The sequence below is a fragment of the Vicugna pacos genome, chromosome 4, assembly GCF_048564905.1.
Source record: "Vicugna pacos chromosome 4, VicPac4, whole genome shotgun sequence".
Lineage (NCBI taxonomy): Eukaryota > Metazoa > Chordata > Mammalia > Artiodactyla > Camelidae > Vicugna > Vicugna pacos.
Genome location: NC_132990.1, coordinates 72223448 through 72791438, shown reverse-complemented (window position 1 = coordinate 72791438; position 567991 = coordinate 72223448). Strand labels below are relative to the sequence as shown.

The 567991-nt window shown below is 48.1% G+C and overlaps 9 protein-coding genes, 4 long non-coding RNA genes and 2 other non-coding genes across 46 annotated transcripts in view; 9 read left to right on the top strand and 6 right to left on the bottom strand.

Moving 5' to 3' along the window:
• The first annotated feature begins 13562 nt into the window (after nucleotides 1-13562).
• Nucleotides 13563-16116, top strand: LOC116280367 (uncharacterized). Its single transcript, XR_012071753.1, has 3 exons — nucleotides 13563-13752; nucleotides 14595-14627; nucleotides 15491-16116. It is a non-coding gene; the product is annotated as an uncharacterized lncRNA (long non-coding RNA).
• A 9775-nt stretch (nucleotides 16117-25891) lies between these two features.
• Nucleotides 25892-81888, top strand: NIBAN2 (niban apoptosis regulator 2). 2 transcript variants are annotated; one of them, XM_072960144.1, is made up of 14 exons: nucleotides 25892-25937; nucleotides 62217-62347; nucleotides 67421-67549; nucleotides 69323-69428; nucleotides 70620-70787; nucleotides 75242-75357; nucleotides 75914-76018; nucleotides 76113-76275; nucleotides 77317-77504; nucleotides 78190-78345; nucleotides 78798-78914; nucleotides 79028-79135; nucleotides 79269-79380; nucleotides 79859-81888. In XM_072960144.1, the coding sequence occupies exons 1-14, from the start codon at nucleotides 25907-25909 to the stop codon at nucleotides 80449-80451; spliced, it is 2223 nt and encodes a 740-aa protein (XP_072816245.1). In that variant the 5' UTR covers nucleotides 25892-25906; the 3' UTR covers nucleotides 80452-81888. The 2 variants fall into 2 exon arrangements, with proteins under 2 accessions (XP_072816245.1, XP_072816244.1); XM_072960143.1 differs by lacking the exon at nucleotides 25892-25937 and adding an exon at nucleotides 31811-32088.
• Nucleotides 81889-83536: 1648 nt separating this feature from the next.
• LRSAM1 (leucine rich repeat and sterile alpha motif containing 1) lies at nucleotides 83537-119476 on the bottom strand. Of its 7 annotated transcripts, none has more exons than XM_072960145.1 (26): nucleotides 119381-119476; nucleotides 118819-119082; nucleotides 117116-117219; nucleotides 116755-116811; nucleotides 116215-116259; nucleotides 115100-115177; nucleotides 113859-113927; nucleotides 112059-112143; nucleotides 110959-111080; nucleotides 108486-108576; nucleotides 106004-106134; nucleotides 102890-102919; nucleotides 102391-102513; nucleotides 101922-102061; nucleotides 100989-101033; nucleotides 99131-99201; nucleotides 96995-97094; nucleotides 95520-95607; nucleotides 94449-94523; nucleotides 92746-92826; nucleotides 91124-91219; nucleotides 89115-89213; nucleotides 88206-88337; nucleotides 87019-87100; nucleotides 85366-85514; nucleotides 83537-84322 (listed from the first exon to the last, which is right to left on the bottom strand). In XM_072960145.1, the coding sequence occupies exons 3-26, from the start codon at nucleotides 117185-117187 to the stop codon at nucleotides 84197-84199; spliced, it is 2187 nt and encodes a 728-aa protein (XP_072816246.1). In that variant the 5' UTR covers nucleotides 117188-117219; nucleotides 118819-119082; nucleotides 119381-119476; the 3' UTR covers nucleotides 83537-84196. The 7 variants fall into 7 exon arrangements, with proteins under 7 accessions (XP_072816246.1, XP_015095816.2, XP_072816247.1 ...); XM_015240330.3 differs by having other exon boundaries at nucleotides 118854-119082; XM_072960146.1 differs by having other exon boundaries at nucleotides 118854-119060; nucleotides 119381-119448.
• On the top strand, nucleotides 92256-95513 carry LOC140696171 (uncharacterized). The gene is made up of 3 exons (XR_012072278.1): nucleotides 92256-92499; nucleotides 93381-93430; nucleotides 95134-95513. It is a non-coding gene; the product is annotated as an uncharacterized lncRNA (long non-coding RNA).
• A 20-nt stretch (nucleotides 119477-119496) lies between the features above and the next one.
• Nucleotides 119497-134562, top strand: RPL12 (ribosomal protein L12). Of its 2 annotated transcripts, none has more exons than XM_072960152.1 (7): nucleotides 119497-119656; nucleotides 120214-120287; nucleotides 121424-121522; nucleotides 121854-121935; nucleotides 122522-122608; nucleotides 122974-123126; nucleotides 134540-134562. In XM_072960152.1, the coding sequence occupies exons 1-7, from the start codon at nucleotides 119620-119622 to the stop codon at nucleotides 134545-134547; spliced, it is 540 nt and encodes a 179-aa protein (XP_072816253.1). In that variant the 5' UTR covers nucleotides 119497-119619; the 3' UTR covers nucleotides 134548-134562. The 2 variants fall into 2 exon arrangements, with proteins under 2 accessions (XP_072816253.1, XP_006205554.1); XM_006205492.4 differs by lacking the exon at nucleotides 134540-134562 and adding an exon at nucleotides 123251-123299 and having other exon boundaries at nucleotides 122974-123086.
• On the top strand, nucleotides 122309-122438 carry LOC116280414 (small nucleolar RNA SNORA65). The gene has a single exon (XR_004189801.1). It is a non-coding gene; the product is annotated as a small nucleolar RNA SNORA65 (small nucleolar RNA).
• On the bottom strand, nucleotides 124876-135730 carry ZNF79 (zinc finger protein 79). 4 transcript variants are annotated; one of them, XM_031677571.2, is made up of 5 exons: nucleotides 135310-135730; nucleotides 131547-131632; nucleotides 129405-129531; nucleotides 128784-128879; nucleotides 124876-126139 (listed from the first exon to the last, which is right to left on the bottom strand). In XM_031677571.2, the coding sequence occupies exons 1-5, from the start codon at nucleotides 135389-135391 to the stop codon at nucleotides 124974-124976; spliced, it is 1557 nt and encodes a 518-aa protein (XP_031533431.1). In that variant the 5' UTR covers nucleotides 135392-135730; the 3' UTR covers nucleotides 124876-124973. The 4 variants fall into 4 exon arrangements, with proteins under 4 accessions (XP_031533431.1, XP_031533432.1, XP_072816250.1 ...); XM_031677572.2 differs by having other exon boundaries at nucleotides 135376-135730; XM_072960149.1 differs by lacking the exon at nucleotides 129405-129531 and having other exon boundaries at nucleotides 135376-135730.
• Nucleotides 135731-142009: 6279 nt separating this feature from the next.
• SLC2A8 (solute carrier family 2 member 8) lies at nucleotides 142010-150404 on the bottom strand. Of its 3 annotated transcripts, XM_031677567.2 has the most exons (10): nucleotides 150253-150404; nucleotides 149997-150159; nucleotides 149531-149737; nucleotides 148088-148187; nucleotides 146476-146675; nucleotides 145727-145870; nucleotides 145521-145629; nucleotides 144611-144784; nucleotides 144098-144243; nucleotides 142010-142620 (listed from the first exon to the last, which is right to left on the bottom strand). In XM_031677567.2, the coding sequence occupies exons 1-10, from the start codon at nucleotides 150306-150308 to the stop codon at nucleotides 142483-142485; spliced, it is 1437 nt and encodes a 478-aa protein (XP_031533427.2). In that variant the 5' UTR covers nucleotides 150309-150404; the 3' UTR covers nucleotides 142010-142482. The 3 variants fall into 3 exon arrangements, with proteins under 3 accessions (XP_031533427.2, XP_031533428.2, XP_072816243.1); XM_031677568.2 differs by lacking the exon at nucleotides 144098-144243 and having other exon boundaries at nucleotides 150253-150384; XM_072960142.1 differs by lacking the exon at nucleotides 149997-150159 and having other exon boundaries at nucleotides 150253-150344.
• Nucleotides 150405-153515: 3111 nt separating this feature from the next.
• On the bottom strand, nucleotides 153516-292341 carry GARNL3 (GTPase activating Rap/RanGAP domain like 3). 5 transcript variants are annotated; one of them, XM_072960138.1, is made up of 30 exons: nucleotides 292200-292341; nucleotides 279391-279561; nucleotides 259750-259819; nucleotides 233012-233086; nucleotides 219854-219953; nucleotides 218122-218240; nucleotides 213943-214007; nucleotides 211519-211582; nucleotides 209632-209658; nucleotides 205373-205448; nucleotides 204595-204693; nucleotides 202391-202494; nucleotides 196666-196774; nucleotides 194825-194870; nucleotides 193892-193998; nucleotides 190322-190437; nucleotides 188380-188484; nucleotides 187267-187341; nucleotides 183964-184075; nucleotides 179141-179239; nucleotides 178665-178781; nucleotides 177987-178162; nucleotides 175549-175707; nucleotides 167218-167284; nucleotides 161633-161740; nucleotides 160074-160192; nucleotides 157968-158106; nucleotides 156971-157186; nucleotides 155575-155701; nucleotides 153516-153984 (listed from the first exon to the last, which is right to left on the bottom strand). In XM_072960138.1, exons 1-30 carry the CDS (start codon nucleotides 292295-292297, stop codon nucleotides 153807-153809), a joined length of 3243 nt encoding a protein of 1080 aa, XP_072816239.1. In that variant the 5' UTR covers nucleotides 292298-292341; the 3' UTR covers nucleotides 153516-153806. The 5 variants fall into 5 exon arrangements, with proteins under 5 accessions (XP_072816239.1, XP_072816241.1, XP_072816240.1 ...); XM_072960140.1 differs by having other exon boundaries at nucleotides 279391-279556; nucleotides 292200-292268; XM_072960139.1 differs by lacking the exon at nucleotides 292200-292341 and adding an exon at nucleotides 291997-292066.
• On the top strand, nucleotides 200854-211931 carry LOC140696170 (uncharacterized). Its single transcript, XR_012072277.1, has 4 exons — nucleotides 200854-200930; nucleotides 206640-206699; nucleotides 210098-210202; nucleotides 210984-211931. It is a non-coding gene; the product is annotated as an uncharacterized lncRNA (long non-coding RNA).
• LOC116280406 (U6 spliceosomal RNA) lies at nucleotides 239231-239334 on the top strand. The gene has a single exon (XR_004189794.1). It is a non-coding gene; the product is annotated as a U6 spliceosomal RNA (small nuclear RNA).
• A 1993-nt stretch (nucleotides 292342-294334) lies between the features above and the next one.
• RALGPS1 (Ral GEF with PH domain and SH3 binding motif 1) lies at nucleotides 294335-556605 on the bottom strand. 9 transcript variants are annotated; one of them, XM_031677558.2, is made up of 20 exons: nucleotides 556364-556597; nucleotides 518671-518792; nucleotides 515396-515503; nucleotides 504426-504476; nucleotides 467960-468043; nucleotides 453988-454077; nucleotides 451199-451291; nucleotides 437268-437394; nucleotides 344391-344528; nucleotides 341875-341968; nucleotides 337195-337262; nucleotides 322482-322608; nucleotides 321103-321260; nucleotides 318774-318825; nucleotides 308391-308474; nucleotides 306936-307041; nucleotides 304988-305080; nucleotides 304723-304828; nucleotides 302866-302957; nucleotides 294335-298815 (listed from the first exon to the last, which is right to left on the bottom strand). In XM_031677558.2, exons 2-20 carry the CDS (start codon nucleotides 518725-518727, stop codon nucleotides 298786-298788), a joined length of 1758 nt encoding a protein of 585 aa, XP_031533418.1. In that variant the 5' UTR covers nucleotides 518728-518792; nucleotides 556364-556597; the 3' UTR covers nucleotides 294335-298785. The 9 variants fall into 9 exon arrangements, with proteins under 9 accessions (XP_031533418.1, XP_072816258.1, XP_031533419.1 ...); XM_072960157.1 differs by having other exon boundaries at nucleotides 294335-296140; XM_031677559.2 differs by having other exon boundaries at nucleotides 308391-308471.
• Nucleotides 386046-420000, top strand: ANGPTL2 (angiopoietin like 2). 2 transcript variants are annotated; one of them, XM_006205499.4, is made up of 5 exons: nucleotides 386046-386544; nucleotides 399517-400382; nucleotides 413773-413966; nucleotides 415698-415968; nucleotides 418243-420000. In XM_006205499.4, exons 2-5 carry the CDS (start codon nucleotides 399566-399568, stop codon nucleotides 418440-418442), a joined length of 1482 nt encoding a protein of 493 aa, XP_006205561.1. In that variant the 5' UTR covers nucleotides 386046-386544; nucleotides 399517-399565; the 3' UTR covers nucleotides 418443-420000. The 2 variants fall into 2 exon arrangements, with proteins under 2 accessions (XP_006205561.1, XP_072816261.1); XM_072960160.1 differs by lacking the exon at nucleotides 386046-386544 and adding an exon at nucleotides 397251-397349.
• On the top strand, nucleotides 473774-482330 carry LOC140695911 (uncharacterized). 6 transcript variants are annotated; one of them, XR_012071752.1, is made up of 7 exons: nucleotides 473774-474007; nucleotides 474183-474364; nucleotides 478436-478668; nucleotides 478814-478900; nucleotides 481425-481513; nucleotides 481633-481755; nucleotides 482026-482330. It is a non-coding gene; the product is annotated as an uncharacterized lncRNA (long non-coding RNA). The 6 variants fall into 6 exon arrangements; XR_012071751.1 differs by lacking the exon at nucleotides 481425-481513 and having other exon boundaries at nucleotides 478534-478668; nucleotides 481587-481755; XR_012071748.1 differs by lacking the exon at nucleotides 481425-481513.
• An 11140-nt stretch (nucleotides 556606-567745) lies between the features above and the next one.
• ZBTB34 (zinc finger and BTB domain containing 34) overlaps nucleotides 567746-567991 on the bottom strand; it is a 22751-nt gene continuing 22505 nt past the window's right edge. Inside the window, exon 2 of the mRNA XM_072960137.1 lies at nucleotides 567746-567991. This exon is cut by the window's right edge and continues 6287 nt beyond it. The gene's annotated coding sequence lies outside the window, so the exon portion shown is untranslated.

Sequence of the window (567991 nt, the reverse complement as noted above, 5' to 3'; positions counted from 1 at the left end):
AGCCTTCCATTTTCCCCTGCCCACAGAAGGAACTCAGAGGCTAAATCTCTTAGTAGTACCCAGTCCCAGACGCAACATTACGTGAGGTTAATTGACACCATCTCTATCTCTCCGGATACCCATATCCATAAATCTACCATTCACAGAGTTCTTGTGTCAAGCTCCATGCTTTACATGCATCATCATATTAAATCCTCACAATAATTGGGCATTGTTTTTAATCTCCATTTTCAGGTGAAAAGAATAGGCTCAGGAATTGAGCATGAGACTTGCTCTCAGGTTGTGTATCATTCATCAGCATATGTTTATTGTTCTCCCACTACTGTATGTCAGCTGCTGTTCTAGGTATTGGAGCTCCGGCCACTTAAAGGCAGACACCGATCCTAGTCTTTGGGCAACCAAGTCCGGAAATATCTAGGTCCCAAATCTAACAGGAATATGCTGTGGGACGACTCTGGTCTCAGTATCTTCTTCCTGGAACACACATTTACCAAAGTGGTCCTAGGTCAGTTTTTTTTCTGGATTTTGTTGACGAGGGAGACTGCTTTTAAAATATGAAACAGGGCTTCCCTCTGGCTTCAAAGAAAAATGAGTTGAGCCAATTAAAAGTTAAAATGGATGGGAGAGCTAATAGTCATAAAATCAATAAATACTCATTACATTTTTGGAACAGCTCTGTGAGCTAGGTCCTTTTCTTAACATTACTAAGAAATATAATATTTTACAGATGAGGAAATTGAGATTCAGAATCTAAATTCTGAACCATTATTTTATACGAGCAACAACTAAAGACGTTGAGGCCTAAAGAAGGAATTTCCCAAGGTCACACAGTGAACACTGGCAGAGCCAGGACAAGAGGCTACATGTCCTACCTAGTTCAGCCACCAGCCCCAGGGCACAAAGACTTGACCATTTTCTCACCCTCATCTCAGTCTACCCCAACAGAACCTTCATATGGCTTCACAGAGAGGGAAAGTGTTTATCTGCCATCTCTTCATGTCTGGGCTCCTCCTTTACCCAAGGAAGGTACCGATAGCCTTGGGTTGCATTTGGAAAAGAAAGAGATAGTTTGTAAATGTGAGGAAACCTAGGACACATTTGTAATGTCACATGCTCCCTCCTTGACCCTCTGGCACATGTCAAAGGAGACAGTATTTTAGCTGAGGAGATGGACAGGAATCAAGCAGTCACACACAGCATTGAGTTGTTGTTCTAATAAGTGCTGAAGCAGAAGGATAGAGGGCTGCGAGAGCAAATGACAGAGCACCTGACACAGTGGACCAGGTGGGGTGCAGTCAGGGCAGGCTTCCTAGGATGAGTAAAAGGTAGCAAGAGGGGACTGGGAGAGTGTCCTAGGCGGATATACAGAAGGAGCAAAGACCAAGTGCCAGAAAGGAGTTTGACTTTTCCAGGACAGAGAGGGGCCAGTGTGACAAGAAGGGAGAGATTCTGAGGGACGGGGTGGGAAGGAAAGCCCCTAAGGCAGTCCTTGCTGCAGAGCTCTAGGACTTTTAAGTGGCCTAGAATCTGCCTGGAGACCTAAGGCCACAGAAAATAAAACATAGCAGCTCCTTCTTTCTGCAGAAGGAAGGACAAAAAAAGAAATTCTTCCTTGCAGATGCATATCTGAGATGTTTACTAGGGATGGCAAAAATCAGAACAGATGTTATTTTGAGTAGGATGGTTGAAAAAGCGAGTAGGATGACAGACTGTGAACTCACTCAGGAACCCCTGACTCCAGAATGTCAGATTGGAATCTATCTGGATGTGAAATGCAAGATCTGCTTCAAGACCTCTTGAAATCTGTGAGCCTTGATTTCTCTACCTGTGAAACAGGGACAATAAAATTTCCAGGCTTCTCTAAAAGAGTGCCTCTGAGGAGCAAGGAAGATGACCTACACGATAGGATAAAATCTTCCCTCAGTCACCGCACAGTATTATCTCTGCTCTGTATTCTTTATTTGCACATACGATTGATAACACGCCAGGAACCATGCAAACGGCTCATGAATTTTCATCGAATTCTCACTACAACCCCACTAGCTCTGTGCTATTATTATTCCGTCTTCCTGGGGCGCAGGGAGGTCAAGTAACTTGCATAAGGTCGCAAGGCTCTAAGTGCCGACCAGGGACTTTAGCTTCGACTTTCTGATGCCCAAGGGAAGATGTCCAGCGCCCAGACGCTGGCCCAGTGCCCAGACCTAAGGACAGATTTGGCTGTGTGGACTACCTGCTGGGGAGTATCAGCAAAGGGAAGCAGAACCTCCTGGAAGTTGGGACTCAGGCAGGTCCACAACCCCGCATCCCAGCCCAGCCTGAGGTTTGGGCGAGGTAGCAGCCGCAGGATGCGCTGGGTTGCTCCGCGGCCCCGCCTGCCCCGCGGGCAGGTGCGCCTGCAGCTGCGCATGCGTGGCCTGCAGCTTCTGCAGAGCCCGGGTGCCAGCCAGCCGTTGGGGGCGGGAGGAGTCCTGTGATTTACGCAAGGGTCACGTGACAGCGGGGAGCCTGCCTGCGGCTTGGGTACTGCACCAGGAGTCAGGCAGGTGGGCAGACAGATGCAGAGTGGAGAGGGGAGATGCTTGGGGGGAGGGTCGGGTCAGGGACTAGAGACAGGCAGCAGCATGGAGGGGCCGAGAACGGGGAGAGGGCCGGACGACCCAGCATAAGCAATGGGGTGGACCAGAGAAGGACTAAAGCAACCCAGTGCAGTTGCCTCCACGAGACTTCCTGATACCGCGGACTGACCGGCTTGGGTCCCCGCCACACCGAGACCTGTGGGAGAGCCCTGGGTCCAGAGTCTGGTCCTCTCCTCCGACAGTCTCAGGCTTGCACCTACCTCCCTTCTGCTTTTAAGCTGCATTATCAGCAGCAGCTGCATTTTTCTGTGTTCACCCGCACCCGCTCCTCCTGGCCTCTGGGCCTTTAGATTTTGTTACATTCTTTTAGAAGTAGTTTCTAAAGAATTCAACAAGATAATATTTGTAAGATTCTTTACCTAGTGCTGGGACTCTATTAAGGACCCAATAAATGTTAGCTATTAATAGCATTAATTACAACTTGAGTCAGAGTAAATCAGTTCTGAATACGGTTTTGGAGAGTTCAGTCGCTATCCTGCCTTTTTTGCTGCTGAAATTCACTGGCAGAGAATGAAGTAATTGTCTCCAACACAGCCACCCACCGTCCGCACACCTACAAAGAACAGCTGGTCCTGGAGTGCTTGAGTTTGGTACATCCTTGCCCAGAAGAGTGAGTTAACAGTTTTTTTGTGTTTGAGGTTAGAATAGTTATCCAAAAGGCTTTGTTTTCTAAAGCCCAGGCGGGGGTCTCAAATTCAAAGGACTGGAGGGGTAAGGCAGACGTGAGTGATACCACAGACGTGGTCCATGGCAAAGCATATACCTGGCCCCAGGAGAGCAGTCCTTACTCAGCTCCAACCGCTGGTTTCCATGCAGTGACCAAGGATCTTGATTGCAGAAATTTCGACATCTCCCAATAAGTTTGTGTTGTAATGAATTTTTTAAAAAAATTTAATAATATGACACTGGCTAAACAAAACACATCTGAAGGCCACATCAATCCCCCAGGCTCCCTGCATGCAAACTCTGGGGAGCTAATACCTCTTTCCTAAGGGGGAGGTTAGAGTCCCCTAAGCAGCAAATGCTGAGAGGCACTGACTTCTCCGCCACGCACACAGAGTCTCCTAGTGGTCAGGACTTTGGACAGGGGTAGTGGTGCTGTGAATGCCTGGGTACCAAGCACCAGGACTCCCCACCCCCACCCCCTGCCCTGCAACTTTGAGAGCCATGAATAAGTCCCTCTGCTCAGCCTGGCTCCAGGCAGCAGATTAGGGCCAATCACTTTTGAATGGACTGGTGAGCATTGTGGTGGAAGCCTCTGAGGACAGCTGTGTGGACTGCTCAGTTTTGCCTGGTCTGTGAAACAAGGAGAGAGCCACATACAAATGCCTCACAGATGAAGTCTCAGTGAGGGCTTAAAGCAAGTTTAATTCAATTTGGAAACATAAAGAAATATGACATTTTTTACACCTGGGTATCAGAGAATAATTCATGCCTTTTACACAATTTTATTAGATTGCCATGATATTCCAGAAGAAGAAGTTTTCATTCCAACAGGAGAAGTAATTTGGTTTAGATGTGGTTTGTTTTTGGCCAATGGGGCCAAAAAAACTTCATGGAAGAGGTGACATTTGAGTTGAGCCTGGAGGCTGTGGAGAGGGAAGATCAAATCCAACCAAAGGAAAGAGCCTAGGCCCATGGTTCCCAAACTGTGTGCGAGGCACCCTGGAGTGCCACAGGAAACAGGAGCACAGTGGAATGTTTTAAAGTTCGGAGAGGAACACAGTGGTGCTTATCATCTGCTGGACACTGTGAAAACTACTAGCTGGAAATAGTTCACAGTTTCAATATTAAACTCTACTAAGTTCCTTTCTGTGATGGTATATCTTTGTGAAGCTGAGTTTTCAGCAATTGATGTGGTAAGAAGCAAATAACTCATGAAAATCTATGTGGAACAAGAGATGAGAGTGTCGATGTTTGATGCGATTGATTCCAAGGTCTGAGAAGGTTCACATATCTTATTAGTAAGGAATGATGGTTATTTAAAAATTATATTAAAATTTTTTTCTTTCAAATTATGAGTACTGGATTTTTTCAAATGGTGACTAAGCCGTTGGGATATAACAGAAGTTGTTTGGTCCTGACCACTTCGTAAACAGAGCTATTACGTTTTTCTTTTGGTCTGGGATGCTATGAAAAAATTACTGAGCCTCAAAGGCTGCCATGTTTGGGAACCTCTGGCATAGGCAAAGTATGGAGGCATTTATTAATTCAGTAGTATTTACTGAGCACCTGCTATGTGCCAGGCACTATCCTAGGCATTGCAGATACAGCAATAAACATAAGAGAAGTTCCCCGTGGATTTGAAGCTGACATTCTAGAGGGGGAAATGCATTCTAAATAATATATAGCCTGTTAAAAAATGATAAATGCTATGATAAAAGAGTAGGGTGATCAGGATTAAGCTTAGGGGATGTGGAAGGAGATGGCATTTTAAAGGGAAAATGCAGGCTAGGCTTCATTGAGAAACTGTTGGGTATGAATTCAAAGTCAGGAGTCATATTTGGGCATCCCCATCAGCACATACAATGTGGATGATGCCAGGAAGAGTGACTCAGATGACCCAGGGGGTTAGTGACTGGTCCTGTGAAGGACACTGGGAAATAGTCCAGTTTAAGTCTGAGCAAAGGGAGTGGAGACCAGAAGGAGGCAGAAGGGAAATGGCCAGAGAGGTACAGGGTGAGCCAGGAGTGCAGAAAGATGGAGTAGTTAACAGCATCTCATGCCCCAGGGCTCTGATAAAAAATGAAAACATCGGTGTGTGCACCTGTTAGAGGTCACAGGTGACCAGGGCAAAAGTCAGAGAGAAGACAGGTAAGGACTGAGATGAAGGAGGCTGTCTGCCAAACTTCTCAAAAAAGTGTGGATTTTCTTTTCTGCAAGAAAGACAAAAAAAGGAAATGGCTGTATAAACCATAAGGGATCAGAATCAAGGGAATTTTTTAAATAGGGAGGCATCTCTCATTTTAAAATGAAACCTTTAAAAAACATAGAAAAGTAATAAAGCAAATTCTCCTGTCCTCCCTCCCCAAGAATAAAGAACAGTTAATGTTTTGCTTCAGAATTTTATTTTAGAAAAATAGATCTGATTATATCAGGTGGATGTTTTTCCTCCTGAAACCCCACTAAAATAGTAGCAGGGGAATTATAAAAAGTTTAAATCTACCAGGACACAAAGAACAGAAAGAGAGGCAATGGGAGATGAGAGAGTGACAAAACTTTGGAAGATGAGCGGCATGTAGTTGAGGGTTAATGACTGAGTAGAGAAGAGAAACTGGACATATGAACCTCCAGGAGACCAGCCACTCAACCACAGAACCTTGGAAAAATTCAAGAATCATTGATACTAGGTACTCTCAAAGGTGGGAGTGAAAGTTGGGGCTGAAAACAAAAGATTGGGTAAAGAAAAGGTGGAGTCAAACCACCAGATCCCCTCCCTCACCCTGCACAGTTAGGGACTAACTCTCCCCTAGTAATGACGAAGGTGATGGTGAAGATGAGGGTGATGACAGATAGCATATATGGGGCGTACTATGTGCCAAGCACTATCCGAGTTCTTCACATATATCCATTCATTTAACCCTATTAGTCACCTATGAGGTATTTACTGTTATCATCTCCATTTTACAGATGATGAAACTGAGCCATTTGTCCAAGATCACACAGCCAATAAGTGATAGGGCCAGGATTCAAATCCTGGCATGTGAGAGGTAAGGATGAACAGTAGTCTTGTGTTTGGACTTCATTTGTCTCCCCATGAGAAGCCAGGAGCGAGGCTGAAGCAGTTGTTTAGATCAGAGATAGTGGAGTCCTAGCCTAGAGGCAGGGATGGGAGGTGGTGAACATAACTAAGATGAGTAAAAATAACCCCTCCCACTTCCTGGGCACCCTGATGTGCCCAATACTTCGTGCATGGTATCTCATTTAATTCCCTCCAAAACCCTATGAAGTAGGTATGATCGTTTATATATATCTTACAGATGAGGAAAACGGAGACATGACGCATCCTGGGGCACATAGTCAACTTCTGGGCAAACTAGGATTTGACCTTGGTATGTCTGAACCCAAAACCTAAATTCTTAACCACAGAGCTCTGTTGCATCTCTAGATTCTAGAGCCTTTTAGAGCCAGGCACAAAATTATACACTGTGAGTCCAAGCACGTGAAGTTTCAGAAACAGTCTAATCTATGACGGTAGAAATCACGAAAACTATCTCTTGGGTGTGGAGAGCAAGGAGCATTGACTGGGAAGAGAGACGTGGGAGCCCCTGCAGCTCTGCAAGTGTTCTGTGTCTTGATCCAGGTGGTAGTAACATGAGTGTGTATTTATGTAAAAATTCACAGAGCTGCTCACTGAATTATGCACTTTATTGGGTGTATGTTACACTTTATTTTTTTTTAAAAAAAGGGCTTCCTTAGAAGATGTGCATTTTGAAATGAAGCTGGAAACCATTCTGGATGATTATTATAATCATATATAAAATGCTTATCATATATCGGGCATGCTACTTATTGAGTGCTTATGATATGTCAGATGCTGCTAGGTGCTTTACATATTATTTTATTTTATTTAATCTTTACAGTGGTCCTGAGGAGATAAATATCCTGCCCATTTTACAGATGAGAAAACTGAGGTTTGAAGAATGCAGTGACTTGTCTGGGTCACCAGGAAGTGGCTTAGTCAGTCCAGGTTTGTCTTGTCAATGCAAATTCAATTAACAATCAAGAAAGAAAAGAGAATTTTCTTTGAGCCAAACTGAGGATTATAACCCAGGAGACAGACTCTCAGGAGCTCTGAGAACTGTTCCACCTGTTAGAAATCAAAGGCACAGTCATATACATTTTCAAGACAAAGGATCGTACATCAAAATGACATACTGACATATTACATAAAGTTCACCACATAGTCCAGGTAAGCACAAACAAAGCAAGCAGTAAGTCACCATGACCCCCTTACAGAGTTGGGAAAGAATGCTGATCTTTTAAGAGGTTACATTGCTGGTGTCAGAAGGAAGGGAAAAAAAATACATCTTTATTGTTGAGTAGGCACTCCCATTTTTAAGGAATTCTGGTTAATGTACCACGCAAATGCACATTGCACACTGAAGTAGAAAGGAGGAGGAGAGGAAGTATTTCATGTTTAAAATTTCTTGTCCTGCCTTAAAATGTAAGTTTTATTTCATCAGTCTGACCCCCAAGTCCATGCTCGTGGCACCACCTGCTCCCACCTCCCTGGCTCCATGGAGCTGGTGGGACTTGGCTTACAGAGGATGAGGGAGGAGAGACCAGAGATGGTTCTGAGCAAAGTTGGAGGGCACATGGCCCCTTGCAAGGCTCTGTAACTAATTTTGTTTCTGTAATTTTGTTTTATTATTCTTAAAGAACGCCTCCCACCCTGATTTGTCAAAACTTCAGTCTCCTGGCTCAGAGAGTGGCTGGGAAGATGGCTGCCCCATCATTAGATTGCAGAGTATCACTTAGTAATACCTTAACCCCCATTCCAGCTCATAACAAGTTGCCTAGGGCCCTCATCAGACATACCCTCACCCCAGCACCAGTGTCTTGTAAAGCAGACCCTGAAAAGCTCTCAGTAGCCTGAGAAAAGCAGGGATGTCTGCCCCTCCCATTGCAAATTAAACACAGGATGTCTTTCTGGACCCCCAGCTTCTTACTTCTTCTCCATGCTCCTCCTCTCTCCCTCCTTCTCCCCCCCCCTTTTTTTTTTGTCTACTATCTTCCCACCTGGCTTTTCCCCACTCACCCCTCTCCTTAACAACAGCTGACTTCCCCCCTTACCCCATAAAGAGTCAGGGCCAAGAGCCTTCCCCACACTGGTACCGACCAAGCAGGACTCTGCTTTGGGGGAACCAGGATTCCAGCGCTCGGCATGTGGTCCTGCCTCACTGGGTCCCCAGACAGTCACTTCTTCCTCTGGACATCAGTTTCCCCACTTTCCATTTATGCATAACCTGGGTCCTGGGCTGGTGTCTTAAATCACACCGGGTATCTCTTACTCTCTTTGAGTCAGGAAGCAGGTAGACAAGGCGGTCCACCTTGGGGACCAGGCTCCCTCTTCACCACCTGCCCACCCTAGAGGTATCTTAAGTGCCCTTCACTGGGCAGGCTGGTGAGGCAGGCTTTGGTCTTGGATCTGATTGTCTAGAGGCTCCGGATTCACTGCCCAGACCTTCAGAGCATCCCCATGTGGGATCCCTAGTGGGGTCCTCTTCACGCCCAAGTCTTTCCTGCCCTCCCTTCCAGGCTCTGACCCTCCCCCAGCTGTTGCTAAGCCCCTCCTTAAATGCATCACAGCCATGCCCTGGTTGAGCAGATGTTTAATACACAAAACAAAAATAGTGGTTATTTTGTTGAAAGGATCCCCAGAAATCTGAAGCCATCTGTTTGGGACATCCCACCCTGGGGCCTAAAAATGCCTGCTGCCTTCCTTGGCAAAAGCACAGCAGCCCAAGAGCTGTTCAAGTATATTTATAAGCAGTTCTCTGCCCTGTTTCACTGAAAGGCCGCGAACACCCCCTACGCCCCCAAGCCTCCTGCTGCTGGGGCCTCACGGAGGAGGAGAGGAGGCAGAACTTTGCATCCTGGGTTGCAGCTTGCTTTTTTCCCCTTGGCATTTTCTTTGATGCTAAAAATCTATTTTTCATTAAAAAAAATCAAAGAAATGTCTTTTACTTACTCTGAAGATGAATCTACTGCCACTGCACTCTTTCTCTGAGATCAGTTTCTCACCATCCCACCACCCCTATTGCTGACCCAACTTTTGAACTTCATCTGGCTAAAAGGGTGCCTGTCTCCTTCCTTGAGAAGCAAGATCAAATCCTCTGCCATTTCTCTGCCCATCATGGCTCCTAATTCCTGCATTTTCCCCTCTGACTGCTGCAGGGAAATCCTGGAATGATGTAACTGGACTCTAGTGGGGTTGGGTTTTGTGTATTTTTTAAAAATTGTTATTTATTTATATATAGATTTTTTTTAGTGGAGGTACTGGGATTGAACCCAGGACCTCGTGCATGCTTAGCATGTACTCTGCCACTTGAGCTATATACCCTCCCCACTGTGTATTTTTTCCTTCACTTCTTATTACCCAGGATTACAGTACACTTTTATTGTCAAAAGTTGTCTCCATAAGGAAGTGAATTCTTCATACTAAAACTGTCTGGGACACAGTTAAAGCTATGCTAAGATGAAAATTGACAGCCTTAAATGCTTTTATGGTTAATAAAAGACCCAAAATAATTGAATCAAATATTCTACCTAAGAAATTTTTTAAAATAGCAATAAAGTAAAAGACAGAAGAGGGGAGGAGGGAGGGTAAAGTTCAGTGGTAGCGTGCATGTTTAGCATGCATGAGGCCCTGGGCTCAACCCCCAGTACCAACAATAAATAAATAAATAAATTTTTAAAAAGAAGAAAAAGGGGAGAAAAAGATGAAAGCTGACAGAAATAAAATAGGAAAAATTACTGAAAAGACAAATGAAATTTGTTTGGAAATGCAAATAAAATGAGAAAAATCTTAATAAAGGCAAGTCAAAGCAAAGACAGAGAGCAAAGTATGCAACATTAGGAATGAGAAAGGCAGTATAAACAGATAAGGATATTATTAAAGTAATCATTTAAAATATTATGGTAATAAACTAAAATAACAAAAGGAAATATGCTTTTTCAGCAAAATACAAACTATGAAAATCAACCTAAGAAGTAGAAAAATTTAACAGACTAAGAACCATGGAAGAGATTAGAAAGATAACCAAGGAGATTGCATTCTGATGGAGAAATTTTTCACATATTGCGGTGTGGGGACATCATTTTGGCTATTACATGGTTCAGCCTGCACTTTGTGTGAACTCAAACAGCTTGATTCAAGATCTATCAAACACATACAGCACATCTACTTCAATCTTTAAGGTAAAGAATGTCTGTTTCAAAGATAAAGATAAATAACTCTCTTCCCACGACATTCATGCTAACACTCCCTCAAAGATAAGGTTCCCTTCCCAGACACCAGGGTCCTGCTGTTTCACTGTGTTACATACTAAATTTGTCTCTTTTGAAACCTTGAAGGAATGTAGTCCTGTCAATGTGATGTATGTTCTTTGTTCTGGTAAGGTAGGAGACTGTGCAGAAAATCACCCTTCAACAGAGCAGTCATTCCTCAGAGTTACTGAGAGGATCCTTCTGGGCTAGCATCCTCCATTTGGCTTGAATCGGACTCTTTTTTCTTTATTATAAATTGATTCTTTCTGTCAACACTGCTAGACGTATGCTGCAGGATATCAGAGAAACCCACCTGTGATCACCTAGAGTCTTACTTTGGACCAGCGCTTGGTACCAAGCACAAGTCCCTTGAGCCCCCGGCTTCACAGCACCTTTCAGATATTTGGGTGAGTTTTTCCTGGTATCTGGACCTCATTCCAAATGGTCTTGAGTTTTATCTGAGCTTTGAAAATGTTAAGACCTGGAGCCTTAAGAGGGTACTGGTACATTTCCTGGTGGAAGGGACCTTGGGGAAATTTCCAAGGCGGGGAACTGAGGGGAAGTTCCTGGACAGGGAAAGCCTAGAAGGAACTTTGGAGTGAACTATTGGCCTTTCTTTTTTTTTTTTTTTTAATTTTTTTTATTATTACTTTTTTAAAATTGAAGTATAATCAGTTTACAATATTGTATCAATTTCTGGTGTACAGCATAATGTTTCAATCATATATATGCATACATATATTTGTTTTCATATTCTTTTTCATTATAGATTACTACAAGATATTAAATATAGTTCCCTGTGCTATACAGTAGAAACTTGTTGTTTATCTATTTTATATATAGTAGTTAGTATCTGCAAAGCTTGAACTCCCAATTTATTCCTTCCCATCCCCTTTACTTGCTGGTGACCATAAGTTTGTTCTCTATGTCTGTGAGCCTGTTTCTGTTTTGTAGATAAGTTCATTTGTGTCCTTTTTTTTTAGATTCCACATATAAATGATATCATATGGTATTTTTCTTTCTCTTTCTGGCTTACTTCACTTAGAATGACAATCTCCAGGTCCATCCATGTTGCTGCAAATGGCATTATTTTATTATTTTTTGTGGCTGAGTAGTATTCCATTATATGTATGTTTGTGTGTGTATGTGTGTGTGTGTGTGTGTGTGTGTGTGTATTTATCACATCTTTATCCAGTCATCTGTCGATGGACATTTAGATTGTTTCCGTGTCTTGGCTATTTTAAGTAGTGCTGCTGTGAATACTGGGGTGCATGTGTCTTTTTGAATTAGAGTTTTCTCCAGATACATGCACAGGACTGGGACTGCTGGATCATATAGTAAGTCTATTTTTAGTTTTTTAAGGAACCTTCATACTATCCTACATAGTGGCTGCACCAATTTACATTCCTACCAACAGTGTAGGAGGGTTCCCTTTTCTCCACACCCTTTCCAGCATTTATTACTTGTAGACTTTTTAATGATAGCCATTCTGACTGATGTGAGGTGATACCTCCTTTTGATTTGCAGTTCTCTAATAATTAGTGATGTTGAGCATATTTTCATGTGCCTGTTGGCCATCTGGATGTCTTCTTTGGAGAGATATCTATTTATGTCTTCTGCCCAGTTTTTGACTGGGTTGCTTGTTTTTTTTATATTAAGCCGTATGAACTGTTCGTATATTTTGGAAGTTAATTCCTTGTTGGTTGCATTATTTGAAAATATTTTCTCCCATTCTGTAGGTTGTTTTTTTGTTTTGTTGATGGTATCCTTAGCTGTGCAAGGGATTTTAAGTTTAATTAGGTTCCATTTGTTTATTTTTGCTTTTATTTCCATTACTCTAGGAACTGGTTCAAAAAAATATTGCTGTGATTTATATCAGAGTGTTCTGCCTGTATTTTCCTCTAAAAGTTTTATATTATCCAGTCTTATGTTTAGGTCTTTAATCCATTTTAGTTTATTTTTGTATATAGTGTTAGAGAAGAATACGATTTCGTTCTTTTACAGGTAGCTGTCCAGTTTTCCCAGCACCGCTTATTGAAGACACAATCTTTTCTCCATCGCATATTCTTGCCTCCTTTGTTGTAGATTAACTGACCATAAATCCATGGGTTTATTTCTGGACTTTAAGTCCTGTTCCATTGATCTATGTATCTGTTTTTGTATTGGCTGGGCTTATTTAATTTGGCTTAAATTGGAAAGATTGTGTATATATGGTCTGAACAAACACATAGCAAAGTACGAGACTGAGCCTATTCAGCTCTGAGGAAAAGGGACATTTGCTCTTTCTGTCCACAAGGTGTCCTCAGGCAACTGAGAACCTAGTGGAAATGTCTGAGGATTAATCCTGTCGATGAGTAGTAGACCCACAGGGAACCCCATCAAACACTTTAAGTTATTTATAGCTCATCCAGGGGCACACATATGAACTTGTCATTCAGTGCTCAGCACCCCCGCTGTGGATTTAGACTGCTGGTGGGAGAAACCGAGACACGAAACAGCAGGACCAACTCAAGGGTGACACCTTGAGGAGCTAAGCTCAGAAGCGGCACACTTCGGACCCACTACACTGGCCCTAGAAATTGTTCAGAGTTTATAAAAAGACAAAACTAAAAGAAAATAGAAAATCATGCTTCTAAAGCCAAGCAGCTCCCAGGCAGGCAGCCACCCACTGGAACTCCGCTGGCTTTATGTACGATACCGTATGATGCAATAAGGCACGGAGCTGATACCACAAGTGCTTGGTAAAATGGGAAGATCTAACAAAAGATAACTTAACTCTTAAGAGGCCAAAATGAGGAACTTTTCAACTTACCAAAATTAGTTTATTGCATGCACAATGGGGAAAAAAAGCTGGCTATAAAATTACACAGACCGGATGGGAAGCATATTTCAGGTGGTACTCAGAAGCTTCAAAGTGTGGTAATGATACAATGGCATCCTTACTAATGGAAAATTATCAGAAGCTGTTGCTAAATTGGAGAAAAGCTCAGAAGCTAACCTCCCCTCTTCTGCTCCTTCTTCCCCTCCTTCAGTGCCTTCTGTCCTCTCCTTTCTGAACGCCCATACACTGATTTATCTGCCCTTCCTCCTCTTGCGTCTCTGAAGGAGAAACCTACCAGAAGAGGTGAGCCTGTATTTATGTGTACTGCCTGGTTTAGAACTGAACTTAAAAAAGGTAACTAAGGATTTCCCAGACTCCTTCCAAGATCCTTTAGAGTTTGTTAGGACATATGAGCCAGAATACTCAGATACTATGTATCTTTCGTGAATTTTATGTAAAATGCCAATATGTCATTTTGATGTGTGATCCTTTATCTCAAAAATATATGTAACTGTCCTCTCAGCTTCTGGTGATCAGAACAGTTCTCTGAGCTCTGTGAGAGACTGTCTCCTGGGTTATATCCATCAGGTTGGCTCAAATTAAATTCTCTATATCTTTCTTAAATTGACCACTGATTAATTTTTTATCAACAAGATGGATCCTACTTAAAGGAAGAGCAGGGACATTACCGAGCTGGATATGTAGTAATGTTCACAGTGGACATAATTGAAAGCTCTTATTTACCAGAAACAAAGTCAGCACAACAAGCCAAATTAATTACCTTAACCCGAGATTGTCGACTAGCTAGAGACTAAATGGCAAATATTTATATTCACAGTGGTTATGCCTTTGGAGTGGCACACAAATTTGGAATGCCATGGAAACAATAAGGGGTTTTAACCTTTTCAGGACAGCCTATTAAAAAATGGGAAAGAAAAGATTACAGAGTTATTAAATACTATACGAAACAGTTGGCAATTATTAAAACACCTGAGCATTCAGTGTCTGGCACTATGGAAGCCCAAGGAAATCAGATTGCTAATGATGCAGCCTAACAGGCAGCTTTAAAAACTCATTCAGCCTCGAGAATGTCCACTGCCCTCTGTTAACACTGCTAATCTAGTAAATGATTTCCTTCTTTACAGGCTCAAGAAATCACTGCGAAAGAAGAGAAACAGGTGTGGCAACAAAAAGGGGGATGTTTGACCACTTCACACAAACATGGTTTGGACTTGATAAAAAAAACAAAAACCTATAGTGCCTGTTGAAACATGGTTGCTATTACTCCAGCATGTACATTATTTAACCTACTAGGAAACTGAGAGAATGGTTTTATGGAGAAAACAGTATTTTTGGAAACTTTCTCCTACAGTGGCTCATAAAGTATATACTCACTGTACTATACGCTCTAAGTATAATCCTGGAAAACCACTTCATGGGTCACAAGGCCACTTGCCCCTTCCTAAAGGATTCTTTGAAATACATCAGTTGGACTTTGTCCAAAGTCCACTATCTCAAGGATATAAATACATCTTAGTAATGATCTGCATGTTTTCACACTGGATTGAAGCTTTTCCCTACAGGAGAGCAACAGCTTTAACAGTAGATAAATTGTTATTTGAAAGGGTAATTCCTGTTTGGGGAACTCTTTCCGAGTTATATAGTAACCAGGGAACTCACTTTACCAGACAAATAATTAAATCTATTTGTAACATTTGGCCAATAAGGCAGCATTTTCACTGTGCTCATCATCTTTGGTAGAAAGAACTAACAACACTACCAAAACTGAATTGGCAAAACTTTCAGAAGCATTTAATCTCTCATAGACAAAAGTTCTTCTGCCCTTGCTTCTCAACCTTAGAACTTCACCTTTTGGTAAACATCATCTGTCTCCTTTTGAATTAATAGCAGGATGGCTTATGTGACTGAGTGAGGGAATATATAAACCAATCTTACTCAAAAGAGATCTATTGCATTACTGTTGGGGTCTTATTAAGGCACTTAAAGGAAATGAAAAGTTGATAGCTAATTTCTTTCACAGTGAGCTGTCAGGAGACAAAGACCTTACAGATCATGGATTACAACCTGGAGATTTTATTTATTGGAAAAGACATCAAATGGATTCTTTGCAGCCATGTTGGAAAGGAAAATGGTATTATTAACTAATCCACGCACTGCCAAACTAAAAAGGCATAGAATCATGGGTTCACATCTCTCATTTTAAAAAAGCACCCTCCACCTAAGTGGACTTTAACCATTGTTTCTGACACCCAGTTTCAACTGACTAAGGCAAGCACCACCAAGCCAGGACAAGAAGAAATGACAGCAGTAACTGACAGCTAACCCAAGACTCTGGACCAGGCTTTTAACCCCCAACCTTGTCAACACTTTTGGACTGCTTTTAAAAAATTTTTTGAATGTCTGTTTCACAGAAAATGATAAATAATGCTAACACTGTCTCAAAGGTAAGGTTCCCTTCCCAGACACCAGGGTCCTGCTGTCTCACTGTGCACATATTAGATCTCTTTTGAAAACTTGAAAGAATGTAGTCCTGTTGATATGATGTACGCTTTTTGTTCTGGTAAGGTAGGAGACTGCTGAAAACCGAGCTTTGACAGAGAAGTCCTCAGAGATACTGAGGGGCTCCTCCCGGGGTATAGGACTCCATTTGGCTCAAATAAAACTCTTCTCTATTCTTCAGCATGGATTGATTATTGATTATTTCCATTGACAATTCCAGAAGACTCCAGTTCAGTAGAGGACAAACTAATATTAGTGCCTCTTAAGATGATGCAGTGGGAAATATGCAACAGCTATGTGGTATTCTAGCCCCAAATGTTCAACCTAAATCCAGTCATGAAGAAACAGACCAATCAAGATGGTGGGACATTCTGCAAGACAACTGACCTGGACTCTTAAAAAAAAAATCGAAGTCATAAAAGGGAAAAAATAAAAGGCAAAACTGTTCTAGATTAAAAGATTAAGGAGATATGACAACCAAAGGCACTGGAGGATCTTTGATTAGATCCTGGAGTTTTTAAAGTCAGCTATAAGGACATTATTGGGACAGTTAGAGAAATCTGAATCTAGACAGTGTTTAGGTATTATTATATGTAGTTCCTGCTGGGTGGGAGAAAGGAATTTTCTTGGTTGGGTTAATGGAATTTTGCTTACGTAGGGGCATGTCCTAAATCTTAGGAGATACATTTTTTAAAATGCAGTTAGGAATGAAGTCTTGACGTTTGCATTTCATCTTTGAAATTGTTGAGCAAAAACTTTTAGATTGTGTGTGTTTGTGTGTTTGATCCACAACAGCCAGGCCACTGTGAATGGTATAGAATAAGATGTTGGTAATAGGGACTAGATCTCATGCATTGTGAGTGCTGCTGGAACAGACTGTGCACGGCCTGTATACCCACCAGTAGTTGGAAAGGAGAGATGGGCGTGAAGTGGGGGCACACAAGGACAAATTGGAGCTCACATGTGTCTCCTACCCCCTCTATCCTCAATGATGCAAGTGACCAGCAACAGAACTGGTGTCCTTTGCCACAGAGATGCACGCATAGCTGGCCCAGGACTCAGAGAAGCCAAAGAAGGAGACCTAGCAGGAGCCAGGGAGGCTACAGGCCCAGGTACTGTCCCCAAACCAACAAGGTAAGTTAGCAGCTCAGTGACAACCACATGCCAGCTGCAGCAGAGCCTGACGCCTTCCACCAAAGTGCAAAGCATTAAAAAAAAAAAAAAAAGAAAAGTCATGCTCCCTTCCAATCTTGAGCAGATTTATTTTGTGGCCAACCCAACTTGGAATCACACAGGGGAGAGAATTCTAGGATATTTGGGTCCAGCTGAGCTAAGTTGACACACTACAAAGTGGAGCATGAGTGAGAAAGAGAGAGAGAGAAAGAAAACAAATGTAACAAAATATTAAAAATTGGTGAATCTAGGTGAAGAGGGCTCAATTTTTTTTGTAGATTTGAAATTTTAAATAAAAAGTTGGAGGTGGGGAAAAGGCACCAGGCCCAGATGGTTTCACAGCTGAGTTTTATCTAGGCTTTAAAGATCAGATTATTCCTATATAATCCCTATATAGTTACACAAACTATTCTAGACCATAGGAAAATACAGAAAATTCCAGAAAATAAATATATGTATGTATATGCATGACTGGGACATTGTGCTGTACACTAGAAATTGACACATTGTAATTGAATGTACTTCAATTGAGAAGTAATAATAAAAAAAAAGAAAGTGAAGAAAAGTCTACACTCAAATGATTCAGAAGAAAGCATATACAGATATACATATACATACATGAATGTTTTATATATATAAAACCCCATACTGTATAAAATCCCATACTGTGTGTATATATCTATATATTCTTATGTATGTTTGTACGTGTGTATCCAGATAGAATCCTATGATATAAAATATAGTTTAATCTGAGTAAAGGGTACATGAGTTTGCTCTTTGTACTATTTCTATTCTTGCAACCTTTCTGTAAGTTTGAAATTATTTCCAAATAAAAAGTTTTAAAAATTGCTCTATCCTCATACATTGCTCATAGACTGTAAATTGGTACAACCACTTGGGAAAACTCCTTGGCAGTATCTGCTGAGGCCAAATCTCTGCCTCCGCTGTGACCCTGCACCTCCACCTCCGGGCATGTGCCTACGCGAAATGAATGTTTCTGTCGACCAAAGTTGCATGGCAGTTTATTCTTATTAGCCCCAACTGGAAACAACCCAAATGTTCCCCAGAAGTAGACTGGATAAATGAACACAGCTCATCAACACAATGAAGCACTACTTAATAATAGAAAGAAAATGTATAAATACACGTAACACCTTGGAGGGCGTGCTGAGTGTGCTAGGTAAGGCACAAGAGTGCATGTTACATGATAACTCCATTTCTTTGCGGTTTAACCACAGGCCACATGGACCTATGGTGACAGAGATTAGAATACTGCTTACTTGTGGAGAGAGGGGGAACTAGGTGGGTTTCTGGGGCTGGAAATGTTCTGTATCTTCTTTTTTAATTAAAAAATTTTTAATTGAAGTACAGTTACAATGTTGTGTCAATTTCTGGTGTACAGCATAATGTTTCAGTCATATATATGCATAATATAGTCATTTTCATATTCTTTTTCATTATAGATTACTGCAAGATATTTAATACAGTTCCCTATGCTGTACAGTATAAACTTGTTGTATATCTATTTTATATGTAGTAGTTAGTATCTGCAAATCTCGAACTCCCAATTTATCCCTTCCCACCCCCTTTCTCCCTGGTAACCATAAGTTTGTTTCCTATGTCTGTGAGTCTGTTTCTGTTTTGTAAATAAGTTCATTTGTGTCTCTTTTTTTTTAGATTACACGTATAAGTGACATCATACAGTAGTTTTCTTTTTCTTTCTGGCTTACTTCACTTAGAATAATGATCTCCAAGTCCATCCATGTTGCTGCAGATGGTATTATTTTATTTTTTATGGCTGAGTAGTATTCTATTGTACAAATATACCACAACTTCTTTATCCACTCATCTATCAATGGACATTTAGGTTGTTTCCAGGTCTTGGCTGTTGTAAAGAGTGCTGCTATGAACATTGGGATGCATGTATCTTTTCCAATTAGAGTTCCCTTCGGATATATGCCCAGGAATGAGATTGCTGGATCATATGGTAAGTCTGTCTATTCTTACCAGGAAATGTTCTGAATCTCCATCTGGGTGGGTGTTACATAAATGATTATGTAATATAAAAATGTATCAAGCTATGCACTTGAGATTGTGTAGTTTACTGTATATAACTTCTACTTAAATAAATAATAAAAGATCACCCTGGCTTCTGTGTAAAGACTACCACAGTGGTCCAGACAGCAGAGAAAACAGTTGGGAAGCTGTAGCAAAGATGAGAGGTGAGGGGGAGGAAGGATCAGCCTGGGGGAACCGCAGGGTGAGAAGTGGCAAAGGTGGAGTGAAATGAGGGAAGAGGGGGACTTGAGGGTTAGCCCTGGTGGCAGAGCTAGGTGGTGGCACCAGGGACCAAGATGGGAAGTCTGGGGGAGGAGCGGACTGCTGGACCCCTGCCCCGTCCACTGCATTTCCTGGGGTCCTGCAGAAGTTGGATTTCCCTTCACAGCTGCCTTCTGGTCACCACCAGGGGACAGCAGGTTCTTTCGGTCAAGGCAGCCTGAATGGGGAGCAGGACTGTCTGCCCCTGGGGGCAGCTGTGGAGCAGGGAGCCTCTTGCTCCTTGCAAAAGAATCACGTAGGATGGGAGGGAAGGAGATTAAAGCTGAACATGGTGACACCAGCCCTGCACTCCTTATGCCCCAGATGGAGCCAGGCTCCTTAAGATGGTCATGAGGTCTTGCTGCTGACACCGCCCCACCACCTCACCTGCTTCCACTCAACTCCAGCCCCACCTCAGGGAAGAAGTGGGTTCCCTGAGGTGCACCCCCTCCCACACGTGCTGTTTCTGCACCCTCTCTCCTCTGGGCATCCTACACTTCCCTTGGGATCACTGCCTCCAGGACCCTTTCCTGACCACAAATCTGGGTCTGGCTTGCTGCTGCTACTTCTCCCATCATACACCTGTCTCCCTAAATTACAGTAGTCAGGTTACCTGTCTGACTCTTCAGCTCATCTGTAGCTCTGAAAGGAATGGCAGGGCCTGGAATGGGCTCCAAGAATGTAATGTTGAATGAATCTAAGGTGGTAAGAAGATAGCATCTCAGTTAATCCATCTGGTGTTTTGAATGTGGGTTCAAGTATGGGCACCACTTATGAGATGTGGGACCTTGGCAACCGTCGTAACCTCTCTGGGCCCTAGTCTCCTCATCCAGTTACCACAGTTATTGATCATATTCAATGATAGGATGCATGTCAGTCCTTTAGCTTAAAATCTGCACACAGAAGGTGAGGGAAGGGTATAGCTCAGTGGTAGAGCACATGCTTAGCAGGCGCAAGGTCCTAGGTTCAGTCCCCAGCACCTCTGTCAAAATAAAAATAAATAATAAATAAATTAAAACCCTATTACCTCCCCCTGCAAAAAAATCTGTACATGTATATGCTTAATAAAAACAGGAGGATTTTTTCGTGTGTGGTTAAAAAATGAAAGTATGCAAAAGTATGCAATTATATTTGTTCGTATAGACTGTGTAATAAATTGTTAGCTAATGCCAGGGGGTGAAATTGGGAGAATAAGGTAAAATTTTTCATTTTGTACTTTCTATACTTCCGTAGTTGAATGTCTTACATTAAGCATGTTTTACTTTTATAATAACACAAGGTTTAAATGAGAAATAAAGTCCAATAAACATATGAAAGAATACTCAACATCATTACTTATTAGTCATAAAGGAAATGCAAAACAAAGCCACCATGACATAATCCTGCTCACCACCAGAAAGGCTAAATTAAAAGGCTTGACAATACCAGATGTTGGCAAGAATGTGGAGCAACTGGAACTCTCATACATTGCTGGTGGGGCTATAAATGGTACAACCATTTTGAAAAAAATGTTTGACAGTTTCTAGTAATAGGCATCCTTACCCTATGAACCAGAAGTTCCACTCCTAGCTATGACCCAGTCACCAGGAGAAAAATATACATCCACAAAAAGACTTGTACAACAATGTTCATAACATCTTTATTTATAACAGCCGAAACCTGGAAGCAACCCAAAGGCCCATCAACAAGTGGATGGATAAACACTCTGCAGTGTGTTCATCCATTGGAATAGCACATGACAATAAAAGGAATAAACTATAACAGAAGTAACAGCATGAGTTAATCTCGGAAACATCACGTTGAACAAAAGAAGCCGGACACAAAAGAAAATGTGTTACATTGCTGTTTAATTCCATTTATATGAAGTTCCACGACAATCAAAACTGATTTATGGTGATAAAAGTCAAAATAGTGGTTACCTTTGCGGGGAATGTTGACTGGTACAAAAGAACATTCTGGGGTACAGGAAATATTTCATATCTTGATCTGGGTGGTGGTTATACCCATGTATACATAGAAAAAAATTCATCAAGCTATGCACAGATGTTCACAGCAGCTTTATTTGTAAAAGCTCAAAACTGGAAATAACTCAAATGGCTATCAGTAGGTGAATGGATAAAGAAACTGGTATATCCATTCAGTGTGATACAAGCCAGCAACAAAGAGGAATGAACTATTAATACCTATAACACCAGAGATGAATCTCAGAATAATGAGTTTAAAAAAAAAGTCAGACAAAAAAGGTGATACTGTATCATCCCATTTATATAAAATTTTAGAAGATGCAAACTAATTCATAGTGATGGAAATCAGAGCAATGGTTGCCAGGATGAATTACAAAGGGCCAGGAAGAAATTTTGGGGGTGATGGTTCTATGGTTCTTATACTTATTGTGGTGATGTTTCTACGGATGTATGCATAAACCCCAAATTGTATACTTTGAATATGTGCAGCTTACTGTACTTCAATAAAGCTGCAGAAACATAAAAAAAAAACACCTCATTGAGAATTATGCCTCTGATGTGTATAAGTTGGGCTTTAAGAAATAACAGAAGAAGAAAATTAAGAAACTGTACTTCTGACCCTGTTTCCCAGATTGGCACTTCCAGCCTCATCCAGGTCCCACAGGATCCTTCTTTCTCTCCTGGCGAACCCCCTAGAGAACTTCCACAAATTGATGCTCTGAAGCTCAGTTGGTGCACCTGGGGTGCCTGGCTTCTTAAGAGCAAATTTGTTCCATCCCTCATAGCCCGGCTCAAATACTACCTCCTCCACCAGGACGCCTTCCTGCCTTGTGCCATGCCCTCCCAGCTCAGGGCTCCCAGGGCCCTCGGCTCAAAGCTCTATCATGGCACCTGCTACCATCCACATCATATCATCAGAATTAGAATCCAGGGTAGACCCCCTGTCTTCCACACCAGATGCTGACAATCATCACAAGAGCAGCTACCATTTGATGGGCGTGCCAGGCCCCGGGCCAAGTGCTGTATGTACATGGCTGATTTCCTCACCTCCCTACAACAACTAGGATGATAGCGATTATTGGCTCCATTTTACAAAAACTGAGGCCCAGGGTGATAAGAGCAGTTGGAGCCAGTCCTCAGGGCCATAGGTCAGCCAGACTCAACGCCTGCTCATCTCAAGGGCAGCCATGGGCTTTCCGGTGGGCAGAGAAGAAGGATTTGACATCTTTGGAGTTTTTCAAAGTTACGGGAAGACACCTTACAAAGAGAAAGGAGGATTACTTTATTTTTATTTATTTACTTATATACCTTCAGGAAGACTTTTTTCCAGACGGTCGCAACGGTCATGACAGATGCAGAAAGGGGGAGAGAGTGGACTCAACTCTGGGTTACTTTAGGGTAAAAGTTTACCTTAAAGTTTTCCAGAGCAGGAAATCCTCAGAGAAAGGAGGCAGTGCGGGTAGAGAGCAGGCACAGGAAGGCCTTTCCTCAGGGCTTTTTATTCTTATTAAACTGCCAACATTTGCAGACGTGGGCATTTGGCAGAGTGGTGGAGAGGGGAAGATTCCTGATGAATGGGCATGGACACCTTGGTTTCCTGGCTTTGCCAGTGGCTAGTTGGGGAGCAGTGAGAATTTCTGTGTATCAGTTTCCCCATCTGTCAAATGGACCCAGTTTTGTCCTACCAGCGGGAAGTAGGACTTTGGAGTGAAGGAGACCCAGGTTGGAAAGCTGGCTCCCCGACTTCCCACCCTTGTGACTGCCCTCCCTCTCTGAGTCTGAGTTTCCTCCTCTGCAAAATGGAGTTAAAAATAGTGCAGCCCACGTGGGACCAGCAAGATGATAACATGTCCAGAGATATCCTTGTACCTGGCATGCAGGAGATGCTCGGTGTCATGGCCATGTTGTTACCATCCTTAATACTAGATGGCAATGCAAATGTCAGCTGCACTCCCTGGCCAGGGAAGGTTCAAGCCCAGTTAGTCAGTCAATGTGTCTTAAAATCACCTGGAACACTGGGAGGTACTTCTAGATTCAGCAAGATACTTTCCCAATGGAACTGGGCAGTAGGCGGTTTTCAGCCCTGGATTTGGGGGCAGGAGAGGATTTTGCTCCTGTGCAGGACTGGCCATCTTGGTAGAATGCTTGGCATCCCTGACCTTTAGGCAGTGAATGCCTGTAGACCTCCTCCCCCACCTCTACGGACACCGGACTTAGTGGTCATTACAAACACTTCCGTACAGAATGTAAATTGGTGCAGCCACTAACAAAAACAGTACGGAGTTGAGCTAAAAAACTAAAAATAGAGCTACCATATGATCCAGCAATCCCACTCCTGGGCATATATCCAGAAAAGAATGAAAACTCTAATTTGAAAAGATTCATGCACCCCAATGTTCATAGCAGCATTGTTTACAATAGCCAAGACATGGAAACAACCCAGATGCCCATCAACAGATGACTGGTTTAAGAGGTGGCACATATATATATATATATGACCCATTCATATATATATGAATATTACTGAGCCATAAAAAATGAAATATTGCCATTTGCAGCAACATGGGTGGTCCTAGAGAATATCATGCTAAGTGAAGTAAGTCAGACAAAGAAAAATAAATATCACATGATATCACTTATAAGTGGAATCTAAAAAAATAATACAAATGAATCTATGTACAAAGCAGAAACAGACTCACAGACATAGAAAACAAACTTAAGTTCACCAAAAGGGAAAGGGAATGGCAGAGGGATAAATTAGGGATATGGGTTTAACAGATCCAAACTACTGTACATAAAATAGATAAGCAACAAGGATTTACTATACAGCACAAGGAACTATATTCAATATCTCGTAATAACCTATAATGGAAAATAATCTGAATATATATATATGGCTGAGTCACTTTGCTGAACACTTGAAACTAACATAATATTGTAAATCAACTGTACTTCAATTAAAAAAAAGCCCACATACATATTTCCAAATGCCCCCTGGGAGGAGTTACTGCCGCTGCAGCTCCTCCTGGCTCAGGGCTCCCTGCACGAGTGCATAGGGCAAAAACCCTTTATGAGGTGTCCGGTGGGTGAGGTGAAGGGGGCTGAATCCAGCCCATGCTGCCCCTGCCAAACTGGCTAGGGCCCTGGCAGGAGGCTGCCCTGACTGTTGTCACTGGGTTTTGCAAATTCTCAAAAGGTGCAGAATATTCTAGGTGGCCCAGTCCTGAAAGCTCCCTGGCCCTGTGTTCCTGACCAATCCTTACTCGTACAGTGGAAGGGCCCACCCCAAAGCCCAGCTCTGGGCTCTCCTGCACTAAATCTCTCTCCCTCTGGCCCACCCACCTTCCTCCTGGGTCTGCTCTGTTCCTCTCCATGCAATGGCTTCTGTCCTCCAGGATGTGGCCACCAGGAGGACATCTCAGTCACCTCTGTCACACCTAGCTTCTCTGAACCAGGATTATTCTCATTCTATCTGGAAGGCCCAGCAGATAAAAATCAGCAAGACTTAAGGGAGAGAGGAAGGAGGGCCAGGCTGGGGAGGAGGTGGCCCCACCCTGAGAAGCCCTGCCCAGCCTCACCGCAGGCTTAGTCACTCGGAGGGCGAGGGAGGCACGGCCAGCGCTGCCATCCTGGCCAGGCTGTGAGTCACCAGCTGGTGAGAGGCAGCTTTGGCCCAACAGGAAATCAAGATCGACATGAAAGAGGCTGAGCCGAGGTTGGTGGGGACTAAAACTCCTCCTGGCTGGTCCTGGAGGAACTGGGGGTGACTGGCCACGCTGGCTCAGCAGCAAACAACTCTCTGGGACTTGCCAGGAAGTCAGGAACTGGGCCAGGCTCAGGGTCCCTGCTTTTGGGGGCTCTCACTGTGGAGGGTGAGGTGAGATGGGAGGTAAGACATGCACATAAGTCACCACGACACCAGGGGTTCTTGACTAGGGACATGTGACAAGCATGTGGCAAGTGCCAGGAGGCTGGATGGCTGCCACCATCATTTCATCAGGGCAATTTATCACCATGTGTCAAAAGCCTCAAAAGGAGGTTTGTACCAGCCATTTAACTTCTAGAAATTGATCTTCAGAAAACAATTAAGAAAATAAGTGTCCATAGGTAAATAGTGTAGTGGGTCACACAATGGAATATTATCCAGCCATTAAAAATTAGTAGAATTAAGAATCCATTAGCAAGGAAAGATGCTTATATTATATTGCTAAGTGGAAAACAGAAATGAGTGAGTAAATAGTGGGGGCAGGAGAGAATCCCATTTGATGTCTGAGAATGAGATGAACGCTTGGGTTCAGGTCTGGAAGGAGGTGGTGTGGAGCACAATGTATGACAGATCCCACACTGGCAGAGCTGTGTGGGCTTGTCTTCACCTTGGATAGGTCATGTCACCTCACTGAGACTGAGTGTCCTTTCCTTTAAGATGACTGTCACATTCAGCCATAAAAAGGAGTGAGATAATGTCATTTGCAGCTACATGGATGGACCTAGAGATGATCATACAAAGTGAAGGTAAGTCAGAGAAGACAAATATCATATGATATCACTTTTATGTGGAATCTAAAAAAAATGACACAAAGAAACTAATTTGCCAAACGGAAAGAGACTCATAGACATAGAAAACAAACTTACGGTTGTGGGGGAGGGGAGGGAGGGATAAACTGGGAGTTGGGGTTTGGTTGATACAAACTACTATATACAGAATAGATAAACAACAAGGGCCTGCTGTATAGCACAGGAAACTAAATTCAGTGGCTTGTAGTAATTTGTAATGAAAAAGAATATGGAAAAGAGTATGTATATATATGTATAACTGAATCACTGTGCTGTATGCCAGAAGCTAATACAACATTGTAAATAAAAAAATTAAAATTAAAAACAAACAAAAACCCCCCAAACCCCAAAAACAAAAAACAAAGAGACATGAGAGATCTTGGTGGGTAATAGATGTGCTCACTATTTTGACTGTGATGATTTTACTGGTGTTCACATATATCAAAATATCAGATTTTGCACTTTAAATATGCAGCTTTTATTGTGTGTTGATTATCCCTTTAGAAAGTTGTTTTTAAGAAAAAAAAAAAGATGAGTGCCCCCCCAAAGGGCTTCTTTTACAGAACTGTAGTCAAGATTTCAATGAGGCAGAGGGTATTAAGACCAGACCAGGAAACCGCATACGCCTGCGGCGATTGGGAGCTTCCATGGTCTTCTTCACCTTCTTGTTATTGCTTCTCCCTCCCGGCCCATTTTCTGGCACTGCAATACCCCCTTGTCTGACTTTCGTGCTGTTGGGTCCAGCTGGGAGTCATTTCCTGGGGAGGTGGTGAGCACCCTGTTTCTGGAAGTATGCAAGCAGAGGCTCTGTAGAACGGACTTTGCTGTTATGGGGAGGGAAGTGGGGGTGGCCACTACAGGCATGAGCAGCTCTACAAGTAAGCCTGCTGAGTCCCAGGGACCAGGCGGGTGCCCACTGTCACAATCCCCTCCTGTGCCCACGACTCACCCAAGCCCCCATTATGTCTGACACTAGGAATATTGTATTGAATGAGGACATCCTCGTCTTCGGAGAGGAAAGCTATTCAAACATGTAATCACACATGAGATTGTGCTAATTGTGGAGAAGGAGGAGCATAGGGTGCCGGGAGAGGTGGGGACACTGAACGATCTTTTTAGCTGAGGTCTGAAGAATGGAGGGTGTGGAGTGGGGTGAAACAGGGAAAGGGAATCAGCGTGTGCGGAAGCCTCCGCGTAGGCTAGAGTACTGCTAGTTTGAGGTTGTGAAGGGTCAGTATGGCGAGAGAAGGACGAGGGGAGGAGGGACAGAAGAGACCTTGGTAGGAGCTCTGAATGCCATGGTTAGGGTCTGACTGCACCTCCAGAACAGTGGGAGCCACAGCAGGTTTGAAGCAGGGGAGTAGCATGGTCCCATTTGGGCTTTAGAATAATCCAGCTGGCTGCCCAGTGAGGAACAAACATGAGGCTGGAGGCAAGGAAGCCAGCAAAGCGCTGGGCATTCAAGCAGGTTGGGTGTCACGGGGCCTGGACTCGGGTGTGGCAGTGGGGCTGGCCACCGGAGGAGTGTAGCGGCCAGAGGCCAGGTGACAGATGGAACCGACTGCGAGCTGCGTCTACTTCCAGCACATAATAGTTAATAAAGAGGGGAGGTCCGGGCGGGGTGCCAGGGTCCCTTCTGAACAGCCAGCCATGCCAACTGGATAAACAGTGGTGGACACATGATATTCCTTAAAAACAAGATTCTGATTCATTAACATTCCCTGTTGTTTACCAGAGGTGTTTGTTTTTTTTTCCTCCTGGGCTATTTCAGGTCTGACAGGTTTGTGGGGAGGGCAGAGATGGGGCTCAGAGCCAAATGGGAGGGAGAGGGACCAACGGGGCAAGGAAGGGACCTCCCCCTTCTTACAAGGCCAGGAAGGAACCTGGCCTGGGCCCAACTGTATGTTCTGGGGCAAAGCCCTTCCCCTCTCCAGGCCTCTGCCCAAGCTCTGGCTCCAACCTTCTGGACCTTCCCTTTCAAAGTAAAGTATTCTTCTTCTTCACCTTTGGGTCCTTGTTTCTAAATGTGTTTTAGGGTGGGGTGGGGTGAGGTGGGGCAGCCCTCAGGGAGGCCGCTTGGCAGAAGCCACTTCCAGAAGGACCGATGACTCAGGGGCTGTAGGTGGCATCCTCTGCCTGGAGGGGGCTGGCCTAGCAGGTAGGCAGGAGGGAACCTTCCTTCTCTGCTCCGGATCTGGACCATTCCTGTCCTTTGTCCACATGCCTGTGATCTTCCACCAGGCTCTGGGGCCTGGGCCAAGGACAGGGTGTGGGAGAGGCCAGTGGACAGAGATGGCACCCAGAGCCCTAGAAAAAGAGCAGAATCCACCACCCCTTGCCCCTGCCTCACCGAGTTGAAAAATCCTTTCTATAGAAAGAGCTCTTGAAAGTTAATAAGAAAAAAGATATTTCAATGGAAAAGCAGAGGATATGAATAATAATAATCACCCCAAAATAGACAATAAATGTATGAAAAGATGCTTTAATTTACTCAAAACTAAAAACTGAGCCCCCAAACAACCTCAGGTATAATGGCAGGGGTTCCCAATCTTTTAGAGTTGAGAAATTCTCCTGACATCTAACTTCCCGGGACTCTTTCCTCTTTCTCATATGGTGCTGATGACTGCATTCATTTTTCTTTCCTTTAAAAAATAAATCATTCTTCCCCCACCCAAAGATCATAACTGGCTGGATTTATTACTTTAAAGTAGTGAAGAGTTGAGAACTTTGAAAGAATTTTTAGTCTTCCCAGAATAAAGTAAAAAACCTCACGTTCTGGATGCTCAGGGTCCTACCCATGACACCTGTCTGGTCCCACCCATCCATGGCAGGGGCCTCTCTCTCCTCTTCCCTGCAGGAGTCTCAGAATAGCCACCTGGCCCCGGGACCAATGAGGACTCACCTCCTTTGCCTTTGTTCACAGTGACTTCTTTACCTGGCATGTCCTGTCCATGCCCACCCATCCAGTGTTTAAATAAGGATTGCTAAGAGGATGCAATGGAATATCATCTTTTAAAAACCCTTATGGTGGGAGGTGGTATAGCTCAGTGCTAGAGGGCATGCTTAGCATGCACAGGGTCCTGGGTTCAATCCCCAGTACCTTCACTTAAAAAAAAAAGAACAAAAATCCTTACAATTGCTGATTCTTCCAACAAAGTAGTTGTGAGGCAGGGAACATTTGGCATGATACCTGGATGCAGTACACGCTCCATAAACCGTAGCTATTCCTGGAGCTTCATGGTGCAGCCTACTTCTTACCAATCAGGTCTCAAAGTGCCACCTCCTCAGAGAAGCCCTCCCGGATCAACTTCTTAGGTGGCACCCCCACACCTGTCACTCTATCCTTTCATCCTGTTTTATTATCTTCATGCTCAATACTCTCTGAGGCCATATTATGAGTTGATTTTCTCCCTCCAGTGTGAGAATATAACCTCTGTGAGGGCAGGGATCTTGACTACTTTGTATACGGATGTATTCCCAGTACCTACAATAGCGCCTGATACATAGCAGGTGCCCCATATATTTGTTTTTTATTTTAAAATCAATCTTATTGAAGTAGAATTTACATACAGTCAAATGTATCCCTTTTAAGTTGTATAGCTGGATGAGTTTAGACAAATATGTCTCCTATGGAACCTTCAAGGGAAATACCATTTTCACCCACCCCAAAACTTCCTCCTTGATTTTTTTGCAGTCAACTCCTCTCCACCTCTGCACTGAAATAACACATTTTTTCTTGCATGAATTGAATGAATCTTGAATTAGAAGGGACTGGCTCCAAGGTCTGGGGGAGCTATTCACATGTGTGTTCTGCACCACCCGATAGTTTACAATGCCTTTCCATTTGCATGATCTCATTTGCCTCACATATGAGGCCATGGGTCCTCAGACAGGCTAGGTTGTGACATGTGAGAGTGGGTTTCCAAAGCCAAGAGGGAGGGTCCCTGGGCTAGGGGTTTGGCACGCTGGGAAGTTTATGGGTTCCCAAGGCTCACAGTGCTGTGTGCACCATGGAGGATGGCAAAAGGCTGGCTTGTGGCCCCACCTCTACCCCAACTGGCCCAGGCCTCCAGCCTGGCTGGGGAGATGCCCTGGGGTTTCCAGATGCCAGTTACCTCCAGCTATCCACCTTACAGGGCAGAATAGGCCTTTCTGGTCCTTATAGCTTGGGCCATGGGAAAAATGAAATGTTGCTCAAAGAGAACCACACGTTGGATGTCAGTAGACTCTGGCTGGGTTCTGCCTTGGCTTTGCTGTGTGACCTCGGCAAGTTACTTTCCGTCTTTGGGCCTCAGTTTTTGTCTTTGTAGAAGGAAACTAATAACCCCTGCCAACTTGACTTCAACTCCACCTGATGATACTCTGCTGCATGCATATATCCTGCTCTTCAGAGACTGTGCCCCTGCCTGTGCCCTGCTCCCTGGAATGCTGTTCCTTAGTATCTGCTGTCAAAATCCTGGTTTTTCCAACCTGTACTTCTGGTACTACTTCTTATGATTTTCCTCAAAACAGAATGTTCTGTTCCTTCCTCAGGCTTCTCTATGCTGTTGAGGGCAGGGACTGTGATGAATAATCGATGGTGGGTTCTATTTATTGAGATGACCCATCCTGGGCCAGGCACTGCACTAGTCACTTTGTTATTTAATCCTCACAACAAAGCATTTTTCTCAGTTGACGGAGGAGGAAACTGAGGTTCAGAAAAATGCCACTTGTCCTGGGTCACAGAGGGGGGAGGACAGCTTGCATCCTCTCTTTTCATCCTCAGCATCCATCACTGAATGCGTGAAGAGTGCCTGCATCACATTAGTCAACTTCAAACTTACCTTCTGTGGTGTTGACAGGACTGAAGCACCCGTGTTCAGTGATGTTAATTTTTATTATCATCATTTGCTGCCTATGTCACAGTTACAGTAAGAGCTGTCTAATTACAGGGTGAGGCACACAGAGAAGTGGTAAGTACTCAGTCACGGAGGTAAGCAGGCAGAAACTGGAAGACCCCTGGGATGCAGTACGGGAGGTCGGAGCATCAGCAGCCACACAAGGCCTCGACTAACCCCGTCCATGATTTGGGGATCCTAGTGGTTATCCTGTCTCTCCTACCAGCTTAGGGGATAGCCAGGGTAGGAATGAAACACATTCCTCTGGTAGCTATGACCCAATCATGCCCAGCCCTGCTGGCCTGGTACCCAAAGTCCATGCTGGTCCGTGGGTTTTGAATCTCAGTCTTTTACGAACTGCAAAGTTCTAGTATTTTTCCATTCCCGATTAGCCCTGTTCCACAAATACCCATATATCAAATCTGAAGAATGTCTGCCTAGTACTGGGACCGGGGGTGCCTTTGGGCACCAGCCCTCCCCGCCACCTCCTCTTTCCCTGCACTATTGTGCAAGACAGACGGCACACCTTGGGCAGGTTGGATCAAGGCCAGGGAACTTCCTGAGAGCTGGCGGTGGCGGGCGGGGCTGGGGGCAAGGGAGCACGGTGCGGGGAGCAGGGGCGGGAGGAGCGCGCCTAAGGCGTCGTCTACAGGTCCCCTACGTCCTCCTTGGAGTGATTCTCTTCCCGCGCGGAGAGGGGAGGGGGTGACACCGAGGCTGGAGCACCCCAGGCACTCTCGTTCTTTCAGATGCCCCCATAGGCCTCATCTCTTTCTCCCTTTCGGTCAGGGTCCGGTGCGCCTCTCTGTGTCTCTACTCGGAATCCCTTCCTCCGACCTCCTCTTTGTCTCTGTCTTGCGGGCGGTCCCGGCATCCCCGGCCCCCTGCCCCGCCCGCCTGCCCACCACGGAGGAGGGGGCGGGGCTCTGCTCCGGGGGCGGGGCCGGGCGGGGCGGGGCGCAGTGGGGCTGCTGTGCAGCGAGCTGGGGCGCTAGGCGGAGGCGGCCGCGGGACGGACGCGGCCGGAGCCGGAGCTCGAGCAGAGAAGAAGCCGCAGCCAGGGGCGGCGGGAGCGGCGGGAACAGGGCGGGCCGGCTCCATGGCGCCAGCGGCGTCAGTCTGAGCAGCGCGGGCAGCGGCAGGCAGCGGCCGGATCCCGCCGCGGCTCTTCCTCACCATGGGGGACGTGCTGTCTACGCACCTGGACGACGCCCGGCGCCAGCACATCGCAGGTGAGTCCCGGGCTGCGCTGCGCGCGCCGGGGGTCCGAAAGGGAGCCCTGGCCACGCCCCCATCTCCCTACTGCCTGCCTGGGTCTCGGGAGAGTCAGGCCCGGAGCAGGGCCGGAGTGGCGGAGGACCGAGACTGTCGTCCAAGCTTGTTTCTTCTACGTCTGGGCGCCCCTTCCCGGCCCCTTCTGAGCCCTCCGTTCCCCCTCTCGGGGGCGAGAGCCCTCAACCCCTTGGAGCCTCCTTGGAGCCGGGTCTTTTCGAATTCTCCAACATACTACCCCAATTGAGCTATGGAAAGGGTCGCAGTCTCCCCATTACCTTGGTTATCCTCGCCCGGAAGCAGTCCAGGCCCATTAGGCCAGCGTGTCCTGTCTTCCCCAACTGTCCCGGTCCCCCTCACACGCTGGCCTCAGCCTCAGTACACGTGGCCTACGCTTCTGGGGGACTGGCCCATCAAGGCCTGAGACTGAGCCTAGGGAGTGGGCCTAGGATAGATGGGGTGCATAGGAGGGGTGAGTCAGAACACTCTTGTCCTTTGGCTTCAGCACAGCAGGGTGCTTCTGCTGGCAGCTTGTTTAGGAGGCTGGTCAAGGCCAGAGCCCAGCCTCCTCAGTCTCCTCCTTCAGCCAACCCTTGTCCTAGCTGGTCACTGCACAGTGGCCCTTCTCAGAAGGGCAGCTGCCTCCCTCCCCACTCCCCAGGGAGGGACTGCAGCAGGGTTCTGGGTTGCTCCTCCTGCAGTCTGGAGAATGGAGAGGGTGAGACTCTCAGGCTGCCTGGGAAGCTCAGTTCTGGGTGAGGCTGCCTGGGTGGAATCCCAGCATCTGTTTCCCAGCCATGAGATCCTGGACAAGTCTCTTATGTCCTAGCCCCTCAGTTTTCTCCTCTTCGAAATGGGGTGAATGATTTCTTCCTTATGTCCGGCATAGAGGAAGCCCCAATGCACAGAGTGCTGGTCCATGTAGGATGCGAGGGCAGCCTGTGGAAAGAGGAGGCTGTTCCTCTTGGCTGAATTTGCTTCTCCCTGTCTGGTGGACCCAGAGCACTGTGTCTGCCTACACTTATGATGTGTCCTGCAGTCCTGTAGAATTTCAGCAGCTGTGTTCTGCCCACTCATACCCCTTGAGAACAGGAACCAGGGGTCCCTTAATGCCATGTTTCTACCCTGGCTGGGCACAAAGGAGGTGCTGAGGAAGGTCCTGATACTGTGGTCCTGGGCCCAGGGCCTGACATCCCCTTTTGTGTAGGGCCTGAGGCTGGGCCCAGGGGTGAGGGTGATGTAGAATGAGTCAGACCCTTTCCAGCCTCAGACCAGCAGGGGGTTAAGTCCTGGAACACTTGCTTGTAGGACAGGCCTAGACTCTGGGAGGAGGAAGGCTGGGGCGGAGTCTTCCTGTCCCCTCCCTGTCGGTGGCAGCCTTCTGGGGCACTGTAACAGTCCATCCATTCAGGACCTCCTGTTGGGGCCCCCTCACCCCGCTTGGGTGGGGTGTGCTGGGTCTGCTTCGGTGGGGTTTTTCCTGCCCTACACCCAGCTCTGGCTCTCCCCACTTCCTACCTCCTGGGCTGAGAACTGCCATTTTACAGGGGAGGAGACAGGCCACAAAAGGTGAAGTGTCCTCTCCTGGACAGGCTTGGGTTTGTGTTGTGGATACCAGGCTGGGTGGAGGAGGCTTGTGCCCACTCAGAGCCTACTGGCCTCTTTCTTCTCACCACTTAAGTGCTATTGATAATAACTCTCTTCAAATGCCTCAAATTCCTGGTCCAGGCTCACCTGAGGGGGCTCCTGAAATACAGGGAGTACAAGGTGGGAGTGGACGAGGTAAACAAGCCTCCAGCCCCTTCCCAGGGAAGTGAGCTGCCCCGGAAATCTGCTGGAGGGGAACGAGGGCATACCTTGGCCACCTCCAGTGATCCGTGCACCCTCCTCACAGCACCCCGAGGAGCCGCGGCACTTGCAGGCAGGACAATTAAAATTCCAGAGCCCTCTCTACCCAGGGCCGCCCCTGTGGAAAAGTCAGCCTTTGGAATATCCCCTCCCACCGTGCTCTGAGCTCCAAGGCTGGTTAGGGTTCCGTGGCTTGGCCAGTGGCTCCCAGAGCTTTGCGCCCGCCCCTGAGCAGGTGAGCAGGTGAGCGCCAGCCTGCAAGTCCTGGCAGGGGTCAGGCGCGCTCTTGCCCATGCTGCTGTTTTGCTGTCACGGCACCTTTCATCTTGGGATTTCAAAGCCCCTGGCAAGCAGGGGCTTGTTCTCACACCAGCGGCCCCATGGGGCTGGTGGCAGATTGATTCTCTCCTTTCACGGGGGACCTTGCGTGGAGGAAGAGCTACGGCCTGGGAGCGTCACCTTGGGCAGCCACTTACTTACTCTCTCCGGGTCTCAGCTTCCCTCGCTGTGGCCACAGAGGTGTCCACCCTGACAGCCAAAGTCCTTTCCGACTCTGAGGGCCCCACATTTTCCCCACAAATCTCAGACTTGAGCCAGGTCAGGGTCCCAACATTGACTTCACAGTGGTGTGTTAGCTGGTGTGATCTTGGTCCAGCATCGGAATCTCAATTTTCTTATCTGTAAAATGGGAATAATGAGATAATTGGGGTAAGAAACTTGGCCCAGTGCTTGGGGCATGGTAAGTGCTTAGCAAACAATTGCCATTGTTACTGAGATTGTCTCTGCTCTCTTGTTATTGAGAGCGGCCAGGTGTTTGGACTTTGAAGGGACCAGTTGTAGCTGTGGTTCAGGTCCTGGTTCTTCAATGTTTGTCCAGCCCCTGGGGTCAGGGTTGATGCTGGTTTCCTGGATGCAAGAATCCACCTGGGTTTTTAGAAACCTTGATTACCTTCTGCATTGGCTTATGTGTGAGATGGATGTGGGCCACCTGGAGTGGGTCCAGAGGGCAGCATTGGGGGACCCATATGATTAGAAGGAACTAGGCCATGGAGAGGTGGGAGGTTAAGCCAACTCACGTGTCCTACCTGGCGCAGAGGCCAGGACAAGGATATGAGTAGAAGTGCTTGATGGCCTGTGCCAGCGCTACCTGAGGCCTCCTTTGCATATGGTCTGAGCCACATAAACCGAGATTCAGCAGGTTAAGGAGTGAGCTCACTGTTGCTCAAGATGTGCAAGTAGAGGCTGGGTGCTGTGCCCTTAGCAGGCCCTGCCTGGTGGGGTGGGGATGCAGCTTCTGCTTCAAGGATAGCCTTGAAGGACTCAATCATTGCTCTGGAAATTCTGTTGACCAGGATGAAACTGTAGGGGGCCAAGGAACCCCCCCAACACAAACCCACATGTACATACACATAGTACCCCAAAGTTTAGTACCTGAGAGGGCTGTGGGGAAGCTTGCCAGCATCTGTGCTCCTCCCTTCTGCTGGCCTCACCTTGCCCTTGCTAATTCTTTTTTTAAATAGCAGCTTTATTGAAACTTAATTCACCGGCCAGCCAATTCACCCACTTAAAGTGTACCATTCAATGGTTTTTTTGTATATTCACAGAGTTGTGCAACCATCCCCACAATCAATTTTAGAACATTACATCACTCATAAAAGAAATTTTACGTGTTAGCAGTCACCCCTGCTTCCACCTGGTCTTTCCCAACTCTAGGCAACCATGCTCATGTTGTCTAATTGCAAAAGTAATGCACACATAGACAATTTGGGAGTGTAACATGAAAAAAAAGGAGTTATTCCATTGTCCCCCCTTTCAATCCCACTCCCCAGAAGAAATCCCTCAAGATCAGCATGTCACTGTTTCCAAACATATATCTCTGTGTTCCAATGCATTTAGCTCTGTTTATAAAAAGAGGTGCAATGATACATTTCTGTGGTTTGACTTTTTTCACTCAGTGTATTGTGAACATCCTTCCATGTCAGAACTAATGAGTCTGCCTCCTTCTTTTGGTGGGTTTCTTTCTGTGCGTGGCGTGGTTTATTTACCTAGACCCCTGTTAACCAATATTGGGTTGTTTCCTGTGTTTTGCTAGTAATCACGGTGCTGTCCAAACCTCCTTGCACGTATCCTGTACCAGGTTCCGGTATCAAAGGGGCCTCAAAGTGGAACTCCTGGGTCACATTCTGATGTATTGACACAGAGCTTCTGAAAAGGCTGTAAACATTTGACACTCCCTCCTGACAGTACATGGGACCTCAGTACTGAATATCACCACCCTTTTGACAATTAGATATGAGGAAAAGGGTGTCGAACAAAGTAATTAATGTCTTTTACCAAGTTGATTTTAAAAACCTGCCTTTCCTCATTTGGGCAATGCTTATAGGTCACAGGACTGAAGGGGGAGAGGTGTCCGAATTTGGTCACCACCTCCCCCCCCCACCAGGTGCATGGCTTCTTGGATGCTGCCCTGGGCTTTGCAGGGGGAGACCCGGCTGGCCCCAGACTCGAAGCAGTGCTCCACCCCGCCTGGGCTGCTGCCCTTAGCTGAGGTCTGGGTCAGCCCCTGGGGGCGAAGCGTCTGGGGATTCTGCCCCGCTCCTGTGTCGTCTTACATAACGCGCTTTTGTTGGCACTGACCCTGCCCTCCCCCCTCCATCCAGCCTCCACTCTGTTCCTTTCCCATTGCAGGGGCCTGAGGCCCGGCCTCCTCGCCTGCTCAGAGCTGCCTCCCACCTCGCCCCTCATCTTTCCCACACACACAGCCAGAGACCTTTCTAATCCCAGACTGGGCCCTGGGCCTCCCTCCCTGCTGCCTGAGGAATGAAGTTTAGAGACATCACTCACCACCATCCTGCAATAACTATTCTTTAGTGGTATTTCCCTTCTGTGTTTTTGTGACACATTGTTGAGACCATGACTCAATTTGTGACTTGCTTCTTGCACTAAACGATTTATAAGAAACATCTCTCCCAAGGTCACTAGAACTTTCCTGGAAGTCTTTCCACAGGCTGCATCTTGTTCCACCCGAGGCCATCCATGCAGACTTTTCTTAGTTTTCCCCGCAATGCGGGACATCGCCATACTCCACTGTGACCAGACAGGTGGTTTTCAGGGGCAAGTTGAGTCACTGTGTTTGTTTCCTTTCCCGCTCTGGTCAGCTTCCCTGCTGAAGACAGACTCATCCTCTTGCCCTGCTTCCCCCCAGCCTGCTTCCACCAACCTGGGCATTTCAAGGGAGGCCCATTCCTGGGAGCCCCACCCCTCACACCTCTGAGCATCTTTCCATGGGGTGTGGGCTCGAAGGGGCTGCTTGTGTTGCAGCTGGGGACACAGACTGATGCCCATGGCCCCTGGGTGTTATGTAACCAGGTACCTCTTGCTGCCTCCCCAACCTGCAGCCTGCAGGGAGTCCGCTGATTTGTCTCCTGCCTGAGGATGGAATTTGATGGAGTAGGGACGGGCCCCACTAAACCTGTAAGATTAGCGGTTGTTTAATTGAGCATTTACTCTGTGCTAGGCCTTCCTTTGTCTCACTGAGTGCATGCCCTCTTCCTCCCTCCCCAGCATTTTACAGGCCAGGGTGGCGGGGCGCGGGGCACCGGGGCAGAGAAAGTCAGTGGCAGGCCCAGACTGGAGAAGCCGTGTTCCGCAGTGACCAGACAGTTCCTCATGCCCAGAAAAGGCCCCAAAGAGGGGCAGCCAGTTGGGAGAGGGGGCTGGGGAGGAGAGGAGCCGAGTGGGAACAGAGGCATGTGTCAGAGGCTCCCGTGGGTTGCACAAATCTATCCCTCCCGTCATTACTCAGCCAGACTCGTCTGACTTTGGCCAGTCCTGCCCTCCTGCCGTCGCCCCCTCCTCCTCCAAAGGCAGAGCTCATGACTCACTTCTGCCTGGGTCTCCTCGCAGCATCCTCCTGCGGTTGCAGAAATTCCTGAGCTGCTTTTCCTTCTCCCGGCCCCACCCCCACCCCACCCACTTCCCCGCCCGGGGTGGGGGTTGGGGGGGAAGAAGGGTTTTCTCTAGACGGTGTTGGGCAGAGTTTGAAGGAAAGATGTTGGCAGATGCTTAGGATTAAAACCCTCCAGGGTGGAGCGGAGCCATGCCCCTCTCTGGGTAGAATCTTAGGGCCTGAGTCACGGAACGCTGCCATCTTCTGATCTCACAGATTTTTAAAACTGGAAGAACAGGAAGTGCCCATCTCTCCAGGGCACCTGGTTCCACCCACTGGGAACCATCTCGGTTTGGAGACATGCTACCTCTAGCCCGTAGAGGTGAGGGGACCTGCCTGGTGACACAGTGGATGGTAAGTTAGAAAGAAGCAGGGAGTCCAGAGGTCAGGGCAAGGCTCTGCAGTCAGACTGCTTGGGTTTGAGACCCAGCTTTGCCACTCAGTGTTTTGGGGCAAACTGGCCACCTTCTCTGAGCCTCAGTGTCTTCCTTCTATAAAAAGATGACAGACAACAAGGTCCTACTGTATAGCACAAGGAACTGTATTCAATACTTTGTAATAGCCTATAATGAAAAATAATATGACAAGGATATATATATATAACCAAATTGCTATGCTGTGTATCAGAAATTAACATGATCTTGTAAACCAATTATACTTAAATTAAAACAATGGAATTACATCCTGAGAAATCCATCATAAATTGAAAATACCATAAATAAAAATGTGCTTAATATAAATATAACCTACTGAACAGCATAGCTTAGCCTAGCCTGGGTCTTAAACGTGTCCAAAACGCTTAATGTTAACCTACAGTTGGGAAAAACCATCTAACACAAAGCCTATTTTATAACAAATGTTGGCTATCTCGTGTAATTGATTGTAACTGTCCTGGAAGTAACATACAGAATGGTTGCATGGATAAGGAAAAAAGAAAACCCAAGATGACAGCTCTGGTTTCTCAGGGTGTAGACCCAAAAGTGACAGCTCCTGCACCGTGCAGCAGAGGGCTGGTGAGTGGTGAGAACACGACACATGGCAGGTATTATAATTGACACTTCATTGAAGGAGATGGGCCAGGTCTGCCCTGCAGCCTCAGGCACCCCAGCCCCCTGCTATGTGCTCTGGGAAGTTGGCATGTGCCAGGTTGAGGGGCACCAGCCTGTGGCTCTGGACACCTGCGGCATTCAGCAGGCACCTGGAGGGTGGTGACACGGGCTGGAGTTTGCCTATTCTGTGTCTGGTATTGGGCAGGGCACGGAGAATAAATGGGCAGAAGACAGATGGGAACACACTCACCTTGCCTGGCCATGTTTCCAGCATTATTTGCTTGATCTGGATCTTGAGCCTGGTCCTGTGGCTATTTGCTATGTGACTCTAGACCAATGGCTATGCCTCTTTGTGCATTTTCTCCCTATCTGTGACTCCAAGGCCAGTATCTACTCATAGGAATTTTATGTCACTGAAAACCCTTCCCTAGAGGCCTTGAGGTGCCTTCTAAAGGCAAGGCTGGATGGGCTTGGATGTTAGAGGTTGAGGGAGAGGGTCCCTGTCTGCATGCCTGTGAAACCCTGCAGGGGTGTGGTAAGCTCAGGCCCCAGACACACTTGGTCATCCTTTTATTCATTCAGTCAGTAGTTATTGGGCACCTACTGTGTGCCAGGCACCAGGGACACACTGATGTACAAACTCTCACACAGCCCCTGCTCATGTGGTGCTGCCTGGCTGGCCATCCGTCTGCAGGTGAGGGGTGTTCTCAGCGGGGCAGACCTTCTGCAGGAAGTGAGAGAGGGGGCCTGGTCTAGTGGGTGAGGGAGGGATGCATTGCAGAGGAGGGAGCCACAGGGGCTGCCTTAGAGAGGGGACTATGTCCTGAGTAGCCCGGGGAGGCCTAGGAGAGGGGGTGACAGGAGAGCCCAGTGGTGAGAGGGGCCTGAACCAGTGGGGATGGGGTACAGTCAGGGAACGTGTGTGTGTATGTATAGAGGTGATGGAGCAACCGTGCCTTGGTGATGGGGTCATGTGAGGCGGGGAAGATCTGGTACCTGTTCTTGGTCCTGTGGGATTGATGGACCCCATAAGTTGTTTTATCGAGGTAACCAGTGGTCCTGCAGCTCCTGCTTCCATTCTTCTGATTATGAGAGACTTGCTCCTTTCCTTGGCAACTGTGACTGTGAGAACCTGTCCTTCCAAGGGCAGGGTGGGAAGAGGGATGGGCCTGGATTCTGAGGACCTGGTTTTGAGATCTTGTCTCAGCTGCCCTGGCATTTGGCAGGTGCCTTCCCTTTTCTAGGCCTCAGTTTCCTCATCTGTAAAGTGGGCTTAACGGTAGCTCAGACATACTTGGGCAGGGGTGTGGGAAGGGCTGTTTGCATTTAAGAGAGCATGGCCTGTGTTATCACTAGTCATTACTGTTGTGTATAGCCCATGATAGGACGTTGGCCAAGAGAGGCCCTCCTCAGGGAGATCAACAGTGTAGAGCGTGGGCTAGGGGACCGGGTGTAAGGTCCATGTTCAGGGCCCACGTGCAGGGCCAGGGGCTCTGGTGGGTAACTGGGCACCCAGGAGGGGCAGAGGAAGAATAAATTGTGGTTTAAAAGTGTGAACCCCACTTTCCCACCTACATATCTGTGGCCAAGCTAACTGCAGCTACCCCCAGCAGAGCTGTTTGTGTTCAACCAAATTTGTTAAGCCAGAATCTTCTAGAAGAGGAGTCCCTTGGGCAGGAAACTACTCACCTTCTTGTGCTCCACCCGCTTCTAATTCTCCCCACCTTCCGGGAGCCGATTACAGGACAGCCTAGGGGGCGAGAGACTCAGGGCTGGTGCCAGGTGACCTTTGGCAGGTCCTTCCTCTCTGGTCTTGCTTTGCCCATCTGTGCAATGGGGCAGTAGCACAATCTGCAGCACCCTCCTAGCTCTGATCTCTTGGGAGCCTGTGGCCCTTGGGCTGTGTTGAAGGCGCAGAGAAGATGCCCAGCAGATTCTTATGCGTGATTCCATCTTGCTGTGGAAGAAGAGCCCCCTCTCTGAAAGCTGTCTTGTGGTGGACCTGGTGGGGACGAAGCAGTGGCATGAGTCCTGATCTCATGGGACTCATGCCATCCCAGAAGCTTTCATCAAGCTGGATGCAATGTGGTTTGTGTGACAAAGACAGAGGATCTTTGTTTTCCAAAGTGCATGTTGGTTTGGTTTTAAACTTGGTCAGCCCAACTCAAGAGGCAGTGTGTCTGGCCTTGACTGGGAGGCAATTGACTCCTGCCTCCGGGGGCTCCGCGGCCTTGGGCAAGTTATTCTCCCTCTGGGAGCCCCAGCTAGTGGTAAAACAGGAAGGTGAACTCGGGTGTGTGACGATTCTGGGAGGGAGTTGCCCCTGGCCCGTGGGGGCTGTGGGGTAATTGGCAGTTCCATTTTAGCCAAGTCCTGGGGGAAGCAGTGCCATTGGCCCTGACTAGCCAGGAATTTCAGGAGTGATCGGACATTCAGAAGGAAGTGGGCTGACAATTGCATTTCTGTTTCAGTTTTTGTACTTGCTTTTTTGGTTTGTTTTTTGAAAGTGTTCCCTAGAATGGGTGGAAAGGGGAGAAGGGAGAACAGGGCTGAAGCTTTTGGGTGCTCTGGCCCGTTGGGCTGCGGAGCCATGGTTAGCATGGAAGGCTTGCTCGCGGTCTGGTCTGCTTGGGCTAGACCCCCCACCTCCCCCACCCTGAATTTGGAGCTTGCAGATGGGCTGTGGCTGCTTTCCTTTTTCTGGTCCAGACCCTTCCTACTTCTAGCCAGGAAGGACCCTTTGTAGATATCTAACCAGTCCCCGCCTCGGATTCGTTACTGAGTAAACTGAGGTCCAGAAAGAGAAGGGGACATTCCCAGGGTCTCAGGGGCCGCAGACCTGGGACAGGAACCTGGGCCCCAGACCCAGGCATGAAGCCTTTTCCATTCCTGGACGCCCTAGACAGTAAAGACTGGTCAGGGTGGAGCGATTGGCCCGGGTGGGGCTGTGAAGGTTATAATTTTGAAAACTGAGTAAACAAACAAGCCCTCCGTGAGAGAAGCAGCCTGGTGCCGGCCTCACAGATAGACCTGTGTCTGGGGAGACAGCCCCGGCCTGTCCACGCGCAGACAGCGAGGTGTTGTCAGGCTGAATTCCCCCCACCCCCACTCACGTATTTAGGGCTACCAGGAAAAGGGGAAGGAGGGGAGAGGCCCGATCGCCCAGGGTGACCACTGCTCCTCCAGGCTCTGCTCAGCACAATCACAGCTCACTGTATGGCTTTGGTCGAGGGGCTTCCCCTCTCTGGGCCTCAGTTCCCCCGTCCCTACAATGGGGGTGATCTTGTCTCTCAAGGAGGGTGGCGGGGGTGGGGGGTGGCGATTTGAGCTGAGGGGTCGGACACAGCGAGCCCTTCCTCTCGTCCCGACCCGAGTCTTTGTGGCCAGAGGCGGGGTCCGCTCTCGGAGCAGAAGGGTTACTTTCTCAGTGACCCCGGAGCCTGCGCCTGGGGACAAGCGTCCATTCTGAGTCAGGCTGCTCCGCTCAGCTTTCCTGTTTTCCCCATGAGATGATGGCAGAATCTGAGGGGCTGGGGGTTGGGCTGCCATCTGGCCTGGACCACCCCAGGGTGGGGCCCAGCAGACTTCCTGTGTGATTAGGGGCAGAGCCCCTTCGCTCCCCTCCCCTCTTCCTGAGTCCCCTGTGTGGCCTCTGAGAGTCCAGCTCCCGGCTCCATGCATAGGAGCTTGGTCTACCCTCCACACTGGGCCTCAGTTTCCCCTGTGGTTCAACGAAGGGGTTGGATAAGAGCCTCTGGAGGGCACTCTGGGTCAAGTTCTAGACCCTGAAAGGCCCTGCAGGACCCACAGACTAACCCTGCAGCCAGGAACTCTCTTCCCTGGGCCCGCTCATGTCAGGCTGGGTCGGGGCCTCCTTCTGGCGCCTCACATGGTTGTGGCTCTGGGTTCTCATCTGTTCTCATCTGTGATACGAGCACCACGAGAACTCGGTCACCGTGGGCTGGTGCCAGGCCTCTTGGGACAGAGCTTGCTCTACCAGCTACTAACCAGGTGCCCCTGGGACAGTTACTGCGGCTCTTAATGCCTTGGTTTTGCCAGCTGTAAAATGGGAATGATAACACGAATTCCCTTTTATATTAGGTATGATTATAATGTAGATGTTAAATTGCATTATGTGCATTTATCAACTACATTTATGCATACTTAACACAGTGCTGAGCACAGTAAATGCTCAATAATCAATAGCTGCAATTAACATGTGTTAGTTTATATTGTTTTGATTCCTTCCTTAGCAGTGAATGAATGAGTAAATGTCATCACAAGGTTTCCATCTCATAGCACAGGGGCCCAGAGCTGTTTGGATGAAGGGTCTGGTGGGTGCAGGGAGTGCCTTGCAGGGTATAGAGGGGTGGGGCAGACATGGGCAGGGTCAGGGCCCTGGCTGTTCTGACTTCCCCTCTGCCCGTCTGGAATGACTGTTTGAGCCCCTCCTCTGCCGCGGCGGAGGCCACAGGCACGGAGCGTGTGTAGCTGCACACACAGCTTCCTTCCTCCCAGCGTATATTCCTCTCAGTCTGACTCACTGGCTTTGAGTCTTTTGTTCTTGTCCTTGAGCCCTAAGGGTATGGCTGGGAGAGGCAGGGCCCAGGGACTGGCTCTTGGATGGGCTGACCCTTCCCCCTAGTTCCAACCCCTCTGTGCTCTGGGTGCTGGGCTTCCAGGACTGAGCCCTAGTGTGACAGGCTGGGGACGGGCCACCTGGGTCCTGGCACCCCCGCTGACTCACTGTGTGTCAGACACAGGAGTGCACGTTCACCAGGGGCCTACTATGTGCTTGGCACCCAAACTAAGCTCCCCCAGGCCCTGCCCATGTAGAGCTCAAGGCCCAGCCGGAGAGCTGCATTGAGCAAATGGTTACCAGCCAGTCATTAATTAAGTAATTATCAGAGGGCACATGGTGATGAAGTGACCCGCTCCTGGAGAGCTTGCCTGTGTGGGCCCTGCGCCAGGCCCGGGAGAAGCCTGTCCACGGGATCTCTCAGAACTGCCCGTTGTGTGCCCTCCTGTCACGTGAGGAAACCGGCCCCTGGTGGCCAAGGGACTCGCCCAGCCTCCTCCCAGCAGCCGAAGACCCTTCCCCTCCTCGTGCCTCAGTTTGTCATCAGGAAAATGGGCCCGTCCGGGAGGGGAGCTGTGACAGAGGCCAGGTCCTGCCGCTGGCCACACCCAGGGCCTGGGCTGTCATCTGGGTTTTAGGATGATGAACACCAGCTTCAGGGAAGCCACAGCTGCAGTGCTCACCTGAGTTTGTAGCCCCCGAAATCCTTTTTGCGTCCCAGGGCAAAAATACCGGGGGCAGAGGCCACTGTGACTGAAGTGTCAGGTCCTTCTAAAGTCTAGGTGGGAAAGGGATGCCCGGGGAGGGTGGTGCTCGCCATCCCCTAGCAGCAGTAGGAGCAACGGCAGAAAGGTGGCTGAAACCCCTGGCGAAACCCACCTGGCCAGTCCACACGAACGGGGAGCAAAACAACAGCAATCAGTAGGTAATGTTCAGGGGTATAATACGTGGCCCTTGAAAGTGACAACGTGCTGTATGTTTGTAGGAAAAAGTACGAAGGGACATTCATCAACATGTTAATAAAGGTTTTTTAGAGGTGTTAGGATAATGCATTATTTAAAATTTTCCTTCAGTCTCTCTCGGTTTCTTTTGCATGGTCAATATATTAAGTGAAAAACAATAGCCCTGTTGACTATATTTTGGGGGAAAATTTGATTCTTTTGTCTGACTCCAGAATCGAAGCCACCCCAGACTAATGAGGGCTCCCAGGGGGTCTCAAAGCACAGGGCAGGCTTGGAGAAAGAAAGATTCTGGAAGTGGGGGTGCTTAAGCCGGGTCTCGAAGGACAGGATGGATTTTAGCCACCAGAGTTGGGGTACAGGTAGGTGGCGGGAGTGGCCTAGCATAGACCCTGCCTGTCCGTGGAGGGGAGCTCTGGGGACTGTGGCTACAGAGGGGGTGGCAGGAGCCCCGCCAGGCACAGCCTTGAGTGCCAAGCAAGAGAATCAGGGCATAGGAGCCCTTTCTCACCAACATTTATTGGCTGGACTTTAGAAATAGATTTTATCTCTGCTACTCTGGGGAAAAGTAGCAGCAAACATTTATGGGGCACTTACTCTGTGCCTGACTCAGAGACATCTGTGGCTATAGATGAATGAGACTGGGGCTTCAAGCCAGAGGCGGTGGGTCGATTCCACAACATGGAGTCTCTCTGTGCCAGGTAGTGCAGGTAGGAACAGTGGGGTGGTGAGGAGTGGGTGGGTTCTTGGCCAGCTGGGTGAGTTTTTGACCCACCAGTCCTGCAGCCCTCAGGTGTCCCGCTTACTGCTCCAGCCAGAACATGGCCCCAGGTCCCCTGGGTGATGTGCAGGCATGCTGGGTGCTTAGTGCTGGGTGCAGGCTGCTGAAGGTGTGTGGGGCAGACAGCTGGGCTCAAGGACCACTTTCTGCAATGCTTGGGGCTTCTCCTTGGCCTGTCTTTATTGTGACCTCAGCTCTCTGTACCTCTGTTTTCCCATCTATAAAGTGGGGATGGCGTAACTGCCTCCGAGAGTGTTGTGAATTTTATGATGGAAGCCATGCCTGGTGCCTGGCACGCAGTGAACACTGGAGTTGACAGTTTCTGCCCTTGGAGTCCAGCGCCCCCACAAAGGTCAGAGTTTCCCTCCAAGAGGAGCCCTGGCAGGCTGGACTCGAGTGACAGGATGGTGTTAGGTCAGGTCTCGGCAGTGAGCCCTGATCTCCCCCTCAGGCCTGCCATAGCTCCCACCTGCCAGCATCCAGCAAAGGTCAGGTCTTCAGCCCCTGGAAGCTGGACCTTTCAACTTTGAGCTTCCTCAGAGCCCCCGCTTTTATTGTGGTTGTAATTAGAAACTATCTAATATCAAAGACAAATTAGAAAACAAAGAGCAGTAACAGGAAGAAAATGAAAGTCACTGATAATCCCACCACCCAGAAACAGTGGCTTTTAAGCATCTTCCTGATGCATAATCAACAGTGGGCTGTGGGCACCTGTATCCAGGTCATCCCCCTGCAGCATGTCGAGCTGCAGAATATTCCATTATGGCCCCAATAGTCTGCCTTTTAACTTGCTCAGCCAAACCTCTATCGCTGGGCACTTGGGTTGTGTCTATTTTTCACTGTTGCAAACAGTGCTCTGTTGATCAGCCTTAACCATTTCCATGGGATTAATCCATCGATTCCACCACTGTTTGAGAGCCTGCTCGGTGCCAGTTCATGTGCGGAGCTGGAGGTGCCAGATGGGGAGGTGGCCGGTCCTCGGCCCCGCAAGGACCCCTTTCTGGGAGGACAGACCCGGCATGGAACCCCAGCTGAGGTGGGGGTAAGGGTGTCTCTGGGAGCCCAGGGTACAGCAGTGAACCAGGCTTGGAGGGTCAGGGAAGGCTCACTGGAGAAGGGATGTCTAGGTGAGACCCAAGGAGTGAAGGAAGAGGAGAGTGTCATAGGCAGAGGGGCAGCTGTGCAGAGGCCCGGAGCCGGGAAGTACAGGTCTTTGGGGGAAGCAGAATCTCCCAGAATTTCTGTTCAAGACTCCAGAAATTGGTGATCTTGCTGTGATTCTTGCTGACCGTGTGCACCACACTTTGGGAATTGTTTTTCAAAGTGCTGGTCCATCTGCCCCTCTGTGGGGCTGGCATCTTCTTCTAATGGGGGATACAGAGCAGGGTGACCTGCCTGCCCCAGGGTAGAGTCCAGCACCCCTCCCCCTCCACTCTATCCCTCCCCCCAGCTCAAGTGCAGGGCCTGCTCAGCTCCAGTTTCCCAGGCGGTTTGCAGGTGCTGGATCATTTCACAGAATCTGCCGGGAGAGGAAACTGAGGATCCAAGCTTAGGTGACAGCTCAGTTTGCCTGACAGGGTGGTGACCTTTTCTGCTGATGATGTGTGACCTTGGGCTGGCCTGGCCGTGCCATCCGTGTAGGAAACGCCCTACTGGAATTGGAGACCCCCTGGCAGACAAAGCCCCTGGGGCTGGGAAGGGCCTGGGAAGGGTCTGTCCCCAGGCCTGCGCTGGCCTTTCTGGAAAACCCCAACCTCTTCCTGTGCCTTAAGATGCCTGGGAGACTGGATCGAGGCTCCCAGCCAGGGACAAATACTTGTGTGCTCGGTTCTGTGCTTGGTGCCGGGGGTATGTCATGAAAGAGACAGACAGGGTCCCTGCACTTATGGGGGAAACGGACACTAAACAGTTAATTGTTAAAATAAAGTTGTGCTGATGACTAACGGGGTTCTGACCTGAATTAGTGGGTGGTCGCTGTCAGGGACAGAAAGGCATCAGGGCCTTGAGGGTTCAGCGAGATGGAGTCCAGCCCCTTCACTGGACAAACGAGGAGACGGAGAGCCAGGGGGGATGAGAGACTTGCCTACGGTCACCCAGTGGCAGTCAGGTGCCCAGACTCAGGGCTCAGGGCTTAACCCTTCATCACCGCCTGGAATCCATGCTTGGAATCTGTCATTACTGCTAGGGGAGACAGTGAGCCCGTCCCTCCCGACCCTTAAGGGACCCCCGGAGAAGCAGATACAGAACTTGGGCTTGTTGGCTGAGAGCGGTTTCCCATGAAGCACAGATGGGGGTCATGAAGGCACCTGGACCATGGCCTCACCTGGGCGTGTGAGGCAGGTGTGGCCTCCCCAGGGATTTGTTCTCGTACCTCCCCTCTGGTCCCTCTGCAGCCCGAGGAGACCTGCAGCTGGTGACCCTAGGGTGGGGCAGGGCCTGTGTGCTCTACTGGCTCAGGGGGGGCCAGGCCACGGGAGTCTTGTGATTTGAATAAACTTTCCATCTTCTATCTGCCCGAAGCCTCTCCATGTCAAGGGTCCCTGGCATTCCAGCCAGGGATTGGGTTTCCTTCTGGCCTAGCCGCAAGCACAGGAGTGAATTTTCATATTGGCTCATCTTCCTCCCTGCCTCCCTCCCCAGGCTTGTCTCCCTTGGCCTCTCCCTCCCTGGCTCTGAGCCCTCCCTCTGCCCCCACCCCACTTACCTCCGGACCCAGGGAGTGAGCACTGCAGGCACGCACGGGGGAGGCCTGGGTCCCGAGGCAGCTTGGGAAGGAGCCTGACTTGCACTTGGTGAAAAGTGTGGTGTCAGAGGGCCCAGGGCTAATGAAATGTGTGGGATTAGTATGTCTGTGTTAGTCCTTTTTCTGTTAGGCTTTGGCCACAGTAACTGGCACTTATTAGTGATTGGTTTATATTAGAACAGCTGCGGGCATTTATCAGTTCTTACCAACAGGCAGGGCGCCAAATACTTCTCACACATTGTCTTTAGTCCTCACGACAACTCTGAGGTGCTTGCTATTTTTACCCCCATTTTATGGGTAAAGAAACTGAGGCTTGGGAAGATCATGGTCAGTAGCAGAGCTGGGACTGTCTGGTCCCAAAGTTTGTGTTTTTACTGCCAACTTTCCACCTGAGATAGAATCTTCTCCACAGCTTCCTTGTCAATCAGCCATCCAGCCTCTGCTTACACACCTGCCAGTCACAGCGAGCTCCCCACCCCCTAGGGTCACCTGTCTCATGCTGGGCATCTGAGATAGAAAACTCCTTCTGGAGTCCTATTTGTCGTGGGTGATTTGAGTGGGTCACTTAAGAACAGGCTCCGTTTTGGCCAGGGCATGTCTCTGACTGCTGATTTCCCCAGCATCTCTTTTCCCTGGAAATTTTCCAACTCTTTTGGGACATGAGCTAAGTCCTCCCTCCTTTCTCTTAGCAGTCCTTACCTGTACTCAGCCCTTTACAGTGCCATTTGTCGCATACTGAGCAAACTTGACTTTGAAACTGTAGACGTATTTTTATTAGTATTGATCTGGACATCTTAGTCAATGCAATAAGACAAGAGAAAAGAGAGAGAGAGTGAGAAATACAAGATACCAGGAAAGCAAGACACTGTGGTCCTGCCCTGCTAGAGTTCAAAGCACTTTTCCATCTAGCCTCGTCCACCCCGTGAGGCTACCTGTGGGAAGTGGAGACTCAGAGACAAGGCCCTCCCCCACCTGCAGTGTCTCGGAGCAGAAGAGCTGTGGTCCGCCGAAGTTTGGTGGCTTGCGGTTCGTTGGGTGTCTTCTTTCAGAATCTTCATTCATGTTTCTCTGTCCACTTCCCCTTTCTGATTAGTTAAGCTCTGAGGGACAAGGGCCCGGAAAGACTGGACCCCAAATGTGTCGCCTTCTCATCCCCTGCGAGGCCCACTGAGGGACCAGGTGGCTGCTGTTTTGGTTCCACTTTTCTGGTCCCCATTTCATGGCATGAGACACATCACAGAAAACTGCCAGTAGCACAGGTGGATGCACTGTGGGACCCCTGAGCTTGTGAAAGACCCCACTCCCCTGCCCACCTGTCAACACTCGGGCAGGTGGAACTCCTTTCAGGTATTCAGTCCTCACCAGGGATGATGTCAGGTCTGTGGATTTACTCATCTCCCTGAATCCTCATGACAACCTGCCCAGGTGGGTACTGTTGTTACTCCCATTTTACACAAAAGGAAACTGAAGTTGAGAGAGAATTAAGCCACCTACCCAAAGTCCTGTAGTCAGTCACCTGCAGTCAGGGTTAGTATTTGAACTGAGTTGGACCGAATTTCCAGCACCTTGACGCTACACTGTTCTGTGAAAGTGCCCTTCTTGATGCAGGAAGGTACTCCTAAATATTTGTGGAGCGTATTAATGCTTGCTTTCTTGCGTGTCTGAATCTGTGCATTTCCTGTGTCTTCGGCTTGGCACGCTCTCCTGGCCCAGCCCTCCTCCTTCACCTCGCCACACTTCTTCCTGTCTCGGGTGCCACCTCTTCCTAGAAGTCTTCCCTGACCTGCAGGCTGGGCTAGCCGCCCCTCCTCTGGGCTCTTCAGCTGCTCCCAGCCAGGGACTCACTGTGCCCCACGTAGGTTTTGTTGACATTCTGTCTCCCTTGTTAGACAACAGGGCCTGGGTTTGTCTAACTCACTCCTGAGTCCCCCAGTGCCCCGTGGTTGCTGAATGAATGAATGAGGGCAACACAACTTAGCTTCTCCTTCATAAGTAAGGCTGTTGTCATCAGGACCAGCACAGAGTGGCTGACCTATGAGGGTGATCATGTAAACATTAACCTCCATCCCCTCACACTTCGTCCCCCGTTCCTACTGACTTCTCAGCAACATCCCTCGCCTCTGTGCTCTTTTTTCCCTCCTTGCCATGCCCACTGGAGCCTGAGAAGCTAAGTATCCCCAGTGCGCAGAGGAGCATGCCGAGGCTCAGAGGCGAGGCCACAGACCGCGGAGCTGGAATTTGCTCCACGTCTGTCTGGCTCCCAAGCCAGGGCTCTTTCTGGGGCAAGAGACGGGGAAGTGGAGCGGGGTGGGCGGTGCGAGGAGGTTGGTCCCCCGGGGGCATCTGGCAGGTCTGGGTGTCCTCCAACCTTTGAATCTCCCTTCGATCCTTTCTACATGGCTGTGCTGCCCAGGGGTGTGGCCTTGGCTGTGGCAGGGCCTGGTGCAGGACACCATCCTCAGTAGCCCACCCCGAGGCATGCGCCACAGAGCAGAAGTGGGGCCCCCGGCCGGTCCAGGGTAGGTGTGGGTGGGCTGGCCCTGCCCTGGGTGGGAGGTGCTGCCGGGGGCCTTGGCACCCCTTCCCAGCCGCCCCAGCTGGGGTCTGTGTTCCCAGGGAGCAGGACTCCTGGGTCTGGACTCCCAGAACAAGCCGCCAGCTGTTGGCTGTGGGTACCAGGCTGCCGCCAGGCGGGGGGTGTGCCAGAGAGGATGAGAGGGCTTTTGTTTCCCTGTTTGTGTCAAGATGGGAATTGGATTCCTCCCACTAAGGCTGCCTCCTCGAGGTGTAAGGGAAAGGGCCGTCCCTGTGTGGGCGGGTCTGCTGTCTGCCTTTTTTGGGGAGGCATTTCCTGGGCCTCCACTTCAGCCACCTCCCTTCTTCCCTCCTCAGGCCCTCCTGCCTCAAAGCGCACATTTCCACCAGACCTGGGTCGCTGAACCATGGTTAAATATTTGCTAAGTGAGGAGAGCTTTAAAGGCAGCCTTGTGAGGGATCCTGACTGGCTCCTCCTGGCCCCAGCACTGCCTTTGTGATGGGAGACTCAGGCGGCCTCTGCCCTGCTCAGCCTCCTTCCCAGGCCTCCAGGGAGGCCATTTTGGCATCTGAAACTGGGTGACCGTCCACCAGGGGTTGTTCATTCAGCACTTGTTTATCGTGCACGCACATAGGCCAGACGTGAGCTGAGCTGGGTGCTGGTGAGATGGCGGGAACCAGGTCTCTGTCTTTGGGGGTGGTACGGTCATGGTGATGGCAAAAAGTGCCAAGGAGAAGTGGGGGGTTGTGGTGCTGGAGGCTTCTGGGGACTGGGCTTGAGGAGCAGTGTCCTGAGGAGGTGACATCCAAGCCTGTAGGGGAGACGGCTAGGCAGAGAGGCTGGGCTCTGGGAGAGCGTTCTGGGCCAGAGACCCCAAGACCAGAGCCAGCTTTCCTCTCTGGGTGCTGAAGCCCCACTGACTTCTCTCTCCCCACGCTGCTGTCATGAGGAGCTGGCCACTGACAAGGTTGGCTGCCTCTTCCCCATTCCCCCTGCCTCAGTTTCCCCATCTGTCCCATGGAGAGCTTGAGCTTGATGTCAGAGGGCCCTTCCCAGGTCAATGGCCTGTTGTCAGTGTACATGACTGTCCCATTAATGAGGGAACACACCAGAGCAGAGGTGCTACAGGTCCTGAAGGTTAAGATCACAGCCATGTACCTTTATACAGCTCATGTGGCCCTTTGTGAACAACAAAAGCTAACATCTCCTGAGATCCCTTTGACTCTAAACAACAGAAGCTAACATCTCCTGAGGACCCTGAGTGAAGTAGGGTGAATATCACACTATACCCATTTTACAGACAAAGAAACTAAGGCCCAAGGAGGCCATTCTGAGCTCCGGGTTTACTTCTTGCTTGGAGCTTGGCCCTGAAACACCTGCCTCTGTGAGAGACCCACTCTTCTCTACCAAAGCTGGTGCCACGCTGGGTGCCTGGGATGCAGAAGTGACCGAGGTTCTGCCCTGATCCTGGAGCTGCCCAGCAAGTGGGGAATGTCCCCGGAGAGAGTCAGCGAGTGTCCTGAACTCCTTTTCTGTGACCTGCAGTTCTAGGTGTGGGGGTAGAGCAGTGAATAGAGGCTGGCTTGGCTTCACATCCTGGTTGTGCTCTTACCTGTGTGATGTTGGACAAGTTAGTTCACCTCTCTGGGCCTCAGTTGCCTCATCTGTAAAATGTTTTTAGAATAAATCTGGGTGAGGGTTAAATGGAATAATGTTGATGATAATTGTTAACATATATGGTATCTGCCTCTGCCTGGCACTGGGCTCAGTGTTACATGCATGAGCTCATGCCCCACTTATTATTATAATTAAATGCAAACGGACAACTGCAAAACATTGTGATGGAGATGTTTGAGCAGGGCCCTGAAGTCTGGCTAAGAGTTTGAACTGTGGAAAAGAAGAGGAAGGGAGCTCCAGGTAGAGGGCACAGCACAGGTGAAGGCGTGGAGGTGGGAAGTGCTGAGACACGTGGGAACTGTCCAGGGTAGGGCCATCGGGAGGTAGGTAGGATTGAGATCCTGGACCGATTTGGTGTCACGTGTTTGCGGGTGGCAGTGTGCCAGGCCCTGTGGTGGGTGCTGAGAATTCAGTGATGGATGAGCCCAGCGAGAACTGTTACGAAGAGCGTTGCATGATAGTCTCCTGTATGTTTCCACATCCTTGAGAACCTGGGTTCAAGTCCCAGCCTGGATTCAGGCTCCTCCACGTGACAGCTGGCTGGCCTTGGACGAGCCTTTGGGCCCCACAACCTGTTTCCTCAGTGGGGTGGTATCTGTACCCACCTGCCGGGGCCCAGTGTTAAAGTGAAGCCAATCCCCCTGCAGAGGGCTGGGTGTCACCAGCCAGCATTGTGCCTCACCAGCTGTGCGACGCCAGGTAGGCTCCTTAACTGCCCTGTGCTTCCGTTTCCTGCTCTGTCCGCGGGCGGTGAGAGGACCCTGCCTCCCTTCCTGGGCCGTTTTGATCTCCCACGTGAAGCATGGAGCTGGCACATGGCCAAGTGGCAGTCATTCCTGGACTATGGTGTGTTGTGGGCTCTGTGTTCCAAGGAGAGGCTTCTTCTCCTTGTTAGTAACTGGCCCCAGGGAAGGGGTGACCCAGCAGAGGGTCCCTTCGGGGCCCCTGAAGCTGACGGAGGGGAAGCCTCGAGGGTGGCAGCCACCTGCCTGGGGAAGACGGATGCGTCTCGCACATTCTCTTGGCCCCTGTGTCTGGCATGAGCCTCGCTTTCTGGGGTGAAGAATCTTTGGGGCATGTATGGGGAGCTGTATTGCTCAATGAGGGTGGTGGCTCCCCACTGGGGGTGGCCCTGGCTTCGGATCGCTGCCTCTGGCCTCTCACTCTGGGCTCCCTTTCTGTTTCTTCTTTGTGCCAGGCCCTGTCCCCAATGTGGTGGGTGCTGCCTGAGGGAGTCAGACGGGGAATAGCCCTTTACCTACTGTGAGGGTAGGTGCGGGTATCACCCAGCCTGGGGACGTCCTGGTGGGGAGGGACAGTGCAGTGGAAGGCTGTGGAGTGAGGTGAGCACAGCAGAGGAGGGCACGTGTCTCTGACCCAGAGAGCAGCCTGTGGAGGGCCCCATGGCAAGGAAGAGCACTAAGGGAGGGGCCTGTGGGTGCTTGATCTTTGTTCTGAAGGCAGTGGGAGCCATGGAAGGTTGTTGAGCAGGGGGTGTTCAGATTGAGAGTTGTACCAGAAAGATCGTGTGTGTGGGAAGGAGTGGAGGGGGTTAGAAATTTGGAGGCTGCAGCAGGCATAGGATGGGAGGGGCCTGGGGGGTCAGTGACTAGAGATACAGTCTGGGCTGAGCTGTACTGGCTTCTTGACCAGACCCTCATCAGCTAAGAAGCCCATCTCACCCCAATGGCCTCCAGATGGGGAGCATGGCGCAGCTAGGGTGGGAATCCTCTCAGGTCCAGAAGTAGGATGACCCTGGATCTGTGCCCTGCCATCTCTGGGTGCTGTCCGTCTTCTGGACAAGGACTGGCCTGCAGGGGTGGGGCACTCAGCTGTCCTACCCCTTCCTGGCTTTGGCCCTGCAGGGCTCCAACTGCTTGTTCAGGCTCTTCTCATGGGCCGGCTGCCAGTCCCCCTCCCCTGCTGGCCAATGGAGCCTGTCATTACCCTCCTCCTCCTGGCTTCCTCCTTGATTACAGGTCCTGAGCAGGAGCATTGTCAGCCTTCCTGACAGTGGCCACCTGCAGGACCAGTGCTGTGAGGAGCTCCTGTCCATGGGGGCTGGCAGTCTGGAAGGCGGAGATGAGATGCATTTGCCCAAACCTTGGTTCCCTGTTAACACTCAGACTATTCTGGGTCCATATAATTTACAAGCTGTGTGACCCAGAGGAGTCACTTAACCTCTCTGGATTTCAGTTTTCTCCTATGTAAAGTGAGGACAACACATAAAATAACTCATGTAAACGTGGAGCACCATACTGGGTGTGGAGGAGCTGCTGAGCAAGTGGCCTTTACTGTTACATGTTAGTAGTGACAGTAGGGGTGGCCCAGCAGAAGTGCCTGGGCTAGGCACTGGGAGCCGGCATGCCAACCCAGCTCTGTCCGGACATGCTGTGTGACCCTAGGAGAGTGTCTGCACTGCTCTGGACCTCAAGCTTTCCCTGCTTTCCCAGGCAGATAGTGGAGATGGTGGTACTCGGACAACAGGGAAACGGAGTCCCGGCCCCTGCTCTGCCTCTGCGGTTCCTTCGGCTCTGGGATGGGTGGGGTTGGTATCTCTGGCTGCCCCCTCTCCTCCCCCCACTCCCCTGCTCTGGCCTGCTCCCCCTGCCACCCACCCCAGCCCCATGCTCTGGGAACCAGGCAGGCAGGTTGTGGGCTGCCCCGCCCTGCAAGGTGCTGCTCTCCTGGTTTCTGTCGGCAAATCTCTCAGCCCTGAAACTGGGCTGGCTTTGTGGGTGAGGTGTGTCCCTGGAGCCCACTGGAGGGACCGGATGAGCCAGGGATAGGGCTGGCGTAGTGCCCTCAGCTCGAGCCACTACAGGGCTGGGACCAGCGTGAGCCCCCATGTTTGGCACAAGGTGACGTGATCTTGGCTGGACATCATCGTCTTCGTCCTGGTGCCCCGTCAGCGTTGAGGGGTCCCGGACCCGGGCTCAGACCCTGCCTCTGCTGTTCCCCAGGGATTTGGCAGGTGCTGGCAGTTCTCTGAGGCTCAGTCTCTTCATCTGAAGCATTCCTCAAATTCAGGCACCACCTGCCTCAGGGCCGAGTTGAGGATTGGCGGGGGCTGATCAGGTAAAAGGTTTAGCACAGGTGTGGTGTGTGCTGGGCTTGGGAGGGCTGTGAGGAGGCAAGGAATCTCCTCAGCCCAGCACCAGAGGCTCTCCGTTCTCCGAGGTCCCCTGCACTCCCTCCTCCCATCCTCAGTGCAGCAAGCCCCTTCTCCCTAAGCCTCATTTCCCTCTCTGTACCATGGCCGCCAGAGTCTCCAGGGAACTCCAGGCCACCTTGGGCCCTCCCCAGTTCTTACCCAGCCCCCACTGTCTGAGCGCAGGAAGTAACGTGATCCTTAACGATCCTTAACATTGTCAGTTCGGAAAATCAGAGATTAACGTTCTTCCGGCCGCCTTGCTGGCTGTTGGTACTGATCCTGGGGTTGGGCCAGGCCAGGGGTTGCTCAGCCTCTGTTTCAAGGGCCTCTCCCTGGGTTAGAGGAACTTTGGACAAGAGACGCTTTATAGGAGCCGCCGTAGTGACGTGCCTCCTCCTTGCCAGGGTGAAGTGTTTTATACTCGTTAGCTGACCTTATTATAAAACCCAGTCAGGCAGATAGGGGGAAACAGAGGCTCAGAGAGGGGAAGTACCTTGGCCAAGGCTGCACAGCTAGTTGGCAGCAGAGCTGGGACTTGAACCCAGAGCCTGTAGGCCTGGTGAAGATAGTACCCTGTTTGCAGGTGGGGGTGGTGCTGAGTCTCCCTGCCCCCCACCCCCACTCCTTTGTCCAGCCTGAGGGGCCTGTGGTCAGTTCCTACTCAGAGCTGACTCACCAGCAGCTCAGAAATGGTGCTGAGGCCAGCATCCCAGTCATCTCCTGGGGTGAGCAAAGCACTGATTAGATCGTCATTGAGATTTTAGATCAGCTGAGCCAACTGGGACACACCCGCCCATTTTGCCAGTAGGAAGATTGAGGTCCAGAAAAGACAAGTAAAGACCTAGTATGTGTTAAGATTCCCTGCCAGCTCTGACCAGATAGGGGCTGGAGACCCTGGACTTCAGTCTTGGCTCTGACGGTTGCCAATTGTGTGACCTTGGGAAAGTCACTTTGCATCTCTGAACCTCAGTTTCTTTATCTGTAAAATGGGGATTGTAAAGCCTGCTTTACCTGCCTCTAAGAAGCAGGCAAAGACCCAATAAGAACGTGTATGGCAGGGCTTTGGAAACTGTGTTGTGTCTGAAGAGGTTTCATGGGAGAGGGGCTTGTGCAGGCTTTGGTGTGAGACAAGGTTTGAGACCCATCTCTTTCCCCTTCTAGGCTGAGTGTCTTTGAGAAAGTCACCAGGTCTCCCTGAGGTTCAGTTTCCTTATCTGTAAAGTGGGGATAGTATTGTCTGTTAGCATTACCTGAGCTGTTGAACTAGCATAAGTCCTCAGTGGAAAGGCACCCCCGTCAACTCCGGGAGTTAGTTCTGGCGGCAGAGTCAGGAGGACTGGCTGGTAAGGAGGCACCTCTGGGTCACCCTCAATGGTCCCAAAGGGTACAGGCTTTGGAGACAGAGTTCTAGTCATCTGGGGGGCAGAGGCATCCTAAGAACCAGAGATCCAGATGTAAGAGCCCTTTTACAGCCAGCTCGCTGAAAGGCTTGACTCCAAAACAGTGCACACACGTGGTAGGGAGAATTTCACCCTGGCCCTCACATCCTGTGCAGCGGCCTCATCAAATCTAAGTGGAGCCCACCACCTTCATACAGTGGATGTGGCATGGAGATGGAGGCCCCAGGTGGGCGGTGGCTCCCTGAGGTCGCAGAGCACAGTGGGGGCTGGGCACGGATTCCCAGAATTCCCTATCGGCCCTCTTGCTCACAAGGGAATCAGGACCCCGCAGGTGGGCCCTTCCTGGGACAGCCCCACACAGTTGCTCAGGAGATTTCATTGACTGACGAGTGAGGTGACCTTCCGTGAGTCATTAATCTTTCGGAACCTTGCTTTAGACACCTGTGAATGGAGAGTTTACTTACCTATATTGGCCTCGGGGCCATTTGAAGACTCTTGGTGTGTGTTTCAGGCCTTGCATCTGAGTGGGGTGAATTCACCTCCCAATTCTGCAGGATGTGCTGGCAGAGGGGACAGCAGTTGGCTCTGGGCTCTTGTGGAGGCTGGAGACTGTGCCAACGGAGCCCCACTAAGGTCAGGTGGGAGCCTGGGTTCCTGCGTGTTCCTTGCACACGGCCCGGCGTTCCCATCCCCTCACCTTTGCCTGGAAAGTTCCTTCCTCCAGGAGGGCTCTCCCTTTGTTGGAGACCTACTCATACTTATCCTTATTATTTTTGTGATCCTTTTCCTGGTCCTTTTAAAAAAAAAGTCTTTATTGGATCTTTTTCAAACTATAAAAGTTATACCTGCTAATTAATAAAAATTTCAGTCTCTTACTATTGTTGTTATGAGCTGAGCATGGTTGTGAGTAATAGTAACATTTGTGGAGGTCCTGAACCGAGCACTTCACATGCACAGTACTGTGAATGGATTCTGTTATGCCCATTTTACAGGTGAGGAACTTGAGGCTGTGAGTGAGCTAGGCAGCTTGCAGGGCTGAGGTCTTCAGAACTGGGATTCTGACCCCACCTTGTGCTCCTCACCAGGAGGCTGGGGGCGTGGGGCTGGAGAGCAGTCTCTGTCAGGCCCGCCTGTACCTTCATATCTGCCGGCACCTGGGGCTGAGTCAGGGCAAGGAAGGCGGGGGTGATGTATGAGAAGACGTGGGAGGTGGGTGAGGCCGGCACATGCCCTCAGACTGCTCCGCCCCAGCCTTTCTGTAGCTCCCAGCAGCAACTGGATCACTGCAACTTGCCCAGGACACCTGGGGTCGGCTCGGCCTACTTCCTCTCTGCCCTCGGCAGGGAGGGATGCCCTGGGGGGCCCTGTGGATGGTGGTCAGAGCTGGGGTCAGCAGGAGGTCCACAGGCTGTGGCCAGAATCCCAACTGCCTTGCTCTGGCTGTGTGACCTCAGGTGAGCCCCTCACCCTCTCTGGCTCACAGTCCTCTTTGGGGTGGTCAGGTCCCAAATCCCTGGCATGTGGTGTCCCCAGAAGCCATGGGAGGAAGCAGTAAGAACTGGTATGGGCAGGGGTGGAGGAGGGGGCTGCATTTGAGGCCTTGGGGACCACCCACAGACACCCAGGCAGGGATGCCGTAGTGGGTTTTGAGTCATAAAACCTCTCTGGCGGCCCCAGGGAGACAGCCACTGGAAGGTGGCAGGGAGGGAGAGCGTGGGGTGCTGAGCAGGCCTTACAGGGAGGGAGTGGCCTGGGCCGTGGCCCTGGGCTTAGCAGGCAGGAGGAGCATGGAGGTCCTGCCCTCCCTGGTGGCCTTCTCCAGGGTGGCAGTGCCCGCCTGTGTCCTCCTCCAGTAGTGTCTGGCCATAGAGGCTGCTGGGGACCCTGTTCAGGGCTCCTCCCCTGGGAGCCCTTTGTCACTGGAGGGGACTGGACCGTCCTCCCCAACCTGCCTCTCTCAGGTCTTTCCAGCCCTGACACATAAGCCTCTAACAATGCCCTGAGTCCTCATCCTCTGCCTCCATGACACTTCCTCTGTACCTAGCACGTGGCAGTTCCTCCCAAGCTGTCTTAGGACATCTCTCAAGAATGCTCACAGGGCTGCCAAGAAGCCATCCTGTGGCCCTGTTTCCCCACGGTCTTCCTTTCCAGGGCTCCCTCTGCTGCCAGACTTAGGCTGAGTTCCCTAATTTTGCCCAGGACCCTTCTCTCAGTCCTTCACTTCTCGCCTTGCAGTGTCTGCAGTCCTGGCACAGAGTGGACACTCAGTAACTGCTTGGCGAGTGGACAGCCCCTCTTGTGCAGCACCTGCCTAGGTCAGGCCCACCCTCCCAGGGTCCTTAGACAGATACCAGCCTCCGTCCCTATCCCGATCCATTCAGCTCCTCAGTCGGAGAGCAGATTTGGGTAGTGAGAGATTCCATACTCTCTGTCTGATCTGTTTGGTTCTGGGATCTCAGGTGAGAGTTTATCAGAAAACAGATCCAGGTCCATACAGATCTGGAGTTTGGGTAGCAAGGCATGCCTGTAGTTGCAGTTGGGTGGAATCAGGGCTGGGGCTGCTGCAGTCTGGGGGTGCAGGGCCCATGGGGGCTGTCTCTTTTCCTGCTCCTTTGAGTGAGGCACCCCACGTTTCTGCCTGTACCCTCTCCTCTCCCCACCCTCTGCCGGGTGACGACTCCTCTCTCCTCGTGCCTTCTACCCCTGACCCTGGTCCCACAGCCTCACGTGGTTAACTTGTCTGCATCCCAGTGTGAGGGGTCTAGAATGAATTTCCCTCTTGCCCCTTACTCTGCCCCTCTCAGCCCTGTTGCTTCAGGCCTGTCAGCCTCACTTCTGCCTTCTGGCTCCATCTGGTCACCTCATTCTGGTTTTCACTTCCTTGGCCTCTTCTGGCTTACAGTCCTGGGGGCCTTGGTACCCCTCTGTGGGATGCTGCCTGGGCCTTCTCCTCACTGGGCCTCCCCTTCCTGCCTCCTCCCCAGTCCAGCCCTGGGCTTTCTGTGCCCAGACACTCCCTGCCTGGACAGGATATCTGGGCTTGGCTGACCCGGCAGCTAAGAGCATGCCGTAGGTCAGTAAACCTAGGTTCGAGTCCTGACACAGGATGCAGCTTCCTCCTGGGCCTGGCTCCTCAAGGATCAGGGCAGATTCCAGCCCTTCTGGGAATAATGCTCCGTCTGAGGCTGCGTGCACCAGGGCGCAGTCAGGCCTCCTAGAGCCGTGGCCGCAGGACCCTTGAAATCCGAGGGCCAGGCCCCCCCATCCTGCATGCTGGGAGAGTGCCCTGGGATGTCCGGTCATTTGAGGCATTATTGGGACAAAATCCTGGGCTGAGGTTGAGAACCTGGCTCTTCAGTCCTGGGTCTACAAGCCTCCTGAGCCCTCCAATGGGGAAATGATAGCACTGACTCCTTAAGGTTTTCATGAAGATTCGTGGGGATCGTGCACGTAAACCTGGCCCACCCACTGACTTGGGCTCACAGTAAACGGTGGCGACGATGATGATGATTACATGTTCCATCAATGTGACTGTTGTCTACGGTCCTGTTTTCTCTATTTGGCTCCAGTTCATTACCCCCTCTCCCCCCTCATCCTGCCTCATCATTTTTCAAAACAATTTTTGTGGTCTTTGAGAGAGCTCTGGTTGTTTATAGTTTTTAAAAAATAGGCATTCAAAGCAAATTCCTCATTTGTTCTCCCCTTCCTCCCCCCAAAACAGAATCTGAACAGACACGACCTCATTCCAGGAAAGGGGAGCACGGGCCTGTGGAGAGGGACCACAGGCCAAGCTGCCTCTGGAAGGAGAGTAGGGAGGGGGCCTGCCCGAGACCCTGGGTGTGGGATGTGGCACATGCTCTTAGATGTCCTCCCCAGCCACCACCTCCTGGCTCAGACTCAGGACTGCATTCCAGCTATAACACCTACTAGCTGTGTGACCTTGTGCCAGTGACTTAACCTCTCTGAGTCTCAGTTTCCTCCTCTGTAAGATGGGGATAGCAGCAGCCCTACCTCTTAGAGCTATGGAGAGGATTAAAGGAAATGCTGTCCTAGCCGGGTGCCCTTGGTATTCAGAGACCAGGCGTGGGAGGGACAGTGTCTCTGAGAAAGGACCAGGTCTTCAGAACCTAGAACCCAAGACTGTCCGAGGTGGCAGGACCTGTTTATTTTTGAGTCCAGTCCTCTTGGTGTGCGGGCGGACACTGAGGGGAGTGCGCAGTGGGCCAATGTGAATCCCACGTCTAGATTCTCCTGCAGCTACTCCGGACCGGGAAGTCTCGCCCAAGGAGAAGGCCCCCTGGTCATGGGCCACAACCCTCTCTGAACCTCAGTTTCTTCATCTGTAAAAAGGGATGCAAACAACAGTGTCTGACATGTGCTGGGCCTGCTCTGGCGCATTAGGGTGCCCCTTCTCTGTTCAGAAACTGCTTTAGTAAAAGAAAGAAGCAACAGCCAGTGAAAGCAAAGTGGTTGTTAACTTGGTAGATGAGTTAATTTTAGAATGTTTATTTTTCACTGTGAAAGGAGTCATGCTTGTAGAATAATTCAAATGCGGTACAAATGAATGAAGCAGAAAATGAAATGCACTCTGTACTCATTCCCACACCCAGATGCGCTGCCCTTAACAGTCTGGAGGGCTGCCTTCTGGGCCTCTTCCTTGAAGTCTCCAAGTGTCAATAACTCACTTGCACATACAGGAATGATTTTCAATGAGATGATACTGAACGTGTGATTCCTTAGTTCTCTTTACATGACAGAGTGCAGACACCTTCCCTTTCTTGGTTCTACGTGTGCATGGGTCCCCTCCACCTGACTGTCCCGGGTGAACTGTTAGGTGTTGAATCTTTCCCCCTGTGTACAACTGGCTTGTTTCTGGTGGTTTCTGGTGCATAGTTGCTTGCTGTTCTCATGTGAGTTATGTGGGCTGGGTTCCTAGAGGAGAGACCGTGGCACCAGAGAGCTCGACACACCCTTAGAACCGTGCACATGGCCTCAGTCTCCCTTGAAAAGCCGTCCTGGTTTCCCACTCCCAAGCCCTGGTTTAAGGTGCCTGTTCTCCACGTCCTGGCCGGTCGGACCCTGGGGGAAAATGGAATCTTGGCTCCTTTTTCATTTGTTGGCTGGCTGGCGAGGTCGATCATCTTTTCACTGGTCTGTTGGTTTCTTGTGTCTTCTCTTTGGTGGTTTCTCTGTCAAGGTCATTGCCCCGTTTCCTGCTCAGAGGCTCACCCAGATGTGTGCAGGTGAAATGCACAATTCCGGCCAGAAGCGCAGCACAGAAGCAAGCTTGGAGCTTGTGCGGACAGTTTTACAAGCTGGAATTTCGGACATTGTGGGTGCCCCTCGCCGGGGCAAGGTCGCTGCTGGGAAGTTACCATGCCAACCTCATGGTCCATTTGTCCTTCCCTTTCAGAGAAAACCGGGAAGATACTGACGGAATTCCTCCGTTTCTACGAGGACCAGTATGGCGTGGCCCTCTTCAACAGCATGCGCCATGAGATCGAGGGCACCGGGCCGCCGCAGGCCCAGCTGCTGTGGCGCAAGGTGAGCAGCGGGCACGGGGCTGGTGCAGGGCGGGCTCTAGCACCGGCTCAGCACGCGGCCTTGGGCGGGGCCTTCTTTCTCAGGCCTCGGTCTCCCATCGTTGTGGGATGGTCTCCAAGGGTCCACCCAGCTTCTGCATAGGCAGATGACCTGGTGATGTCCAGGCCCCTTTATCACAGTGGGTGACCCCTCCCTCCCCCAGCCCCTCCATCAGCAGAGCTGGAGCTCTGAGTCACCACGACAGGCCAGGGTGCAAGCCCGACTCCTGTTACAGTCCATGTGCCCACGAGCTAATTACCTCACCTTGTGGGGCCTCAGTTTACTCACCTGTGAAATGGGATGAGCACATCTTTCACACCAGGTGGCTGTGAGGATAAAAGATTTGTCAGCTGGGTGCCCGGGGCAGGCAGGTGCCTGGAGAGCGCCGGCTGACACTGTCATCATCACTGGCCTTGTCATTAGCCCCTTATCAGTGGTAGGATTATGTTTGCACAGTAAATATTTGTCAAGCGGGGACTGGAAGCTGCCTGGCTCTGGCCTGGGGGGTCAGCATGGGCCAGAGGAGGCAGGCAGAGCCTCCTGGGGAGGGAGGGGATCCTGTGCTCAGCCCTGGTGGGCTGTGGGTGGGAGAGTCAGGAGCACAGGTGGGCTCTGGTGCCCGGGTCTGAGCAGTTGGGGTGAGAGGGCAGCCCTTGCCCCTCTGGGGGTGGTGTGGGGCCCCGTTTCAGCCCAGGAAGTCCTGTTGGAGGGCACTGCATGTCCCAGGGCTGGGTCATTCCCTTGCAGTGACCTTCACCCTGTGACCCCTGGATGGCTGGGCAGGTGGTGGGAGGTGGGTGATGAGGAGGAAAGGTACCAGCCCCTCTCCTCTGCAGGTGGCCTGGCCTGGGTGGCCAAGTGGCAGCCCAGAGGTTACTTACTCCTGGCTGGGGGCTCCTGGACAGAGCACCCAACAGCTTCTCTCTGGGTATCAGACTGGCTGGCTGAGCTGGTCCCTCTGGAAGTGAGTTCTGATCCAGGTCAGCCAGGCAATCCCAGTGGCTGACTCTCAGGTCATCCGTGGCTGACTACCATGGTTGGTGATCTGTGAAGTTGCCCTGACATACCTTGCCACACCTCCCCACAGTCCTTTTGTCTTCCTCTGGGCTGCCCGGTCATCCTGTGCTCCGGCTTCAAGGTGCTGGGGTGGTGCCTTAGCTGAGGAATGGAGGCTAGAACCCCATGGTCTGGAGGGGAGGAGCTCAGGGGGCCCTGGATTCAAATCCTCTGGTAACCTTCAATGCTGTCTCCTCATCTGCCAAATGGATACCTCCTGCCCAGGGCTGATGGTTCAGTGAGAGTAAATGGCATGCAGGAAGGGGGAGCAGGTGGGATTACTAAGGGGGTGTGAGTCCTGACTTGCCAGGTAACCTCAGACATGTGGCTTCACCTTGCTGAGCCTCAGTTTCTTCGTCTGCGAGCCAGCATTCAGAGAGAAGCCATCGTGGGCCAGAGGAATCAGAGCAGCGTTGTGGGGGTGGGGGTAGGGCCTGTGAAGGTTGGGTGGGATTTGGCTTATTGGGAAGGCCTCTCGGGAAGGGGGACAGTGTGGGCAGGGGTGAGGGTGTAGGGGGTTTGCGGGGGGGGGGGGCGACAGGAAGGGGCAGAGTGGAAAGAGGAGCCCGCAAAGGCCCTGCCCTGGAAGTCCTTTCGTTCCTCCCCCAAAATCACGTGATTGAAAATGTGCCTGTTTATCATGAGACTGAAGGGCCTCACAGAGGCTGGCGTCCCTTGACCTGGCTTTGAGGATTTGTTACCCTCCAGTGTCTTCGCAGCAGGAGGAACAGCTGGAGGCATCAGGTCGGGGGCTGGAGGAGCTGCTGCTGAGACTCAGGGATTTCCCAGGGAGAGCAACAGGCAGGCCCCTAGTCTGCGTCAGGTCAGGTGCTGAGGCCACGTTGTCCTTGCTGCCCCCAGACACTCGGGAGACAGACAGTAAACAGCCTTTTGCACAATGAAGTGGGTGCTACAAAGGAGACAACAGAGTGAACTCTGACAGTGGGGCCTGACTTGACTGGGTAGCCCAAGGGGGCTTCCTGGGAAAAGGGCCATTTCAGCTGAAAACCTGATGGGAGAAGGAATATGAAACCAAGGCAATGACATGTGCAAAGGCCCAGAGCTAAGCCTTTAAACGACTTTCCCAGGATACTGGAGGCAGGACTTGAGCCAGTTTCCAGATTCCTAGCCAAGGGCTCTTTCCTCTTCGACCCCCAATGGAGGGGAGGTCAGGGCCTCTCAGAGCATCACATGTCCCTTTGATTTGGGGCCCAGAAGAGACTGTACAATCTCCTGGTGTCATAGAAACCTCTTGACCTCAGACCTCGTGACAATAGAGGGCAGATGTGGCCTGGCCTGGGTGTCTGGCAGGTGCATACCTGTGTGATACGAAAGATGGCCCTGGACCCAGCCTAGGTGAGCTGCTTCGTGTGGGCAGAGCTGGAATTGTTCCCCTATTTGGAAAGCAATGTCACAGGCAGCCTGGGTCCCAATAACCCAAGACAGAAGTGGGGTCGCCTGACAGCAATAAGCATCTCTTCTACATGAGAAATGCCTTTAACACTCACAGGGGGAGTATTCATGGTAGGAAAAGAGAAGTAACATGTAAGCAAGACGTGTGAAATGAAATCACTCCCCGTCCCTGAAAAGCAAGGATTTCTGGTCCCATTTTGCCACTCAGGAAACTGGCCACCATGAGGTTAAGTCATGATAATAATATAATAATAGAAATAATAATACTATTTGTCATCATCATCACATCAATCGTTTCTATTAGAAATATTAATGGTACAATTAATATAGTAATAGTAATAATAAAAACAGAAGTGATAATAAAACCAGCACTTCTTTTGTGTGGACACTGTTTGTCCAGCTGGCACGACACTGCTCTAAGGGACTGTGATTTTGTCCATGTGACAGATGTGGACGCTAAGGCTTGGCAAGGTGGAGTCGCTGGTCTGGGCTCCCACGCCATGGGCGGTGGAGCTGGGACTGGAAGTCAGGCTGTCCGAGCCCCGCGGTCTGTGCTCTCCCCATTCACCATCCACCGAAGATGCCCGTCATGGCATCAGAGAGCTTCACAGAGTCCAAAATATTTGGCCTAGGCTGCTTGGGTTCTCTTTCGTTTCCTGCAGGCCTTCCAATGGAAACATGACTCTGCCATTTGAAAATCTTAAAAATAAAACCCAAACCCACAACCAGCCACCCAGTACGGGCTGTCCTAGGATCTGGAGGTGGACTTGGGCGGCGGGTGCTGAGCCCCTCTCACCTGGGAAGCCTGCCTGGGTGCTGAGCTCATGCCATCAGCAAAGCCCCCCAGCACCCAAGTCCTGGGCTCCTGCTCTAAGCAGAGGGGCGGACACAGCCCAGAGCCCTGGGGGGAGCAGAGGTCTGACCCGGGTGTCAGGACAGCTCTGTCTGCTCACTCTTTCCAGAAGAGATGGGGATTCAAGAGCTGGGCTGAGAGTCGGGCCCCAGTCTAAATATAGACCGCTGAGCCCAGCTTTGTGACTTGGGCAAAGCCCACTGTGTGTGTGTGTGTGTGTGTGGTGGGGGATGGCTGGGGCCGTGGGGTGGGGGGTTGTGTATGGTAGGGGGAGCCATTTTCTTTTCCTGTAAATATTTTTATCCCTGGGTAGGAAGCAGTCTGCGGGGTTCTATTGTTTAAGGACAATAGGCCCTCATTTTCCAAGAATGTTTTGGCATTTCCCCTTGAAGAGTGGCAGGGAGGTTGCTGGGGAGAGGAGGCTGCCTGTGAAGATTGGGGCTGGGGAGGGGGGGTGCATCTCTGGAGGGGCCACTCACACCTGACTCCAGTGGCCTGGGCGGAGCCAGAAGCAGAGCCACGAAGTTAGGAAGGGTCAGGCGCCATTAAAATCATACTTTCTCCCTTGATTACATGTGGTCTATCTTTCTTTTTGCAAAAGGCACCGTATTTGTTGTAGAACAGATAGAAGTTGCAGAGGAACAGGGCACTCAACTCTCCGAGCTCCTCCCATCCAGGAGTAAGCCTGCTCCCCTGTGGCCTCCGTATCTCCTTTCCTGAAGCTTCCCGGTGTTGGTCTGCTCAGGAAGCACTCTCTTAGGGACGGCCACCCCCTCCCCCTCCCCAAATAAGTCATCCAGAGGAGCTGGGAGACTGACACGACAGTGACCCCAGTAGTGGTCAAGGTGACTCCCGCATACTGTGCTGCCTGCCAGGTGCCCACTGCCTGCGGCATCTTTGCACCTGTCATCTGATGGAATCCTCGAGAGAGCTCGGTGAGGTCAGTGCTGTCACTGTCCCCATTTTACAGTTGAGGAAACTGAGGCTCAAAGAGGTGCCATGACAGGACTTAAGTCACACTGAGTCAGCAGTAGAGTCAAAGCCAGGGCTTTGCAGGAAGGTCTGGGTGTTTCTGCTGCCCGTGTTGGCCACTAGTCTGCCAGGATCCTGGCCAGACAGCAACACTCCAGACTAGGGTCCTCTCCTCCCCCACCCAGATTCATGAAGACCATCTTGTCAGCTGGTGGAGCTGGGGAGGCTCTGTGGAGCCACCTTGATCAAGTTTTTGTTGCCCTGAGTGAGAAACAAGCCCAGCGCTGAAGAAAGACTTGCCCAGGTGCTGGGGCCTTCCCAGTCCTGGCCGGTGGGCATGTCCCCTCTGGCTGGCGTGACCACCTCACCCACATGCTGCAGTGGGTGTGGATGGAGAAACAGCCTGCCTTGGACTCCAGAGACCTGTCCCAAGGTGTCGTGGCTGCCTAGAGCCACACGGAGTGGGATCCTGTCTGGGTCCTGTATCATGTTGCCTGGCCTGGGTTCAGGTCCTGTCATCACCAGTGCTCTGCCTGGGCCCTGGGGGAGCCCCTTCACTGTCCTGAGCCTTACTTTCTTCATCTTCCAAATGAGTGAGACAGCCCTGCCTCAGTGGCCTTCTGAGAACTTGGCCAGGTCAGGATGGAGGGTGTGCGCAGCAGGGGGTGAGCCTACAGGCGTCACCTTGGAGGACCCCATTCCCATGCTGGGCCTCATTCTCCACCCCTTCCCTCCCATAGGTGCCCCTGGATGAGCGCATCATCTTCTCGGGGAACCTCTTCCAGTACCAGGAGGACAACAAGAAGTGGAGGAACCGCTTCAGCCTCGTGCCCCACAACTACGGGCTGGTGCTCTATGAGAACAAAGTGGTGAGGCCCCCGCCCCGTCCCAGCTGTGGGTGCCCGCTGAGCCCCCATCTCCTCCCAGGCCTGGTCAGGCTGCTTCTTCCCTGTCTCTGCAGCTCCCCCGCCAGCTGTCCTCTATGCTGCTTAATACTGCTTGCCCCACCTCGCACCCTGCCGACTCCTAAGCCTGAGACTCCATTCCTCCACCCTCAGCCTGCCCCCGGCATCCCCCTCGGCTGTCACCAGGGCCACAACAGAACCTCAGCACCCTCTCCCACCCCTTCCCACCTCCCCACCCTTGCTCTGCTGGGTGCCCTGTCTGAGCGGCATTTCATCCATCCAGGCACCTAGCTCTCTGGGGGTCACTCTGCCTCTCCCCCCATAACCAGCTCATCACTGGCTCCTCCCCACCCCCAAGTCCGTCCAGATCTCTCCATTTCCAGGGCCCTCCTCTCCCTCAGCCGCCTTCCTGCCCGGGCTTCCTGCTGCTCCCCAGCCCACTCCCATCCTTGCTCTTCAACAGCCACAGCAAACCGGCCATCCCCTGCCCCAGATGACCCCCAGGTGGTGGTCCTTTCTTTTTCCTTCCTGATGAAGCCCCCTCCCCAACCCCCGCCCCCGAACTCCCTGCCCTGCAGCGGGTGGAGAAGTGTCCTTACTTGTTCCTTGTCTTTGCTTTGGGCCCTTGGGGAAACCCTATCTGGTTGAGCCACAGCCCAACTTCTACCAAACATTTCTCTAGAGCAGCCAAAGAACAGACTTAAGTGCCATCTGTTTTGAGGCAAATCAGTGTTAAGGGTAACAGAGTCCAGAGCAACCTGATGCCCCAGGCCAGCGGTTCTCAAAATGATAGCCTGATCAGAATCACCTGGAGGGCTTCTTAAAAAACAGGTTCCTGAGCCCACCCCGAGTTTGACTTGGGTCTGGAGTGGAGCCAGAAAATGCATTTCTAACGAGATCGCAGCGCTGTTGCTGCTGCGGATCAGGGACCACACTTTGAAAGTTATTGCTTCAGAGGTTCCAGCCACTCTCAAGAAGTGTGTTGAGTAGTGACACCTAGTGGCAGGGTGAGGCACTGCAGCCCTGCTCTATGAGCTAGGACATCGGTACTATTTTTTCTCCCTACGGGTGTAAGAAAGCAGTGCCCAGACCTAATTCTCTTCCCAGGGGGACTTGTGTGGGGCTCAGAACCTAGGAAGCTGGTGGAAAGTTCAGGGTAATAGTCAGAGACCCTGGATTCTAGAGGCTGACAGGCCAGGCTAATCATGGTACCCACCTCTGGATTGTGAGAATTCTGTGAAATGAAGCACGCGGGGCCTGTGGGTAGTGAACACTCAGCTAGTGGTAGCTGCCGATGGGAGAGGCAGTGGATTGGCAGTGGTGATAACACAGCGATCATCTTAGCCGTGCTTACTGCCTGGCTGTGCGAGGCACGGTGCTACACGTTTCCTGTGGATTATCTCACTTGGTCCTCATGCAGTCCTGTCAGGTAGGAATGGCTATTCCCCTGCTTTTATATATGAGAAAACTAAAGCACAGGAGGTGAAGGAACCTTATCCTCAACATCACACAGATAGTGCTCAGTGGAGCCAGGATCTGAGCCCAGAGCCTGGGTCCAGGTCACTGCACCATGTTGCCTCTAGTCTCTGTGATGGTCAGACTCCTCTTCCTCTTCCCTCCCTCTCATCTTCCTCCTTCCCCTCCCCCTCCCCACCTTGGGCAGGCAACACTGAGATGGGGTTTGGGCTTGGCCAGACCTGTAATCCCCAGGGACCATTTCTCTTGCCCCCTCCACAGGCTTATGAGCGGCAGGTCCCACCCCGAGCTGTCATCAACAGTGCAGGCTACAAAATCCTCACTTCCGTGGACCAGTACCTGGAGCTCGTTAGCAATTCCTTACCAGGTAAAGGACCAGGGGTTTTGGCCAGGGGAGAGGGTGACCCTGAACCTAGAACTCTGGAATGCACGTTCGCAGAAAGGCCAGCTGGGCTTCGAGCTGGCGGCAGGTGCCCAACATAACCTGAGCCCCCCAAGGGGAGGCCTGGGAGGGGCCTGCCTGAGGCTACACGGCGAATTGGGGCTGCAGCAGTGTGGGCCCCACCTGAGCCCCCGCTCCCTGAGCCTAACGATCACAGCTGTGCAGGGGAATTCACTCCCTATCCTTCCCTTCTCTGAGTCCCTGAGAGGCTCCTGGGAGAAGATGATCCAGGTGCTTTGTAAACTGCAAAAAGTCAATACTGCATTTGCAAGGAGCTGTGCTAGGCACCCTGTTTCTACCCCACCTGCTTAGGGACTCCCAGGAGCCTTGCAGGAACAGATCCTGTCTCTCAGATGATCCCAGGGAGACCAAAGTGTAGGGGAGATGCCAGCCTGGGGGCAGCTTGTACCCCTGTGTGGGACTTGGTGGTTGCGGGCTCGACAGGAGTCTGGCTTTCCTGGATTCCAACCCCTGCACTGAGAGTGCTGACCTTGGGGTGTTGTGTAGACCCGCCTCCCAAGGTGCTGTGCACGCTGAGCCCAGCACAGAGACCCAGAGACAGGGCACAAAGAACTGCCATTGTCCTGTTATTAACAACAGTGGCGAGGTCACAGCCCAGGACCACCTATCTCACTGAATCTCAAATATCCATGCAGACAAAATAGAGAAAAATCCCCTTTTATTTATTTTCTATTCCCCACCCCTATGCCTCCCTCCCGCCTTGGATATTTAAGCCACACTTTGGCCTCCACAGCTGAAATTTGAAGGGAAACCCAGGGAGGTAATGCTCAGCCTTTGACCCTGGGGCTCTGACCCTGTATTATTTGTGCCTCACACATGGAGTTTATAACCTTACCCCAGGGAGGTGGATGCATTACCAGCTCTAAGAAATGGGTCTGAACAGGTACTGGAGGCGTCTGAGGTTCCTTTAACCAGGCTGTGGAGCCAGAAGGAGGGAAGCCACCTCCCCACTGACTTGCTGGTCACCCCAGGACAGGCCAGCCCTCTCTGGGCCTAAACCTGCCTCTCAGAGCGGAGCGAGGGATCAGCTGCTGGTTGGCCTCTGGCCGAGGGAAGTCACAGAGGGCAGCTGCTCAGCGGGCACTGTTTCCACAGGGACCACATCAAAATCGGGCACCACCCCCATCCTCAAGTGCCCCACGCAGTTCCCGCTCATCCTCTGGCATCCTTCTGCGCGTCACTACTACTTCTGCATGATGACGGAAGCCGAGCAGGACAAGTGGCAAGCTGTCCTGCAGGACTGCGTCCGGCACTGCAACAACGGTGAGCCGCCTTGAGGGAGGGAGCGGGCTGCCTGGGTTATGTGCTGGATGGTGACACCTAGTGGCCGAGTATGGTGTGGCAACCCTGCTCTATGAGCTGTTCTAATTTTCCCTCTGGGGTTGTTAGAAACCATTGTGATACTGCCCTGAACCTTCTTGCTTGATGCAAACAGTTCTGTGAGGCTCAGGAAAAATTTGGGAAATTGTTCTCAGAGGGGTGTGGTTGTTGAGCCCTTGGGTCACAGAATAAAAATCCTAATTCTGCCACTTTCCAGCAACATGACCTTAGGAGTCCAGCTTACCTCTTGGAGCCTCTGTAAAATAGGGTTAATAGTCTCCCCTGTGTCTGAGAGGGTTTGTGAGGCTGCACAGTGAGAATCCACTCCATGCTTGGTAAAGGGTTTTTTTATGGTATCATTCCTTTACCACCAACCTGTACAGTAGTCTGGGAAGTTCCCTTCCTCCCTCAGGGCCTCATTGTTCTCTGTAAAGTTATGGGTCTCTTCCAGCCACTCATTCTTTCAACAAACATTTTAATATCTCCTCTGAGCCAGGCCTAGGTCTGGACACCGAGGATGCAGCCAGGGAGCAAGACATGGTCCCTGCCCCTCCCTCATGCTGCTGGCAGTCTGGTGGGGGAGACAGATGTTAAACAGATGAAGACATGATGGGGAGGGTGATGAGTCATGGCTGTGCTGGGTGCTGGGTGAGATCCACCCAGGGAGCCTGGAGGGTGTGTATGTATTGCGGGGGGGTGTTGATCAGGGCGGCTCCCTGGAGGAGGTGATGGTTTAGCTGAGACCTGAAGGATGAATAGTTCTAGAGTGGAGGGAGGTGTGTCCTAGACAGTTTGCAGCAAGGGTGAAGGGAGGGCCAGAGGTGGGAGCAGTTTAGGGGAGGAAGTGCACAAGGCCCTGAAGTGGGGAGGAGATGGCCGGAAATGGGCTGGAGGGGGCACTGAGGTCAGGTTAGGAGGGCCTTGTAGGGCCCTAAGGAGTTTAATCAAAAAGCCTGTGATTGTCTCAGTGAGGGGTGGGGGCGGGGTGTAGCACTGAGGGTCTTTCTATCCTTGGGGAAGGAATGATCCTGTCCTGGACCCTGAATTTCCTTCCTGGTGACCTGGCCTGAGGACAGCAGAGGAAGGTGACGGCCCCTGCCTCCCCGCCTGGCACACCTCGGGCACAGCTCCACGTGGTGGTGGATGGACAGTGTGGGCATGCACGCCTGGAGGCCTGGCTGCCCTGACTCGCTCACCCCACCTGTCCTCTCCACTCCCCAGAGCTGCCTGTGGCAGATTCCAGGAGGGAGGAACCAGGTCTTTAGTCAGGCCAACCCCTGCCACCCACAAAGGGCCTCCTGTTCCCAGGTCCCCTGGGGCTGAGGGGCCAGGACTGGGTGGAGGCAATCTGGGCTGTGGTTGCCTGGCCCAGGGCACCCTCCCTCCTCCTCCTCCTGCTCCTCCTCCTCTACCCCACTTCTTTCCTCCTTCCTCCCCTCCCCCATCCCTGGCCCAGCTCCACTCTCTCCAGGTTTCCAAGCCTAGTGGGTGACCCCAGGCCAGGTGAGGTGGGGACAGAACAGGTGGGGGAAAGCCATCATTCGGCTCCCCATGTGCACAATGGTGATCGTGATGAACTCAAGCCCTGTGGGATTATTGGGAGGAATAAATGAGCTGGTTCGGGTAGAGCTCTTGGCCCTGTGCCTGGCACAGAGGGAGCGCCCAGCTGGGAGGCCGAGGGGTGTGGGTGTGGGTGTGGGTGCTGTGGGCAGGACAGGAGGCCAGGAGCACTGCTAGGGTGGGGGGAGCAGGTGTCCCGCGGCAGGAAGGTGTTCAGAGCTGACAGGGAGGTTTCAGAGGAGCCTTTCCTCCACCCTGAGGACTGTGGGAGGACTGTGGGAAAGTTCTCTGCTTCCTCGGAGGCTGGGCCTGGAATTTGTGGGGCCTGGAATTACTCACTCCGGGGGCTGCCAGGAAGTAGGGGGGAGGTGGGGGAAGGAGGCCAAGCTGGGTGGATGCCAGTTCATCCAGTGCCCCCCCCCCCACATCCTGCATTCCTGGAGCAGCTGGGGGTGGCAAGAGGCAGCTGGGACACCGAGCTGAGCCCTCAGGGTGGGCCTGGGGTGCAGAGGTCAGGGCCTCTTCCTGTCTGACCAAGGCCCCCTCTGCCTGCTGCCCAGGATTGAGGAATGCGGTTTCCTTTCTCAGCCGGACCCTGAGGACCCCACAGGCAGGAAGTCTCTAGGTCTGGCTAGAGTCAGCTCCTGAGTTCCAGCCCTGGGGCTGCCATTCCCTCGCCTTGTGTCCTTGAGCCAATAACTTTGCCTCTCTGAGCCCATGTCCTCATCAGACAAGTGGGACTGAGAACGGCTGTCCCTCACAGAGCCGTTCTGAGGGTTGGATGAGGGAGCACGTGTGAGGTCTCAGCCCAGGGCCGGTGTCTCCATCTGCTGGGGCTGCCGTAACAAAGGGCCACACACTGGGGGCTTAAATGACAGAAATGAATTTTTCTGGAATCCTGGAGGCTTCCAGTCCAAGATAAAGGTGTCAGCAGGTCTGTTTTCTTCTGCAGTCTCTCTCCTTGACTAGCAGACAGCTGCCTTCTCTCTGTGTCTTCACACACACCTCCCTCTGTGGGTGCTTTCTCTTTGTCCAAACATCTTCTTCTCACAAGGACACCAGTCACACTGGATTAGGGCCCAGCCTAATCACCTCGTTTTAACTTAATTACCTCTTAAGTCCCTGTCTCCAGATACAGTCACATACTGAGGTATGGGGTGGGGGGTGGTGATTAGGACTTCAACATGGGAACCTGGAGGGATAGACTCAGCCCCTGGCAGCCAGGCTCAGGGGAAGAGCTCAGGAGGGGTGACTTTTGTAAGACTCAGCCACTCAGTGTGCAGAGTAAAGACCTCCTAAGGGTCTGACCAGGCAGAGCCTGGAACCCTGGTGGCCGCCTTCCTGCTGCCTGGAAGGCAGCCCCTGCACAGCACGCCGGGGCTTGCTGTCTGCAGAATGTCAATGCCCTAACGTGGAGAGGTTGCGTGTAATGCACAGCCCAGATTTTCCAGGCAAAACCTGGTCTCCGGGAGACGGTGCCCGTCCTGAGAGCCTGAAGGGTTCCTCCCCTGGCCATCTATGTGGCACCCACCCCAGGGGCTCTGCCCAGCACCCCAGCTCTGCCCCTGTCACTCCCTCCTCATCACAGGTCCCCCTCACGCCCCTCCCTTTCCCAGTCCAGGGAGCTGCCACTACAAGGATGGGGGCTGGGCCTCAGTTTCCCCACCACTGAGCTCCCTTCCAGTCCCAGCAGGCTGGGATTCCTGTGGGGGAATCGGCCGGATGTGGAGGGGAGGGGTCCTCCCTATGCCAGAGAGGGGCTTTTTCTCTGTGGGGGTGACTCAGGCCGTCATCACCACGGCGGGAGCCTGGGTTTCGGAGCACAGGCTGCTGCTTCCCCTTTGCTTGGCTCTGGGGACACGGCGGTCAGAGGCGCGTGGCCAGGGCAGCTGCCCGCTGTTGGGCTGCCGGGTGTTTAACCACGTCCTTCCCGAAGCCGGGTTCTGCCTCTTCCTGGGCCGGCCTCCCCCTCGCCAGCACCGGGGAGGTGGGCAAACTCATCTGGACCACCACCGCCACCACTGATAGCAGAAGCAGGGAAATGGTATTTTCAAGTCGGAGGTGGACGCATGGCGGCGAGCAGGGCAGACCCAGGGCGGCCGTCGCTGTGGTTACTAACAAAGTGCTGGGCCCAGCCTCCCCAGTCCATGGCCTGTCCCCACACTGTGGTCCTGGAGCCCCGCAGTGGGTGTGCGCAGCCTGGCTGGTCAGTATTCCCACTGCTCAGAAGGGAGAACTGAGACCTTCTAGGGTTCAGTGATCTGGACAAGGCTCGGCCAAGTGGGGCCCATCACCTGTTGCACTAAACCCAGTTTTATCTGCTCGCTCATTCACTCACGGTCTGTGGCTGCTTTCCTGCTATAGCAAATGCAGACTGAGTAGTTGGGACAGAGATTGCCTGGCCGCAAACTGAGAACGTTTACTGACTGGTCCTCTGCAGGGAAAGTTTGCAGCCTCTGATGGAGGGAGGGTCTCTGGGTGCCTCTGGTGGCCCCTCCCGGGAGGTGGTATGGCTTCTGGTCGTGGCTCTGCCACTTGCTGCCCTTGAACCCTCAGTAGTGGCCTGACCTTGGAGCCGGTCTGTTTCTCCATCTGTAAAGCGGTGCCCACGTCTTGGGGCGGTTGGGAGGATTTAAGGATTTAAGGCGATAAGTAGGGTATGAAGGTCCGTCTTGCTGCTGTTGGTAGGGGGTTATTATTGCTGTTACTTGTTCTTGCAGCTCCTCCTCCCACCATTACTACAAGAGCGGTAGGGGGAGTCAGGGCAGTCAGTCAGTTGGTCATGGTGGAGGCCACCGTTCCATCCTGCTGACCTCCTCCCTCCCTCTCCTGGACAGGGATCCCTGAGGACTCCAAGGTGGAGGGCCCTGCATTCACGGATGCCATCCGCATGTACCGCCAGTCAAAGGAGCTGTATGGCACCTGGGAGATGCTGTGTGGGAACGAGGTGCAGGTGAGGCCAGGGAGGCCAGTGGGAGGCTATATGGAAGTCACCCCAGTTCCCCAGAAGTTAGGGCCAAGCACACAGATGGGGCTCTGGGGCACTCACTGCAGGTTTGGACCGAGATTCAGCTCAGATTTGGATGGGTGGAGGCTGAGGTGGGTCACAAAGGTGGAGCTACTTGTTTTGTTCAGTCATTAACTGAGCATCTACCCTGGACTAGGTGGTGGGATGCCACTGTGTGTAAGAGGGAGGCAGCCCTGGCCCGCAGGGAGCTCTCTGTCTAGCAGGAGGAACAGACATTTAACAAGTAAACGCATACAGTTCCATATGTAGGCAAGTGGTGTGGAGTGTGGTATTCCAGACTGGGAGGCAGCATGTGCAAAGGTCCTGAGGTGGGGCCCCTTTAGGACACTCAAGCAGATAAGCTGGGACCTGTGGGAATGATACTCAGGAAAGAGGGCAGCGGAGATGTGGCACAAAGGGCCAAGCCCAGAGAAACGGGGAGAGGAGCACATCGGCTGCACAGGCTCCAATCCTTGCCCCCACCTCTGCCTCCTGGTCCTAGATCCTGAGCAACCTGGTGATGGAGGAGCTGGGCCCAGAGCTGAAGGCGGAGCTGGCCCCACGGCTGAAGGGGAAACCGCAGGAGCGACAGCGGCAGTGGATCCAGGTGGGCAAGCCTGGGCTCGGGAGCAGGGCTGCAGGGCCTGCAGCTGCCAGGCACCCTTAGCCTGGCGCTCACACTGCCACCGCACTGCCCGCAGATCTCAGACGCCGTGTACCGCATGGTGTACGAGCAGGCCAAGGCGCGCTTTGACGCGGTGCTGTCCAAGCTGCAGCTGGCCCGGCCGGCCATGGAGGCGGTCATCCGCACCGACATGGACCAGATCATCACCTCCAAGGAGCACCTGGCCAGCAAGATCCGAGGTAGGCAGGACACGTGGCTGCGCTTGTCCTCACCGGGTGACGCGCCGGGACCGCGGGCTCTCCTGCCTCTTTCAGGGATCTGTGCACGTTTCACAGCAATGATCTGATTTGTTATTTTTTAAGAACTGAAATAAAATCTGAGCCATTGTTCTTCCAACCCCTGTGGGTTGTTTGGTGGCTGTTATTTCTGTAAACCCAGATCTTCACGATCAAAATGATGTCAGGGAGGTTCAAGCCTTCTGCTCGTCTGTGTCCTTCAGATTTACCACGTGTCATTTTAGTGGCATCAGCTCGACTGTGTGGTGACTCCCTTTTGGCAGGCCTGACTTCTCTGGCTTAGCTGACGCTCCTTTCTGTTCCGAGCCAGATGGGATCCCCTCGTGCGTGTGTCTCCCTCACATGCTGGCCACAGCTGTAGTTGTCAGTTGTCCGAGGGTTATCCTCTGCTGGCTGTCCTCCCTGTGAGCTGGGTAGGACACCGTGAGTTGATATTTATTGTGTGGAAAAAACAACATCAGCGGGGCAGAGGGGAGGGAGGGACATCAAAACACCCCCTGGGTAGAAGCGCCTTGGTCAGGATGTCTCAGAGACAGTTCCTGCCCTCAGAGAAGCAGCCTTCTACACAGTTACCGAGCCAGGCCACACCATGCCAGAGCACGATCCAGCTCAGGGCTTGTACAACCCAGAGGCTCCTTGAACCCACTCTTGTGTTTTTCCTTTTTTTTTTAAATAAAGAAGCAAGACTCCCAAACGTGAGTTTTTCTCTTCCTCTAGTGAAGAAGGAAAACTGTCAACCTTCAGCCCTTTAGCAGTTTTTTAGCTTCCTGCCACCACCGTTTCAGGAATATCGGGGTCGGATCTCAGAATACCCTGTTATTTGTGCTGCATTAACAACTGTTCCTCTGGAATCTTTCTGTCTGCCAAAGTCACCAGGGGTTTTCTTTAAAGAATAACAGACAGCCTGCGTCTAGCCGCAGAGGTCTGGGATGGCTGGGGTTGCTCCCAGGGGTGCTGTCTGCTAACCAGCTCCCTTGGGTGCAGCCTCCATCCTCCCCAAGGCGGAGGTGTGTGTCCGGAACCACGTGCAGCCCTACATCCCGTCCATCCTGGAGGCCCTGATGGTGCCCACCAGCCAGGGCTTCACCGAGGTGCGGGACGTCTTCTTCAAGGAGGTCACCGACATGAACCTGAACGTCATCAACGAGGGCGGCATCGACAAGCTGGGCGAGGTGACCGGGCGCCGGCCCCGGGGTGGGCGCGCCTCCTGGGTTTCAGTCCTATTGGTCCCTGTCAGGCCCTCCTGGTGATCGGGGCGGGCCTCTCCCCTCCAGGAGTAGCCTATGGATAGAGGATCTGTGGGATACCAAGGGGCGAGCAGGTACAGAGATGCCGTTTCATGCACCCTACAAATGGAGTCAGCCCCCTAACTTCTCAGTCACCTTCCCCAGACCCCATATTGGGGTAGTCGGCTGCCTGAAGCCGCACGTGCAGATAGAATTGGTCCTGTAACCTTAGCCTCCTCTTCTACACCTCAAACTGAGGAGTCTGCTGAAAATAATCATCACAGAATTTGAGAATAAGAAACAACCTGAGAGATGATGAAAAACCAGCTCCTGAGTTGGAGGCTGAGGAAATTGAAACTCAGAGTGGGTGAGCGACTTCCCCAAGGTCACCCAGCACCCAGGCTGGCCTCTCTCCACGTGCTGTGCAGCTGGACCCCCTCCCGCCTGCCTTCAGACCGTCATCCTTCCTGTCCCAGGTCCTCCAGCATTTGCCCTTGTGGGTACCACCCCAGATGGCCTTCCCTGGGGCCACGCCTGGACTCTGAGGGCCCGGGGGATGCGGGGGCCATGGGGGCCACCTGGCCATTCCAGCAGCCCCAGCTAACGTCCTGCACATCCCTGCCTCCTGCAGTACATGGAGAAGCTGTCCCAGCTGGCGTACCACCCCCTCAAGATGCAGAGCTGCTATGAGAAGATGGAGCCGCTGCGGCTTGATGGTCTGCAGCAACGTTTCGATGTGTCCAGCACGTCTGTGTTCAAGCAGCGAGCCCAGATCCACATGCGTGAGGTGGGCCCAGGGTGCTGCCACAGCTTACCCCGCACCCCGCTCACCCTGCACCCAACACCGCCTTCCACAGACCCCATCTCCTGGGGAAGAGGCCCTGACCCCTTGGCCTCCTCCCCGGCCCCGCCCTCCTCCCAGGCCTCGCTGCAGCCAGCTCAGCCCCTGCGTGCTCTCTCCTGCACTGGTCTCTTGGCTGTGCTCTCTGGTCTGCTTGGACACCTGTCCCTCCGTTCACCTGGCTAATTCAGATTCATCTTTTGGGTCGCAGAGACCCCTTCCTCTGGGAAGCCCTCCTTACTCCCTAAGCCCCTTCCTGCAGGGCCCGGGACCTCTGCTTCCCATTTCCCTGAGGCAGGGACCAGCCCCAGTGCCCAGCACTGAGCCAGCGCACTAGACACTCAGTAAAGGAGTGAGTGATGAGTGAGGCCCTCATGTCCCCGTCCTGTGCCCCGCAGCAAATGGACAATGCCGTATACACCTTTGAGACCCTCCTGCACCAGGAGCTGGGGAAGGGGCCCACCAAGGAGGAGCTGTGCAAGTCCATCCAGCGCATCCTGGAGCGGGTGCTGAAGGTGAGCCTGGCCGACCCCCTGACAGATGAGGACGTGAAGGCTTGGGCCAGAACAGGGGCCGGTGGAGCCCACTGACCTGGAGCCCCCGTGCCCTGGCTCTTCTTTCCTGGCAGAAATACGACTATGACAGCAGCTCGGTGCGGAAGCGCTTCTTCCGGGAGGCGCTGCTGCAGATCACCATCCCGTTCCTGCTCAAGAAGCTGGCGCCCACCTGCAAGTCGGTGAGCACACCCCCTGCCCCTACTCACCCCAGCCTGCCCCAGCCCTGGGCCTGACCCACGGCCTGGCTCGTGGGGGTGGAGCCCACAGACCCTCCCTCTGCCCCGTGGCCGTGACTGCCCTTCTCTCTTGCAGGAGCTTTCCCGCTTCCAGGAGCTGATCTTCGAGGACTTTGCCAGGTTCATCCTGGTGGAGAACACGTATGAGGAGGTGGTGCTGCAGACGGTCATGAAGGACATCCTGCAGGGTACGTGCTGGTCCCGCCACCCAGAGGGCGAGCTGCAGAGCTGGGCGGGGGTTTCCTCCGCCGGCCGCTGCTGTTGGGGTGCTTGTTGTCGGGAGGGTGATGGAGGTGGCCGCCCAGAGGAAGTGGGGTCAGCTAAGCTACAGAGAAGACATGAGACTTACGCTGCGGGCTGGGGTGGACCCGCTGTTAGCGGTGTGGCCCCAGGAGGGAAGCACTGCCTCCTTGTGCCTTTGTTTCTTTGTCGGTCTTTGGCATCACAGGGATATCAGATGAGTGACAGGTTAGGGTCACAGCTCCTGCTTCTCAGCATCAAGTCCTGAAATAAGTCTTGTACCAATCACAGCGCCCACCCAGGTTGTGGGAGGCCTCTGGGGGATGACGCGGGGTCACACTGGGGCCCAGTGTAGGGTGTGGTGGCGGCCGTCAGCCCCCTGATAAGTGTCCTGACACTGCACCACCCTGACCCTTTGTCCCGTAGCTGTGAAGGAGGCTGCCGTGCAGCGGAAGCACAACCTATACCGAGACAGCGTGGTCATGCACAACAGTGACCCCAACCTGCACCTGCTGGCCGAGGGTGCACCCATCGACTGGGGTGAAGAGTACGGTGGTGGAGGTGACAGCGGTGGAGACAGCAGCAGCCCGGGTGTCCCGGAAGCAGCCACCCTTTCAGAAAAGCGCCGGCGTGCCAAGCAGGTGGTGTCTGTGGTCCAGGACGAGGAGGCAGGGCTGCCCTTTGAGGCTGTCCCTGAGCCACTGTCACCTGCGTCCCCAGACAGTGTCACAGAGCTCCGGGGCCTGCTAGCCCGAGATTTGCGGGCTGAGAGCCCCCCACTGGCCAATGGGGCCCCTGTGCAGGAGAGCCCCCAGTCCATGGCAGCTCCTGAGGCCGCCCCGCCACCCGCCTCCACGCCCGCCTCACCCCTTCAGCAGCTCCCACCTGGAAAGGCTGTGGACCTTGAGCCTCCTAAGCCCAGTGACCAGGAGACCGGGGAGCAGGTGTCCAGCCCTGGCGGCCGCCCCCCAATCCACACCACCACCGAGGACAGCACAGGGGTGCAGACCGAGTTCTAGGCCAGTCTCCCCCGAGCTTCTGTTGGACATGGAATATGGGCCACTCCCTCCGAGGCACTAGCAGGCCCTTGGCTCCCAGCCGGGGAGCACCAGACCCGTGCCTTTGGGTGGAGGTAGGGCAGGGCTGGTGTGGCACCTGTGGGGCTGGGCAGGAACGAGCCCACCTGAGTCACTTTATTGGGTCCAGTCACACTCGGTTGCTCTATTTTCTCTTCTGTGGGACGATCTTGGCTCTCCTCCTAGTGCTGTGCTGGGGGCTGGGCACAGCTGAGGGGCTGGGGAGCATCGGTGGGCCTGGTTCCCTGAGCCCTCCCCACCGCCCTTCCTCCCTGGCCTGTTTCCCTTGTGGGTCCCACCATCCTTAGGAAGAGGGAGGTGAAAGCATCTGCTGTGACTCAGAGCCCATGAATTCTCTCCCCTTGGAACTAGGAAGACAGAATTGGGACCCATCTCTGGATGGGTTTTGGAGTGGACACTGGCCTCGCTCTCCCGCCCCGGGTGAGGGGAGGTGCAAGGAGGGGGTCTTCAGGCCAGGGGATGCTGGGGGAGTAGAGCCATGGGCCTGGGGAGGGAACAAGAAGGGCCTGGAATGTGCTGGTCTGGGGAGAGGACGTGTCTGAGGGGAGGAGGGAACTACCTCGGTGGAGGTGCTGCCGGGAGGGTGGAGGGTGGGTGAGGTGGCAGACAGAGGGTTGCTGGCCTTTGCCTCACCCTCCCCCGCTTGCTGGGGTCCAGTCTCCAGGTGACCCTCTGTCCCCACACGCTGGGCTGAGGGGAGGGTGGCAGGACTTGGTGGATGTGGATGGTCTCCTGCAGGCTGCTTCCAAGGTACGCACTGTCCTCGGGGGAGCTGGTGGGGCTCGGGAGGGGCAGAGGGAGGGGCCGTGGCACCCCCGGGTACCACTGAGCATTTGGGGTCAGGCTTGGACTGGGCCTCTGCTGCCTCTGAGTCCCAAGGTGCCACACCCTGGAGACCCCTGGACTTTTCAGGTGTCCTTGTGAGTTACCTGGGGCTCAGCCATCCTCCTTCCTCAGCTTCTTGTTCCTGAAGGTGAGGGTCAAACCAATGCCATCTCCAGGGGCTGGGACCTCCTGGCCTCCCCCGACCCCCTCCCCTGCTGCTTTGAGGGGCGGTCAGGCAGGGCAGAAACCAACCTCCTCCCCCCAGCCCTGCATCCTCCATCCCCTTGATCCGCTTCCTGGGGCTGGGGCCTTGGACCCACAGGACATGCAGTGCTGGCTGGTGCTCAGGGACCCTCCCAGGCCCCCCAGCCCTTATCTCAACGCCTCACTAATCTCTTCCACAACACACCCCGTCTTAAGATGCTCTCCTCTAGTGCCTTCTTTTGGGGTTTTCCAATTCTTCCCAGATATTGTATTGGAAATATTATGCAAACTGTTTTCAGCTTCTACTAATCAATAAATGCTTTATTTAAAGCCAGTGGCCCACGTGTGGTGCCGGCAGGGGGAGACCTGGACTGGAGATGGTCTAGGAGCACCTGTGCACCTTGACTTTTGGGGCTAGTTGCCTCGAGGTCTGTGATCAGAGTTCTATGATCTCATTTTACAGAAGTGAAAACTGAGGCTCAGAGAGAAGGGACGCAGGAGCGCATAGGTTACTGGCCTGAGGGCAGCTCAGGCGGCTTCAGGTCGGTGCAGCATGGTCCTCGGGCAACAGTGTGGCAGGAGGGACGTCAGCAGCTTTATGGCTCTGTGGCCCTGGGGCACCCACAGCGGGGTGGGCCTGGAGCTCAGGCTGGCTCTAAACAGTGATGCCAGTGTTTCCAAGACTCCTAGTCACACAGCTAGCATTTCTGAGCACTTACCTGTGGGCCGTGCATGTTATGTGCAGGACTAGGAGCCTCACGGCAGCTCCAGGTGGTGGGTACCCGCATCACCGCATTTCACTGATGTGTAAACTGAGGGCCAGGAAGGTGGGGAGCCTGGGCTGAGGTTCTGGGTGCAGGGACACCCCCTACACACACATCCACCAGCTGATGGGGATGGGCTGCTCTATCCATGGGTGAAAAACATGCCGTGCTCGGTGGGATGGCAGCCAGACACCCTGGGGACAGCCGGTGGTCAGCAGCTGAAGGCTTATCAACAGGGGCAGTGGGGCTGGAGACCAGCTGCAGTCCTGCCGCCACCCTGGCAAGTCACTGAACTCAGCCTCAGGCTCCTCATCTATAAAGGGAGGGACCTAGAAGGATTCAAGGAGGCCCACCCAACACTGTGCTCTGCACAGCGGCCCTGCCCACCTCAGGCCTGCCTCCCATTTTAGCCAAGAGGAGTCTAGGACGTTGTGGGGGAGAGGAAGCAACAGAGGCCCCCCAGGGTACCTGGAAAGCAGGGCTCACACCACTAGGGGACTTCACTCCGTCCTGTTCCAGTTCACAGGACTGACAGTCCCAACGAGGCAGGGGAATCAGGGCTTTTTCTGCCACCTGGGTCCTGTCACCTGCCGGCTCTCGCGCTGCACCTGGCGTGAGCACTCAGTGCCCCCTGGTGGCCGCCGGCCTATGTCAGGGCCCCATCATGCCCCTTACCAAACAGATGGGGAAACAGCCTGGGAGGCTGGCCAGAGTCAGAGTTAGCTGGAGGCAGGGCCCAGGTGCCCTGAGTAGGCCTGCCTCCGGCCCAAAGAAAAAGCTGCCCTCGGCTCAAACCTATCTGCCAAAAAATGAATAAAGGCGCAGCTCTACAGCAAGTACAAGGAGCATGGCTCCTTCTGGAACTGTGCGATGGGCAACCTGCACAGCTGCGCGGGTTCGGGAGCCCAGGTGCTTCTGGGTTCTAAAGCCAGCACCACCACGTCCCAAGTGCAGGGCCCAGGCCTTCAAGCCCCCTGGTCTGGGATAGTGACCAGCACATGGCGCAGGTCACGCAGCACAACCTGCTCCCTGGACCCTCCGAGCCCTTCTTCTCTTCCAGCCCCGGTCTCTCCACCTGCAAGGAGGGAGGTTTGGATAACTTCACGTTCTGTTCCGGAATCCTTCCCTTCTGACTGAGGTGAGGTCCTCTCCCTCCACCCTCGGCCCTCCCCCTCCCCGGGCTCCATCAGGACCCAGTGACAACTCGGGAGGCGCAGGCTGGAGGTGGGTTTATTGACATTCCCACTTAGGGTCTGCAAAGCTCAGTGCCTGCCTGTGAGCTGCGTGGGGTGAGGAGTGCAGATCTGCAGAGCAGGGGGGCCCAGAGCGCTGGGGAGCAGGAGAAGGGGAGCCGAGGAGGGGACGACGTCGCTTGTGGCCCAAGGCCTGCACCAAACACTCTGGCCAATCTGAGGACAGGCCAGGGTGGTCTCCCTTCCCCTTGGCCAGGGCCCTCCTGCACTCCTGCCACCCCGGCGAGTGGGATGGCACTGTCCGTGCTGCCCTGATGAGGACACCGAGGCTCCCGGAGGGGCTGTTACTGCCACAGGGAGTGGCAGAGCCTCACAGGCTGGGGCATAGCCGCCTCCCTATACCTCAGGCCCAGTCCTTGTGCAACGAGGGGTCCCCTCTCCCCCACAGTATTCAGACCCGCTGTGTCACTGGTCAGGAGCATTCCTATCCCCATCTGGCTTGGGCGTGCTTGGAGATCAAGGGTCGGGCACCCTCCCAGGCTGTGGGGACAAGGCCCAGGACAGGGGGTGGGGGGGCATACTAGTCTGTCGAGAACTGGGGTGAGCTGGAGCCCTGGGCCTGCAGGTGCAGGGGTGGGGCTGGGGGCGCCGGGCCCGGGTGGGCGGGTGGCCGGCCGGCGCTCAGCCGCTGTGGTAGATGCGGAGACGCTGGGCGATGTCCTGGCGGCACAGCGGGCAGGTACGCAGCGGCTGGCAGCACTGCTGGCAGCAGCAGACGTGGCCGCAGTTGAGGAAGATCATCTGGGCCTTGGGAGAGAGAGTGGGGGCGTCCAGGCCCTGCCCCTGCCCGGTGCCCCAGGGGTGGGGCAACCAAGGCCCCCAGCCCCCTTGCTGTTCTTCACCTTTAAAATCTGATTGCACGGTCATCACACTCCATTCAAACCTCACAGACATGCAGGCGCCTGCCCTGCCCGGACACCCTCCTGCCCGTCTCTGTGTACAGCCGTGCAGGAGGGGCCACGGCCATGTCACTAGCCCTGCTGTTGGATGTGCAGATGGTCCCTGATTTCTGGTTTTTTATGCACTTTGCCTGGCCCCTTGGTCTCAAAATGACTCCAGCATTATAGATCAAAGCCATGGAAGCGTGCCTGTGCTTTGCTTTAATGTTTCCTCCTTTTAGAAAGTTGTCCCAAGGAAATAACCAAGGATGTGCTCCAAGCTCTGTTCAAAGCTGTTCAGAACAGCACTGTTTGTAATAACAAGAAATTGGAAGCCACCTATGGGACCCAAAGCAGGGGTTTGGTTAAATTTATAACCACCGAGTGCCTCTGTATCATGGCATGCCCTGGGCCTGGTAAAGACCACAGGGTAATCGAACTGCTGATGTGGCCGCCTTTTCCAAATAGGATCGCATGGTGGAGGGAGGGCTGGATTTTTACTTTACCTACTACATTGTTTAATTTTTAAAACAGGCATTAAGTTTGTTACAGTTTTAAAAATACGGTTTTTTAAAAAGTATCTTCAGAGAAAAATTGTATTGTTGATATTTAATGACTTGGGAAATTTCCCTTCGTGTTTAAGTGGAAGAAAAAAAAACCCTCTTTTGGAAAAAAGGCCCAGAAAATGTTAGCATCGCTCATGTTTGGGTCATGGGATCACGGGTCATTCTAATTTCCTGTATTTTTTGCTTTCTTGTATTTTCCAAAATTTCTAATGAATGCAATATACTTCTACTGCTAGAAGAGAGTTTAGAAAGAATACACGTGCCTGAGACGCTCAGGACGGCTGCAGGCATGGGGGCTGGGGGGGTGGGGTTGAGATCACGGGTTGGGCCCATTGCCCAGACTTACCTCCCGTTCCAGGCACACAACACATTCCGAGGTCTGCACCTCCAGCTCTGCAGGGGGAGCTGATGGTCTCACTAACTCAGGAAGCTCCTCAGGGGCAGAGGGGGGCTCAGGGGCCCCAAGGACTTCACCCTTGGGTGGTTTCAGCAGCTCTGTGGGGACAGGGAGACAGGCTGAGCCAGGGTCAAGCCCCACCGACCCCACTCCCTAGTGGCTCCCCTGGCCCTGCCTGCCCTAAATGGACGGTGAGCTGGAAGGCGGGGTGGCGATCTACTCTCAGATCCCTCACACCCTCTTATTTCCCTCTGCTGAGCCTTGTTCCCCATCTATAAAATGGAAGTGCTGTGGCACTGGCAGGGACGGCTACAGCAGGGGTTAACTGGGGCCTCTGATCCCTAACACGCCCTGAATCCTTCATGGCCACCCTGCAAGCAGGGCTCAGAGAGGGGAAGCCACTTGTCCAAGGCCACAGGGCCATCTGGTGGTGGAGCCACCATGCAGAAGCCCTGAGTTAGGGGCTCTGAGGTGGGCTGGACCTCGCTTGCAGATTCTCCACCCAGTGGCCCAGGCTCAGGTGACCCAGAGGAGCTGGGAGAGAAATGAGACACTCAAGGCTGCTCCCCCTGCCCCCCTGGCAGAGCCTCCAGCATGTCCACTGTCTGCCTGGAGCCAGCATCCCCTGCCTGGGTCCCAAACGCCATGAAGTGGGACATCAGAATCGGTCTCTCTCATCGTCAGGCAATGGGAAACAGCAACATCCCTGAGTCTCTCTTCATCCCAATCCCCATTCATTCACACTTCATGTTTTTCATTTATTCTAGTTTGAATTATAAGTAGCATTTTTTATAATTGGAAAAAACCTGGATTTTTTTTAAAGCCTGTCACGATTACCCTAGACCCTCTAAGGGTATCATGGTGCCCCCACCAACTATAAGGGGTGCTTTTCTATATTTAATATAACACATATTGAGTTCTGGAAACAAAAAGAAAACTGTCAGGAAGACACCTTCTGGAGCCAAGGAGCTGTCCTACCACAGCCTCCTGGCAGGGCGGCCACAATCAGGAAGAGCCCTAAGGGTCAGGGCAAGGGTTAACCTCTCTCTGCCTCAGTTTCCTCATCCCTCAAATGAGGGTAACAACAGTGCCCACTGCATGGAGTTGAAGCAAAGGTGACCAAACACGGTGCTCGTTAAATGCCTGGCACCCAGATGTGCCTGGCCCACGTCAGCCACAGCACCTCCCCAATCCAGGGCCTCCGGACGGGGGCGGAGTGCCTCCCTGACCTGCTGTTACCCCTTCACAACCATTACAGGCATCCTTCTACGTCTAAACCACAGGCCTGCCCGGGGCCCAGTGCTGGGCACAGGGTGGGCACTGGGCCCGGCCGGTTTCTCCTTCTACACCAGGCATCCTGGTCTGCAGGGTGGGCTTAGGGAAGCCAGGAAGGCCCCTCCACTGCTGAAAGGGAAAGCTCTCTTTTTCCATTTTTGTGACCTGTTTTTCCCATTTATAACTTCTGTTCTTTCAGGAGGGAAACTTAAGCACTGGTAAGGGTTAGAAGGCCCTCAGGACTCGTCCTGGATTGTAAACAGGTGGCCACCCCCACCACAGTCCACACGTAAGGGCTCTGCTTAGGAGAGGCCCTGGCATCGGTACCTGGCTGGGTCCTGGCCGCATCCAGCAGCTCCTGGACTCTGCGCAGGATCTGGTGCTGCAGGCCAGCCTCCGAGATGCCCACCTGGGACAGACCGAAGAAGAGCAGGTCACAGCCAGGCTGGAGCCTGCCGTGCAGCAGAGCCAACAGGACTGCCTCACCCCTGGCTTCTGGCACCGCTGACTGGAAACGGAGAGGCTGACCGGGGCCCAACAATCAGTGCGGCAGAGGGAGACACCGGGCCCAGAAGGAAACAACTCTGGTAACAGCTCCGGTTTAGCAAGTGCGTTGCTCATGCAGGGGCTGTGCTGACAGCTTCACCCGCGTGACCTCCCGTCACCCCCCATGACGACCGGGAGGTCAGGGCCCTGTCACAGTTCACATGGTCAGGTGGCTCACACCGAGGCTGAGCTGCTGAGAAGTGACTGTGCCAGACCCACATGGCCCCTCAGCCTCCAGAGCGCGCTCCTGAGCTTGGGCGACACGGCCCGTGAAGCCCTTCAGAGCCCGTTTCTGCGTCTGTCAGGGGCCAGGCGGTCCAGCACGGTGGTCAGCAGCGTGGACCTGGGCATCAGACCAGCTGCCCAGGCTGGAGTCCTGGCTCTGCTGTGTGACCTCAGGCAAACTGCGACCTTGCTGTGTCTAAGTTTCCTCATCTGAAAGATGATGACAATGAGCACCTTCCGGCCCAGGTTGTTGGGAGGAGTCAGTGAGCTCGTGTGTGCAACGTGCTTAGAGCAGTGCCTGGTGCTGGCAAGTCCTACAAAGCTGTCACCAGAATCCTTTGCCTCTCCTGAAGAGTAAGTAATTTCATGCAGTGTAGCCAGAATGTACCAGGCTCAGGCAGTGCTGCCGTCATGATAACTGCAAATCCATGGGGTGGGGAGGGGGCTGGACCAGATGACCTCCAAGGACTTGTCTGGCCCTACGATGTGAAGATCCAATCTGAAGCAGGTCAGGTGGAGTGGCGAGAGGGTAGTTGGGGTCAGTAGGACCCACAGCCCTGGGCTTTTCTTAGCCAAGTGATTAGGGCAGATGTTCTGGGCCTTCTGGAAGCAAGATGGCCCCAGGACATTTGATGATGGTTGGCCTCACCAAGAACTGCATGACAGCAAGTTGCCCCTTGGCTGGGTCAGGCCAGGGCCCTGCCCACCTCCCTAACCTCTCCCGAGGGGCTGCCGCTGCCCACCTTGGCCAGGTCCCCGGGGCCCATCTGGCTCAGCATGTCCAGTGAGATGCGGTGATGAGCGAAGACAGGCAGGTAGTGCTCAGCCGACAGCTCCACCAGGAGGGCCACCAGCTGGCGCTCCAGGCCTTCTTCCTGCAAGACAGACACAGGAAAAGCACCACAGACAAGAGAAAACCAAGAACAATTGTTTACAACCGCAAACAAAGGGTTTAAGTATATGTAACATAATATGTAAACTGCTTGGAACCTTTCCTACAAAGATGGGTATGTAAGTGCACAGAGACAGATGCACAAGGACATTCACTACCACTCCGTGAACTTGACAATGGCAAGCAACTTGAGTGGTCCTTAGGAGGGGACTGTGAAAGAAAATGGAAATGAGTATGTGTGCATCTATGCATGTCTGGGACATCATGCTGAACACCAGGAATGACACATTGTAACTGATTATACTTCAATTAAAAAAAAAGAGGGGACTGTTTAAACAAATGACGGTTCATCCAGATCCTAGACACTCTGCGTCTGTCTGGAAACAGCAAGGAGATCCACATGCACAGGCCTGGAGAGTAGCCCGTCACTAGCATTAAGAGGAAAAAGGAAGTTGCCAAAATAGCATGTGTAGAAAGACTCCATTTTTATTAAAAAAAAAAAAAAAAGCTTCGTGTGTCAGGGCAGTGGAGGGGGGACCACATGTGTGGTCCTGGTCTCTGCTCCCCCGATGTGCCCAGAGCTGTCTTCCCCCCAGCAGAATGAACGCTCCCCCTTCATCTCTGCCCTGCCAGAGCCTAGCACAGGACCTGGTAGACTAGTCACCAGAAATATGAATGGAATTAAACTGGAAGGATCAGGAAGCAGGGCATGGCTGTGGCGCAAGGCTCCCCTGGCAGGGTGGGCGCCACCAGTCCTCACCTGCAGCTTCAGGGATAAAGGTTTCTGGTTCAAGAGCCGTTGATACTGAATCAGCCAGTAATTCTCCTGCTTGGTTTCGCTTTTGGCTTCTAACTCTGTCTGCCAAGAAGGGAGCAGACACTGTTAGTTACAAATCAGTAAATAAAAGCGGTAATGACAGTGACCACTGTGAACTCTGCTCCTCTGAGCACGTGGGCGGCGCTTGGTGTTCTGCGGAGACCTTTCCTACCCTCCGCTGTCTCACCGGGAAAGGCAGGGAGCCTCACTACCCACTCCACTGCTGAGAACGACCTCAGACACAGCACACCCAGTCGGGGGACCAACAGGGGCTGCTGACACCTGGCGCCCCGCCCTGTGCACCGTGACTCTGAGGGGGACACCTTCCCATCTGCTTGCGGGAACAGCAAAGCATGAGGCAGCCGTCTTCTCCTAGGAGGCTCAGGCTTGTCCTTTGGGTGCCGGGCGGGGAAAGAAATAGGATTCTAAGGACACTTTGGCTTCTGGGGTGGGCTTCACCGATCTGACAAAGCTGGAGAATTATAAACATCCTCCTCAAACCACCCTGTCCTTCAAGAAATACTCCCTGGGTGCTGCTCTGGGCCTGGCCCCATCCTGGGTGCTGGGAGCTGGGGACAGAGCAATGAACAAATGACACTAACAGCAGCAGCGGCCAGTGATTCCAGGGCACCTGGTGCCAGACCGGGCCGAGCACTGGGAGATGCCGGCTTACTTAGTTCTCACAGTTCTGTGAAGGGCTTTCTACTGCACAGTGAAGAAACTGTGTGATTAGAACAGAGTGATCAGCAGCTGGCCCAAGTGCAAAGAGCTGCCCTGCGTCAGGGCCAGGATTCAGACCCAGGCCGGCCGCGCTTGGAGCCTGTGCTCTGAACCAACAAGCCACCACTCAGGACTGCAGCTGTGCTCTGGGACCAGGCGTGATGTGGGCAGATTTTAACACAGGCATCTCCCCACCCCCTTGGTAGTCCCTCTTGGACCCTGCTGAGCTGGCTCCTCTTTTCTGGCCTGGCCCTCCCTGGGCTATGGACACATCTCTCTCCTGGAGCCTATTGACCCTGGCAGTCACGTCCCGCTGAGGCAGTGCTTCCTTCCTCCACAGTGAGTCCCGTGGCCCCTTGAGGGCGAGGGCACAGCGCCACAGTGTGGCCGCCCCTGCACAGCACTCAGGGTGTGGGTCACATGTTAACACAATTTACAGGCGACAGCAGGGAGGCATCAAGGGGAACAGGCAGCTTCCAACTGGCACAAACACACCATCTGGGCTCGTGGGGGCACGGGAAGAAACGGGTCTCACTCCTCTCCATACCCGGCACAGGGCCGGCCTACGGCGGAGCTCAGAGGACATCCGGGGCAGTAACATGGGAAGACAGTGGGCCTTCACCACTCAGGTGCACTTGGGCTCTGGAGGAAGTGACCCTGACCTGCCACCCCAAAAGGGGCTCTGGCTCCCTGATAAAGTGCCGGGTCAAACCCATTTGGGTCCTGAGGACAGTCTGGCAACTTCTGCCAAAGGCTTATTAAATGGTCTGCCCTGGACACAGCAAGTCCTCTCCTGGGCATCTGTCTGCGTAAATACTCATGGCTGTGCTCAAATCCTCAGCTGCAGAGACAGAGCCTTGCTTACAAAAGTAAGAAACGAGTAGCTCGTCAACCGGCCAAAGGAGGGCCCATCTGGACACAGCCACCGAAGGAGCACAGAGGACATGAGAGACAGGAAAGGGCAGGTGCCAGCGGGACTGGGGGAAGGGTGTGCAGCTCTGAGTTACAGGCACATACACACAGAGCGGTAAACATGCGTCGCAATGTCTGGAAAACATACATCAAAATATTGGCAATAAACAACCTCTCGGAAGTGAGATTCTTGTCCTTTGTACTTTCCATTTTTTCTCTGATGAACAATTACTAGAATAATGAAAGCGTTTCAAAGAACGGCAAGAGCATTTAGGGAAAGCAAACCCCTGTGTGAAGCCTGACGTGGAAGCCAAACGCACCAGGATCTCCCGGAGCTCTTCCTCTCGCTGTGTCTTCTCTTTGAGAAGCTGCTGGAGCAGGGAGCTGAGGGCCCAGCGCTGCTCGGAGATCATCTCCTGCAACACAAGACCACACCTGGTGCTGGGAGCACATGGCGCCCAGGGCCAGAAGTCCCCGCCGTGTGGTGGATGGATCCCCCCTCACTGGGTTCTCAGCTGGCAGCCCAGGGCCCACACTCCATTCAAGGCTCTGCCACTGATCTCAGGCTGAGAGTTGGGGGACAGAGTGGAGGGGCCCCTTGGCCCAGGCTTCCCCTCCCTACCCTCTCCCAAGTCTGTCCTTCCTTTCCCCACAGGGTAAGGCCAGGCCTGCGATCTAGTGGATGATGACAGTGCAGCGGTGAGAAACATCAAACAAAGGAAATGACAAGCCGCAGGGATCTGACCTCGTTTTCCCTGACTACAGAGCACGTGGGCAGAAGCAAAAGGTGGGAAGTCGGTGCGTGACCCACACATTTGGGAAGGCTCTACACAGATGGAGGGATGCACAAACTGGAGAGAGCCCTGGTTTGTATCCATGTTCCACTCTTCCTCTTGGAAACCTCGTGAAGACCTTGAAAATGAGAGCCCCACAAACTCTACCAGGCAGGAGACATGGGCACGCGCCAAGCACAGTGGCTCCCTCTTCTCTGAGAGCTACCCCAACCCCCCATCGCTGGGGACTTTCCACCTGCTGGCTCACTCCCCTCTGATGGTCCTGACACAGGCCAAGCCTGGAAGACTATTTCCAGTTTATGTGGTGGGGACACGGAGGCCTGGGGAGGGGAAGTGACCTGTCTAGGGTCACACAGTGGCAGACCTGTGACCAGGACTCCAGACCCCAGCATTCCCTTTCCTGCATTGAGAAGCTCTTAAGACAATAAAGATGCCTTCACTGAGGACAGACACAGGGACAATGACAGACAGAAGGCTCTGCTAAAAGCCTGGTACAGGCCACAAGCCCTCACACACCTCTGATCCAGCCCCTTTGTGCACAACTGGGGAGATGAGGTACAGAGACGGGAAAGGACTGCCCCTTCTCCCCTACCCACCCAGGCCACACAGAAAGACTGTGTGGGGACAACCCGGGTCCCAGATTTGCAGCCCAGAGCACTATCTGCCAGTCCCTGCTGCCCCCATGGCTCTGTGAGCAGGATACCAGGCCGGAGCTCACAGAGAAGCTGCCTGCAGGGAGTGACAATCAAAGCTGGGCCCTCTCCCTCCAGACATCCTTGAGACACCAGAGGATGTCAGCCCATGAGAACCAGCACCCCAGAAGCATGGCTTAAAGAGACAGGGAGCTCAGCAGCGACCCAGCTCCAAAACAAAGAAAACGCGGCGATGGAGATGCAGCCTAGGTGAGCCTTGGCAATGAAACCGTCCTTCCTCTGACCCTCCTGCCTAGCAACAGGCTGACCCAACCCCTAACCTTGGCCTGCACTGGGCTCAGCCCCCAGGCTGAGCCTTCTAGGGCCAGGGCATCCTCCAGCATCACTGCCTCGACTACGGAGAGCAGCCAAGAGGCAGTGGGGAAACCGGTGGGGGGTTTTCACCAGTTGGGGGCTGGGGTCAGGGGACAGAGCAGGCCAGGGAGCCCTACATACCTGTAGTGCCTCTGTGTCCAGGGATTTCCTCTTTAACTCCAGCTGTGTCAGCTGCAATAACCCAGTTTCTATTAACTTAATCTAAACAGAAGATGAGACAGGGTTTTTTTTATTAACCACAGTTCAATTCTGTGCTGCTGTTCCTGGATGGCCAAGTGGGTCTAAGAATCCTGTCTGGAGGTGGGGGTGGTTCTGGAATGAAGGAGACCTGTGCGCCTTGAGAACTTCCTCAGTAGGGGTTTAGAAAGAACTCGCTATTGCATAGCCCCGAGTGTTCTGGGAGTGTGGACTCAGTCCTGGCCAGGACTGCTGCTCAAGAGCCGAGCACGGGGCCAGGCCCAGAGTGGGTGTCGTCAAGGTGCTCAGAATGAAGACAGTGAGGACCGTGAGTCAAGGACAGACACGGAATTCTCACTGAGCCTCTTACAGGTCTAATTCTCTTGCTTCCTCTAAACAGCTGTCACAGAGGAGAGCAGAGGGTAAGGGAAGGGACTGGGCAGTAACAATAATAGTATAGCTGATATTTATTGAACATTCCCTGTGCTAGGACTGTGCTTTATATGCATCATTTCATCAATTCTCCTCTGGCTATTAGGTGGTTATTATTATTATTATTACTACTACTACTTTTACAGATAAGGAAACTGAGGCTCAGAGAGGTTAAGTACCCAAGGACACACAGCAGGTAAGTGAGTGTGCCCTTTTCCTGGGATGTCCCTGCTTACAGTCTGAAGGGGAAGAGCTGGCCTGGTGGGTCAAAACCACCCACTGAGACTGTCTCGGAGGTTACCACATACCCTCAGGGTGTGACTGGGGGCTTTTAGTCCTGGGGGATGGGTCAGACCCCACGGCCAGTGACTTCTCTACCCTGTGCCTATGGTCCTATGACCCTTGTCCCTACGTTCCTATGACCCCACCAACCCCTGGTCAGAGGAATGAGATTCATGTCCGGCAATGTGAGATTGAAATTAAAGGGGGAAATAAAAAGGTAAGTTGGTTTTGGTCAAAAAAGAAAAGAACAAAAAGAAAGAAAAAAAACCATGCAAAATATGAAATTCAAAGTGTGCTGAATACGATGTGATGTGAGTTCCGTGGCCCGAAAGCTCACTCCGTCTCCTGCCCACCACCCCTACCACCCCTCAGGGACCCAGACACAGCCCCACTGGGCAGGGGCGGCCGAGAGGCCCCAGTGGTGGGGCTCGCCCAAGGCCAGCCCGCAGGTCACCAGTGGAGCCTGGATGAGCGCACATCTTCCTGGAGACCCCACGCCCAGGTCACCCCTCAGCTGACACCAGGACCCGCCTGCCCACCTGTCCCAGCTCCTCAGTCTGAGCTGACGGGGACGCTGGGGTTTGGGCCAGCCACTCCTTCGCAGCAAGAGCGTCCTGCCTGGGGCCAATCAACGCAGAGGCGGCCAAGCAGTCAAGGCCAAGAGTTAGCACTGCCCTTTCCCTCACTCGATCCTGGGTATCGTGAGCACAGGTCACAGTGGCCAGGCTTGCACAGTGCTGCCCCAGGCACCTCCTGCTGGCCCCCAAGTAGGTTCCATCAGGGAGTTGGGGGTTTCCGGAGGAGACCTCTTGTTGAGCTGGCTTGGAAGGAGCTGGGATTCAAACCTCAACTGCCACCTGTGTAGCCACCTCCATGTGCCTCTGAAAGCCCACAGGACAGGTCTAGATGGGGACCACACCCCCTGCACTCACCTGGTTCCTGATCTGCCGATGCATCAGGTCCTTCTTCACCTGGAGAGCCTCAAACGCGGCCTTCTGCATGGCGCTCTGTAACAGAGATCACGGCCGCTGAGGGGCCCCAGCGGGGAAACAACATCTGCGCCAAAGACACCTTCACGTGGGACTTTCTGTTTCTTAGAGAGACGACAACTCTTCAGCTCACTTGTTTAAATTTTTCAAATAATCTTTATTAATGGCTTACTACATGCTGGACACCATGCTCCGGGCTCTCCCAGCCTTGCACACAAAACAAGTGAGGACATGGCTGCTCTCACTGCCTGTTTCACAGATGAGGAAGGTGGGGTTCGGAGAAGTGAACCTGCTGACCCTAGCATGCGTCTGTCCAGCCCCGAGCCTCACCTTAAGCACAAGGCCAGCCACCCTCTCTAAGGAACAGAGCACTTTCCTCAGACAATCTCGCAAATACTAAGTTAAATCATTTTGGAAGAAGAGAGAGATTGGAGCTGGGGAGAAGGGGGATGGTGACGATGGACTGAGGAGTGACAGGATGACATCACGGAGGAAGACAGGAGGGAGGTGACGTGAGGGTCGAGGAACGAGACTCCAACAGGGATGGTGGGGAAAGCTGAGACCAAACAGTATGGACACAAGAGGGAGGGAATCATGGGGGTCCTTCTTCATCTCATCTACTCTGCAGCACCACGGAGGATCTACTAGGCGTCAGCTAAGACAGAAGGAGAGCAGACGGAGGGGCAGCGGGACTGGAAGCAAGAAGACCTGTGGGCTCGCTCTGCGGTGTGGTCACCGCCATGTCCTGCCCACTAAGTCCTCACAGTGGAGCCCCACGCAGCATGGGGAGCAGGTGCCCCGGGAAGGGTGCCTCCCCAGACTTCAGTAACCAGAAGTTACCACTCAGAGAGGCCTTCCCCTGCCCCTCACCCTGATGGTTTGTACGTTTCTAACTCTCTAAGCTTCTTGGTTCTCACATACTACCCAGGACAGGGCTTCCACGTGGAGGCCTGGTGCTCTGCCCCAGGCTCCCTGAGCCCCTTCTGTGCCCCCGCCCTCACACCCTGGGCTCACCTCCTGCAGGATCTGGCTGATGGCTTTGTTCTGATCCATCTGTTGCCATGACAAAATCTGCTGGAACCGCTCATCCATCTCAGCCATGCTGCCAGAAAGACAGCAAATTCATTCACTCTCTGAACATTTCCTGAGCACCTACTACGTGCCAGGCACCTTGGAGGAGATGAAGATAAACCATTTACTCATTTAACAATACTTATGGAGCACCTGCTGGGGCCATGTCCTGGGCTGGGCATGGACAAAGTTTTGTCTGATCCCATGGCCCTGGAAGGAGGGTGATGGAGCCTCTGTGTCTCCAGAGCTAGAGGAGACAATCTCCCAGGCCCTGTCATCCACCCCTCGACCGGAATCCTCTTTACGACGTCCCTGAAGCGCCTGCATGGCCTCTGCCCACCCACCTCCACTGACGGGGAGCTCACGAGCTCCTGGGTGAGCCACTCAGGCTGCGAGAATGCTGTCCTTCCCGGCACTGATGTCTGCCCCACCCTAGCATCTCTCGTCCTGGACATGCTCTCATCCCCCAGAACAAGGCTAGTGACTCTGGCACAAAAATCCAAACTCTGCAACCTTACATATGGCCACACTTTGGTACAAGCTTGGTTTTCAGTTTGTTTCATAATAATAGCTGTTATATGTTGGACCCTTATGTGGCAGATATTAATGATCACTAATGCTCTTTAAATCTTCCAACAACTCTTGGAGTAAGTACTGTGATTTACCCCCACTTTTTGGACAAGAAAATGGACACTCAGGGAGGAAAAATAACTTGCCCAAGACTTCACAGTTAGTAACAGAAGTGGGACGTGGATCCACGTCTGTCTGCCCCTACTGCTCCTAAAAAAAGGTCATGCTACCAGAAAGGAGGGACATAGGGAGGCTGGCATGCCCCAGGTGCCCAGTGGGGTGGAGGTGGCAGCTGCACCAAAGCCACTCAGATGGGAAGAGAAACACAAGGGCAGTCAGGGCTCCTGGCCCGATCCCGACTGGGGCTCCTGAGCATCTAACGAGCTCTTCTCAACTGGCTTTGCTGGGCACCGAAGCTCCTTAGAGACAAAGCCACAGTGCTGTGGTGCCAGGGTCGAACCATAGCCCTGCCATCAGCTAGCTGTGTTTCCTTGGGTGTGCTGTTCTGCCTCCCTGAGCCCGAGCTGCAACTGTAAAGTGGGGCTAATGACAATGTAGTCCCTCCCAGATCCAATAAGCTACTGCTTGTCACCCAGCTGAGTGCCTGGCACGCAGGCGGTGCCCAAGAAGAGCTAGTGATTCCTGTCACTGCATCACGGCCCAACACAGAATCACGGGGTCCAGCTAGAAAAGTCACAAAGATCAGTCGCCACTTGCCCCTGACAACGTGGCCGGGAGTGGGGTGCCCCAAGGCAGGGGATCCCAGGGCCTAGGCATCACCCCACAGTCCTTGACCCTGAGCCAGCTTCCTCAACTCCCCCGCTCGGGAAGCCTCATCCTTACCTTACCTGGAACAGGCCTGCTGGACCAAGTTCTGCCTCTGAGACTCGTAAGCCATCTGGATGAGCCGGTTCTTACAACTCTCGGTCAGCATCTGCTGCATGGCAGCTGAGGAAACAAGGGGGCAGGGCTGAGAAAGGGCAGCCACTCCTGGGGTGGCCTCGTGGGTCATCCACCTGAGAGTCACCCTTGAAAAAAAATCTTTTTTTTTTAAACTCTAGAAGTAACTTCAGCTTGAAAGACTAACTGTAAAACACTGAATAGCACCCACACAGTCTTCCATAATCTTGTCACCCAGAAATATTACATTTTGATGTATATTCTTCTGGTCAATTTTAATGCATATTTATGGATTTAAAAAAATTTAAAAAAAAAGAATTCAAAGCAGGGACGTGAACAGATGTTTGTATACCTACACTCATAGCAATGTTATTCACAACAGCCAAAAAAGGTGGACACAACCAAAGAGCCTATTGACAGACGGATAAACAAAATGTGGTCTATCCATACACTGGACTATTAATCAGTCTTAAAAAGGAAGGAAATTCTAACATAAGCTACAAGATGGATGAACCCTGAGTGAAAGAAGCCAGTCACAAAAGGACAACACTGTATGATTCCACTTATGTGAGGCACATAGAGACAGGAAGTAGAATGGTGGTCCTGCAGGGTCCAGAGATGGGGAAATGGGGAGATTCTGCTTAGTGGGTAGAGCTTCATTTTGGGATGATGAAAAAGTTCTAGAGATGGATGGTTGTACAACAATGTAAACGTACTTAATGCCACAGAACTGTACATTAAAAGTGGTTAAAATGGTAAATTTTATGCTCAGTATATTTAACCATATGAGAAAATTAAAATGTTACCACGCTAAAGTTACCACTTTCTCACCTTTTATAAATACATTCCTATGTCGTCATGGTGATGTGATTTTAACGTCTACAGAGTCCTACAGAGCATGGGTTGCCAAAGCTTAAGATAATCCTCTCTTTCAGGGCATTCAGGGTCTTTTTGCATATTAAATGATACTTCTATAAATATCTTGCTCAAACATCTCTGTGCACATCTGACCATTTGATTACCCCCTAGAATAATTCTCAGAAGTGCGCAGTGTTAAGGTCATGGGTACAGGTCATGTATACAAGTTACCCTTTCTGCCCTCCAGAAAGATTCATATTGCCTTTGGCAGCACCCAGGACGGCTCGGTACCATATGCCCTCAACAATTCTGGGTTATTACCTTTTTTTGCCTTTTTGTTATTTGCATTGAAATTTTTTAGTTATAAAAATAATACACGCTCATTCTTAAAAAGCTAAGCAACAGGGAAGTTTGAAAAGGTGGAGACAAAAGTCTCCTAACACAGAGCCTATCCCCAGCCAGCAATTTTGATAAACATCCTTCTGGGGATGCAAACGCAGTATTTCTCTTTATAAACAGTGGATAATGGTGACCTTAAAACAGGGACATTCAAGATAGGACACCTCATCGGGAGGTAGTGGGAGATGGTGTATGGAAAGTGCTTGGCCCAGTGTCTGGTACACAGTAAACCTCGACTAAGGGTGCACAAAATACCTCTTTCTCCTGCTCAGGCGCTGAAGAATGGGGTGACCCAGAAAGAATCGCTCCTTATTTTAAATAATGAGGAACTGCCTCCTTGCCTTCCTTGGCACGTGGCTCGATGTTCTCAGGATCAGTTGGGGAGAACTCCTCTCGTTGTGTGGACAGTGTGGAGCCCCAGGACCACTTGGGGAGTGACAGGAAGAGGGACTCCCAGGAGTATGGGAGGGGCCACCACAGCTCACGATGACAGTAACTCTAAGAGCCATGCTTTGTGCCAGGATGATCTCATCTGGCCCTCATAATGACCCTATGAGGCAGATAATTATCTGTCTCCCCATTTTATAGATATGAAAACTGAGGCTCAGAAAAGTGAGGGACCAGTAATGCCCCCTGTATCTGAGCTGGGATTCTGAATCCAAGTCCAGGCTGACCCTAGGGCCCACGTTCCATGACTAGACTTTACTGCCCCTCCTGAGGGATTAAGTAGCATACTCAGTACCAATAGAGGGATGGCTGTCACCTCCTGCCTCAGTCAGCCACGCTCTGTTTCCATGACCCCCGCCCCTCCCCAACCCAAGACTCACAGGCAATCTCCCGGCGACGCAGGTTCTCTGTCTCCTCCTGGGTTATGGACATCAACTGCTCCATTCTTATTCTAGCAAAAAAATCGATCCATTTATTCAGCGTATGTGACATTTCCAACAGGGAATCCCATCAGATGAGCACCACCTCCTTCAGGAAGTCCTCCATATGCGTGCTTTCTGAAAGCCCGTGGCAGGACGGACCTCCATGGGGGCTCTGTTAACTTTCAGCCTTGTGGGTGGGAGCTTCTTGCATAAAAAGATGAACATTCCCTTAGGAAAATGGGCAAAGGACACAAACAGCCCCCTGATGTTACTGCTTGAATGCAAGTGACCACTGAACATACAGAAAGATCCCTAGCACCACCGATAACGAAAGAAGTGAAATCTTGTCACCCGTCAGGCGAGTTGACATTAAGAAAACTGATAAGCACTGGAGATGGCAGTGAACGTGGACAAGTGGGCATTCTGTACACTGTTGAGAGGGGTGTAAATTGGCAAAATGTTTTTTGGGAGGCAGTCTGGCAATACCTATCGAAATGTACTTTGAGTCTTTCCTTCCAAAATATTCACATAAGGCATAAGGGCACATCTAATACTGCTTGTAATACTGCTTGTAATTATGAAACACCGGAAACCACTTACATGTTCACAGAGGACTAATTACTTAAACTATGATATAATTATACAGTGGAATTTGCTACAGCTATTACAATTAATGAGGTTTTTGGCATGGAAATACATCCATGATATAACAAGTGAAAATAAGAAAGTAACTGCATGTATGTACGTGCATGTTGCTTGTGTGTATATTTATTCCCCACACTAAACTGGCACAGTGGCTGGGAGGGGACAGCCTTTAATGTTTCTTGCAGAAGAAGCACATATGGTCCGGGCATTCTGCGTTCCGCCCAGGACCACAGGCTGCACAAAGGAAGGCCATATCTGGTGTATCCATGGACCCCAGGCCCAGCCCAGAGAGGGCACTTGGTCAGTGTGCTGAATAAATGATGCCACCTGCCACAGCTCAGCTCGGCCTTGACCACCCCCAGCTGCCACAGCCCCCCCAGCTAAAGCGGAAGAGGTGATGGGGCTTCCCTGCAAACCCACGGGAGCCCCCGAAGGAGGCCTTCCCGGGCAGCCAGGGGTCAGGAAGGCTGGGCCCATGGTGAGGGAAGAGTCTCCCAGGCACAGCAGCCAGGTCCACACTGCTATTTTGGGATCCCCAAGGATCAGGAGGGATGCACGCTAATACCCCAGGGAGCTGGGGCGGGGGGTAGGGCACTTCCCCCACATCTTACCATCTTTTCTAAAGTGCCTCTCAATGCAGACAACTTGGAGAGTGCAGAAAACACAAAGATCACCATCTCCAATTCCTGCCTCTCGAAGCGTTCAGTGTAAACGCCTGGGGTGGGTCCTTGCGCTTTCTCAGTACAGATACAGGCAGGGTGTCTTTAAGAAATGATACACTGTAGACTCCACTTTACGACTTAGCAATAGAGTGGGCGCGTTTCCATTAAATAAGGAATATTCTTAAGATATTTAATGGCTACAGATTATTCCTCTGTATATAACTTCTAAATGTAGATTTTTTTCTAATTTTTTATACTAGAAATATGGTTGGACATTATACATAATTATTCACATCTCTGGGTATTTCTCAAGAGTGTCTATGTATTTTAACAAACTTGAAGGCAGCAATTCTTTTTAATTCAATACTCCCTAAGGAGGTGAACCTCCTTACAGTTTTATAAAACTTTTCCAGCATAATCCTTGAGAATCACAAGTCCTTCTCTCCCCAGAGCCGCAAGCCCCCAGGAAGGACCGCAGTGCTGAGAAATGGCTGGAGCAAAACACTTACCTTTCATTTTCCAGTGACTTCAGAATCTCAGAACTTTTCTTCTGCCTGTGGAGGAAACCATGATAGGCCTGCAGTCACTAGTGGGTCCGTTTCCAACAGAACCACTCAGGGGGCTTAGGAACTGATCACTTAGGGGTTCTGTGTCTCAGGCCAATTCCTTAACCACTTCAAACCCCAGCTCCTTGTCTGTGAAATGGGAATAATAATTTTTTAAAAACTTCATTGAGTGTTAGTAAAGAGTGAATGAGAAAACAGACATCAAGTGCTTGGCACATAACGCCCAAGAGACAGCAGCTTTCCTGGGCGCCTTGGTGGTGAGAACCGCGCACGGCTGGCCGGCCAGCCCCCCGGGCTCTGTGTAACTGCGGGACGAGGGAGGAGACAGACTTGGAGGACGGTGGAAAGACTGGCAACAAAGGGGTGTGGCAGAAGCCTGTTTCTGGAATCTTTCCCCAAGGGACCCCAAACTAAACTTTCTCAGGCTTCTGGAGATCTCTATCTGACCCACTTTCTCCCACGCTCCATCCAGACCTGCTCCCAGCGGCTCCTGCCTTGGACAGGATCTGTTCAGGCAAATCTCACTACAGGGTGAATGGCTGACCTCAGTGTGATAGGTGACTTGGAACCCAAAATATTGGAGCAGTATGCTATCTTGACTTGTTAAACTTACTCATTTTACAGATGGGAAACTTGGGAGGCAAAGGTCCAACTAGTAGCCGCCCCAAGACAAACAAACCTGGCCATACCCAGATCAGTAGACCCTGTTTAAGTTGGTATGAACTGCAGCACCAAGAATGGATTCTGACGACGGAAGCCTCGGGCAGGGTCAGAGACTGTGAGGGAGAAAGAAGGGACCCCCATCTTGGGCTCCTCAAAGGGCACCACATGGGGGCAGGTCTCTGGGTTTGGGGGCTGGGTGGACGGGAGCCTGACCTCTGATTCTCCTGCAGGAGTTTCTGGATCCGGTTGGAGATGTTCTGCTCCGTCTGCTTCAGCTGCTCCTGCAACCGCTGGCGCTCTGCGTCCAGGTAGCGCTGGCGCTCGCTCAGGCCCTGCTCCAGCCGGGACTGCTCCTGTGGCAGGGAGGGCAGAGGTCCGAGTTGGCTGGGACTTCCTTAGATGCCATAGGGCAGGGAGGGACCCCGGCCTGGGACAAGGAGACTGGGTTTCCTCTCTGTCCTGCCAGCCCTTTCTGTGTGACCCTGGACCAGGCCGTCCCCTCGCTAGGCTTCAGGACATTTACAGCTTGCAAGGTGCCTGGACTAGGTGACCTGTAGCATCCCCACCCCCAATGTCTTGGAGGGTGGGAGAGCCTTCCCACATCAGAGGGACCTCAGCCCGAGTCAGGAGGCTCCCAGCAGAGGGAGCAGACAGGCCTGACCCCACTGAGCTGCTCACGAACCTCCTTGACCGTCTGAAGGATCTCGTCCTTCTGACTGTTGCTCTGCTGCAGGAGCTGGGCATGCTCTCGCTGCCCGAGCTCTAGGCGCCTTTCAAACTCGAGTTTCTCCAGCATCTTCTGTTCCTGCAAGAATGTAGATCCCCATGACTGCTAGGACATGAGAGCAGGGTGAACCCCACCCCTCAACTCTGAATAGTGCAGGCTGAAGGTCTGAACATTGAGCAACACCCCTGCTGGGCCCAACTGTAATAAAATGGCAGAGACCAGTGGGTTAGAGCCTGGGGTTGGGCTCAACCTCTCTGAGCCTCAGCCTTCTCATCTGTCACATGGAGATACCCTACCACCCACCGAGGCTGTGTGAGGATGTGGTGAGATGATGGAAGGGGAAGGCATTACTTTACCCTCTGATTCAGAGGTGGGAAGAACTTGTTTCCTCAAATCTTTTATAATTAGTGGAGATGATTAACGAGAAGAAAAGTGACAAAAGGCATTTTCTTACCTTTCTCTTCTCATAGTCTGAGAACCTATTCTGGGGGAGAAAAAAAGATAGTGATCAAGAAAGGTGGGTAGCAGGGAGGAGGGTATAGCTCAAGTGGTAGAGCACATGCTTAGCATGCGTGAGGTCTTGGGTCCAGTCCCTAGTACCTCCTCTAAAAATAAACCTAAATACCTCCTCCTACTGCCAAAATAAAATAAATATAATGCTAAATAAATTGAATACTTTTTTAAACTTAAAAAAAAGAAAAAAGAAAAAAAAGAGGTGGGCAGCAGTGGCTCTCACTGGCACACGGCCTAGAATCTCCAGGGCACCTGACACCACTCAGATGCACAGGTCCATCCTGGAGCACCGCATCAGGGAGCAGGGATGGGTGGGAAGAGGGGGATGGTTCTGATGGACACCAGGGTTGAGAACCACTGAGAAGGTATGGTGCTCTGAAAGGAAGACTGAGAAATGGGTATCTGATTCCCTTGTATGTCTGCACAATGCACCTGCAGCACCCAGCTCTAGTCACCAAAACACAATGTACAGAGCTGTGTGCACAAGTTCCTGCAGAACTGTTCAGGAGTGAAAACACTGAAAATAACTCATCTGCCCATCAACATGTGATTACTTCAGTAAGTCCCGGTGCATCCATACAATGAATTATTACACAGCTATCAAACTTGGGGGCGAATGTGGGTGCAACTACAGAGAAGGCTGTCAGCTACCTCTCACTGTGTGTGCAGCACGAGTCCACGCTTTTAAAAACAACACGAACAAAACTCAATTCTGAGCTTTACGGTCGTAGAGACAAAAGTCAGGAAGCAGATTCATTAATCAGTTCATGATGATTACCTCCCGGGGGTGGGACTGCAGGGTGTGGGGGGTGACATTCACTTTACATTATTTCTATATGGGTTAGATTTATAACAGGGAGCATGAATTACTTTTGGAGTTGAAGACATCGACACACACAGGCACCCTTCTATTTAGTTGTCTGGCTCTGAGACCAGGATCAGGCTGTCTGAGCTGTAAAAGCAGCATCCTATAAGGAAGTAAGGTTTTTTTCCTATGCTGAGGTAGGAGTAACAATTTTTAAGTTAATCTTTAGTTATACAGATAATATCTGAATATATCCTCCTTGTAAAAAACTAAGCATGGCACATATAAGACTAAAGTACCCACTGACCACTCTCAGGCTTAATCCTGGTTCCCTCCTGACCCACCCCACCCGTGCCCCCATGTAAATATAATCATTAGACCCAAGTTCATGTATCTACTTACATATAATTTATGCCTCTGGAGAAATATATATATTCATGTGTGTGTGCAGTATATAAACTTTTTTTAATGAAGGTATAATTTACATATTGTAAAATTCATCTTTTTAATGTACAGTTTTATGCACACAGTCATGCAACCACCACTACCATCAAGATACAGAACAGCCCCATAATCCCCTAAATTCCCTTGTGCCCCTTGGTCATCAAACCCTCCTCCCACCTCTAGTCACTGGCAATTACTAATCTGTTTCCTTATATATTTGAACCTTCTCTCTAAACATAAAAATGGAAATATCTTATATTCATTGCCTTCTGCAAGCTGTCCTTCTCACGTATCCATCTGTCTTGTGACCCAAGTCTGAACAGACCTACCTCATGGTATGGATATGACAAGTTGGTTCAGCCTCTTCCCACGTTTAGGGGGCTGTCAGTGTTTCATGACTACAAATAAGGCTGCAATGGACATTCTTGTAAATGTCTCTTTGTGTAAGTGTTTCTCTGGGGTTTGTGCTGAGAAGTGGAATTTCTGGATCATGGGCTGTGCCCATTTAAATTTCTGACATACGTTGTCAAGTTATCTTCCACAGTCGGGATACTGATTTCCATTCCCAAGAGCAATTTATGGGGCCACTGTTTACCCCACACTCGGGCCAATAGGTACTGTCAAAGTGAAATCTGTGCCAATCTAAGGAGGAAAATACCATTTCATTGTTTTACCTGTTCCTAATTGCTAGTGAAGTGAATGTTAATTGATCATTTATACTGTTTTATTCTGTAAAAGATCTATTGATATATCTTTGGTCTGTTTTTTCCTCTTAGGATGGTTTTCGGCTTCATATTGATTTGAAAGAGTTCTTTTGTATGTTCAGTCTGCTAATCCTTCACCAGAAACGTATGTGGCAAATACTTTGAGAGTATAACTTGACACAATTTTCCTGGATAGTAATCTTTTTCTTCTCAAATTCTCATTGAGCTGTCCGAGGAAATATAAAACTACAAAAGCATTCAGAGCAGCCCTGGAATGCAGGGAAGGGTGGTATCAGGGAACCAGAGATTAATTAAAAAATAATTGGAAGATACAAAGCCAAACTTGCTGCAGCTGTGGGGCCTCCAGAGCAGGAGCAGACGGGCGGGGAGGGCCGGCTGGAGGCAGCTTCTGTCCGGCTCCACTATCAGGAGCACCCTGGCTACTGTGGCAAGAGCTTCTTCCTCTGTCCCTGACCTAAGCCAGGTCACCCCCAGGTGCTGACATGTGTGCCTCTCTGACTTCTTTCCTAGACAGAGAGCAGGACAGGCGTCCTGCAGAGTAACTGGCACCGAGGCAAGAAGGACCTGAGAGTTAGCAAGGAACAGTACAGACATGATCCCCACTCCCTGAAGCTCCATCCAGCAAGCAAACCCTTTCCCACGTGATGCTTCATGTCATTTCGAGCTGTGATAAGGGCTCCCAAGGAAATGCACAGGGCGCTCTGAGAACAGACACAGGAGACCTGACCTGGGCTGCTCTATCGGGGAGGTTTCTCAGAGGGCCTGACATTTAAACTGGGAACTGAAGGATGAGACTGAGTTATCAGGAGACGGTGCATGGGGAGAATTCCAGACAGAGGGAACCGCGTACTCAAAGGCTCCGAGGGGTTGGGGGACAGACAGGAACACAGTGCAGTTGATGTTTGGTGAGCTGGTGGGGTGAGGCCACTGAGTAGGCCTTGTGAAAGCATCTAAGCATACGAAGGGAGGTTTGAAGGGAGGTGAGTTCTAGTTTGATGGAGGAATCCAGTTCTGGCGCTCTGAACGCCCCCTCTATGCCCACAGTCCCCAACTCCATGTGCCAGTAGGCAAGTGCGCTTACCTGCCACTCTACCTCCTCCCTGGAGAATCTGTCCGTGGGCCCATCGGGGCTGTCCCGGGAGTTCTCCGCCCCATCTTGCTCCAGGACTGGCAGCAGGTACTGAGAAGGGGGGTAGTATTCCAGCCCTGAGGCTGCAAGAAATGGACACAAGCTGACCAGGAGGGAGGAGACAGTCTCGGTACTCAGAGCAGTCAGCTTCTGCCGCCTTCACCCCTTCCTGCCGCCCCAGCATCTGGTCCCACCCCCGCCTCTGTCCACTGCTCCCCTCCGCTGGAGGCTGGGCCCTCCCGTGTGGCTCACAGTCCTAATGCCTGGGCCTGAAATAGGGCAAGCGCTCAAAAAGCATCAGCTGAGTGAATAAAAGCCCCACCCCCACCTGCCCTTTTACCATCCAAGTGATAATGAGGTGATGGTAAAAGCCTGAGATTAGTTGAGAGGCGTGGGTCCAACAGCCAGCTTCGCCCATAATTCCCCGTGTGTGGGACCCTGGGCAGGATGCTTGCCTTCTCTGGCCTGTGTCGTTCCCTCCTGTATCACTTGAAAGGATTCATACCCTTTTCCCATTATGCCTTATTCTTGCTGATTTGTGGGTACTCTTGACACACGGTAGTTCATAACCTTGGGTCTATAATACATGTTGCAACTATATTCTTCCAGGTGGTAACTCGTGTTTTTCACTTTGATGATGTGTATTTTTGAGGTAATAAAGAAGTTTAGATTTTTATGAGGGGGGAGGGTATAGCTCAGTGGTAGAGCACATACTTAGTGTGCATGAGGTCCTGGGTTCAATCCCAGTACCTCCATTAAGTAAATAAACCTAATTACCTCCCCCTCAAACAGAGAAGTTTAGATTTTAATGTAGTTATCTCCCCACTCAAAGGACCTAAATAGGCAATATGCAAGAAATACTAAAAATGGGCAGTAGACATGAAAAAAATTCAAATAATCAAGGAAATTACATTAAAATAATAATAGGCTCTCTATTTTAGGGGTGTGGGGAGGTAATTAGGCCTATTTTTTTTTTAATGGAGGTACTGGGGATTGAACCCAGGACCTTGTGCCTGCTAGGCACGGGCTCTACCACTGGGCTCTACCCTCCCCCCAATAATGGGCTCTCCTGTTTACACTTTAGATGAGAACACTTTTAAGGGCCATACCAAGTGTTAGCCAGGTTGTGGGGAAGAGTCCTGTCAGACACTTCTCACGGAACGTAAGCTGATGGAACCTCTCCAGAGACAACGTGGCTTGCCTGTCCCTTCCCCCTACCAGCCCCACCATGCCTGGCCTGCAGGGGTACTCCCACTGCGCCAAAGAGGTGTGGCTGAGAACGTTCCTTCCAGGGGAAACTGGAAATAACCTGCGTTTGCAACAGGGGATGGCTGCGTCAGCGATGGGGCTCTGCCACATGGAACACTCCGCAGGAGTTTACAACAAGGTGGACCCACACGTCCTGGGATGGGAAAAGCCCAAGACCTATTCTTGAGTGATAGAAGCAGGGCGGAGGATCACATAATATAACATCTTTTGCAGTTTTTTTCTTTTATGTTTTTAAAAGAGCTACCCAAAGATTTTACACACATACGTATATCTCCTACACAGTTTAAATGAACTGAAGAATTATTTCTTAAGCTATGTAGTAGGTATACATTCATTGCTTTACTCCTTGTCTTTTGTATACCTAGTATTGCATAATTTAAAAATCTTTTTAAATAAAGGGCTTGGTCTAGCTCGACCATGAGCCAGTGTACACATTATAATCACCTGTTGCTCAAAGACTAATTTGGTAGATGTGTAGCCTGATTAGCCGTTGTGTGATGCATGTGTGGCTTCTTTTTCTTTTTTAACTGGAGTATAACACACACAGAAAAGAGCACAGAATTTTCATGGACAGCTTGATGAATGTTTCAAGGTGAAAACGCCCTTATGAGAAGGAATCCGGGTTGGTTCAATGACCTCTTAACTGGTCCACCGTCCTTGCTTCTTCCAACCCCTCCTCGTTACTGCAGCTGGAGTGGCCTTTGCAGAAAGCAAATCTGACCAAACCCCTCTCCTGCGTGACACCAGGCCAGACGCCCCCTCCAGCCTCGTCCAGTGCCTCTCGGCTCTGCCTGTGCACCAGCCCCTTGGCGTCTCCTCCACCATCCCTCCAGGCCCTTCAACAAGGACCTCCTTTTGCCAGGAACATCCTTCTTTCTTTTCTAATCTTCCTTCAGGTTTCAGCTGAGCCACTTTCTCAGACAAATCTTCCCTGAGGCCCCAGCCTAAATAGATGCCCCATTCTATGCTTTCGTAACCACAATCAGTAACCACACTTCTTTGGGTGAAAACCTGCTTTGCCTGTTTCTCCTTTCAGATATGGAGAGCTCTGAGCAGGGACTGTGGCCTCCTTGGTCTCGCTGTCCCCGTCCTGGCAGGCACAGGGCAGTCGCAGGGGCCACGTTCGGTGCTCACTGAGTGAAAGCGGCGGGCTGCCTGGCTTTACCTTTGCAGAGGAACTGCTGGATGGCCTTGGTGCCGCCGCTGCATACTTCTGGCGGAGGATAAACCATTGATGCCGCATCGAGGCTCAGAGTCTGCAGACACAAGGGGTCCTCTCTTTACATGTTGTTCATTTCACTGCTCAGCACAATCAAAATCCTCCTGGTTTAGTTATTAACCCGTGTGTTCACTGTCGCCTCTGCCTAGCAGGGGAAGCTGCCCTGTCCTGCCCCTGCTGTGTTCCCAGCACTTAGAACAGGGACTAGCATGCAGCAAGCAGTTGATCCATGCTTTTGGATAAATACATGAATGAGCAGAAGAAAAGGAAGCTGAAGGACAACATAGAATAAGATTCCATTTTTGTTAAAAAAAAATATATATATTCTCACATACTCTCATATTAGTATATTTATAGAAAAAATGAGAAATATATATCAGACTCAAAGTAGTTTCCTCTAAAGGGTAGATTCTGGGGATACTTTCTACGTGAAATGTTAATTACTGGAATTAAAAAAAAACAATATACAGTATGTCTCTTTTTATTAAGAAAGATTCATCCAAGCACACCTGCATATGCTTACAGGTTTATGGCCTAGGAAGCAGGGACCTAGGTTCATGCAAATGCCGCTCAGCTGTCCACACCTGTGGTATTGGTGTTTCAGAAACCAAGCCCTCAGTGGGTGGGGGTATATAGCTCAGTGGCAGAGCACACGCTTAGCATGCCCCAGTCCTGGGTTCAACTGCCAGCACCTCCATTAAAACAAAACAAAACAAAACAGCAAGGCCTCTTCCTGGCATCATCTCACTTCCCTCGGGCCCTCTAACCACACTGAGTGCTGGCAGGAATGACCTCAGGCTCCTTTTGGGAACTGACAGTTTCTCTGCTTGGAGCAGACAGACTGGCCTCGGGGCAGGGGAGTCCTGGAGCAGGGACAAGGCCTGGGAAGCCGCCTCAGATGTATTTCTGCAGCCCCGGCCAGCAGGCCCTTGCACCCGACGGGTGACGAGTGAACACGTATTGGCGTGGGAGCCTGCTCTGGAGCAGAGGAACTGACCGCCTAGGGGTGGGGAGCCCCAAAGCAGAAAACCCCATTCTGGGGTGGAGTGGGAATCCAAAGGAAATTAAGCCCACAGGGGTTACTACTAGTCACCGACGGTAAAGCGCGGTGGTTGAAGAGCACAAATGTTGACGCTGTACCACCCGGTTCTATGGACAACTCAGGTTAAAATTTTAATTGATTAAAATCAAAGAGAATTTAAAGCTTAGTTCCTCAGTTGCCCCAGCCACGTTTCAAGTGCTCAGTAACCCCAGGTGGCCAGCGGTTACTACACGGGATGGCATAGGTTACAGGGCATGTCCGCTGTGAACCCTGAACAGGTCACCTGTCTTCCCCAGGCCGCAGCCCCTGGACCTAAACAGGCACAACACCAGGGACCTGGGAGGCTGACTGATGGGTAACGTGAGATGTGCAGGAGACCCTGGCCTCAACCAAGCACGGCTGCTGCTATTGTCTCCTCCTGAAAAAAGGTTTGTCCAAGCTGCCACCAAGAAACTCAAAAGATTTTTTTTAAAGAACTGATACAAAGGAATCACTCTCAGAACTTTTACTAGCTGTCTCAGAATAGCTTTAGAATGAGGAACACGGCACTGAGCTGTGCTGCCCAATATGGTAGCCACCAAGCAGGTGTGCTGATTTAAATATGTTAATTAAAATTCAATAGAATTAAATGTGTAGCTCGTTGGCCATCCTAGCCACATTTCAAGTGCTTGATAGCCACATGTGGTTAGTGGCTACCATATTGGGCAGCATACTCCCTGACCATTTCTATTACTCGGAATGTTCCATTGGACGTTAAGGAGCTTAATTATGTGTGGGCCTGTCTCTCTGGCCTGCCCAGGGAGAGGAGTCGACCATCCTGTCCTTTCTCATGCTGGCCGCGATGGCAGGAGGGACCAGCCATTGGGGTCAGCCACCTTGCTTTGCTGTCTCCACCCTCACCTACCCACTCCCAACATAGACGCCGAGGCCCAGCAGTCTGGCTGGAGCCGTAACTCACTGACGACACATCATCAGAGGACTCCGGGATGCTTGGCCAGACTGGGCGTCATTGCGAATGGATGAGCCCCCTTTCCAGAGGCCAAGCTGCACAGAGCTGAGCACAGGCCCTGGATCCAGTCTGCCTGATTTTGAAGCCCATCTCTGCTATCACTACCTGTGTGGCCTTTGGGCGAGGTCCTTAAACTGTCCATGCCTCAGTTTCTTCATCTGCAAAGAGTGCAACAGTATTTGCCTCAAAGGATTTTTGTGCAGATTCAGGGAACTCATGCAGCTGAAGCACCTAGACTTAGTAAGCACCAGATAAATGTGAGCCATCTTGGCATCATGACGGTAAGAGCCCACCTTCCCTGAGCGAGTTGCCTTATATCAGTGTCTGTTAGGGGCTGAACTGTGTGGCGAGAGTGGCTCCCCACTTACCTCCAGGGTTCGAACATGTGCCAGCATCTGTGGCAACCTCTGAATCTCGTTTTCACTGATGTCCAGAGTACGCAGGCTCCGAAGCTCCCCCGAGGTGTCTGGAAGCTCCTTCAGCTTGTTGTCTGGAGAGATCCCAAAGACACAGCTCAGCACCCCAAAGCCCCTTCACCAGCCTCCTGTCTGACAGCTGCCAGGACTCAGGGGGAGGTGGGGGCCTCATTCGGAGCCTGGGGCACGTGCCAGCTCCTGGAACCCGAGGCTCGTGAGGAAGAACACGACAGTGGAGTTTCAGAGACCTGGGTTCAAGTTCTCATTCCACCACCTACTAGCTGAGTGACTTTGGAAAACTGACTCGACCTCCCTGGGCCACAGTATTCTCATCTGTAAAATGGGGATGATAATACTATTTGGCCTCATAGGAATGTTGATTCAATGAGATCATGCATACGAGGTGCCTATCACATAGTAAGGGATCAGGGGAAGGGGTGCTATTATTTTTATCATTATCTGTACTTTACATATGGGTAAACTGGGGCATTCTCTGCACAAAGTGCTTAAGGACAACACAAAGAAATGAAAGAGCTGGGGGGCACGGGGAGGTGCAAACCAGAATCTTGGCTCTGTCAGTATCACACTGGGGGCTTCCTAGCCTCACTTTCCTCATCTGTAAACTGGGGATAACACCTCCGCCCTCTCCCTACCTCACGGACTTGTCATGAGGCTTCCCACATCCCTGAATGTGGAAGAAAGTGCTGCTCAGCATCGTTACTGCGGCTCTTGAATCCCTCTGGCTCCCCAGTCAGTTCAGTGCTCTTACCAGTGCCCATTGTTACAAACTCAAATAGCTGTCTTGGGGGCCTTGTTGTCAACACCATCTGCCCTCCTCCCTACAAGGCCCTGGCTCCGCGCCCTCCAGATGCCCTGTCTCTGGTAACCATGGAGACAGACTGACCAAACAGGAAGTCAGACAGTTCACAATGACACCTGGGGGCTGGCTGCCCTCATGCACAATGGTTCCCAGAGGAAGCACCCTGTGGGTGCTGACTAGGTCAGCCCAGAGCTGGCTGAGGGTCACACGGACAGGGCTTCCTGGCCCCTACCTTTCACACTGAGGGTCTGGAGCTGGATCAGGTTCCCAATGGAACGTGGGAGATACGTCAGTTGATTCCTCTCCATGTTCAAGACCTAAGAAAGAGGGAAAAGTAACATGAGAACCCCCACACAGACACAGTGTTTCCTCCTGCTTCAGGCCAGGCATTATCTGGGCACCACACACATTTGTGTCTCCTGACAGCCCTGTGAGGAAGATAGAGGCTGTTATCATCCCATTTGAGAGATGGGAAAACTGAGGCTCAGAGTGATGAAGTCATGTGTCCAAGAGGGCAAAGCCAGATTCTGAACCTGGTTCTTGCTGAGGCTGTTATCAGTCATAATGACCACAAAATAGTCAATTACAGCCCCACAATCAGGGCAGGAGGAAGAATGGGACTGACAGATACAGGGATCTGGGTGACGCAGCACAACAAGGCCTAGTTACCCCAGTGTTAGCAGAAGAAAACCAAGCTGCATAAAGGCAATGGACCTGCACAAGGTCTCAAGGCTGGAAGCCGGTGGTGCCAGGATCCAAGCCTGGGCTTACTGGATTCTGAAGGCCATGCTCCCTCCAGGATGCAGTGAGGGAGAACAGGAAGATACACTAAATTGCCACTAAAAATAGATACAATGGAAAGCTGAGCACATAAAAAACAATGTGGCAGATGAATATTTGATGAACCAAAGGATGCTAACGAGTTACTGTCAGGTATCCGAAAGTTACAAAACAGTGAACGCAGCAATTCTACAAAAATATGTACAGAAAGTCCCCAAAGAGCCTATACTAAGGTCTTCACTGAGGCTCACTCTCCATGGTGGCAGTTATGACTGTTCTGCCACGTGTCCCCTATGTGACTCTGGGCAAGTTACAGTCATCCTTCTGGATCTGTTTTCTCTTCTGTAAATGTGAGAACATCATCCACATCATAGGGTAGTTCATTCAAATCATTTCTAGTCTCCTCCACGTGTGAGACAGTGTGCTAGGCGTGGGTGCTGCCCTCACGGAGATTACAGTTCAGGAGGGGAAGACGGCCAAGCACAACTAGTGATTACAGACTGCAATCTGTGCTCTCAGGGATTGAGACAGAGGCAAATAAGGTAGATCCAGCTGGACAGGGAGGACAGGAAGAATTCTTGGCGACATTTGGGCTGAGATGGAGTTTGAGCCAATCCAGCAGAAGGAAGAGCGGCGTGGAAAGGCCCTGCTGGGGGTGGAGCACAGAGGCCAGAGGGTTTTAGGAGCTGAGTGCAGGCAGCCAAGGGGAGAGAGTAGGAGAGGAGGCTGGAAAGACAGGTGGGCCTGTTGTACAGGGTCTGATGGGGCACAGTGAAGACGAGGGATGTTAACCTGAGTGTGAAGGGAGGCATGTCTTCCTCTGTGAAACGGGGATGATGCATACACCCACCTCACAGTGTGGCTGTGGGGAATCAACCGATAACTCAAGCGAAATGCCTAGGTAGGTGCTGGCGCCCTGGGAGCGCTCAACAACGCAAAGGCTGCCACTGACAAGGAACAGAAGTGAACTGGCGAGTCAGGATGCTGAGTTCATGTTTTGAAAAAGTAGACTCACTGGGTCTTCTTCTCTAAAATTGTGGCAACTCATGATGAAATCCCAATAGCACATGCCAAACATACCGTAGAGAGATGCCCACAGCCCAGACTGCAGTGCTGACGCCATCACTGGGTATCTCAATACCAAAGGGGGATGAGCAGCCACCAAGTGCAGCCCTGGCCACAGCATTCCAGGTCTGTGTAGCTTTCTTATGTAGGGGGTCAGAGGGGGGCTTTCTGTTTCCTGCAGCCATACCTGGAGGGCTGTCAGCTGCCCTATATCGTCAGGAAGGGCTACCAGCTGATTATCATGAAGATCTAGAACCTGTGGGAGGAAAACAAGTTTAACACCTAAAAGTCACCAACTGAGAAAGCCCCTGGGATTTGAGGCTCCAAAGACAAGGGCGTGGTGGGGGTGGGGCGCCCTCAGGCCTCTGGTGTTGAAACAAAGAGCACCCAGACCTTCCTCCCCAACTAAGTGACCACTCCACTCATTTCCTTTCTAAAAATATACTATTTTACCCTTTTACATCAAATATTTGTTTTTACTCTTGAGTGAAAACAGTATGTTACAAAACAGAATGCACAGATATTCAAATGTTAAAAAGAAAAACTTATAGTATAAACATAGCATAGAAAAAACTACCAAATATATAATATGTAATATATCAATATAAAATACTGATAATGGTTCTTAAGAATGTGAAACTATGTTTTTCCTTATGCTTAACAGTATTTGCTAATGTTTTTTACAATAAAAATGAACAAAAAAGGTATAGGATATATATCTGCATGCATATGCAGATATAACATGCATATATAAAAAATATAAATATACACAAATATAAAGTTTTTTAAATGTTACCTTTTTTCCTGATTATAAAAATAACGCCTGGTGGACCAGAACAGCAAAGAGAAGTAAAAACTACCCCTAAGACCTACGTACCAGTTGTTAACTATAAAAAACACTTTGATACACGTGCTGGCAGTCATTTCTCCTAGTGTGGACAGGACACCCACTGTCACAGCTCATGTTCACGTAGAATAGTCCTGGGGTCACGCTCACCTATACTGTGAATGTGTCCCAGGCCCTGTCCTGGGGGAGCTGACGGTCACGGGGGAGTTGCCCCAGGTCACCAAGCTTTCACACTGATCATAGACTGCCTGGCGTCTCTTCTGTTCCTTCTTGTTTTTGGGCCCCTCAAACTCCCTGCTCTCTGCTAGCTCACTTGCTACGAGCTTATGGTTTGCCTTGCCGCCTAGTGGGTAAGCTCTCTGAGGGCAGGGCCTGTGGCTGCTTCTCTCTGCAATCCCACTCTGCACAAAGCACAGATAAGATGCCCAACAAACCATGCTGATCAAACCCCAGATTCACTCTGACATTAGGTACGTCTGGAATAAATGTTGACAGAGGAGATGTGAAAGAAGTGGAGATGTCTGGCTGCCACCTGAAACACCATGCAGAGTCCCTGATGCCTGGGAGAAGGGCCCCCATACCTTGATGGTTGCCAGACTCAGGAGGCTGCAGGATTTAGGAAGCAGGGAAGTGAGGTGATTCGTGTGGACAATCAACACCTGTGTGGAAAAGATTTTCAGTGTGTTAGGCTGAAGAAGAGCAGCAGGCAGGCAAGGCTGGAGGCAGGGCAGACAGCTCAGCACAGGGTGCTCAGTGGCCCCGCCCCGCCCCGTTCTCCCCTCTTGTAATCACAGCGAGGGATGCAGTTCAGAATCACAGGACCTCCAAATGTGGACTCAGGTGACCTTAAAATCTGGAATTTCAGGGTGAAAGGGACCTTAGAGGTCTAATTCTACCTTCCATCCCAAGAAGGAATCTCCTGCAGCTGTCCTGATCTTAACCTCCCTCAGCTGCAGCATCCTCACATAGAAAATAGAGAACAATACATTTCTGCCTCCAAGGGCTGCCACTGATGGTTAACAAGATAACTGATAAAAAGCACTTAGCCCAGGGCTGGCACGTGGTCCAGTGCTCAATCCAAGTTGTCTATTTCTATTTTTGTTAGGCATCGACTCCTGTGTGGATACTTCTGGTGTCAAAGAGCTCACTACTCTGTTGGTAGGGAACATTTTTCCTTCCTTCATTTAGATGTTTCATTTAGAATACTCTCATCTATCTGCATTTAAGGTTGCAATGCTTTCTGAAAAATCACTTATTTGGATCTCCCCTGGGTGGCCAGAATAAAATGAGTGTAGTTTTTATTATTAACAATGAGGTTACTCAGTGTCTACTATGTGGCAGGCCTTACACTCAGCACATTTTTATCTCTGTCTCTACCTACATACCTGTCACTCATTTAATTCTCACAACTCCTCTGCAAGCAAAGATCTACGAATGTCTTCATTTCATAGATGAAGAAACTGAGACGTAAGAGTCTAAGGAAGTTGCCCAAGTCAGGAGGGACAAAGCCAGGATGGGACCCAGAGCTGTTCGATGCCAAAGCCTGCTCTCCTGTGAACACGCCTGCTGCAGGCTGAGAGGGTGCGATTCAGGGGGAAGGGGGATGTCCATGTCAGGAAGGCAACTCCTAGAATTCCCACCTGATTTCAAACACGCACACACACAGTAAATCTCTGAAAATTAAGATTCGTCTCACCTTCTTCTGAAGAACTTTGCATGTTGCAAAAGCCCCAAATGGAATCTAAGATAAGATAAAGAAGAGTCAGTGCCTCCCTTCCTGGCAGTTTTAAACTTGTTTTCTGAGTGGCACACACGCGAGGGAGAGACGGGGCGGGAGGTGAATGGGCGCTAAGCCCGCGGGAGGCTGGGAGGGACACTGCTTCAGGTGATCAGCCCTCCCTTCCAATCAGCTGTCGGCTGACTGCACTGCCTGGCCCTAGCCCACCCATCCCATCCCCTCATGGACACTATGAGGGGCAAGAGAAAGATCTCTGGTGCTTTGCAGAGGCTGGAGAATCCCAGGCTCTCCCAGTGCCTTAGGAATCTGTGGGTACACTTTCGAGACTCTTTGACTCTTGAAGACTATGTTGAGGCCATAAGAGCATCTCAATTCTTTGGAAAAGAACCAAAATCTAAGGAAATAGCTCTTGATCAGCCTTTTAAAAGCCCCACGACACACCTGTCTTAACCAGAAGGGCAGATAAAGATTCAGAGCCGGAACACCACCCCAGTTTACCTCTGAGAGCTCACATTTAGAGATATCAAGAATGTCATCTGCCCCAGCTTCTTTTGCCTAAGGATAAAAAGAATTTTTAAAAAGTGTTCAAGCAAAACATTCTTGCAGAGTGGGCAAACCAGGCAAAGAAACATAGGATTAAGGAGCTTTAATCACAGACACCATCCGGTTCAGCTAGTCCATTCTGCAAGTGGACCAATGATCTCTGCTTTAACGGGGCTTGAGGTCCAGCAGGGAAGAGAAATAAGCAAGTAATGACAAATGTGATCAGTCTATGGAGGGGAAGTGTAGTGTGGAGTCCTGTTTCCTGGGGCAGAGGTGGAGATGGGGATGGACTCAAAGGAAACACATTTTCCCTCACCAGACACATCTGGTACTCCAGGCGTTTCCGAGCCTCCTCACTGGGTTTCCGCTTCCGGAAGAAGAGGGGCATCCTTCCTTTTTCCTAGAGCAATCTTCACAGCACTAGGGCACAGGGGAGAAGTTAGGGCCTGGGGAATCTGTCACAGGCCCCCGACACCCAGGACAGGTAGCACAGTAACACAGAGCATGTAGCCGATCTGCTGGGCTGTAAGTTCCTTGGAGGCAGGGACTGTGTCCATCTCAACTGTCACACTGTGCCCTGAGCCTGGTACAGCATGTGCTCAAAACTCTCTGTTCTTTGTTGATGACACAATAAGCAGCAGGATGTGGAAAGAGCACACGGCAAGCCAGGTGACCTGGGTTCAAGCACACATTTGGCCCTGATGCACTGTGAAACCCTGGTATATCCCTTCCCATTCTCTTTTCCACATTAGACAAGGGGATTGATCTGGAGAAGTGTCCTCAGGTCCTTTCCAAGGATGCTCTTTGAGGACTCTCACAGACAATCACTTCTAGCTTCGGAAACACTATTAGAGTGGCATCAGCATACCAAACACTGCCTGGCTTTAGCCAGCCCTGACCTCGACCTTGAGGAACGCAACCACATCATAACCAAAGAGATTTCTCAGCTAAATAAAAATTCGAAAGCAATCCTCAGGCACCTTACCACTCTCACAGTTATTATTCCATTTGATTTTCACACAGCCCTGTTTATAGTTACGGAAACTGATGCTTGTCAAGCTCAGGGATCTGGTCGTACAGCCTGGATCGTAGCAAAACCAGTCTGGACCTCAGCTCTTTCAAGTCCTGATCCTGTGGAATCTGCCCAACTCCTTGGTGCTTAAAAAACTTAGCACACACTAAGTACACTGTCCTGAACTCAGAAGATAGGTGCTCACTGCCTCTCCAGTACTGGAAAATATCAGCACTTGATACAGGACATTAATAGGCCAGGAAGCAATCATACAGGGAAGCATGGTTAACTGCATCGGCTTTGGGATGAAATATAATTTTTTTCTTTCTTTTTCTTTTTTTTTGTTCAACTGGTTTTGAATCTCAGGTCTGCCACCCACCAACCGTGTCTCCTTGGTTCACCTCTCTGAGCCTCAGTTTCCTCATCTGTAAAGTGTGAGTAATACTGTTACCAATACCTGCTTCTATTTGGATCCAGTGATCTCATGTATGTAAAGCCTGTAGCACAGTACTTGGCACATAATAAGTGTCCAATAAATGTTAGCCACACAGCACCATACATCTAACTAATGTTTATTCAGGGCTTACTACAATTTAAGGAGATAGGGAGAAAGGGGCTGGGACCATATGCAGTTCAAGAAGACAGACACCCAGTCCTCAGGGGGAGGGGTAGAGATCACAGGTCTCCAGGGCGTGGGCTGTCTGGAGAGCTGGCCAAGCCTGCAGAGTTGGCTCAGGTCCCTTTTATCACCCTACCTGTCTGCAAGGGTGAGGAATAATTTAAAAACCGCCCTCCCTCATCTCTTCCAGATGACCAGCTCTTATCCTTCTGCTCCACAATGAATAACCCTCCCTCACCTCTTTCCCAATTGCTCTCCCCACATCCTCCCCAATGGCCATCCCTCCTCCTACCCTCTTGGAAGATTAGCTCTTCCTGATCGGTTCCCGGATGTCCACCCTTCATCCATCCCCTCCCCTGACGTCCAGCCCAGATGGGAAGAGCCACACCTATTCTTCCCTGGCTGGAGTGGTCAGTGCCCAACCTTGCTTTGCGGACAGTCAGGACCCTGACGTTCGTTCCCCTGGGTGGACCCGAAGGCAGGCAGATTACTCGTAGGGCTTGGTCATGGACGCGGGGTGGCAGATCCCCCGGCACAGGCCTCGCGGAGCCGGAGTGTGGTCTCCAAATGCAGGAACTCAGGACCGAAACTCAGAATCTCAGAAAGTCATGCAGACCAGGATGACGAAGTCTGAGATCGAGGACTGCAGAATCTTAGAATTGAGTTGGACCGCGTTTAGACTCGAGTAAAATTGTTTTGATAGTGAAAATGCGCACATCATGAGGGAGTCTGGGGATCGCTGTGGCCGTGGGGTCTTGGAATGCGGGTGCGGACCCTCAGGAGAGGGGCGGGGCTCCGGGACTGGGTGACAGGGACTATGGGGTGACCCTCACCACAAGGGAGAATGGTGACCAGCGGGGCCTGGGATCTCAGGAGAAGCCCTCTGTTGTCTGTCTTTCCAGGAAGAACTGCCCCAAACCCCACCTTCCGAGCCCCTAGTCACAGCTCACCGCGATGCCGGGTTCTCCAACCGTCAGCCTCAGGTGCCTGCCCACAAGCAATATGGCAACAAGGGCGTCTGTGGGGCTGGGCGGAGACGGCAGTTCTCGCGAGAGCCGCGCTTTCAGGCCTATATCCGGCGTAACTGCCCTTTCTTCCGGTCTTTCGGCTTTTGGCTCGGAGGAGGGCGAGGTGCAACTTTCTTCGGTCGTCCCGAATCCGGGTTCATCCGACACCAGCCGCCTCCACCATGCCGCCTAAGTTCGACCCCAACGAGATCAAAGTCGGTGCGTGCTTTAGATGTGGCCGGGGCTACGGGATGGAGCATCCCTCCTCGCATTCCGCCTGGCTTTCGGCCCCCGCCGCATTTTCCTTTCCTACGTCGGGCTTTAGAGCCGCTGCCTCTTAGAGGCACGTCCTTCTGGTGCTGCGTTCAGGGCGCTGTGCGGCCCTGGCCGAGTCTCTTGCTCTTTCTGGGCCTCAGCTTCCCCACGTGTAAATGGGGAGGGAGGACCGGACGACCTGTGGCGCCTTTGCAGCCCGCACGCCTTAGGGTAAGGTTTTTTTTCCCCGGGCGCTTCCTTTAGGCTGGGTTAACTCGCGGTCGGGCTGCCTCCACGCCGGCCCGGTGTGGGCCTGGGCAGCCGTGGCCAAACCAAAGGCCGCTGTCCCACGTGGTGCTTGGAGCCGTCCACACTTTGTAGGGGGGCTGCCTCGTTCCCCGCTGAGGCTCTTGGAGCGTTCTGAAAAGAGGCAAAAGGTGGTGTGGCCAGGCCCGGAAAGGTGCGGAGTAAGGACTGTGACTTAGGGTTCTTACGGAGCTGCTGATTTTCCTTTCTCCTAGTATACCTGAGGTGCACCGGTGGAGAAGTCGGTGCCACATCTGCCTTGGCTCCAAAGATCGGTCCTCTGGGTCTGGTAAGTTCCTCCTGGAGGGGCGTCTCTAGCATGAGGAGAGCAGACTTAGACTCGGCTTGTACACACACGATCGTCTGAGGTGCTGTTGACATCGGGAGATCGCCCTCCCCATTCAGACCTCGGAGCCACTGAATGACACGAGCTGCTGTAGAAAGGCTATTTATGAAAATGGAACCTACTACCTTGAACCTGTAACTTTTAAACATTTGCTAACTGCTTCTCTTAGCCTGCCAGTCTACCAGAGGGGCGAGATAGGGGAGGTTTTTGAAGTCAAGAATAGCTTAGTGACACTGCGCAGCCTGCTTAGCATATTTCCTAGGGAAATGGGCATATGGCTGTTGGGAGGATTAAATAAGGTGTGACGTGAGGATCTTGGTAACGTTAGGGTAGCCTGTATTAACTTTGAACATATTTGGTAATATGACCGGCTTTATCTTATGATCAGCCTTATTTACCAGCCTCCCCCTCCATTTTATACTTTTAACTGAACTTCTTTTTCTTTAAAGAAATATTTTTTTAATGGAAGTGCTGGGAATTGAACCTAGGACCTCATGCATGCTAAGCATGATCTCTACCACTGAGTTATACCCACCCCTGAACTTTAAGTATCATGCCATTATTCCTTGGGCAGTAGTTTCCTGTCCCAAACACTCTCCCACAAGTTTTGCTTAACCAGAGTCTTAACTCTTGCTTGGCCCTTAGCTCAGCTGGCACTCACTGGACATCTCTCCTGTTTGGGGGATTGTAAGGCAGCAAATGTCCAGCCCCATCCCCACAGATTAATTTGGATTAGTCAGACACAGGAACCTGGTGTCTTTAAAGGTCCCCAGGTGATTTGAATGTAAAAGGGTTGAAAATCCCTACATTACCACATAGGCCCTTAGGAGAGGGGATGGGTAGGTAAGGCACTTGGGGTCCATTGTGGTCTTGAGTCTGCAGTTTACAGCCCTGGACAAACTTCACCCCAGCCTCATTTTTCCAATTTATATTACAGTGAATAGCCATGCCTTGGTTGGATAGGCACAATTAGGTGTGTTTTAGAAGCCTTCTTGGTGCTGCCAAGTGAGGACTGGGCAGATTTTCAGATTGGTTTGATTTAGGGCACAGTGTTGACTATGTACCTTTTATCTTGACAGTCTCCAAAAAAAGTTGGTGATGACATTGCCAAGGCGACTGGTGATTGGAAGGGTCTGAGGATTACAGTGAAACTGACCATTCAGAACAGACAGGCCCAGGTACTTGGTTTGAGGGAGGGCAGAGGTAGCAACCCTCTGGGATTCCTGGGTAGAAAGTTTTTGCTGACAAGGCCATCTGCCACTTGTGGTGATCTAAGAGTAATTTCATTTGTGGGGAAGGTTTTGAGATTATGAGCCAAGTATTAACTTTTCACTTTTGAGACACTGGGCAAATCACTTATGTCTCCTGACGAAGGATGTTTCGGGTTGTGAAAATTAACTTAATGTACAGTAAATCCAGTGTCTGGTCCATGGTCTCTGAGAGCCAAGGTGCATTGATCTCATTGGACAGTGGGGTATGGCTCATTCACATTGAGACTCTCTTCTGCAGATTGAGGTGGTACCTTCTGCTTCTGCCCTGATCATCAAAGCCCTCAAGGAACCCCCAAGAGACAGAAAGAAGCAGAAAAACAGTGAGTGGCTTTTTCCCTGATAATTTGTGAGTGGCATTGTGTACCCTGTGTTTGATACACAACTGCATGTGCTCCCTTGAATGAAACCTAGGGATGGTACAGGTATTTGATTTCAAGTTGTTACGGAGCCAGACACTGCCAGAGAACTGCCATGTGGCTCTCCCCAAGCCGTGGTGTGGGACAGATCGCACTTGGTGCTTGCAGGAGGGAAATGTGGGTAGGCAGGGTGAAGAAACAGAAAGCTGAGCAGTAATCAGGAAAGTCGGCTTCTTAGCTGGTTGACAGACTCGATGGACACCTCAGTCACTTCACCTTGTAACAGATAGTCTGTTCTGTATAAGGTTAGCAAAGACTTGATTTTTGTCCCTAGCCACCCGCCACTGCACCTGACCAGTTCTCTGTTGGCTGGTGCAATCCAGTGGTGAGCTGATACTAAACCCCAGCTTAGGAAACAGGGTTGTTCTTCATGTGGATGACTCTGTGCCGAAAGCATGGGAACAGCCCAGAAATGGATGAGGGAGGACATTGTGGTCTGCTCTGGCCTCAGCTGGTGACAAAGCTTTTGCTGTTTTTTTCTTTTCCGCAGTTAAGCACAGTGGAAACATCACTTTTGATGAGATTGTCAACATTGCCCGACAGATGAGGCACCGGTCTCTAGCTAGAGAGCTCTCTGGTAAGAGCAGGACAGTATGGAGCCACCATAATTGTCATACGAGATGAATTCGCTAAGTAGTAGCATTTTCCCACTTATAGGGGACTTTACTCTGTAAGGCCTGAAATTGGTGTTTTCTGGGTTTGAAAGAATAGTTTTAGGATTGTGAAGATCGTTTTGGGTTGGGTGTGTAATTTGGGTGGATCAAGGGACCCATGGACATTTTGCATTTAGAGCCTTTAAATGGAGCTCTGAATTTTGGATGAGGGGATTGGAGATATTATGCCATGAAATAGTTAATCCTCTCCTTGTATTTCCCTACAGGTATCTGAGGATTAGGAGGAACTGGCAGCCCCTCTGACACTGCCTTTTTTTTTTCATTACAGGAACCATTAAGGAGATCCTGGGGACTGCCCAGTCTGTGGGCTGCAATGTTGATGGCCGCCACCCTCACGACATCATAGAGGACATCAACAGTGGTGCGGTGGAATGCCCAGCGGTATGTGACTTCTGCACTGATTTCATTTGCTTAATAAAAGGTGAAAGCTTGTGGGCGTTTAATGTATCAGATATATTAGAGGTTGAAAGTTCTAGAAATGCTCAGTGGGGTTGGGATAGTTTTTTTGTCTGTTACTGAGAGGGTTATTTTTTTCTTTCCCACAGAGTTAACTACAAAGGAAGATGACTTAATAAAGGGTTATTTGACAACTAATGGACTTTTTGATGTGACCTTTTCCTTGGGGGAGCTTAGCCTTTGTTGTCAAATGGTCACTGAGGCCAAGGTGACAACCTGTGGAGGGAGCAGCAGTCTGAGTAACAAGCTTCTTGTGGACAACAGATTATACTCTTTATGGAACTAGCTCAGAAAAGACCTAGGAGGGAAGTTTGCTTTTTGTACACACTCATGGAGCTCATTAGAAAAAATTCTTGGTCAGAAAGAAAACTTGTAGTTCAGCATAGACACAAGGGGAAGGAGCTTTTCACCCCCAAATTTAATTATTTGGTGGGTTGAGGGCTCAGGGCCCATGATTCAGGGCTTTGCTATCCAGTCCAGTGCATAGCTTAGATGCAGAACCACTGATGAACCTGACCAGGCCTTAAGAGTCTGACTGATCCTGAGTTAATGTGAAAGTGAGGTTCAAGTTTACTTCTGCAGTCTTACCAGCAGCGTCTGGCCCTACCCGGAACTGGTTTTAGACCGGTAACTGTTTTCTGATGCATTCACCTTTCCCAAGCTTCTTGTCTTTCCCTTAGTGGGAGAGTTTCCTTTGACTTTCTAGAGCTCATCACTCACTTTAACCTTATTTGATGTGCAATGAGTGAACCTCAAAAACACCTGGGCACTGAAGTACCACCCACCCTAAAGGCTGAGAATGACTTCCCCAAGAGTGTCATTTCCCTGGCATTAAGTCACTTTTTTGCTCCCATTTTGTCAAGTCTTTTGAGGTGGTTTTCAGTTGATACTGGTGCAAGCAGCACTGGTAAACTGCCTTTAGTGGAAAGGATTACCTGAGATCTCCGCAGTGAGGAAGGTTCCAGGACATGGGGCAAGTCAACTAAGAAATCAAAGGTAGAGACCTTGGGTGATGACCGTTAAGTGTCCAACAGTGTCCTTTACAGTAGACCAGTCATGGGAAGTCTGAAATTAAGCTTACCTAACCAAAAAGCTGTGGAAGAACACAGGAGTTTGTAAGTGCTGAGATAAGATCTACACCAGTTGGGTGCAGGAGAGAAAGGAAGCAAGCCAACAGGATAAAGAGCTTGATACAAAAGAAGAGGGGAAAGTGAAAATGACCCACCTGTCTGAGCCAGGGAGAGCACGGCTGCCGCCAGGCTCCCCCAATCTCATCAGCCCTGTTAGGGACTCCATTTAAAGGTACGTACCTTACTAGAAAAGACCACTTGAACAGATTGTGTGAACTGTGTCTAGATTTGGCATCAGGGTTTGAGTATTCCTCCCCCATCCCCATTCTAGTGTGTAATTGGCCCTTGAATCCCCTTCCTCACTTGAATTCCCCCCAGATACCTTAGTGGCCCTGCAGTGGAGAATACATGTTCTTGATTCTCCTTTTGTAACAGCTTTCATGCAAGCAGATTACTAGGACCAGACCGCTGCCAAAATACCTGGCCTTTAAGTAGGAGCCAAGTCCTTCACTCATTCCTTATAAACCAAGATTTTTGGATTGCTTGCTACATAAAACACTACAAGGGTATAATTGGAGTTGGGCTGTCTATGCTTGCTTAAGATGGTGAGAAATTAGCACCTGAGACCTTCCACATGCAACATGTAAAATGGTGACTATTTTATTAAAGGTGCTTTTACTTGTGGCTCTGGGCTACAGACTTAAAGTCAGATGTCCCCAGTCCACTCTGGTTGTATTCCCAGTTACTCTCCAGCATGGAGTCTCTGATGTCTGATGAAGGCTGAACTACACCTGAAGGCCTTCCCACACACTCTGCATTCATAGGGCTTCACACCAGTGTGAATTCTCTGATGCTGACTAAGGGATGAGCTCTGGTTAAATGCTTTTCCACACTCATTGCACTCGTAGGGCTTTTCGCCTGTGTGAATTATATGATGTCGAATGAGGGCTGAGCTCTCACTGAAGAACTTCCCACACTCATTACATTTATAAGGCTTCTCCCCAGTGTGGGTCTTTTGGTGGATTATAAGGTTTGTACTTTGGCTGAAGGCCCTTCCGCACTCGCTGCACTTGTAGGGCTTCTCCCCGGTGTGAGTCCTCTGGTGGTTTGTGAGGTTCGCGCTCTGGCTAAAGGCCTTCCCACATGCGTTACACCTGTAGGGCTTCTCCCCGGTGTGGATTCTCTGGTGCTGAATAAAGGCTGCGCAGTAGCTGAAGGCCCTTCCGCACTCGCTGCACTTGTAGGGCTTCTCCCCGGTGTGAGTCCTCTGGTGGTTTGTGAGGTTTGCGCTGTGTCGGAAGGCCTTCCCACAGTCACTGCATTCATAAGGCTTCTCTCCGGTGTGAATTCTCTGATGCTGAACCAGGGCTGAACAGTCACTGAAGGCTTTCTCACACTCACTACATTTGTAGGGCTTTTCTCCGGTATGAGTTCGCTGGTGTTTTGTGAGGTTTGCGTTCTGGCTGAAGGCCCTTCCACACTCACCACACTTATAAGGTTTCTCTCCAGTGTGAATCCTCTGGTGCTGAATAAGAGAGGAGCTCTGGCTGAAGGCCTTCCCGCATTCACTGCACTCATACGGCTTCTCCCCAGTGTGGCTCTTCTGATGCTGAGAAAGGGAAGAACAGTAACTGAAGGCTTTGCCGCATTCATTACACGTGTACGGCTTCGCTCTGCGAGGTGTAATTATATCCAAATCCTCCCTGAGGCTCTCTGTGTGTGTTTCATGTTTACAGGGTCTCACTTCTGTAGGAACTTTCTGCTGCGGAGAAAGTACTGGTCTCAGATTGCAGCTTTTCCCCAGTTCACGGTTCCTGTGACCTGACTCCCCAGGGGGCAGCTCTACACTTGTGTCTTGGAATGATTCTTTGGAAATGTGTTGCTCAGGTGGTGACTCAGGCTTCCAGTCTGAAAAAAATTTAGAAGAGCAATTTTTTTTATTTGTTTGGTGGAAGAAGATAGAACTGAAATACATAAGGCTGACAGAGTCTGGCTGAGGTCTTATGCAGACAAGTTCAACGCTTCACTCCCTTCTCCCCAAACGCTTCTGTTCTAAACCAGAAATAATGACCAGATGGCTTTTCAGAGACATAAACACACTTCGCTCCCTTTCCTAAACTGCAACCTTGAACCTCTGCCTCAGACGCACTCCTCTCCTGTGCTTTTGCCAAGTACTGGGTGCCTCAAGCTGTCTTCTTAAGTCACAATTCTCGGTGTGGTTTTGGGTAACTTGCTTACCAGGTTTGATATCCCAAACCAAATATACCCAAAACAGAACTGCTGACTTTCCCTTTCAAGCCAGTGTCTTTGTCAGTCTTCCCATCTATCCATCTGCTCAGGCCAGGGACATCCTTAATGCCTCTGTCCCTCACCTCCAGGTCACTAGCGAGTCCTATTGGCTTTAACACCCAAGTCAGTCCTGAATCCTTACCAGCCACCATCATCTCACTGGAATGTCCTAACTGGTCTCCCTGTTTCTAGTCTTTAAAGTCCCGTCTCCACGTTATCTTTTCAAACACAAATCAAACATTGTCCCTTCCTTGCTCAAAACCTTCAATGGCTACCTATCTTTCCATCTGAATAAAATCTGAACCCTTAAATGATCTGTGCCCTGCTTACTAACCCTTGATTACTGAGTCCTAGGGGCTTATGGATCCTAACACAAGCCAAGCTCATTCCCAACTCAAAGCCTCAACACATGCTGTGGCCCAGAATGTTCCTCCTCCAGATCCTTTCATACCTGTCTCATTCTCTTCCTTCAGGTCTCAGCTCCACCCGGACTCCCACCCCCCTAGCACTCATCACTATCTAGCAGTGTATCAGGTGTTCCGTTTATTCATTTTCTTTCTTTTCCTCACTAGGATGTAAGCAGGGGCTACATCATGTTCTCTGATGCACCTCCAGTAGCTAAAACAATGCCAGGACTGTACCAAGCAGTCAGGGCAAAGCACTTCAAAGACTGGGGCCTGTCACCGTGGGAGGAGTGGGATGGAATGAGAGAGGGCCCTGAAACCAGCCCATGGAGGCACAGCGATGCCCAGGATGCTCTGTGGGCCTCAGAGCAGAGATGTAACACCACAGAAGTATTTAAGTTACTCTAATGGCCAAATTTAAAACTCCAACTACTTCACTATCACAGAATTAATACAGCTCTACATCACTGACAACTTTTTTTCATACATAATAACTTATAAAATGAGACAGGTTTTGTTATCCACATTTTTTTAGATATAGAAACAGGTAACACATAACTTAGTGGTTTACTCTGAATCCATGTAGTTATTAATGCACAGCAGGCTAGGACCTGGCTATGTCTCTCATGGGTCCATATCCAAAGTTGCTTCCACACTAACACTCTATTCCTCAGAGCACAGATCCTTGGTGGTAACACGTTCCCAACTTCTGTTTCTAATAACACGGTGATTTGAATCTTCTTCAGTAACCTTTTTAGGATCTTGAACCGCTCTGTGATGAAACCTTTCCCCAGAAAAATGCAGTATTGCCATAAACCACTGCATTCAGTTTCTGAAGTTCCAGGGCCATGGGTTCAGGTTAAAAGGCGCTGTGTAGCAAATACGGTGCGTGGGGACGCGGGGGGCCTTGGGAGAAGGAAGCAGCAGGAAGGGTGCGGCTCCCCGTAAGGGGAAGTACTTCAGCAAGTCCGCGTGGTGCCTGGGCATAACGCGGGCTGAGGTAACAGGTGGCAGGCTGCTTAGAAAGAGGACAGGATGGGAAGGAGAAGAGGGTTCAGATGACCTGTGCGGAAAGTAAGCCAGGGGCTTTGTTTTCATTGTCCTACAGCAACAATAATTATAGTCACTAAAAATATGGAGCATTAGGCTGCATTTTTAGAAAAATTTAAAACTTCATCACCTTAAAGTTGTTAAGTTCACTTGTACCCGATGCTTTAAGTTTCAAAATATTGTAAGTGGCTGAAACCACAGGCCCTGCCAGAAGTCACACATGTGCAAGGGCTGAAATATGAAGGTGGGGGCGAAATGAGCAACCTAAGGTGAGTAGCAAGAGGCACACACTGGTTTCCCTTGCTTTTGTCTTTCCCGGGTTTCTTAGTATCATCCCTTCAGAAAGCTGTGGCATGGCCGTGAAGAGGAGGGGTGGGGGTGCAAAATCCAGTAAGGAGTCAGAGAGGGGAGTAGCAGCAGGTGTCACAGCTGGAGGTACGGGTACGGGGGGGGGCACCTGACACCCCCAGTGAGGTAACCTGAAGCAGGGAATGTGCTAGGCCAGCAAAGAGGACCCCCATTCTCCCAGAAGCCAGCAATACCACCTGCGCTCCACCACCCAGCCTGGCGAGACTGAGGAAACGGTGTGGAAGAGAGGGCACTGGAGTCTGACCTTGCTTCAAACCCCTATGTCACTTTCTAGCTGTGAGGCTCTGAACCAGTGAGTTAGCCTCTCAGCTTTATATTCCTCAACTATAAAATGGGGATAATAATATTTACCTCACGAGTTGTTAAAATAATCAAATGCACTAACACATTTCAGAAGGGCTCTTGCTCCCGAGACACCGGCTCAGTGTGTGCGCACTTACCTGGACAGGTACTCCTTAGGCCTTCTCTCTCCAGCATCCATGAGCCTTCCCTTTGTTCCAACTGGGAGTTCATTACAGGCTGGGAGACTGGAAGTCCTATAAGGGGAAAAATGTGCTTTAGAGATTTGTACTAAGTACAAATAGCCACCCAGAACTCGGGAGTGGAAATAGGTCATTCATTTCATTCATTCAACAAATACTGAGCAATGACTTGGTGCCGGACACTAGGGGATGCAGCAGTAAGACAGATATGATACCAAGGTCTTGGTAGAACATTTCTGAAAAGAGCTGAAGAAACAGCCTCAAGGAAGGGTCAAGCCAGGGAGTTAAGCAAGCCCATAAAGCAAGCTATTTAGGAACTTGGTGAACATGGAGGAACTGGCCTAAAGGTTATCCAACCTTGCCTTGGAAGTAAGAAAATGGGGGAGGGCACAGCTTTGGGGGGAACAAAATGAAATTGCCTGTTTCCCAACCCAGAGTGCAGAGACCTATCAATGGCGGACGAGGAAGAATAAATACTATCCCTCTGGTGCATCAGAGCAATTTGGGATCACTTAACACTGGGAAATGCCACAGATTTTCAGACTTGAGCAAATTTTGAATTTTAAATGGTTTCCTTACCCAGGAGGACCAGGTTTCTGGACTCTTCTGGTATCCCCTCCATGAACCTGTCCCTCAGAGCAGGGACCGAGAGCCTCCACCCTTCCTGGGTAAATGCTACAGCCACACTGCTGAAAGGCGTGCGGTCCTGGAACAACAAGCACATTCCTTCTTGCCCAGTGGCCCGAGAAGGGAGGTGGAAGTGACGGGGTGGGGAGGCTGGGGCTCTGGGTGTGTTGCCAAGCAGGCCTACAAAGGGTCTTTGAAAGGACTCAGGATAGTTTCAGAAAAGCCTTTATTAATCACTTCCTTTGTGCCTAACACTAGACTGGACTATCGACACACAAAAATAAATAAAACACAGTCTCTCTTGTGTGTTTATAATTCTAGTAGACTTCAAATACAAACAGAAGGAAATATGCATATATATGAGCAGTACTTGGGCAGAAACTAACAGTGCTTGGGAATTAAAAGAGCCAATATAGAAAAAGCAAAATTAGAATGTGTGAGTTTATGCAACAAGGAATCAGCTCCAAATTAGAAAAGAAATGTGAATGATTAAATGTTTTCAGAACATTTGATAAATATTCGTATGAACTCAGACATCACACAGTACAGCAGGAGAGCCAGGCACGTACGTAACCACCTGTAATAATGTGTCAAAGAGATGGACAGACTGGTAACCAGGATAACAGAAGAGGAATCCTAGAGGGAGGGCAGGGGCAGGACAATCAGGGAAGACCACAGAGAGAAGGCAATCACCAAGCTGGCCTTGAAGGAAAAGGTTCCTCAGATGGAGACAGAGAAGGATATCCAAGGCAGGGGAGGCATCATGAGCAAAGGCATGGAGGCGAGAAAGTATTTGTCTGTTTTCAGCTTAGGAAATGGCACCTCCACGCACCTAGTTGTCCCTGTCAGACACCTGGGTGTTATCTTCCCCTTGCCTGCAGCTCCCCACAAATCAACTGCCTATTCATTCTCCCTCCTCACTATCACTAGAATTCACCCACTTCTCTCCATGCCCCTGGCCACTGCCTTGTTTTAAACCAGCATCATTTCCCAGATTATAACTAGTCTCCTGATTCTAATTTTACCTGTCCTTCCAATCCATCCTTCACATTGAGAAATGCATTAAATGGGACAAAGAGCATCATTTTTAAAAACCGTGAAATGGGTAAAACATTTGGGTAATTTTTAATAATTAAGAGAGTAAAATCCACTGTGAACATGCAAGTGTCATGAACCAAATAACAAATATATAGTTGATAAAAAAAAACTGTAGGAAGTACAAGGAGAAATTTAAAACATTATAGTTATGAGAGATGTTAAACAACTCAGCTGTTGACAAAGTTAATACAAAACAAAGAGTATGAGAGAAATGAGTAATTTAATACGGTTGAGCTAACAGAGCTGACAAACCCTACACCCTGCGATCACACAATACCTGGATATTGTGTGTTGAGAAAAGACACAAACTTTATCTCCACGGAGCACACACCAGCTGATTGTGCAGACAAGAAACCAAAGTCACAATTTTGGCATATCTAAAAAAATAAAGACCCTCAGCCAAAACCTTTCAATATATATAAACAAAAAGGAAGAAAATGAATTAGGGATTCAACTCAATAAAAAAATAATAAATTTAAAAATAAACCTAAGGAAAACAGAAGCAAAAAAACTAAGAAAAAATTTTAATAAAGAGTAGAACTGATGAGGAAATTCAAGTGCAGACTTCCTAAAAGTGAAAATAGACCAAGACCTAGTCTAGTCAAGGGGAAAAAAAAAAAGAAAAAAAAAGATAGTTCTTACCCTCATAGGACTGTGCAATGGAATTTATTAGATATAATTCTGTAGAATACTTCTAATGAAATGGGGAAAATACTACTCAAATTCTACTAAGTGGAAATAAAAAGGATGTTACAAAGCAAAACACACCCATTTTAGGAAAACATTAAAAAAAATGACTGAAAGGACACAAAATGTTAAGTGTTATTTCTTTGTGGGATTAAGGGTGATTTTGGGGGGGGTGTATTGTCCATATTTTTCAGGTTTTCTACAATGAACATGAATTCCTTATGTAATTAAAAACCCAAAACACTCTTAATATTAAAAAAAGAAGAAAAAAAAAAAGAGCCTGCCTCTCAGAGTAAATTTCTAACTTACTTGGGGCCCAGCTGCAAGACCAGCTGCCATTCCTTCCTCTTCTGTGCCTTCCTCTTGGGGAAGGGCAGGATCTGGAGATGGTGGCTCTGGAAAAAGAGAAAGAAACCAATGAGGCATAAAACTACAGCTCACCAAGCTAGAAAGTGTTACTTTCTCACTCTGAAGAGACCACTCAAACAACATCACAAGCTGCAGGGCTCACTAAGGCTGAATCTGCAGACCTGTAGTGGGATAAAAGTTTCCCATTCTTCTTTCTACCTTGGAAGTTCCACCAATTCACTCAGACATAGGGAGGCATTAAAGTGTAACAGACTCTCAAGTATTCCGGATCCACCACTTACCAGCAGTGTGCAAATCATGTGACCTCACTTTTCTGATCTGTAAAATGGGGATAATAATCCCTTGTAAGGTTGCTGTGAAGATTTAAATACAGACAAAGCAGCTGACAAAATGCCTAGCGTGTAAGTATATAGCTTACAACTATTACCAATTACTTAGTTCTTTGGAGAAAATGGCTCTGCAAATTTAAGACATTTGCTTAATCAAAACAAGAGGTAATGACCAAGTGGGATTCATCCCAGAAACACAAGGTTGGTCCAGCACATGAAAATCAATTGATATAAAATGTGATACTAATATAAAAGAAAAAACCCCACATGATTATCTCGACAAACACCAAGAAGGCCATTTTACAAACCTGACACCTTTCATGATAAAACATACCCAATAAACTAGGAACAGAAGGGAACTTCCTCAACACAATAAGAGGCATTTATGAAAAACCCAGAGCTACAGACTGATGCTTTCCCCCCAAGATCAGGAACAAGACAAGGATGTGTGCTCTTGCCATTTCTATTCAGTATGATACTGGATGTTCTAGCCAGAGCAATTAGGAAAAAACAAACAAACAGAAGGCATCCAGATTGGAAAGGAAGAATTTAAACTACCTCTATTCACGAATGGCATGGTTTTGCATATAGAAAATCCTAAGGAATCCACAGAAAAACTATCATAGCTAAACAAGTTTGCAGGACACGACATGAATATATAACAAAAAGACAACTCAATTAAAAATGGGCAAAGGATTGAAAGTTCTCCAGTTGTATTTCTATACACTAATAATGAACAATCCAAAGATGAAATTAAGAAAACAATTCCATTTACAAGAGCATTAAAAGAATAAAATGCCTAGGAATAAATTGAACAAAGGAAGTGCAAGACATCACACTGAAAACTACCAAACATTGTTAAAGGAAATTACAGAAGATCTAAATAAATAGAAAGACATCCCACGTTCATGGATTGGAAGACATTAATCTTGTTTTCCAATACTCACCAAATTAGCTTACAGAGTCAATGCAACCCCTATCAAATTCCCAGCTGGCTGTTTTTTTTTTAACAAAAATTTATAAGCTCATCCTAAAATTCATGTAGAAATGGAAGGGATACAGAATAGCCAAACAGTCTGGAAAAAGGAGAACAAAAGCAGGAGGCCTCATATTCATGATGTCAAAACTTTCTACAAAGCAATAGTAATTAAAAAAATATGGTACAGGTATAAAGATCAATGGAGAAGAACTGAGAGTCCAGAAATAAACCCACAGATTAATGGACAATTGATTTTCAACAAGAATGCCAAGAAATTAAATTTCAAAAAAAAAACACAGCTGGGACAACTGCATATCTGCATGCAAAAGAATGAAATTGAACTCCTACCTTGCATCATATAAAAAGAAAACCTCAAAATGGATCAAAGACTTAAACAAAAAAGCTAAAACTCGTAGAAGAATATATAAATAGAAATCTTTATGACCTCTGATTAGGCAACGGGTTTCCTAGACATGACATCAAAAGCACAAGCAAAATGAAAAACTAAATTGGATTTCATCAAAATTAAAAACTTTGTGCTTCAAAGGACACTATCAAGAAAGTGAAAAGATCTGCAAATCATATATATTCTAGGGTCTAGTATCCAGAATATATAAAGAATTCTATTAAAAACTCAACAAAGAAAGACAAATAACCCAACTTAAAAATGGGCAGTGGATTTGAATAGATAGTTCTCTAAGCAAGATACAAACAGCCAATAAGTATAAGGAAAGATGCTCAACATCATTAGTCATTGGAGAAATGCATAGCAAACCATTATGAGATACCACTTCACACCCACTAAATGGCTAAAATAAAAAAGATGGGAAAAAAAAGTGCTGATGAAGGTGCAGAGAAACTGAAACCCACACATACTGGGAACGTAAAATGGTTCAGCCACCGTGGAAAAAAGTTTGGCAGTTCCTCAGAAAGTTAAACAGAGTTACCAAAGTTACCAGTTATTTAGTAATTCCTCTCCTAGGTATATACCAGAGAGAAATGAAAACATGTCTACACAAAAACTTGTGCATGCATATTCACAGCATTATTTGTAATAGCCCAAATGTCCATCAACTGATGAATAGAGAAAACATGGTATAACCCATATAATGGAATATCATTCAGCCACAAAAAGGAATGAAGTACATTCCTCCTGTTACAACATGGATGAACCTTGAAACATTACACTAAGTGAAAGAAGCCAGACACATATACTGTATGATTCTATTTTTGTGAAATGTCCAGAATAGGCAAATTCATAGGGACAGAAAATAGATTAATGGTTGCCAGGGACTAGGGGGAAGAGGGAATGGGGAGTAATACCAGTTTCTTTTTGGGGTGATGAAAATATCCTGGAACTAAATAGTGGTGATGGTTGCATACTCTGTGAATATACTAAAAGCCACTGGATATTATACTTTAAAAGTGAATATTGTAGCATAGCATGTGAATTATATCTCAATTTAAGAAAAAAGTAGAGGTAGTGTAGTCCTCAAAAATAATTCAAAAAAAGTAAACAGGTCTGGTCCTAGTACAGATTTAAGTTACTGAGTTGTACCTAACCACTATACTTACATCCCTCTTTGGTAATATGGGGAGGATAACCATTCTGTTTGTGTTCCCAGGTCTCTGAGGGAAGACAGCACGAAATGCTGGATGTGAACTTGCACCTGAAGACTGACAGGCCAATTCAGGGACCCCTTGATCTAGGGGAGGATGGCACTGCCTCAGTGGTTAAGATTACACACACACATTTGTTCTGTTCTGTAAAGCATTCAAGGTGCTTTCAAAAACGTCATTTTATTTGATGCTTTCAGTTCTTAGAAGTGAACGAGGTAGTTAACGTTATTTTACCTTCTCCTCCACGAACAAACACAGGTTAAGAGAACTGACTGGTATCTCACAGCTTAAACAGGAATCCTAGCCTCCCGATTCTAAATCCCCAGGACCCTCCACGATTTCACAGTCCAACTGGGTTGAACCCGCCCTCACTATCAGGTGAAGCCAACAGGCTCCCATTCCGAGCATCCCTGGCTGCTTCCAGAAAGGCTGGAAGATCAGAAGCAATAGAGAAGGCCCTTGGTACGTCCCATTTTCATTGCCAGGGCCCATTTCTCTCTACTTTCTAATGCCATGGGTGCATCAACAGATCGGAGTAAGGGATAGGATACTCAGAGATGATCCAGGCCTGAGAGCCTCCAACCTTTCTGACCCCGGGATTCTTTATTCAAAATAGGATCGTCCCAAGGAGGTGTGTATAGCTCATTGGTAGAGCGCATGCTTAGCATGAATGAGGTCCTGGGTTCAATCCCCAGTACCTCCATTAAAAAAAAAAAAAAAAAAAAAAAAGACCGTGCTTTAGCACTTGTGGAAAGGATAACTGCAGAGTTCTCACCCGGGTCACACAGCAGTATCAGCGGGCAAGCTGGAAGCCATAAACCGCTCCACCAGTCCTTCTCACCTCCTTCCTCCAGCATTTGTGTCCCACCTAGCGCCACCGCCTCCCAGCTGTTCTCTGCCCGTCAGCGTCACTTCACTGAAGGTCCAGCCCCGCTCTGGGCTCTTCTCTCAGGCCTCTCCCCTCAACGGCCGGGTCTGAATCTGCGGTGCTGAGCCGGGTCGGGCCTGTCCAGCCCGGTCTTTTACTGTCTGCTCAGCCACAGCCAGGTCACGGCTCAGGAGCCTGCGGTGCAACAGACAACTCGGTCTCCAGAACACCTAGAGAAAAAGCCGCTTCCGGCTACGCGAAAAAGCTACCGGATACCGCCACCTGCACGAGCTTACAAACTGCGGTCGCAGGCCCAGCTCCCAGGCCAAAGAGGACGCGCCTAAATAACGCAACTTCCGGTCATGCGCACATGCCTCCCTGCGCCATCGGACTCCATTTCCCAGAAATCTCTGGGTTCTTGTCCTGGTCAAAGCTATGTCTAGGTGCCAGGTTGTGACCCGCGCCCCTCCGTGGACTGTATTTCCCAGAGAGCTTCCCCCTGTTCTTGCTCCAAGAATTTATCATCACGCTTTGTTGCACATGCTTTTCATGTCCACCGAATCCGATGACTAGGGCCTCGGACAGGAAGAGACTTGGCCGCGAAAGATCGTGTGAGGATCCTGGGAGCGGTGGTTTTAGCGCAGGCGCACCTACTTTCTCAACTCTGACGGGCCAAGGACACCGGTTCACTGAGGTTCTTTCTCTCGGCCTTCTGCTCAGGGCCCAGCCCCAGTTACCTTCATGGTCCTCTTGAGCCCTCCTGAACGTTTGGGAGGAGTAAAGGAAATGAGGGCCTCAGTGTGAACAGGGCAGCTACAGGTGGGCTTGGAACGCTCAAAGTATAAAAATCTATCAGCAGGAAAGAAAAGTAGTTTCAGGAGCAAAAGCACACTTTAGTGATGTTAGATCAGAACTGTTGCGAGAGATTTTGGAAAATTCATCCCTTGGAGGCTTCCGTACTGCACCAGGGACTATTTCAAGGGGTTTCCTAAGAGCATTGATGAAATTTCCCAAGCCTGTTGAAAATTATTTCACTCCTTGGAAGTCAAGCAGGGTGGAGGTATAGCTCAGTGGTAGAGTGCGTGTTTAGCACGCACAAGGTCCTGGATTCAATCCCCAGTACCTCCATTAAAAACAAACAAACAAACCTAGTCCCCCCTTACTAACAAAAACAACAAAAACAGGGGTTGGGGTGGGTATAGCTCAGTGGTAGAGTGCATGTCCAGCATGTGCAAGGTCCTGGGTTCGATCCCCAGTACCTCCATTAATTTTTTTTTTTTTTGTAAAGAAGAAAAAAAGAAAATCAAACAATTTTCTGATGCCCAATTCAGTTTCAGAGGCATTGTGATGTTAAGGATATATGAATGCATTACCTGGGAAGGAGAAATGAGTTTGGGGTGTCCTAAGCCTCTTTTAATTTTGTACTAACTCTGTCCCTTTCAGTCACAGCTGGTAGTGTTTGTTTTTTTTTTTTTTTGCCAGTATAATTCTAATATAACTCTAAATTTGTGGGCCTTCTGTAAATCTTATTGGGATTGACTCCATTAGGCAAGGCACAGCCACAGACATCTTTGAGATAAGCTGTTCTCTACTTTGGGCTTCTGCAATTTTAGGCTTAGAACCTTGAAGGTCAGAAGTCTGAGATGGGTCTCATTGGGCTAGAATCAAGGTGTCTGCAAGACTATTTTCCTTCTGGAGGCTCTAGGGGGAGAATCGGTTTCCTTTTTTTTTTTTTTTTTTCCAGCTTCCAGAAGATGCCTACACTCCTTGGCTAGTGGCCTCCAGCTGGTGTCTTCTGCTCACAGCACAGGCCCAGCAGGTGCTAAATCCATAATGGCCACTAGGCGGATAGCAGGGGGCTTTCAGCCTTAGTCTTGGTGAACCCACCCATGGCCACTGGGAGGTAGCAGAGTGCTTCATACTTTGGCTTATGCAATTCCACTGATGGCCACTGGGTGGCGTTAGGGCATTTCTTGCCTCAGGTTCTCAGAAGCCAGGATTCTCCTGGAAGCTGTTCTCGGGGTGGGAGTGGGAGTTGGGCGGATGTTGGTTGGTAGCGCACATTTGTATCCTGAGCTGGGTAAAGCACAATTTCTGCTGCACCTGTCTTCTGGGGATGTTTCACGCTGCCCCACTTCACATGGTCCTGTGCCTGATGCTGCTGGGCAGGGCTCCTGGGGTAGATACAGGACTGTCGGCTGGGGCTGGTTCTTGGTCCCTGAAGCATCTTGTGTTCTGATGGGAGGGACTCAAGGGAATGTAAGGGGACCTCTGAAGACCCTGTGTGCCTACAGTCCTTGGCACCTGTAAGTAGGTGCTGCTAGCAATCAGAGGTGGTGGTATGGGTAGGAGTTGCTGAGGGAGTTGGGTAGGAAATAGAGTATAAGAGAAAAACCTGTAAAGATTTCAAATATCCCCTATGAAGCACCCCTCGGGCCTCACACCAGCCTTGCATGCAGCTCCCTATCTCCACCACAACCTGCCACCCTCACCTGCACAGCCTTACCACAACCAACAGCTAAACTGATTGAGCACTTATTCAGTGCCCTCCTCAGTTCTAAGTGCTTTACATAATCACCTCCTTTCATCCTCATAATAACCCCATGAGAAAGAGCGTCATTTTGCCCATTTTACAGATGAATAAATTGAGGCTTAGGGAGGTTAAGTGACTTCTCCAGGTCACACAGTCAGTGAGGAATACAATGAAAATTTGAACCAAGCCCAGAGTTCTGACCTACCACACTGCACTGGCTCCCAGCCTCTGGATTAGAGAGGAGAGAGGTCAAAGTAGGGTTGAAGCCACAGTGACGTTTCTTGCCCACATGTTTAACCATCTCCCTTGGAGGCTGGGGGCTTGGCCCTCCTCCACCTTCCCTTGGTCCTTTGCCAGCCCCCGTTTGCAGAGGCTGGGGATGGACAAGCAGGAGCTGGGAGCAGCCTTGCTTTAAGTGCCAGTCTTCCACCAGGTGGCTGAGAGTGGGTGGCCTGGGCAGAGACTGTGTTTCAGGGAGGGTCAGCCACTTGCCCAGGCCCTCTGTGTTTGTCATATTGAGTCCGATGTGCATGTGAGCAGCACAGGGGCCAAGGCTGTCCCAGTCATTCGACACCTAATTTGTGCCTGAACCTGCCTGAAGGTCCTGCTCCCTGGTCTTTGGTGCTGACTCACTGGGGACAGACTGAGATGGTGGGGAAGAGGCAGGCGCCTCCAAGACACAGCGAGTGCACGACCTTCTGGGGTGAAGTCTCACAGGGCGCACAGGCAGCTTTAACAAAGCACACCCCCTTCAACCAGCAATTACACCGCTAAGGTTTTACCCTAAGGAACCTGGTCGCCTGTCTCTGCACAGCTCTCTCTAGTTCTCCCTCCCTAACTCTGCATCTCCATCACCTCTGTATCAGTTTTCTAGGGCTAACAGAACAAATACCGGGGACCGAATGGCTGAAACAGCAGAAATTTACTTCACTGTTCCAGAAGCTGGAAGACCAAGATGAGGTGCTGGCCATGTTGGCTTGGTTTCTTCTGAGGCCCCTCCTTGCCTTGTAAATGGCCATCTTCTCCCTGTGTCTTCACATGGTCCTTCCTCTGTGAGTCTGTCCTAAACTTTTTTTTTTAAGAACACCAGTCAGATTAGGCCTCACCCTTATGAGCTCATTTTAGCTTAATTATCTCTTTAAAGGCCTTCTTTCCAAGCATAGTCACATTCTAAGGCACTGAGTGTTGGGAATTTAACATGAGTTTGGGAGGACCCAGTCCAGCCTGGAACAGCCTCCATGTTTATCTCCATTTCCATCGTCACCATCACCTCCACCTCTATTTTCTGTCTTGTCTCCTGCACCATCATTGTTCCGTTATCAACGCCATCTCTCATCTCTCCTCTAGTTCATCTCTGTTATCTCTTCTCTCATTTTTCTCTAAATCTAATCTACATAACAGTAGAATCAATATGCAAAAAAATTGGAAACAATCTACATGTGGAACAATGTGGGTTGATTTAAGTTCTGATATATTTATATGCCAAAATAATCCTAAATTCAACCAATATTTGAGCGCCTACTCTTTGCCCCACACCGTGACTTGAATGGCAAACAAATACTTCAGATTCATTAAGAGTGAAGAAATCTTCCATTTCAAGCTGGTGGACTGAAGTTACACACTTACCTCCTTTTCTCTTCCTCCAATTCCCACTGAAATGAAGGTGAAGGTGTAAAAAAAGGGGACAGAACCGAGAGAAGGAAGGTAAGGAGGGTAAACAGCGCTTTTGCAATTAACCCCTTAGTTCTTCACTCCTGAACGTGGACAGCCAGATCTCACTAGATATCCAAGACAGACCAGCGACGTAAGAGAGAAGGACCAGATAAACAACTAGACCCAGCTGATTCCAGAGGGAATCAGATTAGACAACTTTCACAAAATTAAAATATATAAGGAGTTCTGTTTATAATAGTGAATACTAAGTCTTTTTGAGGATGTGGAGCAACTGGAACTCTCCTCCACTCCTGGTGGGAATGCACAATGGTACAAGCAGTTTGGAAAACAATTTGGCAACTTCTTAAAACAGTTCAACATCAACTTACCATATGGCCTGTTATTCCCTCCACATAAAGACTTGCATGCACATGTCTATGGCAACTTTATTCATAACAGCCAAAAATTGGAACTAGTTCAAATGTCCAATGGACTACTACTCAGCAGCACAAAGAAATGAACCATGATGTATGCAGCAACCTGGACGAGCCTAAAAACACTAAGCTGAAGAAGCCGGACACAAAAGACTACAAACTATATGATTCCATTTTTTATGAAAGTTGAGAAAAGCTAAAACCATAGGGACAGAACACATCTGTGGTTGCCAGGGCCACAGCCGTACAAGGAGATTGCCTGCAAAGGGACGCGAGGGAACATTTTGAGGTGATGAAAATTTTCCTGTGTCTCAGCGGGGGAGAGTACAGCTCAGTGGTACAGCACATGCTTAGCAGACACAAGGTCCTGGGTTCAATCCCCAGTACCTCCTCTAAAAACAAATAGATAAATTGACCTAACTACCTCCCCCTCAAATTTAAAAAAATTTTAAAAAAATGCCCTATGTCTCTATTGTAGTGGTGGGTACATGGCTGTGTACATTTGACCTAAGTCATCAAACTTCATACCTACAGCTGTTGAATTTTATGGTATGTAAGTAATGCTTAATATATTTCATTTTTAAGGTGAAAATATGTATCCTCAGAGAAACCCAAAAGGCAATCCACCAAAAAGAAAAGTACAGGATGCTACAGAAAAGGAACAGGGAATAAGAGAATTTAAATGATTATCCAAACAGCAATCAAAAGAAAGCTGGGGTGGTTATACTGATATCAGACAAAGTAGACCTCATGACAAGGAATCTTACCAGGGATAAAGATGGTCATTCAAAATGATAAAGAACAAAGCAATCAGGAGACTGTAACTACCCTGAATGCGCAGGCACCTACTGGAGCCCCAAGGTGCATAAAGCAAAACCTGACAGAACTGCAAAGAGCAAAAGACGCACATTTACAGGTGGAGACTTTAACACCTCTCTCTCAGTTACTGATACAACAGGCGGACAGAAAGTCAGTAAGGATGTCAAAGACCTAAACCAAGCTACTGAACGACTTGATCTAATTGACATTTGCAGAACACTCCACCCAACAATGGCAGAATGCAGTTCACAACTCAGTGAGTGGACTTCAACGCAGGCACTAAGGTTGATGTGTGGTTATCAACATGAAGACGTGCCTGTATGTGGACGTGACCTCACTTCCAGAAGGTCCCAAGGCACCTGGATTTTGCTGCAGTTGAAAGCTGTCCTGTGTCTTACTTAGCACGTTTCACTGAAATCAGAGCAGCTACTGCAGGATCTTCCAGAAACTGAACCCAGGATCCTGCTCTCCCCACTGCTCTGCCCTGGACCACACTGCACTTCCACTCCTCTTCCCTCTGGTCTCATTACAAAGCTTTCTATAAGATGCCAAGGTGGGCACATGCCGGAACTGTGCAACCCGAGACATGAGTAAAACAGGTTGAGGAATGGGAGGTACGGTGCCTCACTTCCGTGCAGTGATGCTGGAAAGTGTGGATGTTGGGAGAGAGAGAGCTTTCCAGACAAATTCTCAACAGAGGTTCTGTCTGGAAAGGTGTAGGTGTGACTATTTTATTATTTATCTAAACAAAAGAGGTTAATATTTGTAAAGTGGTTATTAGGACAGTGCCTAGCAGATGGGTAACTGCTATAAAAATAGTATTAAATAAATCTGTGTTTTCCAATTTTTCTACAGTAAACTCATATTGTTATATAACAGATAGTAAAAGTGATTTGTAAAAGACTTCTTGCTCCATTAAAGTTGGTATAAAGAGAGGCTTCTTTTTTTGCAGCGGAACTCAAACAAGATTTGATGACTAATGATTCAGGAGACTGAGCTCAAGGAAGGAGCCAGAAATAACCTCTGAGTGCCAAAGGCAAGCCTGGCTGACCATGAGAAAGCAGACCCACGGATGTTCTTGGCAAGGCCCAGTTCACGGGAGGCCTAGTTTTACAGAAGGGACACGAAAATGCCCTTCTTGACTGCAGCCCACACAGAGGTCACGGCCTGATTTTGAGTCAAATCTTTATTAGGCAAAATTCCTTCCTGACAATGCAGCCACATGAGGATAAACCATGGGCCATCACCCAGCCTCCAAAAGCATCTTCTCCAGAAAACGAGCAACCAAGAGCCCCGCTTCTCCGCTGTCACTTTCGTGTCATGACAGAGACAGTGTGTGGAGGAATGGCTGCCGGACAGCAACGCACCTGCTCCCGAGCTGCAGGGCAGCAGAGGAACTGGACCGCGGGGCTGGGACCCTCAACCCTGTGCTTCCCTGGGCTGGGGAGAACTGGGCAGGAAGGAGGGACCCCAGAGGACAAGCCTCCAAGGTGCTGCAGTCCTGGATCCTGGCTCCCTGGGGACAGGCAGGGGTTCCAGGCTCCAGCTGAGGCTCAGTTTGGAGTCACGGGCAGGTCCCAGCTCCTCCGAGGCCCAGAGCCAGTCCAGCTAGGAGGGGTAGCCACTCACGGGAAGAGGCTGTCATCGGCCTTCAAAATGAGCTGTGATTTGCTCCAAAGTCTTTCCTTTGGTTTCAGGGACACAGGCCAGAGTGAAAAGGACACTGAAGATGCAGAAGGCAGAGGCCAGCCAGAAGGCACCGTAGGGCCTGAGCACCTCCTGCAGAGAGAGGAGAGAGGCTGCGTGTGGACGTGGCAGGTCAGGAGCCAAGGCCCTAGCCGGGCCAGCCCTGCACAGCCTCAGGGGAGTGGAAGAGGATATGGTGCAGCCATCCAGATGCCTTGGCTGAGCTCTGTCCAAGGCACGTTGTGTGGCTGACGATACTGAGGCTCACTGTGTTGAAGTGACTGCCGCCAGGTCAGAGACCCACTATCAGGGGTCTGACTCCAGGGCCACAGACCTCCCCTCTGCACTCAGCTTTGGCCCTGCCTCTGTGGTCCCCACCCCCTGAGGAGTCTCTCTTCTTGGTGCTGGACGAAATGGGCGAGCTATCAATAGGTGGAGATGGGGCCGTGGGAGCACACAGGGGCACTCAGGGCCCTTGGCAGTGGAGGGAAGAGTGAGTGATTCCCTTTGGTCAGAGCCTGTCCACCCTCCCAGCCCAGCTCCAGTGACCTCCCCGGTGCCAGAACCAAAGGCTGCTCCTTTCTCAGCTCCTCTTCCTCTGGGACCTGGTGACCCCACTCTCCTGCCCTGAAGCCCTTCTCCTGGCCTCTCTGTACACCTCTGGGTCACTCTTAGGTCCTTTGCCACCTTCCCCCTCCTTTACTGTCAGTCTCCTCCAAGCTTACCGCAAGTCATTTCCACCCCCAGGCCTCTGCCCTGGTCTCCCTGCTGTGTCCCCTGGGGCAGCCCTGCCTGAGCAGGCCCAGGCCCTGCAGAGTCCGGGCCAGCCCCAAGCATCCATGCCTCCCATGACCTGCCTCTCTTTGCCCCAGCCCAGCCTCCAGGTGGTTCATTCTCCTACCATTGTCCCCTGTCATAAAGGGGACCCTGTCCGTCTCACTCATTGCTCCTCTGGCACCCTGATCAGGCTGGATGTGACCTGGGGGGATGAATGACTAACAAACGGCCTGACTCTCTGTGCCAGAACTGACCCTCTGATTGGATGGGAAGCCCTGAGCCAGGGACCGTGTCTGTGTCAGTCCATTCATGAGAAGGTAGCAAAATGTGGAAATGAACCGATACTCCCGTCAACCCTGAGGGGAAGGTACTGTCACCCTTCTCCATCTTCAGCCAAGGAAGCTGGCATAGAGGAAGGAGAGCAGCACACCCCAGGTCACAGTGGGGAGGTGGCCAAGGTGGGGTTGGAGTCCAGGCCTGTTGACACCAAAGCCAGAGTTATTCTCACACAGCCCTGCTTCTCCCGTGTCTCCAAAGTCCAATGGTGGAGCTCAGCCCGGCTGTCCTTCCACCCAGACAACCTGGAGGCTCCTAAGTGGTCACAGCCTGGGTTCCTTGCCACCCTTGCCTGTCTGCTTACCCTCACCCCTGAGCAAGATGGCGGTGTCGCAGGATGGTGGGGCCTCAGCCTGCACGTGAGGCCACTGACCCTGAGTCTTTTGTAACAAGAGTAATTCTTAAAAGCACTTCTCTGTTGACTGTGTGACGGGAGGCCATCAGGGCCAGCACTCACCATGAGGCTGCTGAACTCTTTTGTCACCAGGAAGGCCATGAGCCAGTTGGTGAGGACGCAGACACCGGTGGCCACGCCCTTGACGTGCAGAGGGAAGATCTCAGACATGAGGAGCCAGGGAATGGGCCCCCAGCCCACAGCGAAGCCTACGGGAGCAAGACAGACGTCAGGGCCCACGAGGCTGGACCCCTCGGCTCGCCGTAGGCACGCTGGGCTGCAGCCGTGCGGGGCAGCCTGGCTGTGGGCTGAGGGGGCCTGGGTTCCAGCCTGGGCCCACCAGCTCAGCGCCTCACTGTACAGAATGGGATAAGGATGGGGCCTGCTTGGAGGGGGGGTGGTTGGAGCTAAGTGAAAGGAGCAGAAAAGGGCTTAGCTTGGTGCCTGGTACACGGTCAGAGCTACAAATGCAGAGGTGAGGCTGGCTAGGCCCGGACTCACTGGGAGCCGCAGGGACCTGGTGGTGACAGGGCGTCCCCATGAGCCCCTGCTCAGCCTGCCCATGGGCCCCCTCACCAGCGATGAAGAGGCACATGCTGCCCACCGCCAGCCAGGCCAGCCCCACGCTGGCATCAGTGGGCTCCATGGAGACGGGCGTCAAGAGGTCCACGTGTGAGGAGTTGCTGGGGCCATCCTGGGTCAGCTTGAAGTAGGCGCCAAAGGCACTGGTGCTGAACACCATGACCACACCTGCAGGCGGAGGGCAGTGGGCAGGGCGGGGCAAGCGGGCCACAGTGCGCACACGAGCACTCGGGCTGGGGTCTCTCAGTGCAGCATGGCCTGGACACCTCTGAGAAGGGCAGCCAGCAGGGCTCTGACTGGGCAGCACCCACCCCAGCGCTGACAGCCCCGGCTTAGACCTCAAACCTCAGCCAACTCCAAGGAGGCCCCGGCAGCAGACCCTCCCTGGCCTGAGGGAGCAGGGGCAGTCACAGCAGCAGCAGCACGATTTTCAGACCCACTTCCCCAGTAGCACCCAGGGCTGCTGGGCCCAGCGGCATGGAGGGCCTCGCTTGGGTCATCTCCCAGTCCTCCCAAGGGCCCAAACTGCCCCCACTTCACAGGGGGGAAACTGGCTCAGAGAGGTAAAGTCACTTGCCCAAAGATGACAAGCTTCTGAGCCACTTCACCCCTGGGCCCCGATTCCTCGTCGTCAGCTGGGGCCCTGAGGGCACCTTCTCCTAGGTACAGTGCAGAGGTTCAGGCACAATGCAGGGATGCCATTAGCACAGGCCTGGTCTGCAGCGAGCGCCCAGGGAGAGCTCTAGTTAAGTCCTGGCCTCCTCCTCAGGGACGCTCAGCGGTTGTCCTCTTCCCGCAACGCGGTGACCTCAGCAAAGACCCTCCAGCCTCTGGCGGGGAGCTTGGCCTGGGCCACCCCACTTGCTGAGGCTGAGAGGGCTGAGTCTCCACCCCTGGGCCTCACCTGACAAGGCCAGGAGCAGCCTCCGCCCCGCCCTGTCCATGACGAGGGCTGCTATGGCCGTGAATAGCACCTGGATGACGCCCACGACAACCGAGGCCAGGCTGCTGTCCTGCGGAAGGGCCGAGGCGGGTCAGGCAAAGACCCTGGGATTGGATCCCTCCCATGCAGCATCCAGATGAGGCAGGCTGGGGCAGAGGCCTCTTTACCTTGAACTTGGCCTCCTCAAAGATGCTCTCTGCATAGAACATGACAGCGTTGATGCCTGACAGCTGCTGGAAGGCCATCAGTGAAACACCGATGATGAAGGGCTTGTAGATGCCAGGACGCCGCAGCTGCACCAGGCGGAAGCCCTGCCCAGACAGAGACCGGGCATCAGTGCTCTCTCCCCCTGTCCCCAGGCTTTGAGCCCATCATCCTAAGGCCTGGTGAAGGGAGGGAGCCTGTTTCTTGTCCTGACCCCACCTGGGCCTTGGGTTCAAAGACAGGTCCCCATCTGTAAGGTGACAAGATCCTCACCTCCCCACCACCACCACCAGGCATGGGCTGTGACTCCCATTTTACAGATGAAGAGACTAAGGCTTAAAGAAGGGAAGGTCACACACTAGGTAAGTGGCAGAGACTCAATCTTCTCCCCTTCCCTACAACTTCCTGTTTAAAAATTCCGAGTCCTCAAGTCTGCACCGGCACTTCCCTCTGACCTGGCCTGGCCTTTCTCTTCCTGGGACAGTAAGGTTAAGGCTCAGGCTTTCCCAGGGTTGTCCAGCCAAGGAGTGGGGCTTGAGTGGGCCTCTGCTTGCCTGCACACAGGACCGCACCCCCAACTCACCCCCGTGTGTGTGCGCAGTTGAGCACACAAGCGTGCAGCCTTGGGGACAGGCTGGGTTGACCTCGCCTGGCTGCAAAGGGGCGATATTTCATTGTCCCGTCCCGCCAGCTCTGGCTCCTGGCCCCTCACCTGGTGCTCAGCCCTGACAGGGGGCTCTTCCCAGCCCTGCTCGGAGCCCCACAGGAACTGCATGGCGGCCATGGCTTCCTGGCGCTTGTGCTGAGTCAGCAAGAAGCGAGGGGTCTCGGGCATGCAGCACATGAGCAGCAGCATGAAGGAGGGGGGCACACAGCCCAGCACGGCCAGCCAGCGCCACTCGAGGACCCAGCCTGGTTTGGAGCGGGGGGGTGTCAGACATCAGAGCTGGGTGAACCAGCCTGAACCTTCTCCAGGAGTGTGTTCCCCTCAGCCAACCCCAGGGTCTCAACTAGAGGGTGGGGACCTCACTACCTTTGCACGACCACCCTCCTGTTCGTTATTGATACTGTTATTACTGTTGTTAAGTGTTGTAGAAACGACGGGAGGTGATCAGTGAATATTTATGTGGCTATTAAAGGATGAGGCTCTCGCCGTGCACCCACGTCGTACATGGCACCACTTGTCTAAAAGGTAGGGTGGGAGAATAAATATGTGAGTCCTCCCACATGCACAGACTCTCTGGAAGGCCACCAAGAAGCAGGCAAGGCTGGCTCCTCCAGAGAGGAAGAGGACAGAGTGGGGAAGACTTTTCACTGGACACCAATCAAAACTCATGGAACTGGATCAATGAAAGTGCAGATTATGATGACCTGGGGCTAATTCTATGGATGTATCCACACTCATGTGTCTGTCCATGGCAGGGGCTTTGGCACACTACTGGCACCAAGGCAGCGAGAGTGCTGGCAGAACTCTGAATTGGAGTCAGGAAGGTAAATAGGTGAAAATGAAAGACCACAGACCTGCGTGTTGTCCACTCTGAAGAACCAGAGGGCACACGCCCCAAGCTCTGCCATGGCCCATCAGGCCCTGAACCCCCATCCCCACCACAGTCCTCAGTCCATCCTTGACAATTCTCTTAAGAACTGCTGCCAGGCACTTTTCACAGTATCACTTAACTTAATCCCTCAGCAGCTTTGGACTAGGTAGGGTTATCTCCACTTAAAGACAGGGACATTGAGGCTACCAGGGATGGTGTGACTAAGCCAAGGTCACACAACTAGGAAGTAGCAGAGTCCCCTGACCTTGGACTGTCAGATCTGAAGCCTGCCCTCTTTCTGTCCCAGTTCTGGTGAAAAATGTCTGCCTCTGGAAGATTCCTCATGTTGGTCCCAGCTCTGACCCTTGGGTCCCTGGAACCTGCCTCCTTCAGGCTGCAAATCCAGTACTGATACTTCTGAGGGAGACATGCTTGGGCCCTCCAACCTCCTGGGCTAAAGATTTTGGGGTGCCCCACCAACCCCCAGAATCCTGTTTGGCATTGCAGTGAGGTACTGGCCTAACCAGCCAGTGCTCCCCACACTCCTGGACTGGGCTTCTGCTGTGGGAAGGCGAGGACGTCACATCCTCCAGCTCCCCCTAGAACCTGGTCACAAGACCCACACAACCCAGGGCCTCAGGGAGGTGGTCTAGGAACCTGGCATCTTGGGCAGTGGCTGTGTGACCTCGGGTACGTCTCTTGACTTCTCTAAACTTCAGTTTCATATCTGTAAAACGGCCACACAGCCATTACCAGGCATCAAAAGAGGTAACATGGAAACTATACCTGCCAGGTAGGCTAGGAGGATGCCTATGACCACCATCAGCTGCACACAGGAGCCGAGCAGTCCCCGCACTTCGGGGTAGGCAATTTCGGAGATATAGACCTGTTGACAATTAAGATGAGATGCAAAGCCTCAGCCATTCACAGCTGAGGAGAGCCTCGACTGGGGCAGCTGCAGGCCCCGTGGGCCCCTAATCGCAGGACCCTGGTTAGCAGAGCCCTCCCCACACCTCCCTGGCCCCTACCAAGTGATCCGCAGCAGGTGTTTAAAGGGTACGTACATGGCTGCTGTGTGTGTGGTGGGGAGAGGGCACAGAGCTTTCCAAACTCATTTACTTGTGTGCATACCCTTGACAGAATGTAGATTCTGACGCTGTGGGTCTGGGGTCCAAGATTCTGTCTTTCTAACTAGCTCCAGGTGACACCCAGGCTGCTGGCCCAAGGACCATTCTGTGAGTGGTATCCTTGGAGTGAAAGCAGGAACTCTGCACCTCAATTGCTACCAGTGGCTCCTCTGGGCTCAGGAAGCCAGAAAGCCCTTGCCCACGCTTCTAAGTTATTCCATACCTTATGCCCATGACTAAGACAGCTGTGTTTTTGCCTAGTAAAAAAATAAAGTAAAATAAAATCTAATCTAGCTGCTGCCTGTTGCCCAGCAAATGCAGGTGAAAGGAGGGGTAGGTGCAAAAGGATGGACTCTGAGCTACTGCTTTCAATCTGGACCAGGTTAGGGTGTGTGCAGTTCGCTGATCACCCAGTAACCCCAGCTGCCAGGGTCCAAGACCCTCCACAGGCCGTGCCAGGGCCAGGGCTGTATGTGCAGAGTCTCACTGAATCCTCACAACCACAGCACGAGGTAATGCCATTATTCCCATTTTACAAGGGAGAAAACTGAGGCGCAGAGGGTTGCTCTGCCCTGGTAAGTGGCTGAGACAGGATTTCACCCAGATGTGCACAGCTCCAAAGTCAGCCTGGCCAGTGCTGGGTCAGGAGATGGTGGGAGAGCAGGGGAAGCAGCTGGAGGACTGGTTTGTGAGCAGTGAAGGGGAGCGGCAGGTCCCAGCAGCCTTTGCCCCTGAGGACAAACCAGAACAGGATTTTCCTGCTAAACTGTAGTCAGTGGTCTGAATGACAAGAGGGATGTAAGCCACACTGTGAGACTTCTGTTGACCATTCACAGATGCCATATTACTTGTGGAGCAGAGAGGCCCTGTTAAGTGGCACAGTCCTGGGTTCGAGTAATAGCTTCACAATCTGACTAGCTGTGCCTCCACAAAGGACTTCAGGTTTCTTAAGCTCACTTCGTCTGTAAACGGACTATAACAATGGCTCTTTCCAAGCCCATTTCGAGTGCAAGGAAGATGAAGCAGGGAAGGGGCAGGTGCTACGCACCCAGGAGGCCGCAGCCAGGGAGAACCAGGCCTCGAGGCTGGGGGACACACTCACCGGAGCCACTAGCGAGGCAATGCCACAGGCCAGGCCCGTGAGGAGGCGGCCTCCGAGCAGCATCCACACGTTCTGAGCCGCGGTGATGACGGCAAAGCCGGTCACGAAGGGTACGGTGCAGAGCAGGAGGCTCAGCTTGCGCCCGGCGAGGTCTACGAGCCAGCCACCCAGTACGCCCCCCGCCGCGGCGCCCAGGGTCACGATGGCCTGGGGGCAGGGCGATCGCGGGCTGAGGAGGGGGCGCCAGGGCGCCGCGGCCCAACCTCGCCCTCCACCCCACCCTCAGAGGTCTTGGGCCGGGGGAGGGGAAGAGGATGGGCGACCCCTGGCAGGGCAGCCGGGACGCACTCGGCGGAGGGTCTCAGTGCCCTCCTGAAGCAAGGCACGGGGAGGGTCCCAGGGCCCATCTTAGGGGTGGGCGGAGGAAGGTCCCGGGGAGGGCTGGAGGGTGAGCCCGAGGCCTCACCCCGAACCAGGAGGCGGCGGCGGCATCGAGGCGCGGGGCTGGGGGCGCGGCGCGCCGCAGGCTCGGAATGGCCGGGGAGCTGTAGCCGAGGGCGAAGCCGAAGCTGAGCGGGCCCAGGGCAGCGGCGAAGGCGGCGAGGAAGACGCGGCGGCTGCGGGGAGCGCTGCGAGAACAGGGCAGTCGGTGAGCGGCGGGGCCCGGGCGCAGTGGAGGGGAGAGGCCGCGTCCCCAGGCCCGGTTCCCACTGCTCGCTCACCTGCCGCCCGGGGGCCGCAGGAGCGGCTGGGTCTCCTCCTGGTCCTCAGGCGTCATATCCGCAGCCAACGCTTGCTGGGTCAGCTCTGCTGCCTAAACTGCCGCGAGTCCCGCGAGCGCGGCCGGCACCAACCCCTCAGGCCAGAGCCAGCCAATGGACGGTGAGGGGCGGCTCTGGGGCGGGATCGGCGGTGTGGGAGCAGCCAATGGGAAAGCAAGGCGGGGTTAACGTCTGTGCTAGGAGCCGCCCTTCAAGTCAAGGTGGACCAATGGAAGCAAAAAGCCGGTAGGGGACGCGCAGTGGAACCGCCCCTAAAACAGAGCTATCCGATGTATAGGCGGAGCGGAGTTTGTATCTGGGCGTGGAGCACAGGACCACCCAATAGGAGTGTGGTGCGAGCCCAGAGGCGGGGTCATATAAACTGCCTCAAACTTGTCTGCCAGTGAGGTTGGAGGGCGGAGATTGCACTTGCGCCTGGGGCCGCCTCTCCATCCAGCGTCGACCAGTGAAGGCGCAGCACGTGGGCCGAGCCCAGGAATTCCCGCTCCCACTCTGGGCAGCTGCAGCTGTCATCCTCGGTCGGGTCTGTGGTTCCTTCCCGGTATTAACTGCTGCCCTGGGGTCTAGGCAGCTCTACCCACTGAGAACCGCAGGGAGGAAGGTCTCCAAACAACGGTCCTGGGCCGTTCTCCTCTCGGATGCCGATGCCGAACCTGGCCCGGCCCTGCTTCTCACGTCTCGGAACCCCCAGATTGCTGACAGCCTCGGAGCCGACGACGACAAGGACCTCCGGGTGCTGGGGACCTGTGTTGGGCGAGGTCCCCCACGCCGCATATGTGTGACTGATCTGGGCTTAAATGGTGATCCCCACGCTCCCTGTTAAATTCCACTCACTTCACAGGTAATCCTGACTCTGGAATATTCTTAACACCTCCCAACTTTGACTTCCCTATAGATGTTAATAGCCAACCTCTCTACGTGTGTGCACCCAAGTCATTGCAGGAGATGAGGATGATGAACTCAGGGCTCTGCAGCCTCTCGCCATTGGTATGCTCTCTGGGTGCAGGCAGCAGCGGTGGAGTGCTGTGTAATTCTGGCAAGAACCAGGGCTAGGAAAGTAAAAGAAGCTTGGCTTCTAAGCCCTCTTTGGGCCTCTGTTTCCTCATCTGTAAGTGGGGATGACAGTATCTGTCTTGCAGGAGGGTTTTGGGTAGGGGCAATGTAAAAAGACCAAACACATGCAAAAGTGCTCAAATGCTATCAGGTATGATTACAATGGTCGTTTGACCTAGTGCAGTCACCTGATTGTACTATCTTTTAAGACTTAGGCAACCACCCCTCCGTGATTCCTCAGCATCTTGTGCTCCAGTCATAAATTCTTATCACTGCTTGTGATCACCTGTTTACTTCTCTCCCTCCCCCAATGGACATGATCTCCTCCTCCAGACAGTGGACACTTGGTGTTTGCTGAGGGGATGGACACCTCAGACGCCAAGGGCAAACTGCTGCATTAGACAGTTGACTTTGCAGTTCAGCCTGTGGGGTATGCAGAGGCTTGTGTAGACAGGATGATCCCATGAGCCCAGGTAACGCCAGCCAGCCCTCTGAGCCAGGGACCCCTACAAACCTGCTCCTGCTCTCCAGCTGGTCATCTCCCTCCCCTGAGTTTGTAATATTCACTTCTTGGCCTTTGTAAGCAGATATTGCTGCCAGAGCAGCCTCCCGCCCTGCCTTTAAATGCTAAACACCCTCAATCTGTTTAGTAGGATCAAAAATCCTTTCTATGTTCACTCCTCAGATCTGTGACCCTTGGCAAATTGTGAGGTGGCTGTGATGCTGCCAATCTCTTTGGAAGAATGGTCTAAATAGCCCTTGGTTTTTCTGTTCCAGACTGAAAGTCAAGAAACTTCAGAGAAAAAAAAAAAAGATGACAGGAAACACACACATACAAGCTCATGAAGCTTACAAATTATTTTACCATGAAAAACACCAGCCAGATCCAACTGATACAAGGCACTCAGCCTGGGTCTGTAAGGTAGACAGGGGACAGAGACCAGCTCTGAGGTCAGAGAACTCACAGGTTCAAATCACTGCCCCTTTCTGAGCCTCAGTTTCCTCATTTGAAAAGAATAATAAAACCAAATTCACAAACTTTTGGTGAGGTCCAGATACAGCATGTTGTTGATCTTGTGTTTTCCCCTACATCTGAAAAGGACGTAACAAAACACAGAATAATGCGAACGCTGAACGTGAGGTCAGCTGCAAAAACTTGAAGACTCCTTTGGTTATAGACACCCCGCCTGGCCATACCTAAAAAGCACTGTCAATACTATCACCTCTTGCCTTCTGCTGAAGGGGACCAGGCAGCCTTCAGCTTGGATTCATCCTGTTGGATTGTTTGTGCAATAGGCAAAAAGAAGAGCTCTCTCCATAGTGTACAAGGCCAAGGAGGTAGGGTCCAAACTTCTGTAAAATCTGTCAGATCAGGGTGATGTCAAGCACAGGTCTCTGCGCTTAGGGATCGGACCTGCAGAAGAACTCCTCAGAGCCACTTTCACGGGGTAAATGATCTCAAGTTTCTTTTGATGGGTAATATAGGCAAGACGAGATATAATAAAACAGAATCTGTCAGACTAAAGCCAAAGGTAAATTATCGTCTTTGCACAGATTAAAAATTTCACAATGTCAGTGAAACTAGGTTTTCCTCCTTTCCTCTCCGCTGGCCGGGGGCAGACATCTCACTGTTTCATTTGCACTTGGCCACACCCTCATTTTCTTCTCACTCTGAGCAGGGAGCAATGGAAGGCAGATACATGATCAGGGAAAGTATAATCATCTGGTTCATGTGAAAGAGCAAAGGGGACCCGAACAAGAGGAGGGAATTTGAGAATGATTTTGATGACAAAGAGTAACTTTTTTGGTTATATGATTTCACAGTAACAATAAAACAAACAAACAAATAAAACAGGCTCCTATACCTTATTATTTTTCATGAGACATACGAAGAAAACAGCAGGAGCTTCTAAGACCTAAAAATGCAGCTGTTCTCAAGTCTGTAGGCAGGAACACAGCTGGTCCCAATCACAGTGAACTGAAACAGTAACAGGGGCCAACGGTGCAGAAAGAAAACTTATTTATCATAAATTTTCAAAGCAATGGCTTTTCTTTATAAAAGAAAACACATCATGTGACAAATCAAAACTGTAATGAAAAAATAATTTCTCCATCTAAGTATATAAAATATAAGAGAAGGGTGCAGTAAATAAGAATGAACATTTTTGATTTATTCAAAGTTTCAATCTAAAACCTCAATGAAATCTACCACCTTTATTACAAGGGGACTGATGGTTTCTGAACAGAAAGAAACAAAGGTCAAGAAAGATGGCACTGGGCATTGGAGGGTGACCCAAACTGGTCAAGTGTGCAGAAGGTTTGGTTCAAGAGATCACGGACAGGCTAAAAGCCACATTTTGTTGAGAAATGATGTCAGAACTGGCTAAAGAGTATAAACCTCCATAAGAAAGTGAAAGATGGCAAACTCATTGGGACTCTGTTTACTTCAAGTCAATGATGTCTTCATCCAAGTAAGCTGGGAGCTGGAAGGGGCTGCTGCCCCACATGGGGCTGCCTTCTCGCTCTGCCCCAGGGTCCTGCTCGGAGCTTGCTGACTGGTAAAGCCCCTCAGGATTGGCTTCAGAAGTGGAAGGACTTTCCAAGGAGCTTGACGTAATCCTAGAGGAGAAAAGTCACTGTGAACGGATCCTGGGGTGCACCTCGGAGCTGGCTGCTTTGTTTCCAGCTCCTCTAAACTCAGGAGCCTGTCTCTTCACCCCGCCATTACAGGGGAGAGGTGGGGAGGTGTAGGAGTCACCTCCACCCCAACACAACTTAGGTTCTGCCGGCAGGAAGCCCTACCTCATTGGATGTTGTGGGTTTTAAAGGCCGGTTGGTGACACATAGGTCTTTGTGAGGTAAAGCTGGAAAATGTCACTCAGCCTAAAACCTTCCCATGGCTCCCCATGGCCTGAGGACGAGGCTGAAACTCCTGACCACAAGCCTATGGGCCCCAGGACTGGCCCCGCTGACCCCTCCAGCCTCCTCCCAGCCCACCCCGCCCTCTCTGTTTCCTCCTGCACTCAGGCGCTGGCTCTCTTGATAGCTGCAAAACCAATTTGACCAAATTCAGGGAATTCATTCATTCAGCAAGTACTCACGTAGCCTGCAAAAGCCCCCAGCCCAAACTCTGGCCGCTGCTCGTGACCTCTCATCCTTCTCTGTGCTGAAGCTGACCCACTCTCCCTCCCTCCCTCTCTCTCCCCAGGGCCTGCTATTCCTGCTGTGGAGGGTCTGTCCCCTGGCCCCTTCTCATTCAAAGCTCAGCTCAGTGCTGTTTCCTCAAAGAGGCTTCCTTGATACCCCCCTCATCAAGTAGACCTTGTATCTGCTCCACCCCCATCACTTACCTTCTTTTGAATTTCCTTGCAGCACCCGTCACTAATGGAAGTGATAGAATTTGTTTATCTGTTTACAGATTTATTGTCTGTTTCTCCACACTGGAATGTAAACTCCATGAAGGCAGGGGCCTGGTCACACAATAGGGGCTCAAAAGGGTATCTGATTAAGGCATGAGTGAGAGCTGCCTCTTCCTCAGCCAGGCTAATGCTTACTTGATTTGTGAGACTTGCCTCGGCCTTTCCTGATGTTTGAGATCCCCCTGCCCCAGGTGATGGCACCCTCATTCCTCTGCATCACCTGCCACCCTGGACTGCTGTACTTCCTGCGATGTCCTTGTTGGCCTTGCCTCCCGGCCTGTGAGCCCCATGAAGTTCAGCGCCGCATCCCTAGCTCAGTGCCAGGTGCTCCAAGAATGTGCACTGGGTGAATTAATGGAGCCTGGATATGTGCCTCCTTACTCTCCACACAGGAGCACGGAAGCTGTTGCTTCAGGGGAACAGAGAACCTTAGGGGATAAATCAGTGGGATTCAACAAATATTCATGGACACAAGGTAATGCTTTTCTTATATCCACCAGAAGTACTGGAGAGTGCCTATTTCCTGCCACTCTTACTGAGCATTTTTGTCTTAAAAAGACCCTGTCAGTCTGGTGAACAAAAACAAAGTATCTTACTGCGTACTTGTTGGATTGCCAGTGAGGTTGCCCGTTTGTCTGGGCCCCGCCCTCAGGCTGTGCTCTCTGAGGACCCTCAGGAGCTGGATGCTGACCCATGATATTGTCATCCAGCAGAAAGGGCCTGGTGGCCATCCTGTGACTTCAGGGGCCACCACCCTGAGTGGGGCTGCTGGGGCTGCTTCTCCCTTTACCTGTCGCTGCTAGTTGATCTCACTGTCTCTGGCTTGGGGCCTCCTTGGTTTTCTTCCAACCGCTTCCGGGCTTTTGATTTGGGCTTTGGGGCTCCTTCTGACCTGGGCCCACCTTCATCGGAGAGGCCTGGATTGCAGGGGAGAATCATAGGTCAGAGGGTCATTATCACAGGACTGCCACAGGGATGGAAAATGCCCTTTTTCTCTTGGTGGAGTACTGGGGCATTGTTGGGATCAAGGCAGGAAGAATGACGATAAAGTCTATATTCTTAAAAATTTAATTGGTTTTCTTGTCTTGTTGGTAGTTCTTTTTTTCTGATTAGAATGAATATATGTATTGCAAAAAAAAAAAAAAAGACTCAAGAGAGTCTAATGAAGGGGAGAAAATCTAGAGTCCTACCACTGGAAACTGTAATCCTCCAACTCAGAGGTTCGATTTCTGAAAAGCACAGTGGTTTGCAAAACAGTAGTTGGCAGATCAAGCTTTCATAGGGAATAGCAGGTTAAAAATGGCAGTACTTGTTTTAAAAGCACAGTGGAAGGCACCAACTTCTAACACAAACTAACTTTGCCAGTGTCAAGGCCTGCCCAGTCTGGTGGCCCGAATCCCCTTCTCCAGTTGGTCAGGAAACATTACTGCAGAGCAGGCATGTGACAAGGCCGACTGTCCTTGCCGTTTTATGCCATGTAGATCCTGATGCAAGATTTCAAACCAGTTCTTACTGGTTTGACATAATACTTCCATTTTTTCTCCTTTTGTTTTCACAGTTCCAAACAAAAATCTTAAAACAGTCCAGCCTTTTCGCAATTATCCTGGTGCTTTATGCCACTCTGTTCTGGTCTCCTAGCTGTAAATTGACAGATAAGGGCACAGCAAAGACCTTTCACCTCTACCGCCCTGTAGACTTGCCCCACTGTCCAGGGCCTTTGGGAGGCGTAACTGAACTGTACTACAAATACGCAAAAAAACCAAATGCAAAAGACTCCACCCCATGTGAATTTAGACTTTGGGATGTACAAATATAAAATGTTATCTGAGAATTGCAATGGTATAAACCCTCCTAGACACTTTTCTAGGAAATCATACATATATAGATACTTATATTAACAAAAAAATCATATCAGACTAGACATACTGGCTTACAAACTGCCCTTTCCCCCCTTAACATGGTTTGGGCACTTTCCACGCCAGTAAATATAGCTTGACACACCACTATCGGTGGGTAGACTGCGTAGTATTTCTTGGTGTAGGTGTGCTATGATTTGTTTATAAATCCCTTATGAAAGGGCAAGTTTCTTTTTGAGCCCATTGTTTTTGAGGATAATTAGCATCTGAAGGAAGAAACAAGCAGGTATCCTTACAAACAGTGAAAACACAAGAATCGAGAGCCATTACCCAGCAGCTCCCTGCGGGTCCTGCTTGCGATTTCTTTGATCTCCATGCGGGACAGGGACAAGGAGTGAGTGACAGGAATGGCAGCAATGCCAATGCCGATGGAAGTGGGCGGGGTGATGACCTTGGAGACCAAGGGGGATTTCAGGGGTCGCTCGATGCTTCTGCCCACAAGGTTTCTAAGTGGAATCTTGTACAGATTTTTGGACGGAATTTCACCTGAAATAAGATTTTGAAAAGAACATCAGAACTTCAAGAAAAGTTCATGTTATTTACACGACGGTAATTTCTGGTTTCTCAACGTAATTAGCATAAAGGAAGTCTTGATGTCGCAGGCTGACCTCCCAGGTCTCGTTGGGGCAAAAAAGTGATGGTGCCCACGGCTCGATTTTCTAAGGGGACCCGGTTTTCTCAGGGCATTGTGTAAATGGGATAAAATGCGCCCACTCCTGGCTGCTTGTGCACAGGAGGAAGAAGTCGACAAGAAAAGCACAGCTGTCCTGCTTGGGGGCTCCGCGCTCTCCTAAGAATGAGCCACGAAGATGACTCATGTGGTGAGAAGTCAGGAGAAGCGCAAGGCAGTAACCACAGCAAAGGCCTGACAGAGTGAAAGCTGCATGTGCTGAGTAATGTGTGGGTTTTATGACTGTATCCTTCTAGTTGTAAAAATCCACTAGATCACTAACATCCCTGAAGGAAAAATAACTTGCCGTGATAAGTCAGAATCTCTCCAGCCCCTGACTCCCTTCTCCCCACTGAAACAGTTGTTTTCAAAATGGGATTGTTTTGTTGGGGAATGGATTTCACAAGGTTTCTTTTTATTAAAATTTTTTTTTTATCATAAGGTTTCTTAAGGATGCAACCAGACTGCAAATTTTTTTATGGCTTCAAATAGTGACTTCCTTAGGCAGTTATCACCTGTCAATATTTGACAATTAACTAGAGAAATCAGAATGGATCAAAATTATCTACCAATAAGACAGTAAAAATTGGACTTCACCTTCCCCCGGGGAAGAAGGAAACACTGGAGTATCTCGGCCCGGGGGTGTCTGAGGAGAATTGTGGGCACTGGCTCCCTTAGAGCTGCCTCCAGACGAGACCTCATTCACAGATGCGGTTGCTGTGAAGTATATATCCGACTAGAAAGAAAGAGGAAAAGCATTACTGAGCTGCCTGGGTTACAAGCCTGGTGCCCACGGGCTTCAGTCATCATTGCAAAGCCTCCAACTGTCCCTCCCGCTCAGCTGCGACATCCTCGGGGCCTGCGGTGCAGCAACCGGCTTGGGGAGGCGGCTTCTAGCACAGGCGTGGACCTCTCCCGACTATTCTGTACCTCCCCTTCTTATCTATTTGTTGCTACACAAAACGAAAGAGTCAGTTTCCCACACACCTGCAAAACACAAACACAACACACTTCGCAGGGATCTCAGGCACCTGGGGGCTAGAGCTGGAAAGGGTTTGGGATTCGGTCCAGTCCATTTCACTGGGGGGAAATGGGTCCTTCACTCACTCATATGTGCAAATACTTAAGCACACCCAGGACGTGCTGGCTTTGGGGCAGCGGCAGCGCGTGCTGGAGCGGCTGGTGCTGAAGCAGGAGCACCGAGCTACAGGTGTTTTGCAAGCCGGCTGCAAAACACAGCCGTTATTAAACTCAAATTATATTAAAAACAAAGGTACTAAATATCAAAATTCAACCATTCCTAGTTACTTTACTACATTCACTGTTATCTCTGCTCTTGTGATTTCCATGAACAGTGTCTGAATGGTGGGGATACTGTGTAAGAGGGGCTCCTGAGTGTTGCTCCCCAACTCTGTGTTCCGTGGTGTCACCAGGAAGCCTGAGCTCAGTCACAGTGGGACTATTTACACCACGAAAAATCGGCAAATGCTGCAAATCAGAGCTTGATTTGTTGTTTTGTTGACTGTCTAGACTTAAAGTGATGGAGAGAATGTTAATCATGAAGATGAAGATTAAAAGTGTGTTGCATCTAGTGCTGAGATTGAAAGAAGTTTTGGTTTAATGACTATGATTTGTACAAGGGTGAAAAATAGTTTAACAGATCACATTTCAGATTTAATGACAACAAACCTGGAAAAAGAATGAATGGCTTGAGCTGTCACTCCAACTGTAAAATCAAGGCTGAACTGCAACCCTAGGCTGGCTAGAGATAAAGCAGTTCAGCAAAAATTAAAAGCATTTTGTGAGAGCCAACTGGCTAAATGGGCTATAAGATAAAAGCATTGTATATTTTATTATTACTTGTAAATTGTAAGCTATTTACATTTTTATATCAGTATAATTTATAAACAATGTACATACGTATATATGTGTACACACACACCCACCTTCCAGAGGGCTGCTGGTTGAATTGAACGCTTACCAGCACCCCACTGACGCTGTGTTAGTGGATAAGACGGCTCAACCCCCGCTGTCACAGAACGGTCAGCGCAGTGGGGAAAGTCCACAGTCGCCCACTACCAAATGTGACGCACGTCAGGATGGAGAAAGTGCCCCAGCGCGGCAGGGGCACCGGCCAGACTGGCAGGGGACTGGGAGACTGTGTGGGGCTGACCGAGGGGAGGGGACAGAATAAGCCCTGCTGGACTTTTCACCAGCAATAGAAGACACCTTGGAAGTCAGCTTCGTTCCTCCATCCCTCGGTTTTGCTCACACTCTGTTACTAGACGTGAATTAGCCAGTCATATTCATGGACACAAATTCAAACTGAGGACCGAAAGCGGCCAAGGAAGAAAGCGATATTGCAAACTCTTGCTTTTTTAGATGGACTATCCTTCAGGGTGGCAGTGACCTGGACTCTGACAGGGGATCTCTCTTTTCAGCTGAGTGCTCCCCAACTGCCACCAGCACCAAGGACCCTCCTGACACCAAGGAGGGGTGTTTTGAAGCCCAAGGGTTCTGCACAGGAAAATCCAAACAACAAGTCTGTTTTCCGCTTTCTCATCTCACGCTGGTGTGTCGATACCCACGTGGTGGTGTCACCGTCAGCCTCCCCTGATGAGGGTGTTGGGCCTCCCCAAAACCTCTGGGTGCTGGGGGTGCCCAAAGCCCCTCAGACAGAAATAAAATCCCAGCTCTACTCACCCTGGAGGCCACGAGCTGCAGCTGAGGCACAACGGCTGTGTGGACCAGGTTCCCATTCACCACCAGGCGGATCTCCATGGAGTCAGGGGTGAAGGCCAGGAGGTACGGGAACGCACAGACTGCAAGGCAATGAAGGGTCAACTCCCAGCCCGGGCTTGTGGCCTTGGAGGTGCCCTGACCCTCTCACACACCCCTCGCCTCTCCTGCAGTTCCCATCCCTCCCTTCCTCTGGCTGCCTCTTCCTTCCTGCATGGGGGCACGCCCCCCATTTCTAAGAGAGCCTCCCTTGGTCACCAGACTTCCGCTCAGGAGGGGTGCACTGTATTGACTTCTCCCTGCACTCTTCTCTTGCTGGGATCCCCCACCCCATCTTCTGGGGCTGCTCGGCCCAGGCCCTGGAGACCTTCCCTGCATCGTCCAGGCTGCAGCTTGACATGCCCTCTCCTTTTGCTTTTTGCCTGGAAGCCTGGCCTTTACTCATTCCTCCATCCCTGGGGCCGAGTCACCCTCTCCTATGAGCCTCCTGTGTCTGGGCAAGGGCTGCATCCTTTTCCTCACTGTCCCTCATAGTGTCCCTTGGGTTCAATGGGTTTGCTGAATTATTTATTAAAAGCCGGCCCCTCTTGAGATCTTTTTATGACACACTGACTTCCAGGTACCACAGCTGACCCGGTTGCCCTGTGATCCCCCCTTGTCTTTCTTGCTGGTCACTCCACACTCTCTCTCCTTCATGCTGGCCCGTTCCCTCTGCATTCTCTCCTTGGCGGACTCATCACTCTCTTGGCTTCAACCCAGGGCTCTTCCTAGCACACCCACACCTCTAGCCTTGATCTCTCAAGCAGGCCTCCAACATTGCTCAGACCTGAGAGCCGTTTCCAACACTTCCCTCCTTTTTTTTTTTTTAAACTATATCTAATCTGCATCAAAGCTAGACTGGTCCTCCCAGTATCTGGATCCTTTCCTCTGCTCTCTCTCAAAACTATGTTTACCTATCAACACATGCTTTTACTTTGAGGAAACAGTACTAACATTCTTGGCTCTGATCTGACTTGTGGGGAAGATGCCCAGCTGTGGATCTCGTACCACAGAAAGGAAGCACTACGACTCACGTCCTGACGTTTTCAGTGGCAGGTGAAGCACCTGGGTTTCTGTGATTCTAGACTTTCAAGCTTCAAAATATATAAGAAGGATGCTGAATGCATTGTGCTTCTTTCCCAAGTCAGTCAGTGTTTCAAGGCTGGAGATCTTGCTCTCAAATTTTAGAAAAAGGAAAGCAAGGCCTAGAAATGAAAGGGTACTGAAAGATACCCAAGTACTGAAAATTGGTATTTAATTACTCTCAAATGCTTCCATGCTCAGGCACTGAGAACTGGGAGAAGCAGCAGAGGACAAAAGTCCCCAAAGGGGAACAAAATGAAAAACAAGAAGACTCTGAATACTCACTGCACTCACATCATTCATGGCAAGTTAGCAGTAAGCCTGCGAGTCTGCTCACATAGGATTGACAGTTCAGATGCATCTATTCGGGGGAAGAGCATGATGACAAAGGGTGTCCTTACCGATCGCATAGGGAGCCTGGTTCCAACAGAACTGGAAATCTGACGCAGAGGGTTGAACCAAAAAAGAGCCACCATTAAACGGGCAAACCTTTTTATAGATGCAACTGTCTGCAAGGAAACAACAGCAACTCATTTTTGTTAGAGACGACACTCAGGTCACCGTCATTAGATAAATGAGAAACAGGTAACAAGAATAGCATCCTATGTGCTCGTTCTTTACAAAAGCCAGTGTGAATATTGCCACAATGCCAGATTCTCAGGGTCAGGAGGCAGCCTGAGCCAGATTAATATTACTGTAACGAATCATCATAGCTGCCATTTTTGGAGAATTTACTGTGTGCCAGGCACTGAGCTTTAAAACAGTCTCCCGTTTAATCTGTACAGCCTGATGAAGTGGATGCTCTTATTACGCTCATTTTACAGATGAGAAAATTGAGGCAAAGAGGTGCAAAGTTTCACAAGTCCCCCATGGGGAGAATGGAGTGGGCTTGACTACAGGGAAGAAGGGGCTCCTGTTTGCAGCCCTAGGATGGAGGAAGCCCTCCTACAAGGAGGGTCACACTCTGAGCCTCACTCAGCAGGTCCTGTGTGCTGGGAGCGGTACACTCCCCCAGCCCAGTATTTTATTATGAAACTTGAAGCCATATGCCTGTATCTCCTCGGTGAACCGGAGCCAGCACTAGATTAAGGCCACGTTCATTCGGTTACCCTGTTCCTGGCCTGCTCTGAGCTCCAAACACAAGTCCTGGTAGTTCAGACCCACTTAGTGTGAGAAAGTGATGCAGAGACAAAGGCTCCTTTTATTCCAGAAGCCCATCATATTTTAGCCAATTTTATTTTTAAATTATTTTTTAAAAACAGTTTTACTGAGATATAGTTTATATACCATAAAATTCATCCATTTTAAGCATTCAATTCAATGACTTGTGGTATGTTTATAGAGTCGTACAGCATCATCACAATCTGATTTTGTAACATTTTCATCATCCTAATAACCAATGTCACACCCATGAAGCAGCTTCCCCATTCCTAGTGTTGGAATTGAAAGGTGCAGCCCCTGTGTGAGAGGGGAGAGGTTGTGGGGCCAGAGCTGCTGCCAAGGCCTGCGATGAGGGGCCAGGCTGGGGGTGGCCGCAGCGACAGGAGGCCACCTCTAAAGCTCCTGCCCCATCAGGGCTTAGGGACTCCTTTGCTGTGACCTCTGTGCCTGGTTAAGCAGTCACTTTATACTGTCTTATCATTGTTGATCTAACAGAGAGGGTTACTGGGAAAGAAAACTAACCAGGGTCGGTATTGTTCCGTTTTTGCTACACTGGATTCACTAGGGGAGGAAAAGCATTCTCACTTGCAGCTGAAGACCTTGCTCCCTGAGAAAACAAACGCTCAGGAGGGACACCTGGATCTCCCAGCCTGCACCCCCGGTCCCCATGCACCGCCTCCTGGATGCTCTGAGGGGCAGCTCACCCTCTTCCCACTCTGGCCCACGGCTTTGGCCCCTCAGGGACTTGCTGTGACAGGTCTCTCTGTACTGCACCGCCTGTTTCCCCTTCCCCATCGGAGCTTTTCCTACTGCCTTACACATTTTGTTTTAGAAAACAAAATCCTGGGACCTCTCTTCCCCTCCAGCTGTTACACCCTTCCTCACTCTTTTTCCCTTAAAGCAAAATTCTCTGAAAGACTTGTCTGGACTCCCGTCTCTACTTCCTCTTTCCCACTCTCTCCTGACTCGTGCAGTCAGGCTTCTGCCCCCACTGCTTCGCCAAACACAGCTGCCCTTGTCAAGCTTTCCTAAGGACCTTGTGAACCCAAGCACATCCTCAGACCCATCTCTCTCTATCTGAGGCAAATGGCACAGCGGGTCACTCGCCTCTTCAGCACTGCCTGCTTTCCTCTCTCCGGCCGCTCCCGTCTCCTTTGCTGGTTCCTCCTGGCTCTCTCCCCACTTCCGGGCTGGCAACCCCCTTAGATAACATCACTCATATGCTCACCACCCGCAGTGAGTATCTCTAGCTCCCGCCTCAAACCAAGTGATCATCACTGTCTCCACTGGGATATCTTGGAGGTGTGGACATGTCATAACTGAATTCTTGAAATTTCCCCCCAAACTTGCTCTTCTTAAAGGTTCCCTCGTCTCAGGAAATGATATTTTCCAGTCTTCCAGCTGCTTCTGCCCTTTCCTCGTCCCCTCCTAGACCAGTCATCTTGGTTCTCACATGTAAAGTACCTCTAGGATCTGGACCTCCACTACTGTCATTCTGGTCCAAGCCACATCATCTTCATCAGCTGAGCACAGTCTCCCAGCCCTTCCCCACTTCAGTTCAGTCTGCACACAGCGGCCAGGTGGTCCTCCCACACCTAAGTCAGATCCTGTCACCTTTGATCACCAGAGTGCAATGCAGAGGCCTTTTGCCCACAGGCCTGCCTGAGTCTGGTCCTCTCTGCTGCTGTCATTTTCATCCACTCTCACCCTCACTCACTCTGCTGTGATCAGGGGTCATCTTGGGGTCACCTGGAACACCCTGGAATGTTCCCTCCTCAAGGTCTTTACACCTGCTCTTGCCCCTGCCTGGAATACCCGCCCTGGTATCTTCTGGTCCCGCTCTGGGACACCCTCTGGGTCTTCTCTCTGCTCTCCTCTTCCAGCAAGGTCCTCCTTTCCCACTTGCTGTAAAGGGTGACAGGCAGTCCCCGCTGCTGCCTGATCCAGCCCCTTGTCCCTGCTTCCCTGCACTATTTCTCCTCAGCACTCACCACCATTTCACATACTACCTTTCTTATTTGTCTTGTTAATTGGCTACCTGCTCTCTTTCAAATGTGAACTCCCCCATGGCTGGATTTGTATGTATTTTATTCACTGCTGAAAACTTTAGGTGTGGGAGATGCCTGGTAAATACCTGCTGAATGAATGAATGACTCAGGGAGGACACAGCAGCCTTGTGTTTCTAAAGGCTCAGGTCCCTCACACACATCCCCTCTGCACTGCCCGGTCCCACCCCAGCCCCCACCAGGGGAGAGCAAACTGCTGGAGGGTTTGAGGGGGTTGGGCTGGAGGAGACCAGGGACCCTGAGCACGGAGCATCCTGGATGGGTCAGGTGGCTGTATCGTGTCTGGGGAGGCCAGACCCAGCCTCAGCCTGCCTCAGAGTGGAGCTGCCACCTGAGCCTGGAGGAGGCGACCAGCCTGCAGCTCAGAGGCCCCTTCCCCACTTTCCAGGGGAGCAGAGGGCTCTCCCTCCCAGTAAGTAACGCTGGTGGTCTCTGCACCTGCGGGGAGGGACCTCCAAATTGGACTGAACTGATTCAGAAAAGTAATTGAAGTGTTTTTCTCAAACCCCAGAGCTGTGAAGGCCGTTCACACTCCATGAGCTGGCGCCCATGCCTGGCTCGCCCAGAAATGTGAGCTCACTACATCCCTGTTCACTCTTGTGTCTCCAGAGCCTGGAGCCCAGCACAGGGCTGGCACAGAAAAGGCCGTTCTTGTGGTTTAAAAGGGCCACCTGAACGGGGCTGACGCGGGGGCAGGATTCTAAGAAAGTCACTGCACAGAAAGTGGCTCAAAGTCCCTGACCCTCCCTCCTTTGACCTTTCCCATCCAGCTGGTGGAGAATAGTGTACAGATAATATTTCTAATTTTAAAACAAATTTCTCTGAAGAAAAGTCCCTTTCTGCATGTAGAAAGCTCTTTAACTTATCTGAGATAAAAATTTCTCTACAGAAAATTCTGGGCTATTTTTAAATGTTGTTTTGCTTTTTAATAGAAAGGAGCAGACTTATAAAAATCAGTTTCAAATTTTCAGGGAATGAAATCATTTTACAGCATCTGGTCAGAAAGGCCTTTACCATACAGGCGTCTGTGACCAAGACAAGAACATGGACCAAAACAAGCAAGCGAGTGTGCACTGTGTGTGGGAAGAGTCACAGAAGTGACCTGGGTAGCTGGGGAAAACCAACTGGTTCTCCTGGGGTTGTTCCCAGGTATCTGCCAACCTGCTGGGAGGAGGCAGGAGATGGAAACTGAAAGCCACATTTCTGACACAAAGAAACAGATGAAGTGGCATGGTTTGGGGAGACTGAGGTGGGTCTGGGGACCTCCAGGATCGCCAAGGCCAGACCCACGCTGATGCCAACCCTGAGATGAAGCCAGAATCTCCAACCAGGAAATGATCAGAGTCAGGGGAGAAGGGGCTTCCCAAGGGGCTCCAGGAGACAAAGGCCGCTGGAACCGCACCTGGCCTGGCGCTGGACCGCTCCCGCCTGCCTGCCCGCCTGCAGGAGCACTACCTGCTACTGTCCATCAGCTTCAGATTCGTGTAGGGAGCTCGTCGTTCACATTGTTTCCACGCTCCCTTTTCATTTTGGGATTCACCATCACATTCTAAAAACCTGCTCTCTTTCTGTCCTTAACTTCTTTCCTACCTAAAATTGCCCTCATTCTTTCAAACAGTTGGAAGGAAAAAAAATCTACATCAATTTTTAAAGCCGTAAGTTTTTCTCATTGGTTTTTCAATAAAGTAAAAAGACCAAACTTTAAAGAGATTAACATCATATAGAAGTGACTTCACACATGTGCTTCCTGCTCTGCTTGTCCCTGTGAACCTGGGACAGGGGGTGACAGCAGCAGCAGTGGCCTGGCCATCTGAGTACTGGCCGCAGGATCCATGCTGGGGCACGGCCATGTGGCCTGTTCCTGTCCCCTTATGTGTGGCCCTTCTCATCAAATGGGCTATTAAAGATGTATTGTATCAAGGAGGGTTTAGATAGATCTGTGGATAAAATATCCTAAAAGGGTGATTTATAGTTGAAGTTCTTTCCTTGTGACTACCTCCTCCTAACGTATTCCTCGTAAGTCTCGAATTTTAAAAGAGGATATTTATCAAACAATTTTCTCTCCTGAAAATTACCATACTCACTAATCAAAGATTAACTAAGTAAAACATCTGCCCCCTGTGATGTAACCAGCATCACCAACCTAAACCAATACAATTCTAGGCTGAAAAAATTTTTTTTATTATTTTATTTGGGCAGCCTCACCCAGGAAAACATATTACTACCTGTTAGCCTTAAAAAAGATCCTTTCTATTGTAGTTTCATATTAGCTTCTGAAATGCTGAAAATCCTTAAAGACCCTCTTTGGTATCTCTGGTCTGCCCGAAACCCACCCTGCCATCTGACCCAAACCTGCTGTTTGCAGCTGCACAACCTTAAGAAAGGCAGCTCACTACTCCAAGCCTCAGCTGCCTTATCTCCAGACTCCAGACAGTATAACAGAAGCTGAGAAGTAAGTGGAACAACCACCGGGGCACGTGGACCACAGCACGTGGCACACAATGAGGGCTCCCTAGATGGAAGCCACCATGATCACCCCCACATCCTGAGACACCTCCAGGCAGCAGCTTTTGTACCACCTGGAGGGCTGGCGTATTGGGAGAGCCAGGTAGGAATGCAAGTTTGAGATGCTCACTGGAGTGCAGTTAAAGACATAGGAACGATACATCAGGTGAATCTAGAGTTAAGTCCCTGTTAATTGTATGCAAAAAAAAAGGTCTATTTTAGCAAATAAAGATAAAAACACATCCTTTACTTACAGTTGTAACACAGGAGCAGACCGGCCTCTCCGTCTTCGTACACATCAATAGCTGCAACGAAATTAACCTGCAATGATAACGGGCAATGGTAGTGGGCAGGCTGGACACTGACGCTATGAAGAAACTTTCTCAAGTCATGGCTCTCTGTAAACTCAGTAAAGCGCTGGGGTCCTCCCCACCTCCCCTTATCTCTTCATACCCTTTGAGAAGCTCTGTAGATTGATGTCTCCACTCTTTCTATTGAAATGCCTCCTATTCATACCACGTGCTCCAGCTCACAGAGCTTTTTCATTTCACTCTCACATCAACCCTGGAAAGTAGAAGGTATTGCTCCCATTTTACAGATGAGGAAAGTGAGGCTCACAGAGGTGAAGATGCTCTAGTCCCTCAGCTAGTAGGTGCCACTGCCAGGATCTGAACCGTGTCTCTGGTTCTTTCCTACCTTAATCCTCTGGCACTTCAGCCATGCTTCCTCCTGCCTCAAACGTGCATTCTGACTCTTAAGATCACCACGACCCGCTTCTTTTCTCTCCCCTCTGCTGCAAGGGAGGAGGCACGACTCAATGCAGAGGGTGTCAGAAGCCCCAGTTCTGGGGCCTGGGCAAGCTCTTCTTCCTGGGCCTCCGTTTCTGCTGGCCTCCAGCCACGGTTCATCCCTCTGTCCAGTTCTCCGCAGCCTCTGATGCAGGACGTCCCCTCCCTCCTGCACTCTCTCCCACTTCTGATCATTCTTCCATTTCTTGGCTCTTCTCTCATTTAGAAAAATACCCACCTTCATAGCTTCAGATTTTACTCTGCTCAAAATCTCTAAATCTACAACCTCAGGCACACAGTCTCCTCAGAGCTTGGTCCGTATTCCTAAGTCTTTTGTTCTCTCAAATGTGAGAGATTCCACAACCAAGAACACAGGAGGCAGTGTCGGGGAGCAGACGGGAGCACGTCTCTGGCCAGACAGACTCGAGTTGCAGTCCTGCCTGTACCACTCCCTGCCTGTGCTCTGTGGCAAATGGCGCAACCTCTGGCCCCAGGTCTTCATCCGTGAGCAGGTATAACGATGACCCTTGCTCTGCCAGATGTCATGAGAGGGCCCTGATTCAAGGCAAACACTTCTGCAAAGGGCCTGCCCCACAGTCAGCACTCAGTGGAGGTTATTGTCTTTATGTCGCATGAGTCTAGTTCCCCTTGAAACTTCCTCTTTTTGTTTTCAGAGCTACCCTCAAATTCTCAGGGTGGCCCTTCTCATCCAAGTCCAGTAGCCTCCTCTTCTGTGTCTCTCAGAGGTCCTTTGTGTGCCCCTGCTGCGCCCCGGCTAGGACCCCTCTCCCAGGCAGTGGCGCATGCCCTTGTCTCCCCTGGCTCATCTCTCCAGCCCCTTCCAGGCTCTGTGCTGCCAAGCACCGCACTGGGCGCCCTGCAGGCCCTCTGCCCAGCTGGCCCTCCTCACTGCTGTCACCCAAACACAGCCTTCTCCTCTAAAGGTCCCACGGCTGTGCTGAACCCCCTGCTGGCCACCCTCAGCCAGGGCCTCTGCCTTGTCTCTGGCAAGTTCCTCGCCCACCTGTTATTAGCCGGTGTTGTACTCGGTGCCCTTAAGCAAGCAGAAATGAAAGCGCAGGGTCTCACCCCTCCAGAAAAAGTCAGAAAAGCTTACAAGCACATAAGACAAGGTATAATGGGGCAAATACCATCAACGAGAGTTGGGGGGAGGGGGCCTGTGCAGGTGGGAGACACCGAGGCCCAGAGGTCAAGAGTGCTGATTCTGGGATCAGAAAGACTTGTGGGTCAAATCCCAGTAATTCCTTGCCCACTACAGATCGCAGCCCTCTGTTTTAATCCTCTGCAGGGCATACTGCCATCTGACGTTCACTTGCTTGTTTACTGGTGCCCTCCTCCCCGCTGGAACCTCAGCTGCATGAAGCAGAGGCCTTGCTGTCCTGCTCAGTGTCACCACCTCGGCACAGAGATCAGGGCCTGGTGCGTGGCAGGAGCGGAGTCTGTACTTGGTGAACGCACGTCTGAGTAAATGAAATCCCAGCTCTGCCACTTCAGAGGCACGTACACCTAGGCCGTGGGTTAACCTCTTGGGACCTGTGTCTTCATCTGTAACACGGGAGATAAGAAGAAGCTCCACCCCGATGGGCTAAGGATTCCATGAGGTCATTTATGTAAGCACCTCACGTGGGGCCTGATACTTTGTACCTGATCCATGAATGTCAGTGGGGCCTCATTTAGCTACAGAACTGGCACCGATGGGGTACATCACATGAGGGACTAGCCCTTGAGCCCCTCTGGGCCCCTGAGGGGAACTTTCCTGTCCCTGGCACTTTGACTTAGGGTCACTTCCTCCTCAGGTGTCCCAATACTTGTCAGTTAGATAACATTTATCTCAGCCAGAGGCCTCGAGCCCTGGTGGGTGTAACTGTCTCTGCTCTGCCAGACTGTGAACTTCCTGAGGGGAGGGGCCAAGCGCTGCCCGCCAGCCCTGCATTCCGGAACTGCTGTCCAGTCACTCTCTTTGATGCGGCTGGGGATGCTGCAGGGTGCTGGCTTTAAGGGCATGGCCTGTCGGAGCCAGGCAGCCTAGGTTCAAGTCCTGCCTCTGCTACTTACTAGCTATGTGGTTTGGGGTAAGTAAGTGATTCCTCCTTTCTGAGCTTCAGTTTCCTTTTCTGCAGAAACAGGGAAGTGAACAGCACTTTCCCCACAGGTTGCTGGGAAGAGTTTTTGAGATAATGTGTATGAAGTGCTCTGGCCCAGGGCCTGGTACCCAGGAGAGCTCATTCAGTGGTGGCCGTGTTTATAATTATAGGAGGGGTAACAGCAGTGAAAAAGATGAACTGCACAGCCTGTCAGTTTAGAGACTAGGCCTGTGTCTGTGTTTGGGGGCAGGGGAGCAATGAGGCAGTGACAGGAGGAGAGGAACTTCAGGTGGCCTTCCAGACCACAGTCCGTGCATGGTGGAAGCAGACACCAGGGAAGTTGTTGGCATCAGTGTGTCTGTCAGGGGGCTAGCCCAGGACAGTGCGAACAGGTGGACAAGCACAGCCGTGTTTAGAGTTTCAGGCCGCAAGGCAGCCATGGTGCAGCTCCAGCCACAGGCCGAAATTTGGGGACAGAGACCACAGCTTAGACGTAATCACTTCCTCCTCAGCCCCTCCATTGCATTTTATCAGACCTTCACTAGCACTTGGCAGGTGAGATCCAGTTCGTGCTTTGATATAAATGTCTTCTCCCAGGTGAGGGGCCTGGTAGGAGTCATTCTCTGCAGCACTGTTTCTTGACCAAGTGAGGACATGATAATCGGCTAGAGAGGTTTTAAAAGATATGTCTTCTGATCAAAGAATTCAGCAAGGTAGCAGGTTACAAGATTAACGTTCAAAAATTAGTTGCATTTCTTTACACTAATGATGAATCAACAGAAAAAGAAAGAAACAATCCCCTTTAAAATTGCACCCAAAGTAATAAAATACCTAGGAATAAATCTAACCAAGGAGGTGAAAGACTTATACATGAAAAATTATAAAACACTGATTAAGGAAATTAAAGAAGACTTTAAAAAATGGAAAGATACCCCATGCTCCTGGATTGGAAGAATAAATACTGTTAAAATGGTTATACTGCCCTAGGCAATCTACAGATTAAATGCAATCCCTATCAAATTACCCAGGACATATTTCACAGAACTAGAACAAATCATAATAAAATGTATATGGAACCACAAAAGACCTAGAATTGCCAAAACATTACTGAAGAAAAAGAAAGAGGCTGGAGGAATAACTCTTCCAGACTTCAGATAATACTATAGAGCAACAGTAATCAAAACAGCATGGTATTGGCACAAAAACAGACATATAGACTGATGGAACAGAATAGAGAGCCCAGAAATGAACCCACAAACTTTTGGTCAACTAACCTTCAACAAAGGGGGCAAGAATATACAATGGAATAAAGAAAATCTCTTCAGCAAATGGTGTTGGGAAAAACTGGACAGCAGCACATAAATCAATGAAGCTAGAACACTCCCTTACACCATACACAAAAATAAACTCAAAATGGATCAAAGATTTAAACATAAGACAAGATAAAATAAACCTCCTAGAAGAAAATATAGGCAAAACATTATCTGACATACATCTCAAAAATGTTCTCCTAGGGCAGTCTACCCAAGCAATAGAAACAAAAGCAAAAATAAACAAATGGAACCTGATGAAACTTACAAGCATTTGCACAGCAAAGGAAATCATAAACAAAACAAAACGACAACCTATAGAAAGGGAGAAAATTTTTGCACAAGATAAAACTGACAAAGGCTTGATCTCCAGAATATATAAGCAGCTCACATGACTTAATAAGAAAAAAACAAACAACCCAATCCAAAAATGGGCAGAAGACCTAAACAAGCAATTTTCCAAGGAAGAAATACAAATGATCAATAGGCACATGAAAAAATGCTCAATATTACTAATTATCAGATAAATGCAAATCAAAACTATGGTGAGGTATCACCTCACACCAGTCAGAATGGCCATCATTTAAAAGTCCACAAATGAAAATGCAGGAGAGGCTGTGGAGAAAAGGGAACCCTGCTACACTGCTGGTAGGAATGCAGTTTGGTGCAGCCAGTGTGAAAGCAGTATAGAGATTCCTCAAAAGACTAGGAATAGACTTACCATATGACCCAGTAATCCCGCTCCTAGGCATATATTCAGAAAGAACCCTACTTCAAAAAGGCACCTGCACCCCAGTGTTCATAGCAGCACTATTTACAATAGCCAAGACATGGAAACAGCCTAAATGTCCATCAAAAGATGACTGGATAAAGAAGAAGTAGTATATCTATACAATGGAATACTATTCAGCCATAAAAACTGACAACGCCATTTGCAGCAACATGGATGTTCCTGGAGAATGTCATTCTAAGTGAAGTAAGCCAGAAAGAGAAAGAAAAATACCATATGAGATCGCTCATATGTGGAATCTTAAAAAAACAAAACAAAACAAAATGACATAAATACAAAACAGAAACAGACTCATAGACATAGAATACAAACTTGTGGTTGCCAAGGGGGTGGGGGTGAGAAGGGACAGACTGGGATTTCAAAATGTAGAATAGATAAACAAGATTATACTGTATAGCACAGGGAAATATATATAAGATCTTGTGGTAGCTCACAGCAAAAAAGAAATGTGACAATGAATATATGTATGTTCATGTGTAACTGAAAAACTGTGCTCTACACTGGAATTTGACACAACATTGTAAAATGACTATAACTCCATAAAAAAAGTAAATCAATCAATCAATCAATCAGTGTAACAGAAAGAGATCTGGAAATAAATACTTACAAGTGAAATTACTAAAAAAAAAAAAAAAAAAAAAGATATGTCTTCTGGGTTCTCGCTCCTAGAGACCCTGATATAGCAGGTCTAGAGTAGGACATAGGCGTTGGCTTTTTATTTTTCACTTGATTAAAAATAAATAGTTCATCTTATTGGCATTTAAAAATGGTGGAAGTAACATACGGTGATTGTGAAAATTTGGAACACAAACACAGACTTGTAACAAGTGAAAGAGGTCGCCCCTGTGGGGTCAGTGTCCAGCCTCCCCACATGATTTCAGAGTGAGCCCCCAATTGAGACCTCCTGGGTTCTGGGCAGACAGGACAGGCCCGGGACCCAAATAAACCAGAGGCCCAGATCCCGTTACCAGGTCTGCACTTCCCTCCAGAGGAGGCCTCTGTTTTGGGAAGAGGCCAGTGCTGGCTGTTGGAGCAGGGCAGTAGGTCACAGTAGGCCTGTTGGTAAAATGAACTTGATGGTGAATTTCAGGATGCTGTTCTGGTGCTTCTTAAACAGTTCTTCTCTCAAGCTGGGACTCTCTGAGACCCTGATGGGGGCTGAAACCTGAAATGGGAATTGAGGGGTCTTGGCTGAGAAGAGAGGAGGACAGTGGGCAGGAAACTAGGCCAGACCAATAACCCCTAGGGCACTGTGCACAGAGTGGGCAGGCGGCAAGGTAACTTGACCGGCACTAAATCCCCAAGGACCGAGGAGGGTCAACCTCTCTCTCCTGCCTCCACTGCACTCAGGGCCTGTGCTGCAGGAACGTCTTGCTAGGAAGAAATCCTGTTCCTGCAGACCGCTGCTGACCAGCTATTAGAAATCATGTTCATTACCTTCCTTATTTCTCTAGGGCTTATCTTCCTAACCAGACAGTAAATTCCTTGCAAAGATGAGCCACCGTCTCAGCACCTCTGCCCACTCAGCAAAACCTCAGCAGCTGCTGATTTACTGGAGGGAATATGCACACTGACCCACTCAGATCCAGGCAAGGGCTTAATAACAACAACAATGACAAAAATTTTTTTTAACATTTTCTCTTAGAGAAAAGCTTTGTATCTTTGTTTTAAAAAGCATATTGAAGAAAAGACAGAAATTTTTAGGATTGTTCTTCACAGCTTTCAGAAAAATAAAACACAGAAACCATCAAAGAAAACTGTTTTTAACCCATTTTTTTCCTGGGACTTCATGAATCTTGAGAGAAAAAATCCACAAACACTCTAATGAAATATCAGGGTGTTAAATATAAGTTAATAATCACCAGAAAAAGCAAGTTAAATCTTAGGAAACTAGTTGCCAGGATTCACTGAGCGAAGACCTGCTGGGCCATGATTTTCCTGCCTCTTTTGGATGGTCATACAGAGAGTTTTGAAAAGTGAGACAGGGCAAGAACTTTTAAAGGCCAGATTCTTCCTCAGAAGTCGGCAGCTGGAAGAGATGGTAGGTTCCCAGCTGTTGGGGTGGAGGGGAGCCCTCTTAGCTTTAAGTTAGAAAGAATTTCAGGATGGATTTCTTTTATGAGGTCTATAGTAGCATCAGGGTAAGACTTAAAACAGATTGACTCCCAAGTAACATTCACCCAGGAATTCTGATTTAACTGATCTGGGGTGGGGTCAGAGCAATGATGTTTTTAAAGCTTTCTTGGCACTTACAGCCAGGATCAAGAAGCAATGTGTACCAGTGGTTCCCAAGCTTGCCTGCATCACCTGGGGATCATTTAAAAATTCCAAAGCCCATGCGGCACCCAAGACCAATGAAATCTCTGGGGGTGGGGCATGGGCACTGGTAACATTTGAAGCACCCCAGATGACTTCTATTGCAGACAAGTTTGGGCACCAAACTTGTATATATGTCTGTGTACACACACACACACACACACACACACACACACACGAAAGGACAGACTGAGCTGTGATTGATAACAGTTGAAGAAGGCCTCCTAATTATATTTAGATGTTTCTTTTTCTGATTTTTCTGTTTCTTAAAATCTTGTTCTCATTAGGTGTTAAGTCTTCTTAATACAGAAATTAGCAATTTTAGTGAAAATTTATGTAGGGTTTGTCCAAATATAAGTTGCATTTTTTTTTTCTCGTAAAGCATAATTAAATTCCTCAGTCTCTATGGTCCAGCTGAGCAGAACTGGGGGAAGCCTGTAGGTTGGGAACTACATTCCTTGTCAGGAAGGACATTCACTTTGGGGACAACATCCTCATTCTGCCGTATCTTTGGTATGGAAGCGGGAGTGCTGGCACCACGCTATGCAGATTTCAAGTGGCTCAGGTGTTAATCAGGCCTTGCCCTGCTTCACAGCGACAAGTCGGCTGAAGACCTCTGTGATCTGCCCTGGCAGCGTGGAGCGGCTCAGTGACAGGCATTCCAGGGCGCTCGCGCTCAGAACCCACGTGGTCCTCCGCAGTGCTTCGGTGCTGTTACATGTAGGCCCTAGATTCTGTCCAAGTCCGAGACATGGCTGCCCTTGGTGCAGCTCAGGCCAAGTGGTGTAGACCCTCAGCTGCTCTTTCTGTCCCTCCTAATAGTGTTTCATATTGCCTTCCTTTCCTGGTGGGCCTCTAAGGGGATGGAGACGGGGGCTGTATCCTCCCCTGCCATCCAGGCCCTGAGCTGTGAGTCTGCAGGGCCACTGAGAGCAACCTTACTCCCCAAAGGCCCTTCCAGCATGAATTACCAAACAAATGTTCTCATTTACTCAGTTATTTACATTTAGCTTTTGACTCTTCATTTTTGTTGGGAAGGATGGAATGGCAGGGAGAGGCCTGGAAAAGCTGAACAGGGCAACGGGTAGTTATATTATATTAGACTGAATCTTTGGGCAGCTTCAGGTGGTGCAGCCTAAATAGTATATATCACATGATACTGATGTGATAAATAGTACACAGTTTTAAAGAAATCCCCATTACGGCATCACAAAGTTTATAAGACCCAACTCCTTGTCTTCTTGGTCCGCACTGGCCCCCATATCTGTCAACTCACCCTGTTGGCCTCCACATGGTGCAGCCTGAAGGCCTCCCCCGTGCTCTCGTTCACCACATCGAACTGGTGCCGGTAAGCCACGCAGATGAGATTGTCACTCTCTTCCGTTGGCCCATCTACCAAGGTCATCACTGCCGGAGAGTCGGACAGACAGATCTCCTGTGTGGTCGATGACGGAGGGGACAGGGGTGAGGACAGAGCAGCTGTCTTCATATCAACCCCACCACTGGGCACCCCCATCCAGAAGAGGATGCCCCCAGGCTCCTGCAGAGCCCTGGGCCTGTAGGGAAGGCAGGGCAGGAAAAGAGGGGCAGGGATGGCATCAGACTTCGCCCTCCCACAGAGTGTCCTCAAGGCTCAGACCTCTGTCCACTACAAAGGGGAGAGGCCAGGAAATAATTTTACAAAGCTGATTCAACAGTGTGGTCCGTGTTAGCTATCAGTCAGTCTGGTCTTATCCTGTGATTCAGTAATAATAATAATAATAATGCCAATAATAATAATTGCAAACCTTTTTGAACACTTAAACATAGTGCCAGGCACTGTTCTCACTGAATCCTCAAAACAACCTAATGAAGTAGGTAAGGCTATTATTCTATTTCACAGGTGAGGAAACTGAGGCTCAAAAGTCACATGACTTGCCTACAGTCACACAGTTTTATATGTGGCAGAGCCAAGATTTGAATTCAGGGAGTCTGATTTCAGAGCTTATACTCCATATAAAGGTATATGCTCTATAGAAATACTCATTAAGGTTGCTAATTACTGGATGAGAAGACTAACACCTATTTAGAGCAAGACTGTAACTTGTTTTAACTGTTATGCTGTTCTGTTCTGAATTGAATATTTGCAGAAACTGACTGCATAATTCAGGCAGCTTAAACTATAGGCAAAAATAACGTCTCAGCTTGCCTATGGGCATACTCTGCCTTAGTAGCCAACAGTTGACACATTGCACACCTCGATGTACCATAGTTTTTAAAAAGTTAGAATGATAAGATCAGGAAGGGCCCTGACCCTCCAGGAGGCTTCTTTCACAGGCTCCACCCTCAATCAAGCAGCAAATCCTACTGGCTAAGGCAAGGGGGCAGCTTTGCCCTTGGCGCCCTCCCACCTGTCCAGCTACCAAAGCTGCCAGTATCTCTTGCTAGGATCCCGCCTCAGCCTCTTAGCAGACTCCTTATTCCACTCTGGGTCCCCTACGCTCTCCTCTGTCCAGTAGCCAGAATGGCCCTTTAAAAACCTGCCATTTCTCTGCTTCAAACCTTTCAGTGGCTTCCCCTTAGCTAGGCATCAAAGCCAATGTCTTTGCAATGGCCTTCAGGGCTCAAGAGACCCTGGTCCCCATATACTGACCCCTCCTGTTCCCTCAGCTGCAACTGCCCACTCTTGGCTGTGCCTTGAGTGGGGCCACTGGGTCCCGACTGGCTGCTCCTTCTGCCCAGGAGACCCTTCCCCACAGAGAACCTCATCATTCCCATGGTTCATCTGGATCTCTGCTCAAAGGTAACACTTTCAGAGAGGGCTTCTGAGACCCCCTTTCTAAAGAGATCCCCCACTGCCCCGATCCATGACCCTCTATCCCCATTCCCTGCTTTACTGTTGTCCTCAGGACACAGAGATTCATTGGCCTATTTCTGTTGTCCTGCAACTAGAAAGCAAACTCTATAAGAAGAGACATTTTTTTTTGATTCATTGCTATATCCCCAATACCTAGAAAAGCATCTTTTTTCCCTCCTAGTTTTATCGGGATATAATTGGCATATAGCACTGTGTAAGTTTAAGGTGTACAATAATGATTTGACTTACACACATCATGAAACAATTACCATGATAAGTTTCATGAACATCCATCATCTTATACAGATACAAAATAAGAGAAAAGAAAAAAAATTTTCCTCGTGATGAGAACTCTTAGGATTCACTCTGTTAACTTTCATAGATAACGTGCAGCAGTCTTAACTATGTTTATCACCCTGGTACTTATTACACCCCTGGTACTTATTTATCTTACAACGAGAAGTTTTTAACCTCTTGACCACCTTCCTTCATTTCCCCGTCCCCTTATCCCCTGCCTCTGGTAACCACAAATTTGGCCTCTTTTTCCACAAGTTTGTTTGTTTTTAAAGTATAATTGACTTTTAAACTACATTAGTTTCTGGTACATGGCACAGTGATTCTATATTTCTGCTCATCCAAAAATGACCACCACTCAAGCAGCATCTTTAGGTGCTCACTGGCGTGAAGCAGCTGGATGAAGTCGGAAAAGCCCTGTTCACCTTTGCCCTCTGGGAGAACCAGGGCAGCAGGCAAGGGCTCCCCCAGGGGGTTACTGAGCTGTGGGGCAACCCCAGTGGACGACAGAGTCTGGGTGGAAGGAGGGAGCCTGCCTCGTGACACCTTGGCCAGGAGCGAAGCAATCCAAAGACCAAACGTACCCGGATGTACTGGAATTCTTCAACAGGTGACTCTGACAGGGGAGATAACAGTGAGATGCTGGTCACCCCGCACGGCTTGTTGTGTTTCCTTGTGATCAGAAGTAGTTTATTCCGAATTGCAACAACAACCCTCAGCTCTCTGCTGTGGTGAGTGTTAATGGCATACAAGTGGCAACCTGGGAAGAGAAATAAATGATGCCAGGCCTTGACAATTTGATGATCCCTAAGAAGCCTGGAAATTAAGCATAACCCAGTGAAATGACCACCAGGCAAAGTGGGGACTGGAAATAAGTTATAAGAAAATTAAGGAAGTCATATTCCCTCTATTGTGGAGTTTGTGACTTAGCTTCACACCCATACATGAAACAAATGAAAGCAAAGGGTGATCAGAGTTCCAGGAACCAAAGTCTAAAAGTTTCTTTTCACAGGGTTGTTCCCAGACCTTGACTCTCCTCCCAAACTTGTCACACAGGGCCTAGAACTTCCAGTCCTTAACATGTTTTTCTCTTGCTCAAGTTTTTCTTAGAGAAACAGTTATGCCATCTTTGTGATGTTTCCAAGTAAAAACCACATCAATAAAATCAAATTCCTACTCATTTTTACTTTCAGTGAAATCCGGACAGTGTAAGACAAAGATGAACTGAACAGAGGCCATGGAAGTGTGAAGACTTGAGTCACCTTTCGTCTTCTCGAGCTTGTTTTCCCTGCAGTCACACTTGCCCTTCACAGCCTGCCTGCCCTCGATGCCCTTCTGCACAGCACTGAGCCTGAAGACAAAGAGGCGGGCATCTTTCCCTGGTGGGACAGAGCAGACAGAGGAGATGGATGGAAAAGTAAGACAACCTGGAAGAACTGTAAGGGCAGATTGTGCTGGAAAACTACTGCTCAGGGAGTCAGGATTTGAAGTGTTCTTCAATCCAGAACTTGGGAAAGACCCCACACTGTCTTTACCTAATGCTGCAGTCGAGGATGCCCACCCCTTCCCTCTCTCACTGTCCTTTCCTCAGAGCACACATGGGCCACCAAGGACCCCGAGCCCTGGGCACCAAGAGAAGAAACCACCGAGGCAGTCAGAGTCCCAGGACCCTGTGTGTCAGCCGCAGGCTACACGCTTTCCTTCCTCCCAGAGAACACCGCCTGGGGAGGAGCACCACCTTTGTCTGCTCTGAGAATCAGAAGGTCCAGTGCCTCGAGCACATGCATCTGCTTCACGGGCAGGGTTTTATCAAACACAGGCACTGCTGGAAGGTCATCTAGAAAAAAAAAAAATCTGGTTACCCAATGCTGCAACCCAGCCCATACTTTCTAGAACCTACAACATGTGCCTGTGGGCAGTTTTGGACCCCAGCTCTCCCCAGGAGAGGAGGCAGGTCAGCTTCTAGAGCTCTCATAAGGGCTACACAGACAGTTCAAGCACGAGTCTCCCCTTGGCTCAGGGAGAAGGCCTGATAGTTCTTTCCCGAAGGCATTCACAGCGCCGTACAGGGAGCGTAACAGCAGGCCCCTAAACTGTATCTTCCTCAGTGTTCATCAAAGTCAAAGCAGCACCTCTCAATCCCAATTTTTACTGGGGCTGTTCCAAAGGACTGAACACCAAGCTTAAAAAGTGCCAATAAGCTTGGCCATTTCTACTATTTTCTGATTCTTGTGTCATGTTTGAAATCCCATCACATCTTAGGTTATTTTGCATATTTCTCAAGAAAGCAAAATTAGAATTCCCTTTTGTATTTAAAATAAATACAAACAACCTTTTCCAACACGCCCTATGTCTGTGTCAATAGTAGTTTACCTATAATTTTTCAGTATTTCTCCATCTAGGAATATGGAATCTCCTTTTCAGACAAAAATAAAATAAGAGAGCAATATCAAGTACATTTCCCAAACCACAGGAAAAGACTAATTTTAGTGGAAATGTTTGAGAAGATGCAAGTAAGGTAAATGGATGATTAAAGACATTGCAATTACACATAGGATTTGGTTTTCAGCTTACTTAATGGGATCTTTTTGTTTTTTTTCAAACTTACTGGGATCTTAAATTGCTAACAATTACTTTGCTCCTGGGAGTCTCCAGGACTAAGAAGGCTAAAAGAATTAAGGCAGTTCTATAAGCAAAGGGTCTGTTTTGAGCTTGACACAGAATCAGGGCAAAGCAAAGATGAGCTGGGATGGTGTTAACATTTTAGGCAGAAGTGTCCTAGCTTATTCTTCACCTGCATTGAAGATACGTAGGTCTTCAAGTGCTCTGCTGTGGGTTTGGGTGTTTCCTTATTTATCATTCAGGGACAAGACGCCCTGAGGATCTTGGCTCTTCCAGAAATCTGTCTGTCTGGGAGTTCATCCTTCCTTGGATGGTGCCCAGAAGGGAGAAGAGCTTTTGCCATCAGGATTGGTAACCTCCTCACAGGGGAGGGGTCTCCCGCTCTTGCAGGCCCCGGGGGGGCTCTGGATTTGTCAGAGCACAGAGCCTGCTGGGCTCTTATTAGACTGAGCACTAGTCTCTGGTTGCCCTTAATGATTGGGGCCAATGTAGAGTCAATGAGAGTGCATCAAACCACTCTCCCTCCTCCTCTGCCCCGGTCCTCCCCAAAAGGAAATGATTCTCAGGCTCTTTGTGCTTCTGCTGGAGCAGACTCAAGTTTTCAAACCATGAGATGATCATTCCAGTACCTGTCTTCCTATTTGATTAAATAACTATGCTTATTTCATGTTGAATGGCAGTTAACACACACTGAGGGCTTCCCACATGCCAGGCCTTGATGCTAAGTGTTTTACACGTCATTTAATGTCAGTGTCCCAATGACTCGGTGAAGTAGAAGCTTCTAATACTTTCTTTTAACACATGAGGAACCTGAGGCTCAGAGGTGCTAATAACTTGTCCAAGGACAAAGCCTGTGCACTTAACTAGTGTTGTAGCCTAAAAATGTAGCACTTTGTCCCCATGGATTGATGTTGTGACCCTGGAAACAACCGTACTGTAAGGAATTAATAAGTGACAGAAGCACTTCATTTTACAGTTAAAACAGAGGGATACTGTGTGGCTGCCCTATTATGTACAGAGTGAATTAGCATTTATTCTTCATCAAATCTTTCTCAGGTGGCTAAACAGGTTTACATACAGCACAGTACAGAAGAGGAGGCAAGGATACGAGAAAGTGATGTGGATTGAACGACTGTTTCATAACAGTAGTTTCCTTCTTGTAATCTCTTTAAGAAGAAGCAATCTTTTAGAGCTGGCTTTTCTATTACTACAAAGCCAAAACAAATGGTGACAGCATATTTAATCAGTATTTAGTCTCCCTTCAGAGTAGGTTTTGTTACACTCAGAATACAAAAGAATCTTAATTTTTAACAGTGACCTTGAAAGAGCAGACTCTCAGCGGGGGTAAGTCTAATGAAATTCAGCAGAGGCTAATGGGACAGAGTGGAACTTGGCCAGAAACAAAATGGAGAGATCCACTCAGGGAAATAATTCGTAACATGATTAAGTGTAGACAAGAAAAAGGTAAACAAAGAAATAACAAGAGAATTATGGCTTAAAAGCACAAGGAATACAAAGAAAGCCTTAAGGGTTATTCTCCTTTTAGCAAAAGCAAACAGGGAAACATTACTGCATAACCAGGACACGAAAGCAGTAAGCTGAATAATACATCTAAGCTGTTGGTGTTTGCGCAAGGCCACCGCCTGTGTAAGGCCACTTCCCTCAAGTCTGAGAGAAAAGAATTTCCTGGCAATCACAATAATCTTTGCATCTGACACTTCTATTACATTTTGGATCCATAAATATGAACATTTCAGAAAGGACCTGGTAATCTTGGTTTGGATTTTACATTCACAAAAATAGAAGCAACTCATATAGAATCTTTTTCTGTTTTTAGGCAAGCCTTACAAATAGTCACTATGAAACATACTTTCTCTTTCCTAAAAGAGACAAACAGGTAGCATTTAACATTCTTTTAATCACAAAAATTTTCATAATTATTTGCCTAGGGTTATATTTTTGGAAGTCTGGGTCAAGGTAAAGACAATAACACTGGTAGAGTTTAATTTAATTTATTTTACTTTTATTTTTATTATTTTGGGGGAGAGGTAATTAGTTTTATTTATTTAATGGAGGTACTGGGGATTGAACCCAGGACCTTATACACACTAAGCACTCGCTCTACCACTGAGCTATAACCTCCCTCTGGTAGAGTTTAATTTAATAAAATGTAGTTGGCTTAGTGGAGAGAGCACTGGACTAGGAATCACCTCTGGATTCTGGTTTCAGATGCACCACTAACCAGCTGTGTGATCTTGGGCAAGTCACGTAATTTCTTTAGGCCTCTGTTCTTCATTCGTAAAACTAAGAGACTACACTAAACCTCTAAGGTCTGATTTTGTTGTTGTTTTTTAGTAAGTTCTTTTATTTGGTTGCACTTTTGGCAAAATCTACAGATTTTGCTATCTTTTGGCAAGTTCATTGGGATATAGTAAAGCTAATCACTGCTGTTTAATAAGTCATTGTTGTGTGCCAGGCACTGTGTAAGCACTTACCATAGATAACAATGTCATCACTGCAATCCCTTCCCTTGCAGTTAGAATCATCATCATCCCCATTTTGTTTAGTTCATCATTTTCCATTATTATATTTTCAGCCACTTAAAAAATTACCCCCACTTTCGAGACACCTGAAGCTCAGAGGTTAAGTTTTCTTTGAGATCACAAAGGCTTTCTAATTGTTTTATAGTTTCTAAAATTAAATATTTAATTTAAATTCTGAATTTATGAATTTTTAAGTTATCTGCTTTTTAGTAAATTAGTTATATATACCCTTACATATGTATATATATAAATTTAAAAAATTATGTTATGGACACACAATTAAAACATATAGCAACAACAGATAAGATCAGAAATAAGTCCATTATAAAGCCTTGTTTGCCCACCTCTTGTCTTCCTACAGGGGACACCTAGCACAGGGCCTGGCACACAGCAGGTACTTATAAATATGCTGAGTCAGGGACTGAGTAGGGAGCGAAAGTCGAGGCAAAGGGTGGGAAGATGCTGCAGTTTTAGGCCACTATGTCACTCTCACTGGGGGGAGGGGGGTGGAGGAGAGTTTGGGGATTCTCATAAAACATCACCATGGTAACCTGAGACCGGGCAGCCTTCTCCTGCGCATGGAGGATGCACCCTTGGAAGATGCTGTCTCTGTGCCTATGGCTCCCTCTGAAGTCCCAGGACATGACTTGCTACCAGTGTTTAAGCATCTTTATCATGCATTAGGAGTCTGGAAAAATGCAAGGGGCACCCCTGCTGGGAGAGACCACACAGTCCTTGAGTCTAAATAAAATTTCTGTCTGAAGCTGAACTCCCTCTGCAGCATCCTTGCCAAGGTCATGTCTAATTGGTGACTGACCTGTGGGGACAGGGAGCTGCTGGCCTCCCCGGGCAGGATAATCCACCTGGATGTAACAAGTTTGATTTTATATTGAGTTGAAATCTGTCTTCCTGTCAAAATCTTTTGGTTTCCCTATCCATCAAACATAGGTTATCTAAGATTCTTATTGTTTGTTTTGGACACCAAGTACTTTTCAAATTAGGAAATTTAAAAAAAAGGCACTTCAAAAGAAAGCATGTCCCTGAGACAGTGTCTAAATAACAATGTCTTTTTGATTTAAAGTAAAATTTTGGAATTATGGTAAGTATTGGCCAGAAAGGAGATTTCCCTGGTAGGTCATTTGATATCCACAGTCTAATCAGAGATTCAGGGAAGGGATGAAACTGTCATGCACGCCTCCCCCCTGGCTTGTTTGTTTAGAATAAGTTCCGTCTGCCTGTCTTGAAAACAAGGGGTTAATTTTGTAAGGAAATGAAACTCTGCTAACCTCACTGCTGATCACACTTTACCTACAGGGATTTGACCGATGGTCACCCATCTCAGAAGTACTACAAGTTACATAAAGAGAGACATTTGAAGGAGCAGCTACTCACTAACCATCCACTAGCAAGACGCCAGCGTCAGTGGAAACCAGCAAGGCCTGGCCCCAGGGATCTGCACACACGGCTTCGTGAGGGAAATTACTGCAGAAACACTGGGGCTCCCAAGGCTGTGAGGCAACACAAGCATCGGAAGGTAAGTGCACCAGAAAGAACACACCAGCCCGTCAACTGGATGCGCACAGCACGCTGCCTGAAACAGCAACACAGACACCCTCCAAACCCTGGGAGCTGGACCGGCTCTGACTCTGCTACCTTTCTTAAGAAGAAAAGTCTCCTTTCAAAGTGTGTCCCACAGGGAAAGGGCGAAGCCACATGTTTCTGGCACCACGACCTGTGTCTGTATCATAATGGTGTTCCTTAGGATCAACTGAAACATTGATAACGTTTTCTAAGCAAATGTATTAATGCCAGGAAGTTGGACCAATTGGTGCCTATTGGTTTTTTTTTTTTTTTTTTGGAGCTTTTACATTAGTTCATCATAAGATGAAGTCCCACATAACCATAAAAAACGTCAGCTTCCTGTCTGTGTTGCTGATTCGGCAAAATTATTAAATCATACACAATGCAAGAAGTTGATATTGTCTTAACATGAAAATGCTTACTGACCCATTAAAGGCTACAAAATCTTAAAGAAAAAAAATAATGTCTGTTTGCAGGACTATGGCAGTGGCTGCCCATGAAATCTACTCCTGTTGCCCCACGTGACACATTCATATCACATGAACTTTTATCCTTAGTTTCATTCCATTTCCAGCATAGGGAGTGAGCCCTCCCTCACCACCGTCCCAGAGCTGCAGCCAAGGCCCAGAGTCTGCTGGCACTGTTAGTGACTTCCTAGCCACAGTGAACTGTGGACATCTTCAACAGATCCATTAACTTCCTTCCAAAGCATGTGGCTTGGCCTCAAAGGACAAGGAAGTTTTCTGGAGATTCTCAGGGACAAGTTGAAATCCTTCATCTTCACTTTTCCCTGGGGCTGTACGAGAGCCTGTGTGCACGTGTAGGTGTGTTTGTATGTGCCAGGTGAACACATGCTTGCACACCCAACGTAGAAGTGATGGCTCCGAGGTCACCCTCAAGGGTGTCACTTGGGATGAGGGTAAACACTATGTGAATTATTGCTTTCTTTAGAAAAGTATGCTTTCTCTTTACAAAACCCACAAGCCTTAAACTGAGTATCATAATTGCTAAAATGAGGCTTGGGTTGTTGTGAAAAGATTCACACAAAGTATGTGAAGATATTTTATAAACTGAAAGAGGGCTGCACACGTGCAGGCCATTACTTGGAATGGCATTTCCCTAAGAAAATTTCTGGAAATTATGAGTTTATGACTTAAAGCAGGAGGACATGGAAAAGCAAAGCCAGTAGAAATGCCAAATGGGGGGCAGACACAGACACCAGAGCATTAGGTGACATCAAGATAGAAAACCAACTCTGGATAACAAAATGCTCTCTGACTGCAGGACACAAAATTAGAACACTTATGCAGAATAGGGCTTCTCAACCCAGAAGACCTAGGGTTCCCAGAGGACCTATGGAGGGCTTAAGGAGGTATGTGAAACCCTGAAATTGTTCAGAGTGATGAGGATTATGTGCCATTTGTCATTTTAATGGGCTGGTGTGAGTTGGGGTGGGGGCCCATTGCTTTCATGGGTTCCCGAAGGGGCCAGGGACTCCATGAGTCTGAGGACAAGCTGTATGAGGTGTCAGCAATATGAACTCAGCCCTGGCCCAACAGAGGCTCTGGTCTGAAGACCAATGGTGTTTGCCATCACACTAGACTCCCTTCTGTCACATGTGGGGCTTGGTGCAGATTCTGCAGGGTGAGAAGGTGGTTTTCAGGCCTTCTTGCCAAACACAGTACTCTTGGCTGGTTCCCTACTAAGAACCTTAACACAGTTCATGAAGTGATGGATGCCTAGGAGATTGACAAAGCCCATCTTTGGACATTAAACACTCTTGGCAACAGCATGTGGGACTCTGGCCTCTGCAGAGTCAACTTTACAACAGTCCATGAGGGCCTTTATAACAATGTTTCTCCAAGGATGGTCTGTGGTCCAGTGGTAGATTATGAACTGACCCAAAAACTGGAAGCTCTTTCTTTGTTGTTCACTGGTGAACAAGTTACAGTTCCACAGGCTTTCATTTTTATTTATGCCTAAGAACTTCTTATTAAGAAGGTTACTAAATCTTACTGGAACTTGGCATTTATAAAGAGCTTGACAACACTGCATATTCTACTGTTCACATGAACAGGTGGATAATGGGAATTTCTGCAACTTTTGGAAAAAATGCTTTGCCATCAGTCTTGCCTTAAACTGGTTGTAGTTCTTTTTTTTTTTTTTTTAGCATCAGCTGTATTTTGGGCTCATCATTTTCCTGAAACCAGATTTTAAAGTGTGTAGGTTCTGCAATTCAGATACAGCTCATCTATACCTTTATTGCTAAAGTAAACATATTCGTAATTCTTTTGCTTTTATAATGGATATTTCTCCAGTTGATGCACTGTCTGTGGATTTGTTCTGTTTAAACACCTTTTACATATTCTGAACACAGACACAGTTAAGTGCATAGGGTATTGCTTTATAATACAAAATCATGCACATAGTAAGTGCTTTTATTTTTTTCTGTTATTCTTGATTAGCACCTAGTTATTTTTCCATGGTAAGTGGAAATGAGCAGTAGATACCCAGGCCACAGAACTCTGTGTTTGGCTGCATGAACTGTAAATTAAGCAGTGGCTGCTCAACTGTGGTCCTCTGACCAATGGCATCAGCCTCAACTTGTTAGAAGTGCAAATTCTCAGGGCCCTCTCAGACCTACTGAATCAGAAACTCTGGGGGTGATTCTAGTACACACTAAAGCTTGAGAAATACTGCCCTAGTGCCTTGCTGTTTAGAATATGCCCATGGTCAGCAACACAGGCACCACATGGAAGCTTGTTAGAAATGCAGAATCTTGACCCTGCTGCTGAACTGTTGCTGAGAACATGCACTTGGTCAGGCTATCCGGGTAGTCTGGACACACAAAGGGCCTGAGGAGCACTGCTGGACCCAGTCTGCCCATCCAGGCCTGGTCCAGCAGCTCTGTTCCTTTAAGCATGCAGGGCACATGTGCACTATGGGAACAGGGGGTACTCACTAATGCTACCCAGCTTAATCTGGGGCTTCCCCTGAGGTCTCTGCCATAGACAAACTTTTCTTCCTCCTGCTGCACAAATCTCTTTCTAAGAATCTCAATAACTTCACTGAGGACAAAGGACATTCACAGTTGAACCTGACAGCATCATCAACTCACCTCTTTTTTACAGATCCCTGAAGCTGCCAAACTTGACGGAGCATCGCCTCTCACAATGGATTTCAGTTTTAGTGCCTTACAGAACAGAGAGCTCTTTTAAGGTTTGTTAACAGGCAGTAAAAGAACAGCAGGATCAACAATTATGATTTGAAAAAAGTTTTTTTAAATGAAACAGGAGTAATTTCAGATTAAAGTTTCAGGTTCCCATGCTGCCCTGTCACTGAAGATATGGAATGGAGTCAGTGGGACCTGGTGAAGCCCTCATGACCCTAAATGCATTCTGTCATTTCAGCTAATCAGTATACAGTGCTTTTCAAACCATTAGTATTGAAAAAAATCCTCAGGTCCCTCCTCCAACTTGACAAGTCAGAATCTCTGAAAGTAGAGTCAAGGTGTCTTTATAAATACAGACCAATGTTGGAGAGCCTGGAAACAGTGCACCTGTTTGGGGGCAAGTTTATCTTTGCCACTAAGCTTTCCTGATTGCCTTGGCTTCTGCTTTCAGGTCAGAACCTTATCTGCAGCTGGCAGCTCTCCTCCTCCCTCTTGTGACATGGGACCAAGGCAGAAAGCTGTGTCACTCCCGGAACTCAGAAATACAAATGTCACATAGGAGCAGGGCAAAAGGGAGTGATTTCCTCCAAAATCTGGGGTAAGGTGACTACTGGGAGCCACCTCACCAGGACAATGACTTCCCAGCAGTAGGGGAAACTCGGGTCTCCGATGGGGACACCGCCTTCCGCACTTACTCCTGCCGGGGAGGAGCTCAAGGTGCTTTCCCTAAACCGGCTCCTTACACTTCTGACAATTCCCAGGAGGCTGGCAAGCGGCACGTGCTCCCTTGACAAGAGGGAGCCCAGCCTGGGCCCTGCAGCCTCTCACTCCCAGCCCATGTCACTCCCTCCTCCACAGAGGCCTTCCTCTCACTCACAGCTGCACAGAACCACACCTACATGGTTATCAAAACCTCACTCGTGGTTCCACAATAATCCTGAGAGCAGTTACAGGGCTCTTCCAGGACTATGCAAACATATTCTTTGCAGGTGAACCACCTGGTTTGGATGGGACTCATGACTACATGTCTTGCAAAAAAGGTTTCAGAATAAAACCCACCTGCCCTATTCTAACAAACTCTGCCTGGCGGGCCTCCTCTTTCTTGCGCGCTGACTTGGGTGATTCTGGTAAGACGTCACTGAAAGAGCGCCTATTAAGCATGTTCTGAAACACAAAGACAAGTTATAAATTCCAAAATGGTTGTCAAGTCTCAGGCTTTGGCTTCTCTTAATGCACAAATCTATTTGTCCAAATGGGCCTACTTCCACCTTCTCTGTTCATTTGCTCAACAAGCATCTATGGAGCCCCCCTAAAGTGCCGGGTCTGTGCAAGATGCGAGGGATAAAGGAGGCAACGAGGAGAGCTGGCTCCATGCCACAGCTCAGAGCTCAGGCTCTGACAACCAGCAGAGCAGCAGCTCCACTCCTTACTAACTGCCCGACACTGTGATTGGGCCACCACGCCACACAGCTCTGAGGAAGCCCTTCGCAGGGAGGGCCACCCTTGGAACACGACCTCTCGAATCCTATGTAAATGGTATCCCCTGGAGTTGTGCAACTCTGTGGCCCTCTGGGTAACTTTGGGCAAGTGAGCTAATTTCTGAGTCTCAGTGTCTTTGTGTGGCTAACACCTGTCTCCGAGGGGTGTTACGAGGACCACAAGAGGAAATGCACATAAAGTGCTTGGGCACATACTCGGTGAATGTTCCTTTTCTTCCAGACTAGAGTCAGAGAACTGGGTGCGCTCATGCAACCAGCAAGTATTGGCTGAGCACCTGCTACTCGGCTGGATTTGGGGGACGTGATGCAGAGTCTACGGTGGAGACAGATTTAGTAACTGGTTACAAGACTGGCACATGGGATAGTTCTATGAGGATGAGGTATGGAGAGCGTCTAGGGGGCATTTAACAGAAGCACTTGGCTCCAGCATGGTTGGGGAAGCCTTGCAGTGTTTCAGCTGGGACCAGAAGGACATCACCAACTCATCTTGGCACCCTCTCTGCACCCTTCCCTGACTTCAGGGAAAAAAAGGGAACGAAGAGATTACCAATAAGCTTGCTCTTTAAGGCCCTGGGGTTAGTTTGGCCCCGTCCCTGTGAGTAGTCAGGGTGTACTGACCAGTCAGAAGTCAAGGGTACCTATAAATGGCGGGGGTCACTGAAAGGGAAAGGACTACACGAGCACCAGCTTGTTTTGATGTTCTCCGTCTCCCCTGGGCAGGCGCCTGAGACTGGATGCTGCGTTTGTGTACCTGAGTCGGTAGCAATTCCTTTTGCTGGAGTTTGTGAACGCACTGATTGCAGGGGAGTCTCCCCGTTTGTTCTGTGCTTCCTTGTTAAATGCGGGAAATGCTTCTACACGATGATGATTTTACTCTGCATGAATACTTGTTAGTCACCCTGACACGTGGTGACCTCACACTGAGTCTGGGGGCCTCCAAAGAGCACAGGTGCCCCTCGAGGTGCTGAGTTTCTCAACAGAGGTACTGGTTCTCACTGATGTGGATACACCTTCAGTCTAGGAAGCATCTGGCACCAAGTGGATTGTCAGTAAATGTAAATGCTTATGTCAGGGCCTGAAAATGGGAGTAGCCAGGAAATCTCGAAAAAACATAGAAAGCACTCAGTCTCTCCCCCCATTCCCACTTTGCCTGTCCATCAGCTCATGGCATGGGTAATGTTGAGCAGGACCACCAAGGACAGCCACCCCAAAAGCACTCTCCAGTGCCCCAGGGATTGCTGACTGACACTCATGCCCCTCAGCCTACACCTCGACTTCTACAGGCCTTGGCTTTATGCCAATCACGCTTCTGTATATGAACATTCAATGCTCCTTCTTCCCTTGGTGATAACGAGAGAACATTGCCCCTGGTGGCCATAGTCCAGTCTTGACAGCAAGGTTCAGGTGACTCCCGTGCTTTGCTAACCAGGACTCATCGCTGGGACTTGTGTTCTCAGCTCACATCCCATCAGAAGGAAAGAAGACCATGGACCCAGGGTTACCTTATGCAAATCTGGCATCAAATCCTGGTACAAGGATCGAATCAACATATCCAGAGTACGTCGACGTTTCTGGGCGAATGTTGGTGTTTCCAAAGTGGCTTTTTCACCATTAATTACTAAAATAAATCAAGTTATAAAGGGAGTTACAAATGTTAACGGGCTACTGAAGATGACTTTTTAAAGGAAACTCCTCACAGTAAATGCCACCCACTTTCCTAATACTGCTGTTACCCTTCGTTCACGGAAGAATGCTTAAAAACTCACTGAATCTCTCCGTACAAACCCACAGTCCATAGGTATGTCTATCTTACCTTTCCTGTTGGAGGGCAAGATTCCTGAGTAGAGGATATATCTAATCACCTGAAGACCTAGCACACACCCAACCTGCCCTCATCCACCATTCTACTCATTCCATTCATCCCACTCACCCATCCATCTGTCTATCCATCCATCCATCCACCCACTGATCCATCCATCCAACACATGGGCCAAACCACCAGGATACCATTCAATGGGATTAAATATATATTTGCTGTATTTTGTTGGAAAAAAATAACAATTGCCTAAGCAGAGTACTGGGATTCTTTCTTAATGAAAGTTTCTTCTGGAAGAAATAGCACGTAGTTTAGCAGACTACAAACACTAAGAGTTAAAGTGAAAAGTCCAGTAACACATTAGAGAACAGAATAAAGTGTTCAGTAGAGTTAGGAGTTTGAAGACAAGACAATTACGGGTTTGAATCCCAGCTGTGCTGCTATCTGTGCATTCTTAAGCAAATGATTTAAATTCTTGGGGACTCAATTTTCTACCTTGTGAAATGGCTGTAACCATATTTCCTTACAGGGTTGTTGTAAGAATTTGATACAATAGATATTAAAGAGCACAGAGCTAGGCTATCAAACTGAATAAATTTTAACCATTATTTTTCTCATACAGTGGGCCAGAGGCAGGACAGTGTTCACAGACTGAAAAATAAACTTCCTGGGGACAGGCATTTCCTCGACAGAATCTGTGTGCTGGGGGCTTGTTTGCGGCAAAACATTCTTAAGGAAGTTAAACTATACACGTCTATTGTTTCTCCAGTTCTGTGATTGGGAAGTTTTTGTTTGAGGGTATTTTCTCTTAAATACCCCAGAAAAATCCATTTTAAATGACTTGTTTCAGCTGAATAGGGGAAAAGGTAGAACATTTTTGTTGAAATGCCATTTCCTGTTATCTTGGAGTTTTCTACCCGGCCTGCTTCGTCCCTCCTGCTAAATCCACTTGGGAATTCAATGAGACTTCTGCTCCCTTGGCTTCTTCGACCTTTACTCTCAGGCCCTCAATCCCTCCCAATCCTTCCTGGCTCCAGGTTCCATTTCTTCAATCCCCTCTCCACTCACAACTTTTCGCCCCGCGAGCTTCTGCTGTATCCACCTTGCAAATCTTCAACTGGAGGTCACTGAACTCTTCCTTTCAGTTCACCTCACGCCTCTGGCGGTGCTGAAGAGAGTCACTCTGCTGACTGGCTGCATTTACGTCAACGGATTCCACTAATAAGCTGCATCCTTAATGTGGCTGAGCAATTTCTAACCCTTGGTTAAAGGACTACATGCCTGAGGTGGTTCCTTCCCTGCCACAGGCGCTCCACAAAGAGCACTTACTTTGGAGCCCCTGCTGTCAAGACCCGTTCAGCTTCTAGCTGCTAAACTACTCTCTGTTGCCAACCTTTGGATCCAGGTTGATTCTTGCTCTCTACCTGATCCTCTGGACTTAAAGCACATGGACCCCACAGCTGTAAGACTTGGGTGATTTCACACAGACTTTCAGATTTCTGGCCTATTTCCCAAACTCAGAATATCCGCCCCGCTGGGCTCACGCTCCTGATGGGCCTGAGCGGGCTGGGCAGAGTGGATGCTCCAGTTTACCTACTGCAGCTCCCCGCTCTCTGTCCACTTCGCTCCCTTGTACCCTCCACCCATCTCTCTGGGAATTTGAGTTTGTGACCCCTGTTCTAGCACTGAAATAAGGGGTAGAGATATAGGAAAGGAAGAGACAAAATCATCATCTTCTGCAAGTGATTTGAGAGTTTGCTGCTTTTCTTTTTCCTTTTTCTTTTTGGTGGGGGGAGATACTTAGGTTTATTTATTTATTCTCAGAGGAGGTACCGGGGATTGAACTCAGGACCTTGTGCGCGCTAAGCATGCGCTCTACCACTTGAGCTGTACCCTCCCACCCCAAGAGTTTGTGGCTTCTAATGTCAAGATCAGACATGACCCAGGGACCCTGGTGCAGGTCAAACGTGTGTGAGAACAGACCATGGAGGAAGCCCCCGGGAAGGCATCCTTCACTACTCTGTTCTCCAGAAAGTTCTGGAAGTGTGTGGAGATGCTGCAAGGGATTAGAGGGATTCTGCAGAGGGAAGACAGGTTATCAAGGGGCTTGGCTGGGACTGGGAGGCTTTGGTGACTAGAGTGAAGTGACACTCATCTTTCCAGTGTCAGCTGCTTGGGGAACTGCTGTGTACCTGCTGAGGGAGGGGTCGTATTCAGGGCTGTGAAGGGGAGCTGGGGAGCTAAGAAGACTATGGAGGGAGGACATGGTTGGTCCCTTGCCCTAGCCTGAGGGATTGGCTTCGGCCATGAGATAGGATTAAGACTGGAAGCTGAAGGAGCAATTGTTCATGAAGGACTCTGTGAGGCTCAGTCAGTGCTCCTTTGGGGACAAGTGACCAAGATGGGCTCAGAGCAGAGTGCTTCCAAATGCTCCAAAATTGCACAGAAACAGTGACAGCATTAGGCAAAGACTGTGTGTGTGTGTGTGTGTGTGTGGTGGGGGGTGAGGGGAGGCAGCCAGCAAAGCAGCTGCAGTGCCCAATGTGCCCAGAAGAAGGAGAGAAACAGCATCATCACAGAGGGGACAGACAGTGACATTGCCAGTGCTCCAGGGGCTGGCAAGCTGGACTCCCCACTCTAATAAGCACGGGGTAGTCTGGGGAGGGACGCAGCTGCTCTTGTGGTTCAGCAGATGGGGGCGTAGAGTCAGGTATTTGAGTGTTATCAGTGGAGCTAAAATCACCAGCTAATGAAGCCTGGGGTAGTCAGGTTCTGCATGCATCATATTCATTCTCTTGTCTGTGTCTCTCTCTGTCTCTCTGTCTCTGTCTCTCTCTCTCTCACACACATGCACACACACTTCCCCTAACAACTCTGCCTATCCCTAAGTACATCTTCATAACCACCCTCCGCTTCCCAATCTGACAAAGACACAGATACATATATAAGCGGAGATTCACAAATGGCCATGTCAGAACCCTGGGCAGAAAGGTAAATCTGAGGCTCCCCGGTACTGTGAGCAGGTGAGTGCAGACAGACATCAAGGCAGGTGTGCAGGACGGTAGGTAGAGATGAGGACTCAGGAGACCTTCACAACACTAACACAAAATGAAATGTTTCTCTCAAAGAATTAACAGAACATGGAATGCAATCAATACTTAACAATGATCTCTTCTTTACAGCATCCTAGGAGAACTGGAAGAAATGTATTCTGATGTAGAACAAGTTGCAAAAACATTTCAAAATTGAAACTTACATTTCACTAGCAAAAAGTCCCTGAATTCCTGGTGGTCTGTAAACACCGGTGGGGATGGCAGGGGTGGGCCAAAGAGCGGTACGCTTTCTTCTGAAAATATTTTCAGCCTGCATAGAGAACATTTCAGAATTACTTGGTTTTTCTTCAAAGATCACCAGTATTTGGACATTAAGTTTGTCCAGGTGCCTATGTGATGTGTTAGGAATACTCCTTCCACAGGAGGGATGCCTTGGCCACTATGCAGCAATCTTACGTGTTTCAGGGCAAAGGCCAAGTCTCCCTGAATCCTCTATGGTCCAACCCACCAGGCTGCGGGCAAGGTCAAGCACTCCAGGAAAATTAGCAAAGGCTGCCACTTGCACCCACTGCACACCAGGCAGCATACCTGGTATTTTAAGACATAGCATTGGCTGATTCTCACCAACCTGCCAAAGTAGAATCATTGTCTTCACTTTACAGACACAGCCTGAGGCTCCAAGAAGATAAACACTTTTTTTTCAAAGCCTCAAAGTTAATAAGTGACAGAGCTGGGATTCCAACCCAAATTTATTTGGTTCAAAGTTCATGCTCATTTCACAATGTCATGACACCTTTTAACAGATTAATTTTTGAGAACAGAAGGAAAAACAAGAGCAAAAATGTAGCCTAAGAAGAAGGGCACTCTTGTCAAGATCAAATCTATCAAGTTTGTGCCCACTGTAGGGTACAATAAAATTCCAAGCTAATGCTGACTCCTGGGTCTACTGCACAGAGCAATACAGTATGAAATGAGCTTTTCCTGAAGAGATGGTGGCCTTGAAGAAAATTCTATAAAGTGAGAATGCTCACATCAAATCAATCAAGAAATATGTATATCAAGTCTCATAAAATAAATGCCAAAATAATAAGTGAACAAGAGAATTAGAACAAGCAACTGAGATAGTCATTACTGACCTGTAATTGTCATTTTGTTGATCATACCTCACTAAGGCAAAAATATCTGTGATGATGGTTAAGGAAATTAATCAAAAACCCCGACACTCACAGTCAACAGCTAGTGCTTTGAAAACCCCGTGTGCAGAATCATCCTAGACCTGTCCCTTTGGGGTCAGGGCACCTGTCACTTTTAGGTTGAGATGGAAACTTGACTTCTGTAAAAGAGACAGCCCAGGAAGACATAGGTTCAACCTCTGCGTGCTCATCCTTTTGGGAAAGGGATACATCTTCAAATTGGTCAGAAAAGCAATAATAAATAAAGCTATTTAAAAAACTAAGCAGCCAACAAAGCAGAAAGAGCAATTCCTTTGCCTGGAAGTATAAACCATATCCCAAAATGAAATTAGTCATATATTTCATTTCACACATTTTGAAAAGAAAAGCAACTTAAACGTTTCCACTGTACACCTTCCTTCCGGCTTTGGTAGACAAAACAAACCCAAATAAACCAGTGTAGCTGGTGGCAGCCTCTCAGTAGAATCTACTATGCTTGCATCGGGCACACAGAGTCTAAAATAGTACCATCTGTATCCAGCTTTTCTTTCTTTTTCCTGTTCCCCCTCCCAACTGCAGCTTTCATTAGCTAGGGCTAAAAACCCATCATCCATCCCTCTAAGTGTTTCCACTCCTAGATTCCATGGAAAGAATCTGCATCAACTATCTGCTTGTCCCTTTCCAAAAACAAATGTGCCAAGCCCCACATCTCAAACTTATAATGAAAGGAAATTCTAAGAATAATGACTACCGCTCAGTCACTCTGAGTCACCTCCCTCCCCCTCCTGCACGGTACCTGGAGAAGTTTTCTTTCTGTTCTCCAAGAACTGCTATAGGAAGGGGGAAATATGAGTCCTAAATCCCAGTAAACAGAGCAAGACATCACTTATCATTCATGTGCAGGTGCACCCCCGTTTTCCTCCCTGCCCTCATGGCAATGTTTAGCTTTTAAAACATATGCTATAATGTTAGGTGACAATGAACAAGTGAAAGTGTGCAGAGCAATCTACATCCAGATGCAATGTCACAACGGTCTTATCTCCTAATGTTTTTACTGGAGTCTCCAGGAAACATGAATAGCTAGACCAGAATTTATTCTGAAAATGCCTATTAATGGCCCTTTACTAATTATATACAAACTGTAGAGGCACTACAGGTGGGTCTCACTGTCACAGCCAGGGACCCAGGCAACGGGGCCACAGCTGGGTATGTGCTGGGCTGGCCATGCTCAGGTCCCAGGCCTGTCTGACTGAGCTGGGCTTGAGAGAGAACTTCAGCAGGACTTTCCAGCAATCTGAGCTAACAAGGGATTAGAGGAAGCAGAGGGAAAGCACATAAAAATAGGAGAAATTCTATTATTTCTCAAATTTCAAGAGATGGTAATGCAGCAGCTATTCCCAGGGCTTAGAATCAACAAAGAAATATTATTTTGCTTTTTTATCTTAACTTGCAAGTTTTTAAATGTAAAGCAAACTTCTCAGAGGATTCACAACCTATAATTCTTCTAATTCATTTATTACTGATGGATGGCAGTAAGTTTCCCTCATTTCATAGGCCACCTGAAGAGAGGGAAGATAGTTCAGAAGTCGAGAATTCTCTGAGAGTGAATCCATCCATTACTGTAAAGGATGGAGAGAGAAGAGGGGAAAGTACGATGCTGAGGAAAAAGTCCAACACAGTGGGTCTAAGGATCTAGCAATGCAAAACAGTTACAATGTGCCAGTCAACAATAATGTTGGGTTTGAGGGTCATTTCCAGTCCAGTGAGGCTGGCTAAACTGGAGTACTGATACAGGCCCAGGATACGTGTGAAATGGGAGCGGATCATGGAAGGCTTAAAGGCAGGAGAAGGTTCCTCTCCTTCCTGGAACACGATGGTGACGATATCATTTCCAATGTGGCGCTTCCTTTCCACCTGGATGTAAACATAAACAACATCGCTGAGAAGGTCGCTCAAACACGGCACATTCACAGAGTTGAGACACCAACACGGCAGGACAAACCACAAGGCCCACAGAGCCCCGAGTTTCGGCCATCTTTGACTTCTTGCCTCCTCTATTTCTCCAGCCCAGTCTCCTGGCTCTCCCAGCCACCTCCCCTGCTCCTCTCCCATTTCCAGCCTGCATTTCCTTTTGTCTACCCTTTCTCAGAAGCCTCCTCATGGCCTCCTCGCCTCCGTCCTCTCACACTTTACTGCTCAGGCCATGTTCACCTTCACACTTACTTCATCTCCTTAGCCTGGCACTGCCTCGGAATTCTCTGGGGACTGGACTCAAACATGCATATTTTTATAAATGCCTTAGCTAGTTCTGAAGCATACATTTGGTGAGAACCATGGCCCTACCTAATCTGACCCCAGTTGACCTTTCCAAAATGATCTCCTAGACCTGTAGTTAGTGAGTCTTTCCTGTAAAAGCCCACACAGTAAATGTTTTTGACTTTGCAGATCACACTTCCTCTTCACAACTACACAGCTCTGCTGCTGAGGAGCAAAAGCAGCTATAGACAATACATAAATCAGTGGTCATGGCTGTGTTCTAATAACTTTATTTAATGAATCAAGCATGCTGAATTTGCCCTGTAGGCCACAGTTTGCCAACCCCCGTCCAAGATGTCTGCTTAATTGGCCAAACAGAATGATTTACTGTTCTCCACGGATCGCTCGTGTGTCCCTGTTCTACACCGTAAGCTCCAGGAGAACAGGATCCCTGTCTCATTCATATTAGACATTATTCTCATTTTGCAAATAAGGAAACTAAGGTTTAGAGACATTCTAATAATTTCAATTCAATTCAAAAAGGATTTTTGGCAATTATTTCTTGGATATGACACTAAATGCATAGCCAATGAAAGAAAAAATACATAAATTGGACTACATCAAAACTGAAAACTTCTGTGCACTAAAGGACATTATCAACAAAGTGAAAAGGCAGCCCACAGAATGGGATAAATATTTGCAAGTCATATATCCAATAATATACAAATAACTCCCACAACTCAACAACAACAACAAAAAAACTCGATTAAAAAATGGGCACATGAGTTGAATACACAATTCTTCAAAGAAGATATACAAATGTATAATAAAAACATAAAAAGATACTCAATATCACTCATTATTAGGGAAATGCAAATCAAAAGCACAATGAGATACCAGTTCACATCCATTAGGATAGCTATTAAAAATTTCAAAATAACAAGCGTTGTTACAAATATGAGGAAGCCAGAATTCATACATTGCTGATGGGAATGTAAAATAGTGCCACTGCTGTGGAAAATGTTATGGTGGTTCCTCAAAAAATTAAACACAGAACCACCATATGATCCAGCTACTCCACTTCTGGGTGAAGACTGAAGAAATGAAAGCAGGAGCTCAAACAATATTTGGACACCAATGTTCTTAGCAGCAGTATTCGTAATAGCCAAAAAGTGGAAATAACTGAAAAATCCACCAGTGATGAATGGATAAAGACAGTGTGGTGTAAACATGCAATGGAATAGTATTCAGCTTTAAAAAGGAAGGAAGTTCTGACACATGGTAGAACATGGATAAACCTTGAGGACATTACACTAAGTGAAATAAGCCAGTCACAGCAGACAGATGTTGTGTGATTCCACGTATATGAGGTTACTGGAATGGTCAGATTTATAGAGACATAAAATAGAATGGTAGCTGCCAGGGTCTGGGAAGAAATGTGGATTTATTGATTAATGGGTAGAGAGTTTCAGTTGGGGAAGATGACAAAGTCCTAGAGATGGACAGTGGTGATGGTTGCACAACAGTGTGAATGGACTCAATGCCACTGAACTGTACACTTAAAAGTGGTTAAAATTGTAAATTTTATGTTATGTATGTTTTACCACCATAAAAGTAAGTAATTATTGATCCATTAACTGATGAATGGATAAACAAAATGTGGTATATAGCTATAAAGTGGAAAATTATTCAGCAATAAAATGCAATGTAATACTGACGCATGCTACAACATGGATGAACTTTGGAAACATGTTAAATGCAAGAAGTGAGTTACAAAAGACCATATATTGCATGATTTCATTTATATGAAGTGTCCAGAACAGGCAAACCCATAGAGAGAAAGCATATTAGTAGTTACCAGGGGCTGGGCAGGCATGGAGTGGGGAGTAATGGCTAAGTGGGGAGGGGTTTCTCTTCAGGGTAATAAAAATGTTCTAAAATTGATTGTGGTGATAGTTGAATAACCTTGTGAATATACTTAAGTGGGTGAATTGCATGGCATATGAAATATATCTCAATAAAGCTTTAATTAAAAAAATTAAAAATTAAAAAATTCCTACTATATACCAGGAACAAAGCCGACAAAAATCCTTGCCCTCATGGGGCATACATTTCAGCAGGAGCAGAAAAAGAATTACACAAAAAATTACAGAGTAAACATAATAAACAGTGTCTAAATAATTCGTGTAACATTAGGTGGCAAGCCGTGCTATGGAGGGAAGAGAGCTGAGTAGGGAACGAGGGTGCTGGCGGCAGGCGTGTTGCTGCTCTAAATTCAGCCACAGGGTCAGTTTCGCAGCTGACATTTGGGTAGATCTGAAGCCGTGAGTGAGTGAGCCAAAGGGTGGCCAGTAGAGAAGAGTTCTAGGTAGAAGGAAGGGCAACGAAAGATTGTGATGTGGGACGGAATCTGGTGACTGAGGAACCCGAAAGGCAGCCAGTGTGACTGGAATGGAGGAAATAAGCCGAGCAGTGGGTGCTGAGACCAGAGAAGGAACAGAGGTCACTCAGGGCCTTGCAGGCCACTTTAAGGATCTGGCTTTGACTCTGAGGGAAGCGGGAGCCACTGGAAGGCTTGGGAAGAGAAGCAACATGCTCTGCTTTGCATTTTAAAGAGTCACTCTGGCCAATTGAGAAACAGTCTGTCAGGGAACCAGGGTGAAAGCAGGGAGGCAAAGAGGCATCTACCGCAGTAATCTCACAAGAGATGGTGGGGGCTCAGACTGGAGTGCCACCAGGTGACGTGTGGGAAGATCACAGGTGTAATCTGAAGAGAGCCAACAGGATTTCCTGACAAATTGAATATGGGATAAGATAGAGAGGAGTCGAGAATGACTCCAAGATCATTTTGCCCCAGAAACTGGAAGAACAGAATAGCCATCAACAGAGATAAGAAAGACTGCGGGAGGGACAGGTTTGGAGGAGAGTCGGAGTTCAGTTTTGGACATACTAGGTCTGAGACGTCTGGGCCAGTGGAGGTGTTGAGAAGGCTGCATATTTGGGTCTGGAGTTCCTGAGAGGGCTGGCTGGGATGTTAGTTTGGGTGCTAGCTATTCAGAGCCATGAAACTGGATTAGATCATTAAGGGATGAATGAGTGTAGAAAGAGAAGAGGACCAAGAACTGAGCCCTGGAACAACGCACAAAACCTGCTCAAGATCACAGAGCTAGTTGGTGGCAGAGCCAGGATTTGGCCCAGATCTGGCTGATCGCAGAGCCTGTGCTCTCATCTGGTACTTGCTGCCGTCGGGGTCCAGGGTGCTGGGAGACTGGATGTTAGCGGTGTTGGACATCGCGGGATGTTGGGGAGAAGAAGCCCAGAGAGGCAAATATCAACACCCCTTCCCTCGCCCCCGGTGTGGTTCGGTATGGTGATGGAGGAGAGAGATGGAAGGAGTTGCTGTAATACCGGAACCCACAAAATCTTTGTGAAAGTTTGCTCCTTCATATCAGATTTGGAATGTGGCTCTGACTGCTCCACTGGTGTATCAGATGTTAGGAGTCAAAAAGTCAAGAAGCTTTTAAGAGCCAGGCTGGCATCTGACTTATTGGCTATTACCTTAGGCCCCCAAGAGACCATGACAGGGACAGAGAGAGGCTCACAGGTAGTGGTCCTTCTCTGCTGTCCCACGATCAGGCACTGGTAAGGTTCGCTATCATTCTGCATTTCTCTGTCTCTCTCCCCACCTGCTAATAAAGACAATGTCACAGCTGTGATTTTCCTCCTCTCTACCACTGCCGGGCAAGCAGAGGACCTGAGCACTACCAAGATGTTGAGAACACCAGATCCAGCTGGGGACATTTCAGTGCTGCTGGTAAGCACGTTACCTTGTAACATGATAACAGCCCATCCAAAAGGTTAAAGACTTGAGGTAGGCAAAGGTGAAACTGTCACATGCATTCCTCCTGTCTCCATGGCTAATGCCTTTATCTGTCACAGAACATGGGCAATTTTGGTGACTGGACAGGGCTGCAAAGGTTGGAGGTCGGGGAGGAGGATTGTAAAATATTTCAACGAAGTTTTTCGCTATTATTGTTGAGATACAATTCATGATGATTGGGAAGGCCAGCTTGGTCTCTTTTCTCCACGTGATCCCAAGATCCTAAGAGCTTCAGGTCCTAAGAGGTGGAGGCTGGTAGTGATAATACAGGTAACTTAAATCACGCAAAGGAAGATGCCTTGCAGAAAGGCACTCTGAGCCACTAAAGCAGGCTTCCTGGGTCGAGGCACTTCCCGCTTCTACCTGTCCTTCCCCAGTTAGCATAATATCAAATAGGCTTAAAACCTCCAGTAGGTCTCCACTGCCTGCAAGACCATCCACCAACTCCTTATTCCAGGCCCCAAACCATCAAACAGAACTGGCTTTTCCTGACCCCCTAACCCCGGCCATGTCCCCAAAGTACCTTTATATCTTATGTCCATAACACATTTTAGCCCAATGATCTGCTTTGTGTCTCTCCCCCTCACTGAAGTCTTACTGAAATAAGAATCATAAGTGTTCAGAAAAAAGCCTTTTTAGCCCATCATATGCACCCTCTAGGTTCAAGTTTCTTACAAATCTTTGTTGAACAACTGTCCATCCATGTTTGTGACATTTACTTATACAGATGCCTTCAATGTGTAAAAAAATGGACAAGATTCTAATAAAAAGTTAACCAGAATCCCCAAATCCTTCAAAACCCAGCAACATATATCTTTGCCATATCTCAATTTTAACAGATTGAAAAATTTTCTCCTGGAAATGGCTAATCTCTGGGGTGTGTAAAGAGTGTTCTCAGCTAGTTTTTTCCCAACAAGGCACAGGCCGCGCAGACACTCGTGTTAACCTGCATTAACCTGAAAAAGCCTTGCCAACCATTACTCAGGAAACACTTGTTTTATGTCTTAGAGAGTCTCATTCAGACAAGACACAAGGCACACAGAGAGAAGTCACAGAGAAAAGGCTACACGTATGCAAAACAGCCCATCAAGAGTCTAGAAAACCACACACACACAGGCGCGCACACACACGTTCACACAGATACGCATCCGCATGATTACCCCTAATCCATTATTCTCTTAAGGGGACAGCACTGATGAGGGTAGTTCTTCCTAAGGCTTCTTGAAAGTTCAAACATACAGACTGCAAACAACATCCCAAAATTGGTGCCTGAAGTTTGGTTCGTATATTAACAGATTGAGTCTGTAATTCTATGAAATCATAGCAATGTTTTCTCCACATTGAGGCCACTGTTGGATGGTTTGTGTGTTCTCAGAGCCGGTGTTCACACGTACCTGCTGTTTGTTCTCTTTGGAATATGGCAACATGGTAGAAATATGAAACATGATCTCATGCCCTTGGTATACGGTATAAACGGAATGAATCCCTGTGGTGTCATCTGTAAAATACAATACACATTTAGTGGGCACAGACGATTCTGAGGCCATAAGGAAACAGTCTTTATCGTCAGACTAGGGGAATGCAGCACAGTTAGTGCATCCCAAAGATCACTCTGATTATCCCCTGGAGTCGAAGCAACAGTACGGATCCCTCTCCCACGGCAAGACTCCTGCCCACACGGGGGACCTCTTCGTCCCCCTCTAAGCTTGCTTGCTGTCTGATTTATGTCTTGTCTTGGAGCAGAGGAGGTCGTGAGAAGTCTAGGCCAAAAAGGAGAGTATGTTACAATTCCTCGTCTTCTAGTTACTTCTGGGGTCCAGGGCAAAATTAACATAAGATGACATACAAATAATTACCATCTACACAAAACAACCATCCCTGGCAGAATTGTATAGTGATTAAAAGCATGAGCTTTGGAGTTAGACTTGGATTCAAGTTCTCATTAGTTATGTTCCTTTTGACAAGTGACCTCACCTTTCTCTGAGATTCAGTTTCTTAATTTGAAAATGGGGATAAAAAATAGTATCTAACTCCTAAGGATGTTTACAAGATCACACTGGCAGAGTGTGTGGCCAGAACAAGGGCTCAATGGATGGTAGTTATGGCCCTGACAGAGAGGCTGAGAGTGGGCGGCGGGGATGATGGATGTGCAGGCCCTCCAGGGTTCACCATGTGCACACGTAGCTTGTTGGAGTGAAGCTGGGGTCTGCCAGTTAAGTCACTCACAGTGAAGTTCTCACAAATTGTCTAATCTTTTGGTATTCAGAATTGGTGAAATGACCCCAGAGTGAGCTGGTGGAGAGATGAGGCCGCTGGAGGATAGGGGTACCCGATCTGAAGCCTATCAAATTTAGGCCAAATGAGCCTCACATCACCTGCCTGGCTTACTGCAAGGACTGGCTGTGAAGATCATGTAACATGACGGATGTAAAAGCGCAGGGAAAACTAGAAATGCTGTACGATGATGAGATAGCATGTGATTCCAAATCTAAGCTTGTGATCTTATCTACCTTCACCCCCTTGGGCCCCGTCCCCCAACTGCTTCCCCTGAGATGCTCCCAGTTCACCACTGGAGCTGCCATCCATCCAGCTGCCCAAGCCTCAAACCCAGGTGTCCTCTGGGATTGCCTTTTCCTCTCTATCTCCCATATTCAATCAGTCACGGGGAGAGCCTGCCAACTGCACCTTTAAAATGGCTCTTGAACCAGTCTGCTCCTCTCACTTCCAACCTCCCACCGCCTCTTCAGCCAAGGCTGTCATCATCTCTTGTTTGGACTTTGCAACAACCTCTTAACTGCTCCTTCCTCTAACTATCCTTTGGACCGTTCTCTGCTCTGCAGCCACTATGTTCCCGCAAAGATGTAATCTGATCCCATCACGCCCCTACTTAAAATCCTTCAATGGCATCCAATTCGATTCAGAATAAGATCCAAAATTCTTTGTGTGATCTCAGACTCCCTGTGAGATCACCCCTCCCCACTCTCCAGTCCCTCTGCTCTCTCCAGCCATAAAGGTATTCTCTTAGTTTCTAGAACATATCCTGCTCTTTCCTGCCTCAGGGACTTCACAAATGTTCTCTGCTTGGAATTCTCATCTCCCCTCAAATTACTCCTACTCACCTCTCCCTTGCGGAAGCCTTCTCTAATCCCCCAGATTAGGCAAAATGCCTCCACAGCACTCTACTTTTTCTTCTTAGTTCCTCCAAGTACTAAATTATTTGATAACTATCTGTTTAATGTCTGTGTTGTCCACTGGACTATAAGCTCCTAGAAAGGCAGGGACCATGTTCTGTATCCACTGCTATATTCTGGAGTCGAGCACAGTCCTGGCAGACAGAGGTGCTCAAGAGTAAGGAGTCATGGGCAGACCACAACTCCTGCCACATCTGGGGCTGTGATGGCTGGTTTAGTCTCGTAAAGCTCAGTGGAGCCACCAAATGCATCCAGTGACCCTGTGTCAGGCTAGGTGTGAAGTCTGAATTCCCTCCTCCTCTCTAGCCCAGCCCTTCACCCATCTTGGGTACAAATTCAAATTCAGATTAGGCTGACTAACAAAAATTATACAAATTACAACAGAACAGATTAAGTGGCAAGCTTACTTTTGGTGTCCAGACCACCACGGTAGCCTGTCCAGCCCTTGAGAGTGATGGTGTCACCCAGGAGATTCAAAAATTTTTGAAAAGCATCACTTCCGATTTCTGAAAGAAGAGGTCAAGCATGAAGAAAGTACAGTGTCAACAAGTCCTTGTTCTCTAACTATGCACTGAAATCACTTGAAAATTAACCAGGGCTTGCAGATGTGTGCAGCAGGCAGACAGAATAAGAAATCAGGTTTCCCTCTTCTTGGAGTCCATGCCGGAGGTCCACAGTTCCCAGAATCTGAGCAAAGGAAAACTACAGAATCAGAGTAACCAACCTGACCACTTCCAGACTGAGATCATATGTGTCTAGTGTTGCAAAATGAAAAAATTGTTACTACTTCCATTTATAATAAACAGGTCTTTACTATGAAAAGTGCTAAATAACAGGAAAATAGCACCGTTTTATAATTCTCTCAAGCATAAAAATCAAAGAGAAAATATCTTCCTCTGTTCCCGAGACTATGTTGAACCAAATCCCATGTAATTTTCAGTTAGACTGTATCCTCAGTGCCAGTGCCTGGTTACAAATTTGGTCACCAACAATCATTTGTCAAATGAACGAAACTGGGCAACAGCTTCCCTACAAAATTTACCCTGAAAATGTACCCTACAACTTCATAAAACTACTGGCTGTTTCTTTGAAATAGAGACTCCAACTCAGCAGGTAAGTTTGGATTGTCAAAACGGCAACAAGGCAGGACGGGGTTTCTGTCAGAAGAAAGGAGGAGATACTCACCATTGCTGAACATGTCATCATCAGTGAGCTGCCCATCTTTGGCAAAAAGAACCCCAAACTTGAAATTCACAGAGCCCTTACAATAAGACAACAAAAGGTGTTGAATTTAATTTTATCATCAAAGCACACATAGCTATGAGATATGCTGTTTGTTATTTAGGAAAACTACAGTGACCTGAATGGCTACTTGGGGGATTACTTCCTCTCCATCACAATTTTGACCAATATTAATGATAATCATCCCTTTATTTTTACAGATTTTTATAGCTTACAAAGGAAACGCTGTGCTTTTATGTGAGTTCACTTGAAATTTCATTACTAATGGTGTCTGCAGGATACCAGGTCCATCCTGCGGCAAAATGGTGCTCAAAATAAATAGCCCACAGGAACTCACAGGACTGGCACTGCCTTCTAATCAACCTATAGCAGTCTTCCAGAGCCCAGTTAGCAAAGGAAAGCTCAGTGTGGCTCAAAACTTAACACAACAATCTCAGGCTGATATCTTGTGGACTCTTTCACAAATGGAAATGGAGACATAGGCAATGTATTCTAAAAGCTCCATGTGTGTTACAGCTTGGGAAGCCATGTTCTCTCCTGGGGGGCCCTCTCTACACAGTGGACAAATAAACCCTGGGTTTCAGGACACTAACAAGACTTTATCAAACAGCTAACCTTTCAGGAACATCACTAGTATTGTTTATTAACTTTTTCCCTACCTATCTTTGCAGCTGATAGTTTATCACTATATTTGGGTGGAATTGGGATAACTGCTCCTAGCCAAGAAGGGGCAGGATCAAATAAGAGTCTTGGCCACACAGCTCTCAGGGAAGCTCTGAAAGGTGGCAACCATTGCTCATGTCTCTTCAGATACGTTGTAACGAGTGTTTTTGTTGTTCTAGCAAATATCCCCTTAGTAAGGAAACAAAATTGAGAAATAAAGAGATCAGCTACTTATTTTTCAAAATTTGGTAGATCTAAAGAAAACTATGAGAGGAATACACCAAATAGTGAACAAGGGTTCCTCAAGGGAGGGTGTAAGTGGCAAAATGGGGGAGCTTTCATGTTTTCTACTTATACATTACTGTATTGTTTGTCACAATGGGCACATGCAGGCACTCTGTGGGTGCTCAGTAAATATCTGTGAATTAATGAGTAGAGTGATTTTGAGACATAAAAACTATATATAGCATAATCCTAATCTTACATCAAATGTAACAAACATAAATATCAAAATGTGATACTATACCAGTATTTGTTTTCTCTTTAGGAAAACCACAGTGACCTGAATGGCTACTTGGGGGATTACTTCCTCTCCTCCAGATTATAGGTGATATTTTCCTTTTACCTTTTGTGCATTTCTGTACTTTTTCAAATGTTTGCCAGAAATGTGTATTAGTTTTATTTTTTGCCTTTACAAATTATACATGGAGTTCATGAATTCTTCAGCAACATGCGTGATTCATACATGGATAATATATAGATGAAAATGTAAGGGGGGAGGATATAGCTCAAGTGGTAGAGCACATGCTTAGCATGCACAGAGTCCTAGGTTCAATCCCCAGTACTCCAAAAATAAGTAAACAAACCTAATAACTTCCCCTCCCCCAAATAAATAAATAAATAAAAATAAAAAAAGAAAATGCAGATGTCTCCTTTTGCCTGCTCTCTGCCCAAAGCAACTCCTGTCAACAATCTGGGGTACAACCTTTCAGCCACCTTCCTTGCATTTGCATCACCTAGTTCAGGAATCAGCTGAGATGCCCTGGCCTCAGAGAAACCTTCCCTGTTTGGTCAATGTGTAAAACCTACTCCTTAACCCATGTCTCTTACCTTGTTTACTTTCTCCACAGCTCTTGGGGCTGTCGATAGTACTGTATTTATGTTTGTTTGTTTACCTGCTTAGTTTGCCTTTATCCAGATTGTAAGCTCCATGAAGAAGGGACCTCATCTTGTTCATCAGTGTATCCCCCAGTGCCTCAAATAGTACATGGTACACCCACAGCGAAAGCTCAGGAACATTTGTTGAGTCAATCAATGAAGTGGCTGAATGAATTATTCACAATGAGTGAATGAATGAATATACATAGAAATCTTTGTTCATAAAAACAACTGGGATTATGCTGTTAAGTGTTGCCCTGTGAACTACTTTTTGTTTTCAGTAAATACTATGTCATGGAAATCTTTCCATGCCAGTAAATAAAGGTCTATCTTATTCTTTTTAATGGCATCATGGTATTTCATAATTCATTCAATCAATACATAATTCACTTATTCAACTAACAAATTTACTGTGTTCTCTATCTGCACTGTTTGAGGCTCTGAGGATACAGCAGTGAACAAAACTAAGCCCCTGGTTTCATGGTACTTACATTTTAATGCAGGCAACAGACAAAAACTAAATAAACGAAAATATATATGTTAAGAAGATAAACAAGGATGCTTCCATATCTTGGCAATTATAAAGAATGTTGCTGTTAACAGCGGGATATATATATATCTTTTCGAATTAATCCTTATTTTGTGGTTGGCTTTATTCCTTTGATAACTATTTAAGTTTAAAAATAAAAGGCTAAAGCTCTAAATGTTCTTAGAAACAATGAACAGCACATATATGTAAATTAAAAAATATGTGCAGTATATTGTGTATATGTATTTACATGCAATATATTGTATATGTGCAGTCAAATTTTAACAATTCTACCTAATAAAACTGAAAAATTAAAAAAAGATAAATTGTAGAATAGATAAACAAGATTACACTGTATAGCACAGGGAAATATACACAAAATGTTATGATAAATCACAGAGAAAAAAATGTGACAATGAGTGTGTATATGTCCATGAATGACTGAAAAATTGTGCTGAACACTGGAATTTGACACAACACTGTAAAATGATTATGAATCAATAAAAAATGTAACCCCCCCCCCAAAAAAAAGATAAACAAAGCAGTGTAGAAGGGCAGTGGGTGTGCTGTTTTAGATAGGGTGACTAGGGCAAGCCTCTCTGAGCAGAGATGCTAATCAAGTAAGGGTGTGACCCACGAGTCATCTGGGGAAGAGCCTCCCTGCGGCGGAAACAGCAGGCTTCCCGAGGAGGTGAAAGAATAAGCAAGTCAACATGGTCAGTGTGGAGCAGAGGTTGGAGACGCGGCACCGGCCACGTCGTGCAGGCCCTCGCAGGCCATGGTAAGGACTCTGGACTCCACTTTGAGTGGGATGGGAAGCCACTAAGTTCTGAGCATGGGGATTACCTGACCTGACATTTAAAATTTTTTAAATTTAATTTTATTGTTATTTTTTATCTTGGGGGAGGTAATTAGGTTTATTTATTTATTTATTTTTAATGGAGGTACTGGGGATTGAACCCAGTACCTTGTGCATGCTAGGCATGTACTCTACCACTGAGCTATACCCTCCCCCTGATATGTTCTAAAAGGACCATTTATTTGGGTATGACATGAAAACTATAACAGAGGGTAAGCGAGGAAGCAGAAAGAAGAGCTGGAGATTCTGCATTGCCCAGGCAAAAGACGATGGGGCCGGTGTCGATGAATTCGAGTGGTTGTGGTGGAAGCACTGAGAAATGTTTGAATTAAGGGTATATTTTATTTTATTTTATTATATTTTATTTTATTTTATTTTATTTTATTTTTAGGGGTATGTTTTAAAGTAGTGTCCACAGAACGTGCTGTTGGATGAGATATGGGGTGTGACAGAAAGAGAGGTGTTAAAGATGTTTCCAAGTTTGGCCTGAGCAACTGACGGATGTTACTGCCATTTACCGAGATGCATAGTGTACACACACTCTCATTTATTTACTCAAGTGTCTATTGATAATATTTTGGACATTTCTCTATGTCAGTTATGTACTTGGAAAACCCAACGTATTTTTTTAAAGTGAGACAACAGGGAATGGAAACATGCAAATCACACAGCATTCTGTTAAGTCAAGTGTGCTACTAAAGTACCCTATCTTGAAAAATTCATTACCTACCCATTAAGGCTTGAATATTTCCAAGCAGAATATTTAAGCTGCTTGATTGTTTTTATATCTTTATAGCTAGCTGCATAGAAAATTCTGAAATATACCCAAGAAAATATGTCAGTGTAGTCTTTCAGTGATAAGAGACTCTGGCTGTGCAAATCCATGGAGAGGTCTGAGTGGGAGAAAATATTGGGTTCCTGGTACAGGAGAAGCTCATTTATAAATATGGAGGCAGAACACAGTAGAACCAAGCAACTCATGAGATTACTTACCTCTTGTTCTTCAAGAACCAGCAAGTCCTGTCAAATGAAGTTCGAAAAGTTATGTCTGTGCTTAATAGTGATCATTTTATGTTGACTTTCTGTGAAAGCCAAGCTTCAGTCTACTGACACTTATACCACTTTTTTCCCTCCAAGTGCTTAAAAAATTCAAATTTAGCTCTACAGGTTTTTTAATAAAATATCTGGTCATTTAGGAAAGGCATATTATACCACAACTATTCGGGAAGAAAGAAGATGCATCAAAGTGGGAAGAAACACACAGTCAGGTTTCTCTACCCATTTAAAGCTAGCTTATCACATGCTGCTTCTAGAAAGATTTTACCTGAGAAAAACATTACTACAGTACAGCAGCAAGCAACAGACAAATAACATTTTAAAATAGCATTAGCCACCTTCCCCTTGGTGGAAAGATGCCTTTTTTATAATGCAATTGGCTTATTTTCTGTTTACTTTTCAGATCCAGTGATTTCTAAGAACTTGTTTCCCTACACCTGAAGTCTGTCGCTCAAGGCTTCCTAGGGAAATCTACAGACACCTGATGACAGCTGTAGAACCACTGCTTGTAAGTTGCGTGCGCACGTATGCATCCTCACGTGCACAGAGGATGGAGGGAAAGCTCATGAATAGCTCCTTGTTAAGAAAAAGAAAGTTGAAATACAAAAGTAGGGATAGTGAAAGTGCCTTTTGCTTGGTAAAAAGCCAGCATCAAGTTATGCTATAAATAGGCAGAAGGTTGCTGTATCTGGTTTTCTTGTCCTCTTTAATTTTGTTGGGGAGAGAAAGCAGATAACGATGACTGAGCAATGGTGAACTCTCTGCGCAGAGGGAATCTTCTCAGCAGCAAGATGCAGAAGGAAGCATCAGAGAGGATCCAAGGGTTTTAGGGCCCAGGGTCTGACTGTGGGGTCACATCCAGGTTCCAAGAAGGAAAGGATTAAGTATGATAACCTGGACAAATGAAGTAATCAAGGCAGACTGGTCCTGGCATATGTGTAATTCTACTTTGTTTGTAAGTTTGCTCCAGGGAATTACTTCTAAGCATATTATGGCTTAAAGTTGATTAAAGTTTAACCTAACACATCCACTTTTGCCTCGTTCCTTCCGGGGTTGAGTCAGGGTACAAATACTATTTAAAAAATTAAATTAAAATAAAAGATACGGGAATTCACAATTCTATATATTTGGGGTAAGCTAAGTTGAGAGCCAGTAACTTTATTGTAAAAGCTAACTGTGCTGAGAAGGTATGCAAGCAAAGATTGCTCAATCTTCCACCTATCCTTCTCACACTGTTTGAGTCATTTCCCTAAAAACCAGATTTAAGCACGATGCTCCTCTGCTTACAGATTCTACTGGTTCCCTGCTGCCTCCCGGATAGAATCCAACCTGCCTCTCCAGTCTCTTCCCGTGTCACCCTGCCCTGGCATACCAACTCCTTGATGTTCAGCTGTGATGCATAACTGTCACACCATTAGTGATGTCTGTGTTTATCAGTTTCAAGGGGAGAGTTTCAAAGTGAAATTGATTGCAACTGCAAGACAAAAATTTGGCTGACATTTTTCTGATAAGATCATTACCTGGATTATGACTCTAAACTTTTTTTCTCCCGAGGTAGACTGCTTTCCCCTAAAAGTAAGTCCTAAGAAGACAGGACGGCTTTATGGACACTTTCTATCCCCTGAATTTCTGAAAACTACAAATTCCTAGCCTCTGTCTTTGATCACATCAGAATCTCAGGTGGGAGGTTCTGCATGATGAAGTATTCAAAGCTCCACTGGTGATTCTGGTTGGTATCCTAGGCTAAGAATCGTTGATGATCGGTCAGTTCTAATCTAACATTGTATCAAATTTATACAATTATAAAGCATAAGCTTCTGTTACCTTTTGTATCTCAGGATGAAAAATTTCCCTGGGGCCTTTCTCAAATTTGTCCAGATTCATGGCACTGAAATAGAACAGAGAGAGCCACAGTGTGGTGGAAACTTAAATAATGTGAACCCAGTCTCAGTTCTTCAGAAAAGCTAAGTAAGTTCTTCTAGAAGATCATCACTGGATTCCTTGGAGGGCCACAGGAGGTACAAAGCACCAAGGGAGTGATCAATGAATGAATATATGAGGGTACCAATCACATTGGCTGTCCCCTGAGCACTCTCACAGAGTAAGAGATGGGGGGAGGAATTAAGAGCATGTTTCAGGCAATCTTGACTAATCTTCATGATTCTTACTTTTATTTACTAAAAAAGTGAGTCATTGTCATTTACATAGCAATAAATAATAAATTGAAATGTAATTAAGATGACCTGACATGTCTTTCTTCATTTGGCAATTCCTCTGCCACTTAGGGCAAAAAGCCGCCCCTAACAGGATTATTCTTTTATGTTTTGCGTTGGATAAGCAAAGTACAAAGCAGCGTGAATTTCTTTGAGCCAAGGTTCCTCTAGAGGTAAAATAAGGAAATTGAACTTGATCTCTAAGGCCCCTTTCAGCAAGGGGTTCTCATATTTGTAAATGCAAGGCAAAAATAATAGCTAATATTTATAGACCATTTATACCAAGCATCCTGCTAAATGCTTTACATGGATTATCTCATTTAGTCTCTATGAGGTAAGTACTATTGTACCCCCATTTTAAGGATGAGGAAATTGAGGCTCAGAAGTTAAAGAACTATCCAGGACCACAAAGCTCTGAAGTAGTGGAGCCAAGATTTGAACTCCGGCTTATCTAACTCCATAGTATTGAAATTTTAATTTCCTTTTAAGTTTTCAAGTTTATGATTGTAACAAATGATAATAAAATCTTTTCTTTTATTGGCAGCAACCAGAGAAGCTTTAATCTGTATCTTTAAAAATACTTCCCTGCTGCAGCTTGCTCTGGCTATGAGTGGTGGGCTGAGAAGTGAAGGCCAACTCACATAACTACATGAAATTACAACTCAATGAAATCCCTAGTCTTTAAATATACAGAAGAAAGGAGCTGGAGTAACTTCTTTTTAGAAGAAGAAGTGAAAAAGGATTTACAGAAATTTAAGCCAATATAATTCAAAGTGTTACTCTCAAAGCAAGTTAAGATTTAGAAGCAGAAATATACTTCTGTGCTTAACAAAAATGTTAACCTTTTCAGTGATGCTCTGTTAGCTCGGGCTTCAGACTGCTCAGGAGAAAAGTCAGGAGGCCCCGAGCAGAGAGGAGAAAGCCTGCAATTTGGAGACCAAGTCAAGCTTGAAAATGAAATTTAAAATTTTGTACTTCTTAATATCAGTGCCCTTTCATTAGCCAATTACAATCCTTAACTGACAGTCAAGTTTGTCACTCCAAGAGACATTTTGGCAAGTATAAAGTCGTAGGTGGGAATATCAAAAACACCATCTCCTACCACCTCTTGGCTGCAGAAGAACAGAGACTAAATCGCCAGGGCACCGGGATAAGCTTTCAGATTCACACAGTATGGCCCTAGTGATGAGCAGCCCAAGCCCAGGAGTCACACGGACCTAGGTTTAAACCCCGGCTCGGGGGTTTACCAGCTGTGAGATCTTTGTCAAATCCCTTCACCTCTGAGGCTCTGCTTCCTTCTATGGGCAGTGGAGATAATAATAGATACATTTTACAGAGCTGGTTTAAAGATTCCCTAAGAGAATGCTTGTAAAGCACTTAGCACAGCGCCTGACACACAGAAGCTACCATTACTATGACGTAGTATCTGAGCTGGTGACAAAGCAACAGGCTGATCTGAGTGGCAGCATCCCTGACGGGAGGCTCCTGGAGCGTGGGGGAGACGGGAGGGAGTGGAAAGGCGGGGGCCTGAGACGCAGCTGAGCGCTGTTTAACGTTCCATCCATTTAACCTTCTGTTTGGTGAAGAATAACCACATTCTTCTCTGAGAAGCATTTGCTGACGTCTGAGTTTCTATTTCAAACCAGGAAAATGAAAGGAAAAATATTTCTTCATTTTCTTTACAGAACCAAGGCATATGTATGCATGCAGGGAAAAAGAAGCAGGCACAGAATGCAGGACGGCGATGCTGAGAGCAAAGCTCTGAATCAGCTGGAGCTGGACTTGGGCCTCAGTTCTATGACTCACAAGCTGTGTGATCTTGGCTCCACTTCCTCATCTATAAAATGGGGATAATAACAGTGCCTGCCTTATGGGGTTGCTGTGAAGATTAAATGAGAGAATGCGTGTCAAATGCTTAGCAAAATGTCTAGTACATAGCCAAGGCCCAGGGAAATAGGAAGGTGACATCAGAATGACCACAGGAAAACACCATTTATGGGTGCCTGGTGTTGGGTTTCTATTCATTAGTACTCACCTTAAGATGGACTTCACAGAGAGAGTTTTTGTGGGGCTGTAGGGAAGGCATATTTTCTGGGTACCCTGCAAAGTCAAAACAGCAAATCACAGAAGTTTGGCAATTCCCATCTCAGAGAGTCTTGCCTGGTCATTTAAAAGAAATCCATGTCCAGCCTTTGCCATTTTTCTTCAAGGGGCATGTATATGAAATAAATGCATTCGATGCTGGCCAAAATTTTGCTCAGGCTTGAGAGCATCTTCCACTATTCCCCTACCCAGCATTTGTGGCTTTAGGCATTACTCTTCAAAGTTTGCACTGCCAGGGCCCCAGTGTCTTAGGTGCTGTGGTGAGCAGACATGCCATCTGAACCCGGTGAGAAGGGGGTTTGGCTCTGGAGAAGCCTGCGCTCCAGGCTGGTGACAATACATCCTTCCAGCTAAGTGTCAGAAGTTGTGCTAGATACAGCCCTTCTTAAGGGTTCTCTACTAGCCAAGGAAATTAGGTTGAGCTTTTTTTTTTTTTTTTGTAGTTTGCATTATGGAGATTTTAAACATTTTCCAAGTGTAGAGAAGTAATATGATAGGAATATGCATTTTCAAATTCCACATAACCTATGCACTGGAACCTGAGTTATTTCTGCGGCCTTGCATTTTCACCGGCCCCAGTGTAGCTCACACTTGCGGTTACCTGTGAGGGACGCCAACCCATCTAGAACAGGGTCTTGAGCCTGACCTTCTTGCTCAACTTCCACCTTGTCTAGAAGGCAGGTTCCCTTTCATCCTGCAGGTCTCTTTAAATGTCACCTCCTCAGAAAGATCCCCTGGACTACCTTACTCAGGCAGGTCTCTCATGTTGTTCTGTCTTCAGTTCCTTCAGAGTTATTATCACAACTTATAATGTAACAGACAACATCTTTGGAAATTAAAATAAGCAAAATTTCCCCTTGCATTTGCACCACTCCTCCTCCCTGAGTACCTGGCAGCTATCCCAGGTAAGGAGGTGAAGTGACTTGTTACTTCCTGAAGTGTGACACTGACCCCTATCTTGGTGGAAGGAAGGAAGGAGGAATATGGGAAAACAAAGGGGTTAGATGCTGGGGCCCTTGATTCCTCCATCCAAGGTCAGGCCTTGATGGGCGGGAGTGGGGAGGCTGCAAACACATCAAGGTAAGACCTGGAGGCAGCTGGACGAGGGCTCACTCCCCAGGCTTGGCCTTCCGTAGGAATACCGAAGTCCAGGTAGAACCTGTTTGAACACGGTGAGGGGCGGTAACTCGGTAGTTTCAAGCATGGATAGTCAGCAAGATTAGAGACCTGATGCAGTGCTCCTGCCTCCTCAGTCGGACCCGTGCCTTGCAGCGGCTATGCCAGCGAAGGAGTGTGGAGCTTCGGAGAGGCTGGGCAACTGGCAGAGACCTGGGATCAGGTCAAAGAGTGCTTTCCAATGACCCCCCCAAAGCTGGAGGAGACCAGTTACATCTCAATGGTTGCTCCTCCACAACAGAAACCAGAAAGAAGCCAGAGGGGCCCCATGTGGTCCAAGGTCCTCTTCTCCTGCCACCATGAAGTCTCATAAACCTCTCTTCATGCACCCAAATGTAAACTTCAAGAGCAACAGGGTTAGGGGACAGAAATCGGAAAGGCTGATTATTTGTCCAAAAGAGACAGAGTCATCCAAAGAGAATATTTAAGCCAGAAGAGACTGGAATACTATAATTAGTAAACATAAAATAAATAAGTAAAAAAAAAAAAACTGGAGGGAGGCAGAAAATAGCCTTCCTGGTGCAGAAGACAAGAGGCTTTGGACGAGGACACTGTCACTTCTCGTTAGGTAAATAAGAAGAGACTCTCATGCACATGCTTGAGAAAAACTGGCACAGCTTCTCCAGCATCATCTTCTAAAACTGATGTATAAACTCTGCTTCAAGAACAGCCAAGCTCATGGCAAGACTGACCCCAACTGCAGTGGCCTGGGGAGAGGGGTAAGTGCCAAAACGTTTCTGCAGGAAATAATTCACAATTAAGATCTAACTCTATTTTATATCAGATTTTAACCTTAAGCCTTCTTAAGGAAAGAAAAATTTCTGAAACTTTCTCTTCACTCTCTCTTTTTTCTTTGCTTCTCAGAGAATTTTTTTAGAGACAATATCGACACTGGAAAGAACAAAGGGTTTGGAGTTAAGCAAACTGGGGTCAAATATTCTCAAATCATTTTGTGTGAATTTGAGAAAACAGAAGTTGATAAACAGAGGCAGCAGACTTCAATTCAGACCGGTTAAGCTGGACTTCATTAATTATTTGTCATTTCATTAATTCATTCAACAGATATTTTTTGAGCTCCTTTTATGTGCCAGGCACTGGGCTTCCTGGTGGGGATACTGACAACAAAGCCGTTCTGTCCCCTGCCTTTCATGAAGCTCACAGTAGAGGGAGAGTGACAGCGTGAGTTGAAGAATTACACACAGAATTAATTCTGTACAGTGGTGACAGCTCACATCCAGTCCTAGGTTCTGCCTGGTCTGCCACCTACTGGCATGTGGCCTTGGCCATGTCATTTAAGCTCCCTAAACTGTTATAACACCTATGAGATTATATTGTTATTACTGTTACTATTTTTAATCATCACAAAAACTGCCTAACCACAGTTTACTCCATAGTGGTTCCTGGAAATTCTTTCTGGGCTTTTTTTCTTTTAAGTTTTAAAAATTTTATTGAAGTACAGTCAGTTACAATGTGTCAATTCCTGGTGTATAGCACAATGTCCCAGTCATGCATATACCTACATATATTCATTTTTATATTATTTTTCATGAAAGGTTATTATAAGATATTGAACATAGTTCCCTGTGGTATACAGAAGAAACCTAAAAAAAATCTTATATATAATCTTTCTGGGCATTTTGAAGTTGCTATTTTATTGCTATATATGTATGCATGCATGCAAATATGTGTATGTGAATAAAGAATTATTGTTTTTTAAAATTTATGTATTATTCCTTTTCTAAAAAGATCTACATAGCAATTTTGATACACTATGTAGCTGAGATAAAAAAATCAGCATGCAATTATTCAAATATTGGATTTCAACAAATGTACCCACCAAGTGGAACCACCACACAACAGGACTAACATTTTCTAAGCCTGGTTTGTTTTATTGCTTTTTAATTATACACTGTATTCACCAATTCAAGAATAAAATATTTTATCCTTTAAGCATCTAAACAGTTTAAGATTTGATGATTTGGGACACTGGGTAAAATTTCAAACAAGATCTCATTTAATGTTGTCTCATTAGTGCTTATCACCCTGTGAGCCACAGCCCAGAACTTTCCCCATTTTACAATGAAGAAAATGGAGGCTCAGAGGTCATAAGCAATTTTCTCAACTTCACGCAAAATAAATTTGTTACAGATGTGACTTGACCCTAGTTTGCTTAACTCTAAACCCTTTGCTCTTTTTAGTGTCCATATTGTTTCTAAAAACATTCTGAAGAGGAAAGAAAAAAACCCAAGAGAGGAAGATAATGAGAAAAGGTAAAAGATGAAAGACAGAGGTCAAATAAAAGAATTACTAGAAAAAATTTAGAAAACAGGAAAAGAAGCAACAATAATGAACATAACAAAAGAAAACTTTCCTGAGCTAAAGAAAGACCTGCGTCCCCAAGCTGAAAGGGCTTTCTTTCAGCCCACTGCCCCCAGCTAAGTGTTCAGAGCCCACTGTGGGCAGGAAGTACTTGTTAAATTTGGAGTTGCTTCTCTACCTCGTGCAACTGATGAAAGGAGCTAAGCCTCCAAAAAATTCGAGAAGCACAGCTGATTCAGCAGTTGACTGACTGGCTCATGGAAACAGGAGCACCCCATAGGGCTGTGTTCATGTAACAGTATTATATTCTTTCACTAAATTTTGTTTTCTTTTAGCTGGAGGTAAGCCAGCTTATCACTTTCATATTAGTAGCAGTGAAGGTTAATACAGTTGTGTATTCCCAGAGGGCAAAGACCAAGGGGAATGGACATGTCTGTTTAGTGGCTTATAAAGGAAAAGTTGCTGTTAAACTCAAGAGCTTGAAAGTCTCATCTGTGAGCCAGATAATTCTCAATATCCAAACTCAAAAAAAAAAATCTCACAGACAAAGGCTGACAGTAACAATGATTAAACTCTGGAGTGGCTGTGAAACTCCAGATGCAGGTCAGATACTTACTGTTTTCCTCCAAAGGATTGCACGATATTGAGGGACACGTTGATTGTTTTGGTCAGAGAGGGTCACTGACAGGAAGAAGGGGCTCTTCTCTGCATCATTTCCGATGTAGTTCTGATGGACTGGAAAAGAAGTAGATTCAGAATAGGGAGAATGCAGCTGGCTCTTCCAGGCACTGGTAGCAGTGGGCACTTCAGGAGGTACTGAGTCCTTCCCACAGAATAAGGGGACAGTAATCTCCAGCCCAGCTCAGGACAGAACCTGGTGACTCTAAACTAAGCATGATCTCCTGTTCTCCTTGCCAGGGATGGGCACAGGAGTGAACATATGACCCAATTCTGGCCAATGAGACAGGAGAAGAAATGTGTCAAGGAGTTTCTGGGAAGACTTGCTCATTCCTAAAGATGGCCTTCTTTTTTCCTCAGGACATGGTGGTGTCTAGAGCTGATGCCTGGAATGGCTGCAACCATCTTGTGATCCTGAGGAGGGCCAGTATCGATGACATCACTGAGCCTCTGATTCTACCAACCCCAGAGCCTTCCCTACCTCTGGGTTTCTCATTGTATCCCTTATTGTTTAAGCCAGTGGAAGTATCCAACTTGACGGCACCATTTTCCTTTAAAGTCATCACTACTCCAGGTGCTATGCTTCAAAGTGTTTCAGAAGATGGTAAATGTCCCTATCTTCTTTCTTTATAAAGAGATATGTCTTGCCACATAATTGAATAATACAGTGTCAGATTTTTAAAAAGACATCATTGGGTCTGATCACTCCCATTTTATAGCTCCAGTATCACATCTCCTACAAATAAACGAGTGCATTAGCCTGATAAGCAATTTATCTGACTCATTTCTAATCCTGCAGTAGTGATTTTTCTTCCATTCCCATTACCTTCTGTGGCCAGCCACACTCCTGTTTCCCACCTTTCCATATATGTTCACATGAGCCCTTCGCTTTAAATGTACATCCACACTCGTGACAGAGCTCTCGGTATGTGCTAGGCACCGGGCTTAGTGCTCTTCCTGCGTATCTCACTGACACTACTGTTCAAACCTCCTAGGTAAGTAATAGTAATACCTCCACTTTACAGATAAGGAAATTAGACTCAGAGAAGTGCGAGTAACTAGTGTAAGGTCCTATGTTGATAATGGCAGAACCAGGATTCAAATCCAGTCTGTAGCCTCCACGAGGGCAGGGATCACAACTGCATTTGCCAGGGCCCATTGCCTGGCACATGGTAGGTGATAAATGAATACTGGTCTCCAGAGCCTATGGTGTAATGACTCTCTGTTCTGCACTGGCCCTGGAGTTCAGGGAATTGTTTCTCTCCCTCATTGCCTCGACCTAGGTGTTCAACTAGTTCAGGGTAGTTGCCTTGTTAAGTCTAACGTTGCTCTGTGCCCTGTGAATTTTTCTCATCTCGCAAATCACTCATTCAAACTATCTAATCCCCTCTTAATCCCTAGGGACAAAAACAACTGGCAAAAACTAACTAAATAAAAAATTTAAAAATCAAAAAGAAATGAAAAATTTTAAACTACGAGAAAAACTGCTAAGGCTGAGACTCTGAATTAAATCTTGAAATCTACAAAGCTTACTATTGACCTTGAAAATGAAATGTCCTGAACTCAATGTCCCTAAACTGATAGCTTCACACTTGTAGGGTACCAGAAATTATACCAACACTAATTTTCATTGTGAATATCCTTCCCAACCACTGTAATGGCATAGTTACCTTGTCCTAAAAAATACTTGAAATACCATCTGGTGTGGTATTCTGGATTCTCTAAGTGCACGTCTGTCCTTCGCCAAGTACCTGGCAGAGCAGTTGCATTCTGTAATGGAACAAAGTTATGCCATTAAGAGGCTTATTCAGAAAATAAACAAGATGGCAATGAACCAGATGCCAAAGAACCAGAAAAGTCACTGTTAAAAGTGTACAAACAGGGCTGCAACCACATGTTCTCATTAGAAAAGACATCTAGTCTGAATCCACATTGTAGAAGCGTTCTGGAGGTCCTTGCGGTGTAGGGAAAAAAAACAAGTGGATCAGTGAGTTAAGCTATTTTTAACTTGAGTATAATATGAGTTTAAAGTTTTGATACTTTCTGGTCCGAAGTGTTCACAGTATTTGGCAGTTGGTGCCCCCTAGAGGCACGCCCTTCTGCTCATTACCCCTGTAACAGGCACGTATCACCTGGAATACATCTCAGCAGCCTCTTATTTGGGTTCATATTCTTTGTAGAACTTTAGAAATTTATCATAAATAACTCAACTGATGTGAAAAATATGGATAAACATAATCAATAATCTGAATCCTCCATTCAAAGATAATCATTATTAATGATTTGATATGGTGTCCTCTAATTTTTTCCCACATGTACATGTATAATTTTCTAACCAAAATGGAATCATACGGAATACAGAGTTTGAAACTCCACTGACGTTGTGCCCCATGTGTAAGACAGACTAATGGAACATACTTTTCTGATTCTGACAGACCTCTAGTGATCGACTAGATGTTTGTGATCAGTTTCTTTATCATGTGGAAAACACCCCTTTCAATTCTGAGTTTATAAAGGGACTTTCTCAGAAACGAATATTGAATTTTACTGAAAGCTTTTTTTTGGCAACTATTGAGTGAATAGGTTAAATGGAGAAACTCAGAGTAATGTAATGAATTATACTAATGGCCCTTCTGATGCTGAATGGTTCTTAGATTTCTGGAATACATTCTGCTAGGTATTCTTTTGATATACTGCTGGATTTTAAAGAATGACTTATGTATCATATTTATAGTGAGATGAAGTTTTAAGTTTATTTTCTGTAGGTATTTCGGTCATGCTTTAAGGGTTACATTACTTTATAAAGTGAATTAGGATGCTGTCTGTCTTTCTCATTGCTCTGGAAATACTGATGTTCACTGGAAGAGCTCTAAGTGCCAAGTCCTAGGCCAAGCATTTACATGCATCATCGCCATAGTATCTACATCAACTCATGACATGGATTCGATTTTATCCCCTTACTTTCAGATGAGGAAATTGAGGCTTAGAGAGATTAAGCATGTTGCCTAAGGTTGCAGAGATAATAAGCAGTGAAGCTGAAACTGAAATCAGTTCCAATTTCAGATTTTTTTTCCTTTTTTAAAATCTTAACCATTACATCATCTTCTGAGCCCTTTATTTAATGTTCTGCCTTTTTAATCTATCAAGGAGTAAAAAGTAGGTTAAAATTTCTTAGTATTATTGTCCTTTTATTAGATTTGCTTGACTTTTAAAAAATCAGCTATTCGTACACACTCACATATATAAATTTTTATTTGGAAGTAATTTTAAACTTACATAAAAGTTGCAAGAATAAAAGTGCAAAAAGCATCTGAATATCCTTTACCAGATTCACCTGCTGTTAACATTTTAACCCATTGTTCACTTGTTCATTACTCTCTCTCTACACACACAAACACACACACACACACACACACACTTTTTCTGAATCATTTAAGACTAAATAGTAATAAAGGGCTATAAATAATAGCCCTTTATTCCTAAATACTTCAATGTGTATTTCCAAGAATAGGAATATCTTCTTACATAACCACCATACAGCTTTGTCAACGTTTGTAAATTTAACTTTGATACAATACTTTAATCTAGCATCTGTATTCCAGTTTTGTTAATTGACTCAATAATGTTGCTTAAGGCATTTCTCCCCCTTCAATACAGGATCATTTAGTTGTCATGTCTCTTTAGATTCCTTTAATCTGGAACATTTCCACAGGCTTACTTTGTCTTTTATGACACTGACATTTCTGAAGAATGCAGCACACACACCCCTTTTTTAAAATAAAGAAGTCCTCATTTGGGGTTTATCTGATGTTTCTCCACGATTAAACTCAGGTGATGCATGCCTGGTCAGAACACTACGTAAGTGAGGATTGTCCGTCTTAACTTTTATTTCAAGATGTCCATCTGTCCCTCATTGGTGATGTTAACATTGATCACTCGTTCAACATGTTACCTCTTAGTTTTGACCTTTTGGGATGACTTAAGAAGAGCATATAATTGGATTTTAATCCTTGTAGAGTTTCTGTCTGATTCATTGTCAACAGCTATTTGCTTTATATCCATAAACCATTGGCAGTACTCTTGGTCCACAGTTCTTTCCACTGTGCCAACACGTAGCACGCAGCTGTGACATTTCCCTGGGGTCCAGCGCCAGCCTCAGGCATCACCTTACCAAGACATTGGCGGGGTTCAGCCACGGCAGCCAGCCTTACGCTGGCCTTATGCAGTCAGACTCAAGTGGCTGGTGTCATGATCTCAAGATCCTGGATCCTAGAGAGCATCAGCAGAGCCTGGGGAGGAGACTTTAATTTTTTTTAAGTTAAAAAAAAAGGATTGTTTATTTTTGTTGATTTTTGGTTCAGGTGGGAAGTAATAAGGCTTATTTAATTATTTTTTAACAGAGGTGCTAGGGATTGAACCCAGGACCCTGTGCATGGTAAGCATGTACTCTACCACTGAGCTATATACTTTCCCCCAGATCTTAGCTAGTGCTTCTAAACCTGTTAAAATGGGCATCCTTGGGCCCATTCTAGACCTCCTCCTCATAATCTCTGTGGTTAGGCCCCTAGAATCTGTTTTAACTAGCATCCCAGGTGATTTCTGATAGACACTGAACTTCGAAAATCAATGCTCCATACCAGGGGTTCTAAAAGAAGACAGAGTGGGCATGAACTTGGATGGGGAAAGAAAAATCTTTATTTTCCCTAGCTTCTAACTAAAATTTAGCATTTCAGTTAATTATGAATGCATGCAAAAAAAACTGCAGTAGAATGAACAGCTTTGATGCTCTGAAAATCATGTCACACACACAAAACCATAGATACTGCTGGAACTCGTCATAGTGATTGCAGATATCTTGAAATATTGTTTATACTCTTCACTTCTCAAAATTACAGTAGTTATGAAACCTGCTGCTGGATTTGTTAATGTATTAATAAAAAAGCATGTATATTACAGTATCATAAATTAGGTTTAAACATCACTTTAATAAACTATTTCAATACAACTGTTTTCCTTTGTAAATCTATGTATTTTGTTTGTAAATCTATGCATTTAAAAACATCATTCTGAGGTGGGGAGGGTATAGCTCAGTAGTAGACTGCCTGCTTAGCATGCACATAGTCCTGGGTTCAATCCACAGTACCTCCATTAAAAAATAAATAAATAAACCAAATTTATAAAAAATTAAAATAAAAACATCATTCTGAGAAGAGAGTTCAAAGACATAGAAAATGACCCCTGTACTTTAGACTTTCTGATTGTCTTGAGTACGCTGACTCCCTCCCCACAACTCTGAACACTGGCAACTGCAGAATGGAATAGTCCAGGGTGGGAGGACACAGCACAGCATCTGGGAGTGAGAGAAGGGACTCTGGCCAGCGGCATGCCCCATACCTCTATTGAGTACAAACTGTCAATTATGAGTTCTTTTTTTAATGATCAAAAAGCTGTCTATTTAACTTTCACCTTCACTGAATACTTAACTAAACTGGGGAAAAACCCAACACCAAAAAGTTGTGAGTCTCGCAGAGCAAGACACTTCCCGTCCCTTGTTAAAAGCACATATGATGAGGTGTAAAGACAAGAATATCTGCAGGAACTGACAAAAGAAATGGAGACTAAGCAAAAAACAAACAAACAAACAAAACACAAAACCCAAAACCCCCAAAAACAAACCAAAAAAACCCCCTCTGCTCAGGGCCCCAGAAGGACTCTGGAAATGAGTTCCAATTTCTGATGATACACAGTAGAAGCAGACAGTAAAGGGCACAAATCTTAAGTGCAGAGTGAAATGACTTTTAAACACGTATATACCCTTGTAACCACTACCTGGATCAAGACAGAAGAGCTCTTCAGTACCCCAGGTGTCTACTTCCTGCGTTTTCCTAGTCAATATACTCAATCACACTCTGAGAGGTAACCACTATCCTGATTTCTATCACCATGGATTAGTTTTACCTACTCTTGAACTTCACAGAAATCAAATCATATCATGTGTATTCATTTGAGTCAGGCTTTTTCCCTTTGACATTATGTCTGTGACACTCATCCATGTTATTGGGGAAGTGGTTGTTCACTCTGCCCTACTGCCAGGGAGCAGTCCATGTATGAACTCCAAAATTTATGTATTCACTCTTCAGTTGCTGGACATATGGATTGTTCCCAGCTTTTGGTTATTAAGAATAAAGCCATGATGAGCACTCTGGTGTCTGCCTTTTGGTGGACATAAGCACGCACTTCTGTTGGGTGTACATCCTGGGACACAGAGGATCAGATGTTCAGTCTGAGTAGTTACTGCCAACAGTTTCCTGAAGGGAGTGCACCAATTTACACCATTAGAACAGATAGAAGAGTTCTCATTGCTCCACTCCTCTGACCAACTCTTAGCATTTCAGTTTTTAAAATTTTAGTCCTGGAGTGAGTGTAGTAGTACCCAACTGTGATTTCAATTTTGCAATAAATCCTAACTATTTTAAGTATGACTTCTTTTTATGGAGGATTTCAAAGATACAGAAACTTCCTACAGCAGTTCAAGGTAACAATGACACAATAATACTTGACATCAGTAAGAAAGTTAGGAGGAAATATTCTAATGAGCACATTTTTCAGAAAACCCATGTTTAACATTGCAAACACCCACATTAATTTTATCCCTTTTAGGTAATCATTTGCTAAAATGCATTATGGAGTAATGAACTTAAATTCTATGCTGCAGACATGCCTGAACATGCCCACAGTGTTGAATGAGTCCTGAGACTGAGAAATCCTGAATCATTTCTGCATCAAATTCCAAAGCCCACAAAAGCTCCTTGTTGCCTCCCTTAGTTGTTGTTGCTGTTGTTGTTTTAACTGCATTTATATTTGTGGGATGTGAAGGAGGAAGACTATCTGGTCAGAATATTTTGAGGAGAATTTAGTCAAAATCCATGTATAACACCCTCATTTTATCTGAATGTTCAATAAGATTGGACTTCAAGCAGGGAATCCACTTAACACAAGCACTCAGACCACAGATGAGATCCACAGTTTTATATAATGCCTGGGATTTTTCAGAGTCTCTTCTAGGGTGAGTTCAATTAACAAGCGAACGCATTTTTTAAAAAATTTTTATTTTCCTAATGGAGGTACTGGGGATTGAACCCAGGACCTTGTGCATGCTAAGCATGTGCTCTACTACTGAGATATATCCTCCCTCCAGTGAATGCATTTAAATTGACTTTCCTTCACATTCTAGGTTAAATTGCTGAAAGAACACTGGCAATAAAGAAGATGGATTTAAAAAAAAACTAAAAATTTTGAATTGCAAATATAGATATAAGCTGGCTGAAAAAGTGAAATCCCACAAAAATTAAAACCCCTTCTTTCCTCCATCCTACGAGCCCTAATCCACTTCCTTTCCCTATAATAACCTGGTTACCAGGTTGATTTCAATAGTCCCAGATCGTCCTATGCATTTACAAAAATGTGTTTACTTTAGACATATGTACACACATCATACATTCACATGCACATACATATATTTACATACAAACATATATACACACATGCATATTCATTACACATATAATTTGTTTTCATAAATGGGGACAGTATTATAGATACTACCCTGAAACTTTTTCACTAAAGAAAATATTTTAGAAATATGTCTGTCAGTACATACAGATGTACCTTGTTCTTTCAACAACTACATAGATTTTTTTTTTAATTAAACACTTCAGTTGAGTATAGATGTGTAAAATATGTAAACATAAAAGGGCCTAAATTAGAAAGTTAAGGTCCTTTAACTTCTTTCCTGACCTCCCATTTCTATTCCAGAAACAATTTCTATTAAATTCTTAGGTGTACTTGTGGAAATTTTCTTGCATATTGACAAGCATGTTTACCTTTTTTTAGTTTCAAGAAAATGGGATAATATTATGCAAATCATTCTGGAACTTGCTTTTATGTCTAACACTACATTGTAAACATTTTTCTATGGTATTACATATATCTCTACCTCATTCTTTCTAACAATTGCTAAGCATTCCATTGTATAAATACATCATAATTTACGTAATTATTCCTCTACTGATGGAAACTGAGATTGCTTTCAGGTGCACTTTATTTTTCTATTTTATTTACTTATTTATTTATTTTTTATGGGGGTACTGGGGATTGAACTCAGGATCTCCAGCATGCTAAGCACATATGTTACCTCTGAGTTATATCCCCACCCACCTTGTTTTTCTATTTTAAAATAATGCTACAATGCACATCCTAGCAGTAGAACTGCTGGCCAAATGGTATACACATTTTTAATGATTGCTAACTGCCTTCCCAAAAGATTGTACTCATTTACATATCGCCCAACAGTGTGTAAGAAAATCCTCCCCAGGCTAAGGAAGAGATTTGTAAAAAGCTGTGAGATTGCCCCGCCTCCACTTCACCATATACTAATTGACACACACAAGTGAGCTGTAAGGGAGGTCTCCAGTGATCTACCCGAGGGTCACACTCATTTTAATTAATAATCTGAATGAGCACACAGATGGCAGGATAAGCACATCTGAAGGTGATATAAAAAGTCTCAGCGGGTTAGCTAATAGGACAGGTGACAAAATCAAGATGTCAGAAAATACTCTTGACAATTAGCAATTATGGGACACATAATGAGATTAAATTCAACGTGGACAAGGCAAAATCCTACACTTAGGTACAAATACAAATTACACAAGTACAGGATGGAGAAGGCCAGGTGCTACAAAGTAGCAATTTTCTCTCTTTTTACCCAGTAGGAGATTGAGGCTGAGTGACCTTGAGTCATAAACTGGTAAGTGGTAGAGCTGAGGTCTGAACCCAGGTTGGTTTGACTCCAAAACTGTCTCCACTACACCACGATGTTGCCTCACAGCTCAATAATAGCACGCATGAAAAAGACTGGGGTCGGGAGTTGTGTATAGTAGGTTTGTAAAGAGTCATCAGGCTTCATGAAAAGAGTGTGCCTGGCAAGGAAGGGGAGTGGCCTGCTTCACTCTGTGGCTGTGTGGGCGCACCTGGAGCCACCTGTTCATTTCTGAGCACTTCCACCTAAAAGGTGGACACGACCTCACATGTGTCCAAGGAGCAGCTGCGAGGGTGCTGATGAGTGGAACTGAGTCCACGTCTTAGGAGAAAAACAGCAGATGTCTTGGAATGCTTGAAGGCCTATGCTGTTGAAGAAGACTCAGCCTTACACTATGGGCTCCAGAAACCATAAATAGAAACTCTGAGTGGAAAATATAGACAGTTGAATTTTGTTCAATAAAAAGAATTTTCTAGCAATTAGAGATGCTGAAAAATGGAATTAACTGCTTTAGGGTTGTGATATAATGGGGAATATATATTTGGTCTTTGGCTCTGGCTCCTGGCATAGAGCTCCTAAAACTCTTGGAATTTCCTGAGTAATAAGGGTGACAGGAACATCTTTTGTTCCAATAAGGCCACTCCAGGTGGCCCCTAGATAGCTTCAGGATGAGGCTGGCAGCTAGAAAGACCAAGCTTGATTAGAACTTGGAACTTTCAGCTCCACCCTGCAAATTTTAGGTAGGGGAGAGAGGCTGGAGATTGAATTAATCATCAATGGCCAATGATTTAATTACCCACACCTATGTGACAAAATCTCCACAAAACCCCTACACGATGGGGTTTGGGAAGCTTCTGAGCTGGTGAATACATCATGGTGCTGGGAAGGTGGTGCACCCAGAGAGGGCATGGAAGCTCTGAGGCCCCATCCTCCATCCCTTGCCCTACACATCTCTCCCATTTGGCTGTTCCCCAGTGGTATCCTTTATAATAAATGGGTATGGTAAGTACAGTGCTTTTGAGTTCTGTGAGTCATTTCAGTGAATTATTGAACCTGAGGAGGGGGACTGTGGGAACCCCTGACTTTGCAGTCAAGTCAGATGGGTGTGTGGGTACCCTGGGTACCTGATACTTGACACCGGTATCAGAAGTGAGGGCAGTCTGTGGGACTAAGTGCTGAAACCTGTGGAATAACTCCAGGTAGTTACAGTCAGAACTGAACTGAATTATAGGATACTCAGTTGGTGTCAATTGGCTGGTGTCTAGAGGGAAAAACCTATCAAGGAGTAGCAAGTTTCCCATTACTGGAGATAGAGTCAAGCAGGGACAGATGAGCTGATGGTTGGCAGAACTGTTGCAGAGATTCATGCTGTGGGTGGGGGATTGGCCTAGATGAACTGTATAGCAGGGAGGTGTGGTCCACGGATAGGAGCTGATTTGTAAACAGTCTATGATGAAGTAGACAGTTGTGCAAAGCAAGACTTCAGGACCTCTCAGAGCAGCCTGACATTGCTGTGATGCTCAAGTACTTGCTTAAGGGATTAGCTTCCTTAAACACAATCCAGACCTACCTGGGTATTACTGAATTTGGTGGTGAGTTGTATGAGGGGTGTGTGTGGCATATTGGTCATGCACAGTAGGACCACAGTTCTGCAACAGATTGGAAATTACAAAGCAGGCCCTTCACCAAACACAGCCTGAGAAGCATTGCTCAGAGGCCTGGGCCTCACTGTGAGGTCCTTGTGGCCACTCTGTCTAAGTAGGGCTCCTCCTGTTCCTTTCCCCAGGCTGCCTGTGTGTTTTCTCCACAGGAGGTAACCAAAACTTGCAATCATCCTATGTATTTGTGTTACTTATTTATTGACTACTTCCCTGCCACAAGGGCAGGGACCTAAGCAGTCTTATTTATCCCTGCATCACCAGAGCTCAGCCTGTCTGGCACCAAGAAATGACCCTGAGTGGGGGTTGAATGAATGACTTGATATATGAAAAGCACTCCTAATATAACTTATGTTTTTGGTTATGACGAGCTTTTAAATTATTCAACCAACCCTCCCACTGAAGAAACTAAAAATATAGAAAAATATTAAAGTCACCTCCCAAAAAGCACTGAAGTGCTCACAAGATAGTAAGGAATTAAATGTAGCCAAAACAAAGGCAAGTGGGAACCCAGAGAGGTAAGCAGAGCATGGAAATTCTTTTTTAGTTTGAAAATACTTATCAATCCTGGCAAAATTTATCTTGGGTTTTGGTGACCTCAAGGCACATGAGGGCAAAAATCAAATCCCCAGGATCCACTGAAGTAGGTAAGTGGAATAGGAGACCCACCCCACATTAAGCTGGGACCCCACAGGGTTCCACATTCAAGAAAAGAGAGAGCCGGAGGAGACCACCTCTACCCCAAAGACTCCAAGAAGCTTGCCCCTGTGCAGAGCGGAGGAACATCTCTGAGGTGCTGGGAGCACTGATCAGCGTTCACATCAATTTGCAGCTCCGTTCTGCATCACCTGGGTGGTTTAAAGTCTTGAGCTGGGAGTTTAAACGTGTCTGGCAAAAGCAAATGCACACCCTCCCTCTGATTCTGACACCAATTCTAATACATGTTTTTTTTTTTTCCCACACCACCAAGCAATTCTCTGACACCAGCTGGGTGTCCTATAACTCAACTCAGTTCTGACACTATCTATCTGGAGACAGTGTTGTATCCCACAATTTAAGGGCTTAGTCCTAGAAGACTGCTTCTCCACCTGCAACTTCAGATGCAAAGCACAAATCCAGGTTGTCACCTGTGCTTCTGAACAACTGGCTATAGATTGAAGGTTCCAATGACCCTCTCTGTGGGTCTGATTAATTTGTTAGAGTCCAGAACTCAGACACATTTTACTAGCTAGATTCCTGGTTTATTATAAAAGGATATAACTCAGGAACTGCGAGATGGAAGAGAAGCATGGGGCAAGGTATGTGGATGTCGGAAGGGGCGTGAAGCTTCCACGGAGCTTTTGGGTTTTTATGGAGGCCGCATTACATAGGCACGATTGATTAAATCATTGGCCATTGGTGACTGAACTCAATCTCCAGCCCCTCTTCCCTCCCAGGAGGTTGGGATTGGACTGTAAGGTCTAACCTTCTCATCATGCGGTTGGTTCCTCTGGTGACCAGCTCCCATCCTTAGGAAACTTAGGGGCTTTCCAAAAGCCACTTATTAACATAACAAAAGACACCATGATCACTCTCATTACTTGGAAAATTTCAAAGGTTTTAGGAGCTCTGTGCCGGGAACAGGTACAAAGACCAAACGATATATTTCTTATTATAAGTCACAGTATCATACTCCCTACCCAAAGTCAACTCATCCTAAGCCTTATATTGTTCCTAAAAATTCATCCTCAAGAGCAACAAACAGCACATAATCAGGCAGCCAAGCACACAGAGAAACACATTACATCATGAGCACGTGCCAGGAGAAAAATCAGACAGAGCCACAAAAACCTCACATACTGGAATTACCAGTCACAGATAGTAAAATCATTATACTGACTGTTTAAAAAAATAAAAGACAAATTTGACAATATCTGAAGGGAAGAGCAAACTGTAAAAAGTAACCAGGCAGCCTTGGATTAGGCAATGGTTTCTTAGATACGACACGAAAAGCACAAGCAACGAAAGGAAGAACAGATGAACTAGATCTCGTCAAATTAAGAAACTTTCATGCTTCAAAGGACACAATCAAGAAAGTAAAAAGACAAGAGAATGGGAGAACATTTTGGCAAATCATATATTTAGTATCCATACAGTATAAAGAACTCTTAAAATTCAATAATAAAAGGAAAAATAACTCAATAATGAAATTGCTTTGCAATTTGTTTGTTCATGGGTTTGAAAAACTTTAAGGAGCTAATGCACTAACTCCTTTAACTAACTCAGGGCAAGCCAGGTTTTGCCCCTATAGGTTCCTCTATGGTCTTTTATCAGGCTGTGTGCTAGCACTGGCCAGAGCTTTTAACTGAAGGCCATTGATACAAAACCCAGCCAAAGTGTTCCAATTGAGTATTCGTGCTCAGTGGCTTTGGTGGAAATAAAATTCAAAACAGTATTTGAGCCTTGATATCATATTTCCCACAGAAGCAATCTGAGACAGGATTGTGTTTTGGACACAACAGACCACAAGGATTTGTGAAATCAGTAACTCCACCAAATGGTTCCAAAGATGTTAAGTGAACAGCCAGTGGCCACACTGCTGGTGAGTTGTGGGGCCATGATTTGAACCCAAGCAGTCTGACACTAGAGCCACCCCTGCCCATGATCCTTCGAAAGTGATTTCCAGTCCCTGCCCCTGTCCTCTGGCATATGGTCTGGTCAGGTGACAGTGCCAGGTGAGGAGTGTTTGATAACCAGAGTGTGTGGTGATCTAGGACCACACGAAGGTTCCATCTGTGTCTTTCCTGAGAAGTGTGGATTTACTCTAGACACTGGTCCTGGTAGGAGCCAGAGTTGTGATTCTGAGGGGTGGGGCAAGCCGGTGCACTTTGTTCATCTGGGGCTGTCCTGAAGTTCTGCAAAATTTTGGTAGCAGAATGATGTGTTGAGGAACAGAAACTTCTGGGGTCTCTGGTACTTAACGTAGACACTCAGCACGGTGGCTGCTAGCCTTCTGAGGACTGGAGAGTGAGGAATCAATGCTTCTGTCCCTGACTTAGTTCCTGGGACACCCTTGGCGGATTGAGTCTATGATGATAAGACTCATCTCAGGAGCAGGACCATTTGGGGGCGGCTGTTTCCGAGCCTCAGAAGCAAATTTCCTTGGGATTGCTGTCTTCTGTGCAGATCAGTTGACATCATTCTGGACAAGAAGTATGTAGGCACATATTCAAGGGTCCAGCCCAAGATGGGACTGTCCCCTTTGCCTCACAGAATAATGGTGAGGATACCATGTCTGGGTAAGGGGGTTTGCTAAGTTAAGGCAAAGACAAAGAAGGGCAACAACTTCCTGAATGCTGTTGGTTTCAAGTTAAGTCCACAGCCCACGACCAAGAACATGATTAAGGAGGTGGTCAGGAGGGCAAGGCTGGCTATGCAGCCCTACTTATAGGAACAACAACAACCATCATTACTATTACAGCTATCACACTGAATTCTCACTACGTGCTGGGCATAGCACTAAGAGCTTACAAGTTTAGCTCACTGAATTTCTCAATTATCCCAAGATAGTTTCCATCTTACAGATGAAGAATCTGGGCTTCAGAAAGGGTGCTTACTTGCTTAGGGTCACACAACTAGGAGGTGGGAGAACTGGAACTTGAACCCAGATTTGCCTGATTCTAAAGCTGGGGGTGCTGGAGCACTACGATGGGCTACCCCTCAGAGAAGCAGCAAAGTAGAAAAAACTGGGGGCTTAGACGGCACTCTGCAGTTTTGTGGGTAGATCCCAAGGGATGGAGTGGACAGTGGAGGTTTTAAAGAAGAAAGGCCAGTGAGGTGAGTCCTTGTGGCCTACGGCAAGGAAGACCAACAGAGCCCAGAAAGAGGGCTTGGGCCCAAGAAGTGGCAGACAGGGATGGCCTCCTTTCCTGGTGTCTCCTCTGAATAAAGATGACATTTTGTAATCACAGTCACTTTTCGCATCTCTCTCTGGGACCCTGATATTGCTCATACGGCAGCGCCAAATGGACCAGCCCAGCAAAGGCGAAGAGCTGGGGTTCTGGCGCCACTCACAAGGGTGTGGCTGTGAGTTTGTCTCTGGTCTCAACGCTGGCAGACCACCTTCATGTGTCTGCCTAATTTTATTACAGATCTTTCAAAGGGTGTTAATAGTGCCTTACATACAAAGAATAATGGCGCTTTCTGAACTTCCCGTCTGCTTCAAGCAAGCTCTGAAGAGCTCTAGTTGAGTTCCCAGGCTCCCCTCAGGTAGCCTCCTGTGGCAGTGAGGATCCCCAGCAGCTCACTGCTGTCACAGGCACCACGGTCATGTGCTGGGTGGTGATACGGGACCTGGGAGGCTTCCTTACCTCATCTGAAGAGCCATTTTCCACTCTGAATCTTCCGGCCCTTTGGATGGCTCCATCAGCATCGCTGGAAATAAGCTAGGGGACAAAAGAGCACTCAGTTAGGAAGCCGGGTTTGCAATGCCCCTTCCATCTGTCCTTATCTGCCTGTAAGTCAATCAAATCCAGCGAGAGCTGGAGGGCCCAGCCCAGAAGTTGATGGTCTCTTTGAAGCTCTATCAGCCACGTCTTCATACGTAGGGCCCTACAGCCTTCAGGAAGTTGAAGAGTAAGGAACACCTAACCCATAAGAGTGGAAAACAAGAGCATCAAATCTAAATTTGAACATATTCCAATACTGAAAAGCACTGAAGTGATGCTCCCTGAAAAACAACCTTAATGCACGTCACACACAGACAAGTGCAGCTCACACATGGCAAAACCAAAAGCCAAGTCTCAAGTTCAGCCGCCTTCATAGGAAAGCCTGAAAAACTATTAATGACTGGCAGAAACTCAAGGCTCCACTAGCATCACAGAAAGCTCTTGTGCTTCATTCAGTTTTAAACAGTTTCCAAAAGGCCAATTAGTCCCTTCACAGGCGGGCAGCCTGTATTTTAGCTCTGGCAATACGATGCTAACAAATAGACAGTCTTCATTCAAGGAGCTCGATGCTGGAAAGAGATGAGTTAAAAGGAAATCAGGGCTTGGAGCATCAGTCCTAACATCACTGACTCAAGACTTCTTAACTTTCTTCCTCCTATATCTTCTAGATTTCTCAGTAGCAACATGGGGCAATGACATGTCTTATTTTAACCTTTTAAATCTGCCCCAAATTTGCAGCAAAGATCTGCTGACAATTTCCATATCCCAGACTCATTAGAACACACTTGCCTAGAGGGGCACTTCTCACCACTCTAACTCAAGGCTTACCCAGTAAAAAGATACACAATTTTTTATGGAAGATTATCTCGTATTTTCACTCATGTTTAAGAGATATGAAGGTATGAAAATAAATGGAAAAATTTCAGGAAAAAACTCTACAACTTTTCCCAAGGACAATTGTATGAAAAAGATTGATAAATTCCATGATAAATATAAAAATAATAGTATCTACTATTTATTGAGTGCTTCTATATACCATGTACTCTTCTGGCCTTAACATGTATTATCTCATTTTATTCTCATAAAAACAACAAAGTTGGTACTATTATTATCCTCATTTACGAGTGAGGAAACTGAGGCAGAGAAAGTTTAAAATAACCAGCTAAGGTCACATCTAGTATGTCGTAGACCTGGGACGTGAACACAGGCAGTCAGATTCCAGAAGCCCGCTATCCTCATTAACCACTACCCTACTTAACCATCCTCCATGGAATGTCCACGATAGGGTCCAGTTTTATACCTAACTTTATCCTGCAAAATAATTTCTAAAACATATATGAAGGTTTTTATGTATATGTTTAGCTTTTATGTCATCAGATCATTATACTGTTGAGAAACTGAAGATGGGCAATAGAGGCTGTGCTGTGAAGAATTTAATTTGCTCAGGGACGTCTGGCCTTTGCTCTTGGCTCCTGGGAGTTGATCTCTAAGCCCTATGAATGTCCTGTGTGAGTGTCTGTTTACCTGGGGACTTTGAGCCACATGGGAGAGTATGGTGGGGGCTTTGGCCCACATGGTATCATATCTACCTCTGGACACCAAAACCGAGGTGAGCTTCCCTGGTTGGCAATACTCCGTGTGTACTGCCACACAGCATTGCCAGGAGGCATTAGTGCTGCCCATGACCCCATGGGAGAGAACAGCTGGAAGATCTGCCTTTGGATCTCTCCCAGACTCTGTCCTGTGTGTCTGTTCCCTTGGCTGATTTTAATATGTATCCTTTGCTGTAATAAATGGTAAGTGAGCTTAACAGCTTTCAGTAAATTCTGTGAGTCCTCTTCTAGCAAATTATCAAACCTGAGTGACCCTGGGGACTCCTGAACTCTGCAGTTGGTATCAGAGGTGAGGGATCCTGTGGATGGTTTCCTAACCTTACAGGCCAGTTCTAAAGTACAAGAGCAAGATGAATTTAGGTACCCTGGGGTCACTGCCACTTTCACAGGGGAGTATAGAGGATTCAGTGTCAGTTCTTTGCTTGTGAGCCTCTACTCACTGTTAAAATGTAGAGAATAGCAAATCGGTTTCAAGTCGGGTGTTACTGGTATAGGCTGCCTGAAGGGCTTTGGGAGAGGCATTCTGAGGTCACATCTGAACTTGGCAAGGAAAGAGAGCTGCAATCTATTACTAAGGTCTGCCACAGGTGTATAAAGAGAGAGGGTGACACACACATCCCTGAGTTAGAGGTTGGTAGACACAGTCCTCACTATAGCCAGTCTCATCAGGACCCCAAGACTTGGGAAAGGAGCTGATGGTCATTCACTGATTCACTCAGACATTCACATAACCAATGTAAGTAGTGACACTGCCAGGCACAGGCTATACTGCTCTTTTCCTCTGATGAGATTAGAACAAGAAGCTTATTGCTTACCTTGATTAAAATGTTCAAGAAGAAGAAAGGATACGTTTAATGATTGGATGGTTAGAAGGAATTTAGCTACCTCTTGACTACAATCACGAAATCCACAAAGACCCTGGAATCCTGCCTCCATCTAACCTGTTTAACTCCATCACATCACCACCTCCACCATCCCCATCTCCATCCAGGTCACTGTCACTTCTCACCTGGATGATGACCACCTCCTGACCGGCCTGTCTATCCACCCACCTCTGCTTCTCTCCAAACAACTCCTCACACTGAAGCACAGGGGATTTTGGCAACTGCAAATCTGATTGTCCCACGATCCCACCTCTAGCCCAGCAGCCCCACTCCTTTACCCAGAGGACATGCACAACGCTACTCCCTCACCCGGAAGGCCCTCCTCTCCCATCCTCCTGCTGTGAACTCCTTCTCATCACTCAGTTTCACCACAGTCCCCACCTACCTGCCCTGGCCTCGCTGCCCGGGGAAATGCCCCAGAGCAGTCCTCCCAGCTGTGATTTACCTTTCTTTGTGCCATTACCCACGCCCTCCTTCTATGCCCATGGAGAAGCTCCAGGAAGACAGCAACTATGTTTTTTTCATCACTGTACCTCCAGAGCTACACTCATTGCCTGACTTAGTACAGATACCCACTAAAAAGTTATTACACAGGAAATCTGTGAATAGATGAATGCCACATCCCTGTGGCTATGACTGGGGGTGAGATCTAGTCCAGTTCTGGAAACCAGAGAATGTTCATTACTCACACAAGAAATTTCAAAGAAATTCTACCACATCTATCATGAAGGAAAGACCAAAGTGAAGGACAGAACAAATCACATGAATCACCATTTGTGAGGGAAAGGCAGCTCGAGTGGCAATGTGATCAAACTTGCCAGGTCAAACTATCCCTGCTGACCTCCCACTGGCCAGGCCCGTCTCAGGTGAGGGTGGGTGTTAGGACATTAGGTGGGAAGGGGATCTACCAGTCACACTGGGGACATGATTCTCGCAGGGACGTGAAATGGCAGCCCCAGAGCTCCCCTGCCCGCCTCACCCTCACAGCTGGCTTGGACAGCTGGCTAAGTAAAGCAGAGGGTGCCGTGGAGGCTTGTGCTGACCAGGCTGGTACACCAGCTGATGTGAAAGCTCCAGTGAATTATGGGCTGAGAAAAACAACACTGCAGAAAAAAAAATCCATTTAACATGACAGAGAAGCTGTTTCTATCAGTAGTTTTCTTTAAAGCCTCTGATCTGGCCAACTAAAACTATGTAAGATCTATAAGCTCTTCCCTTTGTTGGAAGGAGGTTTGCCACAGGCATAACATAAAGACCCATCTAGATGCCCAGTACTGCACACCCAGAAGCCCTTTCCCCTGACGCCTTCTACGTGGTACAGAGTTCTGGCTGCTGCCACCTTCCACAGTAATGGAACTATAGCCAGACACATGGCTAGACCACATTTCCCTCAAGGTGGCCATTTGACTTAATTCTCCCCACTTGAAGGTGGGTCAGAGTCCCAGGTGGCACACAGGGATCTCGGCCCTTTAGAGAGGGAAGGTGCCTCCCCTACGTGTTCTTCCCCTCTCCACTGACTAGAACCTCAATGACCAGAGAGACCTTGACGTCCATATTGAAGACAGTGGGTTCATCTCGAGCCTGAACGTGCAGGGCAGAGTCACTCAACAAAAAATGCTTGGTTGGAAATGACAGAGAAATATAGTCGTTCTTAACTGCATTTCAATTTTCTAGGCCAATTATATACCCTGTAATATACCCTACAAGGAAGAACAAAGAAAAAAATCATTGAACCAATGACAAGTCCATAACTTAAAATGTAGAAACTGATCTGAGGTATATGAGCAAATGTTCTAGAAAACATATTGGCTATAAAAAGCACAAGGAAATTTTAGGCAATTGCTAATTGTAATAATTTGGGAGGATACTTGGTCTATGAAAATGGAACAATCCGTGATTAGCTTTCAGATGTAAAGTATAGTTTCTGAATTTTGAAATGTAGACCACATTTCACAGTGACCACACTGAATTGAAAATTAGATATTGAGAAGAAAATGCCTCCAAGAGTAAATTAGAATATCAGTTTGAGGTAGATAGAGGAAACTGACTATCAAAAATACAGAGAAAAATGCAAGGAATCATAGACTGAGGTGTTATTAAGATGGTCTTTGGGCAGGGAACCCAAGAATAACCAAATTATTCCCTAGACCAACCAACCTCTGGTGAGGTCTAGACCACAACTAGAGAATGCCTTTTTTACTGAAGACTGGCCTGAAAGGTTTAGAAACAAAGTAGAGAGCAAGTCAGTCTGAGATCTCATCACTCCAAAGCCAGCAGAGAGAAAGGGAGTCCATCAGTCTCCTCACATAGGGGTATATCTGGCCCTTTGTTACTCTTCTGGGAGAAATGTCCAAAAAGGACATTCCCACATGTGCTCCAACCTTTGCAAGTGCCGCTCTACCTACCCAGGAGTTCAGTGACCAGTCAGATGTTTCAATCTTTCAATCCAAATCTGTACTCCTGAAAGATGGAGTGAAGGAGAGGGGTAGAATGAAGAAGTGGGTAACAGGGAGCCTGGAACTCCTCCTAGAGGTCAATGGAGAGAAGAGTACAGACATTGCAATAAATAGCAATGGGTTATACTCCCCTATCAAAGGAAAAAAGACTCCAGGATTGGAAACATAAATGAAATCCAACTAGCTGCAAGAGATAATAAAATAAAACAATACAACAAGACAATCATGAAAAAGAAAGGCAAAGGAAAAAATATTTATGGTAAGGTGGGGAAAAACGGTTAGGAAATGATAAAACCAAAAGGTAGAACTTAGGAGAAAAATATCAAATTTAAAAAGTTATGGTACATGAATAAATAGATCTACTGCTCCCATAAAGCAAAACTATTATAAACAGAAGTTTCTAAAATTATAATTATAATGGGAGATTTTAGAATATTTCTGATAGGCCAAGGCAAAAACTAGTAAGGAATTATAAAAAAAAATCAAATAATAAAATTAGTAAGCATGCTTTAATAGACATAAACTAAATTTATCAAAGTACAGAGAATACACACCTTTTAAGAACATCTATTAAAGTTTTAAAAATTGATCAAATATTGGATAGAAAGTAAGCATGAATAAATTCTATAAAAATAGAAACTGTATACATAATATTTTATTTATTATTAGTTTTTATTTTTTAATGGAGGTATGGGGGATTGAACCCGGGACCTCATGCATGCTAAGCACATGCTCTACCACTGAGATATATCCACCTCCCTAGAAACTGTATAGATAATTTTTTAGCATCATCCAACTGAATGAGAAATTAGTAACCAAAGGACTAAAAATTGGGAATTTAAAATTATCTGAAAAAACTCTTGGTTCAAGTAGAAAAACTAAAATTGGACACTATTCAGACCTCAACAGTGAGAACAGTACCTATCAAAGCAGATAATGCAACTGATGCTACATTTACAAGAAAATTCATATTCTTAAATGATTTCATTATTAAACAAGAATGAATAAAAACAATGAACTAAGCATTAATTTCTAGAAGATATAAAAAGAAAAATGAAATAAATCCAAGGAAAGCAGGGGGAAGGAATCAATAAAAGATCAGGGCAGAAATTATAGATTTAGGAAGTCAGCAGAATCAATGAGCACATCCAAGAGATAGCTAACAAGCCTGATTCTAAAAAGCAAAGAATGCTTGCTTCGGCAGCACATAGATTAAAATGGGATTGAAATAGAGAAGATTAGCATGGCTCCTGTGCAAGATGACATGCAAATATGAAGTGTTCCATATTTTTATAAATTAGGAGTTTGGGATTAATAGATACATACTACCATATGTAAATAGATAAACAACAAGGACTTACTGTATAGCACAAGGAATATATTCAATATCTTGAATATCTATATTTTTTTGTTTTGAGAGGAGGTAATTAGGTTTATTTATTTATTTTGGTAGAAGTACTGGGGATTGAACCCAGGACCTCGGGCATGCTAGGCATAAGCTCTTCTACTGAGTTATACCCTGCCCACCTTAAATATCTATAACAGAAAAGAATCTGAAAAAGAACATATATATGTATATACATATATATAACTGAATCAATTTGCTGTACACCTGAAACATACACATATTATAAATCAACTATACTTCAATAAAAAAGTAAATAAATAAAAAGCAAAGAAAAAACACAAATATATAGAGTGATAATAAAGAAAATATAATTGCTAAGAAGAAAAGAGATTTTAAAAAGTGTGAGAGAATACCATATGAGACTATGCGAATATTACCAAAAACTTCAGTAAAGTGGAAATTTTCTAGGAAAATATACACAATGAAGATTATTTTACGAAGAGAAAGAAACCTGCATATACCAATAACTGTAGAACTGGAGAGGTTCTCAGAACAGCGCCCCACAGAGGCAGCCCAGGCTCTGAGGGCCTTTGGAGGAGGTGAAGGGCCCATCCTCACCTGCCACCTACATCCTCACTCAAAGTAAGCAGGAGAGAGTTTCCCTACAGAAGACACAAGTAACAGAATTCTTTTGCATTTGTTTGGGTGCAGAAGGTCAGGGAAAGGATATTAACACATATTTAACATCGGTAATGCTAAGGGAAAAGGACAAGACTGTTATGCTATTTTACTTCATTTTGTCTGACTTCTCTTAATATGGTCAAACACCAAAGGATCAGTGTTGAGGAAGACAGTGCCCAAGAGAGAAGAGGGAAAAACAAAATTAAACCTTCACTTGGTTACGATCTGCCAGGCACTATGAGGGATTCCTTTAGAGTTCCTGCACTGTCCAATACTGTAGCCACTAGCCCCATTTAAATCCAATTATAAATTAATTAAGATAAAATAAGAAACATTCAGTTCCTCTGTTGCTCTGCCTACATTTCAAGTGTTCAATAGCTGCTACACTGGGTAGTGAAAATGACAAATTTCATTAGTCACAGAAAGTTCTGGACAGGACTGTGATATGCTGGACTTTGATGCAACTCTGGGTGACCAAGATTAATTCAGTTTCTCAGGCTGAAACTCCTTCAGTTAGTTAAATACACTAAAAATGGTGGAAATTCACATAATTTAATGTCCAGAGTAGAGGCTTGGTCCAATCTCAGCCAAACTGTAACTGATTCTTTTAACATGAAACAGTATTCAATGTATTAGCTATTTTATTTCCAGAAAAAGTAATATCCAAGCAATAATATCCATTTGTATGATTTAACAAGTTAATGCAAAAGAAAAAATTAAAATAGGAAGGATAAAGTGTTACTCACTAACTACTATAAATAAAAGTATTATTAGTTTAATATTAGAGGCAATTAGATGAGAAAATTTCCTAAATTAATACATACATTTTCAAAAACCAAAAAGTTCTTTTCCTCTCTACTTAATTGCTTTGTTTCTTCGGGCTGGTGTCTGTTTCCACACCTAAAGCAGTGCTAGGATTCCCTGCAATCTCTGTTTATCACACACTGTGTACTTGGGATTCAGGGATATCTGAATCATAGAAACAGTATTTTAACCTAGGAAAAAATCTTTAAACATTTATGTAAATTATACCTTTAAAAATAATATTTCAGATTTCCACCCTCTGCCCTATCTCCTTTCTTTAAAATGAGTGGTTACAAGGGTGGGTTTTGGGACCCAACTGACCAAGTTCAAATCTCAGTTCCACATTTACTAGCTGTGTGACCTTAGGCAAATCACTTAATTTTTCCTCTCTAAATTTCGTATTTGTTATCCCTAAAATTAGGGCAATGATTGTGGCGACTTTAGGGCTTGTGGAGAGAATTCAGTAATATAAAACACAGAATGAGCCTAGAATAGTGCCTGGACATAGGAAGTGCTCAAGCATGTTATAACAATGCATATTATAACAGTATCGTAATGATTAAAATAAAATGCCCTGATTATTGTTAGTATGATTAAACTATTTTAATGCACTTAAACTCTTCGAAGCTCTGTTTAAACATTGGTCTATCTTGCCAACATTATTGAGAACCTGTTTCTCAGGGCCGGTACTAAGTGCTGGATTTATAAAGACAAATGCTACATGATCCTGCCCTGGAGGAGCACAGAGCCCAGTGGGAGAGAAAGACGCACACACATATAAACAGATAAATCACCACACAACCTAGTTAAATGCCACAGCACAGAAGCAAGGATAGGGCACTGGGGGAGGGCAGAGGCTGGAGAGACAACTCTGCCTAGGGGAGCCGAAGGTTTCATTGCTATTATGCAATTTCTTCTGGAAGATGTACAGGACCTTTGAGAAATGACTTCTAGCATAAGCAGATTTTTTTAAACTACAAATACTGGTCAAGCAGACTATTTGCATATGCAAATCACAGATACGAAGACAAACACATACACCCCTGATTTAGAAAGTACTGCTCAGAAGGGAAGAAAGGAAGTTAAAATGTTTCCATCAAGAAAAGGCTGGTGGATAAGGGCTAAACATGGGCTGAATGAGCCATCACAGACTGGTGAGTGCTGCTCCTGGGCCCTCGTTCACTTCTGCTACCTGCAGAGAGAGGCGAGAGTGTGGGAAGCAGGGACCAGAGGAGAGGTTCTCTTCTTCTCACTTTTTCACCCCAGTCCTAGTCTGCCTGTGCCAAAGGGCGGGGAAAAGATTTGGAAGGCTGGGCAGCTGGAGTGCAGAGCACAGGGTGCATGTCAGAACACGCAGATTGGTTAGAAGATTCTCTAGCTGGGAAGATAAATGTTGACTGAAGAACCACCAAAGCCTCGGATCAGGGCTCAGACTTTTCTTATCCTCATCTCTGGCTACCATCCTCAGAAACTCAACGTCCATCATGATGATTCATCTCATGTCTTGAGCCCACGTCCTTTTGTTTTCTCAAATCTAGTGACCTCACTTGACTTCATGGCTTTGCCATCCACTACTAAGACCCCAAACATGCTCTCACCCAGACTGGTACAGCTTTGTCATCACAGCACCTAACTTATAACCCACTCTGGCTCTTTCAGTACATATTCTAGCTGGGGATCAACCCTGTACTTACCAACACACAGACCTTCGTACTGCTGACTGCTCCTCAAGCCCATCAAGTCAAGTCCCAGCTCTCAGCCACTCCCACCAAGTAAACTCTCACTCTTCCTCTTCTGTGTTCAAAGAGACAAGTTTCCATACGACTAAGCCTATGTCAAGCTCCTGCTCCCTGACCACGGCTGGGTTGTCACTGCCACTCCCCAGTTCTTTTATCCATGCCTTTTTCACTTCCCATCATATCTCCCATCTTGCCCCTGGCTTGTCAGTCACCAAATTACCACTTCAGAAACACATTTTCTTCTAAGCAGTGGCCTTTCCATCTATTCTATTCAGCAATCTGAGGCAAGTCAGGATGAGTAGTCATCTAACCCTCCATCTCAAAATATATCCATCTCGATTTCCCACTAAAATAATATCTGACCTGCAATCCCTGATACTCAGATTCCCAGTAAAATATTTGTAAAGATTCAGCACAAAAGATGACACTTCATGAGCCTGAAGACTGATTGTCCATCCTATGGCCAAAATATCAGGACACTTTCTACTTACTATATGGCCAGTGGAGAAGAACTGGGAAACATATTTGGTTACTGACTTTGTTGCCTGAATCAGTAAATCTGTTCACAGAATCTGATCACAGAAAGCTGGAGGGCAATTTACTCTTCTTTCCATCATCTCTTGGCTAAGAAACACTGGGTCCATATGAAGAGTGACAATAAAATACTGGGAGTCATCCTTTTACTTCATGAAATACTGCATTTTGAGGTAGCCCCAGCCATTCCAGCACCAAGAAAACATTGGGCAAGATGTGGGGAGGGAGGGAGACAAAGTCCATCTTAGAAAACACAAAGCAAAAAGTGCCGCAGGTAGGGAGAGAGACAGGAAGGGTCCTGGTAGCAGAGCAGCCTAGGGAACACAGTTTTGCCAATATGCCAAGCAGTTGGCCGCACCAAAGTGTCGCTGGGGACGGGGAGAGATTTAACCTTCATAATCTCCATCGCATTCTTTAATCTACACAGGTGATATTTTCTCAAGCTTCTGTAAAGAGCTAAGCAAACATTACTTTAATAATCCTCTTCCAACCAGACTGCTACCTGTAGCTCCCTAAGTCCCGGCTGTATGTATCTAGAGCCACTGGTTCAGAGCAGCAGAAAGTCAAGCACAGAACATCCTATCTCATTCCCGTGAGCTTTACAAGATAAACACCAACTAGACCATGGATATTTGGATATTGATCCAGATGTTTAGTTCAGAGCAGCTGCAGTACCCAAAAGGACAATGAGAGCTGAAGGCCAGTTGTACATTGTCTGTTGAAAATACAAGGTTTGAATAGCTCTTTGTTTTCATTTGAAGATTTTGTAAAAAGAAAAAAAAAACAATGCAACATTGTAAATCAACTATACTTCAAAAAAAAAAAGGAGTTATGAAAAAAATGCTACATATTATCCTGAAAACTAAAAAAGGAAGCACATCATTTTTTTACTATGAAACCAAAAAAAATTTTAGAAAAGCAGTTGTAGTCCTCAGTGAGACAGAAAACACAATTTTTGTAACAAGTGTATACAGCTTGTGGAAGTGGGCAAGATTAAAAAAAAAAAAAAGAGGACCAAAAATGAAAATATAGAATTTAAATCCTGATTGGAGGAAGAAAGCAAAATGTTTACTGTAGAAAACAGACACAGTAATATGTTTATCATTTGAGATGGTTTCCTAGAATGAAAAGGAACAAAATAAAATGAAAATAATGAGAAAGAAAAGACAGTTACGGAGGACAGAGAAAAAGATCTTCCTTACTGCTTCAAGGGGGAAAATGAGCCTAATCAAAGATAAAGCCGAAGAAAATATTCATCTGTAACATAAGACCTGGGTCTAAGTATCACAAAGATGCAATGTTTTAGGCAAAACTGGTAAGAAGAGAAAATGCAGAGAAACTATGGGAAACATTTTAAAAATAAAAGAATAAAGGAGATTTGAGAAAGCTTCAGGTAGAAAATGTTACCAAGAAAAAAAATAAACTGAACCGTCTCAGGCTTCTTTATGAACACTAAAGGGCAGAAGATAACTATACTGGGTTGAACGGTGTTCCCGCTGACCCTGAAATTTACATCCACCTGGAACTTCAAAATGTGCCCTTATTTGCAAAGAGGGTCTCTGCAGATGTAATTAAGTAAGTTAAGATGAGGTCACTGGATTAGGGTGGGACCTACCTCCAATGGCTGGTGTCGTTATAGGAGAAAAGAGAGGTTGGTGCAGATACATAAATGCAGATTAGGAGGCCATGTGCTGCAGAAGCAGTGACTGGAGTGGTCAGCTACAAGCCAAAGGGTGTCAGGGATTGCTGGCAACCCCTGAAGCTGGAAGAGGCAAAAAAGGATTTTTCCCCAGAACCTTCAGAGAGGGAGTGTGGCCCTGCTGACATCTTGATTTCAGACTTCCAGCCTCCGGAAGTACAAGAGAATAAATTTCTGTTGTTTTAAGCCATTCCGTTTGTGGTAATTTGTTATAGCAGGCCTAGAAAAATAATACAGTAACAATAGATCAAAATTTGTGAGGTTTTAAGAGAGAAAGATGATGACTCAGAAATTTAAAAAACCAGCCAAGCTGTTCTTATGAAAGGCATAGCTCGAGACATTTTCAGACACAGAATGACTGAGAAAAGATAACCCTCACGTACTGCATAAAAAAACTTACCTGGAACTGCAGGGCAAGGATGCCTGCAACCATGATATTTACTATTATTCTGGAGTTACAGCCAATGTGTAGTCAATGCAATCAGACATTAAGAAGAAATAAGAGATTTAGATGGAATAAGACAAAGTTGTCTGTGGAAGAGCATCTATGTCTCCAAAAAGAGAATATTTGTTTTTAAGTAAAGAAGCACAATAAAATATATAGCCTCATTCTGTATATAAATTTAATTACTAAAGGGACATACACTAAATCTTAATAGTGATTATCTGTAGGTGATAGGATTACAGATAAATTTAATTTTCCTGTGCTTTTTCAGTATATTTCAAATTTTCTATAATCAGCATATATTCCTTTTATAATCAGAAAAGTATGTTTAAAAGTATATCAACACACACATACACACCCAAAGACTGGGAAGTGACAAAATATTTAAGAAAAGAAAAATGGAATTGATCAGACACCAGGTATTTAGCAAAACTGATCTTTTAGCTAACACAGCTATGTACAACTGGGGATATAGCAAAAAAGAACAATGAGTCCTGCCCATTAGAAAAGGTAAGAAATCTGCACAAATAATTACAGTGTAAAACATGACAGGTGCCACAGAGAAATGCAAAGAACTGCAGGGATCTGAAAAGTGAAGATGACTTTCTCATAGGGAAATCAGGTAAGAACATACAACCAACAGGATTTGGTAAGAGAGCAGATGTGGGCTACGGGTGATTTCCTGGTTTGTGAAATCAGCAACTGAAAGGGAGGTAGACACACTCATGCCGTGATTTGGGTGGTGAGTTCAGGAGTGGGTATTTTAAGGTTCAGTTGCCCATGGCGATGCCCAGTGGGCATCTATATGCCATGAATAGAGACCTGAGAAGAATATAAGGATCTGTGAGTCTCAAGACAGTACCCGAAGTCATGGGGGTAGGCAAAATCATGAGGGAGAGCATGTCCAGTGAGAAGAGTGTCTGAGGCAGAATCCTGAGGAGCAGCCAAATGTAAGGGCAGGCAGAAAAGAAGAGATTCCCACAAGAAGCTGGGAAGGTGAAGTCGGGAGGCGGGAGGAAAAATAGGAGAAGGCAGAGGTGTTGACGCCAAGGGAGGAGGAAGTTTGAACAGGGCGCAGGCGCAGGTGGGCCTGCGGGATAAAGACTAGAAGCATCAACTGGATTTGGTAGCAGGGAGGTCTCGGGTGACCTTGGCAAGAGGAGGATCAGCAAAGAGCCAGAAGGCGAATTTGGAAGGGAAACTGTGGGACTATCATCTCAGGGATCAAAAAGAGAATTTAGAGTGGCTGAAATGTACTCCCAAAGCAATTAAAAAGTCTTCACATCTATTAAGCAAACACAGCTTGATACTGTATTTTAAAAGACTGTAACACAGTGATAACTGCAGTAGACCATTTAAAAAGCTGAAGTCAAAAAGCACACAATCCTTCTCTTACACATAATGGAGCCCAAAGCAACTACTTTAATTAAGTGGGTAAAACAGTTCAATATAAAAATAAGAATATTAGTTGTGGCATGAAACTGGGAGCCCTTTTTGGTAGGTCAGTCATGGAGGCTACACTGGATTTGGGGCATGCCTTTTCCTAAATTCACCCAGCAAAGGGGAAAAAGGGAGCAAATTCTACAACCTACAGATACTCTCCTCTCTTACAAAGAGTGTGAATCTGCTCCAGCCCACTGAAGGTATGTGTACCCCGAGGAAGCAGGGACTTGACCAGAGACAGGAGAAAGCTGAAGACAAGGGTCTCAGCTCAGGGGCGCTGAGAGAGACCAAATGCAGCCTCAAATGCTCGGGGTCCCACAGCTGCAGAGAAATTTCTCACAAGTTGCCAGCCAAGGGGCAACTAATAAGTTAAAACCACTAGACTTTACTCTGAGGGCCCGATGACGAGCTCTGAATGTTCAGAGCCCACACGGTGAAAGGTTGGCAAAAAGACAAAATTCCTTTTCAAGGTAACATCACTAAAAGAAGTAAAAGAGTGGTTTTCAAATTGTTGGGTGTGTGTTCATGGCTGTTCAATACTACAATTTTGATGGCAGACCTGCCTAAATTCAGAAGTAAACATATATGTACAAAAGCACCTTTCAGAAAACTTAAAATATTTTCTATTCATCAGAGCAGCATACAAAGGTATATAACATTATATATTTTTGATGAAGCTTAAACTTTTTCTTTACTGCAACTGATAATATATACTGCTGAGCCTGGTCTTACTGAAAGTTGAGGTGGGCATGCGACAGGACCTGGTATAGGGCAGAGGTCACTTTGGCACAGATAAGATGTGAGACACAACAGATATTATCAAGCAGACACCAAGAAAGATTGTGTGTTTGAGACACACGTGAGAATTTTACCTCCAGAGTATACAAGAGACCACAATCAAGACAGAAAACTCGATTTGCTGTGAAGAATTAACCAATAAACAATATGCTAACAGTTTGTATCTCTGGTTATATGAAATATAAACTGTTGTACATTGATCAAAATTTGAAAGTATTTTTTTATATGAGGTTAGTTATTCCTGGGGATTCAAGATAGATTCATTAACTTCTAAGCATTTGCCCCATTATTCTAGATGAATAAAGGCACTCTTTTTCAAAAAAAAAAAAAGTAAAGTATGTTTACAGTACACCAGTTGAAGGGTACCATATCCCACCAGCTGAAGATCACTAGAGTTACAGAACAAAGACCCCAGGGTGCCAGTAGAAGGTGCAGGAGCCAGAGATTGTGAGATGAGCTAAGGGGCCACAGCAGCAGCGAGGGTCACCCTGAGGAGGACGTGCAGCAGCACAGGAAGGGGAGACATGTGCGGCCACCAAAAGGAGCAGGAGCAACCCAGGCCCAAGGACGGAAGTCTAATTTTGAAACTGGAGAGCATGCTGGTGCCCGAATATCATTTAAGTTGCTGTTTCCAGGGTCGATTTTGCCTAGGAAAATTTGGAGGACTTGTTTGGTATATTTATTATGGTGTGTTTAGCTAGTTGATTTGGAAGACTTTTGGACACCAACTATCCAGACTATTAACACAGGGCTCAGTGCTCAAGATGGTCACCAAATGGCTGGTCAGGTGATGCTAATTCTCTCCAGCTGTTTTTGATCCTAGGAAAATAGGTCATAAAATCCCACTAATCAATAAGTAGGGTAGGGAGGAGACAAGGGTTAAAACTATTCTATAAACTAGACTACCATCAATGGGGGACAGAGGATATGCTGTTAAAGGCTAGAAGCTGAATACAGAAATGTTTTAAAATTTATGCTCTATCTTATTTATTTCAAAAAGATTTAAAGCAGCTTACTGAAATATACCTTACTCAAAGGAGAAAGTCAGACACAGAACAAATTCAGAACAAGAGAAAATTAGATGTGGGTAAATAAACTCAAAACAAGAGAATAAGATTAGGTTGCATGTTATAAAGTCCTGTAAGGCTGTTGGAGGCAAGCCATAAATAGGGTCCTGAGCTTCCTAGAGGCCAACGTAAAGAGCTAAAAACCCAGCCACTCAGAGGACTCCCACTGCTTAAAATGTTAACAACAAAGCAGCTTTTTGGTCCTGAGAAAAAGCTTTTCTCATAGGTCCACTTAAAGGAGACACTATGTGGCAGACCGAGAAAACTCCTTAAGAGTTTCGTGCAAGAGACATACCGTCCAGAACCATGCGGCTCGTTTCCACTCTGTTCCTCAGTGCAGGTTTAAGGCATAAGGCCAAGGTGCAGATCAAGAGAAGCAAGACTAACAAGGGCCAAGACAGGCAGGCCAAGTGTTTGTAGCTAACTTATGGTTGGGCCTAATCCAGGAATTAAATTTAAACCATTTATAGCATGGACATCTCTTTGGATAATTCTTTATGAACATTCTTCTTAAAATCAAGCTTTTGTTAAGATTTAGACCAAAGAGAGTTTGAAATTACACATTTCAGCTAAAACATACAGCAGAGCTACTCTGTGCTGCTGATTAAGGGCAGAGGAGTTTGCTCTAACAATCAACCTAATTTCCTTAAAAACAGTCTATAAGGAGCAAGCCTACGAGAGCTCGGGCTTGTAGACTAAGAGATTAAGCGCAAGGGCTCTTGGAGTCAGACCTGAGTTTGAGCATAACCTCTACGCTCACTAACTGTGGGAACTCTGTGAGATCCTCCGATACATGGGAATCTGTTCAATGTCCGCAAACGTCTTCTGAGCATCCACAGTGTGTAGTGTAATCAAATAATATCCACTGCCTTCAGTCGTTTGTGAGGATTAAATAGGGGAAGTCACTGAAAATATTTAGCCCAGTGACTAGGTGCATAGTGAGCATTCAGTAAGTGTTAAAACTGATAATAATAACAACAAAATAATCATAATAAAAGGTTTCTGGTTCCATTCTAATGCATAAATAATTACATGATTAAGGTCTCCAAGTTCATTACTGAAAATAGCCTGGAATTTTAGCCTGGAAAATGTTCGACGTCAGCCACAAAGGCATCAAAAATATGAGTCCCACATTTTTAAACCTTGTTAACTCACTGATAACTCCAGGATAAATGTTGTGCCTTGCGGTACCTACATGAGTCAACCTGCTATAAAATCCTTAGATATGAGCTGGTTAAATATTAGAGAGCATCTGCCAAAATTATGATTCTAGTTGTTGACTGCTGAAGTCTTGATGTTCTGATGTAACTGAGGGAAATATGCTAGTACCTTCACTCATCTCTCAATTTAGTGATACTACATGGAATATAATTCTCCCATAAAATGCCTCTGAAAATAAAAAGCCTCCTCAACCCTGAACAGAGAACAAAACTGCACTGTATTAGGGATGCCGGGCAGGCAGCTAAATCACTCATTAGCCAAGAGTCGTCTTTCTGCACAACAGTCCCACAGGCAAAATTCAAATTCGTGCCTGAGCAAAAATACAAATTACTACATATCAGACTTCAAAAATCTTCACACAGTCAAAATCTTAAACATTAAAATCTGCAGATGCCAACCAAGTTCATGATAAACCAACCTTTTTGGTTGTACTTAGTACAGCCAAACATCCTTTGAGGCCACCCTGAGTTCATAACAACAAAACCATGCTACCATCACAGAGACACGTCTGTATGTTTCTTTCTGATACACAGGGGAACTTGCAGCTGGTTCACATGCAGGCTTGAGCCATTTAGGTACAAATTTTAAAAGGAATAGACAATATACTACCCTATTTTATCCTGACTTGAAATTTCCTGCCAGTCATGTCTTTACCGGAAGTATCAAGACGTGGGGTTACATGAGGATCCGCAGCTGGCCTGGGCAGCAGAAAGGTCCATGTGGTACCCAGACCATTCATCACTTGTAACATATCAGTTTCTTCTCCATTGAGTCAAAGGCCAGGAAAAGATCAATAAAAGCTACAAACAATCTTATGCTTTTCCTGACAGATTCCGATATAAAGTGATGAAGAATGGTCTATGGGGTAATAGCTGTGCCTTGCTTAGAATGCTGCCACAAGAGGCCAGACTTTCAATTCATCAAAAAGAAAAATGGCATACGTTTTAGACCAAATGCACTGCAAGCTAATGAATCTAACTATATTGGAGTAGGGGGAATCAAAGAAGCTTGTTTTCCTTTTTCCTTATTTATTTTTGATGGGGTTAGGCTACTCTCTAATTTCAACCAAACTGAACCATTCATTCATTCAATTAATATTTACTAAGTAACTAATACTGTGCATTGTGTGTACTAGGGACACAGTCCTAAATAAAGAGTCACGATTCCTATATTTAGGGAGTTGATAATCTATATCATTGTTCATAGGATTAAAAAAAAAGTGCTAGGGATGACAGTCCACTAGTAGAGAAGACATTTTGATCAGGCGCTTTTTTGTTTGAGCTTTTAAATCATCTACTGTATTAGGGAATGTTACAAATACATTTGGGGCTTCCTGCCCAGCTCATGCTTTTTTTGGAGGGTTTTTTTTTTTTGTATATATATAATTTTATTGAAGTATAGTCAGTTTACAATGCTGTGTCAATTTGTGGTGTAAGCACAATGATTCAATCATACATGAACATACATACATTCATTTTCATATCCTTTTTCACCATAGGTTACTACAAGATATTGAATATAGTTCCCTGCACTGTTCAGCATGAACTTGTTTATCTATTGTATATATCAGTATCTGCAAATCTCTAACTCCCAGTTTATCCCCTCCCACCCCACCCCCTACTGGTAACCACAAGTTTGTTCTCTATGTCTGAGAGTCTGTTTCTGTTTTGCAAATAAGTTCATTTGTCTTTTTTTTTTAAATTCCTCATATACGTAAAATCATATGGTATTTTTCTTCCTCTTTCTGGCTTATTTCACTTAGAATGACAATCTCCAGGTCCATCTACGTTGCTGCAAATGGCATTATTTTATTATTTTTTATTGGTGAATAGTATTCTATTGTATAAATATACCACAGCTTCCTTATCCAGTATCTGTAGATGGACATCTAGGTTGTTTCCATGTCTTGGCTATTGTAAATAGTGCTGCTATGAACATTGGGGTGCATGTATCTTTTTGAATTAAGGTTCCCTCTGGATATATGCCCAGGAATGAGATTGCTGAATCATATGGTAAGTCTTTTTTTAGTTTTTTGAGGAATCTCCATACTGTTTTCCATAACGGCTGCACCAAACTACATTCCCACTAACAGCGTTGAAGGTTTCCCTTTTCTCCACACCCTCTTCAGTGTTTATCGTTTGTGGACTTCTGAATGATGGTCACTCTAACTGGTGTGAGGTGATATCTCATTGTAGTTTTGATTTGCATTTCTCTGATAATTAGCAATATTGAGCATTTTTTATGTGTTTATTGGCCATTTGTATGTCTTCAATGGAGAATTGCTTGTTTAGGTCTTCTATCCACTTTTCAATTGGGTTATTTTTTTTTTCTTATTAAGTTGTATGATCTGTTTATATATTCTGGAAATTAAGCCCTTGTCAGTCTCATCTTTTGCAAGTATTTTCTCACATTCCATAGGCTGTCTTTTTGTTTTGTTTATGGTTTCCTTTGCTGTGCAAAAGCTTATAAGTTTAATTAGGTCCCATTTGTTTGTTTTCGCTTTTATTTCTATTGCCTGGGTAGACTGCCCTAGGAGAACATTGCTGAGATTTATGTCAGATAATGTTTTGCCTGTGTTTTCTTCTAAGAGGTTTACAGTGTCTTGTCTTATGTTTAAGTCTTTAAGCTATTTCGAGTTTATTTTTGTGTATGGTGTGAGGGGGTGCTCTAATTTCATTGATTTATGTGCAGCTGTCCAGTTTTTCTAACATCACTTGCTGAAGAGACTGTTTTTACTCCATTGTACGTTCTTGCCTCCTTTATCAAAGATTAGTTGACCAAAACTTTGTGGATTTATTTCTGGGCTCTCTATTTTGTTCCATTGATTCATATATCTGTTTTTGTACCAATACCATGCTGTTTTGATTACTGTCAGCTCATGCTCTTTGGAACTGACTTTTGTCTCTATCCTTCTCAGAGAGAATCTGTCCTATCCACAAACTTTGCTGAGGATATGGGGTCTAGGAGGCCACAATTATATCACATGTCCCCACTACTCTGAACACAACTGTTTGAATCAAGGATAGATAGCTGGACCAGAGGAACCAGTCCATAACATTCTATTTGGAATTTGAAATTAGGGTCCAAGTATGAACAGACTATGATGGGCAATGGAGATGCAAGACCAAGGGTACTGAGGTAGATGGAAATCAATTTAATAATAAAAACAGTTAATAAGTAGTGTTCCATGTGGTATATATGTATACTATGTGGTGTATATTATATATATGTGTGTGTGTGTCTGTGTATGTGTATATATATATATATATATATACACATACACTATGTGGTATATAGGTATGTGTGTGTATATTTATGTGTGTGTGTATATATATATATATATGGACACCACAGCTTCTTTCATAAGAAAGAATAAAATAATGCCATTTGCAGCAACATGGATGTACCTGGAGATTATCATACTAAGTGAAATAAGCTAGAAAGAAAAAGAAAAATACCATATGATATCACTTTTATATGTGGAATCTAAAAAAATGACACAAATGAACTTCTTACAAAATAGAAACAGACTCACAGACATAGAAAACAAACTAATGGCTACCGGGGGGAAGTAGAGGAGGGGTGGAGGGATAAATTGGGAATTCAGGGTTTGAAGATACTAACTACTATATAAAAACAAATAAACAAGGTCATACTGTATAGCACAGGGAACTATACTCAATATCTTGTAATAGCCTGTAATGAAAAAGAATATGAAAAGGAATACACACACACACACACACACACACATATATAAAACTGAATCACTATGCTGTACACCAGAAATTAACACAGCATTGTAAACCAACTATTTTTCAATTAAAAAAAAAAAAGCCAGTTGATGAGAACTTAGTATATGCCAGGCCCTTGCCAGGGCCTAGAAATGCAACAATGAACAAGGCAGACATGGTTCCCCTTCTCATCTCTAGTGGATGACAGAGTAGTTAGTAATCAAATAAATGAAATCAATACCAGTTGTGATAAATACCATTAAGAAAATAAAGAGGATGCTGAGGATAGCATGAAGAGGACTACCGTAGAGAGAGTGGTCAGGGGAGGCCTCTCTGACAATGTGGAATTTTAGCTGAGACCAGCCATGAGCAGTGCTGGGGAAGCCATCCCAGGAAGAAGGAACAACAAATGCAAACTGGGAAGAACTCAAATGAGTCTAAAGACGAATATCAGGCCAGATGTCTGAAGCACTGTGAGTAAAGGGCATGAAAGGACGTGGGAGAGGAAGGCAGAACAGTGATCACGCAGGATCTTGTAGGGCTTTGTAAAGGGTCTGAACTTGTAGGGCAGTGGGCCACTGAAGGGTCTTCAGAAATAAAAGACAATATGTTGTCAACATTTTAAAACATCACTCTGCTGTAAGGACAGACATAACCAATGAAATAGAAGAGAAATCCCAGAAATTAACCCTTGTATACATGGTCAATTGATTTTTGACAAGGATGCCAAGACCATTCAATGGGAAAAGGACAGTCCTTTCAAGAAATAATGCTGAGAAAACTGGATATCCATGTGCAAAAGAATAGAGCTGGACTCTTACCTTATACCATATGCAAAAATTAACTCAAAGTGGATCAAAGACATAAATATAAAAGCTACTACTATAAAACTCTTAGAAGAAAACAAGGGGAATCTTCATTACATTGGATTTGGCCATGATTTCTTGGATAAAACAACAAAAGTACAGGTCATAAGAGAAAAAAAACCAGACTTCATGAAAATTAAAAATTTGTGTGCATCAAAGGGCATTGTCAACAGGATAAAAGGACAACCCACATAATAGGAGACAGGAGAAAATATCTGCAAATCATGTGTCTGATAAAGGTTTAATATCCAGACTATATTATGAACTCCTACAATTCAACAACAAAACAAACAATCCAATTTTAAAATGGGCAAAGGCCTTATATACTATTTTTCCAAAGAAGATATACAGATGGTCAATAAGCACATAAAAAGATGCTCAACATTATTAATCATTAGTGAAAGGCAAATGAAAACAACCATGAGATATCATGTCACACCTATTAGGCTGGTTATTAAAAAAAAAGGAAAATAACAAGTGTTGGTGAGAAGGAAGAGAAACTAGAGTCCTGGTGCACTGCTGGTGGGAGTGATGCAAAATGGTGCAGCAGCTGTGAAACTGGTTTGAGAGTTTCTCAAAAAAGGTGAAAACAGAATTACCACACAATCTAGCAATTCCACTCCTAGTTAATATATCCAAAGAAAATCAGTGGCTTGAGCACATATATACCAATGTTCATAGCAACATTATGCTCAATAGCTAAAAAATGGAAACAATCCAAGCAACCATCCATAGATGAATAAACAAAATGTGGTATATACATGGTGGAATATTATTCAGCCATAAAAAAGAATTAAATTCTGATACATGCTGTAACATGGATGAAACTTGAAAATATTATGCTAAATGAAATAAACCAGGCACAAAGAGAACAAAGATTGTGTAATTCCACTTACATGTATTTGGAGAATAGGCAAATTCATAAAGGCAGAGATAGAATAGAGGTTACAAGGGCCAGGGGAAGGAGGGGAATGGGAAGTTACTATTTAATGGGTAGAGTTTCTATTTGGTATGTTGAAAAATGTTTTGGAAGCTGATAGTGGTGATGGTTGCATCACATTGTTGATGTACATAATGGCCCTGAAATACACAATTAAAAATGGTAAATTTTATGTTGTATGTATTTTACCATGATGAAAAGAAATATTTGAGAAAAAACACCACTGTTGAGAAAAATGGACTGGAGAGAGGAAACCAGGCTATAGGGGCACCTGGTGTGCAGAGAGGAGAATGGTACTGACATGCAGCGAAAAGTGAAGCTGAGAAATCACAGGGACGGGAGAGAAACAGAGAATAGCTGTTTGATGGCTTCCTAGTCACATGAAGCCCATCTGTGCTTCCTGCACTTCATTCTGGCAAGATTCACCCACATCGTTTCGGTGAATTACTTAATACTTGAGCTGGACTGAGTGGATCTCTGTTCCTTGCAACGAAACCAGCCCTAATTAAGGCAGGGAACACAGCTGGGAGCCAGCTAAGATGCAGCCTGGAGACTCAAAGTCTGAAGCGGTTGGTTTCCGAAGCTTGACTATGTATAGTTCCAAGTGAGCAGAAAGCTGGTTTTTCCCTCCCCCTCCTCAGCGCCCAGCACAGCGCCTGACACGTGGTGGGAGCCTTCAGTGCAGAGCTGTTGAATCAGGCTGAGAAACTCTGCCGTGAGTCTATAGTGGTCTGAGCTCCACTTTCTCACTCACCAAATTTATACCCAGTTGAAACCTAGAGAGCTAAGCCCCTACGTTGCCCTCATTACTGATATGAATGGTCAATTTATTCTTCACAAGGACTTCTATCTAATTTGCTAAAGGTCAGAAGAAGTTTATGGTACAATTTCAATTTTACAGAATCCTGAGTACCCCTCTACAAAGTCTGAGTTCCAGGATGCCCAGGACCAATTGGGTGCCCAACAATATTCATCAAACTGATACAGGAGGGAAGCAGGCAGGGCACAACCATTAAATGAAGGACACAGCAGTTAGTACCAAGATGGTGGAAGAGTCAACTCCCAGTAGACCTTGAGCTTCAATAAATGCTCACTGAAATACAACAGCATGTTAAATGGCACTCCCACAGGTGCCAGGACAGTTTTAAGGCTGACCATAAAAGGTCAAAAAGGGTGTGTGATGGCCCAAATCTTGGGAATCCCAGCCCCTTCCTCAAAGTAGTTGGAGTAATCCTCCCACTAGTTAGCATATGAAGCTACGGAGCCCGTAAAAACTAACCCCCCGTACACCTCGTGGCCTCTCTGCCTTCTATGTGAGTCAGCCCTGCGCTCTGTCTAGGGAGTGTGTATTTACTTTTACTTTACACTGAGCATCCAACACCGACACCTCATGGCCTTTCTCTTGCCCTCTGAAACAGCCTGCACTCTGTCTATAGAGTATGTATCTCTCTGAATGCATCCACCTTTACTCAACTGTGACTCGCTCCTGAATTCTTTCCTGTGTGAAGCTAATGACCCACACTTGGCAGGGCGCGTCCCAGGGACTCAACCAAGACCTGGGACGTGGCCATCCTCTTGCCCCACATTTTCCTGTAACAAAACCAGGTGTAAGAAAAATTAAACTTGCTTTCTTATGAACATAGAACACATAAATTGGTTCTGAATTTAATAATACTCTGTCATTCGTAGGTGAGAGAAAACATCTCCTCCCTTAAAACACTGGAGTCAGAATTTCAAGAGATCCTTAGATGGCAAAACTGGAACTTGTTCACTGCATCTTTCTCAACCATTCCAATCTCCAACTCATGTCATTTCTAACATGGGAAAACTAGAAACACTGATTTTACAAAAAGAGGGAAACCATTCCACAAATAATTGTTTATCACCTTGCTGGGCTATCATATACCAATTAACTTTGAAGACTTTGGTAACTTTGAAGACTATATAACAAGAAGAAGATACAGCTAAATGAAAAAAGAGAAATGCAAAATCAAATATATAATGTGATTTATAACCATATAGAAAAGGTGTTTGTAGCTATAAAACTTGGAAGGTATCAAAAGGAGATGAAAACACTTGCTGCAAGGTGGTGAAATTGTACATGGAATTTTAAAACATATTTAAAATTTACTTTAAAATACTTAAGAAGTCAATTATAAACACACACACACACACACACACACACACACACACACACACACACACACGGCTCCAGAGTAAAATCTTGAACAAATGGATTGAAGAACTTTTGGTCAATGGGCTGCCTCCTCAGGCCAGGGTAACTGATGACTAGTCTGGGATTCTCTAAGGCAGGGGTTCCTCAAGTGTGGTTCAGGGGCCAGCAGCACCAACATCATCTGGGAACTTGTTAGAAATACAAATTCTGGGTTAACTCTGATCTACTGGATTTGAAACTCTGGGGATGGGGTCCAGCGATTTGTTGTAATAAACCTTCCAGGTGACTCTGATGCCTGCTCAAGCTTGAAACCGCTGCTCTCAAGTACGTTCCCAGTCTGATATTCTGTGATCTCTGCAAGTCTATAAAGGGTCTTCCTCCACACCTATGGTGCCTCCCCCAAACACTGCTCTTGCTGTTTACAAGAGCTCCAAACAACTTACTAGATCAAGTTCAAAGTCTTCACCTGAGAGTCACGGTTCTACTTTTGCTACCAAATTTCATCTTTACTACTACAGCTAGTTACCAGGGACTGTGTTTACATGCTTCATCTCATTTAATCCTCCTGAGAACCCTATAAAGTAGATAATATTAATCTCCCCATTTCATAGGTGAGAAAACTGAGGCCAAAAGAAGTTTAAGATCATACAACTAGTAAGTGATGAAATGAGAATAATAACTTCAGAGCACAAGCTCTGAAGCACCACTGAAGTTCAGAGAAGTTCACAGAGATAAGAAGCAATGGAGCTGGTAGGGGAACCCAGGCCTGATTTCAAAGCCTGCCTGCTCTGTAACCACTAAGCTCTGCTGCCTTACACTCTCTGCTGGGCAAGACTGTTTGCTCACTGCCCTTCAAATACATCACTGCCAAGACTCATGCTGTTTGCAAATATCTGTCTATCTTCCTTGCCACCAATCCACATCCCACGGCCTCCGTAAGGCCTTCCGTCTGCTTCCCCGAGATCAGTGGCTGAAACGGGTGGCTCCCTCCTTCTCCCAATCCCCACCATGCCTGATCTGTATGCTTCTCACAATATTTACCAATTCCCACCCGGAATTATAATTATGTTCATGCTCTTTCAGGAGAGGCGGTTCTGAGTTGTCATGATGTCACCAGTGACTGACACAGAACAGGCACTGATTGAGTCAATCAATATGTCTTTTTATGTCACTAAATTCATTCTTCAGATATTTTACGTATCTTATCTGCCCAGCCGGAGGGCAGCAGATGTCTTAAGAACAAGGACCAAACCTTTTATTTAATCTATATTTTCAAGAATACACCTGGACCAGGTACACAGTCAAACCTGTAATATATGCTTGAATTCAAGTAGGATTCTACCAGTACATGACTCTGGCATAAATTTTTCTACTTTTTAAACCCTGCAAGAATGCAGCTTATATTAATTGGGGATAACTGGGTACTATACAAATGGATCCCATAAACTCAGTTTTTGTAAATAGATAGAAATAATAAATTTAATGTTTTTAATAGTGTGAAATAATAAAGAGAATTTTATAAGCACATTTTCCTGAAAATTTGTTCAAATTTCTATGCAGTTGGGAAAAAAAAGCCCTCACAATTCTCTTTTAAAAAACTGAGGCTATGATATGCCTTCATTATGCCTCTTTTAAAATGAAAACAAACTATTTTAAAAAATGATAACACAAACCCCAATGTCTTTCATTAAGGAAAATGTGGATATTTTCATTCCAGAAATCTATTATCTATTATCTAGTCCAACAAATATACTTTTAACAGGAAAAAAAAAAAGAGCTCATATTTTATCTCCTATCACATACCCAGAGAGCAAAAGTACAGAAAAATCCGACTATTTATTACAATAATATTTAAACCTCAAAAACTAGATTTACAAACTTTTAGGAACAACATAATATAAAAACCAAGTGCTCCCTTTCTTAATTCATAAACCATTTTATTTCATTATATACACTATTAACAGAGAAAAACCCCAAGCCACAACATGCTTTTAACAAACTGAAAAGACACAGATCAAAGTACGTAACAATAAAAACACACAGATAAAGATGATCAAATTATTATAGCCTTTCAACAGTCATTCATTCCTGTCCAATCCTTATGCTGTACTCACATGGTCTAACAGTAAATATACAACAAAAGACCTGAAGAGCTTGGTGATCCTCTCTAAATCGAAATCAATGTACTCCCACTGAACAGACAGTGTAAACTTACCAGCTCCACAGATCCATAATGTTTCCTACTGAAATCCCCACGTCTACAGCCTAGGTCTTCCGAGACAGAGCTGGAACAAAAATGCTTCATCAGTATTATACATAGCGATCTGGCCACAAACCTTCTGCAAAAATCAACTACCATTTGCAAAAAGGGCTGCTATGGAACAGGCTTGCCCAGCTCCTCACTGCAGGGGAGCCTCCTTGCAACAGACACAGTCCTCAGCAGCCATTGCAGAGCCGGGCTTTCATGGAGCCCTCAGTAAGAAGAAAAACACCCGAGTCATCCCTGGAAGTATAGGCAATGATTGAATTAAATATTTAGTCGTTTGGAATCGATTGAAATTTCCCAGGCTACTGGTGGTTTATAATTTCATTTCTGTATAACCAAAGGGGATAGAAACCCTGCAGTAAACTTGAGGCAAGGGACAAAGCTTGCAATTATCTTTCGTTTAAGAGAGCCTCTTTGTCCCAAATATTCAACATAAAAATAACCAGCATTATGTGATGCTATATAGGAGACATAGACTTGAAATAGGAGGAAAAAAAAAATCTTCAATATCCTAGTAGGTCCCACCCCCTCCCCTTTCATTTATGACAACATGACAGTATGAAAAAAAGACTAGGACTAACAGAAAATCTAAAAATCTAACCTCTAAGTATAATTAATTTCTTAACATAGCAGTAGCTGATACTTTCCCACCCCCTCCCCTCAAGAAAGGCTTAAATCAGATAAGAGAAATCACATGCGTTGTTGAAGAAGAGCAGTTAAAACAAGGGCAAAGTTGTTACTCATTTGCATCTTGGATTTATAGTTACACACTCAAAAGACACCAATCTTACTGAGTTAGTATATCTAGGACCCCAAGCAGTACTCATGAAACCACCGGAGACCCACAAACACAAACTGTTTTAATAAGTTTTGTTCTACTATGTCATGCAAATAACTAATAAAACATAGAAAATGAAATTCCCCAGGAATTACATGTTTAATATGTCCAGAATATTTGAGATCTAACATGCAAAGAAAGGTGCATTTAGTACCTTTTCATCCTTCCTTAAAAGGTAGGCTACATTTTCTAAATTACAGCCCTCTTGGCACGTTCAGAAAGAGACTGACTCTGATGTTTAGCATCCACAGAACTGACTCTCTGCCAGGACACTACTTGATAGGCTCCAAGAAAGACAGCATGAGGGAAATGAGATTAGAGAGTCTAATGGTATTCTGCTTCCACCATTTCACAGAGAGGGCTGAATTAATCTTATATGAGAGATTTAACCTTTTGTAGTCCTCACTTCCTTAGCTGAAACTGTGCAACAAATTAATGGATGCAGCTTAGAAGGGTGTCCTACATTTTACCCAGCTACTGTCCTGCTTCTGGTGACGTGATTTTCTACCCAAAAATCTCTCGAAGAGATTTTAAAACTTTCCTATGTGGCCGACCCCAATGTCAGCTACGCCATCTATGCCCATTCTAGTCCTCTTTGGAAGCCCTCCTGGAGAGTACTGCCACTGCTTTACATAACAGTTTCAAGATCTTTCACCAGCGGCCCTGAGTTACTGGGACAGAGTGGGCTCCGGGGAGGGGAGCGTCCACGCACTTGGACAGAGACCAGGCACAGAGCGGATGCTCAGTGGCTATTGACCAAGAGCTGTCTGCCCGGATCTCAGTCCACCTCTTCGGTTTTAGCCAGGACCACTGGACCACTGCACAGCCAGCAGCAGCAGCAGCAGCAGCAGCAGCAGCAGCAGCAGCAGCAGCAGCAGCAGCTTCTAACCCAAATGGCCAATAATAGGAAAAGAGGAAGGATGCCAGGCTTTGGGCCCCTCCTCATGCTGCTCTCAGCACCACAGAGGGGCTTCGAAGACAGTGCCAGCTCCCTAACTCTGCCAATAGCCAGAAACAAACACAAAGAGGATGATGACCCTACATCCTGGAGCAACCACCTCCTTAGAAACCTCACAGAGGGAAAACGACATCCAAGGAAAACAACTGAGAGAGATTTAAACAAAACCTGTGCTATCAGTTGCCCTTGTTCCCCTGTAATTACATTTCATCTAGTACACTGCAGAGACAGCGCTTGCGAATGGTGGGAGCCAGGCCCAACTATATGGGATGCATTTCTAGGGCTGCAGGAGGCACTCAAACCAGTTAAAAAACCCACCCCACCTCTTTCCTTCCTCCCCGGGCTCTCTGGTCCCTTGGCACCCAGCACAAGGGCTGTGATCAGAGAGGATCACCCACAGCCCTAGGAGGGTTTGCTCTCCTCCAGGTCTCCAGGATCTGGCCCACTGCCGGGCACAGGGTGGACACACAGGAAATGTTCACTGCATTGGTGAAGATACGTGCACATCTTTTGGATCTCACTAGCTATTGCCTGATGGCGCTCCTTGTAGGCAGCAGGGCAGGCTGCCTGTTGATCTTCTCCCTGATAAGCGCCTGGACATTATTCCATCAGTCCAGACAGTCCTGGCCCAAGAGGCAGATACTACTATGTGCATGCCAAAACTGATTTTTGTTCCTCTGGAGCTTGTCACTAGACTACATTTCCTCACCCGTCCTGCAGTGAGTGTGACCATATGACTGATTTCTGGCCAAGAGAATACAGACAGAAGTGATGTGTCTGTGGGATCCCATGGAAGCACTTGCCCTCCTTCCCCATGGCCAGCAGGGTGGAGAGGACCATAACGACCCACAGGAAGGCAGAGCTTCCAGATGGAAAAAACTCAGGTCTCTGGATGACCAAGTAGAAGGTCATACCTCCAAGAATATCTGTATTAGAATATAATGTGAGCAAGAAATAAACATTTAGTTGTGTTAATCATGTAGAATTTCGGTCTACCTGTTAAAGCCGCTGTGTTACCTGAATTAATACAGAAGTCGGTATCTTGCTGTGGGGTGCTACCATGGCAACAACCTAAAATATGTGGCACAGTCTTTGTAGGAAGACAGCAGCCAGTGAGGAAATTGATCTCGAGGCTGGAGAGATGGAGATCTAGGTTATACAGTAGCAAAACAGATGACAAAACTCGCTCCTACAGTAACTTAGGAGGTGAACCTGTGCCTTCTGAGCCTGCAGCTCTAAGGAATGTGGCTGGAAGGTCAGAGTGAGGCTGTGTGCTGGCTCCTACTGGCTGACCTTAGCAAGGTTTTTTACAAGGAGATGAGCCCAGGCAAGAAATGGATGGGTGTCAAGCAAAGACAAAAGGGAGCAGAGAAAGGCTAGAGACCAAGGGCCTCACAGGCTTGAGAAACTGCTCACACAATTCTGGATTCCAGCCAGTGAGAGTTCTGGCCAATGAAATGTGAGTAGAAATGATGGGTACCTCTTCCAGACCACACCCATACACATTCCTCATGATTAATCCTTGCTCTTTTTCCTCATCCACTGGCTGAATGGAAGGGGCTGTGAGGACCAAGAGGGATGAAGCTACACCATGAAGGAGCCCTGGTTCCCAAATGACAACACAGATGACCCCAAATAGGAATATCCTTATTGGGCTGTGAGATGAGAAATGACTTTTATTTTATTTTATTTCGTTTTAAGTCACGATTCAAGGTTTATCTGTTACAGCAGGTGATTTTATCTTCATTAATACAGCTAGCTAGAGGTAATAGAAAGTAGTGTAAGAATCATTGGTTGTCAGAGGGCTGTTGGGCCAAGATGACTCTACTGGGATCGGCAAACTACAGCCACCCAATGCCTGTTTTTGAAAATTAAGTTTTATTGGAATACAGCCACACCCTTTGGTTATAGGCTGTTTCTGTGGCTGCTTTTGCGTTGCAATGGCAGAGCTGAGAAGCAACTGAGACCTGTAAAGCCCAAACTACTTACCCTCTGGCCCTTTATAGAAGGTTTGCCCACCCCCGGCCGTATAGTGTCATGAATCCCTTTTGTTGGTTTCAGACCTACCCATAAACTGTGGTCAGTAGTCCAATGAAAACACCAGTGTTTATCAGGCTTTAGGGTCCATCACAATCCCTGGGGGAGCTTTCTAAAAATGCAGATGCCCTGGCCCTATTCCCAGAGGTTGTGATTCAGCCTGACTACGATTTTAACAAGCAGTGGTGGGAGTTCTGATGCAGCCGGTTCACAGACAATGTTTTGAAAAGTACTCCTCTTCCAGATGACTCTGGAAACCTGTCACATTCTACAGTACTTTTATAAGGAAGGACAAGGCTTTGATGAAGTTTTCCATGAATGAGAGGAGGTGTGATGTAGTCATTCAGGGCAAGTGCTTCAGTCACAGACATGGGTTCTTAACCTCCCTGGGCATTAATTAGTTCCCGCATGTATAAAATGTGATTGATAGTATCACCTACTTAATAGGGTTATAAAGCATAAACTATAAAGAGCAGATTAAAGTTTATTCTAAGCACAGTGTCTATTACATGAAAATTATTCAATAAATGTTAGATACTACTATTGCTCTTATTAGCATGAATTCTCCTCTGGTTGTTAGAGAGAGAACCCTGGGAAGGGGTGTGCAGCATACATGATGGCTACCTTTTTAAAGACTTTTAAGTAAGATGCCCTTTTTTTCTCCTGCCGTGGAAAGGGAGACCTCAGCCAAGCAGCAGGCCTCCAGGGGCGGGGCTGAGGGCAGCATCACAGCTCAGCACGACATCTCCTTCCCAAAAGTGTTGGCCTCGCAGTGTGACATCACCTAGAAAATACTTAGGACCCAAGAGCATGTCACCAGAACAAGGCTGGTGCAAAAAAGGACCAGCAAGTTCAAGTTCCTCACATGCAACATGCTCTAGGCTCTAAATAGAAACTCTTCCTGTTTTAGCAAAATAAAGGATGTGTGAGGATGCTGGATCACACTTCACAAGCATGAAGTGCTGAGGAACTTCATGTTAAATCTCTAAAGAGAGCCTGGGATGAAAGCAAAGATTTCCAGCCCCACATAGAGGCTAGAAAAAATACTGTTATATAAGTCAGGACCCCAGAAAGCAGGAAAACCCCCTCCAAAGAGTCAAAGTTATAGAAACTGAATAAGGAAAAAAAAGGAAACAGTGATACAGGTCTTTCCTTACTCAACTGGCCCAAAGTAACTGACCCTAATGACTGGCCAGACCCCACTAATCCAGTCCTCAGTCCAGCCCTGCTGGAAGAGTTAAAGGCAACACAAGAAGGGGGACTCCTCCTGGATCAGCAAAGAGGATTTGTGAAAAGCAACAGGTAGCTTACCAACAGCGGAGTTCAATCTCAAGAGTGCCAAGACACCACCACCGCCCCTTGATAAGCAGATAGTGGTCAGACAGATGGAAGGGATCCCCCTATTTGAGGGACAGAGAAACTTAAAAATGTGCCAGACTATAGATTTAGGCTTGGAGAGAGCCCAGGGCCTCCTAACAACAGGTATTAGAATAGTTTATTGCACATAAGGGAGCAGTTGTCTCTCCTTCTGAAGATAAGTGACACAAAAAGCAGAACTGCAATTATGCATTAACTTCTAATGATGAAATGGAAGATGTCTTCTTTTGAGGAGATGTCAGAAACCAGGAAGCAGGAAGTAAGCAGGAGGATTTCTAGAGTGTAAGGGTCCCAGGAAAGCCAAGCCCCTGGCTTCCTGCTTCACACAGTGCCTGGTTCCCCTACTATGTTTCTAGGGCTGCAGTATTGTGTGCTCCTGACTCAGGATCTTGAGTTTACCATCCCTTAGCCAGTTTTGCCAACCATAAAGTGGTTAGACAGGCCTGGATGTGAATGTCAGGTCCATGGCACACTAGCCCTGTGACCCCAGGCAAGCTACTTGTCCTCTCTGAGCCTGTTTCATCATCTGTAACATGGGATTAAAATAATATCTGTCTCCATGGGAGGATTAAAGATATCATAAGGTGCTTAGCACAACACCTGATACATGCTAGCCACTAAATAAAGACTGGTTATTCTAACTGTTGGGGACCTTTCCTGCCCTGGCCATGACCATGCCCCATGTGTCTCAGAGTGCCTGGTTCGTGGTAGGCTGCTCAATGAAAATTTGTTGAATTAATGAGTCTTGAATAAATGATAACCTCTGCTCGCTTTTGCTCTACCTGAACACAGGAGGGCTCCTGCCCCCTTTTCTCTACCCTCCTCCACCTGCCCCCTCATCCACCATTAGATATTCTGACATATCTTTGGGTACATTTGGTGTTACTTCCACTACTATTCAGTCATCTCTCTTATTCTAATCTTCTTTTCTCTAACATTCTGGAATGCATTCCTTCTACAGTATTTATGTGTCTACTAAGTTTCTGGACAAAGACAGGTGTCCCTGGATCTCAGCAGGTTCTCTGTTATTACTAACGTCTTGTGGTAATTTACTGCAAAGTTCCTTTCAATGATGATTTCCACCAGTGCCCTTAAAATTCTATCCCTGAATAAGAAACAGCAACCACACCAAACATTGGCAAGGACACAGAGCAACTCGACCACTCACACACTATGGGTGGGAATGTACAAGGTAAGCTAATCCTCTTTGGAAACCAGTTGGCAGTTTCTAATAAAATTAAACATGCAGTTACTCTATGACCCAGCCCTTGCACTCTTGGGCATTTATCCTAGAGAAATGAAATCATGTATTCACAAATACCTGTACACAAATCTTCACAGCACCTTTATTCATAATAACTGGAAAAAGCCTAGAAATCCTTGGAAGGGTGAAGCGCCAAACGAACTGTGGTACATGCACACTACGGAATATTTCTCAGCAACGAAAAGGAACACATTACTGACAGACACAACAACCTGGATGCAAGTCCAGGGGACTGGGTGGAGTGGAAAAGGCCAACCCTAAAAGGTTATACACTATGTGATTCCATTAGACAACATTCTTGAAATGACAATATTATAGAGGGAGCGAGGTACAGTTATAAAAGGGCAACTTCAGAGACTCTGGGGTGATGGAGCTGTTCTATGTCTTGTCTGCGGTGGTGGATAAAAGAACCTACACATGACAAAGTTGCATGTGACACCGGCGAAATCTAAGACCAATGGATTGCATTGATGACAATCTCCTGGCTGTGAGTGGTACTATAGTGATGCCAGATGTTACCACTGGGGAAACTGGGTAAGGGGTACCTGGGATCTCACTGTGTTATTTCTTATAACTGCATAGGGATCTATGACATTCTCAAAATAAAAAGGTTAATTTAAAAAACTGTATCAGAGTTGAAGTTCTTTCACTCATTCAATCAACAGTTGCTGAGCACCTACGAGGTACCAGGTGCTGGGCCAGGTGCTAACCGTGAGCCGTGTGGTCCCTGCAGGCATAGCACTTATGGTGCAGTGGGAAAATATAAAGTACATAGGACTTCACAGGAACAAAAACATTTTGCAAGCAAATCGCACCTGTGTACAGCAAATCCAGTAAATTGTAAAACGGCTTAATTTAGCCCCGTCACGAGTAGCATATGCCATCTTCGGATGTGGGTGCCCATAGCAGAAGCCTGACAGGTCTGTCACTCCGCTCAGCTCAAGACCCACCATCCAGGAACCTGGAAACTGCCACCCACAAAATGATTCCTGCAAACGTAATGTCCACACATCAGCTCCCTCCCTTCCCACTCTTTTGCGACCTTGACTTCTCCTTTCCTATAAGGTCAAGATCAAACAGATTTCCAGCTCAGTATAATTTGGTTTGGGAAACACTGCTCCACAGGATACTGATACATGCATGACCACGTGTTAAGTTAAACAGAAACTTATTTAAGGAAAAAACCCTCAGCAGACAACATATGTTGTTGCATACCTCCCTTGACCATCTGCAGATTTTAATTCTTTGGGGAAATCCCTCCAAAGTCTGTTTCTCTAGGTTTTCAAAGTTTCTCTGCTGAGATTCCCAGAACCTGCCTCCAACTGCACCCAGACCCTGAAGGGAGGCATGCTATCCAGAGTGGGCACTTCTGAACAGTCCTATGGGAAGCAAGCATCCTACAGAACACCAAGGTCATTCTGACCCTTGCTCCTCAGCGTGGTCCTTTCCCTGAGCTGGTTAGAAAGGCAGGCTCTCAGGCCCCACCCCAGACCTAATGAGACAGAATCAGTATTTTAACAAGATCCCCCAAGGATTCAAATGCACATTGAACTTTGAGAAGAACTGATTCTGGCTCTCAAACCTAGCTGTATACCAGAATCACCTGGATTTCTTCCCTAATTTGTTTTATTATGAAATATTTTAAGATGCAGAAAAACAAAGAATAATATAATGAACACTGCAGATACACTTGAAACCCCTGTGTATGTCTCCTTGATCCTATTTTCGCCTCTCTCTCCCTTGAAATAATCACTGAATAATTTGGTTTATACTTCCTGCTGATGTTTTATGTTTGTACTACATACTTATTCATAAACAATATGCAGTGTTGTTTAGCACGTTTTAAAATTTTACACAAACGTATACCTTACTGTGACTGTCTCCCTGCAACTAGCTTCTTTGATGGAAAAATTTGTTTTTGAGATTTGTGCACACTGATACCTGTAACTCCAATTATTCACTTCCAGTGCTGTCTGGTATCCTGCTGTACCAATACCCCACTGTTCCTCCATTCTCCTACTGTTCACATTTCAGTTGTTTCCAATTTTTAAACAATGCTATAATGAACATCCTTTACATGCCTCCTTGAATACAAGCACAATCATATCCCTAGATTACACATCCAGGAGTGCTGGGTTGTGATATGCGCATCTTTATTTTTTCTACATATTGCCAAATTTGCTTTTCAGAGTGAGTATACCAACTTAGTCTCCCATCAGCAGCCTGTGAATTCTATTTGCCTCATATCTTAGTCAACACTTGGTATAGTCAGAAATTGGTTTTAGCCAGTCTGAGGATATGAAATGGAGTCCCACTGAGGGTTGGTTTTAATCTGCATTTCCGCAATAACTCAAGAGCTTGAACATCTTTTCCTAGGCTTATTGGCCATCTGAGCTACCTTTTTTATGATTTGCCTATTCCAAAGTTTTTGACCACCTCTTTTCTGTAGGATGTTGGTCTTTTCCTAATTGATTTGTAGGAATTATGTGAATATTCTAATACCCCAAAATACAGATGTCTTCTTCTAGGTAGTGGCTTTTCTTTTTAAACTTTGTTCCTGATATCTTTTATTACAAAAAATTTAAAAATTCTAATGTAGACATTTTCAATCTTTTCCTTTCCAGTCTTTGTTTTTCTAACTTAAGAAATCCTTCACCACCATGATGTCATATAGTCCTCTGCTGAAGTTTTAAAGTTTGCTTTACACAGTTCATCTAAATACATAAATGCCCGGTTCCCACCCCAGACTCCCTCAGTCAGAATCTTCAGGAGTGGGATCTAAGCACCTGTATTCTTAACCAAAATGAATTCCACAGGTGATTCTGGGAAATGCTCACAGACCCACCTCCTACCCACTGGATGCCGATGGAGGGCATCTCCTCTATAAAATCCATCTCATCTCCAGAAACCATCTTATCTCTGTCTCCTTTTCTGGCTCATCCTCTCTCTTTTTGTTCCCAAACTTTAAGTGCTTCTTAAAGTTTGTCCTTTGAAGGATGTATCTACTCTTACAGCGTCAGTATTACTGACAATTCTCAAATACACCTCTAGGCTTAATTTACTCGTTACCTTTCCTAATTTTCCCAGAAGCTCCAGCAGCAAGCAGTTCAGTGTGCTTTTTCCAAAACTCCTTCAGTAACTTGGTTTCTCACTTCTGTCAGTATATGATTATTTTCACTATCTCCACTCTATGAAACCAACCTTGACCTCTCCTATGGTTTCAAGCTCTAGCATCAATCATTGACTATCATCAGTGATCATCTCCCATATTTGGCCAGCCTAGTCTTTCCGTCTCACGGGTCCTCACTATTTGATACCCGGATTCCTACAATAGCCTTGTCAGTCTTCCTGACACCTCATCAAAGGATCTTAGGGTATAAGAGACTTCCAGGTCCAGAGACTTAAGGACCATTTGGTGTCCAGCCTGTTATCTGAGATAGAATGTTCTCTACCAGATACTTGAAATATAGCTAACCAGTCTCTACTTATACACTGTTAGTGATAAAGAAACACAGTACACCCAGGGCACTCCATTCTTCCTCTCAAAGTATTTTTTTTCTATATTGAATTGAAATCCATCACACCTTAATTTCCACCAGCTGGCCCCACATCTTCACCCTTTCACTCCTTAATTTCCTTACCATCCCTTAAACACCCCCGGCCTCCTGTCCTGTCTGGCCCGCTCTCCCCTTCTCAGCACTCCAGCCACATTGCCTTTTTTCCTTACCTTCAACTTGCTGAATGTCTTCTCGAATCTTAGGACCTGGAATGCTCTCTCCAAACACCTTCTACCTGACCCACTCCCAAAATTACAAAGAAGGTATTGGATTAACTTTGCCTCCCCTACTAGAATATAAATTTCACAATGGCAGTTTCTCTGTTGGTTTTGTTCAATGCAAAATTCTTAGCATGTAACATAATACCTGGTACAAAGTTAGCTCTTAATGGGGCTTTATTAAATGATGAGTGAAGGAATGTATGGGTAAATGAATGAAAGCATGCTGGCCAACCCTTTGAGGCCATAAAAAATAAGTTAAGATCACTTCTACAGGAAAGCCAGCCCTTCAAGTATCTTGGGAGAGCCATCATGTCCCCTGGGGTTTTTCTTCTTTATGGGCAGCCAGGAGCAACACAAGAGGGTGAGATCAGCTGTACTAGGTAGGTACCTAGACAAGCAGCAGGGCAAACACAGAGACCACTTCATCACTTCTTCTAGGATCAGGCCTGGAGAGACACCCCTCTGTGCTCACAATTCTGCTGTCAGATTCTCCTAGAAGTGAGCTGCATTACATAGCATATTCATGAAATTTATTTTTGAGTCAGATGTAAAAATACTGTAAATGTTGCCTCAGGTTAATCTAAAAAAATTCACTTCAGAGGTTAATGCAATGTGAGGAATATGAGTAAAAGAAGGCAACGCTGTGGGAAGCCATCACAGTGGACAAATTGTGACATTATTCACTAACCATTAGTTCATGATGAAGCTTGCATTTACTATGTCTAGTGATTGACATCTTTCAATAAAGGTAATTCAGTTAAGTCCAACTGATTGACACTGTAACATTACAAAGTGGATCAGCTGCAAGTGTCAAACTCACCCAACTGGTAAACTTAAGATCATTACATTTCATTGCATGTAAATTATAGTACAACTTAAAAATTCTTTTAAAGTGTCATAAAGAGGAAAAATAGAAACTTTGATCCTAAATGTAAGTAAATTAACATCTATATGAATAGAGAAATCATATGTGCATAAGTGTTGCCTGATATGTACTTAGCCCTGTCTAACCCACCACTAATTCACTGCCTGATCTTAGGCAAGAAACAGCCTTTCCTAAGCCCTCAGTTCTACGACTGTAAAATGGGACTTGATTAATGAATTAATTCAAAAAATGCTGATAACCATGGTAAATTCCTCATAGGGCTGCTGGATTTAATGAGAAAATATATACGAGTACTTAACATGGTGAGCAGTCTGAACACAATAACTATTGGAAGAGACAGGGGTTGTGAATCCACATCCCTCACTGGGAGGAAGGTGTGTGCATGCTTGAAGAACAACACAAAGAAGAAACAAATCTGTGGAAATCTAGGGACAAGCTAGATTTTCCTGTAATCTAAAGTTTTCTCCCTTTAGGAACACAGCTGTTGGGGAGGAAAAATTTTTTTTCCTCTTATGTTCTGTAACTGGTGCCTGTGAATGAAGCTGACAAAAGACAGATTAACGGGAGAAAAGACATGCAAATTTTATTTTTAATTTTACATTCAGAAGGGCTGCACAGAAAAGAAAACCCAAAGTAGCGGTTAGACTCAGGGACTTACATACCATCTTAACAAAGGACGATAAATAGTGGCAAAGTGACTTGATAAAATAAAGGGGTTTGGGGCTTCTAGGAGTGGTAACGCTGGAGAAAATGGATACATGGGGAAAAACAATAGGGTTATATAGTAAGGTTTGTTTGTGAAGACTCATCCTGTTGCCTTCTCTGTTTCTGGTGATGAGGGCTGTTCTCCTCTTGGTATGAGAGAGGGGAGGGGACACCTTTACAAAGAGAAATGTATGCCCTGCTTTTAGGCAGATAGGGAGAGTGCAGAGAGTTCTTCCTGTGTCTGCTTTTTCTTAATTTCCTTCAGCTCAAAATAATCCTTATGCTAAAGTGGCATATTTGGGGGTGGTATATTCTGATCCCCTTTATAGCCAGTACCAACATATGAAAAATTCTTAGTCTCAAGCATAAAAGTAAATGCTTGTGGAACTGACTGGCTACTTTTTAGCTGCATTTTTTAGCTGACCTCTTTATTGTATTGTCATCTACTGGACCAATTTAGATCTACCTCATGCTTATTTGTGCTTGGTTTTTCTCCAGGTACATTCAAACCACATAGTGGAAGAAAAGCAGCTTACTCTGTACTTTTTAGGTCAAACTATATTTGTAAAAGATTTTCTAAAAATTTTACTTCACCAAGGTCCTCTGATCCTAAGAAAATAAGACTTTGTAACCGAGTGTGAGGGAGAGTGATGAGGGAAGGGGGGAACATTCTTCAAAGAAAGCCAAAGAATAGATAAAACAAACTTACAGAAATATAGAAGGCAAAAACATTTTAACTAAGAACATCTGTTACTATAGAAGGTGACAAGAAAACAACCATCCTGCACCCAAGGCCAACATGAAATTTATAAAAATGAGTGTTGGCTTTGGTGAATTTAGGGCAGGGCCACCTAAACAATTTCCTTTTGCCTCCTAAAAGCAATGATTAAAAAGAGTAATACTAACTAGTCACTATTTATAGTGTGTCCTCATGGTGCTATGTACTGTACTTTGAGATGAGGTGAGCACCAAAAATGGGTTGCTGGCCCTTGAGGACTATACAATTTGAAAGAATAGAAAATGCGAATAGTCAAAGGAATAGAGTTCTTAGTAATGGCATAACCTCCTTGAGGAAAAATGATTACTGTTAGTGGTTATTTCTCCAGGGGATGCTGAGCTCAATGGTGAGTAGGGCATGTGCAGCTTCTGTTCCCAGAGAAGGACCAGGATGTCCTGGCAGAGTGACATCGCACTCTCCCCTGTCTGAGGTCACACGGAGCAGCAGCACAGTGTTTAACCCTACATCACCCTTGAATGGTGAAGATCCACATTCCTCTCCATTCAGTTCAGGCCACGTACCTCCCTGGGGACCTCACTGCTCTTGTGCCTTCAAATATTACCTCTATGCTAACAACTCCCCAAACCAAATCTCCAGCTAGGATCTTTCTCCCCAGCTGCAAGTTCAGACTTTCAATTGCTAGACCTGGTTCTGTGGACACTCTGGGAGGCCCTAAAACATAACATGCCCTGAGTCACCCTCACCCTCACTCCCCATTCACGTCTCAGTCAACAGAGCTGCCATCTTCTTTCCAGCTACTCAAGGCTCAAAGTTCAGGTACATGTCTTCTCTCACATCCAACATCTGATTGGTCTCCAGGCCCAGGTGCAGGCTCTACACAGCGTTGCTTTTGAATGTTGTATGTTTGGATCCTTGTTTTTGTTATTTTTTTCATTTACTGTATCTTGGTGATCTTTCCAAACCAATATCGAAAAAGCCTCTGTATTCTTCCTTAAGTTTACATAGTATTCCACTGAGATGTACCATATTTTATTTAACCAGTTCCCTAAGTAAATGGTTTTCAGTCTTTCACTACTACTAATAAACTGCAATGCATAATCCTGTATATGTCATTTTGCATGTGAGGATATTTCTAGAATTTCTCCATGTCTTTTAGTCCCTTGCCACTTCTCTCCTTTCCATTTCCACTTTCTCTGCTTTAGCTGAGACCTTCATCATTGCAGAGGCCTCCTAACTAGCTACTACTCTGCTCTATTACCTTTAACTTACCCAACAAACATTTAGGGAGCACTTTTACGCACCGGATGCTCTGCTAGGACAGGGAAGAACAAGAGAATAAAAATAGACAAAACAAAACAAAACTCCTCCTAACCAGACCCGCACAAATCCTTGCCTGTCTTACAATTGTTCGAGCTTTGGGAGCCTATTAATAAATCAAACCGCCCTCTTCTCTGTATCTGGAATCGGTTGAGAATTAGTGACAGGAGTCCTGCAAATGGAAATCAAAACACCAATTTCCTTACTGTCAGAGTTGACATGACAAACGTGGCTGAGCCCAACAGCCACGTGGGCTTCCTACTGCTTCCCCGAGTTTAGACCTGGAGCAGCCGCCGAGGAGAGACTGGTCTGCAGAGAGGCAGACACTCATCAGCAGAATCGCTGCCTCATGACTGTCAAGCTCCAACAGGGGAGATCGAGACGGGGGAGGTGGGGCTCCACTCCTGTCTCTAGAAGACGCTGGTGTGTTTCTCCATGTGGAAACTGGAGAGATGATCCAAAGGCAGGAGAGAGAAGGAGGAAGGGGGCAAGTCAGCCTTCCAGCCTCTTTCCTCCATGGGACTAGGAGCAGAAGTTTCTTTATGGAAACAAGAGAATTTCCCCTGACAGTAAAGCCAAAGACTTTCCTCCCAGCTCTGTGTTTTAAAATCAAGTAGTCCTCTACTCAGGAGCAAACGAGGTCTTTTAAGGCTTTTGGAAGCTATTTTCAAGTGTCTAAATACAAAGCTACCTAATATTTGTATAATGCCTTGATGATAAACTCTTTCAAACACATGGCAACTTTCTTCAAAACTTCAAAAAGTAAACCATTGCTAATTCAGCCGAATGAGGGAAATTAAGTCTGAATTATACTTTTTCAGAAATCCAACTTGTTGGGAGTATAGCAGGTAATCACAGGAAGGACTGATAGTAAAAGCAAACAACTGGCAGATAATTCAGAGGGGATTCAAAACTTCAAATTTTCCTTCCTCTGTGCCTGGCTGACATCCTTTTAAGGCAGAATGGCTCTGAATAACCATCTTTCCAACAGCTTTCCTTTGTTTTTTTCCCCATGTATTGAGCTAATAAAGAGATGTTACCTCTTTTAGGGTTGAACACAGCCCTGAAACAAGGTTCTGAACTAGAAGTGAGGATACAGACAGACTCACAATCTGCCTTCTGCCCCACTTCCCAACCACAACTGCATTCTCAAAGGAGCTCCGTGGCTTTCCAATCATCAAATTCAATTGTCAGATTTTAGTTTTGATCTTTAAACTTTGTTATACTCGACACCTTCAGCTAGATCACTGGGTCACACCACTAAGGATTCTAATTAAATAGGTTCCATGATCCAGATTTTTGAAAAAAAAATTTCTTATTTTTGTGAAGGATCACAGAGCACTCCCCCTTCTTCTTGAAAGTCTTCCACTGGTTTTTATGATCCAGGCAAATTCTGTTCTCCTACCTCCTGACCACTCCTGCTCCGTCACCAGAGAAATATCCTCTCTGCCCAGTAACAGACACAAACCCACAGAACCAGGAATGGACATGTGACCCAGATTGGACAACTAGAGTCCTTCCCTGGGGTTCTTCTAACTGATGGGGCAGATTTTTTCTCTCAAGTAGCAAGTCTGAAAGAATATACCCGACGCTGCCTCAGATCACATCCCCTTCTGCCCAGTGAAAACTCATGGATGGTAGGAGACAATGAGGCCAACAGGCAGAGAGAAGCAAGGCTAAGAGGTGGGAGGTTGTGGGAGTAATAGAAAAATGGACTGACCTGACAGCACTCATGTCCCTGGATCCAGTCATTCCTGAAGCAAGCGAGATCTGTCCCTCTCCTTGGTTTGCTTATATGAACTTATACATTTTCCTTTCTGGTCTAAACTATTTTGAGTTGAGTTTCTGTCACTTACAACCAATAAGCCCCCCTCCCTAGTCCATCTTTTAATTGGTTTCCTGGCCTTTTCATTGTAACATCAGTGAAATAAACTTCTAAAAATCAGAGCTCAAATCATCACTTGTCCATCGTGAAAACCATTCAGAGTCCCAGTGTACCGGGTTTAAGCGCAACATCTTTCACAACATACCCCTCAGTGTGACTTTCTAGATTTCCTACTACTTCCCCACATAAGCAGCAAACCAGCATCCGGTCATCCAGAATGCTCTCCTCCCACCTCTGCCTATTAAACCTACTCAAGAAAAAGAAAACAAGGAAGGAAGTTCCTCCTCCCTTTTCAAGATCCAATTCACATTACTCTCTGTCAGAAGACTCTTCTAAGAACTTCCTGCCTCCAAAGACGTAAATGTACCCCTCTCCAGACCTAATGGCACTAATCTAATGATCTCTGTCTTATCCTGTCTCAGAATCTGTGGTGTTTCATCTCAGGGACCTGTCATTAAGGGCAAAAACAACTCAGTTGCCAGAGTCAAAACTCTGAGGGTTACTTCCTCACCCCACCACCCATGCATTTTGCCAGGTCTACTCTAATCTTACTCTTAATTATTTCTTAACTCAATCTCACTGTTCCTGCCACTCATCAGAACACTTAATAACTCCTACCTGGGCACTCTCCTAGGTCTCCCTGCAGCCAGCCTTATCCTTCTGCAATCTAGCTGCCCACTGACACCAGTTATCTTTCCAATATGCAAATCTGATCATGCTATGCTCTGGCCTAGAGAGTCAAGACCAAGCTTCCTAACATGGTAGTTAAGCCCTCCCACTCCCCAGTGACTTGGCTTCTGTCTACCATCCCAGGCTCACTGCTCATCACTCCCCAAGAAGCACCAGCCAAAGCAGGCTGTGGTTCCCCTCAAACCCAGAGTGCTTTAATGCCACTGGCCTTTGCACACATGGTCCCCTCTGTCTGGGAAGGCCTCCCTCACCTCTGCCTGGTAAAGTTCCCATCCTTCAAGTAGTCCCTCCACTAAGAAATCTTGGACGGCCCTAGGTAACAGCACTTTCATAAGCCCCAGCTTAATCTGTAAGGAGATGCTTTCTTTGCATGCCTAGTGCCTAGCACAAGGCCCAGCACAGCACACAGGTGCTCAGGAAAACTGTTTACTAGATATCAGAAGCCCTTTCTGGTAGGATAGGCCTTGTATTACCATGGTATCTCACACAAAGACTAACTTTGTGCTTGGTCGACTTTACTGGTGTCCAGTCGGGTCCTGCTATATTCTTCACCTGACAGTACCAAGACACCCTGCGGACACTGACATCCCATAAGCACTTTGCTTCTGCTGCACGGCTGAGCACACTGAGGTGAAGCCATGGGCAATGGTGCTAGACAAATCCCTGCTCTGTCACTTACAAGCTGTGTGTCCTGGACAAGTCTCATAATTCTTCTGGACCTCAGCTACCTTATCCGTAAGATGGAGCCAGCAGTAGCTACCTCGTCGATGTTTTTGTGAAGACTAAATGAGAAAACGCACTTGGGATGTCTGCATAAGTACCTGGTACACAGGTAATTATTAAGTATTTGTTGAATGAATTAGTTAACGAATGAGCACAGCTGCAGAATGACAGAGGTTCTTAAAGATACATCTTTCTAACCAGTTTTCCAGAAAACCCAACATCTGGCTCCCGAGAGAATCAGTTTTAAGACCGGCTCCTGAGAACCCTAAGTCTAGGGTGCAGACCTAGGCCGGACCCCGCCCGCCCTGCTCTTGCTGCAGCTTCGCTAGCCCGCGGCCGCCAATCACCAGCGCCTGGTCCCACCCCTAACCAGATTCACCAATAGGACCTGGAAGGCACTGCCTCGGGCTGCTTCCGCTGCGTCTCATAGGCTGTCCAGCGGTCCGGCCAGCCCCTTTGATGGCGTCATACGCGTGGCGTACTGTGGGGCTTGTAGTCTAGAAGAGGCTGCGCCGCTAGGTCCGCTTTGAGGGCAGAGCATCCTGCCTGGAGCTTCGGAGGAAGGAAGAGCGGCCCTTCCCCCACGCCACCTTTGGTGGATGAAGCCCACGTCTGCCTTCCCCACCTTGTAGAGCGCTGGAGCTGCCCGGATGCTGGTTACCAGCGGCCTCCAAGAAACAGGAGCATTTTGCTCAGATAATTCAGCATCCATTGAAATTTTAGATTTCAGTTTCAAATCAAGAAGATGTTCAATTTCCATATTCTCATACATTGAACTACGGGGCCATTGTGGGAGGTATGGTGGCAGCTGTGAGAAGCCAGCGGTGACTCCAGACTTCCTCTAGTTTCCCGGAAGAACCCACTGCAGAACTAGCATTCATGAATTTATCCCAACCATGTGAATCTTGTCTGTTTGAAACAGCATTATCTCTTAAGATTATACAATGGCTCCACATTGCCCAAGATATAAAAAATTCATACCCTTAGCCAGGCATATAAGGTGCTTCATAACTATTCTATACTTATTTATGTGTGGTTACATTTTTAAAAGCAGTATTTTTCAGCATTTGCTGCACATGAGAATCACCTGGGGAGCTTTATAAAATATTGGTATTTCTGTGCCACCCTAGAACTTGGAAACTTGGATGGATGGTGCAGGCTTTCATGTGTTTTAAAGCTCCAAGGATGATTCTAATGTGTGTAGCAAGGTTGAGAACCACTGGTTTAATGCCTGTCAATGCTGCTGGGGTGTACTTTCATGGATCTGAGCCTTTGCTCTGCAATTTCTTCCATTTAAAGTGGCTTTCTCCTTTCCTGCATGGCCGATGCTCATCCTTGCTAAGCTCACTGTTCCTCCTTTTCCTCCCTGTCTCCCAGCAGAACACTTCCTCCTGGAGCACTTCATACCTGCTTCTTTTCTAGCGGCACTGGAGTTATTTGGTTATCTGTCTGCCTCCCTGGAAAAGCTGTGAGTTCCTTAAGGGGGGGTACCCTAAGAGTCCTCTTCTACCCACTCCAGAGCCACTGAATCTGAACCTCTGGGGTGGGCCTCAGGTACAAGTTATTTCTTGTGATTCTGATCCTTGATTGAAGCTAGGAATTAGCCCTACGAAGGTACTAGGTACAAGAAGTGTCAATAAATACTTGTTGCATGGAATCGATGAAGCATCCCATTTGCTTCTAAGGCAATCATATTGTTGCACCTAGTTGCCTTTGATTCCCCCTGGAAAGCTAAGCACCCCTGTTTTATAGTATCTTCTTCATTCATTCAACAAGTATTGTACACCATAACAAAGCCCTGGGGACTCAGGAGTAAACAGGAAAACACAGTTACCACCCTATGGGATTTAGAATCTATTAATATATTAATTATGGTATAGCTATTATCATTTCTTCTGAATAACAATTGGAATTTTTTTCCCCTTCTAGATACTCTTTGATATTCATGGGGAAGGAAATGTCTTACTCTCTTATATCCCCAGTATGTTGCTGGCACATAGAAGACATTTGGTAAATGTTTATTGAATCAAAGCAACATGTTTCATAGCACTTGTCACAATTTGTAAGTATTTATTTGTGTGATTATTTGATTAATGGCTATCTGTTCCATGAGCTGTAAATCCCCTGAAGACAGGAACTGAATCTATTTCACCTGCCACGCCTGACACAAGGCCTGGCCAGAGTAGGCGCTCAATGAACATTGCTAAGTAAATAAATAAATGCACACATAAGACATCATTAAGAATAGAAATGAAATCTCCCAACCAAATATCCACTCCCCTCTCTTTCCTTATTCTCCCCTCAAAAGGTAATTTTCATCCTGGGCCTCAAGGGATTTCAAGCTACAGTGAGCAAGAGCCCCAACTGAGATGATGCTTCTTTTACTTACTTACAGGTTGACCTGGGACTCTACTTCAGGGTCTTTTGTTGGCCACATCTGAAGGGGCTGGATGCCAAAGGAGAGAGACGACTTGGCTTTCCATAGAAGGGTCTGTGCCAGCTGACTCCCACAGGACCCTTTCGTCAGCGGATCCATCAGTGGGCCTGGAGGCTGGAGTGCTGTACTGAAGCAGAAGCAGTTGGGAAAGGCACTGAGAACAGAGAAGAACGTGGTCCATGGCTGGCCTGTTCCGGCACTCTCTTGGGGCGCCACTCCTACCCAGAGGCCAGACCGTCAATAATGAGTAGAGGATGAAGCCAAGGCACTCCCAAGACCCAAGCAGCCCACCACGGTTGCAACACTCTGTTACTGCATGGAGCGGGGCCCTGCACACTGCAGCATCGTGGCCTGGAACCATCCAAGTCCTATCGCATCCCTCAGCAATGAGTGGAGTCCTCTACACTCTCAAGTCAGCAGGGTCTAAGGTAAAAGGAGGTCAGTGAGCATGTGAACCACCACAAACTTATTTAGAAAAGGGCAACTTGCATTCAGGAAGGAACGCTCTGTCTGGAGTGCCTTTGGAGGGCAATATGTAGTTTGACCTCAGGGCCTATGCTGGCAACAACACTTCAGGCAAACAGACCAAACTCACATTTCAAGAGTAATGGCCCAGAGGAAGTAAGTAGTAAACACTTGCTGAAATCAACGGATGTTTTGGAAACAAACTGAAAAATGCATTCCTGAAACATGCCTGCCTCTTTCTCTAATGACACAGGGAGGAGGGTGGGAAGGTGATTCTGGGATGAAGGGGGCAGGGTGTGCTTTGTTAGGGAAATGTAGTCATCCCTGCTCTTTCTGATTGGAACTATTTTCTGAGCCAATCAGCAGCGTTCTTCACTCACCTCTACCTCAAGTGACACACAAACAAGCAAACAAAATCCAATTACTTGGGAAAGGAAAAATAAAAATAAAAAGCAATCTTAGATAACACTTAGGTCAAAAGGGACTCTTCATCCTGTCTCCTTAATAAAGACTGTGACAAGGCAAAAGGTAAAAGACCTAGTGGTCTTATTAGTGAGGAAGAGGCGTCTGCACAGGGAACCACCATCCTGCTGGTGGATGGTTGGATGCCAAAAGTGACTCCGTACAGCCTGGATATTTGGAGCCAGATGGGCACGCCCCACTCCCAAGCTGCTACAGTAGTACCAATTATAGGCTGCAGGCATGTTGCAAAGGAAAAAAATTCACTCTTGCCAGGTCCCCCTGGCATTCCTCCTTTATAAGTGATGGCCCAGCTTTCCCCCTCACCTTACCTGGGCCTGAGAAACCCCACGCTGCATATCTGACCCAGACTTCTGGATAATCTTACCCTAGGCTGGCTTCAGACCACTTATCTTGGCAGCAAGTAGACAGTCATGAAAGGCTCAAGCCTTCCAAGTACGATAAATGGCAAGGAGGGAAGGTTCTGGTATGTTGTCCCTTGTTCTTTACTTTATGGAACCGCAGGTCTTCTGAAACCCAGTGACACTAGGTTTTGTGACTGCCTTAGCAATAAACAAACAAATAACAAGGCAGGGCTTCTTGATGAGAGACATATTTTTTTTCTTTGAACCTTCTAGATTTTTTTAAATTACAAAAATATCACTTGCATGCAAAAGATCTGTTAAGAAAGTGTTCCTTTCTTAATCATGCAAGTTTAAAAAAAGAGAGAGAGAAATAAAGTGCTCCTAAAAGAAACCGGTAAGGGAGTGGAGGAAGCAGGATGGGGAGAGGCTTCATTTTCAGGCAAAGTCCTGTGAAGGGACGGCTTTGGCTTTAGGGGAGTGGGGCTGCCCCACGTGGTAGCCGTGGGCCACATGTGCCAACCGAGCAATGAAAAGTGGGCAGGCAGAGTGAGGGATGTGAGTGCAAAACACGCACTGGACTCGGAAGACTTAGTACAAATAAAAAACGAAGCAGATTATCTCATTAATAATTTTTATGTTGATTATATGTTGAAGACAAACTATAGTAGAATTTTATTGTGGCTACTAGAAAATGTCACATACGTAGCTTGCCTAAGGTAGATGACGCCTCAGAGTTGCCCACCTGAGATGGGGAGCTGAGGGCCACGGGTGGGGCGGGGGCGGTAAACCCAGGTACGTGGCGCTCTCTGCACAGGTGGGCAAGGCCGCTGCAGTGAGCCAGGGCAGACCGCCTAAGAAGGGTCGCCACCCAGGTGTGGGTGTTGGAGCCAAAGTTCACTGAAGAGGGGAGGGGAGAAAATTCCAGAAATGGTGAGGGGATCCGAGGGGATCTGACTGTATGCACGACATCCCTCCTCCACTCCCTTTCCTCCTCCAGGTAACAGTTTGGTTCGATTCCCATTACTCCTCTCTCGACGTATTTGCAACCTTTAAAGTTTACTTAATATGGAACATTATGGAAGGAGATAACCGTACAGGCTGCTTACATTCTATCTTTTGGTTTATTTTAATCTTTAAACACTAAGATTATTTAATTGTTTTAGCATGTTATTATGTAGCCTTTTAATCTTTAAAATTTTGTTTAGAAATACTTAAATGCTAGTTCTTTTAAACCTTTCCCACTGTTTAATTTTATTTTTTTTGCCATAACTTTACCCTTAGACTTTCTGAGTTTTTTTATACTTTCACCTAATTCTTTAGCTTCATTTTCTAACTGTTCACATGCTGTCTCATCACGGTTAATTTTAATCCTTTTTCTCATTTCTGTTATCTTTTCTAGTCTTAACTTTCTAATTTAAAAAACGTAAGTTCCTCTTAATCTTCTGACATATTTTATCTTTCTTGTCTCACTATATAAAATATTTAGAAGAAGAAGAACTTCTTGGAAAGATGGTAGAGGAAGTGCTCATTTGCATAACTCCTTGGAACCCATGAAAGTAAGCAAAAATAACCCAATATACAGAAGAAAACTTACTGAAATAAGAGAATGGCCAAACTCTACGCTGTAATTCTAAAGGTCTGCTATACACAATAAATCGTGTACAGATTAAAAGTGAACTTCCAGGTCTACCTATCTTATGTCATGTGAGGGAAATGGGCAAGAATGTTCTAAGGGCTGACAGTGCCACTCTGGAGGGATGAGGTCTGGAAGCCCTGCAGCACTGGGCAGAAGCTGTTTCTTCATTTTCCACGGCCCCACCTGTCTAATAAGAAGGGGTGGCTTAATCTGAGGAAAGGTCAAGGGAGAGAAGGAAAAGTATATCTTAAAAGCCATTTGAACCTCTTGAAAGCTGTTAACCAAGTATGGTGAACCAACCCAAAGGAGGCCCATGAGTCATGGAAATCTCACCAACTCAGGCCCTCTTTGGAGGAGCTTGCTTATCCTGAAGTGGTGGAGTGGGGAGAAGGGGTGCTGAAAATTCAAGGGAGTCCCGCCATGGGGTCACATACACCATAGGCACAGGGGACCGTGCAGACAGGAGGCGTGAGCATGGGGAGAGTAAAAACAGACAACACCTTCCCACCACCTCTGCACCCTTCCTGCTTCCCAAGAAGCATCAAGGCCAGACTCCAGCATAAGCTCTGAAAGAGAAGATCCACCGTTGCTCAGAGACACAGGAACGGGAGTCAGGGTAAGTCTATCCATATTACTAATGGGTAAACGCAGACCCAGACAGAGCTGCTTCAACCCAAGATGAACATGAGGAATAAACTAGCATAGGACCTACGAAAAGAGGTTTTCTAAGGCAGATGACGAGTATAGATGAGAAAATTTTTAACAGGGATCAGAGGAAACATATAACAAACAGCTCAAGAAAAAGAGAATAAAGACTATCTCAAAACAAAAGATCAAATAATACCATAGACAGACTTTGCAAGGCCCTAGGACAAAAATCTCAGACTGTGGCAGGAAAAGGGTTGATTCATAGTGTGGAGGTGCTCTCAGGGACGGGAGTGGGCCTGGAGGGGAGGAAATGAGGGCATCTATGAGCAAATCTCCTGAGTCAGTGCTGTGTGTGTGTTTTCTTCTTGGACTGGGGACAGCCCTCAGAGCACACAGTTTACAATTTTCTCCTCTTGTGACTCCCAAGGCCTCAATGCACCTTGAGTGCTCATATTGTGAGTCTAAAGGGATGCGAGAAAAGAGGAAAATGACATCCTTCACAGTTAGCCCTCTGCTGGTGGCCACGAGGACAGTCACTGAGAAGAACTTATCCAGGAGCTCCAGATGGGGACCAGCAGCTGCTGTTGGCCGTGGCCAGGCCTGCAGAGGCCCACTGATGCAGCCAGAAACAGACTATGGAGGGACACAACTGTGGCACAAGTCCTGTCTCAAACTGGTAGTAGACCCCTGACTACAGCAAAATGGCGTAAAAGGCAACAAGGTCTCAGTTCTGGCTCCTTCCATGTGGCTGATGTCTCCCTTGGTTCAGGCTGCACTGATCACAGAGCTGCAGCTGTAATTCCATGAGGAACATGGGAAACTTCTGGAGCCACACCCACTCCCTTGCATTCTTGATCTTGGATCTTATTCCTCATTCTGATTGTTGGCTGAGAACCTTAAACCAAGCACAAATCATCATTCTTGCTTATCTGCAAACCAAGAGCAGCTTTTGGGGCCTGAGCTGGCTCAGCAGCCAAGGGAGCAGTGACCCTCTGCAGAGCTGGGGAGATCGGGAAGACAAATTCCTTCTGTCCCCAAATGGAAACTCCCCTCTCACAGTCACTTCCTGTCCCACAACCATCTTCCTCCATGGCACTCCCATCATCGGAGCCATCCTGGTTGTGTGCTTGTTTACTGGTACACTGTCTGCCTCCTGCCCTCCTCCTCCTAGAATGTCAGCTCCATGAGAGCAGGGACCCCACTGTCTTTCTTGTTCATGCTGTATCCCCAGGGCCTAGCACATAGAAGTGCTCAATAAATATTTGTTGAATGAATAAGTGACTATGTGAATGTCACCAAAACATGAGGAAAGTGTTCATTCGGAACAGGGAGACTATGTCAGGCTGTTTTGGCCTTTTTTGAATGAGGTCACTGGTGGCCCCAGTCAGACCGCTGTGGGACCTGCTCTATTTCTTTATTAATCTCTGACAGGCAGCTGCTCTGTGAGGACTATGACAAGTGCACAAAGCAAAGGCAATCCAGCCGAAAAGCATCAATCTAGGCCTGATATATTGCACTGACACTAGAAAAGACTTAACGGCTGGCAGCTCTTCTAAAGAGACTTTTCCCTCTGGTCATGAAATGCAAGACAGGCACACAACTTTCATTTGTGTTAAAACTATGGAATCACTGACACTTAACAGTTGGAAAGGCCACTTCAAGCTGCCATCTGAGGCTTGATTTCCCATTTTTTACCTCCTTGCCCACTAAAACGGCTCCAAGATTGGTCAGGAATGCAGCAGCACACCAGTGTTCTACCAACTCTTGAACAATGTATCGTATTCATTTTTGCTATGATTGAAGAAAGATGCTGTGTGTGGCAGATATTTTGGATTGACTTGCAGAAGTTGGAAAGCTAAGATGTACTGTCCTACCTCCTTGACAGTTTAGAGTTCTGGACATGATTTAGAGTCCACACTCTAAATCAGATGCACTCATGAGAAACTGATCCAGAACGGAGCCAGGCAGATGAAGGGAGAGGATGCTCGGCATCATCTTGCTTTTGTAGATCATGACAGAGCTCTTGTGGTTCTGGAGTCAGCAGCTTCTTGATTCTACAGCTTTCTGAGGGAGCAGTGGCAGCTTTGGTGATCAAAACCGAGTTGGTAATGTGGTCCTGCTGTTGGCTAAGATGGCAGCTGCTGCTTCGTGGTTGATCAGCTTCTTGTTATGCCGTGGCAGGCTTCCTGATTGTGGTGGTTCTAGGGGCAGGAGTTCTGCCTGGAGCTCAGACTAGAGTCTTTCCTCTGGCCCTGCAAACAACTTTGTAAGCACTTAATTCCTTGTATCACCATTAAATCTCATTCAGCTTATATACCAGGTAGAGTGGATCCTGTTGTCTGCAACAGAATACTGACAGAATACAGATTGGCATCAATCTTTTTAACAGATGATTAGTATTGTAGTGACACATTCCTGATGGATTTTTTTTTTACAAGCAATCCTACAGTGAACAGCCTTCTATATATACCTCCTTGAGCAGTCAGTCACACCTCATTGCTAACTCCTATTTGCTTACTGTCCTCTAAGATCCTAGCTCTAGAGACAGCCAGATGCGTGGTTCACAGTTTCCCACACCTCTGTACTTGCATGCACCTTTAGAATTTTTTTCCCCCCAGGAAAACCAGCAGTGAGTCTCACTGCACAGGCCAAATCTCATCGTTTTCCTACATCATTGTTTGTCAGACTTCATCTTTGTTCAGATCTTCAGCTCTGGAAACGAGACAACCAAACGTAATTTCTCATATTAACTTTCTAAAGCAAAACTAATTTGACTATTGTCTTCCTCCAAGAAAGGAAGCTGGTTTGTATTAACTTAAAATCTTAGTGAATAATAAAAATTGTTTTTTTCCCTTCTCTTAGGAGAACAGACATAATATGAAAATTAATTTTCTTTCGTTGGCCCTAAGAGCCTATTATGTCAGCCCCACACAAGATAGCTCTTAATAGTCTTTCCCAGGAAGACTGTTGTGTTTCCAAAAGAAAATTGACAGCAGCAGATTTATTTGTGATTAAATACTTAAGGGCCTGACACAAACAAAAAGAAAAATGGCATAATTTAGAGGAACAAAGACTGTGAACACAGCTCACATTAAGATGTTTGTTTACAAAACTACCTGGGGGGGGGAGTCTCCTGGAAACAAAAAACCAAACAAACAAACAAAAAAACCACTAAGAATCTAAGAGTCAGGAGAAACATAAGGACAAAGGAAAGAAGGTAACCAAATAAATGCATAATGGTTAATTGTTCTTTTCTGATTCTGTCTTGGCCTGGAAAGCCATCTTCAGGAACAAGAAAGCATTTGTCTTGGCATCAAATTTGTTCTCACAAGGCGTGGGTTATATGCATTACTAATAAGGAAGCCGCTAAGTAGGAAGCAATATTTGGGAAAGTGGAAAATATGTTTTCCATTTGTAATTCAAAATCTTCTGTCTATGTAGGGCTCTTCCCTCACTGTGGCTAAACTTAGTAAGCATAATTGAGACACTCAGCTAAGGTAGTCTTTTACAATGAGTACTAAAAAATGCAGAAATCCCAATTCTGTGACTCTGGGGTAGCTTCTGGGTATCTGTAATTTGGAAAGCTTCCCAAATGTAATGGCACTTTTTTTTTTTTGGCCAATTCAGTATCCGTTCCTCTTCTGCTAATAGCACTGTGATTTTTCCTTTTGGCAATCACTACCTCTTGGTCTCTTAGGATGTAAGTGATCTAACCCCTCAGTTCTGGGTTGGGCACACAGCCCCAGCCCAGCCAAATAGTATGTTTTACCCACTTCTGGCCAAAATGATTGGTTCATGGATGAGCACAGAACGCAAGAGATCCAACGTCAAGAGAAGCCATGTCAACCTGGGACATGCTCTAGAACCACTGAGAAAAAGGTATCACCTTTCTGCTGGGAGTGTACATTGATAGAAAGTAAGGCTGGACTAGTTCCTTTCCTTTGCCTCCACGAGGAAAGACCTTGAGAATAAAGTCAACGCAGAAAATGGAAAAAGACTACTGATGACATTATTTGAGCAACTGGATCTATCCTCTCCTAAAGCTTTGTCTACCCCAGTATTTTGCAGCTGCATGAACCGATGATTCTCCTCTCCATGTCACTCATAACCTTTGATAATCTTAAAAAAAATTAACAACTGGTTTAGCACTTATCAGAAAAGGTGCGACGTGTTACCAGTCCTGCCTGCGGCTGAAGGAGAACTGTTCAGTGGTGACTACAACTGGGTAGCCAGGAGTAAGAACCACTTGACCACTGAGTCTACACCCAACAGTCCACGCCACCACTTTTCACCTGGAATCAGAAACACAGGCACTGCTACTGCAAGTGGCTATGGAAGCAGAATTATGAATGATGGGTGGTAAGTATAATGAGGCAAGATTTGACCCCACTATTAGGGAAAGATCGTATACTTGCCCAATAACAAAAAGGCTTGCAGGAGTGGGCTCCCTGACCTTAGATGTAATAAGCAGAAGTTGGATGGTCAGCTGCAAGGGTTGTTGTGGAAAAGATTCCTGTGTTATCCTGGAGGAGTGGTTTTCAAAATACATCCCTGGGCTAGCAGTACTGGCATTACTTCTGAGCTTTCAGAAATACAATTCCTAGACCCACCCTGACCTAGGGAATCAGAGTCTTAGGGCAAGGTGGGAGGGAAGGGGCAGGAAACTGTTCTAAGAAGCCCTCCTGGTGAGCCTCATATATGTTAGGTTTGAGAACCACAGTATTAGACTTGAGAGCACTGGTTCTCAAACACAGTTTCCTAAGGCCCATTCCCAGAGATTCTAATTGAATAAATTTGGGGTTGGGCTTGAGAATCTGCATTTCTAACAAGTTCCCAGGGAATGCTGATGCTGCTGGTTCCAGGACCACACTTTGAGAAATGCTGCCTGAGAGGCTGACCTAAGAGATGTCTACAGTTCCATTCAAGGCAGAGATTCTTTGATCTTGAGGATTTCCTTTGCAAATCCAATCCTACTGTGCAACCCTGTTAATGCTGTGGGTCGCATGTGGTCCAGCTCCATGAAGTGCTGCAGCCCAAATGACACAGCTCAGCAATAGAGGAGTACTTTCAAATAACTCAGGCTCATTAACTGTATTTAATGTTTATTTAACTGTATTGATCACCGCAAAAGATAACAGATATATTTCTTAAAACATATCTTAGAGCAGTAAAAACAATAGGGGGACCTATTAGCTACTCTCAGACAAAGCAGGTATTTCTGTACCTCTCACTGGTCATCACCTGCTAAAGATCTTTATTCAGCTGGTACTAACCAGTGCCCTGTGGACCTACTGTCCTTCTCCTCAATTCCCTCTTTCTAAATCTACAGCTCAAAAAACTGCAAAAAAAAAGAAGGCAGGACCTTGCTCTGAGGGCCAGGGATGAGGAAAAATTGAATGGGCAAAGCTAGAATTGTAATGAGGCATGGGAAGGGAAAGGTTGAGAACTTTCACATAAATGTGAATCATTTTTGTCCATAACAGCTATGATTTAGTAATGCTTTGTGCCAGACCCTGTTTTAGCACTTTGCATAAATCAGTTCACTTAGAGCTCACATCAATAATGGTGAGAGCGATGTATAAGTGAGCTAATCAAGGCTCAGAAGGGTAAAGCAACTTGTCCAAGGTCACACACATAGCAAGTGAAAGGTCAGAAACTTGAACCTAGGTCTATGTCACTCCAAAGCCTTTGTTCTTGAACACTATCTGATATGCCTTCCTATAAAATGAGGGCAAACACATCTAGGGCAAGCAGCTTAATAGCATCAGTTTCTTGCCCTGTGGCCTCCAGGCTTCCCAGCTAGTCCACCTCACCACCACCTGTTCTGAAGCCTCATGCCCGGGCCCCTCCTTGCACAGGCGTGCTGTGTCTGCCCACCAGTTATCAAAGCTGATACAGGATAGTCAGCAAAGATAGTTGCCATTCTGAAAGTAATGCCTTTTCCCCTCAGTGTCATCAAGATGATTGATTTCAGATTCTGAAAGGCCCTAAACATAAGGCAGTGGCATTTAAACTTGACACGATAGGGAATGAGAAGTGGTCGAGGAGTTTGGAGTCAGGGAGGCTAATCTGGCAACATGCCCACAAATGAAACACAGACTCTCTCCCCTGGCTGTCCATCACAATCACCTGCATCCACACACCCCATTACCACACTGCACTTTCTGGAATAATAGGCCAGGGGGAAGGGCCCACACGTTTGTATGATGAAGATGTTTCACAGGTGATTCTTCTGTTGGCTCTAAGAGTCCATTACGTCAGCCCAATACAAGACAGCTCTTAATAGTTGCTCTTAAAAGTGAGGTGATTTGGATTAATGGATTAAAGAGATAATTTTTTTTAAAGCAATAAAAACAATAGGAGAAATTGTAGACGAACATTTATCTGTTTTAAGTTAGGGAAGTCTTTTTAAACCACGCATAAACAGGAGGAATAAATTAGTAGATATGATTAAACTTAAAAAATGATAATAAAAAGTCTATCAAAAAACACTGTAAAGAAAGTTAAAAGGCAAATAATGAACTGCAAAAACTATGTGCTACATATTTGACCAAAAAATTAATTTCCTCAATAAATAAAAAGTGCTTCAATTCAATAAGGAAAAGATAAATATTCCAAAGGAAAAATGGACAAAGTGTGTTATATGTATTTCATTTAAAAAAGAAATACAAATTATGAATAAATGTGAGAAAAAAGTTTCACTTTGCTACTGAAAAAGAAATTCAAACTAAAACAAGGTACCACTTTGGCAAATATTCATAAATAATGCCTTGCCATTGAGGATGAGAAAAAATAGGCACATTTATATGCTCTTGGGAGGACGGTAAACTGGCACAACTTTCTGGTGGGCAATCTGGCATTATGCTTCAAAAGCCTTTAAAATTAAGTTCATTTTCTTGGATCCAATAATTTCCATGACGTCTACGAATTTAATCTTAAAGAGATGATTACCCCTTCATGCACAGACTAATGCACATGGATTCAACATGTCTTTAGTACGAGTGAAAAACTGGTCATAAATTCCAAGTACAGTAGTAAGGGATGGGAAAAATACACTGTCTTCCAACAAACATAAATTATTTCTATAATCAGAAAAATAGTAATCATGATTTCTAAGGTTAATATAATATTATCACAGAGTGTTAAATAGACAAAAAAAAAACCTCAGGAGGCCAAGAAGTCATTTAGTCTTTCAGGTGTAAGGTCATGAAGACAAAGGAGGGGGTGGTAAGAGGGAGAACTGAGAGGGAGAGAGAAATTTTCTAAACCAGTGTTGTCTAATGTTGTAAACAGTAGTCATACGTGGCTGTTTAAATTTAAGTTAAAGTTAAATAAAATTAAAAATTCATTTCCTTAGTTGCAGTGGCGATATTTCAAGGGCTCAGTAACCACAGAGGGCTGGTGGCTACGGTACCAGACAGCACATATTACAGAATGCCTCCATCATGGCGGAAAGTTCTATTGGACAGCGGTGCTCTAAACATTCTACTTCAGGCCTGGATCTAGCGTGTGATTCATCTCTTCAGCCTCATCTCCTGGTACACTTCCCATCCTTCATGCTCCAGCAACAAGAGTATAAGCACCAGAAGAGCAGAGACCATGTTTGTCTGGTGCTCCCAGTCTAGCGGGGGAGAGATGTTACCTGGGTAATTACACACAGTGTGTGTGGAAGAGTAGACCTATGCAGAGATTGCTGATACGTCTCAAGAGTTCAGCCTGGGGTGCAGGGAAGACTTCAAAGAGGAGGAGTTGTAGGCATTACCCAAAAAGTAAAGAAAAGACTATTGTAAGTAGAGAAAACAGCATGAGATGAGTAAGGGCACAGATGAGAAATAGCACAGCATAAGGGAAGAATCACCAGCTGGTCAGGCATATATTTATTCAACAGATAGTAAATGTCTGTGATGGGCCAGGCCTGAGCCAGGCTCCAGGGACAGAGCAGCGAACAGGCCAGGTCCCTGTCCTCATGACGCTTACACTCTCATCCAGTACTGCTGAAGCACAAAGGGTGAGGTGAGGTGCCCAAGGGCCTTGCATCTCGTATGCAGGGTCCCTTTTGTGTTTTATCCTAGCAGTTGAACCCTCTTTTCTGCCTCCGGGGGGGCCAGAGTCCCACCTCCTATCTTTCTCCTCTTCCCCTGCCCCAGTCCCCCTCCTTGCAGGGAGAGATGGAGAGCTCCAGGCAGTGGAGAGAGTTCCTGGGAGGGGAGAGAGGGAGTTGGACACCGAGGGGCACAGCGGGCAGTGTTGGTAAGACCTCTCCAGTGGCCAGTGAGGATGTGGGTTTGAGAGGTGAAAGGATAAAGACGGGAACGTAGTTGGGGGCTGCTGGAGCATTCTAGAAGAGGCCAGGGACTGAAAACTGGGAGGGCCCACTTCGGCGACGTCGGCTGGAGAAGGCACTCGAAGTTAAGAAAATGCCCTCTGAGGGAAGGAATCTGCCCGAGCAGAGCAGAGGGAGCGCCACCGTCACCGAGCCGGCGGGGGGGGGGGGGGGGGGCGTGTCTGCGGGGCAAGGTTCCAGGGAGGAGAAGGACCCGAACACCTCAGGAGAGTTACTCAGGCCAAAGGACGGGACGGGAGGGGCACGGGCCCCCCTGGCAGAGGAAAGGCGTCGGCGGGTCAGAGGAGCACGAGGGGCCGGGCATGTTGAGGGCCAACGGCCAGGGTGGGTGAGGCCATGAGGCAGCAGGTGTGCGTTACCTGCGGAGCGAGGGTGGGGAGGCTGGAGCTGGCCTGGGTCCTGGGGCAGCGCCGAGAGGTTTCCTGGAAGAGGAAGACTTACCTCCCTTGGACTTTAGGGGGTCTATTCCCGACCTTGTCCTTGAGCATTTACGAGAGGCGGGCAGGGCAATTCTCCACAGCCCGAAATCCGCCCAGAGCCACGGCTGTGCTCGGGGCCTCCCAAGGGACCGACGCTCTGGGGGCGTCTCGTCGGGTCTGGATTCCCGACACTCGCCAGATGCTCCTCTGAGGCGCCCCCCCTCACCTGCCGCTCGGGCAGCCCAGCCCGCCTTGATCCCCGGCCGCTGCCTCAGGTTCCTTGCCGGATCCTCTCAGACCTCCTCAGAGACCCCCTCCGCGCCGCGGCCTCGCGGCCTTCGGGCCCCCCAGACCGCCAACCCCCCACCCCCGACGTGGCCGGCTCCCCGCTTCCGTCCCTCCCGGCCTCAACCCTCCCGGGCCGCGTACCTGGGGCTCTCGAAGCTGCACCCCCTGCGCCGCAGAGCCGCCCTCTTCTGCCGCAGGAGCGCAGCGGCCGCCCGGCCGGGCTCTGGCTCCGGCTCCATCGCCCCGGGCGGGGGCCGCGGGCTCGGGCGCACTCGGGTGGGCTCGGGACTCGGCGGGGCTCGGCCGGCCGCTCGGCTCGCGCGCTGCAGCCCACGCCCCGCCCCGCGCGCCTCCACCCGGCCTAGACCCCGCCCCGGCCCCTCCCCGAACTTCAGTCCAGCCCGCTCCGCGCCCCTCAGCGGGGTCTAGGCCCCGCCCCAGCCCCGCCTTTATAGCCAGTCCTTCCCACTCTGTGCTCTTCAGCCAGTCCAGACCCCGCCCCAGTCCCGCCCCGAACTTCAGTCCAGCCCCACTCCTTGCCCCTCAGCCGGATCTAGGCCCCCACCCCGCGCCCCAGCAATGCCCCGCACTCCAGCCACGCCCCTCCCGCGCAGGCCCCGCGGGTTTCCGTTGCCGGCTGTCAGCACCTCTGCTAGGTCCCAAACGCCCACCCGGTCCTCAGCTCTGTACTGTCCACCGCCCCATCCCTCCCGATCATTGGCCCTCAGAATAGACCCAGGCCCCACCCACCTACCCTCCCACTACAGAGCTCACGCGCAGCCCCCACCCTCACCCTTAGGGTCGGCTTCTTCGAGAGTCGCCCCTCCACCTCTCAGTACCCCTAGACCCTTCCTGACGTAGTCTGGGGGCCGCCCTTCCCCGTGTTCCACCCATAGGCACGGCCCTACCTTTTCTCTCCAAAGCCCCCAACCCTGACTGTGCCCGCCCACCACAAGGTCCCTGCCCTCCTCAACAAGGCCCTGCCCACAGCCCCGCGCCCGCCAGTGGCCCCGCCCACTCCGCCTCACCTCCCTGGTGCCCTGGCCCTGGCTGGCTGGCTACGCTCCCGGGTGCGATGTCTGCCCTCCAAGCTGCATAGGAATTCTCCCGTACCGTCTGCGTTAGCTCGCGGATCTCTCCATTAAGTGGAGGTACTGTTGTTTCCTGGTGGCGTCTGTGGGGCCTGAAGCAGTGAGGCTGAGGGGCTGGAGCTTTGCACGCTACCAGTTGTGGGCTCAAGTCTTGACTTCATCACTTTCCTGCACCACACCACATCGTCCTCACCTCCTCCCCAAATCAGCTAAATCCATCTCAGAGCCCTTAAACACCCTCCTGGGGCCGAGGGCAGCGACCCTATCCGGGTAAAACTGGAATCACCGTTCCATGTAAATCAGGAGGAGCCATTGTGCTAGGGCCCCCTCAGGCAGTGGAGTTTGTCATGGCTAGGGAGATGCGGCCATGCTGGCCTGTGACTGGGGTGGTGGGGCAGAGACTGAAGAGTGTGTATGTGTGTGTGGGAGTGTGTCCTTGGAGAACTGGCCACTGCGGGTTTGGAAGGCACTAGCTGGGAAGCCCAGGCAGGCGGGGCCGGGGGCCCCCACGACCAGTTTGGATCACACCTTGGTGCACACTCCCTCAATAACTTCAGGGTGCTTTCTCAGAAGGCCTGTACTTCTTCACTGCTGCACATTCCTGCAGAGAAGCCAGTCTCATGAGAGAATGATGGGGAGAGAGAAGATGTAGGGGGCTTTCCATTTCTCCTTCCTATCAATCAAGACCAAACCTTGGTCTTTCCCTCAAGTTTCCATGAGACAACCCTTGTAAGACAGTCCCTCCTTTTCTCTTACGCAAACTAGAGTGGGTTTCTGGGTTTCACTGAGCATCATGAACTCCCCCCAACATATCTCTTCAGACTCAGATCCCAATACTCCCCACAAATCCCTTACCCAGTGAGACTGGGTTGCCTGCTTTCCCCAGCCTTCATCCTGCTCCTGCTCCTTCTCCTTTCGGTCTTCTTGCCTCCTCCACCCACCATGTGTTCAACCATCTCTGAAATGAATCTCCAAATGCCCCTGCCCCCTAAAGCTTCCCCAAATCCTCCAAGTCCCTCTCCTGACTGCAGACAGCACTGACACTGAGGGCACTGCTCCTGTATGTCATTGATGTTCTAGTAACCTCTTAGTTGGATGCTGAGTGCCCACATCTCCTTCGTGTCTGCCTGGCACAGCAACTACTGGCTTCAGCAAATGCACAGAACTTTAATAAATTGAACCGTATTCATTGGAAAACACATTTAATTTCGAGGTAAACAAAAATGTTTATACACTAAAGTATTTAATTAGTGAAACAATTATTATCAGTGTAACAAGCTGAAAAATACAGCAACTTGATACAAGACCGAGGTAACAAAATACTTCACCAAAAATCTAAATTCCACAGAGGGCTGATGTCCAGTGGTTACTGCGGATGAGACAATTCACAAGAATTAGGGAAAGTCCTTACACAACTGCATGCAGGAGGTCTGCTGAAAAAAAAAGACAGCCCAGGAGAGTGCAACAGATTGAACAAGAAACGAATTAAAATGTAAAAATCGATTTTCAACTTACTTGGAAGAATACATAAGAAATTGAAAACTACTCTCTACGCAACATTTTGAATGCTAAGTGGAAAACCATGCATTTTGGCACGAAATTTATTAAAGATTATACCATACTAATAAATTAATTACTATTGTTTCATTACGGAATGCTCACAGTCATTCAGAAATGGATAAAGAGATTAATGGTTATAGAACCGACAGATGACCCAGCGTTGCTGCTGCGAGCAGGGACTTCGCGGCCGCCCACGGCGAACCCACGCTTGGGCAGCACAGGCTGTGAGGTGGTCCGTGGCACGAGTTCTCAACACCCAAGAAAGTGCAATGCTTGCTCATGCTGTACTTGTATTTAACATTGAAATTAAAACCCCAAAAACCTCTGAAGTAAATACTGCGAACATTCTGATCCTACTCTCTCGTTCTACCTCGGAGTCCCCAATGTGCCCAACCATAGCTCTGTGCCAACCAGCCACTAGGACAGCAACTGAACCCACAGGTCAAGAGGCTGTTCATTCTGGTAAGCCTTTTGAAGCCTTTCTGGAGGAATCTGCACAGGGTTTCTACCCAGTGCTAGGAGAGAGGCAGGGTCTTGCTAAGAGAGAGGAAATGGCATGGTAAGGACTATTTGTTCGTTGAGTGGTCAGTTCCACAAGGGCAGGGGATGGGTTTGTCTTGTCCTCAGCCATTTCTATCTGGGTAGAGCCTGGCACACAGGAAGTAGAGGTGAGAATGAATGGGCGAATGGGTGGCTTTACACAGAGAATCTGTGATTTCAAAGGGACTCAAAGTTGTTTTTTTTTTTAAACATGAACTCACCCAACATGTCAGTATGATGTGAGTCTGATTAAAGTAACTTATGAAGTCACAAGAAATAAGTTAGGTCTGTTTTTAGCAATGTTCACATGGTTCTGAGCATCAGTAATGTGTGTCCAGAGCTCTAGACTCCATCTGTGGAATGAAAGTGGACCCTGCTTGCCCATGTCTTCCCGTTTTCATGGACCATTTTTCCACCTCTAAAATGGCATCCTAAAATATATACTTCTTGGGCTTGGGAGGTGGGAGGAAGACAATGAAAGGAATACTGGCCATACTGGTAAAAAAAGAAAAAAAAAGCTTTATAAATTCAGTTGGCAAGAGAGAGTGGGTTCTTTCTGAAGCAGAATCCCTTTTCAAGTGTCTTTTTAGGCTCCACGGTCGGGACAGGGCTTCTTCAGGGAGGGAAGGGAGGCCACACTCTCCCACTGGACACACTCAGAACGATATTTCTACTGCTTTCCACCAAATCCAACCTCCACGAAGTATTTCAGTTGTCAGAATGCACTTGGCGGATCTTGAGTTTTGAAACGTGTTCGACTGAGAGGACTGAAAATTTCACCCAGGAGCGGTGAATGAGCTGTTCCTGGGGCATCATGAGGACACCAGCCACATACTTCAGTCTGGAGACAGCAGCCTACCATTTTCATTCTGGGGTGCCATGATCTCTTTGCTTAAGAAAAAGAAGATACAACATATACATGCAAGACATACCACCTTCAATGCTTTCACAGTCATTTGTGCACTATGGACAGTCAAGGAGCAAAACCAAGAAATGCTTCTTTCTAGGGTAAGAATCCATCCATGGATTTTCCCCCGTGGGGTCTGTGCCTGGCCCCTCTGTCCCAGGCTTGCAGGCCTCCTCACCTGTAGCCTGAGGGACAAACCAGTACTGGGAAAACAATCAGCACTTAACTCACATGCTTGGCCCTAAGCCCCTGTTGGGAGAACCAAGTACCTTACAGCCTTCTGGTGAGTTCAAGGTTGGAGAGTCCAATCTAAGAATGTTTCTGGGAGGGTATGTGGGATCAGTCTCAATTAATGAGAAGACTAAACACTTTGAAAAGAACTGCAATTGTGCTATTTCACAGGCTCAGAGGAAAACATTTGTGAAAGACAAGAAAAATCTGTAAAGGGCAGGGAATACCTGATTTAGTGGAGCCTGAAATGTTGAGGTTTTTGGATTGGAGTCTCTGATATCTCATGTCAGAAAAACCAGGACAGTTTGAAGAATAGAGAAACGGAAGGAAAATAAGTAGCTGATGTCCCCGTCCTGCACTTTCATTCAAACTTAAGACTTAAATTAACAGGTAGAATCAGATTCAATGTAGTTTAAAGTGTTAACACTGCGTGGTTCTGGTGAGTGGGCTTTGGAGTGTTTGGTGTACTCACCCAGCCTCTAGACGCTAATGTGAGCTGTTGTTGGTACAAATCAGGTGCATGCATCCGGACCCCAGCTGCGGGTGGGTGTGCAAAGCACCGATGGCCAAGGCCTGATGGCATCAACTTTACCATCTGGAGTTTCTCTTGGCACGAAAATATTCTAGACTTTTCTACAAAAGAGGGTTAAGTTACTGGTCACAGTAAGGCTCAACCACAAAATAAGACCCTGATGACAATTACTTTCCTCACCAATTCATTTGGATTTTCAGAAAAGCTGTCACTGTTTTATCAAAATACAGTAGTGGGTCCTTTGGTAGTTTTAAAATTGACCTATTACATTTTACTGGTTAAGATGTTGCTTTGAAGCATCTTCCCCAGAAACTCTTAAGAGTAGTTTGGTGTCTGATTAGTATGAACTCTGAAACCATGGCAGCGACAAGGACTCAGAAATTCAGTTTCTTTCAGAAAAATCATTTAGGTAGGGGTAGCTTCTCAGAATCAGGACACCCAGATTAAAAAAAGAGAAGAGGGATGGGGTGGGGGAGAAAGCTATGGTGATAAAGCTACCATAAATAAAGCTAATTGTATTCATTATTTTAAATAAAAATGTATTTGTGCAAAATAAAAGTCACTTAAAAATAGGACAAAGAGTGACAGATGACAGATGTTGTTCACGTGACGAGCTCTTAACTGAAAGCAGAGCTCAGACCATTCACTCCCCAGGGCTTTGCTCTCGTCACCATGGTCATCAACAATTGTGCCCTTGGACTTGGATGATGGAGAACTTGCTGGTGACTGTGTTTGGGGGCAAGACTGGGGAAGCCTAAGGCCTCAGTGTCACTCAGCTCCCCAGTGTAATCAGGAATCCCAGCGGCCCCGCCCTGGCAGTGGAGGCAAAGGGGTGAGATGAGGGAAGCCAAAGCCTTGCCCTGCGGGGAGAGGTCAGTGCAAAGCAGCTTCCATGCAGCCGTTCACTGAGTGCAGGCGGCCTGGAGAAGCTGGGAGAAAGCGTGGCGACTTCTCATTCTGTCGCGGGGGTGGGGCAAGAAGAGCGGGGAGGGGCTGGGAGGAAGCAAGCAGGCCCAGTCCACGGTCCTGAAGCCGGGTCCTGTCTCAGAAGAGCCAAAAGCAACTAGGCCTGGAAGAGCCCCAGGGGCCCAGGGAGCAGGCCTTCCAGATGAGTAGCACCGATAGGAACAGAAAACAAGACACAATTTAAGGCATTGTTTGTTTACAGTAAAAGAATGCGAGGGACCCTTAACACAGGGGGATCTGGGCTCTCACTCTGACCTTCCTCGGTGGACAAGTCTGTCACTTAAGGTTAAAGCAGGGCCTCAAAGAGAATGAAGTGTGTGATGTCACAAGGCTTGTGCCAAAATGCATGTTTCTCGAAGAGTTCACACTCGCTCGCACACACACGTATACAGCACACACACGGAGAGGACGCTTCGGGGGTTGTACAAAATCTGAGGCAGCCCTGTGGGCGAGCGACCCCGCGCATTTGGGGTGTAAAAAGCCAGTTCCACAGCCTGTTCCTTCCCTCCGGTCCCTCACATAGGGTCACGCTGTCCACTGTTTTGTGCAGGAGAAAGCACTGGGGACCCAACGTGGGCTGGATGCTCTCTGGTCGCAGCAGCAGCTGGTGGACAGACGAGGGCCCAGAGAGAGAGGGTGGGGTATACAGTTTGGGGACCGACCGCGGCCCCGTGAGGTGGTGCTGCAGATGGGTGTCATGAGGGTTGCTGGGGCTCGGAAGGTGGACCCCGCACCGGCAGAGCCCTCTGGACCATGAGGCCATGGGCCACGTTCCCACGAGTCCAGCTGTGAGTGTCCCAGCACCCCGGCCAACAGCTGGTGCCCAGGACATGCGCTTCACCTCCAGTCCCAGGCCGGGCTCCCAGAAGCCTTTGAAGTCACACCAAGTCCTGCAGAGACTTATTCAAATGACATAAGGTTTGCAGGTACCTAGAAAAAAAAACTCAGCCTCTGGTCAAAGTTCCCGACTATTTTGGAGAAGACAGGGGGTGGCCCCTAAGGGAAGAGACCAGGCCTTTCCCAGTCAGTCTGTGAATGAGCAGGTAGGGGGAGGAGGGCATGGCAAAACAACAGTTGCCCTTTGTTACGGGGCTGCCATGTGCCCAGCAGGGCTCTCAGTGCTTCATACAGACTGTATCCTCAAGTCTTCTCAACAACCGCTTGAGGCAGGTACTGGAATTATCCCCATTATAAAGATGAGGAAACTGAGGCTCAGGGAGGTGGCATACACAGCGGTAAGTGGCAGGGCTGAGACTCCAGAGCCCACGCTCTCAGCCACTACCCTCAGGTCAAAAATACAAATGCATTTGGAGTGGAGAGGCAACCAATCCTGCAGGATAAGCATATGCCCCTTGAGGGGAAACCAGTGGGAGAGGGTGGTGGTTGAGGGGTGGCAGGAGTCGGCAAGCAGAAGCACATAAAGAAGGAGAAGTTTGGGGATATTGGGAACCCCAAGACTTTCTCATACCTGTGTCCCCAGGACCAGATCCCAGCACCTTTTACTGGGGGGGGGGGACCACCAGCCCCAGGGCCAGGGTGTTCCCCTCTCCTCTCAAAGCTGCTAGCGCTCCCCCAGCCCCAGGCCTCCTCCCCCAGCATGGCCGTGGGGTTCCAGGAGATTTGATGAGAAGCAGTTTCATCAAAAACAAATCCATCTTGGTGCCAATTTGGTCAAAATGATGAAATGGAAACAAAGCATCTCCTTGCACCAGGAGACAGTTATAAGAATGCTCATAGCAGCACTGTTCAAAATAGCAAAAAGCAGGAAATCATTCTTGGGATCACGGACAGAAGAACTGACGTTTAAAAATCATTACAAATAAGTGAATGGCAGCTATGGACACCAAGACAGATGAATCTTACAAACACACTGTAGGAGAAAAGTAAGTCACAGAAGAAAATATACAGTTATGGTTCTATTTATAAAAAAAAAGTTTAGGGGGGAGGGTGGTAGAGCACATGTTTAGCATGCACAAGGTCCTGGGTTCAATCCCCAGTACCTCTTCTAAAAATAAAGAATAAATAAACCTGATTACACCCCTACTCCCCCCACAAAACCTAAATAAATGAATCACTCTTCAAAAAAAAGTTAAAAAAAATGTACACCAGACAATACATTAAGGAATCAAATACATGTGTTAACATTTTAAAGGAACAGTAAACAAACAAATCAGGCAGAGGAGTGGTTATGGGGCACAGGTGGGTGGAAGGGAGACAGAACGAGGAAGAAGACCCTGGGAAGGAAGTGTTCCGAGGCCTGGGGAGGTCCTGCCTTTAGGCTGGTGGTACCAGGTGTTGTTTGTTTGTTTGTTTGTTTGTTTGTTTGTTTTTTACCAGGTGTTTGTTTTATTGCTGTGGTTTACACCTTACACGTATGCTATAAATAAGGTTTAGGTGTATTCAGTGTCAGTATATACAATTTTAGGAAATGCAGTTTCACAGAAAAGAAAATTCATCCAAGTCTCTGAGATTTGCTTTGGGGATAGATGCTAACATCCCTCATTGCACCCCCTTGTAATAAGCCATCCTATGCATGTACTGTGGCTTATTTAAATAATCCACTGCTGTGGAATATTTAGTTGTTGCCAACTTTTCATTATTACATACAACATAGAGCGGGAATACCTGGTTGAAAGTAAGTTAGAAATTGAAAGGGGAAAAGTAGAAAAAAAATAGAAGATTCCCACTCCCCCCGACTTAGATCTAAAAACTGGACAAAAACATCTACATGTTGCAAAACCTTGTCATGGTACACCACGTTTGCCACACACGAAATTCAGTCCTTTTGTCCCTCTGACCAAACATCTCCTCTGCCAAGTGAGTCTGACCCAGTTCCCTGCTACTTGCTGCTACCCTCAGGCTGCCCCCCTAGAGAAGGACAACCATCCCTGCCGCTGGCTGGGCCCCCCACAGCACCACGGCTGCTGCCTGGGGCAGACACCAAGGCCCTGCCTCTCTCTCCACCCCACCATGTGTGCGGCCCACCTCAGGGCTATCAGTCCCTGTCGCTCCTGCTCAGAGGTCTCGGGCCACCTGTGTGTGGGGGGGGGCGGGGGGCAAGCTCCAGAGCACTGTGCTCTCAGAGGGGCCGTCCGAGCTAAGGAGGGGCCCCCTGGGCAGGCATGGTGAGCCGGGAGGTCAGGTCACTCTTCCTGTCTTAATGTGGCCTGAGATGGCACCAGCCTTGTTCAAGCCTTGAGGTGACCGCTGACCAAAGACTCTGCCCTCCCAATCATGGAGATGGGCAATTACATTTACTTAATGCACAAAATACGCTCTAGAAACCGTAGAACTGTAGTTTCTTGTACGTCATTGTAGAAATTTGATGTGCACAAACACGCATGTAATAAACATGCACATGTATTTTAATGCAAAGAGATCACCCTTACATGTGTTTTTACACTTTGCTCTTTCACTTCTGTCTTGAGCTCCTCTCAGGTGACCACACATGGACCTGCTTCTGCCTTTCTAATCACTATCGGGTTGCACAACAGGGATTTACTGAGGGTCATTGAGGTTTCCAGGGTTTTTTTCCCTATTAAGGATGATGCTACTGTGAACGGTCGTAATACCTGTGAGCCTGTGAGCTTGTGCCTCGGACAAATTCCTAGCAAGTGAGTTGAGGGACTCAAACGCAATTTATTTTGAGCTTCCCTGTGGTACCTCAAGTTTATCCCTATACCAGTCTTGTCCCACTGTTTTAGTTTGTCAAGGACTTTCTGCTAATTCTGCTTTCTAGCTTCTTATCCTGGATACTTTGATCAGCTTGTCCTTTATGTCCCCACCTATTTGACAGATAAAAATCCCGAATGGGCCCAAACTGAGCACAGAATCATGGGAGAGGCCACTAGAGACCTTCCTCTGCTTTATGAGAACCGCTCTGAAGAGCTGAGAAGTCCATGACTGTGCTGTGACCAGCACAACTGAAGCCCCTGCCCTCCCGGACCCACACGCCACGTGCCACACGCCGCAGGTCGTGAGCTTGCCTTTGCTGACGTCTCCTCAGACCTCAGAGCTGCTCCCCACCTTCCTCCTCAAAGCTGCCACCATCCGATGTTCCAGCCCTGGTGCTCCCTCCCCAGGCTGAGAGAGGGACCCAGCTCCCCAGGCCCCTCTTCTGGCTGACCCCTGGCGAACAGGGGAGCTTAGGGACAGGAGTACCCATCCTGGCACCAGCACCCCAAATTCTGCCCACCCGACCCCCAGGGGGGCGGCGAGCTCCAGGCTGCCCCTGTCTGGTGTGTGGCTGTAAGCCAGGGCTCTCTGAAGTGTACAGCCCGAAATCTCAGGGCCGGCAAGCGCAGACTTTGGTGTCAGACCGACCTGGCCTAGATCTTACTAACCACAGGCCTTAAACAAGTGCCTGCCACTTTCTGAGCCTCAGTGTCCTCAGCATAAAATGGGGACAGTAAGAGAACCTACCTCACAGGGATGCTGGGAGGATACGGCCAATTCCTGGCGGTGGTGGGGGAGGGAGCGAGCCTCAAGCTAGGCCCCACAGACCAGAGGTTTCCTTGGTTCAAACGTGCCAAGGAGCCAGAGAGCCCTATTCATCAGCAGCCGTGACTGGCTCTCAACAAACCAGCTGTTAGTATTACTATTCCTAAGTGTGTGTGTGTGTGGCGGGGCAGGGAGTCCCTTTAGTCAGACTGGAGTGTGCCCATGAATCAGCTTTTGGGGGATGACCTAAATAAGATGCTGCAGCTTGATGCTTGGGGCACCAGCCCACCTGCTGCCTGCCTTGATGGATGTTTCCATGGCATTTCCTTTCGTGGGAAAGGCACAGGGGCAAGATTCAAAGTTCCAGTCCGGGGTTCGCTCTAAGCTGAGCAGGGGGAACCCTGTCTCATGGGAAAAGGCTGATCAAAAGCCTAGCTGATAGGCTCTGAGGGGAGGGGGGAGCCCTGTTTTCTATGGACCCTTAGTCCCAAGGGTGGGAGAGGGTATTTCGGGTGACAAGCAGGACTTCGGTGACTTTACCTGAGGCCTGTTGCTTTTACATGCATCATCCAAATGCTTGTGCCACAGTATTGCATGAAACCGGGAACCAGTCTGGAACTTGTAAACATTGCCTGCCGGGAAGAGAAACCGCCAGTTAAGAGGAAGGTCACATGGGAGGCTCTACCTGTGACAGCGGCATGAAGATAAACGTGAACATGGGTACCTACACTAGGGAAGATCAGGAACAGCCAGAGGCAGCCTTGGGGTACACAGAGGAGCCGCCTCCCGGGCTTCCTGCCTGTCTCTTGGACAAGGGCTCTTAACCATTTTTCTGGCCTTGACACCTTTGGCTTTGGTGAAGCCTGTGGACCCGTCTCAGAATAATGTTTCAAACGCATACAATAAATACAAAGAAAATCAATAATACTGAAATACAGTTACCAAACTACTAAAATATAAATAAGTGATACAGTTCTTTCCACGCTTCTCTATTAATGCCCTCATAACAAGATCTGGGGGCAGGTCTGATACTGCACTGTGACTGCAAAGAAGTGAGCAAAAATGAGACTTGGAGGTACCTGTGATAATATTTGATATGGAAATATCCATGGTGTCTCTTGCAGATAAAATCACAGGTACTGTGAACATTCTAGTTAGTCGTTTAATTATAATGAAAGGAGTTAGAGGTCATGGAAAATGGAGGTGTGATTTTTTCCCCACCCAAGTTCGCAGACCCCTTGAATTCCATCCATGGGCCCTGGCCACCTGCTGTGTCACGTTTCCCTCTGCTTGGGCACAGTGTTTCCTCTGGGCTCAGCCCCAAGAGTGGCCTGTTGTCATATGGTCAAGCTTGTGTAGGCATGGCCTTTACTTCCTAAGGAAATCACCTTTAATCTGGTTCTGGAGACTTGAGGAAGAAACTCAAATGGTGACCAGACTGAGGACATACTATGACACGTGGGTAGCTGTCCGTGGTTCCATTGCTCAGAAGCAGAACAGCAAACTTGGCTTCTCTCTTCTCCATTCCCCGGGCTCCTTGAGGCTCTCGTTCCTTTAATTCCCAGCTAACAACATTCAAACCCTGACACTCAACCAGCAGCAGCATCTGCATTACCTGGGAGCTTGTTATAAACACAGAATCTTGGTCTCCACCCCAGATCCACTGAATCCAAATTTGAATTTCAACAAGATCTGCAGGTGATTTGTAGGTGCATGAACTCTGCATTGGAACATCCCTGTGAAGGTGTGAAGATGCTCGGGGACTTTACAGCACCCGTGAACTGGTCTGCCTAGAACCTAAGACCCAGGAAATTTGGGGTTTTGTCATGTGATATGGGCTATGGAGGAGACTAGCACGGCCTATTCTGAACGTCAGTACAGACCAGTTTCTTGGACAAGATGGCACCCAGAACCTGTCCTTCTCTGCATGGTCATGGGGGAAGGATAAAACCAGGAGAAGATGGGAGATGACTAGTTAAGTTAAAACTGGAGCTTTTATAAAAGAGTTCTTCTCTGATTTGGCCTTAGAGTGGACATGGTCAGAGTCTCAGGGACCAGGCAAATCTGGGGCATCCTGAAACCTCCCGAGCCCAAAGCCCCTTCCAGCCACACGGTCACTGCCTTATCCAGTGTTATGTTATTTATTCCATGACCCTGAGGCTACAGTTCCAGGGGGGATAGTTGAAAAGGATTCCTGCAGCCACGTGCCATGCACATTGCTCCCACCCACTATGATCTAAGCAGCGTTTGTGGACCATTGAGGGGATCCTGTGCTTTTCCCTAAAGCAAAGGGAAAGCAGCAGCCTCAAAGGTTCCTACTGTTTCAAAATGCACATTTGGCAAAGGAAGAAACGGAGTAGAGAGAAGCTGCAGGAACCAGCCCTGGCTGCTGCCTACCTTTGTCGGGGTTATTCAGCTGGAAGATGTCCGGGTGCTCGGGGTCATCGGGCAGCTGCACCATCCAGCCCACAATGGAGACCTTTTTGCCAGGTGTGGATTTGTACTGCAGAAGAACAACAGCATGGCCAGGAGGCCCACACCCTCCGCTCCTCAAGGAAGGCCGACCTGAGCCAGGCAAAGGTCCTTCTCCGCCCCCACCCACTCCCCTGCAGGTTGCACTAAATGAAGTCTCAGCACGGAGAGTCCTTTTTGTGGAACGTACGTGTTTCCTGTCTGTGCCCCGCAAGGACTTGGCTCCGTAGTACAGGAGGGTGGATCCTGAGAGTATGACCCAGTACCTGGTCCACGAGGACAGCTATGGAGGAAGGGGAGGCAGAGTGACAATGCTGCGAGTGGAAGGGGCAGAGTCCCCCCTCCGCCTGATTAGAGACCCAGCCACATGAGTGGAAGGGCGCCCCCTCCTCCAGATCAGTGCCAGTGCAGGCCTCATCTCTTTCCTGCCCCCACCCCCTCGATGCCACTCCCCCCAGGGCCCAGAGGAGGGAGACTCCTCACCAGCGCCTCTGAGCTCATCAGCCCTCAGCCCTCCGCTCTCCCTCCCCTCTCCAGCTCCTTTACTCCCAGAGCCTCTCCTTTCCCCACCTTGTTTAGGGCAGGGCCAAGGCATAACTTCTGTCTGCTCGGGTGACCTGAACCCAAGAATGTTCTGGGAAAAACAGTTTTAAAACAGGGACATGCTAAACCATAGCCCAGCAGAACCACAGTGTCTGCGGTGCGGGTGCTCTGGCTGAGACTGAACGGCAGTGCTTTGCGGGTGTTTATAGCTAGAAGTGGGGACAGCCGACAGGGCCAAGCTGCGGGCTTGGTTTCTGTTCCTTAGACATGAAGGCTGAATCCCCTGTTCGGGGCTCTGCTCCTTGGTTTGGAAAAACCAGTAGGCCTTTTGGTTCTGCAAAGGCGGAGCAGATATCCTGTCTTGGAAGGACAGGGTTGAGTGTACAGGAGCAGTCAGCCCTGCATCACAACCTCCAAGTCCTCCTCTTCACATGGGGAGCGGGGAGCTGTGTCCCCTAAGAGAGTGAAAGTAGTGGCTTTCTGACCTTTCTGACGACACCCGCAGGGGTGCACCACACACATGTATATATGTATGTCGAACTGAAAGAAGCTTCAGGAAACAAGACTCACCTTTACTATGTGGAAGGGACTCTGACATTTTCTAGTCTGTTCTATTCTACTCGAAAATATGGGTCCTGACCCCCTGGACTGACTTCATCAGTCACCAGTGGGCCGACCAGCATTTGGGAAAACACTGCCTTTAGGATACTGCCTCGCTGTGGGTACAGGTAGACAGTAGACAGGTCTGTATAGCAGGCCAGATATAGGGCCTCACGTCACAGCATGCTTTGCGATACTCTGGGTCCAAGGGACAGAGTCTGGCCCAGGGCTGGGGTGAAGATTCTTCTCTCACAAGAACCACGTGGCACCCGGAGATGGGAGATTCTAGAGCAGCACCGGGGCTAGGGGCCTGGCATCTTCAGGAGAGTCTCCAAGTGGCTGTGTGGGCAGCGGACGGGGGCAAGCAGCAGCCGGGGCAGGACAGGAAGGGCAGAGGAGACACGAGCAGGCGCTGCCTAGAGACGCAGCTCATAGGAGGGTTTGCAGGCACCTTGCCGTGGATGCTCCGTGGAACCAACAAAGAGGACTCTGGGAAGGGCTGAGACCCGCCACTGATGGGGGTCATGGAGCCGGGACATCCAGGTCCAGCACAGGGTGACCTGACGGCTAGCAGTGGAGCCTGAGAGGCCTCCTAAATCCCTCTCCCTGTCCTTTCCAGCACGTGTTTCATGATGCTGCCGGGCGGGGGCAGGGGGTGGGGTGGAGAGAGGGAACGTGCATGGGGGGTACCACCCACGCTGTGCTGACCCTCTCAGGCGCAGTGTCCACCCGGCCTCCTGGGGCTCCAGGGTTCTGCTCGCCCTCAGGATGATGGCACTGCCCCACTCACTGCCTGCTCACTGTGTGCACTGCCACACACGTGACATTCCTGCCAAGTCCCCCAGGATGGAGGGCTCCAATTTACAGATGTGGAAACCAAGGCCCTGCCCACTCAGTGGCACAGCCAGGGCTGGAACCCTGGTTGGTCGGTCTGTGGAGCCCAGGCCCTCCCTGGTGCCCATGCTCCCCCTGGACAGAAGTGCATCTGCACTCACCGCGGGCTTCCGTCCCTCCTTGAGCAAAGTTTTCCTTCTCAGAGGCCCCTCCATGGTGGGCACCGCTGCCGAGCTCCCCACAGTACAGATGCACGGGCCGGTGGGGCTGGGGAGAGACCACCGTTCAGACATGGTCCCAGAGGAGCTGAGTTCAGGCACCCTCTCACTCCCTGGGGCCCACAGGTCCCCCACCACCGAGTCCATGACGCTGCCACAGGCCGGAGGATCAACAGTGCTGGGCAAGGCCAGGGAGCAGAGGGCCCCGAGGGCATGGAGAGCCTGGAAGAAGGTGGCCCTGGCTCACCCACCGCTGAGAACTTACACCTGGCCTGTCTTTCTGAGCGCTGCAAGGCCCTAGCAGTGTCCCTATCCTATCCTGACCTCTGCGGTGGCTTCCTCTCCGCCTGAGGAGCTTGGGGCCTTTGCAGTCCCCCTCCTTGTGTTGGCAGGAGACTTGGAGGAGTAGCGAGGAAGTGGGAGAGATGGGGGTGGAGAGAGAAGCCGGGCAGGGCCCCTCACAGTCCGGTGCCCTGCAGCTATTCCTTGCTATGGGGAGTCAGGTGCCACCTACAGGCGAAGAGTCCAAGTGCAGCAGCAGCCCAGGCCTCTCTCCCAAGCTCCAGCTTCTGCTTCCTGGGTAGGCAACTCCCGCAACCCAGCATCTTCCCCCAAGTTGCTCTTCTTCTACCTCCCGGTGAAAGGCATCACCATCCACCAGGCTGCATAAGCCAGAAACCTGGGGGTTTTCTTCTCTTACCCGCCCACCCCAAAACCTCTTCAATCCCAAGGATGCACTGATCCCACGTCCTAAATATGTCTGACTGCCCATCTCAGCCAGCCCACTCTCCTCACCTCAGACCAGAACTTGATCATCCTTTGAACAACTGCCCGGTGCTCTCCCCTGGCCTCCCTGAGTCCACTCCTGCCTTCTCCCGCGCGCCCTCTCCACACCGCAGCCAGGACGACCTGGTCGTGCCACTACCCTCAGCCCCTTCCCCTCCCGCATCCAACCCCACCCCCATTGCCTTTGAGACCACTATCCTTACCTCCTGCTGGACGGGGCTCCAGCCCACCCCTCCAGCCTCGTCTGGCGCCCTCTCCTCTTTCTCATTTCTTATAACACGACTCTCCACCTCCTGAATCAGCCCGCTCTTCCTGCCTCGTGGCCTGAGCTGTCGCGGTCCCTCGGGCTGGGGGTATTCTTGCCCCTACGCCTCCCTTCCCTTTATTTGGCTAATTCCTGTCACTCTTCCAATCTTTCCTCCAGGGAGGCCTCCTCTCTGGATCACTGGCACCTGCGATTTTCCATTCCTTTTCCATCTCTCCTGAAGCAACAGCCCCACAGACTGAGGTCAAGGCCGTGTCCTCATCCGCAGCCTCTAGCTCAGTACCTGGCATCCCATATGCACCCTAGAGCTACCTGTCAAATAAATGAGCACATGAATAAATGAATACCTGTAGACACAGCTCCGGGTTCTGGGAGAATTCCGAACTGGAACCCGCCAGTTGGGCCCCAGCGTGGCATACAGACGTCCCCTGCTTCAGAGGAAAAGGGTTGAGTTTTAGTCAAAGCCTGGAAAGACCAGCTATTCCTGAAGGAGGCAAGGGCATCTCAGACTCTGTGACCATTAGCTCAGGAAGCCCCAACACCAACTCTTCCCCCAGCCTCCCCAGTCACACTGCAAGCACATCTGGGGCACATCTGGAGCTGCTAGGTCAGGGAACACAACACCTCTAGAGCCTCCACCTGGGCAAGCCCCCAAGTTTCCAGTTAAGTGTTTCCTTTACCTTTTAATTAAATGTTCACCTTTCTTCCAGGGTCAAAGGGATGACTAAAATCCAGGCACACCCACTTATCCCAATGTGAGGTTGAGATGTTTAACAGAATATGCCGTACAGCCCAAATATTCCGCGGTCAATCCAATGAAATGCGCGCACACAGACGCAGAATTGTGGGCCATCTTGCACGTTGGCCCGGTGTGGGAGGTGGGGCATGTGCAGCATCATTATTCACTAGGGTACAACTGAATTCCTCTGCGGGCTACGTCTGTCTTCTCCACCGGACAGTCTCCTTTGCTGGCCCCAGACGGTCCCCTGCAAACCTGCTCTGTGGCCTGCTGCAGCGTCCGAGAGTTCATGATCCAGGACCTCTCCGTGGGCCACCCATCTGGCTTCTCTGTCACCCGTAGTTCCCCAGCAGTGAGCCTTTCCAGGGGAGGTGCAGGAAAGCAGGGAGCTTAACCTATGTGGGAGGAGGCTTCCATCTTTCTCCCCTCTCTTTATCCTTTCCTCTCTTAGTAGAATGACTTCCTGGGTCTTCTTGGTCCTCAAACTTCTCCCCACCCCTGCAGTAGGGTCTCTCTCTGGGCTATAGCTTTCCATTGGCCAAACAATGAAGTAACCCAATTTATAAAGCCAGACAAGGTCCAGACTTCTTTTTCAAGCATTCCCTGTTGTCCACTGCCAGTCCCATGTTGCTGTACATTGCCCGACAGCACTGGCCACCTGGCGGTGGTGTGGGGAGGTCCTCATTCATTGCACAGGTGCATCACACCATAACTGATCTCAGGTTCCTCTGAGAGGGGGCTTCATTGCTCCCTGCCCCTCCCTCCTCCACTCAAGACGGAACTGTTCCTGATGACCATCTCGGGTTTGTTGTCCAGAGGCCCAAGTTCAGGGCTAGTGGGAATCTGACAGTCATCCAGGTCAACTGCTGCAGGACCCTGTCCCTTTTGTCCATCAGCTACTCTTTAGGTGATGGAGAGCTGCAGCATGTGCTTGGTCCCCAAGTCCTTGAATGCAATGGGTCTCAGCCCTTACCCCACCATACCCTTGTGACAGATGATGGTCACAGGCTGACTCCACCCCCACCCCCACCATAAGCCGTGGTTCTGAGGCCCTGGCACGCTCAACTCCCAGCCCACAGGCCAGTCTGCCTCCTCCCTCTCCTTACAACTGGGTGTGACACCACGGCACATCTCAGCCCCAGGCTTGAACAGGCTTCCTGGACAGCTAACAGACTGCCTCCAGGGATGCGTTCCTCCCCAGCCATAACCCGGGTCTCTTCTGAGTCAGGGCCGGATCTGACAGTAAACTCTTCTGCAGTGACATCCCTGTGCCTGGAGGACATCTCCTCGTCTGCTCTGGATTCCTGCTCAGAGCTGCTGTCTATTTGGAGTTGGAGACGGAGCCTCCCCTCGCAGAGCTGGATCCTCGGCCCCTTGTCTTCCACCTTTCTTCTCTTGAGTTTTTGTTTCTGGTACCCCAGGAAAATGTGTGATGACAGTGGACTGTTCCACAGACAGAGCGACGTGATCAGTGCTGCTATCTTCTCTCCATCATTCTCTCCCCTTTTCTGAGACAGTCCATGGCTGCATAGTTAACAGATACTTGGCAGGACAGACATTTGTTGACAAAAAGCTTTCAATCAGCATCTTCCAGCCAGTCTAGCCTTTTAAGCACTCTTTCCTTACGTTCTTCCTAAAGGAGTGAGGTGCTCCCCAGCGCACTGGACTGGTTGGGGTGCAGGGATACTGGGGGCCACTGGGGTGGCCCAAGGAAGAGTTACTAGTTAGTGACTGCTCCTGTGCATCAGGCCATTGGTTATCTTGCCCAAGTTTTGTTTAAGCACTATTAACCTCTCCAGAATGGGGAACTGAGTTTCAGTGATTTGAAGACAGTTAGCTGAGGCATGAGGCTAGTAAGCCAGGACTTGAACCCAGGTCTATCTGATGCTCCAAGTTCCTCTTGCACTTTTCAGGGTGGGACAGAGGTTGGGCTGTCACACGTGGAGAAGTCAGCCATAGGGTCTGGGTCCCTTTGGAGCCAGCACCTTGTGGGCAGCTTCCTGGCATTCTGTTCTCAGAGGCACCATTACCTGTAAGTTTCTGCTGCAGCTCACACTGAATGGGCTTTGTCAGCGTCTGTGAGACTGAATGGCCACAAATTCTTAGACTCTGGATCTCCTGGGATGGGGCCATCTCCCAGGCCCCTGGTCTCTTGGCTTCCCCGATGGGAGAATTCTCCTGATGGTTTTGGCTGCCTGACACTTAAGAGCAGCTGCCATTTATGATCCACTTACCATGAGATGGCTAAGTACTTTCATACATGTGAGGGGCACTGCTCTCACCCACCTTAGATGAGGAAACTGGGGCTCAAGGAGGTGAAGCTACTCATCCCACCCCAGTGGCTTGTCATTATGGATGGAGACATAGATGCCCACAAAGGGAGGACATCTTTCCCATGTGAGCAGAGGGCCCATCAGTCAATTTGCTCCCAGTGGAGGAGATCAGAGCCTGCTCCACCTGGACCCTGGGGAGGTGACGCTGGCCTTGAAGGGCAATGTAATGGTGACTCTTCTCCAAAGCCAACTTTTAGGAGCATAGAGACAGGGTGGTGGCCAGCCTTCCCTCCCAAGGCAAGCCCTCGAGGACTGGAGGAGGGCTGTCACAGGTGGGGTGGCTCTGGCTGGTCTGCTAGCATCAGCACAGAGCAGCCAGGATCTTCAGGCACTGGAACCAGACCATCTGATCACTTTCCTGCTTTGAGAAGATTTGCTATTTGAATGTGCAGGGCCAGAAATGCAAAATGAATGGGCAGTGGTGAACTCTAGACATCATGGGATTTCTCCAATTGATATGGGGGCTCCCAACTTCAGAACCACAGACACTTTTCCCAGCATCACTCTGGGAACACGTGGCTGACAGAATGTATCCCAGAAAGGCCGTCTTACTGTTCCCTCCCAGGGATAGATCTTGGCTGCAGTAGGTAACCCTCCTCATGGGAAGTCTGGTCTGGGGAAGACGTAGGCTGGCAACCAAGTAGAACACCTCAGTCTCAAAAGGTGTTCAAGATGATGATGAGGAGGAGGATAGTGGGGATGATGATGATGGTTACAGGATGATGGTGATGATGATGAGGATGGGATGAGGGTGGTCAAATGATAAGATGACAGTGATGATGGGGATGATGAGATGATTTGGGTGATGGGGGTGATGGGTACCAGCAATGTGCTAAGCAGTATTCAATCATTAGCCTGTTTAATCACACAACACTGTGGGGCAGGCACTATTTTTATCCCCACCTTATAGATAAGGAGTCTGAGGCTTAGAGAGGTGGAGTAACTTGCCCAAGGTCACAACACTAGGAAGAAGAAGAAAAGTGCTGCTGTTGAGATGGAAGTAGCCAGGGTCCTGCTCGGGCCAATGGCATCGTAAGAATTCAAATTAGCCGAGGCAGGTCTGAAAGGCATCTTCCTCTCAATGGCTTTCTGGTACACACTAGGTGGTAGGTATCTTGGGGGTTAAATTTCAAAAAGCCCTGAGTTTCTGTTGCTGGTTGGGAGTGGGGAGCAAGGAGGAGTCTTGGATAATAATTACACTGAGGTCTCAGGAGTCATTCTTCTACCTCCAGTGCACAGAGCCCCTGGTAGGAGCGCACCTGGGGACGGGTCCAGGTGACGCTGCTCATCAGCAGTGTCCACCTGCGCCAGCAAAGCCATGACGGGAAGCCATCCCAGTAGACCAGGGCTTGGGCCTGGCCACTTCCCGATGAGCCACCCTCATCTGTGGGCTGGAAGCTGCCTCCCTGAGTCTGCTGGACCCTGGGATGTCCCTTCCAGCAGGACTTGTTAAAGGACTTTTCCCATCTGGGAGTCACATTTTCTCTGGGCAGTGTCCCTGATTCACTGAGTGGGTTCCTAGAAGCCATATTTGTACCACATACTTAGCTGAGTGGACAGAACACCTGATCCGTTTAGGAACCAGATTTGAGAGGCTGACTGTCAGGCTCTGAGGCTGAGTGAAGCTATAACATGTAAACTTGGGAGCTGTGAGGTGTCCATCTTCCCCTGTGTAAGCTGACAGTTTCTAGAAACCTAGGCTGCAGAAAGAGAGGGGAGCACAGCAGGTATGGTAGAGGGGGCAACACACGATGGAAGGAGGGTCCTGCCCACCTTCTAGGACCTGACTCTGAGGGGCCATAGGTACCGGACAGAGAGGCTGTGGGCAGAGATTTCTCAGCTACCTGTGAAGCTGCAGTAGCTAGCAGGTAGGGCCCAGCCCCGTCTGTCAGGGCCCAAGGACAAGGTCAAGCAAAAGGCCAGGGACAGTTGCCTGCTCTTCTCTCCTAGAGGGGCCTGAGCTCATGGGTGGAGCCTCACTTGTCAGACTTCAGAGTCTGTTGCTGAGAGCAAGGCAAGAGATGGAATATTGAGGGGAAACCAAAATCAGAAGCTTGGCGCATCGCCCATCTGGGCTGCCACTAGAGGCAGAGCAGCAGAATGGGAACACAGAGCAGGATGGATCTGGGGAAACCAGACCAAGGGGTGGGCGGGTGAGAGGCATGAGCCTGTGGGGTTCCTAGGCCTCCGCCATGAGGCGGGGGGCAGTGAGGGCATTTGTGAGAGTCACCAAGGAAACGGCCATCCTCAGGGTTACACTTCAGCTGAGGTGGACCCCTCACTCCAGGGTTGCCCACAAAGCCTCGCTTCCGTCTCCCAACATGCTGTGCAGTTTGGGAATCAAGAGGCACTCTTGTATCAGGGCATCTACCAGAGTCCTCTGATTGTCTCCAGGAAGGAAAGGAGTATTTTTAAAGGCTCTGAATTGAGGGTAGCAGGCTTGGGGCTCTGCTGCCATGATTCCGCTTTCCCTGGGTCTCCCTAAGGATGTTGGAAGATTTCATAGGCTAAAAGCAACAAGCCAAGCTCTACACCCCAGAGCACCTGTGGGGCCAGCTGCCTACAGCACCCTCTTAAAGGGGCCCTCCCCACAGTTCAGTGTCACGCTGGAGACCAGCAGGGCTGGTGGACATTTGTCTTCATTGTAGTCTATCCATCCCATGATGAGTGAACTGCCATTTAGGGAATTTTCTCTTCTCTCCACCCAGCCTTAGACTCCTGGATCACTTGCTTGACAGCAAGAGGTTCTTACTGAGTGAGACTCATACAAATCCCAGAGTAAGTTCCCCGAATGTAGCAACTCCACCTGTGTGCCAACTATTTCCTACCAGTATTCTCACTGTAGGGTTGGGAACCTGAGGCTCAGGGAGGTTGAGAGACATGCCCAAGGTCACTGAGAAAGTAAGCAGCCTTGACCTCAGGCCCCTTCCAGCGCAGCTGATAGTGTCCGGAAGCCACCACAGTCCCTCACTGCAGAGGCACTCTAAGAACTTCAGAGATCAGGGCACATCATGGAGCCCCATCTCCTGCAGAGACTCGGGGATACCCAGCACTCCTGGGCCACCTCTCCCCTCCTGGAACACGACTCTGGTCTCACAGCCTCCTCGGTCCCAGGACCCCTTGGAGGGCCCACTGTGGTCCTCTTCCCCAAATGTCCTCCAGCTTCTGCTGAACCATCGCCCCTATCAGAAGCCACCCCTGGACCCGCAGCCTGGCTCGGGTCGCCCTGGTGGACTCTCCCTCTGCGTGCCACACGTCTTCTCCCACCTACTGGGCACCTGGCATGGCTGACTGAGTCTGTCTCCCACCCAGGCTGTGAGCCATGCCCTGCCCCTGGCTGCAGCCCTCTCCGTCCCTGCCCCGGGGTACAGAGGGGCTGATGTGCTGTCCCATCCTGCTCTCCTCCCCTCTCTCACCCGGGGCTTCCTCCAAGGACCCCTCTGCCTCCTGGTCTCTCCACCACCCATGTTTTGGCCCATAAGCCAGGTGAGCAGGCTCCTCCACGCAGCCCGGCAATGCCAGACTGGAGAAGATGGGTGGCTGAGTACCTTGTAAAGAACTTCGTGACATGCTTTCATATTTCACCTCTTAAAAACAGACCGGTAAACATTCCCGATTATACCCTCTTTTAAAAAGTTAACTGTTGTTTTTTTTCCTGGGTGTCAAAGAACCATTTACCCATTGTACAAAATGTGCAGGATACAGAAAAAGAAAATTAAAGAAAGAAACTCACTCAGTAACTCTACAGGCAGGGATAACCACGATGAATGATACTCTGTGCTTTCACATGTACACGCATACGTGTTCATCCCTATCACCCGCTTTGCTCTTTCTAAAAACCCCATTTAAAATGTTTCACTCCTGGGCTGATACTCTTGCTCTCACTTTAGTGCCGACTCAGGCACAAAGAAGCAGCAGTTACCTCTTACCGGCAGGCCTGGCTAACCCCCCCTCCCCTTTCCCTTTCTGAGACCTCCCAGGACCCTGAGGTGAGAAAACGGCAGGTCGAACGTGAGGGAGAGTCCCACCCTCGCCCCCTCCCCAGTGACTCCGGCCTCTGGTTCTTGAGGGCCCTGACCCAGGACCACCACCTGTCCTCTGGGCTCCAAAGACAGGGGAGGGCCTTGAGGGCAGCCCAGGGGCTGAGAAATGACCAACACCTCCCTGGGTCTGGCCGCCTCATGGCTCCAGTCTGTTCCTGTCCCTCCTCAGCCCACAGGTTCTGAGACCTCGCTGAGGCTGAGATGGATGAGGGGACAGGAGGATGAGAGCAGCAGTGGAAGGTCCTCCTTGCCCTCTGAACCCTCACTCCACAGTCCCAGCAAGAGCAGGGCTTGGTGGCCATGCCTGGCCCACTCCCAGAGAGCAGCCCGCTGGGTCCCTGGGGCTCTGGGGGCTCCAACGTGCTCCTCAGGGCTGGACACTTCAGGCAAGCCCTGGGCACAGCCTGGGCTCTGGATGCCACCCAAGGATGCCTTTTGGCTGCAGGGCTGAAATGTCCGTTCATGCGGTTGAACTAGGGGAAGGCAAACTTGCAAGACCGGGCCAAATGATCCCACCCTTGGCTGGACAGTGAGAACCCTCCTGCCCGCCTGTTCCCAGTGGCATAAAGGCTAAGGTGTGCCCTCAGACTAACAGAGGGGTGTGTGCCGGGGGTGGGGGTCACTGGCTCGGGGCCTCCCTGCCCTGCATGCTGGTATCTGGCTCTGTTTCTCTTCCTGGCCGAGGCCAAGACTGTCACCAGGGCCAGAGGGCTGGCAGGAAAGTCAGTTGAAGGTTATGGCCCATAAACTTCAGGGCTGTGGGGCAAAGTGCTGCCCCCCAACCTAGTCTGGCCTCTGGGGGCTGGAGAAGCCGGGACCTCATTCCTGCGGGTGGAGCCCAGCCCTTTCCTGCACTTGGCTCTAGTTCCGAGGCCATTTTCTGCCCAGGCAGGGGTAAAGATGCACCCTCTGCGTTCTTACAGCGTCTGCCAGGGACAGCTGGCAGGGTCCGAGAGGGGAGGCTCTGTTGGGCTAAAAAGTACTTTGGAGGCTATTTGGGGGCAGCCACTGGCCTCTGGGCCCAGGCAGGGTGAGGCGCTGGCTTCTGGGGAAAAGGGAATCTGCTCCTTTTTAATGAGCAGCAGCGATGTGACCCGGGGGAGGCCGGACCCAGTGGGCCTGGACAGTGGGTGGGCAAAGCTCAGGAACGAGGGGGGCCCAGGTGGCAATGAACTGTGGTCACTGAACTGTGAGAGAAAAGAGCAACATTTTACAAAGATTTCAAAGTGCGTGAGGTAAGTCCTCTCCATGGGGTCTTCAGAGAGTCTAGAAAGCTCACATGCTTTTGAGGGAGTGGATTCTTCCTGGTGGACATGAGGAGCTGGAAATGGAGACTGGAGGCTGGCCCACAGGAGCTGGAGGCCAAGGGGCAGCTGCGTCAGGATTGTCAGGACCGCCTTGGGTCTCAGAAGGGACTGGAGGGGACATCCTAGCCCCACTGGCATCTTCCAAAGCAGGTGGTCTCCTGCTCCCCTCAGCAAGGAGGTGCTGACCAGGAGTGAGGTCCCAAGGAAACGAGAAACAGGAATTCTCCCTGTGGGGCCGCTATGAAGGCTACTGGAGGCAGGGCCAGGCATCCACGCAGGTGAGCTGTCTGTGAGGCCAGTGCTTGCAAGAGATCCCACCCCTAAAACATCTATTACAGACATTCAGACAGTAAATCTAATGCCAAATTCTAACTGAGAGAAGAGAAACGCTACAGCCTTCAGTGTTCCCCCTGAATGGGGTGTGGCACCGTCTCCCTGAGGCAGGAATTCTCTCACCATCTTCCTTCCTGTAGCTCCAATCTCAGTCACAGGTGCTTAACAGGAACTGTATCTGCTACCCTCTACCCTCAGTGACTAGCGTGGTGTCTGGCAGGGAGCAGTCGCTTAACAGCTTTGAATGAATGAGTGAATGAATGAATGAAGGAACGAATGAGCTAATGAGGAGGTTCAAGTCTGGTTGACATTCAGGATCTTGGCACCGTGCCTGCGTTCCCACTCAGTGCTCCCTGTGGCTGGGGAGACACCAGGCTGCCCATAAGCCGCCTTCCTCAGGGTCGCCCCAGGACTCCCCTGGCCGGCGCTGAGAAAAGTCAAACTTTGGCTCATCAGATCCAGAGTCTGCCTGGGGCCTGTCTGGCTCTCACCCACTGCTGGCGTGGGCAGAGGGAGGGCAGCAGGGCCACCGGCCTGCACCCCCAAATGAGAGCAGACCAACGTCCCTCTGGGACACCTGGAGCAGGACAGAGGGAGGAGCTCCGAGGGCTCAGGGCGTTGTCCCTCCCCTTCTCTGGGCCCCACCTGGGGTTTCACAAGGACAGACAGACAGGCTGATGGATGTGGGGCCAGTCCCCACAGCCGTCACAGAGGCTGTGGATGAGGCCTGAGCATGGTGGTGACAAGGAAGGCTGGGTGGTCAGGAGGATGTGATGAGGGTCAGCTCTGCCCACCAGGGGAGCGTGAAGCAGGGCGGGTCATGTCCCCTCTCCACACCTTGCTGTCCACATGTATAAATCGGGGATGTTTCATGAGTAACTACTGTGGAGCAGGGCCTGACGACTGGGTGAGACTGAGACGGCCTGGCACACGGGGAATGCTCAACAAAGATGATTTGTCACTATATTATGTCCGCCTGCCCTGTGAGGACTGACTCCTCTCTGGCCACTTATGACTGTGGGGACTGAGGAGATGGGAGGCTTCAGTACCAGAGGGGTGTGTGTGTGTGTGTGTGTGTGTGTGTGCATGCGCGCACACACATGTATGTATGAGGTGTGCGTATGTGTGAATGTACATGGGTGTGTGTACACCCGAATTGTGGGAGAATACCTGAGTGTACGTGTATATGAGTAGTGAACACGTACACGTGGGGACAGTGTGTGTCTGTCCATGTGAGAGTGTGTATAGCTGTGAGTGTGCACAAGGGCCCCTGCACGCTAGTGGAGGGGCTGCTCTGAAGGATGGTGCAACCTGCTTCCCCTCAGAACTTGGGTCACCACAATGCCCTTCACCTTTGGCGGCGGCGCCATGGCTGTGGGAGCTCCCAGCTCACAGAGTCCCTGTCTCCCCAGAGCCCCCCAGGGGCCTGGTGCTCAGAAAGGGCCAGCATGTGGAGGAGGTGCGAGGGGATGAATTTTGGGGTGGGAGGCCAGGTGGGCTTATCGCAGGGAGGAATCCCTGGGCCGGGGTGCCTCTGGCCCTCACCAGTGCCCAGCAGGGCGGGTGTTGGCCCAAGGACTGAGGCGGCTGGGGTGCAACGCTCTCAGACCCCACCAGGCGGAGCCGCATGCCTGTCCTCAAGCTTCTGGTTTCAGGAGCCCACATTTCAGACCAAATCTGCACCCAGGTCTCCTCAGGGGCTCAGCCTGAGGAAGAGGCGTGGGCCTCCGGCTCCTGGGCTAGTTCTGAACCAGATGATGAGTGGGGCTGCTCAGAGCAGGGGGCTGGGACCCCCACCCCACACCCATCCTGCTCTGCTGCCTCCCCTCCTAGCCGGCCCTGCCCCTGGAGCTACAGGGCAGCCTCACCAGGCGGGGCCAGGGGTTGGGGGTGAGATGGGTTGGGGCTGGTCTCCAGCTCCCTCGGGCCCTGAGCGACTCCCCTGGGAGGGAGGCCGTGCTGAGGCCACACTCACCTTTCCAGCCCTGAAGACATCTCTTCACTAAACTCTGAGCTCTCACTACTGCCTGGAAAAGGAACACAGATCAATAAGCGCGGTGGCCTCACAGAAGAGGGGCCAACCCCAGGGCGACCTGTTCTCCTGGGTAACCAGGCCCGGGCCCCGAGCTCCACAGACATGCCGGAGAAACAGCTTCCTGACCCCATGGGCGTCAGTGTGCCTCGGGCATCTGCTTTGCTGCTGCTGTTCCTGACTGTGCCCATCCCGTCCCGCTGTTCCCAGGTGGGTCCTCCACTCCCTTCCTCTGCTCCCTGAAGGCTGCAGCTGCCTGCTCGCCTGTCCTCTGGGGTCTGGGTCCTTAGGCCTCTGGCTTGGCCTGGCCTGGCTCCACCACTGCCTTCCTTCTGGCCTAAGTGACACCAGTGCTCGATCAAGCCGCACCTGGTGAGGACAGGGGCCAAACGAGCCTTCCTCCCAAGGTCAGGCCTTGACTAGATGCTGGTCACAGAGCAGCAGCCTAGCACTAGACAGAGCCGCTGGGGGAGGGCCCCTTCAGATCCCTGCCAGCTTGCACACAGAGGGGCTCACCCCGCCCCCCACACCCTCAAGGCCTGCACCCCTGGGGCTGACTGGGACTCCTTGCTTCACAGGGCTCTCCAAGGCCCAGCTCCAGCCACAAGGATGCAGAGAGATCGTCCTTGGAGGTGCCTGCATTCCACACTCTTTGCCTGGGCTGCCTGCTGGCACCATGGCCGGGCAGCGGGACAGGAAGGAGGAGGAGCAGGAGATCTCAGGCCCCTTGGGAGTTACAGGACGGAGGAGACTAGTTCAGCTCCAAACAGGGCACATGCACACACGGCAACGTGCCCCCAGGCTTTCAGCTCCAAACAGAAAAATATCAGAGTTTCCCAAGGAGAGGAGCCGAGAACCAAACCGTCTGGTGATCTCCCGCCTGGATACCGGACAGCCTTGCATCTGACTCAGTTTTCTGTCTCAGGAATAGCTAGGCCTGGGCTCAGACACAGCTCAGAAAGTTTCCTGGATGTAAAACAGTGGTTCTGCTGCCCAGCTGAATGCTCTCAGGCCGGCATTTCCCAGACTGGTTCCTCAGAACCCCATCCCGCAGGACTCTCAAAGGAAAAGGTTCCAAGCACAGAAAATGTGGGGACCTGCAGACTCTGCGGGCTTCTTGGAGACCCTTAATGCCCATCAGCACATTAAAGCCTCTGAGAAGAGATCTGGATGCCTGGTTTAACCAGCCTCTCCCCAACACATTGACCCTGAACTCTTCTGCAAGGCACAGCAGGCTACGCTGTCCTCAGCTGGTGTCAACCCTTGACTGTGTCCAAGCAGGATGACCTCTCTCCTGGTCAGAAAGTAGACATGGGTCTTGCTTGTCACAGACTTTCCAGGGAGTGGGAGACAGCTGCCCCCTGCAGAGATACTGCCTCAGAAGCTGGCTTCATTTCATGGGGACGTGAGACATGAGATCCCTGCCCGGCTTTCCTGTCCGCACCACCCACTCCTCCCCGTGCTCGTGGGCCCTCCAGCCTGCAGGCCTCACCAGATCAAACCCCCAGCCTGGAAACTGACTTGCTACCAGCCGTGGGAGTGCTCCCTGTTAAGGGAAGCAGACAGACACACAGACACACAGACTACGGAAGCACAGGCACACTGAAAGGACATGGCCAGCAGAGAGTACACTTGTCTGATGGCAGGAATGACCCGAGTGACCTGGTCAGGGGACCTGGGCACTGCAGGGGGTGGACCTGCAGGAGGAGTTCCACGCTGTCCTTAGCTCTGACTCCCCACCTCCCCATCCCAGATCAGCTCCTGTCCGTCCACTGACTTCAGCGCCACTTCTGGCTGAAGTTCAGACATGCAATTTCATCCCAGAAGATCAGTTTTTCATTCTCCCTCACTCTGGCTTCTCAGCTTGAAGACGAGTGACAAGTGAGTACCCGGGGGCCACCCAGCTGCTGTCCCCGGCAGCACTTCCTCCTCTGCCCTGCATGCTGGGGCCTGTGGCTGCCCAGGGGACAGAGCCTCGCGGGACAGCAGCCGGGCTTTGGCAGTTGCTGGCTGGTGACGACGGGTCTCAGGCACCTGCTCTTTCCACCTGCCTGCCACTCCTGGGGCCACCAGCAGGATGAGGATAAACCCAGGGACTTGGTGAAGCCCCGGAGGCCAGGAAGCAAAGGCTTCCCTGGCTCTGGCGACGCCCGCGGGGAGCCCTCTCTGCAGGGGGTGAGGGGCCACTGGACACTGCACAGTGACAGAGACAGACACAGACACACGCCGGGCGTGGCCTACCCGCTGTCGTGTGCAGGCCAGAGACGCTTACCGAGGGAGAGTCCATTGGTGACAGCAGAGGAGGAGGTGAGGGCGAGGCCCCTGCGGGGGCTGCGGGACTCTAGGACGCTGTCGTCCAGCAGGTGCCTCGCTTTCTCCGATGGGAATGTTGCACTTTTACTCTCAACTACACTCAACTGACACATCATACTGGAAAATGGAAAGGAAGAAAGAAGGCAAAGCTCCTTATCTAAGGAGTTAACAGTGGTTACACCTGCCCTGGGGTCCTGAGCAGACGGTGCAGCTGCACGAGAAAGACCTCCACCCAGAACCATGGTCCAAGTCCAGGCTCTGCTCTACCTCCCGGGGTGACCTTGGGCAAGTCACATCCTGTTTCCGAGCCTCAGTTTCTCCATCTGTCAAATGGGGACTAACAATATGTGTCCTGTCTGTCTCCCAGGATGACCAGAAGGCTCACATGAGCAGATGGTGCTTGTGAGCGATGGGGCCACACAAGGTAAGGGGCAGCATGACCCTGAGGTCAGCACGTCTGGTTCTGGAGCCACACACCTGCTCCAAATCCTTGCTCCAGCCTTACTCACCACTGCAAGGTACTTCACCTGCTGACCCTCACTGGACTCATTTTTACAACATGTAACATGCAGCACCTATCTTGGAGACCTGCAAGGGCTCAGTGAGATGATGTTTGACAGGCAGAGGATCTAGCCAGGTTAAGCCCTGAACACTTGGAACAAGTATTTTCTCCTCCAGCCGGTGAGTGACTCCAGGGCTAGCCTGGGCCAGTGGAGGCTTGAGTCTTAGCGGTGGAAGGAAGGATGGGAGATAGGAAGGAGGGAAGATGGGAAGAAGGAAGGAAGGTAGGAAGGAACAGAGGGAGGGAGCAAGGGACCCAACTGTTCAGGATCCTGTGCCCAGCACCCTGGGATCATGGGCATGGCGGCCCCCAGCCAGGCTGAGGACGTGTGTCCCCTGGCTGTCAGCCCTGCAGGGCTGGATAACTGGCTGCAGGTTAGCTGCTCTGCAGGCTTTCTGCAGCAATCAGCCAGCAGAGACCCTAAGCCCCAACATGCAGGCACCACGAGACACTCGTGCTCCCTGGATGACAGTCATGGTGTCCACTGGACTCCGGGGTTTTCCACGAGGGAGGCACTAACCGAGCTGGGGCAAACTTTCTGGAATCCCACTAGTGTTTCCGTGCCCTTCCCTGCATGCTTCCTCCATTGGCAGCTGAGCCAGTGAAACCCGTCACCATAACACAGCACAACACACCCTTCCTGAGCCCGTGCCAGCCTGAGGAGAGGGCGCCAGCCTGGGATGCTGAGAGCACCGGCCGGCAAACTCCAGTAGCCCTTTAGCCCACGCCCCACGTTCAGATCGGTTTACAGCCCGGGGGCTCGCTCAGTCACCCACTTGTTGCCCAGGCTGTGGCTCTTCCTGTGTCTCGGGACCGGGGGTGTGGGGAGGCTGCCGGCAACAGAGGCGTCAGGACAGGTGGGCCGCCGGCTGAACCTCGCAGAACTGGAGCCGGCAGAGGGGCCTGTGAACAGAGCAGAGAGACAGAGCGATGGTGAGGGCTGTGGAGGCTCAGAGGAGGGGGGCCCAGGTTTGCGGGAAGGCACCTGGCCAGCTGTCAGAGGTGGGGCAAGGTTCACACAAGCCCCGAGGCTTTCTACTCATCAGACACTGACCTCTCCCTCCCAGCTTCCAGGCTGGCACCCGGCAGTCAGGGTGTCCCACTGTGCATGGCACCCCTGCCCTGGCAGCCTGGTGGCTAATACAGAGGAGACGGCTGAGGATGGACATGGTAGGTGGACACGGGGATGGGTGGCCTGGGCTCGTTTCCCGTGGTGGGACTTATCTGAGGCCACCCAGCTGGGTGACAGAGTCAAGACTTCACAGTGAGTCCAGGTCCAGTGCCCTGACCCCTGTGCCCTTCCCTGGCCACTTTCTGTTCTCACCACACATCCAACGACAAGGGGTGTGGAGAGCTGACTAGGGAAGCAATGGATTTCTAAGTTCCAGGAAGGCAGGGGTTCAGACCCAGGCCTGTCAGTTACTGCCCTGGGTGGGTTACTTACTCCCTGAGCCTCAGTTTCCTCATCTGGAAGGTGAGAATAGTTCACTCACCTTGCAGGTGGTTGGGAGGGGTCATGAGGTAATGTACATAGAGTTTCGCAGTTAGTACTCACTCTGGTTGTATTATGATAGTATTACCATGTCCTCCTCTACCCCAGTCGTAGGGCCAATGGGAGGTCATCAGAGCCAGGGGTTTGGGGCCACACACCCCACTGAGCAGCATGTGCAGACACCGAAGCAGAATTCTTTGTGCTGGTCACACCCACAGCTATATTTTGAGAGGTGTGGTCCTGATCACTGTTGTGCTCTTTGGTTTCTATGGCTTGCAAAGGGAGGCCTTTAAGGGAGGTGACCCCCAGATGCTGGCCTAGCCTTCGTTACCTGGGCCAGACACCAGAAGCAGGGGTCAGGGCTTCCCCAGAGGGGCTCAGCCACTTCCTGCAGAGCACATCAAACATGGCAAACCAAAAGGCTGCTGCCTGGCCATGCTGGGGAACTTTCCTGGAGGGCCTGGGAGGCCTGAGGTCCACCCAGCGTATCAGATCCTCCATGACAAGATACTGCAGATCAAAAGCCCCCTGCACAACTCACAGATGCCCTCCCTTCCAAATGATGCCACCCTCTACTGCTTGTCAGGTTTGAGCTCCCTCACGTCCAGACTTGCAATCACCACATGCATCTCCATGCACACCAGCCTCCCTGCCAGGCCTGGGGAACAGAGAGCCTCCCCCATGGGCCCCTCATCCTCCAACAGCCTCAGGTTGGTGTTGTCTATACAGGCCTTCCTCTTTGGCTCCTGGTTTTGATTTGATTTTAACTCAATAGACAGATAGGCTGATGACTTATGACTTTCAAGTCTTTACTGCCACCCTCTTTTTCTGAGCCTGAGACCTACATATCCATCTGTTGCCATGATACCTCCATCTGAACTTTCCTAAGGTCACTGTTCAGTCATGGTTGAACCTGGAACCTCCTCTTGTATTTCCAGCCTTGGCTGGAGGCACTGCTGGCCACTCAGTCACCTGGCCGGGAAGGTGAGGTCATCTTGGCTACTCCCAGACTGTGACCTGCCTTTTCTCACTTGCCATACACAATCGCCAAGGCCCCTAGATTTTGTACACACTCTCCCTGCCCATCGCTCTTGTCACTGACTGGTTTGGGTCCCCACCAGTCCAATTATCTCAAATCCAACCACTATACAGATTCATACGTGTTTGATAAACAAAGAACTGGCCACGTCACTGCCTTGCTTGCAACTGTCAGTGGCATGGTGTTCAAACCCTGCCATACCTGGGCATTTCAGCTGATCTTAAAACCCTGATGGAAGAATACAGGCACAAAGTAACCAAGACAATTCTTACGAAGAATAGTACAGGACTTGACCTACTAGATATTAGAATAAAACACAAAACGACAGTAATTCAGACAGTCTGGTGTTCGGGCATGGGTAGAGAAACTGTCCAGTGAAACAGAAGAGAGAGCCTGGACTTGCTTCATGATGGTGGTGGTCATGCAAGTGGGGAGGGAGGGTCTTTTCAGTACACGGAGCTAGAACCATTGGGTTCCACATGGAAAAAGATGATATTAGAGTCCTCCTACCTCATATTATACAAATTATTAATGCCACAAATATGAAAAGCAAAAATGCAAAACTATTGGGGGAAAACAAAGAGACAATCCTTATGACCTTGGGGAAAGGAAAGAAACAAAAGGCATAAATCCTAAAGGAAGAGGGTACGGTATAGTGGTAGAATACGTGCTTAGCATGCATAAGGTCCTGGGTTCAATCCCTAGTACCTCCATAAAAAAATAATAAATAAACCTAATTTTCACTCCCCCCCAAAAAAAAAGAGTTTAAAAAATAACCCAAAAGGGAAAAAAATGAACAAATTTAATTACATTTAAAATTAAACATTTCTTCACCAAAACAAATAAACAAAAGACAGCAAAGCATCCTTAAAAGACAAGTTGTTGTCCAGTTATCTGTTACCCACAACACCAACAAAAAATTCCTGCTTAGATATAGTGAGAACTTCAAAAATCAGTAAGAGACAAGCCACAATGAGAAAATGGGAAAAGGAAACAAACAGGAAATTCACAAAAAAGGAAATGACTCTGATGACCAACATCTATAAGGAAAGATGCTTAACCTCACTGGTAATAATGGGAATGCAAATTATAGTACAAATGAGATGCATGTTCACCTCATTAGATTGTAAAACAATAATTAATCTGACAATATCGAGCATTGGCTAGGATGCGGAGGCACAGGAATGCCAGGTTGGGGCTCATGTGAGTGTAAAATATTTGGAAAGCAATTAGCAATGCTGAGTAAAGGTGAAGACCATGCCTTCATGGCATCACCATGACCCCAGGATTCCAATTCTGAATGTCTGCCCTCAGGACACACTTGCATTCATGCACAAGGAGACACTTTTACAAGGATGTTCAATGTGGAAGCAACCTACATACCCCTCAGTAGGGAAATGGACCAATGAACTGTGGTCTATTCATTCAACAAATTCTACAGAACCGGAAAAAAATGAATAAACTGGATCTATCCAGAGGAGGGGGTTGTCTAAGGTCTCAAAGCCAACCTGCATCTGGCATCTCGAGAATGCGGCTCCGACAGACCAATCCACAACAGTGAAGTCGGAGAGGCACGGCCTGGCCCTCACCAACCTGGTGAGGGGCGTGTCTCAGCTTTGTGCACGTGTGCATCTTCCTGTGAGGGGTTCCACACCTTCAGCAGCTTCTTTGAGGCTGTCATTCCCAACCAAGGATATATGTATCAGAAGCATCTGGGGAGCCTGTGAGAAACGGAGTTTCATAGGCCCATTAAGGAAGATCTGATTTTGTTGGCCTCGGGTGGGTCCAGGGCTCTGCTCTTTGGGTGATTCTGCTGTGTACCCAGCAAAGAACTTCTGCTCAAAACACTGGAATGAAGGCAAGTTTTGACCTGGGGGAAATGTCCTGTGTAGTTGCTCCAGGGAAGACAGTCAAGCACAGAAGCCATCCGGCTTTGTTTCTGTTTTGCACATATTGCTCAATAAACGAATCCATGCAGAGGGTGGAATTCGCCTTGTTTATCAGCTGCACGGACACGGGATTACAGTCTCCCTGCCTGAGTCACTCTGGCTCCTACCCTGGGTTCAGAAAGTATTTTGTAAAGGTCAAATCGCCTCACTCCTCCCTCCGTGGTCTGAACCGGTGTTGTTGTAGTAATAACAGTGGTGACACCCGAATGTCAGGTGCCTGGTGCCATGCTGTGTGCTGCGCTGCCATCCAGGAGGTGGGGGCTCTTAGGAGGCCCGTTTTGCAGGTAAGAGGGCCCGGGCTTACACATCCACCACATGCAGGACTTGGACCCAAGGGTCCACCACTATCCTGGTGGTGGCAAATGGGGGCACAGGGATGGGGAGGAGCTCTAGCAGTTCAAAGGGCAGGCACCAGTGAAACCTGAGGAAGGAGGAAAAGCAGCACGTCGGAGGTGACCTGATAGGTAGGAGGCACTTCCTGCGGGAAACACGTGACAGATAAGGTGCAACTGCTACTCTTGAAGGGAGGGTGAAGGAGACTAACATCTATTATGCACCAACTGTGTGCCAGGCTTGTATAAACGCCTCACTCTGAGTTCACTAGCTCTTGTGCCTTTGATCCTTTTATGATCGCTGTCGTGAAGGGATGCTCAGAGGCACGAGTCGTGTGGTGCAGGGGTGCTTGGTTTGTTCCTTTAACTGGCCTTGCGTACAGTGAGAGCTGGACACCCAAGGCTCTTCTGGGAACTTACCCCGCCTCTGCTCACTCCTGATCCACTCCCTTTCCCACCTGTCTCCATGTGGTTCCTGCATCCTGGCTCCGATCCCCAGTTCCGGCTCTCCCAAGCCTCACCCTTGGTCTCTTCTGCTCGGCTCCTGACTCTCCCTGTAGGCCAACTTCCAGATCCGCCCCCTCTTCCTGCTGCTTTGGACAGCCTCGGGAGGCATGCCTGGCCTCAGATGCCCCTCAGCCCCACTGAGGGAAGGGTGGGGGCACAAGCAAGAGAGGCTGTGATCTCCCTGGGCCCAGTGTCAGAGCTGATGCTGCTCTGAGTGCCCTGGGTCTCAGCCACTTTCATCCCTGCATTGTGGACCAACGGCCTGGGTTTGAGGCTAAAGCAGAAGAATTTCCATTCAGCCGGGACCTCAGAGGGGGTGGCCTCTCTGCCAGTAAGTGACACTGTGCTACTGAGAAGCCTCACGTTCCTGCCCTACCAGGCCTGGAGGGGGGGCCACCATGTGACAGTACCAGGGACACGTGTCTTCTGGGACGGTTTCTAAGCTGGGTGGCTGGCGAGTTTGTTTCTCCATGTCCTTGGGGCAGGGGTGGGGGTGGTGATAATGGGCCGGGGCCCTGGCCTGGCTTAGCAGATTGTGGCCCCCGCTGCCCGGCCCGATATGGCACGGACAGCTGGAAAAACTGACCACGCGGCTTGACTATCTCAGAGGATTGCTCTGTTTTTCCTCAGCATAATTTTTCCGTGAATAATCTTTAAGTGGCTGTTTCTTTAGCAGTTTTATTGGAACATATGAGAACTGACAGTCACTGGGGAATGAGCTATCATGTTGAAAAAAGTCTGGTTTTCATTACATTTCTCTCAAGAAACCAACATGCTGCCCAACAGACCGCTCATTGATTGGAAGAGAAAAGAGCACAGGGCTTCTAACAATGGCTCTGGAGCGGACGGGACTGAGGACGATGAATGGTGACAGCAAAGAACACAGGCTCCAGAGGCAGACAGGCTGGGCTCCACTGGGATCTGCCTCCTGCAGGCTGAGTGACCTTGGGGGAGTCACCTTGTGCCTCTGAGCCTGAATTCTACCTCTGCAAAACAGGGACAGCAGTCTGGCCTGGCAGCCTCCCCGAGGGGAGGAAACGATACAGGGGCCCTCCCTCCTTCCTGCACAAACGTTTCCTAGGCCTGCAGCAGCCTCCGGGCCAGGTGCCGGGCAGCCACACTGAGTTAGAGCTGGCGTTCTGCCTTCATGGAGTTTACAGTCAAGTGAGGACAGAGACAAGTAACCAGATAATCACACCCAGGAAGGACACAAGCTTTGACAGGAAAAAATAAACCTGGTAATAGCAATAACCTTACCAATTGGATAACTACTGTGACAACGACAAGGTAGTAATGGTAACAGCTCACGTTCATCAGGCGTCTACAAGGTACCAGATACCGTGCTAGACGTTTCGCACGTAGGACCTTACGTAAGCTCTACAGTTATGCAGCCTCACAAGCACTGCTGGCATCTTAATGTCACAACGTGGGACCTGCAATCAGAAGGGTTAAGGAGCTTGCCCAGGCAAGCTGGGGGTGAGCAGAGAGCCTTGAGTACACTGAGAACACAGGAAGGTCAGAGAGGACCTGGAGGGTCTGACCTCGCGACTGGGGCAAGAATTCCAGGAGAGGCAGCTGCACAGGCAGAAGGAGCGGCACGTGCAAAGCCCCCAAGATGACTGACACAGGACCCACTCGAGAAACCGCAGAGCCAGCCTGGCTGAAGTGCCGAGGGTGGGAGTGTGTGCGTGCGCATGCGTGCACGTGTGTAAGGGGGGCCAGGCTGGGGCTGCAGGGCTGAGTGAGGGGCTGCAGTTTAATGAGGGGAAGGCGTGGATAATTTTAGGAGAGGGGGTAATAAGCTCAGATTTGCACCCTAGAAAGCTCTTTCTGGTCAAGACCACAGGCTGGGAAGGAGAGATGTGAACCAGAGGCATCTAGGAGGTGGACAAGCTGGGAATGGCAGAGGGAGATTTGGGGTAACCCTCCGTGGAGGCTGGTGCTGTTCCCTTAGGAGGGAGCAGACTTGGGGGGTGGATGAGAAGCTCAGTTTGGGACTGATGTCTGCGGGCCACTGGGTAGATGGGTGCGGTGGTCAGGAGACAGATGCAGCTGGGGACAGGGGTGCAGGACTTGTCAGCACAGGGGTGTGGGAAGCCCCAGGAGTCGGTGAGACAAGCCAGGGCTGTGAGCTCAGTGGGGAGAGGGAAGGCCCAGGACAGAAGGCAGGAAATCAGTGTTTGTAGGGTGAGAAGAAGAGACAGGCTAAGAGGAAACTTATGTATAACCATGGTCAACAGAACTAATATTTGAGAAAATGATCATTTTAGATTCATGAGGAAGGTGACCTCATGATTCATTTGTAACTCTAAAGCAAGGCGGCTCGGAAGCGATGCACTATTCCCCTGACCTCAGCAGCCCCTGTTCTCAGCTGCCTTGCCCTCCTCTCAGAGGCAGCCTTGTGCAGGTAGCAGACATCTCTGGGACTGGAAGACAGCAGCGGCCCTTTCCTCTGGTCCAGGTCTCTGGAGCGAGCAAACTGCAGGGGCTGAGCCTGCGGCCTTGGTGCCTGGATGCTGCCAGGAGCCAAAGTCCTCTCTGCCCACCCACATGGGCCACAGCCGGCAAGCCTGAAACGCCCCAGAAATGACCTTCTGTTCATCCTGTATATTTCCCCTGGGAGAAGAGACAAATGGGAGGAAAAAACTGCAGGTCTTCACCCATCCTTGGGGGTTAAAGTAGACAACAGCAAGGGCTTTCATGGAGATTCAGGGCCCCGCCCTCCAAAGATTCATGGCCCTGAATTCTCACAAAGAGGGTGACCACCCCATCCTCCTGGTCACGTGCAGATGCCCTCACAGTACCCATCCATATAAAGCTAAGGAATTTTGTGTGATTTCCTCCTGGCTGTCCATCTCCCCGACGGACACCAGCTCTAGGGGGCAGGGGCTGTGTCCCCAGTGCCCAGAGCAGGGCTGGGTGAGCAGTCGGAGGCCCGGCTGACTGTGCGGAGAGGAGCCGGCTCTACAAAGGAGGACACAAGGCTGGATGGGGAGCCGCAATCCCATGGGTTTCCGGCAGCATCCAAGGGGCCCTGCCCTGGGTCAGCACTGCCCAATTTAAGCAGCCTGGCAGCCCTGCTGCCGCTCACGGGGGTATATTCCAAGTCTCGCACATTGGAAATTAATGGGAGGCAGCTGTGTCGGAGGGAAACGACTCAATCTGGAGTCACAAGACTTGCGTTCCAGTCCCGCCTCTGCCTGGGGCCGAGCTGGGAGCCAGTGGTCCAGTCTCCTCGGCCTCTGAGCCTCCGCTTCCTCACTGGAGAAAAGGATGACAACTACCATCTGGAGCTGCCGAGAGCACCGCCCCGAGTGTCTGGTGCACACGGTCTGCTTCACCAGACTCCAAGGGGCTTCTGTGTGTCTCCATTTCTTTCCTGCACCAGCTGAGAGCCCTGTTCCCAGACCGGGGCCCTCTCTGGGTCTGCCAGAGCCCTGCGGCACTCCGGGCCCTGAGGGCCCCTCTGTACAGAAAATCTGTTTGTGTTGAAAGCCTTCTCTGGCCAGGTTTCACAGTGGAGCCTGGGAGCCGGTGGTTCCTACGTTCACACGCACTCTGTTTCTCACACGTGCAGCTCTCACGGGTCCTTACTGTGAGCCAGCCTCCACCTCACACATTACTCAGTTTGCCCCCGTTCACTTCTTTCTGAAAAACGGGATCCAATCACCCTTCAAGTGTGGTGAGGTCCAGATACTTTCTCCCCGGAGGCAGAAAAGCCAGATTCCCAGGCCGCAGCGGGCAGCAGTTTGAGTCTTGGCTTCTCCGCCTAATCTTGACATAACAGGTGACCGAGATGGAGACTCCATGGACAAAGCAGATGTGAAATTCCAGAATAAACCGGGCCCCTCCCTGCTCTGAAAATATAAAAGACAGGGTCCCCGCCCCGACCTGCCCCTCACCTGCGGGGAGCTCGCTTCTCTGCAACCACAGAAGGGGGTCTCCAGGCCACCTGAGGACTTGCTGTATGCCCCCAGCAGCTGGAGACCCAGGGGACTCCCACTGCCTCACTCAGGCCTGGAGCTAATACAGCTGCAGCCAGTGGACAGTGGTGGCCACCCTGGGGTTGGCTGCACTCGCAGGTCCATCAGGACAGGACAGGTGTGGCCTCCCATGGACCAAGGTGGCCCCTGTGAGGAGAGCTGGCATGAAGCTGAGGGCTGGAGGGGACCCAAGCAGCGAGAAGCTGGCGGTGGGCATGGATGAGGGGCTGTGCAGTAGCCATGGAAATAAATCTGCATCCGCCCAACGAGAAATCCCTGCTCTCCTGCCTCAGCTGGGGGCCCCTCGTAGGGGTGAGGGAAGGAGAGTTAATGCCCAATCAAGGCTGGGGTTCTGCTCTTACATGGAACCAGCCTTCTAAGGACCATGCTGGGACAGCATGTGACTCAGAGTGTCTGTAGGAAGGTCATGGATGCACCAAGGTTGCCACCCGAGGCAGGGGCTTCTTGCACTGCATGGATGATGGGGACAGAGCCCAGCGCGCTCTGGGGCCCTCACAGGCATCCTGCTTCTTCCACGTGTTGGATACAGAAGACCACCAGTCCAGACCCTGGGCTCAGCAATTGGCTTTGCCCCTTCCTCCATGTCCCCCAGCACCTCCAGTTACAGAATGGGGATGAGATCACCCCCCACCTCACATGGGAAGGGCTCAGAACAGTGCCTGGCAGAGGATATACACTCAGTATGTGTTAGCTGCCATTACTATTATTATTATTGCTATTATTAACTTTGCACCTCTTTCCCTACCATGAACCAGTTGATGTGGTGGTTTTAATGCATGTCTACAAGTTCTCTGACACTCCTGTGGAGGGGTCGGGTCTACCTCCCCTCTCCTTGGAACTGGGCCGGCCTTTGTGACTGTTCTGACCTACAGGGTGTGGTAAAAGCGAGGCTATGTGACTTTGGAGGTGGGCCACACAGATGCCGCGATGCTCTTGGACACCCGCTCTGGGGGAGCAACGCCACGCAAAAGTTTGATGACCCTGAGGCTGCCATGCAGTGGGGAAGCCCCAGCCACACAGGAGGCCACATGTACGTTCATCTTCTGTCCCAGCTAACAGCCAGCATCAAGCACGTCCAGATGATTCCGGCATCAAGTCCCTCTTTGCCTTCACGTTCTCCCAGCCAAGGCCCCAGATACTGTGGAGCAGAGACAAGCTGCCCCAGCTGTGCCCTGCCCAAATCCCTGACCCACAAAACTGACACGTATCAAAAAAGGTCACTTTATGCCATGAGGTTCTGGGGTGGCTAGTTACGTGACCGTAGTACCAGGCATGGCTGGTGACTGGTGAGTTGGAGCCGAGGTGAGGGCCCTCTGACCCCCCGTCTAGTGCTCTGTTGGCTGCATCCACTGTCCCTCCATCCGGACAGCCTCAGCCCTGTGAAGTAAGCCCACGTGAGGTATTTATTCTTATTCCCATTTCACCAACGAGAAAACTGAGGCCCAGAGGAATCCGTTGTCCAAGGTCCCCAGCTTGAAAGTGCTGGAGCCAGGCCCGGAACTCAGGTCTGCCTGACTCCAAAGCAGGGCTTTTCCCCACTGGGCAGTCAAAGAAGGAAGGCAGGAAGGTGTGTCGGAGAGCAGTCCTGAAGGTATGGGCTGAGATTTTCCATGGACTGGCTCCACTGCCAAGGAATCTTCAGAGAAAACCTCTCAGTTGGTTCAGCCACGTGGAGGCGGAGCTAACAAGATCTGGAAATGTCTTCACCGGTTCCAAGGCACACACAAACATCGCTTGCCTTCTCTTGGGGTCAACGTTCTTTATGATTTCTGCTCTCCAGGAAAATGTGAGTTCATTTGTATAAACTAAACATTACATACGTGGGGGAAAACCGAAAACGTGGCATTCCTGGCCCTTTTTCTCCCCAGACAAGAAACTGAGAAGGTTTCTCCACGTCCTTTCTCACAGTCTATCTGTTGGTGGAGCTGCCAGCATGGCCACTTCCCAGGGGTGGAGAGTGGGATGCGGGGGCATCACAGAGATGAAGGGCACAGCCTCAGCTCAGGGACCACTTCGAAACTAACCTAGGCCCCGGGGTCCCAAGACCAGGGCTGCTTCCAACGCTGGAGCCAGCAACTCCCGTGCTGGGCTCGGTGGGCTAAGGGGGAAGCTGGCACAGCAGTAGAGAGGGGTCTGGGTGCTCACGCTGGCCTCTAGGGGCTCCTGTGTGCCCTGCTTGCCCCTCACGCCTTCCGCTGCCTGCCTCCCCCACTAAAGCATGAAGCCCAAGAGGGCAGATCTTTGCCTGGTTCCACCCGGTGCCTGGCTCGCAGTCGGCCCTGGCACGTGATGTCTTGAGTGAACAAATGAATCTTGGGGCCTTTCCTCGGCAGGTGTGGGGGTGCCCTGTGGCTGGAAAGGGCCCAGGGCTGTAGCTCCAGCCCCCTCCAGAGGAGCCGAGGGAGGCCGCGTTCCTCCCATTCCTGGGACTGCAAGAGGCACATTCCTGTCCCCGGGCCTGGTCGGGCTCCTGCCACGCAGCCCAGTCTAATTGCCAGACGGGGAAGGCCTCCCTGGAGCTGCCCCTCTGGTCTCGCCCTCCATGGGACCCCAAGCCTGTCCCCTCCGTCATCTGGAGGCCAAGGGTGGGAAGCCGGGACCCCTAAGTACGTCTGAAGCCTTCCAGACACTCCTGGGCCCTCTGGTGATCAATGAAAACTTAACATCCTGCTTCCAGGGCTGGAGCCAGGGATTTGGAGAGTCGGTGGCAGCCACTCCCGTGAGCGGGGACTGCTGCACTGTGTGAAAAGTGCCGGCGTCAGCACTTCCTGGGGAGGGAGTGCGGAGTCAGCAGTCAGCCGGCCGCGCCGGAGCTGCCTCCGGGAACCAGGTGCCCACAGGGCCCAGCGAGGAGCCCAGAGGCCGGGGCTGAAGGGCGAGGGCAGGCGACTATCCCTACTGCCCCGCAAGCCAGGCTCCGGGAACTCCAGGCTGGCTCCTCACCTCAGGGGCCTTTTGGGTGGGTGGGGAAGGCAGACGCGGTGCAAAGGAGCACAGAACTGTCTAGTTTCCACAGGGGAGGTGCTGTGGAGGAGCACGGAGAGCTGCAGAGGGTACAACACACGGTGACGAACTGGAAGAGGCCAGGGAGTGCGTGATCGAGGCTTTGCAACCCATACACAGGGCCTCTGACCCAACCTCTACTCTGCCACCCTGGTGTGCAGGCAGCCAGTACACCAACAGCCCTGCTCCAGTGCAAGAACTGGGTGGACTGGACTAGGGCCTCCGTGCGCCGCCCCCATCCGCTCCGTGTGTGTAACTGGGGGCCTGACCTGCCTGGAGCGGGTGGGAGTGGGCTGGAGGAAAGGCCTCCCTGAGGCAGTGACGTTTTGCTAAAACCTGAAGGAGGATTCAGTGCTGGGGCAGAATCATAATATTGTCAATCATAACGTTGTCCTAATAAAGTTACCCTTGGACAGTGTGTTCTGTTCGGCACTGGATAAGTGTTTTACACACGTGATCTCAATGAAGTGCCACACAACCCTGTGAGGGAGGTATTAATACGTCCACTTTATAGGTGGAGAAACTGAGGTTTGGCAGATATGTGTGTGTTCCATCCAACCCTTCAGACGCTTTCTTTGCCCTGCTTGGTGCCTTGGGAGGCTGACCCCTTGAGAGCGCCCCTTGGCTCACTCACTCCAGGCTTCTGATGGGGTTTGGCCCATGGGAGGCTCAGGCAGCAGACGCAGGGGGAGCGCAGAGGAGAGAGAGGTCAAGGCATTTCTTCCCCCTCCGCCCTCTGGCTTCACCTCCACTACCACAGCTATCGGCAAGCTGACCATCCTCCAGGATTCAGCAGTTGTCAGAGCTGCAGCACGATTTCTCCCCATGCCCTTCAGCCTAGAAGTGCTGGGCGCCTCACTGCCCTTTGTGTGAAGTGTTTAGTCCTATTTCCAATTCCCCTTCATTAAGTCTCTTCATGTGAGTCATCAGGGGGCAATCCTGTTTCCTGCCAGGATTCTGACTGATACTAGAGGTTAGTTAACCTGCTGGGTTCTGGTTTCACGTGGCTAATGAACAACAGATCCAGGTGGAGGTGATGGTGGACACGATGGAAGGAGAGTCTGGCTGAATCTGGAGGTTGGACCAGGGCCTGGGTCCCAGCTCCCATTCCTGGTTTCCACCACAGGCTGGGGTCAAAAGTGAGTGCGGCTGCTCCTTCCCTGCCCCTGGGCTCAGCGAGTGGCCTGGGTCTGGAGGCCCCCAGTGAACAGTGTCAGTTTTCTGAGCAATGGGAGCTGGTGGCGCTTGGTGCAGACCTGGGCTGGGGCAGGAAGGCACTGGCCCATGAACCCTCTGGCACTATCTGGAGGGTGGAAACCAAGTGTGGCCGCTGGGACTTGCTGGCACCTGGGGAAGGCTGGAGATGCGGTCAACCTGTTAAGCTGTATTAACCAGACAGGACACAGAGGCCTGTTATTCAGACTCATGTGGAGGAGACTCAGGAGGGGAGAACACTTGGTGTCAGAGCTCAATCTCTGCTCCAGAATTCTGGCATGCTCTCCTGAAGAAATTATCTTGAGTGGTTGGTGTTTCCTATTGTTCCTTCTGTGGCCTTAAACAATCACTTTAGAATCCTGCTGCTACCTCCCACGTCCCTCTGATGGGGTCCCTGCCTCCGTCCACCCAGAGGCCAGGTGTAGCTGACTGAGCATCAGGAGGGAACAGGTGACTGAGCGAGGGAAGGTGTTCTAGAATAGGGGCAGCGCTGAGAAGGCAGAGGCCACACCAGCGCCAGGAGCTCCTCCTGGTCACCTCTGCTGGTGGGCCACCTGCCACGTGTGGAAGGCAGTGGAGTTGGGAGGAGACTGCAGAAGGTATTTTCAGATGCAGCTCGTGGAGCCCTCTGAAAAATCAAGCTTAGACCAGGACTGTCTCTTGAGGTGTGGACAGCAGCACTTCCCAAGGCTGTGTGGAGCCACCAGTATCTCCATCTACTAAGTTACCATGGGACCCCGGGAGGCTGGGGGCAGGGTCCAGCCTGCACAATGGAGCCAGGAGAGGCTGGAAAAGGTAAGGAGCCTGGAGGAAACTCCGGCAGTCAGGACAGAGGCCTGGCTTGCTGAGGCTCATGAGAGGCTACAAAACCACCTCTTGCAAGCTCTGTGGTCCCAAATCCAACAGCAGAGGTGACTGCTGCCGTGGCCTGGCTCCAGAGAGTGGCTTGAACAGGTCACAGCCTGGGGGTGGCACGACACCAGGCAGCAGCCTGCAGCAGCACCCCCCTCACCGAACACTCCCTGGCTGTCAGACTCTATGCTGCATGCTTTCCGAACAGCATTTCAATTCTGACGTTTCAGAGATTCTGGGATAGAAAACTTATTATTCCCATTTTACGCATAATGAAACTGAGGCCCAGAGAGTGTGAAGTTGCTTGTCCAAGATGGCAGTGTCTCAGAACCAGGTCAGTGTCACCCAAGCTCAAACCAAGAGGAGGAAGTACAGTTAGAACCCTGCCCTCAGCCTGGCCCCTCCCGGGGCAGCAGCAGAGGTCAGCCCCTGTGGCGACACACATACACTTCCCCAACATGCACACGTGGACAGAGTGCTTTAGTGGCGTGGCCCTGCCCAGGCAGCACAACCCTGCAAGGTGAGTGCTCGTAACACCTCCGTTTTGTGGGTGAGGGCACTGAGGATTGGAGAAGTAAAGTGGCAAAGCTAGGAAACAGCACAGCTCAAGTTAGACTTCAAAGTTTGTGCCCCTAATTTCTAGGGACACTGTGTGTGTCTCATATATGTGGATAAAACTGATGCTCTGAGAAGGTGAGCCATCTGTGGATGGTGGCACCAAATACTCCAGGCATCCTGTGCACCCCTCCAGGGCTCGTCAACATGAGCCGGGCAGCAGGCCCGATCATAGGGTCCGGGGGACCTATAGAAGATGCTGGGGTTTTCTCTACCCTGTGCGTGCCCCCAACCTGGGGTTCTGATTTTGCCTCTCTAGGGTCTCAGGCTCTTCCAGGGGGCCCCAGCCCAGGTGTGTCCCACAGGGGCCCGGTGTGATCAGAAGCCTGGGCAGGCTGGCGTGGGAGAGCTGTGAGCAGGGACGGCTGAGTCTGCCAACCTGCAAACTCAACGCTGCCCTTTGGCTCCACAGGCAAGGCCAATGCCGGCATTCTCGCTTGGGCTACTAGCGAGTCTGCCCCCACTTGAGTGGTTACGGTACCTGCAAGATCTTCCTTGGAAGACACTAGTCTTGGGGAGCTGCTTCCTGGTTCAATTCTGAGAGACAGTCTGAAAACAAAGATTTTCAAAAGATTAGATGGGCTCTGGTATATCGGAGGGGAAACCAAACTTGTGCATGTTTGGAATTGAGAAACTGGATTGTCATTAAGGGCTATTACAGTCACGGAACCCAGGAATACTTTGAAGTCTGCTCCAGATCACAGCCACCTCCTTCCAAAGTCCCCAGGGCCTTTCCATGACCAAGAAATGATGATTAAGGAAGACACAGTAAACAGTGTAGTCACGGCCCATCATCTGCAGGCACAAATGCGTTTATTCTCAAGACAACACTGTGAACTAGGTACACTATCCCTGTCTTACAGATGAAGAAACAAGGAGTAGTGAGGTCACGTAGCTTCCCCACAACTCATAGGGCTGACGAGTGGCCGAGCAGGGGATCAGAATGGTCTGACCCCAAACCAGGGTGTGTAACCATCACACTGCCCTCTCTCATGCCCCCAGAGAGGCGCAACGCAGTGGATACACCATGAGGATTGGCATCACAATATTATTACTATTTTTAAAAAGCTATCGATTAAGAACTTCTGGGTGAAGATGACAAAGTGAAGCCAGATGCCAGACTCTCCCTCTTTCAACAAAACCAACAAACAATGATGAAGGCTTAGGAGGGAGAGTTCACTAGCTGCTACCTAGCAGGGGTGGGGGCAGAAACTGAAGCCATGAACTTTAGAAACGTGGAGCCAAGGAAAGAAAAAGAGGATTCTGAAGTCTGGCCAAGAGTTGTAACGGGGCACGGCTCCTACCCTGCCTACCCTCCGAGACTTCTCAGCGGGCCTAAGAGAGAGTCCTTACCTTTCCCTCCTCAGACTGGCTCCAGATTCTGCAGAGAAATGGATGGCGGGGTGGATGCTCTGATGGAAATGAAGGCTCCACGGCGGTGGTGGGGACGATTTGAAACCTGAGCGTACCCCTTTCTGGAGTGGAATACAGCCCCCAACTACGTGGAGGAAACACTGATGTCGGACTCTTAACAGAGCCCCCATCTTTCAAACAGACTGCATGACCCCTGTCTCCAGGGAGCCTGAGCCCTGCGTCCCCCCCAGGCTGCACGAGAGGACCTCACAGCACAGCAGAAGGAAAACCGGCCCACCTCACACATGGGAGCAGGGTCAGATGTCGTCTCCCTCCATCCGAGCCACGGAGCATCCGGATAAAGCCTCTCCCACAGGAGCAAGACGAAAAGAAATGATAAGGCAAGCGAGCAAACATCCCCTCATGCCATGAGGAAAGGGGAAGGGACAGAGCATTGTCCAGACGGCTCAGGCCAGAAGGCCGCCCCAGGGGACACGAGGACATCCCCTCAAGTGCTCTGAGCAGCGGAACAACTTCTTTAGAACACGAAGTGAATAAAATAAACCTGAAAAATGAGGTGTTGTGACAAAGGAGTAAGATGAAAGGGGAGACTGGAGACCCAGGGGAACAAATCAGGAACTGAAACAAGAGCGGACTGGAGGGATACCTAAGGAGAAACAGATCATCCCAGTGACAGCTGATGAAAAAGGTGGAGATCACAGCCCTTGGAAAGAAGCTGATGGATGTGAAAGGTGGAGGGCATCCAACGTATGGAGTCCTGGAATGCCGGAAAGAGAAAAGCCAAGAAGTGGCACCGAAGAATAGTCAAAGATAGAAACCAACAGAATTCCTCTGCGGTGAAGAAAGAGCATTCCATGTTCCAGGGAAATCTGGTACAGAACCCTCCAAGGAGGCATTCCCCTTGTTAAGCTTTTGAACTTCCAGGAATTCTTCACCCAGCAGGTAGACAAAACAAGCCACTTACAAGAGGAAAAAGCCAGACTGGCTGAAGGCTTCTCTGCAGCAGCGCCTAGTGCCCAGTGCCCGAAGGCAGTGGGGGCAGACTCTGCACATCACGAGGGACAGAAGCAAAGGAGTCCAGCGAGTCAGATGCAGATGTTTTCATGAAAGAAATCTGAACGGACAGGACCATGAAAACCTGCTTCATGATGAAACCCAGCTAAATGAGGGATTGCTTTAAAATAAAGATTCCAGAAAGCTGTGGAGAAACAACAGGTGGTAAGAATTGAAACTGTTTAAAAACACTAAACAGTAGGAATTACGATTCCTGAACATGATGCATATGTGATAAACGTGGACTATGTAGAAATGGTAAGATAACTAACAAGGAATTGGAAGATGCTGAAGGGGAGGTGAAGGAGGGGACGCTAATACCTCATAGTTTGTGACCCAAGTCAGCGGACCCTGCTCACCATGGAAATCTAATCAGCACAGAACTTCGAGACTCCAACCTCTTCATGGTTTTCCTGCCCTCTTTTGTCAATTTTAGAGGGATCTTTTAGGAAATGCTGTCACTTGCAGTGGAGAAATATTTATTTGAAGAGCAGCAATTGTTTATGTTTTATTTTGGTTCCTTTTTCTGGCTAAAGTAGAAATTAAATGAATACTTTAATTAGAAATAGCAAGTGCAGTATAATCCAATTTTAATAAATTGTATTCTTGCATCCATCCATCGATCTGTCGTTCTCCATGTATATATGTGCACTTTCTCTGCATAGAAAAATGTCCAAAATAATGTTCATTTAATGCTAACAGTCATGTTTTCTAAGAGGTAGGAGTTTGGGTATTTTTCTTAAACAAACAAACAAAAAATAGACTGAAGGCTGAGAAAAACAAAGCACTGTTTGGGCTCCTCGGCACAATGTCTCCAAAGCAGATTGGGGTGGGGTCATCAAGGTAAGAACTTAGCCCGCGTCCTTTGGGATGGGGACCAAGTCTCCTGGTGTGAGCTGGGCCTTGGAGTGTGGGTTCCTCAAGCAGAGTCACAATCCCTGCGAGTCCCGTGTCACTCAGAGCCAAGGCTTTCCCAGGAAGGGACTTCCTCAGTGGTCTAGGCCCTGGGGTGAGAACGCAGCCTTCCTCCCCGGGTCTGTCCTCTTATAAAGGGCTTTTGTAAAATCCAGGCTGACTGTCGTTTAGCATTAAGTGCTGGGGGTTTTCAATATCCTTCAGAATGGAAGGAGTAATTACTCACGATCTGTAGCCTGTCCAAGGATTATCTCATGATCAGACATATTTATAGACCGTTTTTCTCCTTAAAGGATATTAGTGTTAATGAAAAACTACTGTCTCTTTAATCGCATTACTGGCACATGAATGGAAAATATTATCCCAGAACCTCAGTGGGAATAATTTCACACTCTGGGGTACTCTTTTCAGGAACAGCAAATGCTTTGTAAGTAAAATGAGCCATTTGTGGCAAACATAATTTGAATGGTAACCTCTGGCCTTCATTTATTTTTGTTATGATTATGTAGTAGATCAAAAATTTTTATATTCTGTTTTTAAAGAAATATTGCACAATAACAACTAAAGGCATTATGTCTGTGTTCCTCCAGGTAACCAATCATTAGAACCATCTAGGGAGCTTTGAAAAATACAGATTTCCAGGCCCTACCCCAGACACCTGGGTGGCTAGAAGGCTTCCTAGGTGTCTCTGACTCACAGCAGGGCTGAGATCCACCTTGTGGAGCCACCAGATGCGCAGCCATGGGAACAGCGATTCCCAAGGGCCTGGTGAGTGAAAGGAGTAACCTGGGGGGGGGGTCCTCTAGTGGCCCCAGTTCTTTACAGTTTTCAATGACTTAGACGGAGACCAAGTTATCAAGCTGATCAAATTTTTAGACACAAAATTGGAAGAGATTTTAAAAACCTGAAAGATATATTGGATACTGGGATTCAAGGGAGTCATGGTTTATTGGAAGAGACCAAGACGATGAGATTTGAAGGGATACATATGAAGTTGATATTTAGGGGGAAAATGATCAATTACAAGATGTTTGAGGCTTGCTTGGATATATCCACTGGCCATTTGAAAAGTACTAGGGCTCTTGGTTGACCTCAAGCTCAACATGAGCCAAGAAGACATCCAATCAACATGGCAGACAGACTCAATATGAAAAATCCTCCTTCTCTCTCTAAATACACAGAAATGCTGGATAAATTCCCAGGTGCCACAAATGAAGAAAGAACTGAAAGCCAGAGCAGGGGGGTGGGAGATGAGGCCAAAGGGACCACAGGGGTCTTCATGGGAACAGGGTCTGTTCTACATGGGCTGCAGGGGATGGAGATGGGGCCTCGGCCAGTGCCAGGTGGCAAGAGTCCAGCAGAAGGCTGGGGCCCTGGGGAGCTGCCTCATCCATGAAACAGGCTCTTGGAGAACTCTGGCAGCCTGAGATACAGCTAGGAAGCTGCCCTTCCATTCAAAGCTGTGAGTGGAGGGAGTCACTCGTGAGGACCTGGAGCACCAACCCTGCACCACATACAGCTGTGGAGTCCAAATTCACACTACCCACTTGAAAAGCCACGCTGGAGAGCCCACGTGGAAAGCCACCCTGAGGAGTTCCCAGAACACCTTCCTGGGTACAGTGGAGCCTGGGGCTGGGGCAGGGGTGGGTGGGAGGAGAGGCTGAGCAGCCCCGCCATGGGCTCTGTGGGGTCCAAGGTCATCTTATTGCACATGCTTGCGTGTAGTGGGGTGTGGGTGCCGCCGCAATGGCCTTGTGTAAGCCCTGCAGGGGGCAACCTGCTGGTCCCAGCAAGGACGAGGTGAGAGGCGGACACTTACTTGTAGTTGTCGTCTTCCACAAACTTCTGGAGCTCTTCGATGTAGCGTACAGACTTCAGGTACTTCTGCACGTGGGGCAGGGTTGTGAGGTGATCTGCAGAAGGTGGACAAAACCCACAGGCTTCAGTCTCTCCCCTTCTCCTGGCCCCAAGTGAGAAGGGTGGGGATCACAGATTTTGGCAAGAGAGGCTCCTTAGGTACTGAGCTCCTTAGGTTGCTGATGGTCCCTTAGGCCAGGCCTGTGCTTGGCACTGGGCACATAGGGGTCCTGTGAGAAGTGCCCCCCACAATGGTTGGGCTGCAGACCCCACACCCTGAGGTCACCATGGTTCCTTGGCTGGGGGAAGATGGGTCTTGGGGAAACATAGCCTCCAGAAGAGACTAGAGCCAGGTGTGTGTGCCCTAAAACAGGTTTCCACTGGAGTAACTGGGCATGCCTCCCATGCCTGCCCACCCCCCATGTGATAAGAATCCAAGAACGAATGAACCCCATCCAGCCTGGTGTGGAGGCCCAATCCAGATCCCAGCACCACCTGCAAGTCCGGCCCACCGGCTGGAGCTGCTGTGTCCTGAGAAGAAGGGGAAAGGCCTAGACGCTTGAGCACCTGTTCTGTACCAGGCTCTGCACCAGGCGATTTCTAGAAGGCGTCTGCTTCCACCTTTGCACCTGCCTCATTTAGGGGAATAAGATGCCCACTGCACAGAGGAAGGAGCCATGGCAACCTGCAAGGTCACATCATTGAGAAGTGGTGGAGCCAGGTTTTGACCCTGGGTCACCTGAGGCCATACTGCACTGTCTCCCTGTCCTGGATTGACTGACATCAGCTGCTCTCCCCAGACTGTCATGGTCACTGCACTCCTTCTGAGGGGCTGAAAACCCTCCATGACCCTCTGTTGTTCTGGGACAGAACCAGTTAAAGAGAGAGGTGGAGGCAATGGAGGAGGCTGTGAAGAGGAACAGAAAAGAGGGTGGGGAAGGGCCCTCGCTTTCCTGGGCCCGGTGGCAGGGCGTCCAGGTGCTGCGAGGAACACCTGATGGCTCTGTCTTGCAACTGCGAGATTCTCCGTGGGTCACTTTGTTTGTCTAGCGCCTCAGTGTTCTCATCTCTGAAATGGGGATAATGACACCTGCTTCAGGAATCTGAGGATGAGGAGGGTGCAGGTGGACATAAAACAATAAGAGTGAGCGTTTACTGAGCTGTAATGAAATGCTGGGATGCGCACAGGGCTCTGCGCACATCACACCCTTGTCTTATAGATGTGAACACCTCAGATTCGGAGAGGAGAAAGTGACTTTGCAGGAGGCAGAGATGAGATTTGAACTCACATCTGTCTGGCCCCAAAACCGTGTCTGTAACTGCTCTGAGGGCCGGCAGGACCAGTGTTGAGGTACTGGTGTGGAAAGGGCACTGGGAACACAGTCCCCTCCCTGCCCCTCTGTTAGAAGGCATACTGGTCTGGAGGTGCAGACCTCACCCCACCCCGTGGTGCTTGTGGAGGGCTCATGAGTGGACCTTCTGCTTCTGTGGACCTCCTTGTGGGAACATCACCCTGGCCTCCCAGTGGCCTTCCCAGCCGGCTATTGGTTTCTCAGACCCTGTGTACTGGTTGTTGGGGGGGGGCTGGTCTCTTTCTCGTCCCACTTTGCTGCTTCCAGACTTTTACTTCCCCCACCCCTGCAGCTCCACCACCCTCCCCGCTTCCCTGCTGACTTCTGCCTGGACCCTTGGTTACTCATGCCCATTCCTGAGCACCTGGCTCCCAGTTAAGCCCCACCCCCACAAAGTCCACCATCATCTTGGGTGACACCAGTGTCCACGTGGACGGCCCATACAGCATTCTGACTTCTGTTTCTCGACCTCATCTCCAACAACACTTCCTCCATCCGTCTCAGACACCCAGCATCATGGTCACCCTTTGGATCTGGTCGTGCGTGGCAGAGCCTGGCTAGTTGTTTACCAAGTCATTTTCCTTCTCCCTCTAGGCCCACAGCTACATGACATTCCTAGCCCCGTCGGCAGAAGTGATGAGCACCACATGCTAGTCTGGCCCACAAAACCCACTCTTGCATGATTCTCTCTCTTCCTGCATCTGCCAGCTGGATGTAGAGTTTAGTGGAGGACTCTGGGCCATGGAACGTGGCAGAGTCATAAGCTAGAGAAGCCTGAGTCCCTGAATCTGCTGAGAGGAGAGCTGCCAGGGGCTGCCGACAAGGCTCTTCGCGAATGAAGGACCTGGGCTCTGCACTCACTAGATGCGTGATCTTAGACAAGCGACTACTACACTGTTTTCAACCAGTTTCCCCACCTGTGATACAGAGATGGTAACATCTAGTTTGTGCAGTCTTAGGAGATCAAACACATGTGTAAAGAATCTAGCCCAAGTTTGATGCTTAAGATACTAAAGTGAAGAGCTTTGTAGGACCACCTGGTGCCTCGAGTTTCTCACTGATGAAGTGCTAGACCCATATTTCAGTGATGTAAGATTTCACAATTCCAACATCCAGGGATACGAACCGTAGCTGCAGGAAACTTGTAAGTCAGCAATTATTCGGAGAATGTTGTTCATCTGATTGGATCTTTGTTCGTTTTCCATGATGCTGCCTGAGGCAGGATATGCAGAATCAATGTAGATTAAATCCAGAAGATAGATCCCTAAAATTAAAGAAGATATTTAATGATGGTAGGTGTTGACCATTAATCAGAACAAGATAGCACAAGACAGAACTGCTCTGCTAGAAGGCATAGGGTGACTTATGGCAAAATGAGATACTACTTGGAATTCAATTCCAATCCTGCCTACTAATTTTTCACACAGACTGCTCAACTGTAAACCAAACATCTGAGCAACGACCTAAATGAACACTGGCAAGATTTTAGCATTTTGAGTTCATACCCTCTCCAGCAATAAGGGTTTTTACCTGTAACCCAACTGGAAAATAACAGGACAGGAAAGGGATGAATGAATACTTGTGTTCTTCACCAGCCACTGCAGCTTAATAGGTCTAAGGTGTCATGTCCAGGAGAACACCATTTGGATTGAATTCGGTTTTTCATTTATTCACCTAGCTGTGTGTCTATTTATTCATCTATCTGTACACACACATACAACCCAAATCATAAATTAAGGGACAAAAGAAGAAATCAAAAAGCACTTTGTACCAACAGTCCTTGGTACAAAGAACTAAGGCTAGACAGAGAATTCTCCTGAGGGTGCTTAATTACAAAATAACATGTGTCATAATAACATCACTGTGATAGGTCAGTGTGGAGCCTCGGCATGGCCTCATGGCCTCACCTCGAGGGGAATTCAGGACAAGCCACCTGGCCAGGGATGGGAGAAGAGGACTGGCTGTGCAGTGTGGTCCACTGCCCAGCTCTCAGCTGTCAGGCTTGCTGCAGGGCCGCACTTTAGTCTCTCTGGAGATGTGCATGGACAATGGATGGTGTGTCCTTCCAGTAGCCCCCCATGAGTACTGCCACTACACCCGTAATATTGGTGGACTTGAGCAGAAGTGGTGATATAAAGCAGAATTCAAGGCAAAAAAACACTGAACAAGGCAAAGAGGAGTGACTGATGTTAATGAGAGATATAGCTGATGGAGAAGATTTAATGGATACAGATTTCTGTGCACAAAGCAACACTGCAACAAAATATACAAAGCAAAAGAATGCCAAAAATGAAAAGCAGATTCAACAAAGCCACAACCATAGAGGGAGCCTTTGGTATGTCGCCTCTAAAATTTGTGTGTGTGTGCACACATGTGTGTACATACAAAATATACACACATACATACGTACATCTACAGATGTGCATATATATGTGTCCATATATGACTATGGTATTTAATAACAAAATTAACAACCTTGCTGTAATTTGAACAAAAATATAATTCTCTTCAAATACTCATAGAATGTTTACAAAAATTGATTATATACTAGACTGTAAAGAAAAGCTCAATACGTTCTAAAAGTAAATGCCATTTTATCTACACTCTTTTACCTTACATTACACCTAGGATTTAACAATAAATACAGTAAAAATTCTAAACATTTGTTAAACACACACATATACATGGGCACACACACTCACGGGAACTCTTGGATCAAAGAAAAAACAAAAAAAATCTAAAATAAAAAATTTATTCAAAGACAATGACAATAAGAACTCTACATATCAAAATTTATGAGATTGGACCAAAGTGGTAATCAGAGGAAAATTTATAGCCTTAAAATCTTACTATTAAACTACTAAGAATTATTACAAATGTAATTAACCAGGTACCTAATATTAAAGTTGTGGATTTTTTTGCACAGCCGGACGAGCACTGCACTGACTTATACATTCGTTATGTTATCTGTCCTTGTAAAACCCATTTTACAGAGGAGGAAACGGGAGTGTAGAGAGGATGTGCAACTCACTCCAGGTCACAGGGCTGGTAAGTGATGGAGGTGTGGGCTGATCCCAAGCCTGCCTCCCCAGAGTACATGCTTCCTGCCACTGCAGTGGGCTGCTGATGCTGGATACCATGAGTCATTCGTCTGCTTTTAAAATAGCTACACATTTTACGGGAAACCATTAAATCACAGAAACATATGCTAGCACTTCTCATAGGAATCAGTTCCACTTCCTTTCTTTCTAGTGGTACCATGTTTCCAAAATTTTTTAAATTAGAAATCATTTCCTTTGTATAGAAGCTCTAGGATTGTAAGGTTTAAATCCAGATTTATTTTTTCTCTTGACCTTGTTTTTTTCCTCTCCTGTCTTAAAAATGTTACTCAGTTACCTCCCCAAGGATTCAGCAACAGCAATCCTGAAAACCCCATTAATGCTTCAACCACAACAAAGAGTATCCCCTAGTTCTGACCACAAGGGGACGGGATAAGGGACATGAGGGAGCTTTGCTCCAGGTGCAAACATTGTGTCGACCTGAACCCAGCTGACTCAGTGGCAGAGTGAACGCTCCTCCGCCCGGGAGCAGAGACACCAAGGAGTAGAATGTGAGAAAAGGGAGAGAACTGATGCTTCCCGAGGATTTAGTACAAGACGGGAACCTCCTTCTCTCCTGGGATCCTCCCACTGGCCCCGTGGTGAGAGTTGAGGATAAAACTAAAGCTCAGAGAGATTACGAAACCTGCCTGAGGCCTCAGGGTGCATGTGCTGGATTTGAACCCAGGTCTGTCTGGATCTAGCGCCTGTGTTCTGACTCACTCACCCGTCATCAGAAACACACGAGAAGTCAGTCACGTTTTCTCAGATGAGACCCTTGGCAGGGAAGGCTCACCCTCTGCCGCCCTGTGAGGACCAGGGCTGGCCTGTCTGCTTCCTCTCAGGTCCTGGCTCTGAGAACAGAGGCCAGGAGAAGCTCGCCTTCAAAGGGGCCGGGACGCCATTGCCTCCCCAGCCCCGGCTTGTTCCCCGGAGGCATGGGGAGCTCACTACTTCGTAAGAGCAAACTCCACTGTCAGAGTGTTCATCACCCCCTCCGCAAAACACCCACCTACTTCCCCAACCTGAGAGTACAGGCCAAGGCCTCCACATGCTGAGGACCAAGGGGACCCCTGAAAGGGGCCTCCTGGCCCCAGCGGCCTGGGCAGAACTTGAGCCTCGGCAACACCCAGACAGAACCTCCACGTGGACAGCCTTTCACTCAAACACAAACTGCTCCCAAAGCAGAGAATCGTCCACAGTTAACACTGCACAAATCCAGGGAAATCGTCTCAGTATTGTCCCTAACCCACAACTGGAAATATTTAGAAACCGTAATGGAACCATGAGTGCAGCCACCACCCACTTGTACGGTGCCAGTGCTGTGCTAAGCCCGACACACAGCGAGCGCTCACAGCCACAATGAGATACTTATCAGTCTGACTGGTGTCTGATTCCCTCACGAGACTCAAAATCTCTCTGAGTAGGAGGTGTGTCTGGCTCTGTGAGCTCAACCCCCCGCTGTGGAACGGCGCGCACAGGGGCTGCGTGGGGAATGGTAGCTTAAAGAAGGGATGTGTGGACGGACTTTAACCCACAAGATAACCTTATGAAGTACATCACTCCCCTGGTTCTGAGGCTGAAGGAAGACACAGAGTCGAATGATGATAACAGCAGTAAGACTGAACGCTGACCCTGCACCCTTAAACCAAGAGCTCGGCCCAGTTCACTGATTCGCAACAACCATGCTGTTGTCAGGGTGGCTTTCCCTCTATTTCACAGAGGAAGAAACTGAAGCTGAGACAGCCACATTGCCTTGTCTGAGGTCGCACAGCTGGGAAGTGGCGGAGGCAGGATTCGAACCCAGGTCGGTGCAGGCTGCCACACTGTCAGTCCTTCTTTTACCCCAGCCAAGTCCTCGGAGCTAGGCACCTGGTGAGGCAGAAGGGGGCACAGACAAACCTGGAGGCATCCAGGCTCTGGCTCTCCCTGCCCGATCTCCCCTTGGGGGCAACGCTCTCCGGGAGAGCTGATGTCTCTATGGTGGCCACCTCCCCCTGCTGCACCTTCCACCTCCTCCCCGCTGCCTCCCCGGCCCCCATCAGGACACAGCCATCCCATCGTCAGTGGGCCAACCAGCTCAGCCATGTGACAAGCAGCTGTGGTGTCAGTGGGAGAGTGTGGGGCTTGGAGCCAGCAGACGTGGAACCCTGGCTCTGCCACTTACCAGCTGGGTGGCCTCAGACAAGCCTTCTCACCTCCCGGGGCCTGAGTGTCCTTGGCTGTGACTCGGGGTAATGACGGTCGTTGTGAGGAGTCTCCTTGGGCCTAGACCACTGAGGTGCTCAAGAAGCTGAGCTGACCCTGAGCCTGGCTCCACAGCGAGGCCCCACATGGAGCAGAATCGGGATGCCCACGGGAAAGATGCACCCAGCTGGGTTTGCCACGACCATGGATGGCGCCCAGATGCTGACCACGTGGTGGCCACCCACCTCAGACAATCAGCTCTGGGTGCTTCTGTCTGGCCTGGGACAGCACAGCTGGGACGCCTCAGCTCCTTTCCTATTTATACCGAGTTACTGCAGCAGATGACACTGTGTTGTTGGCCTTGTTAAGATGGACAGTAATTGGACTAGCCACTGGCCCTGGCTGCCATGAGGCTGAGCTGTGCCAGGGACTGGGGCGGGACTGGGGCTGGACCGGGGCTAGACTGGGAGGTGCAGACGCGTTGGAGGAAACAACCGTAATGGTAACGGCCGCCGTCTGGGGCAGGCGAGGCTGGCCTTGCTGGTATCGCAGCATCCTCGCAGCAACGGGCACAGCACAGGAGGTATTCTCACCTCTTCATTTACAGATCAGGCAACAGAAGCTTGGTGAGTAAAGTGACTTGTTCAAGATCACGCAGCTTGCAAGTTGGGGAATCAAGATTTGAATTCAGGCCTGCCTGACTCCAAAGATTTGGGACAGAGAGCAGTGCTGCAAGCTGAGGGGCTGGGAGTCATTGGCTGGCCCAGGGGCAATGGTCCCAGTCCCAGAGTTGGGGCTGCGAGGACCCCTTCTGAGGCTCGCCACCCACCTGAGGACGCTGTTGGCAGCCTGTGTCTACCCAGTGGCTCGCTTGTCTGCAGACTCAACCTTCTCTGAGATGGACAGCTACCCAGAACAGACTCTGCTCCCTCTGTCCATGTCCCCCACAGGGCCTCGTGACACTGCTATGGCTGCAACCAGGGTGCCAATCAGACTGCCGTGGTGAGGCAGAGAGCCCCGGGGCCAGGGGTAAGCAGCCCTCAGCCCACTCTGCTGTGGATGCCTCCCTAGCCGGGTTGGTCCCAACCCCAGGGGCACGTGGCCAAACCTTCTTCCTGACGGTGAATCCAGGCCCCCCACCAGGGGTGTCCACAAGACGCCCCGGCCCTGAGGAGGGCGTGCCAGGCTGACAAAGGAGGTGCTCTCCTGAACAGACACCTTCTCTTAAGCTGAGGGACACCAGGCTCTGTGGCGCGGAGCCTGCCTGAAGCTGGGCACTCCCAGCCTCCCAGAGCCAAAGCCCACGGCTGGCACCGGCCTTACCGCCAGCCCAGAAACTCACTGCTCTCTTGTTCCACCCATCACCACCCGTCTCACTCCCATCCCGAGTCTGGTTTTGGTTTTTCTCACACAGCTATCTATTTAATAAGGAAAATTCTGCTGTGTTGAGGGGAAAAAAACCCTCCACAGCATAAAAATATGCCACATTTCCATCTCATGCTTTCCATTTTTCCTCCCTCTCTTTTAAAGTTTGAGATGAAAGACTTTTTTCCATGTTCTCCTGCTCTGCCTGAAAAGATCACTTTCAAACTTCAGAAATGAAGAGTGCTGGCACCCAGAACTATACTTGTGTGGTTTGATCACACAAACTGTCCTGATAAATTCCAAATGAAATAACAGAGCAGCACTCATTAGGGTTTTTTTGTTTGTTTGTTTTTTGTTTTTTAAGAGTGCACAAAGCAATTCCATCTACTGCAGGAGATCTCAGTGGAGGCTCGGGCGCCCTGTCAGATGCAGAAGAGTCCTCCGAGTGTTCATTAGCACCTGCTAATTAGTATCAGTCATGTAAAACACAGACTTCAGGACACATCCTCATCTAAAAACTATTCCTCATGTGAAATGTGTTGGAAGCTGACTGACATCAAGACAAATGCCTCCCAGATCGGCAGAAAGGGAACAGGGCCAGGCAGTCACATGTCAGGTGGTCAGAGACCATGTTTCTTAGAGGAGCACATGGGCTCGTGAATTACAAAGGCACGTGAGAGCAGAGCCTTGCAGTCCACACAGAATCTCGCTCCCCAAGATGAAACGAGGACACGACCACAGATTCCCCCGCCCTGTGGACTACCTGGTAATCTACAGGGGCAATGACCTACTGCTTGCAAACGTTCTCAGAGAGAGCTGTGGGATGGTATAGCACGTGCTGGCATTCTGACCAGCAGTAAGAAAGGGTGTGAGCAGAAGGCATTAATCTGGTTATTATTATCTGGTTTGTTTTGTGCTGGACACTGCTAAGTGGATTACATGTAATATCTAATTTAATCCTTCAACAACTCTATTGGCAGTAGAGAAGAAAGTGGCACTTTTGTCTGCCTAACATTGATTCCCAGTTCTTTTGGAAACAGCCTTCACGTTTCCTATGGGGGAAACCACACCTTCCATACTTATAACCCACGTGATCTTGGTAGGTCTGCAGCAATTTCATTCCATCCCAGGCCCCAGGGGTAAAAACAAACTTTAAAAACAAACCATTTGGGAAAGGAAAAAAAAAAAACCACTAGAAATAATTCAGAGATGAAAGAAGGAATTAAAACTAAAATCACAAACTATCTACATACAGGACGTAGTCAAAAACCACAAAACCTTACTCAGAGAAAAATCCATCGTCTCAAATACTTGTATTAATAATTAGGAAGATAAAAAAGACATGAACTTAGTGTTCATTATAGAGAACTAGCAAAAGTACAAAACAAAGCAAAAGAAAGTAGGAGAAAGCAATTAAAAATGTAAAATCAGAAATAATGAATTAAAAACAATTCTAAGTCCTGTAGAGTGATAAATAAAAATGAAAGTTGGTTCTTTGAAAAAGTCAGTAGAGTATACAATCTTTTATATATGATGGAGGGAAAAAAGAAAGAAAGTAAAAAACACAGACGTGCAATGTTAGGGATGAGAGAGGAAATATTATTTTAAATATGGAGGAGATGTTAAAAATAGTATGTGCAATTTTTCTGCCAACATAGTTGAAAATGTAGATGAAATGGGTGCTTACTGGGAAAATCTATCTTCCCAAAATTGTCTCAAGAAGAGGCAAAACCCTTCAACTTACCAAATAAAGAGAAAAATATTAACAATATTAAGAAAGATACTAAAAAGCACAATATCCAAGTGGTTTTATGGAATTCACCCATTAAATCTTAAAAGAAAAACTGAATGTTATTTAAACTGTTCCAGAACACAGAAAAAGTCAGAAATATTTGTAGTCCTTTTTAGACTTTAGCATAACCATTATATCAAAACCTGACAAAGATGGCGTAAAAAAGAGACCAATCTCATTAATAAATAAAGATTCACGGATTCCAAATAAAATATTAGCAAACAGAACTCACCCGTGTTTTAAAATAATAATATCAGCAAATCAAATTAGCAGTACATTGAAGAATAATAAAGCAAATAGGTTTCTTACAGGATTGCAATGATATTTCAACAAACGATCTTGAGAGATGCTGAAAAGTCACTGATATCTCCGATATCTATTCCTGATAAAGCGCTAAGCTAGGAACAGCCTTCCTTAATATGATACAGGATGCATGGTAGAAACACTGAAACAACGTTCTTAATATTGAAATCCTGTTGACAGGAGCAAGTCAAGAACACTTGCTATTCTTTTATCATTCAACACTATTCTGGATGCACAAGCCAATGAGATAAGACAAGACAAAGAAATGTGGCATAAGTATTAAAGACACACATAACATTACCATTGTTTTCAGGTAATATAATTAGTCATCATATTAGTTATATAATTAGATAACCCGGGATAATGAGCTGAAAATCTATTAGAACTAAATAACAGGGTTAAGTTCAAAGTAGACCTACACAAATCACTAGCATTCTTATGGAGGAGCAATCATCAGCTGGAAAATGGGAAAAGAAGAGGTCATGCGTAGTAAAAAGTAAACTATAAAACTCCTGGGAGGAAACTTTAAAGAAATGTGTAAGGCCTCTATGAATAAAACTGATTTGATAGAAAAATTATGTAACATTTATTAAAACTGAATATGCACATATCTTGGGCTTATTAATCCTTAAAAGCATAATCTTAGATCTGCAGAACCTTTTATCTAAAGTATTCTATTTTATTTGTCACAATGGGAACATAGCACTTCAGTAATTAAGATAAAAACTGATAAAGTACAGATATCTTAAGGCTATGAAGGAAGATGTCAATAAATGAGGACATATTTTATTTTCCTCATTTCCTAATATTCCTAGATGGGAAGACCCAACATTGTAAGAATGTCAATTACTGCAGAATTGATATATAAATTTCATGTCATTCCAAAATTGATTCCAAAGTTCACCTGAAATGAAAACGGAACATTTTTGAAAAGAAGAATGTTGAAAGGGACTTGTTATAAAATGCCTATGAAGTTACAGTCATTAAGCAGGACAGTGCTGCTACAGAACTAGACAAACTGACAGTGCAGAGTAGGGAGAATGCAGACATGGAAATTTAGCAAAAGACAAAGGTACATTTTAAGTTGTCAGGAAAAGGATGGGTCCTTCAATAAATGGTATTGGAACAAAGGATTTTCCATTTAGGAAAATATAAAGCTGAATGTCTACTTCATTCCTTAAAATAGAATAAATTTCAGATGAATTAGGATTGAAATCTAAATAGTAGGAAGAGTACTGGTATGAAGTATAGGAGAATCTTTTTATCATCTTGAAGTCCACAAAGGCCTAAGTGTGACATGAAACCCAAAAAGCATAACAGAAAAGACTGACATATTGGACTACATTAAATACACACACACACACACACACACACACACACACTGAGAGAGAAAGAGAGAGAGAGAGGGAGTATATATTGCCCAACTTGTTAAAGGAGGCCATCTTTAGGGATAGAATTTTAGGGTTATTTTCTGTTTTATGCAATTTTATATTTTTTCAGCCTTTAGCTATGAAATATGTACTACTTTTTTTTTTTAGAATTTTTTTTTTACATTTTTATTGATTCATAATCATTTTACAGTGTTGTGTCAAATTCCAGTGTTCAGTACAATTTTTCAGTCATACATGGACATATACACACTCATTGTCACATTTTTTTCTCTGATTTATCATAACATTTTGTGTATATTTCCCTGTGCTATACAGTGTAATCTTGTTTATCTGTTCTACAATTTTGAAATCCCAGTCTATCCCTTCCCATCCTCTACCCCGCCCCCCCCCCCCCCCCGGTAACCACAAGTCTGTATTCTCTGTCCATGAGTCCATTTCTGTCCTGTATTTATGCTTTGTTTTTGTTTGTTTGTTTGTTTTTGTTTTTTAGATTCCACATATGAGCGATCTCATATGGTATTTTTCTTTCTCTTTCTGGCTTACTTCACTTAGAATGACATTCTCTAGGAGCATCCATGTTGCTGCAAATGGCATTATGTTGTCGGTTTTTATGGCTGAGTAGTATTCCATTGTATAAATATACCACATCTTCTTTATCCAGTCACCTGTTGATGGACATTTAGGTTGTTTCCATGTTTTGGCTATTGTAAATAGTGCTGCTATGAACATTGGGGTGCAGGTGTCATCCTGAAGTAGATTTCCTTCTGGGTATGTACTACTTTTAGAAATAGAAAAGAGTAACATCTCTCTCTCTCTCTCTTTTCAATAAAGCAAACACTTTTTTGGCAGAAGGGATGAAATAGTTTATGCAAATGATTCTCAGCTCCTGCTGAAGACCTGTTTTAGACGTAAAAGCCATAAACCTCTACTGACTGCCTGCAATCTGTCTCCAGGCCATTGTTAATGCATCACTATCATCTTTGGTCTCCACCTCCAATCTATCCTGCACCCTGTGATCTTTCTAAAACCCAGTCAGACCGTGCCCTTCCCCAGCTTAAAATTACCTGACGACTCTGTCCGCAACAGGCGAGTGTCCACGGCCTCCCAGGCCTCACCCCAGGCCTGCGTCTCTGGCCTCTTCTCCCACCCTCCTCTCACGGATGCTCCAGTGGGGCGCAGGCCCTTGCCGTTCCCTGGACGAGCCTTTTGCTTCGTGCTCTGAGCGCGGCAGAGGTGTGTCCTCCCCTTGCCCACTCGGCCTCCTTTTCTGGTTGTTAGTGGGCTCCCCCTGGGCTCTCAGAGCATGCTGCCCTTCCCTTGATTACAGCATTTATCACACACTCTTTGAGGGTTAGGGCCGTGTTTTTCCCACCTCTGTGTTTTCAAGGGTCCAGCACAGAGAGGGGCTGACCAGGCTGGAGGTGGTGTCTTTGTTCACACACACGTGACGTCGCAATTCCAATGTTCAGTGGAAGAGAGTGGTCGTAGCTGCCAAGCACCTCACTCCACAGCCACCCCGTTAGGTTAGCCCTGTGTCCTGGTATCTCCAAGCTAAGTGCCCGTATTTCTCAGTGCTGTAAAGGGTTTCCAGAGTAGCTAACGTCATCAAAAGGAAATGCAAGATGATTCCCCCAGTGAAAGCCTCGGAAACCTGCCTCATGTTGGGTAGAACCGAGGCTGCCCACGTGCCAAGGAAAACACTCCCAGCTTGTCTTTCCAGCCCTGGCTCAGAGATTCGCTACTGTGCACAGAAAGGCTCCCTGGACGTCCAAGGCCACCAGGATCCTGGCCAGAGAGTGAGCTCACAGACGGCTGCTTCAATCACCAAGCATTTTCCACTTCCACTAATGCGCTCACGTATCTGCGACCACACTTCACCTAGTCTTTAAGTACAGCAAAAAAATAATGGAGGCCAAGGCAAAACTGTGAGATTTACTCATTACTCAATGGAAACTGTGTAACCAAACACAACATTCTAAACCTCAATCACCAATCCCTGCATTCTCTGGGAAACAAGCAACAGATTTGCCAATGGTTAGCTGATTTTCACTTTCGGAAAGCAAATTCTTTTCTGATTCTGCTGAAAAGAAATACTGAGAGACTCCTTGGGCCCCTTGGGAAGAAAGAAGGCATCTGATGACTAGTTTACTTGTGGTTTCCAGGCCCAGGTGTTTTGATCTCGCCCTGCCTTTCTCGATGGAGATGAGAGGACGTGAGTCCTGTAGGACCGTCCTAGCAAACCATGTTCAGGGAGCAGGGGCTCCTGCAGCCCCACCGTGGAGCCATCTCTGTGGGCTCTGCTTTTCTCCAGGTCATAGGGTGGCCTGGCCCTTTCCAGCCCCTCTGCATGGTCTGGGTCTGCAGGGGGCACTACTCCCAAGGAGCCTGCGAGCCAGTCTTGCCAGGGCAGGAGAAGGACTCACGCCCACCAGCAGTAGGCACTGCAAGGAATCACACTGTTGCTAGTCTGGGACTGTCCTGTTGGGTGGGATGGGAGGGTGGGGGGAAGTGGGGCTGTCACTGGCTGGGGTCTCGCTTCAGACTGGAAGGCCCACCCATACCCACTCTCCTTGAGCTGCCTCTCCCCTGCCCACTAGACTCAACTCCCTTGGGAAATGATTCAAAAAACTTGACCTGCATGACTCTGGGCTCCTGGTCGCCACCTTGGGACCCAGACGTCTGCTCTGTCGGTCCTCCAGCACCAACTTTTCTCAGTCATGGCTCCTCCCCTTCTCCCAGTGCCCTGCTGCTCCAGCAAGCTTTGGGGCCCACAGTATCCTTATTGGGATGTTCACTCCTGGCTACACCATCAGAGGATGATTTGCAGGGAAGAGAGAGGCCGAAGTGGCAGGAAAGTATGTCTGTTGACCAACTGTAAGTGGTGGGACACAAGAAGGAAGGTGGCAGGTCACGGTGGGGAGAGGAGGCTGCAAGGGCACAGGGTGATGTGCCTAAGGACCAGCCCACTCAGTGATGCCCATCGTGAAAGGGCAGCAGTGCTACAAATACTTACTGAGTGCTTCCCACATTCTAGATACAGGGGGACAGACCAGCAGGGTCCCTGGCCCCACAAGGTGTACAAGCTGGCAGAAGCACTCAACAGAGGCATTAGTTACACAAATAATTAAGGACACAAAACTGCTAAAAAGTAATATTCTAGTACACACTTACTTTGGGGAATTATCCTCAGGTGTCCATGAGAGACCCCAGAGGAACCAGTGGTATGTGAGACAGAAATGGGCTCGTCCCTGCCTTAGCCACTCTCCTCAACTCCAGAGACGCTAAGTAACCTGCCTGAGGTCACTCAGCACAAACACGGCAGAGGTAGGATTTGAGCCCTGAGCTCCAGGGCCCACACTCTTATGGACTATGTTATATGTGATACTTATAGCTCAACACAGAGGGATGATGTTGGAACTTGAGGCATCTGTGTTCAGATCCCGGCATTACCGCTTGTTTGTTCAGTGCGATCCTGGGTGAGCTCTTCAACTGCCTTCTGCATCTGGCAAATGGAGGTGGTGCTGTAACTTTCTCGCAGGGCTGAGGTGAGGACTCAGGGAGCACATGAGAGGGGCTAGCACAGCATCGAGATAAAGTGGGCACTCAGTGAAGTGACTTGCCAAAAAAACTCATCTTTAAGAGGTGGTAGGGGTACATATCTGCTTCTGGAAACCTTCCAGAAGGGGCCAGGCATCTCCTCATAGAGCCTCCCCTGACTTATCACTAACATTTTTGTGAATAGAAGAAAAGAGGGAAACCACGTCACCAGCTAAGACTGATGGACAGCCTTATTGCCAGAACCCAGGAAGAAACAGAATGTACCACAGGCAGGCGTAGAGGATGGAAGTTGAGCAAAGTCAGACCTTGTCAATTTGTGCCTCCCAAGGCCTGTCCCCAGACTCAGAGACCCTGGGACATAAAATCTAGAAAACCTGGGTCCGTGACCAGTACGGTGACCACAGGGGCTGATCTGAGGGGCTCTGGGGACTTTTCCCTCCATCTTCTTCCGTCCGTTTGCAGATGGCTACTTCCAGGAAAGAACTGAGCTGTGTCTAGAGGGAAATCTAAATGCCTATTGATAAGCTTCAAAGATGAACAGATTTAATGTTGTTTAAGGATACATTCAGAAGAAAGAAAATCCAATGAAGGGGCACATGGGAAAACTCTGCCAAACAACAGAGTCCAAACCACACATCAAGAGGGGCGAGACAAGAGAGCATGTGTCCTCAGTCTATTCCAGGATCCGAAATAAAGTTTCAAGATGCTTTTCCTCTTCAATAGAGCACAGGAAGACGGGGCTTCTGTGTTAGGAGAGAACTGCTGGGGTGGAACTGCAGGAGGACAAGCTAGAAAGAGATGCATGAGGTGAGGAAAGAATAAAAGGAAACTGAAAATGTGACAGAAGAATAAAAAAATTAACATTCGAGGTGGCAAGTAATAAAATGGGTTCTCGCATCAGTGATGAGGAGGGCCAATTTAGCAAGGCCAAATGCTGAGGAAAAGGGCAAAGGAAGAAAGCATACATGGGATATGGGGCCTGAGAAAAGAGGGCTGAACCCAGAGAAGGGCATGTTCCCAAGGGTGTGCATCAGGTCCCAGGAAAGAGACTCATCCCTAGACCCAGGCTGGATAAATGTTTGAATTAAAAAAAAAAAAAGAATCTTGCAAAAATCAAAAGCAAAAAATCCCCCAAAACAAAACAAAAAGTAAAACATCCCAAACCAAAAAATCCCACAGAAGTGACCTCAACCCCCCAAATGAGTTGTAGGGGTCCCTTTTGCTTGGGTCTGTTTGAACCTGACCCTCCCCCAGAATGACTACAATGACGCATGGGAACTGTCTGCCCAACTGCTTCCCCGTGGGAGGAGGAGTGTCTCGAGGCAGGAGGGACTGTTTATTCATGAAATGTTAGGACATCTGGTGAGTTGTCAGTTGCTTTCACTTTTTTAAGAAGAAAAATATTTTCCCCTAGTAATTATGGTATATAAGTATAAAGATACCCAAAGAGACGATATAGGATTCTGGATGCCATAAAATTTGGTCAATGCACATTTTTTTCCAAAAGTTTATGGGAATGTTTCACCATCGCAGACCGAGGGCAGCAGAAGACGTCGACTTCTGGATGCACTACTAACAGATCACACGTGCTCTAACCGCACTCCCTCGTCACCAGTCTGTGAAGCCCAGAAACCCCTCCTACAGATGCCGCTGGGACAGAAAGCAAGCGCTCAGGCGGCTGGCGTGGCTGTGTCGGAACTGGAGGATGCAGGCGAGCTCTGAGGATGAATGCCTTTCTGCAGGGTCCAGGGGAGAGAACACCTGGAAATGGGCTGTAACAGCACAGAGAGGGGCACCTCTGTCGAGTCCAGTGTGGTTGTGGGCAGCGTGCTGCCTGCTGACTCCCTGAACATCCAGCACCCAGGAAGCAGGAGCCCGTGCTCGCCTTGGGCTGGGTGGGGAATGAGGTAGCCTGGGGACACCAGTAAGCAGGTCTATTTGGAGGATGAAAAAGCTCATTTCAGCTGAAGTGGAAAGTCTGCCTCAGGGAAAGGGTGAAGGAAGAGTACTTTGCAAATGTCCTATTTCTCAGCCTGCAGTGCCCACTGCTCTGGGCCAAGGTCTGCTCCTTTCCCTAAATCAGGGTTCCCTGACAGCAATCTGGCCTGGACCTTGCTCTCAGCAAGACCGTCTAGTGCACAGGGACCTGGGCGCTGGGTAGGGGAGTGGGGAGAATGGGAGCCCCAGGCAAGTGGATGCTGGGAATGACCACAGTCCTTGAGCTCCTACTGTGTGCCAAGCTCTGGGCTAAGAGCTGCATCTGTATAATCTCATGGACTCCCCATTTTACGGAAGAGGAAGTAAGGCTCAAAGAGGCTAAATTGTTTGCCCGATCACACAGCAAGCACGTGGCAGAGCCGAGAGTGCACCCAGGCCTCACTTTGGGGTCTGGCTCTGACACTCTCCCGTCTTCGTCCTAGCCTCACAGGACAGTACATGAATGTGTGATGCTAACATTTGTGGGGTGACCCTGAGCCAGACCTTGTGCTCTGGGCCTTAGACCATCTCCTCAGTCTACTGACACAGCTCCTAGGAAAACATCAATACCCCCATGATCCAGATGGGGAAACTGAGACTCAGAAAGGTAGGGTGACTTTCCAAAGGTCTCTTACCAGTAGGTGGAGAAGCCAAGATTGGAATCCAGGTTTGGCTGGCCCCAGTCCATGCTCTGTTCATCAGGGGACTATAGGGACCTTCCATTTCATTTCATGCCAAGAGCGGAGTCCTGTGATCCCTGCCCTCCAAGATCCTCAGTACAGGCCTGGAGGGCTGAGTCATGGGCCCTGTCCTCAGAGGGGGCAGATGTCCTTCTGAGGAATGGAAACATCTCCAGGCCAGAACAGGACTTAGTTCCAAGTGGATTACCAAGAGCTCAGGCAGAAGGGTTTGATTTATGGTCCACCAAAACTCACTCTGAATGGCACATGGGACCGGGCTCCAGGGATTAAGTAGTCCTCTGGAGGCCCACCTAGGAAGCCTGTCCCATGGTGCCATTTTGGGTGGAGGCTCTGGACTCAGGCAGTCTTGGGGAGGGCCAACTCTGCCATGGACTGGCTCGCAGTGGCCTCAGGAGAGTTCCTCAGCCCCTCTGATCCTGAGCTTTGGCCTCTGTAGCAAGAAACGGGCAATAGTGGTGCCTTCTTCATATGGAGGCAAGATGAAATCAGGTGAGATGTGTATACATTCTCCTGAATCAGGTCACTGGCCAGTAAAGGTCAGGGCGATGTGATGATATTAGTAGAAATAATGGTCTCTGGCAGGCCCAGGCTACAGAGAAGGAGGACCCAGGCTGCATCCTCCATCCCCCTCCCCGCACTGTCCTCTCTCTCTTCCAGGCCCCACATCCTGTTACATCCACAGCAAGGGCTGAACAAGGACAGGACCACCTTGAGAAACCTCTCGTTCCTTGCTTCTGCATCCTCTCTGGCCTTCACTTCACCACAGGGCTGTAAGGGGCGTTCTTGTCTGAGGAAGGGGAATCTTAGTGGCCAAGGAACCCTCTCTACTCTTTAGGGCAGCACATGGAGCAGGGAGACCCAGGTCTGAACACCCACTCCGCCAAGTGATCCTGGGTAAGCAGCCTGGCCCCTCTGGACCTCATCTCATTTGCTCCCACCTCATGTGTCCATTCTGAGCATCACATGAGAAAACATAAGCAAGCCGATACAGTGCTCGGGGCACAGCGGGTTCGTTCATTTGTCTGCTCATCTGTTTCATCATTCATTCCATCAGCCACACACTCATTCTTTCATTCAGCAAACAGTTGCCGAGCACTATTTCCATTGAGCTCTGCACTGGATTCTAGGGGAAACACAACGAGAAAAGCCAGACGTGCTCCCTGCCTGCCCTCCTGGGCCTGATGACCAAGTCAGGTCCTCCCTGTCTTCCACAGAGACCCTGGGTCCAGCAGGGGGCTGGCCACCACGTGGGTGTGCAGAGAGAGACCCAGTTGGGTGGCCCACCATTGGGGAGTTCCATGGCACTCAGGGGGCAGCACCCTGGGAAGGCCATCATGTTCTGGACAACCACGCCAAACCCATGAGTACCCTACTGCCTCCCACAAAATGTGCTTTATTTCTAAGACACGTGTGCTCAGAAAGGTAAAACCACATACACTGTTCTCCAAAGGACTAGGGGTTTTGCCACTACGGACGAGGAATTGAGGGCAGTGACAGGTTATGGGCTTTGAGGTCAGCAGTTCTATGAGACTTGAGCAAGTTATTCAATTTATCTGAGCCTCAATTTCCATTTCTGCAAGAGGAGCATATTCCAATCTTGCAAAGCTGTTTTGAGAATCAGAGCTACTGTGTGAAAGCCTTTACTACATCACCTGGAATAATAATAATGGTAATCACAACACAAATGACAACTAACAAACATCAGTGAGCATTTATGACGTGCCAAGCATTGCGCTAAGTGCTTTTCAGGCATTAATTTATTCTTTTATTCAGCACATACTTATCAAGATGCTAGGATAGATGCTAGGGATGCCCCAGGGAATACAGCCCACACAAGCCCCTGGGGCTGACCGCCCAGAGGAAGGGTCAGACGGTAAACAAGTAACTGCACAAACAACCATTTAACTAAAACCATAATGATAAGAACAACGACGGAGAAGTGCATGCCGTACAGAGTAAATGCCATTACATACACCTTCTAGATGAGGAAACTGGGGATCAGAGAGGTTAGGCAGCTTGTCTGAGATCACGCTCCGGGTAAGAGCCAGGGCCAGGTCCCAGATCTCATTAAACGGATTATTTTGCCCAGAATAGCATCAGTGATTCCAGATCCTCTGCAGAGAGCCCCACATCTCCCAGGATTCCTCCTCTAGTCTAAGAACCGCTGCTCAGAGCAAAGGTGGAACCAGAAGGCTGCCTGAGAGCAAAATGACTTAGCTGACCCTCCACGCACCTCCAGGCTCCATGCAGGCCCCCAGCCCGAGTCAGAAAGCTGAAGGGCTTGTCTCAGGGGGGTCACCCACCCCTGAGAAGGCATCAGGGGCTGGAATTCTATAGCTGATAAACGAGTATAGGAAAGTAACCGCACCACTGTCAAAAGCTAAGGGTAGCAGATGTCACCAGTAGGTGACAACTCAACTGGGATGCCTCCAAGGAACCCCGGGTGAGAAGATGCAGATGAGAAGATGCAGGGCCTGGTGGGGAGGCGTGCCTGCCTGGCTCTGCCTTTGGCCAGTGCTGTAGCCCCAGTTCCTCATCTGCAAAATGGGGAGAATGAGAGTACCTCATTGGAAGGCGCCAGGCAGAGTGGCTGCCCTTTGTAGACACTGAGGGCGAAGCTGGTCCTCCCTCCAGCAAGCAGATTTCAATAATGAAACAGAACCGCCCTGGAGGGTGAGGGCCTGTAGCTCTGGTTCTTGGTTTGCTTTACTTTTTACCGCAATATTATTTTAACTTCATTCATTTACAAACAACTTTATGATTTTTGCCAACATAGCACCGATAGTGTATTTTTACGGGGGTAAACGCATGTAACATAAAGTTTACCATCAGTGGCATTTAGTACATTCATGATGTAGTGCAACCATCACCCCTATCTTGTTCCAGAACATTTTCATTAAGCCAAAAGGAGATCCTGTCCCGATTTACTCCCCATTCCCCACTCCTTCCAATCTAGGCAACCACTCTTCTACTTTCTGTCTCTGTGGATTTGCCAATGCTGGACATTTCACACAAATGGACTCACACAATATGTGGCCTCTGGTGTCTGGCTTCTTTCACTCGGCATTGTGTTTCCAAGGTCATCATGCTGTATGGCACATGTCAGTGCTTCACTCCTTTTTATGGCTGAATGATAAGTCTGTTGTGCATAAACCACATTTTGCTCATCTGTTCATCAGTTGGTGGGCGTCTGGGCTGTTTCCACCCTCTGGCATTCATGACAATGCTGCTATGAACATTCACATATAAGTTTCTGTATGAATGCCTGTTTTCAGTTCTTTTCAGTATATACCCAGGAGTGGGATTGCTGGGTTACTCTATTTTTTTTTTACCTATTTTTCTTTTTTTAGTGAAATCATGAATTTACTGTGTTAATCATTTTAAAAGAGATACTTAGCTAGCAAAGTAAGAGGCCAGGTTGGGTGCGATGGTTACCTGATGGGTCCAAAGCACCGCTAGAGGGGACCAGACAAGGGTCAAAGCCAGAGAGGCAGCATCAGTTATCAGGCCTGAGGGGTAAGCCTCCAGCCCCCCCAGTCGTGGGAACATGCAGCCCAGGGGAGAGGAGGTGGCCCAGAGAGATGGAGTGTGGGGCCCATCGTTTGGGTCACAACAGAGGTGACTGCAGAGCTAAGGCCCTAGGAGGTATCTGGGGCTAATCACAGGCTGTTGCATCCTTCGCTGCCCTTGAGGCTGACTCTCAGGGTGCCAGGAGGAGAGGGCAAGGCCAGAGCACAAGGGCTGGTCTTCACGCTTCCTTCAGACAGTCTCCATCTGGTGGGAGTCCTGCCCCTACTTGGAGACCTCCACTTTAGTAATTACGGGACGCCTAGAAAGAAGGGCTTGTTTTTGATGGGCACTCTTTCATCTCTGACTTAAATTATACATCGTGCGCTAAGGTTTTAACTCTGATGTCTTCTGGAATTCAAATGAGACATAAACATGCTCCCAGAAGCACAGAGTCTGCATTCATTACTGGGACCACCTTGACCAAATAAGAGGTGTCACCAAGTCTATTTATAGTTTAAACATCTTTCCACTGTCTTCCTCCTAAAATCTATTGAGGTCGTTCCCATACAGACAAGGAAGAATGGCCAGCCCCAACAATCACTCATTCATTCAGGCTTTACCTCGAGGGGTGGACAGCAATCAAGTCATGCCAGGGGAACCCGGGGAAGGAAGGACAGGGGCTCTGAGTAGGGAAATGGAGTGGACAGAGACATGTAAATTAATCAATAAAAGCTGCCATTTAAAATCCATTACATCATTAAATTTAAAAATAGGACCAATGCTGAAAACTAGCGAAGCTGGGGTGAAATGGGAAAACCCATCCATTGCTGACAGACCAGAGAGCTTGCACGACCTTTTTGGAAAGTATTAGGGATTCTGAAGCCAGAAAAATATTGATATCCTTTGTCAGTAATCCCATTTGTAAGAACTTATTCTGAGGGAATAACTTTAAAAGAAAGGAAAACGTGGTGCACACAAAGGTATTCAGTGAAATCCATGATGTTTTCAACACAACAAATATTGGAAACATTCTAATGTCAAACAATAGGGAAATAGCTCAGAAAATGAAAATGAACTACATGTCAAAAATACAGAAACATAATGCTGGAAGTGGTGGGGTTTTAAGTGCTTAAAAAAATTTACGTCAGTGTTAACACAGTTGTTAGTGCAATTTTTAAAAAAGGATACATTCATCTTTAAGTAAGACACAACTTTATTATAATCATTGATGTTTACTGTCAGAGTTAAGTTTCTCACCGAAGCAGCAGCAAATGTATGTATTTGTTATACATACATGTGAACAGTCAACAAGCCCCCAGAGACGAGTGGTTTCCTCCCCAGATACCAGGAAACTGTGCGTCCAGCCTCTTCCCACTTATTTAATTGTTGATCATCTCGTGGGGCACATGAAATGCCGGGAAGCCAGCAGTGACTCCCGGGGTCTTATTTACAGCCAGGAGCACAGAGCTTGGAGCCCCTCCCTGTGGACAGAGTCACACAGGCCTGCCAGCCCCACCTGACCCGCCAGGATGGTGCCTGCTCCCCTCCAGCCACGCCCGCCCCTCCCGTCACCTCCAGTCGCTGCCTCACTGGCCTTCACCCACGCAGTTAGGTGGGACCACTGAGCAGGGCATTCCAGGCCCGTCTCACATGCACTCGCAGTGTAGGGTGCCACTTGCCCGTGAACTTGCTGCACAGTCATTAGTCAGACACTCCATCCCTGCTCCGGGAGCCTGAGACCACAGCTTCCCACTCACCTGCACATCTATTGGGCAGGTTCATAAGGACAGCGGACTCACTGGCCACTGAGCCCCTCTGGACACATCCTCTGCTGCCTGTGAGGTGACCAGGCCTCTGATGGTCAGCCCTGGGCATTTGTCACTGCTGGGCAGGAGAGCCACAGCCTTGGCTAGCCTGAAACCTGGCCGGCCACCCTGATTTACTTCCTAGCACCCAGGAAGAAGAAGGCAGGAGAAACGGTATGAGGCCTCTGTTCTCCCAGAATGTTTCAGACAGAGCAACTGGCATTTTAGAGTGCTGCTCCCATTTTCACCAACAGACCTATGTGAGGCTGCATTTTCACAAACAGCTGTGAAAAACACCAAGTACTGCACTGAATACTTCAACGGGCTGCTGAATACATACTCCAAAATGACAAATTTGTACCAAAGATGCATTTACATATATGGTAAAAACATGCAATAAAATTTATGTGGCGATGTTCCATATTCAAAACATTTAAAATAAAGACTACATTTTTCAAAAACTTTAAAAAAAAACCGTGTCAGCAAAAGTCTGGCAATTATCCTTACTTAGGGAAAAATATCTTTTATTCTGAGATTATGGCCTACTTACATTGTTGGTATTAAAATGTTCTTTCCTCTGGGAAAAAAATGATGATAGTTTATATTTTCTTTACTCGCCATTGGGTTGAGGGGGAAGTTGGCAGCCTTGTGAGAGTCTCCAAACATTCTTTTTGCCCATGAAATCCCAAATCTGGGGCCCACTAGCCTGAGATCACATGTGGCTCCCTGGCAGCGGTCAGACTGTTGGCTGGCGCAGAGGGCGCCGGAGTTGTGAACCCCTAAGGGTGGCTTCTGAGCAAGACAAGGGAGACAGCCAGGCAGGGAGGCGGCCCTGTGTTGCTGCAGGCTACAGGATCTCTAAAACTTAAAAGAATATTTGAAGGTTGAGTAAGTAGGAATTTCAGTTTGGCACAAAAATCTCAAGCTTCAGTTCACCTCTTCCCTCTTTTTTTCTGTCAGGGTTTATGTATGACTGGAGGGGTGATCACCTGAACCCCAGTCTCACTTGGGCCTTCACCCCCGGGGCCTCTCCTTGGCCGGGTGCAGGCTCTCATCCACCTCGGGAGCAGCCCCCAGACGCTGTGCAGGCCCCTAGTGCTGCGGGAGGCAATCACCCAACTGCACCATGGCCATCCCTCCAAATGCCCAATTTCTAACCTCAGCAGGGCCAACAGCCCACTCCGCAGTCCTGCCCCTCCTGGGGGTGTCTCCTATTCCCTTTGGTGGCTGGTTTTCCCCAACAGCTGCCTACCTCCCACCCCCAGCTGTCCCTCCCTGCAGGCACCCTGCCTGCTTCCTGCTCTGCCCCACTCCCCACCCGACTTCCCGCCACACCCTCCTCCACGGCCTCCAGCGTGGACTCCCTGGCTGACCCCTGCTTGTCTGGGGATCTTTAATGTCTTCCTACCTATACTGTCTTACTTTTTTTTTTTTTAAGGTTTAAAAGAACATTTCTTTTCTGATTAAAGGGAATTTATGTTCATCCTAGAAAACAGAGAAAAGCATAATGAGAAAAATAACTGCCTGTAATCCCACCGTTGTGAAATAAGCACTCTCAGGGTTTAGGTGTGCCCTTCACATAAACACGCTCCTCTGTACAAGCTGACCGCAGGCCACCGTGTGGTTCTGGTGGACGGTTCTGTTGGTGGAAGGCCCCAGGGGACTCATTTTTCCATGGAAGCGGAAAGGTCCCAACCCGAGTAGGCACTGAGGCATTGTCTTAAGTGCTGGACACCCCAGATGCCTTCCCTGAGGGCCCCAGGAGGTGGACAGGGGCTGCTGCAGCCCTACTGCGAACTGAGTGCGTCCTGTCCAGTCTCGTCTTGACTGCAGATAATCAGAGCCATCGCTTTACACGGGTGCTGGCCGGCCCCGAGGTCAGGCACTCTCCTGGCTCACTGCCTTCTCGGACGCCGCAAAGCCGACTCTCAAGGTGGGAGGAAAAGCAGGAAAAGGAAGAGGACGGGACCTCCTTGGGCGGAGAAGCAGGGCTGAGGTAGAGAGAGCCCAAGCGCCACCCCCTTCCCTCCTGCAGGCTTGCTGCCCAGACAGTGGCAACAATAATCAACGTAACAGCGCACGAGCTGACCCCTGCTCAGAGCTCACCACGTGCCGAGCATCAGCACCAGTGATCAACACGTGTCATCCGTGTTCCCCAACATGCAGACACTCTCACTTAGAGGGTCATGTTGGTCCAGGGATGGACATTTGTATCTATTTTTGCACGTATTAGAAAAACTACAGCACACCAAACCCTCAATATCACAGATAAGAATAAAGTAGATTTAAAGAGAAAACCTGAGCCAGAACATCGGTAGGACTAGTAAAGATTGTCACCAATGCCCAAAGTTTGGAGAAACAAACTCCTTTTGCCTTATTGGATCCTCACAGCTGCTTTCCACGGAGGACAAGGCCCGGGGACGTTCCATGGCCCCTGGGGAGTGGTGACAGGTTACAGCCCATCTGACCCTGGAGACTGGGTCTCCCTCACCCTGGTTCCTGCCGAGGAGGCCTCTGTTCTTCCCGCCGCCCTCGCTCTGCTGACCCATCGCTACTCACACGTGGCCCAGGGCAGATTCTCTGAGCCCTGGCCCTCGGGTGGTCATACCACTGCCTGTGTGGCATCCACCTCCCCACAGGTCTACTGGTCCTGTCCGCAGGGGCCTCTGTGGCCAACACAGCGGGTTGGGTTCAGGACTGTTTGTGCAGCTGCTGAGGAGGGTGCCCTTTCCCGAGAAGGAAAAGACTGGGTGGCATGGACTGGTTGGCGTGGACGGGCGAGTCGGCCACAGCCCTGGCAGACACACCTTCCTGGGGCCTCCCTAGTCAGAGTGACCCAGGAGGGCAGGTCTGGAAATTTCTCCCAGCCCCAGCTGTACCAGCAGCCTCCTGGGGATGGGGGAACAGGGTGGCTTTTCAACTCCTGCCTCGCCAGGCCTGCCACAAGTCAGCACAGGACAGTGGGACCTTCCTCTGAGGCAGGGTGAGCCCAGACAAGGCACTGTTGGCCCTGAGGTCTCGACACATCTACCCGGGAAGGATCAGCTTCCATCCCTTGTAAGGGCAGACAGTCGAGGTGCAGGGTGAGGCACAGGGGCAGAAAACAGGGAGAGATCCTGTGGGACCCAAACTAGGGCTCCTCATCTCTGCCAAGACCAGAACAAGACATAGAGAATTCAGATTAGGTTTGCGCTAAAACTTACGGCCAATGAAAGGGCTGCCTACCCACCAGCAACTGTGAACCTAGCACATCAGTAACAAACTAGTAAGTACCCTGGCGGATGTCGACACCAGGCTTCACCTGTGAGCTCTGTGGAGTCCTCGCACAGCCCTCTGAGGGGCTCCCAGCGTCAGGCCCACTTCACAGACATGGACATCGAGACTCGGGGTGCCTGAGGCCACACAGCCAGGGTGGGACCCAGACTCTGTCCTTTAGTGGCAGACCTCTATGGACACACTGCCCTGTAGCTGGCAATCGGCATGGTGGGCTCCTTTCCAGGGCCTCTTTGACAACCTGAGAACAGCACAGTTTGTGAGCTTGTCCGACACCTGCTCCAGGGATGAGCCTGCGCCCAGGATGCTTCCGGTTCCGCCTCTCGCACTGGCCTGTGATTGCTGGTGCCTGTCCACCCGACGGACGGTTCTGGGCTCTTGTTTCAGAGCCGCCCCTTACTGGCAACTCAGCTGTGGACGAATCACCATCCTCCCCTGGGGTCCTGTCCCCTTATCAGTAAGCGAGGGGTTGGAACTTCTGGCTCTAATACTGAAGAACATTCTAGAGACCAGTACGATCAGTATGCTACACCGTATCACGAAATATGAGGCTACGGACAAGAGCCCACGCACGCTGCCCTGCTGTCCCCACCGCCTGGGCAGGGCCCACTGCACACTGACTTATCCCCATGCCCTCAGAGCACCCCCCACCCACCTCGGCCTCTCCTCGTAACAGTCAGTCGCCTTGCAATAAAAGGAGGCTAATCCTCCTGCTGTTAGGTGGTTCCATTCCCTGAGGGCTGCCGCCAGCACCACATCTCATCTCCCTGAACCCATAGGCAGCCCCACGTACAGACCAGGGACCTGGGCTCAGAGAATGCAGACAACTTGCCTAAGGTCGTCTGGACAGCACGTGACACAGCAGGGTTCAGAACCTCGTCTGCATCTGTCCGATCTGCTGATTAATTAACGCCTGTCCCCTCTGGGCTCTGAACACCGAGGGTCGGGGACCACGTTTGCTCTGCCCACAGCCGTCTCCCCAACAGCACCACAGCATCTGCTGCCCCATAGGCTCTCAGTAAACATTTCTTAAATGAAAGACGGGGGGAAAATGTATAAGTCAGAACCCTTTTAGTTGAAAGTGACAAAAATTCACCTGGGTCCAGCTTCAAAAGAGGTAAAGACTTTAAGAATTCCAGAATGGCTCCCAAGACCAGGGGCTGCACCACAGAACCCAGCCACCGGGAGGGTGGGGCTGGAGAGGGGGCACGAGCTGCCTGCACCGTGCACTCTTTCCACCCTTAACTGGCCCCTCGGGGTTCAGCGGCACACCCTCTTTACTCAGGTCTCCCGTGTGGCAGAGGTCAGGGCCACGTGCAGCTGTGATGTCAGGATATGACAGCACCGTGACTAAGAGAGATCCCCTCTCTCCCTGGCTTCAGAAAAACAAAACAAACCGGCAAAGAACTCAAACAGGCCTAGTGAGAATCCCCGTCCGGCTGGGGGCTGGCGTGCTGTGATTGGACCAGATGGGTCAGGTGAGGCCCTCTGTGGTCAGGTGGTGAGTGGAAAAAGAGAACCTCCGTCCTCACGGGTAGCCTTATCCCAGTTATCTACGTCTGATTTAAACTTTTGGTCAAATTCATTACAAGGCAATGAAAAATACAACCCTGCTGTGAAGTGAATGTTTGTGGCCCCCTAAAACTCATGTTGTGGCGGTGGTATTAGGAGTTCAGGCCTTTAAGGGGTGGCTCGGTCATGACTCGGTCATGACCAGGTCACCCCTCATGAACGGGATTAGTGCCGTATAAGAGACCCCAGGCAGCTTCCTCACCCCGTCTGCCGTGTTCGGACACGATGAGAAGACGGTCCTCTGTGAACCAGAAAGTGGGTCCTCACCAAACACTGAATCTGCCAGGGTCTTGATCTCAGACTTCCCAGCCTCCAGAACTTTAATAAATAAATATTTGTTGTTTATAAGCCCCCCAGTTTATGGTATTTTTTTAGAGCAGCCCAAACTACAACAAATCACATTCTAAGGCTGGGACAAACCCCCTGGCCATGGGTCATGCCTGCGACCATCTCTTTCCTCTACATTGTGGAGTCTACAGGTTTCAATTTCTGAAGTCCCTGCTTCTCTTCCGGGGGGATGGCAAAAGGGATAGAATTCTCATTATGGTGAAAGGCCAGAGGCAGCATTGACATCCATTGACTCTTTCTGACAAGCTACAGAAAAGAACTTGGGTGTGGAGCAAGGCAACCTGACTTCACCTGTGACTCTGAGCCTTTACCCCTAGGATGAAGGCACCTGCCCCATGATGACAGGGTGAGCACACCCTCCTCAGAGATGATGATGCTGAGGGTGGTGAGAGCTCACAGGTGTGCGTGCTTCTGGGGCCGGAACTGAGCTCAGCCTTTCACCGCTTCCCCCCGCCGCGTCCTGACAACATGCTGCTCGCTACAAGGGGAAGGCACTGCTTGATCGCTGCTCCACAGAGGGGACGGTGAGGCTCAGAGAGGTTGAGCGCCTGCCCCAGGCACACGCTTCATCTGCAGTGAGTTGGCACTTGAACTCTGAATTCTTCCGGACACTTGGGTCAGGCCTCAACCTCCCTGCAGCTTTGCTGCCCGAGTGCTGAGAAGGAGGCCTGGGAAAGCCCGTGCAGAGAGCTGGGTGGATGGCAGTGCTCACTGGACTCCCCACTCCTGCTTGCTCCTCTCTCCTCCCACTCCACCCCATCACCTCCACTACCACGGCTCCCCTGGCTGGCAGGCCCAGCAGGTCACACCCAGGTAGACCCCCTACTCTGGGCCGCAGCTAGCCACACCTCTCCCACCCAGTGAGGAGAGGCTCCTTGGGCAGCCCTGGGCCTCCTGGACATCTGTGTGAAGTTCAGGTGGCCAGACCCGGGGGGTGGTCATTGGATGACTGAGGTCATTACAGGTTTATTGAGGAATCTGAGTCCACTGGGGTTACAGACATGAAATGCTTTATTCTCTCAATACTCACTCCCCAGCTGTGCTGTGCTGACTCCCCTTTCTAATTCCAGCTGGTTCCTCAATGAAATCCAGGCCAGATTCTGCAACTTTGCAGTCACTTTCCATTATTAGCACAGTCGAATTTTGAGACCTAAGACTCAGTTCTGTTTATTTGAAGACTTGATCCAAGCTCAGTTCAATTCTCTTGTCCCTCCTCCCCAGCCCCTTTCCCCGGAGGCTTGGAGGAGGTGGGATAGAGGGTGTCCTGCTCTGCACCAAGGCCGTTTTCTTTGTCTGTTTGCACCTCCTTCCCTAATGCCCAGGCTCCAGCAGACCTCACTGGGCCCACTTCCTCCCTGGGGGAGTGAGATCTGCTCAAGCAGGGGTCGCCTGTCACTGGTGGGACAACCGAGTCTGACACAGGTGGTGGTCTGGGACTCCAGGGATGTGTTCAGCTGTGTCCTGGCCCCTCTAGGGCTGAAGGGCAGCCAGTCATCCTTTCCCTGCCATGGGGAGCGTATGTCCCTGCCCCTCTCTAGGCTGAGGGTCCCACTGCTTGGTGTGGTGGCCACCTGGCTAGCTGCAGCTCCTGGCACACTGCCAGCCTCTGCCCCTTCACGTGGAGACACAGTAACATCTGGGGTAGTTGCTGGCATCCTGTGAGGGCCACAGAGAACTGGAATGGGAGGGTGGAACCTAGCTCTTCCCAGACACAAATGTTCTAAGTCCTGGTGAGCCACAAATGCCCCATTTCAGAAATCTCTACACCAGAAACAGGCAGCAGTTTCTAGGTTCAGTGTGACTAGCTTCAGGGGCTATATGTCAATCACCCTCTTCCTCTTCTTTCCCGGGTTGGAGAGGGGTGGCTGAAAAGGACGAAGCCCCTCTACTCTCAGTTGTCGGGGACACTCCCACACTCCACGGTGGGCCAAGGGTTCTGCGGTTCATCACGTGCCCTGTCCCCCTCTGTAGGAGGCACTCCAGTCTTCACAATGGACTCTTTCAGACAGAAAAGCACCTGTCTCATCTCAAAACACCCTTGTTGCGAGTCCAGGACCCTCTGTCCTCCACGATGCCCCTCCCAGATTCACCGGGGTGGATGTGGCTAGGTAGCTGAGCGCTAGAGGTGGGGTCACAAAGCATCTCCTCAGTTCTGTTCGACAAACATAGTTACTCTCGGCTGGTCGGAAGCTCTGGTTCGCTATGAGCTTGTTAACAAGGGGAGAAGGCTGTTTCACAGAGACTTCCTATCGCAATAATAGAGAAACCGAGCTCTGTGTCCATTCTGGGGCAAGACCTTTGACTCTTCGAGGCCCAGTTTCCTCATCTAGATGACGGAGACAAAGTGATTGTACCCACAACAAGGAGCCATGGGCTTCTTGAGGGAATGAAGAGCTTTTTCACACTGTACCTGAATTTGCCGGTGCACACAGCAGCTGTAATTATTTATAGCAGTTTTCAAAACCCAGAGTTACGAAGAGACACGGAAGGGGTCCCAGGTGGGGAGAGGCTCACAGGCCATGGGCTCAGCATCCTCTGGCTCCGGCAAAGGAGCCCAGCCCAGCGCTGGGCGCACGCAGGCCTGTGACACGTATTTTGTTGACTGGGTGATGTTCTCTTAATTCCAGGAGACTATTAATCTGCTTCTTATTAATAAGGTGTTCTGAACGCAGATTTAAACTGCATTTAGTCCAGCGACTGAAAAAGACTGTGGGTCATAAAAAAAAAAAAAAGGAGGAGGAGAGACCCCTCTGTGTGTGGAGGGTGGGCAGCCCTCCCACCCGGCCGGGCGGGAGCCGGCAGCTGTCTCCCGGCGCCTGCTGGAGCTGGATGGCGGCCGTGAATACGTTCTTTCTTAAGTGAAGCTCCTCTCTGTGTGTGCTGAATCACAGCATTCACGGGGGGAGCAGGGACAAGAGCATTTGCTAAGTGGATACCAGGCATCAGCAGGCGCAGCCCGGGGAGCAGGGGGCTGCAGACCTGGCTGGGCCGATGCTCTAGCAGGAAAGGAACCCGAAACTGGGTCCTCGGGCCATCCCTCCGACCCCCACGGTGGGTGCTGGGGGTGGGGGTGGGGGGTCCAGATGATCACTGACCGCAGAGCTCAGCGGTGGGGGAGGGGGGGAGACAAGGCCCAAAATAGGTTGAGCGTCTGGGGCGTCAGCTGGGATTCGCCCCTTCCAGCAAGTCAGGGCTCAAGCACTCTGTTTACCAAACGCTCTGCACACATAGAAACCAGGACAGTCTGGGTTCCACGTTAAAGGGGACGGGGGAGTTTCACCCCTGGGGTGGATTTCGAGGTGTTGAAAGCTTCTCTGACAATGCTGGGGAGGAGGGCCAGGCCCGGGGCTGCCCATAACGAGTCTGGCAGGGGAAGAAAGGCGATGGCAGGCCTGTGGGCGGGCGGGCGGGGGCTCGTCCCTGCAGGGTGCAGCCCGCCCCGCGCAGCCCCAGCCTGGCAGGTAGTGGGAAGGGGTGACGTCTGCAGGCAAGGCGGCTCTGCGGAGGGGGACGCCACCACAGCATGCTCTCCAGCCCATGAGCCTAATCAAAGACAGCTGAGGACGGAGCTGCTCTTCCAGGGGCTGCCAGGAAGAGGGGTTTCCAGCCACAGAAGCCTGGGGATGTTTCCTTGCCCAGGGGCGCTCTCCTGCCTCGCTGCTTCTCTCTCCTGGGTGGGGCTGAGGGTGGGTGGGCATCGGGGACAAGGGCAGCACCACCACCCTCAAGCACTGTGCCGCCTTGTGCCTCTGTGTCCTCTTCATGTGGCCAAGCTGCTGGCTCACGGCTCTGCAGAAGAGGAAGCACCTTACACACATTGTCCTTACTGCTGACAAGAACTCTGCAAGGCTGCTGCCCGCTTTACAGATGAGGACCCTGGAGCACAGAGAGGTGACTTGAATCATTCAAGGCCACATGGCTAGTAAGTGGTGGAGCCAGGATTTGAACCTGGAAGTTGGGTTTCAGAGCCCACACTCTATACCAGTACACTGGCCTACATGGCAGGATGATGATAATGATGAAGAAAAAATAAAGCACTTATTACATGGCAGGCACCTTGGATACCTTATGTCATTTAGTTCTCATGACAACCCTATGAAGTATGGGTATTATTTTTATTATTCCCAATTTACAAAGAGGGTAACAAAGGCACAAAAAAAGAAGTTACTTGCTCAAGGCCATTCAGCTTGGAAGGGCAGGCCTTCAGCTCCAATCTATGTCCCTCTGACTCTAGCACCCACAACTGTGCCACCAAGCCTGTCACTTTTCTATCCAACAGCAATGCCAGCTGAGCACCTGCTGCTGTGTGCCAGGCCCTGGGCTGGGCACTGGAGACCCAGAGGTGGCAAGGTGACCACCCCACCCTTACAGCCTGCTAGGGGAGAGGAGAACACCAATCACACCAGCATATAAATAAATCTAAAATTCCAGTTGTGAAGGAAAGTGTATCTGGCCCGAGTGATGCTTCAAAAGGGTTTTTTGAGGGGGGAAGGGGGTTAGATAATTTATAGAAGTAATTCCTGCAAGATGATTTATTATCTTTTTCATGTGCCTTTTATTTCCTATTCTGAAACAGGAAAGCAATTGGAAATCAGGGGCATGTTAATAAAACTGGTTGAATGAACCTTGTTTCAGAGTCCAGACATTGCCATGCTGCTTAAACACTACACTTCCCCAGGTTGGTGACACTCAGGCATTTTGGTGGAGAAGCAGAAGGGTGGGACTAAAAGCATCAAGCCAGCTCCCAGGAAAAGACTGCGAGAAACCAAAACACGCTTTCCCTGCTTGATACCCAACCAGCACCTGCACAGGGGGAACAGCCGTCAGAAGCAAGGCCACCCGGACTCACCTGCTCGGCAAACCCATCTGTCTTGAGCAATGGATCCCACAGCACAGCTTCGTGGGAACTTTTTAAAAATGCAAATTCTCAGGCCCTACTCCAGACCTATAGAATCAGAATCTCTGGGGTGGGACCTAGCAAACTGTGTTTTAATGAGCCCTCAGGTGATTCCAAAGTTGCTAGAGCTTGAGAACCTCAGATCCAGGATGGGCAGGAATAATGAGCACAGGGGGCCCAATGCACATAGAGTTCCTACTGTGCACAGAGCACGTGACACCTTCATACTAACCCTGGGAACAAACAGCATTATCCTCCAAGTGAAGAGATGCGGGCTGGAGCTTCCCCAACTTGCCCATCCTCACGTGGCTGCGTAAACCCTATTACGGTTGTGGACTTTGGATTCAGACAGGCCCAGATCCAGAGCCTGGGTTTGCCCCTTACGGGCGGTGCAGCAGTGGGTAGACTCCCTAACCTTTCCGTGCCTGAGCTACTTCATCACTTAAAATGGAAGGCAGTAGATAGAATCTCTCTTGGAAGGTTCTGTTTTTGAGGTTTCAATGAAAAAAATCCACATGAAAGGCCTCCCGCCCGGCCAGGCGCACAGTGAGTGTGCAGCAGACGGCAGGTATTTTGTAAGAGCACAGACCTGTAAGTCCCGAAGGCCTCTGCACTGACTCTCGTGTACTTGACTCACAGGAGAGCCCTTTACACTGGTGGGGTGCCCAGCTACTCTTATGTGGAAATAATTCTATCAGATTTCAGGGATCTCAGCTGGTGAGAGGCAACGAATCAGGAGAGGGGTGGGAGGCCAGGAAGGGAAGGTGACTGCTGCCATGGAAAGAAGAGCTAGCAAAGTAACAACAAACACAGCTGCCTGGAGCTTGCAGGCAGTAAAGTTAGTCCATTCAAGACGACTGAGTCACCAAGGAGAGGTCAGTACTGCGATTAGCCAAGATTTTCAGGAGCTAGTGCACGTGGGCGTGTGTGTGTGTGTGTGTCTGTGTGGGTCTGTGTGAAAAGCTTAAAGAGAATGGAAAAAGATTTTAAAGCACTGGATGTTCTAAGAGAGAACCTGGGTAGCTTTCTGGTCACCTTGATTATCTAAAATGACTTGGTTCCTAGAGCCTGGAGAGCTGAGGCTTCCCCACGACAGAGGCAGGTGACCAGGGCCTAGGAGGCCAGGCCCCTCCTGGTGCCAGATTGCCCAAGTTCAACACCAGCCCACCACCTACTCACATCTGACCCTGGACAAGCCAAGTGACTTCTTAAGCCTCAGTTTCTGCGTCTGAAAATTGGGTAATAATAAAGGAACCTATCTCATGGGGTTATTGTGAGGAACAACAAGCACTCAATAAATGTTACAAACCACATTTGGATGTGTATGTGTGCACTTTCCATAAGCCTGCTTCCCACCGTGATAAAAGTATTGTTTTCCTTGGTTAAGGAGACTTCACATACAGGCGGCAGATCAAGGCAGGGGCAGGGAAGCACTTCCCTGACTAACGGATTGTCGGTAGTGAGGCTCTGCAGGAGTGGTTCTGGGACTGACAGACACACAAACCACAGAGGGAAAACTAAAGGAGGCCACCTGGAGAGATACAAAATGACCAGTGACCTTCAGAGGACCCAGTATCTAGGCCATCTGCACTCACACTGATTCATGTACCCCTCCCCGCCATCCTGGGAAGGTGGTATTACTATCCACATTTTTAAAATGAAGAACACTGAGATGCAGAGATACATTTCAGAAGTCACATGGTTAATTACAGGTAGAATTCAAACCCAGGCCTGGCTGCCTCCCCTTACACCACCAGGACGGCCATGGTCCAGCAGGGAGGAAGCTGGCGATCTGCCTGGCCTCACCTTCTTCCCACCTTCTTGTCTCCTGCCAACTCCTGCCATTGGCCAAACCCAACCGGAAGCCAGAAGGCAAGGGGGTCCACTGGGCAATCCACACAGGTTGGCCTCTGGACACAGGGCAGGGTGCCACAGAGCGGATCTGGGGCAGCAACTGGAGAATAACCAGCACAGGGGAAACCTGACCCTTGCCCACCCGGGTTTCAGCCTCAGAGCTGAGATTTATCTGGCCCAGCTCAGAGAGGGTGGGAGGGAGGGCAGGGGGTGGTGTGGACACCGGAGGAGCTGAAGTAAGTCTCCTGCACCAGCTGCCCCCACTCCCTACAGGGCCTGCGTGAGTACCCCTGACCTACTGGTCAGAGTACCTGGGACGGGTCTGAGAGTTCTAAACCTGGGAAGATGCAGAAACAACACATTCTGGTTTTCAAGGGCCACAGCTGTTTTCAAGTTCTTGCCTCTCCCTGACAGGGCCTGCTACAAAGTACCCCGTTCTAGGTTTGGGGCAGCAGAGCTACAAATCTTTGCTGGAAATGATTTCCAGCAAGCCCAAGGAGACCCTGAGCCGTCATGTTTCTCCAGATGTTAACCTGAGCATCCATCTCAGGGGCTACCTCAACGATGAAAACTAATTAGTTCAAGGAGTAGGGTAAGTAAATGGACTTCTCCGGTCCAGTGCAGCCTGAGGAGACACACAGGATCATGTGAACAGCAATTCAAAAATGTAGATACCAACACATCTGCATACCTCAACCTCACTCCCAAGTCTCCCCCACTTATTTCTGTTAGTGTCAGGGGTGGGGTCCCCTCTCTCCAGCTCCCTATTGGCATGTATTTCCATACACTCCTAGAGTATGGTGCCCAACACTACCCAACTGTCAGCACCAGCTGTGGTCAGGGCTGCCATGTACAGCTGTGCAGGGTGTGCACTGCCCAACAGGACATGGCAATCCTGACTGTGGGTCACTACCTCGTCCCCAGAACTCTATTTCTAGGCTCCTAAGTGGCAAATCTTTAAGGTGCTAAACAGCGTGGTTTGCTTCTCACCTTATCAGTTGTGCCGGGTTCTTGTCAGCTATTTGTCCAAAACCTATCCTGAATCCAACCACTGGTCACTGTCTCCATGACACTGCCCTGGTGCCAGTCCCCTTGCTTCCCACCTAGACAGTCCCTTGAGTCTCCTAACAGTGTTCTCAGCTCCATTCTCATTTCCCTTGGACCACTCTCCACCCAGCACCAGGAGAGAAACTGAGAAAATGCAGAGCTGTGCACATCACTTTCCTGTCTACAACCCTCCAGAGGCCTCCACCGCACTCTGAATCTAAGCCTAAGGCCTCACCTGGCCTGCAGGACCTGCCCTGGCCTGCCTCTCTCACTTCACCTCCCTCCACTCTCCTGCTTGTCACCTCTGCTTGGCCACACTGGCCTTTCAATCCTCGGGTGGCCCAAGCTCATCTCCACCCCATGGCCTTTGCACATGCCGTTCCTTTGCATGGCTGCCTCCTTCCAGTCCTCGGTTCATGGGACCCTTCCTCCTAGAAGCCTTTCCTGAGCGCACTGTTTAAAACAGCATCCTTCCCACCCCTGTCGTTCCCTGTTCCACTAACTGGTTTCATCAGCCTTGGAAATTATCTCATCTCTTCATTGCCTGCCTCCTCGAGGAGACACACTCCAAAAGCTAGGGGCTGTGTCTGTGCTGTGTCCTCAGTGCCTGGCAGCAGAAACATGTGGAATAACTGAGTGGTGGGCTGGCCCTTTGCTGTGCTCTGTGGCACTTTATCACCTGGCCCCCAGTCTCACCGCTCAGCACTGCTTGAGCCCCAGGTCTCACCACGAGTGCAGTGAAAACAGCTCCTCCAGCCTCTGTCGAGAGCTCCCACTGTCCTGAGCTCAGGCCACTCTCTGGGAGCCAGGCCGGAGTTAGGCACCATACCATCATGGTGGCACCAGGGGTGAAATCATGCTCAGAAGTTCATGTGCCTGGGTCTGAATCTTTGCTCCATCACTTCATAGCTCTATGCCCTTGGGCAAGCTACTTAATCTCTCCAAACTTTATTTTCCTTAGCTCTAAAAGGAGGAAAATGATGGTTCTTGCCACATGGAGTTGTTATGGGTATAAATAAGCCAATTCATATTAACCTTTAGTACTGCGCCTGGCACCCAATACATGCTCAATTCGTGTTGTCTCCATTATTTTTTTCCATGAAGTTGTGCCCCTTGTCTGCTTCCAGGGACCTGAGCGCAAACCTCCTCCTCATATCTGCTCATGCAAAGCAAATCCAGAGACGCCCCCCACCCCGCCCCTGCCAGGCGATGGATAATTGGTTTGGATCCCAGCTAGAGAGAAATTTGTAAACGGCAGTTCCCTGTGGGTTCATTGAGAAAGAGGAAATGATGGATTTAAAGAGAAATGATTAATATCCGTATCCATAGAGATGAACACAACACGGTCCCATTCTCAAGGAACTCCGGTCCAGGAGAGGAGAGCGGATCTACAAGCAAATGAGTCCACTGGGGCGGGGGCGGGGAGGGGGTGCGCGGCCGCGTTGCCCGGTGGAGGCGGGCAGCCCCGGTAAACACGTGGGGGTGACGTTAAGCAGTCCAGACACTACACAGAACCTCACGTCAATTCAATTCAAGTCGGATTTTACCACCAAATGAATTTGTGCCAAACTTCTAAAAAAGGCTTTTTTAAAAAAGCCATTTTGGGTTCCAGATTTGCGTAGGAGGGAGAGTGGACTCGCAGTCAGGGCCGCCATCCATCCCGCAGAGCAGGCGCAGTATTTGGGGCTCATGATACTATTAGGGGCTCACGAAAATGGTCTAGTTTCTTTTAAAATGAGAGTAAAAAGTGACACTTTAGGTCAGAAAATGCTTTAATGTATGATGTTAACATATTTGTCCTTAGACTGATGGAGTCACAGAAGATGAGTTTTAATACTTTTAATGGGGGAAGGAGCTCACAGAGACAAAGTGCCCAGGCAGGGCACGAGGAGTCACCAGGCCCTGCCTGGAGCACCGCCCTCACAGAGACCCTGTGAAGATTTGGGGAGATAAGGCCAGCGAAAGGATGGGCACAACGCTCCACACATAGTCTACACTTAATAAATGACCTAATAATGACCATATTTTCAGGCTCATGTTTCTCATCTACAAAGTGGAGTAGCTGCAGCCCTCCCCACCCTCAGGCCTGCCGTGAGACTCTAGGGTGATTAACAAATGCCAGAACTTTGCAAATTGGTGCTGCCATGCGGGGGGAGAGGGACTCATGCTGGGAACACCACCATCACCCACTTGCACTTGCTAGGAATGTGAGCGGATGCCCCTCTGCTGCCCCATCCACACCTGACAGGACTGCCTCGAAAGGCCCATCACAGGTACTGCCTTTCCTCCTGCACCTGCCTGGCTGATGGAGCAGTGGAGAAGCGGGGAGGGCAGGGCTGAGATGGGGGCCCCTGGGAGCCAGGTGAGTGGAGGGAGAAGTCACTTGGGGCCCCCAGAGCCAGCCTGGGACAGGCCTGGGGCAGCCCGTCACTGGTCTAGACAGAGCCTCACCACATTAGGGCAGCTGTCCTTCCTTCCCCGGGTCTCCTGCCCCCTCTCCTCCTAGCCACACTCCCAAATGGCACTCCTTGCTGCCTTCACCCTGAAGACACAGTCAGAAACCCTGGATGTGCCACATAGGGAGACCTTTAGAATGCTAGCTTTCCCATGCAGTCATTCCACAGACATCTCTCGTGGGCTTCCACCTGCTAGGTCTCGAGTGAGATGCTCAGGACAGAGCCCAGAGCAAGGCAGTCCCAGGCTCAGCCTCGGATCTCTCTGATGACACCGGCCCATCTCCCTGCCGGCACCAGCTCCTCTGCCTGGTGACCGCACCATGGCCTTGTGCCTGGGAAGCTCAGTCCATCAGTCTCTTGCCAGAAATGCTCATCTATCTTTCAGGTGTCTCACTGGGCCCCAGGAAAGACAAGCAACATCAGCAACAGCCCAGCCGCTCTGCGGGACGAGGATTTCAGCAGGTGTCCGTCTGTAAGGGGCTTGGGGTCCTCCCCCACTGGCCGTAAAACTGCCTCTGGCCCCTCACCTCCTGTTTGAGACAAAGGTTCTTTCTGACACAGACAATGTTCCAGAAGCCACAGTTTTAAAACTTTTTATATAGGATGGGGATGATTTTAAACAGCTTTGGAAATTTGCTGGGAAGTTTTTGTTATGAAGCTACAAAGAGAACCAGCAAACTGAAATTAAATCTCCCCTCTCTCTGTTCCTTGTTCTCCCTTCTTGGGGAAGGGAGAACATCAGCCGCAGGGATGGACCAAGAGAACATTCCTTAGAGTCCTGTTATGAAGATAAAATGAAACCCAGTCAACTAAGGTCTCAGCAAATTGGCTTTGGGCAGATTAACCTGGAGCCCACACTTGGTGCTTAGATGGGGCTCAATAAATATCTGTTGACTGAAGAGCAAACGTGTGACTGTTAGGTGATGTCAGGGCTTGAGGCGAGGTGCTGCCCTGACTCTGTGCCCTGGCAGGTGGGCTGGGAAGTCAGGAATGAAATGGGACACACACAGGCTCACAGCAGGCTCTCTAAGCTGCTTTGTAACAGAGAATGAGCCCTGTTCTGACGTTTGGAAAGACATGTCAAGTACTTAACAGACACAGTGTCCTCAAAGGGCTTTCTGTGTGCCTGGACATCCTCTGTGACACTGGGCAGAACAGGATATCTAGTAGCCCTGCCTTAGAATCTTCCCATAAACAAAGTCTCCTAACCTCTCACCAGAGCCAGGGAGCACGTGGCTCCCCTGTCAGGCAGGAGGCAGCAAGTCACAGGACCCAGCCACAACACCTCCAGGAGAGGAGGGGACCAGCTGGCTCACTCTCAGCTCAGAGGCAGCTGTTTTATTAAATCTGGATGGATGGAGGCTTTTGGGAAGTTCCACAGCTTTCCAATGCTTGGACGCTCCCCTAAGCCTTTTCAAGACAGCTGACCAGGACAGGAGGGGCCCTGCCTTTTTGTCCCTCACCCATGGGTCAACCTCACTGCAGCCTTGATCACTAAAAAAACTGCCACACTTCCTTGAATCGGAGAAGTCACCAACCTTAAATGTGTCATGTTCTAGTGAAAAAGAAAAAGTGCTGCCAATTAAACCCTGACATGCTTTAAGATGCAGCCTGACTTCAGAGAACTCAAAACAAGAAAAAGAGTTTTAAAAAAAAGTTAGAATGGAAGAAATGCTATTTGTTTTCAGGACAACACAATAGTCTTTGTGCTACCTTTGAAATAAGTCTTAGTCACTGTCCCCCTGCTTCCTAGCAGTGTGGCCTGGAGCAAGGAACTTCTCTCTGCCAAGCCTCACTCCTCTCCAGAGGAGAACAGAATAGCAGTACTTCTTTCAGGGGGTTTTGGGAGGAGAAGTAAAAAAAATACGTAGAAAATGTTGAGCTTGACGCCCAGCACATCACAGGGAGCGACAGAAGGTGCTCCAACAAGGCTTGCGGGGAGCACACATTTCTTCCATCTTCTGGTGCCCAGGTGGGTACACTGATGGGTACACTGAGCTGAACCAATCTATGAATTTTGGGGATTTGCTAGTATTTCCCAACAGACTATGACCGAGAACAGGGAGGGCAGACAACTAAACTAAGAACCACCAACAAGGTGGCTAGGTTTATGGTAGGGCACCAGCAAAAGCAGGAGTACAGAGGATTTGGGTGGGAAGACAAATTCAATTGGGATGTGGAGAGGTCCAGTTCCTGAAAAGGAGAAGTAGACTGTATTGAACTAACCCTCTGGTCGGTAACGATAAAAGCTGGACAATAAATAAAAGAGAACGGCTTGAAAGCACGTGAGAACAACTCAAAGCAATAGCAGCTGGCGGAGACGTGATCCTTGAAAGATGTGAAGTACACCGGGGCACTTCCCAGGTCATGGTGATACACAGGATGATAAAACAGAAGGCAGCAGCATTACTGGCCGGGAAGAAGAGAAAGCAGTTGGACCTTGAGGATGGAAACGGAAGGGGGAAATGCTAGAAAGGAGAGAGCCACAGAAAGAGGAGCTCCAAAATTACTACACAAATTCCCCTTAAATCATTAGTTAACCCTAAATTGTGTCTATGTAAAGAGAAGACTCCCAGGAGCCCAAAAGAAAGCAGTAGGGAGGCAGAAAGTTCAGCAGCCACCTGGAAGGTGGAGTTTGGAGTTCAAGTCCTGCCAAGTTAAAGGGGCTTAGCAAGCACTTAAGGTTCTCAATTTAATCCCAGAAAGGCCATGCCTTACAAGTAAATCCAGGAATAATGGTTATACTCTAGGATTATGGGCAAAACCAAAATAAACATATCTGAACAAAACCTACAAACCAAGCCTCCACAAGATCAAGGGAATATGCCAGTAATGTAACTGCCTGCCAGAACAAAACACAACGTTCTTAGAGGAAGACAGTAAAATACAGAGTTTTTTTCAGTGTATCATCCAAAATGTCCAGTATACAATTTAAAAATTATAGGCATGTGAAGAAGCAAGAAGATGGGACCCATGAGCAAGAGAAATAATAGTCAATAAAATCAGACCCACTAATGACCCAGATGTTGGAATTAGTAAACAAGGACGTTAAAATGGCTGTTATAAATATGCAAAGGGTTTTCAGGAAATGAAGGATAGAATGAAAGAGTAGATAGAGAATCTCAGAAGAAAATGGGACCCATAAAAATGAACCAAGTGGCAATTCTAAAACCAAAACAATACAGCGCTTGGTGGGATCCCAGGAACTTTGATTATGGAAGCATGTTTGTTTCAGTGTTCAGGGGACTTGGGCGGCACCTGTTTGCCAAGGGAGGGAAAGTCCCGGGAGTTCCTCCTGCCCCAGTGAGCCCCACCACTCCACTGCCTCTCTCACCAGGACGGCTGGCGCCAGCTCCCAGCAGCTCCGATGCCTCGACGGCAGCACCCATCAATCCAGTCTGCACCCCACACTAGTGTGGCCTTTTAAAAATAAAAGCAAGCCAGAACCCTGTCTTACTCAGAACCTTTCAGTGGTTCCTGACTGTCCTTGGGATAAAGTCCCACCTCTGACAAGGCCTCATCACCCGCCACACTCCCCTTCTCGCCCCAGACCGCAGTCCTCTAGGCTCCTCAGAATTCCTTTCAATTCTCCCTGCCTCAGGGTCTGCTCCCATTACCACTGCAGTGTTACAAATTACCACCAAAACTTTGTGGCCTAAAATAACCATTTTCTTACCCTCGTGGATGCTGTGGGTCAGGAAAGCAGATACGGAACAGCTGAATGGTTTCTCTTCTCCCTGATGTCTGGGGTCTCCACGGGAAGGATGACTCATTGACCAGGGGCCTCTTTCCTCACATGTCTGGGGGTGACACTGCCTGCCAGCTGGGACCTACAGTACACGAGGCCTGTGCATGGCATTGTGGATGGGGAGATATTGTTGGGGCCATCTTTGAACTTTCCACACTACCCTCTCTACCCAGGCCAGCCTCCCTCCGGCCTCACCAGCTGCTAACTCGTGCCAGCCTTCAGGCTTCAGCTGAAGCAACACTTCATCAGGGAGCCTGTCCTGACTGCTTAACCAGGCCTCCTGCTTAGATACTCTCCGTGCCTAGCACTTTGTGTGCACCCTAGTCTGTCCGTCTGTCTCCTCTCCTGCCTGTGAGCTCTGTGAGGACAGGGACTTTGGCTTCCTGGTGCTGACTCAGAGCAGGTTCCCAACAAACACATCCTGGAGAAGAGAGACAGAGAGAGAGGAGGAGGGGGAGGAAGGGAAAGAAGGGAACATGACTGCATCCAGGCTGTCAAGGGCAAGGCTCAGGGATAAGAATTCAGGCCCATTCTCTGTGCTTCTGTTGATCTTGGGACCCCAGCACACCATGCCTCCCTCCACAGCTCCACCACAGCACCACCAGGACCCTCCAGGCCCTCTGGAGAAGCTGAGGCAAGAAAATTTGCTCCCTGCAAAGACAGGAGTGGAGACCCTGAGGGCTAGAGGGCCATGGTGGGCCTGTTTGCCCCAGAATTAGAAACATGATATGCTGTGCCTGGGGTGTGGAGAACCCCATTAAACTTTCTCTCCCAATTTGTACTCAGTCATCATCGCCACTACCACAATCATCGCTAAAATTTTTTCTGAAAGGAAAGAGTTACCACCAGTATTGCACACGGCTGTCGTCCAGGCAGAGGGACGACCTTGCGTCCAGCGGCTCCCTTCCCCGTACTCACCTCCTCCCGCCCAGCCGGCCTGGCCCTCCGTCCTCTGCCTTCCCGTGATGACCAGTCTGTAGCACTGCTCACTCTGGGGTCCAGTGCTGTTTCCTCTCTTGCTCTGATTCTACAAACATTCACAAGCTCTAACTCGGTGACAGACTCTGGGCTGAGGATGCTGATGGACTCCCAGTATGTGTTCCTCGAAGAGCCGGATGGGAGGCCACAGCGGAAGTTCTGGGAGAGCAAGCCCTGGCCCGCTCAACACCAGAGTCCTGAGTCCAGTCCACTAAGGCATCCATGCCCTGTGCCAAGCCCTTCCCTGTGTGACCTCACTGAATCCTCACTGCAGCCCTTGGAGGTAGATTACTCGTCTTAGTTCATTTACTGATACATGAGAGGGATGTCTGAGAGACGAAGTCAGTCAAGGCCATTCAAGTGGGAAGTGATGGAGTGGTTCCCCAAGGCTGCCCTCACCCCTAGCCTGTGGTATTTCCACTGTCCTAAGCCACTGTCTCTCCCTAACTTTCACAGCACAGATCCTTCTGGCTTCTGTGCAGACAGCCTTGGGCTCCCTCCCTCAGGGTTTAAAGGTGAGAGTGAAGCCTCTAAGAAGGGCAGCTGATGGGGAGAGGCCATCTGTGTGGGCTGCCATTCCTGCCCACCTGGGGCTCGGTGGGGCAGTGCCTGGGTGAGGGAGCCACCCAGGGGGAGGACCCGGCTCCCTGCTGCCCACATGCCCGCTCGCTGCCTGCACAGCTGGAGCAGATTTAAACCCATTACCTGAGTCAGTGGGGAAGTTCTCTGCTTTAGCAGAGCGCACCAGGGGCTGCCCCGGCTTTTGGGAGAGGTTGGGCCAGGGAGCAGAGCTGGCCAGGCTGCTCGTGCCAAGGAAGGAGGGGGCTGGCCGAGGCCGCCAAAGCCGGCTGGGGCGGGAGGGGCCAGGCCAGCTGGGGCTGGAGCTAGTGTGACATCACCGGGCGGCCCGCCTCTGTCTGGGGCTGAGGGGAGGCCCGGAGCCTTTCTGGGGCCTGGGGGATCCTCTTGCACTGGTGGGTGGAGAGAAGTGCCTGCAGCCAACCAGGGTCAGGCTGTGCTCACAGTTTCCTCCAGCGGCATGTAAAGGCTCCACAAAGGAGTTGGGAGTTCAAATGAGGCTGCCGCAGACGGCCTGAGGATGGACCCCGAGCCCTGAGCAATGCTGCCTGCATTCCGGACCTGCAGAGCATGGCACTGAGGCAGCTGCCGGCTCCCGTGAGAGAAGGCAGGTTGTGAGCGGCCTGGCAGGACCCCCGGCCAGCCCCCACCCCATCCCCGGCCGGAGCCCTGCTGCAGAGGCAGAGCTGAGCGAGCAGAGGCCAGTGAGGCAGGACTGCTTGGCCGCCGGTCCGGCCTGTGACTCGGGGACCCCTCCAGGAGGCCATGGCCAGGCTGCCCCACTGACGGCCGAGGTGAAGCATGTGAGGAGCTGCCCTGGGACCAAGGCAGGAGGGAAGAGGTAAGAGGCCAGCTCTGTGGCACCGCAGGATGGGGTGAGAGGCAGCAGCTGGCCCCGGGTCTCTGGGTTCAAGAACCCTGACCCCTCCAGCTGGAGCGGGCGGGGGAAGCACGCAGCTGGACCCCAGAGCGGGGCACTCCTGCTCTCACTTGGAGCCCAACAAGGCATCTGCTGGGGTGGGATCTGTGGACACCTGGGCAGAGAGTGGCATTCTAGGGGCATGAGGTCATGGGCTGGGGTTTCAAGGACTTCATCAGTAAGCCCCACTCTCCTTCAGACAAAGAGCCTCTGGGGTGAGGGCAGGCGGCTCCGGGGCATGGCTCAGCAGCTGGGGTGTGTGCGGGAGCGGGAGCTTGTGTGGAGGGGTGTGCTTGAGGGGCCAGCGGACCCGAGTTGCTGATGGCAAGGGTAGCCTGAGGACTTGGGAAGTTGTTTTGAAGTTTTGGGTTCCTACCTACCCTGGCTGGAGAGTATACCGAGGCAAAAGCAAAAGCAAATGCTGCCCTGGGAGCCGGGAGCCGGGAGCCCTTGTTCAGAAAGTTCCCCGGAGTTGAGCAGCCTCGCTCACACCCTCAGCTGGGGAGGAGCGGAGCCCGGGGTCCAGAGCCAGGAGGGACACATCAGGCAGAGCTTCCTGCCGCTGTGACTCGGCGCAAAGTGCTGCCCTGGTTTCCCGGTGTGTCCGAGGACGTGTGGTCCCCCTAGCACTGGACAGGACCCCAGGTCTCCATCAGGCTGTAAGTGGCCTGGGCGGGAAGTAGGGGAGGCTGAGGCTTCCTGGGACCAGGCACCCGGCAAGGGGGACAGCGCAGGCTCCACATTCCCAGTCCCTTGAAAGCGCATGTTAGATAACATTTCCAAACAGAAATTCTTCAGTGATCCCTCCCTTCTCCTCCTGTGATATGTGTGTCACGGGTCAGCTATTGCCACTGCTGTGGGATTATGAGAGCTCCCAGAGGCCAGTTCGGTTACTTAGAGAAGGATCTCCTTTCACTGGGGCTCTGAGGAAAGTTGAGAATGCCACTTCCGAAGCTGGCCAAATGCTCCCCACATGTATTTTTCCAAATTGAGGCACAGTAAGGTGGTGCTCAAGAGCTTGGTTCAAATCGTAGCTCTTCTACTTATGAACAAAGTGACACTGGCAGGACATTTAGCCTCTCTAAGCCTCAGTTTCCTGATCTGCAAAATGGGATAATAATTAGTAACTGCACTTACTCTGAGCCAGGAACTTGGCTAAAGTCCTCACAACCACCCTGTAATACAGATACTGTAAGTCATCACTCTTTCACAGGCTAGGAAACTGAGGCACAGTGGTTAAGTGTTGTGCCCGAGACCACCAGGTTAGTGAGTGCCAGCACCAGCACTTGAACCCAACACTCTGAACTCCATGGCTTTCAAGGAGGAGCACATGGGACCATGCCCAGGAAGGCCTTAGCAGAGTGCCTAGTGCATGGCAAACCCTCAGAAAACATTAGTCACTGAGTATTATGAGCCATAACAATCAGAATCACAGAAAGGGAAGAGCAGAGACCCAGGGTCTCTCTCTGTCCTGCATACATCCTGCAGAGGTTGTCAGAAAATCCCACAAGGCTGAGCCAGTGCTGTGGCCACTACTGCCACCCATACTGGGGGTCCTCCCAGGAGCCTGGGGGTGCTTTATGTGCAGGGCAACCACAGCAAATCAGGTCCTAGAAGTCCACACTAAGGGAGAGTACAGAGGCACTGACAAAAGGGCGTTGGGTGCATCTGATACCAACCTTACAGCAAGAGCATCCTACCACCCACACAGGCACCACTCCTCTGCCCGCTGGTCTCCTCGCCAGAACCAGTAGGTGAGGAAACTGAACTACCACAGCGCTGCAGAACTCCACAAAGCAGGAAGACCAATACCAGCCCTGTCCTGGGGTTGCAGAGGGTGAGGCAGGGACCTCGCCCCTAAACAACACCCCATCACCAAATCTGGACACAGGATGGCCGAGTCAAGTGGGTCTTACAACAGCCAACACTGGTGCATCTTAGCCCAGGACAGTAACTTATTTCCTGCGGCCACAGAGGTCTGAGTGGTCCTTGCACTCTTGGAAGCATTTGGGAAAGCTGACATTAAATATATGCTTCTCTAGCACGAGACCTCTGGGGCTGTAGAAGCTGCAGGTTTCCCAGCTCCAGCTGGAACCAGGGTGGCTCACTATGCTCTGTGGGCAGAGACTCTGACTGATCTCACAGGCGTGGCTAACAAAAATTAGATTGTTGCTCAGTAAAGGCAGACAAAACTGTGTGATGCACATGGCCCAGGAGGGGACTGCACAATATTGCTGCAAACCCATGCGCAGAGCAATTAAGCCATTTCTTCATCCACTGCTCAACCCCACAATGATTTACTGAGCACCACTGGGCACGTGCATTCTCTCATTTCATTGTCACTACAACCTTAGGAGGTTAAGTTCTAGTTTTAGCATCACATCTTACAGGTGAGAAAACTAAGGCTCAGAGAAGTTAAGCAACCAGTGCAAGGTCATACAGTTGGTGATTCTGTGGACTTGAACCCTGGTCAGTATGGCTCCGAAGTCCATGCCTTTTCCTACCTCACTCCACTGCCCTATTCAAGGCGTCTTGCAGCCGAGTCTTTTTTGGTTGCCATCTTAGAGATGCTACACCACCCCTTCTGAAGACCATGTGCTCATCCAACTCCATGCATCATTTGCTTGTCATAGAAGCCTACCTCTGAGACAGAACAGGCCTCATTGCCACCCCTCTTAAGAGGAGCTTCAGCATGCCTGTGGTACTGCAGTCAATAAGGGGTGGAACCGGATTCCAAGCCAGGCTGTCTTATCTCAGAGACCCATGCACCTGGTCCTCTGTGTGGCTGTCCCCCATGGCAGCGCCACGCAGCTCTGGCACCAGCTCAGTGGGCAGAGCCTCGGGCAAACATTCCTCTGTGTGCCTGGGATACCATTCGTGAGTGTCCGGCACCCCTACTTGGAGACTCCAAGGGTTGCAGAACTGGATCACAGGTCTTCATGACCTACACCAGCCACACTTGAGCAATTCCTGAGTAGACATCGGGGAACCATGACTGGCAGCTATAGTAGAACAAACAGAACAGGCAGCTGCCCCGCCCAAGGCAAGTACATTCAGCTTCTGGCCTCCCTGCGTCACAGCCCACTTCATCTGAAACGGTCTCAACCAACAGTAGTCAGATGGGGGAGGGGCTCTGCTTCACAGCACCCACAGCCCGGTGGGAGGAGGCAGAAGGTGAATCGAATAATCACACAAACGCAAAACGTGGGAGACGTGTGAGGAGGAGGCATGTGGCACTACGAGGGTCCTGAGAGATGCGTGCTGCTGTCCCCATTTTACAGAGGAGGAAACTGAGGGTCAGAGAGTGCAGCACCTCTGCCAAGGTCTCTCCACCAGTGGGCCAAAAAGCAAGGATTCAAACCCAAATCTGGGCTCATTCTGAGTCCACTGCCATCCTCGACAAACATACTGTGGGAATCTCAAGAATGAATCAATTCATTGAATAGCATTTCTTTTCTGTGAATTTATATAAAACACCCCAAATAGAAGAGTTATTCAGCCACTGGCAGCTAGGAGTTTGTGGTGATAGATAGGTCACACCAGAACCTCATTCTGAGGGTAGTTCCTATGACAAAACCATATTCCCTCACATGGACTCTAAGCCATTGACTGACCTAATAACAGCTTTGGGAGGGGGGTTAAAATGCTACAATGTCCTGTTACACGTACACATCAGCTGGAAGACACATTCTGATCACAGAAATGTTAACATGCTGGAGTGGTGGGGGAGCGAGGCCTCTTACAATCAAGCTATTGTGTTAGGTCAATTCTCTGGTGAAACCAGCCTGCCGTGGGGCCAGCAGCCCCAGAGCCCCAGCCTCCCGCTGCTGTCGAGTCCTCCAGAAAGGCACACCCAAGACCACCTCAGAAAAGCCCTAAATGAACTCGATTCTTATCTCTGAGAGATGCCTGAGGACTCACCCAGCTCCAGGAATGACCAATTCCCGCCCAAGATGGTCCCCCTCCAACCTCCACGAGCGAAAGCTCCTATCTCTCAGTCACTGCTGGACCTCCAGGACCCACTCAGGGACAGACAGAGAAGAGTGGAACGAATAAAAGGAAGGAAGGGCATCTCAAAGCCAGACAAAATGCCTCTTAACTTCAGGCGCCACACTGCTCCGCCCGGCTGGATTAGGTGCCCCCAGCCCCCTGAGCCGCCCCATCAGGGCCCTGATACCTGGTCTCTGTCTCACCAATACCTGTGGCCCCTTGAGAGCAGGGACCCACCTTGCTCCTGCTCCATCTCCAGCCCCCAGCACAGTGGCTGACATAGGGGAAATGCTCAATTAAATCCTTGAATTCCTATTTAGTCACCCAGGTGCCATCCTGGCTATTGGCTATTCAGAGGGGAAACCGCCCTGAGCCCGCTTTGAAGAAGCTCGCAGTCCGGGGGGGAGAGAACCAGATGAGTACGAGCTGTGTGTCTCCTGCGTGTCTCGGGTGCTGTGATGGAAGCAGCCACGGCTGCTCCTCGGTGCTGGAGGAGGGAGGGGTCCTCACTGAGAACCGCTGGCTTCTCAGAGAAGCCAACTGATGAGGTCAACTCAGCAAGGAAGGCAGGCAGGCATCAGGCAGGACCCAGGGAAGGTGCTGAGGCAGAAAGAACAGCACGTGCAGAGGCTGGGAGGCATGACAACATGGGCTCTGTTTTCAAGCAGGACAATGACATGACCAGATACGAGTTCAGTGTGGAGCTGCACATGATGCGGAGGGCAGGGGGCTGGGTACGGTGTCAGGAAGAGAGCTGGCTCTGGAGTCAACACACCTGGTTCCAAGCCCAGTTCCACACTTGGGAGCTCTATGGCCTGGGCAAGACTTCATCCCTTATCTCGGATTCCTCATCTGTGAAATGGGGATAACTGTAGCCCCTGCCTTACAGAGTTGCTGGGATCAGTGAGGTAGGCCCAAAGTGCTTGGCCAAGCGCTCAAGGAATGAGCCCTGCCAACAGGCCGAGGTGGCCTTGGTGCCAACCACTCAGCCTGGCCCAGAAGAGCAGATCCAGGCAAGGTCTGGATTTCCCAGGAAGCCGCCCTGGGGCAGCACTGTCCACCCCATCCCTGGCTTCTCTGTCTTGCCTGAGGCTCCTCCAGTTCCAGGGCTCCAGAGCACTCCAGGCACTGCCGGAAATGCAGCAGCCAACTCAGGAGCCGGGCTCTGAAATGGCTTCTGCAGACTCTCCCGCCTCTGCTGTGCTGGCCGAGGCTCCTGGCACAAAGGGCTCAGTGCATAGGCTTTGGGGGAATCTCAAAATGGTTCCCAAATAATGCACTGTGAAAAAGAGATAGCAGAATCCTTGTCCTCCTGGCAAAGGCAACCAGCTCCCCACTGCCTAACCACATCCCCTCTTGCCCTGTGATCTCACAGTATGACCACAACCGCCTCCACCATGAACTCAGCCCTGCCCTGGAGCCAACAATGCACCAGTGGCAGGAGCACAGGGGCCCGGGCATCAGGCAGAGTCAACTCTCCAGTCACTCTTCTAGGCACATCTGTCTGGTCCTACCCTACCTGCCTCTGGCTCATGCCTGTGTTCCCATCACTCATGACAGGGCTAGACCCAGGCTGGAGCAACACACAATGGCTGGCTGGCTGGGAAGGCTAAATGGATGGAAGGCTAGATGGATGGACAAATGGCTCATTTGAAGGTCTAATGAGAGCTGAACTGGCAGAGTCTGGGAATCAGCCCCAGACTCCCTGGGTGCCCACACTGCCTTCTGGTGGGGGTGAGTCACAGGATCCTAGGCCGGGAGGGGATGGCAGTTGGAGATGTGGCTATTCCCTCCCTGGCCTCCAGGCTGGTGGTGAATCACACAGGACAAGTGGTGCACAGTTCCTTCTCCAGGTTTTCTAAGGTGAGGACACCACTGCTCATCCTAGATGCCCATTTTGGGGTCTCACCACTTGGATGATCACGAAGCTGTTTCTAACATCCAACAAGACTCACCCTTGTGCTGACCTGAAAGCCTTTTCTACTTTTTCAGTCAAGAGTGACTAAGAAGTAATCCGCATCCTGGCCAAGCAGACAGACAGGCACCTTTTATTCATACTGGTTGGGGAGACAATCCTGATAGCAGTGAAGGCATGGACCCTGCAGTTGATAACGGAATCCCATCCCGCTATTTACTCCAAGGGCTCTTAGCAGTGACTAACCTTTCTGGACCTGGGTTTCCTCCACTGCAAATGAAGATAATACCTCTCTCCCAGGTAAGGGAATCATATAGTTTGTTACCCAATCAGGACACTTTTGAGAATAAGAGAAAGTGCTATTAATAATTAGTAAGACACCAGGCCTCAACTGGGGCCAACCAGCACACATGGTCTCCTATTCACAGAGTCGCAAGCGCCAGTGAGACACAGTATGGTGGGGCACACACTAAGTTTACAACAAACAAGTGACAGCTGTTATTAGCTATACTATCGGTCATGTGTTCAGCTGGGCCCTAGATCTAGGGCCTTTCCTTCTGGAATTTTCCTCTATCTGGATCCCTCCCTCATCCTGGATTACCAAATGATTTGGTACTATGAGACTGGCACATCATTCATCTCAACCAGCTTTAGAAGGAAAAATTGTCAACTCTGAGGCTTTGGTTGTTTCTTCTCTGTCCTGATGTTGGTTTAACATCCTGATTCGTGCTCAGGTCTATCGAATTCACTCAAGCATAGTTCAAATCCCTAGCTTCCTGTCAGGGGCCAGCTGGGCATGCTCGGGGCCAGGTGGCAGTTCCAGATTCCCTTACTGCCTTGGCAGAGGCCTACTTCTCAGGCCTCCTGCAGTGCCTCTGGCTTGGACTCATACCTGGCTTTCATCTGTAATCACAGAATGATGGAGCAGAGCTGGCTGGGGAAGAAGGGATGGGTTTTGTGAACCCTCAGACAGGACTACAACATGGCTTAGTGATGAATCACCATCCTGAGGGCTGGATTTAATTCAGAGTCAGCGGTCCTGGGGGTCCCAAGAGCTCTCCTGTTTCCCCTCTGCCTTGGAGGGAGGGTGTCAGAGAATAATCTCTTTTGAGTTTCTTGTCACTTCAGAACTTTTGTTTGTATATGTTCAGCATGGTGTATATTTTGGGGTTCTGTTACTGACTCTGCTACTTAGTTAAGTTGGTGACTTTGGGCAAAATGATTCATGGACTTTGAATCTCAATAGTTTCCTCACCTGCAATGAAGATAATTGTTAGCTCTGCTGTTAGCCTTAAAAGCATCTCTGTGGGAATTAGAAAACTGCTATAATTAAATTCATACAAAACTACAAAGACTATCAATGTGAGTTGTGCTTCCCCAGAGTTGCCCAGTGCACAACTTGGGCCACCATCCATGACAACCCTGAAATAATGGCTTGAGAATGAAGTGAGATAATGTATATAATAAAGTGCATGGGTTGCAGTGATAATTGGCTGTAGTTATTATTTTTAGTAACTGAAATTTTCTTACCCCTAACCTTTGAGTAAGAGCTCACAAGATGACCCCAGGAAAGCAGCTTCTGCCACAGGGCAGGACACACAACTCTGTCTTATGAAAATGATTCTTCCCACCCAGTGGCCCCTCACCTGGCTGCAGTGCTGTGGTGCTGAGAGGAATGAGGACACACGGTGCGTGGCTCCACCACACCAGACCAATCAGGGACAGTCAGAGCTGCCCAGCAGAGGCTGTGAGGGACCCAAGCCCTGGTGAGGCGGCCTCCCAGTATGCAGAGTCCATCACGTGGGTCGGTCACACCAGCCCCACTGGCTGGGGGGGAATCCCGTGCATAATGGAAACTCCTCATAATACAATGTGGAAAAGCAATTTCAAGAATCGTTTTTATTTTCATTTTGAAGCCAAGGAAAACAGTTGGATTTGCTTTTCTTTGTTGGTCATAGGAAGAAACTGAGGAGCATCTCTTTGATTGGGTTTGAGTTCTTCTCCAGATCTAAGATGGCTGGAATGCTGGGGGGTTATTTCTCTTGAGATGCAATTACTTGAATAAATATTGAGAGAAAAAGTAAACAAACTCATTACTGCCCATTAAGAACTGCCAAACTTGCAAAAAAACTGAGGAGGGGGGTTGGAATCTTTAAGGAAAATAAATTACTCCAAGGCCAAGGGCAACACAAAGAGCACAGCCCTTGGTGTCAGGCTGACCCCAGCTCTGGACTGAGTCAACTCTGGCCCTTGTCTACCATGTGCTCCTGGGCAAGTCACTGAGCCTGTCTGGGTTTCAGTGTCATCAATTATAAACCAGGGGTGGGGGGTGGGGTAGGGAGTACCAACCTCGCTGGATTCCCCGGGACAATGTATGTCAGGTACCCAGCACGGTGCCCTGTCCCTTTCCTTCTTTTGTAACCCAAAAGGCTCCAAGTCACTTATGCCAAGCCCAGACCCCATGGAAATGTGACAGTAAGACCCAGAATCACGTGGCGTCACGACAGGTCCCACCACCAGCAATGAAACCTTGAGCAAGATACCTGACCCCTTCTTGAGCTTCAGTTTCTTCACCTTCAGAATGCTAACTAGCTCTGAATGTTGTGATGATTACATGAGATAATGTGTACACAAAGGGCCTTGTGAACCTGGAAACCTGTACGAGTGTTAACTGTCAAGCTACAACAGTCACAAGAGATGCTCTCCAAAGACTGCACAGCTACTGACTGCCTTTGCACGTCCCTTGCCTCACCATTCTGCCCAGCGCTGTGTGAGATGCTGGGGACACCGTGACCCCTTCAAGGCTGGGAGAGGAGGCCAGACAGACCTCCTGGGGAGGGCCTGCTCTGTGAAATGGGATAGTCAGTCAGGGTGCCTCCTAGGGGTATGGGAGGATCCAAGGAGATGGTACACATGCAGGACACACTGCGTGGTCAGCATCCTCACTGCCCGTCGGCTTGGCTGTCTGCTCTCGTGCTGCTATCATGTGATTCCTATCTCTAGTTTCAGAAGCACTTCAACGTTCCTAACCTAATGCAGGGTGCATTGGAATACCCCATTTCACAGAAGAGGCTCAGCCTTCAGGGTCTCAAGTCCAAGGGCACAGAGCTTTGCCTGGGAAGCCTTGAGAGCCCACACTTGGGAGGGGACAGAACTCAAGGGTAAACAGTGCCACCCTGCCAGGTCTTGAGGCTTGGGAAGGTCTGGAAGCCAACCCTCTCCTGGAGCTAGGTTGCCTCCCTGGCCCATGGCAGTGTCTTGGCCAAAGTGGAGGTCCTCGAGGGCATCCACAGCAGCATCACGCCCCACAGAGAGGTGTTAGTCCCAGTTGCTGCAGGTGAGCGGCCTGGGGCAAAGCAGTGCTGGCAGGCCGGTCCTGGCTTGGGAGGGCGGCTCCTCCCCATTGTTGTGGGTCGGGTGTGGCCACCAGCACAGGAGCTGCCAAAGCCCGTTGGAAACTAGGCAAACACTCACAAACTCAGCTCCGTTTCCACTAACGTCACTGCAGCCCTACCTCATAGCCCAACCCAAACCAGAGGCTCCAAACACCTTTCTCTGCCTGGCCTGAAGGCCTGAGCTGGCCTTCGGAACCAGGCTTGGACTTTCTCATTCAAGTGGAAAACAGCTCAGCGTGGCCCTGGGAGCACAGGTCTGTTTTGTAACCACTCGCTGTCCAGTACAAGGTGGAGCCCAGACCCAGGCTGCCCACCAGAGAAGCCCTCAAAGGGGCCAGGGGAAGAGAAGAACCTTCAGGTTCTGTGTCACAGTTGTCATTCTAACGTAAATTAATGCGAAGTCAGAAAGTCGTGATGTTAATACTTCACTACTAGAAACCAGATGAAGTACATTTCTGAGTAGTCATTAAGAGTTTGAGGGTCTGAGTTCATCAGATGTGGGCTGAGTCCTGGCTCTGCCACCCTCCAGCTCTGTGATCTCAGGCAAGTCACTTAGCCTCACTGAGTGTCAGTTTCCTCACCTGTAAAATGGAAATAACAACAGCACCTATGAAAAGACACTGTGAGAACTCAATAAAGTAGAGAACACTTGCAGAATGTTGGGTGCAGGGCCAGATACACAGTGGGCACTCAGCAAATGGATGCTATGGGCGTTAGTAATAAATGTAATAAACGGGCTCCTTCTGGGCAGCTCCCCACCCCCTCAGCCAGTCACTTGCCTTCGGCTCCCTGGCCCCTCTTCATAGCACACCCCACTGTGTGGTAACTGCTGTAGGTGTGTCTTTTCATTCAGTCCACAAATATTCACTGAGCTCCTATGTATTCCAGGCCTTGTGCTAGGCACTATGCGTGGAGCAGTGGCCAAAGCGGACAAGCCCCTGCCCTCACGGAGCTTCCTTTCATGGGGGTGGGTAGCAAGACACTGTCTGACAGTGAAGGTGGCCAGGGTCACAACTTTAAATAAGCAGGGAAGGCCTCATGGGGAAGTGATACTTCAGCAAAGACCTGAAAGAGGCGAGGGTGTGCACAATGAGGAAGGGGGAAGAGCGTTCTAGGTGAGGGAGCAGCAAGCGCAAAGGCCCCACACCACCAGTGAGCCTGAAGAGCACCCAGGAGGCCAGTGCGGTGGGGGCGGCGAGCGCGGGGATGAGAGGAGCCGGAGATGAGGCCAGGGAGGGAGCACGGCCAGGTCGGGGGCCTTGGAGACCCGTTAACTTCTTTTCCAGGATGAGGAACCACCAGAGGATTCTGAGCAGAAGAATGACCTGATTTGACTTCTTTAAAAGGCTCACTCTGGCTACTTGGTTGCGGACAGGCTGTAATGTACAAGGGCAGGAGCAGGGAGATCAGCTGAGTCCAGGCAAGAGGTGAGGGTGGGTTGTACCAGGGGAGGTGGGGAGACGCAGGAGGGCTCTAAGAATATTCTCAGGATATTGCTATTAGAATTTGGTGGTGAATTAGACATAGGGGATGACAAAAAGAAAGAGATCAAGGATGACTTCAAGGTTGTTGGCCTGAGCAATCAAAAGAACAGAGTTGCCATTTGCTAACACAGGAAAACCTGGGATGAATAGGTTGGAATGGAGGTATGGGGAACGCCAGGAGTTCATTTCTGGATAAGTCAAGTTTGAGATGCCCAGAGGTAGTAGAAGTACGTAAGCGAAAATGTCAAAGAGGCAGTTGGATGTATGAGTCTGGACTCAAGGCGGGGGGCAGTGGGGTGCCTAGGCTGGAGGATAAATGTGGGGGTTATCCGTGGTTGAAAGTGATCAAAGCCGCGAGACTGGATGAGACCACCGAGGTAAAGAAGATGCCTGAGGACTGAGCTCTGCCCGCCTGCTCCCAGCCCAGGACAGGAAAAGGGGGACGAACCAGCAAGGGAAGCTGAGGAGTGGCCAGTGAGACAGGAGGAAAGGAAGTCTGGGAAAGAGGGGTGGATCAGCCAGGTCCCACAGTGTCAAGAGGCAAGTATTAATGAGGACCAAGACTTACTGGCCATTTGGCCTGGCAAGTGAGGCCACTGGTGATCCTGTCCAGGACACTTGGAATGGAGGGGAGGGGGCCAGGCCTGATGGGAATGGGCTCAAGAGATAACAGGAAGAGAGGGACTTTCTAGAAACAGTGGGTATGGGCAACTCTTTAGAGGGTTTTACTAAAAAGGGGAGCAGAAAAATGGAATAGTAGCTGGAAAAGGGATGGGAGGTCAAGAGAGGATTTTCTTTAAGCTGAAAGAAATAACAGCATGATTGTAGGAAAAATGTGATCATGCCAGAGAGCTGAGGGAGAACTGCTGGAGCCACGTTCCTGAGTAGGCGAGAGGGATCTATGCGTGTCCATCCCCTCCCCCGTGGCCTGGCTAACTCCTACTCATCCCTCCAGGGTCAGCATAAAGGTCACTTTCTCAGGGAAGCTTTCCTGACCCCTCTGGTTAGGTCAGTTCCCTGTTACACCCTTTTGCAGCATACACTACTTCCGCTTCACGGCTCCCAGGGGCCGCGATGATGGGCAAGCCCTGTGAGGGCAGGGGCTGGCTCTGTCCTGTGTGCAGCTGCATTTCCAGCAGCCAGCACACCGCCTGGCATAGGCAGATGTTTGATGGATGCCTGGGGAAGGAGCAAATGGTCTAAGAATAGAATGGAAACAAATCTGGAGACACGTGTCTGTATTCTGCTCCCACCTGGTTTAATCACGTTGCAATGATGGGGACCACGCAGTTACTGGCTGTTGCAAACATCTGGATTTAGAAGAGCTCAGTTGTTTGCTCCTGTTTGGGCTCTGTAGCTTGGCCAGAGCGAAGACCAAAGCCACGTGACTGGACACATCCTTCCACTGACATTGTCCATGACACACTGAACACGTTCAATACTATGTCTAGCAATCTGTTCATTTAACAAATATTTGTAGAGGGGGTGTTAATAGCTCAGTGGCAGAGCGCATGCTTAGCATACACAAGGTCCTGGGTTCAATCATCAGTACCTCTATTAAAATATACACATATATTTTCAGAAAGCTTGCTTAGTGCAGCCTCCTGGGGATACAGGATGGAAACAGACATAGCACCGGCTCTCATGGTGCATAGATCCATGAAAAAAGATCACACAGAATTCAGACTCATCACAGCTGTGATGGGTGTTAAAAAGGGCACGTCCAGGGGAGACTTCGCAGTCTGAGGAGTGTGAGGCAAAGGAGAAGGGAGGTCAGAGAACTCTTCCTCTCCCTCCCCTCCCTGCTTTAAGCTGCCCTCGTGTGGTTCATAGGCTCCAGGCTAGGAGCTCAGTAAGAAGGCTGTGGGCACTGGAGCTGGCTCCAGGAGTGGCAGGGCTATGGCCTGCTGCCTTCAGATGCCCGGATCCCCTCCTGTCTCCTTCTACCTCTGCTGGGGCCTTCCTCTCTCCTCCTGTGGCTCCCAGAAGGGCTGCCTCCTGAAGCTGCGTTTTTGGAAAGATCTGCTGATGGAAGTCTGAGCTCATTTATGGCACAGGCTGCTGGCAGGGACAGGGCCATTACTGAGTCTCCCCTTCTGTTTACTTTCAGGTTTTCATAGGCTCTTTTTGCAAAGAAGAACCACCATTCTGTAAGGACCATGAGGCCACTGTGCGTGACATGCTGGTGGCTGGGACTGCTGGCCACCCTGGGAGCTGCTGCAGGCCAGAAGGATGGCTTTGAGGGCACAGAGGAGGGCTCGCCCAGTGAGTTCATCTACCTGAACAGGTACAAGCGGGCCGGCGAGTCCCCGGACAAGTGCACCTACACCTTCATCGTGCCCCAGCAGCGGGTCACGGGCGCCATCTGCGTCAACTCCAAGGAGCCCGAGGTGCTCCTGGAGAACCGGGTGCACAAGCAGGAGCTGGAGCTGCTCAACAACGAGCTGCTCAAGCAGAAGCGGCAGATCGAGACACTGCAGCAGCTGGTGGAGGTGGACGGCGGCATTGTGAGTGAGGTCAAGTTGCTGCGCAAGGAGAGCCGCAACATGAACTCGCGGGTCACGCAGCTCTACATGCAGCTCCTGCACGAGATCATCCGCAAGCGGGACAATGCGCTGGAGCTGTCCCAGCTGGAGAACAGGATCCTCAACCAGACGGCCGACATGCTGCAGCTGGCCAGCAAGTACAAGGACCTGGAGCACAAGTACCAGCACCTGGCCACGCTGGCCCACAACCAGTCGGAGATCATCGCGCAGCTGGAGGAACACTGCCAGCGCGTGCCCGCCGCCAGGCCCATGCCCCAACCGCCCCCCGCCGCCCCGCCCCGCGTCTACCAGCCGCCCCCCTACAACCGCATCATCAACCAGATCTCCACCAATGAGATCCAGAGCGACCAGAACCTGAAGGTGCTGCCGCCCCCTCTGCCCACCATGCCGACCCTCACCAGCCTCCCGTCCTCCACAGACAAGCCGTCGGGTAAGTCCCTCCAGAAGCCCGCTCCATCTGGGCCTCAGAGCCCGGCGCCAGGCTTCCCTTGGCTGTGACCACAAGTGGGGGAAAAGCCACGGCAAGTTGAAGCCAGGCCAAAGGCTTACGCAATCCCCAGCAGTCCCCTGGGCCAAGCCGCTGGAGCCGGTGGGGTGAGAGGGGGACCACATTCCTCAGATGGAAGCCCTAAGGTAGAACCAGGAAATGGGGTGGGGGTGGGGTCTCAGAAGAGAACAAGTGTTTTGGCTTCTCATAGGAAAAACCCTCAGCCTGAGTTTGCTGGGCTCTGCAGGAGGTGCTCAGTGTTGCCAGGTAAGATGTCTCTCCTGCAAGCTCTCACACTGTGTGTGCCAGGCACAGAACTGGCATTCGATACATGCTCAGTGAAGAAACAACGGATCAGAGGAAAAGAAAGTGTTATCACAGCAAAAGTATGATGAACACGTTGTAGGGGCCGGGGGATGGGAAGGAGTGCTTTGGAAAACCCACACACTTCCTAGAGTCTGCTGCTGTCTAGAACTTTCAGTATGATTCCTTATACTCTTAAATACATGTTTCATCTTAAAATATGGTAATTCTCAGAATATCATTATGGGGGAGGAATAGGGCTGCTTGTAGGTTCTGAAGCTTGACTGAGATGCTGACGCACTTTCGTGCATACTACATCATTAACCCCTGCAAAGCCTTGGGACGGTTAACTGAGAGGATGAGTAACTTGCTCACAGGCTTAGTATTCTCAGGCTGGGTCTGAATTCAGGCCTTTTCACTTTAAAGCTGGAGCTGACTCCTCTGTGCTCTATGACTCTGGGAATCCTCACTCGGGCCGGGGGTTTTTGTTGGGGAGGATGAGCCCAGCCCCTTGAAGCCCAGCCTCTCATTCATCCAGGACCCCGGGAGCCTTCCAAATGGGCTGTCGTATAAGAACTAGATTCATCTTTGCAAAAACTAACAACATATCTGCTCCAAGTCAGTGATTTTGGGACCACTTCGTTATATAAGCAGGGTGATATTTTCACTGAAAATATCCTCTTTTACACTTATTTCACACTTCTGAAAATAACCACCAGGACTGGGAAGAGCAGTAGCTTGCTAATTCCAGAGAAAGGCTGAACCTGAGTGCAGGAGGGTGGCCCATGCAAAGGACAAGGGTGGCACTGTTTGCAGGTCTGTGGGGGCAGCTGGGTGCAGGGCAGAGCACCCTCCCGCAGTATCTCGCAGCAAAGCCTTGTACTGGGTGTCCAGGGTGAGGACCTGTGCTCTGGGGCAGCCTGACCTGGATTCATCTTCTGATTTCCTCACTGATGACCTCTGGGACATCAGGCAGGACTTAGTCCCTCACAGCCTCTGTTTCCCCATCTGTCAACTGAGGAACGGATTAAGTAGTGCCCATCTGGGAATTACATGAAATACTACAAAACATTTAGTTAGCACAGTTCTGGGCACATGGTAAGTCTCAACAATGGTATCTATGAGTTTCCTTTGGTCTTGGTCTCTTCCTTGAAACAGGAGATTGACATTTAAAAAACAGTCCATTTTTAGCTCTGGCATTCTACAGCTGATGACTGGTTCATCAACATGCCTGTCCTAAATCAGAAGTTCCAAAAGAGAGTGCAGAGTGTGCTAGTATGTCTTGATATAATACCCAGAAGGTAAAACGTGCCCACAGACACCAAATGGAATTCTGATGGGAGTCAGGCTGACCTCAGTGCTCACCGAACAGATCTCCTCTCACTTAAGCATCTCTGGTTTCTGACTCAAAAATGTCAGGATATTCTTGAGCTTGAACTGAGCTGGTAGATACACAGTGTAGGAGTAAAGACCTAAGTTTGCATCCGGGCTGTACCCCTTGTTAGCTATTTGCTCATGAGAAAGGTACTTAACTCTTCTGAGCCTCAATTTCTCTTCCGTAAAATGGGGACAAGAGTCGTAACGTCACAGGGTTGCTGTGGAAACTCAGTGCAATCAGGCATGCAGTATTACGTCATGTGGGGCAGCCAACAATAGTTGAGCGCCTACCTACTCTTTGCCCATCACAGTGCTGGACTTGTGGGGGCAGGGTGCAGGTGGAAACGACAGTCCTAACCTCCAGGAAGTCAGTCTGGGGGAGGTGGCACATGCACGAATGCACTGGGACCTATCCAGCGCCCACCAGTTCTAGACCCTAAAAATCAGCATGTCTGGCCTGATAAAGGATTTCTCTGAGGGGAAGCATCTGTCAAGCCCCAAATTTCCAGAACATGGTGAGAATTTATGGGACCAACATAACAAAGTACCTGAAATCAGGAACTTGATGAAAATTATGGGCTGTGAAGGCACTGTGGCAGTATCACTGTGCGCTAAGTGCCCACAGAGGGGCACGTGAGGGACTCCGGGCATTAAGCCTACTACGTCTACTAAGGTGGCATGACTGAGTCTGCCTGGAGTAGAAGGGACAAGTTGGACAGAGGCGGGGACTTCAGTGTTGCAGCTGGAAGATCTGTAAGAGTTTACCAGGTGGACTTGAGAGTTGAGTTACCAGTGGGTCCCTGGGGGAGACCCAGGGGCATGGCCCTATCCTGGCATCTCAAGTGGTTTGGCTCTCCTGCTTCTTTACGTTCATAATTCAGCATGGACTAAGTGCATTCCAAGGCTCCTGCACACAACCAACCCTCTCTCCCACACCTAAGGAAGCACACCTGCATGGGAGGGAGGGAATGGCAGTGATTTTAGTATGGAGATAACTTGCATGCACTATAATTTACCTTTTCTTCCCCATGCAAAGCCCTCTCAAATGTTGGTACTGATTGTTAGTAATAGATTCCTTGTGGCTCATCTGACCACGAGCTCCCACACAGGCATTACCAGCCAAGACTACCTGGCTGTGGAAGCTGAATGGGCGGACAGAGCCTGGAGAGCAGCCCTGCCCCTTCCTGGTGTTTCCTAAACCGGGAGGAAAGGCAGATGGTCTCTCTCAGCCAATCAGCAGAGAGCTCTTATCAGGCCTGTTCTGAGAGCTTGGGGGCAGGTTCTGGTCTTGGAAGACAAAACCTTCTTCTGTGCTCTGGCCCAACGGATTCTTTGTTCCAGGGGCATCATTCAGCCAGAAACACTTCTGCAATTAAACACCTCTGCACCCAAGCCTTGGCAGCTTTTAAATCTTTCCTTCCGCAACCTCAGAGCCTTTCCCTCATTGTCCAGGCCACTCAGCCCGCAGCACGCCCTTCCCCAGGGGACCGAGGGAACCATGGCCACTTTATCTGAAGCTGCACTCACCAGCTTGTTCCCAGCCAGAGAGAAACAGGCTGGCACCAGGCCAGGTCCAGGCCACTGAAAGCCTGAGTGAGGGAGGCCTGGGCAGCCCCTGGCTTCCCTGGTGTCTCACTTGGGTTTTGTCCTGTCTCTCTCAGGTCTGGCCAGACCTAAGAGCATTTCCATTGGGAGATGCTTGTGTTAAGGCCTGGGCCAAAGGCCTGCCTGTGGTCCTCTTCCCTGGGGGTCCTGTGGCTGCCCCCTCCCTCTTCCTCTCCACTCTTTCTCCCACTCACACTGTCCCAACCTCCTCCTCCTCCATCTGTGGACCCTGCACACGTGTCAGGTCTGTTAAAGAGGAAGGCTGCAGGGGTCACTCTCTCAGAGGCAAAGGAAAGGACACCTTCTCTCAAAGTGGTTCTGGGAGCCTGGGACGCTGCTCCTCAGCCAGCCCAGTCCCCTGGCCACGGCGCCCTCCCTGGTCAGAGAAGGGAAGGCAGTGTGACCACCAGCTGCCACAGACAGGCTTTGTCTGAAATGAATCTTTAAAAACCAAAAGGAGAAGGCATTTCTAGCTGTTTTCTCTCCTGAGAAAGAGAACATGATCAGCTCAGTGTGTTTGCTCAATGGATAAAGAAGGGACCATAAAATCATAAAAATATTAGAGCTTGTTAGGGGCCTCTGGGATCCCCGGGCCCAGCCCTCCCCGTCGCGTGCCAGAGCCTGTCAGCGGCAGAGCCAGCACTGGTCCCTGGACTTGTAATTTCCAGGATATTAAGGTTCAGAGAGGTTAAGTAACTTAGCCACAATAACTTGGCTAGTAAGTGGCTCAGCCAAGGCTCAAACCCAAGCCTGTCTTAACCACTCTGAGATACTGCACATTCCCATGGAAAGGCTGGAGGAGAACTGGTGTGAAAATCACTCAATAAATGCTGGGGTTGACCCCAGCTGCCAGCTGCCTGGGACCTGACTATCACTATTTCATGTACCAGGTTCCAGGCAGCTCCTTGTAAAAGAGCTCTGGGAACACGTTGGTAGATTTGTCACTAGACTTCTCAACGTTCTGATGATGAAGGCATCATCACTGTGAAAATAGGATAAAGAAAGCAGAATTAAGTACACCTCACACTACAGAGCTCTTCCACAGAAAACATTACATGCACCTGAATTCCAGAAATTGGATCCAACTGAAGCTGCCGATAAACCTGATATTTAATTTGAATCAAGTCTGGACACATTCTCTGGGGTTATGTCTACACATCATTTTAACGGATAGCAAAGTCTGAAGTCCCCATTTCTCTAATATGTTAACCTTAAATATATAAAAATCAGTCACTGTGATCTGCTCTTGGGGCCACAACAGATGGCAACCACACAGCTTCACGGATAACACACAGAAACTATCCCTCACGACAGATGGTCCGCGGCCAGGGAGGCAAGGACAACTTGAACAACGAGGTAGGAAATATGTAATTAGACTGTGGGTTACAATCGAGAACAAGATGTATCACGTATGGCCTGCTCCTTCTGGAGGTCAAGCAACTGTCAGTCAAGATGAGAGCTGCTGGTCCCATGTGCGCCTGAGCCCGGAGGAGGGTTGGTGACATTGTGAGGATGGTGAGGGTGACCACAGCCACCAAGCACTGCCTGAAACTCTTTAAAGTCACAGGGACTGAGGGAAATCCCAACTGAGGTCTCTTGCCTACGGAGCTTGTGCTGTTTTCACTGTGCTATGCTGTCTTGTTTCTAAAATGTTATTGTTGAACAAAATAAGATTCCCGAATTCATTACGAACTACGTAATCCAGTGATATTTCAAAGAGCATTCTTTGCTCGCCTCTTCATAAACAAAAGCCTCTTGAGTTCGAATTGGGTCATCTTCCTCCCAGCTTCGCTTTCTCTCTTCTCCTCCTGGGGTACCTTGGAGCAGATCACAGAGCCTTCGAGTGTGCTGGCAAGCTCTCCCGCTATTACTCAGGCACTTTCCAGCGAGGACGTTCAGCTAAGTGCTCAGGCTATTTACAGCCCCAGGAGATAAACTGTCAACTTGTTATTGTTACAAGTGGTGAGCTGGCACCTTGTGGTCTGGAAATCCCAACAGTTTGGCACTTGGCAAACTGAGCGTCATCTAGAAAATCCGGGGGCTCAGGCATCTGTGGCCAGCTCACTGGTCCTAGGAATGGATTGTTGTGGTGAATTCAAGCAGTGGAATGTGTCATAACCCTCAGATGCTCCCCCAGAAAAAAAGATAAAGACAGCAGAACTAAGTTAGCATCACACTACAGTGTCTAAAGCAAGGCTGGGCACTTCCCAGTGGTCCCTGTCAGCATCGAGGAAGGAGGTCGGCAGCAGAGACCGCCCTCGGGAGCGCTGGCACAGCCCCTTTCTCAAGCCCTGCAGCCCTTCAGCAGCCCCCGGGTGACTCTGGAAGAGGAGCACATTGGAAAGGAGTCTGAGGATCCCGGCCCTGCACCTCAAGATGAGCCAGTGGAGCTGCAGGGCTGGGAGTGCTTTTATGTCATTCTTTTTTTAAATGAATAAGTGATTTCCCTTAGTAGATTTTTTTGAGTACAATAATTTAAGGTAAAATTACTGGACATACAGAGAGGAATTTCACTAGGAAAATTTTAGTTTAAGTGACAAATATAATAGTTTTTAAATTTTTTTTCAAGTGTTGAAACTAAGCTGTCTTAGGCAGTGTGCTAGAGTGACATCCACAGGAACAGAGAATCCAGTCACTGGGCACTACCCTGGGCAAGAAGTGCAGACTCGCTCTGCACACTGTCCAGACTGCCCCGCAGAACAGTGTCCTTTCCAAAGGTTTGGTCTGGATGCTAATTATTCTTTGTTGTGGGGCTGCTGTTTCCACATGGATTTATTATTATCGAGTCTCAAACTGGAAAGAACAGAATGAAGATGCCAAAGGGAATGCAGCTCACAATGGTGAGAAGATGGGAGACAGAGGAAGGCATGAGAGGTGCTAGGTGCCCCTTGGCACTAGACTGGGGGGGTCAACTCATAATCACTGCCCTGAGAAGGCTCCTTCCCCAAAGGAGCCCACAGTCTGGTGGGGACACAGACCCCCAACAATCCTAACACAGTGTGACAGCCACAGCGCAGTGCAGGAGAAAGAGCCAGGGAGTGGAAGGCAGAGCTGAGTTCTAATCCCACATCCTCCTCTTCCCAGTTGTGTGACCTCTCTGCGCTGTAGTTTCCTCACCGCTGCAGGGGCTTGTGAGGGTAAAATAAAAGCGCGTGGAAAGCACCTGGCAGGTGAAGGGCTGTAGACCCCTGGCAGGCATCATTCTTATACATTCCAGTGGAGGTTAATATGCAAGGCATTATGGGAACCCCGAGGAGGAGTAAGTAGCTCTTCTGGGGTGGGGGGAAGACTTCCTGGAGGAGGGGATGAGGAGGGCTGAGGGCCTGGAGATATGCTCTTGGAACCACTGCCACCATCATCGAGGAATCATGAAGATCAGGCTTGGTGCGGGGCAAATGTTCTGTTTTCAGAATGAGAAAAAGGATAAAATACTAGAAATCACAGCCCAGTTGGCTTGTGGTCAAACCCCAGTGAAATTATAGAAAAGATTATGAAGAAGGGTGTGCGAGCATTTGGAAAAGCAGAAGGTGATTGATGAAAGCCAACACAGGTTCTCTAAGAACAAGCCCATAAGCTGACTCCCTTTCTTGGAAAGGGTTAAGGGCTTGGACAACCATAGGAACGCCTCCCGTTCCGGATCCGTGGACCGCAGTCATGGTGTGACGAGCTCCTCCATGACATGCCTGCAGAACAGCATCCCTCAGCCTCTACACTGCGGCTGGGGAGCCCCGGGGCTTCACCCCACCAGTCCCAGGAGCCTCGGGGAGCTGCTCACCTCTGCACACCGGGAGCCCCTCACAGCTCCCTCCTATTCTGACCTCTTTTCTTTTCATAATCACTTTAAAGTCCGTGTCTCTTCCCCTGCCCAAGGGTCCTGGTGGAAACCTGGGAGTGGGCACAGCGCATTTGAAAGGGTTCTTTGGGCAGCAACACTGCAGTGTCTGTTTATCCAGAGGCCAAACAGGCAGAAACAGGACCCCTTCAAACTCTTCACGGGCCCAAGTGTACTGAAATATACCCACCTCAACATGTAATGTAACTTTTACTGTAAAAATTTTGAAAGGATTTTTAATAATTTTGCCTTTGAAATTATTTGGCCAAGAGCAGCACGATTAATTTATGGTTGGCTCTGATTTCTCGGCAAACATCAGGCATGTTCAGGAATTCTTGGGAAGTGAGAAAAATCTAGCCTACAAATTGTTTTCGAAAGTAATAACAGTTTTTATGAAGGCTAAATTTAACAATCAATGAACTTGACCAGATGTTACACTTTGTAGAAATTTAATGATACACATTTTGATTTTGCAGTTTTCTTTTCATATTTTAGAGCCAACAACTTTTTTTAGGCCTCAAACACTTTTCATAAACTCCTGAAAAGCTTGTCAAGCAGCATGCCTGTTGTCCGAGGACTTAAAGGGCCTGAGCGGCTGGTCCCTTCCCCCAGAAGGCCCAGAAGCGTAGTTCAGAATGTCAGCTCTGGGGCTCGGTGGCAGCTTGAGTGAGACGACCTTGGTGACGTACCAGCTATTCCTGTGCTAGGTTATTGTTCTGTATTCTGGTTCCCTGAAAAGTGGTGACTGACATAGAACACGTATGTTCGTAACTAAAATATTATTTCCCCAGCCTCCTGGATAAGTGAGACTCGAGCGGCACGGGTGATGGCTCCTCGCTGCCCACACCTGCTGTCTGCTCTCCCGCCCTCACCCGGGACGCCCAGCAGGTCCTCCTGCTGGCCAGGGCGGGACCCACACCTGGGCAGTCCATGTGCCCTGGGGCTCAGATTATTAATCTGGGTTGGAAATTCTAGATCCAGTTTCAACAACCAGTCATTTCTCCTGTTAGAAAAATGTTTCAGGGAGTGGCAAAAGACTTGTTGGAGGCAGATCATCAGTGAGAATAATTGGAAACAGCGTACGTTCTCACACAAAAGCGGTATTTCTTGATGATGTCACAGAAGCCTCTCCCCAGGGCCCACATATGGACTGAAACATCCCAGAACACTTCCCACAGGCCACAGGGTCCTCTGTGAGGCCTCGGGTGGTCAGGTCTGGAGACTTGGGCTGAGGGCATAAAGAGCCCTGTCAGACTGCAGGCCTGTGCGTGGTCTAGTCCAGCTCACGGCCGGGAGGCACTCTCTGCTGCTCTCCCCTGCCTCAGGCGCGGCGAGGCAGAAGAGGCATCACTCTCGCCCGCGCAGGCCCCAGTGTCTACCCACTTCTCAGCTCTTGGCCTCTCGGCCAGTTGGCCTGGTCAGATATTCATGGGGCCACGTTTCCCTAGCAGGAGGGGTGACTATACTGAAGACTGGTGCAGTTGGTGAGCCCATTTCTCCACTGGGGCCTGGGTGGGTGAGTCAGGCTGAAGCTGGTCTGTCTCAGATCCACAGAGAGGACACTGGGCTTAGGAGGCTACCCGCAGGCCGGGGCTGGCTGCAGGCTCTAATTCAGCTTTACCAGAAAGGCCCTGCATTGGGGTATTGGAGCCCTGGATAAGCTAGCAATAAGTAGCTCCTGGCTCCCTGGGAGGGTAGGTGAACTGTGCACCTGATCCCTCCATCAAGAACCCCAGTGAGGAGGAAGGAAGCAGGGAGAGGACTCAGGCACCCAAACCCCATCACCTCCAACATTCACCAGACACTGGAGATCGGGGCCCAAGACCTGCACACTGTGTTCCCATTGCCAACCTGCCTTCTCCCCGAGGCCTCCTGACTCCCAGCCCCGGGTGCTTTTCACACCCTGTGTGGTTCCTATAGGGAACCACGCAGACTCAGCTCGGCCACGGCGGCTACACTTCCCTTCACGTGGAACGTTCTGGCTGCAGTTGTGCCAGGAGTGTAAATATGGTCTTTATAGAGAGAGGTCGGGGCGCTCACTGCACTCAGAGCCGTGGTGCCGCCGAGTTAGTGTTGGCCTGGTGCTCCAGGCAGAGCTGCCCTTTCAGAAGGAGCGCCAAGTGAAACAGCGCCCGGCACGCCGCGCTGCTCCAAGGGAGAGCCCTGCCCGCCGCGCACTGAAAATGCAGTTTCATTGACAAAAAAGGTTTCCGTCCTTCATTCCAACACGTCTTTGTGGCCCTCTCCACTGAAGTTATGACTTCTAAAATACGCCTTTATGGCAAACATCTATCAGTAAATAATCTGACACTTCATCTTGGAAATCCTAAAGCAAACACAGTAACCTGTTTGGGGACGGGGGTGGCGGAAAGTGGACGACTTCAAAACTATCAGCTTTCCTCTATCAAAGAAAAAAAAAAAAGCCTCACTGGCACCTGCCCTGGTTGGCCTTGTGCTGGGTGCTGGGCTCAGGAGACCCTCAGAGGAGGTAGACTTCTTTCCCCCTGTTTACAGGAGAAGACAGTGAGGCTCAGGGAGGACCTGCCCAAAGTCAACTGTGAGGAGATGAGGCCACCGAGCCTTGAGCCGAGAGCTCCGAACTCCAAGTTTGGGGTCCTGTCCCCAGCAGACACTTCCTCCATGGATTCCTTAGTCAAAGTCCGACACCGTGCCTGCCCCCCTCCCCGACCCCTGGCGACAGTTTATGTAACAGTTACAGTGTTCTCACCAAAGGAGGACGCTTGGACTCAGCTGTTGGACTCAGCAGCCACAACATAATCTCACTGCTGCCATTTTCTGCTACTTTACTTTATTGCTGCCAACTTTTCAATGCTGAGGATTTTGCTGACTTTCACCCAACATTTAATTTTCTGACCTTTGCCACTGGTGCCTTTAGTGTAAGAAAAGGGAACGTATTTGAATGCGGGAGATTTTCTAGAGGCCCGCAAGGGTAGCTGGGGGCCACTGTCTGGAAATGTTCTTGATGGAGGCTGGTGGGTCCTCAGTGTCATGTGACATACTGGATGCAGGAGACATATGGAGTTTGTTTTTAGTAACAGCAGAAAATACTAAACACTTCTACACTATTTCAAACTTACTGCATGATTCTAGAAAGCATGACATACCTGAAAGCCTTAAAGGAAAGAACTGCTGGATCTGCCTTAAAAAAAAAAAAAAAAAGACAAGGAAAAACCTCTACATCGTAAGAAACGCTAAAATAGATGTAAAATGGACAAAAGATACCAACAGGTAAACACAGAAGAAAAACAAATCAATAAAGATTTAAAAAAGGAATAACACTTTGACAAAGAAGGAGTATAAATTCGTACTTTTTTTTAACCTGGCTGACTGGCAACGATTAAAAATAGTTGTAGGGACACAGAGAGAAGTCCGCCTGGCCCTCAACCCTTGAGCTCACTCTGGTTGGAGGAAAAGAAGAAAGTCTGAGAGCGTGGGTTCCGGACCACCACTTGGGTTCAGATAATGCATCTGTCCCAAACAGCCGTGTGACCCCGGCATGTCACCTAAGGTCCCCACGCTCCAGTTTCCTCATCTGTGCAGTGGGGAGACTGCTAGCGACCTGGCAGGTATGTCAGGAAGACCTCGTGTACAAATGCATGGATGGGGCACACAGTAAATGCTCACCATAGGTTAGCTAGTGGAAATATTTTATTATTGCTACTGCTCTGTTCAAGCCTCTCTTCCAGGGCTTCATAATATGGGGTTTGGACATCCACTTACCTTCTGATTATAAGCAAAGTTGTATGTCTATGCATCTTTCTGGATAGAGGGTCTAGAATTTCTCAAACTCTTAAAGGGATCGGTGGCCCCAAAACATTTTAAAACACTTGCCTTTTAAAAACAGCCCTTTGTGGAAATGTCAAAGGTAAAGCTGGAACCACCCACGGCACCCACAGAAAGCGTACAGGCTGGGAGCCACGAGGCTGACCTGCCAGTCTCCCGGTGGCCTCGAAGCTTCTCCCCACGTGGCGATGCCTTCAAAGCCGGCCTTTCAGTCTGAAAATCTGCGGAGCCCTGCGGCGACTATGCAGCAAAAAGTCTGGCTGTTTGTTTTCAGGGGGTGTTATTCTGCAGGCTTCTGCCGGATCTTGTCACCAGCTTCCGCCTCCAAAGGCCTCTCCTGTGCGTCTGACTTGGTAACGAGCTGGGAGGCCTCCCACGCCCGCTCCGTGCTCTGCTCCAGCTGTCGGGGACAGACTCCCTTTCTCTGCCTTGGTCCCTGGGGCTGTGGGCCGAACACAACCAAAATCTTTTTCTCCGTCATGAATGTTCTTTCTGGAGGTCTGGCCTCCCCTTGCCAGGACAGAAGAGGCACAAGGCAAAGAAGGAAGCAGGGCTTGTCACATCTGCTGCTGGGCGGGTACTTGGGGTCCTGCCCTGTCCCTTGGGGGAAAGAGGGCTGGCAAGTACGTAAATGGCTGAGGCGTCTCTCTCCAGAGGAGGAGGGGAGGAGCCCCTGGTGAGCTGTCAGTGGCGAGCACCCACACCCATCTTCCTTCTGGTGCTATACTGGGCACTGGGGACAGAGGGGTGAGCAAGACAGCACCTGGCCTCCCGTCGGGCTCCAGGTGATGGTGCTCACACACTGCTGTGAGGCCTCCGGAAACGCCACCAGCGACGTCCAGCAAAGACCAAACCCAAACTTCTCCTGTTTAACCATCACCTGCAGACACCCAAGCCCAGTCACAGCCAGGAAGGGAGGTGAGACGTCTGAGCCACACAAGAAAAGCTAAATGCATCTGCTGCTGATCCCTGCTCCCCACTCCCCCAACATACACACACAGAAGGGGAAGAGCAAGATTCCACAGGAATTCAGGTTGGGAGAAGGCTGGGGAGGTCAGCTCCTGCCTTGCTGGGCATCAGAGGAGCCCCACTGTGCCCTAGGCTTCCACGGCCCCGCACAGTACCTGCCTGGGCTGGGACTCAACAGACACTTGTTGAATAAACATACGCATTAATAGAATAAGATGGAATTTTCTTAGAAATTTTGTCTTAACCATTCTTGCTCCAGAACAGTTTTGAAGAGAAGCTGAAGCTATGTGTGGTGATTTTATTTATTTTAAAATACACAGTCCAATGGTTAGGTTTTGAAAAACTTCTGAAGTTTACTAAGATCAGTAAGGAAGAACCCAGCTTGTCTGGCTCTTGGTGACTCTGGTTTGCACCCTCCTGCTGATGTGGCCGACGTCTGAACACAGGAAACCGCCAGGGGAAGTGGGGACGGGTGTTGACAGACCGATGGTGGCTTTTCAGATTCCCAGCGACACCCACCCCTTCTGACCAGGCTGCCCAAGCTGGGTGAAGTCACAGATTACAGACCCATCTGGTCTCAATTTCAGAAGAGAGCCAGGGACTGGGATGTGTCCTAGACACCATCCTTTAAGCTGGTCCAGAGGTCTCATGGACCCCTGGACATGAGATCTGGGCACTTGGCCCTCAGTGATCTTCCTTTGGAAAATACAGATTGAGCTGAATGGGAACTTGGTACCCCCAAAATATTTGGAGGCCAGCATCTGAATCCCAGAAATATCCTGAAATGTCTGGCTACAGATTCTAGGCACTGCTTGGGCCCCTGTAACTCCAGGGAAGTTCACCTACTGAAAGCTGTAGCAGCTGTCCCCGAGCACCGTCACTGAAAGGCAGGCACAGAGTCAGTCGCTGGGCGCAGCTTGCCTCAGCCCTGGGTGCCCGGGAAGCAGCGAGCCCGTCTCACTGACCTGGCGGAGCCCGCACAGGCTGGCGGACGCCACTGCCTCGTAGCAGGCACGCGTCTCTTTTTGCCAATATAACCAACTTAAAAGAGAAATCACTCCAGGAACTGCACACAAATGAGCTCAGCAATCCTTACAACCCCAATGAAGTAACTATGACCTCCCTTCTACAAACTGGGGAAACCGCGGGCTTAGAGAGGTGCAGAAGCTCACCCACATCACAGCGTGCGGGAGTCAGGGGTGAAAGCGGGCTCAGAATCCAGGCATCCTGAGTTCTAGCCCTGGGCTCTTGTCTTTATATCATGTTACTTCACAGACCTGGAAACCATAGTCGGTGCCTACACACTGCAGGCCCGTGGCTCCCAGCCGAGCCCTGCCCGAGGCTGTTCAGCTTGGGGCGCAGCCGGCGGTGGGGGCGGGGAGAACATGACTCGGGGGCCAGGCGACAGGGAGGTCTGTGACACGTGCACACCTGTGTCCCCAGGCCCGTGGAGAGACTGCCTGCAGGCCCTGGAGGATGGCCACGACACCAGCTCCATCTACCTGGTGAAGCCAGAGAACACCAACCGCCTCATGCAGGTGTGGTGTGACCAGAGACACGACCCTGGGGGCTGGACCGTCATCCAGAGGCGCCTGGACGGCTCCGTCAACTTCTTCAGGAACTGGGAGACCTACAAGGTGAGGACCACCCGCCCTGAGAGGCCTGACCAGCCAGTGCAGGGCCCTCGGAGGGAAGGTGCGTGCTGCCTGTCAGGACCTGTGTGGCCCAGACTAGAAACATGCACGGAAGGAGGACACTCCATTTCTGCAAACCCGCCAGGGTGGTGAGGACCAGCAGCTCCTTCCCTGCCCCCCACCAACTGCAGCAGGAGAGTGAGGAGTCCAGACCACAAATGCCCCACAGATGGGGTAGGGTGGGAATTTAGAAATGCTGGGGTGCAGCAGCCCCTCACCCAGCCTAGGTGTGGGGAGCATCTTACTCCCAGCTGGGAGTCCCAAGGGGAAGATCTGTTCTCACAGCCCAGAAGGGGCAAGTCCCAAGGGTCCCAGGCCCTGGGAGAATCCCCCACATGGCCTGTTGCAGGGAACTGCAGGAGCACGTGGGTCCTAATTCCAGGGCTCATCCTCTGGGCTCCCAGTTCCCAGGGAGTTGAAGGCTTGCCCTTGTGGGAGGAAAGGCTGTGAGGGTTCAGCCCCACACCCGCCTCCCTCCTCTGAACAAAGAGGTGGCACTAAGGACAGCAAGGGCAGCTCAGTCTGCTGATGCCCCCACCACCACCACGCCAGGCACCCCGCTGGGCACTGCCCTTCATTACCTCCTTTACTCCCACGCCAACCCTGGGAGGGAGAGGCCGGTGTGGACCCCGTGTACAGATGAAAAGGCTGCACAGACAGGAAGTGGCCTCTGACACCTGCAAAACCTACAAACTACCTGGACCACGACCCCCACACGTGGCTCAGCCGTGCCCTGCGCCAGTCCTGCCAGCCTTCCCACCCGCCTCTGGACCAGCCTGGGCCTTTGCTTTCTCCTCCTTCTCCTCTGCCTCCTCGCTGTGAAGTTCCTGAAGCCTCATGCCTCAACTCCTTTTGCTTCCTTTTCACATTCTTGTCCTCAGAGTAGTAGGCACAGTAGTTAAGTCTGGGTTCTTGACTCAATCCTGGCTCATCCTCACGTGCTGTGTGACCTGGGCCCCAGTTCACCCATTCTAGGGAGATAATCACAGAACCTAGCTGATAGAATTGACATGAGGATTAATAAAATAACCTGTGGAGAGTTCTGATGACAGTGCCAGTACGTCACAAGAACTCTATAAACGCTAGCTATTATGATCATTAATGAGTCCACCTATTTTCAAGACTTCAAATGGCCACCACTTGAGTGATGACTCCCAAAACTACATATAAAAATGACAATAAACCCACTGGATTTTAGAGCTAGGAGGGAGCCCAGGTGCATGTGGCATACATTTGTCACAGTGCACATCTGTCACACCGTTAGTTTACATGGGACCCTCACACACAGCCCATCCCCAGAGAAGGGAACAGAAGCTCAGAGGAGCTAAGGGATTTGTCCGAGGAACTCATGTCGTGTGCTAGGCTCTCAATTTACCATATGCGTGTGTCATTGGGCAACCCTGCGGGGAAGGAAACAGTGTCCCCTGTGTTCACACAATGCCTAGCACACAGCGGGCACTCTCTAAATAGTCCTGAGTGATGCATGACTGAGGCTCAGACAGGCAAGGTGACTCAACAAGTCACAGGTCGGGGAGTGGGGAACTAAACCCAGGCTGGCCTTAGGCTCTGCCGGTTTCCAGGCCCCTCCGTGTGGCGCTGAGCAGCCGACGGCCGGGCCCTGTTGGTGGAGCCCCCTGCACATCCCTTACTAACGCTCGCCCGCCTTTTTCCCAGCAAGGGTTTGGGAACATTGATGGCGAATACTGGCTGGGCCTGGAGAACATTTACTGGCTGACGAACCAGGGCAACTACAAACTGCTGGTGACCATGGAGGACTGGTCTGGCCGCAAGGTCTTTGCAGAATATGCCAGCTTCCGCCTGGAGCCTGAGAGCGAGTATTACAAGCTGCGGCTGGGGCGCTACCACGGCAACGCCGGCGACTCCTTCACCTGGCACAACGGCAAGCAGTTCACCACTCTGGACAGGGACCACGACGTCTACACAGGTAGGGCCAGCGGGGTCAAGCCCAGCTGCAGGGCAGGGAGAGAGCTCAACTAAAGCTGAGCCTCTGACTCCCGGGCCTGAGAACAGGCAGATCCAGGCCCAGCTGCCCAGCCTTGCTGCCGACCCCTGAAGGTCCACGCCTCTGCCCTCTGCCCTCTGCCCACAGATCCCCTTCACAAGCCTGGGTCAAAGTGGCATTTACAAATAGGAGAGGGTAAAGAGGGGCACAAATTACACGTAGGAGGGCCACTCTGGGCCAAGCCGGACCTCGTGCTGGGCTGTGCACCCGCATCACTCTCTGCCTGAGGCACTGGATATCAGGGCGACATGTCCCTGCGGGCTCCAGGCCATACACCCTGGGCACCAATGCTGGCCCCACGTCCTATGTGCCTCCATGCTAGGCATGCTGCTCAATCTCTCTGAGCCTGTTTCCACTTCTGGAAATAAGGACACTATCTACCTAGCAGGGGGGTGAGAAGGTCAGAGAGCATGTGCCTGACGTGCTTTGACTGGGACTTGGCAGAGTCGGAGCCCCATCCAAGCGGCTCTCTGTATACTTAGTCACTAGCAGGTACTGTTAATGCAGTGCTGGAGGGGAGCTACTGAGAGGAAACCAGGTAGGAGAGACCAAGTGATCTGCCCAAGGCCATGTCTCAAATCCAGGTCCTTATTAGATCAAAAAAAGGAGAAAATAGAAAATTATAAGAAGCACAGACAGTCCAGCCCTGAGTCCAGACATGAACCCCCCCAACAGCTAATGCATCGCAAGGCTCCACACCAATTCCTTGAGATGAGGGTCCCTGGGCCCCCACCGGTGGGTGGCAGTGAGGCCCAGCTCCTCCGTGAGGGGCTGACCCCTCCTCCAGGGCAAGGCTGTCTGTTCTCAGGGGCAAGCTTGGCCCCTTCTGCTCCAGCTGCCCATTTACGAAGGCCACTCCCTGCCCTCCGAGGACTGACTGTCCCTGCAGTTCAGGCAAGCTCGGCTGCCTGCATGGGGCGGGGAGGTCCCCACTCCAGGTCCTCACAGCGGCCGCACTTCAGCAGACTGTTCTCACAACACCGGGGGAAACGCTGACCCCTCTACCTCCTCACTGGCACGGAACTGACCCTGCTGAAGGGTCTCCTGAGGAAGCCCTGAGTCTTCTCAGGCCAGGGCTGCCAAGGCTTCAAGAAGAGCAGGGCTGAAAGATGACCCTCGGAGCTGCTCAGACACGGGGGATACAGGGGCTGGCACAGCATTTCTTGAGGGCCCTTATGGAGAGCAAGGAGAAGACTGCCCTGTGACCCCAACTGTTGGGCCTGTCCGGCAGCACAGTCAGGGGACGGCAAGGAAGTGAGCTCCCCGTCTCTGGCCGACGGGAGGCCGACTGTGGTGTGCCGAGGGCTCTGCCACTTGGACCGTGTGGCCTCAGGGGATGGCCCAGCGGAGCTGGAGGAAAACTCTGGGAAAACCTGGGCTGCCGGGGCGGCTCTGGGGCGCCTGGGCCTTCTCCTCTCGGCTTTCTGCCTCAGCCGCCTGCTCCCTCCTCACCTCATCCCAACACCCGCTCCCAAAGCCACAAACTTGACTGGGCCAGCCCTTGCCCTGAGTGGGGTCCCTCTCTAGGCCTGACAATGCCTGGCCCCCCTTCCTGGGAAGGGCAATGCCTTGCCCACACTTTTACTGTTGTTCTGAACTGCTTGTCCTTGGCAGCAAAATCCAGCATGATAAGATAGTGCCAAAAACTTCATGAAAATATCTTTCTTTTGTGAAAAAAAATTTTTTGGCTGGAATACAGACTGGGGAGGAATAGAGGAACATTTCATCTTAAACATTTCCTTTGTCATTCTATAAAGACTCTTGATCTAATAGTTCCAACTCTTTGAAAAAAATTTCTAAAAAAACCCTTTGGCCCTCTCCCCCAGCCCATCACAGGTCACTTCCGTTTTCTGCTCAAGCCTGGGGTGTGGAGTCCTCCTTGCATGCTCCATTTGCAGTAAGCCCTGGGCGAGCACGCACCCTTGCTCAGTTCCCACGGTGGTCCTGTACGGAGGCACCACACTCATCTTTATTTTACCATGAGAATTCGGTGGCTCCGTGAGGTTAAGTCACTTGCCCAAGATCACACAGCTCACTAGGTAGAAGGCAGGTCTGAGCAGGTCTGAAGCCCCGTCCCCTCCCAAGCATTCTTGTTCAAATGTCCCCAGAGGGGGGGTCCCACTGAAGTCCCCGAGCAAACGGCAGATTTGGGTAAAGCCTCCTCCCTGAGACCTTCTCGCTCTTTCTCTCCTGAAGGAAACTGTGCCCACTACCAGAAGGGCGGCTGGTGGTATAACGCCTGTGCCCACTCCAACCTCAATGGCGTCTGGTACCGCGGGGGCCACTACCGGAGCCGCTACCAGGACGGAGTCTACTGGGCTGAGTTCCGAGGGGGCTCCTACTCGCTCAAGAAAGTGGTGATGATGATCCGGCCCAACCCCAACACCTTCCACTAGGCCGGCTCCCCGCCTGACCGCTCGTGGCCGTGCTGGCCCCAGCACACAGAGCACCTCCTCACTGGGTCACCTTGGGGCCGGGAGGACTGGGACACTGGACTCTTCCCAAGTCACTGCGACAGATAACGGAACTGAATCGAAACGGTATTCTCTGTCCCTACTACTTTCTTCACATCAGACAGCCCCTCGTGTTTTCAGACAGGACAGGACTGCAATCAAGTCTTCCCTTAAATAAATTAAGTCCCTACAATAAAAACACAACTGCAAAATACCTTCATAATATACACGTGTGTGAGCCGACCTTGTGCACTTGCGTGTGTACCACACGTATATGCATTCAGATACACACACACATCATACATCTTGATACATATACAGGTTTGCCTTATACACCTAACACACGTAGACTCAGTTCTCGGATGCTGAGGCTGTTAACAACAGCTCTGCTCTTAGGAGAAGAGCGTTTTATTGATGTGCTACTTGAGCCTAAGAGCAGATCACAGACTGTGTAGCTCCAACTCGAAGAATAATCCTTGGCTTCCACATGCCTGGATTCTTCCAGGACTGTCCACAGTGCTGCCCTCTCCCAGAGGGGGTCCCAGCTTCCTTGCTTAGGATCCCCTTTTGGCACCTAGTCAAATTTCAGACTCCACGTCCCCGTCCATTCTGATACCTTTCTCCATTCTCAGGACCTTTCCCCACCCACCCACCTACCCATTCATTGGTGCCATTTGCTAAGTGCCTTCTGTGCATCAGTCCCAAGCCACTGTTGTCCAGGCACCTTTTCCACTCTTCTCTACTCCTTGCCTACTTACTCCTTACCTCTTCCGTCCCCCTGTGCTTTCCCTCCAGGCAAGATCCCTTAGTCCCCGAGTAGGAAACAGTCTGAACTCCGTGTTTCTAGTCAGGAAAGGGGAAGTCAGGCCTGAAAGGCCTGCCACATAGGTAACGGTATTTGCAGTCTTGTATTTTCATTCATACTTTAGCCTACCTGTCGTTTTAACCTTCACAGAAATAATTACCCACCTTGCCAGCAGATATTCAATTGAAGCAAAGTCATAATCCAATCATTGGGGGCCCCAAGTGGCTACAGACCAAAAGTCCCATGTTCTCAGGCCGACTAGAGTCCATATTTTGTTTCCAAACTACACTTTCCCTGAGAACAGGTGCCACAAAAATGAGGACTGGCCAGTTGTCCTGAGTTACTGAATAACCAGGGGCCACGGATCCCTTGGTTGCTGCGTTGCAGCGCAGTGGCTCTCTGAGTCCTGTTGGCCACGAAGTGTCAGGCTCAGTACTACCGGGACTCTTGCCAAGCAGGGAGCAAGGGATGACCAAGAAGGTAAGACCCTCCCCAGAGGGCACGCGGGTCGGGGTGTGCTAGATGTTGGAACGTTCGGTACTGTCCGCGTCTGGGTGTGTGCCTATTACCTCAGCAGTCTCACAAAGTGTACCATGTAGCACGTTTTGTGTATATAAAAGGGAGGGTTTTTTTTTTAATATATTCCCAGATTATCCTTGTAATGACACAAATCTGCAATAAAAGCCATCAGTGCGATTTGGATGTATCTACACTGTGTATTATTGTTTTAGAATGCCTTCCTGGGACCCTTGATATCAGAGCTTTTGAGTAAAACCAAGAAGAGATTCAGCACCAGGGGCATCCACCAAAATCATGTAATCGCACTCTCCCTATCTCTGGTTTCCATAGATGCCCTCAGGAGTCCTACATCTCCATTGGACACAGGCAGTGCAGTCAACACCTGAAACACCTTCCCCCACATCTGGTCCCATTTCACCAAATGGCACCATCTACTCAATTGCTCGGGTCAGAAACAAGGACTCCTCCCAGCCCCTTGCCAAGGGCAACCCATCCCTCCACACAAGCCCTCTTTCCTGCCCTGGTGCAGGCTCTCCTCCCCTCTCCCCTCGACTACGACAACAGGCTGCCCCTCACCAGACCAGGAGCCCTCATTCCAATCTGACTTCCACACTAGTTGCCAGAACCACCCTCCTGTAAAACTGATCTGTGGATTGGGAAGGTGTCTCTAGGCCTGACAGGAAGCCCCAAAACCATTAAGGAAAAGACTAAGGGATTTTGACTAAAGAAAATTCCTTTTTTTTTTTTTGCCCTATGAAAAATGGAGTAAAACAAAACACGACCAAGATTAAAAGGGAAATATTAAACAAGAGAAAAATATAGGAATAACAGTCATGCTACACCAAGTACTCTTTCAAATTAAGAAGAAAGATACAAACACTGTTATAGAAAACTTAATTACACGAACACATCAGAAGACTCACAAATGGCCAGTACACAAGAAAAGAGGCCAAGCTCAAGAATCACCACAGAGGTCGGTTAACTCAAGCCCAAACCATCACACGGTGCCTGGCGGATTGGCAAAGATGAAAAAATGTCAGTCTCCATGCTGACAAGGGAATGGAGAAATATGTACTCTGTGTACTCTGGATGGAAGTATAAATTGATTCAATATTTTTGAAGAGCAATTTGGCAATGTATCTATCAAAATTTAAAAGGCACTTAAACCTTTGGACTCACCAATCCCTCTTTTTAATGACCAGGTCATGTTGCCTTATGAGAGCCCTTTTTAACAAAGGTGCAGTGCAGGGAGACTGCCGTTTCCTGGGGCCTTCTGTGAGCCTGGAATTGGACTTACGTCTTCTCAGGTGACTTCACAGCAGCCTGTAAAGGAGGGACTTTCCTCTCACTTCACAGAAGGGGAGAAGTGAGGCTTGGAGCCAGAGCGCTGGTAAAAATGCCCCAGCAGGGATTAATTCAGAAGGTTCTGGGAGTCAGGCACTACTGAGTAAGAGTTCTCAAACTCTTCTCCCAAACTCCTAGGCAGTTTTTGGGGTCACAGTGGAATCTGGACACTATTAGGTGAGAATATCTCTGCCTTGGCCCAGACCAGAGCCACCCCTCCCCACCCCGACACATCTGGAGTGGGGGTGTGCGGGATGCAAGGATTGAAGGCAAAGGAAAACAGGGCCCAACCTTATCGGTTATTGGTCTTGGGTCCAAATCCCAAAGCAGAGAGCTCTGGACAAGGGACGGTAGCCCTTTTTCTAAACTAGCTGAGAACCAAACAAAAGCAGAGCACGACACCAGCCCCCACCCACCCCAGGACCCAAACTTGAGTCTTCGTCAAATTGTACCCTGGCTACATGGAAGGAGAGGAAGGAATAAGCCCATCAGAGATGTGGAACCCACTCTCCCTACAGTGAAATGGGGGGAGGGAGGCAGTTTACCAAACCAACAGCATCGAAGAAGAGAATGGGAGATGAGGGCTGTGGTCAGGTGCGGGGCCTTGGTGCCCAGAGAGACACTCACCTGCCAGCAGCCAGCCAGGTACACTCAGCCCGACCAACCCACATCAACACTCCCCCTCTCCCCTCCCACGGTGACTTTTGAGACCTACAGTCATAGGGCTCCTGCCGTTACTAAGGTCTCCACAGTGAGCGCACCTGCGGACCCAGAAGGAAGCCAATGAAACCCGGACTCTCCCCTGCCCCAGCCAAACCCCGGTACCCCAGTTTGGGCCAATACGTTGGTGGACGGAGGGCACCCACCTGCTGGGCTCATGTGGGGAACATGTCAGGAAGACAGAGATGTTCCCCAAACAAGTGATGCTGAATAAGACCCCTTCCCCCAAATCCTGCCAGTTTGAGCAAGATTGAAAGAGAAACCTTTGAACTACAGAAAACACCAGCAATGGGAATCAATGATGCTCATAATCCACAGATCCTCTCTGGGAGCTCAAGGGGTCCTCCCTGATCTCCCAGGGGCGCCTCGTTTGTTTTACACAGTGTAGTAAAAACTCTCGGTTATAGTACGAGAGAGCCAGAGAACTGGACTAAATAAAAAAGGGGACATTTTAAGTGGAACAGAATGTTAAACTGGCATTCTTTTCTGCCTCAGTTTTATCTGAGACTCAAAAGGCTAAGGACAAAATAATAGCTGCCAAGAGCCCCTATATTCTAGAGCTAGGTGCAAGACCCTCCCTGCAGGGGATGACCCCAAACTGGCTCTACAGCATTAACCGACTGCCCATCTGCAGCCCATGTAACGAGAGCCGAAAAAGTATCGTGGGGTTGGGGATGAGTCGTCCCTATGGCATCCCACTGCCACCACAGGGAAGGTAGGTGTTCCCCCTCCCTAAATCAAGTGAGAGGAACTTCAAGGGACTCTTCTAAGAGCCTCGCATGGCCGAGTGCAAGCACTACCAACTGACTCATGCCTCAAGTCTGCAGGCCAGAGGTGGCGGGCAGTGAGAAACGACACTGCCCTGGGAGCAGCAGGGAATCAAAGGACACAGGTTGCTAGGAGGCAGAGGGCAGCCTGGGTGGTGGGGTGGGGGCAGTGCAGGAAGCCCAGGAGCCAAGGAAAGGTCCTAAGAGGTCAGCTGGAGGAGAAGCATTATCCTATCAGGGGGCGGAGTCAGAGGTGCCCAGAAGGGAAATTGTGAAGCAGCAGCAGGGAAGAGGGAGAAAAGACAGGAAAGGGAAAAAGACAGAGCGTGGGTACTTTGGGCACCTGGCACCACAGGGCACCAGCTCTGGGTTCCCACTGAACCGGCCGTATCAGATGGACCCCATACCTCTCCCTCATCCCTCTCCCCTGTTCCAACCCCAGGGGCCACAAAGCTCAGTGGGCAAGCTAGGGAGACAGTGGGACTGCGGGGTCTAGTGGAGACGCTGACTGTGCACCCTCCCCGGCCCCAGACCTCCAGCCTGGCCGGGCTGTAGGAGTCCAGCCTCCTGATCACTCCACTGGACAGTCTGGAGTCATGTGACAGTTAACAGCGAGACTTCAGGGGCCTGTTAAGTTCTCAGCGTCAATTGGGAAAAGAACTAATCCACAGAGTAGGCTGGGAAGGACACAAGGGAAAAATAAAGTTGGTTTCTTCTTACACCTGATTGAGTCCAGCTCACTGAATAAGCTGGTTACATAAGGACACGAGGTAGCTCCCAGAGTCCATGAGCAGGGACGCAGCTGGGCCTCACGAGGGCCAGGAACCAGAAACCACCTGGAAGGCCTTCAAGGGGCAGGGCAGCAGCTCTCTCGGCTTCTCTCCCTTTCCTTTCCCTTTCCCTTTCCCCTGCCTACGAGGTCTCTCTGTTTCTCATTGTGCAGCCATCTGCTTTTCCCAGCATGGAATTTCTGAGCTCACATGTCCTGCTGGTTTGAGTGCCAGCAAAGACTCAAAGTCCTTCTCCTTTCCAGCTAACTCCCAGCCAGAGGACCCGACTGGCCCGCTGGGGGCTGTGTGTCCCCCTCAGTCCTATTGACTGGGCTCAGCGCAGAGCTGGGTTCTTGGAGAAGGAGGGGTCAAGGGCTGGGTCTATAGCCAAAAAGAGGTCTAGACTATGTACATCAGCTCTGGTTGGCCCTCATCCTCTCTGGAGACGACCTTTGGCCAGCGAGATGGATTCTGTCCCACTACTTGTTAGATTGTGTTCCCCAGCTCCCCCAGCTGACACCTGGCCCACCCCAGAAAGCACACCCAGCCCTTTCAGGCCCAGCTGTGTCACTAAACATGACACATGGCTGTGCCCAGATGGGGCTCCTCCTGCCCTTCCTAGATACGCCAGGTTCCTCAATCATCTCTGTGGACACAGGAAGCAACAAGTTCCCCACTGCTGGGCTCTTCCGGGCAGTATTCACTCTGGGAAACACTCATACCATCCACCCTGCGTCAGCGCTTTCCATGTGTGTCTCTCTAAACTCACAAAAACCCTATGGGGTGGGTTCTGCAATTACCCTCCCTTTGACGTAACAGAAATTGAGACTCAGAGTTGTAAGTGACTTGCCCAAGAACACACAGCCTGGGACAGTCAGGATTTGAGCTCAAGTCTGTCCGACTCCTGAGCTCCTGACTCTGCAGGATTAGACGGCTGTCCCCAAGGATGAAAGGAAGCCACTGAGGCTCCTTTCTCATTCCATCATCACTTCCTAGAATCATGGCAGCATGGAGCCCGTTTCCACAGAAGCAGGTGTGTGAGGTGGCCAGCCAGCCTGCCTGTGCAGAAGCAGCAAATGGACAGTAGGTCCCTGGATGTCAGGAAGCAAGACCAGGGCTGTTGGCCCCATCTCCAAGCAGAGGGCACAGAACAACAGGGGGCAGCAGTGGAGAATATTTCACAATTTCTTGGGGTTTCCAATCCTTTGTTAGGGCTAAAGTGGCTGGGCTCTGCCTTTCTCCCTTCCTCTTGTACGACAAGAAAGCCACATGTCCCGCTATCTGCAGACTAAGCTCCACCCTTTGGCAGTAGAAGTGTCCCACTTGTGGCTGGTCTGGCTGTCACCTCGTGCACCGACTCTACCTAGTCCAAGCCTTGGCCTGCACTCTCTGGTAACTGGGTCCCTTTTGTGGAGGCTCATCTCCCATCTCCATGCCTGCAGGACTGGGGTTTGCATACCCCATCTCTCAGATCCCATCGTCAGGCCTGAACCAGCCCTAGTCTGGGATTCCAGCCCTTGTGGACACAAGCCTTGGTCCCTACCATCACTGGAACATTGAAGTGTTCCCATCTCTCCTGAATGGGGGCATCCTGGCCTAGGCCGGCTCAGCCCACACATGGGAACCCAGACACAGGTAATCCCTCCCACCTGTACAGCCTTCCCAACGCACTTCCACATGCGTCACCTCCCAAGTGGGTGGGCCATCTGACTGTCCCTGCCCCTGCTCAGCCGTGGTTGTATTAAATCTGACTCATGAGCTGGTCAAGGGGTGCTTCCTCCCTGGCTGCCACAGCACGTGTACCCTCCGAAAGCTAAAGGACATGTCATGTTGGGAGGACAGCTCCCTGGGCAAGGGTAGACAGGTCACATTTGCCCCAACACTTAGCAGAGCTAGGAGTGGCTCAGAGCCTGGGTAGCTAATGAAGGAATGGAATTAGAATTGTCTTCTGCAGCCATATGACTGGAGCCACGCCCTAGTCATCTCAAATTGGGGAAAGAATCAGAAGCAGCACGCAGCCTTCTTGGAGCCCGGAAAGCTGACCCAGCCCAAGGCGAGTGTGCCGGGCATGGATTTCTGTCAACTCCTCTCCCTGGGGACCCGACAGTCAGCCAGCCAGCCTTTCCTCACTGATCACAGCAGCAGCACAAGGCTGTGCTGGGGATGCAGGGAGGGGGATTAAGGACAGATGTTCAGGATGCAGAGGCAGGAGCAGGGGCAGTTGAGTAGCGGGGTGGGAGGCCTAGAAGGCTGGCTGCCTGACCCAGGCCCAGGGAGTATGTGCTTGAAGCAAGAAGCAGCTTCTTTGCTAAGAGCACAAAAAATGAGCAGGTAGAGAAATGAGTATTAAAGCGAGAGGCCATCTTTCACCTGTCATTTCATAGTAAGTAAACGGCTGGTAATACCTAGCACTGGTGAGCATGGAGAAGACAGGCAGACTCACACGTGCTGGCGAGAGTGGAACTGCAACCTTGCAGCGGGCCCTCCAGCAGCAGCCACCAAATACAAATTTTTGGTCTTGCCCAGAATTCCATTCCCAGCTCTCAGTTTCAGAATTACTCTGACAGGTGACTAAAGATACATGAATAAAGATATTCTCAACAGCACCATCTGTCCAAGGGAAAAAGTAGAAACAACCTAGGCATTTATCAGTTGGGGCCAAACGGATCGGTGCACATCCAGGCACCGTCCCACAAAGCCCCACGTGGCCGAGATGCCACGGAGCCACTGGGAAGAATGAAGGTGTTCTGGACTTGCTGCCACTGAACAATGCCCACGACACTTTCAGTGGAAAAAGCAAGGTGCAAAACAAACTCTTTACCCACTCTCATTTTGGTCAAGAAGCACAAGACTCTTTGCACACCCCCACATGCACAGATACTTGTACGTGTGGATTAAAGTGCCCGGAAGGATACATGCCAAGCAGGAGGGAGAGCCAGGGACTTTCACTCTTTACTTTGTAGACTTTTTAGTGTGAATGAGTTTTACAGCAAACAGTGTGTTACTTCCGTAGTTTTAAAAGTTTTTAGAAGGATGAGTAGGAGCTGAACGGCACTCCTGAGCAAGGCCTTCTGGCCACATGAAGCAGAGGTCCTGCCCCCTGAACAGGCACTCCTGGGCCTCTGAACGTCTGGACACCTGACACCCTGAGCCCGATGTACACTTAGGAAGGGCAGTGCAGCCTCTCTGAGGGTAACCTCCTAGGACCTTTCAGGCTTTAGTCCTCAGGCACCCTCCTTTCTCACAGATGGGCAAGATTCCATCACCTCTCAAAGTGGTAACCACCCCCTCTTCCTGGAGGACTTCCTCCTCTCAAAACCAGCTTCTGAGAGGGACCCAGCACTTCCTGCTGCCCCAGAGATCAGTCTGACAGTCTTTTTTGTTTTTAATTAAGGAATTTTTTTAATGATAAATATCTGACGGCAGATAATTATTGAGTGTTTACTCCATGCAGGGGACTATCTGCAGTGCATGGCATACAATGATTTATTTGCTCTTCACAGCAACCCCATAAGGTAAATCCAGCGATTATTCCCATTTTAAAGATAATGAAGGGAGGCAGAGAGAAAGTAAATTATATTTCCAAGATTATTCAGCTAATTAGTAGTGGAATCAGGATATGAAAGAAAGCAGTTTGCCTCCAGGGCTCTTGCTATATTGTGTCCCAGAAGTAAACAGAAAATAACACACATCTAAGGAAACTTACAGTCGATGACTTGTCCTGGATTTATGGAATCATAGAGTCCTCTCTATAAATAGTCAAAGGCAGGTAGGAAGTAATTCCTCCCTTTTTGCTCCTAGACTCATCCGTTATTCTAGACAGCAGTTCGGCACCCACTGCCCAGGGGTATATACCTCCACGTTTATCACTAGAACCCAGACCCGAGAGACTGAAGACCAGAGAGAGAGATAAAAAGAGTCCTTTCCTTCTTAAGGCCTACTTGCTAAAGTCTGAGGTTCAGCCTGAGGCATCTGTTGTGTCTAGGAGATTGTCAATAACTGTTATGTCCTTTTTCTGTGTTGGCCCCACCTCCACAAGGGAGTGGGTCACAGTTCTGCATTTCAGTCAACAAAGCAAACCCAAAATACATACAGGAATTGCCTGCTTGCTCCACCATGGTGTGGGTTGCTATGTGGGGTGGTTGGGAATTTCCTGATTCCTCTGTCTCCCGCTCCCACTCTTTGGCCCCATTGCAACCTGCTCCTGATTCAATCATGTGCCAGCTGTTAGTCTCCTGTGGCCTTGAGGGCAGTGATTTGCCCTCTTGCTTCCTGCGGTTTCTGTAATGCCTCTTACTTGTACTTGGTGGGTTTATACAAAATGTGTTCAACGGGTGAATGAGTAAACGTAATGTAGTTCAATTCTACTTTTAAACATCCAGAATCTGACAGTTTTTTGTGTGTTGAATTTCAGAGCTGATTTGTTTCAGTACAGATGGGGCAACAAAGTAACAAATGTGGGGAAGTGATGAAGGTGGTGTGGTGCACTAGCTATCCACTGCTGTGTGACAAAGTACCCCCAGATTTAGCCTCTTACAACAATAAACATTTGCCATGTTGCAGTTTCCAAGGGTCAGGAATTTGAATATGTCTTAGCTGGGTGTCTCTGGCTCAGGGTATCTCTTGAGACTTGCAGTCCGGCTCCTAGCCGGGGCCGTAGTCTCCTCTGAGGGCTCCACTTAGACAGAACCTGCTTCCGAACTCACTCACATGGTAATTGGCAGGCCCCAAACCCTTGCCACACAGGCCTCTCCACAGGACTGCCAAACACACAGCTGCTGGATTCTCCCAGGACGCGAGAGCCACGAGAGAGTCAGAAGAGAGGAGCACGCAGCAGAGAGGGCAGTCTTCTCCAACTAAGTCCCGAGGTGACGTTCCATTGTTCCTGTCATACTCTGTTTGTTAGAAGCGAGTCAATATGTTCTGCCCATGCTGCAGAGGAAGGGATTGCACAGGGCAGGGATCACTGGGGACCATCTTGGAAGCTCTCTACCACGTGAAATCCTTCAGATTCTCAGGGCCACTGTCCTGACTCTCTCTCCAAAGTAGTGCTAGGAGTCATCCCAATGGCCCCAGGCTAGTCCTGAGGATGGAGAAGCTCTAGTCCTTCCTCCACCGCTCACCCTTCCCTTCTTTAGGACTGGCTGACCCTGGGAGGGCCCTCAGTCTCCCATCTTGAGCCCCTGTTCTGACAGGAGGCCCCTGGAGACACTCCTCTCTTCAGCCCACCTTCCTGGTTTCCCCAGAGGGTAAAGGCCTGTTGGAAGGAACAAATGGCATATTCTGAGGTTAGTGGTTGGGGCACTGGGATCAGACCCAGGTTTGAGCACTGGTCCCACCCCTAGAAAATGGCACTAGTAAGTGGTGAAACTTTTAACAAGTCTTATTTAGCTTCTGCAGCTATAAAATCAGTTTAAAATAGTGCCTCCCTCAGAGGAAGGAGTGTTGGGAGGACTGAATGAGATAATATGTATAAAGTGCTTGGTGTGGTGCCTGCCGCATGATAAAAAAGTAAATGTGAACTATTGTCACTATTATTATGATTGTCAGTTTCTAATTAGAAATCTAAAGACTAGAGGTCAAAGAGGAGCAGTCATCCTGATCCTGCTATGAAAATACACCTTCACTTGCACAAAATGGGCTCATGCTCTCATCCGCTTTTGGGGGATCAGACAAAATTTCTTTTTCCTTTTAAATTGAAGTACAGTCAGTTTACAATGTTGCAGACAAAATTATCTGACCCAGAGAAAAGCTAACTGCAATCCTCCCTGTTTCCCAGAAGGGACGGATGCAGCAAGGTGCTCAGCTCTGGGCAGCAAAGCGTGAAGGAAATAAGCCTCTCCCCAGCCTGTGTTCCTCCTATACTGTTTCTCTCCATGGAGGCAGAGATATTAAATGGAGGATGCATAAGTCAGGGAAGGGTGGAACCCCAGCCATGAGCATGAGGTCTTGGGTCAAATTGGGTATTCATCTGGCATATGACATTGGTAAGTCGTAAGTCAAACGGTAAGAAGTTTTTTGGGTTTTTTTTCATTCACAAAACAGGGATTTCAATGATATCCACCGGCTTTTTGTAAAAATGGAGCAAGACTGAGAAGTCCCAGAGAAACGCGAATTTTAAGGTAACAAACCCTGAGACTGCAAAAGTAAAGGCAAAATTCCCTCTGGAACGGAGAGATTTGAGAGGTTTAAGACCATATGCAGCTGATCACCAAACAAAATAATGGAAAAAGTTTCCTTCCTTTAGGATGGACTGTGTCTCTGTGATTATTCTGTTGATTGAGAAGCATGTTTCAGATGGGTCAGAAGGTAGCTTTTCCCTGCTTGCTGGGCCCCAGAGGGGGCGGATGCCTCAATTTGGGGAAGGGGAAACCTGATCAAAGGCTCTCCCTGGCCACGCAGGGATGACAGTAGATCAGGCCATTGGGCAAAGAGGAGAAAGGGCGTCATGGCCCTGGGCTCCAGGAGCAGGCGTTCCAGAACACAGGCTTAAGCTTCTCTTTGTGGCACTGACATCCCCTTATCCAGCCCTGAGCTGTGCTTCCCCAGCTCAGGAAGGAGGAGCCTGGCTCCACAGAGGTCCAGCTGGAGAGACTAGTCAGGAAAGCAGGAGATGACTGGAGGGAGGCATCAGAGGTTTGCAGCCAGACAGCCGGCTGAGGCACCATGCGACAATCAGGACGGATCTATGGAACAAATGAGTATTCCTTGGGGATTGTTGGAAACACGTGGGGTGGGTAACAGAAGGAAAAAGAGGCTGGATTTCCTGCATACGGAATGGAATTTTTTCAGTTGGGCATTAAAGGAAAGGATTACCCTTAATGCTGGCAAACTTCGGGACAGCTGGATAACACTGTGGTAACCCTGCCTTGGGAGCCACCAGACTCTGATCCTGGGGTGGCGGTGGCCCCCACCAAAGGAGCAACAGCCATGCTGATTCAGTTCTAGGAAGCAGAAGCTCTGCCAGCATCTGCCAGTTCAACCCCTCCCGCCTTCTGGAGGTGGATCAAGAGTGTGTGCCCTTTCATCTCTGCTCCAATGCATGCCTTAATTCTGAAAGCTCAGGTGCAGGGAAACGCCATATGTCTCCATCAGATATGAGGGACACACTCACTGACGACTCTTTCAGGTCTTTCCAAGGCTTTGCTCTAAAATGAACTAGTTTTAAAAGGGCTTTCCCTCCCCCACTAACAATTTCTGAAATCTAGTGATGCACCACAGGCTTCTGTGTGGTCCCCTACCTAGTCTTCCCTATTCCTCGAAGCCACGCACAAACTACAGGCCAAGAGACCCATGTTCAATGCAAACCCAAGCCAGCTACGCCCTTAAAACCCTCCTGGTCCCCTACTGCTCATGGGGGTCTGAGTCTGAGCTCCCCACTCCCAATGTCTAGGCCCTAAGCGATCTCACCCCTCCCTTCCCTCCAGTTGCTTCTCACAACACCCTTCCCCTCATTCTCTACTCTCCAGCCAGTTTTTCCAACGAACATGTTTTTCCTCACTTCAGGTCTCTTGCACAAGCCACTGTCTTTGTCTGGGATGCTCACAACTCACCTCTTCACCAGCTTATTCATCTTCTAGGGCTTCCCTCCAGAACACTCTTCCCCAGTCCCCCAGTCTGGGATGGGTCTCCCTTTCTTCGCTCCCTGGTCTTTCCCTGCACAGTGCTCAGCTCACTTATGGTATCCTATTCATTGCCAGTGAACAGATCCGGGCTCCACCAGGGCAGAAATGGTGTCTGATGCCCGGCAGTGAACACATCCACCCTGCAGAGGGCCTGGCACGTGCTGCCCTCTGGCTCAGCCCCTCACTTCCCTGGCTGTTCTGGGGGTTTGGGGAGATCAGCATAAACACTTCTTTTTGACCAATGACCACTTATTTTTTGCAAGTCCTTTTAGATTTAGGTCTGTTAATTTTATACTTGGAACTTGGAAACAACTTGCCTTTATTTTAAACTTCAGAGTTCATACTTGAGAATAAAGCCTTTCTTTTTAAAAATGGAAGGATTTGCTTGTTTGAAGGAATAGCCTAGGTTCTAGAAATTTACTTCACATATTAGAAGTCTGGGTAAATTTACCAAGAATCTAAATGTTCTCTTACTATTCAGAACTGTCAGAATGCCTAGTTTTTGTTCCTTGAGAGATCACAATTTTCCACACTGCCTATAGTTACTTTTAGAATCAGGCTCTAGACCTTTTTAAAAAAGTCCTTTACATTCCTAATTTTATTTAGCTATTTCCTGGAGGTAATTACAGGTAGTGAAAATCAAACACCCTCTAAGTCAATAAAGCTACTTAGAAATAAATGCTGTAGCCACTCTTCACAGCTCTTTGCCTGCTTTTGTTATTTCCATCTGAACTGGGTATTTACAAGGAGTTGCTATCAGATAAATTTAAGCTGCAAATAACTGACCTGACCATTTCCCGTCACTATTTTTACACTTTGAAGTAAACGGGAATAAACTTTCTGAGACAAAGAGAGTCTTATTTTTCAAATGTAGTAGGTTTTTCCCTGAGTGTTTTTTAAATTATGTTTCACGAGAAACAGTGCACCAAAGTGCAGCCAACTGGCTCTGAAATTTGCATTGAAAGGAGCTGGAATACACGCCCACAATGTTAATAACAACGGCTAGTAGGACATGAGGGTATCTTTACAGTGAGAAAGAGACACGTATATGAATAGTCCCAGGAAACCCGTTAGTGTAGAACCTTCCACAGAGGTTTAAAAGAATCATTATGAAAATAAAACCCAGGCTTGCTACTAGAGCCAAAAAATCGCTGAAGCAGCATTCAAGGTCTCAAGCACGAACCAAACGAACAAAGCAGCTGGAAATATCAAGGCCGGGCTTAACGTCCCTCCCCTTTCAGAGAATAACTCCCTCTACCCCAGGGAAAGACCCAGAGTGAGGACTCTGCCAGGGGAAAAAGAAATGGTTTCAGACATTTTTTCCTATACTGCACTTTCCAGGAATTATGTAACTCTTCCTCTTTTGATAAACAAATCCACCCCTAGGACAGGTTGGGTTTTCAAGAGGAATCTAGTACTGAAACCACAACCTGGATTTGGGCAGGGTCTGTCCATGGCAATCAGAGGTGCAGGGAGGGCCCTAGCTGCCCTCAGGACAGACAGCCCAGCTGAGCCTCAGAGTGGGAACCTGCTTCATTCTTTTTAAGGAGACCGTGGTGGCCCCCATGGTAAACCTCACAAGCCATCCTAAGGACAGAAAGCACACCGGAGTCTCCTCCTGTTCTTTCAATCTGACTTGTAGATGTCAGGAGTCGTCTCGATGCAAGGATGAGAAATGCAGTCTGACTGGCATGAGAGAGGAGAGAAATCCTCAAAGGGCGAAAGGGAGCAGAGCAGGCAATGAAGCTGGGCTCACTTAGAGGCAAGCAGGAGGATCTTGCCAGAGAACAGAGGCCCTCACAGAGCCCCTCCGGAAGCACCGGCCAGGAAGAGACAGCTGAGATGAGGTGATCAAGGACCAGGAGGGCTGCCTCTGTCCAGAAACTCAGTGGCCAGGGGCCCTGGGGCAGACTGTGTGCCCGCTGCAAGTGCAGATCTGTCCCTTGGCCTGATGAGAGCCATCATGGTCACACCCAAGGGGCCTCTGGCCAGTGGCCTGAGAAGGGGACTCACCCGAAGGGGAGGGATCTGGGAACATACGCTTGGTTTGATGAGAAGGGACACAGGTTAGCAAGGGGAGATGGTATTGGTCCAGTCTGCCTTTGGCTGAGGCCCACTAACCAATCCCTCGGAAGCCCAAGAGTTTGTGGTCCAAGAACAGAGTGTCACAAGAAAGAGCCAAGACAATTCATCTCACTTCATGCAGTGCCCGATGGAGGCCACTCACAAGTCATAAATGGCAGAGGATGTACAACTGAAAGGGAGGAGTAGGAACATAATAACCTGAGCAGTGGAGGTGGGGGGTCAGGAGAGGGCAGTGTCCAGAGTTTGGGGCTTATAGCCAGACCATCTGGGCCAAGACCTGGCTCTGCCACTCTCCAGTTATGTGACCCTAGGCAACCTCTCAGCGCCTGCTTATTCAGTGGGCCATTGTGAGCATTCATTGAGATGATGTATTAAAATGCCTACTAGCAAAGTGCCAGGCACAGAGAAAGCAGACAATCACAGCAGCTCTCACGATCCTTTTATAAGGAGAGAAGAGCCCATCCTTAAGATCCCAGAGCACCTCTGCTCGTTGAACCAGTGGGCTGCACTAGCTGCCCTCACCCTAATGCCATCAACCCATCCTTTAATTGATTAGCCTCAGGCAACGTGGGGATGGGCTTGGGAGCTGTGCCTACAACATGTCCTCCATCTGCTGATCTGAGATGGGGCTTTCCCCTCACCAAGCAGAGCAACACTGCAGTTAGTTTACAGCAAGCCATAAGAAGAGAACAAGGAAAGGATAAGAAAGCATTAAAAAAGAATGATAATCAAGCCAATAACATGGCTTATGTCTAAACAAATGGGAAAGACATTTACTGCCCTACTGAAAGGCCAGGTCTCTGGGCTTAACTCAGTGCAGTTTTCAAGGATTACATCTAAAACTAATCAATTTAAAATATTAAAACCCAAAATATAGTCAAAGGTTTATAAAATGAATGCAAAGGAAAAATAAATCAGATTTCATAGAATTAATATCAGACAAAGAAGTACAAACAAATAATAAATGGAATCAAGATCATTTTGTATGGGACACACTTCATGATGAATCTACAGCTGTTATAAACTTCTATACCGTCGTCATCCCTCGGTACCCACAGGGGATTGACTGGGTCCAGGATCACTATGGATACCAAAATCCAGGGATGCTCAAGTCCCTTATACAAAATGGCACATTATTTGCATATAACCTAGCACATCCTGCCCTATACTTTAAATCATCTCTAAGTTATTTATAATACTAATATGACATAAATGCTATGTAAATAGTTGTAAATACTATGTAAATACCATGTAAATAGTTGCCAGCACCTGGCAAAATTCAAGGTTTGCTTTTTGGAACTTTGTGGATTTTTTTCTCCCCGAGTATTTTTGGTCTGGGGTTGGCTGAATGAACAAATGCAGAACCCAGGGGTATGGAGGACCAACCATATATTAAATAATGTAAGGCAGGAACTATCGGAAATGAAAGGGGACTCTAACATATATTTCTGTCCTTGATAGACCAGGTTGTTGAAAATGAATAATTTGAATGTTACAATGTAATTATAAGAGTAACTTGAGAGATTACATCTTCTTTTCCAGCATTCATGAAACATTTACACAAACTGATCTTGCATTAAACCACAAGACAAATACCATTTTTTAAAAACCTAGGAAGCATACGTGTCATATATTCTAAACCAGTGTTTAAAAAAAATTAGAGAGAAGACTTAAAAAACCAAAGCCCTTCACAGTGGTGTTATGCATAATAAACAAAAAGTGAAACAACTCACATGTTCATCAAATGAAGAATGGATACATAAAATGTGGTGCATCCAATCAATGGAATGTTACTTGGCAATAAGAAGGAATGAAATGTTGATCGTGTTGTAACATGAATGAACCTTGAAAACATGATGCTAAGGGAAAGAGGCCAGCCATAAAAGACCACATTGTACGATTCAATTTATATGAAATGTTTGGAATAAGCAAATCCATGAAGACAGAAAGTAGATTAGCAGTTGTCTAGGGCTGAGGGTGAGGGCGTGGGAGGGAGATGGCTACTCACACATGTAGGGTTCCTCCTTGAGGTGATAAAAATGCTCTAAAATTGACTGTGCTGATGGTTGCATGACTCTGAATATACTAAAACCCACTGAATGTACACTTTAAATGGATGATACATGAATTATATCTTAATAAGGCCATTTGAAAAAGAAACAAAAAACCCTCAAGCCCTAAATTAAAATTAAAAAGCCACTATGTTAAATAATACTTGGATAAAAGAAAAATTGAAACTATAATTACAGAACATTTAACGACTATCACTGAGTACACTACACATTAAAACATGTAGGATACAACAACAAAAGCAGCAGGTAAAGGACAATGGATACCCTTCACTGTTTTCCAGTTAAAGTGGAAATCATAGTATATATACAAATAAGCCAATCATTTGTCTACAATAACTTAAGGAAAGAAGGAGAAATGAATTATAAAAGACAAAAGCGTAAACTCCATATTTCATCAAATTTAGGATGTCTCCTGTTAGCAATTTAGGATGCGCCTTTATTTTATGTATCACTAAGAAAAACTGCTGCCAATTAAGCAATGCCACAATGCTTTGTTACCATCAGTTGAAAGATGTATCCCAGTTTCAGAGATTTAAAAATGCAAAGAGAAAGAGCACATCCCAGACTGATGGAATACGGCAGAAGCAGAAAGACAATCTGACTAATAAACAAACACAAAGTCCAATTCTTTGGAAATACCAACAGACATACCTCTGGCAAAGCAAATTATAAAAAGAAAGAGAAAACAAAAGTGCAAACTATTAGGAATGCAAGGCAAATATAACCACACATACACAGGAGGTTGAAATTTGTAAGAAATTATGTGAAACCTTGCGGTCAAAAAAAAAATTAAAGGAAAAAAACTTTATGCTAATAATTCTGAAAACTTGGATCAAATGGACAATCTTCTGCGAAGATCAAATTTTCCAAATTAGCTTTAAAAGAACTAGAAAATCTAAATAATGCTCATGGAAGACATCTAAAAGTTGTCAAAAATGTATCTCAAAAAAATTTGCACTAAATCTCTGAAAATATTAGGGGTCACATCCATAAAATTTCTCTCATTATTAATACTATTTTATAACATAAGAAGATAGACAATTTTAATAAAATTAACATAACTGTGAAACCAAACCACAAGAAGTACTTTTCACCTGTCAAATTGACAAAGGAAAAAAAAAAGAAAGGAAAAGAAAAAAAAAAGCATATGAAAATACACAGTATTTGTGCACATGGGGAAACAGGCAATTTTGTCCCCTTCCAATGAAAATACAAGCTATTACAACCTCTATGGAGAGTGTTTTGAAAATACACATGAAAAGGCATTCAATTTTGCACAAGTTTTGACCCAATGATCACACTTCTAAGAATTCATTGCAAGGCAATAATCATAACTATATGTAGGAAGTTTCTGTAGCAGGGATGTCCACTGCAAAATTTTAACAGCAAAAATGTAGGAACAACTTATAAATGTCAATATTAGAGAGCAGGTTCCAGTTGGACAGATCCTTCTGATGGGACTGAGGCATAGTACAGAGATGCAGGTAATACCATTAAATGTTCATAATAGAGCAAACATACAGATTTTATATGCACCTCAACCAAGGAAAAGGTATGAAGGGAAATGTGATTATCTCTTTGTGGGAGAACAAATGATATTAATTTTCTTCTCTTCCTAATTCCTTATGATGAACATGTATTATTTTCTAAGCAGTAAAATCAATAATCATTATAATAACTTTGTTGGTACAAATCTTTTGTAACATATTAATAACACCCAGAGAACCAGAATAGAGGGGTTTGGGCCTCACTTGCCCAGTTCTGGAGGATGTGGATAAACCGGTAAGAGTCACGTGACCCTTCTAAGCCACAGGCGGGGAGGCTTGGGATTCACAGGTCATTTGTATAAGCAGCAGAATTCTCTTGTTTCAAGGCCCCCATCAAGGTTCCCATCCTCAGGAGGCATCAAAAGTCTACTTCAGCCCAACCAGCCAGCCAATTACCCTTTCATTCGTGGCCCATGCTGCTTCCTGGAAACCTCTCAAGTAGAAACTGTAAAAAAATCTTATCTGTTACTTAGCAGGTTTCTTTAAAAAATAATAAGCCAAATCAGACTCCTACCTAGATAAGGAATGCTGGGAACCATCTTCAGGCTTCGGATATATTCCCGAGTCCGCTTGTAATTATCTTCCTTAGACATCAGGTAGTCCAGTTTCTCAAAGGTGGTCTTGTCTTTTCGATTCAAAAGCTAGAATGAGAAAAAAAATACAGTTCTATGAGAGAGAAGAGAAATAAACCAGAATGAGCTAAAGAGAAAGGATTAACTGTGGGCGAAGACTAAAAGGAAACGTCCTCAACGGGACGTCTTCAGTGTGCAGAATCCTGGGCACAGCTAAGAATTTTAAGAGGCTGTTTCACATAGAGATGGAAAGGTTTTCATCGCCTCGACTTTGTCACTTTTCATAGACTCTCACACTTGGAAGACACTCTCCAAAGGTCCCAGTCCACTGTTCTAAATGACGCCAGAGTCCTCCACAGAGCACCCGCCTCCACGGGTGCACAGACCCTACAGCAGCAAGGAGCTCAGAGAGAAAAACACATCGCTCAAGGTTGCCTAGAGCTTTTTCACAGCCATATCAGGTCTCTTTCCTCAACATCTCTGCCCTTGCTGAAGGCCCCAGGAAATTCCACACGGTTCACCTGTGTACGTTGCATAGGTAGGCCATCGCTCCACCCTGGCCTATCTCCTCCAGATTCCCCATGGTCCACGGCTGGGTCATATTTATACTGGGTGTGTACAGTGTTTTAGTCAAAATAAGCCAAGTTCTTTTCCATATACTGTTGTCTAAGGGGTGATTTAGTTACACAAATACAGGATCAGCAGGCACCCACAGCCCAGAGATCCTTTATGACTGAGATTACTGGTATGTAAAGCTGGTCACCAGGGAAGGGACGTCTCAGTGTTTGTAAGGAGGCTTCGTAGAAGGAAGGAATATAAACTGAATCCTGGTTCTCCAGACTGGATGCTAAGGACTCATGCTGTGGGCGCCTTACATGTCCCCAGTCAAGGCCAAGTGCCAGGAAATGGCAATAAGTCTCCTTGAATAAAATGGCTTTGAGGAAAGGAGGCTAGGCCAGGAGAGCAGGCTTGAAAAGAGGGTCTGGGGGAGGTTCAATCGAAGAGTGCTGGTCTTGGCACAGCATGTGGCTGATATTGGCAACTCCCCCAGGTTCAGCTTCCAGGGCCAGTGCCTCTGGGATTTGAGATCCATGGCTGAGCCCAGAAGTATACATGCAGAGGGACCCTAGGCCGGGAGTATCCTTGGTCAAGTGTGGTGGTCTGTGCAAGGATTGGGACCAGGAGACCTGCCACATCTATCAGATTGACATAGGCCAGTGGTCAACAGCTCTATCATACAGCAGAGAGGTACAACAGTGACTGACCAGCTCCAAGTAAGTGGACCTTTTGTACAAGTAGCCCCTCTGGGTTCCGGGGACCCAGGTCTGCAAATCCCAGACTGATGCCATGTCTGGTGCATCAGGGAACCCAGGCTGCCTTGGCCAATTTCTTGATCCTCAGCCTCTGGAGTCACAGAGGATGCAGCTGTGCAACAGCCCAGCTGAGCAGCGACAGCTTAAGGACTTCAGAGAGAAGAGGCAAAAGAAAAAGCTGAAAGGAAGGTCCCAGTGCTGAAGAAGTTGAGGAATAAATAGCAAGCTTTTTTTTTTTCCATTGAGAAATTCAGGATACATCAGGGTGGAGACACTACACAGATGCTAGGAATGACGGCTGCTTAACTGGCTTGCTAATTTAAGGCTGTTATTCATCATACTAACAAATGGACAGGAAATAACGCCAGCTCCCACTTGCTGTTTGTAAAGCACCATAACACACAACTCTTCTGATCTTTACAAAGCCCAGGGACAAAGATGGAGCCAGGACTATTGTCTTTATTTCAAGTTTCTAATCACAAGGATTAAGTTATCCCTGGGGAACTTGATTTGATAGAGGAGAGAGATGTATATTCTAGCAACATGGTAAGTAAATAGAGACTAAGAACCCAGACAAACAGTAAGTAAATTATCGGTGAGGGAAGCGTCAAGGAAAGCTAGATAGAGAGAGTAATTTGAAATGAACATTTAAGAATGAGAAATTCACTAAATGAACAATATATACCCAGATCAGAACCAGATACTCGACTTGTGAACTGCCCCACTGTAAAGTTGAGCAGGACCCTCACCCAATTGGCTGGGAGGTCATCTCTTTATTAATGAAACCTAGAACCCCACTGAATTCTCTGGCAGTGACCCAAGTTCATTCAGCAGTCAAACAAATTCTTGTGTTATCCTGACACACACTGCAGCTGAGCCAATCTGGCACCCAGTGCTCACCTCTCACCCCACTGGGTCTCCAGACCCAGCTGAGGAACTGCCCATGTCTCCTGGCATGTCCAGCCTCTCTGCCTAGCCTGTCAAATGCCTCCATGCATGAGGCACCACAGAGGTGATAAGCATGTCATCTGTGTCCTCCCATGGACATGACCAGGGCAACATGAAGTTTGAGCCCCGGAGGATGTCCCTGAAAATCACCCTGCAGCTTGACCTCAAACCCACAACTGGGATTCTTCAGTGGGGTGGGACAACCAAAGGCAATCACATTTGCATGCTTCCTAAATTTAAAACCAAGCTCCTCTAGGCCACATCTCCCTCTGTTAAGCTTGCCTCTATATACACACCTACTCACCCTCCACCCACTACACACACTGACACACACAGTCAGAAGGGCTGGATCTGGCTACCCTCACTCATCTGCCCCATTCTGAGCCCACAAATGAGATTCAAGACAACATCAGATTTCTCGTAATACATAGGATGCTGGAAGACATGAGGAACTCAGAGTATCTATCTCCCAGTGCAAGTATTTGAATACTACTTGAGAACTTCCCCTTAGCAAAATGAAAGAATAAAGCAAGTACATGAAGATATGGGATATAGGAAACAGTGGATCCAATCCAGCAGTAGTAAAGGGAGGTTCTGGGATGATAGATGGACAGCAAGCCTTAAGAACAACTTGGTCTACATTGTATCAACTCCAGAAGAGATGCATCTAGAGAAAGAGAAGGCTCAATAGACAATCCGACAGGACAAAACATTTGTTGGGGGGCATGGATATATTTGTTATATATAATAAAAAGTAAAATCAATTAAATAAAATAATTTTAAGATTATATATAATACATAAAAATCTGGTAAGATATTATATAATATTATATATATTATATATGTATATTTTACATATACACAGAAAACATCTGGTAGATAAGAGGTAGCTAGTGTAAGACTTTTCTTCTTAAAAGGGAATTACAAACTCCAGGGAAATAAAAGAGTATTTTAGAAATGACATATTATTCATAGTTAACCACTTGACTATACAGAGAACTATATTTACACATTCCTAATAAATAAAACATGAAGATTCATCTAATAAAAGTGACTTAACTATAATAATATGAGTGTCTTTACAGAATGAGAGGAAGCAGTTCAGGAAAACCAAACCAACATCTATCATACAAAGAAGTCGCCACATACTGTCTAAAGTGAATGGATCAAATAATTATAACAAAAACACCTCGGTGGAAATGCAGCAGAAACTACCAGAAGAAACTGCTACATAATGCTAAGCATTTGCCGCTGGGGAATGAGTAGGGTACAAAGAAATGGGGCAATGTGTATTTCTTGCTTCACTAAGCCTTTCAGTATTTAGTAATTTTTTTAAATTACTGTGCACGCATTATGCTGAAAAAAAATCTTTCCAGATATAATTTTTTAAACATAGGATCTATTTATTCAGAAATAAGAGGATTTACTTCCACATGTTTTAAACTTTTATTACAAGTAGAATCATAAATTGAAAACCTCCAATGAACTGAGTGAGGTTCCTTTAGATTTTAGAGTTTATGGAGAGCCTCAGGAAGAAATCATCAGAATTACACACTAGAAAACAAATTATTTGCCTACCTGAGTCAGATACTAAAAACATTCATGTTCAGGGAAAGAGGTAAGGAAAAGCTCACTAAATATAGCAGGCAACTTCACCTCTAATAAAGTTTAGAAATCTTGGGATATGCTGAGATTTCCTTCCATATTTATTATGATTGTGATTAATTATGCAATTACATCTGTGTTTCACTCAGCAAATGACAGATCCCATGAAGGAAGCAACCATGTCGGTTGTTTTCACTCCACTGTTCCCTGCGTCTGTCATGGTTCCTAAGACAAAGAAAACACTGCCTAAAGATTTGGTGAATAAAAGAATGAGAAAACTAACAATGATAACTTAAAGATTCAATTCTTTGGAAAATTTTGAACACTCCAGTAATTCTTGGGTAAAAGAAGAAATGAGAGCAAGGTTATGGACTATTTGCAACCTACAAATATATAGAACATACAGAACACTGCATATTAAACTATGTAATGAGGCCAAAACTGTCCTGAGAGGAAAATGCATGGTTTTTAACTCTTATAAAATTAAACAAGTAAGAATATAAATGAACTAAAATTCAACTCAAGAAGCTTGGAAAACAGGGGGCGGGAAAGTAGGAGAAATTGATTAATAGATAAAATTAGGAACTGATATGTTTAAAAAGACAAGATAAAACACCAAACCTATAGACATGATAACTAAACTCACAAACTAAATTTTATAAAATAGCAATAAAACAGGTAAAACTTCTCCAAATAAGGCAAAAATGCAGAAATACACAAAACTAGGATTGAACAAGGGGCATAACCACAAATGCAAAGTGAACAAAAAACTATAAGGTAAAAATCAAGTCCCTGCATAATGATTTTAAGTCATTTTCATGGTGGCAAGTATCAGCTGTAAGGGAAAAATGGGATTCATAAGCCACAGGGTCAAAAGCCAGGAAGATCACAGATCTTGGTCAAATACCGGAAGGTGCGGGCTGCTTTTGGAGATTTCCCTTATCATGCCCCGAGAGCCTGTAAGTGGTACTTGTGTTTGATTAACGATGAAAAATTCCCCTCTTCTGGTAAACAGTTCAAATCTGGAAGCTGTCTTCATGGAATAAAAAAAAAAAAAAAGGCCCTCCAAATCCTCTTTATGAGGAGTTTGGTATCTTGTTCCCTTGCCTTAAGAGAATAACATTTCTTGATACGTGGAAATGCTTTTCAACAAAGAGCCTGTTTCTCCAAATATGTTAAAACTGACTCAAAATTCTGTTTCAATTCCAGTGTCTACTGTTGGTATGAAAAGAATTTTTAGTGCTGGGGATAATCTATGGACCAGTGGATTCAACAGACCGAGTATGGAATGACCAAGGAATGAAACTAGGGTGCTTTAAAAAAAGTAATTTTTACCTCTTTAGATATAAACTATTGGTTTCTGAGAACTAAGCCACAAAGGCATATATCTAACGTAAAATATTAGATGCCATAGAGACTGTTATAAGTAACATAAGGGAAAATTGTGACTTTGAAATTTAGTAAGTGTCCATATTAGTCTTTGACTAAGGCTATTTTAAACTCTGTACAATAGATGTTAACCTGTAGAAAATGCAGTAATGCAAAAAATTCCAGTCAATAAAAAGGCAAATTATGCTTCATGGAGTCCCACTGATTATCACTGTGGGAATACTGACTAATTTTATATCCATTTTAAAGACTATTTCAGAATTCTTCACCTGACTATAAAAGTGTAATGTTCCCAGTTCTCTTATGATATAGTTGTAATATCTTACTGATTATCTCACTCATTAATGAGTTAAATAAAACCTCTGACAAGTATTCATTTTATACTTGTATGAGTCATGATTTTACCTTTAAAAATTTATTCTTTAACAATTTACATGCACATATGCATATACACATACATATATTCACAATGCATAGATACACACACAACATATAATTCTGTAGGTCAATTCTAATCATGTGTTTCCAATAATTTTGCTAAAATTTTTTCTAATTCCACTCATGACAACCCCAGGAGACACCACCACAAAGCCCCAAGAGTAGAGCCAAGAGGATGAGACTGGTCCTTGAATGGAAGTTTGCCAAGGGCCCATTCTGGGTCCAGAGTTCATCTGTGTGGGTGAGAAGTCAGAGGCCAAATATGTACCCCCATTTGTTTGACTTGAGCCATGAAAAACGCTGGCTAAGACAAGGAAGAATCAGAAACATTCTGAGAGGGCTCTAGATGGAGAGAACACACTCCATTATGGGAAGGAGGAACCAGGAAGAGGTGGTACTGGAAATGAGCTATGAAGGATTTCAACCAGCAGAGTCAGGGCTGGAGAGGCGTCGGAGGTCAAAGAATGCAGGAGCAGTGGCCTGGAGGTAGGAACACACAGGGATGCTCAAGGAAGCAGCAGTTCGGCAGAAATGTAGGCAAGCGTTGCCCTGGACAAGACTGGGAAGGTAAGAGAGATGGAAACTCGCCATTTGGCAAAGTATGCTTTCAACTTGGCTGTTTTGGATCCTGTGGACGTGTGATGACCAATTTGACTGCTTATTCTACTTTTCCGGATACTCCAACTCAACTTGCCGACAGGGTGCCAATCATAAGCAGCTAAGCATGAACAGTGGATACTAACCAAGGGGAAAGAATGAGTTGATTATGGCCGTGTTTGAACAGGAAATTCCTCTGGCCAACTCTTGCGTCTCTTCTGCACGTGACTTGGGGCTCTGGGTTGCTATGTTGCTGGTGGCAGCAGATGCACCACTGGCCACAGCTGAAAGGTTTATGGTTTGTTTTTTAGGATCAGGAAGTAGGTGTGAAGTAGGTATGAAACTCTGATATTTGCTGTCATTGCCAAAATGCCTCCACAGTGTCCTCCGTACTTTGCAAGAATCTCCCTACCCAGGAGTCTTCATCAAGTGCCACATTCCCAAATGCAAGTCCCCCCTCCAAAACACTCATTGAGACACACCAGTCCTCTCTCTCATCCAAGCTCAGTATCTTCCCTAACTCAAAGGGATCTCAGAAGTCCAGGGTTAAAAATCCAAATGATGGTGAAAAACTGACTGACACAGTATTTGTTATTATAAAACTAGAAGCAGTGTAATGAATCTTAAAAAGATGGATTAAAAAGGGGAGCATCAAAATAGTTACGTCAGAGCATCCTGCTCTGGAGGAGTGGTGAGCACAGACACCCTCTATCGAGCAAAGGGAGGGGTAATGCTAAAAACTGGCTTTACCCAGGGAAGTGAGAACACCCGAGCTGTGTATCAGTGGGTCCAGGGTGGTGTGAGGAAGAGAGTAAGACCGGAAGTGAGGAGGCCAGCTGGAAGAGGATCATGGTATCAGGTCATAAATAAGAGGACCTGGCTTTCAGGGATGGCAGCCTCTGCCAGCCCATCTGAGAACAGCCAAGAAGGGTTGAAAGTAATAGCAGTAACAGCAGAAGCAGCCAGCACTTACCTAGCCCTTACTGGGTGCCAGGCACGGTTCCAGGCATTTTTTTTCATATATTTATTCATATAATCCTTACCATTAGAGGCAAGGCCAAGGCTGAGCCCGGGAGTCTGATTCAAGCGTCCACGCTCTTAATCTCCACAGGACAGTGCCCCCTCAGTTCTTGGCCTGGGGACCCCATGCTAATTCAGGTCATGTGCACTGAGACCCAACAGCTACCGAGGTACAGGCTGGGGCGGCATTCTCACAGGACTTTTTCCACTCGTGTTCCCCTGGGGCTCCCCAAGGCTGGGCAGATTTCTGATGGGGGGACACTTGCTGACTCTCTGAGTCCCGTCAATAGCTGAATTCCAGCCCCTCCATGTGCAGGCATTGGAACCCCAGCCCCCAGCTGCAAAGGTCTCCACACAGCGCTTTCTCTGAACTCTGCTCACTGTGCTGAATCTGAGAGCATTCCTTATTTCTTGCACATGGTGACTTCTCTTTCTTGGCTTCTGGTTCAGCTTTGCTTCTTGGTTTTTAATTTGGTTTATTTGTGTTTGTGTGTTTGAAGCAGGAAATCAGGAGGGAGGGGCTTACTCCCTGTCAGCTCAGTCTACCATACTGCCTCGAAGTCCAAAACACAGTCTGCTGGGAGAGTCTCCTGGCACTCACCATCACCTCCTGGAAACCAAAGTCTGATTTCAGAATGCCAATGGGGAGCTGTCAAAGGAACATGCAAGCAGAGGGCTCTGTGGAGCAGGCGTGGGAACGCGGAGCTAGGGCTCCAGAGAGAGGCTGGGCCGTGAGCGAGGAGGTAGCCACCACTGGGGCACAGGGGTGATGGACGAAGCTCTCCAAGCCAGGGAGATCCCCAGGGACAGGGAACAGACTGGGGAAGGTGGGAGCTGGGAGCTGGGGTCAGAGCCTTGCAGAACACTTACACTCAGTGGGTGAGAGAGACAAAAGCATTCAGGGAGGAGCCAGAATGCGGGGAGAGAACTAAGCCAGGCGAAGAGAGATTTTTAAGGGAAGAGGTGACAGTGGCCAGTGCTGTGGCAGAGTCAGGGAAGATGAGGGTGAAAACATCAGAATTCATAATTCTGAGAAGCAGTGCAGGCCAGGCTCCCAAGGAATGACTGGGGAGTGAGTAATCTGAGGCTGCCAATGTCAGTTTCCCCTGCCTTCCCTTCCCCCTCGCCTCCCACCTCGGCCAGGCAGCCCGCACCTGTCACCGCCTTCGGAGGGGCACTAGGCACCGTATCAGATGCAGAGAGGAGAGGCACTTCCTGGATTAAAGACTAAAAGAGAAATTTGTCAACGCCGCACACCTGTCTTCCCAGGATATTTGTAAAGTGGCCATTCTCTGAACCCCCAGAGCTCAATGACCCTGTGCCCCTAGATGTCTGGGAGTGAGAGCCCTGCTCCCAGGAGGGTTCTCCTTCCAGGTCACCACCCTGCAGACCGGCCCTCCTGATCCATCGGCTGTGATTTCCTCCCTGCCAAGTACTTCAGTTTTCACTTTGCGGCAGCAGATGAGTCAAACTCTCTGGATCAACTCAGTGAAAAAGAGTGCATCATGACAGGAACGTGCACAGAACAAGCAGAGTGTGTGTGTGTGTGTGTGCGTGTGATGCACAGCACACAACGGTGATTATACTCTAATGAGTGACTCACACACACTCCAGGAATTCCATACCCCCAGGTCACACTCCTGTTTAAGCCAGTCTCCTCTTAGGACCACTCTGATTAGAGAAAAGGTTTCACCCTCTTCCCAGCTGCTCAGGCCCCAAACCTAGGAACCACCCTTCATTTCTTTCTTTTCTTCATTTCTGACATCCGTCCCTCATAAATCCTGCCAACTGTCTTCAACACCTCCCTTAACAGTCTCTTTCTCTCCATGTCCACTGCCACCTCTCCAGTGCTAGCCAGCATCAACTCACTCCTGGATTCTGCCCTAACCCTCTAATGTGGCCTCATTTCCACTCTTGCTCCCCCAGGCACCCCTACCCAATTTGTTTTTCACACAGTAGAAACAGTAATTTAAAAAACAAAAAGCAACTGTAAACCAGATCACATCTGTCTCCTGTTTAAAACCCTTCACTATACTTGAACTAGAACCTATCTCCTCTCCCAGCTGAGCCCTTCCCAATGGGCCCTGCTGCCTGACCACAGCATCCTCACCAGCCCCTCCCACCAGGCCCGCTGCACTCCGGCCACATTAGGCTCCGAGTCTCTTCCACCGTGGCCTCTGCACTGGCTGTGCCCTCATCTTGGCGTGGTTGGCTCCTTTTTGTCACTCAGGTCTCAGTTTAAAGGGCATCTTCTCAGAGAGGCTGCCCGAACGCCCAGTCATTCCCCATCACGTCCTGGTCTCTGGCATCACTTTCGTTCCCATCTGACAGCCCTTTGTTCATCACTCCATGCAGTTAACAAACGTGCTATCCGTCACATCTTGTGCCAGTCAGACGAGGCACCTGTTTGTTCTCCCTCAATAATGTGTCTGTCTCCCCTGGATAACATAAAAGCCCATGAAGACAGGGGCCTTGACTGTAGCCTCAGGGCCTGGCATGGAGGAGGCATTTGATAAATATTTGATTTGCAGGATGAATAAGAGCCACATGGTACGTGTGCTTGGGAAATCTGAACTGGCCGCCAGGGCTTCTTGCTTAGGTGTCACGGCTTCGAGGAAGCCAATATTCCAGAGTGGCCCCAGTGCTGGGATAAATCAGACCCTGTCTGTGCTTTTCCAGGCCAGCAGAAAGTGATTCCCTCCATGTCTGTGCATCCAGCCGGTGTTTACTGAGGGCCTACTACATGCGGGCCTAGGCTCGATGTCAGCCCCTCTCCTGTCCCAGCTCACCCAGCTGCTGGTGCTCAGCGCTGGCCACGGACAGGCCAACAGACTGCCCTGCCCGTCAGCTAGTCACCAACTGGCCCTCACAGAAGGCCATCCATGGTGAAACCAAGTGACAGGTCTCCTCCCACCTGATGTGACCCCCTTCCATCCAGGTTTCCCTGATATCCAGGGTTTCTATGCAACCCCAGGGACAGCACTCAGGGAGCTGGCCACACCCTGTCTCCAGGGGGTCTGTTGTGCCAGCCTCACTTCTCCAGCCCCGCTTCCCAAGAATTAGGTGTGCCTATCTTTCCCTGTCCTGTGCCCAGCCTGATTCCAACACCAGGGCCCATCACAGACAAGCCATCCAGCGCACTGGCCAAGAACAAGGACTATGTGTTCAGCAAGACAAGGCTACGTCACATTGGCTCTGTCATTCACCAGCCCCCTGACCTTGCACAGATCACTGCAACTCTTGGAACCTTCTTGGCAAAACCAAGACTACAAAGCACTGACCTTCGGTTGCTATGGCTGATGTGTCTGCTCTTCCGTGCTCTGTGAGCCCATAGATCTCACCAGTCCCAGATCAAGGGCCAGACGGGGAGGGGAGAAACAGCAACATTTCTATGGCTAATCTCACTACCAGAAATTAGTAGCAAAAGAAGGATGCAATTCAGCACAACAAACATACACGATTCAAACAACAACCATATACTCAGCTGGGCACCAGGAACATAGAGAAAAAAATCAGACTTCGTCATGGAGGAAGGAAGTCAAAGGTGCAGGCAGACCTGTAAACAACCCTGCAGAGCAGATGCCCTGTGTGCTCTGTCAGGACTCGGGGAGAGAGAGTAACAGGAATACACTGGAGTCATCGATTCCACTGGGCTGGGGGTATTCGGATGAAGGAGAAAGATGGTGGGTTTGGCCCCCTCCATTTTCCAAATCCTCTGCACCAACCACTGTCCTTGGACTAACAGGACAGGTGGGCAAAAGTGGAGAGTCTGGTATGAAACAGAGACTGAATAGTGGGTTTGCCAGAATAAACAGCTCCCCACACTTGACCTTGGAGATGACACGCTGTAATCACACATTGTGTGTCACCTCCTCTCTCCCTGACACAACGGCTGGCAGTTGCCATTCTTATCGCCTAAGACACTGCATCTCCCCGCCTTCTGCCCTGGTAAGTGGTCCCCTGCACCCAAGGAAACAGCCCTGGCTCTCAGAGCTTAGGAGGCAATGGGGAGATTTCTCAGAAAAAGAACAGATGTGTGGCTGCCCTAGGACCCCTGTCCTTTGGTGACACATAATCTCAGCTTCTTGTCCTCTCCCTGGTTCCCACCAGCCTGAGATGTCCAGGTCAGTGGCCAGCCCTGGGGGACTAGAGGAACAACAGAAGCCATGGACTAACCAAGGAAAAAGTGGCCAAAAGGCAGCTTCAAGGCTTGGCTGCAGCCCTCCGGCTCACTGGCCATGTGCCCCCTCCCTAAGTTCCCTCCTCTGACTTCCCTTTCCCAGATCAAGAGACAAGTGAGGAGGGGGTAAACAGTTCTTTTCTGGCAACATTTCTCCAGCTAATCTCATTACCAGAAATTAACAGCAGAAGTAGGATGCGCTCCAAAGTAGGACCAGCTGCCAGGCCAGCAGCAGCCACAGCCAGGTCAGAGGCTCAACGGCCTGGGGCAGCACTGACATCCCATCTTCAACATTCCCACTGGAGCACTTTGCATAAAGGAGACCAAAAAATAAACAGGACCCCTCTCTTGTTTTGAGTGACAAGAGGTAGCTGGAACTGTCCTTGCTGAGCTGCATGGGGTGTGGTGTTAAGAGAGGGGACTCTGGAACCAGGCTGCTTGGGTTTGACTCCAGCTCTGCCTCTTAGCTGGGGATCCCTGCATAAGTCATCCCACCTCTCTGTGCCCCTGTTTCCTCATCTGTAACACTGACAATTGCACATGCCTGGCAAATCTGTAAGGAAGAAGAGTCGACTTGCGTGGCCTGGAAGGGAGTCAGGTGAGGAAGCTCATGCTGTGAAATGGGTCCTGAGTAGATATTTCATTCCAGGCTCTCTGAGGAGCTGTGGGAGATTTATTTTCATTATTATTTCATTATTTTCATTGCAGCAATAGCAGGGGCAACTCAGCCACCCTGGAGCGGTACTCTGTCAAGCCACGTGGAGCAGTCGCAGGTGCTGTTCTGGCCTGAAGACTGCCTCACCGTCTTGGGCAGAGCACAGCATCTGTGGGAACGCTGGCCAAAGCCTCATGCATGGGCCCTGCCCAACCCTGCGTGGGTGGCATCCCTGTGTGGGACCCTTAGCCACCCCAGCCCCATGGGCTGGCTCCCTGATGCCCTCACCCACTGTGCAGCTTATACGGGTCACTGAGAGTCCTGGTGTTACTGACAGAAAGGTCTGTGCACCCTGAGAATCGTCATTCATTCTTCCGAGTCCACACGTGGCTCCTGGCAGTCCCAGAAACAACAGCAGTGTCTAAATGATGAAAAACTCACATGAAAAAGAATCTCCAAGCAACTTCTGAAAAAAGCCTCACGGCTCAGATGGACTCAGGGAATCACAGAGCTGGCAGCAACCACAGAGACCAGTGGCTTCCAAACCTGCTTTCAACCTCCAAAGCCATTGCTCAACTGAAGTTCACCCTGAAGTCCAGGACGTAAAACCGATAGAAATAGAGCTGCTCCGGTGGAAACCATGCCCAGGCAGTCTGCTCGGCGCCCTCCCTCCTCTCCCTCAGCCCCTGCTGGCCCCTAGGCAGCTCCAAGGAACCTCCACGAAGCACCGATGGAGAGCCACCAATCCAGGCCAACCTCTCTGCGTAGACAGAATCACCCTGCACGGTGCCTGAATGCAAACCCGGTTTTCTGACTCCAGACTAACACTTCTTGCTCCACTTTGCTGGGGCCTGATCTATGGAAAATGGCAATTTAAAGAAACGAGACTCAATTCTGATCACCTACAACATAATCCGTAAGTCTTTTAAAGGCCCCTGAACCAGCCAAGTCTGCAACACAGCCCAGCCCCACAGACTGGCAGAAAGAAGTTCAGAAATGAGTTGCAGAAACACAGCTGACAATTCCATATAGTTTCCTTCGGTTCCGTGGGACATAAACAGATCTTGAAAGGCTTGGGCTGTGTGACTGCGAGAGACCCCGGACCAGGCGGGCCGGAGGTGAATGCTAACAAGCTATGGAAATAGCAATTACTTCCCCCATGTCAGGCACCGTGCCAAGCTAAGGAGGAGAAAGAGGTCTGAGATATTTTTAAAGTATTTTTACAGCAGAAAAACTTTCCTACAGACTCAATTATATAACTATCAGGCTCCACCTCTGAGCTGAAATTATCCATGGCCTTCAGGATAAAAAAAATCATTTTTCCCTACATGAGGGTCACAGGTTTCTCCAGAGAAACTCTTAACTGGATGGCCAGCAACCCAGGGCAGCTGCAAACCATTAGCCCAAGAAAACTTCCCAAGGGCAGGTCGGAGCACAGGGCAGAAGTCATGCCACTGACCTAGCCATCACATATGATGTTGTCAGGTCCAGAAAGGTCCACTCTAGGCGGCCTTCCAACCCCAGCCACATTGGTAGCCTCACAATTTCCTTGTCCCAAAATGGGGATGAGGTCACTGAGGAAGAGAGGATGCCCAGGGAGCACTTCATTAACCCACAGTAATCCTCTGTCGTCGGCCAAGGACAGAGAAAGCCTTCTGGGGCTTAAGGAACGAAGAACTTCACCAAAGAAATCAAATCAAAGAAACAGACCTAGGAAGATTAACTTACAGCCCAGGTTTTTGTCAGCCTGAAGATGGGTGCACTTTGTAATGCGGACACCACAGACATGAGAGAATGAAGGTTGTTGAGTTCTAGAAGTTTCTGGAAAAGAAAAGATATGGGGTAGATTATTTTGCTGCTATAAACAACAGAACACAAACCTGCTCAAGTGTCACCAAATGTTGTCATATTTATGAAATTCAATCAAACTTAAAAATATCTCATGTAGAAAATACAGCTCTAGGAAGTTCATAGAAACCATATGCTCTTTTTCTTTCAAATTGTCTAAAGGTGAGTCTGCATGTGAAACATTTGCAGAATTTCCTAAGCTGACTAGTCTGGCTGCTGGACAGAAACATGGGTCGGGGTGAGGGCTGATAATATCCTTTCTGCTCTTTTAATAGGTGAATCTGAGCTGTCCCAGCAGGCTTCTGTAAACTGAGGCCCCGGCTGTGCCAACAGTGTCAGCGTGGGCCTTCTGGGATTACCGTAACACCGGAATGAGGGAGGCGGAGGGAAGATGCTCTCAATCTGCACGATCCCCCTCAGCTGGGAAGACGGAGCTCCAGCCACTAGACCACGCTCCTTTGAACCAGACCCTACATTAGTGAGAACATTTGGGTTTCATTCCATCTCAGACAAGCTCCTTCCCGTGGAGGGCAACAGAAGGAGACATGGGCGAGAGTAAACGCAGAAAAACGTGACTGCTCTGTTCTTGGTTTTATGCTGAAGGAAACCTGCTCACAGGACCGGGGCCCCACTTCTCACTCTCGGGAGCCTGGGAAGTCTGTGTAGCCAGCAGGCGCCACAGGTCCCAATCCCAGTTCCCAGTACTTCTGTGTCCTATGGCAAGCTACCTAATCATTCTGAGACTTGACGTCTTCATATTTAAAACGAGGAAGGGAATTCCTGGCACCTCCACTACGTGGGACAGTGCCCTAAACCGCCCAGACCAGTGCCTAGCACCCGGGTGAGCGCTCAGTGTGATGTGGGCTACTTGTTCTTTGTCAGGAAGACTGTCCCCAACCCCACCCCACCCTCCATCACTTGCCGTGGGGACTTCCAAGCTCAGAGGCCACTCCCTCTAGTATGTCTTTCCTGACCATGCTCCCCCACCTGTGCGTTCCCACACCTGCCTGCACATCTCCTTGGCACACTGGACTGTATTTGCTTTTACCTGCCCCCTCTCACCCTGGACCATGCGTTCCCTGAGAGCAGGGATGAAGGTGTGTCTACCAGCACATCCCTAGGACCTAGCACAGCACAAAGCAGGGCCCAGTAAAAAGAACAAATGAATGAAAAGCCCTTATGCCTGGTCCTCACAGCTCCGTTCCCACGCGGAGATTTCTTCCTTTACCACACAAGTTAATACTTCATTTCATGCATCTTGTAACATTCCCTAATTGTTTCCTATGTGAAAGAACAGATCCTCTGGGTGAACTGAATTTCATCCTTTGTATCTGAATTGCCATGCCTGTCACAGGACATCTTTTAGAGCTGAAAGTTCTCTGGGAGATTATCCAATCCACTCCTTTCATTTTATAGATGGGGAACCAAGGCCCAGAGAAAGGAGGGGGCTTGCACAGAACACACCCAGGACACAGTGCCAGCATGATGATCCGCCACTGGAAGATGGCAGAAATTAAGGAGGAATCGTTTGGGATCCCTTGGGTGGGAACTGTAAACTAATTCAAACTGAAAGCACCCGGTGGACCGGAACTTCATCTCACTTCCTCTCTTGGCCCGGCATGAACTCCCCGACAGCAACAAGTGTCACTAAGCCCAGCACGGTTCCAGCACTCAGAATGCAAGGACACCAAGGTGCCCACGCACTTCATCTCGCACGAGGAGCAGCAGAGCAGCTCCCCTGAAGGTAGAGAGCCGTGCTCCACCTGACTCACTGTGGCGCCTGGGTGGGGACACTCACCTCTCTAAGCCTCCCTTCCCTCCTCTGGAAATGGGGTAACAATAATGTGAGCATAGAGTACAATCATTTCTGTAAAGCAGCTGCTATGGCACCTGGCTTAAAAGGGACCTCAGTAAAGTTTAGCTGACCTAGGATTTGAGTGGAAAGACAACACACACACACACGAAGCAGGTCGTGAACCAGGTAGAACAGTGCTCTGCTGAGTTGCAAGCCCAGTGGTCGGGAGCAGGATACTGCAAGGAGCTGGCAAGACCATGTAAGTGATGAGAGTGGTCCAGGAAGGCCCATGGGATCACAGCCTGGGCCGGTAGAGATGAGGGAAGAGGAGGGGAAAGGTGGGGTAAAGACATGAGCCTGGTGCCGAACAACTGGCAAGGACCGACCCTATCAGGCTAGGGTCAGGCGGTGAGAGTTGGGGGCAGCCCAGTCATCGGGCCCAGGCCTTAAATGCAGGATGGGGTGGGGTGAGTTCTGCTGACTGGAGATAGAACTGTGCAGGATGTGATGGTATCGCAAACACTGATGCTAACTAAAATCTCCAGTGCCAGCACATCTTAATAGAAGGATAAATGGCTCCCAAGGGTAGCCCCTGGGGCCTCGTGGAGAGTTTGTGAAAGGCCAGCTGAAGAGAAGCATTGGCTGCCAAAATCACGGGGTGGAGGGCATGTGCCTACATGTGCACCAGGGCCGGGAGGCCAAGCGGGCAGCAGGCTGGTCCACAGCTGCCTCTGTCTGGGGAAGTCAGGTCACAGTTCCCTGTCTGAACTCTGCCCAGCAGGTCCAGTGCAAATCAGCTCCCAAAGAACTCAGGAAACAGATTTTTGAGACAAAAAGAGAAAGGAAAGGAAAGGAAAAAAAAAACCCCACTTACCTTGGCTATTTTCACAAAATGGCTCAGGATTTCTGCCCTTATTTTTAAAGTCTGTGCTGTTAGAATTTCTCGTACAACCCAAAAACTGACCTGTAGAGTCAAACACAGACACACACATCCCAGAAAAACTGTTAAACGCGGGACCACCCAAGCTGCCCTGCCCACCACTTCTAAGGGATTTCCAAGAGGTTGGGGAGCTGGGAGAACACACTGGAGGGTTATGTGAGGGTGAGGGCCCATTTATGACACCCAGCCCTGCAAGTGGGCCACCTACTCTCAGCACCAGCTGACACACACCAACACACACGGTCCTGAGGGCTGAGAGAAGTAAGCACCTCCATCATCATCTAGGGCACTTACTGGGCCTCCATGACATATGGGTCTCTCTGAAGTTGCAGCAGGGAATTTTGAGATGAATCAGACAGGATTCCTGCTCAGAATGATCCCAGTTGTGGGGAGACGATGGATCAATGTGTGGATGGATGGATGGATGGATGATAGACAGATGGATGGATAGATGGCGGGACAAACAGATGGCCAGGCAAAGAGATATGCATGCTGGCAGTACCACCCGTGAGACCCATATCCCCAGACAGACCCAAGACAAGAAGGATTCACGAATATTCACACAACTGCAACAAAATTAATTTTCTAGGAGAGGGTTGCCCAATCATTTAAATGATTTTTTTTAAAGGGTCTTTCAAAGTTCCAAAAGGACTGCAGGTAACGGGGCATGTTTTTCTGGAGACAGGATATGCCAAAAAAGTATACTTGTACTTCTGGTTCAGAACATCATTCATGCTTGATCTTTTACAAAAATCAATATCCCCCAGGCCCGGGGTCCTTCGGTGGGAACAAGAAAGTCATCTACCAATGTCTAGTTGACTCGTGTGACACCTCAGTGAAACACAGAAGGGGCTTCATGCCAAGAAACACTGGAAGTGGCTGGCTTTCCTGTTTTTGTTTCAGTACAATACTAACAGCTCTCTGTGAAACACGGATGCCCACGAGTGCAAAGACAGCACCGCAAAGAACGGCGGAGAGGGGCCGAGTATGGGGGTGGGGGTGGAATGAAAAGGAAGGCTAGGCGTCTAAAACCTCCCAGTTTTACAAAGAATAAAATAGTTAAGGATATTCCACAGTTAACAAAGCATGTTCACTGCTGCCACCAAATGTATTCTCTTCACTGAAATACTGTCACTTTTCAATGAAAGAAAAGATTAACAAAGAATCAAAGCAGGAATTCTATAGAAAAGTGTTTTTTTCTGCATAATTATCTGTGGTTGCCTCCAGGGCATGCCTGGGTTTCCACAGAATCATTTTTTCCAAAGAATTGCCTAAAATTAAATTCAGACTGAACTGTTTACTAGCCAGTTATAGAAGAAAGATTTTTCTGAATAGTAAATGATATGCCCATAAACCTTATATTTTAATACATGCACAATTTTATGCCACATAAATCTCAAGTGTGATAGTTTATATGTATAATTTAATAGATTCTTACATGCCCCCAAATCACACATATTTAACACATAATTATGGAACAAGGCAGAGTGGACTCTGATCTGCAGCACATGGTGGACAGAGGCAATTCTCATCAGTTCCGTACAAAAACTTTCACGAAGCCCTTACTGTGTGCTCCAGGCACCCTGAGTCCAGATCCTGTAAGTCCTTGACTGATATGAAGGACACCAAAGGAGGAAGCAGGATCCTCCAGAAATCACTATACTAAAAGGCAGCTGGTGATCATGGCCATCAAAGAAGTTCAAACCAAGTGAATTGAGCTATGGGGGAGGTAATGACAGAAGGAGGCTTCTTAGAGGAGGCAGGCGTTGAAAGATGGGTAGACTTTCAACAGGTAAAAAGAGACCAGAGAGAGCTGAGTAGGCCAACGGGACAGGACAGACGGGTGTTGCAGGTGCTCTGCGGGGAGGGCGTGGGGAGGGAGACTGAAGCTGGAAGGGTAAGTGAGGGCCAGACTGTGGGGGTCTGTGGCAACAGGGGGACAAGAAGGACCCAGGACACTATGCTACACAGGGAAAGTTCCGGAGGCTTCTGATCACAGGAGTGACAGGTTAGACCCTTTTGTTAGGGCAGGGACATCCATCAGGAAGCTGATGCAATGGTTTAAGTGAGAGATGGGAGGCCTGAGCTAGAGCCACGTTGAAGGAGACAGGAGGGAAGGGGTAGATAAGAAAGACACAACAAAGGTAGAATCAGCATAGTTTTGAACATTTTCTAGCTGTTTTTTAACTACAAAATTTAAAGAGAAGCTTAATGCAGAAAACAAGGGAAAGAGAGAAAAACACAAAAGACAGAAATCACTTGCAACCCTGTTCTCACAGACAGACCCCCATGATAAACACTGTGCGATGTGTCCTTATCTTGGAACATGTTTGCCATGTCTTAGAACATATGTCCTTCTAGCCACAGAATATATGTTTGTCTTTTTCAGTTAAATTGGTACACGTTAATCATACAATCACAATGCCTGTTTAAATATATAAGAATGTCAATGTATTTTTCAGCAGCTGCCAAGCGTTTCATCTTAGGGATGTATCATCATTAAGTAACCTATTTTTGGACAGTTTATTTCTGATTATTCTGTTGTAACAGACAATGCTGTGGTGAACAGCATTTATACATACACACTTTTAATTAAGGTCTGAGGATAAATTCCTGTAAGGTGGCATAAACAAAAGTATGTGTATCTTTTTTTCAAAAGTATATGTTAAAAACCTTGGCCTCCAAAGGGTCTATTTGTTTATTCATCAACATCAACAAGTTTGAGCAGATCCTTGTTCCCACACATGGGCCAAGAGCAGTTGTTAGAGCTCTTTTTTCATTACTAACCTAAAGGACAGAATAATGTCTCATTTTTCTATTTTGCATTTTTTTTCATGATTACCCAGTTAACATTTGTTGCACTTTTTTTTTCCAGTTTTTTTGTTTTCAGATATTTATAGGCCATTTGTACTATTTGCCTTCTGGATTACCTGCTCAGGTCCTTCATCCATCTTTCTGTCGGGACACCTGTCCTTTAACTCTTAATTAGTAAAAGGTCTTTTTTTTATTAAAGAGAATTTCTCTACCCTTGTGGGTAGAAAAATTGGTACTTTTATATACTGTTTGTAGGGGTATAAATTCATAGAACCATATTGAAGAACCACTTGAATATATACCTTTCAAGGTATTAAAGTTACATCCTCCCTAGAATATTTAGCTCATGAAAATACAGACGTGTAGAGGGACGTGTACAACGGTTCACCAAAGCACTGTTTCTGTTTACAGCAAAAGAACAGGAAAAAAAAAGCCCATCAATAGAGAATTGGCTACATAAATAATATTTATCATAAATAATAAATAATACTATCACCTCAAACTTTGAAAGGAAGTTGCTATGGAAGGAAGCAGGCAGCTGTGCTCCACCTTCCTGAGGACAAAATATCTACATAGATTATTTGGAATTCTTCTGCGCAGGAGGTTTGCCTAGTCCCCCCTGTTTATTTATTCCATCATTTATTTACATCAGAATGGATATTTATTTTATACTTTGGGTTATAATCCAATACTATGTTATTTATTTCGCTGCTCAAATTGTTCCAGCTTTGGCCACTGAGAGCTGGCTTCGACACGCCCCCAGCTTTGTTTTGGTTTGTTCGTTTGAGTACTTGCTTACTTTCTGGAACTAAAAGATGCTACAGGCTTATCCTGTTTATTTCTTGCCCAGTTTGAAACCAATAATTTCTCCAGGGAGCCTTGGTTCCTTTTATTAGATAATGGTATTAGAAACCAAGACCTGGGAGCTAGATGTTCTTGTGCTACTGAGGCATCATTGCTTCTAGGTCCTCTCAGATGGTAGAGCGAGGAAGTGTGTGTTCATGTGTGTGTACACTAAGTCATGTACATACACATATCCATAAATATTTCTACATGTAACCATTTGTACCTATATTAAACCAAATATAAGTTCATACCAATGTCTCCAACCCCAATCCATTGCCATATGGATCATTCTAGCCTTCTCCCTTGCTTGTCTGAAACCTCCCACACCAACAGTGGGAGAAACCTGGGTCCCACCATCTGCCATCCATTTCCATAATTGTTCAGTCCCAGTGTACACGTATAATGATTCCAGACTTGCTACCCATCCCCCTTGGGAAACAACTTTATCAGCGCAGAGTGCTTTTATATAGTTCCTTTTGTCTTTAGTCTTTCAGGCCCCCTCATCTCCCAAGGCCAGCATCTTTCCCTCACCCTCCTCAGTTAGGTTGTTTCACACATTTATAATATAGTTAGGTTCCTTTGTTATGTTCTGCATTCCATTCTAGGAGCCCTTAATATCCACAATGAATTTTTAAAATCTGCATATACTAAGGTTTCCTCTTAGTGTTGTGAAGTCCTATGGGTTTTCACAAATGCACAGTGGCATGTATCCAACATTGCAGTATCATACAGAACACTTTCACCACCCTAAAAATCCCACGTTCTTCACCTGCTCAACCCTCTGCTCTTCTCACACCTCTGGAAACCACTGGTCTGTTTACCACCTCTGTAGTTTTACCCTTCCCGGAATTTTTTGACATTTTCCAGAATGTCAAAAAAAAAAGTCGGGGAGGTATCACACATATGTTGCCTTTTCAGACTGGCTTCTTTCACTAAGCAATGTATATTTAAGATTCATCCACGTCTTTATATGGCTTGAAGGCTTATTCCTTTTTTTTCTTTTTGGATGAATACTATTTCATTGCCCAAGTGTACCAGTTTGTCTACCCATTCACCTGCTGAAGGACATCTTAGTTACTTTCAGATTTGATCGTTATAAACAAAGCTGCTATAAACGTTTGTGTGCTGTTTGTGTATGTGTGTGTGTAGACATAAGATTTCAAATTAACTGGATAAATATCAAAGAGTGTAATTGCTGGATCGCACCATTTCCAATTCCCACCAGCAACAAATGAGAGTTTGTGTTACTCTAAATACTTCCCGGCGATTGGTATTATCAGGTTTGGTGGGGATTTTGTTTGTTTTGGGCTTGTTTTTTTTTAAGCCACTCTAATAGGTGTGTGGTGTTTTGCATTTCCCCAGTGGCAAATACTGCTGATCATCTTTTCACACGTTTATCAGACCTTGGCACGTCTTCTTTGGCGAAGTATCTGTTCAGATCTCTTGCGTGTTTTTTAATTGGGCTGTTTTCTTGTTGTTGAGTTTCAGGAATATATTTTAGATACAAGTGTTTTTATCAGATATGGGAGTTGCCAATACTTTCCCTAGTCTGTGATTTGTCTTTTAATTCTCACAGTGTCTTTTGCAGAATGAAAACTTTAATTTTACTAAAGTCCAACTCACCAATTTTTTCTTTCATGGATTGCATTTTTGGCATTATAACTAATAACTCATCACCAGAGGTCATGTAGATTTTCTTCTGTTTTCATTTAAAAGTTTTATGGTTTTGTGTTTTACATTTAGGCCTATGATCAATAATTTTTCTGGCTAAAGTCTTAAATCTAGGTTCATTTTTTTCACATATACAGAAACAGTTCCAATTGCTCCAGCATCATTTACTGAAGAAATTACCCTTTCTCCATTGAATGCCCTCATGCATTTGTCAAAGACCAGCTGACTGTATTTGTGTGGGTCTATTTCTGGGCTCTCTATTCTGTTTCATCATCCGAGGCATCTATTTTTTCACCAGTAGCGTGTGATCTTTCCAATCAGTCTTGAAATCAGGTAGAGTGAGTCCTCCAACTCTGTTCTTTTTCAGTATTGTGCTGGTTACTCCACGTCTTCAGCCTTTCCTTTAAAACTTTACAATCAGGTTGTCGATATTTATAAAATAGCTTGCTGGGATTTCTCTTGGGATTGAATTGAATCTATAGATCAAGCTGAGAAGAACTGACATCTTAATAACGAGTCTTCTAGTATATTAAGACGGAATCTCTATTTCAATCTACGTTGACTTCTTTCATCAGTGTTTTGTAGTTTTCCACGTATAGAACCTGTACATACTTTGTTAGATTTATACCCGAGTATTTCTTGAGTGTGTTGTGCTACTGTAAATGGTGGTGTTTTTTGTTTTTTTTTAAATTTCAATTCCAATTCCTCACTGCTGGTATATAGGAAAGCTTTTATATACTGATCTTGTGTCCTGCAACCTTGCTATACTCACTTACTAGTTCCAGGAGTTTTAAAAATAGATTTCTTTGAGATTCGTTTTATAGAACAAGCCTATCATCTGTGAATAAAGACAGTTTTATTCCTTTTCAATCTGTACATCTCTTTTTCTTTGTTTTATTGCACTAGGCAGGACTTCCAGTACAATGCCAAGTGAAAGTGGGCAGAGAGCGCATCCTCGCCTTGTTCCCAATCTTAAGGGGAAAGCACCTAGCATCTCTACATTAAGTGTGAGGCTGGCTGCAGAACTTTCATAGATGTTCTTTATCTAGTTGAAGAAGTTCCCTTCTATCCCTAATTTGCTGAGATTTTCTTTTTATTACGAATGGGTGTTGAATTTTGTCAAATGCTTTTTTGAGTCAACTGATAGGATTTTTCTTCTTTAGCTTGTTAATACAGTGGATTACATTAATTGATTTTTAACTGTTGAGTCAGTCATGCATACATGGACTAAATGCCACTTGGTCATGGTGCCAGTAAGCTTTTAAAACACATAAGCTACTATGATTGCTATTACTGTTTTAGTCGTATGACTAGCACTGGAGTTTAGCCACTGGAGACTAAAATATCCCCTGGGAAATTTCACAACAGTATCACAGATGAGTAAAGCAGAATAGTTATGAACACAAAGAACTTAATTTAATCAACTACAAATAAAAACAGTCAAAGCATAATATAAAGAAAAACCCAAGTTTAAGAATACCATCTTTTCTTATGAGAAATCTACTTTGCTATAAATTTCTCACAAACCCATTCACAGTTTTCTTAGAAACCTGGAGTTAGAAGGGATCTGAGAGGCCCCACCCTCTCCCTGCCCCCACCGCCAGATGCTGTTCTGCTGGCGCTGAGATAAAGCTGTCTGGTCCCTGCCTGAGCCTCCAGGGCTAGGGAGCTACCCTGTATTAGGAGAACGCAACCTCCTGCCCACCTCTGTCCCCTGGGCCCTGCACTTACTGATTGTGTTCTCTTTAGGCAGCTTCCCCAGAAGAGCCCCTCAGTCACTTGAAAACCTTGATTACCTCCGTCCTGAGTCTTTCCACTCTTACATCCTTCACCTGATCCTTGTGTAACATGCTTTCTTTCCCCTCACCTTCTGGCCCCTGTGATACTGACATGCCACTTCTGTGTGACAATCCCTCCCCACCCAGCTCTTCACGAGAGGCACCCAGAACTGGACATAACTGGGAGAGGCGGGATAAAGCATAGGGAAACGGAATTACCACACCCCTATTAGAATTCAGCCATTCTAATTTAAATTTTTTAATTTTTAATTTTTAAAAAACTGACAATACCAATTGCTGGCAAGGATCTGAAGCAACACAGACTTTCATTCACTGCTGGTGGGAATGCAAAATGGTGCAGACCTGATCCAGCAACCGTACTCCTAGGTATTTACCCCGTTTGTCTGAAGTCTTATGTCCACACACAAAAATAGCATGCAAATGTTTATAGCAGTTTTATTCGTAATCATCAAAAACTGTAAGTCCTTCAGAAGATGAATGGATAAACAGACTGATAAGTCCACATAATGAATAGTATTCATTTAAAAAAGCCATCAAGCTATATAAAGACATGGATGAATCTTAAATGCATACATATATATATATATACACACATATGCCCTTTTTTTTACATTCTGGAAAGGGTGAAATTTTAGCAATAGTCAGCAGACCTGACTCTGGACCACTGCCTTCTTCTCCATAGCAAACCCTGCCTTATTCCCTGGGCAACTTCAACATCACTGAATGACCATGGCCTCAAGATCCCTTGATTACTTCACAACAACTACCCACCTACCACTTCAGTCACCTCCTTCTTGTAAGTCCCCAGGACTGCCTTGCATCAGAAACATGAAGTCCCAGCCTTGGACCACAATCTTTAAACCTTCCAGGCCCTACCTTCTCCTTGACACCCACCGTGCCTGGCCTTCCGCCTCACCATACCTCGGAGTCCCTGGCAGCCCTTATCCTCTTGAGCAGACGGATCCCCTATCATTTGTTACTTCAGTCCCTCCTTAGTCAGTATTTTAAGGTCTCTTGCCCTGTGGTCCTTTCAAAAAATCTGTTTTGTTAACCCCGAACCGTGGATGGATCCAACCACTTGCCCCCCTGTGCCCCTCTCTTTAGACTGCAAAATGCAACTAGAGAAAACCACCCACCCTCATACCCTCTGGGGCCACTTTAAAAGCCCCACTCTCCATTTCATCTGGACCATCAGCTCCGCCCAGTCTTCCCATATCCATAGTCAGTTTTCTCTCCCCCCCCCCAGTGGCTTTTTCAAGCTTTCCTAAACCCCTCAAGCTTCCCACCCTGCTCCCCCGCCCCCTTTACCTCCTATTTCACCAAGGAAAGAGGAGCCATGAACCTCCTTGCACTGTGTCTGCAAGCAGACCTGCGTCTTGTCTTTCCTTTCTGCGGAATTGCTTTTTACCATGAGGAAGCCTCGGGTCATGGCCTCTCCCACCTTCTTTGGGACTTCACTTCATTAGGTATTCCCTCTCTCCTCATCTTTAACTTGTCCTGGTCTACTGGCTCCTTCTATTCAAAATATGAGCATCCTCAAGGCTCTGCCCACTGGAAAGAAAAAAGGAACATAAAACCACCTCCCTGGATGGCTTCAACCCCTCCAGCCTCTCCCTTCTTCTCCTCTTGCTCCTTGGGATCCCCTGTTCTAAGTTTCACCTACACCTGCTTTCTCCTGCTGTGCGAGCTGCTATAGCCTGGCTTCCGTCTCATGTCCCCACTAAACTGCTCCTGCTGAGCTCACCACCACCTTGCTGCTGAATGCAAAAGACTCTTGTTTTGGCCCTTTTAATTGACCCATTCTGTAGCATCCCCTTATCCTTGAGACACTGATTTCCAAGACACCACCCTTTCTAGGTGTTCTTCTCGTCCCAGGCTGCTCTTTCTCAGCCCCTCTTCCTCTGCCCTCCCCTGAAGCCCTCAGGTTCTTGCTTAGGACTCTGTTTCTCCCTGGCTGACCTCATCTACTCCTGTGGCTTCAAATGGAGATGTTTCCAGCATCTGCATCTTCAGGCTGGATCCTCCCTCTGACTTCCAGACTCAAATATCCTGCATAGTTGAGCTCACATGTCCAAACCCAACTCATATGCTAACAACTACTCCTCCTTCTGCACTCACCATCTCAAAGAATGTGCTGCCAAGGACCAAAGGAGGATCCTCCTTTGCTCCTTCCTGTCATCTCCTTCCACATCCAATCAATCACCAAGTGCTATCATCCGGTCTCTTAATGTTCTCCTGAGTCCAGACACTTCACCTCTCTATCCTTCACCTTAATTAATGGAAGACTCCAATCTAGTCTCCTGGTGTCCCTTCCTACTGCTCACGCTTCTCCTCTGGTTCCCCATCCGAGCACTGCTTCCCCGGACTGTAATCACCTTCATCACGTCTGCCTCCCCTTCTAGACTACGAGCTAATGATCACAAGGGCTACATCTAGTTTACTGTTGACCCCTCGAACCCAGCACAGAGCCTGGTACATATTTAGTCAATGTCTATTAAATAAATAAAAGAATATAACCAGAAGTAATGAGCCTCAAATGAAAGTGGGTTTTTTACAATGAGGAAGGAATAATTGGAGGTAGCATTTGGAAGAGGAAATGCTAATAACTTTGTCTCCAGCCTTGTGATAAATAAGGTCTGGAAGAACAGAGGGTTCTACTGGAGTCATGTTCATAAAAAAAATGGGAAGGCCCCTCAGTAAAGAAATTCATATGTTATGTGACTTTGAGCAAGGTAATTTACTTTACAGAACCTCAGCTTCCTCATCCATAAAATGGGTTTAAAATATCTGCCTCGGTAGGCTTTGTGAAAACAGAATCATATAATAGCAGGTTAAATGCTTAGTGCAGTATTTAACTCAGTAAGTGAGCCTAAGTGCTCCACAAATGGTTTTTAAATAGTTCCGATTAAAGCCAAGAGGAAGCAGGAACATTTAATGACTAGGCTAATGATGCACGGAGGTTTAGAAGGAATTTGGAGTGATGGGGTGTCACCAGATTGAACAGGGGAGAAACCTCAGAGCAGGATGGAAGACTGCAAGAGAGAAGAGGGTCTGCAGAGGGTCCTTGGGTTTTCCTTTCTGGCCATCATTCTCAGCTTCTCCCTGTCCGAGCACCCTGACTTTCCTTGAGGACCTGCCAGTCCTTCATTCTCAGTCCCTGTGGCCTAGCCCCCTACCCCTACATCCACATGAAGGTCTGCCTCAGAGACCCGGACAGCCAGAGCCTTCTGATTCCCCGTCAGGGCAATTAGATCAGGATGAACAGGATGGCACCTAAGCCAAAGCAATCAATCCCTGAGTCTCAGGGGAGGGTACAGCTCAGTCGTAGAGAGTGTGCTTCGCATGCCCGAGGTCCTGAGTTCAATCCCCGGTACCTCCACTAATAAATAAACAAACCTAGTAACTACCACCACCACCCCAGAAAGTAAAATAAAGTGGCCTCAATAAAGCATCAAAAAAATCATTAATTAAAAAAAAATAATCCCTGAGTCTCAATTCCATTCTAGGACATCAAATGGAGCTACTGAAACAGAAGCAGGTCTCTTCTGCAGGGTTTGCCCTCACAACGAGCTGTTGGCAGCCATCTTTCAACCACAAAGGAGGAGGCTGCCTGAAAGGGGAGCCAGTGCAGTGGAAACAGGACCTCTAGGTGGAGCGAGCAGCCCTGAGGGCGGCGGGTGCTGTCCGAGGCCCCTAGCAACGCGTGAAGTCTAGTCTCTCCCTGGACTTTGTTATATAAGCCATTACGGCGAGTCTGAGTTTGAGCTGGGGTTTCAGTCATTGGGCTCTCTCTCTCTCTCTCTCTCCCTCCACACACACGCACACACACATCTGAGTCCATGAGAATAGTTAAATTAGTCCTCCAGGGCAAATGTTGGCAAACATGCCCAAGGCCTCAAAGCAGGTTAGCAACAGAGCCTGGACCAGAACCAAGTCCTCCCAGTTCCCTCCTCATCTCTTCCTAATTCTTCACCTTCAGGACACAATCCCAACCCTACCGCCAGCACTTAGGCCCAAGCCTAATCTTCCTTTCAACTTGCAGCTCCCTCTCTGCTACCACACTTTTAAAGCTAATGTTACTTGTTTACTATGTGTCAAATGCTGAGCTAAACCCTCTACATCCATGATTCTCTTAAATCTTAAACTTAATCTTTAAAAACCACTTGAAAGGATTCTTCGTGTTCTATAAATGAGAAAGGTCAGAGGCTGAAAGACAACCCGAGATCGGGCAGGCAACAAGCGGCAGAGCTAAGATGCAAACTCGGGTCTGCCTGACTCTGAGACCACAGCTTCTTGGCCTGCTGTCCACAGGCTCTGAAGCGTTCCCGCACAAACTTCGGGGGGCAGGGGTAGAGGAGAGGCAGCAAACCCGCTCAAAGTAAAAGAAAATTTATACATCTGTGTATTTATCTGGGGGAAGGTTCAAATGTGATATTGTCAGGTTCTCAAAAGAACCCAGGATCAAAAAAAAACTGTTAAGAACTTCTGGCTTTATGGTAAACTCTCTGGGGCCAAGACACAAGCCTGGCCTATAACAGACCTTTAGGGAACTCAGCCAAGCTCTTCCATCTCAGCCATTCCATAAACAAATTCCAAGCAGCTCAGGCCCCACGGAGGAGCAGGCAAGTCCTCAGGGGCTGACCAGAACACTGGCTGCTGAGTTTCTGGTGTGGCCACAAGGAGCCTCAAGTCCCCTGGCAACCTCCCTCCAATCAGCTGACCTTCACATTCTCCCTTTTTCCCCTCAAAAATGTTTGGATGCCTACTACATGCCAGACACTGCTAAGAGCTCTTCCTGTATCATTTCATTTAGCTTTCATAACAACCGTGCAAGGTGAGCGCTATTTTAGTTCTCATTTACAGGTAAGGAAACTGAAGCTCAGAAAGGTAAGTGACCTGCTTGTCTGTATTTGGAGTCTGACGAGCAGCCTTATTGTCACATGTGAAAGTCCACCAGGAAGGGTTGCCAATCAGCTCATCTCAGGAAAAGCAGCCCCAGTGGCTGACAGCCTGGCTGCTGGCCAGTTTTCAAACCAGAGCTATCAAGGCCATGTCCGGGAACTGCCCTCTGAGTGGCTGACAGGGCAGCAGGAAGACCATTTCTCAGAGAGTCTGTTTGGGAAAATGCAACTTCACTTCTGGCTTGCTTCACCCTCTTGGTTTGAGCTGGACACAATGCAATTGTTCACAGAACACGCTGCGCTGCCCTCTGCCAAGCTGACCTGGCCTCCGCGTGCAAAGCAGATTACATCAGAGCCCCCAGTGGCCCCCCTCCGGGAGCTCTGCGGCTGGTCAGAGGTGGGACTGAGCTGGCTCCCAGTCAAATAGTTTTGCTAAGGAAACTATGAATCCCCTGACAGTGTGTACACATCTGGTTTTTTTTAAAGGACTAAGCTCAGTTGAAAAGGAAAAGATTTTGAAAAGAAAAAAAAAAAGGCTTCATAATTTCTCTTGTCAAAACAAACGGTGTGCAGTCCATACCGCAGATCTATCTAGACCTTCCTTAGTTCCTACTGTATTTCATAAAACAACAATAATGCTAACTCTGACCCTGATTGTCAGACTACAAGCTGGTGCCTCTCGGAGCGGTAGCCGAGGCTGGAGACGCCTGCAGAGAGCTGAGTAATGGGGAGGCACGGGCCCCGGCATTTCCAAGAGGGAAGGCCCAGCTGGAGGAAGGCCCAAAGGCAGCTGAGGCCCAACACTCGGAGGTCCAGTCACGTACACTGTGCGACCTCTGGGCCACTGCCCTCGTTTGAAACCAGAAAAACAAGAAGATAGAGGAAAAGCTATCAAAAGCCCTAAGTGGAGGCCCGGTCTATTCACAGGGAGTCTTGCATGGCACTTCCTACTGAAGATCACGTGCTGGCAGGTGGTCCTCAGTTGGTCCAAGTCCCCAGTATCATTCCTTTAAGTGGGGATGCAGATCTTCATGCTGGAGCAAAGGTTCTGATTAGACCAAGTCGGACTGCAGTAGCATGCATGCGGCCAATGACCAGGCCGCCAGGAGTTCAAAGAAATTCAATTCAAGAAGTGTTTCCTGAGTACTTCATTCGTTCATTCTACATATATTTATAGAAGCTCTATTATGTGCCTGACGCTGGGCAAGGTGGTGGGGGACTCAGTGATGAACAAGATCAGTTCCTGCCCTCAGGGAGCCCACAGACGGCAAGGAAGATACACAGAACGAGGACAGATGGGGAAAGGACCACACGGAGAAGCACAGGGTGCAATGAGGGAACATACTACAGGGAGACCTTACACAGGCTGAGGATTCACTGAAGACTCCTAGAGAAAGTGACATTCAGGCTGAGATTTGGTTGGGAGCTGAACAAGAACAAAGAATTCTGAGCTGAGAGGACAGCATGAATGGGAATCTGATGGACCTGAGATATGATGCAGCAGGAAAGATGTGGAAGGCCAGGATGGCTGAAGCCCGCAGAGTAGTGGGGGAGGACAAGGGATGAGGCTGGAGGAGTGGACAGAAGCCTGATCCACTGTTAGGACCTTGCAGGGCAAATTAAGGTGCCTGAACCTAGCTTAAGTTAAATTGGAAGCCACTGAAATGATTTATACACAAGAAAGATGCGTTCAGTTTCACCTGCTGTGTGAAAAAGGACTGTGATGGCACAGGCAGGAATAAGGGGGTAGAGGGTTTTCAGGAAGAGGGTTTGAACCTGGAGCCAGGTGCCTGGGACTGAAGCCTGGAGGGGCTCCGAGCCTACAGGGGACAACAGACTGCTATCTGGACAGGCACATGCAAGGGGTGTTCTTACCTGGTTAAACCTCCGGGTAAAGGCCACGACGTTGGGAGCGAGACTATGTTTCTCCTTCTTACTCCATCCACAGCTGGCTAGTTCCTAGGAAGCACAGAGTCAATTTCAACAGCGATTCTAACGGGGATGCAAATACATTGGGGCATCTAACTGGAATGCGGACACAGGTGGGGAAGGGCTGAAGCCTCTTCATCCATGTCCTCACGAGGGTGGGAGAGATCCTCCTCCTTCTCCGGAGAAGAGGGCCAGGTCTGTAGGTGGAGGTGCATCCTGGGGCCCCCAGAGGTGAGGGTGAGAAGCAGGGTACTTTCCTCCACTACCCTGGCCACCGCTTCTGTGCCAAAATATTCTCAGCCCCATTCTGCCAGCTCCTCGGGACCAGAAGTCCCTTCTTAATGCAAACTGTCTGAGAAAGGATATAATGTTTTAACAAGCAAGACGCATCCCCTAGGCTCACTTAAAATTAAAATCTAGCTGAAGATTCTCAGATTTCATTGGCCAAGTGACATCCTCCATTCCTGGAATCAGGCAACGTCCCGGTCCAAGCTCACTGTGATCAGAGAAGCTTCTGGGATGACCTCAGATTCCTTCCCGAAGTTGGCCCCTTCCAATTCTCTTATAACCAAAAGGGGGCAGGAGGAGAGGCCCCTTCAATACCTTCTTCAGGAGCCTGTCTCTTCCTTTCCAGCAGGTTTAGCATTATAATTTGAAGAATCAAATTACCTAAATTTTAGCTCTCAGTGAGACTGGTTCCTAGCCAAGGGAGAGAACAGGAGTAATCTAATGAGATTACTTGGGGGTAGTACACAAAAGGACCAAGGAAAAGCCATTAACCAGATGCCCAGCATTCCAGCTTGTGCCTTGGGGACCCCTGGCAGAGAATGGAGAAAAGGTGGTAGATTCTAAAGTTCTCTACCCCTAAGTTACAAGGCCTCCTTTTAATTCACATCACTCCCTGTATTTTTAATAACACTACTTTTTGCCGCACACCTGGAACTTTTATAAGGTCTTAGTGAGAGTCAGCTGCCCACCAGCTGGAACAGACGCAGACCAGGGGTCTACAAGGAAGGCTGGGGATGCTGTGGGAATGGCCGAAGACAAACCTGCTGGCTGAGCAGTTACATCAGAAGTGCCATGCCCTTCAAGTACAGCTCAGGACCCAACTCTAAGTCACTGACAGCGCTTGTGGGCAGGCGGCTGCAGGCAGTGGGCAGCTCTGGATACAAGATGAATGACCTGGACTTGGGAGCACTGGGGAACCAACCAGGAGCTAAGAAACACAGCTCCTCTTCCTGGCAGCCTCACTTTTATAAATGGCACCGCTGTCCTCCCAGTCACCCACGTGAAAAAACACAGCCTTCCTTGACCCTGCCAAGTCCTTCTCACCCTCACAATTTAGACCCCCAAGTAACAGGAATGACAACGATATTAACTAATGCACCATTTACCCAGAATCCCCCCATGTTGGGTGGGTGTGGGGCAGGGAGCTTCACTTGTCTGGTGTAATTCTCACCACACCTGCTTCAATAAAGAAGGAAAGGGCTCAGGACTCTTCATCCTCTTGAATGAATACTTCAACTCCACTTCTCTTCACAAGTAGGCGTGAATGTCTTTGATCTTCAGAATTCACCCCTGTTTACCATGATTGTCCCTGTTCTGAAATGTGTATTCAAGTTTCTTTTCAAATGTGTATTTGACCTGCCTCAGTTCCATGGACTCCTTCCACCCCACCTTAGATCACATACTTTAATCAGCTTGCAAATGTATATTACTGCCCTTTCAAAGTGTGAGTGTGAGGACAAGAGCCTCTCTCCTCTGTGGATCCCAAAGCCAGTCCTGGAAACGTACGGGTTATAATCTGATATGAAGGAGAATCCGTAAAACCCAAGTTCAAGGACTGAGGCATGGTTGTTGCCCAATTTCTGGCTGATAATTGCTCCATTTGTTATTCCCTGAGTTCTTCAGTAAACAACAGAAGTTATCTTCATATCTGCATGTGTGTGTATGTGCATGTGTGGTGTGTGCACATGTGGGTATGTATTCATTTAATGCAGAGTTTGGGTCTCAGTTCCACACCGTAAGTAACTTAGGAAGGCATCCTGAAAGGGAGAAGGGTGGACCTTACAGACAGACAGACCCGGGTGAGATCCTGCCCTCCACACACCAGCTGTGTGATGCTTATGTTCTCAGAACCTTAATTTTCTCATCTTAAAATGGGTATGATACTGTATTTACCTGTGAAGCTCATTACAACAGTCAAGCAAGATTAGAGCACACACACAGAGCACCTGGCACATGACAAGTGCTTGATAAAGGCTATTCCCTTCCTCCTCCCAGGGTCACGCTGCTCTCAGACTCCACGCTAACTCCAAACATGCCCTTCTTTCTCCCACAATACACTCTCGTTGCTGTCTTGAATTATTAACAAAATCTATTATTACTTCTGTTTCACTTTGCTGATGTCACTCAGGCAGTAACCAAAAGCAGATACTTAAAACATCTGCCCCAAATTTATTTGATTTGAACATTTCTAAGACCCTGATTCAAAAACTGTATGTGCAGTTCTTAGTTTTGACAATTTCCTAAGGACCCTTTTGCACTGGAAGACATGTAACATTTAAAATTAAAATCTCAACAGAGTAAAGCAGGAAGCTTGAGAGGTTCCTTGATAAAACAGAAGGAGCAAAGGATTTCCAGCCAAAAGACCTGTTCTGAATCCTAACCCTGACACTCACTTCCTGGGTGACGCCTCCCTCGGCATCGGTTTCATCGCTGAGGAAAACAGGGATGCTGAAGCTAACACTGCAGATTGGTGCCAGAGACCAAGAGAGATGAAGCCTGACAAAGGAGGTGACATGCAGGACACAGGCCTGGCTCATAGCAGGTGCCAGGCAGCATTTGTTGAATGAACGGGGTATGAGCATTCCTCAGCGTTGAAATCTCCCAAATCCAGTGCAAAAAGAAATGAGACCATAACAACGGCGTTAAACAAGTCCCGGGCCCAGCCTCCTTGGCACTGTTCCCCTTCAGTGTTTGGCCTTAGAGGAATACAAGAGATTCCATCTGTGTGAAGTGGGTTTGGAAAATGTGAAGTAAGAGAACAATTCTCCTCCAGTCACTAATGCCTAAAAAAGGTCCACGCTATGGAACTGATTTAAGTGTAACTAAGTTAAAGTTGACCAGAGGAGACAGGGCCGGTTCTAGAAGGGAGATAAGGGGTTGGGCTGAGGTGGGTAAGGCACTGGTAGCCCGCACGCTGGCGAACCAGGCGGCTGCCCCCGGGCTGCGCTGGGGCCCTGGTCTCACCCAGGCTGTCTTAGGCTCTGAGCTCTCTGCTTAGGTCAACTGGACATGAAAGGACAGTAAAAACGCGTACGGCCCTTTGCCAGCTTCTTCTGGGACCTCTACTCTGTCATGTGGCTGTTCCCCAGATTCATCAGGGGGAACACAGAAGCTGTGAAAAGACAACTTTCTGCCACTAAATGTTCAAATTCACCTGCCTCCTCTCCCTTCCTCTGGCTTTAATGGAAGAGAAGCCCTGCTCCCCCCAGAACCCACTCTCCTGGGCTCCGTCTCCCTCCCCTTTCCCTGTCCAGAAGCCTTGCTCTAGTGCCCTTTCACTTTCTGTATCTTTAACCTCCTCTCCAATTTCTTCCTGCTGACATTCTAATGTGCATCAGCCTCTCCCATTAATACTACAATGGAGATATGACAACGACAACCATGATAGCGATAATAAAAGCCAATTTCTTGAAATGGTCATCCATCCCTGTTTCAGTTCGCTTCCCCTCCTTGGCTCCCTGCTCCACTGGCACGGCCCTTCTCTCTACCAGCGACAGCCTCCCGGCTCGGCCGCTGCTCTGTCCTTGCCCCTTGGCCCTGGTTCTCCTGGTTGTCTACTCACCTCTCAGGACCCCATTCCCAGTCGTATTTTTCCAGTTGCTCTGTTCTTTTCTGATACATACCCCCACAGACCCCACCTAAACCTGTCCAGGGTCTTCTCCATTCTCCAAGTCGACATCCCTTCCTGGAAGATCACGTTCACTGCCACGGCTTCAACCACATGCTATGTCCAGCCCAGGTTTCTCTCCTCAGCTCCAGCCTGGATATTTGCCACTTCCTGACCACACCTTCCTTGGCCACCCGCAGGCACCTCAAAATCAGCAGGCCCAGGATCAAAGGGGTATCTGAGCAGCTGCCTTAAATAAAAAACACCTAATGACATGAGATTCTTTAGGCATTCGGTCTGACAAAGGAGGGTGTTTCTTACAAAGAAACTGTCTATGGAAAAAAATCCCTAACCAATATACAGTCAACTTTGTCTTAACACCCCAACTGCAAGCATTCCCAGGTGGCAGCAAGAGTCAACACTGGTTTCAGCTCACCCTCGAAGCTTCTCTGGCCACCAGCTGCCAGCTTTGTGCTTAGGGTTTTGGGAGTCAGATGCCTTGAGGTGGCCTGAGAAAGGCCTGACCCTGACTGTGCCTGGGGTCAAAGAGGTAAGGCCTTGGAAGAGGAGATCTGGGGATTGGGACAAGTCCTCCCTGAAGACCCCTGCAGAATCTAAGCCACGGAGCCACAGGCAGCTGCACGGGGCCCTTCCACACGTGCTTAATTCTAACTGCAGTATTTTCCAAATCCATGTCCACTGGGAAAATGCACCACCTCGAGGACGGCTCACTAAATCTGACCTCAGGGGTCACACCAGGCTGGCCCAGTCAGCAAAACCACATCACCATTTTGCTCAATGGCAACCTTTTTTCCTTCTTCCTCCCTCCATGTTTCTCCCTGTTCCTCCCATCCTACCGTCCGGAACAATCTCCAGAAGAACTAGTGGGACAGTCGCACACTTAGTCAAAGGAGCTCTAAAAACAGCCCAGGGAATGGATGACACACTGAGGCAGTGGGGAGAGCACCAGTTCTGGGGTTGGCGGTGGGGTCTGACTAAGAGATAAGGCATTTCTTAGCTCTCATACCTCACTGCGGGGTCTGCAAAATGGCAGAGCCATTTGGGAGAGCAGTTTGGCAGTTTCTTTTCATGTTAAGCATACACTTCCAAGTGACCCAACAATTCTCACTAATGCAAACACTTGTCCACACAAAAAACCAAGTGCGTGTGTTTATGGCAGCTTCATTCTCAACTTCCCCAAACTGGAAACCACCCAGATTTTCATCAATTGGTGCAGGGACAAACAACTGTGATCCATCCATGCAATCAAACACTACTCAGCAATAAAAAGGAATGAACTATGGAGACAGGCACCAACACAGATAAACGTCAAAAGCTTTATGCTAAATGAAAGGAACCAGACACGAAAATATTAGAGGATTCCATTTTTATAACATTCTGAGAAAGGTAAAAACTACAGGGACAGAAATCAGACCACTGGCTGCCAGGGCCAGGAGGCAGCCTGACTACAACGGGGAACAGGGAAGTTCGGAGGTGCTAGACCAGTTTTCACTCTGGATTGGATCGCGGTGGTTCCGTGAAAGCACAGTGGTCCTGCCCACCTTAGCTGCAGTTTTGCTTTCCGTGGTTTCTATAAGCTGCAGTCAACTGAGGTCTGAACATATTAAATGGAAAAGTCCAGAAATAAACAATGTGTAAGTTTTAAATTGTGCACCGTTCTGAAGCATGATAAAATCTCACACCCTCCCACTCTGTCCGGCTCAGGATGTGAAGCATCCCTTTGTCCAATGCGTCCTGCCCATTAGTCACTAAGTAGCCGTCTTAGTTATTAGACTGACTGTCGTGATGTCACAGTGCCTGTGTTCAAGTAACCCTTCTACTTAATAATGGCCCCAAAGCACAAGAGTAGTGATGCTGGCAGTTAGGAACACACCAAAGAGAAACTGTAAAGTGCCTCCTTTGAAGGAAAAGGTGAAAGTTCTTGACTTAATAATGAAAGAGAAAATTGTATGCGGAGGTTGCTAAGATCTACAGTAACAACGACTCTTCTATCCGTGAAATTGTGGAGAAGGAGAAAGAAATCCATGCTAGTTTTGCTGTTGCACCTCAAACTGCAAAAGTTACAGCCACAGTGTATGGTAAGTTAAGATGAAAAAGGCATTAAATTTGTACAATGAGATATTTTGAGGGAGAGACCCCATTCATATAACTTTTATTACAGCATATTGTTATAATTGTTCTATTTTATTATTAGTTACTGTTGTTAACCTCTTACTGTGCCTAATTTATAAATTAAACTTTATCCTAAATAAGTGTGTAGTATAGGAAGAAACATTGTACAGCTGACCTTTGAACAACGAGTCTGAACAGCACAGGTCCACCGATAACGCAGCGGTGTCAATAGTAAGACGACAGTGGCACGTGATCCACAGCCAGCTGAACCCTCAGGTGCAGACCCTCAGGAACAGAGGAACCGTGTACAAGGAGGACCAGCTGTAAGTTACACCCAGTTTTCGACTGCATGGAGGGTCAGTGGCCCTAACCCCTGTGCTGTTCCAGGGCTCAGCACTGCCTGTGGTTTCAGGCATCCACTGCGGGTCTCGGAATGTTTCCCCCCGAGGATAAGGAGAGGACCACAGTATACATGTATCAAAACTCTCCACACTGTTCACTAAAACGAGTGAATTTTACTGGGTAAAATTAAACCTCAATACACACATGAGAAAAAAAAGGAAAGGAAACAGTCCAAGCACCTAGGTCCGTGAAGGGAAGGACAGTAATAACAGTTGTATGAAAAGACTAAAGAACAAGCAGTTTAAATGGGATTAGGGCAAGGGCCCCGAAGGGAAGTCTCTGGGGAAAAAAAAATTAATACAATTAAAAATATGAGAGCAATAAAAATATAATAAAAACTTGAAAAAGGTTGAGGATACGATGAGGGCAAATGATGACAGAAAAAAAAGGAATTATTAATCTCCAGGAATTACAAAAAAATAAATTTCTGTTGGTATATATTTAAATGTTATATATGCATTTCAATAGTATATGTGCATTTAAATAATCTGTATTTTAAATATTTAAATGTCATATATTTTAATAGTTGTATACTTTAAATATTTTATATATATTTTCCCCCATATTAAGCAGTTGATGAATTAAAAGAAAAGAGAATCCGTGGGTCCTTGCTGAGAGGCACACTGTGTCCTGAATGGCCCAGGGTCACTAGAGGATGAAATGCTACCCGGGCACACCACCTAGCCTGGCACTGGACGACGCTTGCACAGCTCTAATAATGAAGGCCGTTTGCTGGTTTTCAACTTTCAGAGTCAGTCTAAGGAAAAGTGAAGCAGTTGGTATAGCTGCAAAATGTCAGAATGTTTATTTAATTAATTTGACAGTGTAAAAGTACAGCTGACAGAAGGCGGCAAGTGGGGGGGGGAGGAAAAGCAGAGGAAGTGGGCTGTCAAGAGACACTATACAAAACTGATGAAACAAGAAATAGAGGTTTCAGCACACCACATAAAGCTCCAAAAATAACCAGTAGAGGAAAAATCCTCAGGGGAGGGGCCTGGGGTAAGGGATCAAAGCCTTTCTTCATAAGCTCTTCTGTACTATTTGAATATCATGTATGGGATTACTTTGAAATAAATTTTAATAGGTGACATATTACAATTCACACACTGTAAACCTTCTAAAATTAAACTTTAACAATTGAGTAAATACTCGAAAATATATGAAATTTTTTTAATGTCATAACCTGTTTAAAACCTGTCAGTGTCAACATTTATAAAATAAATGTGCCAACATAAATAATGGGTAGTTTTCACATGACCACTAGATGCTTCTGTATCTTCTGATGGAGTAAGCACGTGAAAAGCATGCCCAGCAGGACCTTCAGGAAACACACCTGTCCTACAGAGAGGCATCAGGGCTTTGACCAAGTGAAGCGCAGAGGAAGGAGCAGCTAACTGGGGAGTCAGGAGAGCTCCACGGAAGGGCTCCTGCAGGGAGCTGCCTTAAATCCTCACTGGAACAAAACCAGTTGTAATGGAAAATGAAAGGAAACAGAAAGGGAAAGAGGAAAGGCAAAAGGAGGGAAAGAGGAAAGGCAAAAGAAGGCAAGGATGGAAGAAAGAAAGGAAGGGAGCAGGAAGAAGGGAAGGCAGAGAGGGCCAACTGAGCGCCCGGCCTGTGACGGAGAGGTTCCAGGGCCGCCAGCCAAGGCCTCGAGGAACTCAGTTTGGCCAGTAGGGGAGACAGACATGAACACAGATCACCAAAACTCAAGATAACAAAGGGCAACTGCACTTTTCTGCTTTATTTCCCAAGGTTGAAGCCCTGAAAGACATTTCCTCCATCCAAGCCTTCCGAGTGACTGTCAGTGGGCTGAGGGGTCTTTAACTCTTCCTTGGATGATGACGATAATGATGATGATGATGAAGGAGAAGGAGGAGGAGGGGGAGGAGGAGGAGAGGGGGAGGATGGAAAAAAGAAGAAAGGGGAAAGGGTGAGAAGGGAGCAATGAAAGAAGAGGAGACAAGGAAGGGACGGCAGGAGTGGACAGTTCACAGACCACATCTCCGTTCACTTGTTTACCAGAGTTAAAGTATGTTTTATGAAACACAGCAACGAACCAAATATGCTCTTGCTTTTAATGTTCTATAGGAAGGGAGAAAGATGAGAAACTCACAATAAGTCAGATGATGATAAATCCTTTGAAAAAATGTTAATTCGGACAAAGGACTGGGATATCGGAGGGGAGGCCTGGCTGGCTGCCCGTGGAGTGGAGACCACGAACGAGGTCGGCAGCAAGCTCCGCGAGGGTCTGGGGAGAGGGTTCAGGCCCAAGGAAGTGTGAGCATGAAGCCCCTCAGTGGGGAAGGCCCCTGGAATCTGACTGCACATGGTGGGCAGTGAGGCCGGACCGGCATGAGCTTGGGGCCGGTGGGAGCGGAGGGGTGGGAAAGAGAAGGTGAGAGGCCTTGAGGGCAGCTAAGGGCTGGAGTTTATTCTGAGTGGGATGGGAAGGCTATGGAGCCATTGAGCAGAGGTAGCTCCAAAAGCCTCGTGCTGTGTGTTAGGTAGGTCTTACTGCCCTGACAGCACGCCGAGGGTGGCAGAGTGGATCCAAACCCATCCGCATGCCTCTGCTGCACTGTCTAGCTTGTACTGTAATCTCACACATGGGCGATGTAATTTTCTTATGTGAGAGCAATGCACTTTAGTAATCGAAAGAAACACTTGCTAGGGGCTATGTGTGGAGAAGGAGCAGGCAGGCCCAGGGAGAAATGAATCCGAGGGCCTGCATAAGGCCTCAGAACCCCTGGCTAGACAACCACAGAGGGGGAGGGATCACTGGGAACGAGCAGGCGCCTTCTGCGGGGTCAGGGTGTCTGCCTGGGTCGAGGGGACAACTGGCTGTTCCTCAGCATCATCTATGAATTGCCATAGAGAGCAGCCATCACTACTGTTTCATCAAGTCCTCAAACTACCATCTGCTCAGAAAATAAGTAGATTTAGGGTCACGAAGATGATGCAAACTTCCCCAAACATCCCCTTTCCAGCCCTAGTCCTGTGCAGTTCTGCGCAATTAGAACCAGCTGTCCGCGCAGGGCAGCAGCCAGCTGCAACCCTGTGAACAGTCCCCATCCATGTGACAGAGGAAGGGCCCTGGTGAACAGAACAGAGAGTGGCCTACAGCTCAGCACAGTCCGGATTCCCGAGCCCTCATGAGGCCCATGGGGCCGCACGTTCGTGTCCCACTCCACCCTGGGGACTGTGCTCCATCCCCTTTCTCTGTATTCTTTGGAAATGTTTTTTCCAAATAATATCATTCGGATGTCCTATTTTTGAAAAGAATACACTTTGTTTTTTTGATAAGGGACCTAGCGCATGTTCATGACAGAAAACTTAAACAATACAGAAAGCCCACAGAGAGAATTTAAATCACCCGTTACCCTAACATCCGGAGAAGCCAGAGTTCACAATCTGATCAATCATCATCACAATAACAACAACAGCTAATCGTACTGAGGGCGTACTAAGTGTCAGGCACAACGTCAATGGTTCTACGTACATTTATCCGTTGCTCACTGAATTCTCACACCCACCCTATCAGATAGATAGCATTATTGCCCCGTTTTACAAACGAAGACATGAAAGCTTAGTTTGAGAGGTCAAGCAATTTGCTCAAATCCACATGTGGTCAAGGTGAGAACCAAGATTCAAGTCTGGGTCTGTAGGTCTCAGGAGCCTGGCCCCTTGGCCTCAGAGCACCTCTGTCCCCAGGACGGAGGCCACTTCCCACTCACAGGCGCAGGGGCAGGCACGTGTGTGTGTGTGTGGGTGGGTGGGTGGGTGTGTGTCTCAGTGGAGCTCACACTGTACCTGTGGCTTTGTCTTTACTACGTTACATAAATTTTCTCCACTGTCCTTTCATAGAACTCCTGAGACACACATGACACGTCCTAGAAATGATTCATTGGGTTTGTCTCCTTTTGTTTTTTGTCTGAGTTCTGGGAGAAAAATCTCAGTTTGTCTTTTAATTTTCCTTTGGTTTTCTGCAGTATCAAATTTGCTGCTCACGGTTTCCACTGCAATTTAAATTTGGTGATTACACTTTTCTTCAGCACAATTCAACGCTTCTTAATCCTGATCTTCACAGACTGCTGTCGTCCAGAACACTGCTGGGAACACAAAATGAAATTTCTGGAAGTACCTGCTTCATGGGGCAATGCCGCCTCTGACCTAGTCTTCGTGCTGCCTTCCATCTTTTGGCCAACTAAAACTTTTCTGTCTGGTGAGTATGCTAAACACCACGTCGGAAACTGGAAAAGTTAACTCAAAGGTTCCAGGGCCGCGTGATTTTACCGGTGAGTCCTGTCAGACCTCATAAATAGGTGTTTAAGTAACACCTAATTCTTATGCTAAATAATTTATTCCAGAGCAGAACAAGCGAGGGAAAGAAGCCCCAGACCCTATCACCTAACAAATACAGAACAAGGGGGAGAAGAATCTACGTGACCCAGCAGGTTTGTCTAAGAAATATAAGAATAAGCTAATATTATGAAAACTATTAACAAAATAACAGCACATCCATAAATCCAAAAAGAGAGAAGTGTTATGTTCCTCCTCAGACACTGAAAAGGTAATTAGCAAAATGCAACATTCATTTGGGATTTTAAAAAGAAAAAAAGAACTGAGAAGCTTAGTAATTATCTCAAACCAACAGCCAGCATTATATAACGAAAAGAAACACTACAGGAATTTGAAATAAAATCAGAAACAACAGGTGGTGCAGCCTTTCTCGACAAGGTTGCTTATCTGAACCACAGAACACAGAAAATGATTTGAGTGACTTTCTTAATTCTCCTAAGAACTGGACATTGGTACATACAGTGGGCCTTCAGGCATTAGGCTCAATCCTCCCACGGGTCCCTGGTTGAGAAGCTATAATCCAGAGCTGGACAACAGAAATACAACGCAAGCCACATATTTTCCATTTTCTAGTAGCCACTTTAAAAAAGGGGGGAAAAAACCCCCGATGAAGTTAATTTTTACAATTCATTTTATTTAACTCAGTATATCCAAAATAAAACCTTTTCAACCTGGAATCAATATAAAATATACAAAATTATTGATGAGATAGTTTATAGTCTTTTTCTGAACTAATAAGCCTTTGAAATCTGGCCTGCTTTTCACACTTACAGAACACCTCAATTTGGACCAGGCACAGTTCGAGTGCCTGATAGCCACTTGCGGCCACCATCTTGGGCAACACAGCTCTAACCAGTGTACACAGGCATGACACCAAAACATAAGATGTAATTATTGAAAAGGAGAGGTCAGGCAGGAGAACTGAAGATGAGCCAAGAGGTCCCATCGGCAGGGCCAGGGTGAGGGGGAGCCAAGGCAGCCAGCTAAGAACCAGAGAGGAAGGTCAGCCCAGGACACACAGGAAGACACAACAGGCAATGAATCCCCACATGACTGACCTCAAGTAATGGGTTCTTTATGTCCCTGTTACTCAAGGTCTGTCCCCACCTCCACTCCCCTGCTCCCTCAAAGGGAGGCAGAGTGTGCCACTGATGGGTTAGGCTATATCCATCCAGCTGCAGCTGTGAGAGGGATGCAAGTTACAGGTGGAATGAAATACATTCAAAAGAGATGGAGAAGGACACATGCAGCTCACATTGGCAATGTCATGTTTTTAATGGGGTCTTCCCAAGTTCTAACCCAGTTCTCCTGGATTCTAATCTCAGTGGTGCCCTCAATCCCTCTGAGACTTTAGGTGAGTCCTTCCCAGCCGGGGGGCTCAGTGTCCTGTCTGTAAAATACACTGGCCCTCGATGGTCTTTAAGATCCTCCCAGTTCTCTTGTTCCATGAGTCTGAGAGAAGCAGAGGTCAGATGTGTAGCTTTATATAAGAACACTATTAAGTAAGACCTGCCCCGGGAGACAGCATGACCTCAGTGGCTTTCTTTCCAAGTGTTTTGAGGGGGTGTGGAGAGGTTGAGTCTAAGAGACACAGTCAGGAAGGGGTGGGGGCCTTCAGGACCCTGCGCTGTTCCCCAGGGATGGAGTGGACACCACAATCAGGGGAGGCAGGAGACAGGAAACAGCTGGGGGAAGGCAGGCTAGGGGCAGATGAACAGAAAAAACAAACCAGGCTTGAGAAGGAGGGAAGGGAACGAAAAGTGGACGGGAGGGAAAGGGAAGAGAGGGGAGGAAAAAGAAAAGAAAAGAAAAAAAGAGAGGAGAAAGAAAGGCGTTCAAAGGCATTCAGGGTTAAATTCCAGGGGGATCAGGTAGGGGAGAGGCACACCCGGTGGAGCAGGGCAGGGAGGGAGGGGTGAGGGTCCTGCTGTCCTGCTGTCCTGCCGTCCCGCTGTCCGGGCAGGGGGCACTGGAGCAAGCGCAGCACACAGAGCCCTAGCACATAGGGAGCACTCCCACGCTCTCCACGCGCCCAGCTAAGGCAGTCTCTGAGGACTGCACATTGAGGGCGGACACCAAAGAGGCAGCACTGGCCACCTGACACCTGTGACCCATTTAAGGAGGTTGGGACCCAAACCATGAGGCACCAAATCTCACCAGACAGGGAGAGAACACAGTGGGAAAATGCTGGGATAACGAACCGTGAGCCCCACAGCTCCTCCTGACTCTGAGAAGTGAGCAGGGTGCTTCCAGCCGAGCTCGGTCCTGCTCCCAGCCTGAGTATAACCATAATCATAATAACGATGATGATAATAAAACAATAACCACATCAGCTAACAGTTTGCTTACCATACATGCCAGGCACTAGGCTAAATGCTTTTCTTACAGTGCACTCCTTAATCTTTCAACAATAGCCTCCACCAGCAAGGGCTACTATTGCCCCCAGTTTACACACAAGCAAAATTGAGATTCAGAGAGGATAATTGACTTGCCCAGGGTCACACAGCAAGTAAGTGACAGAAATGGGATTCAAACCCAGGTTTGCATGACTCTAAAACCTAAGCTCTTAACCACTGTGCTTTCAGCCGGTTCAAGCATTATTACCATGATTTTTCACAGACATTTTGAATAACACTGACGGAGTGTCTACAAACTGGATGGCACGATAGGGGATACAGACCGAGGAAAAGGGCAGGGAAGGGACAGAAGTACGAGTTACTGCATGTTTCCTACACGTGAGGCATCGTACAGTGTGCCTTCATCTACCCTATTCTGCTTAAGTCTCAGAGCCAGACCACGAAGTAGGCTTTACCATTCCATCCTACAGACGACAAGACGGAGGCTCACAGAGATGAAGTCACTTATGCAAGTTCATCTAGGCAGTAAATGGCAGGCATCAGACCTTGAACTTTCAATACAGAAAGGTCCCAGGGGGAGACTGACGTATGAGGTAAGGTAACCAGATGAGGGCCCGGGAGTGGACAGATTTCACTCAGAAAAGGTTGATGGGGGTGGTGGTGGCTGTGGACAATGATGAGCTTGGAGGTTGCACAGGGGCTCAAGGCTGTGCCACCCTAAGGACATCTCCTGACCCTCCCTGCGCGTCAGGCCTGACTTCGGTACAGAGCAAGGCACAGCTGCAGAGGTGGCCGCAGGGTGAGGCTTCACTCATTAGAATAAGAGCTTTATTCAATATGTCACACTGAGTCTTCTCCTACAGCCCCAGAAAACTTGCTTTTTGAAAACAAGCAACTTGAAGCCCCTGGACAGAGCAGGGGAGACTTCTGATCAGCTCCGGCAATGGCTCCACGGCAGGACCGAGGACACAGGATGCGCTGCTATGACGTTTGAACTGTCTGGTGGCGGCCGGGGCGGCCAGCACACGAGCAGACAGCAGGACTGGCTCTTTCAGAAAGGCTGTTTCCTCTCCCGAAAAGCTAAGACAAAAATCACCTTTCAAATGTTTGGCCTGTACAGGGATACTTACGTAAATTAAAAGTGTGAGGAAGCCTTTCAGACACCAGAGCCAACAGTCTCTGATGGTGTGAAACCACCTTTTGTAGGACAAGGAGTGAGACCACGGCTCCCATCCCCCTGCAGGCCTGGCTAGCTCCTCACCTGTCTCCAGCGCCATCTAACCAGCAACACCCGCCAGTCCTCACCAAGCACCTTCCCCATGCCAGGCACAGTGCAAGGGCTCAGGGACCAAGCAGTGGACGTGGCACGTGCCTTCCAGTGGAGAAGACAGCCATTAATTATGAATGTGTTCCTATGTGCCTAAGGACAACCTCAGAGCGTGACAGGGGCTGGCGCAGCTGGGGAGCAGGGACTGGTAGTGAGCTGGACCACAGGAAGGAGCGGCATGGAGGGCGGGCACGGCAGGCGGAGAGCAGCAAGTGCCCGGGCCTTGAGGTGGACCCGAGGCCTATGAGGAAGCCAGAGCAGGGGGAGCAGGGAGTGGGTGGGGAGGGCCAGAAGGAGGGCTGGACAGGAAGGGATAAGCCTGGTCTCATGCGGCCTGCAGAAGCCAGTGGAAATCTTGAAGAAGCTCAGTGATGTGGACAGTGATTTTAAAACTGCAGAGGGGGGCGATGGAGCAGGATGGGGCAGAAGTGGGTATGGAGGTGTCCACAGGGAGGTAAGCGTGGAAGTTGAGGAGGCCAGAGGACAGCCTGACCTAGGTGGTGGCTCCAGGGACAAAGACAGGTGGAAGCAGGGGAGACAGGGACAGGGATGGACTAGGAACAGAGAACACAGGAGAGACAGGAGTCACAGATGACAGAGACCATGTGTCTGGTCTGACCAGCTGGGCAGAGGCGCCACCCCAGAGGTGGTGGACCACTGCAGGATTCATGGGTTTGGTTCAGGACATACTATGGCCAGAGGGCCTGTGTAACTCTGGCTGTGGCCTTTTCTGTTTCTTGAAGGAGGCACAGCTCTGCCAGTGCTTGCAGAACCAAGTCCCAAGAGCCCTGGGCATGGCATTCAAGGTCTCCACAATGGAACCACCCTATTCTCTAATCTAATTTTCCACAATGCCCTTCGCCTCTCCTTTGCTCCGGCCAAACCAATCTGCTTACTGGCCCCTGTACATGGCCACATTCTTCCCAACTGCCTTACCAGGTTCAAGCTGTTTCCTCTACCTGGAATGCCCTTTCTACTGATCTTGTGTCCAAATGAGACCAATCTCTTTAGGCCATGAACAAACAGGATCCCAACCAGGATGCTTCACCCGTTGCCCCGGCTACAAGTACTGGCCCCGCTCCCAGGCAGTGCTTAGTCTATTCCCTTCAGTGTGGCCCTTGTCACTATTTACATATATTTCTTACTTTTCCTGTTAAACCAAGGATTCCTCATTCATCCCCAAGTCCCCTGAAACACCAGGCAGGGAGCCTCACACATGGCACGTGCCTGGTCAGTATGTGCTGGACAACTGAAAGGTAAGCGTGGGACCCGCCATCCCCTGAAGGCCCAGGAATGCCTAAACAAGTCACGTGAGGACCACTTGCAATAACGTCTCCTCTAATTACGTTCAGATCTACAATTCCACCAGAGACCTCAGACACTGGCGCCCTCGCACGTCTGTGTTCCTCCAGGCACGGCTCAGACCCCGAGGGCGGCCTATAACCTTGACCTCAGCAAATACTCAACCAAGACTGCTCATCACTGCCCTGACCGCCTCCACACCTGAGGGCAGAGGCTCAGAGCCTCCCACAGCCTCACACTCACCTCAAAGGGTCACCAGGGGTCTGAAATGGACCCCATTTCAGTGCAGGGCTGTCGGCAGGGGCTGGCCACAGCCTGAGCTCCAAGTGCCCCAGGTCCAAGAGGAGGGAACAGTGGCCAAGGGGTGGGACTGCGCTTGGTAAGGTGGGACAGGGCTGGGGAGAGACGTGCAAGTTCTGCTGCACGGGGAAGGGTCTGGGCGTAACATTTTAAGAGACTTGCCTTCTCCAAAAAGCTCTTCCGCAATGCAGAAGAGGAAAAAGAGGGGAAAAAAAAACAAGAGATCACAGCTCATTTTATGAGTAGGTTTTATCCAAGAATCTCATATTTTCCACTGAAGGAAAAGCCAATCTACATCTAAAGAGTCAAACTTTCAAGACCTAAGCTCAAGAGAGAGAAACAATCTCCAGCCATAAATTTCAACTTAGCCTTAAACTCTCATTTCCCAAGAGAGTCCAAGCTTCAGAGCCCCCCACGCCCTGCAGTTGGGCCCTGACTGTCTGCCCGTCTAGTCGGAAGGCAAACAACCCAGGCTATTTGTAATGACAAGCAAACACTAATGAATTTCGGAGCATGTCTGGTGCTTGCATTTATGGGTCATAAAATCACCTGGCTTCTTCTCACCCGTGCTGACGTGCCAGTGAGGCAACCCCAAATATTTACAGGCAGGAAGGGGCTGCCAGGACCACTCGGTGAGAGGGGGGCCAGGGCAAGGAGACTGCCTGTTAACCTCCCCATTACACACCAACCCATTTTTATGCTCTGACATTCAGCCTCAACCTTGGCATGCAAACTCCTATTAAACAGCATTTTTTTTTAAACATCAACCTAACTGTCTCAATTGCGTACAGGTATTAACCTAGTCAGAAGTTACCAAAACGGCTTTTTAAATATCAGACGGAGGTAAATAAAGGATTTAAAACGCAATTAGGTTTTTCCAGTTGAGATATAATTTGTCTAATACACACTACCAAATTCTAAGTGTCTGGAGGAAAAGTACTTCTGCAAAAAACAGGCTGTTAATCTGGGGACACCACACACATCCCCAGCCCCCAGGGTAGACCCCTCATTGCCCAGCCAAGGCAGAGCGCCCATCCTCGCCAGACTGCCATGACCACCCAGGGGGAAGGGACCGCGGTAGCTCTGGGACTCCTTCCACCCCAGAGGAGGTCTGGGGGAGACTCCACACAACCCAGATGGCCCAGACTGGCCCCCGGCTGTCTGGGTCCTCCAGAGGCCGACTTTCATCCCCCGAGGAGGCGCACATCAGAGACCACAGGAAGAGTTACTAACATGCAAAATGAGTTCCTGCATAAGGGGATCTTTCTTACCCCAAATAGCTAGGAGTGTTCACTTCTTAATGGCTGAGTGTCCCACATCTGACCTAAGCCATGTGCAAATAAAGGCTGTCTAAACATGGAGCATTTCAGGGCTTAATGTGCAGAAGCCATCACTCATCTAACCAGCTCCTCCCCAGGCCCCTACTCCACCTTCTCAGGCTCCATTCAGAAGCCACACAGTATGAACACGAAAGGTGCTGACTGGAGCAAGAATGTCCCCAAGAGATAAACAACACATTAGGACAAGGGGACACTGTAGGACACGGTTCCCCATTAGTCGCATGTTGGGGGTGTCTGCCCAGCTCCTGGTCATTCCCACTTCTCTGGGAACTGCCCCTGGCCCTCAACCCCATCATAGGGGTAGCTACCTTGAATGACATGAACCTGACCCCCACTGCACCATTAATAATTCCTCGTGTATGACTTTGGACTATAGATGGAGGGAGAGAGAAGAGGGCTCTGGGCAGGGAGTCAGAGGGAGCCAGCCTCAGCCCCGAGGAAGGGGGCTGAGGATGGCAGAGGAGAGAGAGGAAAGACGAGAGTCTGGTCAGGCTTCCGGACCAGATTCTGGCCTCTCTTGACTTCTAGGTTCCATATGACACCCCCTGGGGCTTACAGCAAACTCCCCTTTTTACTGGCAAATTCCCCTTTGTCAAGCTGGCTTGAGCTGTTTTCTGTTACTTGAAACTGAAAACATTCTGATTCACCTGGTCTCCCACTGCTCTGTTCTCACAGCCCATCAGCCTGGGTGGCCTCCATGAAGGAAAGGGTGAGGAGGGGGAGGGAAGGCCTGGTGGAGGCCAAGGCTTAGAAAGCCCCTTTCTCAGGGTAACCAAACAGGAATCCAGGGACCTCCCTGGAAGAGTCAGGAGCCAGGAACCATAGACCTGGGACCTGGCTTCCAACTCCAAGGGAGTCTGGACTCTGCTGAAGTTTCTGACATGCGGCTTTGCTTCGCTGCTTCCCTCCAGATGGGTTACATAGTTAAATATCAATGAAATCAGAGCTGTGAGCTAATCCTTCAGAAGTGGGAAGGGTGGAGGCTAAGGGAGCATCCCATCACACAGGCATCCTAGGGACACATGATCCAGCGTGCGGAATTTTCAAGAAGGGAAAGCCAGCCTGGGCTCAGAGGCTCAGGAACTCAGAGAAGTGAACCAAATTCCCTGAGGCCGCACAGCAGCAAGCGGCCAGGCAGTTTCAAAGGCCATACACCAAAATCCATGCTCACAGCTAAACCGCCTCAGTAGATTTCACCTGCCAATTCTTCTTTCCCTGGGGCCTAGAGCAAAGAAGCATTTGTGGCCATCAATAAAAATAATAATAAAGCTGGGCTCCTTCCTCCCACCCACCCCAAAGGGGCTATTTAAACCACAATCCATAATGAAGGGTGCTCCTGCTCGTTAGAGGTACTGTGTCTGGCTGAATACCCTGATGGCTGCACATTGAGCTGCAGGTGCCGAGGATCTGAACTGTTTGGTACAGCAAAGGGAGATGGGTGGTCCTGAGAGGGGAACAAAGAACTGGGAAGGCTGGAAGAGGCTGGGTTCAGATAAGGGGCCGACAATGATGGCACATCCAGTGGGTATTTTAGAAACAGTGATGCTTACAGCGCCTGTTAAAGCTGTAATGTGGCTCCCAAGGCTCCCTAGCACCTCGCATGGCAGATCCCTCGGGACAAACTGGCAGAGGCGCTGCCCATCACTGGGGCACAGTGTGGGAATGATGTATGTAAGCCTCCAGGGACTCGCACAGATCTGGGGAAAGATCTGGCCTTCCTAAATCCATCAGACTGGGATTCAAGATTCAAGATCAGTTTGCATCCATCTCAGAGAGACAGCTGGGTGATGATAACAACAATTAAGGGAGGAAGGAAAAAGAGGAAGATGAAGAACATCAGGTTGTGGTGGAGCAGGGTCTCAGCTCTGTCTGCACCACAACTCATGCTACTAAGCAGCACACCACACGAGCTCCCCAAAGATAAGATGCTTGAGCCCTGACTCCTCCCTTCTTTTCTGGAGGGTTCCAGGCAACCAGGGATCCTATTCAAGAGGCTCCTCTCCTGTCAACGTCACCCCATCCCGGCTGCTCTGGTTATCACTAGGGTCACCTCTCTCAAAGCTGCCCCTCTGGTGTTTTGTTTTTCCAGGTCCCACTACTGTCCCAACCTCCAGGGACACCTTGGCTACTAATGCACCTCCAGTGGCAAGTCAGCCCTCAAGATCCCTTCCCAAGCCTCAGGGTCCTCCTACAGACAGGGCCAGGGTCAGCAGCTCCTAAGAACCTAGAATCCTGCTGGAGGGCATGCAGATTGGGTACACAGACTAGTGCAATTTAAACCTTCTGAGAAAGGAGTGTTCAAATTGCATTCTCATGCTCCTGGCACTGGGCATCTCCTGTGGGTGTCTCACAGGCACCTCAAATCCAACACCCACAAAACCAAATTCCCAAGTGCCCCAGCCCACCCCACACCATCTGCTGGCCTCTAGCAGCCACCCAGATGCCCAGAACTTGCCCATGACCCAGCCATGCGCAAGGTTACTCTCAGTCCGGTGGCCTCTCTGTCTTGGTCCTCACCTCAGGCCTTGGTACAAGCTGTCCCCTCTGTCAGGAACATTCCTTCTCCTCCCCTCCACCTGACCACCTTCACCTCGTACCTCAGGTGTTGGTTTACACACTATTTGTTTAGACGAGGTTTCCTGAACCCCCACACCACTCCAGGCCAAGTTGGATGCTCCCTCTAGGATTCCTGGGGCACGTGTAACGCCCCAGACAGTAGCCCTGACTGCTCCTCATAGAGGTGCTCGTTGAACTGTCTGTCTTCCCTCCCTAGACTAGAAGCAACACGCAGCAACTGCACCTAACAACCTAACTCATTCCCTCTTGTGTGTCCGGCTCCAGAGCGGGGGTTGAGTAACTAATTGCTGACTGAATGAGTGGTGTCCTGTATCAACTTACAGGACGTAAAGTAATTTGAGAAAGTGAGTTTTCCAGATGGTGGAGGTTCAGCTCTTTAAGCACACCGACTTTTCATTCAGTGAGTCAATAAAAATTCACTAAACAGATACTATGTGCCCAGCACCACGCCAAGCATTTGAGAGACCAGGTTTGGTCCCTGCCCTAGGGTTTCAGGGCCTCTGGAATCTAATGAAAGCTATGGGCTCCCTCCTCAGTAAACTGTGAGTAATAAAATTACGTGAAATTGTGTACACTATTTTTACGTTAAATTTAGATGAAAAAATCTTTTCAGAGATTATTTCTCACTCTTATTTTTTTAAGCAAAATAATTAATACCGACTTCCTAAAAAGAATTAAAAGAAATCCAAACTGTGCCAACAAGAGCAAACACGGAACTGCCCTGAGGCTCCTGCTGCCATCTGGCCCGAGAAAGGCAGCTCCAGGGGCTGGCGTCTGGCCCCTCAAGCCAGATCACCTGAGTTTGAACCTGGCTCAGCCACTGACCAGACCTATGTCTCTGGGCAGGTTAATTAACCTCTCTGACCTCAGTCTTCTCATCTGAAAATGGAGCTAATTAAAGTGCCTACCTTATATGATTGTTGTGAATATTCAGTGGTCCGATTCACATAAAATTATTAGGGTAATCACAGACAAACAGTAAGCATTCACTAAACAGAGGGACAGGTACTATTACTGCACACAAAGTTGGAACTGTGAAGCACTCCTTGACACCCAACACACATGATGCCCCCTGACACGTGCCACCCTGACGCTCAGTCAACCTGACAGTTTGGTTTACCGACAGATGCTGAGGGCTGATTCCCAGGGGAAGGACGCGGCACACCAGGTCATCACTCCCAGAGCCCACTGATGAGAGTCAGCCAGCGTCAGTCGTCAAGGACCAGCACTGTTCTCCAAGAGCTGGCCAACTGAATCAACACCACATCACTCTCTTTTCTCTCAACCCACTGAGGAAAGCAAGGTCAAGGTCGCCTTCACTGATGGGTTGCCCCCAAGGAAGGCCTGTGAATCCACACTCCCTGTGTGTGTTCTGCTGAGCAGAAGGAGCCTTCCAAAGAGAAGTGCAGTGCTTGTAGGCATCTCCAGATTTCTGCTGCTGAGGACTTAGCATGAGTCCGCCACTCCCGGCTGCACAAATATTTCTCCAGCAGTAGAAAGTTCATAGACTTGTCCAGCCCAGTCTCCTCTTCTAGAGGGCAGCATGGCTAAAACTGCCCATTTTTCAGAAACATCTATAATGGTGAACTGAAAGGTTTACCTCATTCACATGGCCAAAAATATCTAGTACATGGGCCAAGTCATGAATGAATTCCTCTTTCTCTGTTTTGTGTGTTTTCCTTTACTTTCAAAGGAAACAAAAGTAAAACTTGAGTCTGAAGTTCAGTCAAGTACTTCAAGACTTACCCTTCAGAGAGCCAGCGAACTCCTGGGTAGTCGAAGCAGCTCTGCGTTCTGCTCCATTTCACAGGAAAACCTCCTGAGAAGGCAGTAACCCAAGGTCTCAGCTCTGATGAAACTGCAGGCTTTCCAAGCAGGCTTTCAGGACAATCGCCGTCTTTGACACCAATGCACGCTGGCGTAGGGAGGCCCAGCCACAGGGCAGGTGGGCCTTCTTGCTTCATCAAAGCTACAAAACCAGATGTGTTGCCAGACAAAGCAGATGCTTCATCTGTGCACAGATAGCCTTGACATTCCCTTCATTCAAAATTTGGTTTGGCAAAGAAACTGTTTGCCATTTTGGAGACTTGAAAGTTTCTCAAAGGGGTGTGCAATATGAGGATTCTTCTTGGATGCTGACCACATGCAGGTAAGAGGGAGCAACAGGAGTTGGTTGCACCGAGATGATCATTAGCAGTTTGTGCAATGAATTTCTAAAGAAATGGCACAGCTACTGATTCTTTTCATGACCTACTTCAAAAGACGAGAAGATGGGTCGGCTAAGCACTGACATCACTGCACACAAGAACCGCCTCACTCTCCTTGCTCCGCTCGGAGCCCGCCTCAGTCAGGTCCAGGCTAGACGGCTTCCCCAAGCTTTCTGCTCTCAGACTAACTTCTTTTGCTCAGCGATGCAATAAGCAGTTCTAAAGGGTATTTCAAAACAAGGCTTTGTGTTGGGGTCAGTCCAAGCTTTGAAAAATGTCCAGCCTTTCTGGGTCAAGCTTTCTTCCCCAGTAAGGTCTCCCCTCCCCTAGGAATCTTCAGGAGGTGGGTGCTCCTTCCCCTTTGCAGGTGTCATGTGGTCACTGACAAGAGTCCTATCACCGCAGCCTCCATGTCTGGTTATGAAAGTTAAGACCAAAGATTATGTAAGCTCCACTACTCTCTTTTTATTCAACATTTTCTGACTTAAGCTAGGTTCACTGCAAACACAGAGGTACATAAGCAAAAATGTAAGGTGCGTGTTCAAAAATTTCTTCCAAAGGGAAAATATTAGATAGCATAACATAGTTATGATGAAAACTGTCATTACCAGATTATGTGGTAGCATCTCATGCCAATCTACACACTTTCAGAGTAGAATGCTATCTTAATATGATTTAAGAAAAATAACTTTCTTCTGCAGAAGACAGTTTTCAAAATAAAGAATAGTTTCCAAAATAAAGAAAGAGGCTTTTGATTCTGTCTGTGACAAAGCAACTAGTATCAGATTAACCATAAAAATTGGATTAAGTAACAACAACAAAAAACCTGGCTACTTAAAGATCTCAGAGAACAACCAAAGCAGCCAGGCTTTGAGCGCCCAAGACCCCAGAAAGAAGGGAAATGCACTGTGGGGAGCTCTGCGTTCACTGTCAGTAATACCAAGTGTTGGCAAGTGTGGAACAACTGACGGGACTCACTGCTCCCTCTCCTGCCCTGCCTGATGGGAATGTAAACTGGCATGACACTTTTGAAAACAGTTTGTCAGTATCAATTAAGTGAACACACACTTTCCTCATGACAAGCAATTCTACTCCTGGAAATTATACTCAAGAGAAATGGTGTTTATGTCCAACCAAAGACATGTTCAAGGATGTTTGTAGCAGCATTATTCGTAACGGCCCCAATCTGGAAATAACCAATACATCCATCAACACTGGAAAGGATAAATAAAATATGGTCTACTCATACAATAGATGGGATAGCACACAGAAGTGAAAAAGGATAAAGCGTCTGCTACACACAAACATGATAAATCTCATGTGCACCATGTTAAGTGAAAATAGACAAAAAGTATATACAATATGATTCCATTTATATACAGTTCAAAAATAGACAAACATTGGGAGTGGTAGAAGTTAGAACAGTGATTGCATCTGGGGGTAGTTAATGACTTGGAGGGGCATGAGGTAGGCTTCTGGGGTGTTGGTATGTTTTGTGTTATGATCCAGTGGCAGCTACATGGTTTGTTACTTTGTAAAAATGCACTGAGCTATACCCTTAAGATTTGTGCATTTTACTCTGTATACTTTTTAAAATCTATTAAGATAGAGTAGACTTTAACAGATAATTATTTAATGAAAATGCAGGGACAATGTCTTGCAGAGATTATTATGTATGTGGAAGTAAAATGTATCACAATGCTACAAAGAATTACAGGGTGAGAGGTAAATAGAAGTACACTGTTGTAAAGTTCTTATACTATATATGAAATGGTGTATTATCACATGAAAGTAAACTGCTATATATTAAAGACTTATTTCATAAACCCCAAACCAACCACTAAAAGAGATTATAGCTATTTAGCCAATAAAGGAGATTAGAGAGAGTCATGAAACATGCTCAATCACTTAAAAAGAAGTCAGAAGGGGAAAGGGGGAAAAAAGAATAGATTTAAATCCAACCATATCAATAATCACATTTAATATAAATAGTCTAAGTATCCCAATTAAAAGGCAGAGTTGGTCAGATTGGACAAAAAAGCAGGACTCAACTATATGCCTCCCATAACAAACCCACTTCAAATATAAAGATGCAAATAGGTTGAAAAGTAACAGGATGAAAAATATGTATCACGCTGTCTTAGTCTGTTCCAGTTTCTATAACAAAAATACCATTAATGGAGTAGCTTATAAACAACAGACATTTATTCTTACAGTTTGGGAGGCTGGGAAGTGCAGGATTTGGCGGTAGACTGGGTGTCTGCTGAGGGCCCACCTTCTGGTTCATAGACAGCATCTTTTCACTGTGTCCTCACACAGTGGAAGGGATGAGCTAGCTCTCTGGGGTTTCTTTTACAAGGGTACTAATCCCAATCAAGAGGGCTCTGCCCAAAGGCCCCATGTTCTAATTGCATCGCCTTGGGAGTACAGATTTCAACATATGAATTTGGGAGGTACATTCAGAAAGGTCTCAAATCATTGACCTCAGCTTCCAGTCTAAGAAGCTAGGAGAGCAATTTAAGCTCAGAGTAAGCAGAAAAAAGGAAATGATTTTTTAAAAATGAACAGAAATCAATGGATTAGAAAACATTAAAGCAACAGAAAAATTAATGGGAAAATTAATGGCTCTTTTTTTGAGATCAGTAAGACTGATAAACCTAGCCAGACTGATCAGAAAAAGAGAAAGGAGACACGGAGTATCAGTATTAAAAATGAGAGAGGGGAAATCATGACAGAGCCTACAGATATTAGAAGGATAAGGGAATATTATGAACAAATTATTAGGAACAAATTTAACAACAGATAAAATAGACAAACTCATTGAAAAACATAACTAAAGCTCACTAAAAAAAATAATTACCTGAATACTCCTTATCTATTAAGGAAATTGAATTCATAGTTAAAAACCCTTCCACAGTAATCTAGCATTCATACTCCTTGGTATTTACCCAAAGGAGAGGAAAACTTATATCCACACAAAAAACTGCATTTGGATGTTTATAGTAGCTTTATTCATAATTGACAAAACTTGGAAGCAACCAAGGTATCTCTTAGTAGGACAGGTGAATGGATAAACTGTGGTACATACAAACAGTGGAATATTATTCAGTGCCAAAAAGAAATGCTAATCAAGCCATGAAGAGACATGGAAGAATCTTAAATGCATGTTACTAAGTGAAAGAAGGCCATAAAACTGTATAATTCCAACAGTATGACAAGCTGGAAAAGGCAAAGCTATGGAGACTCTAAAAAGATCGGTGGTTGCCAGGGGATAGGGGAGAAAGAGGGATGAATAGTGGAGCACAGAGGATTTTTTAGAGCAGTGAAACTACTCTATATGATACCTAGAATTTGCATTTGTCATTACCCATAAAATGGATCATTATGCATTTTCAAAACCCATAAAACGTACACCAAGGAGTGAACCCTAATGTAAACTATGGGCTTTCGGTAATAACGATGTATCAGTGTAGGTTCTTCAATTGTAAGAAATGTACCACTCTGATGGGGATGTTGATAGTGGGGAAAACTATTGTGGGAGGGCAGGGGGCATACGGGAACACTCTGTACTTTGTGCTCAGTTTTGCTGTGAGCTAAAACTGCTCTAAAAATAGTCTATTTAAAAGGAAAAAACAAAAACCTTTCCACAAAGAAAACTCCAGCTCCAGGTGGCTCTACTTGTGAAATCTACCAAATATTTACAAAAGAAGTCATACCAAGTCTACATAAACTCTTCTGGAAAATTGAAAAGGAAGGAATGCTTCCTAACTTGTTTTATGAGGTCAGCATTACACTGATAGCAAAACCAGAAAAAGACATTTCAAGGAAAGAAAAATACAGACCAGTATGCCTCATCATGAACACAGATGTAAAAATTCTTAGTGAAATTTTAGCAAATCAAATCCAACAATATAAAAAAAGAATTCTACATCATGACCAAGTGGGGCTTATCACAAGACTGCAAGGTTGGTTTAACATTCAAAAATCAATCATGTAATTCTCCACAGTAACATACTGAAAAAGAAAAACCATATGATTATCTCAATAGATGCAGGGAAAACATTTGATAAAACCCAATATCCATTCCAGACAAAAATTCACAGAAAAGTAGGATTGGAGGAACATCCTCAGTCTGATAAAATCCATTTATGAAAAACCTACAGCTTATGGCTAACATTATACTTAACAATGAAAGACCACTCTACCTCCAAGACTAGAAACAAGCCAAAGATATCTGCTCTCACCACTTCTGCTCAAATGGTACTAGAGATTACAGCCAGTGAATAAGACAAGGAAAAGAAATAAAAGCATCTAGTTTAGAAAGAAAGGCATTAGACTATTATTATTCACAGACATCATCATCTGTGTATAAGATCCTAGAGAATCTACAAAAAAATCTACTAGAATAAGTGAGTTTAGCAAAGTCATAGGATATAGGTCAATTTACAAACATCAGTCATATTTCTCTAAACTAGTAATGAGCAACTGGAATTTAATTTAAATACAACAACATTTACAACAGCATAGAAAATGAAATACTTAGGAATGACTCTGACAAAAGATGTGTAAGACCTAAACACTGGAAAGAATATAGCATTACTGAAATAAATTAAAGAAGTCCTAAATACACAGAGCTACATACTGTGTTCATGGTTCTGGTGACTCAATATTGTTAAGATGACAATTTTCCCCAAATTGATCTACAGTTTCAACCCAATCACAATCAATAGCCTAGTACATTTTGTGAAGTCTAACAAGTTGATTTTAAAATTCCTATGGAGATGCAAATGACTAGACTAGCCGAAACAATTCTGAAATAGAAGAAGATATTTTACAGACTTACACTACCTGATTTCAAGAAGACAGTGGTGGGAGTGGAGAGGAAGGAGGGACTTCAAGGACCATGAAGAGATTTCTTGGGCAATGGGTGTGTTTATTGTCTTGATTTGATGATGGTTTCACAGGAATATATATGTATGCATATATATATACACACAGGAATATGTATGTATGTATGTGTGTATAATATGCACAAGACTATATATATATATATATATATATATAATGTGTATATATGTATTTACACACACACACACACACATCCAAACACATCAAACTGCTGGCTTTATGCATGGTTTATTTATGTCAATTATGCCTGATTAAAGCTGAAAAGAATCTCACTCAGTCCTCATGTCCAGTTTTTTGAGGCAGTCGCATCATCAGCTCCATTGTGCAGATATGTAAACTGAGCCTTAGACTGATTAAGAGGCCTAAGCATGGTCACACAGATACAAACCCAGTCCTCCTCACTCCAGAGCCCAGAAAGAAATGCTCTTCTACCTGCTTCTCATTCATTCAGCAAGTACTGACAAGTACTGATCCTATAATGTGCCACTGTGATTGGAGTAAGGAACACAGCAGTGACAAAAGGGTCTTCCTCGGACAGTTCGACACACTGCTGGACCCAGGGCCCTTCTAAGCTTGATTTATTAGCCTGTCATTGCTTTCCTTCTTATTACATCACTGACTTCTCTCAAAAGAGGAGCAATAACTTGAATTTCTGCCATGTGCCAGGCCATTTGCCTATGCCATCTCCTTTAAGCATCACAACACTATGAGATGGGGATCATTTCCATTTCACAGGCAAGGAAACAAGGCACAGGGAGGTGAAGGAACTTGCCATGATCACACAGCTGGACAGCAGCAGAGCCAGGTTTCAAATGCAGATCTTCCTGCCTCCAAAGCAGGAGCCTCACAACACACCAAACTGCCTGGAATCCAGCAGTTGCTCCTGCAGCAAGAGTCCAAACGAACCCCTGTCTGTTTTCCTCGCAGACAAAATCACAACCAGGCGCCAAGTCTCCATGGATAAAAACAGCTGCTCACCAAAGGTTCTGTTTTGTGTTATTAATTCATTTAAAAGGAAATTTGGTTTCTAACCAGCCCTAATGTCATACCCACCTTCAAGAAGGGAGAAAAAAATGAGTTTGGAAATTGCAAAGTGTTGGTTTCATTGGATCAGATGTGCTGCTGGCCTACGTCTGCAGCCAGCTCCGATCGACTCCTGCCCCAGCCGGCTCTCCCCACCCTTCAGGCAGGTCTTTTTCTGGGGCCCAGCGAGGGACTCCAACCTCTGTCTCCATCATGAATGGAGCTGGGGGAAAGCCCTTTTCCACTCTGTTTCCATCGTAACGAGAAATCATTACAATGGATAGAGCAATTACTAGGAAATGAGAAGCAAATAACAAATGCAAACTCAGAGTAGCAACAGATGAGAAAGACAGCTGCTCAGGCTTCCGGTGCTAACATCGCCGCTGAGAAGCCTTGCCCCGGAGCCATCCTCCCCACACCCTGGCCCACTGGAGGGCACCTGGACCACTCCCCTATTACCTAATACAGCTTTTCCTTTTTTTAACAAAGAGAGGCAGTACAGCGTGGATGTCAAGAGGATTCAATGGGCTCTTACTATTATTATTTTTACTACTACACCCTAAATATACTCAACACATAACATCAAGCACTGTGCCAGGTCACAGGATACAGGGTGAGCAGTACTGGTATGAGCCCTGCATCCATGGAGGTTATAATCTAGGAGGGATACAGACTTGAAACACTAACTATTCAGACTTTCAAGAGTCATGGCATCGCAGCATAACGGTGAAAAGTGCTGTACATGAGAAGTAGTAGAGGGTGAGGTGAGAGGGAACATGAGGGGAATCTGCATGCCCCGAGCCCTAAGCTGCTCACTCTGTCTCCTGAGGGATGAGGAGGAGCCGCCTGTGATGGGGAAGAGAAGAGCCTTCCAGGAGGACACAGCATGTGGGAAGGCGCTGAGATCGGGGGAAACCCAGGAGGTTGCAGGGCAGCACGGCAGTCGGCTGCGGCCAGCTGCAGCCAGGAGGTCTGCTGTGGCCCATCACGTAGAACCTGGCCAGCTGGGTAAAGGGGGCTGGTCTGCAACCTAGGAGCAGTGGGGAGCCTGGGTGGGTTCTAGGCAGGACAGGAACGCAGAGTCTAAAGACTCTGGCTTTAGAAAGCTGTCTCCGGATGCAGCAGAGAGGAGGCTGGGGGGCAGGACTGAATGTGGGGGGATGTGATGGGAGGAGAGGTGGCAGTGACTCAGGCTAGGCTGGGGTAGTGGAGGGAAATGGTCTGAGAAAACGACCCAGCATGTGACCTGAGAGAGGGGTTTTAATGATGTCAGCGAAACCGATCTCCTCCTTACAAATAACTGCCTTGCTGGCAATGCTCTTCCCTTCTCCCAGGGCCAAAGCTGTGATTCCAAGGAGCAGCAAAGACACACAGGGTTTGTCCGACATCCAACACTGACCTCTGCTTTCTGGAATGCCCGCTCCTTCAGAGCAGGCAAACGGCATCCAGACAAAAGGCCAGAGGGTCAGGTTCCTGAACCCACAGGCAGTGTTTTCCTGAACTGCAACGTGTCATGTGGCCCAGAGGAAACTGTGTACTTCAGCGGGGAGTCTTCCATTCCTGCAGACCAGCCCCTCTGAAGACCAGCAGATGCGAGGCCAGTCATGCCCCGAGCACTCAAGCCCTGATTCGGGGAAGGGTGAAACAAAATCTTTCTAGAGAGAGCACCCCCCAGGGACAAGAGTTCTGTCTGCTTACGCTGCCAAAAACATTTGTGACTGTGGCTCCCACCTCCTCATTCTCACCGCATCTGCCCTCCCCTTTAAATCTCAGGTTTCCTCCAGGGCCCCAGTGAGGAGGGGAGCAAGGACAGAGAATGCGTGCCCACCTGGACCACCACTTGCCTGCCTTCCACTGACACTCAGCGCTTGGCCTGTGCCTCGAACCCAAGTGGCAGGTGCTGGTGACGCTGGTTCCCTCCCTTATGAGGCTCCCAGTCTAGGCCTGCAGCTCTCTTCTGGGGAAGCCCTGAGCCATTTAAGGGCACCTCCATCTGCCCTCCACATTGCCATTGGCTCCCGACCCCAAGATGCTCTCGCCTTGGTTTGTGGTTTAGTCTCCTCCTCCCATTCTCTAGTCATCATCTCTGGGGACGTCAGTAAATTGCGCAGTGCCCTCTCACTTCTGGGTCACACTGTACCTCAACCTCCCCTCGGAAAAAACCTTCACCTCCTGCCTCAGCTACCCAAAAGCACAACCATTACCTCTTCAAGCACAGTCGCCAGAGTGACCCCACCTCTAACCTTGAACTCTGAAATCCTCCCTCCATGACCTCCAGGCCTCCATCCCCTGGACAAAACACTGCTGACCATCCTGCTCGACTTCTAGGACACTGGCTTCCTGGGCCTCCTCCTGTCTCAGGGCCACTTCCTGTGCCTCTTTCTCTGTCCTTTGCTCTTGCTTCTGCTCCCCAAATGTGCAGTCCACCCCCTCTCACCTGTGTCTTCTCGTCTCGGTTCTCACGGCAGCCTCCCAACCAGATCTGCAGCCAGGCCCCCTCCTCGCCACTGTGGCCACCCCCGCCCCTATAGGTTGCGCTACAGCCTCCAAGCCCACCTCCCTGACTGCAGTCGGCTCTGCCCGTTAGAACCAATGTCCTAAGACACAGACCTGTCCAGGTCACTTCCCTTGTGAAACCCCTCCATGAATCCCCCAGGTGAACAAGATAAAGATCTGCCTCCTGCCCATCCCTACCCACCACTCCCTCCTTGGTGCTTCTTGTCTACTGTTCGTTTGCTGGACTGTGTGAGTGCATGAGGGGAGGTCAGACTGACTACTGGAAAGTCTGGCAGCCCGGATGGAGCAACGTCAGCAGGGGCAGCAAGAAGACTGGAAAAAACATAGCACACGGAGAAGCTTTCCATCTCACTGAATTTGGTACCCACTGCTGTTCATTTCCATCACACTCTGGCCTGCTGGACACCCATCCACTTGCCTCTGTGACCTGCACACCCCAGCAGCCAGTCAGCAAGAGAATGACACACTGCCCTCTGGTGAGCCCTGGGCACACCCACACCCCGGGCAACGGTGACCTGAGGAGCACAGAACCCAGAACAGCAGGCTCGCCTCTGCTTCTCTATGGCTGCCAGTGCCAAAAATAGTGTTCATCTTTACTAAATACATTACCTGCTTTTTCAGTGAGTTATTCACTCTGCCTGAAATGCCCTTCCCAACTCCCATTCCGTTCCCCACATCACCAAGCATATGCGATCCCTTTCAGCCTCAAGGCTCAGTGCCAGAGCGAGTTTCCCCATCCAGTCTTCGAATGGCCCCCAGGGCACCGTGGTGCAAGTCTTTGTCTAGACCTCAGCCTCCCCACTACCCTGGGGGACCAGGATGTGAACTCAGGTCTGAAGGATTCCAAGTACCGTGCTCTTAACCACTCTGCTACTTAAAGTATCACCTCCCCTTGGCCACTGGCTCCCACACAGGCATCACTGAATGTTCTTTCAAGCATGATCTCGCATCCACAATGCACAGAACCTATTCAAATCTATTCACTTGTGAGAAATAATAGCCACAAGTTACTGGGAACTTAGCGCGTGCAAGCACTGTACTTAGTTTTTACATGCCCATTGTAAGGTAAAAACTAGGGCTTCCCTTTTTTAACACATGAGAAAACTGAAGCATAAAGAGAATGAGTAACTTGTCCACAGTCCAAGCCAGGAAGGGTGAAGCTGGGACTCCACCTCAGCCTTGCCAGACTGAGTCCGTGCTCTCCGGCACACCGTGCAGGGTTAGTGGGCTCAGCAGCTCTGCTTGGACAGAACTGGGCTGACGGAACAAGGCACAGAGCATGCAAAGTTCCAGTCTAAGGACAGCAGTTCCCCCTTGATGCCGCTCCACATTAAAGCTAATGACAAATATAGTCCTGACGTTCAAACTGGTCTCTGAGAAACTGTTGGGCCTTCCATCCCACAGGCCGGGAGGCGGGATAATGACAGATTTGGTAGTGAAGGCTGGTGGGGACAAAATGCCACCCTGAAAATGTACCCTCTCACAAGGCTGCTGCCACCGGGACCCCTCAGAAAGACGTCCTTCATGACAGAGCCCTCACCCTCAGCCTTAGCAGCCAGGAATCCACCCAGCCCTGCAACCCCACCCACCATGGTGGTGATGGGTTCTAGGCCATAGCCAGTAAGGTAAACACAGCTGTGGGCTATTATGCTACAAAGTTGTATCTGCACCGACTTGCCAATTTTTGATCAAATCAGTCACTTGTTAGAGTCACCAGGGAACAGGGCAGTTATGGTCCCACATTTACTAACTTCCTTTTTCCTTACTCTCTGCCAATCCTTAACTCACCGTCTGCCTGGCTTCCTCTGAGCCCTGGGCCGATGCTCTTGCGGTTCCCCTTGCAGAAACAAGCAGAAGCCACAGTTTTACCCTCAGTTATCAACAGCATTTGGAAATTTGAATCTTCAAAGACTGAGCTCACCAGGCAAAACCCTTGCTTTGGGGGAAGTGGTTACACCGCAGAACAGGCACGCTGGTAATGAGGCCCCCTCCCTTGGTACCCCCTCGGCGGTGTCCCGGAGCACAGCCAGACAGGGCCCAGCAGCGACACTGCCCTCTCGCTGGTTCACTCGCTTTCCACTCACTAACAGTTACCGAGGATCTATCGTGTTCCAGGCACTGGGATTACAACAGGGTCTCAGAATGCAGCCCTCCCGAATCAAGCGGCACAACCTCCATTTCTGCCCTCGTGCTTTCAAGGATCTTGGCAAGGAAGCCAAGGAGGGAGGCCCACCCGGGTGTCAGTGGTAGGAGACAGAGAAGATAAGAAGAAAAGGAACTAAAGACAAAGAGAACTGCAAAGAAATGTTAAATGTTAACTAGCAGCTGGGTGGCTAATAGTAATATTGATATTAATATTTTTAAATTGTATTTTATATATGAAGGGATAATACAAAAAAGTAATTATTTATTGTTGTTAAGAACCAAAATTGTCAGTGTAAACAAAAACATATAAAAACCAAAGGAATTAAGTTAACAATCCTGGAATGTTAGATTTGAACTAGAAAGATCAACACTGTATCTATAGGTCACATTTGTACCTGATAACGTGGTATAACAAACAATCCTGAAATCTCAGAGGCTCAGAGCAACAACATTTATTTCAACATTTATTTAGGTCAGTAGAGTGACTGCAGTTCAGCTGATCTCCGCCAGGTTCACCCGGGCGGGGTCAAGTGAGGCTGGAATTCAGGCTTTGGGTTAGGGTCAGGTCATCTCTAATGTCCTCATTTGGGTACTCAGGCTAAAAGAGCAACAGCTGCTGGTACCTCACACAGAGCGGAAGCTCCAAAGGGGCTGGTGAAGCTTCATGCCTTTCACCACCTGCACACCATCACTTGTGCCCAAGTCGCAGGGCCAAGCCCAAAGTCCATGGGGTGGGGAGTGATGGCAAGGATGAGGAGGGAAGGAAGAACTGTGGAGAAACACCACCACCCACCCAATTATGAACTCATGACTTTTCTGTTTAAAAAATAAATCTTTCCTCACCCTGCCCAGCAAAAAGGCCTACAAGCAACAGCACAATGTAGCAATGAACATCCTCCCACCCAGACTGTGGTTCTAAATATTATTCTCCACTAAAAGAAATAGGTGCCCTGAGGAATGTCTGACTCCAGGTCTTCAGCAGGAAATTGGAGTACCTACTGTATCAAAGAACTAGGAAGCTATCAAAAAGTAATGGGATCATGTTAAAGGGATATAGGAGATAACATGAAAGGGCTCCCATTGGTTAAAGGCAGGATAATTTATGCATCAAAAAGAATAATGACTACAACTGATTGAAACACATCATTGAAACCAGCCCCACTCTAACCCTACAGAATCAGAATATCCAAGATGAAGCCTAGGCAACTGGATTTTTTTCTTTTTACAGAGCTGTCCAACTGATCCTGAGGCACAGCCAGGGCTAAAAGGCACCAGCTCACAGGTTTCCCAGTCTTCTGCAAGTCCAGATCACTCACAGTGTCCATCTTGCTCTCAGATGCTGGCCACTGCTTCCTGGAAAGTTTTGTCTACATCAGACTTACAATTGTCCCTTATTCATGTGCTTCCAACTCTGGGGTGGTCCAGCCATAATGTGGCAGGCATCATCAAGGGGAAAAATTCCAGTTTTCAGTCTACTGACAACAGTGACTAGCTGAAAAGCTGGGACAGCTCCCAGGGTGCTCCTTTTAACCACAGTTTTGACTGTGACAATGAGGAACAAACGCTTCCATTTTTAGCCAACATATCATAGATCTAAGACATAAAAGTTTGGGGTTCTCCAGATACCTCAAAGCAATTCATTCTTAATTCTCAGTCTGCATCAGATCACCTGGTAAGCTTCTACAAAACAGGGTTGACTATGTTCTGGACTTTAACCCAGAGACTCAGATTCAACGGTCTAGGGTGGAGTCTGGGCACTCAGTGTTTCAAAGGCTGTCCGGGTGATTCTTATGTGCAGCCACGGTTGGGAGCCATGGCTCCAAGCTAGTCCTGAAAGCAAAACATCTCGACCTTCATGTCTTGTCACAACTTGAAACAAGATATGCCCTGGATCCGGTCCCTTCCGAACCACAGCGCCCTAGGGAGAAGTCTCGGTCTGCTGCTAGTTCTTGCCTCTGAAGGACTCCCCACCCCTTCCCTCCTGCATCAGCCCCAGCAGCCATCCCGGCCTCCCTGGGCCCACGTGGGTTCAGCGTTTGAGACTCATGGCAGGCTGCGCTGCCCTCCCTGATGATCAGGAAAAAGAATAAAGATCCAAACCTCTAAACTGCTCCATCAGAGCTAAGCAGAGAACACAGAACTGGATTCAGCTGAGAACTAAGGCATCCACCACACTACTACTCCCCCAACAGGCTCCGAGAGGTAGTGAGTTGTGTGGGTTTTGTTTTGGGTTTTTTTGGTTAAGAAAGAATGGGTAATTCCACGTTAGAAGAAAACAGAAAAAGACTGGAAGCCAGCCAGTTCACAAAAGCAAACATAGCTCTGCCCCCCAAACCTAATGAACACAATACATGCAGGCGGGCACGCACACACGCGCGCACACACACACACTCACACACACGTACAAACCACTGCCAGGTCTTTAACAAATGCTAAGCACAGACAGCAATACTCATTTTCCCCTGATTTGTAGCAGGTGAGAATGCCAGCCCTCAGAAGGCTTGGATCCTTTGCCTGTCTTTGTATTAAAATATGCTGTCTTTCTCAAGATCATAACGGCTACCACACTGTAAGAAGGGCATCATGTTAGGAGTGTTCTGGAACTCACAGGATGGTTCTGACCTCACCCCCCTTCTCTGAAATCCACACCCCACTCACAAGGCTGGGTCCCCTCAGCTGTGCTTGCTTGTCTTGGCCACATACTCCTGACCCAAGTCTCTGAACCAGCACTAGCCATAAGACTCAGAGGGGCTAGACTAAGTCTTGCTAGTCCAGGTCTGGAAGGTGGCTTACGTGGGGACCACCAACATGTGGGCCCTTTGGGGACACTGGGTTGGACCCCGTGGGCAGACAGACAGGCAGGAGAGAGAAACGCAGAGGCGAGGCAAGGAGCAGAGAGATGTTTTGCGTCCTGGTTGGCCCCTTAGGCTCTAATGCCCACAGATTCTGAAAGTACCCCTTGATCCTTGTAATAAATTCTTCATCTGCCTATTCAGCTACTTGGAATGGATTTCTGTCACTTGCTAACAAAAAAAGAACCCTGACTGAAATAACTGTAAAGCCGCGTTATCAACTGCTGAACATCTACAGGAATCTTTTTCAAAGACCAGAGTCAACTCTCTTCTCCTTATTAAATATGCCATTTCTAAAGATATACATATGCTTTTAATTTATATACATATGTGTTTTGCTGTGGCAACTGGCTTCAAAGTCAGAAACAAGGCAGCCACCAGAATGTGGGATCAACAGAAAGCAAGCTCTCTAGAAAGCTTTCCCTCCCATCTCCTTCTTGACAGTCGGCATCCTCAGCAGGGGTGGCCTGGGAAAAGGCACTCGTGTGGCCAGGCCTGACTCAGGCATCAACTGCCCGCAGCCCTGCCACAGGGGACCAGACATGGTGACATCCTCTGGAGAGCACAAACCTCTGGTTCAAAGAATGAGCACCTTCGACAATGGAAAGTTCCTTCACTCTCTTCAACAGGGGCTTAAATCGACAGCATGCGTCACGAGAGAAACTGGGCCACTCTAACATGGCTGACTAAACCAAACCCTCTCCTCCCAGACACAGTGTCAGCAGCACAAGGTAAAGGACAAGCAGTAAAGGACAAGGTACAGACCTCCGGCTGGATGGCTTTGAACACGGGTATGTCCATTAATGTGATCTGGCTCTGCAACAGAAGAGAACTGCTGTTAGAAAGTACTGGAAATCAACAGTGTAGCTGTCATGTGACTTTCAAACTATACAAAGTAATGACACACTTAAAAGTTATGCTTTCCCCCTTAAAATAAAAACCAAGGTAGAAGAGAGTAAAAAATTGGGTAAATTTTGAAAATGCCTCGCCCATCCCTTCCCTCTTCATGCATCTTGAGCCGTACCCTTCTTTCTTGAATGTGAGATGAATTTCCAACTTAGCAATTGACAGGAGTAGCTTGGAGGGAGAGATGGAGAGTAAGGGGAACATTTTTAGTCTGGATATTTTTGTACTATTTGAGTTTTTATTTCAAGCATGAATTACTTTTACAATTTAAAAAAGTTGTAGACACAGTATTAAAAATTTGAAAGCTAAACAGAGACACTATCTATTACTTTAAATTTAAAATTTTTTTAAATTGCGGCTTATAGAAAGTGTACATTTCTTCTGAAGTCTAAGCCTCCTCTAAATTATATGGTAGAATTCTATCCAAGATGCACCCACAGACCAGTGTTGGATCACAAACTGCTTATTCCACCAGCCCACAATGACATAACTACAGAATCTGAGAGCAAGCATTTGGAAACTTTTATAGCAATGCCCATGACATTGTCATTGTATTTTTTTAAAGTATCAGTCCTTAAGATTGGAAATGAAAAAACTGGTCCTTTATCACAGCTAGCTTGAGAAGCACTAAGTTGGTCAATACAGAAAACACACACCCAGTTAAAAGGTTGTTCCCATCGCTAGACGCCCATCAGATGACAGAAAGAGAAGGCACCGTTGCTGACAGTTTTGCAGGTCAAGGCATGGACTGGGCTGACTTCACATGACCTGCCTATCTCCATATGTCAAACGGGATGCCAGGTACCAGGTAACCGAGGCCTCTGTGCCAGACCAGGGAAAGGAGGGCTAAGAGTCTCTGAATGTCCACTAACGAGAGGACACCTGTCCACTGTACAGGCATCTGGGAGGACACGATGCAGTGAACAGATGTGGGCTCTGGAATCCAGGGGGCCGGGGCGTGTATCTGGACACCATCGCTTAACAGCAGTATTCTCTTTGACACATGACATTAACCTCTCCAAGTCTCAGATGCCACATCTAGAAAATGGTGACAATAATCCTTATCTTCTGGATCTTTGTGAAAATTCAAGACAAGAGGTACAGAGTGCCTAGCACGTCACACACACACACACACACACACACACCCCTACATATATACATACACACATACATATACAGAGAGAACATGTTAGGTGACAGGCATTCTGCACCTCTTGAATTGTCACAAAGATCATATATATGTTTGTATATTTACATGTTTATATATCATATGTATTTTGGCAAAAGAGAAGTCACATAGATTGGGCACATGTACTGGCACATGAGCTTATGGTTCCTGCCCCAATACCTGAGCTAGGAAATAAGGGACCATTAATTTGTTTGAATATCCATGCTTCAAAGTTGCTTTTAAAGAAGGCTGTTACATCAAGTCAGCAAATATTATCTTGAGAAAAAGGCTTGTAGCAAGAATACACTGAATAAAAACGGCAACACACATGGTAGGTCAACTGTAACCACAATCCAGGGCTTAGGTGCAGAATTGTGGTCACCTCTTGGCACGATTTACAGGAGGTCCAAGATCACTGGATTCCTGCAAAGACAGAATGCAGGCCAACACATACCATCGCCAGGGCTGAGCAGGGGAGGGAAATGAGTGAGGCGGCTCCCGTCAGAGCCTCTTCGGCCCTCCAAGGGGCTGGTGCTCTTCATGGGCACAGAGTGAAAAGCCACCACTAGTGGAAGCTCAGAAGAGGCTGTGGATGGCCCCAGGGTCTGGGGAGTCCGAGTTCTTCCACCGCTGGGTCCACCCACCAGTGGCAAGAAGGCACTGGACGTCCACCCAACATGAATGACTACTATGCCTTGAAGGCCCATGGGCCTGTGTGTCTGGCCCAGAGCTACAGGCCCAGAGCTCCGTCCCGGGCAGTGCAAAGAGACTGGCATTTCTCCTGCCAGACCCATGGAGATTGTTAGCCAAGTGCTCCTCATGTGTGGATAAATTCCGCCATCCTGGGGAATAGAAAGGCCTTGTGAAAACAGGAGATTTGAGCTGAAAGCTCAGAGGGCCTTGGAAATCTCTCCCATAGTTCAAGTTAACTCCTAATCCAGAAGAACCGGCAGGATGTTTGCAATGTCATTTAGGAAAAGAACCAAAATTCTGCTAATGTGAAAATGAGAAAACTTCCTCTCCATCCTGCCTTCAGTCAGAGGATTTGCTACTGAATTTCCAAATGATTTACTAAAATAATGACTGTACATTTCATAGTTTTTTAGATGGTCCAAGTTTCAAACATTCTGATCCCTGCTCAGACCACAAATAAGAAAATGTGTTCAGGTATCTTACTGAAGACAAACAGTAACAGAGGTCATCACACTTAAAATAGATGGGCTGGTCCCAAACACACAATCAGAGGGTTATCAGAAGAATCTCTCCCATTTCTATCCTCTCAACTTTGGCCAAAAAAGATGCAGTGTCCAGAGCAAGAATACATCAATACATACATAAAACCATCAGATAATAAATTTCATGTTATTTTACTACAAAGCCAAACGCATGTGGACAAGATTTCTATGAGTGGTCCTCCCCGGAAGCTGGAACACTCCAAGACAGGCAGTTTTACTAAAAGGGAGCATTTGGGTAGGCAGGGGTGGTGGCTTGAAGGGCAAGGTCAGGTCCTGTCCCTTTTCACAGCTGGCTCCCAGCCTCAGGAGACCCGGCCCCTCCCTCAGGGAGATGCCCTGGCTTCCTGGGGAGAAAGGGCATTTCCTAGGAGTGTGGTACAGCCTCGACAGAAGCACACAATGGGCTCTCTTGTTTCCAAGAGGCAAACCTGCCGCAGTGGGAGCACGTGCCTGCGACGGGCACGCTCGTGAACAAGTCTCTTAATAGTTTCTCCTTATTTTCGGAAATAAAGCCTTAATACAGGACGCCCAATTAAGTTAGTCATCTGGCTGTACCTTCCTTAATCCTAACCCTTTCTCCCATCTACTTCCTCCTGGTCCAAGGCCCCCTAAAAATCCAGGCTTTTTGAAGAAAAGCCAATCTCCACACATTACAGGGCGTTTCTGTAGGGATGAAGCCTGCAGAATGGAGAGACCTAGTGAAGCATGTCACAATGTGGCCCCAAGAAAAAGAACAAGGTGGTTTTATGTGGATAAATGACAGCAAATTAGCCAAGAAGAAAACAAAATGTTTTTTGCATATGTTGAATGTAGCGCTTGATTCCTCTCTAACAGTGCCTGACTAAATCCCCTCTTCCCAGTCACAGTCTTAGTACAGGGCTCTCCCGGGGTCCAAATAAACAAAAAAAGCTGTTGGCAAATCAGTGGTATGTGTTGTAATAGAAGATGTCTTTAAATTTGCATTTGGATCTAACGCGTCCAAATGTATGACTAAAAAGGCTCACAGAATTAAAAGTAATCAGCCCCAGAGATATATTCCCACTTCTACCCCTAGAGCCACTGGGTCTGGCAACTTTAGAATCATAGTCAAAGAAATGCAAATTCAACAGGAAGACACCACGTGTTGTCCATCAGTGCCATCATGACTAATGGGACTGGGAACTGCTCTGTTCTTTTTGGAAAGTAATCTGGCAGTAACCCATAAAAAAGTTCTGAACATTTCATTTATTTTTTTAATGTCAAACTTATAAAAAATTGCAAGAATAACAGAATAAACTCTATAACCTTTCACCTAGCTTCACTAATTGTTAACATTTGTTCATTTGCTTTATTTTTATGTGTGTATATATGTGTGTATATATACATATACATATACACACACACACACATTTTTTCTGAACCATTTTGAGAGTAAATTGCAGGTATTATGACTCTTCACCATTAAATCCTTCAGGATTTTATCTCCCAAGAACAAGATGATCCTCTTACATAGTGATAAAAATAAAATTATTACATTCAGGAAATTTATCATTTGTATAATAGCATTATCAAGTTCACATTCAAATTTGCTAAGTATCCCAATGCTATTTTTATTGCAATTTTTTCTTCACCCAGGATCAGGCACTGCATTTAGATACTATCTCCTAAAAAGTGAAATGAGCATACTGTTGACACAGCAGTCCAATACCTACAGAAAGGAAAGCACTGTACATAAGAAGAGATATATGTGTAGACCTACATTTAGACACAGATATGAATATAGATGTTTACTGAACTATTATTCGCAGTAGTAAAAATCTGGAAATAATCTGAAAGGCCATCACAAAGGGAACTTGCTGAAAACAATTATGGTACATCCAGACTCTGTAATATTATGCAGCTATCAAAAATAGAGAATTTAATCTGTACATATCAAAAAATTAAAAATAAATTTTAAAAAATCTGTACATATTGACCTGGAAGGATGTCCCTGATCTATTGATGACACAGACAAGTCCCAGCACTGCTTTACGCTCTCCTTTCAGTTACTGCGGAAAGGGATGGAGATCTAACTGTAGGGCACCCCCACTAAAAAATTTAAGACCTCTGAAATGATTTAACCCTTTTTATGGTAAAATGACACACATTTACAGAAAAGCACATTAAACAAATGCATGGCTTGATGATTTTGTAACCACTACCCAGGTTAAGGAACAGCCACCACAATCATTGGCTGAATGGATCCAAAACATGTGGTGTATACACACAATGGAGTATTGTTCGACCTTAAAAAGAAAGGAATTTCTGACATGTGCTATAACATAAATGAACTTCAAGGATATTATGCTAAGTGAAATAAGCCAGTTACAAAAAGGCAAACATGGTATGGTTCCACTTATATGAGATACTTAGAGTCATCAAATTCATAGAGACAGAAAGTAAATGGTGGAGACTGAGGGACAGGGAGTTGTTTAACAGCTACCTAGTTCTGGGTCTGCAAGATGAAAACAGCTCAGGACACTAATAATGTTCCACAATAATTTGACTGTACTTAACAACTACTAAACTATACAATTAAAATGGTTACACACAGTTTACCACAATTAAGAAAAAAAAGTCACCCCCAGAGTTCCTCTATGTGCCTTGTCCCAATCACAAAAGTTCCTCCCTCCCATCAAAAGTAACCACTATCTTGACTTTCCTCAAATTTCTTAATAATTTTATCACCCAAGTTGTGTATATGAAGGCATCACTGTATCATCTTGCCTGCTTTTTAAAAATCTGATGTATATATTTTAAGTTTCTTTTAATCTACAGGTAATCTCTCCACCTCTTTATTTTCCTTATAATGTATATGCTAAAAAATCATGGCCATTTGATCTACAAAGTTCCTACTCACAGTGCAGGTCAGCATGTTCCTCTGTCCTTGTATTTCCTGCAGATTGGCAGCTGGACCCAGAGACCTGATGAGACACAGGTTCAATCCCTCTGGCAGGACTGGGAGCTGGGGTTGTGTTGTTTCATCAGGAGGCACATAATGTCTTTCTTTTTGTGATGTTGTGGCTGTTTATGCTCAATGCTTAGATCTATTAATTCACTGGGGTTATAAAATGCTGATATTCCAATTTTAGCATTTCTTTTCCATTTATTAACTGAAATAATTTAATAGAGAGACATTTTGCCTCATCCACAATTTGGTTATCCAGTTCAGTTCAAAAGTGAAAAGCAGGACAAATACTGGATCCTTTCCTTATATTTTTCAGTTTTTAGGACAATAAATTGTGATGACCAGTGATGGTCCAGTGATGACCTACTGTTTGATGGGTTTCAATCAACTGCAACTATTATCCTTCAGAAGCTGAAACTGTCCCATCATTGGGTGGTGGGAGCTTCCTCTAGCTGTCTCTGGAGTCCTTTCTACATGACTCTAGTAGTCCTTGATAGCTTCCTCACTGGTACTGGAAAGATGTACTAGGCTTATGTTGAACATTTCCTGTCCCAGACTTGGAATCAACCAGTTCTCTGGGAAGCCCTGGTTTCTTTTAGGGATAAATGATATTTCAAGATCACAATCTGGAATTCATACCAATATTTCCTATTCAAATTCAGGACACTTTTGTTCTAACTAACCTCATCTGTATCTCCTTTCTTCCACATCGAAAATCCTGGTCTCAAAGACAACAGGGTAGAGAGGATTATAGTACCCAATAATTATTCATTTACTTTATCCTACATTATACTCACAACAGTCTCAGAATAACGATACAAATGCTATCACCATCAATATAATTACTGCGAAAAGGTATCAAAATTTTGCATATATTCTCTCCATTCTCCATTTTTTTATAGTTTATACTCTGAGAGTCATATTATATCCATTATATTGGCATATAGCCATTACATGCTATAGTCTCCTTTTTAATATTCATTTAGCCTTAATTCTGCAGTAACTGAATGTTTACTGCTCTCCATCAATCTTTACAGTGATGCTTCTATAATCATCTTCATTGTCTGAAGCTTGTTCTCTAGTAGATTTCTCAGGAAAGGCTCACAGGAATAATATTCTCTGATGCCCTGCATGTTCATAATAGTTCATTTGTGCCCATTATACTTGTAAGTTAGTTTTGCTGGATATAAAAACTTTGGCTACATTTTTGTTTCTTTTCTTGACTGATTTGATTATGTTACTCTACTTTCTTTCAGCAAAAAGTGTGTCTTTCAAAAAGATTGATGGTAATCTTATTTTTTTCTCTTGTAAGTCATTTGCTGTTTTTGCCTAGATGCCCAAAGGATTTTACCTTCTCCTTTAATATCTGGTAGTTTACCAAGAATATGTCTTGGTATTGACCATTCTGGGTTGCCTCATGGTATGTTATTTCAATATATAGTTTTGAATCATGTTTTCACTTTGTGAAGATCTTCCTAAATTATAGTTTAAGTATTTGTCCAGTCCCCTTGCCTTTTTATTCTCCTCTTTCAGGGATTTCTGTTATCTGTATGTTGGATCTTCTTCGCCTATCATCAATATTTGTCACCTTTTTTCAAAGTCTTATTAGCTCTTTCTTCATTTATTTTGATCTTAAATTTCTTCCTCCCTTAAGGCATTTTCTGTTATGTTTTTCTATTCTTGTATTCTTTCCAATTCAACTTTCATTTCCAAAATAGCTTTTTATTTTCAATGCTTTCCTAATACTGCCACCTCATTTCTGAGATTTTTCTATTTCTGATTTAGGTTGTTCATGTCTTACAGTGTGATCTTAATAGCTCTTAGCTTATTTTAAAATAGAAAGTTACAGTTTTTATCTGTTCTGTGGCATGTCTTTCAGGCATGCTTTCACTATCTACAGAATCCTCTCCTTACTCTTTTCTTCTTATAATAACTTTGGAAGATTTGACATCGATAATTTTCTGTTGCTTATTTATGTAAAATTAGTTTTCCTGAACTTTTTACAGGGAAAACATGGTTCAGGGTAAGCTTTTCTAATTTCATATAACTCTTCTTTTGGTTACTTTCATGTCGTGTTCAACAACATGCTGTTCCTTCTTGAGATTTCTCACACACACACACACACACACATACTTTTACTTAGACCTCCTTTTTCCTTAACCATAACTTTCTGTATCCTGTTCATTTTCAGTCTTCACCCATACTGAATTTCTCTTTGGTATGGAGCCTTGTTCGGGAAGTAAACCCTGGTTAGTTGGTCTCAAGAGCTCACAGGGGCTAGTCCATAGATCTCTTCCACCCATCCATTATTTGAGTGGTCAAAATTCCTGTCAATTTCAGTTGCTTTTCTCACATTGACCTGCCGAACTTTCCAGTGAATTCCTGTTGGAAATTTTGTGGTTCTCCTATTCTCTAGTCTGTCAATGCCCCACTACTTACTTCTGCTTTCTCTTATATTGGATCTGATACTCCACAGGTCTTGTTGATACTGGTGTGGTGTATCCAGCCATTTATATTTTGATAGGGATAACCTGTCACAACTTTATTATAAATATTGTTCATGGCCTTCAGGGTTTGCTACCTAGTTGTTCTGGATGCCCCTATGTGGGGATTCAGAAATAAAAAAGAACTATGCTGCTGCCATTGCCACCTTCCCAGAATCACTCATATGATTTTTTTAATGGACTCCTGTGTCTGACTTTTTTTTTCTTTCATATTATTAGACAGGAAACTAAAACACCAGGTGGTCTGCTTCAGTTTCAACACCTGGCAACACCAATGCTTCCCCAAAGACCAAAGACTCCAGGGGACCTGGCTTCACATCTAAGCTGAAGACACACTGGCTCTGGTAAGGGCAGCCAAAGTCTTAGCACTGCACCCTGAGGGCACTCATCATCCTTCCCTGTGGTCTTCCCAGCCTCAGAAAACTGGCCTGGGGCAGGCTGAGCAACCTCTAGGGCTGAGAATTAGAACCCCAGGCCCAGAGTTCCAGCTAAGAGTCCTGCTGGACAATGCTGTTCTAGGCACAGCCTAACTCGCTGCCTTTCTACATGGGGAACCACTGTAAAGGGAGTTTTTAAACCTCATAATTGCTTTGTTCCTTTCATGAAGCTAAAAACACGACTCAGAAATACACAAGCAAACAAAAACAAATAGAGTATAGAGGCTAAGACATCAGCCAGCAAGGTCCATGGGGACTTCTAAAGGAGAGGCACGACAGCTTTGTGCCTAAGAGTACAGACTAGCCCTTCACTGGCCAATATGGTGGCCACAGTCCACATGTGGCTACTAAGCATTTGAAATGTTCTCAGCACTTTAAGTTTAGAATACATATTGAGTTTTACAGATTTTGTTTGATTTAGTTTGAAAAAATAATGCAAAGTATCTCAATAATTTTATGTTGCTTGTTGCTTATAGGATAAAATGACAATGTTTTACCTAAGATATGCTATACTAAATAAAGAATATTTTAAAAATAATATCACCTCTTTTTTAAAAAAAATTTTAACTGCATACATGGCTCAGATTATATTTCTGCTTCTAGAACATCAGAGGCCCTGGTTTAAAAGACTAGACAGAGAGTGCCACTTAACTCTCTGTGTAAAGAGGTGACTGCCCTCCCTATGCATTGGCTTGCTCATCAGTATACTGGGAATAACAAATATACCTAATTTGTGAGGCTATGGTAAAAACTAAGTTAGATTATTGCATGTAAAACACTTAGTATAAGAGCCAGACAAAGCAGGTGTTCAAAAGCAGGAGCTATCCTTGTTATTACTATCCAGCATTAGGTGAATAATCAGGACATGAAGGTTTCAGACCTGGCTCTGCCCACATCTGGCTATATAACCCATGTTAAAAAAATTTCTCTCTTAGACCCTTAGTTTCTTTACTAGAAAACTGGGAGCTGATAATCTGTCTCATCGGGTTGTTCTGAGGACTGAATTCTTTCAGTCACCATGTATTTACTGAGCACCTACTACGAGCTAGGCACTATTCTGGGCAATGGGGAAAGAGCAGTGAACAAGTCAAATAAAGTTTCTGTCCTGAGAGAGTCTGTACTCTAGTGGAGGAGACAGACCATACAAAACACTATCATAGAACGTAATGCTGGGTGGAAATGAGAGATGTGAAGGCAACAGAGCAGGGTCACGGAAGAGAAAGTAATGGAGAGATGCTACTTTAGCATCTCTGTAAATTTCCTCTTCAAGGACCAACTTTTGAACAGAGACTGGAGACGTGGGAAAGAGTCATCAGGGCTGAAGGAAGAATGAGCACAGGGTGCTGTGGCAGGGGGACATCAAGTGGTCTGGGGAGCAAAGAATCAGCCAACGTGTAGCTGAAAAGCAAGGAGATGGAGCAGGAGAGGAGGCCTGGCCAGACCACAGGGGACACAGGAATACATACTCATTCTGGTATGAGGGAGCCCTTGGAGAGTTTTACACAGGTTTTCAGACCCCTCAGACACACTGAGGGAGGTGATGCATGTGCCAGGCTCAGAATGGTCTGGCCCAAAGTAAATGTGGGAGCCGGTGATGGTAGAGCCAGGGATGGGGCCCACCTAGCTCCCCAGCATCCTGGAGGGCACGAAACCTATTAAAGCAAGGGGACTGGGAAGAAGTGGGCATGGCGGGAAACACTTCCCTGTTTCTGCAGAGAAACACAGCCCTACGACAGCGCTTGCAATCAGGCTCGAGGTCGCCCGACAGAACCAGCATCCTCCCCCTACCCTCAAAGTGTAAAAGGAAGAAACTAGCTCATGGCAAAGTGAGGAGCCAAGTCTGCTTCTCCACCAGAAAGAACCACAGAGTGAGACCAGCAGCAACACACCGGTTGAAACAAAAACAATTTTTTTTAAATGTGTAATTACAAAATTCATTCAAGGGGGTGTGGGTATAGCTCAGTGGTAGAGTGCATGCTTAGCATGCATGGGGTCTTGAGTTCAGTCCCCAGTACCTCCATTAAAAAAAAATTTAAAAACAAAACAAAATTCATTCAAATAATATTGTCTATCATCATACAAAACAGTCATTGTAAAAATATAAAAATGATGAATAAACAAAAAGAAGAAAAATTAAATTCCAATTACCTAGAATCCTATAACCAGAAACTACAGTAAGTAGTATGTTGGGCTACATAGATATCCAGACATTTATGAATATGCAAACAGAAAATCTAGCCCTTTTCTTATGTAAATATAAACAGTGTGTGTTGTACATGCTTTTTAAAAATGGAATTATTCTCTGTAACTTGCGTTGTAACCTGTTCCTTTCACTTATTATTCACACATACTGTGTACGCCTTCGCAGGTGGTTAAATTTCCAGATAGACAGCATCCTTTTTTAATGCAACATGGTACTTCACAGAGACTATTTTATTCAGCAACCCCCTGTTGTTGGGTATATGGGTTGTGTCCAATCTGAGCAAACAACCCTGAGCAGTGACCCCCTCCAGCATCCCACTGCGGTGCCCGGCCACCCCCATCAGGTCTGTTACTTACAGCAAACTCCTCGGGAGTCACTTTCAGGACATCGAAGACAACGGCATCGTAGCTCTTGCTGGCATAGTCGCAGCTCTGGCCCTCCAGAGAGTCTGAGCTGCTGCTGCCCTGCGGAGAACAGGGAGAGATGGGGCCTCCTGAGCAGTCTGGCCGACTCAGAATCCCCGACTCCCAAGCTTCAGAACCGAGGACGCTGACAGAACCGTACAACGAATGGTAAAAGCTTCTGTTGACTAGTGCTTTCCTCTGTTCCAGGCACTGCGTTCAGCACTTCACACTCATAATCTTACTTAACTCTCATAACAACTCACTGCGTACACACTCTTATTATACCCCTTCTCCAGATAAGGAAGTAGAGGCCATGCTACTTCCCCAGGGCACCTCAGCTGGGAAACGGAAAAGCCAGAATGTGAACTTAGTTTTGTATCTATCTTACCCCAGAACCTCAGTCACCGCACCCCAGCTGCTTCCAGCTGGCTGCACGGAGGTGCAATGAAAAGATATGGCCCCCAATCTTTCTTCAGAGAGAACCGGTCTTCACATCTTAGTAAGCCTGAAGAGATCATCTGTTTTGTTATGTCTTTCAAACATTACCTGGTTTCACCTCTTATTTTTTCTACTTGAAGTCATGGCAGGAAATTATTATACAAAATGTTAAACTGGCTCTCAAGGCTTATTTCATGTAAGGGCCACTTAAAATTCAAAACCTGTTAGCTGATGAGGTGAGAGGTAACTGACTGGCTTTGGAGACGGTGTGAAAGTTATATTTAGTTGAGCCCCTTGTTAAGAACAACACCGTGAGCCCTGCATGTACAGGAAGGGTCTCCTGTAAAAGAACAAGCTAAAACTCCCCGAATGTGGCCGGCTTCATGAAACCCAACACTGTGGGGATCCCAGAATGTTGAACATACCTTCTCTTCAATTTTATTTAATTTCATCAAATTCTACTTTGGGGAACCAATTGAGCTTACCACCCAAAACCTGTGCCCTGTTCATAAATGGTTTTATTCGTCTCAACCCATGAAGAGGGATTTTGTGGTTTCCATTAACCTCAACATCTTGGACTGGGATTTAGAGAATATGCTTTTATTAATTCCTCTTTATTTCACTCTTTCCAAAACGGCTATATCTGGAAAAACTTTGCAATCTTACTGGAAACTGGAGTGTGTTTAGGCCAGGGAGGGAAACCAACAGTCAACAACTGAAAATGTGAGGTTAAAAGGAAGGCGGAAACTTAAACCTGTAGATTTCAATAGGCCTGTGTCATTTAAAGGCTTTACAAATGAATCTACTGTACCAAAAACTCTAAGATGATCTTAAGAAGCTCTGAAGTCAGCCAGGCCGGGTTAGAATGCCAGCTCCACGCCTGCTGCTGTCTGACCTCTTCATTTCGCTGGGTCTCAGCTCCAGCTATAAAATGGCGCTATTAGAACCTGCTCCCCAGGGCTAGGGCACAGCTTATATAAAATGAAGCTCACAACACAACTGTGGCAGGATCCCCTCCCTGGGAGATGCTGATTCAAGGCACCTGGGTGGGCTCAGGCATGACTATTTTAAAAGTTCCATGGGCAATGGGACATCCTCCCCTGAGGAGAATCCGTGTTAAACTCTCAAAAAGTAACAAAGGCTAACCCTGAGTGCCTCTGGAATTGGCCGTCTGTTCTACCCCTCAGTCGTGCACACAGACCCTGAGCAGATGGTTTCCGAAAAAATCACTCTGCACGTCCACGTTCCTCTTCCACGGAGCAGCCAGGACCAGGTGACAGGGCTGACTTTCTTCCAGGGAGCACAGTGTCATCATGGTTGGACCACCGGCTCCAGAGCCCCAGAGGCCTGGCTGCGAATCCCTACCCACCGCTGACCAGCTGTGTACTGAAGCCAGTTCATCCACTGCCCCCTGCCTTAGTTTCCTCATCTATAAACTGGGGATGGAATGATGTACATGCTCGACAGGGTTACGGTGAGAATTCAGTGAGATCACGCCTGTAGAATGTACCAAAAAAGTGCCCGGTATACAGTCAGCACTAAGTCATGGGTGTGTATCTGTGTAAACATGTCATTCAGTCACCAAAATTTACTGAGCACTTCAACTAGACAGGTATTCATTCATCTGTTCATTCAGCAAATATTTATTGAGTACTCGCCGTGTTCTGGAGACACATACACGTGTATTTGTATACATACACATCTGGACATACATACAGCATACCCGTATGTGTATGCACACACACGTGTATATACAATATTCATAGAGAGAGACCAGAAAAGAAAGTTCTGCTCTAGATGGAGTGTAAATTATACATGGAAATAGAAGTCTGACTCCTCTAGTTACCAGAGTCCATTCTTGGAATTTCAGGTTTTATAACTTTCCTGTAACACCCCATTGCACCTGCCCCAAACACACACTCATACAAGGGGCCTTATTTAATCAAAAGTTGCCCCAAATACATGCAGTGGTGGTGGTGGTGGCAGTGGTGATGATGCAGTGACTTTATTTAAACCTGTATTGGCGCCATCAGGGAATTTTAAAGGTACCCACAAGTCTGCTTTCAGAACCAGAGATCAAACTAAGGAATTTTTTAAAAGAGTTTCAAGCAATGAATTGGTTCCTGTGAATTCGAGCTGACTGCCCAGGGTCATTTCAAAAGCCCAGCTCAACCGTGAGGGCCTCGTGAGCTCGGAACACTGAGCACTCCCCTTGCCAGTCTGTCACAGGAGCCAAGCGCTACGCATCTGACATGATGGTTTCTCTGGGCCTCGGGTGACACCCACCCCTCCTGCCTGCCTCTGCTCCATTACAGAACCTGGAAAGCAAACTCCCAAACCCCCAGGGCAGGAGCCTGAGCCCAGGCCACTCTCCGACCACCAGTCCTTATAGCCATTTCCTACTGGGCAAGGTAAACAGGAGCACGGGGCCAGCTGGCATCACTTCTGTCTGACTTCATTCCGGAACGTGTGACTTATTTATAATCGGCTGCGGCTTCTCTTGGGAAAGGCCTGATCCCTTCGTGCCACCAGGATGGAATGTGGCACTTGGTACGACTGGACTGGGCAGGTATTTGCTTTTCTTTGAAGAGGAAGACTTCAGAAAACACGCTGATCCTCAGGGCTGACTGCCTCCCAGATCTCACGCCTGCCGTGGCCGGGGCCTCGGGAGGGTTAAGAATGGTGGTATTCATGGAGCCCTGCAGGCCCGTGGGCCACGACCCAGCGGGGCCTGGGGCAGTTAGAGGAGCCCCGCCCCACCCCGCAGCCCAGTCCTGCAGTCTCTGTACCTGTGGAGTGGCAGAGGTGACCAACACGCTAGCCATCAGACCATTCCTCTTGTACATAGTCTCCGGGCCACAGGGAGCTTCAGGGCAGCCTCTGTCGGTGACATAACCTGTCTGGAGAAGTCCTGCAAGGCAAAGGAGCTCATAAACACCAGCCTTCAAAACCAACTTAGTCCCACCCTGGGAGAGAGTCGTGCGAGACTCAAGCAGGTGACCCCAGAGAAGACCTTCAAAGAAAAGTTACAAGCTGGTGGCCTTCAGGCTAAATATGGCTCACAGATGTAGTCTGTTGGGCTCAAACAGGATTCGGTATGTTTTAAACTAATCACCAGCATTTAAAAACTGGGAGGTTTCATACAGAATTCTGGATTTCTGACTCTCCTGGCAGGACTGGGCCCCCCTCTTGCATGATGACCATCAGCTGCGCTGAGCAGTGGCTGCGCCTTGTACTGGAGCAAGCGCCTTCAGACCCCGCAGCTGCTTGGGTCCATGCCTGGCCCTTGCAGGTGCTAGAGTTTGTGATCTTGTGATCTTTTTTTTAAAATGAGGCAGGTGAAGAAAACAAACTGACCCTACAGTGCTTCCCTGTGCCCAGACCGTTTCCTCAATAATAACAGGGATACCAGCTAAGACTCCCAGAGTTCCCGCCACATGCCATGCACCCTACACACACGAACTCATCTAACCCTCGCAACAGTCCTCGGGCAGGTTCCAACATTACACTCATGCTTCACATGGGAAATCTGAGGCACAGAGAGTTAGGTAACTCTCGTGCCATCCCACCAAACCATCATCACTCAAGACCCTGCTCAAATGTCATTTCCCCTGGTTATTGCACCTGGACCAAACTAGAACCAGTTGCTCTCATGCCAATGTGTACATACCCCTAGTAGGGCATTTACCACATTACTGGACATCAGAGCACTGTAGCCACCACCAGCTTTTCATCAGGAAAGCAATCAGGATGAAATGGGGGAAGGAAAGGAGATGACAGAGGTACCATCTGGAAGCCAACTACAACTGTCAGGCAAGAGACGAGGGTCCTCTGAGCTAAGGTGGCAGCAGTGAGATCACAGAGAAGGATACAGACTGAGAGATGCTAAGGACAGAAACTCAACAGGAACTGATGGGGTGAGGGGTTGAGGAGGAAGCAGCCGACGATGAATGGCTTCTGGCTTTAGGTACCAGAGGATGCCACGCCCTTCATCAAGAAAAGAAGCAGAGGTAGTGTGGCAGATTCGTAGGAAAGACGATGATTTTGACTTAGAACGTGCTGAATCTGTGGTGCCCATAAGAAAATCAATCCTGGAAAGCGAGGTCCAACCCAAAGGTCTCTGGGAAGATGGCCTAGAGGCAGATCGAAAGGAAGAAAGTGTCAGGCTGATCTGGACTCTGTCTGTAATCCTCCCGGAGCCCCCAGCCACAGGCCCATCACAGAGCAGTGTGCCGTGGAACAAGTCAAAGACCCAAAAAGGAAGGTCAAAACAACCAGGCTCTGTCCCTGACCGTCTCCAAAACTGCTCCCAGTATCTTCCTCCTCAACCATCTCCCCTGAAAGAGCCACTGACCCTCTGACCTTCCTCCCAAAAACACTGAAAAGAACTAATCTGATCTACAAACTACATTTGGGGGTCAACTGGAAAAGATGAACATGGATATTAAATGATACTGAATTACTATTAATTTTCTTCGGGGTGATATCAGTGTGGAGGTTAAGCAGAAAAAGGTCCTTATCCTTAAGATGCACGTGACTTTTTAGAGGCAAAGTGAGTTTGCCACATTCTTTCAAATGTGTCTGTAAAATACACAGAAGTAGAGATAAAGCACATACGGCTAAATGTTAACAATTGACATTCATTGACAGGAGTTCATTGTACTAGTCTCTCAACTTTTCTCAATACTTGATAATGAGAAAGAAAGAAAAGGAAGGAAGGAAGGAAGGAAGGAAGGAAGGAAGGAAGGAAGGAAGGAAAGAGAAGGGAAGGGAAGGGAACAAAAGCAGGAAAGAAAGGGAACTGGTCAGGTAAGTTTTCCCTCAGAGTCAAAATCCTCTTTCACGAGCAGGAGTTGGGTGCACTGAGAACACTCGTTTTCATCATTCTTTTCCTGGTAGAAGCCATGCTCACCATTACCAAGGACCACGAATCCATGGCTGAGGAAGGTTTGTAAAGCAGTCACTCGAAAGATTTGAAGAAATATTTAGAAAAGAAGACACATGAATAGCTAGTAAGGGAAATGCCATGGGGAAGACACAAATCAGAAAGACCATGAGATATGGCTTCACACCCACTAGGATGGCAACACCAAGGCCGGCAAGATGCGGAGAAATGAACCCCTCAGACACTGCGGGTAGGAAGGCAAGAGGCACAGCAACTTTGGAAAATATCTGGCAGTTTCTTAAAAAGTTAAACATAAACTTACCAAATGACCCAGCAATTCTAAGCCTAGGTAACTACCTTTAAAGAAGTGAAAACATATGTCCACACAAAGATATGTATATGAATTTATTCATCTTAGACAAAAGCTGGAAACCACTGAAACGCCCAGGGACTGGCGACTGGATAAGCGATGTCATCTAGCCATACGGTGGAATACTACCCAACAATAAAAAGAAATGAAACACGGATACAAAGTATGACATGAATAAACCACAAAAACATTACGCAAAGTGAAAGAAGTCACACACAAAGGACTGAACTGCAGGAGGCATTTTTATGAAATGTCCAGAAAGGGCAAACTCAGAGACAAGGAGCATGTCATGGGAGGCTGGGGGTGGAGGCAGGACTGACTGCAATGAGCACAAGGGATTTTTCTGAGGCGTTGGAAACGTGCTAAAACTGGACATGGAGACAGCTACACAGCTCCGCACACTCACTAAGTCACAGAACCTGGAGTGGGCAGATTTGACAGCATGTAAATTAACCACAGTGAATGCAGCAGCACCAGCTCTGTCCCATGATGGTGACCTGAACTCACACGTTTAACTCCCCACTTCCACATCCCTTTGAAATAAAGAAACATTAAAATACTAAAAACAAATTGTATTAGCACATGACAACAGACAAAGGTTATTAATAAGCAAAAAAACTTCAAGAATTTCCAGGGCAGAAGAGACAGGCCTGGGGGGAGAGGAACCAGCTGCGGGAACAGAGGCAAGGCCTCCTAGGAATCAAGTGGGTGCGACCCCACAGCGGAAACCCCCGGGAAAGCCCAGAAACTTCCAGGTGAGGAATCCAGAAACTGAAGAGCTCAAAGGTAGCGTAAGGGGGTCACGCTGCTGGGGCTGTCTCAGACAGACAAACCAGCTCCCGTGGACTGGGGGTTGGACCAACTCAGCCAGGCTGTGCAGCGCCAGAACCGACCAGCCTGACGCCCGGAAACTGTTCATCCATCCGAATGAAGGGACTCAGTCCAAGCCTGAGAGAGTCACCACGGGGAGACGAGTGGGACACAGCCAGCCTGACCCTCCTGGGGCGGATTCAGTGTGCTGCAACTCCAGGCGGAGGTGGCCTTTTCGGCCTTTAGGGTGTGCCCGGCACTCTGAGGGGCTCCCCAAGCTCGAGGCCGTGGCTCTCCCCACTGGCCTGAGCACCGTACAATCCCAAGCCCTGCAGCCCTTCAACCCAAGGGCCACGGTTCTCAGACCCTCTTCCGTGACCACCACCTGCTCACTCCCTACTTCCCATCTGAAGGCCACCGCCAACTCTGCCCATCTCTCCAGCGCCCTTTGGTGGCACACTCGGGCCCCCGCCCCCCACGCCCACAATGCAAACAGGGGTGCTAATGCTGTGTGAGGCGTGGGGTAAACACGACATTTTTAGCTCACTTGACCTTCACAACAACCCCATGAGGTAGAGGCTACTCTGATTCCTGGGAAAGAGAGGTGACATAATTTCCATCAACAGCAGGACTGGGGGGTCCAAACCCTCGCCAGTGAACACCAGGGCTTGGGCCTCCGTCGAGAGTCTAGGTGAGGAGTGGACGAGAACACGCACGGGAAGCGCGCGGGCCGGGCCAGGCACAGAGCAAGCACCCACCAAGGCTGTTAGTTACTGTCAGTGCTGATCGAATCCCACAGTTCCATTCATTTATACCTATCGTTCTTCCCTAAAACAATCAACTTCAGATGTTAAAGAAAGAACAGCACTGTGCTTTGTGAAGCCACAGGCCTCCTTAGCTGGGAAGGGGATTCCCAGCTGTGGGCTCCAGGCCCCTAGGGGAGCCAGGCTGAGTCCAGGGGTCTGCATGGGGCTCCTCCTCCAACAGGCCTGACCTGCCTGCCCGCCCCCCACCTGGGTCCAGCCCACTCAAAGACAAAGTGTGACAGCCAATGCCCGCTACCATCATGCTTCCTATAGGCAGCCTGAGCTGGCAAGACAGACGCTTGTTTCCAATCTGACTCCTGCATGTCTCACCACTAACAAAACAGCCTGATTTATGGGCAGTGACTCTCAGACAACTTATAGTTCACATGCTAAGAAACAGGAGGACCAAGCAGACGGAACATCCTTTCCAGGGCCCAGAGGAACCCTTGCCCATCCACTTGCAGTCCCTGAGGCCTGGTCAAGCCCTTACTCCTGTCCTGGACACGGACCAGACTCCCATCAGGGGGTCAGCCCAGCCCAGGCCCCTCCCTGAGAACCCTGCCCAACTCTGGGAAGGCCCCTGAAGGCGTGGACCATGCCTCCCAGGCCGGACTAAATGGACCAGAGAGGCCACTTGCTTCTCCGGGAATTCAGGACCTGAGTACCAGTCTCTACTGGTCAACTGAACTGAGCACTATGCCCTCAGGAGGAGAGGATGGCCAGAGCCTGCCCAGCTCAGGGAGAGTCCACTCAGAGCGGGGAGGCAACAGAGGCACAGAGAGAAGCTGACGAGAGAGACTGTGTCTGAAAGAAAAGCTCCCACCCCCGAGCTCTGTAGCAAACACCCCTTTTTCAGTGTCAGGCAGCTGGAGGAGATTCCCAAAAGACCTGGACCAAGGCTATTTCCTAAACATCAAGTTCATGCCAAGCCACCAAAATCTGACTCTAAAGACACAAGGGGCCTATCCTAGAACTGCTCCATCCAATCATTCACCAAGCTCCTACTTTGTACAGACACTGTTCTAGCCTGGAATTCCTTCCATTTTTGTGCCTGGACCCTTTCAGCAGTCTGGTGAAGCCTATGGGCCCCTGTTTTTAAATGAACAGACTAAAAATAACACAAGAATCCAATTACACAGGATTACTCAGGAAACCAATTATATTAAAATATTAAAATACAGTTATTAAATTGTTTTTGAAGCAACTTATAACACAGTGATCTATGCATTTCTTCATGTAAGGGAATTTGTTTGTTTGTTTGTTTGTTTATTATTGCATTAAAGAGCAGGATCTATTGGTGGGTCTAAAAACCACCATAATTTCAAAGTAGCTATGAGCACAGATATTCTGAGATGCATGCCTACAATTATTATGTGATATAGAAGTAGCTGTAATTTTTATTGGTGACAAAGTCCCAGGTACTGTTAATATTACTGTAGTTTACTGGCTATATTGGTAACTGAGAGAGATGCTAAATTTCAGTTAGAAGTTAGTGAGAATATAGGTGTCATTTTTTTTCCCATCCAAATTCAGAGATGCCTGGTCAAGAACACGGTTCCAGGCACTGGGGACACCAAGTGAGCAGGCCCTGCTCCCACGGAACTTACATTCCAGTGCAGGAGTCAGAAAACACATGTGAACAAAGAGGGTAACTCAGATCATGAGGAATATCTTCAAATAAAATGGGGTAGAAGACAGTATTTGCCAGGGTGGTCAAGGAAGGACTTCCTGAAGATGCAGTATTTGAGCAGAAGCCCTAGGAAGGAGTCAGCCATAGAAACCAGTGGGAGTGCTCTTTACAAAAGGCACAGCAGGTGCAACGGCCCTGAGATAAACAGGAGTTTAGCAGGTTTGTGATGGAGAAAGGCGGCCACAACCAGAGTTTAGTCAGTAAGAGGCAGTGGACAGACAGGCTGGGGCCAGAGGATGAAGGGCCTTGCAGGCCATGGTGGGGAGTTGGGTTTTACCTGGAGTACCTGGGAATGGGTTCTGAGCAGGGGAGCGGCATGATCTGATCTCACTGTTTCTGAAGATGCTATGGCTACTGTGTAGAGAACTGGATGGGAGGCCCAAGGATGGGAGCAGTGAAGCCAGCTCAGGGTAAGAGATGGTGATGGCTTAGACTGCTGGCCACAGGAGAAAGAGATGGGTTTGGGAGGGGTTCTGGAGATGAAACAGACAAGACTTGCCGATGGACTGCATGTGAGGGGCCAAGAACCAAGGCTGACTTCTATGTTTAGGGCCCGTTACGGATGGGTGGATGGTGGCCCAACAGCCACGTGCTGCTCAACAGTTCATTCATTCCTTCACTCCATATCCACCCACTGACACCTGAAGGACCACTTCTGGAGACTCAGAGTCGAAGATGATACAGCCCTGCCCTCCAGGGTCCTGCAGTGCAGGAGGGGGAAAATCCAGCAGGGAGATACTCACAGAACACATACTATAACAGATCATAGGTTCACCTTGGGGGTCAAAAAAGACATTACTGAGAAGAGTTGTTGAGCTGGGTTCTAAAAGGACCAGCAGGAGTGTTTCAGGACAGGAGCGGGCAGCAGGCACTCAGAGCATGTGCCAAAGCCGGGAGACGTGAAAGGACGCCTGAGACGCCAGTGTGCCAGGAGAACAGGGAGTAGGTTCCCTCTTCATCTGCCCCCAGCCCCTGCCCATCCTAGACTAACACGAGTGCTAATAAGCCAGGCAGAGTTGCTTAACAGACGTCCCCAACTCTACAGCCATGGGAACAGTATCTTGCGTCCTGGTCACTCCCTCAAGTGTTCAGCAAACTAGGTGACCCTTTCCCCAAGCCTGCTCTGTGCAGAGTCCAGCCAGCCCTCAGCCTCGAGCTCACAAGCAGTCTGATCACCACTGTCATGCAGACAATCTATTAGACACTTTGTTTTAGGCTCTAAGGATTTATATGCATTTAAAGAAACATTTTACAGATGAGAAAACTGAGGCTCAGAGAGAGAAACTACACTGTAACTTGAGGATACATTTTTTACACACCTTCCTGGCTTGCCCCCAGCCAGTCAGGGAGGGAGTCTGGCATAAGGGGAAGAGCATCAGCTTTTTGTGTTTGGCCCTATGAACCTGAGCCCACCAACCCCTACCTTTCCACCCTCCCTCTGTCTCGCCAGCTCACACACACAGACACACACACACACACACACACAAACGCGTGCGCACACACACTCATGCTAACGCCTCCTTGGAAAGAAAACACTGCAGGGGAAAAAGCGATTCTCATGATGTAACTTCACAAGAACGTGGCAATTGTATCAGAACCACAGAACGATCCACGTCTTTTGTTTCTCTGTGACAGACTCTGGCCTCGTGCGTGTGGGCTCCTGAAGAGGGAAGGGGAGCCCCACTGTGATGCTGGTTTCCTTCCAGACTTTCAGGATTCTCCTTCCATGCTTCAGGTCCAGGAAACCAAGAAAATAACATGGGCCAGTCTGGTGCAGACCACTGTCTGAGAAGGCAGAAAAACCACTTTTTCCTAAGTTTACGGAGGTTGTTTCAAAGAAAATACACACAACCAGGAATGTTCAATTACAAGACAGTGATGGCTTCCAAATGTTTCAGACAAGCATAAGAACGGACCCCAGGCCCGGTTTCCAGTCTGCTTTCTCACGTGGGGTAAGCTGCTCTCCACGGACTCGGGCAAAACTGCGTCACCTTTCTGTCTGCGCAGAAGCTGTAACAAAGGATGGAACCAAAGAGGGTTTCTGCCCACAACCCATTGTTCACTCCACGTCAGGGACAATTTAAGTGTACCGTTTTCAATCTCTCTCTCTCGCTCTCACAAGCTACAGCACGTCTGTTCTGTGTTGTCAAGAGGTCTCCCCCTGGGCAGCCACCACTCTGGAGCTGGACCACCTGCCAGGAGCTCAGGAGAGGCCCCTGGGGCAGATGGGCAGTGCTGTTATGCTGACCCTCTCCAAACCAGCTGAGCCTCCTGCTGGCGAGCAGCAGGGTCTGGTGGCTTTCAAAGCGAGGCTCCAGCGATGTGAGCACGTTAGATTTGAAATGCCACCACTCGGTGCAGTCTTCACTGCACCTTTCAAGCCACCCCCGCAGCTGTCCAACATCCCACATCCCCTCCTCATTGGGGGACCGCTAATGGGCTGGGCGAGCTAGACGGCTGCGGAGGCAGCACTGGGTCCAAGTGCACCGCGGCCGTGCGTCCGGGGACGGGTGCTGGGGAAAGACAGCTCGGTTTGGAGGCTGGGGGTCTACAGACAGATGCAAAAGAGATAAAACGTGGATCTAGGCAACCTTGAGAAAAGGACCAGGAGGGGCATCTTCCTGGGGATAATGTAGCGGACACCTACATCTACAGAGCCGAAGTAAGGTCAGCACAAACAGGCAGCAGCCCACAAATTCCCATGACGGGCGCTGATGAAGCGCCCCCCAGGCCCCGCGCCTTGCGCTGAGGCCAGGGAGACAGAAACCTGAAGTCCAGCCTCAGGGTGCCCGGCCTTCTCAAGTAGGAGGGCTTCCTGAACTTTTTACATGTGCATGTTAAAATTACATAAACTGAACTAAAAAGTGTAAGATCAAAAATGAAAGTCCCCACCACCCCAGTCCCTGTCCCGAGGTTACAGGTGTACACAGTGTAGGGCCGCATTTACGCAGTCACACGGACGGGCATGGCAGACATACAGGGGGATATAAGCACGCATACACACACACACGTGAATGTGCTTTAGAGACTCTCCCCTTCAACACTAAAAAAAAGTTAGTTCTCTTCTTGATATCTGTTGACTGAGCTGTCGAAAACAAACGCCATTATAAATCACTAACACTTCTAACTGAATTTAAGTCACAGCAACATCTTACATCCATTTGGAAAATAGTGAGATATACTCGCGGCACCTGCTCTTGAGTCTCCTGACCGCGCTGAGCACCCCAGCTCAGGGGTTGTGGGGGCCTCACAGCAGCCTGTGGCTCAACACCCTCCACCCCTAGAGGTTCACAAGCTACAACTGCAGGCCTGGAGGGAGCTGAGAACAGGAGGGCCGGGGTGGGAGCCAGGTACCTCTGTGGCTTAGAGAACAGATAATTTAGGATTTGAATTCTCTCCTGTCGCTGACTTTGCACCCTGGGCAAGTTGCTTGGCCTGGCCAAGCCTCACTTTCCTCATCTGTAAAATGGGGAGAGTTGTGGTACCGACCTCACAGATGGCTGAAGGGATCCTAGGAGGGTGCACATTAGAAGCAGCGGACATGGTGTTTTATTAATGACAGGTTAACACCGTCACCAGGACTTTCACCCTCACTGGGGCAGGGTAGGCCTGGGCAAAGCTCTCTCAGCCTGAGACCACAGGAAATCATCTCTAAATTAAGGCAAATGGGAGGAATGTGAATGAAAAGCATGCATTTCTCATAAAACTAGAAAAAAGGTTCTCAAAAGAAAATGAATCCTCTGGTTGGCAGGATAGCTTTATTTTAGACCCTCTATGAAAAGGCCAGCTGGAGCTTTTCCAACCCTCACCCATGCACACAGAATCACTCTCGAAACCCAAGGTTCCTCTCTTCCAAAGCAGGCCTGCAGAAAACAGGCGGAGAGAAGCCTTCACCTGCAGCCCCCAGCTGTCAAGACCTGATCTTTCCACAGGGAGGGAGGCAGGTTCTAGGAAAATGTGAGGCTTAGGGACTCATGGGGGAGGCCTGGAAGGGAGCTTCGGGAAATAGGGGTGAAAGGGAGAGTGAGGAAATGAGGGTGGTCTGCTGGGGCAGCCCAGACGCCCTGGGAGCATCCTGACTGGCACCCTTCCACGTTGGGGGTGGGGCAGTGACTCCCCTTTTTGCACATTAAGGATTCCGGAAACCAGACCAGGTGCCCGTTCTCTCTCCCCGAAGCTGCACAGCCCTCATCAGTCAGTCACTCACTTAATCTTAATTAAGGTCCAGGGAACATTTACTTTGGGGAAAGGCAGTGTCACCCGGAACTGGGAGAGCGGGGTGCCTGTGTCCTCCTGGGCAGAGACAAGCCCTCTCTGGAGGGCACACCATGCATCACCCCCTCCACGCTGACCCACGCCTCTGCGCACCAGGACGGCCCCTAAGCAGCATCCCTACCACACCCCTGCCTCCTTGTGGCTTATTCTCAACACAGTGATTCTTTCAAAACATAAATCAAAAACTCACAGGATGTACACGAGAAAGAGTGAATTTTCCTGAATGTAGAGCACACCAAGCTGGAGGAAAACAGGCTGCTTCCCAGACCTCCCTCCAGAAGGAAGCTGGAGAAATACCCTGATGGATAAGAGAACACGTCTGCCCAGGAGGGACCTTCTTATACAGAAGCCGGCGGGACAAGGAGAGAGAATTCAGCCAAAGGCCTGAGATACTGCGGGACCTTTCAGGATGGGACCCAGGGGCAAGACTGCCCCGGGCGCCATGTCACAAAAAGCCCGACATGCAAGAGGACCAGGGGTTCCTGGTTCTCCTGGTGCCCATGCGGGCAAAGAAGGGAAGGCAAGAGCCAAGAGCAGAAGGTGGAGACTGGGGTCTTCTGGGGATTTGAGGAGACTCCTGAGCACGTTATCAGGCTCAATATAAGGAGTTAGTGGAAGTCAAATTATTAAAAATGAAAGAGAAAGAGGGGACATCCAACACCACAAGTCTCAGGGTGGCAAGGGTGGGGCTGTGTTGGCTGCTCCCCTGTCCCTGCAGGAAGAGGAACAGCAGCCGCCACTCAGACCTCACCTGGAGGAGGGGAGAGACTTCCACTGGGAGAGCCACCAGCCAGGCACCTACGGCAACACCTGGGGGCCCAGCCAGGTCTCTTGGATGAGACGCTTTTACTCTATGGGTAGATGGAGCCGAAGCACAAAAGGCAGACTGTGAATTTCATCCAGTGAGGATCTGATGTGACCTCTGGACAGTCCAGGGAGTGTCACAGACTGGAGGACGCTAATGAGACTCAACACCTAAATGCAGAAAGGGACCCTGGACTGAACCCTGAACAGAAAAAGGACACTGGGGGTGGGGGTTGGGGGTGACACTTCAAAGAGGCCACTAGTTTAGTTCATAGTGTCAGACCTAAATTGATTTACCTAAGTTAATCTGGTAACGGCACTATGGTTTCATAAGTGAACATGTAAGTGAGGTGAAGGGTATATATAAATGCTCCGCACAGCTTTGCAAATTTCTGTGAGTCTAAAATTATTTCAAATAAAAAGTTAAAAATTTTAAAGGGATTCTACACCTTTACACTGCACCCCACTGCCCACCCCCCAAGACACACACACACGCAGTCTCCCCCGTAGGTCTAAGGCCAGGGGCTCCCCGCCTCCCACATAAACCATGAGTCGAGGGCTGCCACTCTGGGGTGTTGAGGTTCAGGTGTTTTACACCCATCACGTGTGGGCCAAACACACAGTCTACAGTGGACAGAGGATGGGGACAGAAGACAGTTTCCTGTGAGGAGCAGAGTGTCCCGCCAAGAGCAGAGGAATCCCTGGTCTTCCCGGTCGCCTGCTTCAACCAGCTTTGCCCAGAGAGCCCCGTGATGGGTTGGGGCGCGGCGCTGGCCTGGCTTAGTTCTCCTTTGCGGCGGCTCCTTCTGTGACCAGGCAACTCAGAAACCTCGCAGTGAGGATGATGGAACAGGACACCCACACTCTTGGGCCTTCCTGACAAATCCGGCCAAGTCCTGACCCACCGTGCACAGCCCGAGGAAGGCCGAGGTCTCAGGAGAACAAGGCAGGCGGGGGAGGTCGGGCTGGAGGAGGAAGTGGAAGCTGTGGCGGCGGCAGGCAGAGCCCGTGGGGACGGAGGTCGGGCCCCAGCGCCAGCTGAGCCTAAGTTTCAGGTCATCTTCAAGTGTCATTCCACATTCCCTGGAAACACCGCAGGGCGAGGGGCCCGGTGCCAAGGGGCACAGAGGAAATGGCACCTTCACATCGAATTATATGAACAGATTCGGGGCTCAAGACAGTGAACTGGGTCCACACACTCGCCTTCCCCTCTTCTAACCTCATTGAAATGAAAACACAGGAAGAATGAGAAATGCTGAAACGCAGGGGGTGATGACAAAATGAACAAGAAATTAAGAATTCCTAGAAGATTTGAAGCAAATGGAATTGGAATGAGGAGAAGGCTCTGGGTGTTAGACACGTGGTCATAAAACCAACTGTTTCCTCTATCCAAACAACAGCCAGCTAGAAAATGTAACGGCAAAAGAGCCAACTAAGGAAAGAAAAAAACACCTAGAAATAAATTGCAAAAGAAATGTACAAAAATCATTTGAAGCAAATTATGAAACTTTACTAATAGATCAAAAAGGAAGGCTAAAATCAAAGGAGAGATATTTCACTCCTTTTGAATAAGGAGACAATATTGTAAAGACATCAATTCTCCCCAATTGATCTATAAATAAAACGCAAGTTCACTCTAAATCCTAAGGGGATTCGCTTTGGAATTCAACAAGTTGACTGAAAACCTCATCTGGAAGAATAATTAAAAATAGCTAAGAAGTTTTCAAAAAAGAAGTATAATGAGCAGGGGCCTGTCCCCCCAGGAAGCTGCAGTCAATGATAAACAGCCGGAAGGAGATGTACGATCAGCAGGAGAGAACACAGTCCAGAAAACACGACTGAATACATGTGAGAATGAATACCTGATCGAGATGGCATTTTAGACGGCGGGGAAGAATGGATTATTCAACACATGTTGATGAAACAATTTGCTATTCACTTGAGGAGGGATTTATTTAAAAATTTACCTCATTTATAAGAATAAAATTTTGATAAAGACTTAACCAAACTAAAAACTCATCATAAAAATTCCAAAGGAAACACAAATTATTATTATTATTTTTACTATCTTGGGGTGAGGAAGTCCTCTCTAGTGCGATACAAAAGCTAGAAAATGAAGGAAACTATTGGGCAGATTTAACTACATTAAAAATTAAAACTTCTATACAGGAAAAGACATCATGAAAGAGATGAAAGTCAGTCAGTAAACAGGACAGGGTTCTGAAATGCCACATGAAATGATGAAGTTCTCTTAGGAGTCCCCTGCAAGAGCTTTGGCTCACTGTCTGCAGACGTGTGGCCTTGGCAAGTAGATCAGTATTTACAGATGGAGAAAGATGTCCACAGATTCAAGACATACTCAGTCAACAAGTATTTACTGAAAGTCTAGTGTGTGTCAGGCACTGTTCTAGGTGCTGGGCATACAGCAGTAAAGAAAAAGCCAGAACTCCCCCAGTAGATTGTGTACATTGTGTGGGGGAAACAGACAATAAAGCATTCAGTAAAACATATGGTATATCAGTTGGTGATAAAAGAGAAAAATGCGAATCAGGGAAAGGATATAGGCAGAGTGGGGAGGGATGGGGTTACAATTTTAAAGCAGGGGTGGGAGGGTCAGTCTGAGAAGTGCTCACTGAGAAAATGACATTTGGAAATGTTTTGAAATATTTACACGTCTATGTGAACACACACACAAGTACAGAAGGGTATGTACTCAAGTCTTAAATGTCACTGTTTCTTACAGGTGCCACCATACGGCACTTTTACTTTCTACTTTTTGAACACTCCATTATTGTTTGATTTTTTAAAAAAATAAGCCTGGGAAACACTTGTAAGTAACACAGCATTTGGAGGGAAAACTCAAAGTGGACTTCCACAGACAAGCTCCAAGGATGTTCCCACAGGCAGTGATGAGAGGAGGTAGGAGTCAATGTCTGGTGCTCTGGTGCCACCTGGTGGCCATTTCCTAAGCTGATCGATCTCATTTCCAATCACTTCAAGGAAAAAAATAGATCCAAGGCACACAACCTTGTAAAAACCTACCTGGCCTGTGGATGGGGACTGGAAGGAAAATGGACAACATAAAAGGTCTGATTTGTTGGGGTGGCAGTGTCATGGTGGGATTTATTTAGCTTGGATTTTCAATCACATTTCCATGATAACGTTTCATTGCATTAACTGCAGCAGAGCAACTCTACGGGGCAACGGAATGGACTCGAGGGACTGATTTGCAGTGAGAGGTGGGCTGGGTGACATAAAGCTGCAACTTAGGCCATCTGCATATGTCCCCAAGAAGGCTGAGGGATTCATAAAGTAGACAGGACACACAGTGCCTGGGGGACAGGTCCCAGGATTCTGGAGGGGCTGAGCAGACACATCCCAGCCCTCAGATAATTAGCTGCTAACAGAGCACCTGTACAGACCACTAAACTGCTGCCTCCTCGCCAAAGCCCAAAGGAAACAGGTGTATCCCACACACAGGGGCAGGGGGATGGGGGAGTGACATTGATCTCAGTGAGGACTCCGCCTGGAAGCCTTCCCTTCTCCTGTATTCTTCAGGCTCCTCCCTGTGTGCCCTCCGCTTGCCTGCTGTGGCTCCTGTCACCCTGACAAGGAAGTGCACTCTCTGGACACCTCCCTGCTAGACCCTGAGCTCTGTAAGGCGAGAATCACACCTACTTACTCACCCTTAGAGAGCCTGGGGTTTGAATCCTATGTGATGGCAAGCAAGTATCTCTCTCAGCTGCACTTTCCCCCTCTGTAAAGTGGGGATATAGGACTGCCCCGCCACGTGGTTATGGTGAGGGTAACGAACAGCACCAGCTGGCACTCAGGAGTAGTGGTGGCACGAGGCGGCTGTCGAAGCATCTTACAATATTTTAAGTTCCTGAACTGAGGCCACCTCTATGGAGTGTTCATCACAGCGCCTGGCACAGGGTGAGTGCTCATTGTTATTTTATCCCCACTTTTCCAGCACAGTCCCCAGCAGTCTCTTATGTTCTCAATAAAAAGGAATGAACTACTTCCCCAGCTACTGCAGAAAGGGGCAAGGTCAGGGCGAGGCTGTGATGCTTAAGCCACTCACCAGCACCCCCAGCCACTTGGCTCTGCTGCCGAAAAGGCCCCAAGGACTGCACAAAAGGACTTCAAGGAGAGCATCTTTGCAGGGCGGGGGAGGGTGGGGAGGCAGGGAGAAGTGATGCAAACACCTGGGGCGGGGGTTGGGGAAGCAGCAACACTCCGGGGTCAGGTTCAGGTTCAGCTCAGGCAGGACCCAGGTAGAAGCTGCCACCCAGAAGGGACCTCAGTTAAAAGTAGGTAAGGGGGGAGGGTATAGCTCAATGGTGGAGTGCGGGCTTAGCATGCACCAGGTCCTGGGTTCAACCCCCAGTACCTCAATCAATCAATCAATCAGTCAGTCAAAAGCAGGTGAGACTTGCTTTAACAAGTCCTGATCCCAAGTGGTCAGGACCATGGGCCTCACAGGGGAGGGTCCATCAACTCACAGGCCCTGCCCCGGGGTGGGTGGGGGTGTGTGTGTGCTGTGCTGGGAATGTACAGTCCCTCTGCCAGCTCCTCCCCACCCAGCCCTTTGGAAGTGGCTTCCAGCCAACAAAGGAAAGCTGGGCAGACTGGAACAGGGGCCAAGAGGTCGCTGGAGCAGGCTGGTGGCCACGCCCGCCCTGCAGCCTCTTGCAGCCAGGTGTGCTCAGGAGCTGGTTCTTCTCCCTTGAACCACGCTCCTCCCTCCTCTCCTGCCTGCTCCTTCCTACTCTTTTCCAGTCTTTTTCAATATCACTTCCTCTGGGAACCCTTCTGTGACTCCCAAATACGTTACATCTGCCTCCTACAGGCTTTCAGGGGACCCAAACTTCTCGTTGGCACTCATCATATTCATTGTGAACTGTGTTTGTCCTCCCTGGACCATCACAGCCTTGGCCATGCTCAGCTGCCTCCCGAAGATTTGCAGGAAGAGGGTCATGCAGGCAGCATCAGGAACCAGCCCACGGCTTCTGTGGCTCACAAACCCGTTTCTGAGCAACCTCACTCCACATGCTTCCCATCTCTGACTCTGAGGTTACGAGGGGAAAGAGCCTTTCTCATCAGGTAGGGCCAGCGCTGCTGCCTGATTCTGTTTGGGTTCAAGAGTAAGATGTTCAAAAATGGAAGGTGTCAGATATTAACACAACTGACGGCCTAAACCCTCATCTTATAAAAAGGAAAACTCAAGTCTCCTTGCTTACGGTCATTCATAAAGACACTTTCAAAAGAAACAAATGACAAAAAGGAAGGTGTAGTAATTTATCAGGGTTGTTTCTTGATATTTCATCATTTTAAATTATACTTTATTAGACTTCCTATATAAACTACAAAAGCAACATATCATTGTTGCTATAAGCAAAACCCAAGAGGAGTGTACAAATAAAAAGCCATGAACCCACCCTTCCCCAATGCCGCCCACCTCCGGTAATCACAATGCGCAGGAAGGAGATCAAGGTCATATCCTCAGATGCCTATGGGACCCAGCAGATCATGTCACTGGTGAAGCTGCAGGTGTAACAGTATAAGGACAGATGGGGTCTGTGGCTAACTATGCCACTTAAAGCTTTCCATTTTGAACATTTGGAAAGCACTGAACTGTCCATACAAAGCATCTGAGAGGGAGACTGGACAGTGCTCCTTGGGTGGAGTAGCAGAGTTAGTAAGAGCACAGGTTTTGGAGCCGTGGTCACATCCTGGGCCCAGTGTCTACTGGTCAGGTGACCATAAGAAAGTTGTTTAGTCTCTACCCATCAAATTCCCGACTGAAAAGCAGCAATCCAGTAGTCCGTCCCTTCCTTGTAAGTTCACTGTGAGAAGAGATCAACATAAAGCACTTCACACTGCGCCTGGCACACAATATTACCGGCCTCCAGTTTGCAACCACTGCTGGAGACGTTAGCCTGCAATTTGTGTCTTCAACCTAACAATGTATCAGGGACTTCCTTCACGTCAGTGTAGAGAGACCTGGCTCCTTTTTAATAACTGCCTCATACGTGGCTGATGGGTGCTCTCAATCCTCCCAACTTTTTGCCACTACAAGCAGTGGTGCGGGAGACAGCTTTGTATTGCTTTGTGCACTGGTGCTTTATTTCCGCAGGACTTGCTGCTGGGTTGCCAGATATGGATATTTAATATTCATTAATAACTTTCAGACTATAGCCCTCAATTAGAACAATTCATATTCCCAGCAGCAACGTAAAGGAGCACCCACTTCCCCCATTCACTTGCTAATGTTTGGTTTATCAATCTTTGTAACATTTTGAGGCAGAGACCCCAACTTCTTCCTTTCCTCTTTTCTTCTTTAACTCCTATTCTTAGCTAAGCACACCTTATGCTCCCTTGCAGCTTTGCAGCTAAGCTCTTCTCAGTGAATAGTGCAGTGTGAGACTTTTAAGAAGTGTCTGAAAGAGAAAAGGCACAGCCTTCTTCTCCCCTTTAACCTTCTGGCTTCTGGAATGCAGATGTGACAACTGGAGATTATGCAGCCATCTTGAGTCAGGAGGCAAACTGCTATGGCTGGAAGAGCCACAAGATATAGGAACCTGGCTCTATGATGACTTTGATTCCACCATACCAACTTCTTTACTTTTTCACAAAACGGTGTAAACCCTTATATTATTAAGCCATATTATTCAGGCTTTATATATATATATATATATATATATATATATTATATATATTATTCAGGGGTTATCCACTATATGCAACAAAATCTAGTCCTAACTAATACACTTTCTAATCTCCAAAAGTCAAAACTGAACCTTTATTTCTTTTTTGTAACACACATAAATAACAACGCCTTTATGTTTTATTGGCCCTATGTTTATTTAAGTCTCTTAAAAGTGGAATACTTATTTTCCCACTCCCACCCTTTCTCCCAAAACCTCAGGTTTTACAGAGGTGGTGAAGAACTTTTATTTTCAGCCTATTATGTTTTCTCATACAGTTCTCTATTTTTAAAATTCTTAGTAACACACAATAAACATGCCCACTCACAGGAGCAATATCCAGTGAGATTAAACCACAGGCACTAAAGGGGGCTCCGCTCAGTGCCTCCTGCAGGCTTCACTTCCCCTACGCCAGGATCTCTGCTCTAATTGTTCTTCAGTTAGAGAACTTCACTGGGTATTTTCCTCAGGCACATTTACCAGATTATGTGCTTTATGTCCTCACACATTTGAAATGTCTTTCGCTCGCAATGACTGGGAGTGACATCTCGGCTGACAGAGTGGCCACTCTCCCCACAACAGTCTGGAGACTCCAGGCCACTGTCTTCCAGCCTCCAGGGCTCATATGGGAAGCCCAATGAGAGCCTCTCTTTCCTTTGAAAACAACCTGTTCTTTCTTCCTCCAGAACTTTAAGCTTTTTCTCCTTCTTGGAGTTTAGGAATTTTACTAGAAAATAGGTCTAAGTGTTGGTCTTAGTGGGGGATGAATGGATTCATTTAATCTGACGAATCAAATCTTTCTTCAATTTAGTGACATTTTCTTCTGTTGTTTTTCTATTACTCCTCCATCTAGTCCTTTTTCTCCTTCCAGAACTCCTATGACTCCCATGCCAAGTCTCCTGCATAAGGTCTCCAAGGCCTTCCCTCACAGACAGTGTCTCGCATTTTAATTCATTATTTCCATTTCTTTTTATTATTAATCTGGGTTGTGAGGCATTTCTTCTACTTGACCTTCCAAACCACTAATTTCAGTCCTGTTGATTTTTGTACTCCAAAGCCCTGGTTTTCAGTCCCAGCAAGCCTCTGGTAGACTTTAATCTCGTCCCCCCGGGAGTCTTCTTGTAAATTTAAGTTCCTCCATATCCCCTCCTTCCATCCTGCCTCAAAGGAGCCACTGCTCTGAGTGTGAAGTTTGACTTTCCTCCTTCTCTGGCCAAGCCCCTGCAACGCCGTCCTGTGTCCTCGCCTGCCGATGGGTACAGGCTCACAGCAGACTGCTCGAGCTTCTACAGCAGCAGCAAGCCTGAGGCCCTGGACCACTTGACAGCCTCTGTTCAACAGGGCCCAAGGGAAATGAGCTGGCAAACTGTGACCTTCCTGCTGAGAAGGGGGGAGGGGATCCTCTGCCCTCTGCCCCCGAGTGGTGATGGGGCAGGCAGTCCTCTCCCAGCTGCATGACTGGGAGCAACTCCAGCCTGACCCCTAGAATCGGCAGGACTTAGCAGTCCCTCCAAGAGGGCAGCCACAGCCCCTCTCACGGAATCCAGTTCTGATCAGACTCAAAAGCACAGACAGTGGACAGGAACTCTATCTCTAGAACTAAACTGACCTAGAGTCAAATCTCAACTCTGCCACTTACTTGCTGTGTGACCTCAGGGAAATTACTTATCTCTTGAGTCTCAGGTTTCTCACATGCCCTTACCTTTAAACTGACAGTCATTTCCAGCATCTTCCTTAAAGGAACCAATCCCTCTGATACATAAGTTTTAGGGACCTTGCTTCTCCTAAGCACTATATGATTTACTTGTACTGTGGCTGATCAGGAAGCATCAAGGAAGGAAGACTGGGCCCGTGGCAGAAAAACATCAGAAACTTTACCTTCTGCCTTTTTGTGAAAGCGAGTTGACAGAAGGGAAAGGCTACTTGAATACTCTGAAAAACATTGTACTATTTCAGGTTTTAACATTTTTACTCTGAAAAATATTGTAATATTTCAGCTTTTAACATTATTGTGACTGCCCCTATCTGAATAAAATCTCTGAGGATTCTTCTAGGCAAATACTCTCTGCCTCTTCCCCTATTCTTTGATGTTATCTCAAAACTTGAGGACCACAGCCACAGAGAGAATGGGTGCTGGGAGCCGTAAGAGATTCTATGTTGGTTTCAGTCCAGTAATGCTTATTGAGCACCAACTGCGTGTAAGACATTGGGCAAGGCACTGCACAGGGTACAATAATGAGCAAGACACAGCCGTTGCCCTAAAAGAGCTTAAAGTCTAGACAAGTAAATAAGGCAGGAGGTACAGGGGACATCAGAAAAGCATGATGCAATGTGGACTGTGGCCAGGGCCAGGAGAGGAGGCTGAAACAAGTGTCATGACAGTTTAAAGGAAGGAGAGTTCTAGTGAACTGGGGAGTGTGGAAAAGCACTCTTGGAAGAGGTGTCAGATGGGGTGGGCAGAACCTTAGGGAGCAAGAACGGCAGTGGGAGGGGAGGAGGTGGGGTGCTGATCAGTAGACTAGTCTCTTGAAGACAACGATCACATCTTAATTTATCTTCATGTTCCTTCACTCATCCTCCCAAGGCCAAGTGCAGCACATACAGCGAGCTGGATATTCCCAATGAAGGGTCTAAAACAAGGACAAAGTGAGGAGAGGAACTGAAGGAGAGAGGGGAGAGGGGTTTGTGGGGAGGTTCAGGGCAGTCCTTGACTCTCCTTGAGACAATGGAGATCGCCCAAGTAACCTCGACTGTTAGGGCGGCAGATACAGAGCATCTGTCTTCTGACCAACGGGAGTAAAAGGATGACAGCAAACAGGGCAGCAACAAGAGGTTTTGCACAAGGAGGAGGTAAAGAGAGAAAGAAAGAAAAAACCCTTGACGTAAGAACCAATAGAGAAAACCCCAGAGCTTCGTTAATCTGGTGAGAAGGAGGTCCCAGAACACCCTCTGAGCGTGTGGCTCACTGAGCATGCCTCCCTGATGCCCCGAACACCACCGTGCATTCACTCCTCGGCCCAGCAGGCTGGGCTGGCACGAGGTTCCTCTGGCTGCAACAGCACCTGGCTCACCCGTGCCAGCGTTCACTTGGGTCAGTGAACTGACTTACCAGGAACACATGTTGGGCTTCATAATCCCAGGCCAATAGGATAACCCATCCCAGCACGTCTCTTCCAAACAGTAGCTGCTGTAAAAGTCGGGGGAATAATTCCATTTACGCTGATGTTCCAGACGATAAGACTTGTTTTTCAAAGCTCAGCAAGGTCAGACCAACTATAGTGCTACAAGATCTGATTTCAGCCTGTCCTTTGAAACGTCAAATACCTTCCCCACAGATCAGATCAATATGTGATGTCACCAGGAGCAAAGCCTGCCCTAAAATCACCGAAATTAACTTAAACTACTTTGGTCACTATTCTCCTTATCCACCATGCTTTGTACACACACTGTAGTAGGCATATGAGGCTGACCACACATAAGAAGGGATTTTGGGGGTCAGCCCCAAAGCAAAGCACGACTCCATGGGAAGATGGACTCTGACAGGCCCAAAGTGCCAGCCAAGGCCTCAGGCACGGCCCAGCAGGAAGAACTCAGGAGTGCCCGACACAAACACCCCTGCCCTCGGAGCACAGGGCTGTGGGAAAAAGACACATGGCCAAGAAGGCAGTGCCTGATGTGGGGACGGCCTCTCGGCCGCCCACTGGCACAGAAACCTGCAGAGGCCCCGTCGCGGATTTGTCTTCTGTCCTCCAAAGTACCCGCTCTCCCCACATCTCCACACCTCCCTCTGACCTGCCACCCCCAGGTGGGTGGCCTCACAACCTCCTTCACTGAGGAAGGCTGACCTCAGCTCCCTCGCGTCTCTCCTTTAACCTAAACGTTTCAGCATCTTCTCCTGGTCCTCCACTCCTACCTCTGAGAAGCGGCATCTGCCTGAGACCCAGGACCAGACACCCCTCTCTTGCACCCTCAACCTCGTACACTGCCTCGGTCCTTCCCTCTGCCTGAGCACATCTACAGTTCTCCCCAGTCTTCCAAAGAGCCCCGACCCTTGAACTCCAGGCTGCTTCCCTCACCACTATCCACGTGGTAACACCCAGCCTGACCCTGGGTCAGCAGGACCTCCTAATCGCTGAGGCTTGCGGCCTACCTCTCAGTAGCTCTGAACATGGTTCACCAGTCCTCTTCCTGGAAACTCACTTCAGCCTCAAATAATGACCTCATCCTTCTCCTCCAGTCTCCTTAGCCTCTTTGGCTACCTCTGCTGGCTCCCTTCTTCAGCTCGTCCCCTCCCCGTGGGCCCCTGACTCCCTCTCTAGCTTCAAGCCACCCTTCTCTGGCCCACACTTCATGCTCCAGCAGCAAGAAACCAACCCAAACACAGATCGCTGACCATGGCTGCTTCCCACAGACAGGCCTCCGCCTGGGCTGCCTGCTTTTGTAACGACCTTGAGCCACAGCTCATCAAACTTTCTAATTCTTCACTGCCAACAGCTGAAAAAAATTAAGCAAGCACTTCTAACATACATTTATTTATAAATTAAATATATGTTCTAAGGTACCAACACGTTATATACATCATAAAACAAATGATCAAAGGAAGGGATAAAGATGAAATATGTTAAAATAATTATTTTATTCATCAACAACATAAAAAACTTTCATACTCATTATTAATAATTTTAATGATATGCTTCCTTTTTTCAGCATTTTAAATAAACTTCCTATGGGAGTGCAACATACGGACCAATGAACACATACAGGATGACAATGTACGTGTGAGGTCAATGAATTCTCACAAAGTGAACACACCCACGTAACAGCACCCAGACAGACAAACATCACTAGCCCCTCAACACCCCTCACACCTGCTTCTATCACTACCTGCCTCCCAAGAGTGGCCACCATTCTGACTTCTAACAGCACAGATTAGTTTTGTCTTGTTTAAACTTCATATGAATGGAACCAAACAGTACATAATCTTTTGTGCCTGAATTATGTTTGTGAAATTCATCCTGATTTTTCACTGAATGGTTGTTCATGAACACTTACTAATTGCAGTTTTCCACTGTGGGAGTTTGCCCCTCTATCCATCCACTCTGCTCCTGATGCACCCTGGGACTGTTTCCAGTCTGGGCTATTAGAGATGGTGCTGCTATAACATTCCTGAGCATGCCATTTGGTGACACATCATATGCCTTTCTGTTGGGTTGATACCCAAGAGTGGAACTGCTGGGTCATAAGGTAAGTGAATTTTCAGCTTTGGTAGATGATGCCAGTTTCCCAAAGTGACTAAAACAATTTACAATCCCACCAGCAGAGCATGAGAGCTCTGGCTGCTGCACACCTTTGCCAGACTTGATATGGCCTTTTTTTTTTTTTTTTAAAGCCATTCTGGTCAGTAGGATATCACAAAATAAGTACTACAATCGCTTTTAAAGGAGTTTGAAATTAAGTGCCTCTCTCAACCTCACAAATCTAAGGTGAGTCAGAGCAGGAACCCAGGTCTTCTGACTCCAAACAGTGTACTGTTTCCACTTGCAGCGAAATACTGTTTCCATCGTAAACATCCCAACAAGAGACTAAGGTACTAATAAAAAGGACATGCTTGTGGACTATGTCAATCCCAATACCCCACTCAAGACAGTAAAGAAAGAATAAAATGGCCTATCAACCCAACTTTGAAACAGACACATACGAAAAATTTTGTATATATATATATACACATATATATAAAGTAAAAATTAAAAATATATAAATAAAATATATAAAAATAAAATTACATATAAATAGAAATATATATATAAATTATATATATATATATATCTCCCAAGTATTAACAATAAGGTGATGGCTGCTTTTTTATATCTTGGTCCATCTTTTCTTCTCATTTTTCTACTCTATTTCTCTCTCTATTTTCTATTACTATTTAATAATAAGAAGAGCTATTTTAAAGTTAGTTTACATACCATAAAATGCACCCTCTTAAACTGTAGAACTCAGCAGTTTTTAGCGTATTTGCTAAGTTGTGCAATGACCACCACTATCTAATCCCAGAACATTTTCATCACCCCCAAAAGAAACCCTGTACCAATTAGCATTCACTCCCATCCCCCATCTCCCTGGCAGCCACTAATCTACTTTCTGTCTCTATCGAGACATTTCACATAAGTAAATTCATGCAGTATGTGTCCTTTTATGTCTAGTGTCTTCTACTCAGGATGTTCTCAAGGTTCACCCATGCTGCAGTATGAAATCAGTACTTTATTCTTTTTATGGCTGAATAATACTCCATTGCATGGATATACCACATTTTGTTTATCCATTCATCAATTGAGATACCTGAGTTGTTTCCATTTTTGGCTATTATAAATAATACTGCTATGAACATGCATGTACAAGTTTTGTGTAGATGTATGTTTTCAATTCTCTTGGGTAGATACCTGTGAGTAGAATTGTTAGAGGTCACTTGACATTTAATTTTCAAGGAACCATCAAATTGTTTTCCAAAGAATCTGTACCATTTTACACTCCTACCAGCTATATGCCACCCTGCAGAATGAAAGTGCCACCTAAACCTCTCCAGGGCAGCTGGAAGAGATGGCACCCATGGGAATCACCATAAAGGTGGGCCCAGGTATACTGTATACCTGCACAGCATTTTACTAGTTTATGCAAAAACACATGTCCTGACATATTGGAGGCCATGCAGTGAGCTTTCATATCTTTCATCCCTCATATTTGTATAGTTCTTTAGAGAACAGGGTGTGTTCACATGCATGATCTCTGGCTTGAGCAAGAATTTTATTCCTGCTTTTTCTGTTAATTATGGTTTAATGTTACATTTTCTTTTAATAATCCTTTCACTTGTATTCTATTTTATAATCATAATCACAATTATTTAGGAATATATTTATACTTGAATAGTTCCACTCTCACTGCCAATCCTTCCCTACTAACTTATCCATTCACGGTCTTTTATTTTGATTCATCTCTCAGTTACTGCAGTATGTTTTCCAGTGATTCTACACCCCCCCCCCAGGAATGGTGTGTGGGTGCAGCAAAAGCTACACACAAGGTGTGTCCTTGCTTAACAGAAATGAACTTCTGTTACCATTAAATGTGAACTAAAACTTGATTAAGCATGAAATTCTTGAGTCACAACCCTTTTCGCTGAAAACTCGATGGGTACCACTCCACTGCCTCTGGCCCCTGTGCTGCAGACAAGCCTGAGCCCAGCCTCGTTTTTCTGCTTTGATTTAAAGGTTCCTTCTAATGGTATCCTCTATTCTTGAAATTAAAAAAAAAAAAAGTCACCTGGATACTTTAAGTGTTAGCTAAGTTTTGCTCAATTTGCCTGGTTCATGATGAGCCCTTAAAATTTAAAGATTCAGGTCCTCTTCAGTTCAGGAAAATGAAGGACTCCTCTATTCCATTTGCTGTGGCCTCCAGTCCGATCCATCATCCACATCTGGGGTCTCTGTTGATTTCCTGTCCCTGTGAGATCGGCAGTTTGTCCTCCTCTTGACTCCATGACTTTCTACAGTGCCACTAATTTCAAATGCTGGCATATATGATTTATTTCTCTATGTTCTTTAAGTCCAAGCTCCATCTTCATCTCAGACTGTTGACACATAACATTTCATGAAGAGAATGTTTGAAATTTACTTCAGGCTCAACCATTTATACACCATGTAACACTGAGATAATCTGAACTACTCAAAAGAGGCTCCACATCTGTTAAATGGGGCAGTAATGGTGAGGCTGGTCCCCAATATCCATCCTCCCCTTCTTCAGTAACAAAACTTACGGTTTTTAGGTGGACACATGGTTTCCCTGAGTATAGATTACATTTCCCAGCTTCCCTTACTGCCAGGTGTGGCTACATGGCCAAGATCAGGCCAATGGGATGCAAGAATGTCATGCATACTTTCTGGATAGTGGCCCTCAAATGCTGGAATGCAGATGCAAAAGCTAGAGCTCCAGCAGCCATTTCAGGCCATGAAGTGACCTTGGTCCCTTGGTCTTGGAATCCATTCCCAAGATCACCTCATGATGGAACAACAAGAGAGAAGGAACCTAGGTCTCTGACCAGGTAAGCTCAATACTCTTGAATTGATTACTTCCTGACTTCTCACATAAAAGAAAGAAACTTCTATCTTATTTATGTCTTTGCTATTTTGAATTTTCTGTCATTCATAGACCCCAACCTACAGAAATGGCTCCCTCATAAAGAGAGTGATAAAAGGTTACATGAGAATATGTATCACAATAGATATCCATTTTTATATTCCCCCATTGAATGGTTAAGCACTGTTTTTACACAGAGCAGGCAACTCAAACATTTGTAGAAATGAACAGAATCTGGAAGAATGAGGCCATTTCACTGCCTTAAATTTTTTTTCTAATTTTTTTACCAATTTATTTTTCCAGATAAAAATCACTACCTTATCAAGTTTTATAAAATATAATTGGAATTGCATTAAATCTTTAACAATATTTGGAGATATACTATGGTCACTATTACAACGTTTAGACTTCCATGGGAAGAGCCAGAAACTGATTGATTGATTGACTTACTGATTTTTATCCTATCAATTTAAAACACATTTAGTAAAAGGCTACTTTGTAATAAGCCTAGTCATAAAAATGAGACTTTGCAGTTGACACACAGACAAACGTTAGATAAATAATCTCTAATGCCACCTCCCTCAGTGCCCACCAAACACAAGGGAGGTAGAAGAGGTGGTGAAATCTCTCTCATCACTAAAGACTAAGGCTAACGTGCTCCTTTGTCCTCATCGCCTCCAGCTGTTGATCCAGAATCCTCTTGCCGCTCTTCTTCACAGTCAACAGAACTCCCTCAACCAAGGTTCCTGGGCCTGGTGATTGTTCATCTTCTATCATGTAAAGTTTCCCGTGAGTCTCCATTGTCAGGCTTATCCTCTCAGTGTTCCCACCCATATGGCGATGTTCACATAGCTGACCCTGCTACTGCTGAAGTTCTTTATTTCATACACTTGCTCTGTTGGTGGGGTTTAGTCCAGTGGACATAACTGCAGAGGTACTCAGGTGATGATGGTATCATCATCATCATCACTGTTATTACTGTCATTTAATGAACCAATTCTTTGTGACAGATACTTTGCTAAGCTCCTCACCCACAGTAATATATCACTTAGTCCTTACAATAATTCTCTAAGCTGGCTATTGTTATCATACCCATTTAAAGTGAGAAAACTGAGGCCCAAAGAGATTAGATAACTTATCCAAGGACATACAGTTGATAAGAGCATCCCACCTGGCTATGGCAGTGAGTCCTTGGATAAAGGCAGGATTTGAACCCAGCTCAGTCTGCCCCCTATTCTCAATCATTTCTTTATGTTCCATCCCACAAGAGCTGAACATGCGTGTTCTGAAGAGGTACACACACTCCCATTTATCCATCTGTTCCCTTCTCTTTGCCTAAGCACTGGGGTTTCTCAAGTCAACAATATTAATCCCTTTTCTTTTTCCTTTCCTGAGGGGCAAATGGCTTCATGCCAGGGTGGCTGGTCCTGGTATTAAGGACAGCTACTTCCCTCGAGTTATCCATGATCCTGTCTCACTGCTCCTCAGTTGTGGCTTTCAGCACCAGGGTCAGTGGCAAGCCAGTCTCTGCCTCCATCCTACACTCCTAGGCCTTTGGGATCAGGATGATATTTACAAGACACATGTTGGATCTTAGATCAGTTCCCCACTGGCTTTTTTAGATTAAAGCTCTTCACCAGGTTCTGTTAGCTGATCTCAGGCATTCTGGCCTACGGAGGGGACGGAATTCCACTTTTGCCAACATGGGGCCCTTCCTCCACCAGCAGTCGCAGTAGATCTCATGTACTCTAATAATTCTGAGACCTTACCTGTAAGTCTGGATATTCTTCAGCAGGCTTTTTCCCCTGCTACCCAGCGGTCCAACCAGGACACTCTGCTGACTACAGATAACCTTCCTGAGTAATCCAACACCTCTCTGACCACCCTGGGAGCCAAGCCTCTCTCCAGACTAGTTGGGGCATCAGGACCAGCTGTGAAAACTCTTCAACATACAGGTGAGCAGCCTCTCTCCCACAAACAACACAGAGGATTCTGATGCTCCAGGGAGAACCAGTGCTCTGGCCCAGACCTCTCTCTGAGCTCCAGACTAGCAGGCCAGCTGCCGAATGCTGTCCCACAGGCACTCCAAACTCAAAATGGCCAAAACCAAGCTCACTACTTCCTCCTCCCACCTCAGTACTCCTTTCACGTTCCTTGTCCTTTGACTGGCTGGCCAGCACCTCACATCACTAAGTGAGAAACTCTGATGCTGCCTGCCCTCCCTCCCTCTCATCTGCTAAATCTCGGAGAAACACCTCTACCTCAGTTTCTCTCGAGCCCACTTTCTCCTCTCCATCCTCATGGCCAGGTTCAGGTGCAACAGCCCCCTCACTCATCTCCCAAATGCCAGTCTCCTCCCACACCATCCATCCTCCACATCAGGATTATAACTGAAGGGATTTCTCCCCTCCTATAACCCTGGAACGATTCTCCACAGGCCACAGGATAACGTCTGAACTCCTAAGCACTGCCTGCCAGTCCCTCTGAGTACCAACCCCAAACCGCCTGTCTGCTCTGTCTCCTGTGGGCTGCTCCCCACTCCCTTCACCAGGGGCCTCGCACTCCAGCAACCCCACCCGCTCACACCTGAGACACAGCATGCTGCCTCCTGCTTCTGGACCCCTAAGGTCTGTTTTCCTCTGCCTATGTCCCCCTGCACCTGTGAAACTGAATGTCTGTCTTTAAGATCCTGAGTCTGACTCAGTGCCACGAGCTTCCATTTCCACTACTTACCAGCCCTGACCAGGCATCATCATCATTTATTACTCCTCTGTCAGGTCAGAGGGCTCCTGAGGGCAAAGACTGCAGTGTTGGGCCCAACTATGCACACAGCAAATGTTCCTGAGTGAAACTGATGAGATCAAGGTGTTCTTCCACCCCCTCAAGAAGCAAAGGAAGCAACCAATCTTTAAAGCAATAAAAATAAGGCCAACTGCTATCCTGGAAACCATGGCAGGTAATGTTTCAGTAATAGGTGCTTTTGGTGACAGATGGGAGTTCTGAGAAAGAAGAGTTAGTAACAAGAGAATCTGTCAGGGGTTTCCAGCACGGGTCAAGAAAGCAATGCCATCGCTCCAAGCTGTAGTCTCCCTCGTGCTCAGTGCTCCAGCCACCCCGGCTTTCTGTTACTCCTTGAACTCACCACACCCTTGCCCCAGTTGGGACTATGATACATGTAGTTGCCACCTCTCCACCCGGCCAACTCCAACTCGTCTTTCCTCTAGGAAGCGGTCTCTGACCACCCAGCCAGGTAAAACCATCCAGTTTATGACCTTTTGTATCCTTCTTCTGGAGCCATTGTCAGGGCTGTAATTAATCTTTCGTATACTTATTTGTTATTGTTTCTGTACTTGTTTTTATACTTACTAACTTTGCTAGACTATAAGCCAAAAAGACAGCAAGGACCAGACTTGTCTCTTTCCTCTACTGTGGCCCCACACTCAGAAGGGTGCTAGCACTCAGGCCCTGAATAAGAACTGGATGGATGGGGGGAGGTGGATAGATGGATGGGTGGGCAGGTAGGTCTGGAAGACAAGGAAGATCAAGGAATAAGGCTGCCTTTGGTTACTGGTACAATACTTTAATCACATCCAGCCCGCTTTACTCTGACTCAACCCTCACAAAGCAATCATAGATCTTAAAACTGAGGCTTTCCTACTGAGGAAAAGATGCACACACACTGGGGATATTCCTGTTTACTTGGAAAGCAGGTGTCAGAGCAAACTGACACACTGAGCATTCTGGCTTCATACCCAGCGATCTTTCTATAATACCAGGCTGCTCTCTCTGTTCCACAAGCACACTAGCTATACTGACAAAACTAGGTTCCATGAATCTCTTAGCCCCCTAACATCATGATGAAGCCCCCCAAGATCAACTCATGTATTGCTAGCAGACCATGAGAGGCACTGCCTTTTCTCAGCTGGCCACCATCACCAAACACCGGAGCCGTGCACTAAGTCAGGTCTTAGCTCCTCTTCGCCAGAGTCACACTGGAGATTCAACAGAAGACCCTGAAGCTGAGGTTTTCATCAGAGATAAATGCTTCTTAATGGCCTATGAGCAACATCACAGGACCTGAGGCAGCTGTTGGGAAACCACAACAAACAAATGGATGTCCATGGGTTTTGCTGGTGGGGAATCAGGACATCTGAGTATGAGGCCCTGGCAAGATCCTCACCCTCACTGGAAAGTGGGAAGAGTGGACTCTAACCTTCAAAACAGACTGACACTACATCCGACGAGCACAAAGCCCACAGCAGTGCTCACTGCAAAAGAGCCCTGTAGCAAGCAAACCAAGAGGTAAAACGGAGAGACAGACTATCTGAAGCAACCAGCCTCTTTTGAAAACAGCAAAGTAATGCTACATATAAACCAGCAAGTAACTTCTAATCTTACCAAAAAGCTTCCCCAAAAGAACAAATTCTAATCTTAGTTATCGACCAATCAGCACATGCATCGATCCTATACTTTAGGGTCTATACTATACTTACAAGAAGACGACGGTTTCCTGGTCCCTAGAAAGAAACCAGACCTTAAATCCATCACTCCAAATTGAAATCAACTTCTCAAATTCAATTATCAGGAAATTAAAATAACTGAAACCAAGAGAAACTTATTACAAGTACCTTTTGTCAGTGAATCACTGTCTCCCCATCTCACCTGTGACTCCTCAGCATCCACACCTGGAGGCAGTCGGGCCGTGAGGACAGGCGCGTCAGGAGCCCTCAGCGGCTCCCATAGCTACATTTTCAGCAACCTGTCTACTCTCTCTGTGCTTCCATTTTCTCCTCTGTACACCAAAGCCCGCCCCACCTACCCTGCAGAATCAATATGAAGCTGAAAAAACAGGTATCAAGAGACTTTGTAAAGTATCGAGATATTTTATAATGAAGGGACCTCAGATCCAGCAACCTTCTCATTTTATAGATTCAAATCAGTCACTGGGCACTCACCCTTTATTTCATTTATCCACTGATCAAACATTTATTAAGTGCCAGATGCCACGCCAGGCACTGAAGACGGGCAGTGAGCAAAGCAGCCACTGTCCACGATGGGCTGGGGCTGTGAACACTGCACTGGGCAAATGGGCGTAACTACAGTTACACTGAAGAGCTTATCTGTAAACCCCAAGGGTCACGCAAACAATTGGTCTTTTTTCTAAAAGAAACCAGAAGCCACTGAAGGGTTTTAAGCAGAGGGAATGACATTTGCAGTTCATTCTGGTTGCCTTGCACTAGCCCTGGACAAGGCCCTGAATATGGCGGGAAGAACAAACGCAGACTCTGACTGCCGAATCCAGGTGGAGGGGAGTCGCAGGAAGCCGTGGTTGGTCACCCAGTGTTATGACATGTACAGCAGGGGGTTGTGGAGCCCAGTAGGGCAACAATTCTTAAATGCTAGTGGACTGAAAGTGCTGGAGATAGGGTATCTAGAGAGAAAAAACAAAACACAGCAACAAAAAGGGCACAAAATAAGAAACATCTTTCAATAGTGAAAGTCACTAATTCTACATAATAAAATTTATTGCCACAAAAAGAGACATAGCAAATTCTCCTGGACTTATTAACTTGTTTTCCATAAATATTTAATTACTCAGAAATGTATCAAAAGCACAGATTTCCCTTGACCTACTTATCAAGCTTATACAAGAGTGGGTGAGAATTATTATATCCAATAAATACAAATTTAATTACATTCATTACTCTTTCTTTTCTCTAATAAGATGATTTTCAAAGAAACCTTTGACTATTGAGGCCAAACATTTACATTTTCTTCTGATTACTCAAGTAACTGCCTTAACCTTAAAATAAAATCTGATAATAAAAAATATTTAAATCCTAAACAGGGAAAGTATAATGTCATATTACTTCATATAAAGACCCATTATTTACATGGAATCAGACAACAATGAAATAGAAAGAACCTGGAAAACTAGCCTTCAGATCCTGGACGGGTCTGAGGCAGGGCACACCCTCGGGGTGCCTCTCCCTCCCCATCACCAGTACCTGCTGCTTTTGTGGGAGTCAAGGCTCACAGGTGCAGTCCCCATGCAGGTCAAGCTCTGCCTGCTGCCCTGTGTGCTTCGGCTAGCCCCCAGCACCAAGGACATCTGAGCTTTAACACGTTCCTTGTGCAATAACTCACATAAGTTCCAACCTTCTTAATGTGTGTTAAGAGAACATTATTCCAGCTCATGCTGACTGGGCCCTCATGGTGTGCAAGCACTATGCTAAGCCCCGTTCCTCATCATCTCCTTGAAGTCCTGTAGGAAGCAAATGGAGGTAAATACTATACATTCCAGTACGGGTGAGGAAAACAGAGGAGTGGTCACCTGCCCGAAGCCAAAGGGCTTGTGAGTGGTGGAGTCAGGACACAAACCCGCATATGCCCGACTCCAGAGTCGACTGTAAGTGCAGTCCTATCTGCCTCTCTGGTGCTCAGGAGATAAATCTTGTTCAAGGAATACAAAGCTCTGGATTTGAAAGCTCTGCAGAAAAACTAGGGAAGGATGTGCCTCCCCAGGTCTTCCTGGTCTCTGCTCTTCTCAGTAAGTGCAGGTGGGACAAGCCTGACTCATGCCTCCCTTTGGGGAAAAGTCATGGAATTGTTCAGTGCCAGTGATCAAAGAAGGCACTCAGGAGTGCCCGGCTAGAACCCACCTTAAGAAAAGCGTGTGCAAAAAAGGGGAGAAAACATTTGTGGACCCCTAAGGAATGTCCCAAGGACTTTCTGAGCACTTTGTGACTTCAGAGCTGGTTTCTCAGACACCTTGGCCATCACCTTCACCACCACACTAGAACCTGGAGAAAAAGCCAAACACATACTTCCCAGTGCTCCCCCAGTACCAAAGATAATTAAGCACCAAGCGTGTTGTGAGCATCAGCTTCCCATCAGGCACTCTGCTCAACAGTCCACGGTGTTATTTCACTGAATCTTCAACAACAGCCCCCACTTAGCTAACACTACAGTCCCCATTTTATAAAGCAGGTAACTGAGACTCTGAGGGGGAAGACACTTGCCTAAGGTCACAAAGGTGTGTGTGGAAGAGCCAGGATTAGAGCCTAGGTCTGCCTCGCTCCAGAGCCTGAATCCGCCTGGCTGCTTCCCTCAAGGTCTTCTGTCACTGCCACTAACCGTCAGCTCCCCAAGGGCAGGATGGAACTCCTTCATCTCCATGTGTCCAGCACCCAGCAAAGGGTTTAGCCCAAAGCAGGCGCACAGCAAGGCTGGTGGGTGAAAGCCCATGTGAAGGAGGTGAAACCTCCTCTCCTTGTAAGAAAGTGGCCCCAGAAATGCCCCAGGATGTCCCCCACAGAAGCCAATCCAACCAACTCTCCCCCATCCTTGGTCAGAATCTACAGACCACCTACTCAGCTCCCTGGGGCCAAGGTCACCTCCAAGGAATGGTCGGCAGCCACATTTCTGAGGAAGGAAGAAGTGGGCTTCAACAGGCATGAGCAGTTCATTTTCAGACTGGCCCTTCTTTCTCTTCCCCATCTTGTCCTGGAGCATCTGGAGCAAACACTTCTTCCCTCTCTCATCCCTAAGACTTCGTAGGACAAGTATCACCAGCCAGACCCAAAGCCTACAGCTTGTACATGGCACAGCACACGTGTGTCTCAGCCAGCAACTCAAATACTTGAGGAATGAAGTAACAGAGTCCAGAGTCTGGGTTTCACCAAAGACCTGAGTTTGCCAACGTTTGTCAGCATGACTTGTCTGAGTAGTGGCGCATCACAATGTCTACCAAGAACCTACCCTGGAGACTCAGAAGCAAAGAAAGTAGGAGACTTTCCCTGTGCAGGGAAGAGACACAGGCATAGAATAATGCATGCAATAGCAAGGTGCATGCTCCGATCAAGGTACGCACATGACGAAAGTTAAGGGAGCACAGATGGGAGTGGTCACTTGTAGAAGAATTGAGTAGGTTTCACAAAAGAGGAAAAAGCTGAACTGGGAAGCTGTTTCCAAATCACTGAGGGAGAAGTCGTTTCCTGCCTCCATAACATCCATACTGTTCACCTCCCCACCACTGGGCTCTGTTCTGTAATCAGCAACTTGTGTGCCTGTTCCCCCACACACTACGTGAGCATCTCGAGGGCAAGGACTTTGGGTATTCTCCATGGCTCACCCTCAACTGCCCAGTAAATATCTGCTAACAAATGATTTTTAAAAGTCTACTTTAGAGTATTAATAACAAAGAAGCTACCCCTTCTTGAGCACCTACCATGACCCATTACTGCAAGTACTTTGCATACACGATCTCATTTCTTCTACACAAAAACCCCAAAAGGCAGATCCTATTATCACCATCCATTTTACAGATAAGGAAACTGAAACTCAGAAAGATTAGGTAAATTGCCCCAAGTCATACGCTAGTGACAGAGGTGGACTCTGAATCATGAGCTGAATGGAAAATCAGTTTTCAATTCCTAGTGAACAAATCCCTTCTCCTTTCTCTTTCTGTGTGTGCCTTGCATCCAGATACACGGAGTGCCCTTTAGTCTACTGTTAACTGGAACCAAAGCCACTTCTTCCCTAGACAAAAACAAGGACTGTCTCTTGTTAGTCTTCCAAACAATGACCACTAACCATTACTGAGTAAACATGATGGCGGCGGAGAGTGGGGTGTGGAGTAGAAATACAAAATTGTGCTTAAAATATCAGCCAAAAACATTTATTAAGGAGGAATTACATGTATCAATTGGAACGTTTTCCACTTTTGGAACGATTTCCAAAAGAGATCATGTAGATAAATGCAGGAGCAAGAGTATGTATAGAACGTTATTCTTTGTGTAAGAGAAAAAATAAATGAGAATATGGCAATAGCGGTTGCCACTAGGGAGAAGACTGGGAACTGGCAGATTGAGGTAAGAAAGACACTTTACAATTTGTCCCCCTTGAACCACTTGCCTTTAAAAAAAAAAATCCATGTGTGACTTTTTTTTACTTCTTAAAAAAGTAAGACAAAAACACCATTTAAATAAATCACTTATTGCCAGGCCTTTCCCAAATGCTCACATACATATATAATTGCAACCAGGAAAAAAAATCTTATGTTTATGAAAAACTGGGTGAATTTACTTTGTGGTGAAATAGGACTGTGAAACAACTTTCGTCTTTCATGCGGAGGTTCACTAATTTTACGATAAAGTTGTTGCAACTTTTTTTTCTGCAATAAATAAAATGCACTTTGAAGGTACAGATACAACAAATATATAAGCAGCAGGGACAATTTGCCACATCTTCTAAAGTCCTTCATCTGTCCCTTGGACAAATATTTAATGAGGATCTACTAAGTGCGTGGCAAAGTGCTCAACAGGTATTTTTAAAAGAACTAAACAACAGGTCATTAGTTTCCTCCCTCCTGCCTTTCAGGAAAACATGACAGCATGCTGTTCAGAATGTTAGGGTAATGATCACTCCTCATGCTCACATATTCTAACCCCAACCTCACTTAGTGAAGGCCTGGAGAGGGGAAGAGCTCTGACCAAGGTTACATAAGAAGTGAAGGCCTCAAAATTACCAACCCTGCTCTCCTTACATGCGACACGTTGTTTCACTGTGTTGAAAGACAGGTTGGCAAGGTGAGGTAGAGACAGACCCTTACACTGAGTGCCTAATATGTCAGGTACTTTCACGTATCTTTTCACATTTATTCTTCATAACAACCTGTCAAGGTGGGCATGATTATCATTGTTCTACTAATAAGGAGGCCAAAGCTCTGAGAAGCTAAGAAACTGGTGTATGAGGCTTCAGATGCAGATCTGTCTGACTTTCAAGCCAGAACTCACCCTCCATGCTGAAAAGGAAAATCAATTTTAAAAGGTAGACTGAAGCCATATCAAGAGCCCTGGATGCAATATTTTCCATTAATGAAGCTTCTCTCTCAACCCTGGATGTTGTCACTCCAATTATGTCAATCAAAGAGCCAATCCCCTCATTATCCAACACATTTTCTAGCTCTTGTGTGCCAAGTCTGGGCTTTCCTTTTAACCCACAGAGCATGATGCTTACTCAGAGTCCAGCAATCTCTGAGAGCTATTTACATAATTTCTACCCAGACATAATGGGACAGCTCACACAAGCACAGGCCCCCAGTAAGAACCCATCCCTGAGATGCCATCCCCATGATGCCACTGGGTCACCACCACACCAAGTGGTAGTGAGAGAGGCCAGCATCACGGTGGTTGGCCCTCAAAAGTCCTATAGCTTCTAAAGTAAAGAAAAATGCAGGCCAGCACAGGAGAAGCCTCCTCGTGCCTTCTCTTTCATCCATGCAACACAGGTAGAAGGAATGACAGTTCAGACTGGTCACACTGCTAGTGACCAGAGGTACTGCACAACGCAAGATCTCACATGTGGAAATGGGACACTCTTCCAGAGCAAGGTCACACACATGGGCATGGGACACTCTTCCAAATAGGAGGGAGTCCCATCATCTCACTTTCTTCTCTCTGCCCCGCAGGAACCTAATGAAATCTGGTATTCCCCTCTTTTTGGTGTCTTCCTTCTGGAACGTGGTAAAATGAATGTTCATACTTGGATGGGGAGGGGAAATTCCATAAGGCTCAAGTCTAAGTCTCATGCTCCAGTTCAGAGTCCTTACTGGGGTTGGGGTCTAAAGGTCAGCAATTAAATGTTCCTGTGCTTTTCATCTGCCTTTGCTCCCTACCACAGCTCCCGCCGGCCTCACTGGAAGGAGCAGTCACCATCCGAGACAGGAATGAGTCCCACCACAAACCTCATCCCAAACTCAAACAACAAAATGGTCTACTGATCAGAAATCTCCTCTTTTTTAGACCCTCAGTCTCCAGGTGCAACCTGCCCACGGGAACAGAAGCAGCAGACCCAGAACTTCACCTAAGGATATAAACAGTAAGCACTGTTCCATCCTAGCCTCGCAAGGCAGGTATCATGATGCTCACTTCACAAAGAAACAAAGCTCAGACAGGTGAAAGGCTCTCCCAGGTAACACAGAGGCAAAAGCTTCTGAACCGTCATTCCTGTTCTTCCCCTCACCAGGCTGCCTTTTCAGTCTTTTGGAGACTACCACTGTTAAGATTTGCCACAGCACCTGGTACCAGAAGCCAGCAAGCCAGAGCCCTTCCAGCTTCACACTAACTACTCCTCAGGTACACACATTTCTCAACAGCTGATGGAATGAAGGCCAACCGCCTTCCAGTCTAGGCATGCCCCCTGCAACAGGACAAGCCTCTGAGACTGAAAAACGGTACGCCCCACTTAAGGGCACGGCGTGGTATGAGAGAAGTCCCCGGCCTAGTAACCAGGACAGCTGAGACCCAAGTCCGACTCAGCAGAGACACACGCAGGCCTAGCCAGCCCTTCGGGCCCAGCCGCAACCCTCGAAGCCTCCAGAATCCTCAGAGAGCCCAAAGCTCCTGCTCCCACTCAAACACCCTGGACAGCGGAGAGGGTGGCTATCTCTTCTCCCGCGACCACTCACCCTCGGCTCGCTTCTCACCTGGGCCCCGCTTCCGGACCTGCAGCCACTCAGGGCCCCGCCCCCCGCCCCTGCAGGTCTCCCTAGTCCCGCCCTTTGCACCTGTGGTTTCCTCAGGCCCGGCCTCTCCAGCGGCTTTGGCTTCATCTCGCAGCCCCCTCCCCCTGGCAAATCTGAGGTCCCACCAGGCTCCGCCCCTCGCACCTGCAGCCCCCTCGGCCCCTCCCAACTGCCTCCTCCCGCCCCGCCCCCTGCACCTGCGGCCTTTCCCTATCTCCACCCCCACACCCGCTGTTCTCCATACCAAAACCCCCACCCCCACCACGCACCTAAAGCCCCCGGCCCGGCCCCCATGCCAGCAGACCTACTGGACACAACCCCCGCCCCCCCGGCCCCGCCTCCCGTCCCCCGCCCCCCACCCCAAGGCCCCTCCCCGGCCCAGCGGCCCCTCGGGGTCCCGCCCCCCGCACCTGCAGCTCTCCGGCCCGGCCCTCAGGGCCCCGCCCCGCCCCGCCCCGCCGGCCTCTCCTCTCACCGCCTGCTCTCGTTGCCGCCGCAGTCCCGGCCGGTCACCTTGACGCGGGCCGCAGTGGCTGCCGCCGCCTCCTCATGGCCCTGGGAGCGGCCCAGGCGGCAGCGGCGCCTTCGCTTGGAGGCCAGGGCCGGGCCGAGCCGGGCCAGGGCCAGGCCGGGCGCAGCTGGAGCGCGGGCCAACGGGGGAGCGAAGCCGGTGCCCAGCCGCAGTAGGAACCGTCCGCTCCTGGACCTGAGCGGCGGGCCGCCTAGCCAATCGGTGCGCGGCGCCTTGCCAGCTCGCCCAACCAGCTCGTCGCAGAGGCGGAGACACGCAAATAGACCGGCTGGGCGCGCTAGTGCGCAGCCGCTGCAGACCAGGTCCTCCCTGGCCTCGGCCTCCACTGTAGCCCTCAGACGCCCTCTCCGCCTGCAAGGATGCTCGGCTGCTAGCACACCCACCCCAGCGCCCTGCCACGCCCATCTCCTTCCTAGAAATGGCAGCGCATCTTATTCCCTATACATCCTTTCAGGCCTCAATTTCCCCTCGAAACCTCCACCTGGGATTTATTCGTTTTGAACAAAAAATGGTTTTGTAAGAAACATCACCTTAATGCCCATTCTTTACAACTTGGAGGTAGGCACAGAACATAGAACATCAGAGCCGGAAGAAACCTCAGAGAGCCTTGGGTCCAAACCGTTTCTTTTACAGCCGGGCAAAATTAAGCCCCTCAAGGGGAAGGGACTTGCCCAAGACCACAGCAGTGCAAAGCTGGGAAATGAAATTGTCTCTTGTCTCTCTGCTCCCAGATCCTTTACTCTGTGCCACGCACGATGAGGTGAGCAGAAAGGTTAAGTCATTTGATTAAAGTCGCAGAGACAGTAAGTTGCAAAGACAGTCGAAAGCAGTTCTGTGACGCCCTGGAAGAACCACAGAAAATCTCTGTTCTGCCTCCCACAGAAAGGAGGCCCTATGTCCTGCCTTACTCTGAATGATTCTTGGACACATTAGACAAGTGGAACGTCATTTTGACAATCTTCAAATTCATTTTGCAGTAACATCAGAGTAGAAGAAGAAGAGAAAAACAAACAAAAAGAAATTTAAAAAAAATTTAATGGGCAGGGATGTTTAAAGTTATCAATACATCCACTAACTACGTTTTAACTTTAAATAAATAAATAAAATCAACGGTTCTTTCTTAAAAAAGAAATAGAGTCCATGAAAATAAACCATTTCTCATTCTTCCGGTATCTCTGAGGGAAATTTCCGCCATGTTGCATTTAGAAAAGAATAATCATCAAAGATGATACTTAGCTATTTTACTTAAAGAGAACAACAGACACTGTGATGCAATGGTTCCTTCTGCTCAGAGCCTCTGGATTCAGAAATTCACAGGGTGGGGACTGAGTGCAAAAGCTGGGAACTTTTGACTGCCAGAGTCCAAACTCTGATTGTGCCACCAGCAAGCTGTGTGCAGGTAAGCAAGTTACTTAACATCTCTATGCCTCATTTTCTTTATTGAAAAATGAGTATGCTGAAAATAGCACCCTCTTTAGAAAGGCTGCTGGATTAGATAAGATGACATATGGAGGAAGGCCTGATACCTAACAGGAGCTCAGTAAACATTAGCTATTGTTATTTCTATCTTTGTGATGTAGGGCAAGCATGGAGGTTCAGCACAGTGCTTATAATATAAGCTTGCTAAATGGCATGTCTTATTTTCAGTATGCTCATGCATAGATTCAAAGCTCTCTTCAATGAATATAAATTCTTCTGTAAGACATCAAAAAGTTATTTTAAACCCAATTTTAAAATGGGAAAATGATCTCAAAAAATGTTACTGGTTGCCCTAAAGTTTACAATATACATCTTTAATTAATCAGAGTCTATCTTCAAATAATATTATGTCATTTCTCATGCAATGTAAGGACCTTATTACCCCGAGGAAACGTGTAATGATGGAAGGAAGCAGCTCCTGTTCTGTTCTCAGGGCTGAAGGGACAAAGGAATGTTTAGGTTCTGATTACCAATTCCACTGTTTGGGAGTGTTACTGAATCAATCTCAACTGGACCTGTACCAGGGTCCTATCCCAGGACAAGACACCTTGGCCATAGAGGTTCTTTTTCTGCTCTGATTCACAAGCTTATAACAAAACTGATGCTAAGTCTGGAACAGCACAAGCTTTATTCAGTGGCCAGAGAATGGAGAACCAGGAACCTAGTTTGCAAATCAACTTCTCAACTCAGTTTGGGCAGAGATACCATATATGTAAGAGAGTTGAGGTAAAAAGAAGGGAATTGGAAAGAGTGGGAGGACTAGTCATGACTTATCTGAGAACAGGGGTATGGCTTGGAACTGATGCAACACTCCTTTTCAGTCCTTGTATGGGCTTTTCCGATTGTTGTATGGCAGTCATCAACTGTCATGTGCTGGTGAGTGTGCCTTTTAGCTGATGCATTACCATGAGCATATAATGAGGCTCAATCTACTGGAAGTCAAATGTTGGGCCTGCTTGGTTCTAACCAGTTCTTATTTTCCTTTTTGCAGCTTTCTCCTGAAACTTAGATAAGAGCAATTGTTTTCCATTTGAGCGAGGCGCAGGGGTATGATTCTGGGGCAACAGCCTAGGTAGTAGGAGGGGGCATGGTTTTCTCCACACCAACCAGCAACTCTTCACCATCATCTGGGTATGTTGTACAATCCAGCTCAATTCTGATACCATCTATCTGGAGATAGCTTCAAATTCTACAGGCTAAGGGCTCAGTCCCACAAGAATGCCCCCGACTTCAGCCACCAATCACAAATCCAGGTTGTTTCCTAATCCTGACTAACTGGCTATAAATCAGAGGTCCCCACAAACCCCTCTTCAGGTTTTTTTTTTTTTCTGTGTATATATATGTATTCTTATGGAAGTATAGTCAGTTTACAAGGTTGTATCAATTTTTGGTGTACAGCACAATGCTTCAATCATACATGAACATACAAATATTCATTTTCATATTCTTTTCACCATAAGTTACTATAAGATATTGAATATAGTTCCCTGTGCTATACAGTATGAACTCGTTGTTTATCTACTTTATATATATTAGTTAGCATCTGCAAATCTTGAACTCCCAATTTACCCCATCCCACCCGCTTTCCCCACTGGTCACAATGTTTGTTTTCTATGTCTGTGAATCTGTTTCTGTTCTATAGATAATTTCGTTTGTCTTTTTTTTTTTTTTAGATTCCACATATAAGTGATATCATATGGTATCTTTATTTCTTTTTCTGTCTTACTTCACTTAAAATGACAGTCTCCAGGTCCATCCATGTTGCTGCAAATGGCATTATTTTATTCTTTTTTATGGCTGAGTAGTACTCCATTGTGTATGTGTATGTGTGTGTGTGTGTATATATATATATATATATATATATATATATATATATATACACCACAGCTTCTTTATCCAGTCATCTGTTGATGGACATTTAGGTTGTTTCCATCTTTAGGTTTGATTAATTTGCTAGAGCAGCTCATAAGAACACAAGAAACTGGTTAACTCACTAGATTACCAGTTTATTACAAAAGATATTATAGGATAGGAATCAATAGCCAGATGAAGAGATACACAGGGCAGGGACCTGCACAGTGGAACTTCTGTCTCCCAGCTTTTGGGGCCTGGTATGGGGGCACATGAAGTATTCTAGTTTACCAACCTGGAAGCCCTCTGAACCCCATCTTTCTGGGTTTTTATGAAGGCCTCATTGCATCAGCACAATTGATTAAATCATTGGCCATTGGTGATTGGTTCAGCTTCTAGCCCTTCTTTCCTCCCCAGAGGTCATGGGCGTGGGATTAAAAGTTCCAACCCTCTACTCATTGGTTCCCCTGGCAACCAGCCTTGCCCCCCCATCTTTGGGGGATTCCCAAAAGTCACCTCATTAACATAGTTGTGGTTGAAAGGGGCTTGTTATGAATAATAAGATACCCATTTCACCTTTATGGCTCTGAAGCACTTTTTTTTCTAGGAACTAAGGACAAGATACCAAATATTTTAACAAAAACGTTACCATTGCTCTAATTGCTTAGAAACTTCTAAGGGTTTAGGAAGCTGTAAGGCAGGAGCCATAGATGAAGACCAACTATATATCACAATATCACAGAAGATTCTGGAATATCAGAGCCTAAAAGTTCAGAAAAAAGTCCAAGGAAGCTGATCCACAGAATCATGAGAAAATGAACTGGCTATTGTTTTAAGGCACTAAGTTTTGGGATGGTTTGTTATGTAGCAATAGATAACTAATACAAATAAATATCTTCACACTCTGGGAGCATTCTGAGAGGTCGACCCACGTATCTCTTCCCAAAGGCCTCTTGTGACCCTCTTCCAATCCTTTTCTTTCCAAATCCCTGACCATCTACCCAAACCACTAGCCACTGCCCATGAATCCTACGCACACCTGCACTTCTGGTCATCTCTCAGTCCACACAAAGTGGACAACCAAATGCATTGTCCACTGGGAGGATTTTTCTCTACTCCATCTTTTAGAAATAGTCTTGCATGGGGCTGAGATCTTTCACCAGTCCATTTCTACTTGGTGGCAGCACAGGTGGAGATTGATGCTCTAAGGTTAGATTGAGGTAGAGGAAACCATACAGCAGAAGCAGATGTTATGGGTATGTAGTCCCCTATTCATACAATGTACAAACGGTGCCTTCTGGACATTTTGAAATTTGATGTCTTATAAACCATTTCTCCTTGATACAAACAAACAAACAGAAAACCTTAGTGGATAGTACCAACCTCACAAAGTCATTCTGAGGACTCAAGGAAATAATGCATGAATGGTGCTTAATATATTGTCCGGCACCTAGTAGACATTTAATAAATGGCAACCATTTATTGTACCATCATTGACTGGTGCATCCAGTAGTAGTAATGGCTTACTACATAGGTCTGTTGAAAATTAGTGTGCTAAGCATGTCACATTTTAGCATACTGCTCATGTCTCATCAAAATATAATATAGTGGCATTCTAATTCTAGACATCAGTCTTTACACTGAGTGACTGTTCAGTCAGTGGTAGCTTCAGACCCACTTTCCCTGTGTTCCAAAGTCAGGTTTCTAGGTGGAGCAGGCTGAGGGCTGGCCCTGGACCCTGGTGAAGTCCCCAAGGCTATCTACCCTGGAAGCCAACTGGTTGCCCTTCCCTAGATACAAACCTCACTCTCCAGCAGTGTTCTCTATGAAAAAGCCTTTCCAACCTAGGCATTTCTATAGTAGACACGCCATTTAAGTATTCATTGAGTTGAGTTATACTGCCTCCCTATGGCCACAGGGTAAAATCCAAATTTCTTAGCTTGAAATAAAATATACCTGAACATCTGGCTCCAACTACCCTACCCACCCTCATCGCCTAATTGCTAGCATTCATAAAGCATTTACTATATTTCATCTCATTAAATAGATCATTAATAGATCATTAAATGATCTCGTTTAATAAATACAGAGATCTAGGGGTATTAAATACAGAGGTCATTATGTTCATGTTATTATGTAATTTAATATCACTTGCTGTATATATTATACATGTATACTTTAACCTAAGTAGTCTCACACAACATACGCTCTTTTGTAGGTTGCTTTCTCACACTCAGCAACAGGTCATGGGTATTTCTGCATGCCGTAAAGGTTTTACATCTTTATATCATCATTTCGTTTTATTTCATTTTACTTTTTATATCATCATTTTAAATGGTTCCCTATAATAGCATGGTAGGACTGTATCAGATTTACTGATGGATATTATAAGGGCTTAAAACTTGTCAATATTATAATCAAAACTGGGATGAATAAATTTGTATACCTTTTGTTATTTGTTAGACTATCTTTTTAGGTTAAATTCATGAACGTAGTACCACTGTATCAAAGGGAATATGCATTTTTAAAATTCTGAAACGTGGTACCAGTCTACCTTCTACAGATATTCTATCCTTATATTCTCAATATCAGAGTGTGAGTGTCCAATTTCTCCCCACCCTCATCAATGCTAGGTACTGCCAACCAAATAAATAGAAAAATGGTTTTTCTAATAATTGCTTTGATTGCTTTCTGCAGCGATAAAGTATCTTTCTCATGTACTTACTAGCCTTGAATATTTCCTCTGGAGATTGATTACTTCTTTTTTTAGCCATTGAAATTTTTTTTAACCATTTTTCTTTTTAATTGAAGTATGGTTCATTTACACTGTTGTATTAGTTTCAGGTGTACAGCAAAGTGATTCAGTTACATATATACATCTATCTATTCTTTTTCAGATTCTTTTCCACTATAGGTTATTACAAGATACTGAATGTGGTTCCCTGTGCTATATAGCAGGTCCTTGTTGTTTACCTATTTTATATATAGCAGTGTATATATGTTAATCCCAAACTCCTACTTTATCCCTCCCCAACCCCTACTTTTGAGGATTTATTCTTTAAGTCCTTTCCCTTTTTAAAATTGAACTATTCATCTTTTTCTTATGCATTTTAAAAAGCTCCTGTTCTATCTGTTGCAAAAGTTTTTTTCTAAACTTATACTGAGTTTTTTTTTATTTTGTTGTTTTTCTTTTACTAAACGTATTTTACATGGTATATAGTCAAACCTATTTTCCCCCTTAGGATTTTTTCTTTTTGGTCTCCTTTAAAAGATCTTCCCTACTGCCAAAGCAAATAAGCCAGCACCTCCTTTTTTTTCACTAGTTCTTTCGTGGTTTCATTTTTCTACAATTAACTATTTAATTTATGTGAATTTTGCTTCATGCTCTTACCCCCTCTTTGCTTTGTTGGCCTCTTCCCTCAGAATGGGTGTCTCCTGGTCCTTCTGTCTCCAGCAGGATATAAGTTCTCAAGGGAACTCAAAACTAGTCACAGGCAGTTTTAGCCCTAAAGCTGAGGTCTCTACTTACAGGATGTGTCCACTGGCCCCAGCCAGTGAATGCAATTTATATCTAATGCAAAACTAGCAGCATTTCAATGCTTTTCCACAGTGCACCAGGGCTGGCAAAGGCTCATGCCAATGTAATCCTCCTCAGACACAGTAGGAGGGAGTGGTGTCCTGAAATTACTCAGGTCAGGCCACCTGAGTTCTGCCATGTAAAGCCCGAGAGAGTGGTCATCTCAGTGCCCAGGACAAATCCCACTTGCAGAATACCCTGTCCTTGGTCCTCTGCCCTCTAGAGTTCTCAGGGTTACCAGGCCCTGTCGCTGGCTCTCTGGGGGGAATCAGTGAGACTGGAAGCCTCAGCTGTCCACACTGAGCCCCCCGGGAAGGACACCACCCAGTCCTTTCCATCTGGGCTTAGACCATTATATCCAGATAGCACCTGACACTTTATAAAGGGAAATGTTTCACAAGTAAAATTGTAGGTAGAGAAGGGCTGGGCTGACCTTCAGGGTGGAAGTCTCTAGTCCTCACAAAGCCTGCATCTGGCCAGCCCCTGACCGCAGTTGGAAGTTAGTTACTGAACACCTGTAGCATTCCTGTTTTGCCACCAGCCTGGCCAGGGGCCAGAGGGCAGGAAGAGGTGAGAGAGACCCTGGTAGGGGATGCAGTCATGTTGAAATGGCAAAGAGGAAGGGTTTGAAGCCAGCCACTGGCCCCCGTGCCTTCTCTCTGCAAGGATGATACATGCAGGATAGGAATCCCCTTACCTGGCTCAGTCAGAGCCAGCTCCTGTGAGGTTCAGAAAACCTGAGCACCCAGGAGAATCCATGATCACAGGGAGAGGAAGCTCTCAAATGGGTTGATGTAAGGCCTCCAAGGAAATTCAGATGCAAAAGTCCAGTCTCAGAGCCCAGATCTCCAAAATTAAAGGTGGCTTTTGATTCTCGAGTTAATATTTGGAGAAATAAAGGGAGATGGCGAAGGAGGCGAGGGGTAAACAAACAAACAAAAAAAACAACAGAAAATAGCTCCAGGGACCCAGATGTGTGATGAATGGAACGTCTGGCAGAGACAAGCTAGTTAAAATAACAGTCACACAAAAGCAGTTTTTTTGCCAAAGATGTGTTCTTCCAAGTTATGGATTCCACCACCTCAGTTCCAACAAAATTCTGCTGGAAACATGTGTCATAATAATGTTTGTTAAAGCCCCAAAGTGGAGGGAGAGGCATATAGAAAAAGGAAGGATGTCTCCGTGGCCTAGACTCTAGAGAAAATAGCCCAGTGTCACATTCAGCCTAGAGAATTCTGACTTCCTCCAGCCAAAGACAGGGCTGAAGGGAGTCAGAATGGTGTCCGTGAGTATTTAAAGCACATCGTGGTCCTGTACAATAGAACAGAGAGCCAAGGGTCCAACTCCAGGGAGGCAGGTTTGGGGCTCAAGGTAAGGAAAGACTTTATATCATGGAAGGCTGTCAAAGCAGAGTCCCTCGGGAGGTAGCCAGATTTCACAAGCAAGTAGAAACTGGAGATTATTCATGTGGACCAGTTTAGAAGTCCGAGGACTGGGAGGCAGGGAGGAGATGGCTTGGGAGGGTCCTGCCCAGTCTTATGAGAGCGCAAGGGTCTTTCCCTTCCATGCTGAGCACTCTGGGGAAGGGGGTGGAATTCAAAATGATTTATCCTCTGCTTTGCACATTTTACAGAACACACACACACCCCTACGGTACCTGAAGGTGGTGCAAGCAAACTTGCAGTATCTATTCTAGCTCAGAGGCCTGGGCTACGCATGGCCCCTACTAGGGGCAGGGGAGCCCAAGGAAGGACAACAGGGCAAATCTTGTGTCACAATTCTTGGACACAAAGAATAATGCCCAAGGGTTGATCAGAGTGCCACAGCTGAGGCCAAAAGGGATGAAGACATGTTCTGAGTGACAGGACCTCACTGCCTCCGCAGCAAAGCTGAGACCAGCTTGTCTGCCTTGCCTGAGGGGTGACAAGACCAGCAGCAACACCGAGGGGGGGATGTGGCTAGACTAGCCCCTAGAGGCCCAGCCACACTGATTAGACCCAAGCTCCATTAAGGCAGAGGCCGGAACAAGAGAAGCCCAAGTGAGACCTTTGAAAGATGAAGGGCAGGGCACCTGTTTGCATCTCAGAGTTGGAAAGAGAGGCAGCTCTGGCCCTACAGACTCAGGCAGGTTGCCCAGTGGGTGACTGCATTATAATCACTGTTAACATAAACATACACCTCCCCCACTGCCACTCTAGAATAATAGCACATTCTTAACCATTGAAAGCTGGATCAGCAAGCTTTAATGTGCACCTTTCTCCAAGCACAGCACAGCAATCACCCAGTGAGGGCTCCACGGCACTGCCCCAAGCTGAGGTGTTCTGCAACACTGGTTTCTTTCAAGGTGGCCTCTTTCTGCCATTTATTCTAAAAGTTCTAAAAGTCTTGAGCCCTGTTTGCTGACAAAAATCATGCAAGCTAGGCCTGCCTTGCAGAGTAAAAGGAAAACATCAGAGATATTTAATTATGAGTCATTGAGGCTTGACAGGTTTTCAAGGAAATGGTCCGGGAATTGGTGGCTGCAGACACTGTAAAGGACATCACAGACATCCCTGAAGCTAGGAGGGCTTGGCCAATGGTATGAGTTATAATTGGAAGAAACCAAAGTGAGCTCAGATCATGACTTCAGGACAAATGAAGAGTCAGCTACTGCCAGTGGCCTTTGCCAGCAACGCAGCTCAATGGGGTCTACACTACACTGCCCCAACTCAGTGTATCTGCTTCAGGTGGTGTTCCCATTCCCAGGACTGCACCCTTGGGATTATTCCTGTAACTCTCTGAGGAGAGTCTCACCTCTGATTCTTGACATTGGGCTACTTTTCCAGCTGTAAGAAAAAGCAAATCTATGGAAGCCCCTGCCTCACAACTTATCTGAGGCACAAGAGTCCAATTCCATCATTTTACAGACAAACTGGGGCTAAAGAGGGTGTCAGGCAAAGGTACAGCTAGAAGCCAAACCTCCAGACTTGCAAGTCAATACACTTTCTCCACTGTGCCCTTAGTACCTGCAGAAACCCCAGGCCCCCAGCTAGCAAGTGAAGCCGGTTCCTACATGGACCCCTTACACTGTGCAGCATTGCACTGCCCACTTGACTTTAAGTCTTTGTGAGAACCTGTTTTACAGCAAAGAGCAAGTTGGCTCCATCAGCACAGGAGCCAAGTTTAATCCTGGCTGGCTTCCCAGCCACACCGCCCTGCTTGACCCTCCCAGAATATCTGCATTTGTTCATTCACTCAATCCTTACCGTGCACCTGCTGCTGCGGCGCCAGGTCCTATGCTAAGGATATGCAGGTGAGGGAGACAGTCCAGGATCCCTGCTATCAAGCACAGAGTTTAGAGGCTAGAGGGAAAAACATTAATTGAGTAATCTCACTAATCAATATACAATTACCAATTTTGCAGAGCAATGAAGTGCACTGAAGGGCAGGAGGAATACAGCTCAATAGAGGTCTCTGTGAAAGGGGCCTGACCTAGCAGGGCTGCCGCAGGGAAGGGCTTCCAACCTGAGGAAGTTCTGGGCTAAAGTCTGGGGAGGAGGAGTTAACTGGCCTTGAGGGAGAAGACGTTACCAAACACAAGTTTGTGCGCCAAACTGAAACGTCAGAGTTTGAAACAGAGAAAGGTTTATTGCAGGGCCGAGCATGGAAAACAGGGTAGTTGATGCTCAGAAACCCGACTCTCCAATAGTTTCAGGGGAGAGGTTTTTATAAGCAATATTTGGGGTGAGGGTTGCAGGATGTGACTTTCTTCTGATTGGTTGGTGGTAACAGGCAGTGTTTCAGGACTCTGGTATCTGAAGTTACCATCCTCCACCGGAGTAAGGGCCTTAGTTCCTGCAGAACTCAACATATATGGTGATGTATATTCCTTGAGAAGGAAGCGGGACCTGCCCCAGCACTGCACTATAGTTTCTTGACTGCTCCTCCTTTATTTCTGTATGCCCTCACTTCCCTGATTAGCAACTGTTTGAATCTGCCCTTTGGTACTCAGGGAAGGTCTATAAGGCTGAAGCCTTTTCTTCTGTACCTACGAAGGCCCCACATGGTCTTGCTTGGTTTCTGATAGTTGGAGACAGCAGACAGGGTGCGTGCACCTCCAAGCTCCACGGTGGGAGTGAACAAGGCACATTCAAGGGAGCCAGGGAGTACTTCTGCAAGGAACTGGGGAAAGGATTCACCAGCAATTCTGGGTGCAGAATGGGGCCCCAACAATCCAGTCTTTGCTACACAAGAGAAAGGTCAGAAACATATCTGCTTCTTTCTCCTCTTTCCAGCACCACAGTGGCACAAGAGCTTCTGATGAAATCCTCACCTTTCAAAAACAGTGGTTACAGACACTATGACACCACGGATATTTGTGAGAGCCTGTGAAACTCAGGAGGCCAAAAGGGGCAAATACAGAGGGAGACCACAGCACATTTGCTCTAGCAGCATTTTTATTTACAAACAGCAATTTCCATTGACTTTATACCATAAAAAAGCCATTTACAAGCAAGAAACAAGAATTCAGAACAAAATTAAGCAGCACTGAAATATTCATGTCACAAATCTAAAACAAAATGAATACAAGAGTAAAATATCATTTGAATAAATAGTCTTAAATTCATGCTATAAAATAATCCTTAATGGCAAGTTACTAGTTGATATAGCATCCGCTTAGCTAG

Excerpts from the sequence above, each read along its gene's own strand:
- NIBAN2 (XM_072960143.1), top strand. The coding sequence starts at position 32,034 with ATGGGGGACGTGCTGTCTACGCACCTGGACGACGCCCGGCGCCAGCAC. Across the intron at positions 67,550-69,322 it reads TGCTCTATGAGAACAAAGTG|GCTTATGAGCGGCAGGTCCC; the intron begins GTGAGGCCCCCG and ends CCCCCTCCACAG. Across the intron at positions 75,358-75,913 it reads TGTGTGGGAACGAGGTGCAG|ATCCTGAGCAACCTGGTGAT; the intron begins GTGAGGCCAGGG and ends TCCTGGTCCTAG.
- RALGPS1 (XM_031677558.2), bottom strand. The coding sequence starts at position 518,727 with ATGTACAAGAGGAATGGTCTGATGGCTAGCGTGTTGGTCACCTCTGCC. Across the intron at positions 307,042-308,390 it reads ACCCGGAGCTGTGTCTACAG|CCCCACCGGCCCGTGCATCT; the intron begins GTATTCATTTAT and ends GTCTCTCCCCAG. Across the intron at positions 298,816-302,865 it reads GTAAAAGCAACAGGCCTCAG|GTACCTGCAAACCTTATGTC; the intron begins GTAAAGTCACCG and ends TTTTTTTTCTAG.
- RPL12 (XM_072960152.1), top strand. The coding sequence starts at position 119,620 with ATGCCGCCTAAGTTCGACCCCAACGAGATCAAAGTCG. Across the intron at positions 121,523-121,853 it reads TTCAGAACAGACAGGCCCAG|ATTGAGGTGGTACCTTCTGC; the intron begins GTACTTGGTTTG and ends TCTCTTCTGCAG. Across the intron at positions 121,936-122,521 it reads CAGAAAGAAGCAGAAAAACA|TTAAGCACAGTGGAAACATC; the intron begins GTGAGTGGCTTT and ends TCTTTTCCGCAG.
- GARNL3 (XM_072960138.1), bottom strand. The coding sequence starts at position 292,297 with ATGGAGCCGGAGCCAGAGCCCGGCCGGGCGGCCGCTGCGCTCCTGCGG. Across the intron at positions 259,820-279,390 it reads GTAGAGTCCCAGGTCAACCT|CTCTGTCTCGGAAGACCTAG; the intron begins GTAAGTAAGTAA and ends TTTTTGTTCCAG. Across the intron at positions 178,163-178,664 it reads CAAGCTCGAGAAGACGAAAG|GTTGCCACTTGTATGCCATT; the intron begins GTGACTCAAGTC and ends TTCTCTTCCCAG.
- LRSAM1 (XM_072960145.1), bottom strand. The coding sequence starts at position 117,187 with ATGCCCCTCTTCTTCCGGAAGCGGAAACCCAGTGAGGAGGCTCGGAAA. Across the intron at positions 89,214-91,123 it reads AAGAGCTCCGGGAGATCCTG|ACAGAGTTAGAAGCCAAAAG; the intron begins GTGCGTTTGGCT and ends CCTTCTTGGCAG. Across the intron at positions 87,101-88,205 it reads GCCCCGGGGACCTGGCCAAG|GTGGGCATCTCGGAGGCTGG; the intron begins GTGGGCAGCGGC and ends GGTCTGTCCCAG.
- SLC2A8 (XM_031677567.2), bottom strand. The coding sequence starts at position 150,308 with ATGACGCCTGAGGACCAGGAGGAGACCCAGCCGCTCCTGCGGCCCCCG. Across the intron at positions 145,871-146,475 it reads CTGTCAGGGCTGAGCACCAG|GGCTTCCGCCTGGTGCAGCT; the intron begins GTGAGGGGCCAG and ends CTGTCTGGGCAG. Across the intron at positions 144,785-145,520 it reads GCTGCTCCTGGCCTTGTCAG|GTGTGGTCATGGTGTTCAGC; the intron begins GTGAGGCCCAGG and ends CTCCGCCTGCAG.
- ANGPTL2 (XM_006205499.4), top strand. The coding sequence starts at position 399,566 with ATGAGGCCACTGTGCGTGACATGCTGGTGGCTGGGACTGCTGGCCACC. Across the intron at positions 400,383-413,772 it reads CTCCACAGACAAGCCGTCGG|GCCCGTGGAGAGACTGCCTG; the intron begins GTAAGTCCCTCC and ends CTGTGTCCCCAG. Across the intron at positions 413,967-415,697 it reads GGAACTGGGAGACCTACAAG|CAAGGGTTTGGGAACATTGA; the intron begins GTGAGGACCACC and ends CCTTTTTCCCAG.
- ZNF79 (XM_031677571.2), bottom strand. The coding sequence starts at position 135,391 with ATGCTGGAGGAAGGAGGTGAGAAGGACTGGTGGAGCGGTTTATGGCTT. Across the intron at positions 129,532-131,546 it reads GTCTTGCAGCTGGGCCCCAA|GACCGCACGCCTTTCAGCAG; the intron begins GTAAGTTAGAAA and ends TTGTTGTTCCAG. Across the intron at positions 128,880-129,404 it reads CAGAAACCTGGTCCTCCTGG|GACTTCCAGTCTCCCAGCCT; the intron begins GTAAGGAAACCA and ends TTCCCCTTATAG.